The sequence below is a fragment of the Tribolium castaneum genome, chromosome 5 (genome assembly GCF_031307605.1).
Source record: "Tribolium castaneum strain GA2 chromosome 5, icTriCast1.1, whole genome shotgun sequence".
NCBI classification, from domain to species: domain Eukaryota; kingdom Metazoa; phylum Arthropoda; class Insecta; order Coleoptera; family Tenebrionidae; genus Tribolium; species Tribolium castaneum.
This window is the reverse complement of record NC_087398.1, coordinates 14391814-14854307: the sequence shown is the minus strand read 5'-3', so window position 1 is coordinate 14854307 and position 462494 is coordinate 14391814. Positions and strand designations below refer to the sequence as shown.

Genomic DNA, 462494 nt, shown 5'->3' with positions numbered 1-462494 from the left:
TAGTCTTTTAAATAATTGGAATTTGGGACAACCTAACACTTTTTTGAAAAAAAAAATTGATATTTTTTTATTAAAATTTTAAACAAATATTCATAATATTTGTAAAAACATGTGGGGGGAAAGATGCACTATGATGATACGGACAGCTAAAGAGAGGAAGATGTGAAACACGAAGTTTCTGTATCCTGGTATTATTCATACACAAAATTACTCAATTAATTACTAAAAATATCTTGCTGGTGGCTAATACGTACGCAGCTGCTTCCAAGGAATGCCTTCCTCAATGCCCGACAATGACGAAACAAAAAATTTTACAAAATTCGCCTTTTGATACCTTTCCAGTTATCGAATTTTAAAAACAAAAATATATTTGTGATCAGCGAAAAATTAAGATTCCATTTTAAAAATTTTTGTTATTTTAAAAAAAAATATTTTTTTTTCAAAAATAATTTAAAAAAAGAAAAAAAAGTTACGTTGCCTCAAATTTAATGAAGATTCTATGTTCAAAACTTTTTTAATTTTCGAAAAAAATTAATAGTTAATATCATAATAGAAAAATAAATTTCGCTACATCTTGCGTCTTAGAAACACACAAAACATGTTCCCCTTTAACCTTAAAAACCTCAACAAAATATAATTCCTTGAAAGTCATTGCGAAGGGAAGGGAAGGAAACTAAAAAAATTTTTTGAAATTGTATCAAATAGACAAAAAATTTGATATATTTTTCCGAAATGTTTAAAAAAATTAAAGGCTTTATCAACCAGCTGGGCTGGAACATCTAATATTACACGAGTACATTATAATAGTTTTCAAGTGAAAACAAAGCTATTATTTTGTTTATACAATTTTTTAAACCAAACGTACTCGTAATTTTATCGGTGAACAATAAACAGGAATAAATGAACACTAATATTGTAATAATGTGACGTTTTGTAGCTAACATAATAATTAATAAATAAACAAAAACCTAAATTTAGAAACGGGGTTGAAGGTATTTTATTTTATTATTTCTTCACTACATTGGGAGCGTGGTAAAATAACGAAGAGTTATGTTTAGATTATTGTGTTTTTTTCTATTTTGCAATCACGTTTTTTATATTAAAGGCCCAGACTAAAAAATTGGATGAAATTAAAGTTAAGAATTAAATCCTGTATTTTTTATTAGAACAATAATTTGGAATTCTATAGCTGGATATAAAACAGGCATCATAGTTTATTGCAGCTGAAATAAAGATTATTTCCAATTTTTGTAATATTAATACCAGTATTCATGATTTCAAAGTATACCAATAAAAAAAATAACGTAAAGTATTCGTGGATAACTGGTTTTTAAAACACGCGCAATTTTTCGTGAATATTGGATATTGAGGTATTTAAAACACGTGCGATTTTTCGAGTACGTCGTATATACGAATATATGTATCACTGAAAGAAAATTTTCTTGACGAGAATATTTCACTTATTAGATAACTTTACACACACAAAACCTTGATCTTTACAGTGTATCTCAAAATTTGCAAATTCCGAATTCAGAGCATTGTAGAAAATCACTTCACTAGTCCAAATATACAGGCTGTCCCAACTAAAAGTTGCACTCCCAGGATTTCCAATTTCGTTCAAGATTCTAGAAAATGCTGAAACAGGTATAACAAATAACAATTTTTACCCGTAGTTGCTTTTACCATTCGTTTCTGGATTCTGTCACTTTATAATATGCCAAGTATCAAGAATAATACCATGCAATTTTCTAAAATTTTGATCTAGTTATCCATGATAGTTATGTTAACCCGATGTCCATTACGGAAATAAGATTTTAACATATTTTTTTTATGTTCTACGGTGAACATTTTGGACATATTAACAGATAAAGCGATGCTGAAGTTATTTACGCAATATAGTCAAAATTTAAAAAAATTGCACGGTACTTAAGAGGGAGAATTCCTCTGTTTCAAATAGCAACATATTTTACGTATTCTACGTCAATTGGCCAGGAGAGGGTCCATCAGTAGCGCGCAAAAATTAATAATTTATTTATCCGTCTAGTATATTAAAGGACACACGTTTTTTTAAACTGTTACTTATGCAAAATTTTCTGATGATTTGGTATCCGAAATTTGATTTTTTGTTTGGAATTGACTTCATTATGAAAAAGACGTTTCTGTGAAAATTTTTGAATAACTTGAATTTGGTAAAATTTTGTGTTTACATCGTCATATCTTCTTTCTGAATAAAGCTAGAAACTTCATTTTTTTACAAAAGATTCCTCAATGAATCTGGATTTTAACAAATAGACATAAGTTTTAGTTTGGATACAAAAATGAGAAAAATGCATTTTTCTCGTAACGTTTTATATTTGTGTAGTGAAATTTTCGAGATGCGAGAAATTTTTTTATTTTAAAAGATAGACCTTTACATAACCAAGATGTAATGAAGCTAATAAATAGCTTAAATAAGTTTTAGGTGCAAGACTAATTTCGATATCTTTAACATTCAGCAGGTTATTGCAATTTAAAATTACTATGATATGTACTTGAAATGGCAATGCAGCGTATTTCCCTTCGTATTCGTAGTGTTGCCCAATTTCTTCAGTTTTCTTTTCTCAAAACTAAAAGTTGTGTATCTACGTTAAAAACTACATTCATTGAGTAATCTTTTGCGCAGAAAACAAAGTTTCTAGCTTTATCCACGAGGAAGATATGACGATGTAAATGAAATATTTGACCATTTTTAAGTTTTTCAAGAATTTCTTCGTCTTTTTTATATTGACATAGCATCGACATAATAGCTGTTTCAAAACTATAAAAACGTCAACGACTTATTTTACCGAATTTTTTTTCTCTAATTGAAACTATAAATTACATTAGCTATTATTTTATTTAAGTGAATAAATAATTTATTACAGCTAATTTGAAACAGCTAAGCTAATAGTTTTTTTGCGCTACAAAAATCATATAAAATAGTTTAAATACAGATTATTCACCCCAGCGTTATACAACAAAAATAATAATATGTAAAAAACCAACAACAAACAAAAGGTTTCAGAACGACAGAAAAGAACAATACACGACAGTGCGATAACCAGGTTGGAGTGCAAATATTTACTGACGAAAATTAAAATAAATAAATAATTAATTATTTTTTTTGTTCTTTAAACTTTGGGATTTTGTCGGTTCAGGAAATGTAAATTCCCTTTATGTTTCCTTAAAAAAGGATTTATGTTGTTACAGGTAACCCAATTGGAAATTGTCCAGTTTTTGAATTGAATTTATTGCCGTATGAATACAAAATCATTAAATTAGTGAAATAAATTTTAACGTCTTTTCAGAAATATTGTGAAGGCTCATCAGTTTTAGAACGAGTTACTGTTAAAACCGACTGTTTCTATTCCATTTAATGTACAATTAAAGATTACAGAACCTTAAAACTTCTGAAAAAAAATTGACTCGTGTTCCTAGAGCGTGTTTATAATAGAGACGCCACTTTGAAAGTGGACTCTTCAGCCAGAATAGGTCAAATAATGAATTATCCAAACTTAAACTCGATTATCCCCAATCGCATTCGTAACCTACTCCTGTCATTTGTGACAAATTAACGTCTTTTCACACCGTAAAATGGTTATTAAACAGTGTCAATGACATTTTCCCAACTTGTCCGAAGCATTTTCCACCCCATATTGATTTTTTGCGTACATCCGTTGCATGTCTAGAACATTTCTGATTCCATGAAATAATCAATATTCGTATTATTCTCGTTAGTCGACGGTTTCCAGTGGAAAAGTCGCAGTTTGCAGCCAGGAACTCAACGATAAACAAGCCCGTTCTTAATCCAACAATGTAACAAAATAATGGAACATAGAAGTGACGAAATTAAATTAGGGGGAATAAGTAAAGTGTCTTTGCCATTTTATGAACCCCCACCAAGAAAAACCAGTGCGGAAATTATCAACGAAGCGCGCCTTGCTATAAGAGGTACCCAAGTCTCAATTTTTTTTCACAATTTTTTTAAACTGTGATTTTTAGAATCACAAATGGCTGAGAGCTCCTTTATTTCAACTCCTATCAAACCTCTGCAAACGCAAAGGCCTTTCACACCGAGAAACAAGGAAAGGCTACTGTTTGGCAAAAAAACCAAAGCGAATCGGCCGCCAAGTTCCTTCAGGTGAGTTGACAAATCTTGATATATAAAACTTAATCCTGCGATCAATATCAGAGAAATGTTTACTTTCGACTGATTCGAAGGTCGCTGATTTTCCATCTGAAACGCAATTTAAATTGATTTTAAGACCAATTTCCCTTACTTAATGTCCATTTTTTATGGCCAAACTACCGGCCTTGGGATTATGTTAAGAGGATTCCGTGTTTGCTTCCACTTTTATAGGCTTTTTACGGACTACCCCTTATTACTAATTTAAAACAGAAGCTCCAGGAAACAAAAACAACAGACAATGTGCGCACTTTTACCATAAAGTAAATTAAGGCAAAAAGTGCAACAACTAATTGAAATCCAAGAAGCATAATAAAAATAAAAATACTAAAACAAACAACAAAATCAAAACAGGTTTTCCTTGTTGTGCATATCTCTGTTTAATTAGTTTGTTTGTTGATAAGTGAAATAAAAGTTATTTAAAATTTAATTTAAAATATTGTTTCATAAATGGGGTTATGTGTGTCAAATTTATTTAAAAAGAATAATAACGTTAGGCCAAAGACACATAAAAAATGTAAGTGGCACCAAATTAAATAAATTGAATTTTTAAATGAGGTATATTTCAGTTCGTTTTATTCCACTTTTGCATGATGCTCTTCAAATGATATTGCGGTGAAGCTATTAAAATTCCTAAACTAAATTAAATTTTGCTTTTCAGGCAAACATGACACCTGTGTTAACGTACAAGTGGTGCTAATTTTATTTGAAAAATGAAACCGAATAATTTTTGAAACATGCTCTAGTAATTCAACGAAGAAAAAAAATTTATTATAATATAATACACTCGAATATACGTTGCTAGCAAATTTATTAATAAATTTTAATGATAAAACTTGAAAAAAACACCACGAATTTGTAATACAAGGGGTGGACCAGCTCAGCTCCCATTTTCTGTGTAGCTCAAGTTATTATAATTATTAGCATAGTAAAGTTGGATTTTTGATATTTTGTAGACGTGATTTATACTCTAGGACGTATTTCAGGAAAATATTTTTGATTACACAGAGTGTTCCAAAAAAAATAATACGTCATAATGATTTTTTAACGGTATGCTAGTATTTTTTTGTTCTCAGTAGGAATCCTTTTGAGCTTTTTACATATCCTTAAAGTTTTTTTTCAAATCGGTTCTAAAATTATTGTAAAAAATGAAAACCAAAAAAATCGGTTTTACAGCTTTTGTTTTAAAACTTAATTAAAAGTGGATACAGTGCTTTTTAATGACACTATTGCTAAGTACATGTTAACAGATTTATTAATTAAGTTTGATTGATCTGCATGAATTACCACAGGGTGTTTACAATTTACTTCCAAACATTTTAAACTTTAGGGCCATTTATTTTATTTATTTTGCTTATTTCAAATGGCAACCTCTATTTATGGCAACTTCGATGGGGAAATAGAAAAAATAATAAATTGATACACCACGAGTTGCCACGGGTTGAAAAATTAAAGTTTAATTTCTTATGAAAAAACGTTCATTTTGCATTGGAAAAATTCGTTATTTTTGTGTAAATTGTGTCGTTTAAAAATAAAATGAAAAAACCTTTTTTGTTAAGTAAATGTGAGCTTATGTGGTTCAGCTGAATTATTTGCCTCAGTGCATTCATTAAAATACACATTTAGTTTCCCCACATAAGCTATCACATTTACTTCTTATAAAATATTCTACTATTCAAACTATATTCAATAATAAACCTTGGCTGTCCCGGCGCCTCCACCATTTTTGCAAACGGCTTCATAGCTAAAATTTATTTATTTTTTTGTTTGTTGTATCATTTTATGCTTTCTTTTTAATATCTGAAACCTAGATTATAAACACTATTTTCCGATAGCAACGTGTTTTAAATTAAATTGGTCCAACAAAAAAAAAGTTGAGTAACATTCATACGAAAACGCTTGAAGTTGTCGGGTGTCTAGTGGGCTGATTTCAAGTTGACCCACGACCGACGCAAATCGGTGTTGTTATAGCAACGACGCAAATCTAGCAATGTTATTGGTTGCTACTATGCAACTGCACCTCACGCAACTTGGCGTCCAAACTTGAAATCAGGCCCTAGGTACGCAGTTCGCATACGCTCGTTGCGTAACGACAGCCCTCGGACTTCAAGCTTGTGTTTTTGCACTCTTATTATTACTAACTATACAAATGTCATTTTTTTATATAAATGAAGACAACTCAATACCATAAGAATTGCTAATACGATTAGTTTTTTACTTCAAACGATTTTAAGGCCAAATACTTTTTGATACTGACATACGTGTAGCTTATCATGTTTTCGAGTTTTCGAGAAGTCCAAGTCAAAATTTGGGACAGAAAGAAGTCAAGAAACTAGTACTGTTGACAGATTCACTCTGTAACCTTACGAATATTTTTTGATACACAGAATCTCTGTTTCAATTTATAAGACTGTACTTTAAGGAGAAATAAGCTTTTGGATGTATTAATAAAAGAATAATAGTAACTTGATCGGAAATTAACTTTGATATTTTAAAAATCACAAAATTTCGAGTTATACAAAAATTCTGAAAAAAATTCTGAAAGAAAACTTGAGTATTTAATAGCAAATCCTGATTTCTGTATGCTATTATTTTTTAAGATATCTCGAGATGTATATAGTATCTTGTATTTATATTCACTCATACAGAATTTTTTTATACATAAACTTTTGTTAAAAAAAGTTTTCAAAATAAATACTTCATGTACAATAAGTTGCCGAAAATAAAAAATGGTTACAATATTTAAGCAACATCTATTGTCCTCAAAACCTCATATTTTTGTTATTTTTTGCTAAATTTGTATTATTAATTTTTTATGAAAGGAACTTACATCCCATTTCAGTTCATAGTAGAATTTTGTAACTCCGCATTTGAATTTTTTTGGAGTGAAATGAAGCACAAATTGAGAGTTTCTGGTGGGTTTTCTTAGATCAAAACATGTCGCTGGGATTTAGTTTACCACAGAATTTTTTTTTTACAGAAACTCTCAATTTGTGCTTAATTTTTCACTCCGAAAAATTCAAATGCACTCAAGCTCTGTAAGTCTAGAAATTGTCTACCATATTATAGGCCTACAAATTTATATCATGCAATGTACATCGTGCAACTCGACTAGTGGTGGTCTAGTGCTTAATTGTTTTAAGATAAGTTTTAAAAGTGGAGATGAGTTCCTGTTTATAACGAAAACGTATTGAAAGTTTTGAACGAAAAAATACAATCAATTTATATAAAAGGACTGTAAAAATCTCCAAGAAGACGAGATTACCTCAATAATTGAAAAGAGCAAGGGACAGATTGGTGTACTACCGAATCGTGTTAATAACTTTAATACAAAGAATTACTTTTTACATTTTTTACAATTTTTACGTTTATGTGTAAGCACTACATTACTCACACATCAGTGAGTTGGTGCGCTGGTTTTTGAGCACCCGGTATACAGCGTTTTCTAAATCGCGCCCCACCGGAAAGATGCATATAATTTAGACAATTCTGAACCTAAAATTCCATTACAAAAAATTTCTAACTCTGCGTTTGGGAGCTAGTTACCATTTAAAATGAGCAAATCACAAAAGGTTTATTTGCGTAAGAGTGCGAAAACAAAACACGTTACCATACAAAAAGAGAGTGACAATAAGTAGAAAATTAAATGACCTAACTTTTCAAAAATATTTTGTCAGGCAAGTTTCAGGAAATCCGTAAAACTTGAATGAAAATGGGAAATTGTCAATACATTTGAGAGGGTTCTAGAAACAAATTTTCTAATTTATTCTCACTCTTCTGTTATATCCGAAAAATTAATTTTTGATGTTTCCTTCGAATTTTCTGTTAAATTTATCGTACTTAGACTGTCCGTTTTGATCGACCATGGTGGTTTTGTTCCACAGACATCAAATTAAAATAAAACTTTCACTCAAAAAAAACATCATACTTACAGCAAAAATGTCTAGTATATGTTAAGTAGAAAATTACCAGTATAATATTGACTTAATTAGTAAGTATATGCTATATGAAGGGACAGATATTTTGTTGGTTGTTTATCCATCTAATGTTCATAAATGTGCGGACGGCTAACCACGGCCTTATGATTATGCTCAAGTAGGTGACATTCTAAAAGAATTTATTTTTTACAATGATTTTAAACAAAAATATACAGAGTGAACTAAAAGTAACGCACAAAATTGATATCTTTATTATTAGTCATTTTTCAAAGAAAATTCTTGGAACAGGTCAGGTCAGGTCAGTAAGGAAATCCGTCGCGTGAGTATTTTTGAACCTCTTCAAAGCCTAATCCGTTGAAGATAAAGATATGGTCTCGCTGACTTTTTAAAAGAAATTTAATTCTCTACAATTTGCTACTGAACATTTTTCTTGTATCTTTAACAATTTGCGACGAAACGCAAATTTTAAATTTAATTTTTTTTTCATGTTTCTCATAAAAGTTTAAGTCCTCAGTTTTTCTCAGTATGTCGAGAATGCAAAGTTCAACATTTCTGCATTTTTTTCCAAGTAATTAGTAAACTGGTTGAATTTCAATTAATTTAAAAGGATTCGTTTCGTCTCCTAAGTTATAGTCCTTCGTAGTTGGAATGGAATCTTATTTCCGTAATGGACATCGGGTTAACGTAACTGTCATGAATAACTATATCAAAATTTTAGAAAATTGCACGTTAGTAATCAGTTACACTCAGTTATAAAAAAGACCAATTTTTTTAACGCTCTAATAATGTGACAGTACATCACATCAAAATTAATCGTAAAATCTGATACCAGGAAAGCATTTTCTTATTTTAAATTTGGAAAAAAATCCTAAGCATATACAGGGTTTCTCAGCTAAGACTTTCGAGCTTAATATTTCAGTTATTTGTCAACGGATTGTTATGAAATTTAGAATACACATATTTTAGGAGGTTTTCTTTCAGTTATAGGCAAAAAAATAACCTCAAGTTAAAAAACGAAATCCTAAAACACATTTCTTTTATTTAAAATTAAGGCAAATTAGCGTTGAATCATTAAACCCCGAAAAATAAATGGTCACACGAAAAATTAACCAAATCGCTCGGCTGATCCAAGAAAAAAATTAAATTTTGTTGGTAAAAACTTAATCCAAAATTTGATAGTAATTTGGACAGTCACCTTTTGAAACAATTGATGAAGCATTTCTATGCGGCATTTTGTGTACCGCTGAAAAAAACTGTCAAAAGTGTGCGCGCGCTGTCAGTAAAATTGTTTTAATTTGGTGAAATTACTTTAAAAACCAACAACAGTGGCTGAAATTTCTGTGTTGTTGAAAAAGGAATCAATATTCGCCTATAGAAAGTGTCGTTGGACTTTTTGTGAAATGTTATTTATGAAATTTAAAAAGTGAATCGTCAATTATTTGAAGACACAGGAAGCGAACGTGAACTAAAAAATCGAGTGAGGACAAAACACGTCACTGAAAACGAAGCAATAGTTGGGGCTGTAATTCAAGTTTTTGAAGAGAATCCAATCAGCAGTGTATGAAACATTTCCAAAGTCCTGAATGTTCAAGTGTCTAGAATTTTTCAGGTGTTGTTCAGTCTTTTAGTATTTTTTTGAACGAACTAAAGCATCCAGTACCAAAAGTAAGTCAAAAGTATTGTTTTTAACTTTGTATGGGTGAGAGATAATTGTGAAATGTCCCTTGCGTGACAGTTACGTTTCTGTGAGTAGGGTTGTCCAAAATTCAATGGTAGTGCTCATTTGTCTCATAGAGATCTACGCTTTTGCATCTGTATCCACGTTTAATTCTCATTTTTCTCGCGAAACAGACGTCTTCCACGAACGAGTTTTTTCTGACAGCATTTTTCACTGACGATAATTTTTTTTAATATAAGTCTTAAAAAGCTTAACATTTTTAAAAGGCATGTAAAAATTACGTTTTTAAGACTTGAGTTTTTGCATTAATTGGATTTTAATATTTATCTCTAAAATATCTGCATTTTAAATTTCATAAAAATCCGTTGACAAATATCTGAGATATCAGGCTCTAAAGTCTTACCTGAGACACCCTGTATTTATATTAGACCCCCGGTTAGTTAATTATTTAAAAAGTAATTTAATACGTTACATTAACAATAACAAATATTACAGTCTCCGATACCTCCAAAATGAGGCGGAAATACCACCCAACGTCCCCGAATCAAACATGATCCTAAGCCCTCACATGTTATCATCAGCCTCAAAAACCAACACTCGGCCAATTTTCACCAAACAACGTTCAAACTCACTATCCGAAGTCAACGACAACAAAATCTTCAATATCGGATTCAAAGAAATCTCACTCAATAAAGTCAAACTGCCCTCACTGGACCACATGAAACCGTTGCAAAAACGCAAAATCTTCAAAAACACATCTCTCGACAATCGTAAGTCTTACTATTTTAACGAACAAATTACCAAATTCCGAACCTCCAGTGCCCGAAGAACAAGAATCAAATTCTGCCGACTCGAAAACCGAACGCAAAGCTTTCAGTTCTCCACAAGAACGCACAGATTTCAACGAAGATGATTCCCCGTTTGGACGCTCGTCCAGCAAACAGAAAAATCTCTCGCAATGTCTTCTCCTAGGTCCACAAAACTTGAACAAAATCTTCGATAATAGACACATTATTGAGAATTCTGAGACGCTGTTTGTGGGGACAGGTTACTTGAATAGGGGGCAAAATCCACACCGTGGAAATAAAGTACAAAATTCAATTTTAGAAAATAAGGAACGAAACATCGACGATGTTATTGACGATTTAAATAATGAGAGCAATCGAATGGACAACGAAGATTTTGTCATTGAATTATTAGAAGAACTTTATGGAAAAATGGAAAAAGCGAATTTGCTTTCGACCAAAGTCAGTTCGAAAATGAAGATTCACGTGCTGAAAGCTTTGTACAAGTTTGTGGAATCGCAAAATGAGCGGCTTTTGTTGAACATTGCCAGGGTTATTTTGGGGGTAAGTGTATTGATTAATATTTCACGTATCACAGAATGTGTTTCGTATGAAACTGAAATTAAATTAATTATTGTTATTAATGAAACTTGTATTAACAATATCGTAAGTACTGGTTTATTGTTGTGATGAACCATTAATTATTTCGGAACAAATCGATCAAACGATTACATTCCAGAAATAGATGAATTTGGGTGAAAATAGTAAATTTAAATTTGTTACGGAAAAAACTGACAATAGACACGACGCAAGGTCTAATTTAATATTTTATTTTGTTCTCACGAGAAAGTTCCAGAAATCTCAACACGTTTTCATGTTTTCTAAAAATAATAGTTCCTTGAGAAGTTTATTATAGAAAATTACAACGAAACTAAATTCAATAAAAATTTTATTCATTTACTTGAAAGTCATTTCAAATTATTATAAACTGTCAAAGTCATGTTTCTTAAATCTCACTATTTTTACTTTGGGAGAAATCGCAAGTAGTTACATTCTATACTCCAATACATACTGAGTTGTAAAAAATACGGGGTGTGTCAGAAATAGGTGTATTAATTTTAACAGGTAACAGAACTCAAAAAATAAACATCTTTTCTATTTGTAATTTTTCAATAAAAAATTCGCAAATTTACTTAAAATTTGGAAAAAGATAACATAATGAAGCGTGTACCCGCCTATGGGACAAAAATAAAAGAGCCAAACTGTTTTCGTTGTGACAGAAAACGGACAATTTAAACAATTTAAAACAACAATGAAAATTGTTGCTATGAATATAAACTAATTATTACACACTGACCGGCTCGTTTGCACTAGAGTTCCTATATTGGGAGAGTTGGGACACTGAATGTCAATTTTCGAAATTTTGTTTTATATACGTCGGCTGGAATGTGTAAAAAAACAAATTGGGATAGAAATCAGTGGTGTTACACTTGAAATTTAGCGAAAAGTCAAATAAATTTGTCAAAAAATGTTTCCATTTTTCGTCGACTAACTGCGTTTAGAAATGGTTTAGACTGGCAGTCGTCGTCAATTCACTGTTTTTATTATATAAACTCCAAATTTTAAAAAAGATTTCTTTGTAAGTACAAGAATTTTACGTCTAAATTCTTCATCATAAACATTTTTTCCTTAATTTTAAGAAATGGTAATCATCGATGAAAGAGAGAGAAATTGAACCTTTCCTACTGTTTTACGTTTATTATTAACAAGCATTTGAAAAAGTAAATTATCTAAATAATGCTATGTACAAAATTTATGAGATTTTGGGAATTTGTCTATGCATTTACAAAATACGTAGGTACTTGAACCCAAAATTGGTTCTAATTTTTAGGAAAGTTGAACCTGTTACTGCTTGGCCGCCATCTACGTGAACTTTAGCTACTGTTTCAAATTATAAAGTTATTGGGAATTCACGATGTTGTTACGTTTTTCATACGAGAACATCTTCAATATCATTATTTAGGAAATTTAAAAAGACGTCAGGAAATATGAAGGGTTTTTGATGACCAATTTTTGGGACGAGATGTTTAATTAAAAATTGTGATTGAAAGAAAAGCATTTTTAGCATTGAAGTATGTTTTAAGTAATGTATTTATTATTAAAATAAATATTAAAAAATTTCAGAAATGTGAACATTAATATTGATAGGTATTCAATTATTTTCTTTTTTTAAATAGTAATCCCAAAATTTCTACGTTTTCTACGTCCCTGATTAAATTTGAGGTAAAATTATGTCATTTTATGCATTTGACAAAAACCTTGAAATTATTTTCGACATAAACCTCTGACATAAGTTACTAACAAAATTTTAATAAAAAAGGATAGAAATAAATACCTTATCCACATAATACAAAATTGGCTCGGTTTGACGTTCAGTGTCCCAACTCTCCCAATAAAGGAACTCTAGTTTGCACAAAAGAAAAACAGTGAAAATTATAAATAAGAATGTTGCAAAATATTTTACCGGGTGTTCAAAAATCGGCGCACAAACTCAATGGTATGTGATAGGGAATTGCTTCCATTTAAGAATAGTAAAAAAAGTTTTTGTATTAAATGTTATTGGTAGATACCGAATAAATAAATTAAATAAATGATATCTGGCAACGTTGTCCAACAGTCGTGATCTCAATAGATTTTGATGAACAATAAAAATAAATTATTTTGCTAGGAAATAATTCCCAGTGTTGGCACATCTACAAATTGTGATTTTTTTTTAATTCAAAAAACTGCTAAAGTCTGATAGTAAATTTGAAAATAATTATTCATTGTTTTATTAGGAAATGATTACTTAGTGTGAAAAATAAAAACATTAAAAAATAATGAAAACTGAAGAACTTAACAAAATAAGTTTGTAGTTACAGGTTTTATAAAATATGAGTTTAGGAATTTAGGAAAGATTTTTCCCATGATCTACTCATGGTTCTCAACTACGTATCACTGGGTTGGTGCAGTTTTTGAGCAGCCTGTATGGAAAAGTTGTTGCATTTGATGAGTTTTTTTACGTGGTATTTTACATGTTTTTCTGATACAGCCTGTATATTTGTCAGGAAATTTGAACACAGCATAATTAATTTGGGTCGTAGGTTTTCAAAAAAATAGTTTTACCGGAAAAGTTATTTGTTATTTGCGCTTTAAAAAAATTTATTTCCGCCTTCTTTAAACAATTATAACTTTATCATTTTTTAATTTTTTGAAATTGTATTTGGGTATTTATTGAAAGAGAAAGCCTAAATATTTCCTTTGGAGTTTTCCAGAATTAAAAAAAAATTAGATTTTCAGTTTTTCCAAATAAAACGTCCTACTTCAATTTCAATGAATGAGAAAAAATTTAATTTTATATTTATGGCTCTCTAAACCTGTGTTAACTAGCTTTCAAATTATTTTAACTTTATTGACAATGAGAAATTCATTAGCTCTAACTCTTTTCGCATAGGCTGAAAACAAAAAACCTTTCCAAAGCTAAACTGTATGAATTTACTCTGTATTTTGGGAAAAAAATAACAAAATTTTGAACAAAATTCAATTAGAAATATTTCTATGTGCAAAAACAGGCTAGTTTATAATTTATAGTTACATAATATATTAAAACGGATCGAGGCGGAAAGGAAATTTTTTATCATTTAATAAAAAAATGCGGTATTGGATTTTAAAAAATTGAATTATGGGCACTTGAAATATAGGGTCTTTTAACGTTTTACGAAATTTGAAGAAGCTGAAAGGAGGATGTAGGTATTCCCTTTCATATACCCTAATACGATTTCAGAATATTTGAAAATTACAAATTTATCATTTTTTGAAAGAGAAGAAGCAAATACAAAAAAACAACAAAGGTATAAAACATACATAGGTATCTACAAAACTTAAACTTTTACGGAAAGGTTAAATAATTAAAACTCTCTTAGAATAACTCTAGTGATCCAAAATCATAAAAAAAAAACATAGCTTATTCATTTTAAACTAACAAAAATGATTTAAACTTAAAAAAAATCAATTTGTCACTCTTTAAGAAGTGAAATTTTCATTCTTTTAACATTATTTCAGTGTGAATTTTTTAATATAGAATGAACATTTTTATGAGCCACTGTTAGCTTAAACGTTATTTCCCAAAGTCTTTTAACTTCCCAAATTACAAAATTTCTATTTTTGACTTTCAATTTGAAAAGAGACGTTATAATTTTTGAAAACCGTTTATGACCACAATTTGAAATACATTTAAAAAAAAGGCATTATAGTGTGCCTTATTGTTAAAATAAATGATTTTGAATAAATGATTTGATTAGTCCTTCTTAGTATTTAACTTTATTTTTATGTATCCGTTCTACCAACATCCAACATTCATTCCTAATATCTCACATTGTCAAGGATACATTTTTTTATTTTTTTTATTTTTTTCACAAAAAACTTATATTTTCAAATTTGGAAACACCTATATCCCATTTCAGGTTATAGTAAAATTGCAACAGCGCATTTCAATTTTTGATTTTTTTTTGAATGAATTTGAATTTTGAAGTGAAAAATAAAGCACAAATTGAGAGTTTCTGTATAAAAAAAGAATTCTGTGTTAAAGTAAATCGCAAATTCCAAATCTAAATTTACTAAATTTACTTTAAGAATACTTATAACTTTTAAAAACCGTTTTAAACCATCTTTTTGATTTTTTTAATGTTAAGTGTTAAACGGCTCATAATAATGCGCCAAAAGTTCATTCTTGTCTACCTTGTAGGATCCTTAAAGATCAAGTATAGAAAGATTATTCATTATCGAAAAAATTTCATTATAATATTTCAAATGAAATTTAATTTTTTCCATACATTTTATAGTTTATTTTAATTTTTGAAAGTTTGGGGTTATACACATGTACAGGGTGTATCAGATATACGTGTGTTAATTTTAACAGATAAACAAATCAACAAATAAAAGTTTTTTTTTCTATATGTAACTTTTCAATAAAACTAATTATTAAATACTGACCGGCTTGTCTGCACCAAAAAAAGGGAGAAAAACAGTGCAAATAATAATTAAGAATTTTACAAAATGTTATATAGAAAAGTTGTTACACTTGATTATTAAGTGGTAAAATTAACACAAGTATTTCTGATACACCCTGTATATCAGTTTTACTAGTATGCAAAATTTCATTTCGAAATATCTCACATATGGAAAACAGGAATTAAAAAACAGCTATGGTAAGCAAAAAATTTCGTACAATGTAACTTGAAAACTATTAAACATAAGTATAGGGAACGTAATCATAAGGTCGGTGCAGAATTCAGTTCTCTTCAAAATATCAAAATATTTTGAAATGATGAAGTAATCATTTTTTGACATGAGAAAAAAAAGGTAATGTCGTGAAAACGGCTTAGGTAGATGAAAATTACCTTAGACTTAGAATAACTAGATAATGCAAAGACACAATAAAAACAACATTTTGTTTAAATATTTTCGTTGAACAGCACCTAACGAACGCATAATGGCAGTGTTCAGTTTTGTAGATTATAACATTACTAAAACCCAATACATACTTCTAACGTGGGATTTAAAGGAAACAGTATTTAATACTATTTTTTTAATTCCAGCTGAAGGTAACTGGCAACAATCTCAGTGGAGTTTGTAAATTGATTTTCAAAGTATCCAAGAATGACAAAAACGACTACTTATTCTTCCAGAAAAATATTTTAGGTAAGTATTCACTAACTTCTCAAACTGTGCCAAACTGAACAAATTTTAGAATTATTTTTGGACGCTTTGGGCCGTTCAAGCCCTTTAGACGATGCCGAGGCTTGCGTTTACGGTTACGGTTCCGTCAAATTTTTAACAATGAATGCGAAATTACTCGATAAAATTTTATCACTAGGGATATTACAGTTGATGGTTTTACACATCAAAATCATTAATAATGCTGTAGGTTTTCAATTTTCTGCTAAAAACTTAAGGAAGTTTCTACAAATAAATATAATACTTGTAGAAAATGGATAAAACACAAATGCCTGAACAAACCAATCATGCTTTATTCCAACTAACCGGTGCCTTACGAAACATAGTTTCAGAAGAAACTATTTATGAAACATTCATTTCGTGTGGAGCTATTCAACAGTTATGTCAGACCATGGAGCTTTTCTCGGCGGATTTGGATATTATTAGTAACATATCACGTATTTTCAGGTAAGTTATTTTATTATTTGCTTGAGTAAAATTGCAAGTAAATGATTTCTAGTACAATATCAACCAACGATTGTTGTTGCGATAGCTTAGTTGAATATAGAGATATTTATAAAGTGATTATTCAATTATTCGATAAATATCCCGGAAATGAGGAAATTATTGTACGTCTGGCGTACACTTTAGGAAACATTGTCGCCAAAATTGATAACACTCGAGTCAAAGTAAGTTTTCTAAGCCCACGGAGAACTATAGGTTAGGAGATGAAACGACGTACAAATAAAATGTCCTAATAAAATAATAGTTCCGTCAATGTCGTTAGAGAGCGCAGTTGTTACATTATCAGACTATCTCAAACAAACAAAAAATGCAGGTAGAGATAAAAATACAGCAAAAATTTTATCGTAAACTATATTAAAAAAAAAATCTCACTAATATGCACTGTATACATACTGTTTTTCAAAATGCTACAGAAACGATTACAGATACAGCTATTTATTGTATAAGTGTTTAAGAAAGCATTTTATCCACGCCAGATTGTTTAAACGTCAACTCGAGTAATGCGACTAAAACACAAATGCAATACAACGTTTTATCCACAATCACCACATTTACAAAATGGAATTAATCAAAGTAAAATTAAAAATATTTGCAGGCTTTGTCTCGTAGTCATTATTACTAGTTGCTATGGCAAAAGTGGAATAAAGTTACTTTTTCGTGTACTTAATAAAAATTGATAACACTGTTTAACCTAAAATAATTAAGAATGGTGGGACGTTTCTTGTTAGCAACACTCTTTTTTATTCATTTAATTTATTAACAAAAATGTTAAGTGCAGAGTTGAGACGAACTCAGAGTCAATATTTTATCGCCTACTATAATTTTCTAAAAATGACAAGTTATAAAAATGACAAAACTCGATTTTTTCAAATGCAACGCCTTATATTTTATTGCTTCATTATGAACTTTTTTGTCGATATAAGGGTGGGGTATAATTTCTAAAATTTGTAAGGTTTTTGCGAAATGAATTTATGGTTTTATTTTAATTAAAATTTATTAAATTTAAAATCATAATTTTCATGAAGATAAGTAAGTTTTCTTTACTTGTTAAACAATCTCCTATTATTTGACTAGTGGATATTAGGTCACTTTATATACTCCATAAGTGTGGATAAAGCTCCAATTATAATATGATTGTGGATAAAAGTATAAAAAAGAAAATTGTACACAATTTCATACAAAAAACTCCCATATAAGTCGTTCAAACAACGGATTACTGATGATCAAGAATCAAGGAAAATTTATTTAAATCTAAACTGTTGAAGATAGAAATATGGTGTCACAGATGTTTTTGTAGAAAATTAATTCTTTACAACTTTGATTCTTACACTTTTTTGTATCTTCAACAGTGTTCGCAGCGTTCTCAAAAATATAACAGGGAACGTAAATTAATAATTATTGTTTATAATTCGTACTCGTAATCTTTTTAAAAATTCGATTGTATTTTTTATAATTATTGTAAAGGCCCCATTTGTCCTACTCAGCCTCTCCCGAATATATTGGATGTTTCAAAACTATAAAAACGCCAACGTCGCATTTTGCGGAATTATTTTTTAATAATATTGATAAAATTGTAAAATAATTATTAATGATTAGATCTCTTAATGAAAGTATAAATGACATTAGCTATTATTTTTTTGAAATGCACGAATAATTTATAATAGCTAATGTTGAGAGAAAACGCAACGTTGGCGTTTTTATAATTTTGAAATAGCTAATATGTACTTTTAAAGAACATACAAAAAATTATAATGTGAACAAAGTAATAGTATATTAAAAAACAAGTTTTTTAAGACCACTCTTGAAGCACGAAATCAATTTTAAAAACGAGTGGCGTTAGTCACGAGTTACTTAAAAGAATGAGTGCTTCAAGGTCTTATGAAACGAGTTTCTTTAAACTATTTTTTTATAGTTTGCTTTCTTTTTGCCGTTTTTAAACAAAAATTGTTATTTTAAAACAAAGTAAAGAGTAAAAAATTTATTTCAAATTTTTGTTTTATCCAAATTCCGTCAAAATTTGCGAATTTGCTTCCTGACAACCTAAAAATTTTCGTAAAATGTTCCGTCAAATAATGACTAATATGACATTGATGACGTTGCGTGCTTTAATAAGTCTCAAAATGGCGGCAAATTACAAAAAAATATATTTTGGACTATTTTTTATTAAATCTAAAATTTTTACTCTTTTTTTGACAGTTTTTTCTTTGTTTGTGAAGTTCTTTAAAAATTTCATAAAAAATACATTCGAGTTAAAAGAAAAATCAATTACTGCTCCAGTTAGACTCTCACCAAGGATTTGATAGCCAATTAACTGCTCTTGTTACTCCTTAGTCCTTTTGTTGTAACTCTTTTAAAGAAAGCTGATCCCATTTGCCAATAAAGTGCTACAAAAATAAGATGATGGCATACGTTAAATAACCTTTTGACAAAATTGAAGATTTCCGCTATTAGATGTTTGTTAAGTTTTAAAGTTATACAGGCTTGTCACCAGCTTCTTTTTTAGGACATTCTTTGTAATCAAAAATATTTTAAGTATAATTTTGTTTCAATGTGTAAATGGAAATTAATTTAATTTAATTTGATTAAAGGTTATAATTGATTGAGACATAATAAACAATTTTGAATAATTCTACTTACAAATGGATAAACATTTATTTTGAATGCTTTAACAATATAAAATAAAAAATAAAGGTTTGGTGTGTCGGGTTTTTTAAACTTTGTTTTATTTATTTTCCACGCCAAGAAAATCCAACAAGAAGTACATAATATTAAGTAAATAAACATCTTATTTTACAGTCATTCTTAGCCTGTTAAAGTAAGTGATACTAAAAAATATCACAAATTGTTTATTGTAAAACTGAAAATAGTTTCACATAGAGAACTTTTGTGTAACTCATTTTAGTAAATTTTTAGAAGTTGTATTGGCAGTGCTAGGCTGGGTGTCATCAGTCATCACACTCATCACTGCACTGTAATTTAGTGTGTGATCTGTCAACAGCGTCACGTCGTTTATTGATAAAGCACGAATAATTAACAAAATTAAGAGGAAATAGTTTGAACAGATTTTGATAAGTCAAACTAAACAAAACAAATAACAAAAATAGAAAGTAGAAAATATAGTACATTGCACTCGTTAATTGTGGCATTCATTCTATTGGAGCACTCCTTCGTCGTGCTCCAAAACCATTCGTGCCACAATAGAACGTCTTATAAAACTTGTATAATAATATACTATTAGTAGTTTCTAAACGGAGTTTAAAGTTTTATTAACAGAAATTATAATAGGATTTAGTTTCATTTGCAAGAATTGCAATGGAAAAGTGAGTTTTAAATCAAAAACTTAATACATAGTCAAAGATAAAGCTAGAGCTAACACTTTATCGAAAATAAAATTAAAAATTACTATTAGCAGTTACTAATTGGCGTCCAATACTTTTTAAAACGCTGCGAATACGATTGAAGATATAAAAAAAGTTTAAGAAACAAACTTGTAGAGAATTCAGTTTCCTACAAAAAGTTCAACTCTATATTTCTATCTTCAATGGTTTAGGCATAAATTTAATTTTAATTTTTTTTTTTCTGATGTTTCTTATGAAAATTTTAACTGTCAGTTTTTCTCAGTCTGTTTTCCAAGTAATTAGTGAATTAATTTAAATTGATTTAGCGCTCGAAGCTCCTTCGTTTTTATCTGGCGCACTATATTTTTTGGTGCATTTTTGTATCTCGTTTCGTCTCCTAAATTATAATCATCCGTAACTTCAAATCCGTAAGTTATCAATTGCAGTTCTATCACGAGAAAAATTCGCTAAACAGTCTCCTGAACTTGTGGAAGATTTATTTAGAGCGGACGCTGAAAATCTGCTCCCTCAAAACCGACAACGAATTAATCGAAAATGGAAATCCGGAAGACGTCATGATTAAAGTGATTCGAGTCATTGCAAACGTTGTCATAAACCCAGAAATCGGAAAAGCCGTAAATGAGTCCTTTGGCTGCCTCCTCATCGACGAATTCCTCAAAGTCCTAATCAGCAATCCCTTCAAAAAGAACGAAGAACTCGTCATGTCCATCTTGAGTACTTTAAACAACCTATCGTACTATTACACCTCCGACACAGAAACGGACATTTTCCACATCAAGCAAGTGGAAATCGTTGAGGGAATCACCGAATATGCAAAATCACGCAACAAAGAATGCGTAATTGAATCGATGAGAATCATGGGCAATTTATCACGCTCGAAAATTACGAGAGATTACATTGCGGAATCGGAAGTTTTTAAAATTCTTCTAAATATTCTAGACAAAGCCGATTTGACTCTCCTCAAAACGACGATCGGAGTATTTGTTAATTTGATGGCAGACAATAAGTCACGAAATTTGTTCAAGAATCAGGGAGGAGTTGCGAAATTGATCACGATTTTGAAAAACTACGGACAAAATGATTGGTTATTGGGGATGTTGGTGTGTCAAGTGATTTGGAATTATTGTATTGATACGATGGATTTATACGAACTTATCCCTGATGATGAGATTCAACAATTGCTCGTGATTTTGGCCGATTATCTCGGTGAGTTGACACTTTTATCACACGGTGAATTTTTCTATAGTAATGTTGAAGTAAATTTTTAGTTGTATTTAAAAAAAATAAAAATATTCAACCAAGAAATGTTACAGATTTGGAATTTTAACGTGTGTTAAATTTTAACAGGCCTCTTAAAAAGTTATTTGGATTAGATAATATCGTCTTCCTAAAAAAACATTAATTGTAAACACTATTTTAGGAAAACATAAAAAATTACTTTCCTTTACCTACTTACCTAAAAAAAAGAGATTTATTTGAATTACTTTCGCAAAGGCATGTATCTTTTTAGATTCAGGAATTTAAATCACTTTCAGTGAACATACTTCAATTTCAAATCATGTAAATTATATGTGCAAAATATCCCCTTAGTGCTTAATGCTTAGTAAACATTTTTTATATTATAAATATATGCTAAATTGTAGAGGAGAGACACTCTATGTCTCACCGCGCTTGTAATTGTTTGGAATAATTTTTTTTTAATAGCCAACTGCTTATTCAGAAACATAATTTGTATGTAATAACATTCTGTGCTAATATTCAAGCTGATTTTACACAAATTATTATTTATATAGAACTAAACAATAAATAACAAAATAAAGGAATTACTTAACATTATGATTATAACGATTTTATTTTTTACTTTGAACAACATACGTATTGGGTGATTTAAAAATAAGAGAACCAATTTTAAAAGGGTGATAAAAGATATTCAACTAAGCATAAAAATGAATTAAATTTTTTTTTATATTTTAATTTTTTGTTTTTCTTATTTCTTTATCATCAATCCTCACGTCAGCACAAATTAGTGATTTTTTCTCTTTATTTATGTTATAGAAGATTACCACAAAAATAAGTCTTTCCACATGATTTAACTCTTTTTTAGTCTTTTTTTATTTGAATATAAAAGAATACAAAGTACCTATATCCCATTTCTGTTCATAGTAGAATTGCAACAGCGCATTTAAATTTTTCGAAGTAAAAAATAAAGCATAAATTGAGAGTTTCTGTAAAAGAAAAGACTTCTGTGTTAAACTAAATCCCAGCAACACACTTTGAGCTAAGAAAACCCACTGGAAACTCTCAATTTGTGCTCTATTTCATTCAAAAAAAGCAAATGCGCTGCAAATTTCTACTGTAAACTGAAATGGGATATACTACTTCTCTGTGTAGACAAACCAATTTACAAAATCATCATACGTATGAATAAAATAAGCACCTGTAATTTTTGTTACTTTTTTTACAAAGGAACTTGATCACCAGAAACTAATGAAACTAAATTAAAATGAAATGTTTGTATTTATAAAATAAGAGAAAACACAATAAAATATGTGAATAACTCATGAAAGAACTGAATTAGATTCTTATTTTTTTTAACGTTCGCAAATCCTTTATCAATTTGGAAGTTTTATGTGGGGTTGATTGATTTCTTTAAATTTCCGTCTTATTCCTCTTTTCGAAAATATTCTAAATTTGCATTGCAGTGTTAATGTAACTTTGTGTTATTCTTATACAATGTCTTTTTAAATGATTCTGATCTAATTAACTTTGAAATTGGTTGTAAAAAAAATGTAAAAAAAATTATTTACATGGGAAATTCAGACTAGATGAAAGTCATTTAAAAACACATTGTATATTGTAAAAGGTTATTTTTCCTATACCGTCAAATTTATTACTATTATTATTATTATTATTATTATTATTATTATTATTATTATTATTATTATTATTATTATTATTATTATTATTATTATTATTATTATTATTATTATTATTATTATTATTATTATTATTATTATTATTATTATTATTATTATTATTATTATTATTATTATTATTATTATTATTATTATTATTATTATTATTATTATTATTATTATTATTATTATTATTATTATTATTATTATTATTATTATTATTATTATTATTATTATTATTATTATTATTATTATTATTATTATTATTATTATTATTATTATTATTATTATTATTATTATTATTATTATTATTATTATTATTATTATTATTATTATTATTATTATTATTATTATTATTATTATTATTATTATTATTATTATTATTATTATTATTATTATTATTATTATTATTATTATTATTATTATTATTATTATTATTATTATTATTATTATTATTATTATTATTATTATTATTATTATTATTATTATTATTATTATTATTATTATTATTATTATTATTATTATTATTATTATTATTATTATTATTATTATTATTATTATTATTATTATTATTATTATTATTATTATTATTATTATTATTATTATTATTATTATTATTATTATTATTATTATTATTATTATTATTATTATTATTATTATTATTATTATTATTATTATTATTATTATTATTATTATTATTATTATTATTATTATTATTATTATTATTATTATTATTATTATTATTATTATTATTATTATTATTATTATTATTATTATTATTATTATTATTATTATTATTATTATTATTATTATTATTATTATTATTATTATTATTATTATTATTATTATTATTATTATTATTATTATTATTATTATTATTATTATTATTATTATTATTATTATTATTATTATTATTATTATTATTATTATTATTATTATTATTATTATTATTATTATTATTATTATTATTATTATTATTATTATTATTATTATTATTATTATTATTATTATTATTATTATTATTATTATTATTATTATTATTATTATTATTATTATTATTATTATTATTGTTATTATTGGCATTAATAAATCAAGTCCGATACCGAAATAGTATATTAAAGTATAAATGGATATTGAGGTCTTTAAAACACGCACGATTTTTCGAGCACAACGGCATAGTCGGAGTGCTTGAAATAGAGTGTTTTAAAGACCATTTATCCACGAATACTTTACGTTTTTTTTATTGATACCTATACTTTAAAATCATAAATACTGATATTAATATTACGACAGAAATAATGTAATGTGAAATCAGTATACCTTTCGTTATCACGGAATTGATTGTCACTATAATAAAAAATCATTAAAAGTTGGCATTTAACTTACCATTTCTTGGGTTATTGATATTGCCCAGGACACTTTAAAAAACGCGCGTTTTTGAATGTTGGATTTATTATACACGCCGCTGCGTGCATTAAATAAACAAAATAAATTACCAATAAAAAAATAATATCGTGTATTTGTATTTTCTCAGTTAGTTGTAGACTATTATATACTCAAAAAATTAATAGCTAATGTAATTTATAGTTTCAATGAGAAATCTAATCAATAGTTATTAATACTAGTTATATTTTACATTTTTATTAAGCTTATTTAAAAAAATATAATTCGGTAAAATACGACGTTGGCACTTCCGTAGTATTGAAATAAAGAGTAAGAGATGCCTTACGAAGGAGAAATTAAAAAAAAACGTGTGAAAGACTGACTTTCTTTCCTAGAATTGGTTCTGATATGATTAAAAAGTTCGGCAATACTATTTTCGCACTAACTTAGCTATCAGAAGCTATTGAAAGTTTATTAAAGTATTTTTTAAAAAGATATACTAAAGTAAACCAAAAGTAACGCGCAAAATTCATATTTTTGTTATGGGTTATTTAACATTTAAAAAAAAAAACTCGAACATTTATAACGTCATTTGTATTTTTTAAATATTTCCTTTTCTTTTTTTAATAGTGTTTCTTAATTTTATTTTTTTATACTTACCAGAAAGAGAATACATTCAAAAACAGCAAATGTCGGTTGTCATTTAAAAAAATTAAAAATGACGCCATAAACGTTACTATGATCTCCAAATGAAGTATTTAGAAATTAAAATCAATCTGTTCGATTTTTTTTATTTTTTAAAAATGGCCTGCAACAAAGATATGGATTTTGTGAGTTTTGTTAGTTACTTTTAGTTCAGTTTGTATGATAGTATTTATTATAAAGTGATTCTAATATTTAACTTTAATTTTGCTATGGAAAAGCTAGAACCTTTACTCGTTAATTCTCTCGGAACGGCGTCTCTCTTCAAATAACAACAAAAATTATTTTGTGTCTAGATGAAGAAAAATTGTTCGGAATCACGGAAGGGTCCGAAGATACTGAAGTATACGTAACCCAGGAGTACTTAATTTGGGAGGAGTTTGCCAGCGTCGCGACTAATTTACTGGAAAAAATCGAATACTTTTTGGACACTTTTGACCAAATTCATATTGAAAACGAAGCCACACTTACTAAGGATTCGAGTACAAATCTCAGTTTCGCAGCTTGGTAATAAACTAGGGTAGAAGGACAAGTTATATTTATACAAATATATTTTATTGATTGTCTTTATTGTTATTTACAAATTTTTAAATTACGTTATACTTAAAATTATAAATTTATATCCTACTAATGTAGTAATAAATAATCATTCAAACTCTGGGGGCATCAAACCTATTATTTTCCTTATCCTTTCCAACACAATCGTATTGTCACACATACAGTCATCCGCCCCATAAGGGGGCCCTATCGACAAATGTTCATCAACCTTCAACAGTTCCCCATCTTCTCTCACATTAATCATCAGCAATTTCAACCACTTCATAAGCTTCATTTTCAAATGGAGGGACTCTTCCGAATTTAATAATTTGGTCGGAGTTTGAAGCAATTCGTCATTTTGAACATCCGAAACCACGTTAAACGACTTAATAGCGGGGTATAACACAAATTCTAGGCTTTTTGTGCTTTTGTTAAGCAAAACAACTGTTTTGTACACCGGATCCACCACATACACAACCCCCACGTGGGTGCACTTATCAACAGTCTCGATATTAACACTTTTGCCGATTAAACTCTTCATGTACAACACGTCGTTGTTGAAAATGGGGTCCTCCTTCGCGAAAATTTGATCCATTTAAAAACGTTTTTAAATTAGTGAGTTGAGGTTAACTTAATTGTTGTAGCAGTGACGCCAACACAAATGCGAATGGATAAAAAGAGATAGGCTAATAGAAATAAATGTGGGAAAGTAGTGTTGTCTTTCTCTAGCGACGCATTTCTAACAAAACCCTATAAAAATCACCGTTTGACAGCTGAAAGTGAGGTTAGGCACTTGCATTGTGTAAATATGCATTATTTCAATTAAATAGTGGAAGAAAGTGTTTGTGAGTTGAAAAATGGCTGCTTTGGCGTCGCTCACCGCCACTTACACCGACTCGGAGGGTGAAGAAGAGTTAAATAATGAGAATACAGAGAGTCAGGGGGTTGCTATTTTGACAACTCCGTCAGGGTCTCCTTCTGACAACAAATCGACCAATTCTTCGCGCCCCAACAGCCCTGCTCCAGTGCGTGTTATAACAAAAGTGGCAAAATTAGTGTCTTATCACGATGATAATATCGCGTCCGACGAAGAAGCCGAACCTGACGATGCAGTGCCCCATCATGAGGTGATCATGTTGACAGAGAACGAAACCTTGAAGCCTGAAGAGACCGAAACGAATGAAGATGGCGTACAAATACCCCCTGAGCCCCCAGGCCACTGCTCGGCCGATTTACAAGAAAAAATCGCAAAGTTGTACGAAAAAATGCAACACCAACAATTGGACATGAATGCACTGATTCAGAAACGCAAAGATTTCCGAAATCCGAGTATTTATGAGAAGTTGATCCAGTTTTGTGCGATAAATGAATTAGGTTTGTTTTCCTCCCTTTGTTTTTTACGTGTACAGTTGTGGTTTTTCCAGGCACAAATTACCCTCCAACGATTTACGACCCGTTAAAGTGGGATAAGGAATCCTATTATGAAGAACTAGCCAAAGTTCAAAAAGTTGAAATGGACAAGCGGGAGAAGGAGCGAAAGTCTAAAGTTGAGTTCGTGTCAGGGACTAAAAAACAAGAAGATGATAATAAAAAACGGAAAAGTAAGTGGGACCAACCTGGCGGAAATTCCCTAGGATCCCAAAATATTAAACCAGCTGGACTCATACAACCTTCCCTAACGAGCAGTGCGACAGGGACCAAAGGAACAGTTATTTCAGCTTTCGGATCGTTACCCAAAAAACCTAGACCATAGTTTGGTGTGTTTGTGTTTGTAAATAAATAAATTATAAGTGGAAAATTGTTTGAATTTTGCGTACGAATAACAGGGATCTGTCTTATCGGCAATGACTTTCCCTCTAACGATAATAATGCGATAAGAATAAATGAATTATAAATTCAGCTTTCGGGTCATTCATTACCGAAAAAGCTTAGTCACAAATTGTAAGTAGAAAATAAAGAAATTAAAAATGAACTTTGGGTGTGGGGATAACAGGAGTCTGTTTTACCGGTAATGTTTATGTCAGTGTTGGAGGTAGTTAGGGGAAACACCTCAAAGATAATTACGAGAGAAATCAAAAAACAACTTAAGTGTAGTCAGTACTTAACCATGAGTTTGCCTACGATTTATAGAAGTGCAGAGTCCGTGTTAAACGTTTTAAACACACACAAGGTAAATCGATTAATGTGCACACATGTCTTAAGTATTTGAACCCATAGAATGAGAATGTTCAAGCTGTTGAAACGTTGCTGCAAGTTTATAACAATGCATTGAAAGTCTCTAAGGAAAAAAGTCAAGATAACCTCACTAAAACGCACCCTTTGATCATTCTTGAAGGATTAGATGGATGTGGTAAGTTAAATTATTATCTTATTATCAGTTGATTACTTTCCTAGTTATACAAAGTTGTCTAGAGTGGCTGTTTCTGTTGGCAAGCCTGAAATTTATTTTTACTTGTATTACAACGAACTGTATACATACTATCGCGCAGAGATGCTAGGTTAAAACACTTTGATCGTACTTTCTTTTGCGTTTAAAATATTGCCCAAAGATCGTTGGATTGTGTCGAAAATTTACCTTTTTTGAGCAATCATGTTGGTGAAAACAAAATGAAGAATCACTAAATTACCTAAAAAATTGTATATTTTTAACCCGTTTATTTATCCCAATTATGCAAAAAATACGCCGCAAAGTTGCTGAATTGTATCGACTAGATTTTATTAAAGTGAAACTAATAATTACTAAATTTTTTGTAAAAACTACAATTTTTTTCATGTTTGAACCGTTTTAGCACATTAGCCTACTAGAAACGCGATTATTTTTAAGAATTTCGTCCTAAATAAGCCAAAAGGTACACATAGCATTTAGTTTTTTTTTATGCGTTTTACCACGTTTTTCAAAAACAACATTAAAATCTCTTTAGCACATTTTCAATCAGTAGAATAGTTACCGAAAATTAACCGAAAAATCTCAAAATTTTTGGGCACATTCTTGTAAAAGTAAAACTGCTGTTTTTGCTAAACTGAGCTGAAAAATCAATAAATTGGATTGAAGGTTTTACCATTTTTGCGTTATAATTGTTAAAACAGGACGTTTATCATCCGAAAATAAAATTATTCAGAAAAATTTCGTTAACAATTATCAAAAAAATTACCTCAATGAGTTGGGTTGAAAATAGTGCCTAATTTTACCTTTTACGAACTTTCTAAATACCTACAAACTACAAAAATTTCAAAAAAGAGGTGTGATTAATCTAGAAATTTTGTGATCGATTATTAAAGTAAAAAATGTGAAATTATAAAAATAAGTTATGTTAAAGTTATTTTCATTTGAACAAATATACGTTTGTCGCAGATTTTAATTATATAAAAAATGTGCAGAAAATTGAAAACGATGTGTCACTACCATTTGAAGACACTTTTTTATGATTTAGTGAAGAGTAAGAGGTGACGTTGATAATGTTATGTATTTTTTTACCGCAGATGAGATTTAATTTTGGTGTTTGGATTGACATTTTTTTGTAAAATAAAATTTTATTAACAGGCAATCATACAGTTAATAAGATTTTTCTTTTTCCGACATTTCATGTTTAAAATTAGAAAATAGAATGGTAATGTAAGCTTGCAGTTTTAAATCTATAAACAAACAATTTTTATTAATTGCAAAAATTGTATCTAATCATAACTTAATATGCTGTTTTGAATTAATTAGTGTTTAAAAAATCTTTAAAATATAAATTCTCGTTGGGTAATATCTACAATTTTCATAGTTTTAATGAAAATCCAAAATTTTTTCATGGCCTACTATAAAGAAAAAGCGAAATGTTATATTTTTTCTTAAGTATTTAAAAATAATATTACATAAATAGACATATCAAATCAGAAAAAATGAGCTTTTCAAAAATATCACAGCCGCCTATTTATACTATACTAAATTCTCTGTAAAAAAGTGCCTGTATAATGTCTTTTTTTAGATGTGTATCTTTTACAATAAGGAAGATATGAATTTTTTAAGATTTCGTTAAAATTATTTTCTCAAAAAACGGACCCGAGAATGTGTAACTCGTTTTTATCTAAACCTCTTCATTTCGGAGATCCCCTATTCGGACAGCACCCTGTATAATGTGTTTTTAAATGATTTTCATCTAGTCGTCTGTGACTTTCGCATGTAAAATCAAAATGTTTTCTTGCACAGTGTAACAATTTAGTTGTATTTTAACGAAATTTTTAAAAGAAATAAATTGACAATTTGTGAATTTCACAACTGACAGTTTTGACATTTATTGACAAAGAATTCAATGACCTTCTGGTTAACACTTTTGTATTATATCAAAAAATGAAACATTTTCACTTGATCATTTCGTATTTTTGTAGGAAAATCACGTATTTCACGCGAATTATCATCAAAACTGTCCGCGGAAAAGTGGTGCACGCCCCCTGAATCAATCAAACACATTCGAGACTTATTTGATGACCACCCAACTCTAAGAACTGCCTATTACGCCTTGGGGAATTATATTGCGGCTCTAGAATGTACGGCCATATTGAAACAGAAACCAGTTGTTATGGACAGATACTGGCACTCTACTGCTGCCTATGCCATAGCCCAGGCCGTCTATGATTCGTCTGGTGCAACAGAAATGCCTCCAGAAGGGGACAGTTTTTACAAATGGCCTCAAGATTTGTTGCAGCCCTCTATTGTGATTTTTCTAGATGTAGATGAAGATGTGAGGCTTGAAAGGTTATCACGTCGCAAAACAACCACCACACAGGAAGACTTATTGAAGAATTCAAAGCAATTCAGAGATAAGTAAGTCAGAAGCTTGGTATTGTTTTAGAGATGATGATCCCAATTTTTTGTAGCATTATTTTGGCCTATAAGAATATGGTGGACCCGGAAGTCGTTTTTGTGAATTGTACTCCTTCCGTAAAGGTGGTTTTGTCAGAAATTGATAAAAAAATCAAACATCTGTTTTAATATTTATGATAATAAATTCTTACACTAAGACCTTGTAAGGATTGAGTATGCCATTTGGATCCATCATCTGTTTCACATTTTTCATCAAATTGATAGTCTCGGGGGTTTTCATCATGTGTAGATACTTTGCCTTGAGGAAACCCATCCCGTGTTCCGCACTGATGCTTCCGTTGTATTTTTTTGTTTGATGGAAGATGTATGGTTCGATGAAACTCTTCATTTCAGGACTGAACTCTTTTACAGAGATTTGCAAGTGGATGTTGCCATCGCCTGTAATGGTTTTTCAATTTTTAGGCAAATTTTTAACGATTCACAAAATCACTCAATTTTAATGTGACGGAAAAAAGGATAGACCGTATCGGCTACAAATTGTTCTAAATCAATAAGAGTTCACTTCTTATAAGCAGAGAAATGTGCACAAAAAAACTTGTAAGAGGGTCCCTAGTAAACACAGCTATTTTTTAAGGAAAACATCCCGATTTTCAAGGGTTAACAGAAAAGCAGAAAAAATCGTTAAAACACCCCCGTTTTCGAAGCCAGCGTAAACCCATTTTTAAAACTCGATGGCATGTGTTAATTTAGATCTCATAATTTATTAATACAATCCCGGTTCGTTAATACATACTGTTTTTACATCAATTTTCTTGACGCCCTGTTTTAGGGCATCCGGAAAATCTATCTTTTTAAGAAAAACAACCTAATTTTCAAGGAACTCAGAACATTTGCCCTGTTTCTATAAGGCGGAAGGATGCTATACAAAATCATGTAGATGGGTCTGTTCAGCACAACAGTACAAATTTAATGATTCTAGAAATCAACCCAATGAACAAATTTTTAATCAATTTCAAATATTGATAGATTTTTCTGACGGGGTAAAACACCATGTCTGTAAAATTGATGTGAAAACTATTTGTTAATGAATAGGATTAGCATAATTATAGAACTATGTCACAAATAGATGAAGATAAAATTTATTTAAAAGAATTAAGTGAGCTGGAAAATTTGGTGTATACCCAAATGGAATATACTCCAGAAAATGACCAAGTCTTTAAGGTCATTTAAAAAATTTCATATTATACATACATATTTCATATAAATACATATTTCAAGTATACATTTCTTCAGTTAATGAAAGTATGAAAATGTATAGCATACAGCATACCTTAGGTGAATCACAGACAATCAATTAGTTTTATTATTTGATCAATAAAACGACATTTAAATCCAAAAACTATCAAGTCAAATTTATCAGATTTAACTAATGTATTCGAAATATCAAATTCATAATATTTTAGCTTTAAAGAAATATAAATTTTCATATCTGAATGCTCTGCTTATATTTGGAGGTATTCCAGCAAAGAATTCTGAAATAAGGCCATTTTTCTTTGATCTAAACAAACACTCATCAAACTCAATGTACAAAACTTTATCATAAAATATATGTTTTTCCAGAATAAGTTTTAAATATCGCATCAATTCTTTTTCCTTTTGGTATTTCGAAATTTTCAATAGATTGACTATTACATCCACTTTTAACATTAAAACTTGGAAAATCAATTAAATCTTATAAATTTTTAACAACTATTAAAACATCACCTGAAGGTCTTTGATAAATATGCGAAATTTCTTTTAAATCATCTGCTAAAAAATATAAATAATCTGTAATTAATTTCGGTTCTTTATCATAAGTCATGTCTTTTAAATTGACTAACCAAACATATTTCTTATAAAAAATATACATATGATGATTTACAATTAAAAATGTATCAATTTCTTTATTAAAATCATATAAATTCACTAATTGCTCATGAGTCGAAGACAAATTATCAACTGTATTTTTGACTCCGACTTCAGGGACGCTTTGCCAGACTCTGCTTACAGTAGATTTAACTGTTGTTGTTGGTATTAATTAATATTTTAATCGTTCAGGGCTTTCATATAAATATTGAAATGCCCACATATCGTCTTGAGTTAATTTATCAATAACACCTTTATAATAGGCGTACATTATTGAGATATTATTTGCAGAATGTTCAAACCTAACGTGTGTCCGATTTCGTGGTAATAATACTGTATAAAAATTAGTCTGACCATCTGCTTAACTTCAGTGATCAGACGAAAACTGGTGTATTTAGCGTGCTACGGCCGTTACCTGAAAATTTTCTCGTCCGTGAAGGAGATCAAAGTCCTTTTAATTTGGGACATCATAATACAAAAAAAGGAGGCAACGGCACGCGGTGTTCCCAAGCGGTCACCCATCCAAGTACTAACCGCGCCCGACGCTGCTTAACTTCAGTGATCAGACGAGAACTGGTGTATTCAGCGTGGTATGGCCGTTGCCTGAAAATTTTCTCACTCTCAAAGGAGATTAACAGTCTAATAATTAAACGTAGGTGTATTCTCTGATTCACCAAAATACCAATTTTCTGATTTATCAAAATGAATTCTTAAACATTCATCATTATTTGGAAAAAAGCCATACATACCTTTTCCGTCAACACTGCTAGAACATATTTCTTTTTGACACCGTGAATTATGAGTATGTTGAAACATCGTATTAGAAAATTAAATAAGTACGTCCGGTTTAACACTATTGTAATTACACTTTAAATTTGAAGCAAATTTCCATTGATCAATGGCTTTTGTGCTAATTTTTTCATCTCGTTTGTAGCTAACGAAAAATATCATTTAAAATTTATTTTATTTTATTTTTGGTAATGAACTCTATAAGCTGTTGGATTATCTTTAACACCACATCTAGGTTTACTGATAAAAGCAAGTGTTTCTTGATTTAATGTTCCATCAGTTGGTAAATTATAGAATTCTTGAAACCTTATTAATGCTTCATTGCTTCATTGAAATTGTTCTAAATAAATTGTAATACTAACATCACCTGAACTTTTTACAGTAGTGAGAAATAAGAAAAGAATAATATATTTCACTTATTAGAGTAAATTTCGCTTTGCATGCTACGCACGAGTTTAAATATCAAATTAAACAATTGAAATATCTTCAAAAATAATTATATTACAAAAACAATCTCTATAATCTTTAGACATGAAGTTCATATTATCTCTTTACAGAGACATTCTTTGTTTTTTTATCAAAAAAATATGAAACAGCGTCATATAACTCATGTAACTTATTAATTTGTGATGAATCTGAAAATAAGCCAATATCGAATAAAAATAACTTCAAGTTTCTCTCTAAAATAAAGAATAACTTATTAGTTGGGCAAACATCATCTGATTTACGTATAGCAGTAATTTCATAGCACTTATCAACCTTTAAATCAAATAATTTAATTTCTTTTGGTTCTGTCATTTATTACAATAAGAAATCATAAATTACCGTTTAAGTGAACTTTTTCTAGGTATTTTTCTCTGGGAAAATAATTAAAATTACTGAAAAATTCCTCTCCACGTAAATTTATATCTTTTATATTTATTTTATCAGCCTTATGTGTATAAATGCAATAACTGTCTATAAAATTTATAAATCAACTTAAATTCTTCTATTCTTTCTGATATTTTTAATCTGTTATCTAAGATTTCTATTACCCCTCACCAAGAGATAAACAAACTAGTGGAAGTAGGGCTAACGAACATAATCCCAATAATAATAATAATAATTTACTTATAGATAATCCGATTCCAATTTTATAAAAATATATGTAACTTTTTCTGTATACATACAAGCGTTTTTGTAGATATTTTTCCATTTATAACATATAGATAATATATAATTTTTGTAGCTGATTCTATACTACAAATAACACTTGAAGTAAAAATATCAAGGGAAAATGAAGCACAAATTTTAATTTTTGGAGCCAATAAAATTAAACGATATTTCAGATTTTTCCCAGTTTTTAAGCAAGTCTTTCGCCTAAATAGTGATTTTTGTGTCAAAATAAAGCGACTTTCAGATTTTTGCCTTTTTTAAGTAAATGTTTCACCTAAATAGGGTCTTTTGCGTCAAAATGAAGAGGCCTATTTTAATAAAGAGACAATAATTCTGACTTTTGTAGCTTTTAATTTTTCATTTTGTATAAATTATCTTAATCTTTTCAGGAAATATGATTAATATTGATTACTTACGTTGTTTATTCATCAAACTATTTGTGTTTGTTTTCGCCAAATTGGTACAATATTTATAATTTATAACTGTACCAAACTTAACTAATTTTATTTTTTATTATGAGTAGTGTAAATGCAATGCATTAATAATTCTCTAAAGTTATATGGGTTTGCAATAATTACACGAGTATACTTTTCCTGCCAAAAATTATAAATTCTATCGATAACTTCATTATATTTGAATTTTTTAAATTTTGCCTACTGAAAATTTACGTGAACTTACTCACTTGTCTAAAGCTTTTTTCGAGAAAACTGAATTCTTTACAACCTTGTTTCTCTATGGGTACAAATTAAATGCACGGTATTTTATTTAAACGTCAAGTATTTTTGATCATTAGAAAAAATAAATGCACAGTGAAATAATAAATGAACAGTAAAAATAATAAATGCACAGTAAAAATTATAGATGCAAAGTAAAAATAATAAATGCACAGTAACACAATAAACAATAGCATCTCAAAACTAGAGAGTGTAGAATTCCACATTCCGGGTTTTACATTTAATCGAGTTTAATCTTTCGAGGGGCATGTTTCCTTTTAGGTCGCTACTGAGCGTTTATTATTTAAACTGTGCAAACTGAAACTACATACTGTGCAATTACGATTTTTTACTGAGCAAATTTTAATAAAATACTGTGCGTGGTTCACTTGGCATTTAAATTTTTTACTGTGCAAAAATGAATTAAATACTGATCATTTATTATTTTTTACTGATCAAAATCGAATTTATTACTGATCGCTTTATTTACTACCCTTTCTTTACTTTTGCAGCATTATAAAGAACGGAGTTCATTACTTTTTACTATTGTTTCTGACTTTACTATCTCCTGTGTTTTTGTCAGTATGACTGAAAGCAAATCTGTAATTACCTATGTGTCCAAAACCGTAAACTCGATGCGACTTATCCCCCATATACTCCCTCATATCGTCCACTAGTTTGTAGTAATGATCCAAAGGGAGCGAAATATCGTACATAAAAACATACCCATCGTACTTAAAAGCTTCTGGAATTTTTTCCCTCAATTGCCAAATCCCCTAAGCAAATAAACAAATTGCACCAAAAATTACCACAGTTTTTCCCCATACCCTTGCTTTACTAATCTCCCCGGTCACAGTTCCATTCAAGATGTGGTGTTTCTTCAAACAGCTCTCCAAAAACTGGTTCACTTTTTCTTCATCATGTTCCTCATTGCTTCCCGTCGTTTCAATCAACACATAAAACGGGTAATCCCCGATTGGAGACTCCAGCTCCAGTTTACTCGTCACCAAATCCATACTTGGCGCATCAATCACTTCAAAAGCTGTGAGAATCTCATCCATGTCTTGCTTAGCCTTGTAGAAAGTTTGCAACACTTTATCAAAACTTTGCAAGCCAAGGAACGCAACATGGAGCGATTTTGGCCGCAATTTACACTGAACTGCTACTTTGGTCACAACACCCAAGGTCCCCTCGGAGCCAATAAATAAGTGTTTGAGGTGATAGCCAGTGTTGTCCTTTTTGTGACATGTTAGAAAATCTAGAACAACTCCATTGGCTTGCACCGCCTCTAAACCTAGCACATTTCCGTGCAGATTGCCGTACTTGAGGACTCTCAAGCCGCCAGCATTTGTCGAGACGTTGCCCCCGATCTGACAAGAGCCCTTGGCTCCTAAATCAAGCGGAAAAATCAAATTTCGCTCAGCTAAATATTCGTCCAAGTTTTGTAAAACACAACCGGCTAGGCACGTTAAAATACCTGGAAGGCAGTTGTGTGAATAATTTTGTTTGGTGTGACCACGGACTACTATAGATAAGGATACGGAACGACCGACAAATAAAATACAGGCAGATAGAGCATTAAATTCTTAATAGTAAGAGATAAAAATAATGCAAATACAGGGTGACCAGTGGTGTGTGGTTATATCATTTTTCCAAAAAGTGCGTACTTTTTTCAGAAATTTTTATTAACCCACCTGTTGAGAGCCACTGTGTGGCTTATGGTAGTTTATTAGCAGTTAATATTTTCATTAAATTAAATGGAAATGGTGGCGCATGGGCGTTTTGAAAATTTTCAAAATTGTGGCTAACATGTTCTTTTGTGTCGGAAGTTCAAATCCCGGTTCTGGCAAAAAAGTTTTTGTGTTTTTTTTTGTAAACTGTAATAACAAAACACACATCAAAATAGAATAATAACGAAGTGGACCAAGAAGTTAATTTACCTCTGCTGTTATGGCAAAAATATTAAAATTTCCGCTTATTTTTATAATTCTAGTTCAGCGGTTCTCAAAATTTGGGCCTTTAATTTTAGAATGATTTTTTGAGAAAATTATGCTTTTTTGATTTACATAAATTTTGCTTAATCGATTTGTCTTGTCATTCTTTATCTGCTTCTAAATTTTTGCTAAACTATTCCCTAACACGGTGTATTTTTTAAATATTTTATTTATAAATGTAATTTTTAAATATATTTTTGCATAATTGGATTCTACGCAAAAAAATAATGGAACTTTATAGACATAACCTTTTATGAGTCTATTTTTTTAAAGTTTTAGAAAATTGACTTTACTGAGTGTGCCAAAACTCAAAAAGTTGAATAACTCATTTTTTTCAAATCAAACACCATGTATTTATTTTCATGTTTCGATAGAATTTTTGATAAGCTTTCTAACGGTACAGAAGTTGCATAGCAAATTTAAAACATTTACATTAGTAATCTAATTATTACTTGATACATAAATGAATTTTACTCATTAAGAATTAATTATAAAATAATTAAAAAAAGAAAAAAATAATTTGAACACTTTAAGAAATACTTCAAATTTGCTATACAAACCGCATATCATTAAAGCTTATAAAAAATGCAACACGTGTAAAGAAATATATGGTGCTCCATTTAAAAAAAAATCGTTAATTAACTTTTTGCGTTTTGACATACTTTGTACATTATCCACTATTTGCTAAAATTCTAAGATTTCCTGTTGCAAATTTGTCGGATATCACTTCGCAGTGATATATATAGACTTATAATAGTTTATATAAAGTTACATTATTTTTTTGCGTAGAATCCAATTATGCAAAAATACATTGGGTGTTCCATTTAAAAAAATGTAACTTTGATTTACCTTATATACAACACTCTGTGTATAATAAAATATTTTAGTTTGTGAATTTTAAGTTGATCTACCGGATAATGAAAAGAGCATGGCAATATTTCAAATAGCAAAAAGTTATAGACCGATTACACACCCCTGGGCCACCCTGCATATCGTAAACCATATGAAAAAAAATTCAATGTTTTATGGTAGCATTTCTGTCACTACGTTTACATAGCAGGAGCATAGCGGTGACAAACCATCAAATATTTTTTGAGGTTACGAAGTGTTTAAATCAAAAAATACAGATTCACAAAACAAGAACTAATAAACGCAGAATCAAAAACCTAACGAAACGCAAATCACAAAACACAATAAACGAAGAGAAAATACTTGCGATTAACACCGATAACACTTTCGACAACCATGCGACGACGTCTATAATTTACTGTCAATGTCAGTTTAACAGATTCGTGACACTTGACGGTGTTGTCGAAGTGCACATGTAAATTAATGTTCAAGGATACCACCCTTAGATAGCCCTTAGCTGTTTAAATTTGCATTGTTTTTGATAATTTTTTATAGCTTTGTGTTGGTAATGAAAAAATGAAATTGATGACGCACACGCAAATCGAGCTGACCGCCACTATACCAATTTGCACTTTGCCCCATATTTTTCGAATTACTACGAATACGGTTACAGATGCAAGAACAATGTTGGGACGGAAGTTGCAGAAAATTTAAATTCCTTTAAAAAAAATCCCGAGAAAAATAAGCATTTCCTAATAAGCATTTACTTAGTAGTTATAAGGTCTTCTTGAAAAGTAAAAGATTGTGTAATAGCAATAGCAAATCTTTAATTTTGCATTAATAATGGCATGCTTCTACTTAGAAGCATTAGCTCATGTTTCTAAGGAATTGTTTGTCTGTTGTGTGCTTGTGTGACACTTAAAAAACTTGAAATATCACTTTTTTCAAGTAAATTGAATCAAATTTTTGATTTGAAGCATTTCATAAGAGAAGTAAGGTTCCATACATAAATATACAGGATGCTCAAAAACTGGCGCACCAACTCAGTGGTACGTTATTGAGAAGCAAGTGCAGATTACGGGAAAAATGTTGAAAAAATTCCTAAAGTTATATTTTAAAAAATCTGGAACTACAAACTTATTGTGTTAACTTCTTTAGTTTTCATTATTTTTTTATGTTTTTATGTTTCATACCAGGTAATCGTTCCGTAACAAAACGATGAATAATTATTTTAAAATCTACTATCAGATTTTAGCAGTTTTTTTAATTTAAAAAAATTAAAATTCATCAAAAAAATCACAATGTGTAGATGTGCCAACACTGGCAATTATTTCCTAGGAAACCGTTTCAAAAATAATTTATCTTTATTGTTGCTCAAATTGTATTGCGATCATGACTGTTAGACAACGTTGCCACATATCATTTACTTAAAATTAGTTATAGTGGCGGTCAGCTCGATTTGCGTGTGCGTCATCAATTTCATTTTTTCATTACCAACACAAAGCTATAAAAAATTATCAAAAACAATGCAAATTTAAACAGCTAAGGGCTATCTAAGGGTGGTATCCTTGAACATTAATTTACATGTGCACTTCGACAACACCGTCAAGTGTCACGAATTTGTCAACCTGACATTGACAGTAAATTATAGACGTCGTCGCATGGTTGTCGAAAGTGTTATCGGTGTTAATCGCAAGTATTTTCTGTTCGTTTATTGTGTTTTGTGATTTGCGTTTCGTTAGGTTTTTGATTCTGCGTTTATTAGTTCTTGTTTTGTGAATCTGTATTTTTTGTAACAACTCATAGTTTAAACACTTCGTAACCTCAAAAAATATTTGATAGTTTGTCACCGCTATGCCCCTGCTATGTAAACGTAGTGACAGAAATGTCAGATGACGCACACGCAAACGAAGCTGAGCGCTACCATATTTATCAATAACTTTAATACAAAGAAATTTTTTACTATTTTTACCTTTATGTGTAACCACTTCTCTACCACACACCATTGAGTTGGTGCGCTAGTTTTTGAGCACGCTGTATACTAAAATATTCTACACTTAATTAATTATGCTGTTATAGAATGACTGATGATTTCTTATCTGAAGATGAATAAAATTATCAAATATTCCATGATTTTTAAATAAAAGTCAAGTGCCCTCCACTGGGCTTAGTTAAAAAAAAGACAGCAATTTTGAATATGCATAATGAAATATGCGTTAGAGATTAAACCATAAACAATAAACATACACTGTTGAAAACAATTTAAACATCACAATTAAAAATCATAAAAATGTAACTGCAATAAAGAAACAAAGCTAAGCGCTTCCGAAAACGTAATAATCGTACATTTAAAAAAATACAAATGAAATAGAGATTGAAGAAGTTCCTAATTCAACTAAACAAAAACAAGACGAATTTCCTTTATACGGAAAACTCTTAAAAAATTGCTACCGCCACCTGATAGATCTTCATCTAGTAACGCCTTTACTTTAGAAATGAATGAAACGTAAAATTTTTCAAATGCTCAACTACAGCGCCTGTTTTGTCGGAGAATTAAAAGTTTTTAGGCTACAAAAAAATTAGATAATAATGTGAATGCGAGTATTTTTGAGGATGTGATTTTGCAAAAAACTTTTGTTTATTTTAAAGAACAACATATTACAATTTGTATAAAAAATGCACATCAAGCTCTGTATATGGCTGCAGCTAAACGGCGTCTTTTATTTGCGGCTGCCTCTACATTTTTTTAAGTCAAACATTTAGCAGACTTTTAGAAGGATTTGCTCCATGCTGTAAGTTTATCCTTAAGTTTTTTAATTAATACAGAAATATGCATTACCTTATACTTATCAAAATCAGGATCCTTATCCTTGTTTTAATCAGTACATTTCAAGGAATTGATTAAAAATCGTAAGTAAAAGCAAATGCTTTTTTTTATTAATAACCATATGTCCTATCTTCAAGTGTTTAGGCCAAAAAAATGCTCAAACGACGGGTTCTTTCCTTTTACCGCTGGTGAAGAATTGGAAAATTAATTTATACCTAAACTGTTCAAGATAGAAATATGGTGTCTCATGTATGGACTTCTTTTGTAGGAAATTTTATTTTCTATAACTTTGTTTCTTACACTTTTTTTGTATCTTCAACGGTATTCGCTGCGGTTTCAAAATTATAACGTTGAACGCGAAGTGATACTTGTAAGCTTATACTTTTTGCACTCGTACTAGTAGTTTTTTTTTTAATTCAATTATAATTTATCTGTATCATGATTATTAAAATGGCCAAATTCCGATTAGTTTTTTCTTTATTTTGTTTGAGAAGTTCATTTTAAATTTTACAAAAAATACATTCGACTTAAAAGAAAAATCTAATTAGGGTTTCATTTCAACGCTCATCAAAGATTTGAAAACTAATTAAATTATTAAAAAGTCTTTAGTTTCATCTGCAAGAATTGCAATGAAAAAGTAAAAGTTTGAGACTAAAAACTTGATACATAGCCAGATATACAGACTTTACCAAAAACAATATAAAAAATTCTATTACCAGTATTACCAAATTGCGCACCGTCCTATATTTATAAAAACATTGTGATTGAAGATAAAAAAATGTAAGAAACAGAGTTGTAAAGAATTAAAAGTTCCTATAAAAAATTCTTCTAGTAAACTTTAAAAAAAAATTCTGTACAACCTTTTTCCTAACATTTTTCTTATATCTTTCGTATTGGCAGCGTTTTGAAAAATATGGGACGAAGCGCAATTTTTAAATAATTTTTTCCTCGTGTTTCTTGTGAAAATTTTTGTCGGCAGTTTTTCTCAGTCTATTAAGAAAACAAAACTCAACATTTCAGCATTTTTTTCCAAGTAATTAATTTAACACGATTTGGCACTGAATAATACTCAAAGTGCCCTCATATTTACTCTGCCGGACTACATTTTTTGGGTACGAAAAACGTGCGTTTCGTCTCCTAATCTATAGTCCTCCGTAGAGATAACGTTTTTTGTACTACCCCTAACCGGCTTTTTCATCGAGACTTATAATTTCGTTCATGAGTTCGGTCGAAATAATCACTTCGTCGAAAACTGGGGTTGCCCCTCCCACCATTCCCGTGTGGCCCCCCTGGGGGCTCACTGCCAGGCGATGGTGGTTACAGAATGTCAATATTTTTGAGACTTCTTCGGTCGTTTTTGGTTTTAAAACAATTTGACTCGCTCCTCTTAAATATCTGTTCCAGTCCACATTGTATTTCTCGAGATCTGACAAATCTGTGAAAATTCGAGACTCCCCGAGAAGGCTTCGAAAATAATTTAAGTGCTCTTCTTCGACGTAATTATAATTTCCTCTTACAACATCGTAATTATTCTAAAAGACATGTTTGCCTAAATGCTACCGTTATCTATAATCTATTTATTGCAGTATTTACCTTAGTAAAGTTAGGTTTGGAATGTAGTTTATGTTTGTATACTTTTCTTCCTTCACGTAATAAGGCCCTTGACACATTTTTTAACATTTTTCGACACTTTTTTAAAAACTAAATTTGACGAAATACCAAATATATACACACCACGTGAAAACCTACTGGGTTTTAAACAATGATAAAAAAGTCACGTTTGATAAGATAATTATGCATAGGATTAACTTAATATTTATCTCGGAAAGCAACAAGAATTGATACTGTTTAAAGTATGATCAACTGATCACGCTACAGTAGAATGTATCATCCTTTGGAAATTTTTAATTTTTATCAGATACATTCGGTAAACATGAACCGCACAAACTGTTGTTTTCTGTTTATTTTTTTAATTTGTTGTTTGCAATTATTATTTGTTTGATAAACACACCAACAAGGGCGTGCCGTCCATGAAATTTAATCGTATTTTGTTGTAACTTTTTTAATCGAATATACTCGTAATAATAACACTTCAGTTTGAACCCATTTGCACAAATTTTGACCAAACGTGTAATCTTGGTCTTATTTTAAGGAAATCTCACGAAAGAAGTTTTTTCTTACAAGGTCGAATGCTTTTTTGTAATTTTTTTCTAAATAACAAAGAGTCTCTCAAAATTGATGTCCGTGATTTTGGGATTTGATTTAGGAGGGAAATAAAATCCAAAATTAAGAGTAACAATTTTTCCAAATTGTCCTTAATTATCCAGTTGTTAACAATGATGTAAATTATAAGTTCTGTACAGTCTTTCCATTTATTAGTTGTGGTTAAAATAATTAAATTTCTCTTTCTGGAATATCTGAAAGAAAATTATTACAAAAACAAAAGTTTTCTTTAATCTTCTATTCTCTTGAGTATTCGTTTTTAATAAAGTTTAAACTTGAAATAGCTAATTTTAGTTTTTTATCAATAATTAATAACTTGATAACGAGGGGTAACCGATAAATTTTTACTCTTAATTTTCGATTTGTTCAAGTCCCGTGAAAAACAATTCCCAAAAAAAACCACGAGCATGATGTGATAATGTGTAGGTAATATTTCGGTCTGCTTGTGTAATACTGCACACTTTTTCGTAAAAAGATGTGAACAAACACACGAAAAAAGGCAATATCTTTTAAAAAAATTCATTTTCAGAAGAGAGAAAAGGACGAAACAAGCTTGTTTTTACAGCTTGTTTTTTGGTTCAAAAATAAATTGCTTATTCATTCGCAAAATGCAGCTTAGAATTTTTGACTGTGGTATACAGACAGGCTCTTGACTACGATATAGCACACGTTAGTAAATAAATTCGCTCTCAATTATTCTTAGCAGTATTAAGAATTAAAGTAGGTTTTTTTTAAAAATATCTTAATCGATGATAAAACCAAGAAAGAGACCAATCAGTTTCTCACTCTTCCACATTAAGGTAACTAAAAATTATTTTTAATAATCAACGGCCATGAATTTTAAAAGCTCTGATTTTTCTATCCAGAAAGCTAAAAAATTGATCTTGCAACATAGTAAAAATAATTCCATTGTCACAATTATAACTACTCCACAACAATTAAAATAGAGGTACGGGGAGAACACTTAAGTACTGACAATGGTGTCAATTTTACCAAACTGTTCTGTGTTGATAAATTGGTTATTAAATTTTTTTGAAGTTTCCCGAAACCATTCATATAACGTACCAGAGAACTTATGCGCTATTTTGTATACACACTGTACAATAATGAAGAAAATAAATACTAGATTATTACACTATGAATATACCATGCGATTTTTCTAAATTTTGATCTAGTTATCCATGACAGTTTCGCCAGCAGTGGTCCAGCAGTTTAACGAATTGCGTAAATAACTTCAGCATCGCTTTATCTGTCAATACAGCGTGTTAGGGAATGGTTTAACAAAACTCTAAAGGTAGATAGAGAATGACAAGACAAACCGATTAAGCAAAATTTATGTAAATTAAAATTCCAAATTTGGAGAACCGCTGAAATAGAATTATAAAAATTAGCGTAAATTTTAATATTATTGCCAAAACATCAGAACATCAGAGGTAAATTAATTTCTGGGTAATTAACCTTATTGCTCTATTTCAATGTGTATTTTGTTAAATTTTACGAAAAAAAATCAAAAACATTTTTACTAGGACCGGGATTTGAACTTGCGACATAAAGGAACATGTTAGCCACAATTTTGAAAAATTTACAAAAAGCCCATTTTGTTTAATGAAAAAATTAACTGCTAATAAACTACCGTAAGCCACCCAGTGACTCTCAACAGGTAGGTTAATAAAAAATTCTGAAGAAAGTACGCACTTTTTGGAAAAAATGATACAAGGGCTTTTAACTCGTCTGATCATGACAAATTAACATACGAAATATTGCTGTCATGCCCTAACACCCTGTATATCCAAAATGTTCACCGAAGAACATAAAAAAATTATGTGTGAATCTTATTTCGGTTATGCTTATGGGTTAACTAGATGGATAACTAGATCAAAATTTTAGAAAACCGCATGGAATTATTTTAAGTATTTTAACTCCTTATCTGACAAATCGCTCATAAAAAACCATTTTGTTGCAACTCCAATAAGGTTTCAATTTTTTTTCAAAAACTTGAAAAATTCAAAACAATTTTTTTCTTTAACATAGTCAAGGTCATGCCCAGCCCAATGTTTTATCCGAAAACATTTATGGATAATTTTTATGGAATTTTTGGTGAATAAAAAGACATAACTTCATGAAAAAATAATTTATTAAAAAAGTTAAAAATGTATTAAAAAAACCTCCAAAAAATTAAGTACTAGGCATTGAGATAAACAACTTTCACATCAACACTAAAACTCTCGTTATCTACAAGAATTCTCACTTTAAACGCAGTCTTATCTTTACACAATTGTTTGCAGGACACCTCAATCATGACGGTTTCTCCTGGCTTTATAGTACCATCATGTGGCTTCAATTTGAGCCCTTCTGGGACAACATTAGTCTCAAAATAAATAGTTTTCTTATTACGATTGGTTACGAAAATAATATCCTTGACTTTTTCCGGAAGAGTTAAGAAAATCTTACTGGGTTCGACCTGACACGTTTCTGGACATGTTGTACAATCAAAAATTTCGGTCTGTTCACATAAACTAAGATACGCTGCTGTTTCATCTTGAAGGTGTTGTAGTGTGACAGTTCGGTCAGCCTCCTGTTCAACAGTTAGAGTGATTTCTTCCTTATTTAACAACTGCACCACGTCTTCAATAGATAAAAGCGACTCTCTAAAATATTTCAAATCTTTCGGAACCACTTCTCCATGAATTTTCTCGACCAGTTCAACAATCCAAGGCTTAACTTGCTGCTCTCTTTCCTTCGCCTTCTGATACAATTTCCTCAAACGGGCGCGGTCCACTTCTGCCCCATGCACTAGCAATAGTTTCCCCATTTCGAAAACAACGCACGAAGTTTTAGACTTGATATTAGTTAGATCTTTTTTCGAAAGGTTACACTTAACGGTCACTTCCCGTTCCTCACCCGGCATCAAAACAGCCCTCAAAGGCTCCACCTCAACATTGGAAAACGAGTAAAACCCATTTAGTGTGAAATTAAAGTGGGCAAAAGCCGGCAAAGTTCCATTATTTCTCAAGAAAAACCCGCGTTTCAATTCCTGATCATCGACACTCCCCAACGGACACAAAAATTTCCCCGTGGTGTCTTTCACGATTTCGCGCACCACCACATCAGCATAGCCCCCATAACCGTACAATTTGATGAACTGCTTAGTTGTTTGCACATGACTTGGATCGATTGGTGTGAAAGTAATGTTGTCTACGACAGCCCCCACGGCAGTGGGGGCGAAAGTGACACAAAGGGGGCGCGATTCATACGGATGTAAAATCACTTTAAGTACACTTGTAAAATTAAGTTCGGAGCCGTCTTTGTGGAGGCGAAATGATGGATTAGAAACGGTGCAAGTGATACCAACCCGACTTGCTGATCTGTTTCGCACGACGAATTCACGCAGACTGTTCTTCCCGGGTTTTGTGCAGCCCCAAATGACTTCGGTTTTGGTCGTAGCTATGGGGAGCTTACCGTTAGGGAGGCTGCTCAAGGAGCTCGAGCTTCGCGAAGAAACCGCTGTTCTGTCTCCGTCGAAGGGGGAGATATTTTCTTTAATTTCTTCCAATCCATTGAATGGTTCAGTCGGTATCTAGAAACCGCGATATTATAGATTTTTTCCTTTTTTGTGCAATATTTTGTTTAACATTAAAAAAATATTAACATTAAAAATTTTACGGTGTGGCTGTAAGACACCAATAACCTTTTTTTGTTATTGGCATCGTGTCATGACAAAATTCATTAAATTGCTAATAGAATTCGGAAGTAAAATTACCGTTGGGGGCGCCACTGAGCTAGGTCGAAAACAGTAACCATAAATGGCGGGAAAATGTTTATTCGGATATTTTGAGCGTTGTACGAATTTTGGGGCTTCACAATTATTGCATTGCCTATGCGGAATGATTATTGTATCTTTGATGCAAGAAACTTATGTTGACAAATGAGAGATGACGAGGAAAACACGAATAACGAATGACTGTTTGGTTCACTTTCTTTATTGGAAAATTATTATGAAGACATTGAAAAGCCTACCTTTTGGCATAATTTATGTTTAAATGTATCAGCAGATGTTAATCTTTATTGTAGTTTTGTAGATTTACCGCAGCATTTCATTATTTTTTCAGTGGAAAATTCTAACCTAAAATTCACACACTTCACTAATTTATTGGTTTCTTGAGCCAAACCTTGTATTCGCTGTGATCCATTACTTATAATCTTTAATTAGACAACTGTTTGATAAGACTTTGTAATCAAAATTTAAATATTTTTCACTTTTTATCCACTTTCAAGTTCCAACAATAAACACTTTATACCACGAAAAACTACAGAACCAAAGTCAACGCTAGTATTTACCACCACGTACTTTTAAAGTGATTCTTTCTATTGTAAGTAATTAACACTATACACGCAAAATTGTTGAACAATTCATTAAATGTCAGTTAAATGTGGAATTACGAAAATTTCTTTACTGTTTTCGACATAGTTCAAAAGTCATCACCAGAGCGCGTCTAGTTAATTTTATTTCTGAATTAAGCAAAAGTGGATAGATTTTGATTAATTAACATTTTACGAAGGCAAGGTGATAAATTCTCGGCCTACCATAGAATTAATATTGTTATCAATAAAATTTTGATACGGGAGAAAGTCATCATGTGTCATAATAGCATCCCTCAAGTTTTGTCTTAATCTGGCAAATAGTTTTTTTTCTGAGCATTTTTTAAAGTAAAGGTGCATGTCTCTTTTGAACAATGGATAAAATGGAGCATTTCGCCGTCATTAAATTCTTTGTTTTGGAGGGCTTATTTATCCAACATTTATCCAAAGTTAGTGAGAGTTTATAAAAAGTCAACCTCTTTATATTCTAAAGTAAAAAACGGCCAGATGAATTCGAACGTGGTGGCACATCTCTCAATGATGAGTTTTGTGAAGGACGACCAAAAACAGTATGAAAATCTCAACAAAATGCATAAGTTGGTATTGGATGATCGGCGAATGAAAGTGTATTAAAGTCATTGGGATATCTGAGAAAAGAATGTAGTTTATTTTGCACCAAAAATATACAAAAAAATTGTGTGCAAAAGGGTGCCGCATGGGTCCAATACACCTGCCCACAAAGGCGCTCTGGTAATGGAAAAATTGAGGGATTTAAAATATGAATTATTAGAACATTCTTCATATTCGCCTGATTTGAATCCCCAGACTTCCACCAACCACGAATTTAAAAAAAAATGTGGTTAGGAAAAATTATCACTCGAATGAGGAGATGACTGTGGCTGTAAACAAGTATTTTGCAGACCTACCAGAAAGTCACTTTAGGGATGGGATTAAAAAACTAGAAACACATTATTGTACCAAGTGCGTTGAACTAAATAGAGATTATATAAAAAAATAAATGCACATTTGAATTAAAAAACGAAGGAATTCATTGTTAGGCCGAGAATTTTTCGCCTTAGCCTCGAAACATTAATCTAAAAGCTACGAAGGAGACGAAACGAGATTCAAAATCGCGGGATTTTCTGAACCCAAAAAAAAAATAGTACGGCGGAGTAAAATAAGGGCGCTTCGAGCGGTGTTTAAATTAATTGAAATTCAACCAGAAAAACTGCGGACTAAAATTTTCATGTGAAACATGAGAAAAGAATTATTTAAAATTTAAAATTTGCGGATTTTCACGGATTTTTCTCTAAACATTTTTCATGAATCTGTAACTGTATTCGCAGCGTTTTGAAAAATATGGAGTAGAGTCCAAATTGGTAAAATTTTGAATTTTTTTTAAATATAGTTTAAGATATAATTTTTGCACTATTTTTATCTACTATTATTGAGAATTTGATGCTCTATCTGCCTATATTTTTTAAGCGCCTTGTGATACCCGTTATTAATTACAAAAATTTTTATAAATACATTGCTCTGAAAACTTAGACGGTAATGGAACAACTGCGTCTCTGGCGACGTTAACGGAACTATCGAGGATGGGGACGTTTTATTTGTACATCGTTTCATATCCTTAGTTTTAGATATCCGTACTAAAAGCTTTATGGTAAAAATTCCTTGTCAACAGAAAAAGATTCACAATAATATTTAGGAGGTAACCAGGATAAAATGATCGTCGAATCTTGATTCCATTGCAGGCCTATTTCTATTGTTAAGGAATTAGGAATTAGGAATTAAGGGCCTATTTCCATATAAATACTTATGATATAGTAACGTTTAATTATGTAGGGTCATGTAGACACTCAACTTCAAAAGCTAGTAACTCGCTTACGGTTAGTCCTACAACAATAAGGCTAGGACCATTTTGTATAAAGTTTTATCAACTTTAATTTTGGTAAAAAGATAAAAATTGATAAAAATTGACCGAATCCAAGATATAAGCAAAAAAAAAAGACAGCTTTAGCCACCTCCTGTTTCTTCCTTATTTCGCACACTTTGTTTAGTTGGGAGACGATTTACACACACTATTTCCATATAAATACTTAGATCTTCAATATTAAAATATTAATAATTGTTAGTTGATCATAAGTCATAACTCATCAACTTTTGAATTGAACATTTAAAAGCGAACGCTAAATTCTGGTGATTATTACGAGTAGTTTCTATTTGTTTTGCCAACTTGTTCGATCCCTTTGGGCTTTTTTTTAGAATGGGAAGCAGATATACTTGGGCTTCGCTTACAATTTCTACATATTCCGAGAAAATCTTAGGTATTTCAAACAATTTAATTCTAGAAAAAATTGAATCCAAGATTATTTAACATTATTTGCTTCTTGCTGAGCTTTCTCAATCTATCATCAGAAATCTTCATGACATCATGCCAAAATAATTTTTTACCAAAAATAAATTAAAATTTAACCTATTGTTTTCCACAGTGGAAAACAGATTTTGTCGTATTCCAAACTTTTTTCATTTATCCGTTTTTGAGCAATGAAAATTACTAACAAAAAACGCTACTTCAAAAAGAAAAAAACATTGATGCTTAATTCATTACAACATTTAATTCAAAGAATTAATAGGATAATTCTGTGTATGAATAATATTAGTATATACAGAAACATCGTGTTTCACATCTTCCTGTCTTTAGTTGATCGAGGTTTATTTTGCCCTCTCTTCTTCTTACCCCGCACTTGACTGTTGGATCGTTCCAAACTATTAAAATTTTTATTTGCTTCTTGGAAGCATTCTCTTGGTATCATCACAGTGTATCTTTACCGTACACGTTTTTTAAAATATTATGAATATTTGTTTAAAATTTTAATAAAAAAATATCAATTTTTATTTTCAGAAAAGTCTTACGTTGTCTCAAATTCTTAATTATTTTAAAGACTCAATTCCATTTTTCGATTTAAAATTGGATTACAAATATCGCTAAAAATAGTAAAATCAATTTCATTACTACTTGTCTTTGTTGCACACTTAGTTTAACACTGTCGTCCCCTTTAGCCTTAAGACAAAAAATTAAAAAAAAATATTTACCACAGGTTCTACAGGTGTGTCTTTCTCAATTTCTTTTTCTTCTTGACACGTTGGCAGTTTAATGGGCGGACTGGTACGAGCTTTAGTAGGCTCTGGACACGCTTTGTACTTCTTCTCCATCTTTGCTTTGTTAAGTATATTATCAAGTGCTGACATCGGAGATTCCTCTGACGACAGCATTTTCTGAATCAAACTGAGACTAACAGTCTCGTCTTTGACAAGCGTGCTATTTCGTAAAGCTTCACTTCTGGTTGAAGTTTCAATCAAAGGGATCGGTGCCTCACGTTTGTCGGGACTTTTCGCTAGCAATTCCGGAAGCTCATCGGACCTCTTTTGGAAGAAACTCCCAATTGACATTTTAAAATCATCAGAAGTGACTGAAAAATCCTTCGTTTCGGTTGGAATTGCCTTTTCTCGCCGCCACGATTTCTCGTCCTCTAATAATGGATAGAAATAAAGCGATCAGTAATCAATGCGATTTTAATTCGTATAAAATGATGAATGATCACTTGCTCAGTATTTAACTAATTTTTGTTCAGAAAACACTAGAAGTGGTCGGTATAAAATAATATTTTGCACAGTAAAAAATTTAAAATATAAATAGTATTTAATTATAAAGTGCCCAGAAACAAATTTCAATTTGCAAGCCAAAAAAACTGATACAAATGAAATTAACTTTTTTGCCTTTTTTGGTAATAAATAAGTTGTAGTCTAATTTTTGACGTTACAGTTGTAGGTTTAGTTTAAATTAACGTTAAGTAGATCACTAATTAATTTTTCATTATTTTTTTAATTTAAGCAGTAAAAAATAAATGTTCTCATGTGATAAGATAATTTAAAGTGTATTTAAAAATTTAAAGAAAGAAAGAAAAGAAAGACAACTATTTCATTGGCCTACAACAAACTATGCTTTAGTCAAATATAAAATTAAATTTGTGCAAAAAATATTAAAAAAAAATGAAAGAAAAAATTACAAAATTACGAAAAAGCGAAGAAAGATTGTTAAAAAAGAAAACAAAAAGTAAAACATGAAATTTTTTTAAAGCGACAACAGATCCTTTTGGAAAAAAAGAATATCAGAAAGAAGGAATATTAAAAACAAATCGATTGACTCACAAAGGATAGAAAGACTTAGATAAGAAAGGCCAGAGGAAAGCTAAAGATATTACTTAAAAAAAGACAAAAATGAAAGTTAAAACTAGAGAACGAAATGTTTCGATGAAAGCAAAGAGGAGTTTTAAAAAGAGAAAAGCAAAATTTAAAAAGGGAAACACTTTGAAGTCTTAAGAATAAATATAAAAATACAAATATAAAAAGTATTAAGAAATTATTTAAAAACAGATAAAAATAAAAGATGAAAGTAGAGAAGGAAAAGGAAGCGAACAAAAGTTGTTAAAAGAGAGATATGTTTGAAAAACGAGAACTAAAAAAATATATGTTAAAAAAATTTATTAAAAAAAAAGAAAACATCGATGACATATAAAGAAATCTTTAGTCAAATAGAAAAACCAAATTGTGCAAAAAAGATTAAAAAACGTTGAAAAATTAAAGGTCGAGAAAGAATAGATTTAATTAAGGAAAAGCCAAGGAATTGTAAAAAACGAAAATAAAAAATAAAAAAGAAAGAAATGTAAAGTAGCAAAGAATATTTAAAGAAAATAAATCAATGTAAAAATACAATACTAAAGAAAACAATCGATTGAATAAGAATGGTCTAAATGCAAAACTCATTCTGTGTCAAAAATTCGAAAAATGGTTTTCCCGCGTTATCATATTCAAAATTTAAGCAGCAATTTCAGATTCTATTGATTTTGTACAAAAAGACAATAAAACTATACAAAAATTTCGAATTTGGCGTAAAACTCACTGATCGATTTAACACTTCGGATAAGAAGTGACTGTTTGATTTTTCTTACAGTTATTATTGACTTAAAAATTCATGAAGAAATTTTTTCAACATGTATAGGGTGTCTCAAACTTGACGAGAGCAAATGTAGAAAAAAAGAAAAGATATATTGGTTTAAAGGTGCACCACAGGTGCAATTTGAATTGTTTTCTTCAAATGCTGGCTAAAAATTTCAATGTTTATTGTTATTTACGGTGTATATGATTGTGAAAACTAATAATACAGGGTCGCTAAAAAGTGTGGATGCAGTTAAATATTATAAAAACTATTTATCAAAACTTATTGAAATTTGGTATATGCTTAAGAGTATATAAACTCTATTGTTTCAGATGTTTATTAAATTTCTATCTCCATTTGTTCTTCGGATACAAGGCTAACTTGATTTTTTTTAATAGCAACAAGGGTCAAATTTAATATTTTTGAGAAGAGCATTTTTTTCTGAGTTTTACTATGGTATAACACATGCATATCTTAATTTAATCGAAACTTAAAAAAAATTCGAAAATTATGAAAAATGTAAAATTTTGTTAGCCTTGGAAATGTTGTCTTTATCTACCGTTAGCTCTTTGCTGTTTAAACATTAACCAAAAAATAACTAAAATTTAAAAATAATTGTTAAAATAACATTTGTAACTGAAAAAGAACACGTTTTAACTAAGAAATTTTAAACACGGAATACTTGATTTTTACACTACAAAAGGTGTCTCCATGATAAACCAACATGAGAATTTTTTTCGCTTAGTATTACTTAAATGCACTATTATTAAATTAAATATTGCACCCAAGTTTAATTTTTGGCTAATATACAAGTGACAGGTATCGCTAATAATAGTATTTTCAAAACTAACTTAGTTTGTTAGCCTTGTATTTTCAAAATAAATGACTATAAAAATTTGAAAAAGCTCTTAGATGATAGAATTTAAACACTTTTAACTGTTTCAAAAATTTCAAGGTTTTCTTTTAAACTGAGTTGAAAAGGTTTAAGTGTATCTAGGTATACTTTTTAGCGACCCTGTATAAGCAATTTCTCGAAAAAATTTATTTACTTTGGAGTAAAAAAAAATAATCTTTGTATTTTTTACTCCAAATTAAATACAGGATGCCTCAGCTAAGACTACTGAAAAGATTCTCTACAATGCTCTGAATTCGGAATTCGCCACTTTTGAGACACCCTATATGACGTACCTGACGCTTAATGATTTCTTTAATTGTTTTAATGCACTTCGATGTGTTTCAATTAAATGGGTATTTAAATTATTACAATTATTTACATAAATCAGATGCAAATATAAATTAACTATAATTTGTACAACTTATTTGTTGCGCTCACTCGTTTTGACAAACATTATGCATCTTAAACTAAATCGGCCTATTCATAACATATTGTGTAAATAACTAATTACTGAATAAAAGTGTTTGACGTCTAAATAAAATACTGTGCATTTAATTTATACCTAATTACCTTCTAACAATTTCGCTACATCGATTTCCCCCGATTTGAACGAACATTCCTCCATGGTTTTGTGTATCGTGTTGAAAATTTTATCAACGTCAAAACTTGGATTTGCAAACGAACTTGCGAGCGCAGTGATGGTTTTCCCGATTGAGCAGCGATCTCGCATGAGGTCGGGAGTGCAGGCGGAGGCCCGAGGCGTGGAACTGTTCCCCAGCAAGTCGCTTTCGTTGATTGTGCTTGAAAAATCATTGAAGGGAATTGAATTCGCCGACTGTTCGCTTGGTCTTAAGTATCTGGAGGGTATAGACGTGACAGGGGGCTGTTCCTTATGTTTGTTGATGCAGTCTTTGGCTAGGTTAATTTGCTGTTGGAGTAAAAAGGCAGCGGAGCCTTCGTGGGGCGACAAGTCACCACTTTTGATCGATAAAATCCCAAGTGAATTGTCCATCTCGAAGGAAGAGTCAAAAGTTGAAATTTTCTTATCGCTTTCAGCCATGCTAGAGGAATGAACCGGTTGAGGGGTTTTTAAAATTGTTTTATCGTCGAAGCTGGGAAAATGAGCCATTCTGCAATGCAAAATATTTTAGACGCTGTCTTAGTCACCATTTTGTACGAATTACTTGTTTTAATCCAATCACAATTCACAGTTAAGTTAAATAAAACACACTATAACAAAAAATACTAGTTCGATTTTAAATTTGACAAAAACAGTTGACATAAACGATCGTTGCAAATGTCAAAGCACTGACGGGACGAAAAACCCTAGACGCAACGTGGCGCCACATTTAAACTTCGCCGGTTTTTAATAACTTCTGAAGTTTTATTTTTCTATTTAAAACTGAACTTTACCTTTGGAAATATTTAATTTCTAGTCACATTTAAATACGCCTTGTGTACACCAAAATTTTTTGTCAAAAAGAGGTCAATTTTTGTTAAATCTAACTGCACGTTGTAGTTGAAAGGATTAAGTTAAAACATGTTTGAGCTAATTAAGAGCTAGTAATCAGTTAAAGAATAATAATCTTTAGTTAAAAAATTAAATAATGAGAGGTAAAGTAAGTATAGTTTATGCTATTTTATTTAGTTTGATGATGAGATGAGCTCGCAGGTCGAAACTTGTCCTTACTTTGTCCTTACTTGCCCTTAGTATGCGAAGATAAATTTTTCTTCTAATGGTACTAATCTCAAAGACTGCATAACTGAAGATATGTTTGTAAATTCAAGAATTTATGACTGGTTTATTTTTGATATTCCGTCTAACCCCACATCAAACAATAAATAGGTAAATTTTCAAAGCTTTAATTTTTATTGCCTTTTTGGATGATCCTAAAGAAGTTCTCATCAGCTTTCCCTATACGAAGCTAAGTTTAGCCCTTTTTAAGATATTTAAACTTTTCTTTCCATCTTCCCTTCATAAATATTGATTACTTTCTTATTTTTGAAAATCGTATGTGGGCATTGGAAAAAATTTTGGTAGATTTAATAATCAAATCTAATGTGACATAATGAATTTATTTTTTTATATTTGAATGAAAACATATTTTTAATTTCAAGTCAATGATAATAAACTAATAATAATGCCCCTTTGACGCATTATAGGACCTGGGCTGATCGATGCTGCACAAATATCGATAAAATCGATTTCAATTACAATTTTGTCGATATTCCGGCTAAATCGATTTATTTTCGTTATTTGAAATCAATAATTTTAAACTGCTAATTTATGAACAATATTTTATTAAAAAAAAAACAAAAAATAGCATTCAATTATATAAAAGAATAATAAAACATAAACAAAAGTTAAATAGTTAAGGTACCTATTTAACTAAATTCTGGCATATGAGCTCATAATAAATGATTTTATGGTATCATGCACAAAGTATCTATTATTTTGTGACAGAGGAACACAGCCAAGATATCGTCTGTGAACTGTCAAACAAAAAAATCGTTTAATTTACTTATTTCTGAGCTCTTTAAAGTATAATGTAAACTTATAGTAATCAAAAATGAAATATTTTTAGTTTGAAAAATTACCAGATTTTAGAAGTGGCTTTTTGGTTCGCAATAGGACATCAAAATGTTTGATTTCAGCCACGAAATGTGTCAAAAATTAGAAAACTTCAATTTTTAGTGAAAATATTCATTACATCATCTATTCATTCTTTCATAACGTACGTGCGATATTTTGCAATTAAATTTTCTGTGTTGGTAGAGTTAAGAATGGAAGAATAATGTAACCTCAAATGGCCCAAATGCTTGTATGAAAAACCAAGATTTTTTTGTAATTTTGCATAAATCAATTATTATGCCAAAAAAGCACATATTTTAAATTTTAAATTTGGACATTTGGAAGAAAAAACTAACATCTCTGGTTTCTCGCCTTCAAATTAAGAAAACAAGTTAACAAAACCTATTCTTTTTTAATTTCGTGTGGAGAAATTCAATTACCAATAACTGATTTTTATTAAAAAAAATTAGTTCTGCATCGAACTGTATTTACATTTCCAATGTCTGTCTTTAGTAGTTTTAAAGTTATCTTGATTCCTTTCACATTCTGTAATAGATTTTTTTGAAGAATCTTTCACAAAAATATTTTGTAAAATCCAAAATTTTAAAAAATAAAAATTAACTGAAATGTTTGGAAAATATCAAATTTGCCAACGTAATTTTTTGCTTTGAAACTATAAATCACACTTATTCTTGTCCTTTTAGCACATTGTTAGCATTACAAAAGTCTAACATTTTATTAAGGTGGTTAAAATGGGTTTTTAAATTTGAAATATCTTCTACAGTAAATTTACAAAAATAAAAATTTTGTAATTTGGAAAATTTACAAAATTTGAGAATGATATTTTGACTCACCATAAGCCACATTAATGTCCACCGTCATGCATATAAATTCACACTGGAAAAATGTTAAAATGGTGAAAAAAAATTCAAGTCGGTTCAATTTTATTATTTTAAATAGAAGCTTTATTTTCATCATTTTTCCTTAATCGTTTCACCGTTTTCGAGGTTTATTTTACATTTATTTCATTTATATTCCATAAAATTTACTTAGATTCTCTTCAACAATTAATAAGTTTATCATCCTGTTTTGAAATCGTATTCAGGCATTTATAAAATAGAAAGCTTAAATCTCTTCTCTTCCCTGTTCCTTCCATATATTTTTTAAGTGTAAATATCTCGAAAACAAGTACCTGTTAACTGAGTTACTGAAAACCGCAAGAAAAAATCTACTTACCTTTCCGATGAAAAAATTTCAAAATTCTCAGTATCATTTGATTACTTTTTTATACGGGTTTCGACGGAACAGCCAGTATAATTTCAAAACAACGAGAAAAACAGTGTAGAATTCTTTATTATGTAAATATTTAATACAATATGTATAAAGTATGCAATATGTACACATAAAACGTTAAAAAACTTCATTTTTTATGGTAAAACTTTATAAGGATTTAAAATCCCCTTCGGATCCATCAATTTCTTGAGATCTTTCATTAGCTGTATAGCTGACTCACTTTTGGAGTAATGTATATACTTCGGCTTCCTAAAACCTATTCCATGTTCGGCGCTAATGCTTCCTTTCAATTGCGACGTGTATTCATAAACAAACGGTTCAATTTTTTTCAACAAACTTTGCGAGAACTCCTTTGCACATACCGAAAAGTGAATATTCCCATCTCCTGCAACAACCAACCAACATTAACGCCTCAAACCAACCCAAACTCATACCAATATGCCCATAACCGCAACACCTAACAACCTCCGAGCCCAACTTCTCCCTCATCACCTCAACAACCGAATAAAACTTCTCAAGCGGCAACGTTATATCATACTTGAAGACATAACCGTCGTGTAAAAACGCCTCAGCTATCCTCTCTCGCAAATCCCAAATCACCTTCATTTTGCTCGGTTCGTTAGTCACTGTCCCGTCTTGCGCCACCCCATCGCCCATCAAGTTCTCCAGAAATTTGGTGATTTTTTCCTGGTCGTGACCATCGTTACTGCCCTGGGTTTCGACCAGGATGTAGAAAGGGTGTTGTGAGATAGGCGATTTGACTTTCAAGTGGTCGATTACTGCATTTATCGACTGTTCATCGATCATTTCAAACGATGATAAAATTTCGCCCAGTTCGCGTTTTGCGCGTTTGAAAGTTGTTAGGATTTTGTCGAAGGAGTCGACGCCTAAGAAGGCTAAATTGACAGCTTCAGGTTTTGAAGGGCACTGGATTGCGACTTTTGTTACGACACCCAGAGAACCCTCAGAGCCGATGAAAAGGTGCTTCAAGTGGAATCCAGTATTGTCTTTCTTTAAAGCACTGAGACAGTCGAGGATTTCACCGTTGGCTTTTACCTAAAATGATAGTAAAACTAGTGGAAATTCTATCGTTTATGTAAAAAATGCGTTCTACTCCGAAAAATTGTAGAAAAATATCCGAAAAATATCCTTATCTGGAATTTTCTATTGCCATTGTGTCAACGTTCGTATGAATGCAATGAAGAGTCAAGTTTTCTGGCGCGAAAAATTCTAGTTGTAACACACTATTTGCACAAAAATCAATTATTGTGACCTATTTAACCACAAAAAAATCCAAAAATGCCTCTTTTTTCTCTAAGATTCGTTTATTGTGTCCGATTATGTCATTGTAAAAACGTCGGATAAGCCTTTATTTTATAAAAAAAATATAGAATTTTGTTAATTAAGCAAGTTTGCGGAATTTCAAATCGACCGCGTTCAATGTCGTTGACAAGGGTCATCGACAAACCAACCAATCAAATTCAATTACTTGACGTCATGCGTAAGTCATTATACAGTCAGTAGTGTCAAAAGTCAAACTTGTTTTATAAAGAAAGCGTTTTAAATTTTTATGAGTTGTAAAAACAGTGTTTTCGTGCGTTTAGTGTCAAAACTACTGAAACTGAAATTTTATCATAACAAATTTCCAAAATATGCTGAAGATGCAGGAACGACGAGACAGATGGTAAGGTTAGTTATAGTTATGTTTGGTACTGTCATTAAGATTCATATTAATTAACTAATATTAATACTAACTATTAACTAATAGTATACTAATACTATGAATAACATTTTATAGTGTAACAACAAGTGTAAAATTGAGATTCATGCTTAAAAAAAATTTTGGTAATTTTTTTCGTAGTTAGATGGTACCTGTTAGCTGTTTCATAACTATAAAAAGGCCAGCGTCGCGTCTCACCAAATTATTTTTTTAAACAAAATTGATAAAATTGTAAGATAGTTATTAGTGATTAGATCTCTAATTGAAAGTATATAAATTACATTGGCTATTATGTTTTTGAAGTGCATGAATAATTTATAATTTATATTAGCTAATTTTGAAAGAAAATGCGACGTTGGCGTTTTTATAGTTTTCAAACAGCTCATAAATATCTGGCAAATAACAGACAGTTATAAGTTGGAATTAGATGAAACTGTATATAAAGTTTATTCCTTTTGTGTAAAGTGTAAACTCTCCAGGGGGTTCAGACCATATTTAATCCCTAGGGAATATATGACCCACTTTAGTCTTTGTAAACAGAAACTAAAATATCTATTTTAGTTTTGGAAAAGCAAAAAAATAATAATTCTGAAGTGCAAAAAATAGAGTATATACCTCGGGGCAAAAATGCCTAAACTCCACTCGCTGCACTTTAGACCCTCTTTATATAATATACTATTTTAAAACAATTATTATCAATATCCTGTCATGCTGGTATGAGGCATTAAATCAATAGCACCTAATAGTTATTTAATTTAATAAGTATCAGGTTGGCAATGTAAAATGTTAAACAGTTACCTAACAATTCCTCTTTCTTTCTTTTGCATTTTTCCTTTATATTATCGTCTATTCTTTATTTCTTGTCTTTTTTGATATAATGATGACATGAAACTTTATACACCTGCTGAAACTTTTTTTAATTATTTAATTATTGTTTATTATATTAGCTGTTTCTAAACTATAAAAACGCCAAAGTCGCATTTTACCGAATAATTTTTTTAAATAAGATTGATAAAATTGTAAAATAGCTATTAATGATTAGATCTCCAATTGAAACTACAAATAAGATTAGCTATTATTTGATTTGAAGTGCATGAATAATTTATTTTATAATAGCTAATTTTGAAAGAAAATGAGACGTTGACGTTTTTATAGTTTTGAAACAGTTAATACATAATGTTACCTAGGTCGGCATTAGTCAAACACTTCTGAGCGGTTCAATTTAGCTATGTTATGACTGACTTTACAACCACTGACAACTAACTTCAAGTTTATCACTTTCAGGTTACTTCATCACAACTTTCTCTGTCTCTCAGTCAATTTTCTCAAAAAAATATGAAATAATAATAAATTATGGAATAACTGAAAATATTTTCTTCTGACAAAAAAGACTAATCTAATAAAAGATTAATCCACGCTTGCATTTTTCTGAGTATTATCAACAAATACTATTTGGAAATAAAATTAACTAGACGTCCTCTGGTGATGACTTTTGAACTATGTCGAAAACAGTAAAGAAATTTTCGTAATGCCACATTTAACTGACATTTAATGAATTGTTCAATAGTTTTGCGTGTATAGTGTTAATTACTTACAATAGAAAGAATTACTTTAAAAGTACGTGGTGGTAAATACTAGCGTTGACTTTGGTTCTGTAGTTTTTCGTGATATAAAGTGTTTATTGTTGGAACTTGAAAGTGGATAAAAAGTGAAAAATATTTAAATTTTGATTACAAAGTGTTATCAAACAGTTGTCTAATTAAAGATTATAAGTAATGGATCACAGCGAACACAAAGTTTAGCTCAAGAAACCAATAAATTAGTGAAGTGTTATGAATTTTAGGTTAGAATTTTACACTGAAAAAATCATGAAATGCTGCGGTAAATCTACAAAACTACAATAAAGATTAACAACTGCTGATACATTTAAACGTAAATTATGCCAAAAGGTAGGTTTTTCAATGTCTTTGTAATAATTTTCCAATAAAGAAAGTGAACCAAACAGTCATTCGTTATTCGTGTTTTCCTCGTCATCTCTCATTTGTCAACATAAGTTTCTTGCATCAAAGATGCAATAATCATTCCGCATAGGCAATGTAATAATTGTGAAGCCCCAAAATTCGTACAACGCTCAAAATATCCGAATAAACATTTTCCCGCCATTTATGGTTACTGTTTTCGACCTAGCTCAGTGGCGCCCCCAACGGTAATTTTACTTCCGAATAAAAAAACAATTTTTGTTCAAATATATTAGTATCAAGTGGTCAGCGTATAACTGGCATTTTTGGTTGCATCTATGGAAATTGCAGAAATAAACCACAATTAATTTATCCTGAACAGAGTTATTCAGAATAATAATAATAATAATTCAGAATGTTTAGTTCAAAAGAAAAACAGATCTGTTTTTTTAATGCATTAACACAAAAATTTAAAAATCAAAAAACTATTAGTGCAAAAATTCTTCGTAATGTATAATAAATTAAATGAAGAAATGAATCCTTTTTTGATAAATATTACAATTTTGATTGTTTTTTGTTAATGTTGAGTGTTTTTTGTTGTTTTCCACTTAACAGTTTTTAATTTTGCAAGAATTTTATTCACAAATTTACATATCACACTTAATATTTCTGTATTGCCATTTTGACAAAATATGTCGAAATCGCTAAAAAATTAAAGATTTTTATAAAAAAAACTGCCGATGACCCCGTTACTTAAAATACAAGAATTTTTATAAAATAGTCCAGAAACACGCTCCATTCGTTTGTAAACACATAGGTATCTTTATATATCTTGTTCTATGGTCCATTTAATTAATTTACATGAAAGGTCTAATTGGTCCAGTGTTACCTACCTCAGAATTATACCCAGATTTTCACTAATGGAAGTTAACAATTATTTTTATGAATAAATAATACTTAATTCATAAAGATAAATGAAGAGAATAAAAAATAAAGAAAATAGCCCATATAGAGTATTATGGTTTAAGCACTTGTCCTTTCAAACTCCTTTTTTGCTCAAATTTCTAATTCCTCCCAAAAACTTTACTGATTTTACCTAATCTGTATCTTGTCATTATTTTTGACGAAGAATTGACTTAAGTACATAAGTTCCACCACAGTGTTATCTCATTAGGCTTATGAGAAAATTTATACTTTATAAAACTTACTCTTCAGAAAAAGAATATGGATAAAATAAAAAACCCTAAATAAATTTTTGTACAGAAAAAACTTACGACCATTTTCTTTGCATTTCAAATTCTGAATATGTATCATTTGATTAATTTGGTAACAAGAAACAAGCCAAAAACCCACGGAATTTTCAACAAATTACGTTATTTCAACCAATTTCGAACTGATTTAATATTATTTTGTTAGATTTAGTCGAGCTAAAATAAATTAATTAACACTAAAATAAATCTGAATTACGTTACAATTAAAAAACTGACCCCAAGACCACGAGAGTATACTCATATGTTCAGAAAGAATATTAAAGGAATTTGAACTAAGTATTTTAGGAATGATTTTTACATTTATTTCTGCTCTACATTTTTTCAAAGAATGACGATCAATATAACGGGCCTGTTCAAGATGCATTTAGTTCTATTTTGGAAAAAATTTCATGTCATAAGTTCATAAATTTTCGAGGTCAAAAGAATCTACAAAATAACATTGCAAGAGTGCACAAGAAGCTCAAATTTGGTTAAGACAAAATGAATTCAGTATCACAATAAGTTTGATTTATTACACATGTTTTCTACGATTTTTTCGAAGAAGAACGGAAAAAATACGAAATTTCCCCAGCTAGAGGGCAAACAGTTACTTACCGCTTCAATTCCCAGCACATTGCCTTGCAAATTACCGTATCTGAGTAGCCGCAGGCCTCCGGCGTTAGTGGAAACATTTCCGCCTATCTGACACGAACCCTTCGCTCCGAGATCCAAAGGCATCATTAGTCGATGTTTGGCTAATTGCTCGTCTAAATATTCCAACACGCATCCACTCTCACAAACGAGAATGCCTGGAAATAGGTACGGGCTAGACCTTCGGTAAATTTGAATTTTTTGATTACCGGAAGTGTCGTCGACGCTTATGATGTTATTCATGAGACTGAGGGACAGAACAATTTCGTCGAAAACGGGGACGGAGCCACCCACCAGACCGGTGTTACCCCCTTGAGGCGAGACAGCGAGGTTGTGCTCGTTACAAAAGGATAACACTTGAGATACTTCCTGCGTTGTTTTCGGCTTCAAGATGCATTCGCTGTAGCCTGAAAGGGTTCAAATACAAAGTATTTCACCGTGGTTGTAATTTTATCATCGTCTCACAGATTGGGAGATAACAAGGGAGGGTAACTTGATGGAAGTTCATGTCTTTGTCAGAGCTCGTCAACTGAGCAGAAAAAGTAAGAGGGATGGGAGACAGGTCGTGTTTCGGTTCTTATCTGAACGAAAGACTTGACGATATTTTGATGAAGAACAAAACTTTTTTCACAGCTTATCAATGTAATAAGAGACTCAAACGTGGCTGTGACAAAATGAGTTTTTTTTGTAGTCCTTGTCGTTTAAATTCACCCTTTATTCCGAGCTTGAATACTAAACTTATTTACAGGAAAGTGCAGCGTTTCGCTGCTGTTCGACCCTTCACGAAACTTAAATTGTTTCACGATCGCTAAATAAATTGAATTAATTGAATTGCCGAAGTGCCTAAGCACATTTTCTTTCACTTTTCAAAGTTTCCTATCTTAATAAATTGGTGTTCAAGTAAATGAAAAGTAAATAAAAATATTCCCTATATTTTAGAATAAAATACGTAGATCTGCGTTAAAAATACAAAAATATACATTTTTAAACCAAAAATGAACAAATTTCAAATTGCAAAGAAACATTTAGTCTTAAAGCATGAATTCAGTTTCAAAAACAAGTAGCGTTAGCCTCAAGTTTTTTGAAAGAACGAGTTTTTTTTACTATTTTTTGTAATTTGCCCCCTTTTTGCCGTTTTTAAATAAAAATTGTTATTTTAGTCGATTTAGGGATTTTTGTGACAATTGGTAATATCTCAATTTTGAAAGTGAAAAATTGATTTAAATTTTTGTTTCATCACAGTTTTGTCAAGAGTTTGGATGACAATGGAGGTAATCTTGCATGAACGCCCCATGAAATTTGTGAAATTTGGAAAAATACGGTCCCGAATTTGCTAGTTGCCAACCTAAACATTTTCGTAAAATGTTCCGTCAAAAAATGAGTAATATGACATCGCACTTGATGACGTTAAGTGCTTTAAGATGTCTATTAAAGCATCAAAATGACGGCAAATTACAAAAAGTGTTTTAAACAACAAAGGTAGTGCTGGACAATATAGTTGTAGTTTTGAAACAGCTAATAGTAGTAACAACATTCACAAAAGTACAAAGAAACAACAGAAAAATACAAACTAACGACAGTATTAACGTTGAGCTGAATTACTGAAATCTAGAAACGGTTACAACAAAAATAACATAATTGACACAAAGTAATTAACAATTCAAAAAATTAAGAATCATTTGAATGAAAAACAACTACCACAAGTAAAATAAAGTTTTAGATAGACAAAAAGAATGTACACCAGTGCCGTATTAAGACCCAGTGGGGACCCTAGACACGATTTTTTGGGGCCACCTAAACGTTGAAACAAAATAATGAAAACTTGTTTAGTGTTTTATGAATAAATTATGTAAGTATATTAATTAATTACATAATTGAAAAACAATTATTTATGTAACAATTCGTTTTAGCGGACAAATCGGATTAAGGACGAGGCTTGTTTTTAATGAGACAAGTCCTCTAAAATTATTTTGCGGAAATGTTGCATACAAACTTTTTTGGTACCAGCACAAAATTGTAACAGTCTTTACATTTCCACTTCACCCTCATCACAAGTGCAGTCACCACAAGTGATAGTAATAGCAACGACTAATTTGTTGAAACAATAATATTGTTTTATTAATTAATAAATAAATTAGAGTCCGCAAAATGTTGCTATGACGACTTAAGGTACTTGTACTTTAAAATGACATTTTGCGGAGTCAAAGCAATTTCCAAAGTGACCATTTTAGGGAGCGTGTACCAAAAAAATAATTTATTTAATCTTAGATAAAAAATTAAAATTTATTTATTTTATCTTATAAAAAATGTATGAATAAAAAAACAATGTCAATTAGTTTTTATTTATTTATTTCTTAAATATTAACCTTTCAAACTTTAGCAACTGCAAAATTATCGATAAATTCAGAAAAATTTAATATCTTTAACAAAATCTTTTTGGATGTTTATAAAACTTAAAGCATTAAGTCGATCTTGTAACATCGTTTCTCATTTTTAATTAGGGCTAACTTTGAAAATGATCTTTCGCCTTCGCAAACAGAGCATGGCATTGTTAAATAAATCCGAAATGCAATAGTCACATTTGGAAGACATTTCTGAATTAAAATATCTTTTATCAAAGTAAGTATTTCTACAGATCAATCTTCAATATTATTTTTTTCTTGAATTTCCAATCCAAGAAAATCGCGACTTCCAATTTAATAAAATTCTTGAAACTTTACACGTCTGACTGTACGAGCACATAATAAGAACCTCTCACAATTTTTATTACCTTTTTTCGTAAATAAATAAAGTCGTAGCAGTTTTGTGAGTTTTTGGACACTAACTGTTTATTTAACTAAAAAGTTAAGAAGATTTACCCAACCGTTTTGTGAAAGAATCTTGCTTTCCTAGGATTTCTCTCTTAGGAACGAGCTAAATACCATTGATTAATTAAATTGCATTTATTTTTTATTATTTCGGCTAAACACGACAATTTTTTTAACTGGTCTTGTTAAAATACGGGGATTCTCATTTCTCTACACCTTCTTGCTTTAAAAGGAACGAAGTCACTTTGATATCATTCATTCTAAAGCGAATTCCAAGCATTTGCGATGCACGATTTTTGAAAATGGACGATTTTTTTCATATTTGATCGCCAAGTTTTATATATTTTTCCAACATCCTACGATCTTATGACATTGGAGACTATTAAAGCAGTACAGGGTGAATCAATAGTGGGTTACTTCTGACATGTCCTAAGATGCAACCAAAAATACTAAATGCACTTACCGCTAGGAACTTCGTTTGATTTTTTAAAACATTAATTGAATCATCACTGGTTTTTATCTTTTATATAATAATAATGCCTAATAAAATTTTAGCAAAACTGACAAGACAAACTTGACTCTACCCAGAATTAAATTTTTTAACGGTTACCGTTCTGGTGAGCTGGTATCGGTATTTTTGGTTGCATGTTTATAGAAATTTAGAAATAACCTACTATTGACTCGGCCTGTATAATTATTCGTAAAAATTGTTACAGTGTATACAATCTTTTAATTAAAAACTCTTTTGTGTTCCCTATGAATTAATTAGATTTTCGTTACGAAAAGCACAACAAAGCAATTTCTGAAAGAAATTATGAAAAAAAATCAGAACTGGCATGTGTGTACTTTAAATGAGAAATTACTTTAATGAGAAGAATAAAAATGGAAAATAAGTAAACAATAAATGTATACCCTAAGATTAGCTATTATGTATACAGGCTGGTCCAGCCTAGCTCTCGTCTTCTATAGCTTCTGTAGCTGTAGTTACTATTAAAGTTCGAGTTTTGATATTTTGTAGATGATATTTTTGACTATATAGAGTGCCTCAAAAAAGTATGGCGTCACAATAATTTTTTAATGGCATGCTATTATTTTTTTGCACTCATTATAATACCTTTTTAGCTTCTTACATGTTCCTATTTTTTTAAATCAGTTCAAGGATTACTGTTAAAAAAATAAAAACAAAAAAATGTTTTACACATTTAGTTTTAAAAATTACTAAAAAATAAAAATATTGTTTTTTAATGACATTATTACTAGGTACGTGTTGAATAAGGTCCAACTGACTAATTAATTAAGTTTGATTTTGAATTACTACAGGATGTTTACAATTTATTTCCAAACTTCTAAAATTTTAGAGCTTTTTATTTTGCATATTTTAAATAGCAACTCCAACTTTAATAATAAGTGAGCTGCAGAAGTGAGTTGGGCTGGACCACTCTGTATAATATTGCAGCAGCATGAAAAACAAGGTAATAATGATGTGTTTCCTACGAAATTTTTTATTTTATCGTCTAGAGTTGTACTGGTTTTGCATCTTCGAATAAAAAATTCACCCTTATAGAAACGATTAATCCCAAAATGCAAATGATTATATTAAAATTTAAAATAATAACATCCTTATTTTTTTCAAGCAGTTTATTTTTACATGTAACAATATCCCGAGCAATATCTCAAAAAATTTAGTCTTACAATGCGGTTAACTAGAAAGATAAATTGTTATAAATTATAAATTACCACTTTTATGTACCTAAATTAACGAACAAAATATATTTTCACCAAGTCAGGAATTTGTAGTTAATTAATTTACATTTGATAATAATAATAACTGAAGTGACGCACTTGATACGAATATCCTATCACGTGATATAAATTGAGTGAGTGCATCAATTGACTAGTAATTTTCGAAAAATACCGGAAAGTATAGGACCGACATTTTTGGGATGTTCTCTCAATTCCATATAGACAAATAATTTATCTCGAAGAGTGTATAATTCACTCCAGACCGCATTTAGGGAATTTAGGCGAGCGACATGATTAATTTGGTGGTTTCAAAGGACCGGTTAGATACCTCTAACATTCCTATTCCAATCTACATTGTAGATCTCACAATCGCTGGGGTCAGTCAAGACTCGGTTCTCCCCGAGCAGCTCCCTGAAGAATCTCAAATGATTCTGATCCAATTTCGCGAATCCCCCTCGCTTCACGAGCGGATATCGATCCTGGAACCAGCACGATTCTCATTATTAAATTCATCATAAGCTTCTTTCGTCGCAATCCAATTCCGAAATTAAAAAATATGTCGGAATCAAATCGAATCAGATTAAGCGGTGCCATAATCTAATCCAAATATGATTTCTGACCTACCTTAGTGAGTTCAGGTAACGTAGGGCTGGCGAACCCTCTGCACACTGACGAGGGTAAAATCCCCAGAGAGCAAGGCCGCAGCCTGCCTAACTGCTTTACACCCCTCGGAAACATGTGCACTTTGTGAGGGTAGAAAGGGAGAAACGCCGAAACTTGCCCAACGCCTGAAAAAATAAACATATTTATTTGAATGTTCGGGTTATAAACAAAAGGAGAAGAGACATATGGTGGGCTTTGCCGTCCTCTAATAACACTTAATTAAACAGATAATACAAGCCCACAACTGAAAGCTTCACTTATCAGCGAAATAGCGAAGGGCTAGAGATAAATACCTACTTGCAAAAATATTCAGTTGTTGAATTCAGCCAACTTGCGTGTGAATTTATAGTTTCAACGTTTCTGTATTTATAGTGCAGAGATAAGATAAAAACTACTCATTATTACTGAAGTGAGCCATTAGAAATAATATTCAGATAAACAGTTTCATATTTTACGTAAATTCCCCAGAAAACAATGAATTAGAAAAAAGGAAAACACATCATTGTTTTGATTACCTTTTAGTGCCTACAACCCTTTAAAAACGAACAGGTGTCCAAAGTGAGGAATTTCGCAGATACGTATGAAGAGGAGATAATGTTACAAAAAATGTTTATTTTTGACGAAAATTGCTTCATTTCCGGCAGCTGGAAGCTAAAAATATTGAGCTGTGGTGTACCACTTGTTTTTCCTCGTTGCACCCTTTTTAATAATTCAAAGTGTAACCACCGTCTCGTGTCGCTTCTTAATTGACACGTGCCACATTTAACTAGGGCAGTGGACTTTTATAGGGCTCCCTAACGGCTATACCTACAGAAGAGGGTCAAATGTTTGTGTGCATAAACGATTTGGATTTTGTGAACGTGAATCGTGCGATTTGCCTAATCCTTGTTTAATGCTGATTTGTTTTTTCTTTTTTTTTAAGCTTAACTTTACGAATTAGTTTTCAAAATCTACAGGTTTAAAGACAGGAAGAAAATATTGCGATACGTAATCACATAACGAAGGGAAGATAATTCTCAGGAGAATAGAAGAGGGCTCATCTAACGTCTACAAATAATGAGTAAAATTCTCAAATAATTCAATAGAAACAGAAAAAAACAAATAGTTTAATGTTAATGAAAATAAGGAAAGAAATCCGATTAGAGAAGTTCCCTAAGCACAAACTTTTAAAATGAATAATAAATAAGAAAGGTGATTCTTTGTGGAACGAAGTTAGGGTCTCGTTTTTAGAAGCTTTTTCTTTAATGTTTGTGTCAAGCACAAAAGTAAAAAATAGTAAGAATAAATGATTTTTAGCAAAATAAAACGTTTTTTACATTTCTTGAACGTAGTTCCCATTATACAAAGTTTTCCAAATGGAACAACTGTGCAGTGTGAACTTCTTACAAAACAATCTCTTTCATTTTTAAGCAACAATTTCTCAAACAAAATTATAAAAAAAATTGGTATTTTCATCCCGTGCAATTAAAGTAATACAAATTAAAGTATATCTAATAACTTTTAGCACGACAATAAAAAAGGTGAAGCTTTTCTGAGCATAAGCAAGAAGAATAACATGCTATGGCTTAATATTTAATTTATTTTTTTAATACAAAAAACATACATGAAATTAAAAATCTGGATTCCTTTCAGCGAAATGGAAAAGACCGGTTTTCAGAGCAGTTAATTAGAATCAAATTTATATTCGTGATCAATTTGGAATTTGACAAATTAACTCGGTAATTCTGAATTAAATTGTAATTTTCTGTAGCCCAATCCTTAATGCCCTAACTCGTGAAAAATACACTTGCAAATGAATTTAGAAAGATGAAAAAGCGATCTGAATGTGTACATAAGTATTTAAACAACTCAACGGTTTGATCTACAGGCTGTTCCGTCTAAACCCTACATTAAGTATTGAAAGTTCTAATAAAGATAATTATTTGAATGTTTGTACTCAGCCATAATCCGTTGAGTTCTACTCAATGAAAATATTTTCAAGAGGGCGGCACTTCTGGTTATACGGGAAGTCGCTATCAACTTTCTTATTTTAAATAGAAAGCTATGTTTTTCAATGCATTTTTGGATTAGTTGAGTTAGTTTAAGAGAGTTTTTACCAGCTTTTCCCATACCTAAGTTTGACCTTTTTCGAGATATTTAATATTTTTCAAAAATTGTTGGATTTACACCTGTCACTTAAAAAATCGGTAACTCTTTTAGTTTTAGAGATTTCGAAATCATATTTGGACAATTAAAAAAGAAAACCTATATCTGTTCTTGAGTGTGTTCAATATTGAAAAAAAAATAATAAAACGAAAAATTGTAAGGTTAAGTTTGGACAATTTCAAGTACCCATAACTTAATTTTTTAAATGGAATGTCCCAATTATTACTTTACTAGATGGAGAAGAGTTTTTTTCTGCATCGATCTGTACTAGCATTCGCTATACTTATCTGTTATAATTTTCAAGTTTTGTTGGTTTTTTGACATTGTAGAAAATTTCTTACTAACAGCTAATTTTGTTTAGTATGCCATAAAAACATTTCAGATTAAACAAACGACAAACTCTGTTCAAAATTTTGTTATCGGTCCCGTGAAAACAAAATAAATTCACTGAATGTTGGTTTAAAAAACTTTTTTCACGTGTTTTCTTTCTTTTTCATGGCAAGCTATGAGAATAGACCTATGGCTAATGAATTTCTCAATCTAAAGAAAAGTTATTGTAACTTGAAAACTATTAAACATAAGCATAGGGAATGCTAATCGGGTAATACAGATCGATGCAGAATTAAATTCTCTACGATTTAATGAAATAAAACTAATGGCATTTCATCTGACAAAATTGAGTTACGGGTGCTTAAAGTTCTGGAAACTTAATTTTAAACATTTGGTGATTGCTATTCTTTTTTTTGGAAATGTGAACACACCAAAGGAAACTTCTAAGCCTCCTCTTTCAAATGAACTAAAAAATATTTCCTACTTTTTAAAAATGAAAGAGTTATCGATTTTTGAACTGGAAGGTGCAAATCCATTTTTTTCTAAAAGAAATCCTAAATATTTTGGAAATGGCTAAATTTTTTAAATACTTTATGATAGCTTCAAGCAATAGCACGTAATAGTGTTAACTTGTAATGGTAGCAGTTAGTGTTATTAATAAAGTGTATTTTAACAATAGTGCGCTGCAAACTTTGCAAGTGCCCCCAAAGTAGAAATATGTATATTGACTACAGTATCTTACTGTCTGCATTTTTGTTACTATGTGTTACTTAATGTCCTTATTTTGAATTTTTTGATGTTACTAAAAAATCATATGAAATAAATTGATTAATACTTAAACTTTTCACTTGCGAACAAAATTTAGTTTTTGTGGCATTCTAATTAGTTGAAATTTGTACAGTCAGAGACATTTTCTTTGTCACCCCCATCGCAATTTGGCATGATTTGACCCTCGTAGATGGTCGAAGCGACACGAGGAGGGGTGTCAAAGAAAATGTCCCTGACCGTACCTAATATCGGTTGACTTTCATAAAACCTAGTCCTAGTGTATTGTAGCAAGGTTTCCTTTAAACACCATACAGTTTTACAACAGATAATGTTGTTTAAGATAAGCAACCCTCACAGTAAGATGTTTTAACAAGGGTGACCCAAAAATATTTACGATACCGATCGGTTCGCCTGCAATAAATCACACAATATGTTTGCCTGAGTGACTAGCTTGAAGGGTCCTTGCGGTTTGGGGTAATCATAATAAAAATTTAATGGTGTACAAAGAAAACGTTGCTACAATAAGTTCTTAATATTTTGCCATGGTTTTAAGTACCAGTAGTACCATCTATTAGTTAGTACTTAATTTCTAGTGAGAAAATTGTTAGAATTGACAATGTCTACAAAAATTGGTTAGAAGCTCTGAAAGTTTTTAAAATCTGTTAATTATTCACTTAAATTAAATTTGTGAAGTTGTATAAACAGGGTATCAAAACTAGCACTTTGTTTTATTAAAAAATAATCAGTTCAGCTCAGTTCCCTAATGCGCTTGTGTTCGGAAGTAAAATTACCGTTGGGGGCGCCACTGAGCTAGGTGGAAAACAGTAACCATAAACGGCGGGAAAATGTTTATTTCGATAGTTTGAATTCTGGGACTTCACAATTATTGCATTGCCTATGCGGAATGACTATTGCAAGAAACAAATGTTGACAAATTATAGATAAATAAATTAGTAAATTATAGATGACGATGAAAACACGAATAATGAATGACTGTTTGGTTCACTTTCTTTATTGGAAAGTTATTACAAAGGCATTGAAAAGCCTACCTTTAGTAACAATTTATGTTTAAATGTATCAGCAGTTGTTGATTTGAACCGTATTTCATGATTTTTTCAGAGGAAAAGTTCTAACTTAAAATTCACACACTTCACTAATTTATTGGTTTTCTGAGCCCAACTTTGTGTTCGTTGTGATCCATTAGTTATAGTCTTTAATTACACAACTGTTTAACAGTTTGTAATCAAAATTTAAATCTTTTTCACTTTTTATTCACTTTCATATTCCAACAATAAACAATTTATACCAAAAAAAAAAACGAAAAACCAAAGTCAAAGCTAGTATTTGCCACCAAATACTTTTAAAGTGATTCTCTCTAATGTAAGTAATTAACACTATACACGCAAAATTGTTAAACAATTCGTTAAATGTCAGTTAAATGTGGAATTACGAAAACTGCGTTACTGTTTTCGACATAGTTCAAAAGTCATCACCAGAAGGCGTCTAGTTAATTTATTTCCGAATAATGCGCGAGTACCAAGTGTCAAATTTTGAAAATAGATAAGTACCTTAGATTAGTTCTGCCAGCCGGTACACTAAAAAAATTAGAAACAAAAATTTAATCGCAGTCTTCATTTTTTGATGTTGATCCTAGATGACAATAAATTCATTATTTTTGAGGTATTCTAAGGAAGGTATTCTAAGAAATCATACAAAGTCAAGGATCAAGAAATATCAAGGATCTTGACCAGGAAGTAGTTAAGCCAAAAACAAATCTTCTTTTAAATTTCAAGACAAGAGAAGAAAAGTGTATCAAGTCACGATGTCTATTGACTTGCACCACACATACTACGCTTAAGGAAACCACTACTAGTTTATTAACAATTACAAGAAATTTTTATTTTTTTAAGGAATCAATTTTGTTACAAGTTAATATCACAAAGACAATATTTTTTAAATTCTGAGAGAATTTATGAGCTAGAGGAAGGGGAAGCCAGAGCGGAACGAACCGGCGGGGCAGAACGGAATCTTTCATTTGTAACCTTGAGGGTTGAAATGCCTCAAAAATATTTCATGACAAGTGATAATTTGATAACAAAAGCTGAAATTCTTCTAACATATTTTTAATAAACATTTTTGTACTCATAGCTTACAGATAGCTATTTCCAGGTTATTTTCCTGCGTGTGGGAAACGGACCGCACTGCAGTGTTTTTTACTTTGCAACATTAGCTAGGGACATTTAATAGGTGGTATCGCTACCGTTGAGGTGGTAGTTACCGTTGTTTTATGATAAGTGACAGTTCTTGTCACTTTAATGATTGTTTGACCTGTTACCAAACCATCAGCTAAAATAACTAAACTATCAAACAATTTTTTTTGAGATATACGTTACAAAAGTATCGTATCTAATTTGTTTGTCAAACAATTTACAAACTCGTTAGGTAAATAACTATTTCCATCACCACTATTATTATTACGTTGTCTTATAAGTATTAGCTGTTTCAAAACTGTAGAAACTCCAACATCGCATTTCTCTCAAAATTACCTGTTATAAATTATTTATGCACTTCAAAAAATAATTACTAATGTAATTTATAGTTTCAATGAGAGATCTAATAATTAATAACTATTTTACAATTTTATCAATCTTATTTAAAAAAAATATTCGGTAAATTGCAACGTTGGCGTTTTTATAGTTTTGAAAGAGCTAATAGATATCTTAAACTAGAAAATTCTAGGATACTTTAGAGTTCTAACCTAGATATATTTCTAACTCAGTAAAATGAGTTTGACACGAACTCCACTAAAGGGTTGGTTGCCTACGTGGGCTCACAAGTCTTTTGATGGATATGGATGACTACAATGATACGATCTCCATAAATGTGAATTTATAAGAAGAAACACTTATTTTGTTTTTTAAAGAATACCAGAATAGACAGGTCCACATTAAAATTAATTTCGCGTGCTTCCTACTTCTAGTCTTTCGTAGACTTGTAAATCAATAATTCAAAGTATAGCTCCCCTGAAGCCGAAAAATGAATTTCATTGGACATTGCTCGCCTAGGGTCTTCACCCCTTGCATTTTCCGTATCCTCTTAAAACAATAGAAAAAAGCTCCATTCAAAATTGCAATTACCTTGAGAAACTTTTTCTAAAATCTAAATTCAGTTTTAGTAGAATTTAATTATTAATTTTTGGTGGTTGCTGCTCCACAAAATTCGCCGTGCAAAAACTCCACCCTGTTAATCCCCATCCCCCTCCAGTGCAATCACCGCTCTCTGAATAATTAATCGCCATATAACAAGGATTTTTATTAGGGAGCCGCTGTAAAAGGGGATGAATCGAGCAAATCACCGACTTCATAAAACAGTAACGATACGTTCGGTGGTGGTTATTGTGCGAAAGCAAGAGAGCTAAATCCCCTAAATAATAGATGAAATAAAGAAAGAAGAACAAAGGACAGGACGCCCGGACGGGCCATAAACATCACAGAACTGGGCGTAGGCGGAGCCAGGGTGCGCATTTGTAAAATGAAACTTGTGACAAACCTGTTGATATCGCATCGAATCACGGGATACTTCATTACGTAATAAGAAACTTGGGTTGGATGTATGACGTGAGAAGAGAAGGGTCAAGCCGGCGCGTGCCACCACAGTTCGTTCATTGATCGAAGCCTGACTTTAATCCACAGGTTGGGTTGGGATTCGTGCCAACCTCTGCCACAAGGTTTCGGGGAACCCCCTAACCGCCGATCCCTCTTTATCTGATGATGTGTGCGACGAAACACCGCAGTGACAGGGTTAAACCACCTCTATTATTAATTTCAAGCAATTTGGGTAACAATCACCGAGTCATCGCTCAAAATGATTTACGACCTGGAGTTGAAACCGGAAATAAGCAGTTGGGAACGTTTATCACAACGGAGGCATCTTCCCAAAATAAATCATTAGATATTTAATTAAAACAGTAAATAAAAAAAAACGAACGGTTGCTCTCAATTCCATCATTATTACTGGAAATTACGTATTTATTGCGTATACGATTGGTCACTGGTTTGAATTTACTTTGATTTAAGTTTTTTTATGTTTGTGTTTCCTATTGATCCGCCATACGACTTACGGCAATTTTGTTAGAGTTTACCTATTCTGCCGTGCTAAGCAAGAACGTCGTAACTGACTTTTTTGTCAAATTTGACATAACACAAAATTTGAGATCAATAGTGCAATAACTTTGATTCTAAATAACTTTAATAGATATTATCCAGAAATTAATAAGACGAAATACGTAAATAAAATTGACGTATGTGGGGATTGTGCAATATTACTTAGCAAGAAAGTTGTAACTATAAAATGTATATGAAACCCACTCATTAATGAATCAAAAATTGTATATTTTCTAAAATTAATCAAAAACATTAGGTACCACCAAGTTTGGTTGACCACCAAGTCAAATTAGAATTAAAAAAACAAAAAAAAGTGTATGACTTTGACGATTTTGTCAATTCGGTTGGAAGGACGGGTACAAGAACTAAAATTAAACAAATGAAAATTGAAAACTTTTTCAAATGGCAAGACTACAGTTCACAGTACAAATTGACCAAAATTATTAATCGACCTTACCTAAGCGACATGGTTAACGTTACGTTTGAACGAGGAAAAAAACATGAAAAACATGCAGTTTTGATAGTGACTTTATAGAGTTAAATTTCCTAACATCAATAACATCATATTCAAAAAACCCACTCAAAAACACACAACAAATGGCATAGATACAGAAAAAAAACAGGAACTCTTAAAAAAATTTAAAAATATTCTTCCAGAAAACCGATTGATTTTTTGGCAAAATTTGCTATTATTTCAAAAGTAGCGTACGCTAGGTGTAATTTCTTGGGTACATTTTTTTTATAAATCTCCTGTTGTTATGTATTATTTCATTTGTTTAAAGCCGTTAATAAATATTTTTGTAGTTACGACTTTTTACTTAGTTACTTTTACTTAATTAAAAAAATTAATAAAAATTAAACGTCGTATGTGGAATAAGAGCGATTTGGCAAAATAATGGATACAATTGCATACATATTTCCTTTTTACAAATAAATTGTTAGGTTGACTTCAATATTCCATGTTACTAGCATTTAAAATAACAGTGCACTCTGAAAATGTAGAAAACAAGACATAACTCAAGATTCATATAAAATCAGTTACGACGTTCTTGCTTAGCACGGCAGTATTGTTTTTTTTCTTTTTAATTCCTTTTACGAAAAAAAAATATACAACTGTGAACAAAATTAAAAGAGACAAGTGTTGTAGCAGATTTTTGATAAAATTTAATTGCTTATAACGGACATTGATCTGAAGTTTTAAAATTCACACAAAACTTGTCAAAAAAACAGAGAAATCAATAAGGCGTATTGCTCGTCATTATAACAAGGACAACAAGAAACAATAAATAGAAATCCTGTTTGAACGAAGAAGTGTTTCTAATTAAGAACAAGATGAATTTCCTCTGGGATTAATTGTAGCAACGTTTTCTTTGTACACCATGAAGTTTTACAACAGTTTGGGGTGACACAAAGATATTTACGATACCGATCGGTTCGGCTGAAATACTACAGCCGGTCTGCAATAAATTACACAATAAAGTTGCCTAAGTGATTAACTGATTACTGATTAGCTTAAATGCTACCCTCGGTTTGGGGTAATCTCAATAAAATTTTATGGTGTACAAGCAAAACGTTGCAACAATAAATTCTAATCATGTGAATCATAATTAGAATCACTAGCGCTTAGAGAATTTTACACCAGTGTGTTCCAGTGTATGTAGGTAGTATGTATTTATTTGAATAAATAAATGTTTTTACCCATTTAAAATACTACACTGCTCAACAATTGAAGTGGATATTGAAAGAAATTCTAAATTTTGGTAATTTATTGTATATTAAATAACAAAAAACAGTCACAATAAATAAATTAATACTCATTCACACACATAATTAAAAACTGAAAAAAATTGTCCGTGAAAAACCAGAACTAGAAGTAAAACAAAAAAAGGATAAAACCTAACGAAATTTAAAAGTCCTCGAAGTCAAATTTTACACCGTCCCTACAAAAACCTAGTACCGTGTAGGTCCTCCCCTGGCTCTTAGCAGGGCTCTTGCTCAATTGAAGAGACTCATTATTAAATTATTAATAAAATCTTAAGGTATCGATCCCAAATTTCTTACAATTCATTAGCAAGTTCTTGTAACGTTTCAAGAGGCTGCTGGAGCTGGTTTAAACACCTAGACATTTCGGCCCAAACGTGTTCAATGCAGTTCATGTCAGGCGAACAGGGTGGCCACTCCATTCGTGTAATGCCGTGATGTTCTATGCGCTTATTCAAAATTCTGGCGCGATGAAGGCGGGCATTATCATCAATAAACACGAATCTTTCGCCTATTGCACCAAAAAATGGTACAATTATCGGCTCTATTACTCTATCTCGATAACGCTCAGCAGTTATTGTTTCATTAATCAAGACCAATAGGTCTGTGCGGCCATTAAAACATATGCCTCCCGACACGCGCACCGATCCGCCACCAAAAAGAGTGGTTGGAGCCATCACATTTGCATTGTACCGTTGTCCTCTTTCCCTCCACACTTTTTAGCATTCTGGCTAAGAGGACAACGGTATTATGAAAATGTGATAGCTCCAACCACTCTTTTTGGATGCGGGTCAGTTTGCGTATGGGGAGGCATATGTTTTAATAGCCGCACAGACCTATTGGTCTTGATTAGTGAAACAATAACTGCTGAGCGTTATCGAGATAGAGTAATAGAGCCGATAATTGTACCATTTTTTGGTGCAATAGGCGAAAGATTCGTGTTTATTGATGATAATGCCCGCCTTCATCGCGCCAGAATTTTGAATAAGCGCATAGAACATCATGGCATTACACGAATGGAGTGGCCACCCTGTTCGCCTGACATGAACTGCATTGAACATGTTTGGGCCGAAATGTCTAGGTGTTTAAACCAGCTCCAGCAGTCTCCTGACACTTTACAAGAGCTGGCTAATGCATTGCAAGGAATTTGGGAAGCGATACCTCCAAATTTTTTGAACAATTTGATAATGAGTCTCTCCAATTGGGTAAGAGCCCCTGCTAAAAGCCAGGGGAGGTCCTACATGGTACAAGGTTTTTGTAGGAATGATGAAAAATTAAAATTTGAGAACTTTTAAGTTTCGTTACGTTTTATTCGTTTTTGTGTTTTACTTCTAGTGCTGGTTTTTCAAGGACAATTTTCTTCAGTTTTTAATTTTGAGTGTGAACGAGTATAAATTTATTTACTGTGATTGTTTTTTGTTATTTAATATACAATAAATTACCAAAATTTAGAATTTCTCTCAATATCCACTTCAATTGTTGAGCAGTGTAGTTGATTAGTGATACTTATCGTATTACCTAATTCAATAATTAATGCCTAACCATTTTGAAGTAATGAGATCGTTTCTTTGAATTGATTATTAGTAATACATAATAAATAAACTCGTGAACAAAAAAAAATGAAAGAAACTATAAATTTTATGAGTCAAATATCAAGTAACATGTTTATTATAAGTAAAAATTGTAGTTTTATTAAACTTACTGAAATATTTGGTAAATAGCAATTAAAAGAACTTTGTTTTTGAAAATGAATTATTTACATAAAGTTTTTTTCATTAGCCGACCTGTCAAACAGTTTTTACGTTGGCACCACTAGCAAATTAATTCGTAATAATTTTAATAAAAAAAGTTGTCAGTTTTTGATTTATTTTGAAGAAAATTAAACAAATCAGCAGAAAAATTTTGAATAAAACAGTGAAAACAATTCAATAAGGGTCCCTGACTTGACGGAACTGAAAATGTGTTAATTTTGAATTTTTAAAACTATAAAGTTGGGGAAGAATTTAGAACTTCCTCCAACCTTGAGCTCATCTTCAAATACTTTAAAATAACTGTTTTCGATATAAAAGCCTGTTTTCATTAAAATGTTTGTACCTGATGTTAATATTTCTCTACAAAATGATATTTACGTGCAGTCTGACTCTGCGGTTAATTTCGTCTTTAGACACAAGGAACAAGGTAATGATGTGTCCTCAGGTACTCGATAATAACGTGTCAAAAGACAAAAGTGCATCCAATTACACAAAATTTTGATAGAACTTCAATATGAAAACAGTGAAAAAATAACGGTAATTTTTTAACGAATTATTTAGGACCAAAACCAAACAAAATTTTTGGCCACGGTAGTGCAGCTACCAATTTTTCACCAAAATTTTGACTAGAGGAAGTGCGTCTATAAAAAAAGAGTTTACCTTGAATAACTTTTTGGCTTGAAACTTGGACAGAAATCATCAGATACATACAGAAAACAACGCCTGAACTAAAAAATTACGTTTTTAATAAGGAAACAGAAAATTTGCCCAAAAAGCATTTTCAAAATAAATCAAAAACCTAACAACCAAATGATAGAATTTAAACCATTAGCAAAACTGCCACGTTTGTAAGATCTTTCACTAATGGAGTGGTATATCCATTTATTTTGACCACTGTTGTTCGCTAAGAGGAAAACAGAGCTATTAAAAAATTGATTTATTGATTTTTCATTGATTGATTGATTTTTCGTTGTTTCATTCATACGAAATCTCAGCACAAAATTGTTGTTCTGAACTTGTAGCTACGACAAGAAGGCAGAAACAGACCATCAACTCCTTTTCTAGACTTTCCTGGAAAATAGGTTCAAGAGCTTATCACTACTTGAAATATTGGATTTTCAGCTAGAAGTATAGGTAACAACAGTTCAGTTTAAATAGTGAATGTTAACTGAAGTCATAAATCTTACAACAATAATGGTACATCTGTTTCGAAAAGTAAAACGAATATTTTGCAATTCGTTGCAGACTCTTCTTTTCTATGAGATTACTGACATTGTTGTAATAAGATTGATCAACTTTAATTCAAAATCGATGTCAAAATTCAATTAGTCAAAAAGAACATCCTAAAGTGATTTTAGAATTTGATTTTAGAAATATGATTCAGAATTTAAAAAGAATAAAAAATTATCACCACTCGATTTTTTTTATTATTTGTTAATAAATCGAGAACTGGCCAACTTTGATAAGGAGGTTATACATAAGAGAATTGGATATACAGGGTGTCCCAGCGAGGTGGTAAAGTCCATTAGTTACCTTTTAGAAAAGCAATTTTTCTTTCTCTTAAGCCATAGATACTAACCCTCTGCCTCATCTGAAATAATTTTCAAATATACTGGGTGTTTCGGAAATGAACACCCTATATTTATTTGCATTTCCGGATGTAGTTTTTAAAACTAATGATTTTGACCTTAACTTTTATTGGTCGATTTTGCTTAGTTTTTAAATTTTTTTAACAAAAACACGTTCTTTTTTGAAAATGTATTGCTCCAAAACTAGGATTCTAAGAAAAGTGGGACTTTCACTAGTCTAAAGAAGAAGGTTCAGTCTTAAATCGGTACCAATTGACATTGCAATAACACATTGCAATAGGAACGTAGAAATATTATAAAGTTTGTTAAAAGTTGAATATTGTAAAAGTCAAATGGAACACCCTATTTTTTGTTTTTCCTTCTCAAAGGTTATTAAATTATCTATATAAGAACATAAAGTTTCAAATGCCTAATAATTGAAAAGATAATTGGCTTTAAAATTTAACTTCGGCAACAATATGGGCATTGCTGTTACAATAATAAACCATACCATAACCACAGCAACTCCACCGGGGATCATTTTTTGAAGTTTATACCTACAAGGATTTAAAAATTCACCATAATTATTAAAATTTTTATTATTTCACTGTAAAAAATGACGAATAGGCTTAAGGGTAACATTAAAGTTTTTATTACCTGAAAATTTCACTTTTTGACTACTGAAACGTTGGTTAATAAGTTTTTATGATTTTTTGATGTTTAAAGTTAAATATCTTTCGAGTAATCACTAATCAGCAACAGATACTTAACTGTTAGTGTTTTTAGATAGACAATTTAAAGATGACAATAAGGTGTTCCATTAAAAAAAATTCAAGTTTTTCAACTTTTAAAAAAACCTCTGAATTTTTTTATTTTTTTGATTGCAGTGAGCTAAAAAAATATGTTCCTAAAGTTTGAACGTTCTATTTTAAAGTAGTGAAAGTCCCACTTTTCTAAAACTCCTAGTTTTTGAGCAATACAATTTTAAAAAGAGCGTGTTTTTATTAGAACAATTACAATATTTTAAAAACTAAGCAAAATCGACCAATAAAAGTTTAGGTCAAAATCATTGATTTTAAAAGCGACATCAAAAAATGCAAAAAAAATGGGGTGTTCCATTTAAAAACATAAGTTTGTATTGTAAGTTATTTCAGCAACACCCTGTATATTCGAAAATACTTTTAGATGATGCATTAGTATCAACGGTTTATTAGGGAAAAAAATTACTTTCCTAACATTGGGACACCTGTGTAAGTTCAAAATTAAAAAAGCTTTCATCAGGGGTCATTGGTTAAAAAACAAAAAGTAATGAAAGGTGTCCTCAAAGCAAAAAAATGTAAACAGGTATTGTTTACCAATGGTAAACGGTATAATAAAGTTATTATTTACCCAATTATTTACCAGTGTTTGTTAGTATCTTTGAAGAAAAAAAAAATTGGATTTTGACTTGATTTTGACACAGAACTCTCAGGAGTTCGATAGAAAAATTAATAGGGATTTTCGTTTTATTGTAAAAAATGCCTAATAACGAAATCACACCTCTTGAAATTTAATTAGTCGTCACACCAAGAATGCGCTTGAAGGGGCATTAAAACACTATTGAAGCACCCTCCATGTTATTATGTAGCACCCTCGCCCTTACTTGTCTCGCATTTTCTCCCCTTTTGCGCCGACCCACCCTAACCCTATACAATTACAGCTGAAATGCGTTTCAGGCGTACCATCCAAAAAAAGGGAGAACTAATCAAATCACCCCTTAACCTACATACAATCTAGGTCAAATGAGACACCCTCCACTGCAACGATAAAAAATCAATCGGATGTATTGTGACAGTTTTGCTGTCATAAATCACTGCTGTAAGGTGAGGAAGAAGTAATCCAATAAACCAATGATTTGATCTAATAACGACGTATCGTAAAACGGATGCGTGTGCGGAATGAAATTAGTGTAGCACGTTATCAATCCACTTATCTCAATTGCTTGGCGTGTAAAAGGTTTATGAACCGAAGACGGTTTCAAATGGAAAACGCAAACACTCCCTCATTTTATGCAACTACTCATTAACCCACTAAATCACCCAGAACATTTACTGGAGGCATTTTGTAATCAAAAATGTCGTAAATGGCTAGATGCATTCAATTTTCCTTTAAACAAACTACAAGTAGGTAATGTTGAAATTATGCTGTGAATAAAACAGTAAATCAATCATCCACATGAACTGCATAAAAAACGGTTAAAAAAATAATTAAGCCCTTCCTTTTGAATATTGCATGATCATTTTTCATTTCCTTTCCTACTTTCTCAGTTTATGCATTCAGTTCATCAGCTTTCATTTCTTTTTGTCAACCTTTGATTTCTGCACTCACCCCAAAATCAACTTTCGTGTTTAAAAACTGCAAAACTAAACCATTGTCTAAAATAATCAAATCATTACTTATGGTTCCTATGAACGAGATGTACTAAAAAAAAATTAAAAAACACTTGAACATGGGTCAGATAAGAGAAATTAATGAAAGATTTTCCCTAATAAAATTTTAATTTAAGTAATTAATTTATAGTTTAGGACATAAAATTTGCAACTTTACTGATATTTTGTAGTAATATTGTAAGATAATATTGTACTTACAATTATAGCGAGTAGCTTTCCGTTTCCGAATCATTTTATGAAATAAATAACATGGTTAAAATCCAAATAACCTTTTATTAAAACATATTAGGATAAAATGTAGTGACATTTGTCCTAATTAGCGTAGGTAATTTATCTTGTAAGAATGGCACTAACGACTCGAAATCCTGTTTCTAAAAACCGTCTACACTGTGTCGAGAAATCGACAGAAAATGAACGGTTTTTATCATTATCTGAAAAGTTTGTATATAAGATAAGACATAGATTATTATCAGATGATGCTGTTACGGTCCTTGTAGGTATTTTAAAAAGCATACCTGTATCTAATTCAAAATAAAAACTAATAGGTTACCGTTAGAAGAAGGGTTTCCCCTTTAGATCTGAATTTATTTATTTGTCTTACTTTAAGAAACACAAATTATTTATTTATTATTATTAGGAAGAAAGATTTTGTCAAACTTCAATTTGAAAAATATTTTTAGGATAGGTATTATTATGTTTTCAGGTAAAGGTACCTATTATACTACCGTCTGTTTGTTTAATTAAAAGATTTAATTAAAATGTAAAGGTATTTTTCAATATAAATAACAAATTATAAATTTTATAAAAAGTTAATAATAATAATTTTGTACTTAGTTTTGTTAGAAAAATGTGTAAGTAAACAAAGTTTTAATTAAGGAAGACTGAATATACCTAGATATTTATTAGATAATGACCTGCTTATACAGAATGCTCAAAAACTGACGCACTAACTCAAAGGTACGTTGTTGAGAAGCATGTGTAGATCACAGGAAAAATCTTGAAAAAATTCCTAGTCATAGTTTGAAAAATCTGGAGCTATAAATTTATTTTGTTAACTTCTTCAGTTTTTATTATTTTTTAATGTTTTTATGTTTCACACTAAGTAATCGTTCCCTAACACAACGATGAATAATTATTTTTAAATTTCCCATCAGACTTTAGCAGTTTTTTTAATTAAAAAAAAATTAAATTCATAAAAAATCACAGTTTGTAGATGTGCCAACGCTGGGAATTATTTCCTAGGAAACCGTTTAAAAAATAATTTATTTTTATTGTTGATCTAATTCAATTGCATTCACGACTGTTAGACAACGTTGCCACATATCATTTATTTAAAATTCGTCATTTATCAATAACTTTAATACAAAGAATTTTTTTACTATTTTTACCTTTATATGTAACCAGTTCTCTATCACATACCATTGAGTTGGTGCGCCAGTTTTTGAGCACGATGTATGTAGAAGGCGACATCAGGGATCGGTTTACGGTAAGCGAAATAAAAATTAATTTATTAATTAATTAATTAATCAGAATTAAACTAATTCAGCATTAAATTGTCATTTAAATTTCATTAACAAATGGAAAGTTAATCGCGAATTAATATTTAGTTGCGATTAAAACGTTATATAAGCCGGCCTTAAATGTTGCCATTTACCTACATTGCATTGACAAAAGTGAAGTTAATCGTGAATTAATTTTAATTCGCGATTAACTTCAAATCAAATTTTTAATTGCAATTTAAATGTACCAGTATAAACCGGCCCTAAGTGTCATAGGTACTTAACTACATAACTAAAACATAAATGCAATACAACGCTTTGCCCACAATAAAGGCATTTGTGCAGTCTGAAGTCGAATTTATCATTTTAAAAAATTACTGAAAATATAATTAACTTGGCTGACTTTATGAGATTGCTTACTATGGTGTATTTTCTATTTACTACAACAAAATTTGCAAAAAAAAGTATTCGAAAGTTGTGCCTTTTTTAAGAAATTAGGAAGAAAAAAAATGGAAGGAGAAATGTGGTCTCCCCGTAGAAATCAAAGAAAAAGACACGCTTCAATTATTGCCGGTAAAATCCAAGATGTAAAGTTTCCCAAAAAATATACCAATTTTATGGTCTTTAAAGGTATTTAACTTTTTGGGTCGTCTGTGGCAGGGTTTGCTACCACTTCAATAAATCCGTCACAGGAGATTATGCAAAGATGTTTCTTACCAGGACCGTACTTGGAAAAATTAAATGTCGATAACACTTAAGAAACGCTGGTTAGCCGCGAATGTGTTAAAACTAAAGCATCATACCTAGTAAAAGTTATTTTCTAATTTCTTCTTGTTATTATGGAATTGGAATCTACTTTGTTTGCAAATACAAAATTTTAAGTACGGTCCTGATTGCGGTACTCGTGCTATTTAATCAGCAGCTGAACATTTATATAAAGTGATTAGGAAGTAAAAGTTGTAAAATCGGCATATGTTTTGGGAAACTTTATACACAAAATGGTTTGCTGACATTAATGTCTAGGAGGAAAAATGAGGTGTTGAAGGATACTTTAAAGAAAACGAATCAAATAAAAGCAATATTGCAGAAAAACATAAGAGGAAAGTCCAACAATTTTGTTCCAAGTTCAAGTTCGGTATGATTTTAATGTAAATATTAATGAATGATTCAACAAATTTTTGAGCACCCTGTAAAAATTATCGTTTTAAAATGCTGGAAGAGACAGAAAGTAATGTCTTCATTAATAAAGGGTTGTATTATCAAGAACTGCATAAATTTTACGATGATAACGATAACTGATAAGTATAGAAAGAAAAATTAACCTCAAAATCAAAATACTTCAGGGTGAATTATTGATACTTGTGCAAATAAGTATTTCAGAGGGTCATAGTAGTGATAGTGGAACTCCAAATAAGCGAGAATAACAACTTCCCTTATCAGAATGTTTACAGTTATTGAGATAGATATAAGAGGGTTTTTGTCGCCGAATAAATTTAAATTTAGGGTGCAATTTTACTATTTTTTTTTATTAAACTACCTAACTTTAATAGAAGGTGGAATGTTATAAAATGTTTGATGAAATTTTTTAGAGAAAATAAGTAATTTAGTACGAAACGTCTAGTAAACCGATTATAAACGCCGTATAAAAACGCCAACGTCGCATTTTCTCTCAAAATTTGCTATTATTTAATTATTCTCGCACTTCAAGGAAATAAGAGCCGATGTAATTTATAGTTTCATTGAGAGATCTAATCATCAATAACTATTTTACAGTTTGATCAGTCTTATTTAAGAAAATAATTTGGTAAAATGCAACGTTGGCGTTTTTATAGTTTTGAAACAGCTAATAGGTTGCACACAACTTCATTGTTGATATCTAGTGAATAAAATCGTTTGGATGTTTTTTTCTCACCTCTTAATTTTTATAAATGCTCGTATAATTAACTAAAGATTTATTTTACCATATTTTTGCACTTTTTTATAATATAGGTATGTTTTTGTAAATTATGGAATAGTATGAACCGGTTTATGAATAGCCCAATAAAATTGAGTGCTATTAAAAGTAATTTAATAAATGAGAGCATCTTATTATTGGTTGAATTTGGTCACGTGATCAGTTAACAAACTACATTTTAATTACCTAATAAGTCGTTTGTTTTTAATATAAAACATATAAACGTGGCTTCGAATGAAAATAAATCATGTACAAGTAGAATATTTTAATTCAAGTAAGTGTGTCTAATTTAAGTTAATTAGAGCGAGCATTCGCTTGGACCCTCCCCACCCGATCAGTTTAACCCCTTGAAAAGGGTGGGCTTATCGTGAAGGAAAGCCAAAAATACATAAGTCGACGTCACCGTGGCGTGGTGGTTGGCACCTCGTCCTTGACGCGCCAGGATTTCCCCTCCATGCGTGCCATCCGCAGCGACTTGGCGCACTCTCGTTGACTTCACGAGGCCAATGACAGCGCCGCGGGGGGCCATCCAACAACACGCTTGCGCACCCTAGGGATCACCGTGCATTGGCTTCTTGCCACCTCCATACACGTGCATTCAACTACACCTAATAAATGAACGCAAACGATGCCATCGATAGCAGACAACATCGGTAGGTAATGATCAACGTTTCTGAGAGAGCTTTTGCGAGAAGGAAAAAGGGTGCGAGAGGAAATGCTCGACTCCCGATTGGTGACTACTTCAACCTATTATGTAAACACTGATCATGCTCAATGGAATACTTGTAAACACAACATGACGATACGTCAAACAAACAGTGGGAAATATTTAAATGAGCTACAAACAAATTTAATTGCACTTACTAATACAATTAAACTTTCATCAATAGGATAAATCAATATTTATTTACAAAAGCAATTTTTGAAACAATTGTGCAGAGTAGACATTAAACAATTAGAAGATTCAAAATACCTATCCTTATGAGAATAAGAAAATAAGGGATTTGCCGTTTAAAAACCTATTACCTAATAATGCTTTGAATGACAATTTTAATAAAACCTACATTTGAAACCTTTTGTAAGTAGGTTGTAACTCTTATTGCCATGTGGAAACGGGAAAAATCTTTCTCCTCCCATAATCTATTATTCTAAAAACATAAAAAATTGTAATTAAATTATAATAGATAGATACCTAATCAAAATTTCTAAAGAAAAAGTCTCGAAAGTTTTAATTGATGATTATGATCTATGGGTATACGCACATGTGGTGCTTGCAGAAAAATGGAAAGCATATTGTTCTAGACAGGTATCTCCCTTAAGTTTCACCTTACCTGAAGACCGTAAATCCCTGTATACACGAGTATGTTGTATGTTAAATAAGTTAAACGTTTCACAAAAAAATTAATCACCAAAAATACCGAGTCTTTACCTAATACCTGTATAGGTATACTACAAGTAACCTACCTGTTTTGCCTATCAAATAATGTAGGTATAATAAAACTTTGTGGAACGAATGAATTAGTAGTTTAAATTTTAAAATATGAAAGTTTATTACCTACATTTTTTACAAAATTGTCTACGAAACAATGGGTTTCAGACTTAAAGGCGTAAAGAATAAAATGAATAAATGAATAAAATTTAGCAAAAGCTTTTACTATAATTTTATCTCTTTCTTTGTCATAAAATATAAATTACGTCCATCCTTTACTATTTCAAGTAACAGCATTTTTTACTTCACTTTTTTCATACGGTCCATTATTTGGAAACAGTATATTTTAAAGCATAAGTGAATACCTAATGAGGTATTTAAAACACGCGCGATTTTTCGGGCACGACGGCATAGTCGGAGTGCTCGAAATAGCGCAAGTGTTTTAAAAAGACCAGTTATCCACGAATACTTTGAGTATTTTTTTTATTGGTACACTTTGAAATCATAAATACAGATATTAATATTACAAAAATTGAAAATGTGGGATCAGTATACCTTTCGTTGTCATGGAATTGATTGTCATTATAATAAAGAATCATTAAATAGTTTCTCGAGTTATTGATGTTGGCCGTTGACACTAAAAAACGCGCGTTTTTGAAAGTTGGATTTATACACGCTGCAGCGTGCTTTAAATAAGCTAGATAGATTACCAATAAAAAAATATAAAAAATATCCACCTTGTTTTTTATGAAATAAAACACATTCACCAATTAATGTAACAATACATTTACAATCAAGTACCTATTTGTTATTTTGTTTTATTTTAATTTACTTTATTTTATTTTTTTTTATTTTATTCTTTCTTGTTAAAATGTTTTCACGGTCACGTAAAAAGTAAAATATTATTATTTATTCACAATTGCAACTTTTGGTATAAATATCGATCCTTATAACTCTCAAGTGGACAGAAATTTAGACATTAGATAGGAACATTCCGGGGTGGATAATATTTCAACCACATTTCTTTTGAAAACATCGTATTGGGGAATAAAATTATCAGACGCCCTCTGGTGATGACATATCGTACTTGCCGAAAACAGTAACGAACTTTTCGTAATTTAGCATTTAAATTCTTACATTTAATTTCTTACATTATAGTGAGTCAGTATGTGGTGGTAAATATTAGCGTTGTCTTTGGTTTTTCCTGATTATAAAGTGTTTTTTGTTGTAATTTGAAAGTGGATAAAAAAGGAAATAAACTTTATTTTTTAATACAAAGTGTTATCAAAACAACTGCGTAATCAAAGATTATAAGTATTGGATCATAGCGGATACCGAACACATATTGGACTCAATAAAACGGTAAACTATTGAGGTGTGTAAATTTCAGGTTAGAATATTTCCACTGAAAAAAATCATGAAATACTTCGGTAAATCCACAAAACTGCTGTTCAGTTTAACAACTGCTGATACATTATAAGCATAAATTGTTCCAAAAGGTAGGCTTTCCAATGTCTCTTTAATAATTTAACAATACGTAAGTACGTGAACAGTCATTCGTTATTCATGTTTTTCTCGTAATTTCTAATTTCGTTCCTTGCTCCAAAGATACAATAGTCATTCCGTGTACGTAGGTAAGGCAATAATTGTGAAGCCCCAACATTCATACAACGTTCTAAACATCCGAATAAAAATTTTCCCGCCATTTATGGTTACTGTTTTCAACCTCACTCAGTGGCGCCCCCAACAGTAATTTTCCGAATTGCAAAAGACAGTGGAGGACACTAAGGAAGTGTCGAAAAATACTCCTTGTATGTTAGCAAATAGATAAATTTATCTCGGAATTCTGCTAAGCATTCACAAATTGAATATTTTCACTCCCCATTTAATTTTTGTTAGAAAATAGCATTCTACAATGTAAGCTTTTGTTGGGTGCAAAAGCAAGGAATCAATTTTTAAAAAATTATTTTTAAATTTTAATCTGTCAATTTTTAACATGTGGCTTCACACATTCAGTTTACTTTCGATCCCATGTTATAATGGAAGTCTTCGAAAAACTATGTTGATATTATTGTAACACCCGGTTTAGACAGACAGAAATACCTAATAAGAAAATGTTTAAATTTGACGCAATGTCATATATACAGCGTGTTAGGGAATGGTTTAGCAAAAATTTTAAGGTAAATAGAGAATGGCAAAACGAAAATGCATAGTTTTCACAAAAAATCGTTCTGAATTAAAAGTCAGGCAGAAAGGTCGGTTATGTGTTGCTTTTATAAACTGTGACATAAGTCATCTGAACTTTAAATTAATTTAGCCCCTTTATTTGAGGAAATTTAAAGTTGGCGCAATCATGTGAATTGTTCCTTATTTCAAGAGCTATCGTTTAATACCAAAAAATCTGGATTTGAGTGGTCATTAGATTTCCATAAAAAAACTACTTTTGAGAACCGCTGAAAAGAATAACAAAAATTAGCGTTTCCAATATTATTGACAAAACAGCAGAGGTAAATTAACCTTCTCGGTCCACTCGTAGATCTTCCATTGCAATTTGTGGTTTTGTTTTAAATTTTATAAAAAAAACATACCAGAACAAATGAGCATTTACTAGTACACTAGTACACTAGTGCACTAGTACACTATTTAAAAATTCTCAAAATGTCCACTGTGTCCATTTTGTTTAAGAAAAAAATTAACTGCAAATAAACCACCATAAACCATGTACCCCTCTCCTTTATCATTTTTCCATATTGCAAAAACCACTAAGTATTATAATTATAGCTAATTAATTTTTGAAATAATTTGAAAACCATTGTTAAACGTACGAGTAGGTAGGGGAAAAATTAATACAGATCTGTAGGTACGGTCCAGAATTAAATTTTTCTTCATTTGGTAAAGAAAAAAATGGGGCACTAAGTGGGTACTTGGAAATGCTTCGAAATTCTCCAAATCTCTATAATTATTTTTTGCAATTATAAATACCTACCACGCACCAAAAAAAAGATCTAACATTTAAATTAAATAATTAAAAACTGCAGAATTATCGATTAACACGATTTGAGTAATTTGTACCTGTTGGAGGTATTAATTAATGGCTTCCTATACCTACAAGAAATAGGTAACCCAAAATCCAAAATTGATTACCTGAAGACTTACGAAGAAAAGAATTTATAAGATATGAGAAAAACTCGGTTTAGTAAAATTTCGAACTAAAATTCATTGATCATTTTAAAGTGGTTATGTTTTGTGTCGAAAACGCGGCGAACGTAGCGTGATGAAACGGACGCTTCTTTGGTTGCAGATATTTAGGCGTAGACACGTTTTTATTTTTAGCTTGACTAGTTGTGCACGAAACTTTACACTTTATCACAAAGTGGTAATCACAATCAATCTTTCTTAATATTTTTAGCACTCTACGATAAAAAATGTCAATCATTATGACAAGTGTGATAAAAACAGGAATAACCCATCATCAGGAAAGCTTGGACTCTTATTTTAGATAAATAAAATACTATGCTAAATATGACTCTGATTAAGAACAGTTTTAGAAACAAACAGAACTGTGAGTGTGAAAAATAACAAGTGGAAGCTGATACGTGTAGGTACGTAAAATTTACGAGTGAAAGCATCACGTAAGCAGTTGTTATAATATGGTGTTCTAAAAATACCACAGCGCGTTATTTACTTGCTGATATGACATTTTATCGTCCCCGGTCAACAACAAGCCAATGATTTCGTTAAAATCTTCCATTGGTTCCTACTGTTTATCGCATTCAATTTATCTACGTTATCCGTTTTTCATGTTATACATGTGGGTCGCCCTTCCCCTTGTGCATTACGTGAATGCGAATAAAGATGGAATTTTGGAAGGAAACCGTTGTTGATACGGTTGTAAATCAAATCAACTTCACCAATCGCTCCCTCCATTCACTAGAACGCTTGCGTCGATTGCACAACAGCCATGCTCGAACAGAAAATCCGATCCATACCGTAGGGGAAAGGGGAGGCTACAGATTACACGGCAACTATTGGCCACGTATCCCCACCATGGATTCAGCGGCGGCACGTCAGCTCATTTTAAATTGAGGATTCAGACCTTGAAACTCCATTATAATTTATACAAGAGAGAAATTATTGTTTTTGTCATAGCTAATATATGGGCCATTATCTGCATACAGCACTTTTTTTGTTTACCTTAAAATATGTATTTTCATTCTTATTACATTATTATTCGCACGTAAAAGATGAAAATAGTAATTTAAAAACGTAAGGTGAGTAAACTGCGAAAACAATAAAATGTTGACTCAGTGGAACAGCACTTTACTATGCAATACCTGTTCACATTGTTCCACAAAACAATGTTGACTTTTACACACCTCTGACCAAAAGTAAAAGAGCAAATTTGGAACTGTTAGGTACCTAAGTGGCTATTTTTTGAGCCAATCAACAGCTTGGATGTAACCAGTTCGTATATACGTATATACCTACCTACGATAACTATAGCTAGGGTAAAGTTGGATAGATTTGGACGTGCGGGCACATTTAGACACTATACTAATTTGACGCCCAAAATGAGATGTGAAAAGCTCTATGTTTATTATTTCTAGTTGCAATCAACATTGTTATAATTTTTTGGGATTCAAATATTTATTCCCCAACTTCATTTTTTTTCTCACAGTTTAATGTTTCATTATTTACTGACTAATGAGATAACGATCACTTGACTGCATAAATTGAGATTTTTCAGGACACAATTTAGATTTCTTTCTATCTCGCAGAAGAGTGTATTTAAAATTAATCACTAGAGAGTGAAACAGTCTTAAATTTAATAGCGAAAAAAATGAGAAAATATTGAAACTTGAAAATACAAATAAGGAAATATTAATTTGAGTTATTCTAACAGAAAAATTGGTAGGCAACATCAAGCTCCCGAGAATATTGTGAGTGCTGACTTTTATTTTGTTCAGAAAAAAAGGTTTTAAATCATATTTAACGCAGAACTTGTTGTTACATCCATTCAAGTGTTTAGTAAAAACAATAAATAACTAAAATAAATCAAGAAGACTTGGTGTTATCAGTGCTAGTGGTACAAATCGTAAATATAGAGATTACCACTAATAGCATCATTATCAATCCACGAAAGGTCAGTAGCCAGGAAGACGCCTGCGGCATTACGTTATTTGATGGTTTTAATTTATTGCATCTTTTTATAAAAGCATCACTGGTATGTATCGTTTAATTGTTTTAATTAGAAACAAATTAGAATTGTATAGCTAGGTAGGTATATAAGTATCATCTATTCCGCAACAGGTGTATCTCGTAGTCGTATTTTTAAACAGGTATAAACATAGGTAACAAAAAAGGTTTATTTAGATCGCGAAATCTGTAACCATAAAGTAATGATTTTAATTAAGCTCTTATTTTTTGTGCTCATTAGGATACTTTTTTAGCTTCTTACATGTTCCAATAGCTTTTTTAAATCGGTTCAGGAATGGCTTTAAAAAAGGTTTTACACCTTTAATTTAAAAGATTAATAATAAATAGAAACAACGCTTTACGTTACACATTACGTACGTGTTGAATAAAGTCTAACAAACTCATTTTGATTGATCTGACTTTAAACTTTATAGCCCTTTATTTTGCTTATTTCAAATGGCAAACCCCTGTCCATTTTGCGGAATTATATGCGAAATGAAATAATAAACATTTTTTGTTATCACAACTCCGACGTAAATCCTAACACATTTGGAACTATTTGCTGAAAACTCGTATCGTCAAGTATTTTAATGACAAATTTAATGAATACATATCAAAGATGATTTCAACACTGTTTCTTTTTATGTCAATCGATGCGGAAATAAAAATGATTAATGTTTTTGGCCAATAACTCCAAATGTGTTGGGATTGAAATAAAAAAAATCTTCCTATTTTAATTCTACAAAAAATTAACAGGAGTTGCCATTTAAAATAAGCAAAATAAAAGACTCTAAATTTTAAAAAGTTGAAAATAAATGGTAAAAACCCTGTGGTAATTCATATCAATCGAACGTAATTAATAAGTAATAATACGAACGTCTTGAAGAAGATCTAATAATAATCTAATAATGTCATCAAAAAAGCATTGTTTCTATTTTTTATTAATTTTTAAAACTAAAGGTGTAAAACCGATTTTTTTTGGTTTTTATTTTTCCCTAAACCTATTAAAAAAACTTTAGAGACCTGTTAGGAGCTAGAAAAGCATCCTAATAGCATGCCATGAAAAAAATTATTACGTTGACGTCATACTTTTTTGAGACACTCTGTATTATTTTACCAAAATTCAAGAATTAAAACTACTTACTTCAACAAATTGGGAAGCAATTAATAGGTGTAACCTCAAAAACTAAATAATTTGTTTTCTCGGCCACTTTTTGTGGCTCCGGTGGATTGCCTCTTCATTTACATTTTTAAAAGCTCCAATATTCAGCGGCAACAATTTATTAATTAGTTACCTCCACGTTACCTCAAACCTCAAAGCAACTATATTATAATATAATAGTAGATAGCAACTACCTAATAATCCGCACTCCACGTTGGTAAGAAACTGTTGCCTGACGGTAATTATTGCTGTCAATATTTTTTGATGTTCAATCGTTGTGTATTGCTGCTACCTGACAGTTACATTTGAAATAATTATGATCGTTTTGAATCTGACTAAATCTTTTTTATTTAGTTTTAACGTTTTTTTAAAGAAAATTATGAAGACAACGTAAATAACATGAGATCGAAAATATAATGAATTTGAGTAAGCTGTGCCTGCGGAACTTTACCCACGTTTTAGTTTATTATGGCCGCACTTTTGAGGTTATGTTAATTTATTAGCTGTTTCAAAACTATGCTATATGTATAAACGCCAACGTCGCATTTTACGAGCACCAACTTATTTATTTAAATAAGATTGATACAATTTGTAAAATAGTTACAAATCTCTCATTGAAACTATAAATTACATTAGCTATTATTTTTTTGAATATTGAGAGAAAAAGCGAAGTTGGCGTTTAGATAGTTTTGAAATAGGTTATGATGTAGCTAAAGTTACACTTCACTTTCAAAAGGTTTGCTCTACCTAATTGAGTAGATATATTTTCGATTTCATGTTAGAAAGATCATAATTATACTATTGCTTTATAATTATAACACTTTATTGTCGCAGCAGTCGCATTGAATCCTTTTTGAACCTTATACTTGCAAGACAAAACACGTATGATATTAATATGATATTATTGCTATTATTAGTATACTACTACTTTAAATAATTGTATAAAAAATCTTTATACAATAATGAAAACTGCTTTTTATACTTGTTTTCTTTTTCAGTTACTCTTTCAGTTAGAAAGATGACGTGGAACCGTCTTGACTGTGTTGAGACTATTTTTTAGTTTTAAGGTTAAATTGATAGTTGCCGAATTTCGGTTATACAGAGGGTTTGTGACCTACAGGCAGTTATGACGTAAATTGTTATGATTTTTGATTTTAGAAGCAATTATCACAAGGTTAAACATTTTTTTCAGTAGTTTAGGACACGACGAGCTTGCGACGAATAAGTGCGACAAAGGAGCTTATAAACGAGATATCAGGCAGTATTTTTTCTAGTTAACACCTTTTTAACAAAAAATAATACTTAATTCAGAATGAATTTAACGACAGAGTTTGCGCGGTCTTAATGAAATTAAACTAATACATAATTACAATTATTACAATTATTACAATTAGTACAATTGAGTATCCCTAATAAACTCAATGAATTCTGAACGAGTCGAAGACGTTATTTGCAATACACGTCTTCAGAAATGCGAGAAACACGCGTAATTTGAAAACTGGCGAAAGGAAAACAAGATCGAGGATATTAATAAGTCTGATAGTAAATTAAAAAAAAACGATTACTTAGTGTGAAACATAAAAACATTAAAAAATAATGAAAACTAAAGAAGTTAATAGAATAAGGTTGCAGCTCCAGATTTTTTAAAATATGACATTAGGAATTTTGTAAAGATTTTTCTCGTAATCTACACATGATTCTCAACAACATACCACTGAGTTGGTGCGCCAGTTTTTCAACACCCTGGTTTTTAGGATTGCATGTCTGCAGATATAGGGATTATTGAACAGTGTTCTATACAGGGTGATTCGAAAGGGTCAGAGCAACTTTAGAGTGGTGATAAAAGACGTTCAGGTAAGTAAAAATAAAAATAATGTCAATTATTTTTCTAACTTATTGATTTTTAGTTTTTATTTATTTTTATTTTATTTAAATGTTTTGTCCTCCATAAGGCGTAACATGATGATTTTTCTCAATAAGTAGTTACAAACAGGATGACATTCTTAAGTACCAAAAATTTCCGATTCTATCGTTAGAAATTTAGACAGGCAATAGAATATTCAATTCAAATTTCAAAAGTTTCAAAAGTTGTACCTATTAAAAATACTTCGTAAGGAGTTATGCCTCCTGAAAGGGGTGCGTCTGATAGTAGATTTTCCTCAATATTTCAGAAACCATTAGAGATAAAATCATAAAATATGGAAATTGTTAATCAGGGGCGTCCAAGACTATGGGGGGACGTAGGGTAAAAACTACCCTTAATATTTTGGCTTTAGGTTTTCGACACTTTGAACAACAAAATCTTAAATTACATAGTTTTATACACAAAAACTGTCTCCAGCATTATTTAGATACAATCCATCATTTTTGAGTAAAATCAATTTAAAAGTTACGTTGCAGACCATAAACAGTATGATGGAAAAAAATCTGGGTCTTTTGCAATTAAACATCAATTTGTAAAAAAATGTCGACGTTTCGCTCGTTTTTATAAGACCAGGCCATGAAATCCTCCGATCTTTCCTGATTTTTATACTGTTTAAGGTCTGTAACGTTTGTTTAAATATGGGTCAGTTCTCGACGGTTTGCTCCCGATGGTAAATGTAATGTAGCTTTTCGGCATTTAATCTTCTTATAGACCCTAATGCTAATTATTTACACACTTGTAATTGAATTTTACATATTTAGAAATTTTTAACTCATTTTGATGTTTTTGTCACAACCCAAGAAGTGGTGCATGATCTTTGAATCACTTGTATAAGGGACTAAAGATTATGGACGGTAGGTACCAAAGCATTTGATTAAATTATGCACTTGCATCAGGTGCATCAGTTGTCAATGAGAGTCGAACAAAGCTGACAGAAAACTCGGTTGCTATAAATAAGTTCCACTGCTTTTTAATTTAACAGCTGGGTATACCTACCTACACCTACCTAAGTACAACGTGTTTTTAAATGATTCTCATCTAGTCGTGTGTGAATTTCCCAGGTAAAATCAGAAATGTCGCTTTATAGAACTAATGACAGGCATGTAGACACCGAATATTATTAAATTCTCCATTTAATAAGTTTCGAATTCGGAAATAAGCTTCGATAATAAAAGTGTTTTCTTGCACAATTTATTTGCATTTAACAAAAATTTTAAAATTAATTAATTGACAAATTAATTAAATGACAGTTTTGACATTAAATGACAGAGAATTCAATTGAGCAGAGCAGAACATTTTTTTTACATGTAAAATTATTTGAAAGACAACTAGATGAGAATCATTTAAAAACACATTGTACTTAATTATTAGTATCTATACCTATATTAGAGCAAACGAAGAGTTTAGAGGAAAAAGGACCTCAGCCCACCTTAACTAAAATCTCTATCAAATTCAAAGTTCTCTAAGGTGGATCCGCTCTTTTTTCTTCAGTAAAGTGTAACACATTTCGCTCTGTACGAAACTTGTATTTGCTAATTCCCGCTTCAATTACATAGGTCAACAAAGGTGAATAGTAGTTTTTTACTTCTTGAATGACAAAATGCATTTTGTTTTTCAACAACACGTACCGTTTATTTGTTGCATTCTTTACCAATAATTTTGATATAACTGCCCACGTCCTTCTTATATTAATTTATGATAAGCTTAGATCAACGTAGTATGGATTGCTATGTTTACGCAGTTGTTTATTGATTGTTTATTTAACAATTTGTTTCAAATAAGTACCACTAGTTACCAAAAGTATAAGTTATTTTGATCAAAATGGATATCAACACTTCACACCGTAGGCGTTTAAATTCTCCTGACCAATTTTGTTACGTTTGTGGCAAATATATGGTAAAATCCCAAGCAAGAAACATCACTTCGTACATAATTGAGGTCTATCTTGCTTATTTTGGTTGCTGGGACACTTTTATGATGAGTGATTGAAATTTGCTTCTAAATGCGACACTAAGGTCCCTAACAAAAAAAAATGTTGAGATTTCAGTCTGTTATCGTAATAATGTAACTTTTTTCATGTTTATAAAGTTAGTTTATTTAAATATTGTATGCTCATAATAAGATAAAAATTAAATAGTTGAATTATTTTCAGTACTCTTTTGCTTTAACTTGGTAACATACGAATGATACGTGATGGGACATTTTTGTAAAAAATTTCGAAATCAGGTTGAAAAATCATAAACACGAAATGTTACCGAAAAATTGTCCAAATTTGTTGACCTGTGTTATTAAGTAGGAAGTACCTATGTATAAACTGTAGCAAAAATTTGTATATACCTATAGTAACTCTTTCTCTCTCATACAATGTAAGCTACGTCTATCTTTTAGTATTACAAGTAAAAGCATTTATTTCACTGTAAGGTGTAATTATTCATATTATAAGGGAATGCAGACAAACTTACTTTTTGGTATATGATTCATTGTCGACGTTTCGCCCCCGTGGGGCTTCTTCTTTGTTAAATATTTAACAAAATGGTTCCCCGTCACATTTCAGGAATGGTTTCCTACTAATAGTGCTGAAGAAGTCCCAAAAAAGGTGGAGTAACGTCGAAATAAATCATAAACCAAAAAATAAACTTGTCTGCATTCGTTAATAATTTATCAGTTAATCACACCTTAATCAAAGCAAGCAGGCGATGAACGGTAAATTTAAAAAATGCAGACGTTCAATTAGGTTAATTGTATTAAGGACATGATAATAATTTTCACAAATTAGAAAATCCCGCCACTATAATAATAATTATTGGAGATTGCAAACAACATCAGTACTCAATAGAATTATTTCAATCTCATAAATAATAAGATAAACTATATTTTCTTGTTTTATCATTCGACTGTTTAATCCTCCATTTTTATAAATATTCTCACAAAAAAAAGCTGACCTCACCTTGACACATTGATGGGTTCGTAATGGAGGAATAAATATCGCCATTATCGCTAGTTATTTTAAATTGAGCGGAAAATAACTTAATTTTAGTGGTAATTAAATCATGTTTCTAAAGCAATCGAGTGGGCGATAAGAGCCTCGTTGATAACACCACATAAGGAATCTCCATCGCGAAATCCACATCTCCCGTCATGCGTATCGCCTCTTAGTCAAATTGCATCTCCATTCTTCTCACCATTTTGAATTGATTGGTGCTCAGCAAACAACATTTTAATACGAATGGCGTGTACCCCATCCGCCAGGTGCGCCACTGAACGTCCCTCCCCTCGCCCCCTTTCGAATCCCCCCTTCGGCATCCCCCCTCTCCCGCTGGCTCCGCCCATGTCGGTATCTCTCCGACACAAGCGACTGGTCGGCAGTCCCTCCAATCAAAACCCGCTTTAATCTTCAGCAGAGGGTCCCTTTTACAGGGCAAAGACACCGACCAGTCGCGTTAGCTACCCAGACTATCAAAGTTAAAAAACATCGCGAGTTCGATCAAGTGTGCAGTGTGCAAAATACGGATTACTGCGACCTCCTGCAGCGAGCTGAAATTTGGGTGAGTGTTGTTTAGGTTTAGTGTTGTTGGAAACAGACGGCCATGGACGAAAAGGGGCCGTGTTAAGCTTGGACGAGTCCATTCCGAACCGGTCAGACGGGTGCGGTCGCTACGTGTGTGAGTTTTTGTCGGAGTAGGCTGCGCCCAGACGACGCCAACTTTTTCCACCGAAATTTTGCGCTCGCAATGAATAATTAATGGTGAAATGCAAAACGGAGGCACGCAGAATCCATTTTGTGGAGGCTTGCCGGCCTTTGATTAGTTGGGGGGCGGCCTTGGGGCGATTGCGCCGCGATTATTTTATCACATTTGTCGTGATGTGTACAAGGAATGGCTGCTGACGGGGGCTTTTTGCGCACGATCCTTCCTTCATAAATGCGATTTGATTAGCATTGGGTTGGTTGGGAGTAATAAGCAGCGCATGGACGATTTGTTATGCGTTTTAGAAAGTTACGAATACTATTGTTGGGACTGTTTTATCGCCGGTTCACCAACTCAACGAATACAGGCTGGCACGTGTGAATGACCTTTGCATTTACATTCGACCAGACTTGGAATTATTATTCGGTATGCATGGGTATGGGGCTCACCTTTGCCACACACACACACACTGCACTGTAATTGTCTCACACTTATTGCTTCATTTTTACTTCAAGGTTGCTTTTGAAAGAAAAGTTAAAACTCAATATTATTGAAATGGAGGAAAAAACAAAATTTGTGTTTATACGAGTAGGTTATTCTTTTTATAAACAATTTTTTAATCGTTTTAATGATGAGCAATAAAAAATATAATTTGAGTGAAAATTTTGATATTAGTAGCTGTTTCAAAACTATAAAAACGTCACGTCGCATTTTCTCTCAAAATTATTCATGTACCTCAAAAGAATAACAGCTAATGTAATTTATACTTTCAATGAGAGATTTAATCATTAAATAATTATTTTACATTTTTATCAATCTTATTAAAAAAAATAATTCGGTAAAATGCGACGTTGGCGTTTTTTAGTTTTGAAACAGCTTATAGATCTTTTTCTCTATACTTATGCCTATAGTCTTCCGTCGGCACTGCTCTCCTAACCAATTTTAAACTTATGTCGTAAGTTTGATTCTAATTATTGTTTTCGTGGTTAGACTTTCTACCCTGGCATAATACAGGGTGGTACTTTTCGGGCCTACATTAGCAATTTTTGAAATTTTGTACAAGACACCAAAATCGATCGTACTTATTTTCAACTACATTATTTTCAAAATAACTAACCAAATTTCCAGAACTTTGTAAAATTTTAAATGGTAACTATACGGAGTGAAATTTTTAACTGGAATAAAATTCATAACTTGGAAATAGGCGATTTTTGTGAAAATTCCCGAAACCGGCCAATTTTTATTTTTTCTTGCCCATCATTTGGTGCATATGGTTTTTGTGTGTCTTATACTTTTTTTTCAAATGTATCGGTTCTATGTTAAGTGATACCTTTTATGAAAGGCCACTTCGCAAGTAATACAACGCAAAATTTGTTTTCTGGATATTTTCAAAGTGTACGCCATAAAAAATTAAAATCAATTTTTACAGCTAAGTCGCAATTAGACAAATCACACTCAAAATGATGAAAATGTTTAGAAAGTTACGTTACTATATGTCGTTATGATATTTCCCGAAGAAAGAATGGAGCACATTTTAAATATTCGCTGCATTAGGTAAATACTATTCAACTTATAAAATCGATTTTTATTTTTTTGATCACGTAGGCTTTAAAAGTATTCAAAAAACAAATAGTGTGTTGTATTGCTTGCGAAGTGGCCTTTCACATGAGGTGTTGCTTGATATACCGTTACTTTTGAAAAAAAAAATTCTGACAACAGATAAACAAAAACAAAATGGTGGGCAAGGAAAACTAAAAATTCACATGTTTCAGGAATTTTAACAAAAAACGCGTATATACTTATTGCAATTATGATTTTTATTTTAGTTAAAAATTCCACTCTGTGTGTAACAGGTACTTAACCATTTTTTTTCTTCGACAGTGTCATAATTTACGGTTTTTCTCCTGTGTACCTAATAAGTGTTTTGACATTTCTCAACACGAAACGTCAGATTATCTTTACCAAATTTAAAACAATATAAAAAGCTTTGTTGAATTTATTCGAAGAATAAAATGTTCAACTCGTTTTCCTGCATGTAAAACGGTTCATTTATTCCAATCTCCTGGATGATAAACCAACCACTCGTCATCACTTATCACTCGTGGCTTAAAAGTCCACTCGTGAAATAAAGCGTTTGATTTACACTCAAAGTAACTATTTTGCCATTTATTAGACAGCTGTTACAAAACTATAAAAAAGCCAACGTCGCATTTTTTTTCAAAATTAAACAGGTACCTATTATAAATTATTCATACACTTCAAACAATTAATAGCTTATGTAATTTATAATTTCAATGAGAGATCTAGTTATTAATAACTATTTTACAATTTTATCAACCTTATTTAGAAAATATTCGGTAAAATGTTACGTTGGCGTTTTTATAGTTTTGAAACAGCTAGTATGTAGATAATAAAAAAACTCATTTGTTGATACAGCTCTTGAACAGTTTGTAGTAACAAAGTATTTTTTGCGTTTAATAACTTAAATAAAGAATCATCTAAGATTCTAAGATAAGCGATCAAAGAACTCACTTTTTGAATGAATTCATTCAATTTGAATTGAAATAAGATCGATTTTTATAGACAACATGTTTTATACCTACTTGCCTAGCTATTTCTTACTGTTCCTGAAATAATCACATAAAACTCTTTTTCGCACTTCACTTTCTTTGTCAATCGAGTAAGCTTTGCAAAAATAGGATAAAGCTATATGCTACTAATATTAATTCAAATGTTAAATGGTCTACATTTTTCATTCAAAAAGCCCAAAATTGTATGAGACCGACTTATTTGATATAATTCACTAATTTGTAATGACACTAATGGCCCATATCTAACTAAATATTAGTATCTATTGTTTTACTACTTTTGGACAAAAATTGAAATGTATAAAGTACTTCACTTAAAGCTTCTAATGTAAAATTGTGTGAAGCACTCTGTACCGTAAGTTATACGGTGCGTTCAAAAAGTCTTTAGATCAACTCTTGCTGTGGAATGTAGATTGACAGATTTTTATTGTCTTTGATAGATTATCGTTTTATTCTGTTGAAATGTCAAACGCGCTACTTACGATTTTCTCCAACGCCAGTATTTTCGTAATCGTAAGAAATTAACATACATTCAAAATTTCACAGCAAGAGTTGATCTAAAGACTTTTTGAACGCATTGGACTTATGCAGTAGACTTTTGATTAACCGGAATAATAAAGTGCAAGGCTGATCCGGTTGATCGAAATTTCGGACAGTTCGATTGTTTTGGAAAAAATCTAATTTTTACTTAGGTAAAAATATGACGATGCTGAAGATTTGACGACTGAATAAACTAAAATGCTTTTTCCATGACTTTTGTCTTAGATTTTTGTTCCAGTAAATTACCTACGTCTTTAAGAATAATTTTCTCGAGGAAATAGCGACTGACACTGAGTGGTTGTAATGAAAATGAAACGGGTTTAGATAAATTCTATTAAAGTAATAAGAAATTAACTACATATTATTAAAATTATACTATCTTGTATCTTTCTTTCTACTATCTACTATCTTTCTTCTTCTTTCGTGCCTTCCGTCGGCACTGCTGCATCATAGGCAACTTTTTTGTAGGAATAATTTTCATCATAACTCAAAGTTCCGAGACTTGTACAGCTTTTGGCAAATATCTTTCACATGTGGCTAGAGTGCTTCATATTTTAGTTGATGTTTCAAAACTATATAAAAAAATTGCAACAGCGCATTTACATTTTTTGGGGTCAAATAGGTCACAAATTAAAAGTTTCTGTGTGATTCTGTATTAAATTGGATACTACTAACAAATTTAGTGCCATAATTATAATTTTGAAATGGATATTAGTCAACTTTAATGTTTAAGAAAATGTTGCCAAAAAAGTTCATCGCGACACTTTATGGGGAACCCCTAATTTTTTTTAGCCATTCGACATGACAATATCAAAATATACTCGAGTATTGAATTCTAAAAAACGTAAATTTAATTTATTACCTACATATCACAATAGAAAACAAACAACATTCTAATATTTAACATAAAAGGAGTCAGTCCTTAATTTAAATAAAAAATGCCATTTATACTCGTACCTGTGGACAAAGTAATCAAATCAAACCTTATGGTGTATTTAAAAAAGTAATAACAAGTAAGACTGTATTTTTGTTTAAAGTGACAGTTTATATGCTGACAATAGTAGGTAAATAATGCAACATAAGAAAATTATGCTTTACGGCAACTTTTTTATCTATAGAAACCTCTAAATTTCGTACTCTAAATAAAACTGAAGATACGAATGGGTGTGTTTGTAATACATTGAAAATTTCTGATATTTTTACAGGTAATTATTTTTCTTCGTGTCAATACAATTATTGTATGCTTTATACTAGGTATAGTCACTGATTTGTGGTCATTAATGACAAAATCAAAATTTTCTAAGCAAATACCCCTTTACGTTTTTACCTATGCAAGAACATGTTTTCAGTCTTTAGAGACATGTTCGTTATTAATGTGGATAAAATTCCTGCAGCGAAATCTTAGATTCCCACCCTTTACCAACATACCAACCCTTCCCTCAAACTACCTAATTACCTAAATCATAATGTATACTCTCGCTAATTAGCTCCATAATGTGAAATGTTACCACGCTGATATCTTCCATAACTCGAGGGGGTTCTACCATATACTCAATACTCGTTGAGTCATTTTTATTTGAAACTATGAATATAAGGACTAGCTTGTAATCAAGATTTCATTATTTTGAATTCCTTCCACTTGCGTAAGCAAATCATACAGGATGTTTATTTGTAACTAAACCTCCCATTTCCATGGAAAGTATCCTGTTGCCACAAAATTCATTTCTGCAACTTGCAGATTCATATTTCACCACATTTAATTTTCATTTACATAAAGAAGCTCTGTTTTATTGAAGTATATTCATTGGAGATGCAGAAAAAATCGGAATTCGCAATAGCGAGCCTGTAATAATCCAAAGAGCTTCTTCATTCATGATGGCAACGTGTATCGATCTGCGTAACCCAGAACGGAAACGTTTTACAATTATCGTAATTTTATTTAGACTTAATTTTTATTATGCATGTTGTGATCCCGAGAACAATAGCCTTCGAGGCCCCATACTGAATAGATTGTTTTAATCTTAGATTAACCAGCATGACTTCTAATTTCCTGTTTACTGAATTGCTAGAGTGCACTTAAGTTTAAAAGACTACCTAAAACAAAATAGCAAAAGTAGAGCCAGAGGAACGAAACAATGCAAATCACCCGAGTAGACTTTTTGTTAGAATACTCTCTCATAATTTTAATTGAATTAATTACCCGTTGGGATTTAGTGAGAACGAGGAGAAGCTGTTCGAGATTAAGTACCTGGCCTGGCAGACTTTTAAAATTAAATTTTTGGTAAGGGGGCGCTAATTGAGACAATGTCAATATTAAAATTCTTCATTCCCACCTTGGAGAAATACAAAGTTGCAAGCTGTAAGCTAGTTTATTTGAAACGGCACGAACTCGCTGCGGTAAAAAATAAGTTGCGTTTTCATCCAGTTATTTGATGTTCGTTGTAGGGTCATTTGAGAGAAAATAAGTAAATAAAAGCTTCAATTAACATGCTGCTAAGGAGTGAGCAAACCAGACATCAGTGTAAAAATCTCAGGAAACCCTCTTGTGCATAACAAACTCCACCGGAAATACTTGTTGCTCACATTGTAAACAAGTTCCCTTTTTCGTGTCGAAAATTCGACAAAGACATTGTTTTCACAATCAGTTTCGAATCAACTTAACGGACGTTCTGTTTAATTGTAAAATTTCAGCTTTCTAACATTCACACGCCGAAAAACTCTGTTTTGTCCCCTGTTCGTTGGCACCAGCTGCGATGTTTGATGGGGACGTGAAGACAGGTGCAAGAATTCGGGGATTCTAAACGACGGCAGATAAAATCGAGTGAAATAATTTAGCTCCAAGATTTGTTTTTTTCGAGAGAAACTTTCGAGACTATGTTGCGGAATTTATTGCTTCGGCTGCATTTCTCTCTATAAAGTTTCGGCATAATTTTGGCGATTAGAGAAGTTTATCGTTACAAAACTCGCTTTAGGGAATATCGCACATGCAAAATCAACCCCTGGCGAGGGGAGCAAGTTAAAAGAACGTGGTGGAAACGCAGCCACAGGCAAAAAACCGAACATTGCGTCCTGGATTTTTATGTATTACGCTGCTGTAAACAAGAATTTAGTTATTGTCGTTACAAATTCCAGGTAATGAAAAATCTATAAATTTGCTGGGATTAAAGTTGAGGAGCAATGAAGTGTTTAAAAGCTTTTCCGACCGGTTTCTGATTCTATCACGTGAAACGATTTAGCACTAGCGGAAGGGAAGCAAGCAAACATCAAAGAAATTCTTTTAAAAAATCTACCTGAACTGGTCTACGGACCCGTCAGACGGTTAAAGCCAATACAAACTTTTTCACCGACCTTGGATGCGGACAGCTTTCTGTTTATTTTTTCGAATTTAACAGAAAGTCGAGATAAGGGAAAATGTTTGCTCGACGAGATTCAACAGAGATAAATGGGCCTGGCGTTGTTTCCACGTTTTTAAATATAAATCACACTTTGGCTAATCCACACATTAACAGAAATAATAACAAACGTACAAAAATACGTGTGTGTAATGTTCGGTGTAAATTATATTTGAAACGACCGTGAATTTATTTGAACACCTGGTACAATTAGCAATAATGTTGCGGGCATTAACTGAGAAATTTTATGAGCTCTTATTAGATCTGAAAAAATGTCCCATAACATTTTTATACCTTTACCTGGGATATGGGACCCGTATAGAGCTACAATTAAAAAATTTAAATAATTTTAAATAATGAAATGGGGCTATAAAGAGCCATTAAGTGGTTTCCAATATGTAATTTTAATTTTTTTGTGAATTTTGTGCCCAACTCTCCATTATTTTCCTGAAAATTTAATACATATGTACAATGGATCTGAATAAAATGTGACTGCAACCTGAATAATGTTTCAAAGCCTAATATCAGAATGTGAGATAAACTTTAAAGTGGTGGATCACACTGCTCATGCTTATTCTAAGCTTAAGATTGAAACACTATATGATGGACTCGACATTATTTTTTGACCCATTGTATAGTCACGTCCAAAAAGAATGACACCCCCTAAAACAGCAGTAACAAACCTTTCGATGTGATACAGTTAAGGTGGACGTTTCATTAGTTTATAAACTAACTGGATATTGTGTAAACTAGCAGGACAGTTCGCGAACTAACCCGTTTGTTGAAATTTATGACCTAAAAGATTTTAGTCGGACTTTTGCTACCAGTCCGTTTGGTAGGGGTGTCATTCTTTTTGATCGTGATTGTACCTACTACTTATAGGTTTAAGGCACTTTTCGAAAAAAAAAATCTACTTTTTTTAGTTTAAAAATAGGATTAAAATGTACTGACGGTTTCTTACTACAGAACAATAGATGTTAGAAAAAAACTTACTGTCGTACCTACTTAAAATCAGCGCACGTAGATTAAACTAGACTGCTTAAAGGGGAACAGCTGAAGCGAATGTTTGAAGAATAATTATAAAAATAATAAACAAAATATTTTTTTACAATAATTTTATGTTGTTTCTAATTCAAGCAATTAATGGGTTTGAAAATTCCATATTCAAATATTGAGTAACATACAGGTCATCTGTAATCTGTAATAGGTATGTCAAATATAACATATTTATTTTGTATCCTGTCTCCTATTTTTTAATAAAAAGAAGCCTGGAAATAGATAAGGTTCTTTTCATTATATTTTTAAAAAATATATACGATTTTTTTTTCTTTTTATAGGTTGAGCCTGAAAAGTATATTTTCATTGCCAATATATTAAAAACCAAGCATTTGCTATTAAATACTTTATAATTTTCTACAATTCTTTATAGCAGTTATTACAACTAATTAATATTTTAAATTTTGAAATTACATTTATCCCTTGAAAATATGACTGGAAAAAATTTGCTGGTTGTGTGTGTGCCATGTCAAGTTTAAGCAACACGTGTTAATATTGCAGCCTGATGAAGGTTTAATAAAAAAATCGAAACGTCGCGAAAACCTAAACTACTCATATTTTTTCGTTAATATTTTAAGTAGCCAAAAAAATGTTTTTTGTTCTAAAACAAACGATGCCTAAAATACGATTTTAAATCCAAAGTCGATTAGATGAACAATCATTTTTGGACAGTCTGTAGAACAATTCTAAAAAAATCACATGAATAACGCCGTTCTTTGTGTGATTATTGTTTTTGAGATACAGTAAAAAATACTCTTAGTCTTAGGAGACTAAGACTGCATCACAGAGTAAGGATTTTTTTCATGCGATTTAAAGTCTTTGAAGTTTTTTCATAAAAAAATGATGGAATTTTTCAACTTAAGTTGAATAGATTACTATGACGCAAGTAATGGTATAATTTAAAAGCAACATCCTAAGACATTCTGATTACAATATTTTATCCATGTGGAAAAAATTAAAATTTTTTCATTGGAACATTCGTTTGAATAGTTCCCATTTTACCATTCCCAGAATAGTTTAACTTTAAATAGGTAAACCCAAAACTGTCAAATTAGAAGTGACCAAATAAAAAAATGCTTTCAAAATTATTAAAGAATCTTTCAGAACATTTTAATTGCCACTAAAATTTAATTCGAGATTATCTTGGCATTTGTCAATGCATTTCAAATGGCAACTTGATATGCATTATTTAATCTCGAATTAAATTTAATTTTGCTTTCTGTAAACCAACCCTAAAAGTTAAATCTCAAAAAATTAACAAAGACATTTCATTTATTTTGTCAATTTTCTTCAAATAATAGTCACATCCAAATTAGGCATATGAGGTCAAGGGCCGCGGAACCTTGACCTGATTTGTTCTTTAGACACGCGTGACAAAAACCCCGTTTACTTTAATCAATTTTGTGTTCAAAAAGGGGTGAGATATGAGAAACCACGAATAAAGTATGTGTCTTTAAATTTATGGCCTTGGACAAAAATAATATTGATAAGAAGCTTTTCAGAAGCGGGTCTTGATAACTTATCTTCTCTTCTCAATGAAAAGATTATACAACTTAGATCCCTCCCACACAGAATTTATTTGAAAAAAGCAGTGTAAATAACCAATCTCTAGAATTAATTGCAGGACAAAATACAAGTTCGTTACAAGTGCAATTCGATCCCAAATGAACGTTTTCGTGTTAATGAGTATCATTTCACTAAATCTGATATTTTATCACTTTCACCCAAATAATGGAATTAGTAAAGGGTAACTCATTTAAAATCTTGTAGCTCATTAACAACTTAACTGTTTTCGCATTCTGGTTATTTATTTGAATAAAAACCACATAAACAATAATTTGTCATTTAACATTTAAACGAAAGCGAAAGTGGTTTAATTTTAGAATCAGAGGACAACGTTCTCAGGCGATGTGAATTTCATTTTCTATAGTTTTGTTAAGGTTTGCCAACACTGGTTCACTTTAACAATGCGTATGTCACCTGAATAAATAATAATAGGTTCATCAGTTAAATAGTGACATGGGAAAAACCTTATTTCTTAAAATCTATTGTAGTCAAATATTCTTAGTTATGGTAAGGTTAAAGATGGTTATAATTCCCTTGCAGGATTTAGAGGAGGAAATTATGAATTCTTAATTCCCTCCAACCAAGTTTCTTCGATCATTCAACTCATTCCGTTTTGTGCATTATCTGAGACTGTGCCGGAACCAAAACTAAAGGTGTTTTTTGTTTTCTTGTCCAATTTTTTACTCTTTTACCCAATTTTTATAAACCGACAAATTGTCAGTACCGACTGTCAGTGTTTAATTTATTAAGGGTATTTTACAATCGTCGGATAATTTTATCCTGGAGAAAAATTTTCATAAATACATTGTTGTAACAATTGTAACCTTAGTATATTTATACTACGAATAACTTATTCGGTGTTTAAAAAATCTACCCCAGGAAATAAAATAATTTCTCTGTCACGGAAACTATTGGGTGTTAATAACCTTGGGCAATATACTGTCCTGTACTCTGTGAAGTCCTTGGTATATAAGTATTGATATGCTTATTGTAAGACAGGAAAGTGTTTCTTTCGGTGTGATGAAGTCTTTCAGTCCTTGTTTTATTATGAACAAAAAATATTTTGCACCCTCGAAAAATTTAAAGAAAGGTTGTGTACGTTGTAAATGATAATAATTTTAATAATAAGGTGATTTTAAGTAAAATCGTATCTACAATATTTCCTTGTTTTTTGTTTCCGATGTTATTGCATAATTAACTAATATAAATTCTTCCTCCATTTTCATAAATAAATATCTATACAAAAAATGTCACCTCACATTGACAAGACACGTACTATACTATTTCTTCGATCGGTTCGAAATAGAGGAATAAAAATATTGTCAATTATTCTAGATTGATTATTTATTATTCATGTTTAAATTATTATCGATCCAAATATCAGATACAAAAAATACAAAATACGTGTAGGTACTCGTTTTATTTATAAATCAAGAAAATTGGATCATGTATCGCAAAAATAAAAGAACTTGGTTGGCTGCCGGTTGACCAAATATTCAGGTCAGGTCAGGTCAGGCCAGGTCAGGCCAGTCAATAAAGTTATACAACTCTTGTCATTTCGGTGGACAAATTTCGCGAATTTTTATAATTTAGTTTTTTTTTTCTAACATTTCTAACTTTTTATTTTCTGTTCTTATTCTTAATAGTTTTCTTATTTATAGTTTTAGTAGTGTACAATTGTTACATTTCATTTATGTACTTATTTATTCGTTTTTTTTTTCGTCTCCCAAACTGAAGTTTCATTTACAATTAAAATAAAGAGACCTTATTGTCATTATTAGGAATTATTATTATTACTGAGTGAACAAATCAGTAAATTAATTACCACTCTTACGGTAACAGATAACAAATCTTCATCGCGAATCCACATTTCCAGTGTTTTTTGTGGTACATTTGTTCACAATTAATTCTAGGATCCATAGAATTTCTGAATACGGTTTGAAAAAAGCCCCGGCTTTTTGCCGTCAAAAGTGGGTCAGCATTGCCAATTGCCCTTGAAACTAAGCTCCATCCGGGTGATAGTGACCAAGTTCAGTGCCCCCTATTTGCATTTCACTCTAGTGCACGCGTCGGAATAATGAGCTTTCTTTTGTTGTGACCTTGAACCTCTCAAAGCTGCGCTTTCGTCAACTATTAATAGTCCAGTTACTCACATGTTGTAATGCAAGGAAGCGCTAATAAATCCACACGATCACGGCACACAAACACACCGAGACTGCAAATAATCTAAACCGGCTCTTTTGGGCCTTCGCAGCAAGAGGGGCTGTTGCCTTCCGCCCGATCAATACACGCCCCCCTCTTGCCTCCGGTCGTGTGACCGACCCTGAACGCGTCAGCTCAGACTGTGTGGAGTTTGAATCAGTTACGTGCCGATTATCCGAACCGTCGGTTATCCGACAATGTCGAAACGGAAGCGCGTTGTGCTCACCTTCCAGCAGAAACTCGAAATTTTGCAGCAGCTGAACGAAGGGACAAGAGGCTCAGTTTTGGCCAAACAGTACGGAATTGGCACTTCCACCATCTCGGACATCAAACGAAACGCTGACGCAATCCTGAAGTTTGTCTCGAATTTAGACTGCGAAAACCAAATCTCTGAGAAAAAGACGAGGAAAACGGCGCAAAACACCGATCTCGACTCGCTCATCCATCGCTGGTACCTTGAAGAAAGGAAGAAAGGTGGGGTACCACTAGATGCGACCATTTGTGCCAAAGCACTAGAAATCAACAGCCAGTTGAGAAATGGGAACCAAAGTTTCAAAGCGAGCAGTGGTTGGTTGAGACATTTCAAAAACCGACATGGGATTAAAGACAAGGAAGCAAATGACGAAGAACCGGTGAATGTGGGCAAACAATTGCGGAATTTCTTCAAGAGAGGGGGGTTCACCCATGAGAGCATCTACAACGTGTGTGATAGTGTCCTGTTGTGGAAAAGTCTGCCAAACTGTGATAAGAAATCAGCTGTTAAAATTATAGCTTGTGCTAATGCGAACTCGGCTCACAAGTTGCCTCTTTGTGTCGTAGGACCTGAACGGAGGTGTGCAACCAACGATGCGATTTTCTACAAACATCAGAGTCCTGAAATTGATTCGACAATGTTTGAGGAATGGTTCGAGGACATTTTCGTCCCTCTTGTGACCCAAAGACAGCAAAATACAGGCAATGTTGGTAAAATCCTCCTTGTGATGAACGATTCATTGTGGCATCCACCTCGCGAAACTCTAGTCAAAGACCGGGACAATTTCGAAGTGTTTGTAGTACCTGAAGACTCATTAACCCAACCAATGGATCTAGTAATGAATCAACTGAAGACCAGCTATCGGAAACACCTCCTTGAATTGCTACTTTCAAAGTCACCGTGTCCTGTGAAACAATTCTTGGAAGAATTCGCTCTAACGGAAAGTATTTCAGTAATCAGTAAAGCGTGGGATTCCATTCCCAGAACAGACATAGTGCAATCCTGGACAAGGTTAATATCGGACGTAAGGAATGAAACCGAGCTGAACCATGACGGCATAGTGGAAATAGTTGCAATAGCTCGAAAGATTACCGGATTAGAAGAAACCAACTCAATGGAGATAACCCAATGGCTCGAAAGCGATAAAGAGTTTTGTTACGATTCAATCGAATACGAAGAATTTCATTTCGACGACGAAGTCACCGACGAACCCTCGAACATCGAAGCCTACCAAAGTCTTGAGACTGCAATTCGTTGGTTCCGCAACCAAAATGAGTGCAATAATGTGCAGTTGGCCACTCTGGAAAATTTACGCGATCTGGCTGCTGCCAAAGTGTGTGTGAAAAGGGAAACGTAAGAATAAAGCTCATTCAACGTTTTCGTGTCTTTTATTAATTTCCCTGCACCCAAGCTTTTCGAATTTTTAACGCTTTCAACAGAAACTATAAGTAGAAATTTTACAAGAGCTGAACGAAGGCACAAAGGCCCAGTTTTGGCTAAATAATAATAATAGTACAAATTAAACAAAGTATTTGACTTGTGGTAAGTACAACTCGGGAAGCAAAGTCAAAAAAAAATACAAAAATACCCTTATAAATAAACAAACAGTAAAGTAAATGGATCAATTTATTATTATTGTTATTATTATTATCATCGTAGATATTTGGGTTGAGACACTTAGGGTATGAATCTCATTTTCCACAATTGTAAATGATTGTTGGACCGACTCGACAGCTTAACGTGCTTTTCAAGGCACGGAGGGGTGGATGGTGTTTTGTGAAATGTGGCCAAGAGAAAAATTCCCTTAGCTAAAACCGGCTTTGAACCAATAACCAACCGTGCATTCGAGTCGAGACGCAAACGTCTCAACTACTAGGCTACCACCTCTAAATAATGAATAAGTTATTGAAGAAAATGAACAAAAAATAAAACAACCAGAAAATAACAACAAGAAAAGAAAAAACTATGAATTAGAAAAATATGTCTTTATTTTTGCTTTGAAAATTATTCACTGAAAGTTTTTCTCTAACCAAATGACAGGGGCTGAATAACTTTATTGCATTTTAGGAAAGGGATCTTTCAAATAATGCTGTTTTAAAATTGAGTAATGAGAAATAATGAACATTTTATACGTAAACACTGAAAAAGTTACAGTAAAACCTCTCAACAATGGACACCGATGGGGAATCTTTAATTGTCTGTTGTGGGGAGGTGTCCAGTAATGAGGGGTGGGCAATTTTAAAATAAAATATTGTATTTTTTTTTATGAACAAATGGGTGTAACTGTGACATAGGACAAAGTGACCACAGTGGGTGTATTGGATTTGCTAATTACTCAACATAATACCACAGAGTTCGAAAAAATGCGCTATTTGTAACACTAGGAAGGCATCATTCAATAAATTGCCTACCAAAGATGTTCAAATTTAAAAAAAAAATCAGCAAAAATATTTTTACAAAAAAAGCTTCAAAGATAGCATGAGTTTACTGTGTTGCTAAGACAAGTTTTCTCTTTATTATTATCGTCTTTATCAATCTTTTCATCTAATTTTTCTATTTAATTTTAGATTTTCGGTAATCACTTTTTCATTCGTTTCTACATAATCCATCAAAGAAATGTTCGTTTTTTGCACCATTAATTTTTTGGTCTGTCCGTTTAAGCAGATAAATAAATATAATATTAATTATTATGGTAATTTGGAGAATTTTTGTCCGTGTCCGTTATACAGAGGGTTGTTGAGAGTTTTTTTTACATTACTTTCTAATGCATTTGTTACCTTTCTACAAAAATGTCCGTTATCTGGAGGTGTCCATTGAAGAAGGTTTCACTGTATATATCTACTAAGATGTCAAACGCTTTCGAAAAATCCAAAAGGGTCATAATGGTGACATCATTCCATCCAAATCTCTAAAGCAACCACCAAGATTTTTTCCAAGGGCTGTTGTAATAGTTTTGTAATTTTTTCAATATCCTGCTTGTTTATCAGTAATTATAAACCTTCAGAAACGACACAGCTGATTATAAATGACTTTTTCTAAAATTTTTGCTAAGATAGGCAACATTAGTCAGAGCATGACGTGGAATTTTTAATTTTGGGTAAAGGACGCACTAAAGCAGTTCACAATTCAGGATGACGTACAACCTTGATAGTTATGAGTGAGCATAATTTCAACATCTTTGCTATACGGAAATGATACTTCCACCATCTCCGAAATTCAACAAAAGGCGGATGCTATCCCTAAACTCGTCTCGGATTTAGACTGCGAAAACCAAATCTTCGAGAAAAAGGAAAACGGCACAAAACACCGATCTCGATTCGCTCATCAGTCGCTGGTACCTCGAAGAAAGGAAGAATACCACTAGATGTGACCATCTGTACTAGAAATCAACAGCCAGTTGAGAAATGGGAACCAAAGTTTCAAAGCGAGCAGTGGTTGGTTGAGACATTTCAAAAACCGACATGGGATTAAAGACAAGGGAGCAAATGACGAAGAACCGGTGAATGTGGGCAAACAATTGCGGAATTTCTTCAAGAGAGGGGGGTTCACCCATGAGAGCATCTACAACGTGTGTGATAGTGTCCTGTTGTGGAAAAGTCTACCAAACTGTGATAAGAAATCAGCTGTTAAAATTATAGCTTGTGCTAATGCGAACTCGGCTCACAAGTTGCCTCTTTGTGTCGTTGGACCTGAACGGAGGTGTGCAACCAACGATGCGATTTTCTACAAACATCAGAGTCCTGAAATTGATTCGACAATGTTTGAGGAATGGTTCGAGGACATTTTCGTCCCTCTTGTGACCCAAAGACAGCAAAATACAGGCAATGTTGGTAAAATCCTCCTTGTGATGAACGATTCATTGTGGCATCCACCTCGCGAAACTAGTCAAAGACCGGGACAACTTCGAAGTGTTTGTAGTACCTGAAGACTCATTAACCCAACCAATGGATCTAGTAATGAATCAACTGAAGACCAGCTATCGGAAACACCTCCTTGAATTGCTACTTTCAAAGTCACCGTGTCCTGTTAAACAATTCTTGGAAGAATTCGCTCTAACGGAAAGTATTTCAGTAATCAGTAAAGCGTGGGATTCCATTCCCAGAACAGACATAGTGCAATCCTGGACAAGGTTAATATCGGACGTAAGGAATGAAATCGAGCTGAACCATGACGGCATAGTGGAAATAGTTGCAATAGCTCGAAAGATTACCGGATTAGAAGAAACCAACTCAATGGAGATAACTCAATGGCTTGAAAGCGATAAAGAGTTTTGTTACGATTCAATCGAATACGAAGAATTTCATTTTGACGACGAAGTCACCGACGAGCCCTCGAACATCGAAGCCTACCAAAGTCTTGAGACTGCAATTCGTTGGTTCCGCAACCAAAATGAGTGCAATAATGTGCAGTTGGCGACTCTGGAAAATTTACGCGATTTGGCTGCTGCCAAAGTGTGTGTGAAAAGGGAAACGTAGGAATAAAGCTCATTCAATGTTTTCGTGTCTTTTATTAATTTCCCTGCATCCAAGCTTTTCGAATTTTTAACGCTTTCAACAAATTTAAGAAAAAACATCAGCAAAATATTTCTACAAAAAAAGCTTCAAAGATAGCATGAGTTTACTGTGTTGCTAAGACAAGTTTTCTCTTTATTATTATCATCTTCATCAATCTTTTCATCTAATTTTTCTATTTAATTTTAGATTTTCGGTTATCACTTTTTCATTCGTTTCTACATAATCTATCAAAGAAATGTTCGTTTTTGCACCATTATTTTTTTGGTCTGTCCGTTTCAGCAGATAAATAAATATAATATTACGGTAATCTGGAGAATTTTTTGTCCACGTCTGTTATACAGAGGGTTGTAGAGAGTTTTTTTTTCATTACTTTCCAATGCATTTATTATCTTTCTACAAAAATGTCCGTTATCGGGAGCTGTCTATTGAAGGAGGTCTCACTTAATATACCTACAGTACCGAAACTAGGTATAGGCGAAGTAGTGCCTTGTCTAGGGGCGCAGCCTCAGGAGGCGCCAAACAAGCAATACTTTTGTTTTTCAAATTCCAATTAAACAAAAATTTGTGCAATCTTATAAACAATTATTTTGCAGAAGCGTTTGTTTTGGAAAACTCTTTTTGTAAAATTATATCTTATTAACGTAGTGACTTTCTTTGTTTAGTTGTTAATCAGTTTCAGTTCCAATAATTCTTTAATAAGAGATTAAGTAATTTTTGCTGGTTAAGCTACTCATATACTACAAGAATTAGTTCAGTTTACAAAATGGCTCTCGGTCTTTTGAGTCGTGTCACTGAGTCTTTAGTGGTTGTGTTAAATTTGAGTTCCAAGTGAACTAGAAAAATTGGCTTAAAAATGCTAGAAACCAAGTAAAAAACCATCAGGGCCGTTTTCCAAAAAAAAATTCGAAAATGCACACAATTAGAGCGAGCTAACGGTGCCAGGTTTTTACAAAATTTTGTTCAAGTCGAGTCTGATGATTACTGGATGAACCCAGTAAGATAATTCATATTAAAAAGACTATAGAGGTGAGTTTTATTTTTGTTTCGGTACCATTAAGAAGTGCATCTTGCGAAAAAATTGTTACGAAATTAAAATTGATAATTAAAAATTAAAATAAGGTCGTCAATGGCACGAGGACGTCTGTCAGGTTCAAGCATTATAAACAAAAGTTAAATCAAAATTTTGATGAAAAGTAATAAATGAGTTTGGCAGGTGAAAGCAAGAAAGGTTTCTTTAAAAATTTCAATATTTGGATTAAATTAAGCGGATTCCTACATTATTATTATTGAATTGTCACATATAATTTTATTTTTTCTATTATTTATGCCTTTATATTCAGCTTTATGCACTTAGACTAAATCTCAAATAGGAAATTAAATGTGTACCTATTGTTTAAATAATTTTTTCTACAGCCGTCAAAAAATCGTGACATTTATGCATGGTTACCTATGCGCGAAGTTTGACGTTTTTTCACTGTGAAAAAATATTATTTTTTCACGGTTTCACAGTGAAAAAATAATATTTTTTAACTGTGCAGGCAACTCGATTTTTCAGATCATTTTGTTCCAACTTATTTCTGTTACAATTTTAGTAACACGAAAAGACATCAACAGCAACCGAAATGAAGAGACGGATCGATAATGAGAGGTAGTTTTAAAGGTTTTATAATTATACAGAACAATATTACAAAACAATAATAATAGATATTTACTTTGACATATGAAAATTAAATGTGCATGACGAAAACGTGCCCCCGTTTATCCCCAGAGGCCTGAGTGAAGACGCTTGTAAATGAAAGTTATTTTCGCCATTAAAAGAAGCCGATGTAGAAGGTTGAGTGATTTTGTTTTCTTCTGTGGAGGAAGAAGGTTGAATTTTATTGGCAATTTCAATTTTATTATTCAAAGAGTCCTCGATGTAACTTTCTGCCACTGTGCTGCTTCTCCAGCCCCCATGACGTTTAATTGAAATTAGATCACCTCCAGCATTCGCCAAAAGAGTGGCAGAGCTTCTTCTGAAGCAGTGACCAGTATATTTTTTAGGTTCGTCTTTGTTAAGCCACTTTGCAATCAAACTTGGTATCTCTCCGATTTTGTTAATTCCAACATTTTGATTCACACATTTTCCGTTGGTATACTTTAAAAATAAACGGTCACTAGTCGCCCGTGGAGGCCGCAAAGCTCTATATTTTCTGACAATTTCTATATTTTCTAAATTTGAAACAGTAAATATTCGTTCGCAGTGGGTTTTTGTATCAGGCACCTTCACAATTAAGACAGACTGTTTATCTTCTATGTCAGTTAGCTTCATTTTAACTAATTCTTCACGTCGAAGGGCTCCCGATATACCCAAAATTAGCACAGTCTATAAATAAAACGAGTTGTTTTGATTTGTATTACACTAATATGATAAGTTTACCTTCATCAGTAAATATATCTTGTCATCTGCTTCATTAATAAACTTGCTAATGTCTTCTTTGTCTAAAATTTGCGACTTCTTGCTTCTGTAACCTACGCTTTTGCTTTTCAGGTAGGGCACTAACTTCGGAAACTTACGTGTATCGATATTCTCTTTAACGTTTAAGGTGGCTTTCAACATCGCATAAAGGGCCCAGAGTGTTGGTGGCTTTAAGGTGGTAGACTTTTCTTCCAAATACGCCAACAAAACATTTTCCGTTACTTGATCAATCTTTTTCATAGAACACCACTGCCGAAACTGAAGATACGTTTTTTCGTACTGCGGTCTTGATTTAGCAGGCAAAAGATTCGACACTGCCGCGCTTGCAATTGCATCTATTTCGTTTTCGCTGCTAAAATCCATCACACTTCTTCAACAAAAATACCTATTGTGACAAATTTTTCGCAACTATCACTTTTATTTATCATCGTAACCATGCAAGCAACTCGATTTATCAGACCATTTTGTTCCAACTAATTTCTGTTACTTTTTTCTTCATCTGGAGGCTGTAGAAAAAACGTTGTTTGTATTTCGTGGCGAAATTCATGTTTTAATGGCGCCTTCGAATGTCTTTTAGGTCTCGACCTGGCGGTCTCGACTAAAATAACATTCTCAGGCGCCATTAAAAAAACACTCATTTCGCGCACTTAATACAAAAATTACTATTAAGTATGCCTTTAATTAATTGAGACCGGGACCATTTTCTTTTTTTTCAGGTTTTCATAGTCTAATATTTATTTGTTTTTTTATATCTCTCTGAGAGATGTCTCTAATTATAATGTCTCTAGAAATTATAATAGTAGCAAACTAGTATTAAGAAAATTATGCTTAAGGGCGCCAAACTGAGAACTCGCCTTTAGTCAATTAGTACCTAGTTTTGGCACTGTATATCTACTAAGGTGTCAAACGCTTTAGAAAAATCCAAAAGGGTCACAATGGTGTCTTCATTTCATCCAAATCTCTAAAGCAACCACCAAGATTTTTTCCAAGGGCTGTTGTAATAGTTTTATAATTTCTTCAATATCCTGCTTGTTCACCAGTAATTATACCTAAACCTTCACAAACGACATAGCTATATATAAATGATTATAAATGACTTTTTCTAAAATTTTTGACAAGATAGGCAACGTTATGCTAGTAGATCCCTAGTCAGAGCATGACGTGGAATTTTTAATTTTGGGTAAAGGACGCACTAAAGCAGTTCACAATTCAGGATGACATACAACCTTGATAGTTATGAGTGAGCATAATTTCAACATCTTCGATATTCAACAAAAGGCGGATGCTATCCCTAAACTCGTCTCGGATTTAGACTGCGAAAACCAAATCTTCGAGAAAAAGGAAAACGGCACAAAACACCGATCTCGATTCGCTCATTAGTCGCTGGTACCTCGAAGAAAGGAAGAATACCACTAGATGTGACCATCTGTACTAGAAATCAACAGCCAGTTGAGAAATGGGAACCAAAGTTTCAAAGCGAGCAGTGGATGGTTGAGACATTTCAAAAATCGACATGGGATTAAAGACAAGGAAGCAAATGACGAAGAACCGGTGAATGTGGGCAAACAATTGCGTAATTTCTTCAAGAGAGGGGGGTTCACCCATGAGAGCATCTACAACGTGTGTGATAGTCTTCTGTTGTGGAAAAGTCTGCCAAACTGTGATAAGAAATCAGCTGTTAAAATTATAGCTTGTGCTAATGCGAACTCGGCTCACAAGTTGCCTCTTTGTGTCGTAGGACCTGAACGGAGGTGTGCAACCAACGATGCGATTTTCTACAAACATCAGAGTCCTGAAATTGATTCGATAATGTTTGAGGAATGGTTCGAGGACATTTTCGTGCCTCTTGTAACACAGAGACAGCAAAATACAGGCAATGTTGGTAAAATCCTCCTTGTGATGAACGATTCATTGTGGCATCCACCTCGCGAAACTCTAGTCAAAGACCGGGACAATTTCGAAGTGTTTGTAGTACCTGAAGACTCATTAACCCAACCAATGGATCTAGTAATGAATCAAGTGAAGACCAGCTATCGGAAACACCTCCTTGAATTGCTACTTTCAAAGTCACCGTGTCCTGTGAAACAATTCTTGGAAGAATTCGCTCTAACGGAAAGTATTTCAGTAATCAGTAAAGCGTGGGATTCCATTCCCAGAAACGAAATAGTGCAATCCTGGACAAGGTTAATATCGGACGTAAGGAATGAAACCGAGCTGAACCATGACGGCATAGTGGAAATAGTTGCAATAGCTCGAAAGATTACCGGATTAGAAGAAACCAACTCAATGGAGATAACCCAATGGCTTGAAAGCGATAAAGAGTTTTGTTACGACTCAATCGAATACGAAGAATTTCATTTCGACGACGAAGTCACCGACGAACCCTCGAACATTGAAGCCTACCAAAGTCTTGAGACTGCAATTCGTTGGTTCCGCAACCAAAATGAGTGCAATAATGTGCAGTTGGCGACTCTGGAAAATTTACGCGATCTGGCTGCTGCCAAAGTGTGTGTGAAAAGGGAAACGTAAGAATAAAGCTCGTTCAACGTTTTCATGTCTTTTATTAATTTCCCTGCATCCAAGGCGTATTAATAAAACAGCCGCAAAATTGGATATGCAGCGCCGTCAAAATGCTCATCAATGTTTCATGGGAGTTGCGAGCCCATGACACGCCGTTTTTCAACCGGTGACATTTCCAGGGGAGGCTTTTAAAGATGCGAGAATTTTTAATGTTGTTTTAGAAGCTTAGCGGAGAGATGGATGGAAGGCGGTGATGAAAAAGGCGAGGGCACTTGATAGCTCAAATGTGGTTTAAATGTGCACTGATACGTAGAAAAATTCGAGTGGATGTTCAACAAAGTTGTTATCGCAGACTGAAAGTTGGCAAACAGTTGTTTAATTAAGTTTCATATGCAAGCAGCTATTTTTAACATGTTTCTAACATTTTATTACTGTAATAAATGAAAACTGGTGGCACGTTTCATTTGCTTTGGCCGATTTGGTCCGACAGAAAAAAATAAGTACATATTGACTAGTTTTTATTAAAATTCTTGAGATCGCGAAAATGCTTTTTCACTTTGAAAGAGAATTTTTATTGGATTTACCTTGGGAATTTACATGAAATATCGATTTCTATGATTTCAAACGTTTAACAATTAAAGATAATAGTTATTTATGGTACGAGTCGGTGAAGTTCTATATTACACACACAAGAAGGCTAGCGCACGAGGCATATGCCGAGTGCTGCTATACCTACTTAATGAAGTTCTGCCATATTTAAATTTTAAATTTGTTAATTACTTTGACGTCTTGAACAAGCAATTTTTGAAAAATTAACACCGAACCTGCATTTATTGTAGTTCAAAGTCGTTTTTACAGCGCTGAATTGCCAAAATTGTCGAATTTTATATCAATTTATCAACCTAAGGACCGGCTTCAAATTTTGATTCGTTAAAAGTTATCAACGCGAATAGACCAATCAAATTGGTTCAATTTGGTCACGTGTTCAGCTAATCACGCATTTAATCGCGAAATGAATTAATGACGCTTCTATAAACCCGTCCTAAATAAAAAAAAATAAAATATGTGGGTTTTGACATCTTGTATAAGTATGAAATCTTGTATAAGTATGAAAAAAAATAGTTTTCGGTAAATAATAACTCCGACATTGGATTTTATATTGTAATTTAGCTCTCAAAGTTGTCAAATTGTATGTCAAATTATGTTCAAATTGACGACTTTTACAAACAATTTTCACTTTACTTTCATTCGCAACATTCAACACTCTCATGACACTCACTTCGTTCGTGCAATTTCGCGACCCCCCTTTAATTAACCAGTACTATAATTATGGTAACAACAATTGCCAAATATTTCTGCACTTTGAAACTGGTGTTTTTTAGCTTATTTCAAAAACCAAAGTAATTGTTTTCCTACATTTTTTTTTAAATTGGATAATAAACCAAGTAAACATTAAAAACAAAGTTAACGACGGGTCTATTTTTTTTAATTCTACTTTAAATTATGCATTTTGTAACTATTACGAGCTGCGTAAATAAGAAACAATAATTTTTCGTGTACTTAACAGAAATTAATAACATGGTTTAACCCAAAATAATTAAGAAAAGTGGGATTTTTCTTATTAGCAACACTTTTTTTATTTATTCAATTTTTGCCTTAGACTTTGTAGGTAATAAACCTGACTCCGCTTCTGCTACCAATTGCAGAATTTCTTCATTATTTTCGCTTTGATTCATTTTACATGAAAGCTTTTTCGAAGATTATATGTTTACGTGGTTGTGATGTTTTATCACTAAGGAAACAAATGCTTGACACGGATAACTTTGCTAATAAGATCAAGACAATTTTTATTTTTAAAATTATAATTTTCGTAAAGTGAAGTACACGAAAAAAGTGCGTGTTCAAGGCGTAAGAAAAGTGAGTTTTCTTTACTTGTTAAACAATCTAGTATTTGTCTATTATTTTTTTAGGCCATTAACATCGATCCTCAAGAGCGAGTCCATAATTTTTGATACATCCCATTGCAATAATTTTTGTCATAGCTAAAACAGATTCATCTTAAAAAATCTCTTTAATAAAAAAAATCATTCAACAATACAATACATGGCTGTCAAGTTATGACTTGTGAGAAAAGATAAATGCAACTGAAAACAATTTTGAGAAATTCCATAGGAATTTTTTAACTTTTCTATACTCGTTTGATTTGGGAAGAGCTTATTTTTTTCCCAAACTCATTTAATAAGTATGTAAAAAATTTCATACTCATTTTATTTGGAAAGTATTCAATCTTCACAAGTCGAATGAGTTAAATATGAAAGAATTTTATGAAATCGTGTATGCAACTGGTCAAGAAGTTTTGTTCTCGATTCACGTTTTTCCACGTTAAAAAAACAAACTTTTCTTTACTCGTTGCGTTTCAAAATAATATCCCAAGGACAATAAGCCAGGAACTTAGTTTCCGTAGGTGTTTTATTTCAATACTTTCTACAATTTGAAATTCTTGAGTAATACAGAGCAAAATCAGCACACATATTTCCAGGTTTCCATTACACTCTACGTCTAAATAATAATATGTTTTAAATTAATTTAGAAATACTGTTTTAAAACTTCTCGGTCCATATTTAAGTAACTTTTTAGAAATGGTTGCTCTGAATAAAATAGTGGCGAAAAGTGTCTGAAATCATCAGAGTTCATTTATAATAGACTCGATTTGGCGCGTTCAACAGTTTGTCGTAAAGTTTTCAGGATCAATGTCAAGGCATTGTCAAAGGGCAAATTACCAAGTTGAGAAACGTGATAAAAGTCCGTCAAAGTTGCAGGCACGTGTGCCCCCATGCAACGCTGGAATGAGTGTGAAAACAGTACGGCACAAGTTGCGATAAAGCCGTGAGCTGGGACTTTGATAATCTGTACAAGTCAGCCAGCGTAGATTAGACAAAGTTTACACACTTGCTGTCTGAATAAGAGATTATGCGATAAGCTGTGCATAGCGTGAACACAGCCCAGCCAGCATTTGTTCATTTTGGTGTCTGGCAAGAAATCGAAATCGATCTCGAAGGGGACAATTCCTCAAGTCCTTGCAATTTCCGGAATTTATGTTAGTCAAGTTTGAGATGAACAGATGAGCTCGTTACATGGCCTCCGCTTACACTGATTGTGGCACTTTCTCAGTTTCAGGTTTCCAAGGGAGGCAAGTTCGTTAGTGTCTAGTGACAAATTCCATCTCTCTGATATACGCGACCAGCCAACCTTAAGGGTATTATCATAACATCGAATGAGGTTTCGTGTCATTAACGAAATAATTGCCCCGGAAAACGATACGTTTGCACGACTGGCTTTTCGCTCACGAAATTCATCATTTCCACAAAAGAGTGTCTACATTAATTATCCTTGTGTGACGGGGATTTCCGAGAGTTTATGCATCAGCAGATGCACCCTGTTCTAGTAGCACAGCAATTAGAATTTCGTTGGCAATTCTGAAACGGATCCTCAGCAAAGCTGTGGAAACAACACTCCAATTATATTCTCTCCCCATTTAAATATCTTTGCAAACCTCACATTAAATCCTTACTTTGCATAATTGAGGCTGGCGTTTGTGCCAGCAACTGAAAAACTGATGCAAACATAATTCAAGCTATTACGAATTCTTTTTACTGCAACTCTGAAATAAGATGTTTACTTTCACATATTTTCATGCGTAAAGAGAGACTTTGCCGTCAAGTAACCGCACGCGATCCACCTCCACGTCTCAACATTTGCAAGCATGATGTGGACAAAGTTTGAGACTAAAAAAGTTTGAGATATTCAATTTCGATGGAGAAACGACTAGTAAATGTCTTTTTTGCCTATTTATTTGTTAAAAAATAGTGGTCAATCACAAAAATTTGTTCTTGTTACATTAGTAGTCCGTTGATTTTTTCTGTATTGACTTTCAGAAAGCCTCAAGTTCTTGGTGTTTCATCGAGATTAGAAATTCTGTTCTGATGCATTTTTCTTGTCTTGAAATTTATATCAATTAAAACTAATAAAATACCTACCACAAAACTATTTATTTATTTATTTATTTATCTATTATATTCATTTTCTGTTAAGTGGCTCTTTTAGCAACAAACATGAATAAAGCCAGAACTTAGTTAGACAAGACAGTGAACATTTCAGTATTCTATGTTTGACGAAAAATCAGAATTTCACTGAGACAAGAACAAGTCAAGATTTTTTGACAACAAATTTTTATTCTTTATCATTGTTTCTTGTCTTGATTTAAAGTTGTTAGGTCAATTCTTGACAAGACCACAATAAGCACAAGTGCAATATTTCAAGCTTTCTTGACAAGGAATCTTGATTCTTGATCACTGTTTTTTGCCTTGATTTGAATATGTTAACTCAACTTTTGTCTTGATTTTTGACAATCCAAGACAAAAACAAGTTCTGTCCAAGAAATCTTTATATTTTCTTGCCTTGACTTGAAATTGTTAACGCAACTCGTGTCTTGATTTTATTGACAAGGAATTTTGATACTTGATCACCGCTTCTTGCCTTGACTAAAAATTGTTAACTTAACTGTTTGTCTTGATTCGTGGTAATACCAAGACTAGGACAAGTCAAGATTTAAATTTCTTGAAATGTTGATTCCTGATCACTGTTTCTTGCCTTGCCTTGAAATTGTTTACTTAATTCTTGCCTTGATTCTCCTAATAAGAAAAAGTCAAGATTTATTGATAAGAGAACTTGATTCTTATTTACTGTTTCGTGCCTTAACTTAAAATTGCTAACTCAAAACTTGATTTGATTCTTGAAAATACCAAGACAGAAACAAAGCATGATTTCTTCTTTTGCCTTGATTTCATATTGTTAACTCAACTCTTGTGTTGTAAGTTTTCAAGATTTTTGACAAGGAATTTCTTGATCACCGTTTCTTGCTTTCAATTGAAATTGATATCTTCACTTGTGCCTTGATTTGTGACAACACCAAGATAAGAATAAATATAAAATTTCAAATTTCTTGATAAAAAATCTTAATTTTTGGCCACTGTTTCATGCCTTGACCCGAAATTGTTAATTCAAGAAACCTGGAATCTTGTCTGATCTTGATCTTTGGCAATACCGAGACAAGAAAAAGGCAAGATTTAAAGATCTCTGGACAAGCAATCTTGGTTTGCGTTGAGTGTTTCTTGCCTTGACTTGAAATTGTTAACTCAACTCTTACCTTGGTACTTGACAAACCCTTTTCAAGGACAAGTCAAGATTTCAAGATTTTTTGTCAAGGAATCTTGATTCTTGATTAACGTTTCTTGTTTTGAGTTGACATTGTTAGCTCAACTCGTGCCTTGATTTTTGACAATACCAAGAGAAGAATAAATGAAAAATTTTAAATTTCTTAATAAAAAATCTTAATTTTTAGCCACTGTTTCATGCTTTGACCCGAAATTGTTAATTCAAGAAACCTAGAATCTTGTCTGGTCTTGATGCTTGGCAACACCAAGACAAGAAAAAGGCAAGATTTAAACATCTCTTGACAAGAAATCTTGGTTTTCGTTGAATGTTTCTTGCCTTGACTTGAAATTGTTAACTCAACTCTTATCTTGATTCTTGACAAAACTTTTTCAAAGACAAGTCAAGATTTTAAGATTTTTTGACAAGGAATCTTGATTCTTGATCAACGTTTCTTGTTTTGAGTTGACATTGTTAGCTCAACTCGTGCCTTGATTCTTGACAATACCAAGCTAAGAACAAGTGAAAAATTTCAAATTTCTTGATAAAAAATCTTAATTTTTGGCCACTGTTTCATGCCTTGACCCGAAATTGTTAATTCAAGAAACCTAGAATTTTGTCTGGTCTTAATGCTTGGCAAAACTGAGACAAGAAAAAGGTAAGATTTAAAGATCTCTTGACAAGAAATCTTGGTTTTCGTTGAGTGTTTTTTGCCTTGACTTGAAATTGTTAACACTTATCTTGGTTCTTGACAAACTCTTTCCAAGGACAAGTCAAGATTTCAAGATGTTTTGACAAGGAATCTTGATTCTTGATTAACGTTTCTCGTTTTGACTTGACATTGTTTGCTCAACTCGTGCCTTGGTTTTTGACAATACCAAGATAAGAATAAATGAAAATTTTTAAATTTCTTGATAAAAAGTCTTAATTTTTGGCCACTGTTTCATGCTTTGACCCGAAATTGTTAATTCAAGAAATTTAGAATCTTGTCTGGTCTTGATGCTTGGCAATATCGAGACAAGAAAAAGGCAAGATTTAAAGATCTCTTGACAAGAAATCTTCATTTTTGTTGAGTGTTTCATACCTTGACTTGAAATTGTTAACTCAACTCTTGTCTTGATTCTTGATAAACCCTTTTTAAGGACAAGTCTAGATTTCAAGATTTTTGACCAGGAATCTGGCGCTTTGACTTGATATTATTAGCTCAATTCTTGCCTCGGTTCCTGACAATACCAAGGTAGAACAAGTTAAGATTTCAAGTTTCTTGTCAAAAAATCTTAATTTTTAATCACTGTATCTTTCCTTAACCCGAAATTGTTCAAGAACCCTTGAATCTTGTCTTGTCTTGATTCTTGACAATATCAAGACAAATCCAAGGCAAGATTTAAAGATCTCTTGACAAGAAATCTTGATTCTCGATTACTGTTTCTTGCCTTGACTTGAATGTGTTAGCTCAACTTTTGTATTGATTTTTGACAATACCAAGACAAAACCAAGGTAAGATTTTAAGATTTCTTAACGAGAGAACTTGAAACTTGATCCTTCAACTCCACTCTTGTCTTGATTTTTGACACTACCAAGGCAGCACCAAGAAAAAATATCAAGATTTTATGCCATTTCTTGTTCACTGTTTTTGTTTTGACTTAAATTTGTTAACTCAACTCTTGTCATAATAAGACAAAGATTTCGAGATATATTAACAAAAAATCTTTTTCTTAATTATTGTTTCTGTCATGATTTGAAATTGTTAACTCTTGTCTTGATCCTGTTTTGATTTTTGACAATACAAGATAAAAACAAAAACGTTTCCTAATTTTTGTCCCTCTGCCGTGTGTTTTTCTTTTTTTCCCTAAATAATGCCGGATTTGACATGTTATTGCATTAAAACTTTTTCTGTAGCAAAATCATTTTTCGTAATTTTTGAAATCATTTTATGGGCTTTATAATGCGTATAGTGCTGAGATAGGAAACAATATAAACAGAAGCAAATGAGATTTTTGAGGCCCTTTCATTCTTTATTCTACTTTATCCGTATTTGCAGTCCGTGTCCAGCGAATAGCATCTACTCCCCCTTTCGGTGTAATCTTCATTCATATATTCTCATAAATATATAACATGTTGCAAAGCGCCCTGGAGGACAGTTTATTTGGAATGATAAATGAGCGTTATATACATTTACATGTACAAGTTTTGAATCTAAAATTTATCGACGCTGATAAATTTCGAATTTTGCAATAATCATTATTTACTGATCGTTTCAGCATCAAAAATTACAAACAACGATGGTATAAATTGCCTGGTCGCAGCTTTAATATACTTTTTCAAGCTCCATAAAAGATTTTAGTGTGTTTACTTACGTACCTGAACCGGCCTCAAAGCTTTATTATTATGTGAAAATTTAAAATGAAACTGAGCCCACTTTCATGAAGGACGTCCTCGATGGGGAGTTTTATTAAAAAATTCTATTTGGATTGGTAGTATTCTTTCCGTTTTTGTTTTCAAGAATGCCTCCCGCTGCGACTTTACAGTCGTCGCGTTTTTTCACAACTCCATCAGGAGGTAAAATATGCACGCTCTTCTTTGATGGAATTTTCATCTCGTCTTGCATCCTCGAGTGTCGGCCGCTTTTTGGGCGCAACTAATAAAATAACTCACAATTTATAACTTGATCCGATTAAGCTCATTCTTATGCGTTAAACGCTTTTAGGAGTTGCTTACTAATGGATATTTACAGCCTTCGACTCATTTACAGAACCTTGAGCAAATTGCACTTTTTCTTCGGTGGTGAGGTGAAATATCGGCAGATTTGCGGTTTTAGTGAGCTTTCCATCACGGCGCTTCTGCCGATCCATTGCTGTATTGTTATCGCTGCCGTTATAGAGCTCCATTCATGAAAATGGGACGTGACTTTTCACGACCCAATGATTCCACAAAATAGCCTTGCCATCGATTTCACTCTTGTAGCGATAAGAAAACTGAACTCGCCCCGAAACCAGAACACCGTGACAATACCGCGCGATTTTTATGCAACAACAAACGCAAAGCAACAGGTAAAATGTTAATTAATTTTTAATTGAACACGACTAACACGACTACAGGAGCGCAGGCTTGATTGCGATTGCTCTAATGTTCCTTCTTCTACGAGCCCTAACAATTAAATATTCGGACAAGCAATATTTTGTATTATGCGGAAAGCAGGCAGTAAAAATTGAAAACAATAAATAACGTTTTCTTTGAAGTAGGTAAGTAGGCAGGAAGTTGAAAAATAATAGTAGACAAGTTAAGTCTGCTAAAAATAGTTTTTTATTGCCAAACACTAATAATCACAAAAAGTCAGCATTTGGTATTAATTAATAAATTAATTAATATTAAGTCAAAATATTTTTCTTAAGTCATTATAATATTATAAAACAAACCATTCTTAAATGTTGTTTTGTGCAAAAAATCTGAATAAAACATGTCGCTAGCCCATAAAAATAATAGGCAATTAAATAAAAATAAAAAATTCAAACAAATGTAATTTTGGGGCTAGCGATAACTTTTATAAGTATTTTTTGTACAAAACATTATTTAATAAATTGTTTATTTTACAATGACACTAGAAATGAAAAATAAATAAAAATTAACATTCTGAAATATTTAATTATATGTACAGGGTTATTCCCAGAATCTGGTCAAATAAAAAGTACAACACAAGATACAGGTTGTAATACGAACTGGATTCCTGTACGATGTTATAATTAATTTGAATTTATTATTTGATTTGCAAATTTAGAATCTGGACCAATGCTTTGTAAAATATATATCGTGTTGTATTTTTGCATAGTCATATTTGTCCTATGTAAATAACCCTGTAATTTTATAATTTTAATAATAGTAATAATTATATGAGTATATAATAAATTAATATAAATATAAAATGTAAATATTAAATTATAGTATTAATAATTTTAATTATGAGGAGTAATTGTAGAAAAATTTTGAAAAAATATGCATAGAGAAAAATAAAAAATATTTAACAGCATACGCTGATTTCTGCATGATTCCTAGTTATTAAGATACAGAAAAAATACTTTCTTTGTATAGTAGTGAATTCTGGTCGTTATATTGCATAGCTAGTATAATGAACATTACAAAAAATAACATGTAGTAGTAATCCCTACTAATAAACAAAACCAAATATTTAAAACAGAGAAAAATTAAATGTTCATGCAAATTTTTTTACAAGTTTAACAGGCATTGTTTTTTTATATGACCACCTGAATTCAGCCTAGTCAACATAGTTTTTATAATGTACCTTTTTTCACTTGATTCTTCAGATCCTGAATTGTTCTTTCTAAATCATTCCTCAAATGGCCTTTTCATTTCGTGCCAATGACTTTCGATAACATTTACCTAGATCTAGACTATTTAAAAATTTAATAAAACATTTTTCGTTCACCAAACTATTTTTTTACTTGTTTAGCGGTGTGGCATTTCATCTATTCTACTGTACTTTCAAAATACACATTTTATTGCAAACACAACACTTTTTATACAAAAATAGGAACACATAAGCACATAGCACGAAACCGTATTTATCTTAAAAAATATTACAAACTAAACCATAAATAAATCCTCGAACTTATTTTTATTATTGCTACACATTTTGTGAAGTTTAGTTGATTTTTTGCATAACCCAATTTTTTACGATATAAATAAGAAAATTTTTAAAATTGTCGCAACACTATTGTCAAGGCCAATTTTTTTTATTTTCTTATATTTGTCCTAGCAATCTTTTACAATAAAATAAACAGTCCTTTCAAGAACGTCTAAATAAAATGACATTTTTTGTGTTTTTATTAGTTTTTAGTAGGAAATAGATGCGTTCTTTTTTTCTGGTAAATATGAAATAATACAGTTATGAAAAAATAAAATAGTCGAAAATTGATTTAGAGATCTTTTGTTTTCATTTCATGTGCTGCCATTCTAATTATTAAGAAGAATTAAAAAAATCATCGTTTACAAAATAAGGCATGAATAGAATGATAAAAAGTCTATATGTGTAATTTTCAACAACTTCCTTATTTTCTTTTTCTAATTGTTTTTTTATATTTTGAAAACCAAGAACGTCATCAATTTTGAAAAACCTAAGACCGAGTTATAGAAAGCTCAGTTAAAGTTAATTGCGCTGTTAAAAGTTAACAATGCCAATAAACCAATCAAATAGTTTCAATTTAGTCGCGTGATCAATGAATCACGCATTTAATTACGGATTAAATTAATGACGCTTCTATAAACCGGTCCCTAATGTCAAAATATAGTACTATATTTAGAAGAATTAAATTGTCCTTTCGGTTATTATTTTAAAGTTCACAACCATTGTTGTTTTTCTGTTGTTTAATTTTTTGACGTTCATAAGTTAAAATCAAAATAATTTATTAGAAATAATGGAGGATGGAATAAAATTTTATACTTATTGTACACGACGATAAAATTAACCATTATCTTCTCAAGCGATAAAATCAAATTTTATCGTCTTGTATAATAGTAAATAACTATTTATGCATTAAAAAATCCTTAAAAAAATAAAAACTCTTTTGACAAAATACGTTTAAAAAACAATAAACAATAAAAATAAAAAAACATAACAATTCCGGTCTTAATCCGTCCATTATTCTTTTTAATAAGCCCAGACTTCTTCTTTTAATATCCCCTAAAGAAGGTATTCCTTTCAATAAAAAAGATAATTAAAGTAAGTAGGTATGTTAAACAATTCTTTTTTTTTACAGTCAGTTCACCAGCTTTACCATATTTTTTATAAGCACTTTCTGTAAGACTTGAACATTCGCAATAGTTTTTTCTAAGCATTATTGTTTCATGATAATTTTATTAATTTTAACGTATGTTACTAAAACACTACTCATTTTCGTCAAAAAGTCTCGAATTTTTTATTTAAATTAAATAAAAGTAGATTTGAGTTGTTGAAGCTTTTTTCTGGGTCTATTAAAAAAAATCGAATGCTAATTTTTCCCACCATTTAATTATTACATTTACTTTATTTTAAAATAAGAAATGTGAATATTTTACACAAACATCACAAACAAATTATACCACTAACTACAGCAATGCGTTTTCTTAGTCAACACTACAAATCAATATTTCAAATTTTATTCTTTTTGAATTTCAAAAGCTAAATCCATGCACGGTCTATTAATTAATTCCGGAGAAAACCGAACGCCCGCAGACTCATCTCCTGTTTTCCTGTGTGTTTGTTGAAATTCGGATCGATTTAAATCGGGTTTTAATGTAATATCACGCTACATAACTCTAACGTCAAGGTAATTTTGGGCGGGATGTGCCATCAAAATCGTATTAGACTCTTCTTGGATTTATTTTCTGTCGACAATTAAATTAATCACAAGGCCGTGTCTGCGAAATTGAAATGGTATCGATGGTCTCTAGTGGCCCCAGGGGCAGAGCACCTGACTCGGGAGGGTGCAGTCTTAATCACAGGTTACAGCCACGTTATAATCACACAGGACTGGGTGAATACACGGTGTAATTTTGTCCTATAGCAGGTCTTATAATGTTATATTAATAGTTATAATCAAGGGTCGTTACCAGCACACAATACTCTTCTTGCACTCTTCTATCTTCGTGACTCGATCGACAACATCAGCGATATTTCATATTTTACATTAATTTTTGACGGCGAAATTATACGAGCCTTCGAAAAATCGAACAAAACTGATTTTGCTTTAATTTTTTTAGCCCAAAACCACAAACTTGTTCATTTTCAGAAATGCAGTGCCTATTGAACACTGCTGCAAGGAAACAGATTACACATTTATCATTAAATAGATATCAAATTCTGTTTCCGCCACACTGGATACAATATCACTAATGTGTGAGAACATAATTATTGTGAAACACCTCTAATGCCTATGTATCTTTTTTCTTTTCGCTCGTCATGTAACAAGCACAAAGACAAAGAATATTTCTAGAGTTCCAAAGCCCTTGGCAAGGAATTTACACACAATTTACAGTTTTTATGTCTCCATTTTTCGGAAGGGAATGTGCTACAAAGACGTATTAAATCCCCCCGATTTGACTAAAATGCACTCTAGGTGGACACCTATCGCAAGTTCGTATTGAAGTAATCCCTTTATTTTTGACCGGAGAGATCAGAATGTCGTCCTATTGATTCATTCGACCCTCTAGTGCTATCCGCTTGATAAATTTTATGTGGGATAATGGTCAAGAGAAAACTATCGTTCCAACACTCGAATAACAGCTCTCAACGCAAATGTAGAAAAGGAAATAAACATCATCAATCAAAGACCACAACTTTGGGAATGCAAGTTTACACAAGAAACGCTTTAAGTAAAATTAAAAACCCAAATGAATAATTAAAAGCAATATTTTTTTTGTAATTTGCCGTCATCAAGTGCGATGTCATTATTGTCATTATTTGACGGAACATTTTTAGGTTGGCAAGAAGCAAATTTGGGACCGTATTTTTGCTGATTTCACAAATTTCAAGGGGCGTTCACGCAAGATTACCTCCATTGTCATCCAAACTCTTGTTTTTTGACCAAACTTTGATAAAACAAAACTTTTAAATCAATTTTTCGCTTTCAAAATTGAGATATAACCAACTGTCACAAAAATCCCTAAATCGACTAAAATAACAATTTTTGTTTAAAAACGGCAAAAAGGGTGCAAATTACAAAAAATATTATAAAAACCTCGTTTCATAAGACCTTTAAGCACTTATTCTTTCAAAAATTGGAACTGAATTCGTGCTTTAAGACTAGTCTTATGCAACTTATTTTTTAATATATACTATTATTTAACGAGTTTGAGTGTAAATCGGACGCTTTATTTCACGAGTGGATTTTTAAACGTCGAGAGGTTTATCATCCACGAGGTGAAATAAATGAACCGATTTACACGAAAAGGAGTTGAATACAACATTCCATTCTTCGAATTAGACACAACAAGGCTTAAAATTGCTTTAATTCTGTTAAAAATAATCTGACGTTTCGTATTGAGAAATGCCAAACATGTCAAAACTTCCTTATACAGGAGAAAAACTATAAATTTTGACAGTGTCGAAAAATAAATAACTATTTCTTAATTTTAGAAATGTTACAACAAATTTTGTCCTACACTTATGAGATAAATTCTCCACATTACTGGTTTTCGTTTTAAGTTCCTGCTTTGTTATTTATTAATTATTTTGTAAGTTTGTTCAGTTCAGAGCGCTCTTATAAAGTTGATACCTAGTTATTTGCAGCGAATACAAGCGGAGCTCGGAGGTGCCTCTTCTGTGATCAAAGTATAAGTATTTGTTTAGGTACAGTCCAAGGTACATTTCCAACGCAGTTTCTCATTTCTTTTTTATATACCTACCACTGTGCTATATCACTTACACGTATCATCACATATCGAGTCAACTATGATGACTTGACTTGATCTGACCTGACCTGACGTTTTTACAATGATTATTATTATAAATTTATTATTAAATATCATATTTAGTAGTTCTGTTCAAGTTACTATTTGTCAGTTTTAAAACTGACTTGTATGACTTAACTTGATCTGACTTGACATTTTTTTACGATGATTTTCGATATATTATATGATTTCTATCAAATAGTGTAGGTACTTATTAGTTCTAATGGTGTTATAAATTGTCAGTTTTAAAACGAAACAAGTTTTTTTTCTGCAAAAACATTTAAATATCGCTTGTTCTCAAATGACACAAGAAATAATAATTTCTTGCAGCTTTGACTTTATTAATTCATTAACTAATGGTACCGCGCGATTTTCTAAAATTTTGATTTAGTTATACATGACAGTTACTTTGAATCGATGTCTATTACGGAAATAAGATTCCAACATAAATTTGTTCTTCGGTGAATATTTTGGACATATTGACAGACAAAGCGATGCTGAAGTTATTTACGCAATACGGTTTGCTGCTGGCGTAACTGTCATGAATAACTAGATCAAAATCTTAAAAAATCGCTTGGTAATTATTCTAAGAAATAAATACATATCTTTTTACTTGTTCCTTTTGTATGTTACTGATGTTTTTGTTTACACTTTAAGACCCAAATTTCCATCTTAGTTTCTTATTTCTTATTTTTTTATGTAGCACTTTGTTGTCATCAAATATCAAATCAAAGATGATGACCTGACTTGACTTGACCTGACTTTTTTTTACAATAGTTATCGATTTATTATTTATTTATATTTATATTTATATTTATTATTTTTATATTAAAACGAAAAATTTTGACATGACTTGACCTGACCTGACGATTTTTTACGATAATTATCGATTTATTATATGATTTTTATTAAATAGTGTAGGTATTTACTTACTAACATCGCTTGTTTTCAAATGATACAAGAAACAATAATTTTATTGCAGCTACTTAATATTTATTAACTGTGCTTAATTAATTAACTAAATTTAATTATAAGAAAAACATTTTGAAAAAATTTACATGCTTAGAGAAAAATGCGAACTATTTATTAGCAAATTTTCTGACGGACATTGATATCCCTTTATACCATACGTATTGACACTTGTATGCAAAATTGTTTCTCAACTTTGAAATATTATAAGTTTCATAAAGACTTAATTTTTCTCCTAGCCCACAAAAGAACAAATCAAGAAAATTTCATTTTGAATTCAGTTTTTATTGTCAAAAATATTGAAAAATTGTGAAAACAGAGAGAAACCAAACTATCTTCTCTTCGGAATGATTATACCATGAGATCGAAAATGTACTGAATTGGAGCAGCTGTGTCTGCAGAACTTTAGCCACATTTTAGCCGTTTACGTACAGTCCCTTTTGTGAGGTTATGTTGTCTTTTATGATAGTTTTACGAAACATAAGATGTGGCTAATGTTATACTTCACTTTCTGGGCTTGCTCTAATTCAATACATTTTCGTTCTCATGGTATTTTACAAAGGGTATTTAAAATGAATAGCACCAAGCTACCAAGCAATTTTTGGTTAAACTTTTGACGATAGGAAACAGTATTTATGAAAAAAAGTGCTACAAAAATGAAATCATCATGAAATGAAAATAGATACAGTATTGTTAGAAATTTCCTTTTGGTCTAGTACCTACTAAATTGTTTAAATAATTACGCATTTGCAATGATAATTTTTTAAACGAAAATTTAACTCAATTTAGATATATACCTAGCTGTAAGTAATTCTTAAAACAGTTTTTTATCTAAAAAAACCATCGAAAATTATAATGAACAAATATAAATTGTTATTAAATTGTAGACTAAGATATAGCAATTTTATCCGTAAACGTATTGATTAACATCAGTTGATAAGAACTGAGAGAAATTTTTTAAATACATAAACAGGTACAGATACTTTTTGCTCCTCATTACATATTCTTAATACTTTTCCCCTATAATAAAAATAGACTATTTCTTTTTATTCGTTTTAGTGTCAAGTAAAATGGTATTAAAAGTAAAAATACTTAGCCGGAAAAGTAGAACTTTTACTGTAGGTATGACCGAAAAATACAACTTTTACCTCTAATTTAGCCATAAAAATGGACACTTTTACGACGATTGCGAATAAATTAATTTTGCATACTCGTACTTTACAAGAAATCCAAAGTTGTCACTTTATCAGTTTTTTCAGAATTTAATAATTACATAATTTTTAATCTTGTTTATCGACACTGTTACCTACCTTTAAATTCTGTCTCACACAGTACCTAACATTTATATTATCTGACTTTCTACTGAATTTTTTATCGTTGCGGCCTACAGTTTGAGAACCACTGTTCTTTAGCGTGATTACGCTTCATTTGTGATCAAAGCATACCTGGACTTCTATGCTTAATTAAAAAAATCTGTTTGAATTATGGATTCACTTTCAAAATGATGAATTATGAATCTTTGAGTTGGAGTAGAGCTAGCTAATCGAATGTTGCGTAAGTGGCATTATTGTGTTCGTTTCGTAATCCTCTTGTTTTCGTGATAGATTGTATCCAGAAAGACCGTCCCTCGAAATATCGGGGCCCATTTGTATTTTACAGCTTGTTCAATTCGACAGAAGCAGCGAAGTGCTAAAACGTGTCCGTTATCCTGGCTCTCCATGCACATATTTCACTTTATATTGCATCTTGTACTCATTCAGAATTTAAATTCGCGACCGTTATTGTGTCTGCCACCTACACCCGTATTGCTTTATTGCGGCAGACTTTCGACGCCCAACTATGATAGAGATATTTATTGTGTTGATATGCTCTCACATACTCGACATTTTGTCAAAAACGTGAGATAATCAACAGTCATTCAGCAACAGGCGAGACAAAAAGCTCACAGATGGTATTAGCATCATCATCCATTTGTTTCCGTTTGGTTGCCTTAGCTGTGTGACGGCGCACCCCTGCAGGGATGCTGCTTTGTGCACTTTATGGAAAGGAAAGTTGAAATATTTACCTACATTACTTAACTTCACAAGGTTTTCGCTGGAACGAATCGTTCCAAAAATGCTGGGTTCGCATAAAAGACTTTCAGCTTTTATTGTTTAGATTATTGTTCTGGAAATTCAATGAGGAATGCCGTTTGTTTCCTACAGCAAATTGTTCGATACTGATTCAAAACTGAATTAAACGAGTTCAGATGAATTAACGTTTGACGCTCAAAACAATTCAGAAAAACCTGTTGTAAAATTAAACGATTCAAAGGATGCTTTTTACAGAGCAATTCACAGTTTTATGAAATAAAAGAGGAATGGAGATAAAATGTTGTAGTTTGAGATAAACTAAACTCCATTAGTATTCATGTTTTTTTATGCTGGATCATCGTTTCAGGAAGCAGGCGGACAAATCGGGGAATATTAAATACCCTAGATATAGACACCCCAGTTGTATCTTGCTACCAAATAACACATTAAGCGACGGAAACGGAAACCAATGCAGTATACTTAGAGCGAAAATACAAAAGTAGATTTCAGACTCATAAATCTAAAGTTTTTAAAATATTACCGTCCAACAACAAAAACAATAAAAAAACACTTGCTCATCCCCAAAATCTTCCCTTTTTGAAGTCGGTCATTTTAAGAAAATTGATTTTTTAACAATGGTATTGCAGATTCTATGGGGATTTAGATCGGACTGATTTTATTAAAACCGTTATTCGGAAGTAAGACCAATAGAAAAAACTTACCATTGAAAAAATTCATTATTGATTTTCATGTTAAAAAAATTATTTTTTTAAGCCATAGGTGCTAAATTGTTTTGCTTTATATAGGCTGTTTCGGAAGTTGCAGCTACAATCCAATCTTTTTTTTTAAAGCTTTTTCAAATGAAACATCTTATATTTTTTGCATGTTAAGATAAAGCTTCTAAGAGTGATGTTTTTAAGCTAAATTGTTATTTGTCGATATTGCTTAGTTTTTGAAATAGTAATTTAAATTTTTTGATGAAAACAAACTTTTATAAAAAAATATTACATAAAAATTAAATTGAGAATATTGAGAATCACAGAAAAGTAGGACTTAAACGACCTTAAAGAAGTTTAAACTTTAAGTCAATATTTTTTTAGCTCACTGCTATTAGGTAGATATAAAAAATGAAGAAGTTTGTTAGAAGTTGATTAACAAAGAATGTTAAATTGAAGACCCTATTTTTTATTTTATTTTTGTCTTTCTAAAGACATTAACAGTTAAATGTCTCTTACTGATTATACATAAGATATTTAATATAAACACTTAAAAAAATAGCTCAGTAGTGAATTTAAGTCAGTTTCATAATCGAAAAGTAAAGTTTTCAGCTAATAATAAATAATAAATAAATCGAATGTTTAAATCTCTCTATAAACTTCAACTATAGATATGTAAAGGTTAGTTTTCACATAAATTTTCAGAGTAATGAATTTCAAAAATGATTTTTAACTTTAACCAACTTAAACTTCAGATTTTTCAAAACGCTGCGAATACGGTTACAGATGCAAAAAAAATGTTATGAGAATGTTGAAGCGCAAATTTTAAATTTTAAATAATTGTTTTATCATTTTTCTTATGAAAATTTTAGTTTTCATGCTTCTCAGTCTGCTAGAGTCCAAAGCCCAACAGTTCTGCATTTTTTCCAAGTAATTAGTGATTTTGTTGGATTTAAATTAGTTTTAAACGATTTGGTACCGAGACGATATAACGCTCAAAGCGCTCCCAATTTTACTCTGCCGTACTATTTTTTCGGGTACAGAAAATCCTGTGATTTTCTATGTCGTTTCGCCTCTTAAGTCATAGTCCTCCGTAACTCCTACAAATAATCTGTGGTGGAGTTACTACGGACAGTAGTTAACTTGTGCCGATTCTAATTCACTTCATCTACGCATGCGTCATTTTTGAGATTCCCCTAGCGCAAATTGTGGGAAGTTCCTGACGTTTGTGCATGATGTCATTCTTGCCTGCGCATGCGTCAACTTTGGGAACTCTCTGAGGCCCAAATTATGGGGATCTCTAGATGTCATTGCTATTTTTGGATCATGATGTCAATAATAAGTCGTTAAAAATAGGCATGACATCATGATTCAAAAAATAGTAGTGACATCAGGGAAATAACACCGTTTGCATTGTGGGATTCCCACACATGACGCATGCGCAGACGACCATGACATCATGATCCAAAAATCGCAATTACATCAGGAGATTCCCACACCTTGAGGTGGGGGAATCGGTACAACTTGTCAGTTGTCTACTATGGACATATGATTTAGGTATGAATAGACTCGTCCCGCAAATCGTACATTTTGTTAATTTTATACCTAATGAAACTTCAGAGAAAAACAACACAATTTTTATAAGATCTATATCCAAAAATTTGCAAGAATACCTAAAAAATGATTTTTAAGTCATCATGACGTCACAGGTCGAGAACCGCCTACTAGCTTTTTGATTGGTTCACTAACCTGACGCAACAAAATAGCGTGTATCATAGATCCAAGCGCAAAAACAAGCGCAGATCAAAAGTTAGGTTATGTTCATATTCATATAACGTTTACAGTGAATGCGCATGCGTGCTTTGAAATAGGAGTAGCTCGGCCTACTGTCACGCGATCAAAAATTGCTTTTTTTGGACTTAATACTGAAAAACTATTAAAATAATAAAATAAAGGTAATCAAATTTTTTATGAATTTTCCAAAAATGCAGTTAAAAAATTGCGGAACGGGCCCACTACTACGGTAACAACAATGCTCATTAATAATGTGCGTTATTCTTGAACTCTGGGCATTTGAAACTTATGTTTTCAGATAAACAATTTAATATTATTATTAGAGGGCCAAAAAACAAAAAATAGGTTGTTCCATTTAACTTTTTCCCTTTTTAAAATGGTTAAAGTCCTAATTTTCTAGAATTCTTAATTTTTAAGTGATTATTTAAAAAAATCGTGTTTTCGGCAAAAAAATCAAATTAAATTTCAAAAACTAAGCAGAATCGACCAATACAAGTTACACAAAAATCATCAGTATGAAAAGTTGCGTTAAAAAATGCAATAAAATTTAGGTTATTCCATTAAAAAAAAACACATGAGTTTGTATGGTACTCACTTTTGAAAATAACTTTAGGTGATCCAGGGAGTTAGTAAAAAGGTATTTATTTATTTTTCAATTATTTAGAGGTCACTAATGAATAAAAACAGAAATACTTTTTTTGGAAGAAATAAAAGTGAGTCGTACGTTCGAAGAGGGTTACTTCCAACAATATTTTTTAAACAAAAACATTAAAATTAAGAAAATAAAATTAAAGTCTGGTTATTTTGTGTGCGACGGAACATTTTTACAGGAATTAGTGTACAAAGCGTACTTTAATCTCGGAGAATTTCCATATAAATGTAAATCCGACAAAGTATCCGATTTGGTGCGAACTAGTGATCTACATAATTAAAAAGTTCAAAGTCCATCATCGCGAATCCCAACGAATTTCATCACAAAAATAAAAATATTTTCAACTCGTTTTTGTTCCAGGTTCGGGAAATCGCCGCATTTTAGGGCCAAACGAGGTAAGAATTTTTCAACGTTTACTTACCGAATCTCCAAAACACACTTGACACTATTTATCTTGTGGGCTTGTTGATAAACCAGTTTTACTAACTCTACTAACCTTAGTACTCGTATGTGAAATGATTAACTCATTGTTTATCAAAGTGGAAACTACAATGGTGCTGGATAAATGTTCAAATCACTTTACTGCAACCTAGTTTTGCTGAATCGTCGCGGCTTGATGTCACACTGATCTAAGCCTTGAACGTGAACGCTGTTGTTATCGGTTTACAAATTTAAAAAGTCACTCTCCAACTAAATCATTATTTTCGTCCCCTTTATCTGCAACCAAGAGACGGCAAGTGCTCATTACCAAATGAGACAGGTTGGAAAAACAGTGATTAATTCCCCGGCCTAATAATGAAAAATGAGCGAAACACGGCAAAGCGGAAAAAACCGGTGGAAGGGCTCATATATTTTTAAGCAGTTTGTTGGTCTGGACTTCATTGAATCGTTTATCAAAACAAAAGGGAAAGCCGGAATCCAGTCTTTGGTTTTCACAGATTGCAGACGTCATAAGATTGAATTCAACGAACTGAAATAAAACAAAGCGCCGATCTCATCTTTGTTATTTCTGTATCAAAAAACCCCTGAAAGAAATTCTTGTGAGGAAGCCGACTTGCGACCACCGTTGCTTAACTGGTTGCCTGACCAACACTTTTTTTAAACCTGAAGAAAGCAACAAAAAACCAAAACAAATAATAATTACACCGGAAATCGTAAATCTATGATGCATAATAAAGAGGTAAAGTAGCAAATGGAATAAGTAATGAGGGATTATGGAAATAAATGTTTTCTTTTTATACCCATTTCCTTGAGACATTAAACTTCCTAATAAATAAAGAATGAGAAGCAAGACAGGAATATGGAGAGTCTTGTAGTATTTTTATTATTAACTGAATTGCTCAAATTCCTGCGGACCCAGTTGGGGTTTGACAAAAACGTTGAGGTTTCTGTTTAATTTATCACAGGAGATGTTTGACCACTAAATCAGATTTTAAGCCCAATATTTCGGTTGATAAAATAAAGTAATTAAAAGGAGTTGGGGTGCTTGTTAGCTCGTCAAACCTATTATTACACAATTTTTGCAACACAACAGTTTATGATGGAATAAAACTGCTATCATAAATTTAAAAAACTAATTTCTTTTCGGTTAACTTATAAAAGAAATTGGGCAAATACTAAATTTATGGCACAATTTGTCTGCACAATTCATTAAATCAGACATGGCGAATTACAGGTGCGGTAGTAAAATTATGAGCTTGATTGGGGTCAACAAAAGAAGAACAAAAATTTCGAATGTGTACAAAATTGTCTCTATTAAAATTTTACTAATCACAACAATTGTAGTTTCGTAAAAAATGACCAAAAACGTGTTTTGTACCTATTTTTGGCTTCTCTATTTAAAATAACTCAACATTTTACTACAGTAGTAATTTAGAGGCAAATTAAGCACACAATTTTGTGCTTTATTCTGAAATTTCAACAAAATAATTTTCAAATTCTTTCAGACGTTTTTAGATAAAAAGACCCTTTTGTTTCTGAAGTGAGAATTCTGAAATTAAACTATATGTAGGCATAAAATTTGACAGAATTAAAGTATCTAGCCGTTAATTTTAAATGATGAAATAAACAGATTATTTTAGTGGGACTATGAAAAAATAACGCTCTCGTCTTGGCTTATATTTCTATTCACCAAATTAAAGATAATTTTGACGTAGTTTTTAGAACCGATTTATAGAAGCATCATTAATTTAATTCGCAATTAAATGCGTGATTAGCTGATCACGTGACCAAATTGAAGCAATTTGGTTGGTCTATTCACGATGTTAAGTTTTTACCAACGAATTAAATTTTAACAAAATTTTCTACAATTCACTTTTTAAAGTCATCAAATCGACAAATGGACCAGTAATTGTTATTCAAATAATAATGTCTTTCTACTTGAAACATTAAAATGAACTCAACAATACAAATCACAAATTTGTGGTAAAAATTCCTCGCAAATGCTAAATACATAGTTTGTAGGATTTTAATTTAAAAATCTTCAACGAATTTAACTCAGTTTTTTGATGAGAAATGTGCTAAAAGCTAACTTTCGTTCGCAAATTACTCACAACTTGAAACTAACACTAAATTAAAATCTCATTTACTCAAGACTTCATTATTATTTTAATGTCAGAATTCCCAACTTAAAAATCGGAGAAATTTTGTCATCTAAAAATCAGAGAAATATATAACACTTATATCATGTGTATTAGTTGAAATATTTTTAAGTGTTAAATAAAATGTGTTAAACTTATTCAATATGAAAAGACAGAATAACGATATAATCAAGAATGTTCTGGCGGAAAAGACACTAAAAAATGCCTAATAATTGATTTTTTTAAAGTAAATTTAAACGGGCGAGTCTGCTGAAAGTATTTTTCACTATATTTCAACTAGTCGCACAGAAGTAAGCGTTTAATATTACAAATTTAATATTTTCAAAATTTTTGTACACTTTCCTATAATTAATTAATGAAAAATATTATTATTAATACAATAAAAAATCTAAAAACATTAATCGAAATTTCGTGATTTCTAATGTCACTCTAAATTCACGATGTTTTCAAGTGAAAAAATTCTAACAAAATTTTTGAAAACACCAATTTTTAAATTTTTTGGGGATAGCGAAATTTTTTACGGACTTTTTACACAAAGTAACGCTTGTTCTCAGAAAGAAATAACAAATTCTTACCACTACATCGTAGTAATTAATTAATTTTAATTACTATAAAAAATTGGGGAAAAATTCTGAAAAAATTCACAGGCAGACGCTAAATTCTGTGCGATTATAAGTTTTTGTGATACAAGTAACTAAGTAGTAGATTCACCTTGAATAGACACTTTTGCACATCTAGATATTTCAGTTTTTCTTAATTTTTTGTATTAATTTTATTTTTCTTAAAACGTTTAGTTTTGTTCACATCAATTCATATTGTTTGTTAAAAAAATCTCAAACTTATTTTTTTGGAGAAAGATTGGGTTTAAAAGCTCCAAAATCTAAGTCAATTATTTCACTTGTGAATACATTTATTAAATTTTGTAATCAACAGACTTTTTAATGTCTTCAAAATATTTACTTACCTTCATTATTCGTGATTTTGTGTTGCATGTTTGGTTGGCTAATATGAAATAATTAGTTACAAAATGTGTAAATAAGAGTATTATTAGACGAAACTGTCCCCAAAGTCGTGACTTTATTTTTAACTTAACAAGTGAGAAATTGAATGTGAGTCAAGTGTTTCCCAACTTGCTGACATTTAATCGAAAGAAAAAATATATCAGTCATTACATTTCCAATTATTTTAATTCGCCGGACAGCATAATCCAATATAAATGTGATTAATTAAGAGTTGATTGGGTTGATTAATTTATGCAAGTAGACTTTTAATTGGATCATTGATCAATTGAAATGAAACAACAAACTTCGAAACTCAGTTTTTAATCAAGACGAAAGCTTTTTTCACAAAATTACTTACTTGACCCGAATTTATTAGTGCATAAACGATTGATTTAAATATCAAATAATGATAAACACACAGTCCACTTGTAAATCACCCGACCCACACACAAAGGCACTGAGGGATGCAGATTTAGCACCGGACACCACAAGGATGATAACAGCACAAGAGTAGAGAGATATAAACTGCCACTATCTCTGGCTGAAACTTAGATCGAGGACAGCTGAGCATCTGCTGTATGGCATGGTATGCCCCCCAGTCGGCGGAGGCTTTCTTTGTCCTCTCCACTGAGCCCGGATCGACCCACTCACTAAACACGGCTGTTTATTATTAGGGGAACTACGGATGTGGGCGAGGAGAGAGAAGGGAGCTTACGAGCAGGGGGAGACGAAAGCTCACGTTTCTGACTGGAGAGTTCGGATGGATGGTTTTCTTTGTTGCCGAGTTATTATTTGACGATCAGTTTTGGACTGCTGCAATTAAGAATTCGCAGAAATGGTGGGATGAATGGTCTTGTCTACAGTTGCCACCTTTCAGATCTTCCGAAAAACACAATTTGATCATAGAAAATAGATAAACGAAATACGAAATAATGATTGTATAGCCCGAATAGGGGTTTACAGAAAAACCACTAACACGTTCTCGAGTCCGTTTTTGGAGAAAATACCTTTCAAAATCGCATCACGCTATCGTCTTTTGTTTTTGACTTATAAACAATACTTCACATATTACCAAAATCTTAAAAAATTCATATCTTCCTTATAAAAGATACACATTTGCAACACACATTATAAGGCACTTTTTTACAGAGAATTTAATAATGTCAACGATTTTTTTAATCATTCGCTTAGCTGTACCTAGTACCATAAAGTTGTATTTTTTAAACAACAATTTTTTCCTGATCTAAAAATATATAACTACAGTTTGCTATTTTAATATACTTTTAATAAAACATATACAGAGTGTGTCACATAACTTTACGTGGCCTGCGCCTAATGTAAAATGTATGCAAATATACAAAAGTCACAAATGACTAGATACAAAAAATACACATTTAATGATTTAATTTTTGGAGACCCATGACAGTAGTTGTGATGACTGTTAAATTTCTGTTTTTCACAAACAAATATCATGTGTTTTATTAAAAGACGGCCTGAGTATGATTGTAATGTAATCACTAACTATCTAAAAATGTTGAATTTTTTTTTAATGGGTGAACAAACTAGAGAAGACTATGACTATCAAATTTTTCAAAATCTCTAATCGAGTTCGTATCGGAGTATATATTGTTTGTGGCATTTTACAGGCGCAGGCCACGTAAAATTATGTGAAACATCCTGTATGTAAAATACTTGGTAGTAGTTGGCTATGGAAAAATAATTTCATATAAAAGGTGTGAATAATCTCGAAGTTTTGTGAACGGTTATATTGAAGGAAAAAATGTGAAATTATAAAAATAAGCTATGTTAATGTTATTTATTATTGTTAATGTTATTGTTAATGATATTGATAATTAATCTTTTTTTTACCACAGATAGGATTTGATTTAGATGTTTGTGTTGTAAAATATTATTGTATTGAGAGGCAATCATACAGTTAATAATATTTTCCTTGTTCCGACATCACATGCTTAATTAGAGAATAACATGAGATCGCAAATGAACTGAATTAGAGCAAGCTGTGCATGTGGAGCTTCAGCCACGTTTTAGCAGTTTATTTACGGGTACACTTTTGAGGTTATGATGCCTTATGCTGGTTGTAATGTGGCTAAAGTTACATTTTACTTTCTAGGCTTGCTCTAATTTAGCACATTTTCGATCTCATGTTAGAATAGCATGCTATTTATATTTTAAACAAATAATTGTTATTAGTTGCAAAAAAGTTTATCTAATAATTTATTTTGCTGTTTTTGGATTAATTAGTGTTAAAATCATTAAATTAGTATAAATACTTGTTGGGTAATATATTTTTCATAGTTTTAATTGAAGATGCAAAATTTTTTCATGGCCGATTATAAAGAAAAAGCAAAATATTATGTTTTTTAATATTTAAAAATTATGTATTGCTCATATCAAATTAGAAAAAATAAGCTTTTCAGAAACGTCACAGTTGTCAGCCGCCTATGATCATCATTGAAAAAAGAGCTAAACGAGTGATAAAAAATCGTTGACAACATAATTAAATTTTCCGTACAAATTTTCATCAGCTTTCCCTATACTAAAATTTTGCCGTTTTTTGAAATAATTAGGGATTTTTGAAAATTTTTAATTTGTCTTTTTCACTTCAAAAATCGGCAATTCTGCCATTTTTTAGTTTTCGAAATCATATTTGGACAATCAAAAGAGATATTTCCTTAAGTATGTTTAAAATTGGAAAAAAATACAAATTCCAAAATTTTAAGGAAGTAGAAGTACAAGCATAGGGAATGTTAATTACAGATCGATGCAGAATTAAGGTCTGTAAAATTTATTAGTGAAATCAAAATTATGGAATTTGAAAATTTTGAGTTATGGGTGTTTGAAATTTTGCAAACTTAACTTTAAGAAATTGGGGTTTGCTAGCTCTCAGTTAGAAATTGAAAAACACTAAAAAAAAAGATCTAAACTTTGCCTTTCAAATGAGCCAAAAACGCTTAAAAAATTGAAGAAAATGGCAGTGTTATCGATTTTTTAAGTGAATGTTGCGAATCAAAAAATTCTAAGAATTTTGAAAACGTTTAAATTTAGGTATAGTGAAAGCTGATAAGAAGTCCATTAAAGTAACTTGGGTAATCCAAAAATGCAGTGAAAAACATAGCTTTCCATTTAAGATAACCGGAAGTAGATTCATGTTGAAAATATTTTCATTGTTAAGACCTAGCTGATTATGGTTGCATAAAAATTTTCGGATCACTATTATTATTATTATTAGAACTCCCAATACTTCTAAGTGGGGTTTAGGCGGAACAGCCTGTAATAATAATAATAATGCCTATCTGCGGCACGAGGATTTGACGTGAGGGAGGGGAGCAGCCAGTTGCTGAATTTTTGCTAATTAATCCATTTTTGTTTGTAGAAACTGCCTTAAATATTTGATGTTTGAGAGAGCAAAGCCGCAAGCAAATATACATTAATAATAATTAGTTTCCAGACGCAGGTTTTGTCTCTTTGTTCGACTTTTTTGTGTATAAATCAGAACATGAGTTTTTTCTAAGCGAAATTTAATCGGATATCAAAGTTGGGCATTACATTTTCACTTTAATTAAAAATTTCGTTGAACTTTTAAAAACTTGGGTGAAGTTTGACAGTTGGAAAGTTGAGAGGGTTTTTTGTAATTTTAAGGAAGTTACGTGAGTCTGTTTAGCTTTTGCTGAGAGAGTAATTAGTGAAAGTGACTGTAATCTCGAAAATACGAATTTTACATATTTATGGGGAGTTAAGAATAATCTGTAATGGTTTGCAGTGAAAGCATACTAATGAACAAAAATTTTAATCGTGTTAATGTTGGCTTCTGCTGATTTTAAAAGTAAGCTATTTGAACTTTATGCAGATAACTCGGATCTTTTAAAAAGAAACATTCGGACCCGAATCAATTATTGGGATCCTGAACGAATTTTCATATCATTGACTGATTCTAAATGTTTTGATTAAACTAATTATTGTTTGGAGTGAACTTCTAACATGAGATTGAAAATGAATTAAATTAGAGCAAGCTGTGCCTGCGGAACTTTAGCCACATTTTAGCCGTTTCTTACGACCACATTTTTGAGGTTAAGTGCCTTATGCTGGTCATATTTTATTACATGTTATGATGTAGCTAAAGTTACACTTCACTTTCACTCTAATTTAGTACATTTTCGATCTCATGATATAACTGTTTTAAAAAAATAATATAATGTTAAATATCGCTTATTACTTTTTTAATAAAAGGTGCAATATGGGCATTTGAATAATGTTGAATTATTTATGTATTTCAAGATAGTGAAACTAAATATTTCATTTTTATTTCAGTGGCGACTGAAGAGCAACATATTTTAGAAGTTATTTAAGTTATTTGTAAGAGAAAAAATGCAAGTGATTGAAAAATATTTCAGAACAAATTTAATAACAAATCAAAAAAATCAAATTTTTCAGTTTCTTTCAGAGGGTTAACTAAATTATTTGTGATAAACATTATGTTTACATTTTATAGTTTTTTAACTTCGATTACGATGGGATTAATTTTTTTACTCTAATATGAAAAATGTGAAAAATATAATGTGTTTTTCTTGGAAACACCATCAGAATTATAAGTTCTTCAAAAAAGAACTTGGACGAGTTTTAGGAATCTTTTGAATTATTCCTGAATGATAAAAATTAATTGAAACTCAACAGGTGTCATCATAAAGTTGCTGTACAATTTTTTGCAAGTGTGAAACAACGTGAGATTGATTTATGGGTGCTACTTTTTCGCCCAATGAAACAAGTGATGCTATATAGGGTATTTATTCATTCGTGTTATTCTGACAGAAATACAATTCTTGTAGTAAAAATATATTGTTCTTGTAACACTACACGTGTACAACATTGCAGCAAAAACGTGTAGAACCTCTGGAGAAGATGGATTATAACGAACCGGCAGAAAAAGTGAAATATATCTTGATAACGATCAGTTATTTTCAATCAGCTCGTTGAAAAACGTTAAACCACTATCAAGTCTTCAAATCGTTCAGCGACCAATTGCGGTTCAACAGTAGCGCTTTCAGTCAACAAAAGAAGTATCGGCCGGGTCAGAGTCCGGGTATTCCGATTTGAGATCAATTTCCGTGTTAGTGTGTGACCGAAAGTTGGAATCACCGGTAACTAAACGCCACTGTCTATTCAAATTCCCCAGCTCTGCTTCAAATAAAGCGTCGTTAATTATCTTTTCGGCGTAAATCCGTTGAGCTTTCTCTAGTTTCCGCAGTTTGCTGGCGTAAATCTTCCCCAACAAATCGAACTCGTCCTCTTCGAGTCTCTGCATGAAAGAAGCCTCGGCCGGTTCATCCCTCTTCCGCTTATTCTTACTGAACATTGCGGGCGAACTTGGTCCAGACTCGCTCAGCGATTCGCTTTGGGAAGTAAGCGGATCGTGCCCTCCAAAAAACTAGACAAACTTTTACATTTGCCGAAAATCCGGTAGGGGAAAGTAGCCTATATTGTACCATTGTTTGATTTTTGAAGAAAGCACTTCGTTTAAATTAAGAAAAAAAAATGTGTACACAAAAAAAGCCCAACTTACACTCAAAAAAGCCCACACGATGATAAAAAGCTCACTTAGAAAAAATTTATTCAGAAAAATACCCACTTACCAAAAAACTCACAGAAAAAGAAGCATTATAAGCTGTGTTTAATGTAAATGGGTATTTATTTCCTATTCATAAATAAATTATTTATTTTTTGCCCTTCTCTACTTTATTAAAGATAACATTTTCTGTCAATTCAGAAGAATAACTTCATTTTACAGCATCTTTTTCAAATTCACCGAATCTTTTCTTGATTGAAAATTACACAAAAAATAAACTATAAATATTTTTCATTAATACAAAAAAGAAATCTTTTACCTTAAACGTTACGTTGTGTCTTGTTGTAATTTTTTTTTGTTAGCACTTTTCTTCATGATTCTATAGTTTACTTCATACTTCTGCTTTCGGAAGCATCAAACTCTGTTATTTGTTATACCTAGGTGTATCAATTCGAATTTTAGAGTAATTTTCTCGAAAACTATTAGATATTTTGAAATGAAATAACAAATTAGTACGGAGAGATCAATCAGTCTAGATTTAAGCTACGGAGGACTATAACTTAGGAGACGATACGAGATATAAAAAGTAGTAAGGCAAAGTAAAAATGAGTAAAAAATGCAGAAATATTTAACTTTGCACTCTTATCAGACTGAAAAAAACTGACGACTAATATTTTCATAAGAAACATGAGAAAAAAATAATTAAAGTTTAAAATTTGCACTTCGTCCCGTATTTTTCAAGACGCTGCAAATGAGGTTAAAGATACAAAAAAAATGTTGGGAAGAAATTAGTAGAAAATTAAATCTCCTTTAATATTTCTATCTTTAACGGTTTAGGCCCCAAAAATCTTAAAAGACGTTGAAGCGAGGACTCGTTTCATTTTGCCGGTGGTCTATAGGAGATAAAAATATGGTGTCGCAGACTTTTTTATAGGCAATTTAATTCTCTACAACTTTGTCCCTTACACTTATTTTGTATCTTCAACTCTATTCCCAGCGTTTTGATAAATATGCGACGGTGCGCAAAGAATTATTGCTTAGAATTATCAATTTGCGTTCTACCTTATATTTTTGCGAACGCTGCGAATACGGTTGAAGATACAAAAAAAAGATAAGGAACAAAGTTGCAGAGAACTGAATTTCCTAGAAAAAAGTCAGCGACACCATATTTACATCTTTAACGGTTTAAGTAGAAATTAACTTTTCAATACTTAATTACCGGAAAATGACGCAAATCCGTCGCTTGAGCGTCTTTGAACGACTTTGGGGCGTAAATGGTTAAAGATAGGGATATGGTTTCGCAGACATTTTTATAGGAAATTTAATTCTCTACAACTTTCTTCCTAAAATTTTTCTTCCATCTGTAACCATATTCACAGCGTTTTGAAAAATATGGGACTGAAAGCAAATTGGTAAAAGTGTGTTTTTTTTTTAAATTTTTGTATTATGTGTATGTCTTATTATTATATTTTTTGTTTGCCATGTGTTAACCGTTATACAAATACAATTATTTTTCCAAATTCATTACTTCGACAGCTTAGACGGTAATACGCCATCTGGCGACATTAACGGAACTATTGAGGACGGGAACGTATTATTTGTACGTTGTTTAATATCCCAACCTTTAGATATCCATGTTTAAACTATCTGTAGAAATGCCAGATTTCCAAATTTTTGAATACTTAAAACTAAAAAAAAATCAACATTTTGCTTATCCCTAATTTACTCTTTTCTTGAATAGAGTTGTAGCCAAAATTGATTCTAAAACATTTTTATTGTTATCTGAGTAATTATTATTTTATAAGCATATCTACGATCGCAAGGATTGTTTTTTTTTTGAGTGAGTTTTAATTTTTCTGTGAGCTTTTGATGGTTGGGCTTTTTTATTTGTGGATTTTTTTTTCGTGTGCGTAATGAGCATTTATTTCTGGATTTTGTGTACCATGCAATAAATTGTTATAAAAGGCGTAAAACACGGAGTATAACTTTTAAACCGAGATATTTTGTCAAAATAACTTAAAATAAGGTATGCAGTTAATTCAAAAAACATGTATAAGTGTAAAATCAATACTTTTGATTATTAAAAATAATGATAATAATACTAAGGGCCGATTTATAGAAAGATTTGTTCATGATTAAAAGTTAACAACGCGAATGGACCAATCAAATTGCTTCAGTTTGGTCACGTGATCAGTTAATCACCTTCTTAATTGCGGATTACATTAATCACGCTTCTATAAACCGGTCCTAACTGTGAAAAACTAACACTAAAATTAGAAATGATTTTGTATAGGTAAAAGGACGCTAAACTATTGTACCTGATAGATGATTAACGTACATACAGTGTATAGTACATTTTGAATAAGGGTGCAAGAACTCTTAAAAAAATTGATAGTTGATATTTTTGATAATGATAACACATTGAAACCTGTAGGCTACGGCTTTAAATTTTATACTCTCGGCTCGTGTTAATTACAACCGTTAGAGGTCAAAATACGCAATTACTCTATAAAAATTCGCAAAGGTACAATATAGGCCACTTTCCCCTACTTACGTCGTTAGTAGCGTCCTCATCGAGGTAAAAATACGAGTCATTGCCGCTCAAAAGCGAGTCTTCATTAAGGAACGAAAGCAAGTCGAAATACCACAGTTTGGGTTTGTACTCTCCGCCGGCTTTCACAGACCTTTGAACTTTTTTAAACTCCTTCCGATAGCAAGTTCGCAACGAATTGATTTTTTTCACAACGGTGTCTTTGTCGCATTCCGGCTCAACTTCGCGACACTTGTTTATAAGGACTTCGTAAGCGGCCGCCTTCTTTGTCCGGTCTCTGTAGTCCTTGTTTTTAATCTGCCAGAGGGATGGATGCGACTTGTACAAGTCGATAAATTCCTTGAGGAAGACTTTGGTGTATTGGCGCAAATCAGTCATTTTTGGTGGTTACAACACACCTGTCCATATGCACGGATATGACTGAATGTGGCCTTGATCGACTGCTTGCTTGCACAGGGAAACTTGCGCATGCACACTGGCTGGCGTTTCAAACTCGTTGCTTGGTCAGAGGCTTGTTTTCGTAGCGGACGTGTTGGCATACAAATGCACTATTCTGCTTATCTTTAACAGTGAAGACCATAATTCTTATCCCAGAGTATTATGAACTTTTAAAAAGAGGACTAGGGCTACCGTAACTAACTAGTTAAATGTTTAACAAATAATTTGACAGTTTTTAAGCATTCTCCTGTTTCAAGAATTCAAAATTAGGTATCTATTAGCTATTTCAAAACTACAACAACGCCAACGTCGCATTTTCTCTTAAAATTAACTTATAAATTATTCATGCACTTCAAAAAAATTATAGCTAATGTAATTTATACTTCCAATGAGAGATCTAATCATTAATAACTATTTTACAATTTAATGAATTTTATTAAAAAAATAATTTGGTAAAATGCGTCGTTGACGTTTTTATAGTTTTGAAACAGCTAATATAATAAAAAAAAATTGACAGAAATAAAGTTGAAAATATCTCGCCCAATCAGTAGACATTTTCAGCAATTATAAGTCTCATATCAATAAAGAAACGAGAATAAATATTGTGCTTTACATTTAAAATGCAATAATAGTTATTTACTTAACGAGTGAAAACGAGTGGTTTATCATCCACAAGGTGAAATAAATGTACCGATTTACACGAAAACGAGTTGTGTACAACATTTTATTTCTCGATTTAGACTCAAAAAAGTTTAAAATTACTTTAAATTTGTTAAAAATATTTTTACGTTTCGTATTGAGAAATGTCAAATAGTTGTTAAAACTGCTTTACACATGAGAAAAACCGGAAATTTTGACAGTGTCGAGGAACAAATAAAAAAAATTGCTGAAGGCAGTTTAAAATTCCACAGGTATTTGAAATGTTTGCCTAGTAAAAATTTTTTCTTGATATAAGTACTACATACAGCGTTGGACAAAAATATGGAACCAAGCGTTTTGTGTCTAAACTATGTACCATCGGTGGACATAAAAAACTGGTAAAAGCATGATATTTGTATATAAGTCAAGAAAATCACAAACTTTTATTGGGTACATATTTATCTTTTTGATAATAAGGTTATAAAAATTGTGACATACTAATGACATCTAGTCAAAAACATTAAAAGTTAAAGTTCAGTTCTGTAATTTTCTCTACAATTACAAAACTTAAACACAGTTAACACTTTTGATCTAACAGGCTCAAGGAGCTACACAGATTATCGTTAGATTTCTTACAATTTTCGTTTTCAATGACAATTCAAAGATTTTATACAGCAAATTTTGGAAGTACCAGTTTTTTATATCCACCGATGGTACCTTACGAAATGTGACCGTTTTTCAATCATAAAATTTTTCGAATTTTTTTTTTAGTATTCGAGTTATGATTTTTTTTTAATGGCGATATTTTTGAAAAATTTTTTAAATGTACAGTCAGGCGAGTAAAACGTAAATAATGTTATTTAACAGAAAAAGCGATTTTCTGAAATGCACGATAAATTTGCCGGTCCCAGTATGTTAGAAAATTTTAATATACTTAACCTTTTTAAGAATAATAATTTCGGATTCAGAGGCAGAGGAAAATGATGTTTTAAAGCCAAGATCTGTTTCGGGGGTTCTGGACATTCTAGTACACGTACTTTTATAATTATACTACTTTATTATAGTTTATACTGTAGTTTTACAAGTGATATTTCAGGTAGTGGCACTTGCATACCAGACCTGAAGGTTCAAATTTTGTTAACAAAGCAGAGGAGAGTAGTACTGTTTTGAAACAAAAGAAGCTTTAGCAAAATCTATTATCTATTATTCAATTATCATTATTATCTATTTATCTATTGTTTTAATCCCCACAGGTAAAATATTGTCTTTTTCAATATTGGACCAATATCCAGTAAATGTATTATAGGTAGTTGGAAAAATTATTCAAATGCTAAAACTGTGATCACAATGATCCATTATCCTGAGCTGAGCATTTAATCGATTTACCTGAAAAGTCTACTAATTAGATAAATAAAAAAGGTTCGTTTTTAACGACAGAAATAATTATGGCTTGGCTCAAAAAATGATGAACCAGCATTACTTAGGTAATCCAAATGGTCATACCAACTTTACACAAAAACTAATTTTGATGTGTCTCCGAGCCATACTACTTAAATCCTTCAACCTTTAGATAAGTCGTTTTTTAAACCATTTAAAGATGAAGTCAAAAAAGAACTAAATAGCTGGGGATGAACAAATAAAATAAATTGCGAAATGACATTTTTGCCCTTGAAAAATTTGACGGAGGAAATTGCTGTTGCTTGTTTAGGACAGGGATGTAAACAAGTTTATATTTTTGGGGACGTTTCGATTTTAATTAAAGCATCATCAGGCTTTAATATTGATAGGTCTTGCTTTGAAGGTGACATGGCACGAACAGCTTATTTACATCCCTGCCCTAAACAACAAAGAACAATTTCCTCCATCAAATAAAATAAAGAAAAATTGGAAAACGCCATGTTGGGACTGTACTGCGTGAATTTTCTAATTTGGAATATATTTTAAAGGGTGACATTACAGCTCAAAAGAAGTGACAATAGCTCAAATCGCCTCATCCGAATGTTCATAGTTTCCGAGATATAAAGGGTTTTAGTCAATTTACGAGGCAGCCTTAAACTCTATGAACGAAAATTGTAAGAAAATTTGATCTTTGAGGTTAGTTCTTCAAAACCTATTACATTCATTTAAAGAAATTTTGTTAAAATTTGCAAAAACAGCCACAGAAAAAAACTGTCTTCACATTAAAAAAATAATAAAAATTTTGCATCAATTTTTTTGTCAAAGATAGCACTGAATTTAATTGTCTCAAATGTCATTAGCGTCATTCTCAAAGAATGTAAATCTTTTACCAGACTGCAGTTGTGAAATTTTTAGTACTAGTGATGTCTTCTAGTTTTTTTTTTTGAATTTGATTAAAATTACATATTTGCTGAAAAAGTCTTAATTAAAAGACGTTAAATGGTTCTGTGAAGATAAATTAGTTTTGGGGGGCAAAGATATCCCGTGTGTACCTTATTCGATGTGTAAGTATTTCTCTACCACGTACGATTAAAGTAGTGCACCAGTTTTTGACCAGCCTGTATGTACTCTTTACTTACCTATCACATACCACCGCAATATTCCAATATTAAATGAACTTTTGAACAGCCTCAGAAAATTAATCTTTTTTTTACAACAGTTCAATTTAAAAGAACTGTATGAACTACATTTTTTTCAAAATAACGCTGACATACTTTAAGATGGGAGTTTGTGCATTCTTTTTTAAAAAACCGTCTGACTTTTGAGAAGTCGAAAAATCGTTCTATTTTTTAGAGTCGTTATGTTTTCATTTTATAAATACAGCATTTAATATTGTTTTAATGACTAAACAAGAACTTTACATTTTTTACTTCAATGCACCCAACTGTGAAAATCGGAGGAATTTTACTTAATTTTATTAGGCTGTAGACATTTGTGATATTTCCTGAAAATCATATTATAATATGTCTCTGCGATAACTTTGGACGAGTAAATAATAATGGGGTTGTTTATGAGAAAAGTTTGTTAATTCGGAAGAAAGTCAGTTCCATTGAGCCTGCCATCAAGCATATTGATTGTCATTCCCGCCACTTCTGCTCGCATCATTTTGGACATTACAACAAAAGACACGTCTTCCCTCGCTTACGGAAATGCCACGGCCAGAGCTTAGCAGCGTCGTTGCTATCCGAAATTCCACAAACTAACGAAATAACAGATAATCCCAAGGGTTTGCCGGAACATCCGGAAACTTTTTACTTTCATTCGTATTATACCCAAGCATTTAAAAAGCTGTAATTAATCGCACGCCTGATTTATTCTTCGTACAAAGGGGAATTTTAAACAGGGTTTGGAAAAAATTTGCTGCTTCATTAGCCGGTGAGCATATTAAAAGTGTTTCAGTGAAAACAAATCAATATAGTGAAGCGGAATGCGTGTAAGAGACTACGATGATTAATGACGTTTCTAATATCTCTATCTGGGAGTAGAGTGACTTCCTTGAAACCTTCGATCGTTTATCTTCAAAGACACAATCAGTCACCACGTTCAAAAATCTCGCCGGATTTAGAGAACATAAAATAGATTACAGCAGGTTTAGGGATCACTTCCTATTTCTCACAATTGGAAAAAACCGTATCTGTGGCAACTGAACCACCCGGGGCCAGGAAAAGCAAAAACATTGCCATTAAAGTCATTATAAAAGGACCCTCGCAGCGGCATGTAGACCTAAAATAAAAGTAACGAACCATAGAAAGAAATTACACGATGACGATTGCGGAAACTCATTTACTCCACTCTTAATTACTGCCCTCCTTCTACATTACTGTTTCGTTTTTTCAAATCAATACTGCATTGTAACGTATTTTGGAATAATATGATAACGATCTGACAACCAACCACATGTGGCTTGTTACACGAGATTAATTACTGGATCACTAAATAGGTTTTCAGACAGAAAGGGTGTTTTTTTTGTTTTATTGCGACTTTTGTTCTCTGGCTTTCCTTACAATTCATTTTTCACTAAAAAATGGGCGGTTTCTGCTCCAGGGAATAATAAAAAGGGGAGCGTTTTTTCATGAAACGCATTTAAAAGTAACCACTTACACCCGATTTTTATAAATTGGTAAAGGAAGTAGAATTAACACACTTTTTATTAAAAAAAATTCAGTTTTATTGCTATCTGTTCCCCGTCTTTTTTTAGAATTTCTTAATACAGTAGAAACACCATGAGTCGAATTTCTATATCTTGAACGGTTTGAATGGTCCCGAGCATTTGCCAACAAAAATCAATGTAATTTTACCTTGATACCTCTATAAGTCAAATTCCTTTTAAATTATCAAATTTCCGGTCCCCTCCACTGAAAACTTCTATAATTTTCGTATTGTGTAGTACATGTATAGTGTACAATGTGTCTCTAAATGATTCTCTGCTCAATTGAATCCTCGAAGCTTATTACCGAATTACAGACTTAATAAATGGAGAATATCTAAATGCCTATCGTTAATTATATGAAGCGGCATTTTTTTATTTTTCATGAAAAATTCACAGACTAGATGAGAATCATTTAAAAACTCATTGTATAATGAAATGGGCCACCAAATATCGAATTTGTCTCTGCAAGGTTAAATCAATCACAAATTTGTTGCTTCAGAACTGTAAAGTTTATTTTCAGTGTGAGATTTTTGGATGTTTTTTTGACAAAATTTAGCGAAATCAATGTTTCTAGTTGAAATATGAACAATACATGAAAAGCAGTGTTGAACTGATAATGTATAAAATTTTTCAAAACTTTTGTATTTCAGATTGGAAAAGTGGTGCTAAAACGGCAGGGGCGGACCCAGAAATAAATTTTGTAGGGGGGGGCTTCCAAAAATTTTAAAATAGTGAAGGTTAAGTTATTTAATAACACTTTCACTGTCGGTATGGTAAAATATTTCATTAAATTTGTACAATTTTTTACAAAAAAAGAAAGTACAATGCAAAATTATATATCTTTTTTAAGTAAAACATCCTATATTTTGTGCATTTTTTGACATTTTTGGAGTGAATTGCAAGTAACGCATAAAATTCATATTATTGTTATTGTAATTTTTCAAAATACGCAATAAAAAACAATCGCCTTTCATGAAATAAAGCAAAAACAAAAAGATAAAACCTTTTTATTTGTAATTATCAATACGTTTTTTTGCTTTTTACTTTATTTTTTAAATATATTATTTCACTTTTTTGTACTTACCATCAGAAAGATAAAATATATCTACTTTCAAAAATAGTAACCAAAAATATCGGTTGATATTTAAAAAAAAATAAAAATGGCGTTATTATTAATTAGAAACCACTGACGTCCCAAATTTTATTATGGTGTCACAATATAGCATTTTATAGGTTTTTTTTAAATGACCCATAACAAAAATTTGAGTTTTATGCGTTACTTTAAACTCACCTATGCATAGTTGGTAATCATAATGTTTTTTTTTAAATAATTGGATCTCATTGTCAAAAATAAAAAATAAAAAAATCAAAAATATTCTTTTTAAAAATAAAAAAAACTACGACATAAAATACAACTTTCTTCTATTACTTTTCGATAATCTTCTTACAATATTTTATTAAATACATAATAGTAACAATTTATTTATAATTTATTAATAAATGTGCATTAAAAAGACTTCTTTCTTTATTTCTTAAAGAAATTTTGTTCATTAGGTTTGCTTTTATATTATTTATTAAAAAAATTAAATTGTAGTTTGGATCCGCCCTTGTGAAACGGTTTGAAAAGAGAACAAACCTGTGTTTATTGTATTTGTTGATTTCGAATTTTGCGAAATGAGTGAGTTCTGACTGAAAAATGCACTGAAACCTTAAAAAAATTCAATAATAATGCAATGATGAGCTAAATTTTTAGTACCTAGTTTTTGTTCAAAAATGCTTGACAAAAACGGTGCAATTTTGGATATTTTTTTACTAGTTAGTACTAAAAATTTAGTGATTTTTTGGAAGATTTCTGATAAAATTCGGCAAAAATTTCCATTTTCCGAGTCAAAACCGTGCGAAAATACAAAGGGTAAAAAGAATGACATTTTAAAATTGAGGTTTAATTTTTCATTCAGAATTTTTCGAAATAATTTCGAACTGAAAATCAACGTAATAGCTGTTTCAAAACTATAAAAACGCCGACGTCGCATTTTAATGATTTTTTTTTAATAAGATTGATAGAATTGTAAAATGATTAATGATTTTTTGGAAGAGCATATTTGATAACATTTAATTTTGGGAGAAAATGCGACATTGGCGTTTTTATAGTTTTGGAGCAGCTAATACATCCTTGTATAATTTAAAAAAAAAGATGTCTTTTTTACCTTAATTTGATGGTTTTTGATTAATTTGGTGAAAATATTAAAGTATCAAATTAAAAAAAGGGCAAAACTGTTAGAGAAAAATGTTTTATTAAATATGTGCAAAATACGATAACTAAAATTTTTCAATAAAAAAAGGAGAAATAAGTAAAATATGACGTAAACACAAACAAGAGATGTAGAAACACGTAAACGGATTAACGACAAAAACAAAAAAATAATACAGCATAAGGTAAGCACATACAGACTCTGATTATTGAGTAAATATAAGAAAAAGGACGTAAACGTAAGAGAGTATCATAACTTAAAACGTAAACCTAACCCTCAAGATCACTTTTGAATTAAAAAATATTTGGGGCTAAAATAAATGACTTGACATTTCATTCTGAGAAAAATCTGATTTCTGTCTTTTTACAATATATTTCCAAATTTTCAAGAAAAAATACTAATTTAAACATGTAATAATAATATACTACTACAAATTTACGTTTATTTATGTATTTTGTGAATTTAGTCGTTTGTTTTTTTTTTGTTTGTTAATTTTATAATTGTCAAATAAAACATATAGGAGTATAAAAAAGCCAAAGTAAAATTTCTGGTTCGGATTGCAATTGCTGTTTACTGTCTTGTTTGTTTTTTAGTTTATTTGCACTAATTCATAAACCAATTAAACAATCCTCTAAAGTTTGTTGGCACAAAGGTAGAACTTCAGTGCTCTGTATTTTGCTTCTTCCCATTACGAGATAATGAAACTCGATGCAATATTACATTGCGGCAAATAGAACATAATGAAAGAGGAGAGAAAGCCATAAAATGTTTGTATTTGGGTCAATTTATTTAATTTAATTTTTTATTCCAATTCCTGCGAGACACATAATAATAAACTAGCAGTTTTCCCCATGCATTTTCCGACCTTCTAGCTACAATTTTCTCTAAAACTTTCGTTTACGACGTCGAAGCATGCACACCTCTTCGAACGTACTCAAGCCATGTGACGCTTTCGTGGTGATACAAAGTGGAGGAGCCTAGCGTAATCGATCAGCTGACTGGGGCCAGTGACCTAGTGCCGGTTGCCTCCGAGTAGCTCCGAGCTGACACCGGAGTTACCGCCCCAAAGTTATTTCGTTTTCGGCTTTCAACTGTGATGTTTACTTCTTTTTCAACAAAGTCTCAACTTTTGAGCAGATGTCAACCTGTCAAGAGTTCTCAGAAGGTGTTTATAATGACGGCTTCCTAATCCTTTTCATGTTCGAAATAGGTTCTCGGCAACTTTGGTGGTGGCTAGTGGAAATTTGGTGCTTGATGTGGTTTCAGTTCAGGAACACGGTTTACGGACAAGAAACAACTAAACGAACGTTTTCAAACTCGAAGGCATTTAATAAAACTGAAAGAATTTGGTTAGAGTAGAATTTTAAAAACAATAATTAAAAACAATTTTAAAACAATGCCTTCCCAAATTTAACTGTCGCTAGATATTATTACTCGTTTTTTGTGTTGATTAAAATTCAAATCATAAGTAAAATCAAGGCCAAAGTTTGAAAATTCTCTTATATCTTCTTTAGACCAAGATTCTATAAATTTTATATTTTTTTATGATTTTAAAGGTTTCAAAAATTAATTTACCGATTGTTTTCTATTTGAAATCTAGTACCCATTACGTTGAACTTCATATTTAAAAAATTTTTCGTATAATTATTTTTGTAGGCGAATTGCAATGACTAATATTGATTAACACTAATCATTATGTAGTTGTATTGGAATATCTTTGCAGAAGTTGGTTGTTTTACGCATTTAAATCTTTGCCGCCAATTTTAGTGGAAGTTGAAAATATACATAAGCCAATAAAATCATTGATTCGAGCATTGTTTAGGAAACGTCGAGAAATATGCGTTGCATTAAAACTTTCAATTTTAGTTTTGTTTCAAACTCATTTTGCGAACTAGAAGAACAACAGAAACGAAAGACTTTAACCTTGAAAAAGTGATAAAATTTCAAAATGGATATCTTTTGATGATTCTGTTGACGCTGACGTTTTTTATTTCTGAACACACATCATGTATCATGATTTCTTTAAAAAATGCGTTGGAGAAACATAAATACATCAAATAATTATCTAAATTATTCTTGAGTTTTAGATTTACTTGGTAATGGAACTATAACTCAATTTGTGGAGTTACTGGAGTTTTGCGTCTTTGTCGTACACATTCAGTTTTACTGTTCACGTCCTCTTACAATCGTCGTAAGAACTCATCGAAATGACGTATCATTAAAATTTTTTTGCTCCACTGTAAATAAGTCTGAACTACGGATATCTAAAGGTTAGGATATGAAACGATGCACAAATAAAATGTTCCCGTCCTCGGTAGTTCCGTTAATGTCACCAGAGAGCGCAAGTGTTCCATTACCGTCTAGGTTTTCAGATTTGAAAAAAACGGTTGTATTTGCACAAATAAAAAAACACAGATAGAGCGTTAAATTCTCAATAGTAAGACATAAACATAATGGAAAATATATCGTAAACATATTATTAAAATTTCAAACTTTTACCACTTTCCTACTACTCGGCTTTATATTTTTCAAAACGAATACGGTTACATATGCAAAAGAAATGTTAGGAAAAAAGTTGTAGAGAATTAAATTTCCTACAAAAAAGTCCGCGACACCATATCCCTATCTTTAACCATTTAGGCCTCAAAGTCATTCAAAGATGCTCAAGCGACGGATTTGTTTCGTTTTGCCTGTGGTCAAGTATTGTAAAGTTAATTTATACTTAAACCGTTGAAGATAGAAATATGATGTCGCGGACTTTTTTGTAGAAAATTTAATTCTTTATAACTTTGTTCATTACACTTTTTTTGTATCTACAAGCGTATTCGCAGCGTTCACAAATTGATCATTCTAAGCGATATTTATCAAAACGCTGGGAATACGGTTCAAGATACAAAAAAGTGTAAAGAACAAAGTTGTAGGGAAATAAATTTCCTATAAAAAATGTACGACACCATATTTCTATTTTCTACAGTCTAGGTATAAATTAACTTTTCCTTACTTGACCACCGGTAAAATGAAACGAATCCGTCGCTTTAGTGTCTTTGGGGCCTAAACCGTTATAGATAGAGATACGGTTTTTTCGGACTTTTTTAAAGAAAATTTAATTCTCTACAAATTTCTTCGTAACAATTGTCTTGTATCTTTAACCGTAAAAATACGAGTCGAACATTTTAAATAATTTTTTTATCAAGTTTCGTATGAAAATTTTAGTCGTCAGTTTTTCTCAGTGTTACAAGTGCATAGCCCAACATTTCTGCATTTTTTTTCCAATTAATTAGTGAATTGGTTGGATTTAAATTAATTTAAAATGATTTGGCGCCGAGACGGAATAACGCTCGTAGCGCCCTCATTTCTACTTTGCTGTACAATTTTTTGGGTTCAAAAAATCCTTCATTTTTGTATCTCCTAAGTTATAATCCTCCGTAGTCTGAACCAATCCAGAGCTGTGTTTTTTGCCGCAATTATTTAATGTTTCTTTAGACCTTCGACCGTTTGCATGTGCGCTTAGATATTAAGCTCCTGATCAGTGATTACATCCTTGTTTTTAAAGCAGTCACATAAAAGTGTGGTCAGTCAACTATTTTTAGACGTAGACGTCTCTGAACAGAATCCATTATTTAGCCGGTAGACTGTAGACAGTATTCTATAACATCTGTCTCAAACATTTAAAAAAAGTTTGTAAAATTATATTGCGAATTATATGGATTAAAAGTCATGACCACTTCCGAATTTCATTAGTGAGTGCCTTCTCAATAATTGAAAAATTAACATTTTTGTGTGCTTCTTTCACAGTAATTTCAATTTTGGTTTCGTTTAGAATGAAAAATGGAACTATCCACCGTCATAAATAAAGTTGCTAGAATTCGAAAGTTTCAGTAATATTCCACAATTTAGGGCGAAACGGGGCATTGTAAATATTGCTTGTCATGTCTCCCTGTATACCTTCTGTCAGAACTTTAAATTCCCCAAAAGTGAACAAGCTGTTAATAATATTTATTTATTATTTTGTCAATAGATTAGTTTTTAACAGTAATTTTTTATAGAAGTGATTCTTTGTGTTCTTGTAACCATCAAAGTTGCTTTATAATCGAAAAGAGTTTTGAGTATAGTACTTAAATTTAATTAATTTTAAATTAGGGATATTATTATCTAATTGTTGCAAAAATTTTTAAAAATATTGGATTCAACTTAATCACAAAACCTATTTGCAATGTTATCTATAATCTCGCAATTTCATAATTCAATGCAAATGAAGACGTATTGCACATGCTGGTAACGGATGGTACCGGTACGTCATCCATCAATTTCCATCGGTTTAAGCCTCGCCTCCTCCAGCCAGCCATCGATGGGGAGCTGAAATCCGTGCCGAATCCTAAACCCTTTCTATTCTATTTCCAAATATTCCAGCCGTACACAACATACACCTGGCTCTCGTACAACAAAGAATCTCTCTATATGTCATTCAACTGTACGTCACGTTATCGTGGCCGTTCGGGGGGACTTTGTAATATAAATTGGATATTGATTTTCGCTCCATCGGATTCATAGATTCGACGTCTGTGTGTGGTGTGCCCATGCTGCAATTAATTTTTCACTTAGGTGCGAAACAATCGCAGCGCCGGACGTTCGGTGATAAATCTAATAGGAAAAAGTGCGTAAACATGTCCTTGGAGAAAAAGTTTGAATTCGAGAAGTTTTATGGAGGGTCGAGAGCGAGAGGGAAACGGTGTTGTAAAAGCGTCTCTCCTTTGTGCTGTTAACAAAATGAAGCCTGCATAGTCGGCCATTTTTAATGATCGATGCTTAGAGAGCATGACAAGGGTTCTGGAAATGATTAGTATGTGCAACCCACCCTAAACTAATTCATCGTGTGTTTCCCCTCTACTCGAACCTCCTTTCAAACGAATTTCACTTCTATGGATTCTGTTTTTTCAAGTCATCTGCCACACAACAGTTTATTTTTCCGACGTGGAATGCAATACGAGATGCGGTTCTGAAAGAGAGAAAGGAGGTCTTTGAAGCCATATGTCATTCTGAAACGTCTAGTCATCATGGCTTGCGACTACCTGGGGCCTTTATTGTTTACACCGACCAAAGGCCTGACCTGACCATTATGACGTGCTGCACAGGCAAATTTGAAACGCCGAGATGACTTACTTACACTCACTTAACGATACACACCACACGAACAATAGACGCATTTCGAAAATAAAATCAATTATGGATCTGCAAAGTCACTAATCACCAGACAAGGCATGTGCAAGTAGGCATAAAAGGAAACGAAGACATTTTACCTACTTTACTTTCATCATACCTAAAAATAATTCTATTTATTCCTTATTGGTAAAATTCAAGCAGATGGATGTAATGTATGACTACTACAGTGAAACTTCTCTAACTCGAATCATCAAGGCAACTGTTTACAAAATCCCAATATTCCCTCCACTTTTTCTATTTTTGTCGATATTTTGCTTATTTATAAAAAATTTAAAATGGGATTTTTACTATAATGCCAAACTTAATAGATCTCTATCGTCTTTTGACGCGTCGAAAAATCTAAGACAACTGCGAAAAAATAAAATGTGAATTGTCTTAACACCCCCACCACGTTCCCCAACTCGCTTATTATATAGGTTGTCCGTTTTTCCAGCTCAGTTATTATGAGAGATACGAGGTCGGTTAAATTAGGGCAAACTTGCGCATTTTATGCTGAACAATTATCTGAAAGAAAATTTGATGTGTTATTTTTAGTTTTTGAATTATTGAGAAAAATAAAAATTTGTAATTTTTGTTTTTATTTTTTTAAGCGAAAACAATAAGAACCAGAACTTTTTAAGTAGGACATTCTTCAGGCACTTTTTTATAAGAAATCTAAATCTGTCATCGCCTTTTCCAAGGTGTTCTTGTTGTCAGAATTACAACTCTCAACTTTGGCTTTTCTTATGGACGCCATATTGAATTTTACTCTTTTTGAAAAGTCTTTTTGTTCCTGATTACATGATATGATCGAATCGTAGAAGCCGATTAGAATTAAAAAAAAAGCGTTCTTGCAAGAAGTGCTTTGGAAGAAACGTCAAAAACTTTGTTTAACAAACTCAATTTTGACTGTTCTATTAAATATGCGAACTTGTTTTGTTTTACGAAGAATAAACTTCTAGCTTATCATGTCGTTTAGTTTTCAAGTATGTAAGCTTGACGGAAATGTGAAAGTTCTCGATCCAAATTCAATTAAACTTCCAAAATCTAGTTTGTTGGCGTTTTTTCCAAAGCACTCTTCACAAAAATGCTTTTTTCTCCATTTTGATCAGCATGTAAAATTCAATCATATCATGCGATACATTGTTGTAATCAGAAATAAAAACACTTTTCAAAAATACAAAAAGCGAATATGGCTTTCATAAGAAAAAACAAAGTTGAATGTTGTAACTCAGTCATCAAGAACACCTTGGAAAATGGGATGACAGATTTAGATTCCTTGTGAAAAAAGTACCTGAAGAATGTCCTAGTTAAAAACGTCTGGTTGTTGCTTGAAAAAAATATAAACAAAATTTACAAATTTCCGTTTTTCCCAATAAATCAAAAATTAAAATGTCACACCAAATTTTCTTTCAGGTTATTGTTTAGCATAAAAATACGCAACTTTCCCCTAATTTAACTAAACTCGTACCTTTTATAATAACAGAGATCCCCATGGTGGAGCTCGAAAAATGGACATCCTGTATAAAGATACTAAAAAGTGGTTCTTTTATTGCTTACGCTATTTTTCACCTGTACAATCAACGTAAAATTCAATAGAAATTTTGGTAAAGTCAATTGATTATTTTATTCTTAATTTTGATGTTTTGAATGGAATTAAATGGACACCAAGCTTTTTGTCAATTGTGCCAAAAAATTTAAGGAACAGATAATAGTAGCAATAAAATTCTTACGGCTTTAGGGCTGAAAGAATTGAATAGTGACATGCTTACTTGCCAGGTGGTTGAAAAAAATATCTAGGTATTTCAGTTTTGACGAAATGGGAAAGGGTCAGAGAAAAATGGAAAAAAGGTATTTTTTGGGACACTCCATTTCCCAAATCCCAAGAGACATCAATGTTGAAACTTCATAATATAAAAATTTAGGTGCTGAAAAAATTTGTCTCAAGCCCATGGCGCAGACACCTTTATTACCTAACTTCACCTGATGTAACGAATTATTTGAAAAAAGACGGAAGTATCCAATATCAAGTTCAAAATAAGCTGAGAAAAACTGACGACTAAAATTTCTATTAGAAACTTAAGAAGAAAAATACTAAAGATTTGAAACTTGCACTCCAACATTTAGTTTTCAAAATGTAAGAAAGAACATTGCAGAGAATTACATTTACTACAAAAAAGTTCGCATCATTTGGCTTTGGCGGGACATAATATCAAAATGCAACATATACGAAAATTTAAGTTAAAATTCCTATTTTAATCCCTGAAACTTTTATTCAAATCCATTGAGCCGTTTCTCAATCTATTTTTGACAAAGTAACAGACAGGCAGACAGGAATTCTAAAACGTTCATTTGTGATTGATTAGGCATCGTGTAAATAGCAGTTTACATTTCAATTTTTGCACTTCTTTTGAAATCATCAGAGACAGACACCTCAATTTTATTATTGATACCAATAGAACTTGGGTAAGAGATTTCAGCCTTTTTGACACTACCAAATGTTTTACAAATCAACTACTGAAGTAAGGCAATCATTTTTGTCTTTTTTATTTAATGCCTACATACAGGGTGCGTTAATTATGGTGCACTTCTGAAATTTTCTCAGATGAAACCAATAATAGCAATTCCAGCTTTCCAGATCTGTAAATGATAGGAAATTACTCATCTGAGTATTGCTAACTTTGTCTTGATAGTTGTGCTAACATGAAAACAAAAACAAAAAAAAAATATGAAAAGAATTTTGATTCAAATAATTATTAGAATACTGTTATTGCATCTACAAAAATTTCAGAAAATTATAATACATAACAATTAGTTTATATCATATTTTGTTCGACTGAAATTTACGGTAATATCTAAAATTTCTATTCCCATTACTTGTTTAGGTCGACAGTATAAACTTAATCGATGAATTTGAGCCGAAGGAAATTTAATGATACATAATAAAAAGATCTGAAGAGAATTAAGTTATATCTCTACTTTAAAAATAATTCATTATTGTCAACGAAAATTACAGTAAAACCTCTCAACAATTGACACCTATGAGGAACCTTTAATTGTCCCTTATGGAGAGGTGTCCACTAATGGGTGGTGGAAATTTTAATATAGGTTTTGTTACGTTCCTAGAAAAATGTCCGTTGTGAAGAAGTGTCCGTTATTCGGAGGTGTCCATTTAGGGAGGTTTCACTGTTTTATTTTTAAGTTGGGGACGTGACTTGTTCCTTTCAAACCTTATTTGTTACACCTAAGAATGTTTTTACAAAACATTAATAATAAATTAATTTTGATAGGCTAGTATACATGAAAAAAATGTTTGCTCAAGAAGAATACAGTTTTATTGCCTTTTCCTACCTTCTATATTTTTGACTCTTCAAAGCAGCTTTTCCCTCCACAGGATATGACAAAGGCACCCTGTAACAAAACAATTATTCAGAAAAATAGAAAGTTTACAAAGATTTCTCAAACACGCTAAATGCACACGTATCAATTATCAATTTATGGGTTTTGATTTTTTGCGAGAGATCATTCGCCTAAATCACATTTCAAAACAGTAGTTTTCAATTAATTTTTAAAAAAGCCCAATTAGGCGCATTGACTGCATTGCAATATTTATTGGTATCGAAGCTAATTTCCGGGTTTAATAATTTCATAAAAGTAATGACATATAATTTGCTCCTCGAGACCGCATTAGTTCACCTAACGATAGAACGAACTAATAAAATTTGTATCTTGTTCGTGAAAATTACGAAATTGCAATAAGGCCGCCTCGTCCGCCATCAAAAGGGTAAACCTGCCCTTGGGAAATATGTCATATGTTGGGCTGGCTGCTCTAGCCTCTGGTATTGACATGCAAGCAGACGAAGAGATGCGATAAAATCGCAACGAGTCAGAGCAAGAGGCAGCTACACCTTCTGAAAGTAATGCGAGATTTATATTCTCCCTGTAATTTCGGGCCTGTTTTGGTTTTCTTAGGTAGCCGTTGCGTTATTCTATATTTAATTAGGTATGTAAATTTTCCTCGATTCAGGCCACGTATTTGATGAGCGAACGCAACCTGAATTATTAATCATCGAAGGAAAAATGATGAAAAATACATTTGCGGGTGCGTTCCAATTATTTGGGGAACAATCTGCGAAAAATTAATCTTCTTCTTTGTGTAAAACAATTTCGGCATTTCCTGTTCATGTTCACGGGAGGGGTAAAAAATTCTTGCGTTAATAATGGCCGCTATTAAAATTCCCATCCTCGATAAATCACTTTATGCAACGCGAGACCGTTACGCAGGAGTTCATGAACTTTTCTCTGCATTTTCTCGACAAGTGATTAAACGCTTTACTCTAAAATTTCTTTGTTGCAGGACCTTGACGCTCTACCTGAGGCACTACTTACCACCGTTCCGGGTAAAGCAGGTAAGTTTTTGATTTATTTGACAATCCCCAGCCAATTGTAACAAGGAATTTTAATAATATGGACACAATTGATGCCCCAGATACCACCAATCATTTGTGCGTACAATTGCAATTAGCGAGTATAATTGGTCGGGAATGAAACTTTGGTTGAAAAGTTTCGACCAATCGTGAACAACGTGTAAGTGAAACGTTCTCGTTCTGGATTTTATCATTTTGTAAACAAGAGTGAAAATTGGAAAAGCAAATATTTGTCCGTGTGTGGGTTAGTTTAACGTTGTAATGCTGCCTCTAAATGGTTTTAGAAACAAAGACACACACGATAATTGCAATTAATTCATATATCAATATTTCCGCCGACAATATGAAAATGTATCAGATTTGACTAAATGAAGTGGGTTTCCGGTTTAATTTCAGAACTGTCACCGCGTGTAATATAATATTTGATGCTTGAACCAAATTGATTTTTAGCCGCAGCGTGAGTTTAATTTAAAAAAGTTTTACGATCAAATATTTCTCGCTTTCCAAAAATCGTGTGAAAGAGATGATTATCGCCAACACTTTTCGAGGTAATTATACGGGAAAATCTGCGGTACTTTCGACTCAAAGCTGCGAAACATGTGCGCCCCACTTTTGATTTAACACTGGTGACAATTAATAACTGTCAGGATTAATTCGTTTTTTCCTTGCAAGGTTGTGAAGATGATCATAAATGTGACTAAATGTGTAAACAATTTGCAAAAATACTTATTTCGACTTCATTTATTATCAGTTTAACAAAAAGTTAAGGGAGAAAACTTTTTATAAACAATATATACAATTAGTTGTGCATAAAAGAACTAAACTCGCCTTATTTGTATCTGTGGTTAGTTTTTAAGAATAGGTAACTTAAAAACTAGAAAATGTGAGAAAAAAAAAACAGTTGAGGCACGAAGTTTGGATCTCTTAAGTGACTTATTCCAAAGTTTACATTGTTACTATTTGTCGCCACCTTTTGAGGTAAGTAACTCCGACTGTTCAAAGGCATTGGAAGAGTTAACATCAAGAATCATCTGTCTTTGAAATCCTGTTTGATATCTTTAAAACTGTTAATATTGGGATAAGATAGAGAGTTTTCTTCTTTCTTTTCTTCTTCAGAACTCTACTATAAAGTCCTTAAATTTCTCCACAACTATATTTTGTTGTTTATTACATTTACTTGACACGAAATTAATTGTAATTATAAAAAAAAGGTGCAAAATAAAGCTCTATATTGAGATATCCTTTAAGAAAAGGGAAATATTTCCCCTGAAACATCATTAAAGAATATCTCAATATAGACTCTCTTTATTTAAAACCTTTTTATCATATATCAATACTGAGTCTAAGAAATGAATAAGGTTACATAGGTAATTGTAATTAAATTAAGAAAAAGTATAAATTGGTGTTATGACATTACATTTTGTAAAATAGTTTTCCCTTACCTATTTAACAAAGATGCCAATAGAAAAGCAGAAACGTTTCAACAATTAATCAAGTTTAAATTTAACAATGTTACAAATGCTGAAACTATAGTGAGCAAAAAATTACTAAAATTTTGACACAACATGAAAATCCACTGTAAAGCAGGCTTTAATGTCAAATTTGACATGTGAAACGTCAAAATTTTTCAATGACTTGTTAAAGTGAGGTTATATTGTAAAGACCCTTTTACAGTAAATGAGCATGTGTGTCTTTCTTTGACCGTGGTGGTACTTTTATTTTTGAGGAACCAAAAACAAAAAGAACAAATTCTAAAGGTTTGTGTTATGTTTTGTCGAGAAAATCACAAAAAACATTGTTTCAAATATTAGTTTTTCTTAAATATATTTTATGAATATTTTTTTGAGTTTCCATGCTGGTATTACCTACTAGTACTTTAAATATACAGGATGCTATTTTTAACGAGCCTCCTTCAAATACACTATGTCAGAAAATAAAAGAAAATTTGATAATTGCAACACAAGTAATTTTGTTTGTAAGCGGTCACTTTTTGGTGGACTTTTATAATTTGTAACACTTACCCTTTCAAAATTTCAAATTGTGTGATAAAAGAAAGGTGTTTTGAACAGGAATTAAGCTGTGTTTATTTTCTTGAGGTTCGATTTTTTTATGAAATGTACCCAGACCAAGTCCTAGAACATCAAAACCCAAAAACCAAAAAAAAATATCAAAAAAGTTATCAAAAATGCACTTTCTGGTGTACCATTAGAACTTTCTTTGTGGATGATAATTTATTGAGGTAGATTTTATCGATTCACATCAATATTTCCAAAAATGCTATTTAAATTAATACAGGGAAAGCCGGTATCAATGAGGGGAGAAGAGTTTCTAAAGGGAATATGTTCGACGAGGGGATTATGGAGGGGACCCCCTATACATAAGTAGTTTTTTTTTGAGTTCCGATACAAAATATGTTTCATAAGTAAATGTAAATCTAATTTGACCTTAAAATCGATAGATATCTATAAAAAAATTAAAAAAACATCAAAGTTCCAAAAAAAGACAGTAGGATTTCGTGGAAAACTATCTTTCATTTAAGGTATCACAAAGGAGGTCATGTCATTTTATTTTTAGGGGGTTATTTGTGTTATCATACAAGTTTTAAAAGCACAACAAAGAAATTTTGTAATTTTTCCTTAATTATTTAAACCAAGGTGTTCAAGGTGGCTGGTTTTAAAAAGTCACCCTGTATAGATATACCTACACAGGGTGTGGTTTTGAGGAATAGATGTGCAAGATTAAAGAAAACCAGTAATAAACACAAATAACTCATTTTACATTATTTGTTTGAGAACTGCTGGTTCTGCTACAGCAATGTCCCTAATTATTCTTCATATTAATAAGCCGCAATTATGCCAACTTATTTAATGTTGTTTTTTTTCTTTCATTGCAACTGTTACGTATTCCTATTTGTTGATAAGTTGATAACATTCAAATCATTCCAGTGACCCTCAAAATTTTGGAGTTAAAGATAATATACGTATTAAAAACAGTTTAGTCGAATTTTCGGTTATACTATTTCTATTCTCTTGTATACCAAACTAATTTGCAACTCTATATACTCTAAACTTTTAAGTGTTACAAACGCTATTGTAACATAACTTTCGAAATAAGAATGAAGCAGAATAATGAAACAAAGGTAGGTATGGGAAGGTGTCCTAAAGTAAGACATATCTACAAGTTTGGGTTCAGGTGAAAAAAACAATTCTAAAACTGTCCAATACCAAGGGTATTGAAAATATCACCTGTCCTCCAGTAGCGATAATTTAAGAAAAAGTAATATAAGAGCTAATATGTGTCAAAATTTGAAGTTCGAATGCCGTTCGATAATTACTGAGAACAGCATAGCATGAGAGGATCTTAAGCAGGAACATATTATCAAAAATGTCCCAAACCCAGATACGATAATAAGAGTTTATAATTTAATATAAACAACAATTTTCTCTAGTAAAATCAGAAGCATTTATACCGCTTTAATAAAAAAATCGGAACTATTGTACAACAACTTAAGTTTTTATCTACTATAGGTAACGTTCTTTAACCATTTTTTCACTTCAATCTGCATTGTGAAAAATTAAAAGAAATAGACCCCATAGGGTCGTAAATATATTGACACTTAACAATTTTAGTCTGCCATTGTGAGCTTCCCTCCCCTACGTACTTATTGTACGTTTTGTCTTCTCACGATTTTGAAAATAATAAAACTAAAAAATCCCAGTCTATTTGTTTTTATACTGACTTGAGAACATAAAATGCATTGGGAACACGTAGAAATTAGGTCCATATAAAATGTTCCACTAACTGGAGAAATTATTTATGCGGGCCATAAACGAGCCATTCTCTGAGCGTGTAATAAATTACGAAAGCAGCGCTCCTCTCTTCCTCATTCATCATCGGTTCTAGCTCAGGAAATCGTCGCTGTATTCGAATGCCGCCACCTGTAGCAATGGGTCAGTGAGTGGTAGCCCAGTCCTCGCACCCTCCTCTCGTTCCATGCAAAGAAAGGCCAATTCCTCTCGAGTCCAATCTTCTTATTACCTCCGTGCTGTATCGTGGCCGATACGTGATCCGCTGATGATGCTCCCCTCCGACGTGAGCGTTGATTGGACGCCAGGACGCCCTTGCCACGGATCGATAACGCACCACCACGCACGCTGCTCCTCCAGGAATGCAATATCCCGACGAGGGGGAGAATGTCCGCGCTATTTGAAAAAGGGATTTGAGTTGGAACCGTAGGGAAAGTATTGGGCGTGCTGAAAACGTACGGCTCCCATGAAATGGGGTGCGTGCATGCGCCAGAAACCACGCTTAGATAAGTGAGGGTTTGATTTACGATGATGACTATATCGATTCCCGTGGTGATAAGGTTATGGTGTGATGGACATGGTGGGACGATGGGTTCATTTTTCCGACAAAGTCACCTTAATTAATGAAGTTGTTGACGAAGATATTTCACTTTATGTATGACGGTGTCATTGCGGTATCGTTTACAAGGAATTCCTCGGACAGGATTTCTTGATATGGAGCGAGAGGGGAACTGGTTGCACTACACACACAACAAATGTTATCACCAGTTTTATTAATTTTCTACCCGTAAAAAGATTAAACTCGTGATAACTACATACTGGACTTTTCTACGATATTAGCTACGGTTTTTTTAAACGCCCGGTATTTCAGTTGCCGGTTAAACCAAAATACTTTGGTTACCAATTTACGTCCTGGTTTGACTGATTTCAGTGTTTGGCTACGATTTAACCAAGTTTACAATTTTTACCGAAGGAAATGTGTCGGGTTACCAATTTTTTCAGGGTTACGCTCGGTATTTCAGTTGACGGTTAAACCAAAGATATTTTGGTTACCAATTTATTTCCTGATTTGACATATTTCAGTGCTTTGGCTACGATTTAACCAAGTTTAAATCTTTACCAACTTTTTTGAGGGTTAGTCACACTCATGCGCAATGTCCTTATTTTCCCAACATAATTGTTTCGCAAAATATCTCACATCAGTTTTGCCAGTTTCTGCAACGCGTTTTTGGCTGTGCTTTAGTGGCGTTGTTATTATTTTATATAAAACATGATCGCTGTGAATTTCTATTCCATTTTAAGGAATAATTAAAAAATCACCAAGAAATCAAAAACAGATTCCTATTTTTCGACGACAACAACGCATGCGCATTTAAAATTCTTGCGAGCGGTGTTGCCAAAAAGCTGGGAATTTAACCCAATTTCTACTAAAGCTCTGAAATACGCATTCAAGGTTAAAATCTTGGGTAAAATTTACCATCGAGTAGTTACTAAAGATTTTATCCAAGCACTGAAATACCAGGCGTAAGTAAACCAATGTCAGCTAACACTCTAGGGTTAAATGGTGGGTTAAATACTTGTTTAAAAACTACTACGAATTGCCAAACGTTTTCCTGTGGATATCGATCTTGCTTTTGCGAACAATCAAAAGTTCTTTAGGAAACAAAAAAAAAGTAATTTCCGACTTAACCAACGCATGCGCATTTAACATGATATGGCTCGATGTTTGTGAATAGACTGAAGAGAATCAATTCTATTTCTAATTCTGCAATGACTGAAGTACGTTAAAATTTTGGTTAAAATTTAATCTCGGTTTAGGAATTAAGATTTTAGATGTGCAGTCTTGGTGATGGTAATCATGCCTTTTCAGTGAAGACATTAACTTTGATAAATTAAATTCTCAACTACATACGTAATTTAGAAAAAAAATTAGCTACAATGTTTTATGTGGTCTATTTTAGTAGGTAGGTATAGTCAAAATTACCCTGTTAATCAGCACAAGACTATCATTTGCATTTTAGTACCAGTAGGTATTCATCATTATTCTTTGAAATCAAAGATACTTGATTTTTAATTATCAAAATTTATATTTTATAAAATTAACTTAAACTATGTAAGCGGCATGTTAAGAGATGCCTGTAGATTAAGTCGATTGTTTGCAATTGTTAGGAACCATTGTCGTCAAATTCTTAACAATTATTTAATAAATTTTTTAGTACCTAACCGCTCGGGCTAAGTCGTAAACTAATCTTTTTTAGTTCCTTGATGATTTTTTTTGTTCATAAAATAATCACAAATCCTCCAAAACATACCCAAAAAAGTCCCAGAAAATGGCAAAATTGAATGGTATCATGAAAAAAAAAAGAGTCAACCAGAAAAAGCTCTTGCAGCCCACAGTGTCGTTAACAATCAAATTAAATACTGCTAAAGTTCTGAAATATGCAAAACTAAAATATCAGCAGTTTATTTTTTATTATTTATTGTTATACGTCCAGTGGTTATTTTTTGATGTTACTGATTTTGACGCCCGGTACTTCAGTCCTTAGGTAAAATCTTTGGTAACTAACCAATGGTAAATCTTACTCGAGATTTTAACTTTGAATGTATATTTCAGTGCTTTAGAGGAAATTGGGTTAAATTCCCAGCTTTTTGGCACGCTAGGATTTTAAATGCGTATGCGTTGTTGTTGAAAAATAGGAATCTGTTTTTGATTTATTGGTGATTTTTTTATTGTTCCTTTTGAAATGCAATAGATATCCACAACACTCAAGTTTCATATAAAATAATTACAACGCCACCAAAACACAGCCAAAAACGGATCGTAGAAAGTGCCAAAATTGCGTGATATCTCGCGAAAAAATTAGGTTAGAAAAATAAGGATACTGCGATGAGAATGACTAACCCTGATAATGTTAGTAACCCGACACATTTCCTTCGGTAAAGAATTTAAACTTGGTTAAATCATAACCAAGCACTGAAATACGCCAAACCACGAAATAAATTGGTAACCAAAATATCTTTGGTTTAACCGCCAATTGAAATACCGGGTGTAAGTATTCAAATTCCACAGTTAACTGATGTATAGAATAGTATATAAAAAAATTGTAGAATTAAGTATTTTTTGTTTATACTGTTTTTAGAAATAAATTATTGTTTTGTTGAGTTATGCGATTTTTTTGAATTAAAATTTTTCTTTAAGAAAAAGTAAATTTTTAAGTAGTAAGTTATAGTAAGTTATATCTTTAGATCTTAGTTTTTGTAAAAAAAAGATTTACCTACAGTGGAACTCTATGTAATAAAAAAATTAAAATCATAACTTAAAAATAAAAAAAATGTGTTCTTGAAAAACAATTATATTTCGTAATGTTCTATCATTTATCATCTTAGATCTATATTTTCTGTTTGCCTAGTATGGTTACACTTACATGTATGTATTAACCTGTAACTTATTTATTAATCTGTAGCTTTCAAGAGTTCAACAGTTCAAAATTTTTGTTTAACATAATGGTGAACTTATCAAGTTTTTATTTTTTTTTATTCTCGTATAATCGTATATAATTTTTCAATAAAAAATAAGGCCAGAAACTAACACTTTCTCCATTCTTGCTATAGACTATTCAATAATTGTTGAAGTTGTAGAATAAATGTTACAGTGTACGATGTTTAGAGGAGAGGTGTTTCCATCAACCAACCTACCGACTGCTCCAATTAAGCTTATAGAAAACAATACTTCTTTTTTTAATTATTATAGCTAACAGTAAGTCACTAAATTAATTAGAAATGAAAGTTTGAAATACTTATGGATAGGTATATTACATGAATAATAAAAAATATAGAAACTTGAGGTAGACCAAACTATGCCTAGCAAAAGACACATAGGTATAACAAAACAATACCTCATCTATTTTTGCAAGAAAATTTTACTTGCTGGGACAACTTATACATGTACAGACACGATAAAAAAGAATGACGCCCTTAAAACCGCGACCACTAACTAATCTTATGTGATTCAGTTAATGTGTACCTTTAACTAATTTATAAACCAGCTGGATATTTTGTAAACTAGCTGAATAGTTTGTAAACTAACCTGTTTGTTGAGATTTATGACCTAAAGGAGTTTAGTCCTATGGCCCGGTTGGTAGGGGCGTCATTCTTTTTGATCGTGACTGTAGTACGTATTATTTCAAATGGTGGCACCTGTAATTTGAGATGTTGTTATCCTAATATATTTTGCCACATTTTAAAAAAGAAATTATTGTATTGTAACTTTAAGGTTATAACTATGGATAGTATTTTCTATCTAAAATAATTAGCTTCTCTTACCCTCTGCCTTTGTCTGCTTCCCTGATCAGTTTGTACTTGCAATATTGTTAATAACAATATTGTGAAAAATAAGTATTTTTTGTAATTACAAAAACACTATTAAATTTAAAAAATTAAAGTAGCACTGCACTTGTCCCATTCCCTTATTTTCTGTAATTTTGGCAGTGATAGAAAATAAGTTTCAAAAAAAAATAAGAAAAAATAGTCTCTTTATACCATTAAATGAACAATTAATTTTTAACGACCCAATTAACTTTATAATAAAACTCATGATAGCAGGTGGCCTTTACCACTGTTTATCTTCCTTCTGTCCTGAGAGCTTGAACAAAGTTGCACAAATTATGTGATAAAGCGCTCCTGGTATCAACCACCAAGTCTACTCTGCAACATTTCAGCAGTTTTGCCAACTCAATTTGCGACAGCTGATGTCTACCATCTACACGCTATAAGATAGTGATGCCGGCACGTTTCTGTCTTCTGTGCGTGAGGTTGGAACTAATTTCCATTAGGGAAACTGTTTTGTTGCTAGGCTGAAGACTCATTAAGCTAATGCAAGATCTGAGAATCGAACTACAGCACAGATATTTCGCATTTCTTCGAATAAATTCCATCTGTTTCAGTTTTCAGCGTTCAATTATTCCGCAGGTTTAAGCTGCCGGAATTTTAGATGGAATTGAGTGATTTCTATCTTAATCCTTCGTAAAAAGGGTGGCACTTTAAAAGTGTCTGGTATTTCGTAACCTGATCAAAAATGCAAATTTATAGCCACGAGAAACGTTATTTAACCTATAATAATGTGCTATTTCGTCTCAATAACCATCAATCAATAACTTGATAATGAATAGTCATAAAATATTCTTTTTGAAGAAATTACGACTATCGTGACCCTTAAGTGGTTCCAGTCGTATTTAATGCCGTTTGTCTTATTGGCTCCTATCATGTTAGATGGAAAAGAAGCGCAATGAGGAAGTTGTTCATTAACTGCGACCTGATTACGAAAAGGAGTATAGACTAGGATTAAGAAACGAAAAATAATACAAAATCGCACGATTCTGACTTTTCATTTCTAATTAATTTTGTGACTTGCTGTCAGTTATAACAATAATTTAAAAAAGGTCTTGTTTCCTGCAAGATTAATTGGCGCAGTCGGTAGGAAGGTTTTGCTTTAACATTTTAAATTTCAACAATTATTGAATAGTTTTTAGCAAGTATGGAGAAAGTGTTATTTTCTGAAAAAATAATATTCGATTCTACCAGAATAAAAAAACATTGAACTATTGAACTCTTGAAAGCTACAGATTAATAAATAAAAGGAAAAAGTCCTCTCTAGTGTAAACATACCAGGCAAACAGAAAATATAGAACCAAGCATTTTTTGTTTATTATTAAATTTAATTCATAACTATTATAAAATGTGACCGTTTTTCAAGAGTTTTTAAATTTTTTCGTTTGTTTTTAAGCTATATTTTTTAATTTTTTTTAAATAGCGTTCAACCATAACACTTTCTTACAAAGACTACGATCTAGGTAAGGATTAACTACATCTCTAATTAAAAATTCACAACAAAACAAAAAATTCATTCTCAAAATGTAATCATTGAATGCAATTTTCCTTCACCACTCAGTTCCATACTTTTGATTCTGTGTTATAATTGTGCATCAAGTTAACTAATATAAAATGTCAAATCAGTAAAATCAACGCAAAAAACTAACCACATGACAAAACAATAATCGTGAAAGTTTAACGGCTGATTTCTTGGCTTAATTTGCAAATTTCAGTACTTTAACCGAGGTTAACTTGACGCTTAACTTAACCAAACACTGCAAGGGCTTAATCAACTTTTTAACTAACGCGCAGTGTCGTTATTTTTTTCATGATCCCACATTAGAAGAATTGGGAGTTCTAATAACGATAGTCAACTGAAAATTTGTATGCAACCGTAATCCGTTAGGTTTTGATTAATGAAAATAAAAAGTTGTTATCAACTTTCCTATTTTTTTTTTCAATGGAAAAACTATGTTTCCATTTTTGGATTACACGACTTGTCTTAAGGGAGTCTATAAGCTTTCCTTATGCCCAAATTTGTTGTTTTCGAAATATTTTTAGGTTTTTTGAAAATTTTTGGATTTCCATCCTTGACTTCAAAAATCGATAACTTTGCCGTTTTTAAATATTTTGCAATCCTTTTTGGCTTATTTTTAAGAAAAGGTTTGGATCTTTTCTTTGGTGTTTTCGAATTTCTAAAAAAAGTTAGCAAACCCCAAATTTTTAAGATTAAGTTTGCAGAACTTCAAACACATATAGCTCAAAATTTTTAAATGAAATACCGCAATTTTTATTTCTACCAAGTGGTAGAGAATTTAATTCTGCATCGATCTGTTTTAATGTTTCCTAAACTTAAAGTTATACGAACTTTTTGTTAGCATTGAGAAATTCATTAGCCATAGCTCTCATCTCATAGGTTGCTATGGAAACGTGAGTTATAAGTAATCAAAGTTTTTCAAATATAAATTTAATAAATTTAATTTGTTTTAACCGGAAAGGAAAAACATTTTAAACAGAACTTATCGTTTATTAAATTATTAAATGTTTCTTTGACAAACTGTGCCAAATAAATGTTGCTAGTAAGAAATTTCTGACAATGTCAAAGAAAACCAACATAACATAAAAATTATCAGAGGTGGGTAAAGGGAATTACTAATACAGATCGTTGCAAAATTAAATTTTCTTCCACTTATGAGTAAAATAAAAACTGGGGCATTCCAAATTTAGAAAAAAATTGACTTATAGCTTGTTGGAGTTGTCCAAAAATTAGGTTAAATTTTGGAATTTCTAAACTTTTTTCCAATTTTGAACACACTGAGGGAAAGATTGACTTTCTTTTTTATTGGCCATCAAATATGATTTTTAAAACTCTAAAAATGGCTTTAGTTATCGAGTTATCGATTTTTGAGGAGAAAGGTGCAAATCCAAAAATTTCCAAAAAATCCCGAGTACTTCAAAAACGGCAAAGTTTGGGTAGGTAAAGAGAAATTGAATAAAATCCCCTTGAAGTAATTAGAAAAATGCAAAAACGCATCAAAAATATATCGTTCTATCCAAAGTAAGAAAGTTGATACAGTACCTTCAATACTTCTAATGTGGGGTTTAAACGGAACAGCTTTTATATTGAGGAGAACCCAAGTAGGACGAATGCTTCAATTTCAATAAGTATAAAAGACTATAGATAAAATATAACTGAATTGTTGAAAAAAGTATCTCCGAGTACCAGTGTCACAAATTCTAAGCAATTTGGGTTCCGCGTTCTATTTTTGAGAACGCAGCCAATACTGTTCAAGATATAAAAAAGTGTAACAAACAAAGTTGTAGAGAATTAAATTTACTATAAGAAAGTCTACAACACCATATTTCTATCTTTAACGGTTTAGCTTTAAATTAATTTTCCGTTTCTTGACCACTGTTAAAATGAAACAAATCAGTCGCTTGAACGGCTTTGAAAAATATGGGACAGAGTGCAAGTTGGATTTCTATGGAACAACTGCGCCCCCTGGCGACATTAAAGAAACTCTTGAGGACGGGGACGTTTTATTTGTCCACGTTTCGTATCCTAACATATAGTAATCCGTAGACCTGATTCAAGCATTACCACAGATTCGGCAATTCTTTCCAAAATAATTTGTTCCAATAAGTGACGGACCGCCTAAAATAATAAACTATCTCTGACATCAAAACATGATGGGATTCGCCGTATTCTTCCTGGTGATGGCAGACTACGACCAGCGGCATCTCATCAGAAGAGGCGGTGATTGATGCCTGAGTTAATGATGCTGCGTTCTCCATTAGGAGAACAGGACTGTGTCTGCAGAACGAAACACTGATCACCGGTTCACGTGCACGAAGTGCGCAGCATGCACTCGGTGACGATGCATTAATAAATTATCGTCATTATTCAGAAGCGATTCGAACCCTCTTCGAGGGTTGTTGGGGCGAGATTCTTTACGAAAACGGTTTATTCGACAGATTTGGGCAAAATGCCTCCAATACATCAAAGAAGGCACAACGTATTGTATTGTGTCACGATGGTGTGTTTATGAGATTAGAAGGAAAAAGTTATACAGGGTGATTCATGAAATTTTGCCCTTCAGGCACTGATTTTTTGTTTGTTTGTTTGTACACATCAGTGTGTACATTAATAGGGTTGCCGTTTGTTGTTCCACCTGTAGAACAGTGTTTACTTAAGACTTAGTTCTACCTGCAATAGGGTGAAGGTTGGAGAAAAGGATTTTATAAAGCTTCTGATGACCAAATAAAAATTGTTAATGTTATGTTCTGCAACACGAACGTAGCCACTGGGGGAAGTAAGTCTTGTTCACTCACTCCAGTAGAGCGGGAACGAGATACAGTATCTAATGTTTTATTAATAATAAATCGTCCGAGGTGCAAGGATTAATTCATATTAAATAGCTTACACACTGTGGAGATGTTTCAAGGAGAAGATATTTGTTTAGTTCACTAAAAGCATAAAAAACAGGGATTTTTAAATGCAAAATTATTTTATTGTTCCAGTCAACTGGTAGTGACCTCTATTATGGTGATATGCAAAAGGTGACTAAAAAGTTAATGAAAAAAAGGTGAACCTTAAGGTTCAAGTCATTCTAAACAATAAGATTTATTCTCTACACTGGCTCCAAGTTTGTCTGTTGTCAAACGAAGATGAATTTGATGGTGTGATACGACAGTTAATTACACTTAAAAAGACTATAAATTAACTGCTTTCATTTATATCGCTGGAGGCTTCCATGCCATCAGCACATTCACAATGCTTAGCACTGTTGATGGTTATCTCTTTAGTAGACTGTATGAAATTGGTTACTTTAAACTTATTGTATGACAGAAAATGCGTCCAGACTTGACGAACTTTCAACTTGTTGTGTAACTCACAAGGTCAGAAATACAGGCTGTTCCGAATTTATTATTACAAATTTAAGAGAGAACATACAATTTTAACAGGAAAAGATTTTTTTGGTTATTTAGGACAGGGAGTAATTAAAATTTACATTTTTCGCGACGTTTCGATTTTTTATTAAATCTTCACCAATGTTTGTTGACTTTTGTAAAAAGTCTATGTAGGGTAAAAAATACCAAAACTATTTCGGCTTTAGTTTTTTGACATTTTCAGCAACGAAATCTTAAACTCCATAGTTTTTTTCACATAAAAATGGTCTTGTGTTGTTTCAATACAACTCACCGTTTCTGAGTGAAATCGATTTAAAATTTGTATAATAGTTAACTGAACCAAAATTTGTAATTTTATCTGCAATGGTTTTATCTGAAATATTAAGGAAAACCCACTAAAAGAAGCACCCCACTGAAGGGGTGTAGGTCACTTACAAAGTATCGGTCGATACTGTTCATAGAAACTTTTGTCTTAAAATTGAATCTTTTATCACCTGTCTAAATTTGTAACAATAAAAACGAAACACCTGTATAGAAACATATTTTTTTTAATTTTTTGCGTTTAAAATATTATTAGGTTTTTTCATACAGTATTTTAATCTAGTGAAAAAAAGTTGCTAGTTACCATATCACGTCCATAGGACGTGGGTCAGAATTTAGTGGTTAATCAATAATCATTGACATTTTTCAAACATTTCGGATTTTATGAACCTCCTTTGGAAGTAGTACGTTCAATTTATAAATTTATGAAGGTTAATTAAAAAATAACGGATCATCTCTTGAACAGTGACAAAAGACATCCAATTGAGTTAAAAATTTCTAAACAAAAAAATTATTTGAGCCTTTTTTCTTGAGATAGAGCACTTTAAAGGTTAGGTATAGTATAAGTTAGTAGAAACGCAGATCTGGGAGAGTGAAAGAGATACCGGTTGAAAAAAATCATCAATTTGTGTCGTAGTGTGTGCAAAACATTTAACAAATTTACATAATCAATAATAAATTAAAAGAATAAATGAAGCGCTTTCGGAATTTATGCATCTTCAAGTACAAAGCCAAAACCATTTTAACGTAATTCCGAAAGCACTAGTGCAAATAAACATATTTGAAAGGGAAGACTTCGAGTTTCTACATTTATTCTTTTAAAAACGAACCCTTTCTTTGAGATAAACCAATCTCCTTACCTCATACTTAATAAATTAAATCCGCCAACATTGTGTCACCATTCGAGAATAAATTGGTTCGACACTTTTAAATCACGCTGTAAATTTCGACTGAGGTATACTAATTGACTCAATGATGAGTATTCCCCAAAAAGTTTGCCATCAGGGAATGATAGTTTCTCTGGAAAAAGGTATACTTAACTGTTAATTATTTAGATTTAGTGTGTCTTGTCGTTACTCGACTACCAATATACCATTTGTTTGTAAATGGTACATTGCATTGTTTTGGTTAGAAAATTAAAAATTTTGGTATTTTAACACTTCATCTTTTTTTATTTTCGTCAAATTCTATGTTTATAAATTTGGGAGTATCTAATAAATAATACAAGAAATGACATGAAACCTCATTTTTAGAATCCCAAGAACCGGTTCAATTTGGTCACGTGATCGGTTGGTTAATCACGCATTTAATTGCGTATTAATTTAATGACGGTTCTATAAACTGACTCTAAGGGCAGGTTTATAGAAAGCTGTGTTAAAATTTAATTCGTTGTTAAAAGTTATCAATGTGAAGGACCAATCACAATTGTCCAATTTGGTCACGTGATCAGGTAATCACGCATTTAATTGCCAATTAAATTAATGACGCTTCTATAAACCGGTCCTAAATGTTTTATGTATCGAAATGTAATCGAATTGTCATGAAGAAACCAAAAAAAGAGGATTAAAAAGTAGTACCTATTTTTTTAACTTAGTAATTTTAGTTTCAAACAATATACTTAATTAAGTAATTTTAGTATTTAGTGCTGTTTTTTTTAAGAAACAGAGTAGGTAGTCTTTTAAAATTTTGACAATTGTGCAACCAACATTGCATATGTGCACACTTTGTGGGCTATATTGGGCATTTTATAAACAATTTCTATGACGACAACAATGAGATGTGAGTACGGAAAAGTAGGACTTTACGGACAAATTCGGGTTCAAAATAATCTACAAAGTAAAATTTTGTGCACAATTTCAGAAAAAGTAAATATGTTAGATATTCATTCTGTTAATAATCTACTTCTTTTATGTAAAATGTGTTTTTATTAAAATTTAGATTATTAAAATTATATTTCAACCTTATTAAAAAATATGTGTAGTTACGACTATACTGACTATAGGTTCGGATTAAAGAAGTTGTACTATAGTCTTTACTTACAGTAAACATGAATGTATTTGTTTACCAATTCTCATTTTATCTATTGAATACCTCCTGACACACTGTTTATGTTATTAATAGAAAAAATTAGTTTGTTTTTCTCGGTGCATTTGCATTCGATATTGCATTCTATGATTTCAACCGATTCTTTGAATTTATAGCCTTATATTACATATTAAAAAACTAGAGAAATTTAGTATTTGACGATGTTTAAAGCCAAAACCATGATGGTTTAGCAAATCATAAGGCAATATATACGAGCCAAATTAAAAAAAAAACAGCTAACTCCAATATCTAACTGATTTATTTAAAATTTAAACATTGAATATATTTTTATGTTTATCTGTTCTACCAGTCATTATAACATGAATACTTCCTAGTCTAAAGTGTTTGATCATTCTATACCATGATATCAAAACGCTTGAAGCACTGTAAGGTGTCTTCGATTTAAATATCGCGAAATTTAAATGGACGAAGGATTCATTTTTAGAGTCTTAAAGTTGACGAAAAACCTGTAGTCTCGCAATTCTAGACCGAAAAAAACGATTAGTAAAATGAAGATTTACGCTTTTTCTTTTCGAGATGTGAATCATTGACTCGTAAGTGTTGAATAGTTTAAAAACTTCGACCTTGCACCTTCATTCCCTTTGGGATTTACAGCTCCTTGGGCTTTTACCCCAAAAAACTCGAAATTTAATTGTTAAAAGAGCACCCACTTAACATCTTCCAAGGACGTGACTAAAATAGCGTTCGAAAGCTTCGCATCTCATAAAAGAAACACGCCGGCATCTGACACCAATAAAGTTATTCTTCATTACAGGAAACGACCTAAACATAACATTATCCGATCAACGTGTTAAGCCAATATCAAAATTGCTCAGCTAGGACGTAAGCTGACAAAAAGCTGCAATAATTTGCTGCAATAATGTGGAATTGTTCCTGAGGGAGGCACGATCCCAAAAACCGCCTCGTTGTGTTAATTAACTGTCGTGAGTCATAATCGCTGCATAAATTGATAGGTGGAGGCTTCGAAGGTTGATCTGGAATCTGGGCATAATCCCAGGAAAAACGCGTTCGGAATGGCAAATGGTTAGTAGGGTTTGGAACGCGTCCTCCATTCCCCGACCAAAATCGCGGTGTAAAGTGAGTGATAGAAACGCCATGCCAGAAGTTGATCCTTGAATAGCATGGTCGCCCGTCAATCTCTCCACCAGCTCGCCGTCTTTTTCCATTTCTCCAAGGCATCGTCCCTCGCCTGCTCTCGCGTCATTTTCAAATGTCGACCAATCCGGGCGCAGGTAGGGATATGTTTACCCTCATTGGAGGAGTGAAGGACAACCAGTTCCTATCGTTGCGAGCGGCGCAGTCGCGAGTGCGGTGTGGCCAAGTGTGGAACTCGAAGAAGTCTCTAGTTACCGTTGAGGCTTTCCCCCGTCCGATTTTCCGTTGTTTTCCATGTCGGCGTGCTAGTGTGCTTTTCCTTTGGTTTCGTTCCGATTTTGCGTGATATGGAACGGAGAGGTTTTGGTTTTTTTACGAAAAGGTCAGTTTTATTTTTATTTACTATTAGTTTGGGTTGATTTGCAAGAGGACCACTTCGGTACGAGCAAACGGTACGTTTTTAGCATCCTTCATGTTGGTTTTTGCGTTCAAAATGGCGCCGATGGCTGGCCTCGGTCCTTGTCTGGCGGCTTGCATGCGCCATAGTGCTGTCTCGGTCTGTGCGAATTTTTTGCTTTTCGTTTAAATTAATGGAATCGGATGGAAAAACTTGACCTAGTCCGGCATGAGGTCGCTAATAGCCCGTTGGCGTCTTGCTGGATTTAACTGCACGTTAATTGCCAGGAGTGGGGCTGAGAAGTTGCTCGAATACATCGGCTTGAAATTGCAGTTGGTAGTAGTGGCAGTTCCCCTTTAAACGGCGCTACTCGGAGCGTGTCTGTCGCGTTCGGAGAACCGTTCGAGATATCGGCTTGCTTGATTAACTGTTAGGTAATTTCGGAGATTACACACGATTGTTATTACGGAATCGATGATGGACATGTTTCCGTTTCCTTACTTCCTCTTCGTATTTATTAGTTTTTAACACAAAGAACAAGTACACAAGGCTAATTAAAAATGGATCTGGGACATGCAATCCCCTAGTGGGGACAGCCATTGTAACTAACCTCTCATTTGCTCCACCCACACAGTGTCACCAATAAAAACTATAGACAGATTCGATCCACATCAAATTGTTAAACTGATTGCAATAGGCCAAAACTTGCCACTTCCATCACAGCTTTTTATTGGTTACCTACAAGACATTGTGGACATGGTCGGAAGTGATATATTTTATTCGAAGCAATGGCAATTTAATATTGATTCTTTGTCCTTGCTTGAATAATAAATTAAAAATTGAAGGAAGTTTAGTGGAAATTTCTGGTTTTTTCAATTTTGAATTTAAAGAATTTAAATTTATCGCATTTTTTAAGTGATGCCAACTTACAGGTTCCGCAGATATTTTTTACTCAACACTGAATAACTATCACGACCGGATTCACAAAGATATTCTTCGAAGCATTTTTTCATGATTTAGTTAATTTAAAATCGTTCACTTTCTTAAAAACCACATCCTAGTGTAAATTCTTCATATTTGCCCTATGTAAGTCGGTCTTTAAACGAGCACCATTATTTCTAATAATTTCTAGTGATATAGTTGTCTGTACAAAAATAGGTTCGGAACTCTGAAAGTTTTTAAGATCTGTTAATTATTCACCTGTGAAACTGGTCCGAAAGAAGGCCTATCAAACTAACACTTTGTTAGAAAATAAAATTACCATTTCAGTTCAGTTCTTTAATGCGCTTTTATCTTGTGTCATTAAATTAGTAGGTACTGCCAACTGGTACACGTAAAAAACTAGACACGGCGTGCCAACCTAACAATTTTACAGCTGGGCGTAATCCAAGTAAAAACATTATAGGTTAAAAAATTGCATGTTTATCATTATGAAATGTTGAGAAAATGAGCACAAGAGCTGACATCCGGTGGATTTTTCATAACTACTGAAACCGGGAAACAGTTGTCAATAAAAAAATTGACACTATGTGTTATATCCATATCATCTCATATCACGAAATTTGTCAAAGACGTCAAAATTTGGCAGTTTAGATTTTCGAGTTTAAATTTTTGGTTGTTTTCCGTATTTTTTTGACATTCTCAGTGTCATCCACCGGTTGTTGATGCTCCTATAAAAATAAACTTTGAAACAGAATGATACTTCTTATTGTCAATGGTAAATAATGTGAATCTGTCGATTTGTCTTCTCTCACTTTTCTAACAATTTGTATTTTGAAACATAAAACGACTACGGATTATTCAATCAGTTAATTGTAATTATTCGTCCGTCAAGCTAAGACCTTTACGCCCTCTGGCGTACGATTCTATGAACTGCTCCTTTACGTTAACATTGACACCGCTCACAATTGTTTCAAATTTGGACAATCTATGAAAATCTGGTTTATTGTTTTTTAAACGTATTTTGTCAAAAGACGTTTTATTTTTTAAAAGTAATGCAAAAATATTAGCTATTTCAAATTCCAACGTCGCATTTTACCGAATTATTTTTTAAATAAGGTTGATGAAAATATAAAATAGTTATTAATGGTTAGATCTGTTATTGAAACCATTAGCTGTTAATTTTTTGAAGTGCATGAATAATTTATAACAACCAATTTTGGCGTTTTTATAGTTTTCAAACCATTAATAGGTACTGTGAGTTGTCATAAGAAATGTATTTTAGGTTATAACTTTGACAACCAAGCAGTGTTGTCAATCATGTTTTAAATATTATTATTATTAGGTAAAAAAGTCCGTCCGGTTTGTCTTTATGGTATTCTTTAAAACACCTTTTGATATACAATTTCTTATCAACAGAAATTACATCCAGCATTTAAATTAAAAATTAAAAATGAAAAAAAAAACGTCATAAAGAAGGACCCCTGAAGCCAATCTAACAATAAAATATATAAGTCTGCTGCGTGTATGAAACAATGTGAACGGATTATGTATACCATTATTTCATTTTAGGTAAAAACCTTTTTTTTTACTTTTTTTTCAAAACTTTCAGGAAGAATTGTGAGGAAAGATTGCTTCATTTTCGTAAAAAGATGAAATTAGGAAATTACATTATAAACGATTTTTTGTTATTCTGAAACTTTTGAAAAAAAAAGTGAAAAAAGGTTTTGGTAGTACAGGTACATACTTCAACCTAAAATGAAATAATGCTATACATAATCCGTTCACATTGTTTCATACACGCAGCAGACTTACATTATTGTTGGATTGGCTAACCAATCTATACCTAGTGATGTAAACTGTAAATGGGAGTATAAATAACAAAATATCCGTTAAAACTTATCCTAACAATCAACGTGAAAGTGGCGCAGGTTAGTCTGGTGGTTTCTCAAAACTTTTGTTAAAAGCAATTAGTATGCATTGTCTAATTTCGGTTGTAGTAGAAAATTGCAACAGCGCATTTGCATTTTTTGGGGTGACAGCACAAATTCGGAGTTTCTGTATAAGAAAAAAATTCTGTGTTAAACTGAATCCCATACCAACAAACTTTGAGCCAAGAAAACCCAACATTTCAAAGACAAATATAACATTATGAAAATTGACAGTTGTTGCTAAAGGTTAGCATAAAGATATCTGTTTCAAAATTATACAAATAACTCATTTGTCACAGTTGGTTTTCTCTTTTAATTTTTCTTCGCACTAAATTTGCCAATTTAACCAATTTAATACAGAATTACAAGGAAATACAGAAAATTTTAATTTGTGACTTTTCTAACCTCAAGAAAGTGTGCTGTTGCTATATTTTTTCTATAGCTTTGAAACAGCAAGTAAAATGTTATTACATTGTTCAAAAAAATGCCAACTGGAAAATTTTGTTATAATCCCAGTTATAACCTTATAAAAAGATTTATTTATAACCAGACACAAAATATACCAAATTAGTCCAAAATTTGCGTTTTTTGGTAAAAACCAAGTTTTTTATTAATCGAGGACTAACTGGTTTAATTTTTGCCAAAGTTGTTATAGTTTTCACCTATTACTTGAAATGATTTTAAAAATCATAGCTGGGGCTGTAAAATTAAGAAACCCCCGTAATAAATATTAAACAAAATTCTTGGAAGGAGGATTATCTCAGGTATCTGACCCTGGGATAATTTTTCCCTAATTTAACCAAACAGAAATTCTTTTTATTGTACAAGTACTTGGAAAAACAACTGTTAATAAGTATGAATTTGCAGCGTATAGCCAATCAAAACATTTAAAGCAAACCAACTGTTGTTGTCGCACAGTTCAATTAATTCGTACACACATCAATGATGTTGCGGTTAAACAATTTATCAAACATTACAATACATACATTGCTAAATAACACTGCACTCGTGAATTTTCCCCTTCTGGGTGAAAAGCACGTATGTAGACACGTGTCTGAAAAATGTTATTTGCTTTGTTGATTACTTTAATTTATCCACGTGTCCCTTCGTTTGCAAAGTAAATAAAAAGTACATTTGCATTTCGGCTGGTTCCTTTGATCCTGAATTTTAATATTCGGCAAAAAACGTCACCTGGCTGAAAATCCACCAGGAGGCGAAAGAAGTATTATAATTGGCGCTGCGACAGATGATTTCGGAGGGGGGTGTTGCACCCCCAGATATAACCACCGACAGTACCCCCGGGGAGGTTTCGTGCACCGGGTGCGACCGACAGGAAAATTACGAGGGTTGGAAGGGCGACAAGGGAGGGGGCGAGGCAGCAGCATCCATAGTGAGGGGTGGATGGGAAGAGGAAACTTGTAGTTTTATTGCAAGCACTGTATAAACAAATTAGCGTCCCGACCAGTCGGTGTATAAGAATTGTTGGCGTTTTACTCGAATCGATTCGAGTGAAAGAAACTTCACAATTTCGGAATAAAAAACTGGGTTCGAAGAATCGGCTCGTAAACAAACTCATCCCATTTCCATACAATCCCAAAAGTGAGGTTTACATATTTCAACGTCATGATGGTGCTCCGCCCCCTGGGGATACACCACTTTCAAAAAAGCCTCCTGAGGACAAATCCGCTGACCTGCCGATCGGTCTTCCACAGATTTGCAAATCTGCACATTCATCTCCGGTTTCTTTCTCTCTAAATTCTGTAAGGCTTTGTGGACGATGACGGGGAGTGGAAAAGAAGGCAATTTAGAAAATGGAAATTTACCGGATGCATACACAATGCCGCTTGATTATTGTCAACACTTGGTGCGTTCTTATTCTAATGACGGCGGGACTGCGGGAAAAATTTATATTGTTATTTATTTAATTCAGATTTGCATATTAATCTTGAAAAATTGGATTTTTATTCAAGGTGTTGTATAATTGGATTGGCAAATAAATCTAATCTGTGGCAGTTCTATTAAAAAATTTAATCATTTTATCTGACGCTCTTTATTATTTCCCTGTATTTACATGGATCTGTAAAAGGAAATAGGAAAATTGAACCAAACGAGGTCTCGATTATGCTGTCACACGGAATTTGTCTGAAACGTATAATTTAGCCCGAAGTTCGTTTGAATTTTGACCGCAAAAGTTCGTTACGTGGCATTGTCGACAAAACAAACTATAATTTCGAAAAGCTCCCAATTTTTTATACGGCCAAAGATAATAAAAAATAGAAGTAGGATCGAGTGCACGTATCCACGAAATGAATATGTATACGAGCACTTTCTAATTATAATAATAAAGCCATTGTATTTTTACAATAGTCATTAAAGTGCAAATATCTTATATGCGATGGATGTTAGTAATAAGTGGCTGCTTGTGTTTGTAATTAGGCGTAATGGTAATCATAAATGCAATAACGACTGCACTAATCCAAGTGCGCTTTTACAGTTTACCATTGATAAACTATTATTATGTGTGATTTCGTATTTACAAAACAACATTTAAAAAATCAGATTTATAGGTGAATAAATATTTACACTTATTTATTGAACCATAGATTAACCCGACATTGCATTCCCTTATAAGCAAGCTGAAGTGGACTTTATGTAGGGGACCATAAAACGGCCGTAATAGCCATATCTTTGACGGGTACAGAGATCGATTAACGTAAACTCATATTTTCCCCACACTAGCCATTAATAGCAAGGGAAAAGGTTTTTACGTTTTTAGTCTTGGTATCTATTAAAATACAGGGTGGTCCAGAAGCTCCCGTCTTCTGTAGCTCAGTTATTATTAAATTTGAATTTTTGATATTATATAGATGTTATGAATGCTCTACACGTATTTCAGGAAAATTCCCATGATTATACAGAGTGTTCCAAAAAAAGTATGACATACTTCTTACAAGCTTTAGCTTCTTACAATCATATCTAATTTCTTACAATTATCTAATTATCTAGGTTGGTTTAAGGAGTAGGTCCTGTTAAAAAAAAATAAAGCCAAAAAAATCGTTTTATAACTTTTACACCTTTAATAATTATGAAAAAATAGAAACAGAGCTTTCTTGATAAATTATAACATTATTACTAGGTACCTACATGTTGAGTAAGGTCTAACACATTTATTAATTAAGTATGATTGATCTGAATTACTACAGGCTGTTCACAACTTACTTCCAAACTTTTTAAACTTTTGATGTTTTTCTTTTGCCCCTGTTTATTTTTACATTATTCGATGCAGAATTAGAAACTGAACATTTTTTCTTATTACAACCCCAACATAAATCCTAACACATTCGGAGTTATTTGTCAAAAACATTAACCATAGGTATTCGACTATTATGTGTTAAGTTTGGAAGTAAATTGTGAACACCCTGTAGTAATTCAGATCAATCATATTTAATTAATCAGTCTGTTGGATTTTGTTCATCGCCTATCTAGTAATAATGTTTAATTTAATAATTGAATAAGTAATAATTATAGAACCGGTCCGTAGAAAGCTGGAATTAAAGTTAATTGCGATGTTAAAGATTGGGACCAATCAAAGTGTTTGAATTTGGTCACGTGATCAACCAATCACGCATTTAATTTAATGATGCCTCTATAAAACCCATATAATAATTAATTTTTAAAATGAAAGGTGTAAAAGTTTTTGGTTTTTATTTTTTTAACATTAAAAAAAATAGGGATACGTAAGTAAAACGGTATCCTAATGAGCAAAAAAAATAATAGCATACCATTAAAAAAATATTATGACGTCATAGTTCTTTGGACATTTTATATAATCATAAATATTTTGCTGAAATGTGTCCTAGAGTATAAATATGTGTAATCCTATTTAATAGCAAACGGGGATTTCTGTGATTATTAGTTTTTGAAATAGGTACAGTAAAATGGTCTTCTTAACACGCCCACCCCGTATAATAATAATGAGAGTGGAACAAATCATCCAAGTGAATAATAGCCTCTAAATTATAATAATATGCTTTCCTGAAAAATCTCTCAAGAAAACCGAAAAAAGTTTCTAAAAAAACAGACATTAGTTGACATTAGATGAGAAGAAATATTAGGTGTCACAAAGGAAGCGTTTTTAGGCAATTTTAATTTTTTTTAAGGGGTTGAAAAAAACATCATTGAATAAAGAAAGCAAAGAACCTTAAAAAAAATGTGTGCACTACGAACAAAAAGTGTTATATCTCATTGTCTGCTTTCTTAAAAATCAAGTCGACTGAAAAAGGTATATTTTCCTGAAATTTTAAATCAAGCAACATGCATAATTTATAAACTACCTATTTTGTCAACTTAATGAAATTTATGGATAAAAAAATAGTACCTTCAATGAGGTAATAAAGACTTAAATACTCTTACCAACTGAATTAGTCACACTTGATCACTTTGTGGTTAATTTTTTGGACTATGATTTAAATACCAAAAAGGTTTGCAAAAATGTAGTGAGAAATCAAAGTAGTGTCCCCCACATCCGGCCATTCTTAAATCAGTATATGATCGGAATCTATGTTTCACGTCGCATCCATTATTTATGTCCTTTCTGAAAACGCCCGAGAACAAGAAAATAACTCAGTATGAAATTCAGGATGTCGTTATCGAGATTCTAGGAAATATTTTCGTATAGGTACGAGTACCTAGTTTAATTTCTGATCATGCTGTTCTGATACGTATTTTGAATAATCGAATTGATCACGATATCAAAAGCCAATCTGATGTTGGAGAGTCCGTCACCTTTCCGCTTGGTCTCAAGTAATTACAAGCATCGAGGAAGCAGCTGTCTGCTAACGCCTATTTGACTAATAAGTGAAAAAGACAAGTTGTAACTGTAAAGTCCGTCGGGAGGTAAATAAGCAATTACCGTGGTGTATTACAAGCCAAAGGGGCTGGGATAACAGGTAGTCGCAACAAGCTCTAAACTCCGAGCAACGACCTTGTCGCTTTATTAGGACTAGCCGAGGGATTGTTATTTTTACAGACCGGCCCAGACTCCATTTTCTGAAAGTGCCATTAAATCATAAAACGAACGGCGATTAAAATTTTAGTTCTGCTCGAACCGCCCGATGTGCGTGCTTCGTTATGTTAAAAAACAAACCGAAATTTCGTGTGATTTACGCCAAGAAACGTAAAACTCCAATGACTAGTTTCAGAGGGAAACTAGGACCGAAAGAGTAAGTGTATTTTTAAATCAGGGTGTGATTGAGGAGTCCGGGCACGTATATTGGTGGCGAATCTGATTTAAAATAAATAGCCTATATAGATGCAGGATGGGCACTCAAATCTAATAAGTGTAACTAACGCCGGCCTGCTATCAGTAGTCTGCCAAGGGTGGTTAAAAATGGAAAAAGCAGCAACATTCCCTCAGGCAGAGTGATTGCATTGGACCCAGAGGCGGATTGAGTTGGTTTTGGGGCTCTGAGACGCGCTCTCCCCAAAAAGAAGGAATCGGATTTTTCGAAAAGTTTGCAGTTACCAAAACTAGGCGATCAAAGAAAATATAATATAAATTTTAGGAAAAGTAGAATATATTGCCCAAATATCTTCCAAATTGTACAAATATGGGTCCCAATTTAAAATAAGAAAGTTGAATATAACCCAAAATATACTAGGGCATATATAATGTTTTTTAAATCGTCAGCTTATAAGTACCATAAAGAAAAATTCTACAGCGCCTAACGTTTTTTAAAAATCACCCTGTATGTATTTGTGTTCTGAACCTGGTTTACCAAACTCATCAATTAATTTTGTACTGTCTCTTTTTACCTGAAATTTCTTGGTGATTCTGTTGATCTTCTCCAATAACAATTTTCTCAATATTCTGTAGCGAAATAGATTTTTCGACTAAAGTACAGTCGAACAAAGTGGAAATGACGCCTCAATAAACCAGTCCCTACTGTGAATGCTGACCCTTCTAACCGCAAGTAGGCGTAGTCGTAAATTATTGGACAGAAGTAGTTTCATGATAAAATCCTTCAGAAGCCAGTTTACAGAAAGCGAAATTAAAATTTAATTTAGAATTCGATTTTTTTAATGAAATATTTATTAACAGCCATAGAAAGTCAGCAATTTTTTATCTTTATCTTTATTCATTAATGTTTGAAAATTATATTTTGACAAATCTAACTGATTTAAATTAAATTTGTTTCTATGTCAAACCTAAAAAAAACGTTTGAGTTGTTACTACATAAGGCTTAAATAGGTCTGAACTGTTTAATAGCTACCGAATAATAAATCTTTCTGAGTAATTGCATTTAAAAAATTTCATAATATAAAAAAAGTAGTGAATTATTATAAATCATTTAAAATATTATTGTTTTATATAAAATCAAGTTTAAAATAAAGAAATCCTATTTCGTACAAAAATTATATTACTTAATTTAATTTTGGAAAATAGTTTATTGGATTAATAATAATAATTTATATTTTGTCAATTTCTTCTTATTAGTTATACATAATTTTTTTAATAAATGTTTTGTTTAGTGATTTAATGCAAAATAAATGGCAACTTAATTCGAATTAGTTTAATTCTGAATTACATTTTCATTTCGTTTTGCGTAAACCGACCCCTAAATAAATTTGTCTGTGAAACTAAAGTAGGTTTGCATTCCTATAATTTACCCTCTTGCCTATTAGCAGTTAGAAGAGTCGGCAGTCGGCATCCACAGTAGGGGCTGGTTTATTGAGGCGTCATTTTCACGAAGTGTGACTATATCTCGCGCCAAAAATAAATACATAGTACATACTTGTTTTTACGTAAGAACAAATTTTAACAAGCATGTAACAAAAGTTTAAATGAGCTTCATTCATTAATGCTAACACGAATAAAATAGTTATAAAAAATGAGGTGTCAAAAAACTTAAACTTTGTGAGTAGTGCCTTTTAGCAATTATTACTTAATATAGGACATAAAAACATTTTGTGCTTTATTACAATAAATTACAATGTAAGAAACAGTAGAAAATCGTTTTCGAAATTTTTAAAGAAAAGTAAAGAAATATGTATCGATAATAGTTTTTGAAAATGTTGAATAAGAAAGCATAAGAAATAAAAATACCACCTTCGAAATTTAGACGCAATATTTTAAAGTTTTTAGGAAAAAAGACACGAAAATGCAAAATAATCAGAACAGACAAATAAGAAAGAATTGAAAATATTGAAACAAAAGCTGAAGAAGAATTACAGAAGATTTAAACTTTAAACCCAATCTTCCCATTACTTCTTTTTGTTTCTTTTGACGAATAATAATTACAGAAGATTTAAACTTTAAACCCAATCTTCCCATTACTTCTTTTTGTTTCTTTTGACGAATAACTTTTTTCGATATAAACGGTTTTCTTATTAAATTTTACGCAATTAGAAGATTTTTTTTGTCGAGTGGCATAATTTGGATTACCTCCTGCAATAGCTTTTTTTTAGACTTGTAGTCTCATCCACCTCTGATAAACCAACCCCACCACAATGGCGGTGGAAAAAGCCATCTACAGTTTCAAATGCAAAACTAAATGTTTTTTTAACAATGGAACTAGTACTGTAAATATTCAACAGGGCATAGAAAATGCAGAAACAGGTTTTGCGATGGCGGAAGTAATGATTTAATCGATGAATATTTTATTCAGTTGAGTGGAATTTTAGGCAAGTGAAAATGTTGTGGCATCGCTGCACTTCGGTTTGGTTAAATAAAATATAGCAATCTTGAACGAAAATGCTCGAAAAGAATGTCGGAATGGAGAGGACTTTCAGGAATATATAAATGTTAATTTGAGTGGTTCGGTGTATGATAACAGGCAGTGAATATTTCAAGGGGTTGCAATGTTATTCTAAAAAATACCTACGTACTTTAATAATACACCTTTTTGTTCGAGACGGCTTTCTGAACTCGAGTGAAAGTAACATTAAAATTCATTTATCCGCTCTCCCGCGTCTCGAAACATAATGAATAATTAACAGGAGTTGTCTCAATTATTTCACTTTGTATTTAATGAACATCTCCCGTGACATTGCCCGATTCTGACGAAAAAAGACCAGTTTCCAATTATTCGACTGATTTTATTACGAAAGCGGCAGATGTTTGGAATGGTCCGAAAAATCGGTCACCCATCACTAAATCCACTTTATTAAAAATCCCTAATTACAAGTCGAAATCTGGTTTTGCAGTTAGTGTGAAAGTATTTTTCGATCAGTTATCGAGAAAACTTCCCGGTATCAGTTACATTTATTTCTCCCCAATGGCTAATTTCAGTCTCGCTGTGCGCTCTAGAGAAAGTGTTTTATTTTTTTAATGAAAATTCTGTCAGTTATTGTTGGGCGCAATATTTTTCTTTCATTTTATTCGATTCAATTTTGTTCTTTTTTTCTCTTCACCGAAACAAAAGCCCGTTTTACCAAAACGGTGTTATGGTAACATGCAAAATTCATGCTGTTTTCCCACATTATACGTGCTTGTAAGCCGCTCTCAGAAGGTAATTTTAGTACATACATCCGCCTTCAACACATGATATGTGCGGTCGTAAAACAAAAGCCCCTGGCTTTATAACCCATCCAGAGCATAAGCATTTAACGAAATTCCGCCACATAGGGAATTAGAGCCTTCAAAAGACACACACAAGTCTTCAAATCCAAAAATTCTATTCCCAGAAGGTTAAAATGTTTAATTACTACAATGTAGCCCTTTGTCGTATATCATAATGTGTTTCTCTACCAGAATGAAAAATTTATATTTTAATCAAACTACCAAACACAATTTCGTAAATGTACACAGGGTCAGTCAATTATGGGTTCTTTCTGAAATTTTCTTAGATGCAACCAACAATACCCATCTACTATTTCCAGCTGTCTATTATTATTGTTAATAAATTACAAATTCAGTCCATCATTGCATTCTCAAGTTTGTGTTGAAAGTTTGCTAAAATTTCATTATGAAATACTAAATTATTACTTAAATGAGAAGAAGCCAATTTTGGTTAAATTAAACGCAGTATCAAGTAGTAGCTACAAGTGTAATTAATTTCGTTGCATCTAAGGAAATTAATTATTAATTAATTCACCCTGTATAAGAAAATACAATATACGGGCTATTCACTAAAAAGACTACGCCAGACCAAGTAAAAAGTGTAACACAAAATACATTTTACAGCTAACTGGATTCTTCTTTTCATGTAATCATTAATAAAAGGATTTATTTTTGTCTAGTCTTCTAAAGACTGGTGAACTTGTTTGTCGTCGTAATGAATTTTGTCTGATATAAAGATTCTTATTAATCACCAATCGAATAACAAATGTTTTTTTTCTCTTTCAAAGATGTCAAAAGTATATCTGCTTGGATTTGTGATTTGCTTTTTAAATGAAAAAGATAGCTTAGTAAAGTGTATTTTGTGTTGCATTTTAACCAGGTCAGGCGCGGAATCTTAAGTGAATAAGCCTGTATGTAGTTATTCCTAGAAATACGTGTACCAGTTTCTATAATTGATATGACAAGAGATATAAAACAAAAATTTTTGAATAAACCTATCATATATCATTATTTTATTCCCTGTGTCTTAACAATGAATTAAAGTAATGCGTTTCTTTTGCCAAGTAGTTGTTAGGAGAGGAACATAATCTCGAAGGATGTTGATTGTTTTCCGACACAGATCATATATTTTGTACCATCACCAAAGAAAAAAAAGTAAATACACTTTGTTCAAGTGTGTTGAAACATTTCATTGTATGCATTATGTGATTGTTGTGCTTGTAAATGTTAGATGTGACATGATTCAGTAAAAATGCATGTAAATTCCTCATGCGGTTAAGACAAAGTATAGGAATTATCCCTTCATTAAATTACGAAAAAGTTATTTTATTCTTCGACACTGTCAAAATTTACGGTTTTTCTCCTGTGTAAGGAAGTTTTGACAACTGTTTGGCATTTCTCAGTACGAAACGTCAGATTATTTTTAACAAATTTAAGGCAATATTAAGCCTTGCTGAGTCTATTTCGAAGAATAAAATGTTGTATTCAACTCGTTTTTGTGTGGACGATAAACCACTCGTTTTCACTCGTGGTTTAAAAATCCACTCGTGAAATAAAGCGTCCGATTTACACTCAAACTCGTTAAATAAATAACTATTTGAGTTCGTACATTTTGCAAAGCTGGAAACATTCTTTTATCATAAACGGCTTTAAAAGTGGCTGAATTAAAATTAGGTTTGAAAGACTATAGTTTTTGTTTTGGTTACGTTTAGTTTTTTTAAAAATTGTGTATAAGATGCCAGGTTTTATTAAAGAAGAACCTTGTGACGATGTAGGTACTAATAAAAATTGCAAATGAAATACAAAGGTTTCATTTATATTACCTAACGACATAAAATGTTTTTTTTTTATCAGTCGCTTTTACTTAGACGAAAACGGACTCTTTAAAAATGTATTGGAAAATGAAACTTGAGAATTTTAATATCTTTTGGAGAGTGTCACCCGAGAAGTTAAAAAAATGCAGTTGAATAATTTAAAAAATTATATTTTCGTAACCAAAATATTGAGTCTGTCAGTAATAATCGCGTGCGGAATTTACATTCGTCCAATTCCATCATCACTTGACGTTCCATTTCTTTCTGGACCATTGAATTATCAATTTTTTTTATTATAGGTCTCAACATTACGACAATCTGCAACAGGCTGACAGTCAGCAGCATCAGAAGCAGCCACTCAAAGACACAACAAACACAAGTCCATCATCAAAACAACACAAATTCAACAACAACGAGGAAGAACAACCGAGTAATCAAGAACCGGAATCAACCCAACGCGACCCTTCTGAAAGTAATAATAATCAGCAAGCAAGTCGATCCCTTCAATGCTTAGAGACCTTAGCCCAAAAAGCAGGAATTCACGATATAACAGCCGACGATTGTAAATATGACATCGCAAACACTCTCCTAAATTTAGATCGCGGACACGAGAATTCAAGACAAGAAGCGAACAATCAATCAAACATGAGCGAGATTAAAAGCCAGCAACAGGTAAGTCAATCTTGCCTCAAAGTACTGATAATGTGACAATTAACATTCTCCTCACTTTATTATTTTTTAAATTTTGATGAAAGATTACTCGATCTTATCTTTTGCATTAGAAACTAGTTTTGTTGACGCACTCGGGATATTCTTGTTTTTGAAGATGACAACCACCCCGCTTTGGAAATCTACATACAAATTCATAAACTATCATTGATGGTCATCTTAATATAAGTAATTAAAAAAGCAAACTTTCGAGAATTGTAACAAATACCAATGTTTATACATTTTATTTGACAAAAATGTTCCAGAGAAACCTCTTGAATCTGATTCAAAGTAGTGTGACTATCTATCATCAAATGTATAATAAAACAAAAACATAAATTATGGTTAGAAATGAAAAAGTCTAGAAAACTATAATAAATTCAATCCACTAAGTTTCAACCTTGAAAGTGATAGTAAAAATTAATAGTGGCAGGTCTGATTATTAATTAACCCAAAATTTTATTGGTCGAATAAAATCGCTAAAAAATCAATTCCCTTTGTGATAACCTTCAAGAACGAAACACTTCAACATCCTCAAATTATAATTAACAATTTTGCGTCCCCTTTTGTCGATTCTTTTTACTTGCTCCAATTCTAACATTCTACAAATCTCTGCAATACAATCGAGCCTAAACTTCTAAAAGGTATAAAGGATCTAGGAGTATTTCGCAGATATTAAAGGAAATTCTTCTATAAAAGGAAACTTTTTTTTGCTGAGCTAGAAACTGCTGCAATCTCTATTATTTGACGAATGTGAAATTTGAAATTTTTTAAACACCATAGTGACACACAATCATAGCACACAATAGACAAACAATTTCTAAAAGATAAATATAAATGCTTATGTTAGCACGGTCAAGTTAATTAAATGTCGCTGCGCTTCATTAGGCCGTATAACAAAACTTCCGTTTCCATTGTTGAATTTAATTCTAACCGCAAAAAAATCTTATGTGGCGCCGTCTCCTCGTTTCCATATGAGGTAATCAATAGATTGATTTCATAAATCGATAATTTTATTCAAGATATGTATCTTTGTTTTTTCACATACAACGCTTAAGCTCAATAAAGCTCAAAAACCACCACTAATAAAACTCACAAACAAGGGGTAAACCCCACCCCAAATTTTGTTCACCAGATTTACTGATTTTCTCAAAACTCCCTTTCCCGATTTCTCCAAGATTTCTCCTAACTTTTTTAAATGATTTTCCCTAACTTCCACAATTTACCCCAATTTTTTAAAAAAGTTTCCTGTGATTCCCTCAAAATATTCTCTGATTTATTATGTTTTTCCCTGATTTCCCAAGATTTCCCCTGACTTCTACAAATGATTTCAGCGATTTCCTCAGGATATCCTCTGGTTTCTAATGATTTTTTCAAAACTATTCTAATTCCTTAACAGGATTTCCCGTGATTTTCTTAAGATTTCATTTGATTTCCCCAACTTTATAAATCCCTCTGCGGTTCACTAATTATTTAACTGAGGACTTCGGTATTTTACTATAAAGTAAACTGATTTATTTCTTTTGGTGTAATACAAAAAAAATAATAAAAATATGTTAAATTGTATCTATTGTAGACACATTCCTTGTAATTACTATTGTTGTCTTTTTAGTGTAATAAAAGACAAACTAACTTTCCACCACATACAATACTAAAAGTAACGTTCCACACTTACATATCCAAATTTTATTTTTTAAATGTTTTTCTCATTTTGAGTGGACCTGATGGTCAGATCAGGTAAGGTCTGGTAACGTTAATGGCCAAACTTAACGTATTATATGAAAATACATTTAAGAATAAACTCTAAGAAAATGTAAAGCACTAAAGCACACTTTTTCTTTTTTTGAACTGACTTATTTTTTTTTTTTTGGGTTTGGTGTAATGAGTGTGTTTTAGTCAAAAAAGTCAAATTAAATCCAAAACCAGGCAAAATCGACCAATAAAAGTTTAACATAAAAAAGTACTATTAAAAAGTTACATCCAGAAATGTAAAAAAACGTAGGTGCAAGTTTGTAGTAGCTCATTTCTGAAACACCTTGTATTGTTGAAAGAGGCTGGAGGTTCGTATTTATAAATTTGTCACTTAGTCAGTGGTCAATAGTGGTTTTAGCAAGTTCACTGGGACATCCTAGTATAAGACACATATTCAGCCTCTTGAAGATGCACAGTGTCAATTTGGAAAAGTGATTTTGAAAAAAAAAACCTAGAAAAACGTTGGTTTTATTCAATTATGTTCCTAACTAGAGAAAACATCTTTTTACGCTCCAACAATAAAGTCTAATTTTACAAAAATATCCATTATTATAAAATATGTATTCGCAACTTATTATCACATTGACAGCACAATTAATGCTAATTTAATAATGATAATATTATTAATTTTGTTTAGCAAATGGCCGATGCCAATGCCCAGGCTCAAGCTCAAGCTCAGGCCCAAGCACAGGCTCAGGCTCAGGCCCAGGCCCAGGCCGTCCAGCAGCAGCAACAACAGCAGCAGCAAATGCAACAAGTGGCAATGCAGCAGCAGCAACAGCAGCAGGAGCAGCAAGCCCTCGCCCCTGCCCAGAGCCCCCACATGCAGCAGGTCGCCGTGGCAACCTCAATGGGCCCCCCTCAGCACACGGTCTCGATGCACCAACAAGTGGCCCAACAGGGTCAGGTGATCCAGACACAGAACGGCCAAGTTCTGGCAACGGCCCAAACAGGAAGTGCAACTTTAACCACGATGTCCCCATTGCAACAGAGCCAAGCGCATCCGCAGCAGATCAGCGCCGACTGGAGCCACGGCCGCGTCCAAGTCATCCAAAATCCAACTTATTTGCAACAAGTTTACAACACGCAAGGCCAGCTCCTGATGCCCAGCAATATCGCCTTGCATCCCGGCATTAACCCGCAGCAAATACAAGTGATTACGAAGCCGTTCCAGGGAAACCAGCTGACTCCTCATATGTTGACGACGGCGCAAGGAAAACACGTACTGCAGGGTAGTCAAGCAGGTAATTTACATTAATCAAGCGCAAATTTCGGTTATTTAATGCTTCGCGGGTTTGCAAATAGCCACTTTTCCGGGGTATACGACCATTCCGACCATTCCAACGACCCAAAATCAACAAACTCTGGTTTTGAGTCAATTAGGAGTGATCAGCTCGCAGCCCAATATCTTGCCTAACCATTCGGCTACGGGTAATGGGCAGGTGGCCCAGCAGAAACAGCAGGATATGCATAAGGTAAGTCGAAGGTACTTGACATCGTACATTAGAACACTCCAACAGTCCGAGACAATTGTCTTGTAAATACGAGGTGTTGTGGAAGTTTACTCCAAATTTAACCAACAATACAATTCGTCAAAGCAAACAATTACAAAATAATAGTTTTTTAAAACCGCTATCATCCGTAACAGTTTTTTAATCAACTAAACATGTGTAATATCTATTGAAAAATTGTTAGTAACGACATAACTATGAAATGAGGCGTACAAACAATCCTTCTTATGGAATCATTTTGTATTAAATAAATCTAAAAATTTAAAAATTATGCTATTTTAGCGACAGCGAAACAAAGGCTAACAAATTACTATAGACTATCTCAGGGTTACGTCAATCCGTAGCATAATTGTTTTATCAAAAATTTCTGTTATTTAGTAAATGCTACGATTATTTAAGAGAAAGTAAATAAAGCTGTTATTTACTATAAATACAGAACTGGCTCTACAATAAGTAACATATCTGTACGAGGAGGTGAAAATAATTCATAAAACATAAAAAATTGCTTTAAGTCATCATTAAGAATAATACCTAATTAAAAACATGGGAAACTTTGTCAAATCATGGTGCTGAAAATGCTATTACAAAAGTGAAACCTTTTTTCTAATAGCTAACTGCTCTCTAGTAACTTGAGTTATTTCGATTTGAAATTGGAAAGCCTAATTTTAAGACCAAATAGTGTTGGATTTTATTAGTGACAATAACAATTCATTAAACGTAAAAGAACAGTCAGGGGTTTCTTTGAAGATCAAGGCAAAATTTTGTGTAGAAAGAAGATTCAATTTTTGATTTTGTAAGAAAATGTAAGAAAAATGTTCAAAGGTTTTAGGTTTCTGAGAAGGTTTTGTGGTAAGAGGTAGTTAGGACGTCACTACTTTGATTTTAGGTGATTACCTCCCATATTTTTTGCAGCAAATTTTTAAGTCGCTGTACTGACATAAAATGAGCCATAGTTTTGTAGTAATTTCTGTTAAATTCTGGCCTTATGTCTACACAACCTGAGAAAAAATGTCATTTTTGACGTATTTTACCGATTTTTTTTCAGAATTAAGAGTTTTTAACAGTTCCAGTTTTATTTCAAAAGTGCATACCTATTTATTTTTAAGCCCTTGATAATTTTGATACTTTTTTCAAGAAATTTCGTCGAATGAATGATTGACTTCAAGTGTAAAACGTGGATAATCGCTCATAAAAAGCGCAACTAACAATTTGTACCCAATTCGATTTTTCGATTTAATTTTTGTCGAAATTTAACAAAAAATTGCAGTTTCAATTAGTGGTTTTTTAAAATTCCGCGAAAATAGCGTTTTTATCTCTAAAACGGGTTCAAGCATCTGAAAAAGGCAAAAATAACACATTTTCGACCAAACCAGTGGTTTTTTGGTTAATTTTTGTTAACTTTTGCTTTTGATTAAAAACGCGCTAGTTTAATGTAAATAATTGGTAAAATCATGTCATTTTCGATTCAGGTTATTGATTTTTTTCACCTTGGTTAAGGAAAATTCTCAAAATTACGAAAGGCTTGAAAAACGCAAAATTGCTCCATTTTCGGAAGAACTTAATTAAATATTATTTTGATTTAGCTTATTTTGAACGAAATTCATGAATATAATTGCATTTCTGGTTAAACATAAAAAAACAGACGAAAATGAAAAAATACTGAAATTTTATTTTAGTAACTTTTCGTCGCATATTTAAACTCAATCTCACCTAAGCGCCCTAAAAAGCAAAAATAACACAATTTTTGACACAAATTCGCGATTTTTGATTCCTAACCGACCACGTAATAAAACGCATAAAAATTTTTTTAAGTAATTTAGTTCCCTCATTTCGTATTTACACAATTTGACCAAGAAATTGAATTTTAACGTGTTTATTAAACCCTCGAAAAAGACAAAAATTAGTAAATTAACAGCATTTTCGAGCCAATTCGACAATTGTTAATTGTGTAAATAATAAAACTTGATACACAAAGTTGTAAAGGATTTTGATTAAAATTGCATCCGACAATGACACCAAAACTGCACAATTTTCTTTTCATTTTTTTTGATAGGGACAAATGTGAGTTGTTTATATTAATAAGTTGCACTTTGAAGCTACTATTTTCTATACCGGAATGGGAAGAATGTCCTAAATAGTTTTTCTTTTAAATATGAGAAAACAGCTACGAAACAATAGAAAATGACGTGTTTTATTGGTGGTTGAAGCTCTTCCATAACACCCTGTAAGTGCGTGATTGAATCTGTTCTACTTAGGTAATGGCCGGACAAAAGGTAATGCAAAAAGTGGCGAGTAATACGGGCGCTGTAGCTCAAACACAACAAGGACAATGCGTTCAAGTATCTCAAGCAATGCTCGGCACTCAGCCGACAGCCCAAATTATCAGTCCGTTACAAGTAAGACACTTTGCTAATACTCCGATTATTTCAGTCACTTTTACACTGTGTCAAAAAAGTTAAAGAACATAATCGTGTCACTTTTATCGGTTACGTTTTTCCGTAAGAAAAACTCACCCCTGCTGGAACATGATAGATTGCAAAAAGAGTGAACATCGGCTTCTTTGACTGGTGTATTATTGATTCGAGCCTACGAAAGACGTAACTCGGAAATTTACTATTTACTCACGCACTCAGTGCTATTATTCCGGAAGCGAACAAGTTTTTAATTTTTTAGCCGGGAGGCCAACCCATGCAATTCGCCGCTCCTTGGCAGTTCACAAATGGTCTCCAGCAGGTTTGGACGACAAACGGGATCCAATCCCAGGCTTTGTTGGCCGCTGCTCCCAACCCGATTTTCATCAGGGGAACTCCTCCCGATGGATCCCCGGCCCAGGGAATGTTTATCCAGCAAAGCCCTCAAGCCACGACGATTCAAGCCCAACAAAATCGTAAGTCGGAAATCCCATTTCCAATCGAATGTATTAATAATTTTCGCAGCCGCGATAGCTACTCAAGGAAATGTGCAACAGATCAATAAACCTAGACCAGCGAATGAAAATATTCAACCGAAGCAACCCACAAGTAGGACGTTAAATATATTGCCGTCGAACACAACAAATATTAGACCGGCGAGCTCAGTCTCCACCCAGACCATCGCAGCGCAAACTCCTGTACGTATTTCCACTGCGTACGATGTTGGAGAAAATTACTAGATATGTTTGTAGGCTTCGATGGGTGGAAAACTCGGCACGAAAATACGAACGAAAGCGCCGCAAATTCGGACGTCACCAGCTCCAAAAACGGACGCCTCCAACCAAACCCAAATTAAACCGTACGCCAACATACAACAACACCACTTAGTCGGCAACAAGTAAGTTGTTAAGCTCGATTCATTTCCCTGGAATCGGTTATTCTTACTTCCCCCCAATGAAGTAAGAAACACCAAAGTGCGCCCTTTGGAAGGGGTTTCTAATCCCGACTGAATTGCGTTTCTTAGATTCCAAATATTAAAGAGAGATCTCTGAGTTGAACTTGTGAAGGCTTCAAGTTAAACTTCGTTCCCCTCTCAACAATTCATTTCACACAAAGTGACTTTACGTTACTAATTTATTCCTTAATTAGAATGGTCGTGATGAATACTTCGACCGGTATGACGCCGGTAACACCGGGATCTCCAATGCAAGTTGATAAAAACCAACAAATGGCCAATCAGAACAAAAATCAAGTACAAGGACAACAGCAGAATCAACAACAAGCCGTACTTATGCAACAACAGGCCATACAACAGCACGCCATTCAACAACAGTTGCAGTTCCAACAAGGGCAGCCGCAGCATATACAGCCCAAACCCATGATGAGTATGTCCACATATTTTTTCTACAACTGGCTTAAACAGATTGACTGATAAAAGAAAGTTCAGATTTAAATTAGGTACTTTTTATTAAAAAAATACCACCTCCGTTCCGCTTGGATCACAGAATTATTTTAAAGTTGTCATGTATCGACAGTTTTAAGAATAATAGATTTTTCACCACAAGTGCAGATTAATGAAAATTAGTGTAATCGTACACAAAATTTAAGGAAAAAACAAAAATGTATAAGAGCAGTTTTGGTGTAAAACTTCCTAAAAAAATCGATGACTGCTAAGACACAGCACAACCAAAACAAATTATTATTTGTTAGCTGACTCAAATGAAAAAATTTTTCTCCACAAAATGGCATTTCCGCCATTTCGGTGAAGTTGGTAAACAATATTCTCTAAGTAATTGCTTAACATCAAAAGAGGTACATAATTAAATTTGAGAACCCTTTAATAAAAATTTGAAATTTCTGTGTAAAAAATTTATAAATCCATCTTTGTAAATAACAAACACAAATTATATCTTTTGGAAATTTTGAGATAATGAGTTATTTTATTATTTCATTTATCTAATCTAATTTATAAAAATATCTCATTACTAAAAAATGTGTAAATAAATAAGGGCTACATTTCTTGTCAACAAAGACTGTACACAATTTCAGATACCTATTGTAAAGATCGTTATTGGAACTTACAATACTTCGATTGTGGGCTTTAGATGGAGAGAATAATAACAAAGTTTAATTTTGTAATTTTGCAAATTACATTATGCAACAAAATTTTTAAAACCAAATTATAATAATCAAATAACGAAGAACGGTGTCCAGACTATTATTCTATGGGAAATTCCAAAATAAAGCAGTTTATGAGATACTTTAAAAAAGCACAAAACTTGCACAAAACAAGAGATGCTAGTTGCAAACAAAATGATTGTAGTGACATTTTAAATACAGACTGAACCAAAACTAACGCGTATAACTAAATTCGTATCTTTGTTATGACGTTATGAGTCATTTTTTCGAAGAAATAAATCAATAGTCGCATATAAAATAAGCCAAGAACAAAAAAATAAAGCCTATTATGTTTGATTGTTAATGTTTTTTATTTTATTAACTTATTTTTTTTATTTTTATATCATTTTTTTTTGTTTTTAATTTCATTTTTATTTATTTTCTTATTACCACAGAGAAAAAATCTGCACTATCCAAAAAAACAGTGAACAAAAATGTCAGTTGTCGGTAAAAAAATTAAGAATGATGTCACAACTTAAAAACGCATGACATCATAAATGTCACTATGATGTCAAAATGTAGCATTTAAAAAAATTAACAAATTAAAAAAAAAGGATATGTTCGAGGATTTTCTTGAAAACTGAACTACTATAACCAAAATATGAATTTTGTGCGTTACTTTTCGTTGAGTCTGTATTTGTAAAAAAATACAAAAAAGTTACTCTGTAAATAAGATTTCTTTATTTTCTAAGTCACCCTGATCAGAAGCTAAAACTAAATATAAATTGTGGGACGCTTTCACCAAACTCAGTTAAATAATTAGCGTTAACTTGGTTAAAAGGTGATACTGTTTTAATTTAAGTTATTTTTTTATCAAGTCAACTAAGAGGACGAATTTAAAAGGTTAAATTTTATTCGCCGATTGACATTTTCAATTTATTATTACGAAAATTCCATTGTTCATTCCAAAAAAAGTTAGACATACCTTTTCTTTTGCGGCTGTGGCTCATTTTTTTTTACAAATTAACACACACACATTTCCTAAATTTAACTACTAGTACTAGTTAATTAATAAACACTTCTGAAACTCTTCAATACAAATTCCAGTTGTTTGCTTATAAGGCGCACTTGTAAGGTTTGTAAGATTGTTTTATTCATTTACTTGCTAATTACGTATAATGTTTTATACTCTTTAGCAATTTATAAAAATACGTTTGTGGCTAAAATAATGTTATGTTATAAATGGGACACTTTGTATATTTGAAAAAAGAATAGATGAGGCAGGGGGTTAGTATCTACGGCTTTTTTAAACAAAAATAATCAATTCCCATTATTTAAACGTCAGTAATTGAATTTTCCAACTCACTGGAACACCAATGATAAACCTCGAATTTAGGTTCGTTGAACAATTCTTAAGTCCTTCTTGCCACAATTTTCAAAATTATTTTATATATGCTTCTAAGAGTAATGGAGGCAGTTTATTTTTGGCTGCTTAATTCTTAATTAATTAATTCTTAATTTCTTAATAAATTAATCCCGAATTTTGACAGTTAATTATAAAAAATATGAACTGTAAATTCGTCCATTTTTTTTAGTTTTGAGAGTATTGCCAACTGTCTAATGTTAGCTTCCTAACTTCACAATAAAAATTTCAATTGTCTCAATGATGCCAATGTTACAAACGTAATCGCACTTAAAAAAACAAGATCTCACGTTACATTTGTCATCGATTAATTAGTGTCGGAATTATTAGAAAGATAAAAATAGCAATACATAATTCTCGGTAGTTTAAAAGCAATTTTCTTTCAAGCAAATATCAAACGCTAAGTGGAACAGCGTGATAATTGTATCAAAAGAACACAATTAATTATCACATAATTCACAAGAAAGATTATGTCGTGTCAAATGGAATAACGACCTGGAAATTCTATTCATTTATTTACATTGCAAACACACCGAGCCATATTTTACTCATCGTGACATAATCAAAAAACCCGTGTAAAAATTGATAATTTTTTCAGTGCAAACAATCCAGGGCATCCCCCAGCAACAGCTCCAAATGGCAGGCGATCGACCCATAATGCCTGTCGTTTCAATGTCGCAAGCTGGGGCCCAGCAAGTCCAGCAAGCCATCCAGCAAACAATCCCTGGGACTTTACAGCAAAGTCTCCCCCTGCAGTCCAACCTGGCCGTCACCCACCAACCCATGCCCATGGGCATGTTGCACTCGGTACGTACCACACGTGGGCACACGTACCGTTAACTACATTGTGGTTTTGTTTATTTACAGCAACTTACCCAAATGGCACCTGCAGGAACGATCATTGGCCAAATTCAAACATCCACGCAACCGACTGCGATGCAAGTCACTCCAAGTCCGTCGCAAGTGCAGCAAATACAGCCAGGCGCACCACAAACTATCACTATTTCAACACCGCAACAAGTCCCCTTGCCCCCGACGGTGCCCCCCGTTAAAATCGAACAAGGCGAAGCGACCGCTGCTGATAGTGCAACGCAAGGAACGATGATCGCGGATACGAACAAGGACGCACCGGGTGAGGGTGAGTTACGTTTATTGATAACGAAGACCAAGCTTTGGTTGAAAATGTTTGGGTAAATTGGTTCTAACCTCACTTGTCGTTCGATTTGTTTTTTGACATTTGACAGTTAATGCGCCAAATTTTGAATTCATGGCTCACTGGTGAATTGTTAAATATAAATACGCACAAGAAATTTTAACATAACCTCTTCAGTAGTGATGTGTAAGTAAAAACTCATTATTCATGCATTATTTCGATTTGAAAATATTAAGAACGTATGAAATGTTGCGCGCATTAGTCATGGGGAAATTCGTAACAGTCAGAGCGGATAAAATATTGTCTTGTGAGCACAGGACGGGTCAAAAGGTACATTCCTATTCTTTATCCCCTTTTTCATGCTTGTCTTGTCACATCTTTGAAAACATAATTAATACAATGCTTATGGATGCAAGCCGCATGCATTTGATGACATGATGCGATGAACAACCGCTACTCTGAAATCCTCACTCTGGTTATAAAAGAATTGTGTAAGTAAAAACTCAATATTTGTGTGTTATTTTACGTACAAAAAGGTGCGTTCCTTATAATTATGTGGAAATTTACAACAGTTTGAGCGGATTTAAAAACAGTTAAGAATAACTAACTCATTTTTATTTCATTAATCACATCATAAACTCAGAAATTAACACCACTGCTGTATTTTCAAATCTGCATCTTATGGATGGTTCTTATCTTGGCACAACCAGAAATACGTGGGTACATCTCGTCAGTAATTTTTACCTAAATCGAGGTCCAATAAGAAAGAGTTGGTGGGTCATTATATGATACTTCATAATCACCATAACAAAAAAAATTTGCTAGTTAGAAATTTTCAGTTTCAAAAAGACTATCAATATTCGGAAATAAAATTAACTAGACGCCCTCTGGTGATGACTTTTGAACTATGTCGAAAACAGTAACCAAATTTTCGTAATTCCACATTTAATTGACATCTAATAAATTGTTTAACAATTTCTAATAAATTGTTTAACAATTTTGCGTGTATAGTGTTAATTGCTTACATTGAAGAGAATCTTTTTAAAAGTACTATTAGCTTTGACTTTGGTTCTGCGTTTTTTTGTGGTATATAAAGTGTTTATTGTTGGAATTTGAAAGTGGATAAAAAGTGTAAAAGATTTAAATTTTCATTACAAAGTGTTATCAAACAGTTGTCTAATTAAAGACTATAGTAATGGATCATAGCGAACACAAAGTTGGGCTCAAGAAACCAACAAATTAGTGAAGTTTGTGAGTTTTTCCACTGATAAAATCATGAAATACTTCGATAATTCAACAAAACTACAATTAAGATTAACAACTGCTAATACACTTAAACGTAAATTATTCCAAAAGGTAGGATTTTCAATGTCTTTGTAATAATTTTTCAATAAAGAAAGTGAACCAAAAAGTCATCGTTATTCGTGTTTTCCTCGTCATCTCTAATTTGTCAACATTCGTTTCTTCCACCAAAGATACAATAATCATTTCGCATAGGCAATGTTATAATTGAGAAGCCTCAAAATTCGTACAACGCCCAAAATATCCGAATAAAAATTTTCCCGCCCATTATGGTTATTGTTTTGGACCTAGCTCAGTGGCGCCCCCAACGGTAACTTTACTTCCAAATTTTACTTGCTGTTTTAAAACTATTGAAAAAATGGCAACAGTGCACTTACATTTTTATTTTCTGTTTCCGTGTGATTTTGAGTTAAATTGGACTCTAGTGACAAATTTGGTGCCAAGAGAACGCAGTGATTAAAAGAGAACATTTGGTAACATTTTAAGCATTCTTTTTAATATCTCAATCGTAGATTATAAACACTATTTTAAAACATGTTTCGGATAGCAACGTGTTTTCACTATTTTAAAACACGCTTGCTATGGGAAAAGTGTTTATAATCTAGGATTCAGATATGAAAAAGAAGGTTTAAAATGTTACCATCAAAAAAATAACTATTATGGGCACTTCTGTGCAGAGGCGGATATAGCTCTTGACGACCGCTAGCTAGGGACTTTTGTCTCCAACAAGAAACACAGAAACTCCATTGATGCACGTTAAAAAACACAAAGGACAAAGGAAAATACTATACCTCTTCAAAGTTTTTCCGCTCGCCCCAAACTTAATACTTTTAAGTTGCGATAACATAAATGATAGAGTAAGAGGACAAAAGAGTACCAAATTATAAATGTACACGGCAAGACAGCAAAATTCGAAAAAAGCAAACAATTTAAAAAAATATTTTGGATTATAATTTTTATAGTGAGAACTCTAAAAAGTAAAAGTAAATACTTTTGAGCCAATGGAGCTTATAATACTTAATTACTTAACATATTTGGAAGATACAGTTTTTTCGTAAGTAGTTTGTTTGCAGCACGAGCCCCATGAGGTACGAATGTAGGATATTGATTTCCAAAAGAGTATGACAATTTTGTATTTGGTGACAGAAAACATTTAAAAAAACGTAGATGTGCATGCTACTGAGAATAGCACCTTAAATTATTAAACAAAATGTTCAATCTTTTCAGGGCATATTAAATACCTCGACCAAGTTCGAAAAATTTTTGTAGTGCGCTCGGAACGCAACTTTAATAATTTATTAAAAGCAACACTGGTTTAAGAACAATATTATTGAATTAGAAGACATTTTTAGATCATTTCCTTTTACCAAAAAAATCGTCGCAGTAGAGTGCAATTTTTTGGATAACTCGAAAACTGAAAGAAATTTCGAAAAAAATTATTCTTTAATAATATTCTCTATGTTCGATATTATTCTCCACCATATTTAGTTTGCAACAGTGAAATCTCCAAAACATTTTTGCCAATTATAATGGTTTATGTACTTTTGAATGTATCAAAAATCTCTTTATGATAATGTTATTGAAATTAAAAAAAATGCTAAAAGATGAGTGTGTTTCTCGTATCTTGGAAAACTCGAGAATTGTACATTCTTGTAATAGACTCACTTAATTGTTTCTGTTGGTTCGTATGCAAAAATAAGTACTTTCATATTTATGTTTTGGCAGGACACTTTCGCTTGTATTGCTATCGACTTTATAAAATTTCAAACAGTGAAAAGATTGTCAACAATAATTTAGGAAGTACAATAGACAAGACAGGCTTAGGAACAGTCTGGCAGGGATGCACAGACTGTTTATAAAAGAGTGTAGGATCTCAGATGGTTCCGGAATTTGAATTTGTATTTAATTTTTATGAAATTTCTGTAAATAAATTTTTATCTATGTAGGCAATCAATAAAACCAATTTTTTCATATACTGACATTGTTTGTTTTTTCTTGAAAGAAGCGGCAAACTTTTAATACCTACTACGATCCCACATTCATTTATAGACACTTTGTAATATGACCAAAAATTTTGAACGAAGGAAACAATGAAAAGTATAATTGATGTATTTGCTAATGCAAGTCAAAACGGAAATTCTTATGCACACATATATTTGTTTCAAATTTTTGAATGAATTTTATTTTTCTTGAGCCAATGCTTGAGATGTTTAGTTTTATCATTAACTACATCTTGCTTTTTAAAATCTATCGTTGAAATCTTTTCTAAAAATTTCAACTTTTTGGAAACATTGCGCCCTCAAAATTTTTACAAATCATTCCGCCTCTGCTCCTGTTTTTCGAAAGCGTTATTAACGAATACTTGAGGACCACTATTTTGTCTAAAGTCACAAATCACTGTTATAGTGATAGAACTTATGTTCATAAGTACTGTCTTACAAAATGAGTTTCTTCACAAATTTTTCTCTCTTTAGGGTATTTAAAATCTCCTAATCAATATTTTTTAAACTGTGTTGGATACCGTTTTATGTATTTAAATTTGACCTTGTTCCTTTTTAACATTTTTTAGTAATTAGCAAAATAACAATATTGGAGTTAGATAATTTTATTGATACACGTAAGAGGTATCGTTTGTATCATTATGTAAATAATTATTTTGAAATTGTGGTATTCCGTGTAAACTTCTGCTGTATAACAAAAGCTGTTTAATGTAATATTTTTTTATATAGTTTGTTTATCGACTTTTTCATTTGTTATAGTGGCCTTACCCCATTCGGAGAACAAAGAAACCAATCCGTCCAGCGACGTCAAACCGCAGCAGAGTACCACCGAAACGACAGGAGTTCAGCCAGTACCAATTCCAGGAACTGTTCCAACACAGCCCTCCAACATCCCATCGGAGAACGGCCTTCCCATTGCCACAACGGCTGAAGAAGTCAAGGAACGGTGCCCCCCTAAAGCTATGGTCAAACCACAAGTTCTAACTCATGTTATTGAAGATTTTGTTATTCAAGAATCGTCCGAACCTTTCCCAGTTACACGCAGCGCCCTCTTGGGCGATGTAAAACCCATTCACTCGTCTAATGACAAAGAAGATGAACCCCCTCGTAAGTAGCATTGATACTATTGCCAAATTTTTATTTATCTGAACAACTATTACAGAAATAATTCAGTCAGAAATGAAAAACAAAAACTTCAAAATTTCATTTATTTTTTTGACCTGCAATTGTTGAAACCTTTGCTTGTGGCGTAGAAAATATCTTCAACGTATGTTCAAGTTTTTTAAGAAACTCATGTTTTCATTAATTTTAATTGTAAAAATGACTATTTTCCACGTGTAATCGTCAAAGAAATAAGTAACATTTTTAAAGCTGTATGAACATGCAGATTTGTCTTCCAACGAATTTATAAACTTGTATTTGTTAAAAAGGCCTTTTAACATTTTTTTTTATTATAAAAGCTTATTTTTCCATTGTATTAAAGAAATGATCATATTAAACTAAGAGAAGGCGCTTATAACTTATAACGTCACTAATTCTGATTTTTAAAGCACAAATTTTAAAAACATCTTATTTTATTGCTAAAATGCGCAATCGTTTCGGTCTAATTTAATACTTTCTTGTTTCTGTTTACAAAATATGACTAAAGAACTCAGGGTTTTGCTAATAGAGTTCGAATAAGACAAAAATAATGTCATTTTGTGGAATAATTGCGTATCTGACTGAAAAACAAATTTTAACTCTTTAAAAAACCAAAATTAACATTATTTTTCACTGAAATCGCACATCGCAATGCAATCGCAAATAATTATGTTTTTGGATGAAATGTGTTGTTAATTAAACACAAAAGCGGTAAAATAATATCATTTTTAACGCCATTTAATGACTTGTTTCCTAGATTTGCTTAATTTTGTGATAAAACTAAGATTTTATCGTAATGTGTAGTTGTTTAATTGCTATAAATATTTAGTATTAAAATTGATCAAATTTCGAATAAGGTAACTTGCTGTTTTTCCTGAAATTTCTTTAAATAATTTCGTTTTCTGCTGAAAGATATGAGCAAAAATAATAAATGAAATAAATAATTTTCAAACAAATTCGTAACTTTTTCTCGATGTATACTCTCGAAAACAGTTTATTAAAAGACCATAAGACCAGTTTTGAAGCACGAATTGAGTTTCAAAAACGAGTGGCTTTATCCATGAGCTTTTTGAAAAAATGACTGCTTCAAGGTCTTTTTAAGCGAGTGTTTGTGTACTGTTTTTTGTAATTTGTTCCCTTTTTGTCGTTTTTAAACAAAAATTGTTATTTTAGTCGATTTAGGGACAGTTGGTAGTGTCTCAATTTTGAAAGTGAAAAATTGATTTAAAATTTTGGTTTTAACCAAATTCGGTGAAAAAACAGTAATATGGATGGTAATGGAGGTAATCTTACATGATTTAAAAACTAAACTAAAAAACCTTTTAAGATTAGATTATAAACACTATTTTAAAACACGTTTCCGATAGCAATGTGTTTTCACTATTTTAAAACACGCTTCCCATAGCAACGTGTTTTAAATTAATGTTTTCACTATATTTTAAACACCCTTCGCATAGCAACGTATTTTAAATTAAAATGTTTCTACAAAAAAGCCCTCGAACTTTAAGCTTGTGTTTTTGGCACAAAAAAGGCAAGGATAACGCTATTTTCGGTATTATTTGGTGATTTTTTAGTTAGTTTCGTATAATAATTGATTATTTGGCGAAAGAACAAACTTATTCACTGCGAAAAGCCCAAAATAACACAATTTTTTAATTTTGAAAAATAATTACGTTTTTGGATGAAATATGTGCAAATTTAGCACAAAAACGGATAGGAATCTAATTTTCATCACAAGTGAAAAATGATTTTTGTTTTAGTTTTCAAAATTTTGCAATAAAACTGCATTTTTATTACAACAGTTGCTTGTATAATCACTCAAAAAACCCAAAAATGTAAACAAAAAATATTGTTCGTCATGCTTTTTTAACAGAATTTCGTCAAACTATTGGTTTTTCTTTGAGAAATGTACTAAAACGCTCGAAATACTCGAAAACACCATTTTCGACCAATTGCTAAAATAATGTGCTAAACGCTCGAAATACGTAGAAATTCTTTAATATTTAGAACGTCCGAATATGAAAAACATTTGACCTGACTTAGTAATTTCTCGTGAAAGAGGTCCTTTAGTCAACTTTTTGCTTGTTTTTGACGAAATTTCGGGAAATGTGCAAAATTTAGTAATTTTTTAGCCTTGTCTATTAAAATTTTCTCAAAAAATGTCTAAAATGTTTTCACCGAAAATAAAATTTAAAAATTAGACATATCCTTCACAATTTTTTATTTTTGAATAAATTATCAGCTCACTTAACTCTTTTGTTAAAAAATCAAAGGATTACATGTATTATAAATGAACCGTATTTACATTTTCCATTAAAATATTAATAGGTAAATAAGTTGGCGATACCTTTAATTACGTAACCCCTATCGATTTAAAATCATTTGCGTCACGTTGATAATTTGAAATAATTTATCAAGTATTGATTTCTTTTCATTATTGATTCATTTTCCACTTGTGTTTTATTCCAGGTAAGAAACGAGCTTCATCTCCGTCAAGTAATGGCATTGGGATGTCGCCCAAAGGTGAAATGGCTAAATGTGAAGCTTGTGGTACAGTGGACTTACGCGCCAAATTTAAGAAAAATAAGCGATTTTGTTCACTGGCTTGTGCCAAAAGGTGTGTTATTTAATTCAAATAAATTCTCCTCTTTTATTCATTTGATTCTTCCAGTGGGAAATACAAGACCGAAGATAAGAAAAATTGGGACAAAGATGGAATGGAAGTGGACGTGGATTCGGGCACTTCAGGTGCTGAGAGCAGTTTGAGTCCGAATGAAGACAATGACAATACGCCGAAAGTCGATCCGTTGAAATGGAGCGTAAGTTTGATAATTTTTTTTGCGGGCAGTATACCTTTAAAAAAGTATAAAGTTGTAGTTAATTCTTTAATTAAAAAAAGTACAAAACTTATCGTTGCAACACTCTCAACGCGCAAGGTATAAAATCCCGCAAACTAAAATGATAAAACAGGAGTTCCAGACAATGGCATATTTACATAGGGGCTACGTGCCCCAAACATATTTTGCTTAAAAAAGTAAATAGTCATGTTGCGTCTTTTAAATAAGTTGTGTATATATTTACTTTTCATCGTATCTGTTTGGATAAGAATTTTTATTATTAGCTGTATCAAAACTATGAAAACGCCAACGTGGCATTTTCTCTCAAAATTAGCTGTTATAAATTGTTCATTCACTTCAAAAAAGAAATATTTAATGTAATTTTTACTTTCAATGAGAGACCTAATCACTAATTTGTTTTATATTTTTATCACCCTTATTTAAAAATAATAATTCAGTAAAATGCGACGCTGGCGTTTTTATAGTTTTGGAGCAGCTAATAGTTTCAGTTCATATTATAGAAAATTCACTACGAGTAATTGTATAAAAAAACTTAAGTAGTACACAATACAGGAAAATATCTTTGAAAAAAGTCAACGGCAACCTAATATTGGAGAAAAAAGTGCAAACATGGTTGCGCTTTTTGTAAAATAAAAACTTTTTAAATAAATATAAGGTGATTTTTTTTAACAGATATCTCAGAAAATAAAGGAGACATTTAAAAATTTGCATGTTTGGTGACTTTTCAATTTAATTTTCTATCTTGCATTTTTTGAGAACTTGTGCTAGAAGTATTAGGTTTGCTATTTGATTTAAATAAATTAATTGAAAACTAATGTGTTTTCTATCAATCTTTTTCGAATAGTTTATGCAGTTTAGCAGTTTATTTGAGGAGTCGTAAGCGATATGGTATTATTTAAAATTTTAAAGAGTAATTTGTATTACAAACGGGTTATATGCTAAAAATTTCCAATAAATTCCAATTTCTCTCAATAAAAATTCTCTCAATTGTTTCTTATGTGTGAATGGTGATTTTGCTAAATAACTTGGAATAGAAAGTAAAAGCTTCATTGAATATTAGGGTTTCTAAGTTTGTAAAATTAAAATAAGTACATATAAGGTAATTTTAAAGGGTGTAGAAAAGCACAAAATTAATTTTAAAACGTTCAAAATGCCATAATCATCAGTAGTTTCTAATGCTGATGATTCTGTCCTAAACTTTTTATTTTTTATTGATAAATTCTGCTTACTTTTGGAGTTATTAAATTTTTTTGTTGAAAATAGAGTAAACAATTTCCTTAAGAACGTCTTAGACAAAAACTAAGGATACTACAGAAACAATATTTTGATCATTGTAAAAAACAAAGTGTTAATGTGAAAATATGTATCCAGGATGAGCTTGCTAAATGTATATTTTTACTGTCTCAAAAACTAATAATCATACAAAAATCACCGTTTGTTATTAAATACTTCATGTTTTTCTCTACGTAATATTAGATTTTTTTTAGAATATTTCTTAAATTCGTTATAACTAAAATTAATTAAATTAATTTAAGGCCGGTTTATAGAAGAATTAAAATTTAATTCAGGATTAAACAAATTCGAAATTAAGTTGCCACCATTCACATTGCATTGACAATAAATGTTAAATTAATCGCGAATTAAAATTTGATTGCAGTTTTGCAAAGTAAATAGCAACTAAAGTTAATTATTGTTGAAATTAAGTGACTATTAGCTTGGGAATGGTCAAAGTAATCACGATTTAGAATTTGATTACAATTAATTGTGAGCTACACAACCAGTTTACTTTTTGGACGTTTTTGAGACTAGCCACAATATTTTCCGTGTAATTTTGCACAAAATTCAAGCATCGTTGGTTTTGGAATGTCATTAATATTACAAGAACTATTTTCGTCAGTGGCTCAATATGAATTATAATTGATTTTGTATAAGGAACTATAGAAAAATTTTGGAAAAAATTATATCCATAGGAAAAAAAAAGTATTTTACTGCAAACGTTGGTATAGACTCTGATATTGAACACTGTAAAAAATGAAAAATGAATAGAAGTTTTCGTTCCAAATCTATATTTATTTTGTGTTGAATTTTGTTTTAATTTTATTGATCACAAGAAATAAAATCGATTGATAAACTTGATTTTTGCATAGTTTTTATGCAAATTTCTTTCTTGTATTTCTAATCAGTATAAGTTATTGGACGCTTAAACTTTTAGGATAAAGTGCAATGTATAGGGAAGAGCGGATACATTTACAACAATTTTTACTGTCGATTTTTATTCGGAATGTGTGTAATGATAAAAACGAAAAAAAAAATACTCCGGTGTAGGCTAAACATCAGCTTTAAAGAGAAATAATATTATTTATGTTATTCATTCCACTAACGAAAAAAAAAATTGTATTGTGACGAGGCAGAATGTACAAACGTGCTCGTGGTTGACACAGTTGTAACTCATATTTGAATAGAAGAAAAGAAATTAATAAAGAATAGGCATTATTGAGTATTACAAGAAATATTACCAGAAGTTAACATGTCATTAGTAATTAGGAATTAAGGTTTTACTGCTAACAATAATAATCTTTGACAATAGGTAAATAAAACACTAATCACTTTCATTATTCTGGTCCCTGTACTTTAAGCACGTTACAATTGTACCCTCCAGTTTTGTTACATTTTTGTACCCTAGAGTTATTTTAATTTTTACATGTACCAAATTTAAAAACTTTGCTATAAATGTAAACTCGAAAGGACTTTACCAATAGTCAAAAAACTGACATTTTACTCACGTGCCTATAAAACACAATTCCAAATGATTTTTTACCTGTGTCACGTAAGCTGTTTAAACTAAAACGAACACTTTTGCCACATTTAAAAACTGACCTTAAAAGTTTTTAAAACTGTATCGCATACCCGCCCTCCCCTACTACTTTACTTCATTATTACTGGACGGTTTCAACTCGCGACTTTATTCATTTGCACGATTTTTGAATCTGACACGTTCCTTATTTTTTCGTGTTTTTTTTTACTTAATTTGAGTTTTTTTGCAGGTTCAAGATGTGTGTGATTTCATTAAAAATCTGCCAGGTTGTTCCGACTACGCTGAAGACTTCTTGATTCAGGAAATCGACGGTCAAGCTTTAATGTTGTTGAAAGAGGATCATTTGATGACCGCAATGGCGATGAAGTTGGGCCCTGCGTTGAAAATCGTGGCAAAAATAGACGATATGCGAATCGACAAAGAGCCGCCTAAACAGAATTAAATTATTCAAGTTAGCTAATTAGACGTTGTTTAAGAGTATTTATACAATTTGTTTAAGACTGTCGCGTGATCTGATATTTTCTAGTGTGTGAATGTGAGAATTTCTACGACTGTGTGAATGAGATTAACATAATTAATATCGACTGCAATTCCATTATTATGACAAAATCTCTATCGTTTTGTTTCCACTGATAATTACTAGGTTTTAAATATAATATTATTTAATTTTTTGGTATGTCCTAATGCCGGTGTACATATGTGAATACAGTGTTTGAGTTCAAAACATATAAGTTGTGTATATTTATAAATAGTGTCTTTTCGTAGGTCCCTATAATAGCAAATATCTAAATGAAATTCAAAATTTCAGTTTTATAAATTTGTGTAAATAAATTTCTCTGTGCAATCCTCAGAATTTGATGTTAGTTTACAAATTGATATTTGTTACTATTACTGCCACTATGATAATAAACATTTGTAATTTGTAAAATTTGGTTTTATTTCCGTCCTATGTCCCTTTATGTTGATTCCAAGAATAAATTATTGCTTGAAAAATTAAAATACTGAGAGTTTAAGTGAAAACGTAGTGAAGAACGCGGTGAAAATTTCTTGGCAAAGATGTTATGTTTAATCAATAAATTACAGATTATTTAAAATTGAGAATAAGTAAAAAGACAATGTAATGAGACTCAACAAATTCCTAAATTTGTTAGAACGGCTGTTGGATGCTGATTTCAAAACAGCCAACAGATTTTTGAATTGTGAAATTTTGTAACTTGTGTTATTATTCCTACAATTTTGACGACAATCCTTAAAATCATATCGGATTTTGCTATCTAATTGTTTGCTGCTAAGTATATTTTTTAACAAAACCAAGTTTAGTTAATTTTTTTTGTTTCTCGAAAATTTACCTAATTGTCGCAATTCAGTTTTGTAAAGACACTTTGAAGACTTCACAGTACCTACTTAGTAGAGAAGTTTTATTATCGCTCTATTTTTTTAAAGAAGGGAAGCAAAAAATGTAAGACGCTCACTTTTGAAAAAGAAACTGTTCTGTTTAAATAAAAATTAATAAATAAAGACAAAATTCCTTAAAATAATTGCATTTTTTGTTTAACAGAGCACGAAAACATTAGATAAAAGGAGATTTTTTTACCTAACTTGGTGACGTCATTTTTTTTCAGCCTTCAAGGATCGTAAGAACATTTTGAAGACTTCACTGTTCACAGTGGAGAAACCTTTAGTTTCCAAAAAGACTGAGTTTAAATAAGTATGACACTAATTTTTATTTTAAAATAAATTTTAATCGTGATTAACTTAACATTTGTCAATGCATTTTAAATGGCATTTTAAATTTAATTTTAAATTAAATTCTTAAATTCGCTTTTTGTAAACCGACCCTTAAAGAACTGGTTTATTATTAGCGTTATTAATTTAAATACGTGATCACGTGAGCAAATTGAACAAATGTAATTGGTCCATTCGCGCTGTTAACTTCTAACAACGAATTAAACTTAAAGTTTAACAAAGCTATAAAGCGATCCTTAGTTTTTTGCTCAATAACCTGTTTAAATAGCTTTCAAACATGGCTAAAATTACTCAGTTTTTTTATTTAATTTTGCCTCTATGGTAATTCTTCACAAGAAATAATTTAATAAGTACCTATTAGCCGTTTCAAAACTATAAAAACGCCAACGTCGCATTTAGCCGAATTATTTTTTTTAATAAGATTGATAAAAATTGGAAAATAGTTATTAATGGTTAGATCTCTCATTGAAACAAAAATTACATTAGCTGTTATTTTTTTGTAGTGCATGAATAATTTATTACAGCTAATTTTGAGAGAAAATGCGACGTTGTTGTTTTTATAGTTTTGAAACAGGTAATATCTAGCTGAGAAACAAATGGGTAAGTAATAAAAACTGTTTTTTTTACCCATAAAACGAACTAGAAATGAAGAAAAAATTGATTTATTTTTTTATTAATTTCGTTACATATTGCAATAAATTAAGGACGTTTGGCTTATTCTTTCTCTCTCTCTCTCTCTCTCTCTCTCTCCTGGTTAAAGACATTGCCAAATTACAGAAGATAACCAATTTGTAATGCTTTTTTGGTCTAGCTTAGCGTATTTACTAAATACTCAAAAACTGAATTCTTAGCTCGAAAAATTAAAAAAAGTATTATGACAAATAGAAAGAAGTAGTTTCTATATTCCTATATACTCTAATATAGGAATTAGGAACTCTACAAAGAAAACTTCTATGCTTATACAAATTCAGATATTTTTATACTCATCATTTACAAATGCTTCAGATGCCAAAGGCATTAAAATATCGTTTATTGTGCCACACTGTTTATTTTTTGAAGAACCAGAGGCGAAAATAGAATAAAACAGTCAACAAATCAACAACCCTCTTTTTTCTGTGCACCCTCATAAACCTTTTTTATCAGATTCTTTGGCCTTCACTTCACATTTTTTAAAACCCAACCACTCTTTTACGTTTCTCGTGTTTATTCGACTCGAACGAGCTGAGCCAGCAATGCAATGAAAGGAGATTGAACCAGAAACCAGAACTGAACCGGCAAAAATTATTTAATTATCCGCGTCCATCCCACTAGCATGGATCGTGCTGTAGTAGTCATAGGAAAGCTATTCCGTTGCTAGTTGAGTTAGCTTTTATGTGTTACTATTTTGTGTTGTAATTTCATTACAAGTACCGTTGCGTTTTTGGCCACGAAGAATCCGCATGTGTGCTGCAAGTGCCATGAAACTCTTGCATTTGGAGATTTGAAGGTAAGTGAAAAAGTAATTTAATCCACGAGAGATTAGTTACCAATCAGATCACGTCTTAATACTCTTAATAACGACAAGCCATTTGCGTTTCAATTGCAACAAGAAAATTGCTCGAAAAATTGTAATTAATGGCTTGAGATGAGAACCAGTGGCGGCTCGTAATACCTATACAAGATTCACTACATTATTTCACTTCTTAAAAAAATCCAGAAAAGCGAAAATTAAAGAAAATCGAAGGTTGAATTGAGTTGACATTAAATAAGTAATGTAAGATTGCGTTAAAACTGACTTTTATTCCTTGACACTGTCAAAATTTATGGTTTTCTTCCTGTGTAAAGAAGTTTTGACAACTGTTTGGCACTTTTCAATACGAAACGTCAGCGTCAGATTATTTTTTAAATTTTAATCAAATTTAAGCTTTGTTGGGTCTAATTCGAAAAGTAAAATGTTGTATTCACTTCGTTTTTGTGTAAATCGGTTCATTTATTTCACCTCGTGAATGATAAATTGATAAATCTTTCGTTATCACTCGACGTTTAAAAATCCACGCAATAAAGCGTCCGATTTACACTCAAACTGGATTCTTTAAATTTATCATTAAAAGATCTATTATTAAGCTTTGTTGAGTCGTCTAATTTGAAGAATAAAATATTGTATTCAACTCGTTTTCGAGTAAATTGTTTCATTTAGTTCACAACGCGGAAAATAAACCATAAGTGAAATAAAGCGTCCGATTTACTCTCAAACTAGATTCATTAAATTTACCATTAAAATACTTGACAAAACAAATTTTTATCAAATAACTCCGAATGTGTTAAGATTACGTTAGGGTTGTAATAAGAAAAAAACGTTCATTTTTTAATTCCCCGTCGAATGGTATAATGGGTTGTCATTTAAAATAAGCAAAATAAAAGGCTCTAAAGTTTAAAAAGTTTGAAAATAAATTGAAAATTGTAAGTCTGTTAGACCTTGATCAAGACGTACGTACTAATAATGTCATCAAGAAATCATCGTTTGTATTTTTAATTTATTTTTAAAACTATAGGTGTAAAACCGATTTATTTCGGTTTCTATTTTTTATAACAGTAATCCCTGAACCGATTAAAAAAAACTTTAAGAACATGTAAGAAGCTAGAAAAGCATCCTAATGAGCACTAAAAAATAATAGCATGACATTAAAAAATTATTATTATGACGTCATACTTTTTGGGGATATACTGTATAATCAAAAATATTTTCCTGAAATACGTGAGTATAAATAATGTCTACAAAATATCAAAAGTCCAACGACTTTTGGTTTTACCAATAACTGAGCTACAGCTGATTATTAAATATTTCAAAAATTATGTTATTTTCGTGATATTTTGGGATTTGGGTTATTTTTAAGGTTTGGTAAGAAAACTTTGAGGTAATGTATGATTTTTTTGTATGATCTTAGTTTAGTGATTTTGTATTTATGTTTAACAAAATTTTGTAAAAAAAAGTTAAAATGACGCCATCTTCGACATACTTATTGAGCTAGTGTTCGCTTTTGTTTTGGGTAATAATTTTCAACGAGTTCGTATTTAACTGAAAAAAGCTTCGAAAAAAAGGACAACCATTAAAAAAACACTAATGACGTATTAAAAAGTACATTATTTTCGCCTTTTTTCTTAGAGTTATCTTGTTTGTGTTTCAGAAAACTCTCCTATTTTGTGATATTTCGTCAAAAATAACCAAAATTAGACCGAAATTGACGTTGTTTTGGACTATTTAGTTTGATGTTAGTTCGCCTTGTGAGTTATGAGTGAAAAATTTACTTTGTTTGCATAAAACACGTCGAAAAATCTCAATTTTTTTTTAAGTAGTACTTACATTTTATTTTGATGAGGTTTAGAAAAAAAATTAAAAAAACTCCGAATTTAAATATTAGAAGAAAAAATTAGATTTAGAAGAAAAAAGTTAAAATAATGCCATTTTTAATTCAGTTCCGTTATTTTTTAATTGAGTATAATATTTAAATGTAAAATGAGTTTAAATGCTTTGAAATAAATCAGTAAGGAAGGCTTGAAAATAAAAAAATATATTACGAGTATTTTCGTTTTTCTCCTTAGGTCTAGTTTGTTTTTGATATAAATAATAGTTATTTATTTAACGAGTTTGAGTGTAAATCGGATGTTTTATTTATTTAAAAATGCCAAACAGTTGTTAAAACTGCCTTACACAGGACAAAAACAGGAAATTTTGACAGTGTCGTACAATAAAACAAATAAATAATGAAAATTTTATCGTCTTGTTATTACACCTAATTATTAGTTAAGTAGTAACTATTTTAATTTGCTTTATGAGTGGGAATCTAAATAAATACCATTTTTTAATGTTAATTTTTTTTCGAGGTTTCGTGGAATGATGCATTAATTTGATAAATTTATCATTCACGATCCTTAAATTGTTAAAAGTAAAAGAGGAAAAGAAGTCAAAATCTGATTTAAAATTTTTTTTTGGTACTGATGAACCTTCCGATAGGTTTCTTTAAATTCTCTTTGTTAAATATGATTCAGTATAGCAATAACATTAAAAGAAAAAGAAAAACAAAACTCCTTTTCTTTAGAAATAGTATTACTCAAATATTGATCTATCTATACAAAAAATTATACCAACGAAGCCCGAAATGTTAGATCCTTCATCCTGTTACCTGTTTTGAGCGTTTTAGGACGTTTTTCAATGCAAAAACTCACACAATTTCGTTAGAACGAAGAGAATTTTTCTAAATTAATTTAAACTTTTTTTTTTTAGAATGTATTATTATTACTTTTGATAGCGGCACTTGACGAGCCGCCACTGGTGGTAAGAACGTTTTATGTTTTCATCGCGTTTTGATTAGGTAGCGAAACTGTAACCCGAATTCATTCCTCAAACTTTTGAATTTGGCGCGTTCGCGTGCTTTGGAATGACAAATGCGTAGATGTCGCGCCATTTTTTCTTAACCTTTCTTATTGGTCTTTATCACGGTTTAAACTTCAGCTTGTCAAATTTTCGTGCCGGTAATCGTTGTTAAAGTGTTATGTGGGCAAAATAAGCGTTAACATCCCACTTGGGTACAATGGAGACGCAACCCAACTGCCTCTTCATCACTTACGTGGAGAAAGAGGGCCCGTTTCTGAAAGTGTGGGGCCAAACGGACAAAAACACCTCGCTGTACATTGAGCAAGTGTTGCATAGTTTCACGCCGCAATTCGATAACGGTTTATGCATTCCTCGTCCCGACGCGCTCCAAATCGGCATCTTGTGCTGTGCGAAATACAAAGACAGCAAGTACTACCGCGCACGAATCACCAGCTTGAATTACTTGCATAATCGCTACATCGAGGTCAATTTCGTCGATTACGGCCACCAGGACGTGGTGCCCGTGTCAAACATCCGCTCCTTGGAGGGGTTCGACACCGCGTTCGTCTCCCTGCAGCCCCAGGCGAGCAGTTTCCTGCTCGCTGAGGCCGTGTGCCCCCGGGGGGAGTGGAACGAGGCGTATCTCGAGGAGATTTGCAAGGAGATTCGCTACACTGAAGTTAACTTTAGCATTGTTGCCCAAGTCACTAAACACTATCTTGTCAGGCTTTTTGTGGGCGTTAATGATTTGGCGATTGTTTTGATTTCGAAGGGGCTCATGAGAAACACTTCGCTCACGACGCAGGAGGCCGTGCTTTTGTCCATGATGCCGAGGGCGCCGCTCCAGCCGCCCCCGATTCAGCAGCAGAGTATTGCCACCTACAAGGCGTTCACGCTTGAACCAGGAAGCCAATATGAAGTTTATGTGTCGTATGTCACTGATGGACCGTGCAATTTTTCCGTTCAGTTGAAGCAATCTGAAGAGGTGTTGGGGAAGTTGATGAAGGAGATTAATTCGATGACGCTGACGCCCATTGAAGGGATTCCGATTCCGGGGACTGTTTGTTTGGCGAGGTGTACGGAAGATGGGCATATTTGCAGGGCGGTGGTTACCAATGAAGTTGATGGGCAATTCAAGGTATCAATATTTATAAACTTATTTATGCAAAACACTGCGGGATTATCTAATAAAAAATTAATTAGGTTAGCATTACTTGAACTCGAGACTTGCTGATTTCAAAGGAATTTATAATTGAAAGACAGACTCGACAAGTTTATCTTTGTTTTCTCTCCTTTTTTATTGTAAGACGTGTCGGGAAAAAATACAAGGGTTGTTGTAACAGAAAATCTCCTTTCAGCACTTGGGATATAATTTTCAAGGTTATTTTATCGAGAACTATTTTCTTTTTCATTTATTTTTATGTTTGTTTTGTGTTCAATGAAATATCTTCACTTTTTGAGAAACGTTGACCCTGAACTTTTATAATAAGTAAAAGTCGGCAACGACAGTAAAAGAAATGTTTAACTTTCCCAGTCACCATAAACTGACCAGCCTAATTACAAGTGGGTTTCGGACAAAAATCGGTCACTTTGTGAGTCAGCGTACCTGTCATTTCCTGATAGTCTAAGATCCTAATTAAGGTCGTCCCATCTGCTTACCGAATGAAACTTATTTTTTATCAAATGTAATAAATATATCGTGGATGGGTTGCCTAAAACTTACATAGCGATTCAGATAAAATAAAGAGCCTGACGATCTGGCGATGCAACCCAAAAAACACTTTTCATTTACGCCTTTGATCCAGTTTAAATTAGGATTTGCAAGTTGAATCCAAGTTATCAACTTATGTCACTCTGACATTAGCGCACAGAACGATCATTATTACCATTTAGTTTTCGCGGAATGATAGAGAAAGTAGAGAAGTCTTTTCGGTGTATAAACTACAATACAAAATGTATGAAAGAATGAAACATTAAAGGTAGGTAATCAGTTTGTCCAAAATCATAAATTGCAACAATAAACAGTGAGACAAAAAATTGACTTTTAGCGAAAAAAGTGTTCGAAATGCTGGTCTTCTGCTTGTTTTTTTTTTTGAAGAAAAATGGCCCGATTATACGATACACAAAGATGCGAGATGCCACACTAAACGCTCACCAAAACAATTTATTGGAAATGTGTTTCACTTAGCCACAGTAGATTTTTTGAGCATAGTAGTGACTGTTGTGCACTGTCATTGTTACAAAATTGGGCTTCATCACAATAAAATTTTCTGAAGTAAGTTGTTGCCAACTTGTCTTTATGTTCTGATAAAGAGACAAAACTCTAATCTGCGTTCAAATTCAGTTTTCCTAAGTTCTCGTACTAGATGAACGTGATAGGTAGGAAATTTATTTTTTCTCAGAATGACAAACTGAAGTCTGGCTGATTCCTGTTAGTTCTGTGTTATGTAAGCTTTTAGACGAACTTCATTTTCCAAAGTCCTAGCAGTGTGTTTTCTTCTTTTGCAAAGAGGCAAAGTTTCCACTCAGGACATTTAAAGACCATGTCTCTAGGATATTGTCTATTTGGGAAACGTTGGGCAAACAAATTCATTGCAGCAACAGCAATACAGGGTACAATGACAATAATGACTAGCACCGATGAAAGAAGAAAACTTTGATTGCAAATGCAAATCGTAATTAAAATTAGATCAAGACGTAAATGGAATTTGTTTTTTAGGTTGCATCGCTAGATCGTCAGGCTCTTTATCTTATCTGAATCACCCTGTATGTTTAAGACTGATTAAGGGGGGTATAAAGAGTTCAATTTTAGCCATTTTCTACAGTGTTTTAGCCATTTTAAGTAAGATTTTTAATACATTCTTCCACTCGGGCTCTAGGGGTTTTGTCTTTTAAAATGCAGTCAGTGCCTTATTTAATACAAAAAAAATCTGAAAATTGAAAAAAAATCTTATATAGACTTACATAATTTTCTATTTATTGTAAACATAGCAAATTATGTAGTAAAGTCTTTGAAAATTTTTCCAATTTTTTCCCATCAACAATAAGAATCATTCTTTATTCCTAAGAGCCTTCTTCATGGCCAAAAGCATTTTATTTTTCTTTTAACATTTACTGTTGATGGGAAATAATTTTCACATGACTTGATTTTTTTAGATTTCTTTTAGTTTTCAAAATTATTTCTGAATTAAATAAAGCAGTGACCGTATTTTTTCCCTTATAGCTCGAGTAGAAGAATGTATCCCGTAAAATAGCTAAAATTTAACTTTTTTTACATCCCTTAATCATAGGCAACCCAGTCGGATATTATATTTGACAAAAAATAAGTTTTATTCCGTAGGCAGATAAGTCCAGGATGACCTTGATTCGGATCCCTTAGTACCATGGGATTTTTTTCAAATTTTGATCTAGTTATCCAACTAGATCCAAAATGTTCACCGAAGAACATAATTTTTTTGTTGGAATCTTATTTCTGTAATGGACATCGGGTTAACGTAACTGTCATGGATAAGTAGATCATAATTTTAGAAAATCCCATGGTTTTATTTAGTACAAATCATAAAGAAGAGTATCTCATATGTACAACAAAATATTAAATAAATTACGTAAATAACTAAATCATTTATTGAAATAAATGGGTATTTCAAGTACAAATTATTAAGGTTAGAAAAACTTACAATCGTACAGAGTATTCAAAAATGATTGTTCATCAAGACTATGGGACTCCAATGCACATTGCTGCTTCGTTCGAATAATGTTCCTGAATACTGTCACTAGGGTTTCTGATTTCTCGACTTATTTTTTTTCTGGAGACCTGACAATTCTCGGCTATGAGTTAGTCTTCGAGAAATTAAATAAAAATAAAAATAAAAAATCAGAAAATTGTTAATCAAATGCAAAATAAAATATCGCTTATTATCTCATTAATGACCACCAACATTATTCAATTTACAATTAAATTAAAATTTGATTTACTATTTTAGATATTTTTCTGACAAAACCAGAACAAATAATTACAGTTTGTCAATTATACAAAGAATAAAAAAAAACAGTAATCAATATTAACAGGAACTACTTTAATACAGGATGAATTTAATCGTTGCGCACAAATTTAAAGAGATGAATGATAATTTTAAATGTTATTAAGCCTCTAATTTGAAGAATAAAATGTTGTATTCAATTCGTTTTCGTGTAAATCCGTTCATTTCTTTCACCTCGTGGATGATAAACCACTCGTTTAATAAATAACTATTATAAAAGAAATGTAATAATAAAAGAAAAAAAAAAAGGATAAAGATGAAAGAATGGGCGATTTCCATTTAAGCATCTAATCGATTACTTGAATATAAAAATAATTGACTACTTCAATAATCGTTTTCTCTAAATATTCACTGCCGATCTATCAAATCTATCTCTCCTCTGTGATACCATCCTTTAGACAGGCTGGGTTTGACTACTATTCCTTTTTTTAGTTGCAGTTTTTTTTTCGGCACAGGTCGTAATTGTCCTAATAGTATTTTAAAAGGTGGTAGTAGAGCTCAAAGAAGTCGAAATATCTCAATTTAAAAATTTGGGAAAATCTTGACGAAATCAGAGAAAATTATATAGAAAACACAGGAAAGTTACCTCTGAATATTTGTCGTTTCGAAGATATAGAGGGTGCTACTTTTATTTTAGCGATAGAAAATTTGTCAAAATAATAGAATGTAAACAAAGTTTAATTTTTTTGAAGGCTTGACTCCAATTTTTTTTTATATGAGGTTTTGTTTTCCTGTGGCTGTTTTTGCTGCATTTAACTCAACTTATTTAAACTTCTTGTTGGATTTCCTTGGCTTGGGAACGACTAATAAAAAGAGCTTAAAAAATCGACACCCTAATATTCCAATTAAGATCGTCAAGGACCGATCTGCTTACCGGATGGGACTTATTTTTTATCAAACATAATATCCAAAGGAATGTATCGCGAATGGGTTGCTCTAAAAATAGGGTATAGAGTCCAATTTTAGCCATTTTCCACAGTGTTTTACAGCTGTAGTCTTTGAAAATTATCATTTCCCATCAACAAGTGTTAAGGGAAAATAAAATACTTTTGGTCATGTAGTGGATTCTTGGGAATTATAAGTGATTTTTGCTGTGCTTGTTGTTGATCTTGATATTGTTGTTCTATTAACAAATTCATTACTTCCTGTGTCTGTAATGATGCTTATAATAATAATTTCAATTTAATTTTCAAACCGTTGAATGAGTTCGACTGGAATTGACAATTTTGTTTTTAATATACGCCTAAAATTTTCGGTCGTATTGTTAAATTCCTGCATTTATTTATTCATTTACAATTTGTCTATTTTCCGTTTTATACGAAGAGTCATACGAAACCTGAAAATAATAATAAATAAATCAATTAGATACAATTAAAGTTTTGCTTGTTTATTAGCATATGGGGTTTAAGCTGTCTATTAATTTCGAACATTTTGAAAGAAAATAGCAAAATAGAGCTCAAATTTTTTTGATTTACTTTTACCAACAAAGTAAAATAAGCTTCATTATGTAAATAAGAATTCTCTTCCAGGTGTTCTATGTGGATTTCGGCAACTTCGAAGTCATCCCTTTAGAATCACTTTACGAAATCCCCTTCAAATTCGTAATTCCTAAAGTTATGGCCATCCGTTTCGCCCTTGCAGGCGTCGAAAAATCCACCGTCACGCTCGAAATGCAATGCGCCTTCAAACAATTCGTCGACAATCGTCTCATCCACATGAAAGTTATGCCGATGACGACGCGAACATCACTCCCTCGATGCGAACTCTGGGACCCCGAATCGGGAATCAGCGCTCTGGACATTGTCACAAAAGCCGCTTTGTCCAACTATCCAGACCACATCACACTCCATCGCGGTTTCAGTCAAACCGTCAAAATCAGTTACGTCTTCAGTTGTAACCGATTTTACGTCCAATTGAAAGCGAAACAAGACGAATTATTACGACTCATGTTGGATATTCAAGTTTTGTGTAATGAGGCTGAAACTTTGAACAGTAACACAATTAAAGTTGGATTGCCTTGCTATGCATTATATGAGGGAGATCAACAATGGTACCGAAGTCAAATTGTTGAAGTGCTGGGCGCAGGACAGGTTAAAGTCCATTATGTTGACTATGGGAATGAGGAAGTTGTTTCGATGAATTTGCTCAAACCGATCGAAGGGAAACAATTGACGAAAATGAGGCCTCAAGCCATTGAATGTTGTCTCAACGGTTACCAGAATATGGAACCAGATCTCGAACGTGATAATCTACTCGAAGAACTTATTTTGGAACATGAATTTACGATGAAAGTTGTCGAAATGCAAGGCAAGAAAGCATTGGTCGAATTGATCGATTCGGCGAATTATAATGTGGCGTCGTTATTGTTGGATAAAATCGCAGTTACACGGTCTCAAGTCAGTCCGATGTTGGTGCAAGCCGGTAATAAAATCGAACATAGGAAATATTCGCAGCCTTTTAATTCGAGAGAATCATCGCAAAGGACCGAACAACGTAAACCGGGGTAAGTGTTTTTTTAACACCTATTTTTTCAAAGTTTAAATTGTTGTTGATATAGCGGGCATAGACAGTGGGGTGATTCTCTAAATGGCAATCCTGCATGGAGGCAGGATGCTAGAGGACCTCGGTAAGCAATCAGCTTGCCTTAGATCCTTTGTCTTTTGTTTCTTTGTCTGTGATGTCTGCCTGCACATAATTACATCATTTCTTTAAGCTGTCACCAGAATAAATATTATAAATTATTAAGAATCTGGCACTTCTCAATATGGTTTGGTTGACAAATATAATTAGTAAATTTGTGACCGCTAAAATCACACCTATTTCTTTTACACACTTTGCACGTCATGCACTGTAGTTATTCGACCGAAAGTAAAGAAAGTGTATTACCTTTTTTATATACAGGGTTGTTATTTATGGAATAGGGTCCATGGTGTTAAACCGTTTCAGCTAGAATGTTGCAATTTGTACTTAATGCAAATACTGTTTTAGTTTTTTTATGCATATTTAAGTTTTTAATTACATTGTAAACTTGATTTTTTTTAAAGGTGCCAAGAGTCAATTAAACGGTGTATTAGGTTTTCTACCACTAATTTAATACATGTTTGTTTAAAAAATATATATTTGTGTTTTTTTTTAAATTTGGTCGTTTTTTAACCGGTTCCATTTATAATAGCAACCCTGTATAATGTCAGCGCTGTTCAACGAGATAAAGGCCCGAGATAAAGATATTATTTTCTATGTATATCCAAGATTTCTTGAAAGAAGGTTAAAAATTTGCTAAATTTTGTTCCATTATGATATCAAACAATTTGAATGGTTCCCCTAGATTATTTTTGAGAGAGAAACTTACTTATTTGCCAAGATTTCAACTAAATAAGGTAAAATATGATTAAACTAGAACCAGATTTATTATTTGTTAATAATAAAAACAAACATCATATAACATTATAAACACTGATAAACAAAAAGTACAAAGGAATATGAAAATATGATTTTGTATCGGACCCCACGTTGGGCGCCACTTTGTTACGTGCCCGGGGTATAAATTGCTGATCTAAATTACATCTTTCATACAATCCCGTAGAACCGCAGAATCTTTGTGTATACATTTTTAAAAGAGTTTAGCCATCAGAAGACACAAAATTATATAATTAATTCCTCCAGTTTTGCGGTAAACGGGATAACAGAAAAGTAGAATAGGAATGCATACATCAATAAGTATAGTACCATGCGATCATTCGAATTTATAATTATAGTAGGCGGTTTTTGTCTTTGATTGAAAAACTAGCATAAACTGAGGTAGAAAATGTATTCTAATTGAATATTGTCATTCAAAACATTATTATTTGACCCTACAGTTTGATCAGTTATCACAATCGGCGTTTTCATACAAGTTAAAAAAATGATAAAGCTTTGTCAAATTATAAATTCAAATGGTGGTATTTATTTATGTATTTATTTAAATCTATATCTTTGATACATTTAATAAATTATATCTAATTAATAATTCCTAAAATTAGAAGTTACTGCATTTTTAAAACTAAAGCAGCCTAAATAAAAAAATGTGTTATTAAAAAATATATCTTTGGTTTTAGTCTAGACAAAGTCAAAATGATGTGTTTTACATCTTGTAAAAAAACATTTTAAATAAAGCTCTAGTTTTTTCAAGTTTTTTTTTTACTTGATCGAATGACCATTTTTGCATAGAAATTTTAGTAGAATCTACAACTGGATGTCACTTTTCGATATTCTCATGAGTTTCCAGCTCGGTTTCTAGTATCAATACTGCCGTTTTGTGGTAGATACTACTTTTAAGAAAGAAAAAAAGCAGAATATGATGATAACAACATCGATTTTCTGGATTCTAGTTTAGTTTTTCAGGGTATTTTGTTGTTAGAGTAGTTTAAAAACCTCAGTCAGTTTACGAAACAGCATAAAGAAAAATTTTTTATTAACTCATTTGATTTCATCATTATTACAGCGATTTTTACATTAGGGTTAATTTATTGTTGTTCAGATAGTCATTACAAGTTTTCTAACATTTAATTGAAATCAAATTTTAACTTGTTATTAATTTGAGTTTTGTCAATACAACGCAAATTGCAACTTTAATCGAGCTAGATGAAATTTTAATTCGGTCTCTGTAAATTGGCCCATTAAGAAATAAATTGTCCCGTCTTAAAAAAATCACAGAGAAATTTTTTTAAACGTGTTCTTTAGAGTAGCATTTTTATCATTAACTTGATCCAGCTGTTTATCTCTTGATGGGGCCCCACGTTGGGCGCCACGTTATAACGTTCTTGAGCCAGAAACTAATTTTGAGTGATTGTGCTATAAAAACGCAAGATGCGATATTAATTGATTTTCACTTTATTTATTTCTTGATTCCTAAGAAAGGTTGGGCAGCGCTGTAATTGTATGTAATTATAAAACAAAGGTTTTGGAACTAAAATGTTTGCACAAAGCACTTTTATCTTAAGTTATGTCTAAGTAATTAATAAGATTTTTTTTATTTAGAAGTCGAAACAGCTTCGACTCCGAACCCGACGAAAACAATACTTGGAGGCAAAACAATAAAGGTTTCAAGTAAGTTTCAGTTATTTATTTTGATTTTTCCACAACCGTTTTATTTTTTCGTAGTAAAAATTACGATCGAAATAAACGAGACGAATTAAACGATTCCACCGATAGCGAAAGACATAGCACTAAAGGTTTTAATCGAAATGATAGAAATAGAAACGAATCACGAAACACTGAGGGCTCTTGGAAACAAAACAGTGGTTTCAAGTTAGTAATTTTGTTTTCGTGCTTTTATGGGATAACATTTTTGTTTGTTGTAGTAAAAGTCAGGATAGGTTTAACAAGGATCGGAATAATCGAAATAATGATTGGGGTGGTAGTGGAGATGAGCGTAAAAATTTCAGAGAGAAAGACAGTTGGGGTGGGGATAGAAATAATGACCGGCAAAATAATTCCAAAGAAAGTTGGGGTGGTAATGACCAACAGAATAGTAATTCTCCTAATGATGGTTGGGGTAGTAGCAAGGAAAATTATCGACAGAATTATAATTCGAGGGGTAATAAAGGCGATTGGGATAACAATCGCGAAAATGACAAGCGGAATTTTAATTCGCGGGAAAACAACGATTGGGGTGATCGCAAAGGTTTCCAACCAAGAGATAGAGACAATTTCAAACCGAGAAAAAGATTTGAAGACGGAAACAATGACTGGAATAATGGAGATAAAGATAGTTCTCAACCGTGGAAAAAGTTTGCAAACATTTAAATCACTGGACGCGTTTTTTGATTAATGCGATTATAGATCTGAAGACGGCGGCGGTGATTGGAATGCAGATTCGACACATAGGTCTGGTGGTGGTTTTAAAAAGAGGGAATTCAAGCGAGAGGCAAGCGAACTCAGTTCGAGCGGTTCCGAGAAAAGTTTCCGAAAAGGGGGCAATTTTCGGAACAATAAACCCGATTTTAGGAAACCAAACAGGTCACCTAGAGGTAATTTTGGTGGTGATTCAGGTGATGGATGGAACACTGGAGCTAGTACCGCTACTGAGGTACTTAATGCTGCTCCAAGTACAGCCAAATTTACAATCTTAAATGTCGACAATACTGAGGCTAATGTTGTAATTAGTTGGTTCCATAATCCGTCACAATTTTACTGCCAGATTGAAAGTACTCAAGTAAGTGTTTTTCTCTATTTTTTTAGTTTGTTACATTTTTTAATATATTTATGTCACGAAAAATTTAATTAATTAGTACATTATTATTATTAAGTACTTTAAGGTCCGGTTTATAGAAAGCATCAAATTTTAATACGTTGTTAAAAGTTAACAACCCGAATAAACTAATCAAATTGGCTCAATTTGGTCACGTGATCAGCTAATAACGCGAATTAAATTAATGACACTTCAATAAACCGGTCCTAAAAGTGTGATCAATTGATCATTTTTCACGAGTTGCTGTAGTAGAGTTACAAAAAATGTTTTTTAAATGACATCGATTTTTTTGATCAGATTTTGATCAAAATCGCTTCTAATTTAGTAATATTGCTTTCAAGCAAGTGTGTTTTTTTTAATAAATTACTAAAGTTGCGTTTTCAGTGAAGATTTTTCTAACTTGGCTGAAGTGGATGTTTTTATTCGTGAAAAATTCTACGAAAATTGTTTACTCAAAAAAGCTCAATCAGTTATATTTTTTGGTCAAAGGAATGTTAACAGGGTGTATCAGAAATTCGTGTGTTAATTTTAACACGGAATAAAACTCTTCAAATATAACAACTTTTTATATAACGTTTTACAATATTCTTATTTATAATTTTCACTGTTTTCCTTTTTTTGTGCAAATGAGCTGGTCAGTGTTTAATAATTAGTTTGCATTCATAGCAACAATTTTCATTGCTGTTTTAAATTATTTAAATTGTCCGTTTCTATCACAACGAAAATAGTTTGGCTCTTTTATTTTTGTACCCATAGACGGGTACACGTTTAAATATGTTATCTTTTTCCAAATATTAAGTAAATTTGCGAATATTTTATTGACAAATTATAAATAGAAAAGATGTTTTATTTGTTGTGCTTTGTTACCTATTAAAATTAAGACAGGTATTTCTGATACAATCTGTATATCTCAAAAATTAAAGAATTGTTACTGCTGTCTTCTTTGTTACTAGGTTCCATAATAATTATAACAAAATTTTTTTTTGTTTTACATTAATTCTCAATTTATGACCAAGTTTATTCCAAAAAATACAAATGCCCTGTTGTCACTTTTTCTAATAATCTGGAATGAGGCAAATTTGTTTTTGTTGGTATTAAAATTTACCCTAACATATAACATTTTGGTGTTGCCATGTTGACAATGAAAAGATTTATTCGAAATGGTTGAAAAAATTAGGGGATTCCATTAATTAAACATGTCTAAGACGTCATTTATTATTCAAAAACCGGAATGTGGAAATTTTTAAATTTAATTGAGAATAGTGAACTTTTTTTAAAGCAAATAATTTCAGTTTTATGAACCTATTTCATAATTTTGGTGCTCACTGTATAACAGATGCAATGAAGATAATAAATTATTTAAATTTAAAAAATGATGTAATCCAATTTCCAATATGTAATCAAAATAGTACACACAAACCACATACAATTACAATATCATCTAGAAATTAAATTAACAGAAAATTAATTTTTTAATTAAAAAATTCTCTACTATTGCATTGAATTGCTAGAAATATGTAATAATAATAATTATTGTTAATTATTTTGACAGGACGAGTTCAAACGAATGATGGAAGAAATCCAACAAGCATACAAAGGCCGTCAGGCGGGTACTGCAACTGTTGGTGCCCCCGTAATTGGATTATTTCCCGAAGATCGTGTCCTCTATCGGGCCAAAGTCTTGGAGACTTTAGGCTCTCAATATAAAGTTTATTATGTCGATTTTGGTAATGTTTCTGTGATAGATAAAGTGTGGCCAATCGAAAAGCGATTTATGGAACTTCCCGCTCAGGCTATATGTTGTAAATTGAGGGGAATTGACCCACCTACAGACACTTGGCCTGAAGCTAATAACTATGGTCAGTATTTCGACAAGAAGCAATTCTTTTGTAAATTTATTTCAACAGAAGATACAAGGTATTGTAATTTTGTTGAAATTTGGTTTCGCGTTTCATAGTGTGTTTTTTTCTTCTTTGAAGAGTTGCTATAGAGTTGAAATATGATAACGAAGATATTGCAAGCTTGTTGTTGAAAGATGGGTTAGCGAAAGCTTGTGTCACGCCACCAGAACCCGAATTGCCTTTACTGATTGGACAGCAATTTAGAGCGTTGTTGCTCAGTGTTAATAGTTTGGGTGATTTCTTGATGTCGCTGCAGAACGGTGCTGTGTTGAAATGTAGTGTTTTTAATCTGAGTGCATCGACCGAAACGTGGGAGGATAGTCTCAAGGAGAAGATCAACCACATTTTGATTGTTTACGTCGACGACTTGAAAGAGGATAGGTGAGTTATTTACGTAAACATTTTCTTATCGTTTTGTTATTGTTAATTACTGGGAAATGAAGCATTTACTCTTTTTATAAAAACGCTGCACAGTGGAATTTGTAGGCAAAGTCACGTCGGATGATTGAATAGATAAATATTTTAACATTGAATTGAATTTATAGAAGTGTTTTTAGAAAAAACGTTAATTTATTGAAAGAAAATTAATTCAGTTACATAAGTTCGTTGTGACTTTTCGACACTTTAAAAAATGAATTGTACAAATTTAACACACTAATTTGGATTGAAGTTGATGTTAAGTGTTTTAGCATGTTCCACTGAGTTTAATTTTTGAATCATTTGTTTTACAAGATTTTGTCAGGTCAGGTCAGGTGTGATCAAAAAAACTTGGTAAAAAAACGTTTTGGTCATAAAACGTTTAAAATTCACACAAATAAGGCGAAATTGGTGGTATTTTAATCACTTTAGGTTATTTTTATTCCTGATTGCATAAAAAATAAACAAAAAAAAAACACAAAATGATTTTATTCCTACCTATTCAAGCTCCTAGCTGAAGAATCACGGAATTAGATCGACATTCTTAATTCAGTCTAGTTGTTTTTGAATAAGAAATTAATTGTACAAAAATTAAATGTCAACCATAAAATAGCCAAAATTGTATTTTTTTTGTCTTTTTGGGGAGTTCAAGCACATGTTTTGAGGTAAAAATAAAACTTGTCTGAGCGATTTAGTGCCAAAACTTTATTTGATTTATTTCACTCGATTTACCTGATTTTTGAGCAAATTTCTTTCAGAAATAAATAATGTTTGGCTCAAATTTTTGAAGCAAATAGACACGTGTTTGAAGATATTTTCTCATTTTCTTATTAGAAACGGAGTGGAAAATCACTAAATTATTGGAGTAAAATATTCATCAAATTGATTGGACCTAAAATTTTGTGAATTCTGGAATTTTCAAATCTTTAAATACATTTTTATATCAAAACTGATTTTTTCTTAGAAAAATTTTGATTGTGAAAATTGGATTATTTCAACCAACTTTCAATCAGTGATTCATTATTAAATTTATTCCACAAGAACTTTTTATAGTAATAAATGTTGGTTAAAAGTAATGTCATTTCTGTCGCTCTCGAGCATTTACTGCTAGAATCTCAGTTTTTTTTCGAGATTTCGGTTGAAGTGACTGAAAAATTACCAATTTAAAAATGAGTGTTATTTAGCTTTTTTCGAGTTTTGTTGAGGAAAAAACTAGTTTTTGTTTGCGAAACATTTACAGAAAATTGAATGAAAATTCACCGAATTGGATCTACATTGGTGTTTCGTATCTTATTTAGGTCGGAACTGATTATTGTGCATCAACTAGTCAAAACACATAAAAATCACAAAATAAATGAAAATTGAGGTTATTTTTTCTTGATGTAGCTCGCTTTGAACGAAATTTCATTAAAATAAGCTAAAACTCTAAAAGTTCAGAGATGTCGCTAAAACAAACCGAAAAATCACTAAATTAAGTCGAAAAGTTTTGGTTTTTTAGCAAGTTTTTTACTTAGAAGCAAAAATAAGCTCAAAATGTGATTCAAATCCCACCGAAGAAATTAGGTCGAAATAAACTGCAATTTTTGTGTTTTTTTTTAATTGGTCACTGAGGTCGGTTTTAAAGAAAGCTTATTTAAAGCACTAATTAAATTAAATTAAGTTTAAGTTAATTTCGTGAATCAACCAATCAAATTGGTTCAATTCATGATAAGTAATTGCGGATTAAATTAATGACTAAAATTAATTAATGGCTAAAACTGGCTAAAAAAAATGTAAACTTTGCTCTAAATTGATACTAATTTTATTTTATTCCAGTCAATTAGATTTTTGTCAAAATTCTCTCCAAAATTACAAAAATTAAATGAAAGTTATTTTGCATGTTTCACTGAAATTCGTTTGTTTCTGAGCGTAACGAAAGAAGTGCTATTCCTACTTTTTTTTAAACTTTGAAACACGTTTCTTACCCAAATACACCGATCTGAAAAATTATTTAATTTGGTAAAAAAGTTTTAAACACGCCGAGAATCGCACAGTATTGATCATATGATCAATTAAAATTTGTACATTCGGTTCACTTTCATAAAAACCATTGTGATAGAAATTATATGAGTTGTCATGGTAACAGGTTAGTCAATTCCACTTTAATGGTTTTTATGAAAGTGGGCCGAAAGTAAACAAACAAAATTTTTTGTAACTTCTCTTAAAGTGTCGAAACGTCGCCGTCGCGGCGAATTTGAAAATTGTTTTATTTGTCATTTGCCCTGAAGAAATAAATACAAAGCGATCAAAACGTGCTTCTATCAACTAAGCTTAAACATTAAGCACATATGTCTGCGGAATTTAAGCCCAATGCCAGAGGAAAAATGTCAAAAAAATTAAGCAAATTAAATTATTGTTGGAATCCAGTTTTGTCTCAAATTCACGGCATCTAAGAGTTTACGCTTGAGGTTAATTTCATATTAAATTTTGACAGCACAACACCGGACACACGTTCTCAAGTAATATACCTACTTGATAGAAGGACTTTTTGTCAACAAAAAAAGTTGCATCTTAGATTTTTTTAATTCTAAGGGTCTTGTCTCACCAACAGAGACTTTTTCACTGCACTTTTCATACTTCATACTTATTGGTGTATTTGGCATCACTCGGGATATAATTACTGAATATTTTAATTTCTCATATTTGAATTAGTAATTTGTTTCTAAAGTATAAGAAATTGCGGTTTCTGCAAAATACTTTAAAATATTCATTTTGGATCAAAGTTCGTACCAAAAGCGTGATAATTATTGGATGATATTAATAAAAATTAGTAACTACTTGTGGCCGAAATAATCGCCTAAGGAATTCGAACGTGCTAAATATTGTTAGCTAGCACCGATAGTTTTCGAGTTATTAACATCTTTAAAGTTTGTTTAACACTCGTTTACGGAATTTTAGAAATATCTTGGGATCGCCAGGAATACTCCAGAATTGACAAAATTCTAAACAGAATTGTTTGGAGAATCCGAACGTCTAAAGTTCAGTTTTTATCTAAAAAAAACTGTACCTGCAGACGAATCTGTAACTCACTATTTACTCGGGTTTTTTGATAGTTCTAAAAAAGACTTCTTTATAGTTGACTGTTTTCTGACTATTAACGTGATCCAAAAATTGGTTTGACGCTTTCGATAAAAAATTAATGATAAATGATAATCATAGAATAAGAGAGAGGAAGAAGCGAATCTCTCTGTCTACCCCTCGTTTTTTCGCGAAAGCGCCACCTAACCCTGAGAGAACGAACTAATTCGATAATAGCGGGAAATTCAAACAGGACATTTTATTTATTTTCCAAATTTAAAGAATTATAAATGTTAAATGTTTCTGTACTCATGCACTGTTACGAGACATTTTAATAAAAAAGCATCTGTAACAGTTGCAATAGCACAAAAACATTTAACATCGCTTAATAAAATGAAAGTCTTTCCAATAAAAATTTATTAAAAAAATAATAACGTGCTGGAATGTATAGGCAAAATTAATTTAACTCGAATTGTTCTTCATAAACATACTCAGATGTAATAATATATGTAAATACATTGTCTAAATATACACAATGATCCAGAGAAACTGAGTATGTTGGCATCAGATTAAATTATTAAATTGCTACCTGAAAGTGTACACTATTAGTATCCTTTAAAATTTAAATTCAGATTGCTAACAGACACAGTATTTCGGGATCACTCTGTATAAATACATCAGTTTTGTTGGTTTGATTACTTGTCTACAGACTGTTCAGAAAAACAAAAAAATCATCAAAATTTTGCTTGGAGCCTTTGACAATAGTCCAATTTTTAAGTCCCTTAAGGCTAAATTTAAACAACTATTTTTCGAAATTTATTCGCGGTTATAAGGTTTACGGACGTTTGTAAAAGCGGCCCTAACACGTACTTTAACAGTTTGATGTCAAAGTTCTTCATAAGTTTTGAAATTTTTTAAAAGTAATCTCGATTGCATCATAGTTATTAGTAAATTACTCAAACACAAGAGAATTACAAGTGTGCTAAAATTATTTTAAATAAAAAGCCACATATCTGATATACATAACTATAACTGGAAGTTAACTGATTAAAACTACCATGTAATCATTTAAATTTATAATAATAGTAGGCTTTAATATTGATTAACTTGTATGATACTTGTAGAATACGTTTTTTCGATTAGTTTCTAACTTAAGCAATCACAAAAAGGACGAAATTTGTTTTTTTAACAGGCATAGGCGTTATAACATTGTGTAAAACAACATAAAAGATTAAGACATAGAGGGACATGGCGGATTTGAAAACCTTGAACCATAGCAAGTCCTAAACTCCCTGCTTTCACAAAATACTAGCTTCACAACTACAATAAATTTATTTATTATTATGATATACCTATTAATTACTGCACATTATATTTAACTCGTCTTCATGGGATTTTCAATTACATCCCAAGAACCGTTATCATCTCCAAGGACGGTCTTCATCTCCTAAACATCAAGAAATTCCCTTATTAGAGAAGTTTGTGTGATCCTTGATTGATTAATATCTAGAAATCGCAATTAATTGTTGTATAGACACCTTTCAATAACGTTTACCTTAATTTGCCTTAAGTTGATTAATCCTTCATTAAAACACTGTCATTCACACTCTACACTAGATTCAAATAAAAGATCCATATAAAAGTAGAGATGTTTCATCACAAAAACACCCAAAAAATCACGTTAAATCGTTTTCTGAAGTCTCTAAAACACATTAAAACAAAATGTCGCCAAAAACCGCAACGACAGCAAAATAATCGGCTGTTGATAAATCAAAGAATTAAAAAGAGAAGTGTGCCCACGTCGATTATTTTTAAGTGAACCTTCTTTACTTTTAGCAAAATGTGTGACAGATTCCTTTAAATTTACAGATTTCTTTGCAACTGACGCGACCTCTAAGCTGGAGCACACTATTTTAAAATAGTTTAAAACTATTTTAGCCGTTTCCCCCCTTTGCCCCACCCCTCCCAGTGAACACATAATTTGTATACACTTTCAGGAGCCTGATGATAATGAAAACAGTACCAATATTTTTTGTATCGTTGCAGACTCGAAGTGACTTTATACGATGAAAACGGTGCGAAAATCAAGCTTATTAACAACGACGAGGGCGCCTACGAATCGGTCGAACTCCTTTGTCCTTACTTAATCCTTAGTTCGCAAATTTCCGGTGAAATTGCACACATTGAACAAACCACAGTTTATCTTCAACCGGCCGATTGTGCCGAAAATATCCAATACTTCCTAAACTCAGCATTCGAATATTATGAAAGTTTCACCCCCGAAGAACCCCTAACACCTACCGAAGGTTTCGTTTATGCCGTTAAGAGCCCAGACACTAATTGGTATCGAGGCCGTGTCGTAAGCCTCGACGATAATAAACAAGTCACAGTGAATTACATAGATTATGGCAATTCGGAACAAGTTAATTTCGATGCTTTGCGAGAACTTACCGCCGAATTTATGACAATTCCCATTTTGTGTGTTCCTATAGCGATTAAAGGTGTTACGGAAGAATTAATCGGTGAATTTGTTTCGATTAATTTGACGTTTACCGAAACGGGGCTAGAAGGCACCTTACAGGAAAAGGAAGTGACTGTAGTACCGACTGAAGGCAAACAAATTGAACAAATTGCGACTGACGTAACCGAAAAACCGAATCTCGAAGAAGTGGCTCAAACTACTTGCGGTACTCAGGTCGTACTAAGTCACACTGATAGTCCGAGTGATTTTTATTTACAATTAGCCGAATCGATTGAAGGTATCGAAGAATTGCAAGCGAGGCTTCAGGAACTAGCTCCGGAAATGACCGATATTGAAAATCCAGTTATTGGAGTACTTTGTGCTGCACCCTATTCTGTGGATCAACAGTGGTACCGAGCACAAGTCTTAGACGCTGATAGCGACATAACTACGGTACGTTTTGTCGATTATGGCAATACAGACGTTCTGGATAACCACACAACTCGCGTTAAAACCCTTCCAACTGATTTACTTTCTTTGGAAGTTCATGCGACCAGATGTCGCCTCAAAATCAAACCAATCGACGAAGAATGGACAAGTGTTGCTTCGGAACGCTTCGAACAATTGGCCAGTGTTGAGAATCTCACCGCACAATTTATCAGTCAAGACGAGAAAACCAACTATGTGGAATTGTACTCAGACGGTACCAACGTTCGCGAGATTTTAATCGCGGAGAATTTGGCGCTTCCTGACGAAGTCGTACCGGAAGCAAGCAGTACTGTTGGTTTTGTTAGCCACTTAAATTCGCCCTCCGAGTTTTGGATCCAGTTCGAAAACTGTGTCGAAGGCCTGGAATGGGTTGCGGAACAGTTATCCGGAGCGGAAAATTTCCCCGAACTTGAAGATTTGGCTCCGGGGGTTTTATGCGCGGCGTTGTTTCCCGATGATCAAATGTGGTACCGTGCCCGGATTTTGTCGAATACTGTCGCTGGGATTGAAGTACTGTTTGTCGATTATGGCAATTCTTGTACGAGTTGTAGTCTGAGAGATCTTCCCGAAGATTTGGTTATGTTGCCACCACTGGCGCAAAAATGTAGTCTACAAAAACCGGAAGGTTTGACGGTTTGGGGGCCGGAAATGGTCCGGAAGTTTGTCGAGATTGCGGCAGATGGTCAAACTACTTTCCATGTGAATAAGTTGAGTACTGGCGAGACGGCGTCCGTTGTTTTGTTGCTTGATGGGGTTGATGTCACTACGTTGATTGTGCCCCAGACTGAGGAAGTGAGTGTTAAGAGTTTTGAAGGGTTGGATGAGATTGTGTTGGTTAAAAAAGGGGGTGAGGAGATGCAAACGAAGTTTAAGTTGGAGCCGCTTCCCGATGGTGTCTGGAGTGAGGACTCGGTAAAGAAGTTTGCAGAGATGAATAATAACGGTAAGTTTAGAGAAAATGTTTTCCTTTTCCACTTTGCGTAAAGCAAATTTTCCTATTATTTTTTTGACGTGGCAGCTGCAATTATATAGGATTTTCGTTCGTATCACAGAAAAAAAAGGGCAATAATACATTGTATAAAGAAAAAATTACAAAACTTTTATGGTAGATAACCAAGTTTTGGCTTCTGGCGTAAGTTCATAGATTTCATTGAAGCCTCTTTGTATCACTATTTATTTAAAGACAATTGATTGTTAAATAGTCAAAAATTAATCTGATACATTCTGAATTATTGGAAAAGGTGTAGATTTATACTGCTCCATAAATGATATAGATCATTCGCACAAAGTGAATTTATAATCAGTTTTAAACAAGTGTTTAGGTTCGCAAAGAAAACATTTTTTTCGTTCTTATTCGGAAATAAAATTAACTAGACGCCCTCTGGTGATGACTTTTGAACTATGTCGAAAACAGTAACGAAATTTCGTTATTCCACATTTAAATGACATTTAATGAATTGTTTAACAATTTTGCGTCTATAGTGTTAATTACTTACATTAGAGAGCATGACTTTAAAAGTACGTGGTGGTAAATACGAGCTTTGACTTTGGTTCTGCTGTTTTTCGTGGTATAAAGTGTTTATTGTTGGAATTTGAAAGTGGATAAAAAGTGAAAAAGATTTAAATTTTCTGTACAAAGTGTTATCAAACAGTTGTCTAATTAAAGACTATAGTAATGGATCACAGCGAACACAAAGTTGGGCTCAATAAATTAGTGAAGTTTGTGAATTTTAGGTTAGAATTTTTTCACTGATAAAATCATGAAATACTTCGATAAATCAACAAAATTACAATTAAGATTAACAACTGCTTATACACTTAAACATAAATTATGCCAAAAGGTAGGCTTTTCAATGTCTTTGTAATAATTTTCCAATAAAGAAAGTGAACCAAAAAGTCATTCGTTATTCGTGTTTTCATCGTCATCTCTAATTTGTCAAGATTCGTTTCTTCCACCAAAGATACAATAGTCATTCCGCATAGGCAATGTAATAATTGTGAAGCCTCAAAATTTGTACAACGCTCAAAATATCCAAACAAACATTTTCCCGCCATTATGGTTACTGTTTTCGACCTAGCTCAATAACGCCCCCAACGGTAACTTTACTTCCGAATTAGAGTTACATTTTATTATCTTTTTATTACAAAAAGGTGGAATATAATAAATGCACTAATAAATCGCATTTCATTTGCATAGTTAATTTTAAATTGATAGAAACAATATAATGAATATAGAAATTAGTTAAGAATATAAAAAATGTGTTAAAAAATACAAATTGAATTGATCTAACAACCAGTGAATAGGCCAGGGCTTTTTCCTTACTCAGTAATTAATTAATATAAAGGTTACTTGACTATTGCGGTAATTGGTTAATCGATAATTATTCAAAAAATAATTCCATAATAATTCATTAATCGATAACCAATTAATTTTTTAGGTGTATTTAATTTGAGGACAGTTTCATCTCTCATTTCCATCAGTTGATTAAAAAAATGATTATGCATTTGTAAAGCGTTTTATTTGTTACTACATTGACCACATTCATATTAGTTTATAAAATTAAAAGACCAATAAAAAAAACAAAAGTAAAGCACTAACGAAACTGAGTTACTAAGTTTTTACTGTTCTCAATGAAATGAAAAACAATACAACAGTTAATCACAGAAACTGAAAACAATTAGAAAAGAAAAAAAATATAGCGAGGGAATTTAAATTGAGAAATATGAGAGACATGGTAAAGTGATAATCAAAAATGAAAACAATGCTAATGAAGATTAAGAAATACACAATAACGTGGGAAACCAAATGAAAAAGTGGAAAATAAGAAAAAATCAAAATAATACGTCGCCTGAAGAAAAAACTGGGAGGAATTTTAAGATTGGAAAATGAAAATTCCGAAATGAGGAATTTTAAAACAGATAATTAAAGTGACTAATATCATTAACAATAAATAAGTACGACACAAACGGGAAAACTAAGAAAACTTATCAAGGAACACAATTTAAAAACAAAAAAACTATAAATAAATGGGCCGACTAAGAATAAAAAAGGCGTCATATAATATGAAAATAATGAAAACTGCTGAAATAAGTACATATGTGTTTGATTTCAACAGATACAATTGCGATCAGTGATCAAAGAAAAAGAACATCATATTTACGAAAAGTCGTAATTAATACAAAGAAAAAATAAAGTATAAAAAACTATCAACAATTCTTAATATCATAATAACATGTTTTCTGTTTTGCAACGGTTTTTAGGCTTTGTATGAAGAGGTACATTTTAAAAAATCAAAATCAAATTAGCATATCAAAAATTAAACATAAGTTGAGGTTGAAAGTATTAGGAATCTGGAGACATTCTGTACGATGTATACAACACTTGAAAATAAAAGGTTTTTATTTAAATTATTTGTTTTCAGTATATACTAATAACAATAGGTGAAACATGAAGTACTATTATAAATTCACGCTTTAAGAGTTAAGTTTTGAGAGTTAAAGTTGTTCAATCAACTAAAAAATCCTACTGAAAACGACAGTTATGATTTTTCACATTCAACTTGCGCTTTTATTGTAATTTATTTATTTATTTTATTTATTTTCTCTTTGATTAATCGTTAATCGTAATAATTTTTAACCTGCTTAATTGTAATGCATATTTTATTCAATGTATCGACTTTGAACAAAACTAAATGAGATTTTAGCAAAAAACTCATTTCCAAAAATGTAATAAGAATTAGAGTTGCAGTTTTTTGTTTTCACAATATTGATTAGTGCTTTAAGCACAAACTAACAGAAGATGCCAGAACATTTGATTTTTCACTTCAGTAAATGATTTTCAATTTCATACAATTTTTCGAAATCTTGTTATATTTTTTTTGTTCTGGTCAACAAGCCAGATGTTTTTGTAGCCTTTTCAGTTGTAACTGAAATTATTTTTTTTACAAAAAGGGACAAACTCCTACTTTCAACCGCGTTTTTAATGTCAATTTTTTTTATCAAATATTCGTATGACCAAGAAATGAAAGGTTAGAAACCAATCACTAAGTCAAATATGAAAAAAAAGATTAAGCATTTTTATTAGTCTAAAAGTATAACAAAATTAGAGAGGTGAAAAAGAATTGTTATTGAAGGACTTATGTTCACCAGCGACATCTCAAAAATTATTTTTTTTTTAATCAAATATTTTGCACTACTTTAGATTTGAAATACTGTACACTAAGTATCACAGAATTTGCATTTAATTTATTATAGTGGCCACTGGAGTAAATTCAAATTTCGAAAAATGTTTTCTCAACTTTCTAAACAACGTTTAGGCGATGTTGGTTTTGTGATTTGTCGCAGGTGAACGTTTTGCTGTTTAACTCCTAAACTTTCTAAAAATTGATACGAAGGGAGGAAAAAGGAACAACTTACTACAAGGAATAAAGCGCACGCCCTTTTCTTCGCTTCGCTTTAATAACATGTCTTCTTGACTGAAGAGTTACCTATTTTGAAACTATTTTTCTATTGTTGGCTAGGAACCACCGTCTTCCAGGCCGAATTCGTTTCAGACGATATGATTCGATTGTACCTCGGTTTGAATGACATTCGACTCGAATTGAACGGAATTAAAACCACAACACCGACATCTAGTCCGCTGAAAACACGAACAACTGACACACATTCCACACATGAAACGAGTACCAGCAGTACTGAAGCCAATCTTGACGGTAATGAAGGGTTTGTTAAGGGTTTGGTTGCGGAAATCATTGAAAATAGTACTAATCTTCATGAGTGTGTTGAAGAGGATGTTTGTGATGAAGAGTGCATAGACATTATTAAATCATTACTAACTGACATTATCGAAGAGAGTACTAACCTAATCGAGACTACACAAAGTACTAATCATGAATTAAATGTTGAACTAATAGGTAATTAACTCACTTTTCAATCGCACTAAATTTGCATTTATTGTTTTATTAGAAAATGCGGTTCAGAGTGAAGAAAAAGAATTTGAATCTAAGTCTTCAGAAAAAGTTCCAGTTGCTGAAACTGTGACTATGGAAGATGAAAAAAAGGAAACTGAAGCTGTGACCCCGGAAGAAGTTCCAACTGTTATCGAGAAAAAAGAAGCTGAAACTGTGACTTCAGAAGAAGTTTCAACTGTTAGTGAGAAAAAGGAAGCTGAAAAACCAGCTGAAGACATCAAAACGACAGAAGCTGTAGTAGCTTCAGATAATTCCGAAAACCAAGACAAGCCTGAGGTAAAAGAAAATGACCAATAATTTGTTGTTTTCTGTAGCCCTCCACAGTAATAAAGCCTGAAACTCTGTATATAAACTATTACTATTAGAATTCGATTTTAGTATTTTTATATTCATTCATTTTTAATGCTGATTTTTCAGTTTTGTTGTTTCAAGTCGAAAATTGTTATTGTTTTTTTAATATTAAAAATGTATTAAACCAGTAATTAGCTTGTACCGTTCAGTTTGTTGATTCAGAAAATGTTTTCTTTAAATGTATTTAATTCTTTAATAAAATTATCGTTTAATCTTGTGCTTTTGATTTCATGGTAGGGAAGGAAAAGTGAAGCAAAATTGGACGTCAACAATTTTTATTTCACAAAAATTGGTCCACAAAAATATAAACAATATTAAAGCCAGTGGAATTTGATCATGATGATCCTACCCTTAACAACTAACAATAAAGGAAGCCAACATTAAACAAATATTGTGCTTCAAAAATTTGGAATTCGGCGATTTGGAAGAAATTTTTGAAACACAATTTACATCATGGCAACAAAATCGACAGTAAATACAACCCGCAAAAGGAAACAATGGCAAGTGTTGCACTTTGAGGATTCACAACATTTCAAATTGCTAAAAATACGGTTTTTTGGTACCAGTGTTGTTTAAAAAACGCAACTATGACATAATTGACGTTAGTTCCGATATGCTTACCCCTAATATAATGATTTGTCTTCCTATACAACTTAATCACATTTTACATCACATGTTTATTATAAAGAGAATAAAAAATAAAGCACACTAGAGAACGTTACCCTTTGAATAGTAGGAATGAGGAACTGTCAACAGAATGCTCTTACATTTCTTTTTACAGACATGTTTATGTATTTCGACGGGCGTTAACTCTGGAATTGGACGAATTTTTGGAATTTTTCTTGTAATTTGGAATTAATAATTACTATTAACTATTGGCATTTCGGTGAATTTTTTTCAAGTTAACGCTCCCTCGGTACATTTTTAAAGTTGCGGCATTTTTGAGTATTGTGTATGTGTTGAAACGATCGAAAATAATGTGTAAGCCACATTCCGTTGACAATGTGAAAACAATGTCCTTGGCATGATACAATGGAAATTGGTTTTTTAACATGGTATTTAGGTCCGAATTTTTTTCATTCATTTAAATGTAAATGTTTTATAATACAGTTTTTTAGATCACATTTTTGTTATGTTTATCCTACATCTAATCAATTCGAATAATTATTCAATTCCAAGGACAGTTGAAGATCGATCTCAATGTTTAAAAAATATTTTGGTCTACTAACACTAATGTAACAAAATGGAATAAATTAGCAAGATTTTGGTTGTGACCTGGCGGGAGATCCTGGAGCTGTGCTAAAACACAATCTTAAATTTTGTCAAAGCAAAAAAAAATAACTTACTGTTGGTTCGAGCATTTTGCTTCTCCGTATTGCTCCAAAAATTTGTCGATATCAATCTGCGACAAAAGCTGAAATGAAATTATCTTAAATGCAGTTTGTTACAACTAACTATTTTTTTTAGAGCAGCCCAAGTGAAACTCCTTTTTTGAAAATGTAACTAATTTTTTTTTTCAGTGGATTTAACTACAATTTTTAATACTACATTTAAAATTACAAATATGAAGACATGAGAGAAAAATAATAATTACAGATCTAAATTATATAAAAAAACACTAAAATTTTGAAAATGTAACGTTCTAAATAACTTATAAATCAAACTAATAGGGCTATTCTCTAACTGTTAATATTCTGTAATATTACTATTTATTCCTGTGGAAACAATTGTCTCTACACAAATAGTAGCGTTACAGGAGTTAGAAAATAACCCTGTATATTAATAGAAAAAAATTATCCTTCTAAAGAGACACTTAATGGGTCAGATGAAAAATTCGTATTCGTATAAAAAAGTTTTTTGATTTAGGTTTACATCATTATTTAGTTTATTCCTTCATGAGAATAAAATACAAAAAAGTTTTTCAAAGTAAATAAATACTATAATTCTTATACTCTATCTTTGTGACTACTTATAAAGCTATTTCAAATTAATCAGTAATCTAATAAGTAATCAATTACCTAATCAGTTTTCTTATTACCTTCGCAATACCTTCTAATTTTTAACTGAAGTATTTCAAAATTTGATGAAAATAAAAATTATCTGAAGTATTAAGAAAACTTAAAGGGCTCTGGGCAACTCAAAACGTTTATAATTTGAAACATTTTTTAAAGTTTTCAAAAAAGTTTTTTTTATTAATGCTTGATGAGTAGGTATTCTTACATTAGTTTACTAATAACGCAGTTGGTCACATAAGTACATATAAAAAAATAAATTGCCATTTAACTTATCAGATTCTATATAGGCTAAGAGATTTTCTTGTAATAAAATATATTTAAAATCACGAAAGATATTTTAAATTTGTTATACAAACCCCATACCATTAGAAAGCTTCTCAAAAATGCTATCAATACGTAAAAACAAATATATGATGTTTCACTTGACAAAAATGAGTTTTTCAACTTTTTGCCCTTTTGGCACACCCTGTACATTTTCTGTGTAGTTTAACTAAAAATCAACTATTTGCTTAAACTTTTTAAAAATTTGTCGGAAAATACTCAAGCAACTTCGTAGTGATTTTTCAAAAGTTGGGTCTTCCTTATAACGAAAAGTTGAATAATTCCGAAACAGATAGAGATAGAGATTTATATTTTAAACAAAATTCCATAATTTTTTCACTTAGAATCTAATTATGCAAAAATACAATATGTCTTTAAATGAAATAACGAACAATGTTAGTATATGAAAAATGTAGTTGCCTGAGTAGATAAAAATTGGTACTTTTCACAAATTTCATAGAAATAAAATAATTAAATGTGGCAAATTCAAATTCCAGAACCACCTGAGATCCTACACTCTTTTGTAAACAGTCCGTATACAGGGTGTCTCAAAATTGACGCCCGTGCTTTGGGAATTTGATTCAGGGGGCTAATACAAATCGAAAGTTAAGAGTAAAAAATTTTCTAATTGTCCTTTGTTATCAAGTTATTGATAAAAATGTAAGTAATAAGTTTTATGCTGACTTTCCAATTATTTGTGCAACATAATTCATTAGTTGATGTTAGCGATGTTAAAAATTCTTTGAATTGCTTTCGCTAGTGACAAGTATAATTAATTTCCCTCGGTCCTGTATGTTTAAAATGATACGATACTACTGCACTAGTGCATACGATATTTTGTTGATATGTTGTAGCATATTTTGTGACAATAAATATGGTAAATTCGCTTTTAATAAAATTCAATGTTAAAATTTTAAATTTTAGTTTTTTATGAATAACTCGATAGCGAGGTCCAATCGGACAATTTTTCACTCTTAACTTTCGATTTGTTTTACTCTCCTGAAACAAATCCTAAAAGCACGGGCGTTAATTTTGAGACACCTGTATAGTGTCAATTTAAAATAATAGATCTATCCGATAATGTAAACGATATGGCAACATTTCAAATAGCAAAAAAGTTATAGCAACTATGCCATGACCAATTTTTACAAGTGTTTGTGAACCAAGCTGATACAAGCTCTGTTTTCTCAAAGGTGACTAAGATAAAACATTTGTATAATCAAATTTAAATCGATCAAAACGCCTTGGATTTGTTACTATTTTAGTTTAAAAACAGGAGGAATTTTATTACAAAAACACGATTGCAATAATTTGGAAAAAACAACTTTGTAAATAGTTATTTGCATTTCCCACTCACATCATGAAAATTTGTGATAACGTGAAAGCCTTAAATTTAAGCGTGTTAGAAACTCTATTGTTTGTGATATAATTTTTTTCTCTTGGGCAACTAGAAATATTTATTTTCTGACTGGCACTAAAACTTGAAGGACCCTGTATATTAGGAGAGCTTTCCTCCAGCCTGTTGAAAAACTAGTTACATGAGAAAAGTAGTTGAACTATATACTTTAAACTTACTTGTAGTTGAATAATTAACAATATCAAGTGCTTGTATGAAATTGTAAAACGTACCTTGGAAGGTTGTAGAAACCTGCTTGGTATTCTCGACACCATGTTTGTGTTTTTTGGGGGCCCAAACCCCAAACCTAGGAGCACCGCCTCAGGGTCGGGCTTCCGGAGCTCTAGCACCGATTCAACACTGGAACAATGACTACTAGCATCGTCCGATTGGAGGGAAATCTCTCTTGGAAGAAATTTTCGAGTATTTCTCAATGGCGAAGTGTAAATATTTGTGTTGCTATGAGGCGGTGGCAGTGATTCGACCCATTGCTGAACGGTTATCGGAGATTTGCTCATTTTTTAAAGACCAAAGTCTCGAAAAACTGGACGAAATGACGGAATCAACAAGTAGTTAACACATTAACAGTGAATTTCGAATCAAACGGATGAGTGGCCAATAAATACCGCACAAAACTCTAATCTGATAATGAACGCAACAATCACAATTAATATCTTCTAGATTAAGCCCATTCATTAAATCGGGCTAGATCACTCACTTGTTGACATTTTAATGACAGTGACGTGGGGACTTCGGCAAGGTTAGGTTGGCAGCGCGTGAAAAAACATTTAAAAATGACGTCACGTTGGTGAAAGCGGTGAGAAAGACTTCGTTTTATTTTCTTTATGATAAGAGATTTTATAATATTACATCCCGCGAAAGTGTCAGTTCAAGTGCGTACGTTTCGTGTTGTTACTTGTTATCAGTCGGGCGCGCACTGATTCAAATTTGAAACTCCACTTTGACATCACTTGTCAAATCTGACAGATGTTTACAGTTCGACAGTCTCGTTATTTTTCGTGATGTGTTTGTGCTAAAATGTGCGAAAAATGTGGCTACACCTAAAGGACACCGCAGGATGGACCAGCTCTTATCAACCAAAATGACGAGGAAAAAATGAACGATGCTGAAAGCTTGGTCAGTGTTTTTTTCACTATTTTCACTCATACGTGCCCCAAAAACCCATTTTTGGGTTCAGGGGCCTTGCAGGCTTTGGGCGTGGGGTTACACAATGCTTTTTCACGAGGGGTTCATGTGCTAGCCGACTTCCGTTATTCCATGGGAATAGAATGAACGTGGTAAAAATGCTAATTATTCGATTCAGTGTTTAGACAGTCGTGAAACTTGTTGCAATTTAAAAAACACAAGAATTTTTGTCAACATTGTCTGATTTCGATGCAAACAGCACTTTCCACTGCGATAACTTTCTCACCTTCGTTCATGCCAATAAAATAAGTACACATTAATCAATAACACATGTTATTACTGCATTCCAATTTTTTTCAATGAAAGTGCTCGAAAGAGTGTTTCTAGGTCTATTTTTAGAAATTCATAATTGGAGAAATATTCGAGAGGATGTTCTGGCCATCATTATTACTATTAAACACGATTTAAAACAACCATCTCGTGTATGAGAATGAGTTTTCTCTTGCACTAAGTTTTTACGAGGTGATTTGCGAATTAATGTAATTATCGTCAGACAGTACAATAAGTAATAAGAAATTACTAATTGCAAGCCTTTAATAAGCTTCTACACATCACACGTTACCAATAGACGTGAGAATGGAAGTAAAGGGTTTTCCTATTATTATTTTGATGCCTCATGACATTTTAATTGGAAATCTGACTACTGATTTCAATTCGCTAAAAAGTGATAATCAAATGTATAAACACTTTTGCTACTTGTGCTAGTCTTTGGTGGACACCAGCCATCAAAATTGCGTTTCAACGAATTGTAAGTAAAATTTATTTTTCGACTCAAAATTGGATTTATGCGATTGATTTAGTCTTCCTGGAAGAATCGTAAATGTCACAAATTACATTTTTCAGACCAGGAAGACTGACCCACTTTTTCCATTGAATGTAATTATTTGTATTAAAAATGAAATGTCTGAAATAACTGGTAACAAGACTCGGTTCTATTTCTGTACTTTATTGGCAAATACGATACAATTGATCCAGATTTTACAAATAGCTGTCTTGGGTTTCAAACGGTTGATTTGAATTTTTAAAATTGTGATTAGTTTTAGTTTTACTCGAACCAGTAAACCAACTGATGACTTTCAAACGAATTGCCTATTTCCGCCGTGTTGTTTTGTTCTATCAATCTTTGATTTCCTGTGTTATTCTCATAAAATAGGCAGGATGTTTTTATTTTATTTTAATTAATAATTTTAATCTTGTCGAAAATATTTGATTTGTGTTTCAGCTGTGGGCGAAAATATTAAGTTTGTACACCTGCCGGGTTCGCTTTTTGATAACTCAATTTCTCGGACGCCATCTCATCGGTTTTCCTTTTCGACAGTAAAAGCGAAATTCATGTAATAGTAAAAAGGAAAATTGTGCAGTCGTAAAGGAGAGCGTTTTATAGTTGGGTTTTTATAACCACGTGGGGTTGTGGGACTTTTTTCAATTTTCGGGAAGAAAGTACCGGAAAATCTTTGACCTCAAATTGCTAATTTTTGCATTAGGTTTTACTGTCTTTTTAATAGCTCATTTTAATTTAGTTCAAGGTGTTAGACTTGCCTCAATACCTAGTTTTTTTTGTTTTGAAAGGTTAAAATTCACATTTTGTAAAATTTATTGCAATCACTAATTTTTGTTTATGTACTTGCAATCGTTAAGTTATTAACGAAAATGTTAACGAAAATGTAACGTTATTAATGAAAATGTCTTTCACTTATTTTTTATGATTGAAACAAGATTTATTATTACGAAACTACAGACTTCCAGACAAGACAACTTTGTAGTGTTCTGTTCAGTGTTAATAATTCTATAATTGGCTTGGTAATTGGTATCGTAATCTCGCATATTATAACTTGTATCAATGAAACAGGTTCAATGATTTTTTAGCAAAGTTTTTACCATCTCAATGCAAATTCATACTTATTTTATTGCTTTTAAAATGAATTAAATAAACGCTTAAAATTACAATCAAAAGTTTGAATGAAAAAAAAATTAAATTACATATTATGAAAAAGAATTCAAAGAAATGTTTATTTGCAATAGTTTTTTTTAATTAAATCTTTTTGTATGTCAGTTGTTACTTTTATTTAAATTTTTGTAATATGGTAGGTATAATATAGGTTGAAAACCCACTAACTTTATTAATTTTATTATACGAGTTTTTATTTTTTTTTATAAAAACTTAATGTTTAAATCTTGTAAAAAATACGGTTCCGGTCTTCTAACATAAATCGGTTACCAATATGTTAAACATAACTAAAAAAAATGTGTCCAGTTTTTTAATAAAAAATTATTTTTAAACGATAGAAATTTTTTTCACTCACAGCGTGCTCAAAAACTGGCGCACCAACTCAATGGTGTGTGGTAGAGAAGTTGTTACATATAATGGTAAAAATAGTAAAAAAATTCTTTGTATTAAAGGTATTGATAAATAACGGATTTTAGATAAATGATATGTGGCAACGTTGTCTAACAGTCATGACCGCAATAGAATTTTAGCAATAATAAAAATAAATTATTTTTGAAACGGTTTCCTAGGAAATAATTCCCAGTGTTGGCACATCTACACATTGTGATTTTTTGGATGAATTTTTATTTTTTTAAATTAAAAAAACTGCTTAAAATCTGATTGTAAATTTTAAAATAATTATTAATCGTTCTGTTACGGAACGATTGCCTGGTATGAAAAATAGAAATATAAAAAAATAATGAAAACTAAAGAAGTTAACACAATAAGTTTGTAGCTCCAGATTTTTTAAAATATAACTTCAGGAATTTTTTCAACATTTATCCCATAATCTGCACTTGCTTCTCAATAACGTACCACTGAGTTGGTGCGCCAGTTTTTGACCACCCTGTATTACAAGGTGAGCGTGCTAAAGTAATAAACACCTGGATATAAATCAGCGTTTTCTATTAAATACATACTTTATTTTTTCTCTTGATATGCATTTGAATTTTTGATTTTGTTTTAATTAAGTTTTTTGAACTAGGGAAATTTTTTCAAGTATTTTCTGCAGCCATTCAATATTAATTAATTAATAATAATTGTAGTAAGGAATTGTAGAAAAAAATCATGTGTGTAAAAAATGAAGTAGTTAATTTTAGTATTAGTTTTTGAGATTAAAAATAGGTATTCTTTTGCATCAAAAAGTTCCCACCATATTTTTTTCATTGCTTCACGTTGTGTTTCATAAAATAATATTTCTGATTTTTTCAGTCTGTTATAGTGTTTCAAATAAATATACTTTTCCTCAAAAGTTAATGAAGTCTAATTATTTTCACATCAAACAAATTTTTTTAGCCTGCGTTTGAAGAAAACGCAATATAAAGTGGACCTGAAGTGTACCTTCAAACCAATGTATCTTTGTGGGAAGCCCCGAATTTTTTTTTGTTTCAATATTTGGACTAGTGAAATCGTTCTCTACAACGCTCTGAAACCGAAATTTGCTAATTTTATAACTGTGTATTTGCTGATCTGTGAAATAAATGGGTTAATTTAGGAGCAATATCCAATTAATAAAGTAACCAATTTTTTTCTTTAAAATTCAATTCAGATTTTAGTCGAACAATCGTCCGAACAGTTTGCTACAAAATATCGTGTTATAAATATAAATGAGAAGTACAGTAGAACTTGGTTATAACGAACACTCAACGAACTTCAGAATTTATACGTTCGTTATACAGTGAAACCTCTCTTAATGAACACCTCCGAAGAACGGACACTTCTTCACAACGGACATTTTTGTAGGAACGTTACAAAGCCTATATTAAAGTTTTTATCTCTCATTAGTGGACAGTGGACACCTCTCTACAACGGACAATTTAAGATTCTTCATTGGTGTCCGTTCTTGAGAGGTTTTACTGTATAACCGAATGTCATTCTTATGCAGTAATTTTCAAGTTAAATGACTTCCTAAAGTTTGAAGTGAATACTGGAAATAAAGTATTCATGTATCTTATTAAGAAAAATACATAATTACTTTAGTATACAAGCTGTTTCAAAACTATAAAAACGCCAACGTCGCATTTTACTAAATTATTTTTTTAAATAGGGTTCATAAAAATGTAAAATAGTTATCAATGATTAGATTTCTCATTGAAACTATAAATTATATTAGCTATTAATTTTTTGGAGTGTATGAATAAATTGTAACAACTACTTTTGGGAGAAAATGCGACGTTGGCATTTTTATAGTTTTGAAACACCTAATACATACATATGATAATAATTTGGCCAATATTCTATTTATTTGCTTATTTTTGTTTGTCATTGTAGCTGTTGTCGAGGTATGTATTACTTTTGGAATCTGTCTGTAATATTGGAAATGTTTATTGCTTCATACGTTATAACCGAGTTACAGACCGCTTTTTTATCTGAATATTGGACTTTAAAAACTAGTGTTCGTTCTAAGCGAGGTTCTTGTGTTCGTTAAAAGCAAACCAATTATAAGAATATATAGGGTTGCCATAATTCGTGTATAGTGATACGGGACATTTTAGGAAACACAGGGGGAGGTGTACAAAATTGGTTTTATTGCTAATGCAAGTAAATATTTTAATTCCACAGAAAAAAAAGGAACTAATTTCAACACTCAAAATTTACTGTTTTTCTACTGTGTAAGAAAGTTTTGACAACTGTTTGGCATTTCTCATTATGAAACGTGAGATTATTTTTAACAAAGGTCTAGGCACAGTTCTTATCGGAATTTAAGGACCATTCAAATTGAGTAATTTTTACATTTTTCCTCTGTTAGTCTATTACCTGCACACAAAATTGTGTTTGTGTTTCTTTTAAAAATACTTTTCCTTGCTAGCACACTGAAATACGGGACAAAAACGGGACCTAACAGAATACGGGAGGGAATCTTCAAATACGGTGACAGTTCCGTATATACGGGACGTATGGCAACCCTAAGAATATAGGACTTTAAAACGGACTTTATACATTTTGTTCGTTATATTCGAGCGTTCGTTAAAAACCGGGTTCGTTATAATCGATTCCACTATATTGATAAATATGACAAATTTATAATTTCTGCAGTTTTTCTCTTTCATTATTTCTTTTATAATTATTGTATGTAACTATTGGAAAAAAGTTAGGAAATTGTTCCATCAAACTTTTTTTTACTGCGTAAACTTACCATATAATATTAAATTTATTGAATGGATAAACTGTGTTTAAAATACTTCGCAAGTAATTTTCGTAGAACAGTGAGGAAACGAGGGTTGTGTAGACGCCGTTTGTAGTGCTTGCGTCATAGTTGCGCCATTTTTGGTCGTTAAAATTGGCAAATTAGATAGCTCCATTACGTCACAATTGAACATCCCACGACTACTAGATCCGTGTTGATGTTCGCATTTCAAATGCTTTAATTTCAAACCCACGACGAGATTTGCTTTGTAAAAACTGTTTGTGAAGATTTTTTTCATTCTGTACCAATTTTTATCTTTTCCACGTGCCACAGCGTTGTCTAGACAATGACGCAGAAAATGAATATATTTATATGTATGTCGAGAAAGGGTCGGTGCATCAATGTATCAAATGTTTCGGTGATAGGAAATGCGTGGTACTGTTTAAATTTGATATCATAATCGGACACATTTTTCAGAAAGATCGCTTCCTGGCGTCAGTTTTTGTTTTGATATCAAACATTAATTTTTAGAAGCGCCAAATGTCAATAAACAAGGCGAATTTTGATCAGTTTTTTCTCATTAAAAATAGCTTTGTTTTTGACGCCACGATTCGTAGAACATCGAAATTTATTAATGGTCGATTAGAATAACGTCTTGTTTGATAAAATGGATCGTAAAGCATCGTATAAATAAGCAAGAGTTTCCCGTCACATGTTCGGTTGTTTTTATACTAGGAGACACCACCTTCTCTCATAAAACGCAGAATGCAAGGCCCACGATAAAAGGAGCATCGTTTAAACTTCACCCTCGCAATATACAAGTTTATTATTGCCCGTGTGTTGCATTTTGTGTGTTTTTCCAACTTGTTGGTGTTAATGGAGTTTTGCATTTAATTTTACAAAAGCTTCGCCTATTCAGTTTCCGTTAAATTATACTTTCCACCATAGCTTTCAAGATGAAAGCGCTCTTTGCTCTACTAAAGGGCATATTTGCTTTTTGTTCGGATCATGTCGAACACACGCCGCGAAAAATAGAACGGATTTGCAGGAAATTGGACTTGTGGAATTTTTTACATTTAATTTACTCGTGATTGATGGAAACGTGGGTCTGTCAGGGGGAAATCGATAAGGCTTTTATTCGGTCTTTTAATACATGGAAACCGTTTTTATGGTCATAATAATGTATTTCTGTTGGGGGTTATTGGGTCAATATTTACACCACCTGTCGATATTTTTCTTCATTTACGATGTCACGTTTTGGTATTGATCGTTCTTTACGCTATTCCTTATGGAATCTGACGTTACCTTTCGTAAGTAATCCATAAAGTTGAATAGTGGAAGAAAATGGGATTTTACGGCTTCGCCAGATGGAAACAGATGCATTTAAAATTGGAATGAACCCATAAAATGTGTAAAACGTTCACTTTCTTGATTATGGTTGAAAATAACTTGCACTGGAAAACGTACATGAAATTCCTGCTCAGGTGCTATGCCACGACAGTTTGTTTGATGACTTTCGGCCGCTTGTAATTAATTTTCTTTTTGGTGGAAGTTTGGACATCAACTTGACAGAAAGTTCTTATTGTTTAGCGAGTTTTGGTAAAAGTGTGGTTTACTTCGCGTTCTTTTCGACAGTTTGATTGCTTGGGTTTTATAGTTTCGAAGTGGTAATGAAAAAGCAACACTTTAACGCACAAATTAATTACGAAGAAACATTAAGTACACGATAAAAATAATTTCTCTGTTAATTAACGCGTCAGTATAAATTTATTTGAAAATTCGATTCTTTCAAGAAGTTTATTTCTAGTTTGCATATTATCATTTCAACTGATTCTAACTGGAATCGTTCGATTTTCTCACGGCCAACAGGTACATGTATTACCTACATTATGGGTTTATCGTTTTGCCAATTTATTTGACAGTAAACGTGAAACAATATTTTTAAATGAAAAAGGTCAGTGTTCACAGAAATAATTAGTGATTATGAACGTCATTTATTTTGCTATTTTACGCATGATAATTAAATAACGTGTAATTTGTTTATCGTGATACATAAAACTATGACGTTTGTTGTTTTATTTGTTTGGTAACATTAAAAGCCATTGTTTTGTGTATTTATATACAGTTCTAATTAACGATAAAATCGATATAAGATTGATTTATTGATGTTGAAAAGTTTTGCGATAGATAACGTCTGCTCCGTAAGTCTTACCGAAAAAATGATTTATTTGTGATAGAATGGGGAAATTCTCGAGTCGGGTATAAAGGTTAATAGTGCCATTCGTTCTTCTCCAAAGGTTGTGTGTGGATGAGGGTGTGAACTGAGGTGTGAACGTTTATTTGAATAAAACAAATTTCTTTGTCATGTTTAATGCATTCTTTGAGTGTCTTCTCCGTACAGAATCACGTGAAGTTTAATCCACGAATTTTTTATTGGATCTATTATCGAAAAATAATAACACGTTGTTATTTCTAGGCCAATATTTTCTGGAGCAAATTTGAAAGCCGAAAACTAAGCAGTGGCTTACAAAAGAATGTAATTTAATTATTTTTAAAATTAGTTTCGTAGAGATTAATACCAGTGGCGACTCAGTGGAACCTTGGAAATTTTGCAAATTAAGTAAGTTATTAGCTGCGGACAACTTAATTTTTGGTGTAAATGAATGATTTTTCGTCGTGTTTTAACGAAGTTTTACTCAGAAAAACGAGCTAAATCTCTGAACTGTATGTTTATCATACAGTTTATCATTTTTTTGACGAAAATGTGAGAAATAAGTGGGTTAAAAGGTATACTAAAATGTATCAAGAAGGCAAGTCATTTTTGACACACCTACATAGATAATTTTGAAATAGGGTAATTGGAAATAGATGGAAATAGATTATTTTTCGGCGTATTTTAACAAAATTTCGCGTTTTCGTTCAAAAAACGAGCTAAACCACTCATTTTTTGACAAAATCTTACACAACAAGCGAGTTTGTTTCTACAAAATACCTGTAAATCTTAACAACAATTATCACACAAAAAATATTTTCTTCTAATTCTAATGAAATAGATCGTTATGTACGTCATTTATTGTAAATTTTTCAGTCTGTTAATACTTTAACTAAATCCGCGAAAAAAGTGGCAAAAGTATTTATAAAATTTAAAGTTGCTTAAAAATCTAAAATATGCTTAAAAGCATTTGAAAAGGTAAAAAATGTAGTTTTGAACTATAATTAAGGTACCTTACCTACCTAGTTTTCAACGTTTTTAGAAAAATTTGGAAAAATATCCTTACTTTTGAGGAAAATTTCGCAAAAAATATTCCTGGCTTATAAGCGAATCGAAACAAAATTCCGCAAAAAAAAATTACATAATATTCAATGTTCTTAATTAAGAGACTCTTTTAACGAAATTTCACAAAGTATTGAAGTTTTGGGTGAAAAACGTACTAAAACGCCCCAAAAAGTTTCTCGGTTTGAGTGAGCCAATTTTTACGAGCAAAGATGATCTTTTGAATAATGTATTATTAAAGGATAATAATTTTGGATATACCTAAAGAACGTGGTTTTATAACTTTTTTAGGAAATTTTGACACAAAATATTAATTACATAATCACTTCAAAAACGAGTTAAATACAGGATCAACAGTAATAAGCGAGTATTATTTATCTCGAAATAGGGTAATTTTCGATGTGTTTTTTTTTTCAAAATTATGCAAAAAAGTGTTTTGCATAATTTTTTTTATATATTTTGCATATTTTGTGGAAAATCTACAAAATAAGTGAGTTAAAGAAATTAAACAACAATTACGAGTATATTATGCTTATCTTTCGTTTGTAATTTTTGATTTGTTTTAGCGAAATTTTATAAAATAACTGAGTTTCAGTTGAAAGACTTGCTGAACATTAGTTACAGTTGTCATTTTTTAAGTACATTATACCATTGTTTTCGGTGACAGAAATCAAATTTCACTCACAAGAGACATAAAGCTATCAGTTCTACTTAGAAGTGAGTAATCTGGTAAAAATTGGTGAAAACAATGAAACTGATTATTTCATAACTATAGCATCCACAGGTCACTGTAAAAACTGATACATGGAACCATGCTAATGTTACAGGCGGATATTTACTTGAAATTCTTGGATTTTTTTTTACAATGCACCTATAAAAAAATGTCGTATATCACACATGATCGAAATGCCATTATAAAGGTCGTGAGAAGTGTCTAAATTCTTACTCGCATATAATGATGCATTTCTATCACTTATCATCTTTATCAGACAATCTGTCTATAAATGAATGTAAGATCGTAGAAGGTATTAAAAGTTTGCCGCTTCTTTCCAGGAAAAACAAACAATGTTGGTATTTGAAAAACTGGTTACTGGTTGCCTTAATAGATAAAATTTGATAGTTTTCAAAAATTTCATAGAAATAAAATAATTAAATGCGGCAAATTCAAATTACAGAACCATCTAAGATGATCTTACACTCTTTTATAAACAGTCTGTAAAATATACTATAATATTCTATATACCTTCAGTGAATAATTTTTCGGTTTGTTAAGCGAAAAATAATAATTTTGAGTCAAAGTTATGCATTTTTAGGACAATTTTCTTAATAAAAAAATTTTCTTTGTTTATAAAATGATCAAAATTTTACGAAACATCATTCATTTATTTGCAGTTATAGATGTCAAAGTAAGTTTTTAGCTCAAAAGTTGCTGATTTTTTGATGTAATTGAGAGATTGTTCTTGTTCATAAACTAATTTATTTAAAAATCATCGAACGTCATTTTCGGTTATTTTTAACGAAATTTGCAAAATAAGCGAGTTTTTAGTTCGAAATAGGGTATAATTTTCGATGTGATTTAACGAAAATTTACGAAAAATGATGCGTTTTTTACCAACAATAGAAATACCTAAATCACACCAAACAGCCCGATAGTACATACATCGATTTTGATCTTCGAGTAACTTGCTCATTTACAAAATTTTACAAAGTCAGTGGGAACTAAATGTGAACTAACAGAAAGCTAACAACAATAACGTCGTTTTTTATTTGTAATTTAATTTTTGACCTGTTTTACCGAAATTTCGTGAAATAACTTGAGTTTTGGTTGATAAACATGATGTAATCTTCTACTAGTATTTCTTTATTAATAATTTTTCGGTTTGTTAATAGGCTACTAATGAAAATAATAATTTTGCCTCATTAATTTTAAATCATCAAAATAAAAAAAATAGATCATTCATTTATTTGCAATATTTCAAGGGGTTTTTCAAGTGAGTTTTTAGCTGAAAATCGGCGTAATTTTCGACTAATTCCGAGATTGTTCTTGCTTACAAAACGACCTAAAAAGCAAAATTTTTCAAACGTCAATTTTGATTAAATTTGTGGTCATTTTTGACGAAATTTGCAAAATAAGTGAGTTTTTTTACCTGAAATTTCTCGGTTTGAAGGTTAATTTTTGGTTTGTAATTGTAAATTTTAACATAGTATTTTCTCAAAATATTTAGGGAATTTGAGCAAAAAACGAAATTTCAATTTCAAAATATGGGCTTTTGGTAATTTTAGATACTTAGGACAGAAAGTGCAATGTTGGGGAACAGGAAAAACTTGTTTAAAGCCCACGAGCCGCCACTGAGGTATTCATGTATACAGCATGTCCCGGAACATTTTTTTTGGTCAGTTCTGGACCATCTGTTACTTTTTGTAGTGAAAAACTAGTAGTAGAAACACATCCTTGACCTTCCTCATCCATGTTATTGTTGCTTGAGATGCTTCAAGTGTTGCCAATCGTAAACAAGGTGTTCTCTCTTTGGTTTCCCCGTTCTACGTTCTGTTTTCCTGTTCCCCTATACACAAAACATGTGGAAATTGCATCAATCCAGCAGGTGCTATATTTATAGTAAGTCCGAGGGCGCTTTGCGTTGCGCTTGCGTTAAAAATGTCAATTAAACGACACGCTACGCTCGCAGAGCTCGCAGGAAGCAATGATATTCATTATACTGTCGGGGGACGTTTGGAGTAGTGGATCAAAGCGCGTCGGTGCGGTCGTCCTTTTATCTATGCACTCCTTCAGATTGCCGCCGATTTCTCGCATTATCGATTCGAGGATTTAATCCAATCTCCGTGATTCTCTTGGATTATTCAACGGATCGTCAATAGTTATGTTGCTTTTCGGTTGATTTCACGAAAAAAAATAACATGCTGCTACCGACCAACTCGACGTCAGTCGGCTTTCAACAAGAACTTTATCACAGTGTCACCGAAAAAACTAAGTTTTTTGCCTCCAAATGCCTTAACAGGAGTATTAGTCCTAGCGGTGATAGAATGAACGATTCGTTTCGGGGAAGGTTCAGGTTTTGCGTTTGTACACTGCCGAGGAAAAGTAACAAAAAGACGACCAAGTGGTATGTGAAGGTAAGCAAATAATTGAATTTTTTTTTCAATGATCAAAACTGCATTTGTGTATTTATTTCCGGTAATTGATGCGTGGAATAGTTTGCTGATTGCTGCATAAAACATGTGAAAATAACATTGTACCAAGGTCGCTTTGTAGCTGTTGTTTACGTTGTGCAGAAATTTTCGAATGCACTTTGGAAATACCCATCGTGATTTTAAATTTAAATTTTGTTCGGTTTTTAAATGTTTACCATAATTTTGGCACAAGTGTGTATAGAGTTGTAACATTAAACATTTGGTCTTGAAGTTATTAAATAATTCGTGTGTGGTTGTGGCCAGCTGCGTTTTGATTGCAAAAATGAACGATTGTCGTCCGTAAAGCAGTCCATTTCGTACTCTTATGTCATTGTTAAATTGTCATGGAAATCGTCTCCAAAATGACCGAAAAACTGTACACATGTGTAACTTCGCTTGCATAATTTTTCTTATTTTTACAAGTTACTTAAAATAACCATTTCCTACTTGTAAATATTTGCCACACCTTAACACTCCCATTTCTTGCTTCATTTAGGGGGTGATTATTAATTCACCGTCTGGTATTTACTCGACTGAATTAGTTAAAAATAATTCTTGAATTGATTTTTATTATTATAGTAATTAATGAGAATCAGAAATAAACTAGTAGTCCAATAATAATTTTCCCATTAAACTTTGATGACTTATTTTTTGAATTTTTACGTTCAGTAATTACTAGGTTTAATTTTTTCAAGGGCAGTTTGCGTCAAATCACGAAAAAAATAGTCAAATTGGATAAAAAATGGTGCTAGATTGGTCTTTTTCGAGTACTTAAACACGTCAAAACTTGTTTTTTTTTTGGTGAAATTTTGTTAGAACTCAACTATAAATCACTAAATTTGGTAAGAAATTATGTTGTTTCTTTAATTTGTAATGTTTCTCGTTTTTTTTTATTAAGTTTTTAAGAAAACTTAATAAAAAATAAGTCAAAAAAGCGCCAGTTTGTGTTGAAAATGGTTTTATTTTGTTTTACTAGACTCTTAAAAGCGAGATTTTGTTAATATGGAATGAAAAGTTCATAAAGCTTTTTTTATGATCGTTTTAGCACGTTGTTTATCCTGAATCATATTAATTTGAGAAATTTTGTTTAAAATAAACCCAAATTGTTCTTTTTAGGCGTTTTATCTGTTTTAGAAACGCATTTGAATCGTTTATTTTAGAAAGGGACTATCCGACGTTTTTTCTACAATAAACGAAAATTCAGTGTCTTTATCTCATTTCAGTTCATAGTAGAATTGCAACAGCGCATTTGAATTTTCTAAAGTGAAAAAAAGCACAAATTGCGAGTTTCTGTATAAAAAAAGAATTCTGTGTTAAACTAAATCCCAGCGACACACTTTGAGCTAAGAAAACCCACCAAAAACTCTCAATTTGTGCTCCATTTCATTCAAAAAAATGCAAATGCTCTGTTGCAAAATTTTACTATATGGACTGAAATGGGATATAGAATAAATGACGTGACATGAAGCATGACTACTTTCTGCACCAAACGATAGGTCTATAAATGAACACAGTGAAAAATTGTAAAAAAAATTACTTGGCTTTTTTCTGCAATAAACGATTCAAAAAAGATCTGGAAAAGTTTTCAAAAAGCAGCCGAAAAACTACTAAATGAATCGTTAAGAACATTATTTTGTTTTTTAGGGATATTTTAGACATTGGTTTTAACACATTTATGTCAGAGTTTCTCAAAAGTTTTATCTGAATATGTTCATCTGAAAATGTTCAAAAATCGAAGCAATTTTTGCACCTTTTAAGCGTTTACAAGTGCATTATTGTGTTAAACAGCCATTTTTTTGAGAATTGTTGGTAAACTGCAAAAACATCGATAAATTGTATTGAAAATGATATCATTTTACAAACGCAAATATCCAGTGAAATTTCGTAAAACATTACACAAAAAACTATTTATTTGGATCGAAAATTCTATTATTTTTACCTTTTTCTCGCATTTAAAGATATTATTTTTGAGCTAAACACATATTTTCGCGAATGCTTGAAAAATTACAAAACTGGGACAAAAATGGCATTATTTTAGTATTGTTTTTGGAAGGTTTTTCGTACTAAATATTTCGCGATGTATCGATAAAAATTAAACAAAAAATTGTCAAATTTGTTCTTCAATGTTGGAAGTTTTACTTTCTACAAACGATCAGGCACATGTTTCAGTCAGACAATCGATTATTATTATTTCACCATATCTTACGAAATAAAAAAAATTGTTGAATAGGTAATTTGTCTTCTTCGAACACTTAGACTCGTCAAAGTTCAGTTTTTTGTCAAAATTTTGTTAAAACGGAGTGAGAAATTAATTACTTTTATTAAAATGTTTTTTAAGTGTTTTAGCACATTGTACAGCCTTAACTAAAGAACACTGTCATTTCGCCAAATTTAGTCAAAAATCGCCTAAAATGGTGTAGTTTTGATGCGTTTTTTTAGGCGAGATTTTGTTGAATAAATTAGAACGAAAAGCTATGTACTATACCAAGTCAAAATTTTCAATATTTTTTCCATAGGCTTTATTTTGAGGAATTTTTTGGCCAAAATAAACTGAAAAGTGTAAGTGGCTTTTAGTTTTATTTATTTCAGTCCTTTTACATCGCTATTTTTGTGAAATTTAGCTAAACCGAGCTAAAAAATCTATAAATCAGATTGGAAATGATATTGTTATATTACTACGTTCTTCATTCAAACGTGCAATTATTTGTCAAAAATGATCCTGAAATTGAACTTGAACTAGATCGAAAATGTCATTACGTGTATTTCGTCGTTACATTTGGATTTTTGTTTGCAAAATGTTAGGCACTTTTTTTAGTCAGAATTGATTGATTATTTTACGAAATTACTCAAAAAAACCGTTTTGTGTAGTTCTTTATTAAGAACTTTGAAATAAAAACTCAGAGACATTTTTTCTGGTTTTTGGCAATTGATTCGCATTTTTTTCTTTTTATTAATAATGGAGTGTTATACTCAAAAGTTAAAGTTTTTGGAAATTGCAGATTCTGAAAGTGGACACAAAATGATGTCTAGTAATATCGGTCTGAGTTTTTTTAAATCGGTACTTTTTTAGTAATCATAGAAAATTTGCGCTGTGACGTAAGCAATGTTTCGACGATGATTCGTCAGTCTATCGCTGCATACAATTAACGCTACGACCTACGTTTGGGCTGGTAAACGTCAAATACAAATGTCAAAACTGTAAGTTGTCGATTGTGACTGTGTTGTGCGCTAATATTTTGCAGGAGTTTGTGTTTTGGTAAAATGACTGCTTCTGCAGCACATCTAAAGTTGTTTGTAAAACAACAGAGGCAGAAATAAAGAAAAGACGTACGTTTCTCAAGCTATCTTTGTTGGCAAGTTTTCTATCTCAAGTTCTGTGACTGGCTGATTCAAAAAGGAACATTGCTGACGTCAGGTCCGGAATTTTCACCTTTTCAATTATTTTTCTCAAAAACGGTAGAGCTTTAGTTAAAATAAAAAAATATGGGTCGCCTATTTTGTTGTTGGCTGTCCATATAAAAATTTTCATTTGTTAGTATGACACTCCATTATTATCCTCCCCACTGATCATCTTAGGCAATACAGGGTGTTTCACGTAATTTTACGAGACCTGCGCCTATAAAACGCAATTAACAATACATATTGCAATATGTATGTAAAGTTTTATGAAACACCCTGTTTAATAATAACCACTAGTTGTAACCTTCGACCCATTTCCATATGGTTTTTAGTAAAGCTCGTGTTTCATCTTTTAAAGAAATTCCAGATTTATCACGTCTTCGCAGTGATGTTTATGACAGGAAAGACATTAAGCTTGTTTACAGCTCGTTTCTTGCATCTGACATAGTGGCCAAATCCAGGGGGTGGTAGTTGTAAATACACGACTGTTCAAATCCTCTATAAAAGCTTGCACATTTTGACACTCTTTCAAAGTAAGGATTTTCCGATTGGCATTTTACGATTTTAAAAGAGCTCAAGGCTTTTCTCGAAATAGATGGATTACAATATTGAAGAGAAATGGGTTAGAAGGTGTGACATTTTAACGATTATTACTGTGCAACTGACAGGCCATCTCGAATTTTGTTTGAAAAATTATTGATGGTTTTGAAACAATACACAAACTAGTCTGTTGTTATCGATCAAACGCTTGGTGCATGTATTGTTATTAGTGATAAGTAACTTTAATTCATTCACACAATGGTCTATTTTTCTTTTATACCTATCTTTAGACATACGTTCATAACACGTGACTTTAGGCACATGTTGTATCAAAAGAAAAATTCAATGCAACGGAAACGTGATGCATTTGAATGGAACGGACGATTTCTTTTTGATAAAATAAATTGCAGCAAGTCGCTAAACAAGTCGCATCATTTGTTGACTTAAATTAATAAATAGAGGTAAGTGTGCAAGGTCTAAAATTTGCTGATTATCACTTTCTAAGTGGAAATTCTAGTTGCTGTGAGGAAGTAATTGGCGTTTTTGAGTGTCCTTGATGATAATTGTGCTTCCTTTTTGATCTAAATTTATTACGCTTTTTGCTCCGATATGTGAACGCATTAGCATGCCAAAGTTTGTAATGGCTTCACTTTGAATTTAGTCTCCTAATCAGATTTCGCCGTTGTTTATTAAAATCGATCGAAATTAAATTTAGGCTCGGAGCTGAATAAGCAATTCTCTCAATAATGCAATTGCAGTGTTTTTAATTGATTTATGTTCATTATCTTTAAAAAAAGGGAGAAATCAATGAGGTTGTTTTTAGAAGCAAACTACGTCAGGATTGCCTTCATTAATTTGAATATTTTATGATGAAGCACAATGAACTGTTCGAGGTAACACAAATCGATTCAAAATACAGTCTCAAACTTTGAATAATTTGTTTGTATCGCTTGATCAGAGTCTTTGTACATATGAAATGGAGACGACATCCATTGTTACAGTACTTAACTGCCAGGTATTACGCTTTTGTCGCGCTCTTCTGAACCGTGAAGAAGACACACGTTTTACTTTCACATATTTTTTACACGAGGTGAGTCACCAACCCTCAATTAACCGGGGGTCGATAAAAATGCGTCCAATTTTGTTAAGTCGTTAAGTTTACTCGACGTCGTCTCTTTGAGCTGACAATTAATCTATAAAATTAATTGCAGCAATTTTCCTTTTGTTACTTTTAATTTGAGTGGTCGTAACGAAACTAATGAAACACGTGTAATTTTTCCGTGAATCCTCCCAACTTGTACGTGGATTATGTTGTTGAACTCTGCTTTGTTGTGTCATTTCTACGTGGAAAAATTGAGACTAATCAGGAATATAATGGAAGTGTCTGTTGCAGCAGATTCTTTGTTTCGCATCTGACGTTTTTCTAGTTAAAAATAAAAAACACGATCAGCTAACCTAGATTTTTCGATACTGGAATTGTGAAATTCAAAGTTCGGATATTGCGTGTATTTTCCAGAGGACAAACGACATAATCATATGTTTCGTGTTATTAGACTGTTCGTGTATGTTTGAATGAAATTCGGTGTCAAGAGACTGAGGCTCGTACGAAAGCTGAGTAAACTAGCTTTTATCTGATGGTTTTTGTCATAGAAGTTTAGAACTTTGACTTGGGATAAAAGCCAGCATTCTAAACGGCCTTTGACTCTTTGTGCCCTCAAATGGACAACAAATGTTATTCATCAACGAGGTTTTAAGAAAATTAACTAAATTAAGGAAAGTTGCTTTACCTTTAACTTGTTTTTTAAGGCGACTTTAGAATTATAAAAGTTCAGATGAATGTAAAATTACAACTGTATATTTCAAAGGACAATCCTTAATTCATATTAAAAGGATTTTAGTTTCTGAATGCAATGCAAATAAATTCATATTTTTTATGAATTCGGTGATTTTAATTTTGTAATTTATTTTGTTGTTTGAACTCTAAGCTTCTTTCAATAATAACTTAAACCTTTGTAACCGATGTAGAAATATTTATGATAAATATCAATCTAATTTGGGTTTTTTGTCACACAAAATTTACATTTTCAGTTTATGCATTTGTTAAGTTTATAATTATTTTGTCTTTTGGTAATATTATAATGCTTTGTATTCAGCAGAAATCAGAAGATTTTTATAGATGATTTGCTTAAACATAATTCAATTAAAAACGAGCCAATGCTGAACTCTACTTACGACTTTTTATCACACCAAATTTACATTTTCTGGTTTATGTATTTGCTACTCATAATTTTTTTATATTTATTTATCAAAATCGGAACTTTTTTACGTATGATTCGATAAAAAATAATTCGCCTAATGAGCCAATTCCGAAATGTTTTGAGAAAATTCTTTAAAACTCTAGAGAAGTGATTATTATTGTCGGTTTAGTATTTTTTAAGTCAAATGCTCACTTGGTAAGTTTTTTGTTTTCAGCAAAAATCTGTAAATTTATTCGGATATTTGCTTAATAATTCGTCTAAATATGAGCTAATACCAAAAATTTTTAAGAAAATTAACACCCAGTATTAGCTGTTTCAAAACTATAAAAACGCCAACATGGCATTTTCTCTCAAAATTAGCTGTTATTAATTATTAATGTAATTTATAGATTCAATGAGAGATCTAATCTTTAATTACTATTTTACATTTATCAGTCTTATTTAAGAAAATGCGACGTTGGCGATTTTATAGTTTTGAAACAGCTTATAGATAATTGTCGGTTTAACATTTAAAAATCAGGAAAATTTTCCGAATGATTCACTTAAAAATAATAAATTTGTCTAAAAACGATCCAATGCCGAAATATTTAAAAAAAATCATGAAGTCTTAGGAAGAAGTGATTGGTGTTTCGCAATTTTTGTACAGTCACATATTTTTTGGTAGTAAACTTTATTTTAAGCAAATTTTAGGAAAAGTACACGAATGATTCGTAAAAAAGTAATTCTTTTAAAAATGAGCCAGTGAGGATTCTTAGTAAAGTAAAAAAAAAATAATCATTTGTTGCCTAAATCTTTTTTCAACTATGTATATTTCAGAAAACTAATCTGAAATACATATAATTTTTTTCTTAAATGATTTTTTTTACATACTGAAAATGAACTGAATTAATGCACGCCTTGAAAGGGAAGTGTTAACTTTTACTTTAGCCACATTTCTTTTCAAAACCTCGTGTTGAAAAAGACTGTAGAAGGGACTAAGAAGGTGTCCAGAAATACTGTTTTTAAACTATTAAAAAATTCTTACAGAGATTTCTCCCGAAATTCCGCTAGGCATCATTCACCAATTAAATATTTCCACCCTCATTTATTTTTTGACTTGTTAAAATAGCATTCTACAGGGTAGGCTTTTTGTTGGGTGGTAAACACCATTTCGAAATACAGTGAACCTTCTTTAACGGACACCTTTTCATAACGGACATTTTTAAGGAACGTAACAAAACCTATATTAAAATTTCCACTTCCTATTAGCGGACACCCTTCCACCTTTCTAAAGGTGTCCGTTGTTGAGAGGTTTTACTGTAATTTAGATTGAGCAATTTTTGAAAAATTCTGTTCTGTCAATTTTTGGCTAAAATTCCGCAGACACGGCCTGCTCTAATTCAGTTCTTTTTCGATCTCATGTTATAAAAAATATATAAAAAAAATAATCGCAAATCTTCAGATACCAAAATTCCCTATAATTTTGAAGCTCGTTAGATGGATAAGAATTGAACACTAAAATTTTACCGATTTTACTACACGCCTTGTCTTCAATTTAATTAATTAAAATTATAAATTATTAAAATACTATTAATTAAAACATTTTTTTTGACAGTATTATAAGAGTGTACTCAATAATATGCAGTGCATCAAATTAGTTCATTTTTGACTTAACCATAATGAATAAATAATGCTAATGATTTTTATTTCCATTTTGGGAAGATGGCCAATGATTTTCTTTGAACAGTGAATTTTAAATTTTATCGTTTGTCTTTTGTGTTTTCTCCAAATACAGTTTATGTTTGATCAGTAGAAGCAAAAAACAGAGATTTTGTTACATAAAATAATGATTTAAAGAACAGAAAAACCTCGTAGTATATTATATGGGCAAATTTGTCTCGAAAAGAGGATAAACGGTTGAAAAGTATTTGCACAGGCTCTAAATTTAGATAAAATGTTACTTATCTACTATCGCTGTCAACAACTTGATATTTGTAGACCGCAAAATCCACAAAACGGAATGTTTGCTTTAATCTTGTTTGAAATGAAACCAATTCTTTTGGTCCAGTTTTGATGATAAAACCACCAACTACATCCATGAAATATTGTTATATCAAGAGACAAAGCAATTCTGACAGCTTTATTAAGAGGGTTTATGCATCCGGAAGGATAATACAGTTTGTATTGTTGTATAATAAACTTTGTTTTTCGATTAGAGAATAGTTTCACTTGACCACAGTTTAATTACGTCAATTATGCGCTCAAACCCATCATTTGATAAATTTCTTATTATATTCACGGTCACTGGTTCGGTTTTCCTCCGATGCGCAAACATACAAACAACAAACTCTGACTCATCCATGTTATCAAGTCCCCCTGTAGTGATTAACCAATGCTTTCTTCCTAGCTTCCCTCTTGGTAGCAGACGCGCCCTCCTTTTCTGTTTAATTAGGAATTAATCCTCGTGCGTGTGTAAACACTATGAGAGTAGTACTTGAGAGCGATAAGGTGTGTTTTGATTAGGTTTTTGGTAAAGATATGATCGATTGGACAAAATGTTGTAGCTGAATTTTTCTTCCAGCAGCCCACATGGCGACTGTGGGGCGAGGAAAAAGCCGATGGCGCTCTCTACACCGTCTACCTCAAAAAAGTTCGTTACCATCGACCCACGAGAAGTTTGTCATCATCACATTCGGTGAGTATGTTATTCCAACAGACGGCTTTATTACCACCAAGACTGATTTCAATCTCTAGGCGTTGTTTTCAAAGAGAAATAATGAAGTACGAGGACGTTGAACTTGGGGGAAATATGGAAAATTGTTTATGGATTATTTTAACGAGCTTTCAGCCAGTTGTAGTACAGCGAGATTTAAATAACAATCACTAAGAAGTAAAAGTACATTCATATGAGTCCAAACAAGAACATGAAAGTAAACGTCGCGTCTTGTTATGATTTTATGCGACAGTGAAAATATGACATAATTTTCGCGCTAGCATTTGCAAGATTTTTTTAAGAACACAATAGGTTCTCAGCTTATTAGTAAATAAGTAAATTAGTAAATTTTTAAATTTATTATTTAAATAACTGAAATAGATTTGTACAAAATTTATCAAAAATTCTTTTTAAAATTAAATGGTATTTTAGAAATGAGCTGCAATACGAACTCATGTTTTTTTATGATACATTATACAGGGTGTAAAAAAATGGCACATAAGTTCTTCAGTACACAATATATAGTACGTACACCGTCCACCAAACTCTAGAATAATTAAAAATAATGTCTCAATTATTCTTAGCAGTACCTAAACAAGTAAAAATAAGATGTAATCTTTTATTTTCTTAAAATATATTTAATCAGTGATATAACCAAGAAAGAAACCACTACTCTTTTACATCAACAAAACCGAATTATTTCTAATAGTCATCAACACTAAGTTTTAAAAGTTTTAGAAAGCTAAAAAAAATATCTGGCAAAAAAGTAAAAAAATCATAGTTACAACTATAACTACTCTACTTAAATTAAAATAGAGGTATTGCGAAAACACTCAAGTATAAATTTGTTAAAAATGACAATGGCTTGTTTATTACATTTTTTGAGGGTTCCTGAAACGTTTTCTACAACTTACCACCAGAGAGCTTATATGGTATTTTGTGTACACGCTGTATAGTTTTGCATTATTTAAATGTAGCATTTAAAATTGTTTTTAGCTAATTTTGTTCGATTTTGCTAAGTTTTTCGGTTGGTTTGATTTTTTTTACAAAAAAACATTTTTTTAAGAGTTGCAATCAAGAAGATAAAAAATGAAGCAGCCTCTTAAAAATTGAAGTTGAAGTCTTTTAAATTGTACTTCTAAAAATATCAACAATTAAGTATTTCTTCTGTTGTACTCATTAACTCATTATTTATTACATTACATCACTGATTTCAGTAGTTGAAAATTGAAATTTTCAGCTTTTATTCGAAATGTTTTATAGTAAAATAACTTCAATTTTAATATTTAAGCTGATCATTCAATCTCCATAGTAATGTTGCTACAATTCACAGTTAAAATTTGTGTTTATCTTATAAATACCTATTATCTGTTTCAAAACTGTAAAAACGCCAACGTCGCGTTTTCTTTCAAAATTAGCTGTTATAACTTACTCATGCACTTCAAGAAAACAATTTATACTTTTGATGAGAAATGTAAGCATTAATAACTATTTTAAAAGCTTATAATTTTTATTTTATTTAAAAAACCACTTGTTTAAAAAAATAATTCGGTAAAATGCGTTGTCGCTTTTATAGTTTTGAAACAGCTAGTACATATAATTTCATGGTTTCGGGAAAAGGGGGATAAGTGTAAATTTGCATTTTTCGGGAGCATTGCTTTAAGTACAAGTTGGTGCTGTAACTGGGTATGCTATCATAGAAATGGTAATTATTTTCTGTTAAATATAAAACTTAGTAGTCATTTAGGTATAAAATGTACCACATTTTCACCCCTAACAGTCGTCTAAGAAATAAAAGAAGTCCCATTTGCACAATGCAAAAATAAACTTATTCCCTTTTTCTCAGAAACCACGGAATTATAATTTTGATTAGCAGACAAGCACAGAAACAATGAGTCCATTCTTTTTTTTTGTTTTTTTTTTTAATTTGGACTTGGTTGATTTTGTTAGGAAATAAACGTTCTCTCTTTTTTATATTTATATGGAAAAGGGTTACTGGTTTTGCTTTTATGACTTTTCGGACCGTACGTAGATAATAAAATAACAGTTTTAATTGGGTTCTTACTCTGTAATTATTAAATTAATTACGTTGTTGGTTATATTATTACCTTAACAATGATTACAATTACAAATAAACACATCAAAATTATAATGAAAACATGTGTTTTTATCTGCCGTTTATCAATAAAAATAAGTATAATTTTGATGAGCGTTTATTTAAGTAGCCAAAAATTTCTTCATTTTTTTACGTTCTTAATTACAATCTTCTCATTCTCTCACTTTCTCAGTGTTTCAATCTTCCAGTCCTTCAGTTTTTTAATATTTCAACTTTTTAGTGTCTTAGCTAATGGCATTTTTGCAGTTTATTAATTTTTATGCATATCACTTGTGTAGTTTTTTAATTTTTCATTCACTAATTGGCGCTTTACAGAAAGCTACATTTTAAAATTTAAATTTAATTCTGAATTGACCTAATTCTAATTAAGTTGCCATTTATTGTGCATTGACAAACGTCAAGTTAATCGCAAATTAAAATTTAATTGTGATTAAGAGCCTGTTTACAGAACTTTTTAATTGACATTTGTCAGTGCATTTTATTAGATGGTAACTTAATTCGAATTAGTTTAATTCAAAATTAAATCTTAATTTCGCTTTCTGTAAACCAGCCTTAAAACGTTCTGTTAACTGGTTTTCAGTTTATCTTTCAGTTGTATTAATTTAACATTGTTTCAATTTGACAATTTTTTAATTTCTTAGTATTTAGGGCTCTCAATATCGTTTTGTTTCTCAATATTTGAACTTTTTTTACCTTTTAGAAAGTCAGTTCTTTATTTATTGATTTCTCCACCTTTTAGAGTCACATAGTTTTTCATTGCAGTTCCCTTAGTTTCTTGCTTTAATTTCTTCTAGTTTCCTAGTTTTTCAGTGTTCCCAAGTTTTTATAAATATTTCAGTGTCTTGGATGTAATTTTTTCAGATTATTACTTTTTTAACTTTTCAGTTCTATAGTTTGTTCATTTCTTAGTTTTTGTACCGGTTTCGTCAAGTTTTACACTCAGGCACTTTACACCTCTTAGAAGAGAGACACAAAATATGAAATAAATATATTTCACTGGACTGATATCCAATCTCGCTAGAAAAAAAATTTTTTTTCTATTGATTCATTTGTCCAATAAAAAAGAAAAAAAACATTTGACCAAAAAATCATATCAGCTGTTTTTTACATCAATGGATCGGAAATACGAAATAAAATTATTCTGCAAAAATTTGACTTGAAAAAAATCGTTAGAATTGGATTAAAAGCCATTTTGATATTATTCATCGGAAAACTAGCGGCACGGTCCCATCGGGCGGTTTTAAAGCCAGGACCGTAATAAGCACACTAATGTGTTAAAAATGTTTTTATTAAAAAATTACATTAGAAGTTCAAATTGATGACTATTTTGGTCTAAGCACAAACGAATTCTTCGTTTACAATTCGCATGAACTCTTGCCGTAAGATTTAAAGATTAACATTCCATTTACAGTAAACAGATAAAATAAATGGTAATCCGGGCCTGAAAAATTCTTACCAGCTGCCTCAACCTTCAAACCCAACAATGATCGCGTGCCAATTTTACAACAAATGTAATAAATTTTTGAAAACCACCACCCTGATGGAGACCTTTTGTGGAAGTGATTTACAATTTTACCAAAATTCATGGGAAAAAAGCTGCCCCAATTTTAAAACAGAAATTAAAAATCAACGACACATTTTCTCAAAAATTTAATTAGGCACTTCGATACACTACCTTAAAATACACCTATGGACCAAAGATCGTTAACATTAGACTATAGTTAACTAAGCGAAAGTGAAAAAACACACCATACAAGTAATCATTTTAAAAATCGGTCAAATCGTTCTTCTATACAATAAAATCACATACGATTTTTTTTGGAATTTTAGATAAATTACAATGAGGTGAAAAGTGCCTGAGTGTAAAACTTGACGAACCCGGTATAATATGGAGAGTATTTCTCTATATTAGAGAAGACTTTTTTACTAAAGTTGGACTTTTATTACTTTGTAGACGTTATTTATACTCTAGAACGCATTTCACCAAAATATTTTTGATTATACTAGACTGCTTTCAAAAAAATGTGACGTCGTAATAATATTTTTTAAGTGGCATGCTATTATTTTTTTGAGCCTATAAGGATGCTCATTTAGCTGTATTTTCATATTCCTAAAAAAACTTAAATCGAATCCAATAAAATCGGTTCCGTTCATTTAGTTTTAAAAATTAATAAAAAATACAAGCATTAGCTCTTTTAGTTTTAAAAATTAATAAAAAAATACAAAGTGATTTAGATTACTACAGGGTGTACACAATTTATTGTCAAACTTTAGAGTTCTTTATTTTTCTTATTTTAAATGGCAACCCCTATTAATTATATCTATCATTCGATGCGGAATTAAAGAACAAACATTTTTCTATAGCAAATCCTCTCACATTAATTATTAGGATTATTGGATAAAATCTCGTTTTGTCAACTGTTTTGTATAATTAATAATTTTAACAATCTTTTAAGTCATGATAAGGGGCAAGTGTAACCTTAAACGTCAACTTGAAATAAATACCTATGTACATATAATTCTAAAATTGTCCGGACTTCTTCAATTTTATGACTACATTTACTCAAATTTATGTTTTATTTATTAACTTTAGACATGTGAAACGTTTTGTTTGTTTAAAGACAATTTTATAATCTCTGAGAGGCTATAACAAAAAATAGGTTGTCCATTTTAATTTTTGCAAGCTCTCACTTTTACCAATCTTTTTAATTTTTTATTTTATTTTTAATTGAAATGAGCTATACCTACAATTATTAGTACAGCTTTAAATTTGAAGGTTTTTCTTAAAATGCTGAAAACTGCACATATTCTAGTTTTTGTGTAATACATATTTTTAAAAGGACTTTGTTTTCTTTAAAAATATATTTCGGAATTGACAATTAAACGTCTAGGGCGAAGTATTAATGAAGCTAGTTCCAAAAGTGCAAGAAATAATGCCGTGTTTCATTAAAAATAAACATCTGTATAGGTAACTCATTACTGAAATACTCTGTTTTCTAGAGAGTAATTTTAGGTGATGCAGGGGCTTAGATAATAATTGTGGTAATTATTGCGTCAAAAGTTTTTTTTAAAGCATTGTCACTGAGAATTAAAAGTGATCGTTTGTGCATAGAATTACCCTTTTTAATGGAATTTTAAATATGCAAAATGCCGACGTGCCGAAACATCCCGTGTGGTGCAAAACAGCGAATAAATCAATAGAGAGCACTTCCCGCGTTAATATTCCATGAATGAGAGTTATGCGAGAGGTGCGAGTGTTTTAATTAATTAATAAATCGTGACGATCGTGTAATTAAATCCCAGTTGAGACGTGTAAGTGAATTCGTGCGCTTCATCTGATGCAAAAAATAAAATTCCATTTGACATTTTCGCAGAATTATTGGATCAATTCGACTAAATGTCACACTCGCTCGAATTGTAATGAATTCTCTCCAAAGTTCACGTCCGTTTCCATTTTCTCTTGGCACTGATTGGATTCACATTTCAGGATTCAGATGACGAAATCTCCCATTTGGAATGGGAGACGGTCCGTGTCCGTTTCGTCAAAGCTGGCACTTTGAAAAAGCTCGTCGAAGCTCTTTCAACGGACGATGGTGAGCTTGAAACCACATATATTAATGTGTTTTTGGCCACCTATCGGAGCTTTTCTACGCCACGTGAAGTTCTCCGACTGTTGCTTCAGCGCTACGAGGAGCTTTTAGATGCGCCACCCAACGGGAAAATAGATCAGCATGAGCAGCACCGGAAGTAAGCAATTTTTTCTTCTTTTTGTTCTCGCAGTTTTTAATATTTTCACGAAATTCAAGCTACTAATTGTTATTAATAATAAAATAAAACAGATAAAAGTGGTTCTTAACTACTAGAGATTTGGATTAATTGGTTCAAAAGGTCTGTTATATTTGAATTGTTTTTATTTTGTTGAGTTAGAAACAGAAGTAGCAAAGAAGGTTTTTTATTATAAATTCTAAGAGAATTTTATTATAAATCGTTATAAATCACTGAATAGGATAATATTAGGTTTTAAACAAAAATTAATCTCTTAAAAAAGGTTTAATTTATGTTACATGTTACATAAATCTACCTTTTTTAACAATAATTATTGCTGTCTTTTTTCTGTCGATTATCTTTTGATTTGTTAAATAAAAATTTGTCTTATTTACAAGATTCTTAATTTTCGTAAATTTGCAAATTTTGAAAAAAAAGTTTAATTAATTCAACAATATTTTTTGAAATGAATACTTTGTCTTATTTTATTCAATCTGCTGTTTTTTAGTTGTTAATGTTTTGTTGGATGAATGCCATAAATCGCCAATTGTTCTGATAAAAATTCGTCTTCAATTGATGCAGAAAGTTGTAAAAGTGGGTTCTGAATATTCTACGCCTCAAAACTCAAAAAATTTTATAATGAAAAAAAAAAACGTAAAAAAACACCATACTTGTCTAGACGATAAAATTATATTTTTATCAAAATTAAATTTCTCATTAAAAAAGTTCAATTAATCGAACAAGATGCTTTGAAATGAGATGATTTGGCTTGTTTCATTCAATCTGCTTTTTTTAAATGGATTGTTTTGTTGGAGGAATGCTTTAAATCGCCAGATTTTCTAATAAAAAAAATTATTATTACAATCGATGCTGAAAGTTTGTTCTGATTTTAGTATTTGTTTTTTAAGAATGGTTCTTATTAAAAAAAAGGTTTAAATTACAGTAAAATTGATGCTTTTTCATCTAGATTTTTAATAATCGGCCTTACTGTGTTGAATAGATGTTAGATATTGCAAATTAGATCGTATGTTAGGTAGCCTTATTGAAGTAATTTTTTTACTGAGACAATAAATTTCAAAAACAAGTTTCAATTTTGTATTTCTCGCCAATTGTACTGTACAGTACTTTAGTTTAACTAAATTTATTTTTAAACTAGAATTTAACTCTTTAAGGAAATAATTGCCTAATTTTTGTATAGAAATAGAAAAGATTTGATATGAGTTGTTTTGGGTTGTTTTGTTCCAATTTATGATTTTCCTATAGTTGCTGTGTTGTTGGTGCCGGAGATTGCAAAATTGGCAGATTTTTCTTGTGAAACTACGTTCCAGAAAATCGCAAGCACAACAAAACCAATATCTAGCAAATTTTAATGAGCTTTTAAAGCTTTTTTTAGTGAAAAAAATTAAACAACTTTTAATTATTGGGGATTGGGGGCTTAAGAACCATTTGCAAGATAGTACGGACTGTTTATAACAGAGTGTAGGATTGTTGTAGGTATTAAAAGTTTGCCGCTTCTTTCAAGAAAAAATAAACAATGTTAGTATATGAAAAATTTGTTTTTATTTGTGGCCTAAGTAGATAAAAATTGGTATTTTTCAGAATTTCATAGAAATAAAATAATTAAATGCGATAAATTCAATTCTACACTTTTTTATAAACAGGCTGTATAATTTTTCATGTAGCGCAGATAGAAAATCAATAAACAATGGTATGAAAATATTATAAAAAGAAATTAGGAAATTCGTATTAAGAAAATAGTTTAGTTTATTCAACAATGTAACTTTAAAGTGGATTGTTTCGTTCAGTCTGTCTTGTGTGAAGAATTTTCTATATATTTTGTTAACTAATTGTCGGCAATGACAAGATTTTGTAATAAAAACTTCCATTTATTTAATCGATGTAAAATGTTACAAAAATTATTTATTTTTTTACCTTATCTTATTCAATTTAACTCATTTTTCAATAATACTCTTTTTTTACGTAAAAAAAATAGAACCTAATTAATGCTTCACATTTAGCTTTTTAAAGAATTAATCTTTTTTTAAAAAACTTGTCTTTTAAATTATTTCTGTCGATATAGAATAGAAAATCACAACTGTAAATATTTTGTATTTTTTTGGAAACACTTCATAATTGATTTCTTTATTAAAAAATTAATTGTTCAGTTTATGCAAATTACCTGTTTCAAAACTGTAGAAATGCCAACGTCTCATTTTCTCTAAAAGTTAGTTGTTGTAAATTGCTCATGCACTTCAAAAAATTTCTGTAGTTTTGAAACAGCTAATACATAAAATAAAAAAGGTGCAAAAATGTTTTCTGCAGGTAATTTTTCAGTTTATTTTGTTCAATTTAACTAATATTTTTCAATGAGAATCATTTTTATTTAAATTAAACAATTGCTGAATTAATTTTTGTCATTAAAAAAAACTACAAAAAACTTATATTGTATCGAAAATCATTCTTAAAAAAAATCGTTTAATTTAGGCGACATTATGCTTTGAAATAAGTTATTGTGGCTTGCTTCGTGTAATTTGACTACTTTAAAAATTATTCTTCATATTTTGTTTAATAAATGTTAGAAAACGCTGTCTCTGCTTTTTTTGTTCAGTATAAAAACTGAAGGAAAGTAAACGGGGAATCGTTTTATTTTTTTTAATATTTTGTTTCGTTTTGACAATCTAATTTTTAATAGTTGAATTTTTCTTGTGAGTGAGTGCCAGAATATATTGAAAAATAATATGCCAATTTGTTACTTAAAAATTTTTCTTATTGAAGACTTTTGTCGCGTTAAATTTATATTTTTCGAAGTATGAAATAATTATTACGTATTTTATGCAGAAATAAGGTTTGAAATTTGTGATTTTGGGCTGTTTTTCATTCTAACCTTATTTTACATATGATTGTTGTTGTTATTCTGTGAAATTAATGCCGGAAACTGAGATTTTAAGTTTGCTTTTTCTGAGAGATTTTTTTGAATCGATTTAGAAAATTGCAAGAACGACACAACAAACATTAATCTAATTGAACTTTTTAATAATAATAAAAAATATAAAATTCAAATAAAATCGAAACATTGTAACTTGCTATTAAAGGTCCAAGAAGCTAAGAGCCACTGGTTTAGCAAAAAGGAAATCAAAAAATTAAATTCGTATAAGAATTAGTTCTTGTTTATAAAGGAAAAAAATGGGCCCATGTTTACAATGTTTTATTTGAAGGACTCTCGTTTCGGCGCTGCACGTCTGGTTGGATAGTTACCCGGAGGATTTCAAGGATCCTCCGAATTATACCGCACTTAACCATTTGCTTCATTTCTGCGAGGAGTTTCTTCCTGCGACTGAATTACACGCCAAAGTGCAACACAGGTTGGAGAGGTATAGCAGGGAAGCTCAAGCCGATCCTTTGCTGGTGCCACCCCCAGCGTTTGCTTTGAGGGCGGCGGCGGCAGCAGCCGGATGGAAAGTCTATAAACTTCCGGATGTACCGGTGCGACATTTTGCCGAACAGCTTACGAGGATGGATGTGGTGAGTCAGCAAGAATTGTTGTTTTTTCACAATTTTAATAGATGAAGTGTTGATAGAAGTTTGTTTGGAAGTTTGAGTTTAAATTCTAAACAAAAATTTTGAGACGTTGATCAGCGGTTTGTTGAAAAATATATCTATTTCTGGTATATCTTTTTTTTGTAATACATTATTCATCGTTTACAGGGTGATTGACACAAAAAGGTTACGTTTTTGATGGTAATTGAGATGTTGTGATTTAATTCGAATTTTAAAGACGATGTTTTACAATTAAAACTATACATTTTGATACAAGATGCAAGTATGGTAATTTATGCGAATTAATTTTTAATGGAAGAATAACTTTGATATTTCCTATTTATTTTTGTCTTTTAATACTTTTAAAATGTAAATTTGTACTTGTTAAGTCTAAAAAATATTATTATTGAATCTCAAAGTTTGAAACAATTGTTTTTTATGAACCAATAATTATTTCCAAAGTTATGTAGCTACTTTATTTTCTTTTTTCAAGAGATGTAAATGGTTAAGACTGGGCCATCCTCAGGTATGTGGCGTCTTTGTCACCTCTCTTTATAAGGCAGTAGAACATGAGATTTATTTTTATTATTTTCCTATTAGCAAATTTATTCGTAGTAATTTTAATAAGTCACTTTGTCAGTTTTAGTTTTTGACTTATTTTGAAAACATTATTCGTCTGCAAACATCGCCTTAGAAAATTTAAAGACAAAAACAAAACAGGGACAAAGTCGGAAGTACTAACAATTTTTGAAATTTGGAGGGTGAAAAAAGAAGTCGAAGGATGAAAAGCAAAGTCATAAAAAAACCTGTTCTGTAATTTTTATCAGGAAATTATTATTGAAATTATTGTATATACGCTTTGGAGAAACCTAAACGTACTTGACTAAAAAAACATTCATTGAATATTCGAGAATTGTAAGAAATAAATATTCTGGAAATTTTACGAAAAAATGTGAATACCTTTAAAATTTTAAACAATATACTCAAACGTTTAAGCCCGAAATTTATTCTAAACAAAAAAACAAAACAAAAAAGTCAAAAAAGTGAGGCTATCAAGCCGAAATCATACTTGAAAATTTGATTTTGATTTCGACTTACAACCCTTATGTTACTGAAAATTTTAACATTTGCAATTTGTAGTGAATGTAACAATGTAAGAATTTAAGGTGTCGTTCACTTCTATTTTAATTTATTGCACTTAAAACGTCTTTCATTACATAAAGCTTATAAGTTATAACAATGACAACATTGTTGTAGTTTCGTTTCCTGCAATCTGTGATCTGTATAACTATAAAATCCAAAAATTAACCAGGATGCGGAAATCGTGCAGTAATTTACAAGATATACACTAGATATAACAAAAATTTTGAAATATCTAAAACTAAATTGAAGGAAATTGATAACATCAAACAATCAAAAATCTAAAATACTTAAAACTCTGAAAAAGTGAAACTTGAGTCAAAAAATCGAAATTGAAAGTTCAAAAATAAATCGAAGAAGTTAAACGCTCGAATAAAATCTGAAGAAACAGCAAAGCTAAAAACAAAAAAAGTACAGGTACCAGAATTGTAACTGAAACATAATAAGAAGTTTAAAATAAATAAAAAACTAGAAAATTAAAACATTTGAAATCTTGGTAAAACTGAAATTAAGGCGAAATTTTTAATTTTATGTATATTGTTTTTTGATTTATGGTCAGAGTTACATTTTTTTATTTTAGTTTTTTCACATACGAGATACTGGTGTTTCGTGAAGTTTTCTTAATTCTTCAGTGATTTATGTGTCGTTTTCACTTTACAGATTTCTTAGTTTTATTTTTTTATGTTCTCTCATTGTAATTTTTTTCGATTCACATTTTAGTGAATCACTTTAATAAAAATTCAACACTATTTTCGTCTTCAACAAAAAACAACAAAAATATAAAATTCAATACATACAACATACAACGTGGTTTCTAAAGGTTAATTAATGTGCAAACAAACTTAAAATAGGTATTTAAAAATTCTACAAAATTATACAGGGGTCTAAGCGATTTGAAAAAGTCTGTTATTGATCTGTAAATATTATAATCAGTAATCTTTTTTTACAAAAACCGAAGGTATACTAACTCTCTGACTTATCCAAAATTATTTTCAAGTGTACAGAGTGCTGCATTTGGATGTCAGATTAGGGGATCTCCGAAACTAAGAGGTTTAGAGAAAAACAAGTGGCACATTCTCGGCTCCGTTTTTTGAGAAAATAATTTTGGTCAAAACCGCTTCTCGCTATCGTTTTTTGTTTTCGACTTATAAACAAAAGCTGACATTTTAACAAAATCTTAAAAAATTCATACCTTCCTTATTATAAAAGATACACATTTGAAACAAAGACAGTATAGACGCACTTTTTTAATAGAATTTAATAATGTTATCAGCGATTTTTTTTAACCTTTCGTTTACCTATAATAACAAAGTTGTATTTTTTTTAAATAGGAATCATAGTAGGCCATGATATTTTCCAAAAGCTTTTAGTTATTAATTTTACGCATTGGGGACTTTTTGTTTTTCGATAAACAATTTAATAATCTTTAAGAAGCAAAAACAAAATACAGTATAAATTCTCAACAACGGACACCGATGGTGAATTTTTAATTGTCCGTTGTGAAGAGTGTGTCCACTAATGGGAGGTGTAAATTTTAGGTTTGGTTACGTTTCTACAAAAAAGTCCGTTGTGAAGAGGTGTCCGTTATTCGGAAGTGTCCATTAAGAAAGGTTTACTGTATAGGAGGTTCTACATGTTTACCTTTTTTAAGTTATTCAACTTTTAAACATTTTCTTATTTTTTTTATGTTCCTAATTGCAATGTACTAAACAATTGGTGCAGATTTAGGTTTTAACTTGGTAAAAGTTCTACTTTTCTAGTTTCCTAGTTTTTGTATAATAAATAAAAAAGCGGGTTTTCGTGAAAAAAAAAATCAAATGATTATTTCAAAAACTAAGCACAATCGACCAATACAAATTAAGATCAAAATTATCAGTAGTAATAACTACGTACAATAATGCAACAAACTTCAGCACTTTTTCAACTCGCTGGGACACCCTGTTTCAAAATCTTAAAAAAAGGCTGTAATTTGTTCTTCTTGGTCTCTAGCTTCCATTGATTAAAAAAATGTTGCGGTTTTTCGTTTTAAAACAATTTTTTTGTGCTTTATCGCGATTTCTTTAACTCTGTATAAGTGGTGGTATTCTCTATCTCTGTTATACTGTTACGTTTATAGAATGTTAGCATCAGTGCTCTGTTATGACATGACACCGCCTTATAGAGCTGCCTAATCTGCGATTTTCTAACTCTCTCTCTGTTAAAATAAGGGTAACAGAGTTCCCATTGGTTCGAAAATGTAATTTTAGAGATAATGGCAGTCGATTTTGATGTATGGCTTACTACTTGATTCAAATATTTTATTCGAAAATGTCAAGTTTTAATAAAATAATCATTTCGAATTTGGTATCGCAAAAAGTTTCACTAAAATGTTAAAAACAAGTGAATGCAGAAGACGAGTGCAGATCAAGGCAAAGAATATCCTTATTTATTGAAAAAAATCACATTTTTTGTTTTGAGATAATTTCTGTCGGATCTCGTGTCGGATTAGGTAATCAAATTGAAATCAAATTATTTTATTCTGTGCTGTACAAAAGGTGAAACAGAATTTGGAAGAAACGAAATAACTATTGAAAGACAAGAAATTTAATTTGAAATAAATAATACAAATTAAAAATTTGTTTCCAAAATGAGTACACAGTGTTAATTTTTTTATTTATACAAATTTTGGTTCCTGACGAATTTTAAGTTGCGTTCATTGCCACTTAGGATTGCCAAAGATTACCTTTGCAACATTATGGATAATTATACCAGTTGATTTTTTTCTAAGACCAATCTTATCCCCTTTCTTCGTTTCCTATACTTCAAAAACCAAAGGTCGAATTGTTTGCGTGATTCTAAGCTTCTAGTTTATCCACTTATTACATTTTTAATGCAATTTCTTGTTAATTTGGTGAAACATCGTAAAAATTCACGATCTATCACTGTCACTGTTATTTTATGGAGAGATTTTTGCCGCTGTTATTTAACAGACAATGTTACTGTAGCAATTTTACTAACAGAGGGTAACAGAGTCTACGGAATAGGAATTTAAATAACAGCTGTAATTTTTACAGTAATAGAGCAATAAGATAGTAACAGAAGTTAGAGAAAAGCACCATTAGTCACATAATTTTTAAACCGAAAAACACATCTAAACCCCGCTTACGATATCTCTTACACGTTGGAAAACATTTGAAAATCGAGGAGATATGTATTTTACATACAATACGATGCTACTTTATATTCAGAGCATTAAAATTCCCACAAACTTCATCACTGTAACACTTTCTTTACTCCAACTTTTTTTCATTGTTATAATTTTTTTCCAGGACCTTTTCAAGAAACTCGTCCCTCACCAATGCCTAGGCGCCGTATGGTCCCGTCGCGACAAAAGCCGCTCCCATGAGGCGGCCACCGTCTTAGCCACCGTCAACCAATTCAACGCCGTTTCATTCCGCGTCATTTCGTCAATTCTAGTCGAACCCGGTCTCAGACCCATAGACAGGGCACAAATAATCACATGCTGGATAGACATAGCACAAGAACTGCGCCTCATAAAAAACTTCTCAAGTCTAAAAGCCATCATTTCGGGCTTACAGAGCAACCCAATCTATCGATTACACCGCACTTGGCAGTCCATACCTAAGGAAAAAATCGAACTCTTCGACGAACTCGCCAAAATCTTCAGCGAGGACAACAACCAGTGGACACAACGGGAATTGCTGATGCGCGAAGGCACAGCCAAATATGCCGACACAGTCGGCGAAAACGACAAACAGCTCCAGAAAATCTTCCAGAAACAGAACCACCACACGGCGAATATCTCCTTCGGGACGATTCCCTATTTGGGGACGTTTTTGACCGACTTGACCATGATTGACACAGCGATTCCCGACGTTATTGGCGATGGTTTAATCAACTTTGATAAAAGGCGCAAAGAGTTTGAGGTTTTGGCTCAGATTAAGTTGCTCCAAGGGGCTGCCAACGCGTACCGTTTCGATGCAGATCCGGCTTTTGACCGTTGGTTCGATTCGATTTTGGTGTTGGACGATAGAGAGGCGTACCAGCTTAGTTGTCAAATCGAGCCGGGGAATAACGGCTCAAAATTGAAGAAAAAAGCGTCAGGGCATCAGAAAAACGACTCGATTGCGAGCACTTCGAGTAGCAACAGTTCGCAGTTTTATTGCGATATTGATAGTATGCCCAGTTCGCCGCATAATAGCATCGATCGTAAACTGAGTCCGTCGCAAATGTCGAATTCGAGTAGTAATTCGTCGCTTCCGTCGTTGGACGTTTCGTTGAATAGTTCGCATTCTGGTGGTGCGAGTAATAAATTGCAAGTTCCGTACGTGGGGAACAATACGGGGACGTTGAGTCCGAGTCATTCGCAGAAGAGTAGTCCAGATTTTTATATTATTAAAGTTACTTATGAAACGGATAGTGTGGAGACTGATGGGATTGTCTTGTATAAGAGTATTATGTTGAGTAATAATGAGAGGACGCCGCAGGTTATCAGGAATGCGATGTACAAGTTGGGGTTGGAAGGGAATCCTGATAGATATACGCTAGCGCAAGTTTTGCCCGATAAAGGTTTGTATCAAATAATTAATCATTGATTAACGTCTGCTCCATTGTATTAAGTACAAAGTAATTGTGTGTTCTTGAATTTTTTTGCAAAATAATAAATTTCAAAGGGTTATGATCAGTGTGAGGAAATTTTATGGGCGAAGGTTAGTGCATGGGCGCGCGCTTGCAGTCAGATAAACCTTTAAATCGAAATGTTGTGGAACAGCTTGTATTGTTGATATAAGTTAGGAAAGAGTATTAAAAAATGTTTAGACAAAGAATTTTTTGTTTCAACCCTCGCGAAGGGGCTGAAAAGACGTTTTAGCTAAAAATTTGCAAACACCTAAAATTGGACACATTTTGCGTTTACATGCTCATATCTTCCTTCTGGATAAAGATAGAAACTCCGTTTTTTTTGCAAACAAATTTTCAATAAATGCAGATTTATACGTAGTTTAACAAGGTTGAGTTTTGATAAAGGAAAACCAAAAAAATTACATTTTCTTGTAACGTTGCATAATTGTGTAGTGAAATTTTCGAGATGCGAGAAAGTTTTTTAATTTAAAAGATAGACTTCCACATAATCGAGACGAAATAAAGCTAATACTTGAAATAAATTTTTAGTGCAAGAATCATTTCGTTATCTGTAAGACTCACCAAGTTGTTGCAATTTAAAATTACTGCAAAATGCGCCTGAGGTGAAACCGAACCGTATTTCCCTCTGAAGCGTGTTCATCGCCTTTGATAACATTTCGAGAGCTAAAAATCGTAATTCGTAAATAATTAAAAAATAATTAATGTCACTTATCTATTAATATTATACCTTTACTTTTAACCGCCCTAACTCTCTGTTAATTTTAATAATATCTGAAAAGTCAAAAGAACATTTTTATCTCATGTACTTATTTAAAAAGCATAAAAGTGACCCAGTAGAACTAGATTACGAAATTGTAATTCATTTCAAAGTATTCTTTGGTGTGACATTAATATTTTTTAATTATTTACCATTTTTAGCCCTTGAAATGTTTTCAACCACACCACGTTTCAAAGGGAAATACGCTGCGATTTCACCTCGAGCACATTTTGTAGATAACTAAATAATCCTTCTTTAAAGTCCTTTTTAAAAAATATACAAATCGTAACGTTTCTGACGAATCAATCGGTAACATTAAACAAATAAACATGTGCAAGTACTCAAGATTTCATAATTAGTTTTTTGAAATAATAATAATAAGTAGCAATTGATTTACAAATTTTCAAAATTTTGTTATGATGTGACGACTGTAAAAGTTATGAAATGTAAGTGGTGAGTCCAAACCAGCAAATAGAAAAATTAAAACAAACCAGATTTTGTATCTACACAATAAATACAGGGTCGCTAAAAATGATGGATATACAGCTACACTATATCATGAAAACTAATTGAAATTGACTTCTAGACCATAAACACCGTGTATGCTTTAAAGTATTTAAATTCTATCGTCTCACATGTTTACCAAATTTCTGTCTTCATTTGTTCTAGGGATAGAAGGCAAACTTGATTTTTTACAATGTAAAATGTAAAGTAATTGTAAGCGTCAAATTTATTATTTAAGGTTCTGTGATGAAACACTTGCTTACCTTATTACAGAAAAATTAAAAATATCTTATTTTAGAAAAAATTTGTTCCTTCGAACTAATAAAATTTTGTTAGCTTTGGAAATGTTTTCTTTATAAGAAGATTTATTAGCTCTTTGTAGCCTGAACTTTGATCAAGAAATAAGTGAATGTTAAAAATAATTGTTGAAATATCACAATTAACTAAAAAGAACACATTTTAATAAAAAAATATTTCGCTGTATCCATACTTATTAGAGGGACCTTGTATACAAATACGTAGTGAGTCGCACCAGCGTTTAATGTTTTTCTCTATGTATGTGATTTTTTTCATAATTTTTCTACCCTTCCTTACAATTAAAATAAAAAATATGAAAATATTAATAGGAATTTTATGATTTTTTATGATTTAGTGTTATTCTAACTAAAACAACAATGCTTAAATGATGTTTTTGAGCAAAAAAATTTGTATAAAATTTAGTCTAAATGAATTTTCGAATAGATTTTTGATGTTTACATAAGTAATTATTTTTTGGGGTTGGCGACATTTTTGTACTTAATTAATTAATTTTAATTATAAGGAATTGTCGAGAAACTTTGAAAAAATCACATGCATAGAGAAGAAATCAAATTTTCCGGTTTTAAATTTGCCACGAAAACAAAAATATCTACCTAACCGGATTTCTCATTTCTCGATTTATTTTGTTTTTCTTGAATTAAAATTTCGAAAGTACAAAAACCATTCTTTTTCCGTCGATTTCTCGTCACTTTTTTTTGACCACGAATAAGATTTCACAGGAGTTTTTGCTTTATTGTTTTGAAAAGATTTGTCCAGAAACCTTACGGTTAACTGAAAAAGATAAACAGAAAGACAAAAAAGTGGGAGAACAGGTGCTATAAAAGAACTTAAATGTTAAAAACTCCCTTACCTCTCAATTAAAATTGTTAAAATTTTTATCATTTATTACCTGCTGATATGTGCTGTTAGATGTTTTTTATGTCTGTACGGTCTATCTCTAAAAAAATTTGAATTGTTTTTTGAAAAAATAATAATAGGGGTCGAACCGCATCCTGCTGTTCTAATTCTATTTTTAATTTTTAATTTTAAACAAATGTTGGCATTTTCAATTAAAAGAAATCAGATACTTTGGAGCATTCCAAAGCGATTTAGCTCGTTTATAAGCTAGGAATTATGAATAGAATCAAGATATGTTAACAACTAATAATAAAAACATCGTTTTCAACCAAAATAAAGCGATTAACGATTTTCAGTTCTGTCTATAGACGAGAAATCAACGAAACTCAATTTATTTTAACAAAAGTAATTAGAAATTCTTTATTTTTGGCCAAAATAAGACGTTTTGAGTCGCTCCAAAGCATTGGAAATCTGCATATTTCGACAAATACTACTCGTAAGTCCAAAAATCGTTCTTCTTGGAAAAAGTTATAATATGTATTATAATTTAAAAGGCATTTTGAAGCTAACTAAAAAACTCACGTATCTTATCAAAACCAACTCAAAAAAAACTTTATTTTAAGCCAAAATAAAGTGCTTTGGGCCTATTTAGCCCATTTATAAGAGAGGTAACATGAAAAAAACTATATATTTTGCCAAAACTAGTACTTAGCTCATAGTTTTCACCCATAATAAGGCGACTTGGCGATTTCCAATTATTTAGCTTACTCGTATAATAAACGAGGGATCATCGAATATCAACTTATTTCATCAAAACTACTAAGCAAATATTTTTTTCTGGACAAAATAAAGCTATTTAAGCAGTTCCGAATCGATTTTTTTCCTTCGAAAGCAAGGAGCTTTCTCTAAATGAAATGCAAAAGCATTATTATAGATATTGGCGAAAATAATGAATTTTGAGTCATTTACATGAGCAAGGACTCATTGAATATCTTTTCCAAAAATTACCATTTTAAACAAGGCAAACAAAGTTGTGCAACCCGAAAGACATTTTACAAGGAACGTTTTACGTTGAATGATAGAAGTACTACTAAAATTTTACCTAACTGAACCAAAGGAATGATGTAAATTTAATTAGAATAAAGATATAAAAATTAAAAGCTTAGTAACAAAAAAATTTTTATTTTTTGATAACTAATTGATATAACAATTATAATAGTAATTAATAGTACTATTTACTAGTTGTTAAAGAAACCGTTTTGTTAAAATTTTCAACTCACAAAAACGTCATTTAATTTTCCAGCAACTTTTTGTCTTAATCCAATATTAAACTTATAGAGCTTACGTATCAAGTTTACAAATTTTAAAATCACTGCTAATTATGCAAACACTGCTAAAATATTGTTAAATTGAACCAAAAATTGAAAATTACCAATTAACAAAAATAGAATTTGTTTTTAAGAAAATCTTAGGTAACTATTTGCTGCAAAGGTGGGCACAAATAGGTTTGGCTGATCATTGATTTCTGTTACATTACTTAAAAACTTTCGAGTACCAAAAATACAGAGGAAGGTGCTTTTTTGATGTATTTACAATGAGAATCTCTGAAATTTGGGCGCTTCTCGTTATTGTTTTTTATTGTCATCTTATGAACACAAGGGGCCCTTTTAGCGAAATATTTGAAAAATCTTATGTTTTCTACGTCGAACGTTTGTTCAATTATTATTTGTTGAGTTAGACATTTTATTGGACTTAATAAAAATTGTGGCATTATTTAAAAAAAATTGTTAAGATGAAATATTTTTTTGCAGAGATGGTCCTTCCATCAAATGCTAATGTCTACTACGCCGTGAATCCCGCCTACAACTTGAATTTTATTCTGCGTCCGAAGAAATCCGAAGAGTCTGACACTAGTATGAAGAAAGGGAAGTGAAGCCGCTACATAATAGGTGCAATTTAATTTAATTAAATGGTAAATGAAATGAGCTGTTTTTGACAAATAACGGAACAAATAACAACTGTGATAAAAAGCACAAATACTCTCTTTTTACATCACATTTTACGTTTTTATTTTTATTTATTTATTGCGATGAGGATTTGAAATGTGCTGAAGTAACCATATGGCATGGATTGTTTTATTTATTTCACTTTTTTAAATTAATTTAAAGCTTTACTTTTTGTGTAATTAATGTAAATTAATAATGGGCTAAGTATTGTAAATGTGAACAAATGTAATTTATTGTACTTATTAATGTAGAGTGTGTTAAGTAGGACCAACTTTTTCACCTTTAGCCTGACTAATTAACAAGCATTACTAGTGACGTGGCAAATTTGTTAATTACTCTAATGGTACTTAATTTAGACAATATCAATTTCAATATTTTCTGTAGCATCTTTCTAATGTACCTATTTTTGTAATAAAGGAAATTATACAGAACTCGTGTTTCTTCTTAACCCACAATCTAAAAATCCCTAATTAATTACTCTTTCATCACTTTGTGAAATGGTCCAAAATAAATTTTTCTATAACTTGGAAAAGCTGCCAGTGGCGGTTAGAGGGCGCCACGTCCTCAAGTTCGAAGTGTTTGAAGCAAAATAATATTCCATAGTTAATTAAACATTTAATAAAAGATTAATTAAAATATACATTTTCTTTCTCTAATTAGTGAAAAAAATATGAACGCACTTTTAGCTAAATAAGCTAAATTTTTAAGTATTTTTATTAAATTAAACGTTTTGTAGAAAGAAGTTTGTATTAGGTGCCGAAAAAAATGGTTTATGTCAAGAAAAAAGACATTCGTTGTCATTGATAAACATTTTGCTTCCTGTAAGTTACAGAAATTGTGTTGCCTTAAAGATGATGAAGTAATAGATTTCTAAACATAAGGCTGGCTTACAAACCCACATAATTGCAATTAGTTGAAACAAGGTGCACATGATATTTAAATATTTGAAAACACGATAGAAATTAAAAATTAAATACTCGAATGCCGCAGTAGTGAGTAGCGCAAATCAATATAAGATTTCCTATGTTCCTAAAAATGTTGTTTATAACAACAAAACGATTTATAAAGTTTATGAACATAAATAATATTTTTTAAAGCTATTTTTACACACAAGATTTTTTGTCCCGTCTGTCATATGTAAACAAAAGATAAATTAATTAGAAGTCGTTGCGCATTACCTTATTCTTCGATTTTGTGGTTTCAAAATTTTCAACAGGTTCCACCTTTTAATTTAAAAATATCTGCTGGAATTAATGTCTTTTAAATTAACACAATTTTAACGATTGTTCAACGATAAATATGTGAGGTCATTTTTGTGTTTCGTCCGTCAGTTTTTATTTTTTTCCTTGCTCGTATTTCAATTAAAAAATGCATATATCTAAAAAAAATATCTAAAATAGTGCTTTATACAGTAAATTTTCCGTTCTTTTTGATTCTGAAATCAGATTTGGAATTTGAAATTTTTTTCGTGTAGAAAACCAGAAGTGAATTTTTAAATCCGAATTTTAGTAACTTTGACCATTTTTTTAAATTTATTTTTATTTCAAAAAATAGCTTATAATATCTAGATTTCACACTATAAGTCGCAAAGTGGGATCTCTATTCCTTTAGGAGATACAGTACGTTTGTACGCGATCGGCCGGTTTACGCAAGAAATTAGGTGCTTTTAAGTACATTAAGTACTATATCTCGTAAACGAATAGAGATCTTATTTTGCAATTTGTAGTGTAAACCCTATTTGCTTTAAGCTATTTTTTAAAATAAAAATGATTTTCAAAAAAAACGGTCCAAGTTACTAAAATTCGGATTTGAAACTTCACTTCCGGTTTTCAATACGAAAAAAAAATTTAAATTTCAAATTTGATTTTAGAGTTAAAAAGAACAGTGAATTTTGTGCATTTTAAATATTTTGTTATATATTGTTTAATTATAATAACAGTTTACAAAAACTTTATCCTAAATATTTGGTCAATTTATAGAAGTCAATAACTTTTTAAACAAGTCGCTCACAACAAAAACCATTACGTATTTACATTCACACCTTTTAAGAGAACAATTGTAATCGAATTTCAGGTAGTCGCATTTTTTTGAGTTGTCCAGTTTACGTGAAATAATACCCCCTTTGTTATTATATTATAAGAAAAACTTGTTTTAAGTAACAGCAAATATAGACTAAATCGACAGAATAAGTCGAAAAATGAAATGTTAATTTTTAGAACCGATTCTTGGCCAATGATTTTATTATTTTTGATATGATAATACTAATCCTTATTGAAAAAAGTTAACTAGACCAAACAAGTACACTGAAAAGTGTAATGTTAGAACGTATTTTGGTGATGGCTCTAATTTATTAGTTTTATTAGTACATAAAAAGAATAATAGTGATACTAGTTTTAAAAAATATACGAACAAAGCAAGTCAAAAAAAACTTGCGAATTTTCATTAAAAAATCAACACGTTTCCGACTTCCCTCCTTATTTTATTTGCTATTATTATAAAACTTTTTCTATAATAGCAATTATTGTTAAAAAATAGGCTAATAGTAAATAGAAAAAAATAAGCCAGAAAATTTAAATTTCGATGGTATACAGGGTGTATCAGAAATACGTGTTTTATTTAACAGGAAACAGAGCTCAACAAATAAAACATTTTTTCTATTTTTAATTTTTCAATAAAAAATCGCAAATTTACTTAAAATTTAGAAAAAGATAACATACTAAAAAAATAAAAGAGTGGAACTATTTTCGTTGTGATAGAAACGGACAATTTAAAACAACAACGAAAATTGTTGCTATGAATAGTACAAAGTAATTATTAAACACTGACCGGCTTGTTTGCACAAGAGAAAGGAGGAAAACAGTGAAAATTATAAATAAGAATTTTGCAAAATGTTATATAGAAAAGTTGTTGTATTTGAAGAGTTTTAATACGTGTTAAAATAAACACACGTATTTATGATACACCCTGTATTGTTGTGATTGTGTTTTGTATGAATGTGTAAAATCTATTAAAACTAGCGACATTTCATTAAAAAATGAGCAGCTTTGACACATCTAGGTTTAGTTAGTGCACTATAGTATACTTTTTTAATAATAAAGCTATTCCAGAAATCATGGCTACCTGACACCAAAATTAAAAAAAATTACTATGTAATTTTTTCCCAAAAATCACAATTCGTTTTATATTTGATGTATTTTGCAATATAGTTATAAATAAATAGCCTAAAGTTCGAAGGCTGTCATACTCGCATACGCTCGTTGCATACCTAGACACCCGAGAACTTAGCGTTAAGCGTATGAGTGTTATTCAATTTTTTTTTTTGAACATTTAAAACACGTTGCTATGGAAAGCGTGTTTTAAAATAGTGTTTTTATAACTTTGCGTTTATATTATCTTTTATTATTTTATTGTTTTATTATTATTTAGTATTATTATTATTATTGTATGATTATTATAATTAATTATTATTAAGTATTATTGGTTTATTAATATTTATCAGTAGGAGTAGTTTATGGCTTATTAAAGTACAGTGTACTTTAATGAATGTAGAGATATTTAGTTTTCAAGAATTTCATCGATAATGCGTGGAATATACGTACGATCGATTTAATCATCATTTCTTCTTTATTTATTGGTTATTATTTATTACCGTTACCAACTGATACAAAATTCTCTAAACGACAATTTTTGTTATTAAAATAAGAAAAAAGGGGGTGTATAGTATAAAAAACAGCATTTTGAGGTTTATTTTTTGTTGTGTATGTAAAATGGGAGAAGATAGTCATTTAAATTGAAGTAATTCATTAGATTCAAAAATTTACATACATTGTCTTGTAGGCGATACCATAAAGTAAATAGCTACTGATGTTGGCAGCTGACTTACTACAACACTTGTATAACTTTTGATGAGTGTTTTTTTAGTTTCTGGTAACTTAGAAAATGGAAATCGGTAAGTAAATTGATTATTTATTATCCTCGTAAATTTTATCTTGTTCGTTACTGCAAACATATAATTATTGCTCTTATTTTTTGGGTCGTTAAACAAAACCTATAATTTTTAATTTCTATTGTCTAATTTTGATATTTTAAAGTTTTTAATAATTAAAAAGATATTTTCATTTACAAGATTTTTTTTGTCCCGTCTGTCATGTGTAGATAAAAAGTATAAATTAATCAGAAATTGTTACACGTTGTCTTGTTGTTTGGTTTCGTGGTTTCAAAAGTTTCAACAAGTTACACCTTTTACTTCAAAAATAGTAATTGTTGGAATAAGTGTTTTTTAAATTAACAGATTTTTTTTGTGTGCCGTCCGTCATCAGTTTATTTCTTTTTCCTGATCATTTTTCAGATTTTACAATTTTAAGTTGTCACAGTCACAGTTTGACTGGTATTAAGTTCCTATAAAGAAAAATTCATTTCCACCGATATTGTTCATAAAAATTTGAAAAAAAAGGTAATAACGTCTGTAAAGTGTCCAGTCCTTTAAAATGGAATGGCTGAATAGTGATTTTTGTTTAAAAAGTATGCTAAATATGGTTAGTATAAAATAACCCAAAAAAGTTTTAGTGTTTAATTTGGAGTGAAATACTGGGTGCTCAAAAATCGGCGCACCAACTCAACGGAGTGTGGTAGAGAATTGCTTACACATAAAGGTGAAAATAGTAAAAAAATTCTTTGTATTAAAGTTATTGATAAATAACGAATTTTAAATAAAGGATATGAGGCAACATTGTCTAACAGTCGCGATCCCAAAATAATTTGATCAACAATAAAAATAGATTATTTTTGAAACGGTTTCCTAGGAAATAGTTCCCAGCGTTGGCACATCTACAAACTGTGAATTTTTGATGAATTTAAATTTTTAAATTAAAAAAACTGCTAAGATCTGATAGTAAATTTAAAAATAATTATTCATTATTTTGTTAGTGAACAATTACTTAGTGCGAAACATAAAAACATTAAAAAATAATAAAAATTGAGGAAGTTAGCAAAATAAGTTTGTTTTTCAAGATTTTTCCCGTGATCTACATTTGCTTCTCAACAACGTACCACTGAGTTGGTGCGCCAGTTTTTGAGCACCCTGTATAAACCAACGAACGTTGCAAAATATTAGAATCAGACAAATAAAAAGGAAATGTGTTCTTTGAGTAATTTTATAAGGGCCCCAGTCTAAAGGAATACCAACATAGATTTTTTTTGGTCACTTGTAGTAATATTTTAGTTCGCTGTTCGTGCATCGAATCACTCACGTTTCCGATGCCTCTGTGTGTAATCGATTTTTATCAGAAATATTCAATTTTTTTAGTTTTGTATTTCCTTCTGGTCGAGAGCCTGACGTCAGATCTGGTCACTCAATTGGTAAAAGACAAAAATAATCGATTGGCTTGTGTTTGTGTCACCTCAGGTTCAACCTCTATATTGATTGTGACGTAATATTGTGAAGACGCAGGTCCAACATGGCGCCAGCGAATACCACAATTTATCCTTTTAGTTCTCGCAGGACCGTCAAGGAAAAAAGCATGCGCGTCGCGAAAATACACATCTCTGTGACGGCGAACGATATGCAATTATTTTGATGGAAAAGTGATTCGCAAAAAGACGATGTTTTAACGCAAAAAGCATATTTCCGGTGAACAAATCACCAATTCGTTTCCTTCTCTTCTCAAAGCTGTACGACAGAAATGTGGGTTTGGCCCTCAAATTAAACAAATGGGCTTCTGAGGGACTGCGGCTTTGGTCCCTGACCTAACTCATTCATTTTCATAATTGGTGAAAGTGGAACATTTATCCGGTTGCTAAAATTCGAATTTCGGGGTGCAAAGATGGTGATGTGATGTAACTATTTTTTTATTTTCTTTTTTTTTTAATATATTGTGCATCATGCTCCTTCGAGGAATAATCGTTTCCTTGTGTGGGATACGATCAACTAACAGCTAACATGAGGATTTGTATACAAATTGTAAGTGGGCGAAGATAGCTGCTGCTGTTGAAGCTTATTATTGATTGAAAGTATTTCCAGATAAGCAAAAATCTATCCCAAAACATATAAAAGTAAAAGTAATTAACAGTACTAAACAGAAAGCAATGAGGGTCTAAATTTTTAATTGCACCCGTGAGCTACGGATAAAAGGATTAGAATTAATTCAAATATTAATTAGAAATTTAGTGATTGTTTCATGCACTTGTATAGTGTCTAGTGTTTTTCAAGAAACTCATAAAATATGTATGCATTGGAAACTCGCACGCACCATTTAATGTAACATGATCACAAATTTAAAAGAAAGAGAAGGATAAACTAGTTTGCTCTAGTACGAGGGTTTACATTAACACAAAAAAACTGTTTTGCTTTACTTTTGACTACTTTGAAATAAAAAATTAATTGTCTTATTAATTCTTATGTTATTTAAGTCTTTTTATTTATGGTAAAAAATTGCCAATCGTAAATAAATAAATTTTGGGTATAAAGCAGTTAGCAAAAATGGTGGATGCGCCGGGATAGCGAAGGTTTATTATTAAATAGCTTTAAAAAGTATTATAACTAACTATTCGTATATCTGGAATTATTTTTTTTAATACTTGTCAAAAATAGATACAGGGTGAGTCAATTATCAATAATGAATAGTACTTTCAGCAGTCCAGGAAAGAAGTTTAAAAATTACTAAATTAATTCACAGTTGCATTGTTCTGAATATTGTCAACTTTGTCTTGACAGTTTTGTTATAAATTCGTAGCGAAATCTTATTACATATTTTGAACAAAACGAAACCTATTTTGATTCAATTAGTAATTAGTATTTCAAAATCAAACGCTGTATCTAGTGTTAGTAATGTTAGCAGCAAAACACAAAAAACATGAATTTTTTTTTTGAGTTATTTTAATAGTTTCAAAGTGTACATGTTGTAGGCTAATTATAATTAAAGCAAGTTTAAACGCCTTGTCATATTGTAAACGGCTGGGCAAATTGTAGATGAATAAATAAATGTAGTTTCTTACAGTGCAACTGAAAATTTTGTGCGCATTATAAAACGCCTATCAAGTTTTCGAGTTATTGTAAAATATCTATGGTTCATTCACAATACGACTGAAATGAACCTGCATTATTTAGGCGTCTTATATGCACAAGTCACTACTATTGAAATTAATACTTTAAACATTAAATTTGTATTATACATTATTTTTTTTTATTTTGAAAAACTATAAAAGCAATGCCTTCATCAATAAAGGGTTGCATTATCGAGAATTACAATAATTTGACACTGATAAGTTGAAAGAAAACTTAACTCAAATTATGCAAATAAATATTTCAAAGGATGATAGTAGAACTTAAAAAGTGAAAATAACTAAACTTGTGTTATCCGAATGTTTTCAGTTATTGAAATATAAAGGGGTTTTGATTGACCAATAATTTTAAGTTTAGGGTAGAAGTTTTGGTGTGTTTTTTATTAAACTACCTAACTGCTAGAAAGTGGTATTTTTGAATCTTTTATAAAACAAACAACTAAAGGTAACATCCTCTCATTTTCTAAATAGACAATATGAAATTACCTAACGAGTTTGGAAAGTGCACTTTTCCACTTTGCTGTACGAGCGCAGCGAGTGCTGCATGAAGTGCGAATGTGTAAAATTGCTTTACAAACAAGTTAGGTACAATATTTTTTGTAATGAATTAAAAAAAATATTTTTTATAGTTTTTAAATGTCCCTAGTCATTGTTGCAAAATATAAAACATTTCATTGCAGGAATGAGTATAAAAAACCATTTTACAATATGACGATGACTTGTTAGGCGTATTAAGTAACATATTTATTCGCATTGTAAAAATTCTGCATTTATTGATTCATTTACAATTTGCCTAGTCGTTTACAAAGGACTAGGCGTTTTATAATACGCCTGATTTTACAATATTTTACAACAGAAGGCTAATAAGCCTACGATATACACACTGCACAATCTCTATTGTCTAATACTAAATATAAGTTTTAGCGCAAAATATTAATGTAAAATTGTTTTATTAAATTCTCCAGTCCGTTTTCTATAAAATTTTAAAATTACACAATGTACCTGCATTGTTCCTTAATATAAAGTAAAAGCATTTTAAAATTATTTTAGAAAGAATTTCTTCTTAAGCGTTCTTGCTCTTGCTTATTATTTTTCTTTACTTCTTTATTATTATTACTTCCAATTATTATTCTCGCTTTTTAAGATACATATTTTTCATATTTTTGCCACCTTTTTGCTAGTTTCTATTTTTCCAATTTTTTAAAAGTATTCTACGAATCATCCGTGTTTTATCCGAAATGGATTTAAACAGAAGTTAACTTTTTGTGTTATCCATTCTTCAATTTGAGGAATATGATTTGTAAGTTTATGATAAATTGAAAGATGTTTTTATTTTTATTGCCATTTTCTACACTTTTCTCTATTATTTGCCTTTGACACATTTCTTCAACGAAGAGAGTATATACTCTGACCTAACCAGACAACTTAAGTTTTTATATTCTGATAATAATTATTACTATAGTATTAATTATTTTATCAATATTTTTGTTGTTATAAAAGCTCTTTCTTTGTTGTTCCTACTTTTGTGGTGAAGCTGTTTTAGGTATTTGTATTCACTGAGAGCAATTTTAAAATAAGATACTAAATTTTTAGTGGAAGTTCCATCATCGATTTTTAAACGGTACATTCTCCAAAAAAATTACAAAAATACGTATTTGAAGTTATAAAATATCTCCAGATTTCTTAACTAAATACAATTTGAACTTTAATAAGTCTTTCTTCGATATTTTGATTTTTTTGTTAACTCGAAGATTACTCGATAGCTTAACGGTCGAATTTTCGATAAGTCGAATTTCTTGATATCTCCAACCCTTTTGCGACCACAATTTGCTTTTCTAAGTTTAACTTTTAACACTTTAACATCTAATATCAAATTGTCCTTTCGTACATTGCTTATTAAAACATAATGATCATTCTATTGACTTACCATTTTTTTCATTTCTTTTTGATAATGTGAATTTTAGCTGACTCGAAGTATTTTCTTAGCAACTGCCTATTTGAGTTATCGAAGTTTGACTATATCTAAGTTTTGAAAATATTTTATAAAAAATGAAATAATACTGTCTGATAATCATTTCCTCACTTTCCCTCAAGAACTGAATTAGTATATATTTTTTAAATACAGATATTAGATTGTATGAAAAAGATCATCTTACAACCTGGAAAAATGCAACTCAGGACAGCTTCATTCGCAGTTTATTTACATAAAAGAAATAGCATTCATTCAATTCAAATTTTTTAAAATTATTATTTAAAATTACAAAATGTTACACAATACTAGAAGCAATTCTTATTTACGAAACTGGTTGTATAGCACAATGAGAATACAACAAAAAATAAATTTTTAGTTTTGCAAGAATATTTTCAGGTCCTGAATATTTTGTGGCAATGTTCGTTACTAAAGATGCTTTATTAGATTCACTTTGTTAGGTATCAACAGAAATAACTGTGAAGGATATGTTATTTCAAGCAATAAATTATTGAAAGACTGAGTTCTCCTAACTGACAAGCCACAATTGCATATTATTTTTATTCTTACAAATCGTGAGAGCAAAATGGTTTTGAATCAAGCAGACATAATTTGTTTTCTAGTAAAATCGACCGAAATTTTGATTATACATTAAAACCTCGGTTGTTCAAGATCACTAATTTTATTATTATATTATATATATATATAATATATATATATATATATATATATATATAATAATATTATATAATTAATATATATTAATTTTACCGTTTTTACTTTTAAAACAGGTGAATTTTTTCATGTAGTAACAATTGGAATAACTTGAAATTACTGATTTGTCGCAAATTTTGTTTCTGCAGTTTGCTCATAGCTTTAAATTGAAGCATTTTAACGATTATGAAAAAAGACATTACTAGTCTTATCCAACAAAATATTTACTTGTTTTTACTTTTGAAAATGTAATAAACGTGTAGATTTCTTGGACGAAGAGTTGTTTTTCCTTTTTGCGTGATGTGTTTACCTGTTTTTGGGAATTGGAACTGCAATTGAAAACTCAATAAATTTTTCAGTCTATTGAGGAAACTATTTGTGTTGACAAAGTTCGAAATCGCGTCAGATTAAAAAGTATATCAAGGAAAGTTGAAAGTGATATCGGTTTTCTAAAATAAACATTTCAATCAACAATAACTTTTAGTTATACTAATAAAGTAAATCAGTTTAGAATAATTAGGTAAATACTCGCTCTCTATGTAATCAAATAGCAAATATTCCTTTCAGTAAAGTTTCAATTTAGTTAATTTTAGACGAACACAATATTTCACTGAAATATATTTGTTTAATCAAACAACCGAGTTTCTGTTACCTGGTGGGGGCGGAATCAAATAAGCAAATACCTAAATGCGATCTCTCCCATTTCCTAACCCTTTTAAAATACAAAATGTGTGAAAATGTCACGTCACACCCCATCCATTTATTTATTATAAGAAAAATAATATTCGTTTGTGATTCTGGCAGTTCAGAACATCTCACATCTATGTTTTGTTGCATTTTTGTACGTAGTTTTTAATACTGATGATTTTAATCTAAATTTGTATTAGTCGATTTACTTAGTTTTTGAGATAATTTGATTTTTTTTACACAAACAGGTTTTATTTAAAAAATTATTACACAAATAAGGGGAATCGTCGAAAAGTAGGATTTTCGTCACTTTAAAGAGAAAAGATCAAACTTAAATCTGTTTCAAAATTGTTTAGCGCATTGCAATTAGAAACAGAAAAATTAAGAAGATTGCTATAAGTTGAATAACTTGAAAAACTTAAATGGAACACTTTATTTTTTGTACTTGCTTAGCAAAGATTATTAAATTGACTATCTAAAAACATAAAGTTTCAAATGTCTAAAGTTAATAACTAAAAAGATATTTCACTTTAAAAGTTAATTTCAATAACAATGCACACTATTCATGAGCATTGTTGTTACCATAGTATATTATTATATCATAACTATAGCAATTCAACCACAGAGCATTATTTTATTGCAGATTCGCCGTATTTTAAAATTTTTGTTATTTCACTGTAATAAATGACGAATAATGGCCTGAGGGTAACATTAAAGTTAATTAGGTAACTGAAAATTTCACTTTTCGATTACTAAAACAATAGTTAATAATTTTTTTTTAATATTCAATGTTAAATACTGGGTGACCCAGGGGTGCAACCTATCAATTTGAATTTTTTTTAAACGATAGGGCAATAAGGCACATTCTAAAAATGTTTGAATTTGTATACGGAGTGTACAACTAAGTTCTGTTTTTTTAATGGAAACACCTCGGGAAACCCCAAATTTTTGTTACATTTTACATTATGGACTTTTCTATCATATATTTTTTGACTTATGTCAATAGCGTAGTTGTACAAAAAATGTACAAATCCAGAACCATTTAAGATGATTTAAGATACTTTTTTCCAATAGATTTCTTAAGCTTAAGCGCATCTTTTGCAGTGAAACTGAAATCGGGGTCAATATTTCAGCGCCTACTACGATTTTCTGAAAGTTGCAAACTACAAATGAAAATAATTCGATTTTTTCAAACTGCCAAACCCTATATTTTATTTATGGAGCATGCACGCACCCCTGGGTCACCCTGTATCTTTTGAGTAATCACCAAGTGACAATTAACTGTTAATGTTTTTAGAAAAACAATTTAAGGTCTTTTAGATGAAAAAAAGCGTGTTTTATTTAAAATTTCTAAGTTATTCAACTTGCAACAAATCTCCTCATTTTTTATGTTCTTAAATGCAGTAAGCTAATAAAAATGATATATTCTTGAAGATTCTTCTTTGAAGTGATGAAATCCTGCTATTCTACGATTCTTTATTTATGTGTAATAATTTTATAAAAAGATGGTAACCTGTTTGAGCAATTGAGCATTTCCTATACAAATTTAAGTAGGTAGTACGTAAAGTTTATTTAACAATAAATTCCTTTTGACATCGAAATTATTGTATAATTGTACGCCACTGAATATTAATTGAAAGTTGTTGTCAGTTGTGACAGTTTTTCTTTTTTTGCAAATAGACTACTTGATACATCAAAAAGAGAGATAATAAAACGTGTTCCCTCATTGGCCAATTTTAGGGTTCTCTAGTTCTTCACAGCATGATAAAAAGAACAATGCAAATGCAGAATAATACTTTTCGGACTCCTGTGAGTTCGCAGTAAAGCGATGGCAGTCCATTTACCGAATACGCTGTATGTTGTTCCATTAAAAAAACATAAGTTTGTGTTTTTGGAAACACACTTGAAAATAATTTTAAGTCAGAGGGTTAGTATGTACGGCTTTCTAATTAAACAGATAAATTATCTAACATCTAACACCTTTTATATGTTAAAATATTTCAAACTCTTACTAATTTGCACTCTGCCCCATATTTTCCAAAACGCAAAGTCCAAAGTCTTTCAAAGACGCTCAAGTAATGGATTTGTTTAATCTTGCCGGTGGTCAAGTACTGAAAAGTTAATTTAGGCTTAAACCGTTAAAGATAGAAATATGGTGTTGGATATTTTTTTGTAGAAAATTTAATTCTCTACAACTTTAGTCAGTAAACTTTTTTGTATCTTCAACCGTATTCGGAGGATTCGTAAGAATATAATGCAGAACGCTTCATAGTTCAAAGCGATAATTCTTTTGCGCACGGTCGCATATTTATCAAAACGCTGGGAACACGGTTGAAGATACAAAAAAGTGTAATTAACAAAGTTGTAGAAAATTAAATTTTCTATAAGAAAGTCCGCCCTTCTATTTTTATTTTCTACAGTTTAGGTATAAATTAATTTTATTCTTCGACACTGTCAAAATTTCCGTTTTTTTTCGTGTGTAAGGAAGTTTTGACAACTGTTTGGCATTTCTCAGTACGAAACGTCAGATTATTTTTAACAAATTTAAAGCAATTTTAAGCCTTGCTGAGTCTATTTCGAAGAATAAAATTTTGTATTCAACTCGTTTTTGTGTAAATCGGTTCATTTATTTCGCCTCGTGGATGATAAACCACTCGTTTTCACTCGTGGTTTAAAAATCCACTCGTGAAATAAAGCGTCCGATTTACACTCAAACTCATTAAATAAATAACTATTATTCTTCGACAATGTCAAAATTTACGGTTTTTCTCCTGTGTAAGGAAGGTTTGACAATTGTTTGGCATTTCTCAGTACGAAACGTCAGATTATTTTTAACAAATTTAAAGCAATTTTAAGCCTTGCTGTGTCTATTTCGAAGAATAAAATTTTGTATTCAACTCGTTTTTGTGTAAATCGGTTCATTTATTTCGCCTCGTGGATGATAAACCACTCGTTTTCACTCGTGGTTTAAAAATCCACTCGTGAAATAAAGCATCCGATTTACACTCAAACTCATTAAATAAATAACTATTATCTACGATCATCAAATAATATAACCATTACTGTTGTGAAAGTTCCACTGTAAATTTTTATTTTATCCATCGACAAATTAAAAGAAGTCTCTGATTGGTTTTCACCCATGGGTAAAATTGACAGAATTTTTTATCCATTGGGATTGGGACCAATCAAAATTGAAAATATTGGAATTTTATCTTTTCCACCACTTTTATGTTGGCAATTGTGTGCCGTAACCGCAGCAATATAACCAAACAAGCCAAATCAGCTGACAACAAAAACAAACAGCTAATTATTTAGTCGGAACTAGTAGTGAAATCTGTGATTGTTCAAGCAGTTTTGGTAATTTTTTACTTTAACTACTTCTGGATTTTCAAGCTGAAACTTACGCCAAACGATTCCTTTGAGTGCCCTGATGACCGTACACTATGAATTTTCTTGTGCAAATTGAAAATAACATTAGAAAAATAATTTTTATTTTCACTCATTTCACTTGAATCGCCATTTTTGTTGATTTTAAGGGATACAACGTTCGCCACCAGGGTGTGCATGCGTTGCGTGTGCTTATTTCTGATTGGTTGTTATTGTTTAGCTTCAACAGGTAAGAATCGCACCTGCGTGTTTGTTATGATTATAACACCTTCGGGTATTCCCAGAATGAATTTAAATGACGTATTATACCTTTTTCATTAAAAAGTAGGTGTATTTTTTCATATTTTGCAATTTGAATTTATGTCTCTGTGCTCTGATTGGCTGATTGACGGAAGTGGGGATGCATTCCCGCATTTCCCTTCATGCAATTTACCAACAACACCACTCCATTACTATTTTACTTACTAGTGGTGAACAAGGTATTTTTTTGTGAGTGCTACGTTCTTGAGGTTAATTTAGCAATCGTGGTGTATATTTCCTTTTAGTTAGCTGGGGCGCAGCCCCAGCCTCCGGCCACGAACTGTACGGCACCCTAGCTCCATAAAAAACACTATTCCACGTGTCGAGTTCCACGTTTTCGAGTTTAATTGGTCGTGGGGTATGTTTCCTTTTAGTTAACTGGGGCGAAGCCCCAGCCACGCGCAACATAGTTCCATAAAAACCACTATTCCACGTTTCGAGTTCCACGGTTTCGAGTTTAATTGTTCGTGGGGTATGTTTATTTTTAGGTCGCTGGAGCGAAGCCCCAGCCTGCGGGCTATCATCTGTAGGCGCCTTGCCTCATTTATAGTTATATTTACGGTTAATATCATTTATTAGAGTGTTAATAAAATTTAAAAAGTCTAGGTCAAGGTCATTCAAAGTCGAATTTTTCGAAAACGGGGCATTTGCACAAACTTTCATGGTCATATCTTTGATCTAGAGGCTTTTTAAAGCAAAATGCAAAAAAAAAATTTTCAAAAATCCAGAAGTAGCTAAAGTAAAAATTTACCGCAGTTTTTTGTGACAGAAAGTTATTTAAAATGTTGGAAGAAGAGAATGAAATGACCTGCACGCCACCTGACATTCGCAATATCGCAACGAGTGCAATAGAAAATCTTCTACCACAAAAATCGCGGCACAAATATGAGTGTGTTTATGAAAGGTTTTTAAAAATTTTTTTTTTTGGTTATTTGATCGTAGATAAAGTATAGTATTATACTCGCAAGTAAAGGTTTTTATCCACTCAAATGATTACATGCACTCGCCTTCGGCTCGTGCAGCAAACTTCATTTTTGTGGATAAAAATCTTCTTTACTTGCTCGTGTAATAATATACTAATTCCGTTACCTGACTACCGGTAAAATGAAACGAATACGTGGCTTCAGCGTCTTTGAACGTCCTTAGGGACTAAACCTTTGACGATAGAGATATGGTCTCGCGGACTTTTTTAAATGAAATTTATTTTTTTTAATAATTCTTTTCCTAACATTTTAATGAAAATTTTAGTCGTCAGTCTTTCTCAGTTTGTTTTGCAAGTAATTAGTGAATTGTGTGAATTTAAATTAATTGAACGATTTGACACCAAAACGATATAAAGCGCCCTCATTTTTACTCTTTCATACTATTTTTTTGGGTTCAGAAATCAGAAAATCCTGTGATTTTATATCTCGTTTCGTCTCCTAATTTATAGTCCTCCGTACTACGAACTGCTGACAAATAACTTGAAACTTGTCGATTTATTTCAAAAATATATTTCACGCCGACAAGTCAGACAACATTATGTATGTATACACACGGTTTAAAGTAAATCGAATGTGAATGCATTTTCCGAATTCCGATTGGATTCGAAAATGTTTTCTGTGTTGCATAATAAAACGTCCACAAAACGCTAAATTGTAAATAACTCACGTGTAAAACGTGATGATTATTTAAACCTCGATTTTGGATAATAATGTACCAAATGATTTTTTAAAACACAATAAAAGTGTTTATCATATCGATTTAGGAGCCACTACATTCATCACTTTGCATAAACCGTTTTAATCCAATTCGAATTTGATAAATGACACCGTATTTGATAAACAGTGAAATCATTATTTTTTGTCGCTAATTTTGCTAATGAAGAGTAATTCACGTCGCAGTAGAAAATTTTACGCATTGCGTGTAGCTGCACTAGTCTCTGTGGTAATTTACCACTGTTTGATTGTACTTAGCTATTTATAATGAAAAACTCGCCGTGAAATACCCGATTTACCATTTATGCAAATTTCTACAAAATTTTTGCCTCGCGTGTGCAATAAATAAGTCATAGAACTCAACACAGATCGTTTTGAAAATTGTTTACCACTAGAAAAAAATCCTAATTATATAATTACAGGTGTAATTAGGAGGCCGTACAAAGCAAACACTAAGGTTTCTTAACAACCCTGAATAATTTTATTATTGTGACTGTTTTTCATGAACAGAATCGATATATTTCTGTAATTAGACGAGTCATGAAAATGACTGCAACATTTGAAGCTTACGTCTACAAATTTCAGATTTTGTTAATAAAACTCGTTGCTTTGACACAACAAGCTCGCGCTGTTTGTGAGCTTTTTCGAGCACTCACACTTAATTAAACATAACTTTCACTTTAGGGGCGGATGTCATATTTTGCGACTCATTGCGTTCGGAAAACTCTGTAAATGTGATAACAAGTGCACAAAATGGCATGTTGCATGCGAAATAGTTTACTTCTTATCTTGATTCACATTACTATTATTTGCCGTTTTCGTTCTACCTGCAAATGCAACTTGTTTATTGTTGCGGAAATTTTGTTGCAGCGGATGTTTATGTTTACAATTATTTCGCTGCTGTTGCATTAATTTTTCTGAAGCAGTGCGAAAATAAAACGCCGGATTTTGTATGAATTATTTTGTTTTCATTTGCATTTTCGCGCTCGTGCTGGTGTGAAAAGTGCTGATTATCGCTCTATTGTCGAAGGAAACAAAGCTCACTTTATCACACCAAGCATTAATCAGTATATTAAAGGATTAAAGTTATTGGTGGGATTTTTGCGTGGGATTTTAATAGCTCTCACTTTTCAATTACACATTCAAACTGAGCAATTAGGTATTGAAACATCACTTGACTTTTAGAATATCAGTGTTTTAATTTTGTGCCTAAAAAGTTAAATGGCTGAGTGTTTATCTATGGTATGCAGATGGGGTCACAATGTATCGTTCCTATCTCGACCGACTTGTGTTGGGGTAATTAAATTCTGTGATAACAATCTACGAGACGAGTATTTAATGTAACTCTGTCTAAATAAATCTTATTGGCTTATGAATCTCACTGGAAAAAAATGTTACAATTTCCCCGGCAAAATTAGCTAAAACATTGAAATTACTTAATCTTTTAAAGAATGTTTCATATGTTGAAACATGGTTGACTAAAACTGGGAATCCCCTAAAACGTTAAATAATTAAAATATGCTGAGCTTTAAGAAGGTTAAGGTATTTTCATTAAGTCTTGTTACAATTGTGAAAACATATTGAAGAATAAAACAAGTATTTCTAGTTTTTTCAGAGTTAGTTTTAGTTAACCTTCAGTTGAATTAATCGAATAAAAATCTAGACATATCATTTTGAGTGTAAGTACAAGTATAACTAACTAATTGTTAGAATTTAGGTAAATAATTTTTTAGAAAAATTTGGATTGACCGTTTTTGTTTATAATTTTTGATGTTTTACTGTGTCCATTATCCTTTCATTAGAATATGTAGTCTTGTAAAACAGATTTGCAAAAAAAAGAACAAAAAGTTATTTATGCATTAATGCAAATATTGAATTAAACAGTTCCAACATATTTTTTAGTGTTGCCAACTTAATTTTATATGGGTCTATTTCATTAACAAACTGCACTTTTTGAGTATTCAAAAATTCTGTTTTCTGTTTCTATCTGAAACAGAATCGGATATAATTAAAAAATTAAGATTCGATTTGATTTAATATTCAATTTTGTAAAATACTTTGCGAAAAAAACATAGTATTATGTCTAGTTTTTTCAGAATTTGTAATTTTTTAGTGTTTTTTCTAAATATGAATAACGAAATAAAATTTACATTTTTTTGCTAATACTTTTCTTTTTCTTGCAACAAAAAAATTAATTAAAATATTATTATAAATAATTTGAATTTGAATTATTTTTTCCCTTCTTGAAGTTTTTCAAAATTTCACTTCTCTGTTGTTAATAACAAAATTTACTCTTTTTTTTTAATATTTTTTTTTCCTTTTTCTGCTTGAGGTTCATCATTCACCAAAGTTATCAAGTGAACATATTATTTGTGGAATCATGCTTTATAAAACGTTTGAAAACTGAAGATCGATATTTCAAATATTTTTCGTAGGTATTAAAATTGGATTTTGCTTTATAAATACGTAAAATAATATGCAAAAGTTTTGCGCTTTACACTTTTCATTTTGTCTTTACATTTTTACTTTTTTAATGTTGGATTTTAAACAGGTTTATTTGTTGGAAGTAAGATTTTCACAACATGTAGTTTTTTATAATAATATCTATATTCAAAAATCGAGAAAACATGAGAACCATTATAAATTATTACATCTTTAAACGATAATTAAGGTTCATATGAGAAAAGAGGTTATCCTCCAGTTTTATACTTACATATGATTTTTTAACAGCTTTATCAGAAAATGTCATTTTCCATGAGATCGAAAATATGCTACTGTGAAACCTCTCTAAATGGACACCTCCTTATAATGTACAACTTTTCACAACGGACATTTTTGTAGGAACGTAACAATGCCAATATTAAAATTTCCCAGCTCCCATTAGTGGACACCTCTTCACAACGGACAATTAAAGATTCTCTATCGGTGTCCGTTGCTGAGACGTTTTACTGTAATTTATAGCAAGCCTTGAAAGGCAAGTGTATCTTTAGCCACGGGCTATATATCTAGAGTTATCCAAATATATTGTTTCAATTTTAGCAAATAAAAAATTACAAAATTTTTAGAAAATTTTTTTCCGAAATTCTGCTAAGCATCATTCACCAATTGAATATTTCTACCCACATTTATTTTTTTACTTGTTAAAATAGCATTCCACAATGTAGGCTTTTTGTTTTATTTTGGAATAATTTAGTTTAGGCAAGGAAGCAATTCTTTAAAAATTCGAATTTGTCAATTTTTGACATATGGCTAATATTTCGCAGGCACGGGCTGCTCTAATTCAGTTTTTTTTTCGATCTCATGTTACCTATACCTACGTTATTTTCTAAGAAAAGATAAAGAAAATTCTGATAGAGCTGTTGAAAAAATACTTCCAAGAAATTTAAACAGAAAACGCTCCATTATAAAAATTTTGCTAATAAAATAATAAAATTAAAACAAAAAAGGAATATCGTTCTACTGTTTTTTTAAGTCTTAGAAAATTCAAATTTGCTTATCGTTCAGAATAAACTACTATAAAATAGAAAAATCAATACGTTACACTTACCATTTTTAACAGTTATTTTTTTGGGGGATATTGTTTTTTTTTTCAGAATACACTTACATACTGGTTCACAAGAGTTAGAGAAGTCTAACGAATCTAACATCATACAAATTTTATCATCTTTCAAGCATTATATATAATCCAATAAAAACAAATCAGTGAATATGTATCTGCTTTTAAATCTATTCATTTTATCAGTTATTCTTTAAATTCAACAATAGTCTGAACTTTTTTTAGTCAGTTTATTTAAATGAAAGATCAAACCTAGTACTAGCATAAATTTTCGTCAAATACAAGATAATCCTGAAAATGAAATAAATAAACGTGAAAAAGTTCTTTCTAATGTCACTAAACATGCACTAGAATTTTAAATGTCTCCTTTTTTTAAGATATCTTTTGTTAAAAAATAACCTTCTAGTTATTTGAAAAGTTTGGTTATTCCAAAAACGTCCTTTTTTCACTTATTTCTCTAATATTATGTTGTCGCTGATTTTTTCAGACATTTTACTCTATTGTGTACCATTCAGGCTTTTTCTATCATTACTCATCGTGAATTTTCTATAATATAACTTGAAACGACTAAAAACTTCTTAAAATTGTTTAACCAAACAATTAAGAACTTACGAAATAAAGAAATGTGATGAAAATTAAAAATTATATCAATTGACTTACAAAAAAATGCAACCCGTCTATTTACTAGTAAGATATTTTTGTCCTAAAATTTTGCCCATTTAGCCCATATGTGAATATGCCACTGACTTGGGTACACGAAGCTTTTTCCAAGGTTTTTACAAAAAATATAAATCAAGTCCAAGGTCTAAATTATTATCCATTTAAATTGTCATGAAATATAAAAAATGTGCATTAAATAGCAAGTACTCTGAAAAACAGAATGTAGAAAACTTAAGGCTGTCTTGTTTTCGTCTAAAACTGTTCTGCATTCTTTGAAAAAGTTGTAGATTTAGGGCCGGTTTATAGAAAGGGAAATTAAGATTTAATTCAAAATTAAACTAATTCGTATTAAGTTGCCATTTAAAATGCATTGATAAATTGTCAAGTTAATCGCAATTAAAATTTAATTGCAATTAATATGTTCTGTAAACCGGCTAAAAATCTTAATTTCCCTTTCTATAAACCGGCCCTAAGTGTTAATATTTATTTTTTGAAAAAAACATTTTACCCATTCTGAATGTCTTTATGTCAGCCATTCGTTATATCCTGATCCAATATAAATAATTGTTGCGGAAAGTAATTATTTGGAGCAATCGAAATCGCGGTATCGGTCGGTATATCGCAGAAGCTTGTTGGCACACTGGCCAGATGCGACATTAAATTGATTTATTGTGTGTTGCAGAATGGGTTAGTACTAAATAAACAACGACTAAAGTGATATCCAGCAAAATGCTCCGAAACATTAATTCTGCATTAGGTAAAGTAAATACCTTTAGATCCGACAAGTTCAGCTGGTTAAAGTTTTGCGGTGTTCATTTCAGTCCAGAAATTGACAAAATTGAAACTCTGCAGCTGATACTCATTTATAATCAGTCAGAGTACTTATATTTTGATGACCCGAACTTATTTGAGGACTCGCCTTGGAGAGAATCTATTCAGTATTCAGCAGAAAGCGATGATCGGTCATCAAGATTTCCTCGTAAAAGCGGTTGACTTGAACAGTTTACGGGAATTCAGATATTAAATGAGACGGAACGGAAACATCTGCAGGTCTTACATATCGCTTTTTCCCGACACTCAGCGATATTAAATTTATCACGTTTATTGCGAGCAATTATTTTTTCCAACAGCTGTAAACAATATGTGAAATTAAGACTCTTTTCTGCGATTACTTTCACATTGTTGGGACAAAAACAGTGAGTTGAAGACGGCTTTGTCATTGAAAGAAAGGTTCCATTTATCTCAATATTTTCTTAAAAAAATTGCTTCCCTGTGCTTAAATGAACATGTAGTCAAAGGAAGTGACTCTCATAAAGCACTTAACTGTGTTTTCATCTCTGCGGCTTTAATAAACCTAGATGAAAACTTTGCGGTTTTTAATGAATAATCTGTTTAAAAAACTGTTGAATATTTTAATAACGAATTAGGAATACTAATTAAAATTTGTCGCGGACGTGCAAGTGATGCAAAAATTGTTTTTGTTAGTAGTTTTTAGAGGTCGTGTTCTATGACACTACGCCTTTGATCAATATCATTTAAGCTTCGGCTGACGTGACGCCCTCGTGTCCTGATCGGTCTTATTGCCTGCGACAGGACTACCGCATATTGACACAGGTCCTTGCGATAACTCAGGATTATGGCGTGGCGCACACTGGCTTTCAAGGATGTAGATGCTATCCCTGGTCGTATTTGTGCTTTCAAAGGGAATTTTCTTTCAAAACGTGTCAAAAGTATCACGTATGGATCTGTTCTTGAAAAAATTAAAGCCTGCAAAAATAAAAAGAAATCGTTTTTGCTCGTAACTTTATTTTGTCTTCAGGGCCGTCCTAAGATACTTGGCGCTCCGATTATTAGAAATAAATAAAGGTGAAGTTATTCCGGCTGATCGAAATTCCGGATAATCCCAAGGTTTTGTAAAAAATTTTTTAAAAGCAGAGATACCTATATCAGATCTTACACTTAAAAATGACGAAAATTAAAATTATTTTGTTCTTCACATCCTTCCACGTTTCTTACGAGGTCAAAAAAATTTCTTTAGTTTCAAAATTTAGATTATTTCATTATGTATCTTCACAATACGTGATTTTTGGATAGTCGACTCTTTAATTTGTTCCAGGAATCAGATATCTAGAAAATCAGGTTTTTAAGAAATTAATTTTTTTATGAAAATCAGTCAAATTTCTGTTAAAACGAAGATTGATAATAAACAAAGTTTTCGGATAAAATTGTAAAATTGAAAATGCGTTGTGTTCCAGATAACAAGCAGGGACTATAAGATCATTTCATTCATTAATATTTTGATCTTTAGCATACTTTCATTCATCAAATCAATTAATTCCAGTTTCTAACTGGCAAAATCTAACCTAGTAAATTTGTTCAGCTCTTGATCAGTGAAAAAATTTTGAAAAAATTTAGACGGATTTTAACGTTTTTGCCTTGATTTTTGTTAGTTTTCACAAGTTTATCTCCTTAAACATTTATTACTTTGTGAAAAAATCACTCAAAGAAATTGAAAATTCCCCCACGGACATGAGCATTATTTAAGGAGTTTTGTGAAGCGATGAAGTAAACAAATTATTATTAACGGAGACATCAGCAGAACAAATCGTAATTGTCATCCGACTACCACCTGTGGTGAAATTTTCTATGTGAAAATTTTAGAATTATTGTACTTGTATTAGCTGTTTCAAAACTATAAAAACGTCAAAATTGCATTCTCTCTCAAAATTTGCTGTTATAAATTATTCTTGCACTTCAAGAAAATAATAGCTGATGTAATTTATAGTTTCAATGAGAGATCAATAACTAATTTACGATTTTATCTTATTTTAATCTTATTTAAAAGATTTATTTATTTATTTATTTATTTTTATTTATTCATTATATTTTAATCTTATTTATATTTTTTAATCTTATTTTAGTCTTATTTAAGAAAATAATTTGATAAAAGGCGACGTTGGCGGTTTTTGTTATTAATATTTGTTATTAATTTATCTCGTAATAATAGTGTTTTAACAATGGCATTCGAAAAACTGCTTTGCTTGCAATAAACTTTTGTATAATCTGAAAATTTTTCTGACAAAATTTGACTACTCACGATATTATACAGGGTGTATCAGAAATACGAACGTGTATGCTCAACAAATAAAACATTTTTTCTATTTCTAATCTTTCAGGAAAAGTTTCCTAAGTTTACTTAAAATTTGTAAAAGATAACATATTCAAACGTGTACCCGCCTATGGGTACAAAAATAAAAGTAGCGAACAATTACTATTTCCTTGGTGATAGAAACGGACAATTTAAAACAGCAATGAAAATTGTTGCTATGAATGTAAAAACATTACAAACTAATCATTAAAACATTGGCCAGCTCGGTTGCACAAAAGAAAGAAAAAAAACAGTGAAAACAATAAATAAGTATTTTGCAAAAAGTTACACAGTAAAGTTATTGTACTTGATAAGTTTTATTACATAGTAAAATTAACACATATATTTCTGTATACGAAAGTACATACTGATCCAGAAATAATGAGTCTGTTGGCAACACATTTGAAAGTATTTGTGCTCGTAATTTGCAACACTGTAACCGAATTCGATTTCTCTTGACAATTATTTAACGTACAACCCCACAAGAATGTTAAATTGTTGTTAAATGGAAGAGTACTCCATTGGTATCCTTAAAAATTTAAGTCCAGTGTTGCCAACAGACTCAGTATTTCTGGATCAGTCTCTATTATTCGAATAAGAGGTATTGACATTCTCCGTTTTTGACTTAATTTGAAAGAAAAAAAATCAAATTAAATCGTCTTAAAAATGTAAAAACAAATCAAATTCGATAACGTGAACAAATTTTTGAAAGGTGGGTGAAAAAGTAGTCATAAAAAAGACCATCTTTCTCTAAGTTTTAGCAGCAAAGCAACAAATCGTGAAAATGTAACAGTTTTACTCATTTTGAGTTTTTGTTTCTATAAGTATCTCATAAATTAAAAGTCGTATAATCGCACAGAAATCAGCGTAAGGACATTAAGAATATTAAAATAAAAAAACGATGCTTCAATGATGTTTTGCGCATAAAATTTTTTGAAAAATTTTTGATGGCCTCAAAATTATGTTCTCTTCTACTTTTTATTTTTACTTAATTAATTATTTGTTGGTAGTTGTGACATTTTTTAATGATTTTTTTGCAATAAAAGACACTTAAACATCGCTTTTTTCAAAATAGTTTAATTAATTGATTAATTAATTAAATAATTATTAATTTCTTTTAAGTATTAATTTTAGATAATAAAAAATCGCAAAAACATTTGAAATATTTTTAATTTGTTGTTATGATATCCTGTAAATTCAAAATTTTCAAATACATGTCAGAGATATAAATACAAAGAGAAAGATAAATCATAAAAAATTAAAAAAGAACACTTGAACTTAACAAATTAATCTACATAAATCAAATAAGAAACAAATTCTGGAATGATTAAATAGACTTAAACTAAGAGAAATAAAAATTTGACTAAAAAAAGTGAGTGGCATCCTTAATCATGAACAATATACGAGTATACATACTCCTAATTTTAGAAACTCAAGAAAGTAAGCGAGGTCAGGTCAGGTCATAAACAAATTTCCAAATTTTATTTGTAAATTTAGATTTACAACTTCTGTTTCACTGGAAATGTTTACATTTACAAATGGTGAAAATAAAATTTTAAGATTTTTAAATGGTATTTTTTTGGTATTTCAAGATCTCGAAGTGACTACGCTTTTGGAAATTTGTGTGGCTATTATTGTTTGAATTTTTCAAGTTTTTAATAGATTATACTTGTTTTTTAAACTTTGTATTATGACTTGAACAAAGACGCAACAGCACTCTAGTTGTAGCTTCGTTTTCCACAATCATTATTCTCAGTAAGATTTAAAATTTAACGAGCTCAGAAATCGTACGTTAATAATTTAAAAATAAATTTGAATTATCTAAAATATTAAAAAGCTTAATTAAAACCAAGAAAATTAATAGATAAAATCATACGACCAAATTGAAAACCATGGAAAACCTTCATTAAACCGAAAAACCTGAAATACTGAACTAATGAAACCTTGAATTAAAACTGAACTAAAAAAACCTTGAAAAAATCTGAAGAAACCTTACTTCTTAAAATCAAACACTCGTAAAAATCAGAATCCCAACTGAAACGAAGTGAAAAGTTAAAAAGTTTAAAATTGAACTGAAGGGAAATAAAAAACCCAAAATTTTTAAAAATCGCAACTTAAGATCAAATTTAAATTAGATTTTTTGTTTTGGTTAGAGATTATTTCATTATAGATATACAGGGTGAGTCAATAGTGAATTTCTATAAATATGAAACTAGTAATACTGAATGACAGATTAAGTGACTGAATCCTGCTGATCAGATCGGTAATCGTTAAAAAAATTTAATTTAATCTACGATTGCATTGTTCTGGGTAGTGTCAAGTTTGTCTTGACAGTTTTGCTACGGGTTATTATTATTTAAAAGATAAAAAACCAGTGTTGACTCAAATATTTTGTTTTAATCAAACGAAGTATCCAAGTAGTAGTATTTTTAGTTGCATCTTAGGACATGTCAGAAGTAACCCACTATTGACTCAGCCTGTACAAGTTACTGATACTTTGTGATGTTTTAGAGAATGAATGCTTTTCTCAGTTTTTCCGAAACCTTTTCATTTTACAGACTTTTTCGTTTTAGTATTTAATTTCCTCCCATTTTAATTTTTTTTCTTGGATTTGTATTCACTAAATCGCTTCCATAAAAACACAACATTATTATACGGGTAATACTTAGGGGCGTAACAAATTTTTTTAGTCTTCTCAAATTATTTCGACATTAGCTAGTTAATAGGTAAATCATTTGTAAAATTTTACAAGTTTTCTTAGAAAACATAGCTGTTTAAAAGAGCTTTTGACTGTGAAAACATAATAGCAAATAGCAATAGCAAAAAAATAAACAACCACTTTTTAGGGCTTTTTTTAGCAATAATCCGTAAAATGTAAAATGATTTTTGCTTAAAATAAAGCTTACAAATAAATTAACCACTTTCTAGGTGTGTTTAGGATTTTGACTATGAATTGTTTTCAGACAAATCTGAACAAAAAAACTCGGAAAATCAAAAGTAAATAACAAAGCAAAATCTGAAGTAATCTCATTGCTGAAAAATTAAAACCAAGCCTTGAACAACCAGAACTCCAGAACATGAATTTTTTACACCGATGTACGGTGGTCAAAGTTAGATTCTTTGGTTAGAAATATCGTCGTTACTATACGGGTTTTTAATACTATTATTTATTATTTGGAAGTCAATTGTTTTCTCAGTTTTTAAATGATTTGTTTATAGTCTTCATTTTACAGATTTTTTAGTTTCTGGTTTTAATATCTCTTATTTTAATTTTGTTATTTGATTCACATTCAGTAAATCACTAAAACAAAAACTATACTTTTGTCTTAAAAATTTAAATTTCGAGCAAACCTCAACTTTTATTAATTAATTTTCTCAAATCAAACAATAGTAACATGAGATAAATTTTGCTAATAATCCTAAATAAATCAATGTAGGTAAATAATTTCAATGGTGTTTTTGTTGCAAGTAAGTTAATTGGTTTTCCTCACAACCCTTAAACGTTTTTGAATATATTATTATTAAAAAGCTGAGTCCACCTTGTTTAATTTTCGAGTTTCGATTGTTGTTTGTGCACCCATTGAAAATTTACCATTTAATCCAGTGCATAAAACCTGGCGTAACTATTGTTGCAACCACCGAACTTTAATTAGTTTACTCAACTTTCGTGACACAAGAGTCAAATACAGTGGTGCTTGCAAAACGCTACACAAAGTTCTTCTTTTATCTCGTCCACTTCTGCATTTCCTCCAATCTTCTCTTTTGTGCGTAGGAGTTCTCGCAACTAAGCTTCTCTTATTTGACAGTTTCGTAACAAATTGCTTGAAAGTTTAGGGAGGGCTATAAAATATTCAGCTGCGATATGGAATCGTAGATACACTTGTTCTATCCAACACAATTTCGTGTTGTATTGATCGAAGGGAGATTCTAGATATTCTCTATTGAACTATGCTAAGAAGTTACAAGTGCCCACTTTCATGTGGTTCAAGTCGCTGCAACACACTACAAACTTGATCTGGACTCAAGCGTCTGGAAAAGATGAGGGTGTGCTCTATTCTGGCTAAGGGATTACAATGGAAGTGATTTATTAACACACATTTGGCACAGTTTGTCCCAATGAAATGGGTCAATGTGTCTGATCATTCGGCTTAAATAATGCTTTTGGAAAAATCCTCTGCTTTCGACGCTAATATTGCTATAAAACATAAAACTGGATTTGCATTGTCCATTAACTGACAAATTGATCATTTATATTACTCTCTTTTAGAGTGGAAACAGTAATGTATGATTTTGTGATTTTTAGGAATTTTACACTAATTTTATCATTGTAGGAACATTTAGCCAAAGGTAATTCTTGTGGTCTCTTCCGTTTAAGTGGCGTTATTTGTTAAAGTTCGTTGTGATGTTTGACTTTGTGGGGTGGAACGCTTTTGTGCAGGGAATTAAAGAATTATTTTTTACTTTTACTCAAAAATATTCTAAACTTGCTGTAACTGCGGACAAATATGGAACATTCATGGCAGAAATGCTGAATAAATGAAATATTACTTTAAATATTATTTAAACATAAATTGAAGTCATCCAATTGCATCTCCAAAATTTTTGAAAAATTTAATGTTTGCTTCTTTAAAACCTTCAAACTTGCAAATACAGGGTGTCTATTTTTCGAGCTCTACCATAGGAATCTCAGTTATTATAAGAGATACGAAGTCGGTTAAATTAAAGCAAAGTTGTGCATTTTTATGCTAAACAATTATCTGAATGAAAATTTGATGTCATTTTTAGTTTTCCAATTATTGAGAAAAATAAAAAATTGTAACTTTCGTTTTTATTATTTTAAGCAAAAATCAAAAAAACAATGTGAACTTTCCAGATCTAAATTTAATTAAACCTCTAAAATTTAGTTGGTTTAAAATCAAAATTGTTTTTCTAAAGCACTCTTCGCAAAAATGTTTTTTTCTTCATTTTGATCAGCATGTAAAATTTCAACTTATTATGTAATACATCGTTATAATCAGGAATAAAAATACTTTTCTAAAAGACAAAAAGGAAGAAGGGCTTCCATAAGAAAAAACAAAGTTGAGTGATATACCTCTGACATCAAGAACGATCACAGATTTAGTTTCCTTGTAAAAAAGTGCCTGAAAAACATCCTAGCTAAAAACGTCTAGTTTTTTTGGTTTTCGCTTAAAAAATAAAAACGAAAATAAAAAATTTCCGTTTTTTCCAATAATTCAAAAACTAAAAATGACATTAAATTTTCTTGCTGATAATTGTTCAGCATAAAAATGTGCAACTTTGCCCTAAATTAACCGACTTTGTATCTCTTATATTAACTAAGATTCCCATCATGGAGCTCGAAAAATCGACACCCTGTATATACAGATCACAATATCATCATACATAATGACATTAAATCATGAAAATAAATCCAAATTGTACAGAATAATCTGAAATAACACATTTTGAGCCTAATATTGCAATTTTTAGCCTTAATTCACTTGAATTAAATTGTACTCTTATTCTTTACTATTTTTTCCTTAATAATTAGATTATGTATTTATAACTCACTACGTTTGCGGAATTAAAAACGGCGGAATAATAATTTTTAGGACTGTGAAAATATACAGGATGAGTCTATATTTTTTCACTACATCTCAAAAACTAATAGTCGTATAGAAGTCAGTGTTTGCTGTTAAAAATTACTCCATATTTTTTTCTATATATGTGATTGTTTTCTCAGAATTTTTTACTTTTTTTTATAATAAAAAATAATTTATTAATGTTCGATTTATACACGTGTCATTAATTTAATCCACAAATGAGTGATTAAATGAGTGATTAATTGATCACGTGACTAAATTGAACCAATTTGATTGGTCCATTCGCATTGTTTAAATAACATTAAAACATTGTTAAATTTGAATGAAGATTTTTATAAACCGTCTCTAAGAATATTGATATCAAAAAAGTAAGAAATATGAAAATGTTAATTAATCGTAATATTATTATTAATAGTGTTATTCTAAGACAATGATGCTTAAAGTTTTCGAGCAAAAAATTCTTAATAAACTTTTGCTAGCATCAAAATTATGTACGTTTGTTTGAATTTTTGATTTTTTTAACCAATAATATGTTAGTTAATAATTTTTTAGGAATAGCGACATTTTTACGGATTTTTTGCACAAAATAACATTTAAGCATTTCTTGTTTTCAGATGACAAAAGTAACAAATTTTTGCAGCTACTTAATTACTACTACTAGTTGCAAAAATTCGTAATTAATTAATTTTATTTAAAAAAAAGTAATAGGTTATTTTTCAGATACTGCATTTTGACACTATAATGATATATCTGACGTCATTTGTTTTTGAGTAATGACTTCATTTTTTATTTTTTTAAATAGTCACTAACATTTTTGATTAGTGTTTTAGATAGTACACATTATTATCTTTTTTGTAAGTAAAAAAAAATAATCAAAAAATAACCAAAAAAATTAAAAAAAGAAGAAAAAATAAAATAGGTTTAAAACTTATCGAGAATATTAGGGACACAAAAGTTCTTGCTTTAATTTGTAAAGGGTGATTGTTTTTCTCTTTGTTTTTTGCGTTTAGGTGTCACAGTATTATACAAAATTATTGTAAAAAAAACAATTGCCACTTATAAAATAAGTCAAGAACAAAAAGATAAAACCAATTATCATTAATTGTCAATATTTTTTTTGTTTTATTAGATTATTTTTTTTTAATTTTTATTTTAAATTTTAATTTTTTTCCTTATTACCAGAAAGATAAAGATGTGTACTTACTATCTCAAACAGTGAACAAAATGTTGGTAGTCATTATTTAAAAAAATAAAATTGACCTGTTCCAGGATTTTTTGAAAACTTGACTACAATAATAAAAGTATAAATTTTGTACGTTACTAAAGCTGCGTCTAATTTATTCTTTGCCAAGTAAATGAATTAATTTGAGTGTGTGCAATTTTTTTGACAAAATATTAATTAAACATCATTTCTTATTGTTATTATTATTTAAAAAAAATCTGAAAAATTCAATAGCTTCGAGAAAAGTGGTTATTTTTATTAGATAACCAATGCTTATATTTACGTGCTTATCTATTTTTACTCAAATTTATTAGTTTTTGAAATGCAAACACAAGAGTTTAGATTTATAGATATTTAATATAATAATATTAAAACGAAGTAGGAAAATATTTGTTTGTTTCGTGTTTTACTTTGATGTTTGCAGCAATGTTTTTGTTTGATTTAATTAAACACTGTAATAATCTAATAACATTTACTTTGTTCTACTGACAAATTATTCCTGGATTTTGTGTTAACAAAACTAATAACTGGTTGTGAATTTTAGACCTAGTTTTAGGTATACAAAACTATTATCGACACGTGTTGGAATTTTGGAGCATTGAGGATTTTCGGAACTGAAACCTTTGTGCTTTCTAATATCATTGTTAAAATGTTGTTAAAATAATACACGCCATTAAAACGAATATTTCATTTTCTCCAACTGACGCAAAGCTATCAATTAGAAATAACCGGGTCAAGCCAATTTTTAACTTCCAACTCGTTGATTATTTTTCAATATGCGCAAAAATGTTAGATTACATCGAAACCGTTTCAGCTTGATGTGCTTTAGCGTCGCTTTTAGATGAATAATTGCAGTGTGAGGGGTGCTCACAGCGAACATTTGTTTGCAAAAAAATTAAACGACAAAATTAATTGTGCTTTAACAAACACGTCGATTTTTATTGATTATTATAAAATTTAGAAGTCATTTCTAATAATGAATAAATGAATGAACTCTTAAAGTCTAGTAATGAGTCTAATAAAAACACTTAACTGTTAATGTTTTTAGAAAGACAATTCAAAAAGCTTTTAGTCACAAAAACTAAGAATAGGGTGTTCTATATACAAATTTTAATTTATATAAATGTTAAGAACATTTTACCATTATTTACGGTTTCAATTACATTACGCTAAAGCTAAAACATTAAAACTCAGACTTTCCTTTTTTAAGCGGACTCCATTTTTTTATATTTCTGGTTATAGTACGATAAAAAAAAAACAAATTACAGTTTAAAACCTCTAGCTCTCAAGTCTTAATGGACACCTCCAAATAACGGACATTTCTGTTGGAACGTAACAAAAGAATTGGAAAATAATTTAAGAAAACCTCTCTACAACGGACTCTCTGTATAGCGGACGCGGCCAATAAAATTTTCCCCAATGTCATAAAAATTTATCTCTTACAACGAACAGACCGAAAAAGTGGTGATGCAAATAATGAATATTTGTTTCACGCACTATGAAAAATTGTATTTATACCGAAAATTCATAATCAAAAATCAATAATTGTATGCAAACATTTTTAGAAAAACGTGATGAAAAGATTAATAGATAAAAATGATAGTGATGAAAAGGAAATTTGGCTTAGCGCCATAGTAAACTCATGCTGAAGCTGTTCAAAAAATAGCTGAAATTATGTGTCATGTAAAAAATTATTGTAAAAAACACGCCTCCTAAAAACAATAAAAACAAAATTAAAGTTTTTAAGTACAAAATTTTGATTTCCTTTTTCAAAGATTTTGTGAAAAGATTTTTGGTTATAATATACCTAATAATATAATAACGCTGTTGTTCAGTGTTATGTTGAGGGTTTAGCAGATCCAGTTTACCTTCTGGGGTCACTTTCTCACATTCCTTTGTCACAGTTACACCCATTTGTTCATTAAAGAAGTTACACCTTTTTACATTAAAATTGCTTATCTGTTAGTGGACTCCTCTCCACAACGAACAATTAAAAATTCTTTATTGGTGTCTGCTGTTGAGATGTTTTAGAGTAATTTAAAAACCAACAAAAATAATATCAAATTCTGACTTTTTATCCAACTTTATCTAATTAAAAAAAAAATTCAACAAGACTCGAAGAAGGCAAAATTTTAATAAAATTAATTAACCTTTGATTTGCTTTTAAGGAAATTTGGGCAAAATGTGTTTCGGGAGGAAGAACGTGCTCAAAATGGGCAAAGATAAAAAAATAATTCGGTCTCTTTTATCGAAATGTTAAAAAAAACTTTATATTAAAGTATACTTAAATATACAGAAATATCAAATAACATTAGTTTTACCAAAATTGGTTGTTCTTGCACAAAAAATTAATTTTGGTTGAAAACTGGATGAAGTAGCTAATCTTATTTACACGTACTTTTAGCGAAATTTTTCTGAAATACAAAAAACTTACTTCTTATTTTTAAAACGTCTTTAAAAATTTGAAATCGCACAATTTGCATAATTCTCGGATCAACTCGGTAAAATTTTCATTTTTAAAAAACTTTGAAAGATTGAAAGTTGAAAAATATAAAAATAACACACTTTAGACCAAACTTTATAGTTTTTGGCTAATTTTTAAGATATGTATACTGCTTCAAAATGAGTTAAATCGACTGAAACAAATCAAACAAAGGTTTGGCTTAATCTTACAATAGTTATTTATGTAACAAGTCCACAAAATAGAGTTTAAGCGAATGAATCGGATTAAGGACAATGTGACGAAAAAACTAAAAGATGAGCGTAAACTTAAAAAAAACAAATTGTCGGTGATTTTTCAGTTTACTCTTAACGAAATAATTAGATATCTGGCTGAAACATTCAAAAAACTATACAGGGTGTATCAGAAATACGTGTGTTAACACGTAATAAAACTCATCGAATACAATAACTTTTCTACATAACATTTTGCAAAATTCTTATTTAAAATTTTCACTGTTTTTCTCCTTTCTTTTGTGCAAACGAACCGGTCATTGTTTAATAATGAGTTTGTATTCATAGCAGCAATTATCTTATTTTAAATTGTTTAAATTGTTCGTTTCTATCACAACGAAAATAGTTCGGCTCTCTTATTTTTGTACCCATAGGCAGGTACATGTTTCAGTATCTTATCTTTTTCCAAATTTTAAGTAAATTTTCGAATTTTTTATTGAAAAATTACAAATAGAAAGAATGTTTTATTTGTTGAGCTCTGTTACCTGTTACAATTAAGACACGTATTTCTTATACACCCTGTATAATGTAGCGAAACCTTTCAAAAAACTGATTTTAATAACTTTTTGACCAAATGGTATTTTAAAAAATTTTTGCACAACGAATTAATTTCTCATTTCTCGATATAATTTTCTGGTGTTTGAGCTAGAAGGTTTGAAAATTAACAAATACAAAATTTTGTTTTTTTTTAATTTTTTATGAAATTTGGCACAAAAACGATCTGATGCAGTTTCAGTCATTTCAAAAAACTCGTTTACCACTTTTGATGACTTATAGACTCGTCATTTTAATTTTGAGTGACTGTACATCTTTATTTATATGGACATTACCAACTCGTTCGGACACTTTGAATATACAGGCAGATTTAAAAGTGTCGGAAAACTCTCGTATGGTGGTAACTGAAAAAGACGGTTAGTTAAGCACAAAAATAGACAGAATTTTTTTTCAAGCAACTTTTTTAAATATATTTTTTAATTTGTTTTTCTTAGGAACGGTATCGATTGTTGTTCTTTTGTTTACTAAGATCTCGAATTTAATCTTTGTCGAAATTATAAGTTCTTCAATTGTGCTGCACATCATTAGACATTAATTGTTGATTTTTTCAACAGTTGTTCCCGCTAAGTAAAGTCGAAAAAATATAATCTGAAGCATCGAAGAATTAACTTAAAAAGTTTACTTTGAAGACCTATATCTTTTAATTCAGTTTGATGTCCTTTATCAGCACCCGAGAGATTGTACGGTACTTTTGAATCATACTGTATGTCGTATTAAAATTCTTTTGAAATTATAATTTCCTGCGTTTAGTTTGAAGTTTCATTAATAAACGCTTATCATCGTTGAGATAAGTGTGACATGAAACCTAATTTTTATATCGCAAGCGTTTCATTTAATCATTTTTTAATTCATCAAATGTAAACGAGTTTAGAACATTCAAACATATTTCTTTTATATTTTGCAAAATCTCGGAAAATGCTGGACAACTTGATGCGAATTGTAGCTGGGATTTGTTGGCTTTTGAACTTATTCCGTGACAAAATCCCATGCAAAAGTTTCAGTCCGCAGCAACGAAGCGTGTTGGCAAAATCGTCGCCTCGAAAGGATTTCATCTGGTGTTTTTTGTTGATTCGTTTAATTTTTGTTGGCAGCTAACGTACTCGTGACGATTGCACGTTGGCTAGGAAGTAGCCCGAGGGATGCGCGCTGGGGAGGAATACTCTGAGCTGGCTGATCTAGGCAGCTCATATTTAGGAGGAGGCCGCTACGGAGGCACCGCTTGGACTCGCACCCCGGGAAGGGCGCGGACTAACACAATGCCTGCGGAGGCCGAGGATGTGCTCGACCCCAACGGCAGCCCCAGGGGACACTCCAGGAGCCGCTCCGGGCTGTACTACTCTCCTCCCGGCACTTCCTACACTATCGTCGAGAGGCCGTCGTCTGTGATGCACCACCACTCTTCCAGGGACTACAATACGCAGCACTATAACACCCTCACGAGTCCCAGGGGTAGGTACACTGCACATCACTTTTTCAAAATTATCGGAAAAATAAATCTATCGAAAATATCACAAAGTAATAATACAGGGTGTCTCAGCTAAGATTTTCGAGCTTAATATCTCAGTTATTTGTCAACGGATTGTTATGAAATTTAGAATGCACGTATTTTAGGAGGTGGTTTTTCAATTAGGGGCAAAAAATGACCTCAAGTTAAAAAATTAAATTTTGAAACACATTTCTTTTATTCAAAATTAAGCCAAATTACCGTTGGATCATTAAACGCCGAAAAATAAATGGCCACACAAAAAATTAACCAAATCGCTCGGCTGATCCAAGAAAAAAATTAAATTTTGTTGTTAAAAACTTAATCCAAATTTTGATAGTAATTTAAGCAGTCACCTATGCGGCATTTTGTGTACCACTGAAAAAAACTGTCAAAAGTGTGTGCGCTGTCAGAAAAGTAAAATTGTTTTAATTTGGTGATATTACTTTAATAACCAACAACAGTAGCTGAAATTTCTGTGTTGTTGGTAAAGGAATTAATATTCGGCTATGGAAAGTGTCGTTGGACTTTTTGTGAAATGTTATTTAAGAAATTTAAAGTTCAAAGAATCGTAAATAATTTGAAGACACAGGAAGCGCACCTGAACTAAATTAAGTGAGGACAAAACACGTCACTGAAAACGAAGCAATAGTTGACGCTGTAATTCAAGCTTTTGAAGAGAATCCAATCAGCAGTGTACGAAACATTTCCAAAGTTCTGAATGTTCAAGTGTCTAGAATTTTTCAGTTGTTCAGTCTTTTAGTCTTTTTTGAAAGAATTAAAGCATCCAGTACCAAAAGTAAGTCAAAAATATTGTTTTTTAACTTTGTATGGGTGAGAGATAATTGTGAAATGTCCCTTGCGTGACAGTTACGTTTCTGCAAGTAGGGTTGTCCAAAATTCAATGGTAGTGCTCATTTGTCTCATAGAGATCTACGCTTTTGCATCTGTACCTACGTTTAACAGTTTATTTCTCATTTTTCTTGCAAAACAGACGTCTTCCACGAACGAGTTTTTTCTGACAGCATTTTTCACTGACGATAAATTTTTTAATGTAAGTCTTAAAAAGTTTAACATTTTAAAAAGGCATGTAAAAATTACGTTTTTAACACTTGAGTTGTTGCATTAATTGGATTTTAATCTTTATCTTCTAAAATATCTGCACTTTAAATTTCATAAAAATCCGTTGTCAAATATCTGAGATATCAGGCTCGAAAGTCTTAGCTGAGACAGCCTGTATACGAGTACAAAGCTTTCATTTTAAAAGGAGCCAGTTTCAATAATGTTTGACAATGACCAAATTTATTTTCAAGCAAAAACAGGTCGATTAGGATTGCGAGGAGAAACTTCAAAACCAGCATTAGTTACATTTTAGGTTTCATCTCTTAATCGCTAGCCACCCCTACTTTAAAATTTTAAGTAACATTTCCTACTTTTTCAAACATTTTCGGAAAGAGAACAAATTTGCGTATGTAACTGTCAAAGAAAAAATTTTTTTGTCGATTCGTTTTTTAGTTAAGGGTGGTTATATTTTTAAAATTTTTAATCGTAGTAGGCCATGATTTGAATCCAATTTAATACTCATTTGCACTCTGTCTCATATTTTTCAAAACGCAGCGAATACTGTTACAGATAGATGCAAGGAAAATGTTATGAAGAAAATTGTAGAGAATTAAATTTCCTACAAAAAAGTCTGGGAGACCATATGGTTATCTTCAACCCTTTAGAGCTCAAAATCGTTTAAATACGTATTTGCTTCATTTCGCTGGTGGTCAACTAATGCAAAGTTCATTTTTATACCTAAACCAGTGAAGATAAAAATGTGGTGTTACAGACCACGTTTTAGAAAATTTAGTTCTATTCAACTTTGTTGCTTAGACATTTTTTTGTATCTTTAACCGTATTCACAGAGTTCGCAAAAATACAGGAAGGTTTAAAAAGATGTTGCCAACCGTTAGGGTTGTATAGCTGTCAACAAGACATACATTCTTTGCTTATAAACCCTTAGTTGCAAATGCGCCGTTTAATCAGTTTATCGGTTGTTTAAGCAACCTATTTGAATGTTAAGAAACATTACTTAAAAAAATAAGTTTTTAATTCAATTTAGGATGATTCTTAAATAGACCGACACAATTTTTTCACGGCCTTCCAAGAATAAGTAGAGACGATCTGTACCATATTTACGTTTTTATTTCCTAGGGGCAGAAAGCTAAAAAAAACTAAATTATAACAATGTCAACGTTGCATTTTCTTTCAAAATTAGTTGTTATAAATTATCCATGCACTTTAAAAAATCAATAGCTCATGTAATTTTTAGTTTTAATGAGAAATCTAGTCATTAATAAATATTTTACAATTTTATCAACTTTATTTAAAAAAATATTCGGTAAAACACTTAGACCAAGAATTTTTTTACTATTTATCCCAGCATGTACTCATTTGATACTACTATGTGTAGAATTTTGTCGGTCTGTGTACGAATCACATACAACAAACAAGAGGTATATGCATTTCGATATAGTTACATACAGGGTGATTTAAAAGTCTCGGACATGTAAATGAACATGTAAATGAATTAAAAATGAATTAAAAGCTCTTATGATAAAAATCGTTTGAACTTTATTTGCGAGATTTATGGCATTTCATATGATATGTTGACAAATATTAACAGATATCTGTTGAAAAAAATCACATTTTTGTGTCTTATGAATCTTACACTGTTCAAATTATTAAGAAATTGTTAAATTTAACAGTAGATTAAATCCGACAATATTGTTTAAAAAAATACGACAGTTTATAAGGCAATTAATAAAAAAAATGAAAAAAGTAAAAATTGAATTGTTTGGAAAAAAGCTGAATTTATTTTTATGCTTAGATGAACGTCTTCTATCACCATTTGAAACATGTTCCAACATTTCCGAATCATTATGTATTTTACCCCCAACTTCTTAAACAAGTTATCGTTAGATAAATTCTACCGGTTTCTATGGAAACACCAATCAGATCATCTCTACCTTAGTAACTTTAGTTTAAGAAACCGGGGTTAGTAACCTTTATAACATTTTTGAAAAGAGCTTTCTTAATTCAGTAATGTAATGTAATGTAATGTAATGCATTTTAATTAAAAAGTAAAAGAATTTAAAATTTGGGTTTTTGTTCTACAAAAGATGATAAAAATACCTTAATAGTATTTTAGGTTTTGCAAAGTTCTGTTAACAATTAATTAAAATATTAGAAGAAATATGTACATTTATGGTAGAAAATCAACAAACACTTACGATCAAAAGGAATGACACCTCTAAAACCGCAGCCATAAAACTTTTCGATATGATACGGTTAATATGTACGTTTGGCTAAACTAGCTGGATATTGTGGAAACTAGCTGCACAATTTGCAAACTTACCCATTTGTTGATGTTTATGACCGAAAAGACTTTAGGCGCCCTTCTGCTACTCGTCCCGGTTGGTCGGGATGTCATTCCTTTCGATCTTGACTGTACACATTAAACACTTTTCTAAAGGTCATTTTTTTCTCAATTAAGTGATGTGAAATATGATAGCGCTCAGCTCCATTTGCGTGTGCGTCATCTGACAGTTCTGTCACTACGTTTACATAGCAGGGCCATAGCGGTGACAAACTATCAAATATTTTTTGAGGTTACGAAGTGTTTAAATTATGAGTTGTTACAAAAAATACAGATTCACAAAACAAGAACTAATAAACGCAGAATCAAAAACCTAACGAAACGCAAATCACAAAACACAATAAACGAACAGAAAATACTTGCGATTAACACCGATAACACTTTCGACAACCATGCGACGACGTCTATAATTTACTGTCAATGTCAGGTTGACAAATTCGTGACACTTAACGGTGTTGTCGAAGTGCACATGTATATTAATGTTCAAGGATACCACCCTCAGATACCCCTTAGTTGTTTAAATTTGCATTGTTTTTGACAATTTTTTTACAGCTTTGTGTTGGTAATGAAAAAATGAAATTGATGACGCACACGCAAATCGAGCTGACCGCCACTTTATTTAAATAAAAAATAATGTCACGGGCCTAAGCTCGTTGTAGGGGTTAAGATAAACGACAAGTAGAAAATAGGTATCAATGAAAACACCAGCTCATACCTAGACACCTGACAACTTTAAGCATCTATTCAACATTTTTTTTGTAGGAACATTTTAATTTAAAACACGTTGCTATCGGAAACGTGTTTTAGAATAGTTTTTAGAATCTAAGATGTTACCAACAAAAAATATATTTATTGCCTATGACTACAGTGTTAGGTACTTCTCGTAATTCTAAGGGTAGGGCACAGGTCACATTCTCCGAAAATCTAGACTCCCCAAAATTACTAAAGAACCTCATCAATCGGACTAACCTCCGCTCCTCATATTCCGTCAGTGTTATTAAGCTTCGATAGGTTGATTTTCCTAAAACGACGGTCACCGTTCTTTATGGAATTTACCAGCAGCAAATCCGACCTTACGAAACTTTACTAATTACGGAGGTTTGATCCCCTTTATGACAATAAGAAATTGCTACAAATTATTTTTTAAAGTTTTTACTCCATAGGGGGTGTTTCGATACATTTCGAAAAAATTCGAAATATTAGGAGAAATTAGACAATTTCTGTTTATTTGTATTCTATTAGCGGTTTCGCCAACGTCGCATTTTACCAAATTATTTTTTCAAAAAAGATTGATGAAATTGTAAAATAGTTATCAATGATTAGATCTCTCATTGAATGTATGAATTACATTAGCTATATTTTTTTTAATGCATGAACAATAATTAATACAACAGCTAATTTTGAGAGAAAATGCGACGTTGGCGTTTTTATAGTTTTGAAACAGCTAATAATTGGCCAACTATTTCCCAATAATTCCCAAAAATTTTATTCAACATACCTATTCCTAAGTTAATAAAGAAAATTTTGAACGTCTTTTGTCAAGTAAAAAAATGAACAAAATGAAACTGCAGGATTTTTTTCCAATGTGATGATCCACCAGCGAATAAAGAAAAACAAATGCTATTCTCGAATATTGTTTTTCGTATGGTGTTTAAAAATATCAAATCCCCAAAACGAGGGTAGAAATTTTAAAAATATTTTGAATGATAGAATTTAAATACATACTATTTTTAGCCAATACATTTTGGTAAACCATTTTTAGGATATTAAGCTGGATTCATACTTTTTAGCGCTCTGTTTTAGCAGACTACTACGAAAATAATGTTTATGTATACAAAACAAACAAACCTTTTATTCAACCACGCATAAAACGAAAACAAGAGTTTCAATAAAGAATGTTATCACTTATTTTACCTTAGTTTTACAAAAGTTTTGTATTTATTGTCATTACTGCTTTAATTAATATTTTAGGAATTTGGATGGTATCATTATAAATTTTTATGTCTTTATTCACTTTGAATTTATTCGCTTTTATAATTTATTCACAATTTAAGTGCATGAGGACATGATGTTATTGACACTAAAAATAATGGCAACTGCTCAATAATACAAGAAAGTACTGAAAAATTTAAGCATCGTACGACCTTTCTCATAATTTTTCAAGAAATTGCCGAAAATACAAGTTTATCGAAAGATTGACGAAATTAGTAGATAGTTTAATTCAACCGAATAAACCCATCTCCCACGCACACGCTTCCTTGCGTAGGCGTTTCCATCCTTTTTTAAAGATTACAAACCCACACAACTCGACTCAGAGGATCAAACGAATCAATACAGCATCCAAAATTCCGCTTTGTTGTAGTGTTTCGAATTCTGTCTCGGTTTTATTAATATCCTTTTATTGCTCGAAATAAAAGCTAAAGAAACGTGCAATAAACTCTTACAGTTTACTCACCGGTAGCACGTTACGAGCGTGCCAAATTGCAGTATTTTAGAGGTGCTTTCAGTATCAATATGTCGTGTGTGTTTTCATCCGATCGAAAGGAATTTTTTTCAAAGTGCGGTCAGGATTAGTAAACAACGTGTTGTGCTTCATGAATAGGACGTGATTCTTCCTATTTGCTTACAGCAAAACAAGTTTCGTGCTATTTGCTTTCAGGAGATAATCAAGGTTGTTTAAGGAAGTGTGTTGGTTGATTTATTCGCGCGATAAATCCAACGTATCACCGATTTCGGTGAGAAATAAAAGTTGTGTTAATTAAACCGCATAAACTTTAAAAAAAGTTTAGATTTATACGCAAAGTTGCAAAAAATACGTTTGGCGCCTGTTGAAATGCTGCTTCCAGACCCGGCGCCTCCACCAAAATTAGCCAAGCGAAAAACGCGATGGAAAATCAATGAAATTATTTATAACTTTTCGACAAATTTAAACAGGATTATCACGTCCCGTTGTTTACTCAGCCCGAGTTATTTTAGTCTAAATGGCCACATAAATCTCCAAGTCCATTTATTTGAAACGTTATTTCCAGGTACGTATCTGGGGTCAAATCCGAATTTCAGCACGGCAAGCAGAACAACACCAAGTAATAACAAGAAACGGCCGATTTCTCCAGAACAAGTTCTTCGTTTATTCGGTAGCAATAATCAATCAAACACTAAATTAAATCCAGAAAGGCCGCGAAGGTCTCCAGCTAGCAGTCCTCCTTCTACCACACATCAAGTTAATTATAGAACTCCCTATGGCCCTAGCATCCATGAGCTGGCAACGAGGACCGTCACGATGGTCAGGGACCCACAGGATGGGACCCATGGATTCGGGATTTGTGTCAAAGGAGGGAAAGACGCAGGTAATACTACACAACAAAAATATGTTTTTTCTGGTTCATGGTTTTAAATAGGTACAGTCGAACAAAGTGAAAATGACGCCTCAATAATAAACCGCCAGCAGGCGGGATCGTAAATTATCCGGTTGCAAACTTGACGTAGTTTCAAGATAAACTTCTCTAGGAACCGGTTCACAGGAAGCAAAATGAAAATTTAATTCAGAATTAAGCTAATTCGAATTAAGTTTCCACCTATTTTGCATTGACAATCGACAAGTTATTTAAATGAAAATGTTGAGTTTTTTTAATAAAAAATGCAACAAACCATTTTTTAAAGAAAATTATGCATGAAAAAAACAAATTATTATTGACTTTTTTCAACTTTTTTTCAAAATAAAATTGTTCGAAGTATGGTAGCGCTCAGCTCCATTTGCGTGTGCGTCATCTGACATTTCTGTCACTACGTTTACATAGCAGGGTCATAGCGGTGACAAACTATCAAATATTTTTTGAGGTTACAAAGTGTTTAAATTATGAGTTGTTACAAAAAATACAGATTCACAAAACAAGAACTAATAAACGCAGAATCAAAAACCTAACGAAACGCAAATTACAAAACACAATAATCGAACGGAAAATACTTGCGATTAACACCGATAACACTTTCGACAACCATGCGACGACGTCTATAATTTACTGTCAATGTCAGGTTGACAAATTCGTGACACTTGACGGTGTTGTCAAAGTGCACATGTAAATTAATGTTCAAGGATACCACCCTTAGATAGCCCTTAGCTGTTTAAATTTGCATTGTTTTTGATAAATTTTTTATAGCTTTGTGTTGGTAATGAAAAAATGAAATTGATGACGCACACGCAAATCGAGCTGACCGCCACTATACCTAAGCTTTCTCCATTTTCAACTTGATTTTATGTAAAATAACAAATGACTTAAACAAGAGGAAGGTTTATTTCCACGTGTGCGTTTAGAAATCAAAATTAAAATTTATTTCAGAATTAAACTAATTCAAATTAAGTTGCCAATTATTTTGCATTGACAAACTAGCGGCAAGTTAATCACGAATTAAAAATCTAGTAGCATTTTATGTAGGCCAGCTTTAAATTTTCTACTAATAATTTTGTAATTGTCATTAAAAACGAACCAAAATTATTATTTTAATTTAACCGGAAAAAAAAAACAAAATTATTTGAATTGGTTTAGTTTTGCTACAATTCTACTACTTTTAAAATGAAATAAAAATGTTTAGGATCGGTTTATAGAAAGATATTTATCAATGTAACAATTTTTTTCATAAACTGTTTGCCTAAATTAAATTAAGTAACATAATTTTTGTACGAAATAGGCTTTCTTAAACTTTAAACTTAATTTTATGTAAAACAATAATATTTGACATGCTTTAATATGTAATTGTGATTTAATATTTAATCATAGTGCTAATTTTTTTTAAACGTAAGCTAATAAATCACAGAAATATGTCAAAAATAACGAAAAAATCACAAAATTTTAAAAGTTAAATTAAATTTTAATGGCCTGTTAATAGAAAGCTTTGTTAAAATTTAATTTGTTGTCAAATGTTAACAACACGAATGGACTAATCAAATTTGTTCAATTTGGTCACATGATCAGTTAATCACGCATTTAACTGCTGATTAACTTAATGACGCTTCTATAAACCGACGGTTTACAGAAAACGAAATTAAGATTTAGTTCAGAATCAAACTAATTCGAATTAAGTTGCCATTTAAAATGCATTGACAAATGTCAAGTTAATCGCGATTAAAATCTAATTGCAATTAAAATGTTCTGTAAGCCTGCTGTAAGTAATTTATAAAAATTAATAACTTACCTATTTTTATTTTCTGAAATTTTTAAAGTGCAATATTTGGAACTAATTGTTATTAAATAGTCTCAACTCATTTACGCTTCAACTAAAACGTTTTTCTAGGTTTGACATCGAAACAAATTAGATTTGAAGCAGTTTATGTAAAGTTTGATAAAACTATTATGCGAAAATTATATTTTTTAAACACTGATAAATAAAAATAAACATAAAACATGGCTGACTTTTTGGGTGTTAACTTTTTCATAAAAAAATACATTTTTTGAATTTTTGGAATGCTGAATTAAATTTTAATTGCACTTTAAGTAAACTGGCTCCTAAAGAATTTATCTTGAAACTACGTCTAGTTTGCAATTTGATACCTAAATTTCACAATTTTTGAAAAAAATATGGACATGAAAATTTTTCATTAGCTCTTGTTTCTACGATAAGCATTAACCCATAAAGAAATTGATTTAATCAAAGGCAATAATTGCTATAATATGTTTTCATAAACTTAGAGCTTCAAAAATTAATTAAATAGAAATAAATTAAAGAAAGATATCTAAAAGTACATTTTAATTAACAAAGTTGTCAAAGGTATTAACTCACTTTTGTGGCAATCTAATCGAAAAATTGTAAATGTTACTGACATTTTTGATAAATTAAATGTTTGAAACTTAATTTAAAAACCAGCCACAAGTGGATTTAATTACCTAAGTAGGTTTCGTATCTTGAGAATAAGAGTTAATCAGAACTTTTTATGGTGATTTTCTTGTTTAGCTAGACAAAACACTTCGGAAATTTTTGTTGTTGCGTTGTGAATTGGCCTAATTTGCATTTGAAAAGAAACCGTTTGAGTAGGTGCCAATTGTTCAACAGATGAAAGAAATCGAGTAATTTTAAAATGATCAGTTTTGCAATTAATACAGTTCTAGTTTGTGAATGATTATTATTGGAAGAGAACAAACACGTTTAATTTACTGCTTCTGGAATAGAGCGGATTACCATCTATCTGCTTAGAATTTCAAATGAATACTTATATCGCGTGCACACATTTTTGTGTATTTATTCCTGTACAAGTCGGCGATTAAAATAGTTTTTCCGCTATTTTTTACCACGATTTATTACCACCAAGCTTCGACAAACGGCCTCATTCAATGTGTCAGTCAATACTTCAAAAAAAATACAAGTATCTATTTACCAAAAGAAACTTCGAAAAAATTATATAAAATTAAAGGTAGGTTTAATTCTGACGCTTTTGAAACTTGAATTGGTCGATTCTATTTATTTATTTTATGAATTAATTAATTTAAAAAATGTATGACACAGAAATTAATAATACTGGAGAATTTGTTTGACGGTGCGTTGTCATAATTTTTGAAGGCGATTCTCTAAAAAAATATTTGAGTTTAAATACCATGTGATCATTTCAATTTATAATTAGACTAGGCTTAATCAGTTTTTTAATTGTGATGAAAAGGCCAATTGTGATAATTAATCAAGTTGAAGGGTCAAATAATTATGTTTTTGAACGATAAGGATACATTTTTTACCTCAGTTTGTACTTGTTTATTAATCACAAAGACACAAAACCGCCTACTCGCATGTTATTACTTTTGGTTACAATTTATATTGTTCTGTGAGCATTATTGTTACAACAGTGAAACTAAAATGAGTTGTTTTATGCTAAAGAGTCAAAATATTTTAAGCCAGAGAGAACAGTGGTCTCTTAAATTAATTAAAAACAAAGGCACTGTCATTTGTCACAGATATTTGCTAATTTATAAACTAAAAACATTGTTAACACAAATAATATGCGCATAACAACTTTCTAATAGAGATATTTGAGTGTTTTTAGGATTTCAAAATTCTATCGTTGGAAAATCTATACCAAAGTTAATCATAATACTCGTAACTCCACCAAGTTTATACAAGGATTTGAACAAATTGGAGTTATTTTGCTGTAATAAAGACGTTTCTTATTTTTAAAGCACTTTCTTAACATCCAATAACTTTTAAGCTTTCTGTAAAGAACGTTTAAATAATAATGACATTTTTAACTTTGAATTCCGTTTAAAAATCTGATGATATTCTTTCTTCTTTAAAAAGTTTCACTACAAATTTTAGTTTTACCTGATATATTTAAGTTACCTTCTGTAATGATAATTCATAAAAAGATGGACAAAAGTGACTTAAGTAACTATCGACGTATTTCTTTAAGTAATAATTTTAGTACTTTTTTTTGCTTTGAAAAGCTTACTTACAGTGTAGGTAGTTACTCTCTATGTTAAAAAATACACATGTAGCGAACAACATTGTTTTGTGTCGGGTAGATCTATTGTAACAAATCTTTCTGACAGTACCTTTAAATTTAGATGTTGGCTTGCAACTTGATGTTTTCTATGCAGACTTTTCAAAACCTTCGATTGTGTAAATTTTAATATTTTACTTTCTAAATTTTATTATTTTGATTTTTCCAAATCTCTTATAAAATTTCTTCAGTCGGTAAGTCAGAATAACAATAAATAATTTTGGCTATGTTTAGATAAGGTACATTTTTAGGACATGGGTGTTACGTACTTTTGATTCCAAGTTAAGTTCATTTGTTACCTTTACATATCCTGACAAGTTGGAAAATCTAGGTTTTGTTTTTAAATATTTGGCGTATAAGGAATATGGGGTTTATCCTCCAATTAATTTTTTACAGGAGGCACTTTTAAATACATTTTTATTGTCTAGTCTAGAAACTAGATTCAAATCTGCAGCAGGAATGATTCTTTAGTTTTTGTGTACCAGGCCCAAATTTTAAAAGTATCTGTTTTAAAATTTTGCTACAACTATTTAATACACAGTTAATAATAATAATGACATAAAGATATTATTAATGTAATTTATTATTAGCTGAAAATTTCACTTTTCGACTATACAAACCATTGTTGAAATTTTTAACGTTTAAAGCCCGATTTCTAGACTAGTTGCTAAAATAGTGCGTATCTAATTGGCGTGGTTGTTTCTCTAGCCTAAGCTAGATATCTTTTTTTTGTAATAAGACAGAGACGCTCAACTGTTGTTGTTTTTACAAAGATAATTGTAAGCCTATAAGGGTCTTAATAATCTTAGGCGACGGGTTTATTGACCAGAGGGCCGTTTAGACCCGAGAGACAGTACGTTGCCCAATAATTTCCGTGATAGATAAATAATGAATACTTTTCAATAAAATAAATTTTGACAAAAAATAAATTTTTTGACAATTTTTAGCATTTTTTCTTTTTTAAAAAACAAGCCAAAATAAAAAATGTTGGTTCCGGCAAAGTCTGAAACAATCCACAAGAAGGAATGAGTTGAATGTTTAAAAAAAACAAGGGGTAAAAGTTCCAAGGGAACAATGGCTATACCTTTATCTCTACTATAAATTAGTAAGAAATAAAAAATCTAAGTTACTCTTAAGACAGTTTTCAAAACATTTCGACTGCAACTCTCCCAAAAAAATGCACCAAAGTTTATACTTCCTTGTTTTAAGTTGACTCAGTTATATTGTTTAATCTTTTTGGTTTAGGTGATTTCTGAAGAATGTTTTCTTTCGTGACATCAAATTATTTTAATATAAAAAAGTCCAAAAATGTGAAAAAATGTAGGGTGTTTTATTTACAAAACATAAGTTTATGTTGGAGCTGATTTCTAATACCTTGTATTTTTTAAATTAATTTTAAGCATCTTTAAATGTTGTACACATTTAGTGAAATATTTTACTTCACCAACTTGTTGGAAGATCTACAAGCTGTTCCATCTAAACCCCATATTAGAAGTATTGAAAGTTCTAATAAAGATATGATTTGAAAGTTGGTACTCAGCCATAATCCGTTGAGTTCTGCCCAATGAAAATATTTTCAAGATGACGACATTTCCGGTTATCCCGGATGTCGTTATCAACTTTCTTATTTTAATGTTTTTCACTGCGTTTTTGGATTAACTGAGTTATTTTAAGGCCGTTTTTATCAGCTCTCTTTATACCTAAGTTTAAGCGTTTTTGAGGTATTTAAAAATTTTTGGATTTGCACCTGTCACTTAAAAAATCGGTATTTTTCTTAGTGTTAGAAATTTCGAAATTCCAGTGTGTTCAAAATTGTAAAAGAAGTTAATAAACTTAAAAATTTTAAGGCTAAATTTGGACTGCAAGTACCCATCACTTATTTTCTTAAGTGGGATGTCTCAATTTTTATTTTACTACATGGAGGTGAATTTTTTTCTGTATCGATCTGTATTAACATTCCTTATATCTAATGTTGATTTAATTTTTCACATTTTTTCTCTCGTTTCTATGGCTACCTATGAGAAAAAGCCTATGGCTAATGCATTTCTCAATCCCAACAAAAACTTATTGTAACTTGAAAATTATTAAGCATAAGTATTGGGAATGCTAACACAGATAGATGCAAAATTAAATTCTCTAAGATTTATAAATGAAATAAAACTTGTGGCATTTCATTTGAAAAAAATGAATTGTGGGTGCTGAAAGTTCTAAAAACTTAACTTTAAACATTTGGGGTTTGTTATTCTTTTATAGAAATTTGAAAACTTTAAAGGAAAGATCTAAGCTTCTTCTTGCAAATAAGCTAAAATATATTTTCAAATTTTTAAAAATGTCAGATTTATCGATTTTAGAACTGGAAGGTGCAAATTCAAAAAAAACTCTAAATATTTCGTAAACGGTTTAATTTAAGTATAGAGAAAGCTTATGACAACTACCTTAAAATAACCCTAGTAATTTAAAAACTCTTTAAAAAATATAACTTTTCATTTAAAATAAGGAAGTTGATAGCGACTTCCGGTATAACCGGAAGTGTCACCACATTGAAAATATTTTTCTTGGGCAAAACCTAAGAGAATATGATTATACAAAAATTTTCAGATGGCTATCATTATTAGAAATACCGATACTTCTAATGTGGGGTTTAGAAAAAACACTCTGTATAGACAAGGCGAGTCTGCAAAAAGTATGCAGTGTTCCAGGTTCCACCTAAACCTCACATTTATTTGAAATTTCGTAACCACAATCTGTTAGGTTGGTTCAACTTTCTTATTTTTAGTGAAAAACTATGCTTTTTAATGCGTTTTTGCCTAAATTTGGTCGTGACCTTCAACCCTTACGTTTTGCACAAATTGACACACTTTCAGATGTAAGATATATAGATAAATTAGCAAACTTGTGTAGGTTCAAGACTTGGATGGGGAGCTGTTTTATCGATTTATCTGTGTCGAATATTAGATTTTCATTTGTCGCGTGTTTTGTCGATGAAATTCCGAAGCGATTTCCTTTTGAATCTAACATTCAATTTTAATTAGGGGTGGGTGTGTACATCTCGAGGGTGGAAGAAGGCAGCGTGGCAGAACGTGCAGGATTGAGGCCGGGCGACTCAATATTGGAAGTTAACGGAACACCATTTACGGGCATCTCACACGAGGAAGCTTTAAAGGTAGGTAATTTTAGTGAAAAACTTTGAAATTTATGTGTGATTATGATTTGTCAAAGAGCAGAAGTTAATTTATGGCTGTTGTAATTGCGTTCTTGCTCAGGAGAGATATTCTTGCGTGTGAATTCTCATTAACGAGATTTTCAATACACAAAGGGCGAATGACACAATGAGACCATCAATAAAAAAATCAATGCCGGTTTTACGTTGTGAGGAGTTATTGTGAGGGGAATATCACGACCGTGTCGAATGACTTCGTGCACGTTTAATTGCATGATAATTTTCTTCAGGTTAGAAATTTGAGCTTATTTTAAAATATTAGCCATTAGAATAATAACTACGTGCTACCAACGAGGCCTTTTGCGTGTATGGATCTTTACAATATACCACTAAATCAACAACTGTCTAGAATATTTCACAGGTTTATGTTCTCACGTGTTTGTCATACTAAATTCATTTTTGCAGTAAATTCAAACACAATATCACCTAAAATTTTATATTCATTTACATGAGACTATCTTAACCCCGGACATCTTGTACGTACAATTTGTACTATATTTTTCTCACACTCGTATGCATTTTTTCCAGTTTTGTTTTAGATTAAAGTAGAAATTTGTCAAATTCACCCTTACATTAGATTTCTTGAAGCAAGTATTTTTTTTCTTTTGTACGGGTAGGAGTTCTCATTTTTAGGCCAGCACTGTTTTTGTTTATTTCTGTGAAATTTTGAACACAGTAATAAAATACGTTAAATACCTAGTCAGCCTTTCTTGGCTGGGAAAATTACAGTATGGAGGATTGATTTTTTAGGAGAATTTACACATTGAAAAAATTCGCATGTTAGAAAAAAGTAAACATTAAATACGCTGGAAGAAAATGCGAAAACCATAGCCCGATATCACGTCCAGTTTGTGAGATATATAATGTTTTGTCACACATTTTTTTTTAATTGCTACACATATTTCAACAACTGGACGTGATGGAAAAATTTTAACGTCAGACCAAAATCAGCATCACGAGATTAGTTCAAAAACAATCGATAAGTATAAATAGAGGGTGTTAGGGAATGGTTTAGCAATATTTCGTATGTAAATTTGTCATGGTCAGACGAGTTAAAAACTCTTATATCATTTTTCCAAAAGTATGAACTTTCTTCAGAAATTTTTATTAACCCACCTGTTGAGAACCATGTGTGGCTTATGGAAATTTAGAAGCAATTATTTTTTTCATTAAACAAAATGGAGATGTTGGCGCATAGGCGTTTTGAGAATTTTTCAAAATTGTGGTTAACATGTTAATTTGTGAGGGAGGTTCGAATACCAGTCCAGGCAAAAAAATTTTCTTTTCGTAAAACTTAATAACAACAATAGAAAAATAACGCAGTGAACCAAGGAGTTAATTTACCTCTGCTGTTTGACAATAATATTAAAATTTACGCTAATTTTTAGAATCTTAGTTCAGCGGTTCTCAAAAATTGGGACTTTAATTTCTGAACGATTTTTTGGGAAAACTCTGCATTTTTTATTTACATAAATTTTGGATAATCGGTTTGTCTTGCCATTCTCCAAGTACCATTAAATTTTTGCTAAAGCATTCACGCTGTATACACTAGGGCAACTATTTGTTGCTTTCTTTTTTGGATATTGAATGTTTATTTTTTGAAAATATACTAGACTTTTGAAAGTTTTATTCTTAATTGATTCCAGTCTGCTGCTGATCTCTAAGGCTTGAGTAAATCTGTACAAAATTTTAGATTTTCTGGTGTTCAGAATAAACTTTTTACGCTTCCTGGTGTGCTTTTCGTTGCCTTGAAAGTAAGAAGTACTCTCAGGAGTACTTATGATTGTTTTTGTAGTTTGTAAATGTCTTTTAGGGTTGATGGTTGAGCAAAAAAGGTAGAAGTTTTTGTTGATAATCGGAAGTTGAGTTGAGTTTTTTGATTTTAGAACAGGATGGATGAGAGGTATGAGTCAGCTGTTGTTTGGCGAAATTACTCTTATATCTCTGTATGCCGGAGGAGTTAATTTGGGTCTACTGAGGAAGAACTGTTCCTTGATTTTGTAATTTTTGTATGGTGTACTGTATATTTTGCTGTGACATACTTTTCTCAGATTTGCTAAATGATTTTCCTAGATTTAGTTTGATTTCTAAGTAAAGTGATCTAAGTGAACCACACAAACTTTCCTTTTCGTAATCTCGCTACCAAATGTCAAAATTTACGTCTAATTTTGGGGTGACGTATATTTGTTCAATGTGCTCATTCGTTTTGGCAAACATTGTGTTCGTTAAACAAAATGGGTCTTTGTATAATTGATTACGTAAATAACTACCTATTTCGTGTAACATATAAGCTTCAAATGGAATGGTTTATGAGTTTTTTTAGATTTTTAACTTTGTTTTTAGAAGACAGAAATTATGTATGGCATTTTCTATAATAACTATTAATTTCTATAAGAGTTACTTTTATGTTGAGTGCAGAAAATGCCTGTTTTTTAACACTAGAATATATCGGTTTTAGTCAAAACTAAAAGACATTCAAGTGTGAGTTTGTTAAAGTAATATTTTTACTGTATCGCAAAAACAAATATGTATACATATATCAGCTGTTTCAAAACTATAAGAACTCCAACGTCGCATTTCATAGAATTATTTTTTAGATTGATATTTTTTTTTAGATTGATAAAATTGTAAAATAGTTAATAATGATTATATCTCTTATTGAGAATTCAAATTACTTTTTTAGCTATTATTTTTTTGAAGTGCATGAATAATTTATAACAGCTAATTTTGAGAGAAAATGCAACGTTAATGATTTTATAGTTTTGAAACAGCTAATACTATAATAAAATCATTAATCACACAGAATCTAGCATTTGCTATTAGATATTTTATCCATGCATGTGATTTTTTTCAGAATTTTTCTACACTTCCTCATAAAATTAATTCATTATAATTATTTAATATTACGTTGCCGTAAAAATATATTATTTTTTATACCATTTTAGAAGCGATGTTTGTGTTTTGTGGAAGAAAATCGTAAATTCTACACAAACGTAAAAACAATAAAAAAATGCTCAAAACATCATTTAAGCAACATTGTGATACTCTTTTAGAGACGGTTTACAGAACATTTTAATGGTTGTTTCCAATTAATGATAAATAAAGAATAAAGATTTGTTAAGTACTTATCCCATAACTTATGAATCTAAAAAAATAAATGAGAAAAATTTATTAATAGCAGCTACAAAAAATATGAAAAAGCATCCTACCCATTTTATTCGGCGCTGAATGGTGCTAATCAATAAAATTAAAGTAACGTGCCACTTGTCAAATCTCAACTTGTTATGAACGAATATTTACCCAAGAAAATGAAGTTAAAAATAAATTACTATGTTAAGTTAATTTTACATCGTTTTCTTTAATGTTTCAAGCCTTTAAAAAATAATTCAATTGAGAGATTTGGCAACAAAACTTTGTACCGCGCAAACTCAATCATGTCTTAAGTCGTCATAACATAAGACATCGCTTTGAATTCGCCACTTTCCTGCCTTGTACTTTATAATTTTTTAGAGCATTTAGAAAACGTTTTGACCGTTAAAATTTCACAATCCTGATAGAATTGCATTAAACTTTAATTTGAAAAAATAAAAAAATATTGGAATCTCCCATTGCAGTCAAATTTTAATTCGAGATTAACTTGTCATTTGTCAATGCATTTTAAATGGCAACTTAATTCGCATTAGTTATTCTTAATTTAAATCTTAATTTCCCCTAAAATTAGATATAAAGAAAAATAATATAAAAATTTTGAAAATAATCATATGCGTACAGAAAAATATAAGAATTTAATTCCTAAAGTTTATGAGATATATTAGCTGTTTCAAAACTATAAAAACGCCAACGTCGCATTTTAGCAATTTTTTTTAAAGCAATGTTTATAAGAGTGTAAAATAGTTATCTCTGATGAGATCTCTTATTGAAAGTATAAATAACACTAGATATTATTTTTTTGAAGTGCATGAAAAATTTATAGCAGCTAATTTTGAGAGCAACTGCGACGTTAGCGTTTTTATAGTTTTGAAACAGCTAATAGTAGAAAAGACATACTTTTAGCAGACCCACCACGTCTATTTTTTCTATTAAAAATTTAATTTAGTTCTTTAAAATACTCGTACTTCAATTATTTGCTGTCATATTGACGATTTCACTATCTTAACAAAAAATGATTTTTGAATACGGTTTTTTTGTACTATATATTTCTATTCTATAAAATTCTAAGAAATGAATATTAAAAAATTACATAGTGCTCTCGAATGGCAGTGCGAACTTATTTTTACGGTCTACGAAGGAAATAATGTTTTCAAACGTACTTTTTTATACTTTAAAAAATTTCTACGAAACATTCCGGAAATTAAACTTAGATTACATTTAGGTCAGAAACTCAAATCCATGTTATGTATTAATTTTCTATTTACCTACTTATTTGTTTATTGTATCTTCTTTCGGGATATTAACCAATTCTAGAATTATTTATCTCGTTAGCCTGAAACAGTCCAAAAACCGTTGAATTGGGTCCAAATTGCGTGGTATATTAATAAATGACTTTTTAAGTATTATCTTTTTTTGCCCCCAACATGCTTGCAAAGAAGATTTAAGCTAAAATAATTGGTTTGCTCAAAATGAACTTAAGTTTTTTTGGGATTAGTTCACTGTACTAACTTCATGATAAAAGCAGAAAATAGTTATGGTTTTAGTAAAATATTATGTTTATGTATTTTATTTTTTATTACCAAATTTAAGATTTTATTTTATGTTCGCCATAAAACACTCGTTCTAAAGAGCAATAAAAATATATGACATTCTTATCTGACCGATTTCGTGCGTAAATACAACAAATATTCTCTTAACTGTGGTCGATTATTTATCCGAAAACGTATGATTAAATAAATTTTACCCTGATTAAGTGGTGCATGTGATAGTAGAACATAATCATTTGTAATAGGCAGTTAAAGTAAAATGTGGAGAAAACATTGCGTGGTACACACTACTATAATTTCGGAGCGAGATTTAATTGAGTTATATGTTTTTTCAAAGAGGGATAATTGGCAACGACTTGCCAATTTTTAATATGACGTAGAAAAATTACTTGTGTGAAAAAATAAAGTTTAGATTGTTCTTACTTTCACCTCTGACCTGCGTCTGTAAGTTACAACCCTGCTTAAGTTGGCCAACTCCGTAAAAAACGGTAATAACCTCGCATCATTTGTATTCATGCCGCAAGGAGGCTTTTAGTCACATATTTCTCAAACATGTTTGAACTAATAATTGCCTCACTATTTAGGCTTGAAACGAATCTTGAAGAGTGACAAAGGCAAAATGCGAACTCTGCATGTTTACAAATTACTAAAACGACGACCATTTAATTAAGGGATTATTTAACTTTGGTTACGTCTCTTCCGTTCAAACATTGAAGCTGCTCAATTTAATCTGGAAAAACAATTTTTTGTGCAACAGTTTTTTGATTGTCGTGCCTTTACGATCTATAAAACAAAGTGATTGACAATAATTTCCTGTCGGTGACTTTTAGTGACAGCGATTATGACAGGGCCGATATTTCGTCATTTATTTATTTTTCTATTATGAACCGGACTTTTAAACTTGTCAAGTTGGAACTAACTAGTGCTAGAAGTTTATCACATTTCAACGTTTGCGTGGAAAATGATTGACATATTTGTCCAAATTGGACGATTGCAGTGATGTGCTGTTAATTACAACAGTGGCAGAGTTATTCAACTCATGTAAACTCGACCACAAGTTCAAAGAAGCGGATATTTTGCTATTTTTCGTAGCGAGATTAAAAATCGTTTGAAAAAGCAAAATACAGTAGAATTTGGTTATAACGAACCCGCTTATAACGAACTTCCGGATTAACGAACTAAATTCGACTTAAAAACGTGACGCAATTTTTCGTTTATAACGAACTTTTCACCAAATTTTGAGGAACATGTTGGGGCAACAGAAACAAATTATTGAATTACTAACTAAAAACATTTTAACTAATAAAACCGTTTATTTTTAAACATAATTAGTTGTGCAAATATTTTATGATACTAAAGCTCACAGAAAGTCAAAATAAATCAACTTGCTTTATGCGAATTTTTATTATTATTACTAGTTTCTCAGATACACAGCGTGTTCCGTCTAAATCCACAGAAGTATTGCTAATTCTAATTATGATAGTTATCTGAAAATTTGTAGACAACTATAATCTCTTAGGTCCTCCTCAATGAAAATTTTCAAGATGGTGACACTTCCGGTTATACCGGAAGTCGCTATCAACTTCTTTATTTCAAAAGGAAAGCTAACAAGTGTTCAATAATTGTTCTGGTCGTGGATTGCTGTGGTTTTCTCATTCTAGCATGAACGTAGGCTGTGTGATAAGTTTGCTGTCAACTATTTAAATGTTGTCTTGTTTTTGCATTTAGGAGTTTTTGATAAAAATCACATTAAAAATCATGACAATTGTATGCAGACGCTGCAAAGCTCAGATGACCGTGTGAATTTTTGGCCTGACACTGACAGCACTGACAGCTGTCATGTAATGTTAACCAAGAAATACGTTTTTTGTGACAATTGCCACACATAGGCGATCTGACCAGAACAATTATTAAACACTTGTTATATTTTTTAATGCATTTTTGGATTAATAGAGTTATTTTAAGGTAATTTTCATAAGTGTACCTTATACTTAAATTTAGCCGTTTACGAAATATTTTGAGTTTTTATTACTATTTTTTTTGAATTCGCACCTTCCAGTTCAAAAATCGATAACTCTGCTATTTTTAAAAATTTGGAAATATTTTTTCGGTGATTTAAAATTTAAAAAAAAATAACAAACCACAAATGTTTAAAGTTAAATTTTCAGAACTTCATTAGGCACTCATAACTCAATTTTTTCAAATCAAATTCTACAAGTTTTATTTCATTAAATCATAGAGAATTAATCTTTCCGGTTTTATTTATTTTTCCGGTATAACCGGAAGTGTTACCATCTTGAAAATAGTATTTTCATTGAGCAGGACCTAAGAGATTATAGTTATATAAAAATTTTCAGATGGCTATCATTATTAGAACTACCAATTTTTCTAATGTGGAGTTTAGATAAAACACCCCTGTAGAGGGTGCAACCTCCACTTCAGCGTTTAAAAAAACGCAATATTAAAAGGGTTAGTGTTTTCTGTGAACTTTTTTTCAAAGTTTACGTGATTAATGTGCGGTGACAATTAAGCAAATTAATTTCAGTGGTAACTTTGCTAAAAAAATAATTGCAAAATTTTTACATTTTTATAATTGTTTTATGGGAGGACTTGTCATTCTGTGGCTGTTTTTGTTAATTTTAACTCAATATAATAGATTTTGAAGAACTAATCTCAGAGACCAAGTATTTTAAAATTTTTGTTGATCCTAAATTTATTCGCCGACCAAAACTCTTTCTATCTCAGAATCTATGAATATTCGGATAATGGAAATTGAATTATTTTCACTTCTTTTGACCTCTACTATCACCCTTTACAATGTTTACACAACTATAAAATTTACATAGTATACAGGGTGCTCAAAAACTGGCGCACCCACTCAGTGGTACGTTATTGAGAAGCAAGTGCAGATTACGGGAAAAATGTTGAAAAAATTCCTAAAGTTATAATTTAAAAAATCTGGAGCTACAAACTTATTGTGTTAACTTCTTTAGTTTTTATTATTTTTTTATGTTTTTATGTTTCATAGCAGGTAATCATTCCGTAACAAAACGATGAATAATTATTTTTAAATTTACTATCAGATTTTAGCAGTTTTTTAAATTTGCAAAAAATTAAAATTTATCCAAAAAATTACAATGTGTAGATGTGCCAACACTGGGAATTATTTCCTAGGAAACTGTTTCAAAAATAATTTATTTTTATTGTTGCTCAAATTCTATTGCGATCATGACTGTTACACAACGTTGCCACATATCATTTATATAAAATCCGTTATTTATCAATAACTTTAATACAAAGAATTTTTTTACTATTCTTACCTTTATAGGTAACCAGTTCACTACCACACACCATTGAGTTGGTGCGCCAGTTTTTGAGCACGCTGTACATAATACAATGTGTTCAAAAATGGTTGCTCATCAGGTCGACTATGGAATTCAAATTCAAAGTGCCGCTTACTCAGTTTTTGCATTTATTGGCAAAGTTATTTCACGTATATGGAGTTTGTCTTGATTTGTTTTCATATTTGCATGATTTTTCTTTTTTAGATTCGAAGCTTTTTTGCATTATTTTGACGGATCTGTCACTTTGACGGCATTTACAATTTAAATTAAGCGGCACATTACGTTTAAATTTCATGGGTGACTTTATGAACAAACATTTTTGAACACATTGTATTACTGTTTCCCAAAGGATTAATGTTTTTTTGCTTTTTTGTGCTTATATTTACTTATGCTCCGTTGCACAAAAGTCAAATTAATCGGCCATCATATGATGGTCCGTCAAAAATTGATGGCTTGTTAATTTTGATTGCGTTGCACAAAACAATTTGCTCATGTTGTAATCGTTCATCATATGATGCTCCGTTAATCATCCATTAGCAAAAAACCAATTTGACAACAAGGCCTTACACCTTGAATTTGTTATTTGATACACACTTGACAGGCTGATTTTTTTATTAATATTGTGTTTTCTCGGACTTCGGGTTTTACTCAGTGCTTTATTTGACGATTTAACTTGTGTTCTTTCGTCTTCAAAAAGTTCTGTTTTGTGTAGATAGTCTATGATACCAGAAATGGTGTTTGTGACCTTGTGTTGATTTGTTAATTCTAGTGATATGAGTTTATGGAAAATTTCTAGATCTAAAGGGTGCAAGAAGCAAAATTGGCGTTGTGAAATTTTGACGTGTTCGCGAACTATCCACTTTTCTTTTTTCGGGTGTTTTTGTCTTGCCACTAAGTGCCAAGGGGGTACCAAGAAGCGATTCCTGAAGACAAAACAAGGGAATAGCCCTAAGGGTAGATGAAGTTAGGGCGTAAAGGAATCTACACGTGTTTATTACCAAAATCAATAAACCTTGATTTGAACATTGGAGTTTTATTTTAACTAAAACTAATAAAGTTTTTGCATTTCTTTTTTTGTTAAGTTATTCGAACTGTTGGACAATGATGTTTAAAAGTGAATCATGCGCATTGGCACATTGGGAAGCAATAAAGTGGATATTATGTTATTGGTTAAAAAATGAGTTATTCCTCGAATTGTTTCATTGAACAAACGATACAAATTCATGCGTGAGCGAGTTGTGTTGTGACTTTCTGTGATAACCCTACAAATGTTCTACAAAAGACAAAAAACCAAAAACGCAAACAAAATTAAAATTTTGTTTGTGCACTGAGAGATTTGATTAGTTGCGTCTTGGTACAATTTTTACTCTGGTTTTTATTTAAACTAAAGCGCTTTTTACACTCATGGTTAACCACCATCTCAAACAGATCCTCAAGATCTCTGATTTTCTGCACAGGCCTCTCAGACACTTCAGTCATTTGCACATAACCATTCTCATCCAATAAAATAAATATAACGATTTCTTCTTTAATTCTTGTTATTGTCTTACCCCTTACATAATGGTTCAGTTTTATCAAAAACACCTTAAATTCTCAAACAACAAGTGTTAAAGACTGTTAATCAGAGATTAATCGCCCGTCGTTCGGCCATCAAATTGATGATTCGTTAATCACTGATTAACTATGACATTTGCCTTGATTTGCGTTTGTGCAACGGAAAACGGAGTTAATCAACGATTAATTGACAATTATCGTTGACGTTAATCAAATATTTAATGAGAGATTAATCAGCCGTCAACGGTGTTTTGTGTTGCACAAAATTTTTGATGGACGATTAACGCTTTGTTAATTGTCAATTATCTTTTGTGCAACCGGGCAATAGTCTTATTTCACTGTAAAGTAAAAATAACTGCTATACGTGAAAAACACTATTTTAATTGACCGCTTTTAGCGAACTTCGGATATAACGAACTGATTTTGATGCATTTTTGGAGTTCGTTATAACCGGACTCGACTGTAAGTCGAATTTAATTAAAATCAAAGCTTCTTCTAACTAAATCTAACACTCATATGGAACGAAGAGAAATGTCACACCTGTGTTAAAAACCTCTTTCATATTTCTCACGTCCACCGAGCGGCTTAGAGACTAAAACCGCGCGAAATGAGTCGGAGGGATTTAAAAGCAATTCATTTTTGCAACCGTTCGGTGAAATAATAAAAGCGGTAAGACGGGCTCATAAATCGAAAGTAAATATCGATCAATATTTAATGGAAGATAATTGAATTTAAAAGTTAATTTCGCAGTAAGCACGACGTCGTAAAATATTAATCGACCGACGGAAAATAGGAACAATCACGCAATAATCAGTTTTGTCTGCCTGCCTTATCGTGGCGCATAATCCAAAACGGATTCGAAAGTAGATTTTATGGCCGACATAAAGCTCTCGAAATGCGCGAAATTCGTTAAACATCAATAAAACGATCGCATGCAGAATTTTGTTTGCTCTGTTGCAAGAAAATATAAGTATCTGCATTGCTGTTTAATAAAATTCGTACATCCTTCTATCTCGAGTTTTTTCGATTTGTGGCTTTAGGAGCGGCTCTTTTAATGGCGCGTAGACACGAACTGACTATTTCGTGAATTTTATCACACGAGGAATTACAGCCGAATATGTAAAGGTGAGGGAAATTTACGATATCTTGCTTATCCAGGGATCTGATAAATGTTATTGGCCGGCAATGGCAAGTATGACAAAAGGTGAAGGTGGAAAAACCTGGTTTTTGACACACTGTTATATTTTTATTTGAAACGCTTAATACATGTGCATCAACAACGCAATTTCGTTAAGACAGGCCAAAAATCACCTGCGTAACTACTTCTACTCTATTTTGCAAATTTTCGTTGTTTTCTCCAAATTTCCAATTTAGGTCGAAAATGATTATTTCATATTCACAGCATTTTTTTATTAATAGCCCATCTCACTGTGTACATTTAACGTAAAATATAAAATAGGCATTTCAGCCTTTAAAAGTCATAATGATAACAATTATTAAATTAATGTTTACGTTGTTTGCCTACCCTATGCATTTTTTTAATTGTAGGTATACATTTGGCTAATAAAAATCCTTATATTATTATATAATATTTGACTAAACAAAAATGTAATTCAGTTTCCAATGTTTGAGACGACGACGAGAATATGCAGCACCTAAAGACGACTCTGAAGACATTAGTGACTTTTATGTCTCCTCCTTTCTCCTCTAATAAAGTGTTGGACCCAATAAATTTATTTTATTTTCAGTTTTTCAAATATTTTTTTAAAGCAAATTTTTTTAAAAGATTATTTATATCCGACCTTATAACTCGCTTATGGTTAGTCCTACAAGAAAAATGCAAATAACTATTTTGTAGAAAATTTTATTAGCTTTAATTTTGGTAAAAAGACAATAATTGATAGGAGTAACAGTTTTTGAGATATAAGCAAAAAACCAAAAAAAACTGTTACCTTAATTAAATCTTCAAATATAACTTTATCAATAATTTTTATTTTTATTTACCAACCTCTCTCAATCGGTTTAATCTTAATAATTTAAACATTATTAATTACATTAGTGAATTAATAATAATTAATTAAATTTTAAATTAAATTAAATTTAAATTAAATTTTTTATTTACCAACCTCTCTCAATCAGTTTAATCTTAATAATTTAAACATTATTAATTACATTAGTGAATTAATAATAATTAATTAAATTATTTTGATTCTTATATATTCTACCCAAATTATTTTTGAGAGAAAATTTATTCTATTTCTTAGGCAATTTCTCGCTTTAAAACTAAAAAATGACTACCGAGAATATCTGTTCACAAATAAACCTTTGCTTATAAATAAAAAAACACATAAAATACATAACAAGCTATTGTAGCTTAGAAAAATTAAGCGCTTGCATATAAGCAAATTTAGTACTATTAGTATTATTATTAATGTTATTGTTATTAATATGATTATTACCCCAGTCAAATTAGACAAATCGTTCAAAAAATTTTATAGAGAGTTGGAGTTTTTTTTAAAACATTTCTTTACACTTGGGTAGACGTATATCAAAATTTCCTGAGGCTGGAGGGCAAGCTCGAAGAGGGGGAATAGCTTAAAGAAGTTTTTTATGGGTTTTTGCTTATATCTCGAAAACTATTACTCCAATCAATTTTTGTCTTTTCACCAAAATTAAAGCTCATAAATTTTTTTACAAAATAATTATTTGCATTTTTCATGTAAAACTAACCATAAGCGAGATATAAGTGCTAAATTTAGCTCTTTTTATGTGTAAGACACCAGTAGAATTGTCACTTATGCAATGTGTTTAACATAATTACATAAAACTTGCGTTTTTAGAGCATGTTAATACATTTACATTTAGTTAGAATGTCACTTTTGCATAAATGCGCTTGAAAAGGCCAAATCACAAAAAAATACGTTGTTTTGACCAGAAAATTCACTTATTTAGCTACATTTTCCTCCAATTAAACAAAAAATAAAAAATTATGGATGAGATATTGTTGTGCAAAATATTCCTAAAGGTAATTAATTTCAAAATTATTTTTGCCATTTTAAAAATATGTATATGCAATTAAAACCTGACATTTTTTCGCAAAATTCTGATCAAACAGGTCAAAAGACTACCAACGAAACCCGAAAATTATTTTATTTGTCGACGTTTTGTATGACTTATTTCACACAATTTTTTAAGAATAGACCAAAAATTACAAATGAAGGTGGAAAAAGAGACAATTTAATTTTTTGTTTGAGAGGCTTGAAAGTATTTTGTACTTTTCAATTAGCACTTGTGTGTAATGTATATTTTTCGCAATTAAGAAAAAAAGTCTAATACACTTAACTGTTTGACTTTTTGTATATAAAGTGACTTATTTTGTTTAAAATTACTAATTTTGATAAAGCGGAATAATTTTAAATATTTTTAATTTAATAAGACGAAAATTAATGTCTGTGATAACTTGGTAACGTTACTCGTATTTTAATTAAATTCGCTAGATTTATCTCTTTTATAAATGAGAAACCATTGCTTGATGATATTTTCCTAAAAGTAGATATTTAACAGTTACGTAATTAGTTCAAAGGTTTTTGCTATTTTCAAATGCTTAGGCTTTTCTTATTTTTTCTTATCAAATAGACTGAATAACTACCAAAAAGGTCAAAAAGCATGTTACATTTGTTTTTTTTTGAGTGTCTTTGTAAGTTTTTCAAATTAAAAACTCACTGAGTTATGGGGGCCGACAATTTTCTTATTTGATAAACAAACAACCAACAAAGTTGGAAAAATAACGAAGGTACTAACAAACAATTTTCGTTTAATGTTCATTACTTACCTATGTTGTTTTTGAAATTTGATGACTTAAACTCAGAAACAACACGCGATAAGTCACCTTTTTTAAGACAATTTTAAAAACTCGGTGACTAACTTCACACGAGCAGATTTTAAAATTTACAATTTTTTTTCAACAAGAATTGAGCTTTTATACAGAAATGTTTTAACATACTTGGCGTAACATTGCATTTTTTATACATGTCGCCAAGATTTGTTAAGTAAAAATGTGTGTTGTTTAAAGGAAATATTTTCTCATCGATACAGTTCTAGATTTGTTTTTCATAGAGTATTTCAATTGACTTAAATTATTTTCTAAGTAATATTAGTCTTATTGTTAAAACATATTTCGAATTATGCAAAAATATGCTTTGAAATGAGTTATTCTGGCTTGATTTGTTTTCGTTTTAAAGAATTTTTTATAATTTGCTGAATGCATGTCAGTAATAATTCCTCTCATTTTAAATAACTGGAAATTATAAAAATATTAAAAATTTAGTTTTGGCACAACAATTTGTTTTTTTTGTAATAATGGGCTTTTTATTAAATTAGATCTGGCAAATTAGGCTGATATATTTGTTGGAAAAGTAGTATCTTAAATAGACAGGTAAAAAAATATGAATTATTGAAATAAAGCAAGAAAGAAGAAGAAGAAGAAGAAGAAGGAGAAAATACAGTCTGATCCAACACTACTGAGTCTGTTAGCAATAGTGAATTTAAATTGTAAAAGGTACCAATAGAGTACTCTTTTCAATTCAACAATCTTGTGGGGTTGTATGTCAAATAAATGTCAAATAAAACCGAATCCGGTTGCAGTGTTGCAAATTATAACAAAAAACAAGTTCAAATTTGTTGCCTACAGTCTCAGTATTTCTGGACCTATCTGTATATTTATACAATAATTAATTTTTGTATTTCAAAAAGTAGTTTACCTGTAATTTTGCGTTATTTTAAGTGATCTCAAAGTAATCCACCAACGTCAAAGAAATATAAATGTATAATTTACAAATTTTTCTGGAAAATTAAGAGTTAATGAATTAAGCAAGAGTTTTTTTGCTAGTTTTCGAAGCATCAATCGACTTCGGAAGGAAATAAAAATAAGGTTGAATTGAAGAGAATACTTTTCTTGGCATTAAATTTGAACAAATATGCTTTGTTTATTGAAATTATTAAAATTACTTTAAATGTAAGTACCGCCACTGCCTTGGGACTTAAAATACTCCACTGATTTAATACCAATTATTGAGTTAAATTCCACCAGTGTCGGTCAAAAACGCCTTATTCATTCCCGTTCTCCGAATTCTGCAGAATTATCCTTTCTCAGACGTATTGTATTCAGCCGGTGCCCTCGAAATTATCACTCAAGGGATGTTTTACGTTCGTTCATGCATTCTAATGAAGACACAGTACAACTCTCTGAACTGACAGCTAATCGATGTAAAGCAGGTATGTGAAAGGCAACACCACTATGTTCCTCAGCCTTGATCGATGTTTATCATTATAACGACAATAAGATGTTTATGGTGAGCTTAGACGCAAAAATCGACGAGAGCTTTCGATAATATAGTCATTTATCACGAGGGATCGCGGAAGGAGATTGTTTTCCATCACCTACATATTTCTTAATTCACACTCGCATTTTTATTCATTTCTGACAGGTTGGTGATTAATCGAAAAAAACTCGCACAGCTAAATGTATTTTTCGGTTGCGAGTCAGCTTGTTTATTTAAACGCTGCAGTTTGGCGAGAATCCGGATATTTCCGGGTAGTTTAGAAATTATCGACGGATATATCAAACACCAATTTGAGCGTACTTTTGCGATTTGCTCAGAACTTTTGGGTCAAGTAATCATGATCCCCGCTCCGTTTTATGAGGAACGAAGAGACCCTTTCGCAAGGCCGCTAATAGTTCCGGAGTCGAAACTCATTTAAACAACATCATTTCTTATTAAAACTCTGATCAAGGAAAACCTTAATTTTTCTAATTCCATTTTTCTTATATTTGAACACAATTCATATTCAGAAAAAAGGTTGGTAGTATCCAGGTTTAGATAAATATTTTATTATTTCAACAAAAATAAGTCTCAAAATTAGGCGATTTGAACTATGCCTAAACGATTTACTCTGTTTCTAACAGTAATCAAAGAAAGTGAACGCATTCTAACGAAACAAATATCAAAACATGGTAGGTCTTCCTAGTTATTATAATGGCTCATTTTTATTAAGCGAGGAATCGTTAAAAGTTAATTTATTTCAACAAAACTCCAGAATAAGCTATTTTCTGGCGAGAAATCGTTAGGTGAATCTAGTGTACAAACCTTAAACTCTGGCTTGATTTTAGGCAAGGTATATTTTGTATTTTAACAATACAAGCGCCAAAATAAGGGAGTTTGAACAGTTTTGAGACTATTTGTCTCATTTTTAGAAATAAGAAGAGATAAGGCGATTTGAGATATTCAGCATGAATTTGTAAAATAGTATATTATGATACGAGTTTTATAAGACGCATTTTGTCGCACGAATTTAGGGCACGATGAGCGCAGCGAGGAGTGTCATAATAGAGTAAGTGCGACAAAATGCCTTACAAACGAGATATTATACAGTATTTTTTCTACTTCGCATTTTTTGTTCCAAAAAAATTAATTTCGAAATTTAGGGAATTTTGTGGCAGTTGACAACATTTGCGCGCAGACAGTGAAATGAAATTAATAATTTGGACCGTCATTAGTTTAATTGTACAAATGTATTCTGAAAGTGTCGAAGACGTTTTGCAATGTATCCCTTAACAAATACGGGCTTTTGTGGCAAATACGTGGAATTTGACAATTGGCCGAAGGATAATGAGATCTCAAATTTCTTACTTGCACTGGCTTTTGAAGTTATGTATGTACATTACTCGAAAGGGCCACATATCAGCACTGGTACAAAAGCCTCCAAAGGTTCGTATTTGATTAATTTGATTAATTTATGCACTTGAAACAGGTGCCGATTGACACTGACAGTTCTCTCAGATAATTGTCAAAAAACTAGGTTGTCAACATTAGAGTTCCTATTCGGAAATAAAATTAACTAGACGCCCTCTGGTGATGACTTTTGAACTATGTCGAAAACAGTAACGAAATTTTCGTAATTCCACATTTAACTGACATTTAACAAATTGTTTAACAATCTTGCGTCTATAGTGTTATATACTTATATTAGAGAGTATCACTTTAAAAGTACGTGGTGGTAAATACTAGTTTTGATCTTGGTCTGCGGTATAAAGTGTTTATTGTTGGAATTTGAAAGTGGATAAAAAGTGAAAAAAAATTAAATTTTGATTACAAAGTGTTATTAAACAGTTGTCTAATTACAGACTGTAAGTAATGGATCACAGTGAACACAAAGTTGGGCTCAAGAAACCAATAAATTAGTAAAGTGTGTGAATTTTAGGATAGAATTTTCCACTGACAAACTCATGAAATACTTTGGTAAATCTACAAAACTACAATTAAGATTAACAACTGCTGATACATTTAAGCGTTAAATTATGCCAAAAGTTAGGCTTTTTAATGTCTTTGTAATAATTTTCCAATAAAGAAAGTGAACTAAACAGTCATTCCTTATTCGTGTTTTCCTCGTCATCACTAATTTGTCAACATTTTTTTCTTGCACCAAAGACACAATATTCATTCCGCATAGGCAATGCAATAATTGGGAAGCCTCAAAATTCGTATAACGCTCAAAATATCCGAATAAACATTTTCCCGCTATTTATGGTTACTGTTTTCGACCTAGTTCAGTGGCGCCCCCAACGATAATTTTACTTCCGAATATTGGAAGAGTTGGAACACTGAATGTCAATTCTCGAAATTTTATTTTATTTACGTCAGTGGGAATGTGTAGAAAAACAAATTGGGATAGAAATCAGTGGTGTTACACTTGAAATTTGGCGAAAAGTCAAATAAAATTTGTCAAAAAATGTTTCCATTTTTCGTCGACTAACTGTGTTTAGAAATGGTTTAGACTGGCAGTCGTCGTCAATTCACTGTTTTTTTTATATGAACTCCACATTTTAAAAAAGATTTCTTTGTAAGTACAAGAATTTTACGTCTAAACTCTTCATCACAAACATTTTTTCCTTAACATTAAGAAATGGTAATCAGCGATGAAAGAGAGAGAAATTGAACCTTTCCTGCCAAGTTTTACGTTTATTATTAACAAGCATTTGGAAAAGTGGATTGTCTAAATAATGTTATGTACAAAATCTATGAGATTTTGGGAATTTGTCTATGCATTTATAAAATATGTAGATACTTGAACCCAAAATTGGTTCTAATTTTTAGGAAAGCTGAACCTGTCGCTGCTTGGCCGCCTTTAGCATCTACGTGAACTTTAGATTCTGTTTCAAATTATAAAGTTATTGGTAATTCACAATTTTGTTACGTTTTTCATACGAGAACACCTTTAGTATCATTTTTTAAAAAATTTAAAAAAACAACACGGAATATGAAGGGTTCTTGATGACCAATTTTTGGAACGAGATGTTTAACTAAAAATTGAGACTGAAAGAAAAGCATTTTTAGCATTGAAGTATGTTTTAAGTTATGTGTTTAATATTAAAATAAATATCGAAAAATTTCAGAAATGTGAACATTAATATTGGTAGGTATTCAATTATTTTCTTTTTTTAAATAGCAATTCCAAAATTTCTACGTTTTCTACGTCCCTGGTTAAATTTGACGTAAAATTATGTCATTTTATGCATTTGACAAAAATTATAACCTTGAAATTATTTTCGACATAAACCTCTGACATAAGTTACTAACAAAAATTTTAATAAAAAAGGATAGAAATATATACCTTATCCACATAATACAAAATTGGCTCGGTTTGACGTTCAGTGTCCCAACTCTCCCAATAAAGGAACTCTAGTCAACATTATCCAACTAAATTACCCTGGTTTTTAGTGTAATTATTAGAGCACTCCGTTGGATGTTACGATACAAAACTGAAGTAGAAAAAATATGTTATTTTAATAAAACAAATTCTAAATTTAGGTGATTTGAACTACTTGAAGGAGATTTTTAATCAATTTTAACAAAACGAACTCTAAAGTAAGCCGATTTCAAGTTCTAAACGCAAATGTGAAGACTAGTGTGGAGTTTCTTATTCAACAAAATCAGTCCCAAAATCAGGCAATTAGATCGCTTCCCGGACGATTTAGCTTGCTTTTCAACTAATAAACGTTGAAAACAACTTTTTGGACGAGCCTACATTGAGGAGATTTGATTTATTGTTAAACGATGTGGCACTTTTTTTGGGGTATTTCCACGCAATTTGGTTGTTTTTGTGAAATTATTTCAACCAAATAAACGCCAAAATAAGACTGTTTGAAATTCTTCATCGGTTTGGCTCGATGTCAAGTGAGAAATTGGTGAAAAGAAACGTATTCTAACGAAAGAAATTTTTAGACAAGACGATTAGATGGGTATCAACCAATAATCTTTTTAAAAAATATGGTATCATAATTTAAAAAATCTAAAATTAGACGACTTGAACTATTTGTAAAAGAAAAATGATGTATTTTAACGCAAAAGCTTTAAAATAACGCGATTTGAAATCTTGATCTTGATTGTTTCTACAATTCAAATTCAAACTGAAACGCCCTAAACTATTTATAAACGTTTTGGAACGTTATTAGCGATGTGGTTTGTTTTTAAGTAAATAATTTTTAACATATCGAATGTAAAATTAAACGATTTAAAATTGTTTTCAAACGATTTTATTCGTTTTTAACCAAAAAATCGTTGGGATGACGATTTGAACTGTTCTTAGATGGTTTTAGAAAAACTATAAATACCAAAACAAGATGAATGAAGCATTTCCAAGTCAATGTGCCTCGTTTTTAATCGCAATTTATTTGAACGAGACAAGTTTCCTTATTACTTGAGGTTTTTCCATGCGATTGGACTCGTTTTAAGACAAACCGTTTTTGAAAATAACTTTTTGATTTATTTGTTTCGGTTTTGGGGTATTGTCACACGATATTCAAGTGGTGAATCATTAAAAATCAACCTAATTAAACGAAACAAGTTTAAAATTAACTCAGTAAAATTTCCCCAGCGAATTGGCTTGTAGCAAGCTAGTTATCATTATTATGATTCCACATTTGTTAACGAATCTGGTGTAAAAATTGCAAAGTTTTCATTTTCATTTTCAAAGGGATCATTGGAAATGTATGTATTTTAATGAAACCAAAATAAATAATTTGCAATATTAAGGTTCGTCTTTAAAAATAAAAAATTGTTAAGAATGTAGTTATCTACTCCAGCATGTTTTGAGGTATTTAGAAGCAATTTGGATGGTTTTTAAGTGCTGAATGTCGGAAAATTAACTTTTATGGATAAATAAGTTAACAAGGTTCAACTAGATTCAAAATAACACAATTCGATATATTTCCTGGTGATTTGGTTTCTTCTAATTAAGAAATCTGAAGAAATCAACATAACTAAAGGAATCTAGTGTATAAATTTGGCGATTGTAGCCGATTTGGTATGTTTTTATTAGAAAAGTTGTTGGAAATTGACTTATTTAAACCCTAAAAGTTACAGAAAAACGCAGTTTGACGTTTTTACAGGTTATTTATTTGTCTTGCTAAGTTTTTAAGTTTTTTAACTTAACTTAAGATTATGTTTTTAAGTTATTTGAAAATCAACATACATATAAAAGAATTTTGTATATAAATTAGGCACTTTTAAACTATTTCTAAATGCTACCTAATGTAGCATTTACTTCACAATATACTTGAAGTGAGTAGTAAAAGTAAATACTGCAGAGTTTGTTTTATGTACTTTGGTATATAGAAGACAATACTATGGAAACTTCCAATTATCTGTAGTATTTGCTTCATCGTGAAGTATTTACTGAAGTTTTTGCGAAGTTGCTCAAGGAGTAACTTCGATTTCGTCATTTCGTCAAAAAACTGTTTAATACAGCTATTTTTACCAATTATAATATAAATCATAGACAAATACGTAGAATATTATGATTAAAATAAAGCAGGATTCTTCTAGTGGATCTATCATCTATAGGAAATCAAAAAGAATCAGAAAATGTAATAAAAATGGAAATATTTAAAAAAAATCTCGTTTATCCTGGGTTTGAAGAAAGTGTTGAGGATTTTCTTCTAAACCAGTGCGTAAAACTGAATCTGCAAAAAGGATAGCGCATACCCAGAGACCAAGAGCAGTAAGGGGGTGCAGATTGTACCAACAATACTAAAATAATAATAAAAAATTAATATTCTTTAACAAAGCATCAATCCTTCGCATTTGCTTCCCAACATTATTTTTACTCTCACTCATGGACAAAATGATAACTACAGACTGATCCAGAAATACTGAGTCTGTTGGCTACACTGGACTTAAATTTTTAAGGATACCAATGGAGTACTCTTTCAGTTAACAACAATTTAACATTCTTGTGGGGTTGTAGGTCAAATAATTGTCAAGAGAAATCGAATTCGGTTACAGTGTTGCAAATTACGAGCACAAATACTTTCAAATGTGTTGCCAACAGACTCAGTATTTCTGGATCAGTCTGTATTAACTATTAACCTAATATTTCAACGAAACAAGTACTATTTCATCTATTTCTAGATTTTCTAGGCAATTTGGTTCATTTTTAAGCGAAGAATCGGTAAAAACAACTTCAATAAGGCAATTTAAACTTATCCCAAACGAATTATCTTGTATTCACAAGCCATTTGTCTTAAGCGAGTCATTATTTTAAGAATCTACAAATGTAAACAAATTTAAAAATTGGGAGATTCTAAGGAAGATCATTATTATTTGACATTATTTTCCGAATTGACGCGGTCTAACCCAAAAAGACCTAGATCTTCATCTGACTCTAGCCGCGAAAGCTTACGTTTTTTATTTTGTTTCTAAAAAATGTGAGAGGGAATTTTTGGAAATGAAGGTAGTATTTTAACGAAACCATAGTAAAGCGATGTGGGGTTACAAATTTTCAGTCGTCTCTAAGCGTATTGGAATAAAGCGATTTGAGGTATTTCTAATCCATTTGGCTCGCTTTGCTTGTTTTGAAGTTTTTACATACGATTTAGATTATTTTAAGTGGGGAATCTTGGAAAATCTTATTTTGGGCAAATGAAAGAGATCTAAAATAACTCAGTTCGATGCGTTTCTAGATGATTTGGTTTTGTTTAAGTAACAAATTTAAAAAAATCAACATGTATAAACGAAATCAAAAATTAGGCAATTTGGAACTATGTATTTTCTGTTTTCTTAACGCTCTGACAAATTTGAAATCAGGGAATTATTAAAAAAAAAACAAGCGCTGTTTGATGTATTTATAGGCAGTTTGGCTCATTGATAAATGATAAGCGAAGAATAGTTGAAAAACAAGTTTTTTGAACGAAACGAATGTCCAAAATGGGGCACAATTACCAAAAGATTTGGTACATTTCTTAAGACACTGGTAGGTAGCTAATTTGCTTTGCTTTTAAGATGATTGGTTTATGTTAAGAAAGGAATCTTAAGAAATCAACATTTATATAAACAAATCTAATGCAAAAACTAGGCGATATGAAACTATTTGCAAACTCTCTGACAAATTTTTAACTATGAAATCATTGGAAATATCGCGCACCTAAGAAAATCGCGATTTCTAATTAAATAAAAACATATTGCATTTTACACGCCTGACTGTACATTCGAAGGATATCTCCCCTAATTTTTTGGTAATTTTTCACTTGCAGAAAACAATAGTAATTAAATAAAAAGTAATTTTCGACCAAAATCAAATTCTAAATTTTATACTAAACCACGCGTATTCACTTCAGATAATTGTTTACGAAATTAGCGAAGAAAAATACCAATCAGATTTTGAAGTAAACGCACTTTTACATTTTAACTTTAAAAATTATTTTTATTTATGAGTTGCTACTTGTGGCGTCGTAAATTTAGGTGACAATGTGAACTGTAATTGGGGTAAGATTGTAAAAGATTTCGTTGGGATATTTCAATGCAGGCATCAGTTTTATTGCAAGACTGTAAATAAGGGGCTTCAAAAAGGTCGGCTACTGGTAACTGACAAATTATACCATCTTCTAATAAATCACGGTCTAGTTCGCCTCTAAATAATAAAGACCGATTATTTCACCAACCAAGTATAAATTTATAATTCTGATACCAGCATTCGATGAGCTAGCAGGTAGGGATTCATTTGGTCTAAAAACTTTTTAGTTATATTAACAATTAGTGCCCAAAAACTCACAAAACTGCTACGACTTTATTTATTAACAAAAAAATTTAATAAAAATCAAGAATGGTCCTTATCAACGTACAGGCTGGTATGTAAAATTTCAGGATTTTTATTTCATCAGGTTGCCCCACCCAAGAAACAAGCGCTATTGGATGTATTTCTAGCCAATTTGGTTTATTTTTAAGCGAATAATGAGGCCCGTTTTTTGAGATTTAGTTTGTTTTTAAGAGCAAATAAGTCATTAAAAGTCGACTTATTTAAACACAAGTTCCAAAATATAACAGTTTGATGTAATTTTAAGTGATTTGGGATCTGATCTAAACAAAAACTTTATCCAACTCAAAACACTTTAACGAAACAACCGTCAAAATAAGGAAGTTGTTCTCAGACGAGAAAATAAAATAAAATTAACGATTTTTAAGAAAACAAAATTAAAAAATAGTTAACCATTTTAACGAAATCAGTTTATTTCATAGTAATAAATGCCAAAATAAGGCGACTTCTCGCAAGTTGGCGAGTTTTTAAGTAAGGAAGGATCGTTAAAAATCAATCTATTTAAACGAAAAGCAAGAACTTCAAACTTCTTTCGGTCTAGTCTCAGCTTCCAATAAGACTTTTTAACTATAAATTCAGTATCTAGTTTCGCCGCCAAGTTTACATTACATAAAGTGATCTAAGACTTTCTTTCTCCAGCTTTAACATTTTTGTTGGTGCAAAGTCACTTTTCTGCTTTGACTGAAGACTAAATAAAGTTAAATGTAAATGATCAAAGAGAGGGATCCAGAAACCACGCACAAATACTCCGAATGCAGTACACGCCAAGCCTTCTTGTTTGATGTTTCCGTAAACACGAATGAAGCAAACGAAATTGGCGTATTGACATATCAGAAGGAGCATTTGCCGGGAAGGAAGTGGTGCACCTCAATATTCCCGATGGTATCGCTCCAAGCATGCTAACTGTTCACTTCCATAGATGCACGCAATATTCCCATTTGAACCTTTAACATCCAATTTCTACTTGTTCCAGATGTTGAAATCCTGCCGGAAGTTGAGCATGACGGTCCGCTCGCCCACGCTTCCCTCGGGATTAACTTGCGGAGGAGCCCCTTGGCAAATGCGACAGACCTGTTCCTGGATGGACCGCCACGGGAGGCCAGTGTCGCCTCCTTTGGAATACGCACGAAGTGGGCAAGGGCCAAGGCATGGTGGCTATGGATGGAAAGGGAACAAAGACAGGAGCATACGAAGGGTGAGTTTTATCACAAAAAATTATCTAATCACAATTTTATTTATAATGCGTTAATGAGAATTAAGTTGTCTTTTAAGCTCAACAAATTAAATTACCTGAAAAATGAACTGAGCTTTGTCAAAAAATCTTATTTTTGATACACACATGATTTAAAAACAATGTCTAAACTGAGTTTATATTATTCAAAAAATTTGTCGTGATATCAAAATGAGCTTGTATGAGATTTATGTGGTCACGAATGGAGAATTACTAGAAACTATAAATGTAAAAAAGAAAACTATTTACGAAAAATTTCATTGAAAATAGAATTGAACCAGAATCGTTAAATTCCAGAAAATGCGTCTGGCAAGACCAACTGACCAAATTTTTTCTTATACTCGTATTAGTTATTTACGAATATTTTACATATCCACAATTAGAGTTAATTTGTCAAGTCAAAACGTTTGTAAGGTAAAATTATACCAAATTACTGTAACTCTAAGGACCGGTTTATTAAAATTTAATTCGTTGTTAAAAGTTAACAACGCGAATGGACGAACCAAATTGCTTTGGTCACGTGATCTGTTATTCACAAATTTAATTGCGAATTAAATTAATGGCGCTTCTATAATCCGGAGCTAAAATTTATGTGCATACGTGTTTTTAGTTACCCTTGTAGGTATATAATAGATGATGAGATATAACAGATATTTTTTATAGATTCAGATAAATTTATTATTTCAAATAGTTCTTGTAGATCTCCCAGTCCATACCCGAAAGATAAAAATAATTAAAATTTTTATTAGATACTCAAATTAATAAGATTGTGTTTTTTGAATATTATTGATAAATGTTATTGTTAGCCTTGTTAGTTATTAAAAAAATGTTTTTACAACAGAAGAAAATATTTTTTCAAAAACAAAACAGAAGAAAATAGTTTACCTAACTATTAGCTAATAGGTAATATAATTAATATACTTTCAATAAGAGATCTCATCATTAATACCTATTTGATAATTTTATTTAAAAAAATAATTCGGTAAAATGCGACGTTGGCGTTTTTATAGTTTTGAAATAGCTAATAGTCACTTTTGCGATATATACAAGACTCATTTCAAGATCAAAGTGAGTCTGGAAACTGTCTAGTTGTCAGTTGATTTCGGAAAAAACGTAATATATCAGCTCGTCAGGAAAGTGTCTTAGCTTGACTCGGAGGCCTTACAGAAGTACTCATACGCTAAAGCATTCTCTTTTTTTGCAACAGGCCTCCTAGTCAAGCAAAGAACCACTTTCCTGACTCATAATGTAATCTTTTATTGTTATATTATATATTTTTTATTTACTTTTTATAGAAGATTACTATTACTATGTTTATCATTATTGTTTCAATTTTCTCAGTACTTGACCTCTATATCAAAACTTTATCTATATCAAAAATTATTATTTAATAATTATTTACGTACCAAGTCAGTAAAGTAATTCTTTATCTAGCGAGTCTGAGATTATGTGCCAAGCGATTAAAGCGAGCGAAACGAATAACACACGAATTCGATAAAAACACTATACTGAAGTAGCACATACAAAATTTTATTGCCAACTGTAGAATTTCTAAAGACGTCTCTAGCAACTTCTTCTGAATTTCAGGCGGTGTGCATTGACTATCTTCTCATATTATATTTTCTACTTGATGAACTAAAATGACAACACACGACACAAACATCAACAACATGAGAACATAACTTTAATTATAAATAATCGCGTTTTCAGTTGTTTATTATTACTATAAATAAATATTTAGTATCAGTATTAGCTCAGGTATTAGTATTTTACCTGCCGCATTTGCGCATTTATTTGTTTGTTTACTTCCGAAAATCGCTATAATGCATGTATCTATTGACGGTTGGCGATAAAAATCTACTAATAAAAGTTTTTTTAGTAAAAAATCCATTTTACTCTTATGTGGAATATTTTAGTTTTGATTTTTCTTATACTTATAATTTCTAATTTTTCACTTAATTGTTAATTAATTTTTTCTAATTTTTTTTACATTGGATTGTTTACTTATGTAGTTTATTCACTAAACTTATGTCAAATCACTTAGTTTTTTGCACCAAGTAGGTACATTATTCCTCATTGACAATTATAATTATTGTAACTATCAAATTTTTGTTTTTGTAATTTTGTTTCTTATTATGGCTTATGTTAGTGTCATTGTGTTTATCATTATCATTTATTCTGCGAAGTGTTGCGGCCAATAATGTAATAAATAATAATAATAATTTATCGTTTTGATTTATTATCTATTCCACAAATGTAGCAAAATATAAATAAATAATTTGTAATAAAAGGAATGTACAATTTTTTTTCTTATTAAAACACCTACTACTATCTCAAAATTCTATAAAATGCTTCTAGTTTCATTTACAACGATTGGATGAATACAATTAAAATTAATTAAAAGACATAATAGAAAATTATGAAGAAAATTAAAAAATAATTAACGAAAAAATTTCGGCTTGTAGAAAGGTTTTGAAACGTAAAACTAATTGAGGTAACGTTGCACTTTTATTAACTTTCTGTAACATGCGATTTCGGGGGCATAACGAATAAAATAATTTTGAAAATCTTGATATTGTTAACACTATATTATCCAGAAATACGAATCTGTTTTAAAAGATGTTTTGGAAAATAGATGTTAATAGCTTATCAGTTACTTTGAAATTCAATATTTATACAAACTGATTAATGAAATTAGGTACTGTCAGTTGTTTTATTTCATTATTTTAATATTATTACAGAAGATAATTCAAAAACTGTTCATTTGAGCTTAGTACTCGTATTTCTATAATGTGTTTTTATTCTCATCTAGTTAATTTTGAAATTAGTTTACATGTAAAAAAATTTATGCCGCTTTGCTGAATAGAATTTTCTGTCAATTAATGTCAAAACTGTCAGTTGTGAAATTTACAAATTATCAATTAATTAATTTTAAAAATTTCGTAAAATAGCCACTAAATTGTTACACTATGCAAGAAAACACTTTTATTGTCGAAACCTATTTCTGAATTGGAAAATGGTAATATTCGGTGTCTAAATGCCTGTCATTAATTCTACAAAGCAGCATTTCTAATTATACATCGGAAATTACCAGACGACTAGATAAGAATAATTTACAAACACATTGTATATGTGACATTTTTCAATAAATATTGCATCAAATACTTATGCGTATTATTGTAAAAGAATCCGTTTTAGGATTAATTTCTATAGGAAACCAAACTGCTGAAACTAAGTATATTAAATTAAATAATCTTTTCATTAGATACTTTAATATTTAAAAGTAGCCAACTAGAAATTTTCTTTGATTTTTTTTAATTTATGCGTATTTTGTTAATAACATTGCAAGATGGGGTTTATTACGTCCAGAAAAATATAACACCAAATTAAAAAAGACTACGTACAGCTTAATTTCTTAACTTAAAACCTGAAACTGGGAAGACTAAAGTCAAAAAACTTTAGAAATATTATATGAATCAGTTTTTTTCATTGTTAAAAAGTGAAATATTAAAATTATTTCAGAACCAGGATAATGGCTACAGCGCAAGCTGTTCATAAATGCGTCTACAGAAATAATATTTAATTTTTTTGGATAATTTAATAATTGTGGAACATCTACAAAGTTTACAGAAAAACGAACTTCTTCTTCCAATTTTTTTCCTCGTACCTAATTCTTATTAACAATTTGACAATCGAGGACTTTTTTAGAACCAATGTTCAACAACATACATTATTATTGGACAACTAGAAATACTAAATATCTATATTTGCTACACTTATAAATAAAACTTTTCAGAATCTAATTTGTGAAATTTTATTGAATAAACCAGACAATGAGTTGTTTCAACTATGTAAAAAAATCATTTGCAAAAATGACATGCAAATATTTTTTTCTCAAATATTCACATCTAAGCAGTAGTTTATTAGGAACGATATTTTATAAAAATAAAATAAAATCTCGACTAGTCGCTTATCTTTCACAAAACTAAAAATAAATCAAAAATTATTTAGGAAATGACAGTTTACAAATAACGAGTGTTTTTTCTAAGTTCAAATATTTAATAGTATCAAAAATTAAGATGGAATAAGTTTAAACTACATCTTTTGCGACAGCAAAAGCGAGAAAAAAAAATTATTCTTGTATACTTAAGGTATTAATAATGTTGTTGCTTATTCCATAGATACGAGTAGAAGTAGTACATTTATTCTACAAGTGATTATTATACAGTACATTATTTGATTTAGTTATTTTTTATCTTACTAATAGAATAGAGTGGCCATTTGGTGATTTTTTATTCTATCGGTGAAAAAAATTAACAAAAATTTCTCAATGCACCTATAAGAGAAAACGTTGTTTTATACACGTAAGGAAAAGTTGGCATTATCTGCTTGTGATTCGTTTCAGAAACACATCACTCGCAGATAATGAACAACTGGTCTTTACTTGTATAATAAACTACTATTATAAATCATTTGATTAAAAAGTGGTGCATTTCATTTTTTTTTTAATTACTTACATGTGGAAGAAATGTATGTAATCATGTAATTTTAAGATCTTGTAAATAAAAAATATACAAAAAAGTACAAAGTATGTACTACTCTTCCTAGCTCACTACGCCTCTGGCGTGTTTAACTATGTTTATGACCACTTGGCAATAAATCCGTGAAAAGCTGAAGATGCAGACATAAAAGCCACGGACTTTGACAAATAACGCGAGAAAAATGATGCGATATTTGCTACAGTGTCACATTGAAATACACCGATTTTACGAGAGGATGCTTGTGATCCACTTTGTGTTGAGATTTATGATGATGAACAAACATGCAGGGCTGATACGTACTTCTCGGTCGGCTACTTCGTATTATTAATCTTATCTTCGTGGCTCGCTTTTAGAGTTTAATTTTCATTAGGGATCACCTCCTATTTAATTAGTTAATGCTTAATACCTATATGTATCGAACAATGGCGGAGCATTAGGCATTTAATCTTCTTTAATTAGCAAATACGAGTATTCTATGACATGACATGACGCTAGTTGGCGGAGTAATGGATGTGGCTAGAGATCATATTTTGAGTGCTTACATAACATGCTTGTTACAGGATTAACATGTTATTTGAATTAACACGGTGTTAAAGTGTGATATTAATAAATAAACATTGAAAAAATAAAAAATTGAATAGAATATTATCACAGTTGTTAATAATTACAAGAAGTAGGTAATATGAAAAATTTTACATCAATAATACACTAGCTAGATAATATGAGATAAAACACTATTTAACCAACTAATGCACTTAATTAAGTAGGTGTATATTTTGAAAATACATGACAGAAATTAAATATTTCTCTATTAGATTTTATTCCTCTTTAAAAAAAACACAAAGAACAAAAAATAGTATATAAATTAATTTAATAAACAAAGAAGAAGCCTTTTCCAAGCTAAATAATTATTATTTCACGTTAATTTATCATAACAAGACCGGGACAAGTTATCTCTGACATCCGAAACAGAGAAATAAAAACTAAATACCAAAATCATTATTACACTCAGTATTATTGTTATAAACAAATTTTTGCATACTCTTCTAAAAGTTTTCTATTTCTATATTCAACATTAGAACTTGAACCACTTCAGACAGCTGTTAAATGAATAAAACATAAAATTAGAGAATAAAACTATAATAATGATTCAACAATTATTATTAACATGACCAAAGTTGAAAAACAAAATCCAACCCATATATAAAAAAGTTTTTCAACCTAAGAACTCCACTTTGATGGAATGGTTACATTGAATTTATTATTAACATGTTTTCGGTTTTTTATTTATCAATATTATACATTATTATTATAAGTGCAATCTCATCTAATCTCAAATTGAATTTAAGACACACACTTAAAAACATCTATTTTTGTAGCCAGTTTGTGTTCACAGATTTATTTTTTTATTTATTCAATTACGACAAAACTATTTAACAATATTGCAATATTTTCGACCACATTCATGTAAAATGATCTCATGAATCGATTGGCGTTGGGAAAACTGCAAAATTCGTAATAGTTTTCAATTTATCAACTGAAATAAATTTGGTCTATTTTTATCTTTATTATTGCATTTTTCTTATAAAATACGTAGTATTAGTCGCAGAATAGTGTTTTTTTTTAATTTGATGAAAATTTCGTAGATACAGTATGTATTAGAGTGATCCGAAAAAATTTACCTAACGAAACAGTTTTGTCCTAGTGAAAAAATAAAAATTCCGGAACCGTTTAATAAATGATAATTAAGCTTAATTCGAAGTTTGTTTTGATTTTTGCTATAGTTTACAAATAAAAAAACAAGAAAACTTGTTGTACTTTCCACTTTTTAGATCTCGATTTCAAAGACATATCTCGTAAAAAATCAATTTTTCAAAGCGTAAGTTGCGGCCAAACGGAAAAATATTAGGCGAAAAAGTACGCATTATGTTTAAGGCTGCTGTTATGTATAGAGGAATATTTTTTTTTTCTTATTTTCTCAACTAGGGCAAAACTATTCGAGAACTTGGATTTTTTTGGATGTTTGGATGTTTTTAACTACACTTATGTATAAGTTATGTCTAAAGTGACCCATGAAATGGATTGGCTTCGATAAAAGCGCAAAATTTGTAGTAGTTTTCTATTTTTCAAAGGAAATATTTTTGCATTTACTGGAAAACTGTTAGTCGCTCGACAACAATCTTTTTTTCAAAAGATAGAAAGTGAAAAGGGCTTTTCAATGATACTAGCTTAATATACCGGGTGTCCCAACTAAAATTTGCATTCCCTGAAATTTTCAATCTCGACCAAGTTTTTAAAAACTGCTGCAATTTTAGTTTAAAGTTGGACTAAATTTTTTCTTAGTTTTAAAGTTATTTATGCATGCTTTCTGAGCTCATAGCTACCCCTTTAAAAAATTTAAATGACAGGAAGAAGGGTCTAGTTCATTTTGAAGATGATTTCATTGTTGATGCAACTATGTCCTTTTTTTCACTTTTGAACGATTTCTTGTTGAGAATTTTGAAGTTTAAGTTTCATTAAAATTTTCAAAATTGTCAGTGTAAAATGCTCTCAGTTAGCTTTTGGAAAAATTTTTTGGTATTGACGGACTCAGAGATGCTATCATATCTGGACTACTGTTTTTAAAAATCTATTGTACCATTTTCTGGAAATTGGGGGTGGACATCATTTTAGCAATACATTAGTTAAAATGATTTGTTTTCTCATAACTACTTTTATTTCCTCTCACAGCAACTAGTCAATGTTCTCTAAAAGAAATCGTTTAAAAGTGAAAAAAATAGTATTTGCTATTTAAATGTTTTAAATAGTGGTTTGTTACTTTAAAGTAACATCATTAGCGCAAATATTATTTCTAAATCCGTTCATGGCAAAAAACGTTTAAATTTTGAACGAGGTTGAAGATTAACAATTTTCAAAATATTAATGACCATAAATCAATTTCATGATTCTACACAATAAATCAGCCAAAATTATAAAAAAGTACATGGTTGCATAGACAACTTTAAAATGATGTGTCACTCGACCCATCTTGCCATTTAAATTTTTTAAGTGGTAGCTCTGGGCGCCAAAGAGATGCAGAAAAAACTTTGAAAGATAAAATTTGGTATAAAATTGAGCTGTTTCAGCATTTTTTCTAAACTTAGACGAAATTAGAGATTTCAGCTAGTGCAAATTTTAGTTGGGACACTCTGTAGTTAATGCTAATGATTCCGCAGTTATTCCAGGTATCGAAATTTGACCAATGCTTAAAAGCATCGAAAAAATCTAAGATTTTTAAAAAAATTATTAAAAAATGTTACGATATGTATACAACGATCCGAAAAATTTGTTTGACTAAACCAATTTGACTTACGACTTTTTGTTTTTGGATTTTGAGTCTTGTTCAAAATAGTTGTTATAGTAATGGGATAAGTTTCTACGGACTGTTTATAAAAGAGTGTAGGATCACAGATGGTTCTGGAATTGGAATTTGCCCCACTTAATTATTTCATTTCCATGAAATTTCTGAAAAGTACCAATTTTTATCTATACGGGTAATCAGTAAAACCATTTTTTTATAAACTAACATTTTTCGTTGTGTGTTGAAAGAAGCGGCAAGCTTTTAATACCTACTACGATCTTACATTCATTTATAGACAGATGAGAACATTAAAAAAAAGAAACTTATTTTAGCAAAATACTATTCAAAAACTAGTATTTTTATCTGAAAAGAATATGCTTAGTGACATCCTTTCTGCTTTAGGTTTCTAGGTTTTTGCTAAATTATTTTTAGAAGAAATACAAGCAGAACTATCGTAAGCTTCTAGTGTGACAAAAATTTCCTAAGCCAGCACAGCCATAGTTATACCGTATATTTTTTATGTAGAGTAATACACGTAATAAATTATAAAAATTTAAAATGTTGTCATAAAACTATTAAAACAAAAGAAATAACTGGATCTTTGACGACTAAGTCGTATTTAGTTAAAAACCTTAATTCCAATTATAAATTTGCTAAAAAATAAAATCTACTAGTATTTTTCCACTACTGAAAATTTGATTTTTTAAATTAAAAGTTATATTTAATTTTAAATTTAAATTACTTGTACAAAACTAACACGAAGAACAAATGTAATAAATGAAGGCGAGAAGGTATTTCCAATATTAATCTGATCCTGGACCTGTATGTAAATACTTAAACATAAATAAAGAAGGAATATAAAATGCTTCTCTATTATAGTGTGTAGCTAATTTTATACTTGAACTAGCAATTATTTAAATATAAAATCATCCTTCGATTAGTAAATTGCCTAGTTAGTAAGCTGCAAAGAAAGTTCCTAAGACTTTACACTTCTTTCGCCTTCAATCATCAAAACAAACGAGCCCAGTGTTTTATTATCCGATTTAAGTTAGTAAATGCATAATATCTCAGTAGCCAGTTCTTGCAGCGCAGCATTTAAAGGGAAATTTTGCACTTTAACCCCAATCTGCAGGCATATTAGACCGAACTGCAAAGAAATGAAACCGAGAAGTTGCGGAAGTAACGAGTAATAAGCCACAACTGGTTGAATAAAAATCAATGGCGTACTGCAGAACGTTGTAAAAAATTCCTGGATAAAATCACGAGAGAGTAATTTAATAAAACTTGTTTCATTTCGTCATGTCATAAACGCGTGTCTGCTTTTTTTTTCAATTTCGATTTCCAAGTTCCAACTATCAGAGGTTTGTTTGTAATCCATCATTCAGCGCATGCAACGGCAAACAATAACTTGAAGACAATATAAACCTCGATATAGCCTACAATACAATATAAATTGTGTTAGCATACATCTCATCAAGACAGAAAACACATAGTCTAAGCAAAAAAATTGTAATGCAGACAACATCATTGTTCGCTTGTAGACAATAAAGCCAACGAAATAACATACCTACAGGAGTGTGGACACGGTACTAACTCATCGTGGGCAACTAACCATTATAGTACCGCCTAGTACAATAGTTGGACAAGATCTTAAGCAAAATAAAATTAGGCTTGCTTAATGACTCCATTGAATCTTTCCTGTGGCAAAAATCACGAATAATACGACACACAATTATTTTCTAAACAGACAACGTTTAGTTTTTAATTTAATAAAGTCAGGTTTCGCTTTGTCCCGAGATATTCTAATATCAAGTGCCTTCAAGTTATTCGGAACAGACGAGAGACGAAAATATTGAAAACTTCTTGCCGTGTCAGTCAAGATGAAACAAACTTTTATTGAATTTGCAAGACCTGAAACAATAGTCGCTAGTTTACGTGACACATATTTTAGTTAGCCCCGGAAAAATCAATAGTAGGAATGAATTGAGGAAAGAAAATTAAAAAGCTGCAGGAAAATCTTTGTCGTAAAGCCATCAAAAACATTGCAGTCATAAATCTAAAAAAACAGCAACAGGTATAAAGCTTTGGAGCAATTTTCGTCGATTGTGTTTTGTTTTAATGAGAAGATTACTTTGAGAAAAAAATTAATATCAGAAAGTTTCATCAAATTTTATGAAAGAAGAAAAAACAGACGTGGTTACATTAGTGTCAATATTTTTACATTATTGAAGTTTGTACTTACTTTCATAAAGGAGTTTTTTTATGTTTATCAACTTCTGAATTAATCATAATATTTTTTTTTGTTTTTGGGGAGTTGAAATAAATTAATTAAGAATACAGAGTGGTGCATTTATTTTTTTAGAAAAACGACATATTTTATGATCTAGTTTTTTGAGGAAATAATTCTTATTAAAAAAGTGCATCCCGCTTTTTTTTTCAATTTCTAAACCAAAGTTAACATCTTAGCTAGGTCTCGAAAAATCAAAATATATCGCCAGTCTTTACAATAAATGTAATCGTGCGCAAAATACAGTTTGATATAAAAATGGCTTTTTTTGCTCATTTTTGCACATCGTACTTGTTTCTAGCAATAATTAATAACAAATCGCAAAAAAAACATTTTGCATACAATCATATTTTTTAAAATACAGGGTGAGTCAATAGTGTGTTATTTCTGACATGTCCAAAGCTGCAGCCCAAAATACCAATTGCACTTGCCACTTGGACACTTTGTTTAATTTTTAAAATCATTAATTGAATCAAGATTGGTTTTTTATCTCTTCAATAATAATAGTTCATAATGAACTTTCAGGAAAACTGTCAAACTAACTTGACAATATTCAGTACGATAAGACCAATATTGTAATTTTGGAATTTTTTAACGATTGCCGGTCTGGTCAGCTGGAATTAGTATTTTTCTAGTATTATTGGCTGCATATCAAAAAAATCAGAAATAAAAAATAAATAATCAGTAATAGGTATACGAGTTAAAAAAAACTTACACAAGAAATTTTAAAAAAGTATAAAGACTAACCCGAAACTTAAAGATTAAAAGCTGTAAATGCAAATAAATCAGATATAAAAAGGTAAAAACCTAAATGGACTTAAAGTGAACATATCCGAGAATAAAAATTATGGAGTCTGTTAAAAATATATTTTTACTGTAGTATTTTAAAAACTAACGATCATACAGAATATTTTTGGGGGCCTTTCTTGAAACAGGCCGTAATTGTGTTACGAAATGTTTGCTCAAAACAACATTAAAAAACATTTAAAAAATAAAAAACAATTAGCGACGTAAATATTTATTAATTAAATTTAATTGCGAGTGTAAGGACTTGTAAAAAACGTCTGGGAAAAATTACATACTCCTACATAGAGCAAAAGTCGTGTGATTATTGGTTTCTGTGATACAATAAAAACTTACTTTTAATTGACTAAACCTGTACCTTCTACAATGTCAGATTTTTTCCAGGCAACTTAATTTTCCATTTTTAATATAGTTTTTTCAATTTGTTTTTTTTGACAAACCTATAAAGTATTGCTCTATTTAAACATTTGCTTACCTAAAAATTTAATTGAATATCTGGTTATGTTTCTTGGAGAAAAATCCAAACATTTTTTGCCATTAAACTTTTTAACTCGGTTTTTGTCTTTTATCACCACATTGTCAATACACAGGAAAGTGTCTGACATTTTTGAAGCACCCTGTATATTCTCTTTACGAAAGTTGAGCATTAATTTACAAATATGTAAATTTTTCTAACATTTAAAAAATTAAAACTAAAACCAAGGAAATTGATAATACAAACATTCATATTGAAAACTCGATAGATTCGAATTAAAAATTTGCAAACTTATTTCAACCGAGAAACCTAAAATATTTAAAATTCATAAAAACTCAAATAAATTTGAATAAAAAAAACTTGGAAAACCATTCAATACCTAAAAATGCTAAATTAAAAAAACTCATTGTTTAAAACTAAGAATCTGCAAGTATCAGAATTACAAATGAAACTTATGAGCAGAAGTTTAAAGTTTAAAATATTAATAAACCAGTTAAATAAATGAAAATATTTAAAAATAAGAAATTCAAAAATCAAAAACTTCTTATACTTCGTGATCTTGAAGTGAATGTTTTTTTCAGTCTTTAATTGAGTTGTTTGTTGGGTTCTTTATTTTCTCTCATTTTAATTTTATAATTCGATATGCAACACAACTTTAGGTATCACAGTCTTAAATACAACAAAATTAAATAAAAAATTCAATGCTTTATTTCTAAAAGAGTACGCAGGTTCAGTTAATTAATGCGCAAATAAAACCTAAACTGGTATTTAAAGTAATTCTGAAACAGTTAAACACAATTATTTATTTGAAAACTCGATGGATTCGACTGATTTCGATTGAAAACATGTAAAAAGTGTCATTAACATTTTAATTAATTACAACATACTCATATTATCTAGTCTAAAGGCCGATTTATAGCAAGCTTTGTTAAAATTTAATTCGTGATTATAAGTTAACAACGCGAATGGACCAACCAAATTGCTTTACTTTGGTCACGTGATTAGTTAACCACGTATTTAATTGAGGATTAAGTTAATGACGCTTCTACAGAGTGTTTCACACAACGTTACGAGTCCTATACCTAATGTACGCACCCAAATATACAAAAATCAGTGCACAATACAGGGTGCTCAAAAACTGGCGCACCAACTCAGTGGTACGTTATTGAGAAGCAAGTGCAGATTACGGGAAAAATGTTGAAAAAATTCCTAAAGTTATATTTTAAAAAAATTAAAATTTATCTAAAAAATCACAATGTGTAGATGTGCCAACACTGGGAATTATTTCCTAGGAAACCGTTTCAAAAATAATTTATTTTCATTGTTGCTCAAATTTTATTGCGATCATGACTGTTAGACAACGTTGCCACATATCATTTATCTAAAATTAGTTATTTATCAATAACTTTAATACAAAGATTATTTTTACTATTTTTACCATTATATGTAACCACTTCTCTACCACACACCATTGAGTTGGTGCGCCAGTTTTTGAGCACGCTGTATATACGAAGAATACACATTTAATTATTTAGTTTTTGGAAACTCATGACATTGATAACTAATCAAGCAAATTAGTGTTTCATGAATTGTCATAAATTGGTGTTTTCAGAAACAATTTTGATGTGTTCTATCTAGAAACGGAATGAGTATGATTCAAATCTATCTAACTCAATTGCTAACTAACTAAAATTGTTTAAAGGGCTGAACAATCTAGAGAAAACTATCTAATTTTTCAAAATTTGTAATCAAGTTCATATTGGAATATGTATTGTTGATAGCATTTTACAGGCGCAAGCCTCGTAAAACTACGTGAAACAGCCTGTATAAACCGGTCTTTAGGGTACCATTACAAGTTGGAAAACATAGGGTACCACTAAAGGTTCCTATGTAACTTAATTTTTTTTCTTAAATTTTAAACCGGTTTCTCTTTTGTAACCGGTTTAAAACCAGTTTTGTTATATTGATTAACAAAAGCTCATATTTGATAATAATTATAAACTGTGTTGTTAACATTATACTCGTAACTATTATTATTTACACAAACGTAATTTGATTTGAAAATAAAATGAAACAAGCCACTCGCTTCTGTACGTTCATTGTCTGTTATCTCCGAGTTTTATGACATGATGAGCGAAAAATTCTGCAAATGAAAATCCTTAATCCTTTCTATTTCCCTAATGTGGCAGATAATGCAGCGACTAGCTCTGCAATGGCTGGCCACATTAACTCCATTTAACACAGTTTGCCTGTACACAAGTAAATTAACTGGAAAATTGTCCGTAAGCACGACACATCAATTTCCATTGTAACTCGTCGACAGGGGGTTAAAACGCGAAAATTCGATAAAATTCATAAGACTTTTTTACATTTTTCAGGTGGACCTGTGCATCGAACCAGGCCAAAGTCTCGGCTTGATGATACGAGGCGGCGTTGAGTATAATCTTGGGATTTTTATCACCGGAGTTGATAAAGATTCAGTGGCAGACAGGGCCGGACTTATGGTAAGACACCACGGTCACAAATTGCGTTGATTACAGGAAGAAATTGTACAATATCTCCAAATAATACGAGGACCTAGTCTATGTATGAGTTTTAAATACTACTCGTAATTTCTTGATATTGTTTTTTATATTAGTGTAAATTATTTTTATTTAACAAAAAATTACTATTAACACGAAATATAAAATAAATTCTCGAATAAAGTACCTAGATATGTAATAAAAATGTAAATAAAGTAGAATAGAAATAGAAAATGGAAACCAATATTAATTAAACACAAACATATTACAAAATCTCGTACTTCACTGTTACGTATTTTTATTTTTCGACAATGCCGAATAACCAACATAGACTTTTATTACCTTAATGGTTGTTTTACAGGAAGCGAAAATAAAGTTTAATTCAGAATTAAATTAATTCTGTAATAAGTCAAAGCTATTTAAATTGCATTGACAAAAGTCACCTTTTTTTACTTGAATTCTTTTTAAAATACCTATCAGTGGATATTGAATACAGAAAAAGTTTTTTTAATTGTATTTATTTTTCTTAATTTAAACTATCTTTGTATTTTATACTAGCATCCTTGTAAACAATCTTTAGTGCAATTTTTTCAGTATAATTTTCATTGTCTGATCCAACATCTAATATAATATCTTCGGCAATAAAAAACTTTGCCCCATCTTTCCCAAAGTCTTTCTTTGTTGAATTAATTTTTAACAGTATTGCATATTCTCAAACGCGAAATCACTTGAATTCTCCACACTTGCTAAAAAGTATGGGTACAATTAAATATTAAAAAAGCTATTTATGAAAACTTATTGAAATTTGTTAAATACTTAAAAGTAGGTATTTAAATTCTACAGTCTCAAATGTTTATCAAATTTCTGTCCCTATTTGTTCTCGGGATACAATTATAAAAGGTTAACTTGTTTTTTTTAATGGTTAAGATTGTAAGGAGGAATCAAATTTAATATTTTTAAGAAGAGAGTTTCTTTCTGAGTTCTTGGATGTAACACTGCATACCTTATTTAAGAGAAAATATCGAACTAATAAAATTTTGTTAGGTTAGCTTTTTACTTTTACCAAAAATTAAGCAAAAGGTAATGATAATTGTTAAAATTTAATTGAAACTGAACACATTTTAATTCAAAAATAATAATGCATCCTTATTGGCGATGACCTGTATAAGAATGGATTTTAGAAATATACAAAAATATACAAGTAAAAAAGCAAAAAAAATTAATATGTACCTACACTTATTTATTGCAATAAATTTTAATTGCAACAGACAACGTAAATAAAATAAATACATAAACATTCAACAAATTCTCTCTTCGATTCTACTCTGCGTAGAACTACGTTTCCAAATTCTTCTTTAGTTTCACTTAGAATTTTTTAATTTATTTTTTAGCATTGTTTTTGTTTTCTTCTAGAGATGCTTCAATCTCTGATTTTTTCTAAATTTTTAGATCTTTGAGATCTGGACCCTTTTTTGGATTGTGTTAAAAACTCATCTTTAGATTCTTTTATAAATTCCTCTCCAGATGCTTCTTTATAATTATTATATTGTAGACTCTACTAAAAATTCTTTTATAAACACTTCTCCTATTTTTTTTTAATTTGATTCTGTGTCTTCAAAATTGTTCGATAGTTTTGTATACAATTTTTATAGATTATTTATTTAGGTGTTATCATTGTTTTTTTCTCTAGATTTTTCTGAAGATTTTTTTTAAAGCCGTTTTTAAACCTGATAGCTGGATTCTTTTTTAGATTATTATCATTTATTAATTTATAAACTCCTTCTATTTTCTCATTTAGTTTTCATTTTCTTAATAAATTTTCTATATGCTTCTTTATATATATATATTTTTTCTAGACTTTACTCAAAGTTATTTTGCTACACTTTCACATTATCTTTTATTTACTTACTTTTACATTTAGATTACATTCTCTAAATACTCTTTTAAATTCTACGTCTTATCAAACTTCAGATATGTTGACTCGTAGTATTGCTTCTATACTCTTCTCTCTTCAAATTTTAGATTTTAGTTTTTTGTTGGATTACATAATATCAGATACACATTATTATGTGACTTTGAAACTTAGTAAAAATTGCTTTGCTACTAATTAACTATCTAACAACATTGAATTTCTTCTCATAGAAATACTTTTTCAGAAATACTTATGTTAATTTTAACACGTAATAAAACTCATCAAATACAACAACTTTTCTTATAATATTTTGCAAAATTCTTATTTATAATTGTAATTTAATTTAATTAAGATATGTATTTCTGATAAACCCTTTATATTAAACAACATAAAATATGTTCTACTGAAAAATGCATTTACTGAGCTTTTTGCAAATCTTTGTATAATATTTTTTATATTTAAACTGAGTGCACGCTCTTCTATTTTTTAGAGAGAAAAAAAAATTATGTTATTTTGTCAAATATCTTTAAAACTATGAACATATAGGTAAATTTGGAATCCTTAGACAATTTTACGTTTAAAATTATAATGTTGACATGAATTTTCAGTTTTTATGGATCCTAATAATTTTTTATTGTTTATTGGTAAGGTGGTAAGTAAAAATTGTGACCAAATTGTTTTGTTTCCCGTTTTGTTCCCATTATTTGTACAATTTTGACTTGATTAATACAAAACTTTACTCAGAAATAAATAATTAATTAGTAAAAAGCGCTAGTAAATGTCGTTCTAGATCGACTGCTCTTTTTTGTATCCTTATTATTTTTAGTAGATTGGAAAAATTAAAATAAATTGAGCATACTTCGCCTAATATCTCCAAGACTACGAAACAAAAAAGTTGAGACAGATTTAGAATTCTCAGACAATATTAAGTCAAATATAAGATAATATTTTTTAATATAAATAACATTGTGATGTTTCTTTAGATTTACCTCATTTTAAGTGAGAAATAATTTGATTGCAAAATTTTTCTCCATATTTTTTTGCTTTTTTCGATTGTCAAGAACATTTTTGTGAATTAAAAATTGAACAAAAATCAGAATTAACATTTTTGACTTTAGTAAAATTGTATTTTTTTGTTTTTTTTTTCTCGATTTTGGTCTTGTATAAAAAATTCTGAGCAACAATAGTAAAAAAACTGTTTGTTTATATTTATGTAAGTACGTATTCTAACGTTACGTCTAATAAGAATAACAAATAATTCCAAGACTTATAAAATAATGTATAATTCCACCAACGTGTACGCCATAATTCCACAGCGGTTACCTTCGAGTCTGACAAAATCAGGACATTTGGTCACTTTAGGTTTAAGAGCCATAAAACGTGGAAGAAATGCTCTCCCGAATTAATCTCACCTAATGGAATTAACTTATCCCGATAAATGGGATCGCGACTGGAAAGTAATAAAAAGCCGTATCGATTTTTTCCAGTACCTGGTCATAAATTGCGCGGACATTTCAGTAATTTCTTCCTGTAATAAGCGTTTCTCGGAATGAATCGAAGGATACAGCAGCGATTTAATTAACTTTCAGGTCGGGGATCAAATTTTAGAAGTGAACGGACAATCTTTTATGGATGTGACACATGACGAAGCGGTGGCACAGCTCAAATATCACAAAAGGATGAGTCTTTTGGTGAGGGATGTCGGGAAGGTTCCGCACTCATGCACTGCCTACGATAGGGAATGGGATCTGTGCAGTCCAGGGTACGTGATATTTATTTTATTCTCCAAGTTTTGCTAAATGAAATCTACCACCAGTGCGGTGCTATTAAAATAAATACAACACAGTGTTTTTGCTCTTATTTTGCAGTGCTTTAACTGCAAAATAGTTGTTATTTGTGTTTCTGCAGTATTTACGCACTCGCTGCAGTATGTGTTTTGCATAATAACAATATCGGAAAAGATAATCGACATATAATGAATTGTGCGTGATAACTTCGACTTATTTGTCAATAGTATTTCTAATTTTATTAAGGTTTCGGTAAAAATGCACACGCAATCGTAACTTGATCAATTTTTTTGTGGCTTATGTTCGCAAATGTCAACCAGTGGGTTATTGTTATTAGTTATTACTAATTATTTTAACTCGATGGCGGATAATATTATTGAAAGAAACGTACGAATCGATATTTAAACATTATTTTGTCATGTTACTTAATGTTATTCTTATACAGGGTGAGTCATTGATATGGGCATGCTCGATTACTCCCGCACTGTTAAAGATAAAATAAATTAAATGGCACTGCAAATGGAAAGTTAAAGTGTACGTTCTAAAATTATTTTGCCCTATACAGGCTGTTTCATTTTTACAGTGCAGCCTTTAAATGGCACCCGCTGTATATTTGTACATATTTAAATTTGCATTCTTTTATGCTTTATAAATCAGTTTAGTTTTTGCAATTTTCTTTAACCGTTTAGAAATTATTTAATTTTTTCTACAATTTAGTGCGTCTGCAGGCACATTATTAAAAAATTGCAGTGCCTTTGGTTCCTGGGATATCAAGTTGCGACTTTGTCCTTAGGTAAACAAATGTCCGAGGTAACTTTTGGTAACAAGACCATACATTTGTATTGAAGCATCACCTTGCTGTGATATATTCATTTTGGTAAATTTTGAAGGACCATAACTTGATTTTTTTAAATAACACTCCCTGTATTTTATTATTAATTATTAATTATTCAGCGTCTCATTTTACATCTTTTTTACCTCTTTAGTTTTTTTCCAAAAGTTGATAGTTAAGGAGAAAATTCGGTTTTTCTGAAAAGTGCACACAAAATCTCTTGGATACTAATGTAGCGTGCTATGAAAAACTATACATTTTGACATGCTAATGGCATTTATTCGGAAATAAAATTAACTAGACGCCCTCTGGTGATGACTTTTGAACTATGTCGAAAACAGTAACGAAATTTTCGTAATTCCACAATTAATTGACACCTAATAATTTGTTTAACAATTTTGCGTGTACAGTGTTAATTGCTTACATTGGAGAGAATCACTTTAAAAGTACTTGGTGGTAAATACTAGCTCTGACTTTGGTTCTGCGGTTTTTCGTGGTATTAAAGTGTTTGTTGTTGGGATTTGAAAGTGGATAAAAAGTGAAAAAGATTTAAATTTTTATTACAAAGTGTTATCAAACAGTTGTCTAATTAAAGACTATAGTAATGGATCACAGCGAACACAAAGTTGGGCTCAAGAAACCAATAAATTAGTGAAGTTTGTGAATTTTAGGTTAGAATTTTACCACTGATAAAATCATGAAATATTTCGATAAATCAACAAAACTACAATTAAGATTAACAACTGCTAATATACTTAAGCGTAAATTATGCCAAAAGGTAGGTTTTTCAATGTCTGTAATAATTTTCCAATAAAGAAAGTGAACCAAAAAGTCATTCGTTATTCGTGTTTTCCTCGTCATCTCTCATTTGTCAACATAAGTTTCTTGCATCAAAGATGCAATAATCATTCCGCATAGGCAATGTAATAATTGTGAAGCTTCAAAAATCGTACAACACTCAAAATATCCGAATAAACATTTTCCTGCCATTTATGGTTACTGTTTTCGACCTAGCTCTGTGGCGCCCCCAACGGTAACTTTACTTCCGAGTTTTGATTTTATTGAGAAAATAAATTTTTCGCCTAAAATGCATACCTAGAAATCTCACCTAGACATAAATTTTAATTAAATTTTGACAAGGAATTATTAAATAAAAATGACAGAAATTTACAATAGAGAAATAAGGAAATAAAAAACCGAGGTATAACAAATCAACAGTGGTAATGATAACATATTACTTGCAGTTACAAAACTGTTTGAAATGACGGCATTCTTAAGCAATAAAGTAATACATTCGCTCCACTTTCATAAAAACCATTGTGGTTCAAATATTGTACTCTTGGCACTAACTTTTATATGAGTTGTCATGGTAATAGCTTATTCATTTGCACCACAATGGTTTTTATCAAAGTGAACCGAAAGTATATTGGTCAATTCTTTTTAAAAATTTACCGCTTCTAATGTGCCATGGTCAATTCTACAAAAAGTTTTTTAAATTCTTTCTTGCATATTTTCTCTAGTAGTGCCGTCGTTTTTTTAATTTTTATGTAATGATTTCATTTCAAGATTAAAGTTTATATCTCGATGAGATGTGTAAGCAATTTGCATCAAAAATTCATTTTTACAACAAAATCAAAACGTCACGTACAAAAAACACCAGTCTGATGTTGTTATGTCAGAATATATTGTTTTATATGACACAAGGGATTTTATTTGCATTTTTCAGAAAAACCGAGTCATTTCCGAAACTATCAACTTTTGGAAAAAAATTACACAGGTGAAAAAAATGTAAAATGAGATGCTGAATAATAGTCAGTAATAAAATACAGAGGGTGCTGTTTGAAAAAATTTGAAAAAAAAAAACAAATGTGCGGACGAATATAACTTTGTGTTGGCCGTCCGCACATTTGTGGATATTACATATTGTGGATAAATAACCAACAAAATATCTGTCCCTTCATATAGTCCATATACTTACTAATTAGATCAATATTATACTGGTAATTTTCTACTTAACATATACCAGGAATTTTTGCTGTAGTGGTTATTTTTTCAATGAAAGTTTTATTTTAATTTGATGTCTGTGGAACAAAACCACCATGGTCGATCAAAACGGACAGTCTAAGTACGATAAATTTAACAGAAAATTCAAAAGAAACATCAAAAATTGGTTTTTCGAATATCATACAAATTAGAAAATTATTTTCCAGAACTCTCAAACGTGTTGACAATGTCCAATTTCTATTCAAGTTTTATGGATCTCCTGAAAATTGCCTGACAAAATATTTTCGAAAAGTTAGGTCAATTAACTACTTATTGTCACTCTCTTTTGGCATGGTAACGTGTTTTGTTTTCGCACTCTTCCGCAAATAAACCTTTGCGATTGGCTACTTTCAAATGGTAACTAAACGCAGAGTTAGAAATTTTTGTAAAAGAATTTTAGCTTCGGAATTGTCTAAACTTCATGCATCTTTTCGGTGGGGCGCGAAATCTGGGAGACGCTGTATACCTAATTAGTAATTACCTATACCGGGAGCTACAACCTTCAAAACCAAAGTTGTGTCCCTCTGAAAATAAAAATTGACCTGTCTCAGGTTTTTTTAATATTTTTTTTATTTTTAGAGTGGCTCGTTTTTAAAAAATCACCCTGTATAAAACATAGAGAATGACTATAAGCAAACGTGAATTTTTTAAGAGTGTAGTTCAAAGTGAAAGTGAGCTTAGATCTGCAGGCAAACCAAAGCCATTCATTTAATGTTCTGAACGACTCAGAATGCGTAAAACCGAAAAACTAAAACAAAATTGCACTCTTGAAGGCCTCATGTTTGCTTCGAAAATAAATGTGAGGAAAGAATGCAAGAAATAATAACTGAAATATTATACTTTATTTTAAAAAACCCAAAGTCAACAAAGGTTGATAGAAAAATCTGTAATGCTTTTTCTCAAGAGTTCAACAATGCGTTGCTATTAATGTGGGATGACTCCTAAAGTTATGAATAATTTGAATTTGGTGAAGAAAAAAGCATCAATAAAAAGTAATACTCCTTCGGGAGTTTGGGATCTCATAATAAAATTTTTTAATGAAGTTATTCGTTATAATTTGCTTATACGTCTGATCCACCTACTACAACCTTTTTGAGAAATGGTTCTGTGACAAAATTATGAAAGGATACGATGCCAGAAACTGTGAACCTTTTATTTAGGTCAAAGTAATAGAAACAGACTACGAAAATGAAAAGGTGGTTGTAATGGATGATTTTGGGAAACTAATTCATAAAGGGAAACATCTCTGTCTTTGATGCCATTATTACGATTAACAAAAAGTCTTATTATCAATATCAAGGAATATCAGTTGACAGTACTTGACTATAACTTATGAGGTAGGAGAAACTTTTAATCGAAACCTTCAAGCCTGTGTGTTCGACAAAAGTAACATTTTTTTTATAGATATCACTTTGCAGTTTTGTAGATTTTTTTTACTCCGATTACGATGGAGTTTTGTGCTAACTGCAATAGGTTTATCGTAATCTGGCTTGGAAGGAAACTGCAAAAGTTGAGATTTCAGTACTTTTAACGCGTTTTTGTAAGAAAAGTAAAGCTATTAAGACAAAAATATAAAAAAATCAGAATATATTGAAAGGTAAAAAATCGAAGCGGTAAAGTCACTGACAATTTAATTTTATGTACAAAAAGAACTTTACTCTAAACGCTTTCGCGATCTAATTTTCTGCGGTTAAAATATATTATTTGATCTAATATTTATTTATTTATTTATTATAAAATGAATTTAGAATTAAAAGAAAAAATCATCTTTGTTGTTGTAATAAATTACTGTTTCTAGTTTCAGTACGATATTAAATACAAGTTTAACGGAAATTCCAATTTAATATCAGTGACTAGATTTGGCGCAATAATTACTGTTCAACAAGAAAAAGAATTATTTCCTCTAGTCGCGCAAAACAATTTCAGTCTCATTTAAAGTTATTGAATATTTCTAAAACTCGGTCTTTTTCGTTAAAGTGCTGAAAGTTTCAGGCAGTTGCATCATTACCTCAAATTGCGTCAAGTCGTTCAAGTGCATGTTTAATAGTCCTCATTTTGTAGGAGCAAAGCAGCGCAAACAACGAGAAAATGGGCGGCGGCCCTTCAGATGGTGGAGGAAAAGGCGCGATGTCTTCTCTCGCGTCCGGAATTCACAACCCTTTGCTATTACACGGATGAGTACGCGTCCAGACATATGACCATAGATGCCTTCGTACAAGTCATGACTGAACTTCTCAACACTCCCGAAAAGGTGGGTAATTTACACAGTTATTAAGCCAATATTGATGAAGAATTTTAGTATACTCTTATGACCGAACTAAGGGAGATAGTAGCCATCGAAGATCGCGTAAGATTCGACGAATTAGTGTACAGAAGGGATGTCGAAACTTCTAGAATAAGAGATCCTAGAGAGCACGATTACAGACACTCGCGGGTGAGTTGGTTCTAATTAAAATTTCCTTCAAAGAGCGTCACTTCTTATCATTTCTGCATAACCATTAAAATAGTCGAGTGCCTTTGCACCAGGGCCGGACGCGCACCACTAGCAAATTCATTGTGGCAATTTTGAAAAATAAAACACAAAACTCCCCAACAATTTTTAGAAATTTATCTTCCAATACTTAAAGAGATAATTTTTTATTGCTCGTAACTGTACTTAAGTCAAACACTGTCCTGTAACTACGAAGAGTTTTTTAATATTCACTAGATATTTCTTTTTGTTCATTTAGTTTTTTGTAAGAATGGTTGGTTTGTTACAAAAGTAAAGATATAAAAGAATTTTGATGTGCAAATATTTATTCAAAAAAATAATAAGAAAGTGCATTTAGGCACCAATTACAAGTACCTAGGGTTGGGCGCGTAAACAACACAATGTAAAATATTGTTTACTTATCAACAAAACCTGTAAAGAACGTAATCATTATAAACAATGTGAGCATTTGTTTTATTTTTTAGAAGATTTATTTATTAATTCAACAATAACATAACAATTCCAAAGAATAGCATGATTTAAAATTATTAAAACAAAATAAAATTCTATGAAAAAAATTACGAAAACAAACTTCTTTCAAATCTTTTCTAAACAGTAAGATAAATCTTTACAAGTTCTTTTATTTTCTCCCTCCAGTCGCTCTGTGTGACAATCTACGATTATATCACTATTCTTTTTATATATTTTAGAACTTTTATAAAAGCCTAATCATTTTTTTAGGATTTCAATAGCGTTAAACAACTAAATTTAGATTTAAACAAAAAGGTTCCGTGTAAGATCAGAAACTGTTAATTGACCAAAAAATTTGACTGCTGTAACAAAGCACCTCTTTTCTTCCGAGTTTCTGTCAAGAAATGTTCAGAAAACCACGGCACATTTTTGGGTAAACATTACTCTCGTTATAAACTTTTGTATCGGCAAGTTTTAATTCATTGTATTTAACAGAATCTGTTGCTTGATAATTTTGTAGGTCCAGAATTAAACAGATTTAGTTATATTTTTCAAAGATTTGTTCTATTTTGCTCTCACCTTTATTTTTATTAATACACAAATAAGCTTACAAAAATTAAGCAAAAGCAACTGGTTATTTTTTAATTCTTATTACCTAGGTGTACCTAATATCAACTTTAAGCTTATTTCTAATAAGTCACAAGTAACACAAAATGTATTGTCAATTTTCAAAATAAGTGATACACGTAATTTTCTCTACAATAAGTTTTTGATGTAATAAACGGCCTTTTTCGTTTAAATTTTTGCACGTAGAAGCTTGCTTTTACAAACAGTATTAAAATTTAACTGTAGCTTGTTTTTGCTGTTTCTGTTTCAAACATTCTAAATCTAATAATTATGATAAGAGTCCTGTAAAACCCAAATGTGTATGTCATATTAGAAATTTGTGAACTAAAAACATTCAAATAGTCATATTAGAAATTTGTGAACTAAAAACATTCAAATAGACCAAAGACAAATTAAGAGCTGATAATATTAGGTACAAAAATTACAAGTAGTACAAGTGTAATTAAAAACTTAATCAAAAATTGTTCTAAATAAAACGGAAAACCTAAACTAACTCTAAAACATTATTATTATTATTAATTAATCGAAAAGGAACAAATTTCAAGGTCTGAAAATCTTAAATAGACTTAAACTAAAAAAAAGCTTTCATCGGATATTCGAGAATTTGTAAAAAATGTAAATTTTAAATTTTTAATTAGTAAGATAAATGTTTCTAATTATTCCAGATTTTAAAGTGTATACTTTTTTCCCAGATTTGAGTGACTATTTATTATGTTTCAGGATTTTCAATTTCTTGTGTTTGGGTGTTTTATTAAGATTTTTTTTCTTATAACATTAACAAAAACAATGTGTATTTTGTAATGATCTAAAATTTTAGGATTTTAGGACTTAAAATGCCTGATGTTCTATAACTTAATCCTTGAACATAAAATCAAATACAATGAAATCGAAAACCTAATGGATCGTAATGAAAACCTAAGAATTCTTGGTCACTCCTAAAAACCGAATATACTTAAAATGTGAAAAACTTCCAAAATAAGTGAAAAATCACTTAAATCTAAAGAAATCTCATTGTTAAAAACTAAAAAGCCGTAAATGTCGTCAGAATTTTAATTGAAACTTAATTGGAATTATAAACTTATAACCTTAAAAAATTGAATAACTCTATAAAATTAAAACATAGAAACATAAAAATAAACTCGAAATCTGTAAAATCAGAACTTAAAATAAAATTTCTTCTTTTTATAGTGATTTCGATGTGATTTCAGTTTTTCAGTGGGAATTGTTCCCTGTTTACAAATTTTTTAGTTTGCGTTTTTCGTTTTCTCTCATTTCAACTTGATTTCTTCTTTAACAAAATTGGATAAAATATAAAATAAAATGTCATTTCTAAGATTGCGAAAGTTTCGTTAATTATAATGTACCTGTAAATAAAACAGAAATAAAAAATTTTCAAAATATGTAGGTACCTGAAAAAAGTGCATCCAAACCTCAATCTTTACTTATATTTGTGAAATCAAACAAACGTTGTACGATGGGAAGAATTTTGATAAATGTTTATTTTTTTGACAATTTTTACAATACAATGTAATAATTATTAACAAATTACAATTTGTTGCTCCCTTCTTTCTCAGAAAGACACTGAACTTAAAAAACTTAAAAAGTCGTTTTAAAACATTTTTTCAAAAATTCATCGTTTTTATTGTTATAATTAAATAATCTGATTTCTGATTTGAATGCAAATTTGAGGGGCCTTGTGATTAGAATGGCCTTCATTTTTTAGCTTTATTCAATCTCAAACTTTTAACTTCTTTTTATTAATTAATTAATAAATTATCGTATTACTTGAAAATATCAAGTGATCGTTTACAGAAAGTCAATTAAATTAAGATTCAATTCTGCATTAGACTAATTCGAATTAAGTTGCCATTTAAAATGTATTGACAAATGTCAAGTTAATCTCGAATTAAAATTTAATTGCAATTAATATGTTCTGTAAACCGGTTCTTTATTTATTTTATAACTGTGATAAAAAACCCAGTCCGGCCCTGCTTCGCACTATCAAAAGTTTAACTCAGAGTTGTATTTTACAGAGAAAAGGAATACCCATCCCGGATCCCAACCAACCGGCAAACTTTTCAACTTATCACGAGGTAAGCTCTTTCACTTCATAATTTTTGTTGCCGATGCGGAATTACAAGATAGAAATATGTGGTGCTTGATGCTGAAAATTAAAACGGACTAAGTTAGCACATATGCATACCTCACCAAACTAATAAAAAATCGTATGAGAGTGGTAGGAAATACTCCAAGCACTTGTTCGATTTATATCCTGCAACAACAAATTCTTACACCAATAATATCACGTTATTTTTATTTTCTCCGATAAAAACTGTTTTAAATTACGAGTGTGTTATCAAAGGCCTATCTAGCGCGCTATTTTTCCTCGAGATTTATGATAAATGGATGACTCTTCTTTCAGACAATAACATAAAAATTAATCTCGCGGTTATTTTGTTCTCAGTCAGGAAGTTTCATCAACTACATTCGTCTGCAAAATTATGGTGAATTTAATACGCGATTCTGAACCAATTCAAAATGCGGTTTTTGTGGACGAATGTATGTATATTATTAGAATTTTTTCCAGTTTTGCATGTTTAACAGTTTTTAGATTTTTGAACCAATTTAGTTTAGTGGAGTTATTAGTAGTCGTAGTTTTGTTTTAATGAAAGTAACATTAACCTAATTGTGACTCTTTGAAGTACTCCTCGTTTTTTATGAGTCTATGGGAACACTCTTTCTCATCAAATAAATTACAGTAATTAGCACCAATTAGTTATCGACAATAAAACGAGTCGTATCTCGTGTAAAGTTTTAAGTGGGTTTCATTTTAGCATCAATAATAATAATTAACGAACTTATTGGTATTTTTTACATGTCATTAATAAGTCGTGTTGTGGATTTTTCACGTTGGTAAACACCGAAAAGTTGTTTCTGTTGAATTAAATCAATGATTGGTACGAAAAGTTACGATGACCTAATTACCTAACAGAATTAGGTAACAGGGGACTTAAAGCGGTTTAGTATCTACCTTTTCTAATCGGGTATTAAAACTTCAAATTAACTTTTAATTGTTACTTAGGGCTGAAACTGTTGTTAAGTGTTATTATTCCGTAAAACAAAATTTCAAGAGTTGTTAATGGAAATTTAAGTTCAAATTTTATTGAACTAAAAGACGCTTTGTTGATTCATTTAATAATTTGATTTGATTTGATCAAAAATTAGTGTTTAAAAGTTTCGTACGAGAATTATTCATATATACGTGTGGTAGCAATAATCTGGAAAACAAGGAGACAACCTTGAAACTTTAGCAACTAGTAAGTTATTTGCCAATTTTGCACGTTGTCTAAATTAACTTAATTCCATAATGAGGTATAGGTGCTTCATCAAACTTTGTTTCAAACAGTAATTTCGACAACAGAAATCTTGCTAACACAAAATTTACATTTTACTTCTGAAACAGTTATTTAACAAAAATACATAGTCAAAGTTCAAACTTTTTCGCCTGAAAGAAGTATTCAAATTTTAGGTTTGCAACAATGAAAAGATAAAAGATAAAAACAATGAAATAATGATAAAAGTTTTGCAATCATGTGGACGCTTGAGAAGGAGGGTAACTTTAATATAGTTACGAACTAAACTGTTTGAAATTTGTTAAAACAAACAACAAAGTAAATAAGTAAATAAAATAAATTCGTAGTGTTCACTTAAAATTGTTGAATTTTTTTCCATATACTCGCTGTTCCGTCTAAACGTTTTGAAAAATTGAAATTAAAAATTTCACAAATGATTTCAAAATTAAAAAAAATATGAAATCCTAAATATTTCGAAAACTAAATTTACATAAAGGAAGATCTGATAAAAAATACAGTAAACCAAAAATGTAGTAAAAAACATAGCTTTCTAACAATAAGAAAATAAGAATGTTGATAGCGAAGGTATAACCGGAAGTGCCGCTATATTAAAGTTATTTTTATTGATCATTCGGGTCCTTACGGGCTTTTGATTGTATGCAAATTTTTAGATGATTATCATTATTAGAACTCTCAATACTTCTAATGTGGTGTTTAGACGGCACAGGCTGTATGTTTATTGTTTATACAGGCTGGCCAGCTCAGCTCCCGTCTACTGTAGCTCAATTATTATTAAAGTTGGAGTTTTGACATTTTGTAGAACTCTACTCTAGAACGCATTTTAGGAAATTATTTTTGACTATACAGAGTGTCCCGAAAAAAGTATGACGTCATAATCATATTTTTTTAATGGCAAGCTATTTATTTTGTTGTGCTCAATATGATACCTTTTTAGCTTCAAACATGTCCGTAAAGTTTTTTTAAATCGGTTTAGAGATTACCGTTAAAAAATAAAAACCAAAAAAAAAATAAAAACCTTTAGTTTTAAAAATTAATAAAACAGTGCTTTTTTGAAGGCATTATTACTACGTAAGTGTTAAGCAAGGTCTAACAGGCTTATTAAGTGAGTTTGATTGATTTGAATTACTACAGGGTGTTTACAATTTATTTCCAAACTTTTTAAACTTTAGAGCCTTTTATTTTGCTTATTTTGAATGGCAACCCTTATTTATTTTTATATCATTTGATGCAGAATTAAGAAACGATCAACTTTCTATAATATAAGGTAACATAAATCTTGGTACATTCGGAGTTATTTAATAAAAACTTGTTTTGTCAAGTATTTTAATAACAAATTCAATGAATAAAAGTCTAAACCCTGTTTATTTCTATATCGTGCATGCAATTAAAAAATTTATTATGATTTATGACTCGATTTTTGGGTCACTCTGTATAATCAAAAATAGTTTCCAGAATTATGCCCTAGAGTATAAATACCATCTACAAAATATCAAAACTCCAACTTTAATAATAACTGAGCTACAGAAGACGGGAGCTGGGCGGGACTACCTGTATTATAGTTTTTTATTCTTTTAATAACTTTTTAGCTTGTTTGAACAATTTTTTTAATAGATATTTAATTTTTTTCTTTATGAATATGAATCTCTCAATCATTCTACAATTCTTTATAAATTAAAAAAAATTTTTTGGTAGTTGTGATGACATTCTGAAACATACGATGCTTATAAGCTAAAATACAGAGGATTATAACTAAGGAGTCGAAACGAGATACAAAATCGCAGGATTGTCTGAACTCAACAAAATAATACGGCAGAGTAAAAATGAGGGCGCTTCGACCGTCTCGCCGCCAAATTGTTTTAAATTATTTATATCCAACTAATTTATCAATTACTTGGAAACAAATACATAAGTGTTGAGCTTTGCACTCTTAATAGGCTGAGATAATCTGATGACTAAAATTTTCATAAGAAATATAAGAAAAAAAAATATTTCAAATTTAAAATTTGCGCTTCGTATAGTATTTTTCAAGGCTTTGCGAATACGGTTAAAAATACAAGAAAAATGTTAGTAAGAATTTTGTAGAAAATTAAATTTCCTTTAAAAAAAGTCGCGAAACTACATTCCTATTATCAAACATTTAGACCCCAAAGTCGTTCAAAGACGCTCAAGCGACAATGATCAATAAGTTCATTTATACCTAAACTGTAGAAGACAGAAAAAAGGTGTCATAGACTTGTTTATAGGTAATTTGATTCTCTACAACTCTCTTCGTAAAATTTTTCTTGCATCTGTAACCTTATTTGTAGCGTTTTGAACAACATGGTACAGAGTATAAAATGGTAAAAGTTTGAATGATTTTTAAATATGGTTTATGATAAAATTTTTGCATTATGTTTATGTGTTACCTTTGAGAATTTAGTGCTCTATCTGCCTGTATTTGTTTTGTCTGCTGTATTTTTTTTGCTTTGTGTTAACCATTATAATAAGTACAACAATTTTTTTTATATTCATTGCTCTGAAAACTTAGACCAATGTTTCCCAATCGGTGGGTTTCGCGATGTGTGTAAATGAGATTCTTCAAAAAAAATATTGTAATGCCGGAATTATATAAAATGACTAACGTAAAAAATCAGATACTAATAAATTTAAATAAACTTAACAGACAAAATTGACAGCAGCTCTTTGTTTCCGTGGCTCACAGTTTGTTTCTTGTTTTGTTCTTAAAATTTCTTTAAAAAATTAGTTATGTTTTTCATGTTGAAAATTCATCAAAAATTAGTATTTTATGTATTCTGAATAGACATATATTTCTTGAACGCGATATTATTGAACAACAGGAAACAGATATTACCACCTTGTGTTTATTAATAGGAATAGACATAATATTGTATTTAATACTATAGGCAAAAATAAGATTTTTTAACAAACAATTTATTAAACATCACGCTTCTACTAAAAAAAGTTATTTGTCGAAGGGAATAATAATAATTAGATGTAATGAAGATTGGCTATCAGTTTTCTATAATTTATTTGAACTGAAATGGGCTTGAAGTTAAATTAAAAGGATATGGTGCCAACGTTAAAACTATTTAAAACATCCCTTATAAAATATTTACTACACTCTTAAATAAAAGTATAAAAAAGAAATACTAAATTATATATTTTTTATTCGTATTCATTAATATTTATTCACTTCAAAATGTACAAGAAGAAAAATAAATGTCCTATCAAATTTTATTGTCTTCCTAAAGCTGCACAAATGGTTTGCCAATTTCTGTCGGATTTTCGAAGGGGTTCACAAGGTGAAAAAGTTTTGGAAACCACTGACTTAGACGGTAATGGAACAACTGCGCTCTCTGGCGACATTTACGAAACTATCGAGGACAGGACCGTTTTATTTGTACATCGTTTCATATCCTAACCTTTAGTTACATAAAAGAAAAAGTAACATTTTAAATTAGCGAATTGTTTGAGGTTTGGAGGTAGATCGATTGAAAACTAACAAAGCTCGGTTTACAGAGAACAAAATTAAAATTTAATTAAAAATTAAACCAATTCGGCATTAAATTGTCACGAAAATGCATTGACAGATGTCAAGTTAATCTCGAATTAAAATTTAGTTGCAGTTAAAATGGTCTGTAAACTGATTTTTGGTTCCCTATTTATTGTCCTGAAGAATCTCCAAAAAATGTGCCGAAACGTCACCAATAAGTTATATATCAGATCATAAGCTTGTCTGCATTCTCTATAATTAATCACACTTTAATCAAAGCAAGCAGACGATGAACGACGAAATTATACATTATGATGTTAATTAATTAATTTGAAATGTTGGTATAGTACCATTTTTTTGGACAGATGTTCTATTTTTAAATAACAGTATTGATTTTTTTCCTTACAAAATGTTGGATTTGTGTTTACATATTTTAAACCCACTTTTCATTGTCTAAGAAGTTTCATATTTATTATGTGTGACGTTTGATAAAATAGCAAAAGTTTGTCAATTTATCATTACAGAAGAGAACTTTTTCACCGTTTGTTTTTAGCAAAGCAAGCAATCTTTAGTTCCTGATGCTAAATTCTTCAAATTCTAATTTTTTACTTATTTTTATTCGAATATAATTTAATTAAAATTCATAGCGAAATAAATTTATGAAAATACTAACACACATTCCATTCTCTTATTACAACAATTGGAATTTATTAAGTTATTGTTTGAAATTTGAAATGCGAACAAGTAAAACTATGTGTGTTTTTTTTACCAAAATGCTACGAGTCGTGTTTATTGAAAAAATCATAATTTCTCCGGTGTTTAAATAGAATGCATAATGTGCACTGTTTAGCCAATTTTACTGTTTCCTTTAAAACTACCTGAAATTTGCTCTATTCGAGTGCTACTATACCACAAACTGACACAGTTGGTATTGCAGGAGTACGGTCCAGTAATAGAGCCACCTCCTGGTGTAAGTATAAGTAACGAAGACGATTATCGCTCTCCCAGTGAGGATTCAGGTTTAGGAATGGGAATTTCAGATAGAATTCAGAGGTGAGACATTTCCGTAACCAAAACAAACCAAACTCTTCTAAAAAACTGTTTTCGGGTTTTATAGAACTCGCCCACCAAGTGCCACAGGAAAAATAGTAACCGCTTTAAACGACGAAGATCACCAAACTCAGGTTATTACCTTTTGCATTTTTGTAAATTTTTTATTATTCTTCTTCTCCTCTCTTTTATCTTCGTAGGCTTGTAGAGGAACGAAACAAATCTCAGAAAGAATCATTTTTCTGTCCCATTGAGTCCAACTGAGATTTTTTTCGTTTTTAGAGCACTGGCACCAACATATCTCTATCATGTTCCCACTTGCACTGTCTTTAATACCTCTCTCATACCTGTTTAGAGTATTACATTTAGAATAGACTTTCTGTAAACTTTGGATTTCGTTAAATTGGTATTTGGCGGACGGACGAACTGAGGTGTGATTTTTTTGCAGGAATATGTCAGCGGTGACGAGGAAAATCCTCCGGGGACCCGGAGTCGGAGACACTCCAGTCCGGGGGAATCCAGGTCCGGGAGCACCACGGCACTACATCAGCAGGATTATCCAGATTCTGTGAGTATTAACGTCCAGTGAGTTTTTATATCTCTAAACATACAGTGTTTTAACGTCCAAATACTGGGATTATTTTAATAAAATATATGTTGGCTAGTTTGAAGAAAATCTTATTACAAAACAAGGACGAATTCGGTCGCGGTAACAGTTTTTGAAAATTTGGAATTTGGTAAAGAAGTCATAAAAACACTTTTCTAATATATTGCAAGAAAGCAATTAAATAAGTGTGTCAATTAAACTGCATATGAGGAAAGAATCGAACATGTGACAATTTTAAGCCATAAAGCTGGAGAACATATCAACATTGAACTTACATTTCGCAAAATAAATAAACCACTAAATAAATGTGAAGCTTATTTTTGTCCGTAACATGGAGCATAAACAAAGTAAAAAATATGAAAACGCAACAACAACAAAAAAGTAAAGTAATGGCTTTCCCGAAAACCTAAAATAAATTTAAAAGTCTATAAAGCCGAAAAAATAAAAAAAAATGTGAAATTCATCTCATATTGAGAATTGTATCAAATTTACAACCTGTTTTGTGTAAATCCCACATTGGAAGTATAAGGAGTTTTAAAAATGATATTCATCTTAAAATTTCTTTCTATTTGACTGCGTTTTTTGATTATTCAACTTATGCTATGAGAGTTTTTATCGGCTTTTCTAACTTTGTAATTTTCGTCTTTTTTCAGATATATTTAGGGTTTTCTGAAAGAAAACGGCTACAATAATGTCGGGTTGAAACAGAACAGTCTGTATATCCTAAAAAATTAACGAAAAAAATATGAATACTTTTATTAATTATAAAAAAAGTAAGCAAGAATCTAAACCCAAAACATACTTAAAAATTTAGACTTGTGACTTCTATTTTAATGGAAATTTTTACATTTCAAAGGGCAGAAGCAGATTTTGTCAGCTAAAGTGACCAACTATAGGAAATAAAAAAACTAAGGTATAATTAATTAATAATTTCAAAAGGAGGGCAGAGGTACTAAAATTCCTACTAGTTTAAAATATATTAATAATAATTAGCAAACAAAGAAAAACCAAATAATATTCATATCAACAGAAAAAACTTTATTAAAAAATTCATTTAAGATTATTAAACTGGGAGAGGTTCTTTAGGTTAAAATAAGGAAAAAAGTTTTCATAGATTTATGTCTGGAAAGTTTTTTTCTGATTTGCGGTTTTCTGTCTTTTATAATCTATTTTCTATCTTCTCTTTGTTTTCTGTTTTGTTTTTTTTCTTTCTGTTCTATTTTATCTTTATATTTTTTATCTTCTATTCTTTTATTCTCTATTCTATGCTCTATTCTCAATTCGAAATCTCTATTCTTTATATATCTTCCATTCTCTACTTGGAAACAGGTTTCCGATATATTTGTCTTTTTTTAACTCTGTTTTCTCTCTTCAAAATTTTTTTTTCTGTTTTTGGACTGCCGATCACTATTTTCTATATTATATCTTCTTTTCTCTTTTTTGTCCAGTCTTCTTGTTTTCTTTATTTACTGTTCTTTTCTTGTTTTCTGTGCTCTTTCATCGTTTTTGTCAGTTTTGTGTCTACAAAATTGGGTACATACTTTCCTACCTACCGTTTTAATTTTTCAGGTTTTGAGTTTCAACTATTTACCTGTTCTTGTTTTCAATTTTTCTATTGTTGTAGTTTCATTTTCTGCAGTTTGTATTCCCTATTCTGTATGAAATCTAAAATTTAACAAATCTAGCACCAAACTAAAAACCTAATAGATTTATTGTTAATATTGAATTAAAAATATAAACAGTAGTTTACTATACAAGTAAAGAAAAGTTGTTTATTATCTGTGTGTGATGGGTTTCTGAAACAAGTGCCGAGCACGAGTTTCCAAAAAGAATCACGAGCAGATAATGCCAACTTTTTTGCATGTATATTACATTTTTTCTTATAGATACACAGAGAAATTTTTGTTAAATTTTTCTACCGATAGAATAAAAAAATCACTAAATGGCAAATTTATTCTGTGAAATTTTTACATTTTATCTTCTATGATTTTTATCAAAGTTAGATTTATTGCTTTTGGTTAGAAATATTGTCATTATAGATAAGTATGAATTTTTTATATTTCGTCATTTTTATTTTTTAGGTGTTTTCTCAGTGATTAGTGTATTGTTTTCATTTTAAAGATTTTTTGGTTTTTGTTAATTTTATATTGGCTTATTCACATTTCAGTAAATCACTATAACAAATACCTAACATCTAATACCATGTGATCATTTAGATTTTTTCAAGATACTTTGGTATTGGTTATTTTTAGGCGAATCATTATTGGCACTTATTCGTAAAATTTGTTTAGTTTTTTTTTCAGAAAACAAAGCTTATATTAAAAGGGCTTTCGACTGTATAAAAATAGTTATTTAACAATTTACTTCTAATTTTTTCGATTTTCTGAAAATATTTTTGTTTTATTTTTCTATGCGAATTATTTGTATTCGTACAATTTCGTTGATTTTCTAAAAACAAAGCTTATTAAAAAGGCTTTTCACTGTGAAAAATAATAAACCGAAAATCACTTCTTAATAGAGTCGTAACGATAAAATATCGTAACTTAGAATAATAAAAAACTCGAAATGTTTTACAACGAGAACTCACGTGATTTTCATTTTGCAGATTTTTTGAGTTTCAGGGACTTTAGAGTAAGTGTTGACTTAGAATGTAAATTGTTTATCAGGAAATCTACAGGGTGAGTCAGTAGTGGGTTATTTCTGACATGTCCTAAGATGCAACCAAAAATACTAATTGCACTTGCCACTTGGAGACGGTTTAATTTTTAAAAACCTTAATTAAATTAACGTTGGTTTTTTTATCTTTTAAATAATAATATTTCATAATGAATTTTTAGCAAAACTGTATATTTTATTAATTAATTTTTTGATTGTGTATAATTTCTAAGATATAGAGAGTACAAGTTTGATTTTAAAGTCGGAAAACTCGTCAAAAAACTATCTAAATAAAATGTACTTTTTTTATGTTTATACAAGAACGTTTTTCGCTTAATTTTAGCATATTTTGCTAACAATGTATTCCATTTTTAAGAGATTATTATATCAATATTCCTATTCAGATGGATTACCCAGCAAAAGGGAAAAGAGTTACAAAATAAAATTTAAAGTTTAATTTTTAAAAACATTAATTGCATCAACATTGGTTTTTTATCTTTTAAATAATAGTAGTTTATAATAAAATTAGCAAAACTGTTAAAACAATACCCAAAATAATATAATCATGGATTAATTTTGAAATATTTTAATGATTACCGATCTGGTTTGCTGGAATCACTATTATTGGTTGCATATTAACAAAATTTTGAAATAACCTACTATTGACTCACCCTATATAGTAATCAGCATATTATAAACAACATTTAATTTATTGCTCTTTTGAATTCGATTATGAAATTTAGTTTTCTTAAAGGTTTGTACCCTTAATAAACAATGTCTATTACGATAAAGTACTAATGATCCGTTTTTAGAAAAAGGCCAACAAAAACACTCGACATTTATAAAAGTTTTATTACAAAAATAACATAGCGATTATTTCAGTAGGCTAAATGAATATAAATTCCTTTAAATGTATGGAATAATATTTCTATAGATATCACAGTTATGTACACTACTTAAAATTAATTACGTCTAAACCCTATCTAGTGTAATGTTGTGTAGTGGTGGTATTTACATTAAAAAAGTAATTTTTGCCAATCCACATTGCAAATTTTCCGCCACTTGACCCAACCTAATCCGGTCTAAATCAGACATCAAATGGTTTGGAAATAATCCGGCCCGAAATGTCCCGGCTTCGATTTCTCTAATTTGAAATTTATTTCGGTTTGCTGTGGAATCAGGACGTAAACGCACATTTTTGACGTTGATTCTTCGGAATGATTAAGTTTGAAAATTTGTGCGGAAGCCGGCAGTTGCTTATTACAACTTTCATTTGCAATGTAAATTAACTTGCGTATAGCTAATTAAGAAAAAGCGCGATTAAAGTTACAATTTCTCCTGGAGAGCTCGTCGCAGCTCTTCCGTGGCTTTCGCCAGGTTGGTGTTTTGGAGGGCTGCTCTGATTTTAATATCGTCCTGTCGACAGTCGTCATAGATGTAGTCTTTCGGGGGCTCAATGGGGTACGCACAACGAGACCCGCTGCCGAATTTTGGCCGAGGAATGCGCACCCTCTTCACGTCGACGAGCCACGATTCCATGGTGGACTGCAAAATTTAATACAAATAACAATTCTGGAATCATTAATTATTTAAATATGACTGACACAATCACAAATTTTACTTTAATTTATTGTGTAAATATTATATTTATACAATTTGAAATAGGTTCATAATAATTTCTATTACCATGAGAATTTTAAGACTGAAATTGAAGAAGTAGTTCTTTCTTCAATTACTGAAAGAATTGAAATTATTAACAATCACAGACTTTCAAAATAGTTAAATTGTTTGTCTTTCATGACTTTTCGCATTTTAATTGATTGTGCAGCGATTGTTGCTATCGTACAGGGTGTTAGGGAATGGATTAGCAATATTGCGTATGTGAATTTGTCATGATCAGACCTGTTAAAAACCTTTATATCATTTTTCCAAAATGTGCGTACTTTCCTCAGAAATTTTTGTTGAGAGCCACTGTTTAGCAGTTAATTTTTTCATAAAACAAAATAGAGATGGTGGTGCATTGGCGTTTTGAGAATTTTTCAAAATTGTGGTCAACATGTTCATTGGTGTGGGAGTTTTAAATCCCGGTCCTGGCAATTTTTTTTCGTAAGGTTTAATAATAAAACACAAATTTAAAAAAAGAGTAACGTAGTGAACCAAGAAGTTAATGTACCTCCTCTGTTTTGTGAATAATATTAAAATTTACGCTTACTTTTATAGTTCTAGTCCAGCGGTTCTCAAAATTTGGGACTTTAATTTCATAATGATTTTTTGGGAAAACTATGCATTTTTGATTTACTTAAACCATTCCCTAACACTGTAGAATCAATAATGTCTTCAAAAAATCTCAAACTTACAAACAAATACAAATTAATTACAAATAAATTATGTACAAATAATTCAATAACACCTTAGAGGTCTAAACACTAGTTAAACCAATATTTAGAATACATTGTTAGGAAGAATAGAATAGATACAATTGTAAAACTACTAATATCTACTTAATCAGTATAAACCAACACTTAATAAGCCAAAGATCCACATACATAAAAATTATCTTTGTACTCCAGAAAATTAAGAACATGGTATAAACAAAAACATCTTCGAAAAAAACAACAAAATTTTCATTTTTTAAAAGGTAGTGGCCAATTTTGGAAAAACAATTTTTCATCATCGTGATTTAGTTTTATTAAAACAAAAAATTTAACACAAAATGAGAAGACATTTTTTAAAATTACAAATGATAATTTAATTAAAATAAAATAAATTCAAATTCATATAATTTGAAAAATACTGGCTAGAAAATTTTATTTGTCTACATTTACAATTTTAGTGACATTCTGCATCATTTTCCGAAATTTATAACTCATAGGACCACTCACTTTAAATAAAAAAATTCACATACAAAAAATCCTCCTGTTCCTTGTCTTTTAACAATTCCAAAAATGTTGACATGTCGTACCGTTATCGGAATTCATTTATAGTCATTGTTTAGAAAATAAGGAAACTATATAATTCAAAAAAAAATAATATCTTTGCTGTTTTCTATAAATTATGAAAAAACTTCCTGTTTCTCATTCTCGGTTAACTAAAATTGTAAAAATATATAAAATACAAAGAGTATCTATTATTGGAATACAGTGTCTATTATTGGAAAACAACCTTAAATGTAACTTTCAAAGACACAAGTTTATTACAGTAAAACCTCTCAACAACGGTCACCGATGGGAAATCTTAAATTGTCCGTTGTGGAGAGGTGTCCACTAATGGGAGGTGGAAATTTTAATATAGGTTTACGTTCTTACAAAAATGTCCTTTGTGAAGAGGTATCCGTTATCGGAGGTGTCCATTAAGGGAAGTTTCACTTTTAATAAAAAGAAGTATTTTTCAGGGTGATTCACTCAACTCATTTCATTTAGCTTTGATTTAATTTTTTGATATTTTGAATTCTAATGTATACAGGCTGTCTCGCGATACCTCGCACTCCCGTGCGCATAGTTTAACCATTTATTAAGCATTAAAAATAAACTGACTCATATTTTTGATTTTTTTCTAAAAACGTTCGTTTTATTATGGAATTATTGGCTTCGAAAAGTTACCTCAAAAATGCACATTATATTTTTCATCCTTAAAACTACTTATCGAATTTTTATAACATTTGGTATACAGTCGTTATAGATAATCATTTAATAGTACAAATTGTGAGGTTGTGTAACATTGTTAAAGAGGGCTGCGAGGGCCCCTTTGACATAAATTGTTTCATAACTTGGAACAGGTAACAATTTAGAATTTTTTTGTTTATTATTTTTTTTTGTAAAACGTACCGTTTTCCAGTGAAACAGTAAAATGTAGAAAGATGCAGTCGATATCTGCACTAACATTACAGTATTTTTTAACTAGATGGCTGTGATTTTAAACCTGTCAAAAACATAAATATTATTATATTTTGTATTGTATTTTAAAATGTATTCTGTCGTCAATAAAACCAGTATTTTTTCAAAATGAAATGAAGCTTACTTATGAACGTTATGTTATGAATATGGGTCAATATATTTTTAATCTTATTCTTAATCAATCTATTGTTAAAGTATGTGCGCCTACCTCTCTAGACACTCTGTATTTAGATAACAGTAAAATAAAAAACAAAATTATTTACTGAAAATACAAGAAAATGTTTCTTTATACTATATTGGTATGTCATTTGAAATATATAATAAAGATAAGTTTAAAAATATAATTTACGAGTACAGTGACTTTTCAGGTACGACTAAACTTTAGTTACATCTCCGTTAATAAATATGTGATCAGAAACTGAGCTTTAGACAGCTAAACTAGTTGACAGTTTTATCACAGTTCATTGAAACATTGAAAAACATTACCAAAAGTCGACATCTTCGAGGTTACTGATTTTTATATTAACATTTAGAAAGTTTAAAAAATGAACTGTGCTTTTAAAAAATAATCGAATAATAGCAAATTGTTTAATTTTAAACGCGTTACACCAACCAAATTAACATCTTAGTAGACTCTGAGTTGCTTTTGGCAAAAATAATGTATTTTTTTACTTTGTTTTGTTATTACAACAGTTTTTTTTGTTATTTTTACAACTTTTATAAAGTACAAATTATATTTTGACCACAGGTGTTTAGGGTCGTGCAAAAAGTAATGTAATCGATTTTCATAACACATAATAATAAAATATGGATACAAAACAAAAAATCCTATGATTATTACATTTTACGTTCAATAACAAATACATTTAAATAGTGGTTTCCAATGCTTATGATGTTTAAAAAATTAAAAAAAAATCTGATTAAATTCTTAAATGAAAACAACCTTTGTATCTGTGGTTTTGTGGACACGACCCATGACACCAAAACAAAGAATTTAAGAATAGTAATTGAAATCTTTGTTATCCGACCTCTAAAATCTACATATTAATTTACCCCGAAATTTTTTGCAACACCTGTGTAACACACACCAAATCCATTGTTACCTTAATTATTACAAAACTTTTTTTTGTTAGAAATTCTGACCTAGACCGGAACTAACACGCTAGACACGTAACTTAAACAATAATCACTACCGCATCTCTCATTTACTCCAAGTCAACAATTAATTAACCGTTATTGTTTACGAAATCTTAAGTTTCCTCGATGATTCAGCCCACACCTTGAAAAATGGAACGAGAACGACACACGTGAAAAGCTCTTTGTTTGGCTTTTTAATTTAACTATCCTAGTGAACTAGTCAGTCGTGACGGAGCCCCGTTAGAGACGTCTCGAAAGTTTAAACGAAGTCAATTAGTTCAAACCCGCTGAAATAACCCGAAACTATAAAAAATAACCATTTCGAGGTGGGATATTGCGCTACCTGATGTGTCCTAGAAACTGGAGAAAACTGCACCGGTATTACATTTAACCGCGTCCTTAGAAGGCTTATTTACTCAAGTGTGGTTTTGCAGAAGTAAAACTCTTAAAAAGTACTTTGTATTCAAAACAATCCCGACATGTACCTCTGAATAGCTTTAAACCTAAATTAAACAGTCCAAAGTAAATTGTATTTGTTATTGAACGTAACATGTAATAATTGTTGCAATTTTTTGCCATTTGTTTTATATTCATATTTTATTATTTCGTGTCATGGAAGTCAACTCCCTTGTTTTTGCACAAAAGTTGTGTGACTTTATTAAAACCTGTGGTCAAAATATAATTTGTAGTTAATAAAAGTTGTAATAATAATTCTAAAAAAATTATAAAATAAACATTTTTCAGATAAAATAACGATAATAGTTCAATGGAAGTTTTTTAAGAAAATTGTCGAGTTGGTTTCAATAAAAACACATTATTTAAGCCAACAACAACACATAAACTGTTGTTTTAACATTGCTAGTGCATTGAATAAGTGAATAGATATTCTCGAAGACAGCAACCGTAACTGTAAAAAATATTCATCTTATTTCTAGTTTTCCAAAAAAAAATGTGAAGAGAATATTTAGTTTTCTTAGACTTTATTTTTTGTAACAGCTCTTTTACTTTTTATTTGTAGTACATTAATTTGCTAGTTTAGTTTAAGTTTGATATTAAATTTAATAGATATTCTCGAAGATACCAACTTTTGTCAAAATTTTTCAATGTTTTTTCATTTGTCTGTTACCTGGCTATTTTTTTTTTGCTTTATTTTTATCATCAATCATCAAGTATTGTACCAGCAGTTCTTCTGTACTTTCTAGACAAAGTGATCTAGAACCGTAACCGTAAAAAAATTATTCATCCTATTTCCAGTTTTCCAAAAAAAAATGTGAAGAGAATATTTAGTTTTCTAAGATTTAAGTCCGGTTTACAGAAAGCTTTATTAAAATTTAATTCGTTGTTTAACGCGAATAGACCAATCAAACTGCTTCAGTATGGTCACGTGATCAGTTAATCACGCATTTAATAGCGAATTAAATTAATGACGCTTGTATAAAACGGATCTTAGTTTTTCGTATTTAAAAAAGCATCACAGTTTTCAACCCAAATTAGTAAATTTTGAAATTAGTTTTAACGAAATTTTGCAAAATAGCTTCGTTTCAAGCAAAAACATACTAAAACGCTCTAAAAATAATGTACTTTTTGTCTTATTTTTTGTTTCGTTTTATCAATGCTCACGAAGGAGCTCAAAAAAACTGAGAATTTAAGTGAAACATGTTAAAATCTTGAAAAACATAAAATCTATTGTTTTCCGGGCTATTTTTGATAAAATTTGCTCCAAAGTCCTGTTAAACCGGGTGACCTTGGTGATTTTTTAGCTAATTTTAGAACAATTTTTCGAAAAAAGTTTGCTAGAAAGCCAAAGCAACATCATTCTCAATCTAATTTAGTACTTTTTCGGATTATCTTGTACGAAGTTTTGTGAGAGTCGAATACTGATCTGACTTGTGAAAAACGCAATAAAATAACAATTTTTGAACAAATGTTGTGTTTTTCGGTCTATTTTTGAAGAAACGTTCCACAAAAACAAGGCAAATCGAGTGTAATAGGCAAAATATCATCAATTTCAATTAAAAACAAAAAAACTTCAAAAGTAACACAATTTTAAGTTTAATTCTCTAGTTTTTAAAACGTAGTAACAGCTTAAACAACATAACTTGGTGATTCTTGTTTTGTTTTAATGAAGTTCCACAATAAACTGGGTATTTAGTTTAAAAACTTATTTAAAGGCGTGGTAACAAGGTAACAAGTTTGTCGTATACAGAGTGAGTTTAAAGTAACGCCTAAAATTCATATTCTTGTTAATGCAATTTTACATAATAAGCTAAGAGTAATAGAGCCTTTTATGTGAAATTATCAATAAATTTTTTACCTTGTTTTCTTTTATTTTCTTTACTTACAAATTGTCTTCAACTTATTTTTTCAATTTTTCTGCTCTTACCAGAAACATAAAAGAGTATAATAATAAAAACAGTAATAAAAAATATTGGTTTTCAATTAAAAAAAATTGTTAATGGCGTCATTATTCAGAAACCAGTGACGTCACAAATGTTACCGTAGTGTCAGAATGTACCATTTTCAAAATAAAATCGACCTGTTCGAGAATTTATTTGAAAAATAACTCACAACAAAAATATGAATTTTATGCATTACTTTAAATTCAGCTTATTATATCAAAATTTCGAAATACTTTTGTTGAAATTTGGCTCAAAAACCACCGAACAGGGCGAAACAAAAAATAAGACTTGGTTTTTCTAAGAACAAACACTAAATAGTTTTGCTTATGTTATACAAGATGATTCAAAAATATCGGACAAACTCTCGTATGGTGATAAAAGACGTCCAATTAAGCACTAAAGTGAAGTAAGTTTTTTTCAAGCAACTTTTTTAAATATTTTTTAATTTGTTTTCTCTAGCAAAAATCTGAAGCACCAAAAAATTAACTTAAAAATTTAACTTTGATGAGCTGTATCTCGTGAAAAAAGGCTCAAACAATTTTTTGTTACAGGAACTTTTAATTCAGTTTGATGTTCTTTGTCAGCTCCCGAGAGATTGTACGGTGCTTTTGAATCACCTTATTTCCGATGTTTTTTAGTAGTCTGTTCAGTTTTTATACTTTTTGAATGGAAGCGTCAATTCTTCATATTTTCCTTTAATAATGTAATTTAAATTTAATTAGCCTCGTCCGGAAACAACTAGCAATAATTCGTTTGCATAAACATCGTTTTATGTTGTTACAAAAATATCAGTTTGGCACATTTATTTTTTATTAAATATAATAGAACTTTGAGCTGATTATCAACTCTTTTCTCCTTCTGTACTTTTTAGAAAGTATGACCCGAAACCATCAAAATTATAATTCAATTGAGAGAACACTTGATTTAATCTTTTTGTTTAGAGATTTTAAGTTGAAATCCTTTCTAGTGTAGTAGTTCCTTTGTCTTCTTTATGCTGAAATTTTGAATAACTGATTGTGGGGCATTTGTGCATTTTGCGCTCAAAACTTCCAGATTGAGAGCACTGATGTACACTTGGCTCACCTGTCACTGCGCTGGATTTTTCAGATTAGATCATTAATAACCTCCATTTATTGATCTTTTCAGCGAACTCCTACCGGGTTTCTAAATGAGATAGATTACCAATTGCCGCATCAGTGAATTACCGCTTTGTTAATGGCCATTGCTCGCGGTCAAGTCGGGGTCACACAGGTGTTTTTCTAAGCTCAATTAATTACCTAGGTGTGTCGGCGCAAATCACGAAATTGGTGTATGCGGAACTGGATTTTTTGAACTGTTGCACTTTCGTTTGCAGCAGCGCAAAAAAAGCTAAAACTAGTGCATCATAACCATGATAAATCACCGAAGCCGTCAATTTAACCAGTCGTCACGTTGTCGGAAATCGTTATAACAGGCATCTCGAGCGTTTTAACGGCCGTTGATGAAGGCTTTAAGTTGCTCAAGTACCGTTGCGGTCACCACTGGAACACGCCGTACATCAGCCGAACCTTTAACCCCGGACTGCGATTTTTGCAACGAACGTCTCAATATCACAACGGTTTAATTGGGCAAAATTGGAAATCGCCGGATGTACCGTTAAACGGCTTTGTTTCGGATTTAGTACAAGCGTGCAAGGGACATTGTTCTTGCACTGTTACGCTTGGTTGCTGCTTGCATTTACTCTCCTCTCATTATATCATTTCTAGAAGTGGGACTTTTTCTCTCACAAAACAAAGATTCAATTTATTCAATGCCGTTTATCTGAATTAAATCATCACGAAAAACGAAACAAATCACATTTATTTCCTTCCAGGATTTGCTTTATTTATTACAATCACTTTCCACAACGTTGTAAACAACTACATATATCAATTATCCGGTGTATGTAATAACAATTAAATTTACTTAATTTATTCCCGGATCAAATAATGACTATCTGGTCGTAGTACAGTGAAAGCGGCCTTTACTTGCCATTGCAACTGTCATGTGAAATTGCATGAAACTGTAATATTAGCTTTAAACAGAAATAAGAGACTTGATAACGGATACGTTTAAGTGTGAGCGTTTCAACGTTATCGTAATGGTTGTTGTACGACAATTTATCATTGTTGTGTCGAAATATCGGCGTGTAAAATTTAAGTACGGTATATTTGAGACAGTTAGTTGATTACAGGTACTTGAACCTGGTCTTATCATTATCTGGAATATGGCTTTTACTGATTCTCTTAGGAAGTGCGTCCAAAAAATACACTAATAGCTTTTCTCTGTAAAATTTTTAACACAAACACAAGCGAATTCCTTCCTTAACATACTGTTTTAGTTTTTTCATGAGACTTTAAACGTTTTAATTTGTTGTCAAATTCGGTCTTGATTTTGCGTTTTATGCACTTTTATTAATATTCAGGTCCACTAACAATGCCAAAAATATCACTCGGTTCGATTTTAAGAAAAGGGAAACCCTTTTCGAGATATTGCTTTGAGCTAGCTCTAATCGTAATTGCGATAAAGCGTTTTTCTAAAACATTGTTAAAAATAAAAAAATAATCGAATCCGCTTTTCATTATCTACAGAAAGGTGAAAACCCGGAGTCGCTTTTGGTTCCGGTTTCCGCATAAAAGTTTTTTTTACACTAAAAATCATAACTCGGAGATTAACAGTTTCAGCTCAAAGCGGTTTGTTTGGGCAAATTCCCAAACGTTAATTTTACGTTACCTAGAAATGATGCCGTTTTACGACGGTGATGAACGTCTTGAGCTAGTTCTAATAGTTTCGTCGTAATCGGCATTTGAAAAAAAATTCCAAAAAATTCCAAAACGTTTAAGTGTTTTTCTTAAAAACTTAATGACATCAAAATGATTGGAATCGGTTTTTTATTAATGTTTGCCGAATGGTAAAAATACGAAGCCGCCCCCGGTTTCGGTTCCGGGTACAGAAGTATTTTTAATTTTACACTCAAAAAGTGTTAACCAAAAAACCAATAGTTTTAGCTCAAAATCGGTTGCTCATTCGAATTCTCTGCTTAATTTCGTCGTAATCGGCATAAATGTCAAAAGTGCAAAATATTTTTAGCATTTTTCTCAATAGCTGTAAGACTTATGGAGAAAATTAGAAAATAGGCCATAGTGAACCTTCTATTATCCACCGAAAAGAGAACATCCGGAATCGTTCCGGGTTCTGCTTTCGGGACAAAAGTTTTTTTGAATTCTAAACATAAAAATAATAAATCAGTTCAAGTTCAAAACAGTTTGTTGTTTAGGAAAATTTCCATGTTAATTATACGTGCCATAAAGTAGGCACCACTTTATGACAATGCCAGATGTTCGAGATATTTTTTTTGGTTTCACCGTTTTGGCTTTTGTAAAAAAAAATTTCAAAATTCCAAATGTTTTTGGTGTTTTTTTAAGCATAAGACTTAAGGAAAAATTTGAAAAACGTCCGAGATTCTCTCTTGAATTAACTACCGAACAGTGTAAACCCGTAGTCGCTCCGGGTTCAGATTCCGGATCCAAAGACCTAGGTTTATAATTTTACACAAAAAAACTTAATTCAAACAATAATTTTTTTTGCCAAATGTTCCAATTAAAATACTAGGCGAAATTACTAATACTATGCGAAAATGAGAAAACGGAGTGTCATTAAGTCATTATACAACAAACCGTTAAAACCCGGAGTTATTCCGGAATCCGCTTCCGGGTTTTTAATTTTATACTTAAAAAAATATAATTCGAAGATTAACAGTTAATTTTCAAAACGCATTTTAATTATCTACAGCTTTGGAAATCCCGGAGTTTTTTAGGATTCCGTATTTTTGTGCTAGTAATTCGCTGTAATCGGCGTTTAAAAAGTTAAAAGAATAAAACGTCGAGATTTGAAGACAGTTTTAGCACAAAACGGTTGTTTAAATGAATTTTCTGATTAGTTTTGAGTTCACCTGAAAACGACGCCACATTATAACAGTACCACACTTCTTCATTTAGTTTTAAAAGTTTCTACGTAATCGGCATTTGAAAAAGGAATTTTTTTTCTAAAAACTATGAGACTTAGGAACAAAATCAGAAAACTATCTTAATCACCTCTTTCTTATTAACCGAATAGTGGAAACTCTGACTCGCTCCGGGTTCTGGTTTCGGGTGCAAGAGTATTTTTAGTTTTACACTAATAACTAATACTATCATAATTGTCATCGGAAACCGCATCGGTCCACCGATGAGTGAAAACCCGAAGTCGCTCCGTGTTCCGATTTCCGGACTTTTTGAGCTGGTACTAAAAAATTCGCCGTAATCGGCTTCGGCGAACGAAGTATAGAAAAGTAAAAAATGTTAAATGTTTTAACGTTTTTCTACGATACCGTAGGACTTAATACAACAACAGAAAACTCCAATTTTAATTCCGGGTATAATAAAAGCATTCTTAGTTTTACACTAAAGAAATAACTCAAAGACAATTTTTTTCTAAATGAAGAAGTTACATGATAAATTGTCAGTTTTTCTTCTGATTTCAGAAATTTTGGTTTGTTTTTAAAAGCAATGCTGTCACGCATTAAATTTTTTGAATTTTATGAAGTATTATTTTCGCCGGCATCGTAAGAAGTGCAATTTTTTATGACACATTTAGGTTGAACTTTCATTTCTCGCAAGTTTCACTATCTTAAATTACCAACAATTTTGTATTAAATCGTTCAGATTTTATATTTCTTAAACCGCAAATAACAACTTTATTAGTTGCACAAATCAGGAATCGATTAAATAGTAGCTTGGCCGATTTTAATAAATTTCAATTTGTTTCTTATTTATTTTTCTGACGAGTAAAAATTAGAGCAACACAGAAAAAGACAACCATACAAACAGAACTGTTTCTATTTTTTTTAATGAGGGGTAAACCGCAATTCAAGTTTTAACTTGTTTTTCTCTGATTTCTCCTATTTTCTTAAAATTTTTTCGATTTTGTACCAACTGCGGTTTACAATATTAGTTTTTTTTTTGGGCAATTTGAATTTGTATTTGAAATGAGATCAAAATTTTTGTTATTATTTAAAGTTTAGAAATTTAGAATTGGCTTAAGAAATCGTCTCGATATTTCAAAAGAACTACGAATATTTGGGGTTAAAATACTTTGGTATAAAAACTGTAATAAAACTGAATCAAAAGAAGTGGACCTTATCTAATTTTATTAGTATTTTATGGCCGCCCCAGTATCATAATTGTTTCCATTCAAAACTGGTAAGAGGCTGCTCTAATTTCGATTGAGAAAAAATTACAACCCATGTCCCTCGAGTGAATCCAGTTCAGTGACAGTTTGAGTGAAAAAATCCGTCAATGACACGGTTAAAGTGCCGTCCTCTCGCATCATCAGGAACCTAAATTGGCACATCCTGATCGAAAGAAAGTAAAAATGTATTTCGTTCCGAATCGACTTTTACTTCACGCTGTTGGCGTCGATAAAGAAATTCGTGATTAAATGATGCATCGCAAGTACAATAACAACTTTCGCGTGCATAAGAACCAGAGACTTCGACGATGCGTCACCGCGACAAACCTCTGAGATGTTTATTACGCGTCTGCTGATGCAAATACAAGTTCCACTGCAACACTGATCCACATTTTCCCACTGAAAAAGCCTCGACCGTAGAAAATCGTGATTCGTTTTTGCGCGTTTTTTCACCAACACTGGGTTAGTATTTTTATGTGTTATTCGGTAACGTAACTAACAATAGTTAACGGATTGAGTACAGTTTTAATAAACGCCAACCGTAAATTGACTGATGCAACGAGGGAAAAAATAAATTGCTTCGGTACTGATCAAAGCGTGACGTGTTATTTTTATTCGAGGGATTTAAATAATCATCGCATTCGATAATTAGGAAGATACAATAAAAACGGAACGAAGAAAAGCGACGAGAGGCTGTGTATGCGCTCGAGAAATTATTATTATTGTTATTATACCCACTAATCATGGTTGTTATTACCTGCGACCGGTTATTCGTTAAAAATGATATAATGACTAAATTGCCACACTAAAGACGAAAACTTGTTAATGATAAAACTGAATTGTGACGGGGGCAAGCACAAAAGCTCATAAATTTCGTTCATTACTAATTATAAATACATTGAATAATTGTAGAAAATGTCACAAAATTATGCAATTGGCAACATATTTTATGCTTTTTGCATTGAATATGTTAACAAGTTATGCGTGGTTACGTATTCTTAAGGTTTTTACAGAAGAAACTTTCTGATCATTCCTGCAATTAATTCATAAGTGATCAACAAATACCTCAAGTATTAACTGGTGAATATCACTCAAAGTTTCCTTTCCTAACTAAGAAGAATTGTTTTTTGTTTCATGATTTTTGGGAAGTTAAAAACTTTATTTAGGTGTCAAAATAAGTTGTAAAAAAACAGAAATTAGGTATGAAAATCTCATACTGTATAGGGTACAGCACGAAAAATAAAAATGGTGTAATTTTTATGACAATTGATTCCATTACCAACAAAAACAAACGAAGCGAAATAAGTTGTATAAAAAACTTAAAATTCTCTATTGCACAAAAGCTGTTACTTAATTGTTGATCTTAAATATTGTTCTAAATTTGCTGCTGTAAAATTAGTTCGTTTTTCTGTAAAAATTTATCTCAACCTAGAAAGCAGTTGATTCACTATTTAGAAAAATGCAGAACTAAAATCAGGCATCTCTGTATTAATATTTTTTCATTCAGTTAACATTTTTATTTTTAGTAGATTTTATATATTCAGAATTTTTTTGTATTGTTTGTTTAAGTTTATAACTAACTCATTTTTTACAACTCCAGGAATTTTTTTACAAAAATTTACACTTTATTCACTAGTTCAATAACTTCAACAAGTGACAGTTCTACTGTTTTTAATTTTGTTATGGCATTTATTAAAATTTTAAACTGAAAAAATAAGACATTTTTTAAATTGGCTTCTTGACTAAAATAATTCTGTTCTTTTTCAAAAACTTATGGGTCTTTAAAATTAAAAGACAGAGCAACAACTTAATGACAACAAGTATTTCCAGCTGAAAAGTAGAAAAATCAAAAATTCAAAAACTGCCATTCTAAGTAAGTAACTTTAACGCTGAGAAATTAAAAAGCTGAAAGACAAAAAACAAAAAAATTGTGGAACTCAAATTCAGAAAAACTAGATGACTGAAAAATTGAATAACTAAAAAAACTATAGAACTGGAAAAGGAAAACACTAATAAATTGAAACAGTTAGATATTGTATAGATAAATTGAATTTATAACTTACGTTATAAATAAAAAAAATACACAAAAAGACTGAAAATCTAAAAAACTTAAAAACTGAAAAGCTGAAATACAAAAAAACTTAAAAACATGAGACTGAAATTAGTTGTAGAATAAGTGACTCAAAAAGTAAGAAATTAAAAAGTATAAATCTGCAAAATAAGAATATTAAGAAATTAGAGAATAAGTGAGTGAAACCAAAAAACTGAAAAATTTGGCAAGTGAATTTAAAATATGAGGAAACTAAAAAACAAAAAAAAATTGTGAGACTGAAATTCTAAAAAACTAAGTGACTGCAAAACTAAGAAACTAAAAAGCTGAAACAGATACATTAAAAAAAACGAAAAAAACAATGAGATTAAATTTCTGTAAAACTAAACAACTGAAATAATGAGAAATAAAAAAACTTTAGAATTGCAAAGTAGGAATATTAAAGCCCGTTGTTTTACTTTAACTTTAGAATCAAATAACTCTGAGTCAAACTAAACTTAATGTTAACTTATAGTTAAATAATGACGGCTCTTTCAATTATTACCTTAGGTCAGAGCTAGAAAAATCCTAAGTGAACTTAAGAGCTAGGTTATTTCCAATTGCAATGTAGAAATATTAAGGCCCATTATTTTAATAGTGAGTGAGCTAACTCTGATTCAACCTAAATTTAATGGTAACTTATAGTTAAATAATGAAGACTCTTTCAATTATTACTTTAGGTCTGAGTTAGAAAAAGTCTAAGTTAACTCAAGGGTCAGGTAATTTCGAAGTTGGAAATAAGTTTTTAACCTAAAGTTTATATTTAACTCGACATCGAAATAATGGACCTAAGAAATTGAAAGATAGTGAAAACAAGAGAAAATAATATGAAATATAGGGAAACTAAGAATCTAAAAAGCTGATATACTGAGAAACTAAGAAACTGTATCATTGAAACACTAAATTACAATTAGATCAAAAACTGAGAAGCCTGAGAATGAAAAAATCTCTAGGTGTAAATTTAAATTAAATTGAAAATTAAATTAAATTAAAATACTGTTAAAAAAATTGAAAAAACATCAGTTGAAAGAAGGGCGAATATTGATATTTAGAAGCAATAAATATTATGTTTTAAATGTTTAAATTTCTAATAATAAAACAGATTTATTTCGAGTTTCAAAAAAACTCTTAAAAATTGCGGGTTAAAGAAGTTTTCTAAGATCTCTATTTTTTAAAACCTCATGGCAATGTGTAACAAATAAACACCAATTTAATAAACAATAATAGATGTTAAAATAATATATTAGTGTGCAAATGTATTACTCAAATGTGCAATAATATTTCTATTTTTGCAAACATAAAATGGGAGAAAGCTGAATTTAAAATTTAAAATTTGGTTTTTGCCAAATATCGTTGTTAATGAATTCAGTGCAATGCCCGCACATTGACAGCCCATTATAAAGTAATTTCCTGCGTGAGACAGGCACCAAATCAAAAAGAAAGTAAAAACTGAAAAAAATACAAACCTGTTGTTGTCAATAAAACGAAACGATACACTTGTCACAACGCCTGTGGGGCGATTATGGGTCGTTACGTAACAAGAGCTGGTGATGGTAGTACCCGTGGTCGCGTCACCTCGATGGTACCCAACCGACTGACCAACACGGCCTGATTGTGCTTTGTTTTGTTCCATGCTTACGCTATCTCAGGACCAGGTAAGCGATACAATGTTGCCACGCTGCTATTTCTAGTCTTGGTAGAGTAGTGATAGTAGTACCATGCTTTTAGTACCCATCGTTTTGTACCACCGGGAGAAAAATTTGCAAAAGTGTGTGCGTTGCTTATACTTTCAGAAAGGTTAAGCCTAATTATGGATACACTTCCGCATATGAGTGTTTTAATTGAAAGGCTAATTTGATTCATTGTTAGCTGGAATGAATGTGTTGGGTTGCACAAGCGGTTTGCAATTCATTGAATTGGAGATGTAGTCATTGTAGGATAGCTTTTTTTTCTAGAATTTACAGAAATTTCGATTCGTGTAGCTTCTAGTTGCTGGTAGCCTTCAGTAATTCACCATTTAATAATATTTGCAATTAACATATGCAAAATAATACTACGGACACTATAATCGAATACATTTCATTAAAGTCATAATTTAATGACAAATTACCGACGATAAAGTTCAAATATTGGTTATTTCCATTATTATGAATTAACCTAATTTACATAAATGTTTAATAATAATGACTTAATCGCCTATTATAGTAAATAAAAGTTTACAAAATGTTGGCTCAATATCGAAAGGAACGGATCAAATTAGTTGTAGTAGGTAGATACAGGGTGAGTCTACTAAATGTATATTTTTTGCTATTAAATACTTTATATACAGGCTGTTCCGTCTAAACCTCACATTAGAAGTATTGGGAGTTCTAGTAATGATAGTCATCTGAAAATTGGTATACATCCATAATCTCTTAGGTCCTGCTCAAGAAAAATATTTTTAAGATGGTGACACTTCCGGTTATACCGGAAGTCGCTAACACCTTTCTTATTTTAAATGGAAACCTATATTTTTTAATGGGTTTTTCGATTACTAGAGTTATTTTAAGGTAGTTTTTATAAGCTTTTTCTATACCAAAATTTAGCCGGTTACGAAATATCTGTGCTTTTTAATTTTTTTTGGATTTGCATCCTCCAGTTCAAAAATCGATAACTCTGCGATTTTTAAAAATTTGAAAATATTTTTGAACTCATTTGAAAGAGGAAGTTTAGATGTTTCTCTTCGTGCTTACGAATTTCTAAAAAAGATAACAAACTTTTAACAAATTTTTAAAGTTAAGTTTGTGGAAATTTAAGCACTTATAACTCATTTTTTTTAATGAAACGCCACAGATTTTATTTCACCAAATGATAGAGTATTTAATTCTGCATCGATCTGTATTAACATTTTCTACACTTATGTTTAATGGTTTTCAAGTTACAAAAACTTTTTGTTGGAATTGTGAAATTTATTAGGTCTTTTTCATACGTTGCCATAGAAACGACAGAAAAAAAATGTGAAAAATCAAAGTTTTTCGGTAATGTTAATACAGATCGATGCAGAAAACAATCCTTCTCCATAGTAAAATAAAAATTGGGTCATCCCATTTGAAAAAATTAAGTTAATGGTTCTTAAAGTTGTCTAAACTTAACCTTAAAATTTTTGAATTTATAAACTTTTTTCCAATTTTGAACATTAAAGAAGAGATATGAGCTTTCTCTTTTAATTCTCCAAATAATATTTCGGAATCTTAAAAACCAACAGAGTTACCGATTTTTTAAGTGACAGATGCAAATCCAAAAATTTACAAAAAATCCTAAATATCTCAACGGTAAAACTTAGGTATAGGGAAAGCTGATAAAAACTTCCTTAAAATAACTCAACTAATCCAAAAACGCAGTAAAAAGCATAGCTTCCCATTTAAGATAAGAAAGTTGATAGCAACTTCCATTATAACCGGAAGTGTCGCCTTCTTAAAAATATTTTTATTGAGTACAACGGATTATGGCTAAGTGACAACTTTCAGAGGAATATCTATTAGAACCTTTAACACTTCTAATGTGGAGTTTAGACGAAACAACCTGATAGAAATTTTCCGAAAAACAAGTAAATCCATTCAGAAAAACGCTTATTTCTGTGCGACTAATAATAGCTACTGAAATATAGTGAAAAATACTTTTAGTAGACTCACCCTGTATACAAATAATGATTTTTTTATCGTTTGTTCCTATTGCAAAAACAAAATAAAAGTCCGGAAACCCGCCTTAACTATAAATCTAAATAACTTCAGAACGTATTTAAAACATTGTTTTAAGTAATAATTTCTGTGTTTAACCTTAATTCTTTAAAATCACACTAATATTATTTATGCGCACTTGTGAAGTCATTGAGGAACACAAGAAATGTCATTTTTTATAAATCCTGATAAATACAAGCAGGTTTGTTGTATTCTTGACAAGGTATTGCTGTAAAATACAAAACAAGAGTAAAGGTTAAGAATGAGGGAGTAATACATTGACTTTCTGTTATTTTTCAGTGGAAAATATAAACTATGCAGTAATTACTTCTAAATTTTGGCTGCAAAGTGACTTTGTGGGTTAATTAGTTAATTCTTGAAAAAATGACACTCCTTGTTCAATTGACATACTCATTATTTAACTGTATTATTCTTTAGCTTTACAATGCACTTCAAAATTGGGAAAATACAAACTGTGACTTTAAATTAGATAAAGCCACATTTCTACCAGGTGAAAGATCTCGAGTCAATTTTTTAGAAAATTATAAATATTTAGAGAGCGTTTCTATTGCCGATTCTATCACTTTTTACATTACTTTTTCTGTACGAAATAGTGGAGTTTTTCAAAATTTGTCAACAAAGTACAGTTGTAAAATATTCTTTTTTTACACAGAAATCAAATGTTTGTGACTTATTATTTCACCTCGTTTTTATAAATAATAAGTGATAATTACAGAAAAACAACCTGGAACCAGGAGAAGACTGACGAAAACAGTTTTGGAATCCAATTTTGTTATCATTCTTTTTCACACTGAATTTTTTTATTTTTTTTAGTTAGGATAACAATAGCATTTTTCATTTATAGCCAAAATTTTTATAATACTCATCTTATTGAATTTTTTTAAACAAATTTGCAGTCGTTTGTGTGTTATTTGTTATGTTATTATGAAAAAAAGATATACCTAAATACCCTTTAAAATCAGATAAAACATGATAATATTGATTTTAAATAGGTACATGTGCAAATTTTAGGCAGTTTTGCTAAAAGAAAGTTTTAATGGTTAATATTTAACATAATAATAGTTATTTAAATTAGTGTGAGGTACCTTACATTTTACAGAGCGTTAGCTGAGTGGGTTAATAATTGAGCACTCTAAAATATTTAAGACAAAATTTGTATCAAACTTTTTGAACGACGCTTTTTAACAAAAAATCGAATCATTCGGTTTAAGAAATTGAGTAAAATAGCGTTTCAGTAAATGAATTTGAAAACTGAAAATTTAAATTGCAAATATTTTGAAAGCTTGTCATTAAATGGCATTTTGCTTTGCAAGAATGAAAAATAGTAAAAAGATAAATATGCAAGTCTTTTACAATTTTTAATTTGGCTTTGTATTTATTAACTTTGTGAAGTAAAAAGGAAAAGTTGAAAATCCCAGTCATTCCCTTTCGTGTATAAAATTTTATAAGTAGGCAAAGAAAAGAAAAGCGTTATTTGTAACTTGTTTTGGTAACTTTTATAACAATTTTATATCAATGTTTACAACCGTCATTGACTTCAATTAAATGATTAATATTTCCGTTTACGTTCATTTAAGATAGTTTTTAAGTTTCACAAAATATCAGGTTGTTTATAGATTTTTTGTAAAAAACATTCAGTAGATAAAATCTTGTCTGCCTTCTTCAAAACACAAAATAATTTCTTTATTTATAGCCGTCTGGAGCACATTAAACCCAATTTTTATATTAAAGCTAAATTTACTCACCTTTTGCTAATACAACACACAAAATAAGGAAACAAAACAAGTTTACAAAGTTTGTCCTGGTTACTTTTTAATTTATCAGTATGCAGTTATCGCTTATCATAACATGAACATTTTTCAAGTGGGTACTACTGTGATTGTTTCAAATCTGAAGTAATTAAGATATTAGTTAATTATTGACCACAATAGACAGAAATATGATTTTTCAATAGCTCATAATGTTACATTTGAATATCCACGCTTTCATAATTAATTTGATTAAACGTCAAATACCTAACTAGAGGAAATATTTGTGGTAAGTGAAGGTTCCCATATTTGTAACTTCGTCTAGAGTGGAAAGTAGGTCGAAAGGCCCTTTCTACTTAATGACTTTAGGAACGAAATGTGCCTCTTCGTGACTCGTAATACTTTTGCTAAAATCTTGCAATTTCTTCTTAAATTATCAATATATTGGATATTTTCCAAATGTAATAACTAAATTAACTAATAACAACAATTACCTAAGTAGAACAGTCCAGTTCTACTTGGATAGGATCAATGCCACTGTCAGAGATTGTCGTAGATAAGACAATAGATTAAGTAACAGTCAACGGGTTTGGTGAATTAATTGCAGTCAAAAAAATAAATTGAAACATTAGTTACAGCGTAAAAGCACGAAATTCGAGGTTTATTTTATGCAACAATTAATTATCTGCTTGTAATTACCATTTAAACGAATCATTTTTATTAGCACCTCGTACAAGCCGCGGTGAAAGTTAAAACTGCGAAAACGTTAACCCGCAAAAATCCAAATGTCCCGTTTAGTTCCTTGTCTCTTCACCCGACGACAAAATAAACAAGCCGGTAACGAACTAAAATTCCGTTTCATTACCTGGCTTCTCTCAATTAGTTAACACGTCCAGCTATAACTTTCTACAGGGAAAAATGACGAACAATAATGTAGTTTCACCTTGAACGGGAGATACCTGCCTTTAATTAAAAGTGCACTTTTTCATTATTAAGCATTGTGTGAGTCTATTTTCGATTTTTAAATAATTAATTGAATCTTTCAAGAAGTAATGGCGTAATAGATGCTTACAATCTCGCATCCTGTCTTTGATTTAATCCACAGCTTGTTCGTTTTTTTCGTAATCACCCTGTATGGAGAACGATCTGAGATAAAGTACCGCCGCTGAAAAAATCTCGCTGCTTAACTGTACGCCTGAATTAATGAAATGAATTCTCACAAGACACTCGTACTTATTTATATTTTTTGACGGCTATTCGGTTTCCTGTTTTTTCAACGTAACGGGATTTGACAAAGGCGATAAAACTGACCACAAAATCCTGCAATTAGGAGTTTTTCGAAAACTGGCACAGCATTGTTCTCGCACAACAATCGGCCGTAAAATATGATCATCACTGTTGCAGTTTTTTGTTGAAAGAGCATGCTCTAGCGCTGGCTAGGTGTGTTGGTGTAATGAAAATAGACTGAATTAAATCACAATTAGTCTTTTTACTGTTCGACAGACTCATATGGTAATGAGAGTCTTAATCAGGTTAATTAAGGCGATTTATTTGTTGAGTAATTACAGCGCATCCAATTAAGTTTAAATCTAATGCAAGAATTGTGGATTTTATTCGCACATGTTGACATGGGTTTGAATCGTTTATCTGCAAATGATTTGATTTGAGGAAATTTTAATCAAGATTCTGATTATTTCACTTGTGTAGGCTTCGAGGATCTTGTATTCGCGATTAGAGTAATACAATAAATTTCGGTTTTATTGCTAATAAATCTTGTAAAGAGGCTTGCTAAATACTTAATCGGGAATAATAGAGGAAATGAAATTTTAAATCAGTTTTATGGTCACATTTAACGTTTATTGGAAATTCTAATTCGCTGAATGCGATGCAAGCATAAATATGTGCCCACTTAAAGGTAAATCAATATTCGCTCTTCATTCCACAAATTTACTTGGAAAACATTGAAATTACAATTTTTGAATTTTTGCTAAATTTAAAACAAAGCTGTCAAATCTTGTCGAAAATGTAATATCGAAAATGGGTTTTCATGAAAAAAAGATGAATACTCAAAAAGTACACAAATACCTAATGTTTATTAGATATTATTAACAGAGTAATAAATAATTAGATAACTCATTCGACATTTCCAGTAATATACAAGTATTATTTAACACCTTGAACTATGTTTAAAAAAACTTGCATCAGGTATGGATTTTTTGTACGCATTATCTGACAGTTTTACATTCAAAATGACATTTACAATATGAAATGTTGCTTAGACCAATGTTATTATTATTAAGACGTGAATAATAATAAAGGAAAACATATGAGTAAATAAATACGGGATTATAATTTTTTGTTTTTTGATTATTATTAGTAAACAAAGTTCTTAGCTGCGACACCATGTAGCTATGTCTGACAATTATTTATTATAAATAATTTACGGTTTTATACAAGCTGGAATCTCAAAGACAGTCATTTCGCAATTTAGCTTGAAGTTAGTTGAAATTTTCACAGAGTGTAACCAGAACAAATAAAAATCGGCATCAAAAAATGCAACATGAACTGTGAACACCCTGTAGACTTTGTAATATGCCTCCAACAATACACATTACGATACAAAATCGATTACAAATTTTGTAAAACTTTGATTTTTTGTATTTTTGGGTGCATTAGGCGCAGGTCTCGTAAAGTTGTGTGAAACACCCTGAATAATCCAAAAGCTTCTTCAGCAATATATAAGTAAGAGGTGGTGTCAAGTTTACAATAAAAATAAAATTTATCAAAAACAAGGTATAAATTTCTGGGATAAAATTAAAACACTATCCAGATATACGTAAGCAGAACTGAGTTCGAGCAAAGAAAAAATATGCAACAAAGAAAAGAAATTAAAGAACATTTGGAAAATGAATTTTTTGTAGACTGAACAAGAATAATTAGAATTCAGCACTCGCAAAATTTTATAAAACTTTTATATAAATTTACAGTCTTATTATAAATAGTTCATAAAAAGTTTCAACTATTGTCTTTAATAGCATTCTTCCTAAATGAGTGGAAAAAGGGACCATTATTCCGCAACCATAACCCAAACAAGACTCCTACAAAACAATCAGCTGTCGTTCCATTAATAATATGACCGGCAAAAAAATTATTCAAAAATTTGGCACAAAATGTAAACAAAATGCAATTATTAAACTGTTTAGACTACTGTAAAATAAAAATCAAAAATAAATTTATACAAAACTTATCGATAATAATAATTTTATCAACTAATATATTATTGTTAATAATACGAGAGCGAAAACACAAGCTTAAATAAAATTCGAGGGCTGTCGTTATGCAACGAGCGTATGCGAGACACCCGCGAACGTTAAACGTTTTCGTATGAGTGTTATTAATATGTTTTTGTTGGAACATTTTAATTTAAAACACGTTGCTATGGGAAGCGTGTTTTAAAATAGTGTTTATACAGGCTGTTCCGTTTAAATCCCACATTAGAAATATTGAAAGTTTTAATAAAGATATTTATCTGAAAGTTTGTACTCAGTCATAATCCGTTGAGTTCTGCTAAATGAAAATATTTTGAAGATGGCAGCACTTTCGGTTATACCGGAAGTCGCTATTAACTTTCTTATTTTAAATGGAAAGGTATGTTTTTCACTGCGTTTTTGGTTTTGTTTAGTTATTTTAGGGGAGTTTTTATCAGCTTTTCCTATACCTAATTTTAGCCGTTTTCGAGATGTTTAGTATTTTTTGAAAATTTTTGGATTTACACCTATCGCTTAAAAAATCGGTAATTTTCTTAGTTTTAGAGATTTTGAAATCGTATTTGGAGAATAAAAAAAGAAGGCCCATAACTATTCTTCAGTGTGTTCAAAATTGAAAATGAAGAAAATTGACCTAACAGCTTTAAGGTTAAGTTTGAATAATTACAAGTACCCATAACTTATTTTTTTTAAATGGGATGTCCCAATTTTTATTTTACTAGATGGTAGAGAATTTTGTTCTGCATCGATCTGTATTAGTATTCCCTATACCTATTTGTGATAATTTTCAAGTTATGTTGCTTTTTTTGTCGTTGAAGGAAATTTCTTACTAACCACAGACACTTTTGCATAGTTTGTCATAAAAATATTTCTGGTTAAACTTAAACGAAAAACTCTGTTCAAACTTGTGTTATGCATTCCTAAAAATAGAATAAATTCATTGAATGTTGGTTTAAAAAACTTTAATTTCTCACATTTTTTCATCCGTTTCCATGGCAAAGTATGAGAAAAGGCCTGTGGCTAATGAATTTCTTAAACCCAACAAAATGTTATTGTAACTTGAAAACTATTAAACATAAGTATAAGAAGTGTTAATACAGATCGATGCAGAATTAAATTCTCTACCATTTAGTGAAATAAAATTTTTGGCATTTCATTTGAAAAAAAATGAGTTTGTTATTCTTTTTTAGAAACTTGAACATCAAAAGAAAGATCTAGGCTTTTTCTTTCAAATAAGCTTAATAATATTTCCACATTTTAACAAATGGCAGAGTTATCAGTGTTGAACTGGAAGGTGCAAATCTAAAAAAAATGAAAACTGCCCTAAAATAACTCTAGTAATTCAAAAATGCATTAAAAAAAAGCTTTCCATGTAAAATAAGAAAGTTGATAGCGACTTCCGGCATAACTGGAAGCGTTGCCATCTTAAAAATATTTTCATTAAGCTGGACTTAAAAGATTATGATTGTACACAAATTTTCAGGTGATCATCATTATTACACCTCCCAATACTTCTAATGTGGGGTTTAGATGGAACAGCCTGTATAATCTAGGATTCAGGTATTAAAAAGAAGGTTAAAATGTTACCAACAGAAAAAATTATGACTGAGAAATAAAAACAGTATTCAGTTTTCAACTTCCGCAGGGGAAATTGGTGTACAAAATAGAGGAAATCATGAAAAATTTTGGGGAAATCAGAAGAATTCAGGGAAAATCAAGGGAAATCAGAAGAAATCAAAGCGAAATCTGGTGTACAAAATTTAGGTTGCGGTTTACTTCTCGGTTTTTAACAAATTTGTAAAGGTTCTTTATTCCAGTACAATAAAAAACGATTACAGCTTTAATTTTTAATTAATAAGTTGACTTTTTTTTAAATAAAGCAATGAAAATCTTGTTTTTCTAGCATTTGCCCTATGTATACAAATTTTTTTGTCAGTCACCGTGGTCTAACCTGTTTTAAAAAATAGTAGAATACGCGATCTCAAAAATATTAAATAAAAATTAATAATCCAAATAATGTAACATCGGACCTAACAACAATTTTGAACAATTCAACTGAGCATGCTCTGTTTTAGAATGATACTAGAAATTATAAAATTTCGATATAATTTTTGATTAATGATGTTATATAAAAAAATTTGAAAAAACTACTCATATTAGATTTTGAAATACAGTAAAAGTATGTTTTCTTAGCCTCCTTGTACTAAATTTTTGTTAAATTATGCAGCACCTATTTTTGTTTAAAAAAACTGGGAATTTAATAATGCTGCAACATTTTCTTTGTTGTCTGAAAGCTCAAAACATGCTCGTAGTAAAATTACCATTTCAGATAAAAATCGAATAAAGAAGACCAACTTTTCCAAGAAACTTTATAGAACTTTTCCGTAATTTTTATTCATTATTAAGACAACTAATTTCAGAGCATAATATACACTCATAATTTCTTTATTAAGGAAATGTCAGTACTTTAAGAATGATTTATACGACTAAAAATTTTCACAGTAGCGTCAAACATTTATTTCGACGATGTAATTCGAAGTTAATTGAATTCGGTGAGAGATAACCAACACACAATGATGAATAATAAATCATTTTGAGAAAAAGCGAATTGGAATCGAGTGTGGTCAGATTGCAATTTTCCACTTGCCATTCATTTTTATTCAAACGTGGTGACCCATATCGCTACATACCAGCCGATAATTCTCATATTTATTTCTTACCGGTAGCTATGTTGCACATTATGTTTTTTACCGATGTAACAAACACAAGTATTTCATTTGTACCTGTCTTACAGGTTTTGCAACTTATTGTTAGGCCTTTATGTAACCGATGCTGGGGCATTTATTTTATAATAGAATAACCCACTTGACACAAATAGGACATTTGCAGAGTTTAATTAATATTCCAGCCGGACAAACTAAATTAAAAATCGTTGCATACCTGGCAGGAATATTTTATTCGAGGCCGTTTAAATTTGCATCCACCATAACTCTAAACTGAAATTTCTTAGAAGCATCGTAAAAAAGCCTTATGAATTGTTAATTTAGTAAAATAAATCGCGGAATTGATTTCAGATAGAGAAAAGCGGCCGCAGAGATGCCTCCAACTTTTTGCAGCCATAAAAAGATAAGGTCCATGCAAATATGTCACTAACAAGTCAAGTAGGAATAATTTCTTTCTGATGGCGGTGCAAAAAAGACATCAAAAGCAATAAATGACCAACTCGAGGAGATTGCGGTCGTAAAAGATCATTACGTATTTTTGCACTAAAACGCAAATATTTAACAACAATAATTGCGAAATTGTGATTTTTCCATTGAGTACCATCGGCGCAACGTTTTGTGCCGACCACTCCATTCATTGACCCGCCGCACACCTTTGTGGGTAAGTAGTACCTGGGCATGGTACCACAGTACCATAAGTGTGGGTTTCATGGTTCTTTAGTACCAGGAGCACATGAGAGCGAAGCGGTCAGTTGGTGCCTTAACATTGCTCACCGGCATGGTACTGGCGAAAAATGGTCACTTTTAAACCGTCCATCAAGTGGAACAACTAATTGCTCCGATTAATGTCTAGTTGATATCAAATTGTTGAGGAACGAGTTTGATTTATGAAAAATCGGAATATGAGAGCAATTAGCGTTTTTAGTGTAATGGATTACTTCAAACTAACGATTTAATTTTCAGTGCGGTACCGATAAAATAAGTCGCTTATCGTCCGAGAGACGGAGTTAATGTCCCGTGGAAATGTTTGATCTTAAACCTACTTGAAAAAATAAAACTTGTAGGAAGACAGTCAATTAAAACGTAGAATCCAACAAAAAGATTACTTCAATTTTATTCTTCCATAAGAAAACAATAAAATTGCTTACGATTTTTAGAAAATTGAACATGCAGATGAGTTTTTTGTTGTTGAAGAAATTAAACAAAGTACAGGTACCTAGGTTTTTTTTAAAGCAGTTTCAGAATTTTGTTTTTTAACAGAAGTATTTGCATAATTAGGCTTTTACTTGCTGTTTGATGACGAATGTTTTAAAAGTTACATTAAATTAATAAGAAGCAGCCAGAATTTTTAAATTAGTACATTTTTCGTTGACCGTTTATTAATTTCAATATTAATGAAAAATTATTTTATTTAAAAAAGGATGTATTAAGTGTATAAACAACCAGTTATACTCATATTAATGAAAAAACAGTAACTACTAATATCATGCATTTCAATGGTAACTATGTTTTTGTAGCAAACGTGATTTTTACGTGAAATTGAAAATGTGTGGAGTTGGCGTTATTCTCTTCTGATAGTGTTTATGCCAAAGTGAATGGAAAGTTTTAAAATGATCTACCTCGAAGACAAACAAGACAAACAAAAGACCGTATTTTATACGGTCTCATCATTACTTCGAATTTTGTCACAAAGAAAAGAGTTTACGGTCAACGAAAAAATGTTGTAATAAACTCGTTTGTTAATGGGCGATTAATAAACTCAACTATTAAAGGCACTCACTAGCTATCGCTCGTTCGTGCTTTAAACAGTTTTATTTATTAAACGCCTGCATTAACAAACTAGTTTATTAAATAACTATTTTAATATTCGTTTACGTTTATAATCGAATTACCGGAATTTCTATGGAATTACTAAAATTCTTTCCGGAATTATAAGATATTTCTGGAGTTAGGTATTAGAAATTGTTTCGGACTAACTGCCGTATTAATTAATAACTGAACTTCTTGTCTGAAAACGGTCAGAATGGTTTGAGAATAACTCAAAGTAGTATTTTATTTTGTCAGAAATCGAGGATTTTTGCAATTGAAGCGTGTAATGATGTTTGTTTTCAACTGTATTTCACTTAAATGCCAGCAAAATTACTTACTTTATTTTGGTCCTTTTTTCGAACTATATTTCGCAAAGATACATTGATTTAATGATGCTTGGGGATAGCTCAAATTAAAAAACTTTTGGCAAGATGTTTTAAATTTATCAACGCAGTTATTATAATCCAGTCCAACTTTATCTAAAACATTCTGAAATTCTAGAAAATAGTTGAACTTCAAGTCAAAATTTATGACAATTTGAAGAAAAACGTGCTCTCAAAAGAAAAACAAAACACAAAAAAGCTTAAAAAAAAGTTTAATAAGAATTATTAAAATTTTCATTTTATTTATTTATTTTATTTTTGAGCTGATGCGAATGTTTCGTGTAGTGCAAAATTTTATTGTGTAACTCTTTTTTTCTTTGCCAGGATTATCTATCTGAATATGAATATTGATGGTTGATGGTTGATGGACCTCATAAAAACTGTAAACAGAATAAACATGATCTCTTAAAAATGAAATACGTTGTTAGCAATATATGTTTTTTTATAAACATAAAGAAGTAAATTTCATACTCGTATTCACTTAAATAATATAACATAAAATAAACTTACCGTGCTTGCACATGATCCATATTTCATTTAGATAGTTTTTTGATGAGTTTTCCGACTTTAAAATCGAATTTGTACTCTGTATCTTGGAAATTATACACAATCAAAAAATTAATTTAATAAAATAAACAGTTCTGCTAAAATTTCATTAAGGTCTATTCTTATTTAAAAAATAAAAAACCAGTGTTGATTCAATGTTTTTAATGTTTTTAAAAATTAAACAGTCTTCAAGTGGTAATTGCAATTAGTATTTTTGGTTGCATCTGAGGACATATCAGAAATAACCTACTATTGACTCACCCTGTATATTGTAGTAATACATACTTTAGTGTGCATAAAATTTGCGTCTTTGTTACAAGTGATTTTTCAAAAAATATTCGATTAGGTGATTTTATTTTTACAAAACTTACATTAACGTCATTCGTTTTTGAGTAATGACATTTTTTTAACATGTTTCTTATTCTACATTACTATTTTTTCTTTCTAGTAAATACAAAAAATAATTAAATTAAATAGTTATCGCTAATCTCACACAAAGGGTTTGATCTTTCCGTACTTGCCTTACTTTATAAGAAGTGGTTGATTTTTATATACAGAGTTATTCACGTCGAATAATCTAATAATAATGTACAATTTGCTCAGTTTGTAGTAAATTTATATCATTGATAAAAAAATGAGAATGAAAATGATAAACATTGTATACCAAAATTTTGTTTTTAAAAAAGAGTCGCAAAGTTGAAAAAATATAATCGAGGTTGCATGGCATTATTCCTCATGAATCGCCCTGTATTTTTTTGTATTTGAATTTTATGTTGTGTTGTCATGCTACTTATTATTATTAGCTTATTAAGAAAAAATAAAAAAACAATTGCTTCTTATAAAATAAGAACATTAAGGTTCTTTGTGTAGCTAATTACCTGTCGATAACTTTTTGCCTGTTTGTTTTATTTTATATTATTTTTAGTTTTTTGTATTTATCAGACAGATCGATAAATGTACAGTGGCGAGCAAATATTTTCAGACACCTTTGACATTTCACTCACATAATCGTGTGCAACTCCCTTTTTGACAATGAAATGACAAATGTGCCCAAAATTTTTTGCTCGCTGTTGTTCTATTTGAAACTGTAATTTGATTATTATTTAAAATGAATTAAAATATAATTTCGCAAAAACCAATGACGTCATAAATTTTGAAATAATTAAGGTAATTATTTATTTACAAAAATTAAATCGACCTGATAAAGATTTTTTCGAAAAATAACAAAGAGAAGAATCTTTGCGTTATTTTATTTTGACACAAAGGAATAAATTTGTGTTACTGGGCTATTTTAGGTTTGAACCTATTGAACTTAAATGCTAATTTCATTTCCAATTCTTTGACCTATTACTTGTATTTATATTTCATATCTAAGCGCTGACAATTTTAAAGTTTTTGTAGTATGAATTTTTGGAAAATTTATGTCAGAATGATTTATTCTTTATGACGAAAATCACCTATCTTTGTAGGTATATTTAGTAAGCTTTATGCGTCAGTTTCTTTAAACCCAGCATTGAGAATGATACAAGAAACACAATTTTTTTTGTGAAACAAATTAAAATAAAGATTATAATTTTAAACTCGATTTGTTTCTGCCCAAAATATTTTAAGGTGGCCTCACTGATCCTAGATTTAGAACTAGCTACACTATTTCCAGAAAATAATTAGTGAAAAACAAGTTATTAACACTCCACACTAAAGTTAGTACCGTCCCAAATGTTAGTTTTTCGTTTAAAATCGATTTAAATTGCTTTATTTTACATTTCTAGAAGTCACAATGTTTAAGATTACGCCCCAATTAATAATCAACTAACAATAATAGCAGTTAATAAAGGTTTATGTCTGTATCCTTTAGTAGAAATATACTCTTTATTTTCAAGAATTAACCCAAAAATAAAAAAGTTACTTGAAGCGAAGTATAAAAATTTCTTAAAATTTTCTTAAAACGGCGTTAAACTAAAATAAATCTAAATCTTTAGATATGATTTTGAGAAGACCACAGAATCGTCGGAGGATTAAAAGCGTGCCAACTTAACAGTACGCACTAAACACCCCGCTAGTAGGCATATTTTAGTGATTTTTATCTTTCCAGGATATTTAAAGAAGTCAAACTGGAAACTCCATATTTTTTTCAGCCTTATCAAATAAGTCATCAACAGATTGTTTTTATAAAAAACTTTATTAAGGGCCAAGGAATTACACTATTTCACGTAGAAAAAGTAAAAAAGTAGTCAATTTACATATTAAGAACCAATTCGTTTCGTCTCTTTATGATCGGATGATTTGAAATAATACAATTTGTTCGATGTTAGAATAATTAGCGTCGCGTTTGGATCGCAATATACGAAATTGGAATGTGTTTGCAGAGCGGGTACCTTGGCGGTCTGCGGTCGAGCTTAGGAGGGTGGACGCAGAAAGTCAAGTCTTGGTACTGGGGCAGACCTCTTGTAAGTGTTAGGCCCTTGAGAGCACTCCAGCATGCGGCCTTTTCTAGATTCTGGCACACGTGTATCTGTCTTGTCACGAAAACGATTGAATGAATCGAAATGAAGCCTCGTAGCACTCTCACTGTAGCACTGTATAGTTCTAGCACCATGCAGCTAAATAAAAGAGTCCTACGGGTACAAATTCGAGTGTGCCACCTGACCAAATTCACGATTTATTGGCCTGTTAGTTTCGCTTTTCAAAACTGTCCTTTCTCATTTGCAAAATGCCCGATAATAAATTTCTCCCTTCTCATTAGAGTGGGCTCGATTTATGAACGGCACTTTCGTTGGTGTATTTTATTATATGACAACAATACTATCAACAAGGCTTTTGTTCAAGCCGAGGGCATATTTTAAATTTGAATAATGCAAGAGTGGAAATAGTGATTCATCACAAACACCCACTACAGTCTTCACCAAATTCAACAACAAATTTCCAAGCCTATAAATCGTGATGTCAGAAACATGACAACCCGATTGGCATATTTAGCGTTTTCTTTTTATCTTCTTTTCTATCTAAATGTTGTAGTTTTGTGAATTGTCTAATCACTTTCATTCAAACACTGAAACAAAATTACACAAGCAAATCTATTGGGGCGTTCCTGCTTCACGAGGTACAACTTTAGTATCAAGAAATAACTTTCATCGTCCACACAGCATGGGGCATGCTAATTTACATAGATTTAGTGCACTGTCTTGGGAAGAAAATGAAATCTATCAAAGAGCGTTTTTTGCAAGCAACTCTTTGATCTTGTTTCATTTTCGCGAGTTTTTGGTAGTTGTGTGGTTTGTTTCCGGATTTATAGAGCTTACTAGAGATAGACAGTTGCAAAAATTGCGGTTGGTTCGTTCGCTATGGTTAATGAAAGTTATCGAAACGACTTGAAATATAATTCTTTATTAACCTACCGAGCGCAGTCAAGCTGTTTAAACGATAGCACGATGAGAGTTGGTCGTGTATGGAAACCACATTTTACAACAAATAATAATAATCTCGTTGCAAAGTTGAAGGTAAACAAATAGTAATTTCAAGTTTGTTCTTTTTTGTATTGATTGAATGTGACGTGGTTACAAATTTTATAATTTTATGGCGGTAATAAAATGGGGATCCGGCCAAGACCTGTTTCATAAATTCAGGCAACATCTACCGTGTTTTGTTCGATTTGCCGTTTAGAGAAATGGTAATTAAGGCGGACTTAATTTTTAATAAAAATGGACCAAAAATGAATATTTATTCATTTGAATTTTAAATTTTCAATGGCTCAATGATGTCATCTGTCCATAGTTACGAGAAACATCCGGTATCTGAATGAATGTGGTCAATAAATTGTTCAAAACTGGCGAAGCTTCCACACAAGGTTTTTTGCGTAAATTTTTTTTATAATATTCGTAAATATTTTTCAAGGTAAGGAGCGACAAATTTTACAAAATCAAGGAAGTTCTGAGACATCTTCAAGAATAAACAGAGATTTAAATTTCTATTATGCTTTAAGTTTTAAATTGCAAAAAAAAACAATCATTGAAGTGCTTGTTAGGTTTTATTCAGTTTTGCCTATCTGATTGTTTTTGAGAAAAATCATACCTTTTGAATTGCTAATTTGGGTTTTTGTGCGAAAGAAAAAAATCATTTTGTAATTTGTTACGAGAAAATTATATTATATTCCACCTTTTACGATATTTTGTCTATAATTAATTAATATTAATAATTAATATTTATTAATTAATATTAATAATTAATATTAATAAATTAATATCGGTTCAACCATTTTAACACTTATCTATAAATTGATATCATTTTATGTAATAATTGGTCACGATTTAAGACTCTGGTTTATTTGACTTCATCTTCATAGCTCTCTTCTTGGAATTTGTAATGTTAAAAATCTATTTCTGAACGAAAACAGTAGGGAAATTACCGATCCTCTGCTTTAGTGTTATTTTTTTGTGACTTACGTTACAATTACGTTGAGAAAAAATAAAAAAACTACAAAACGTTTTCAAATTGAAAATTGATTGGTATTTATAATTCTTATGAAATTATTTCCTGCTTACATAATATACATAAAGTAAATTTAATTGGAAGATCTAGAAGAAAATATTTAACACAGAAAAAAACAGTAGGAAAAGATGAAAAAAGATCTAATCAGAGAATAGAGTGTTAGTTTACTAAAAGTATATCTCATAAACTAATAATCGCACAAAATTAAGCGTTTGCTGTTAAATACTTTATAATGTTCTCTATGCCTGTGATTTTTTTCAGATTTTTTTACAATTCCAAATAATTAAAATTAATTAATTAATTAATTATTATTGGTAGCTGCAATAATTGTTATTTCTTGTATAATCTGAGGACAAGCAATCGTGCTTTGTGATAAAAATATGTGAAAAATGTGGCTAACCCGCGCTAATTTTTATAATGTTGAATTTTTTGATCAAAAACATTATTTAAGCACAGTTGCTTTATTGAAATTAATATTCTTTTTTTAATTATAAGGAAGTGTAGAAACACTCTGAATAAATTCACATACTCAAAGAAAAACAGAAAAAAGTATTTAATAGCTGACTTCGGTGTGATTTATTAGTTTTTTAAGTTATAGTGAAAACAAATTTTAGTAGACCCACCTCGTATATTTGCAAAAAATATAGTTTTGGACGAAACTATAATTAAACTATAAACTAGAATTGTGGTGAATAATTGCCACCGTTATTAAATCTACACTTTTTTTATAGATTACTTACCTATTGCAACTGTTAAAACTAATAATCAACATTTTAGCAACAAACTTATAAAAAATAAAAAAAAAGATTTTGTTTCCAAAATAATATTGGATAAACTTGCAACAGTGCAAGAAAAGCATTACGTTTACTACACATAATTTACGGGTAAAAGGTATGTAGGTATTAATTTTAAATTTTAATATAACAAAATGTAAGTAGAAAGAAAAAGAAAGTTTACAAACACTTTATTACGTAGTATAAATAATAATTATACATTTTCAAAACAACAATGTAATAAATACCTATAAACTGTTTCAAAACTAGAAAAACTCCAACGTCGCATTTTACCTATTTTTTTAATAAAATAATTTAATGAATTTATAAAACAGATCTTTCATTGAAGGTACAAATTACATTAACTATTATTTTTTTGAAGTGCATGAATAATTTGTAACAGCTAGTTTTATTTTTTGAGAAAATACGACGAGAAAATACGACGCATTTTTATAGTTTTGAAACAGCTAATAATACTTAAAAAACAAAGTAAAAACTACAATGTGTTCAAAAATGGTCGTTTATCAAGTCACCTCTGAAATTTGAACGTCATGTGCCGCTTAATTTAAATTGTGAATGCCAGATTTAAATTGTGAGTGACAGATCCGTCAAAATAATGTAAAAAAACTTTGAATATAAATTCAAGAGAATACACAACAATAAAAATTACGGAAATAAAAAACTCAAATCAAAACAAACCCTACATTTAAAACAACTTTGCCTAAAAATGCAAAAAAATGAGTAAAAAGTTAATTCAATGATTTGACAGAAATGACAGTACTGAAACTAAATTGTAGTTTCATTTGAACAAAGCGGCATATTGAATTTAAATTCCATAGTCGACTTTATGAATAACCATTTTTGAACACATTGTATCATTTTAATTAAGATACTATTTCTTACCGTTTAGCATTTTTTATTTATTTTTTACTTATCATTTAAAGATTTTTAAGTTTTTTTTTGGTAACATGATTGTAATACATTTATATCTGGCAAGCTAAATCTAAAAACAAGTTAATTAAAAAAAATGTAGAAAACTGAGTGGGTTAATTAATGTTGGATGAAAACAGACTAAAATCACTAGAAAATACAGGGTGTATCAGAAATACGTGTATTAATTTTACCATGAAAGAAAACTCATCAAGTACAACAACTTTTCTATATAACATTTTGCAAAATTCTTATTTATTATTTTACTGTTTTTTCTCCTTTCTTTTGTGCAAACGAGCTTGTCAGTGTTTAATAATTAGTTTGTATTCATAACAACAATTTTCAATGTTGTTTTTAATTGTTCGTTTCAATCACAATAAAAATAGTTCGATACTCTTGTTTTTATTCCCATAAGCGGGTACACATTTGTGGATGTTATTTGTTCTAATTTGTAAGTAAATTTGCGAAACTTTTAATAAAAAATTACAAATAGAAAAAAAGTTTTATTTGTTAGGCTATTACCTGTTAAAATTAACACACGTATTTCTGATACACCGGGTATATGGAACGAAAATATTTGAAAAATGGGAATGCTAGTTAGAAATGTCGTTTAAATATTTAATTATTATTTTAAAATTTAATTTTACTAACGACAACGCCTATTAAACTTACGAGAAAATAAATTCTTGGATTGCATTGTTACAGACAACAACGATTGTCTCTAACAGACCATTAAATTTTACTGACGTTAGTGAAATCAGCTCTGTCCCATCCAAACCTACACATTTTTAAAATAATATTTCAGCCTTAAATAAAGCAGCTCTTATGTTGTGGAAGAAGCTATTTTTATGTCCTTCGTCTAAAGTAAAATTTACAACCGAGACCAACTAAAGACAAAAGTTTCTATACTGTACTCGATCTTTATTACCTATAAAACGTTTCGACCAACCGAATATGTGTATCTGTCAATAACTAAAAATGGCTCTGAAACTTTCTACAGCCTCTCGAAAAGTGTGACGATCACCAATCTTGCACAAAATTAAAAATAAACAAATAATTGTCACACAATCGGACGAAGATATCACTTTCCCGTCATCCAGGTCACCACGTCTTATTCATTGTCAGAATAATAGGATCGAGTTTCTCCGTGTAAAAGTCGACTGGAGCCAACTCTCATTGTGTTAACAATAAAATTGGAAATAATGCATTACAGTATATTAACTATAATTACTATTTTCGGTAATGTGTCTGGTGTTACACTAATTTTTGCACAAGGAATTGTCAGTATAGTCGAACACTCGAAACAGCAGAAGATATGAAGGTTTTAAAAGACCATGCATTATAGGTACACGTTGTTCTGTCTAAACCATGTAAATACTTTTCATACTAGTGCCCATAACCATAATCCGTTGGGTAATGCTCAATGAACTTTGTTATTATCAAAAAATGTGTTTTTATTGCGTGTTTTGATTACTCATTAAAATCAAGATGCATTAAACCCTAAGAGGATTAACATGACGAATTGACCCAAAAATTGTGACTAAATATTTTTTAAGAAAAAATACACATGGTATATGACACAACTCATTACGATTAAGACCCCTTGAACAGGGGTCTTTTTTTTAGATTTTGTAAAAGTAGGTATAGGTAATATAGAAAATATTGCTCATCTTTTTAATGATATTTTATAACTTGGAAATTATTTATTTTTGTAAAGAATATAATCAAGGGAATTAATTTAATGTGTTGTGAATATGATATTAAAATTTAAAATTTGATTCGTACTTTTCTGAGAAAATCTTACTGTAAAAACGATAACATTTGTCATCCTTTAGCTGATCTCTAACTTCACACCCATCCATTCACACGTGTCCTAAACTTTGTGTAGAGCCTCGAGCTTTTAATACAACGTGTTCAAAAATGATTGTTCGTCAAATCAATTATGGAATTCAAATTTAATTGGACTTCGTCCAATCGTCGTCTCTGTCAAAGCCTTGAATTAGCTTTTTACTTTTTTTTTGCATTTTTACGCAAAGTTATTTCATGTGTAGGTTTTTTTGTGTTTTTTATTTTGGTGATTTTTATTAATCCAGGCACTTTCGTTGTTAGATTCAAAGCCGTTTTGCATTATTTTCGCGGATTTGTCCCTTTGACGGCATGAATGGTAGAACAAATATTTGTTAATAGATATTCAAACTATGTACGTAACCCACAACCTTTGAATCTAAAAAAATAAATTAGGAAAAATTATCAATAGTGCCTACAAAAAATTATGAAAAAGCAAATTTCCAACTTAACCATTTGAAGCTTGACGATGCTGAACGGGACTAACCGATAAAATTGAAGTAACATGCCACGTTGTCAAATCTTAACTTGTTATGAACGAGCATTTGCCCAAGAAGTTAGGTTAGTTAGGTGTAAAATATAAAAACGTAAATGTTAAGCTAATTTTACGTCGTTTTGTTTAGTTTTTCAATCCTTTAAAAATAATTCAATTGAGAGGTTTGGCAACAAACCTAAAATTTCTCATTTCGGATAGGATTGCAGTTTCATTTAAGAAAATATTTAAAAAATTATTGGAAACCCCCATTTAAATTAAGCGGCACATTACGTTCAAATTTCATAGTCGACTTGATGAACAACTATTTTTGAACACACTGTACAATCAGATAGAATATGTAGAAGAATATAAAAAGAATAATAAATAAAGTTAAGGCAATTCTTGTTTGCATTTAACTGATATCCACGAGCAGTGTTTTGGCAATTGGCAAACTATTTCCTGCGAAACATTTAAATAATACAATTTATCGAAATTGTATGTTTAAAAATTGATTTTTCTCTCAGTTATTCTTAAATTTCTATACGGACATTGCTGCGAAAAAATTGCATTAGTGCCAATTGTCGACAGTTTACACTAGTATTGAATTTTCGCTATAAATTGATAATTATTGGCTAAAAATAAAACTTTGTAAGTATTCCTTTTGGATTAGTTTAAATTTTTCGAAAGAAAAAGTAATTGTAAACATTTCAAAACGTTTAATTATCGAATGACTAACTTTATGCGAGAGATAAATTAATATGGAAAAATATCGATGTTAAGCTATTTGCACCTTCCCTTTTAAAAATCGGAAAATTTATTATTTTTAAATAGGTATGTGGTTTGAAATCGTATTCGAGCATCTGAAAGAGAAAGCTAAAATCATTTTTTGTTATTTTCAAATTTTTAAAAAAATTAAATAAAGTTCAGGCCTTTAAGGTTACGTTCGAAAAATTGGAGAATTTCAAGTATACATAACTCAACTATTCTAAATGAAATGCTCCAGTTTGTGTATACTAACTTTTTGTTGAGATTGAGAAATGTATTAGCCATATACTATGACAACAGGAAAATAATACCAAGAGTTTTACAAATCTGGATTTTATGAATTTATTTTGTAACTAGGGAAAGTTTAACAAAATGTTGAACAGAACTTGTCGGTTATTTATTGAGAAATATTTCTGTGTGCAAAAACAGTACAGTAGGATGTTTAGTAATTTCCCGCAATGTTAAAAAAAAACTAAATAACTTGTACCTAAACAATTAAACAGGGTAGCGAATGTTAATACAGTTTGATGCAGAATTAAAGTGTCCTCCATTTTATAAAGAAAAAAATGAAGCATTTCATTTGGAAAAACTGAGTTATGATGATGTGTATTTGAAGTTCTCCAAACGTCATCTTCAAAATATGATTTTTTTTAATATTTCCAGAAATTTGAAACACTAAAGCAACGATCTAAAATTTATTTTTCAAATGCTTAAATTCGAGAATAGTTAAAAATGATAAAATTTTGAATGTTTGAAGGAGAGGGTGCAAATCCAAAAAAATTAAAAGTGTATAAATATTTCGAAAATTTTTTGAGAATAACTCGAGTAATTTAAAAACATACTCATACTAAAAATTATTGCCTCTTTTATTAGATTATCAAAAAATCAAAAATAAATCGTCGCCCTCTAGGACCTAATGTTCATTATTTTTAACCAGCTTCTGACATATTTTTTTTTAATTGTGGACTATTAAAAACTTAATTAATTTTAGTTATTAAGAACTGTAGAAAGAAAAGCACATTCATAAAGAAAAAAATAAAGCATTTAATAGCAAACGCTGATTCTTGTGTGATCATCAGTTTTTGAAACACAATAATAAAATAAATATACTGGCATATACAGGATGTATCCGAAATACGTGGGTTAATTTTAACAGGTAACAGAGCTCAACAAATGAAACATTTTTCTATTTGTAATTTTTTAATAAAAGTTTTGCAAATTTATTTAAAATTTGAAAAAGATAGCATACTGAAACGTGTACCCGCCTATGGGCACAAAAACAAAAGCACTGATATATTTTCGTAGCAATAGAAACGGACAATTTGAACAAATTAAAACAACAATGAAATGAGTTTTATTACATGGTAAAATTGATACACGTGTTTCTTCTACACACTGTATATGACATATAATATGGCCAACTCACGCTGTATATGTAAACAGTGCGGTTTGGAGAAATTTCTTTTTTAGAAATCAGTGTTGTGTTCATAAATAATTATTTATAAATTAATTACGATTTATTATTAATAAGTTTTAAGTTATTGTTTACAAAATAATAATCATATATCGCTTTTTTAAATACTTATCTAGTTTTAGTTAAAAATTGGCCTGTAATTTCCCAAACCTGCCTGAACGCCTTCTTTATATTGTGGCTTTATTCATGTTGTTTAAAGCTGAGATGGAAATTAACCACTTGATAAAGAATTGATAATAAGTACTTAGTAACTTTTTAACGGGCTGTCAGAATTTAATACTCGTTAAAATCGCAATTTTAGCGATTTTATTTTTTATTGTTATGCAATAACGATTTACTTGTTTTAAATTTCAACAGTTTTATTACAAAATAAACGGATTACACAGACGAATATTACAATACTTCTAATTATGTTAGTTTTAGACGGAACAGCCTGTGTATTTTAAAACAAAAATTAAGTCAGTTTAATCTTTCACAAACTGGATGCTCCGTTTACTCAAAAACACACTCAAATCAATTGTAAAAGTTTCCGAAAAATTGAACGAGCTGTAATTTATTCTTTGGATTTGACACCTTTCTTGGAGCCACGAGATTTGAAACAAACAGCAAACTTCAGAAATCTTAAATATTTTGCAAAACTCACCCGAAAAAAAAAACATCGCTTGGCTAAGGTTTACAAAAGCTTTATTTTAAAAAGTCAATATAATTTCAAGTACGAGTTGTAATAATGGGAATAATGTACGTAATGCATTACCATTTTAAAAAAGTAATAAAAGTGTTTCCAATCACTCTCGGAGACATTGTAATAATGTGTTTTAGGAATTGGCCCACAAATTGTCGCGGAGTTTCGACATGAAGGACGAGCAGGCCCTTTTGGAGGGCGAGGGTTGCATGCGCCGCCACCAGTCCATGCAGCGCCTGGCCGCCTCCGAGGGGCCGCGCGAGCCCGCCAGAGTGATCCAGGACGAGGAGGGCAATCTGCGGGTCACTGTGAAGAAGACGAAGCCCATCCTGGGGATAGCCATCGAAGGCGGCGCCAACACGAAGCATCCTCTGCCGAGAATCATCAACATAAATGTAAGACTGACTTCTTCCTGTGATGTGTATTTTACGTTTTAATCCCCATATATTGCAATTATGACAGAGCGTAATGCATTCAGTCGTAAGTACGTACGGCGACTTAATTGCTATAAATAAGAGAATTTGTGCGATGAAGTGAAGATCGTGACAGTAGTTAAAGGACTTTATTGGTGAGAAATCGCTGACAGCGTATTATAACTTGTACACGGGTACATGTTAAAGTATCTACCGCTCATTACCGACCAACTTGAAGGCCTAAGCTTATATGCCGAGATTTTTAACGCGATGAAACTTTGTAAAGAACGGTGGGAAAGTGCTGGCGAGATACCGACCCCACAAATACATTTTTCTGATTTATAAAAGGCGATACAAATACAGGGTATCCCAGCGAGTTGGAAATTTACAATATTGACCTTTAAATAATTGAAACATAAGTCTTTTTTACACAAAAGCTGTAGATACTGACCCTTTACATCACCATTTTTTTTTCAAATATACAGAGTGTTTCAGAAATGAAATTTTATTGCATTTTTGGACGTAGATAGCTTTTAATACTGATGATTCTAATCTAAACTCGTATTGGTCAATTCTGCTTATACAATGTGTTTTTAAATGATTCTCATCTAGTCGTCTGTGAATTTCCTATGTAAAATCAGAAATGCCGCTTTATAGAATTAAGAACACAGGCATTTATTAAGTCTCCAATTGGGAAATAAGCTTCGACAATAAAAGTTTTCTTGTACAATGTTACAATTTATTTGCATTTTAACGAAATTTTTAAAACTGATTAATTGACAATTTGTGAATTTCACAACTGACAGTTTTGACATTTATTGACAGAGAATTCATTTGAGCAGAGCTGCACATTTTTTTACATGTAAACCAATTTCAAAGTTAACTAGATGAAAATCATTTAAAAATACATTGTATTTATTGATCATTTGTTGGAGCTCATGTAGGGGTTTAAAGATTTGCCATAAATATTAAAAGTTTAGTTATTTTACTGTAATAAATGACAAATAATGTCCTAAGGCTAATATTAATGTTATTTTTTATTAACTGAAAACTTCATTTTTTGACCTCTGAAACAATAGTTAATAATTTTTTTGAAGCTTAAAGTTAAATATATTTTGAGTATTTAAGAGAGACAATTTAAAGGTCTTTTATATGCGAAAATAAAAAATATGGTGTTCGATTAGAAGTTTTTAAGTTATTCAACTTGCAACAATTAACCTCTTCATTTTTTTGTTTTTTGATTGCAGTGAGCTAAATAATGATAATATTTATGTTTGAACTTTCTTCTTTAAAGTTCTTCTTTCTAGAATTCTTTCTTTTTATTATAAGTAATAATTTTTTAAAAAAGCGTGTTTTTGTCAAAAAAATCAAATTATTTTAAAAACTAAGCAAACCGACCAAGAACAATTTCGCTTCAAAAAATCAGTGTTCAAAGGTACATAAAAAAATACAAAAATATCTAAAGTGTTCCATTTTAAAAAACTACACAAAGCAATTTGTATTGTAACTAATTTCGGAAATAACCTGTATACTTAAAAATAATTTTAGATAAGTCAAGGGTTAGTATCTACAACTTTGTATCTGAACAGCAAAACTGATTTTGAAAAATTGGGTCAGTCGGAACTTTTAGGCCAACAAAAGTAACAGTTATTTAAAAATCATTATTATTAAAAAATTATTTACAAAATCTGTGACGGGTAATTAGTTTAAACAGTATTTTTTCAACTTTCACCACCACACACTTTCACCCAAAATGACAAAATTCTTTATTTGGTTTGATGATTAACATTTACAATATTGTGTTACAAAAATGCAAATTAAATTTCCAAATATGTCATAGGCGATGTGTCTCTTTTCTATGTTTTTTTTTCATAAAAAACGTATCTGTAAGTGGGTTAATAGAATAATAGATACATCTATACTTGTGGTTATTAATTGAAGAATCTGACAGTTTAATTACAAGTTAGATAAGACGTTCACAATTTAAAGTCCTTGTTTTGCAAACAATAAACCTTTCGAATGGCATCTGAACATGTATTAAAGTCTAGTGTTACAGCCCGAGTGTCATATCTCCAACAATAAGCAAAGAGGAAAATGGGACATGACTGCTTTCCAATTCATTTCTTTATTTTGTATAAACAAGTTCAACTCAGATAAATAACTTCTGAACAATTGAGCCGTGCCAAAGGTCGCGCAATAAACGTGTAATAAGCTTTTACGTCCAAAAAACTGGTAAAACCTCAATTTTATTGCCAAATAAAACCGCCGTTGTCTGAATGTCAAAAGTCAACAAATTATATAGTGGGAGTTGTGCTCCTCGTGTGCTTGATAAAAGCTTCTGTTGCAAAATAAAGTGAACTGACAATCATTTCTTGGGAACTCGATGATGTTTTTAATACCAATTTTTGGGGTCATTCCGTGTAGCAAGTTTCTTGCTTTTTGTAGAAAACTAAGCTTGTCAAAACGTCCTTCGACTGTAAAAAAATAATAAACCGACAGTTACGATTTTTTTGTTTTCTCAAAATATCTTCATAATACAAAATTGTATCAAATATTGAACCCCATTCCCATCTAGCCACTTTTCTGATAAACAAAACTCGTCATTAGGGCCTTCGACTATAAAAAGAATATTGAATCAACAGTCACTTGTTAGGGTCTTACGATTTTTTTATTTTGTGAAAATAATAATTTTTATTTTTTTCACAAAAATGCTATCCCGTCTAAGGATCTATTGACAACACGCGCTTTCCAACACCGTGGTCATCAAAAACCTTGCAACTCCTGCAGTAATTATTATTATAAATTCAGATCATGAAAATACGCATTTTAGTCTGGAATATAGTCTTGAGTCGTGGTGCTGCCTGTCGTTAATTTCAAGCCATTCGTAAAATTGTGAAAGTTATAATTTTGATTTATTAAAAACAAGTGAAATAATTGTAAAAGTGAAGTGGTAACAATAAATATAAAGTGTAAATAAAAATACTGGAAATAAATAATTTTTAAAAAGTAATTTGTTAATGCTCCCACGTTAACTCGTGTAGCGATTTTTCCTATTTTAACAAAAAAGGGCCTTTGACTGTAAAAAAATAAATAAGCTAACAGTCACAAAATGCGACCTTAACGAATTTGTTTTTTCTTAAAATTTCTTTATAATGCACAATTCATTTATTGTTTTTCAAGTGTTTTTCATGAAACGATTTTCTTGATTTTGCAATAAAACAAACCTTATCAAAAGCGTTTTTGATCATAAAAAAATAATGTACCTAGACGCTGGTTAAGACCTTAATGATTTTCTTATTTTCTTAAAATAGCTTCACAACAAAGATTAATGTACAGACAGTTAGTAGCATTTTAACAAATTTTTTATTTCTTCAAAATCTGTTCACAACCAAAATTTTATATCTATTTAGAGTAGAATAGAATGACAGTTTATTCAAAAAAATACTCCACAATGGCACCGAACAAGTCAAAAATATAAAATAATACAGGGAAGTAGATAAATAAATCAAACAATTATTAAAACATATATCTATAATATAAAATAAAGATAAAAATATAAAAAAATATAAAGATATAAACTACATAAACTATTTAAAAAACACAATTAAAAATATTTAGAACACATAGTACTGGTTGATTTATCACAGCATATCGACGTTTTCCTTATAAAATTCACTTAGAGAGTAAAAACATTAACTTAAAGAGTAAAAGAAGTAAATAAATCATCTTGAGAAGCTTTTTAAATTTGTTAAGACAATATGAGTAACATATTTTAGGAAGATGGTTGAATATTATTATTTCATTTTTAGGGCTTTCTCAAATGTCATCACGTTCAGCGATTTTCCTTATTTTTACAAAAAAGATTGCTGAACAAAAGGGCTTTTAACATAAAAAAAATAATAAACCGGCAGTCACTAATTAGGGCTTTAATGATTTTTTTTCTTAAAATTTCTTTACAATGCGATTTTTTTTTCTCCACTGTTATCACGTGTAGCAAATTTTCTGCTGTTTGCAGACAAGAAAGCTTGTAAAAAAGCCTTGAACTTTAGAAAAAAACAATTAACTGACAGACACTTACTAGTTAGGACTTGAACTTGACTTTTTCACGTGGCATCACATGAAGCGATTTTCTTTTTTTGTGGAAAACAAAGCTTGTCAATATGACCCTTGACTATAAAAAATAATGTTCCGACAGTTACTAGTTAGGGTTTTAACAATTTTTTTTTTATTTCCTCAAACCTCTTCACAAGAAATATTTTATATTTATTTATCAGAATTTCATCTTGTTCAGCAATTTTCCGGATTTTTACATAAAAGTTAACTTAACAAAAGGCCTTCAACTGTCAAAAATAAATAAACCGAGATTACTCTCGGTTAGGGCTCTAGTTAGTGCTTTGAATTTTTTTTCTCAAAAAATTTTTTTTTAATTAAAAAGGTATTAGTTTCTCAACTGTTATCTAGTCATTCGCTAGATAGCGAATTTTCTGATTTTTTTAGAAAAGAGAGGTTGTCAAAAAGTTCTTCGACTTCAGAAAAAAATATTTAAATGGCATCGACAGTCACTAGTTATAGGGTCTTAAGGAATATTTTCTATTTTCTCAAAATATCTTCACAATGCAAAATTTCTTATTGCTTTTCACGTGTGATCACATGAAGCGATTTTCCTGATTTTTGCAGAAAACAAAGCTTGTCAAAAGGGCCTTTTACCGTAAAAAAATAATGAACCGACATTCACTAGTTAAGGCCTTAATAATATTTTTATCTTACAGATGCAGTTTTTTTTGGATACATTATACCATTGTTTTCGGTGAGAGAACAGTTAGCAACAGTTACTAATTAGGGTTTTAACAAATTTTTGTTTCCCCAAAATCTTTTCACAAGAAAAATTTTATTTCTTTCTCAAATGTCATTTCGGTTAGCGATTTTCCAAATTTTTGCAGAAAACAAAGATGGCGACAGTTAGGGTCTTAATAAACTTTTTTGTTTTAATAGAAAAAGAACCTTCACAAAACGTTTGATTTGAATGTTTGATTTAACACAGGAAAACGGGGCTGCATACAGCGCGGGAGGCTTGGAAGTGGGCCAGTTGATCCTCCAAGTGGACGGCACGCGCGTCGAGGGCCTCCAGCACCAGGACGTTGCCCGCCTTATAGCGGAGTCCTTTGCACGACGAGACCGCGACGACATCGAGTTCCTGGTCGTTGAGGCAAAGAAAAGCAACATGGAGCCGAAACCGACGGCCCTCATCTTCTTGGAAGCCTAACACTTGCTTAGCCTCCCCGCTAGCGACCCACCGGGTCCCAGCAACGTCACCGACTGAGCTCTACTACTACATATCACTGTATCATCAACGAGATTTCTTTGTTGGGCTGCGATCATCGCCTGAAACAATGAAATCTCGTCTAGGAGTAGTAGGTGGAGGGCCGTACCCGTTTCGAACACGTGGAGTGAGAATGAATTTATTTTTTGAGGTCTGAGTGGGGCAGGGCCGAGCCGAGACAAGGGGCCACCCGTAAACATAACGCCTTCACTATGATTAAATTAGTAATTGTATAGAAGCATTTCGAGCAATTATTTACGCTTTTTTAAATTTCATACAGCGTGTTAGGTAATGGTTTAGCAAAAACTTAAAGGCAAATTGAGAATACCAAGACAAATCGATTAAGCAAAATTTATGTAAATCAAAAAAATCTTTCTAAAATTGAAGTCCCAAATTTTGAGAACCGCTGAACTAGAATTATAAAAATTAGCTTAAATTTAATTTTATTGACAAAATGTCAATTTGTGTTTAAATTTTGTGTGTAAATTTTTCGAAAAAAAAACACAAAATCTTTTTTGCCAGGACCGGGATTCAAACCTTTCACACAAATAAACATGTTAGCGACTATTTTAAACAATTCTCAAAACGCCCATTTGTCAATATCTCCATTTTTTTTAATAAAAAAAACTTGCTTATAAGCAACCATAAACTACATTGTGGTTCTCAACCGGTGGGTTATCAAAAATTTCTGAAGAAAGTACGCAATTTTTGGAAAAATGATAAAGAGTTTTTAACTTGTCTGATTATAACAATTTTACATACGAGTTATTACTAGGCCATTCTCTAACACCCTGTATAACAGACAGAAAGATTTCTTCTTTTTTCTAGTCTAATATAAAGTCCAAGAATAACATTTAAATGAGAACTTTTTTAGGGTCGTTTTAGGATTACTGAAAGATGTTTTTCAAAAAAAGTACTCGCCTGCTAAGCTCGTCTGTTATTAATTGTCAGCACACAAATTGTCGCAAATATTCTAAAATTTTTGACTTCGAATTGTATTTAACGATCAACTGAATGAACCAAATTAAGCTAGTTCACAAATCTACGTTTTACCAATGTTTAATTTTTAAATTCTTCGGTTAATTTTGTAAGAAACTAATAATTTTTTTAAACAAAAATAAAAATGCAAGCTTTTTTTAATATTTACTAGAACCAGTTAGGTTTTCACCCGTGGGATATTCACTGGAATTTGTTGCTTCTAGGGATAAGAAAATAAATACCTGCTATTCTTTTGGTTAATATTTAAAAAAAAGACAAGTGGATTGAATAGTTTTAGAAAATTTTAAGACAAAAACAGAAAATACCGTATCGCTAACGATTTTTGGAAATTTGGAGGTTAAAAAATTTGGTCAAAAAGTAATTAATTAAAAAGGGGGCCACATAATTAGACCGCAATTGAGGAAAAATTTCTGAAGAACCTAAAATCTTAAACCACAAACAAAATTTATCGCAAAATAAATTTCTGTCTTTTTCGTCCAAACTTTTGTAGCAAGAAGCTCATGTTTGTCCATAAACCAGAAATACCATAATACAACACAAGAAGAGTTTATTAAAAGTATATTTTCCCCATATCTCAACAACTTATAATCACACAGAAACTAGCATTTAAGTACTACTAGGATCTCAGGTGGTTCTGGAATTGGAATTTGCCCCATTTAATTATTTCATTTTTATGAAATTTCCGTACCAATTTTGTCTATCCAGGTAACCAGTAAAACCAATTTTTTCATTAACTAAAATTTTTCGTTGTTTGTTGAACGAAGCGGCAAACTTTTAATACTTACTACGATTTTACATTCATTTATGAACAGATTGTAGAAAGCGTTTATAAAATTTAATTCGTTGTTAAAAGCTATCAACGCGAATGGACCAATCACATTTATTCAATTTGGTCAGGTGATTAGTTAATCACGCATTTAATTGCGATGAAAAGGTTAACTAAATTTTTTGTATATACATTTTTTGAAGTACAGAGACCACATTATAAGCGTCAGTATTACAGATTGGCATTTGGAATAACAAAACAATAATTTTTCAGAGAGTAAATATTAAAAATTAAAATTGTAAGTATAATGTATTAAACCACAAACGCTGATTCCTGTCTGATTACTAATGTTTGGGATATAAACTTTTAGCAGTGTTTAGCACTCTGTATACCTACTCATCTATAACTTCTTTCTACAAATAAAGAGTGAGTTTACTAAAAATTTATATTTTTATTATTATGACTTTAAAAAAAGCAAAAAAAACATGCGCCGTTATAAATTAAAGCAAAATCAGAAAGGTAACTAACCTTTTATATGTAATTATTAATACGTTTATCAACTTTTTTAATACATTTGTCTTTTTGAATATTTTTTTTAATTTATTTTTGCGCGTATCAGATATATAAATAGACCTTCTGTCAAAAACCGAAAATATCGGTTGCTATTAAAAAAATTTTGACATCAATACTTTAAATCCAGTGACGTCACAAATGTTACATTAATGTCAAAATGTACTATTTAAAAAAAATAATCTGCCTGTTTAAGTTTTTTTTTTTGAAAAGCAAAAATATGAATTTTATACGTTACTTTAAACGCACCCAGTATAATCTCAAAAATAATTCAAACATTTTGAATCTACCGGATAATTATAGGTAATAAAGTTAATATTCTGTACAATCAGAAACAAACAAATTGAAAACACAGTTTACTCGAACTGTTAGGGCCGATTTATAGTAAGCTTCACTAAATTTTAGTTCGTTGTTAAAAGTTTTTCGCGTGGGAATAGACCAATAAAATTGGTTCAATTTGGACACGTGATCAGTTAATCACGCATTTAATTGAAAATAAACTAATGACGCTACTATAAACCAGTTCTTAGGGTAGGTTTCATCAACCACTGTTAAATTTATTAATAGAATAAATCTACAAAAACGATTGTTATAATCATAATAACGATTGTTTTTAACTGTTCATTAAATTTCACCAACCTTGGTGAAACCGATCCTTATTAATCATCAAAATAAAAAAAAAGTAAAGTCTAATGCGAAAACTTAAACTAAATTTAAAAGTATATAAGTCCAGAAGTAAAAGATTTATGGAAAGACTTACAGAAAGCGAGTTAAAATTTAATTCTAAATTAATTAAATTGAATTTAGTTGCCATTTATTTTGCATTGACAAACGTTAAGTTAATCGTGAATTAAAATTTGATTGCGATTGAACGTAAATCGGCCTCAAAAAGTCTGAAAAACCTAAAACAGCTGCTTTATCTAGAACTTTTTATTGCATTTAAATTTTAAATCGCGATTAATTTAAGATTTGTCAGTGGCATCTTAATTGGAATTAGTTCAGTCCTGAATTAAATTTTAATTCTCTTCAACCAAAAATACAAATCTGATAAACTTGTATTAGTAATTCGTAGGTAGGTAGAATTCTAACTGGAATTGATGAAAGTCTAAAAATTTAAAATTTAAAAATTAAAACTATAAAAAAACTTAAAATTCTCAAAACAGAACTCTAGATTTTATATTTCTTAATTTATAGCCAAAATTTGATCTGGTTGCCTAGAAATTTAGGTATTTTTACAGAGTTTGTGATTTTTAGTGATTTTGAAGCGAATGGTTTTCTGAATTTTTACAGGTCATACTTACAAATTTTTAATTGCAGTTTTTCTTTTCTTTTATTTTAATGTCTTTGTTTGATTCGCATTTCAGTGAATTTCTTTAACAAAGACACAAATTATTATATGTACATTCATTTTTAACAAAACAGAATAAAACGTGAAATTTAAAGCAACTTCGACGTCGTTTCTAAAAGAGTGCGGGAGTTCAGTTAATTAAAGTGCAAATAAACGCGACATACGTATTTAAATTTCTGACAAATTTAAATTAACTCGTAGGTAGGTACTAAAAAAATTAAAGCAGCCAAACTCAAATAGAAAACCAGCAAGGATCAACCCCAAGACCTGAAAAAAATACAAGTATAAATTTTTACAAAGCTTTAACTTTTACTTCTCAAATCAAACCAATGTTGTCAAATGATATAAATTTTGTTTAAGGTTCTATGCACTTTAAATAATTGCCATACATGGAACATAATTTGTTATAGTTAAATAATGTCTTAAATATTTTTTTCTCTAGCTTGTAATAGTCTGTAATAGACTTAGAACTAGAACTAGTTTTGTCAAAGGTGGCACCTCGACTGGCTCGGCTTCCCTGACTGTGGGTTTCGTCTAAAACGGGTACAGTTCTTTTTAGAATCAATATAATATGCATTGGAACCATTGTATTAAAACATCAGACTCATTAATTGTTACTTGTTGTGTACAGCTTTAGTATTACGCTTTCGTTGTAAGCAAATGGTTGTGCATATTATAGGTCACTCGTCAAATCCTGGTATTTGGCTGTGGCTTCGGTGACACCAATAGCGAATTCTAGAGGGAGAGGCACTTGAACATCACTCGAACCCAAATGTACATACACAAAATTAAATTGAGAGGAATATATGATTTATTTTGTAAAAATGCAGTATTAAAAACCAACAGAAGAGCTAACTAATAGCTGTGCCAAAGTAAGCAAGAACTGTTCGCTTCAACACACGAATATTACCAAAAGTTCCAAAAAGAGCACATTTGTTTTCAATTTTGGAATTGCTGAAAAGTTCACGAAAATTCAATGTCTGCCTTCACTGCATTTTGCAAGCACTGTTGATTTTGTGCGCTGATGTAAATAATGTTATTTAATTTAGGTCTTAAGTGCGTGATTATCTACTTTACGTAGAGGAAAACCTAGAGTAGAAATAGAGCTTAAAGGAGTATTTATACGAAAACTAAATTCGTTGCGTCTTTCTACAGATTGGTGATTACAATTTAGCAATAAGTCGTAGCAAACAGTTTGTCATATCGGAGCATATTCTAAATACAATACTTGGAAACATAGCATTGATCAATCTGTACAAAAACTGCGAGATTTAGCTGTTATTGTTGCAACCTGCATCGGCTAAATTAAATGTATATAGATATATTAGGTGCTACATAAATTCGTTTATTTGATGAGAATTTGTAAATTTTATTACTCTATCGACTAAGTTACCTATTTACTAATGTTAATAACTGTTGTTAAATGACGTGCGATTTTAATAATTATAACGAATCAGGGAATAATGTTACATTTACCTTGAATTGGTTGTTTTGTTTTTAATGTTTACGTTTGTTGAATAAGAAAATTGATTGTCGTTAATGTTAAACACTACAGTTAGCCAAGCTGATTGCTTATTCCATAGTTATATTTAAAATTATAGACTGTAATGTTTTACATAATTCGTAGCAGTCCTTCCTTTATTTTTTCAATTGTAAAATTATCGACGAATGACCAACAACCCATTGTAGTGTGCCAATATACTTAAAGAAAACACATAGATTTAATTACAAATAAAGCGCTTCTAACAGTCGGTTCTCAAATTGGAAATTCTCCATCACATTTTATTTTTATATCGGTCACCAACTACAAATACTATACAATACATTTGTTACGTTTTTTAGCAATCTTCTTTCACTTACAAAAATTTTAATGATTAAAAATGACACGAATTAAAATCTTGTTGTAACAGGTATTTACCTAATCATGCACACGTGGAGGAAAATAATATTAATAACCAAATTGTATATAATCCAAAAATTTACAATTATAAATTATAATATAGATCTGTTGTTTTATCGTTAGACTTGAATTGTTAATTTTGTCTGATCTTTATTTATAAATACGTAAACTTAAGTGAATGCCACAATCACATTAATTAAATTGTTTTACACTGTTCATACGCAATTTTAATAAAGAATGAAAATATGTACACTTTTTCATTTATCCTTTGTCATCCTCTTATATATTTTATTTTTTTTTTATGCTGATTATCAGAAATTGGTATCTTAATTTTAGCAGGTAACAGAGCTCAACAAATAAGACATTTTTTTATTTTTAATCTTTTTTCAATAAAAGTTTTGCAAATTTACTTAAAATTTGGAAAAAACAACATATTGAAACGTATTTATGACACACCCTGTATATTAAAAAGTTTTGAAACATCGACTACAAAAACTTTTTTGGCGGAATTATTTGTAGCTTGACAGTTCCATTTTTTTTAAGATGAAGACAATTTCCATTTGTTTTTTCGAGAAAAAAAATTACATGCTCAAACTTTTTAATTTATAAGTATTATAAATACTTATAATATTACATAAATAAGATAAAAAAGGACCAATCTTATCAATCAATCGAAATTTCTAAAATAAAGCAATTTTATTTACATTTAAAAAACATATACATTTCCACAGATCACAATTTCTCGAAATATAACGTCAGATAAAATTTAGATTTAAGGCAAAATTATTTTGTAAACAATATGAAATATCATAGAGCTTAATCATATATTTTATGATTATTTTACCAAAAAAACTGGATTTTGTTCATTATTGAGTTGTGACAGTTTTGAGCGGGGTTGCGACATACTACAACAAAAAATTAAATAAAAAAAGCGTTGAACCTAGTCACGATAATTAGTAAAAAATCAAACTTACTAATCCTTTCAGAGTCGGTTTACAAAAAGCGAAATTAAAATTTAATTTTGAATTAAGTTGCCATTTAAAATGCATTGACAAATATCAAGTTAATGGCGAATTAAATTTTAAATGCGATTATAACGTTCTGTAAATTCGCGCCCTTAGACTCTTATTTTTTTTGGTAGAGTTTCAAATGCACTATTTACCAGGTACTTGTAGCAACATAAAATTGACACATTGTCGGTAAAACGAAGTAAAAAGTAAAAAACATGTTTGAAATAAAAAAAATAGTACACTTTCCATCTTATTTTCAAGGCTAAATTTCTTCAAACTTTTTTAAAGTTTTGAATAGGGTTGTCAGATGTAAAATTCGATTTCGTAAAACATATTTGAATTTGTAAAAAATAAACACGCCAAATTAAAAAAATACAGGCCTTTTTTTAAATACCAAGTGGAATACTAAAAAATAAAAGAAAATTAAAATTTATACTCTTTAAGTACATACTCAAAATTGTTATAGGTAAGTATTGCTTTACTTATTGTTTATACAATGTGTTCAAAAATGGTTGTCCATCAAGGCGACTTTGGAATTCAATGTGCCGCTTATTTGTCCAAATGACTATTGTAGTTCTTAAGTACTGCCAGTCAAATTTTTAAATTGGCTTTGTACTCATTTTTTTGTCTATTTCGACAAAGTTGTTTCACGTGTAGGGTTTGTTTTGATTTGTGTTTTACATTTCTATGTATTTTTTTTGTTGTCTATTTTTTCGTTTTTCGTGACTTTAATGATATTCACAATTTAAATTAATAGGCATTTTACATTAAAATTTCATAAGTGACTTGATGAACAACCATTTCTTTATTTTGTGTACTTAAATCACATTTTTTTGCAAGTTTCAGCTTTTAGGTACATGATCCAAAAGTATCTTGTTTGAGGCACTTATTCTAGGATGCTCAGAACAACCCTTTCTGAATGAGCATTAATTAATTTTTGCCCCATTGGTAAACAGCGTGTTTCCTCGGGTGTTTCACATAATTTTACGGGGCTTGCATCTCTAAAATACAACCATTTTATCTGAGACATCACAAAATTTTAAAAGGATTGTACAGACTGATACAGAAATACCTACCGAGTCTGTTGGCAACACTGGATGTAAATTTTAAAGAATACCAATGGAATACGCTTCCAGTTAACAACAATTCGACAATCTTGTGTGTTTGTAATTATCAAGAGAAATCCAATTCTGTTGCAGTGTTGCAAATTACCTTCAAAAATACTTTCAAATCTGATGCCAAGAGACTTAGTTTTTTTGGATCAGTCTGTATTACCAAGGGGGTTGGTGTTAATACGTTCAAAAGTACATTAAAAGATATCCTATCGTAAATAAAAATTGAGCTGTTTTCGGATTTCTAATTTTTTGTTTATTGTCTGAGATATACCGAGTGGCTTGTTTTAATAATCGTCTTGTATATACTGCTTCATAAAAGTTAAGGAACATACATTATTTAAACAAAATTCTATCACTTCTCGAGCATTAAAACCTGATAATAAAACATATTAGTAAATATGTAGGCATCTGTTTTTATCTTCATTTTTTATCAGGTTTCAATCCTCGGAAAGGGTTATATTTGTTTAAATAATTACACTAATCACAAAAATTTAAGTTTTGTGCATTTGCTTGTCCACTTAAAAGTTTAAATTTCGCGGCAATTTTGGCATTTAAGCATTTGACAGTTCTTCAGCATGAGAAGGCGCTCAAATGTTAGTTTCAACATAAAAACGTTTGTGGGCATTACCTTTTTATTCCTTTACTGCGAGTACATCATTTATTACGTCGTCATAAGTTCTGTAAGTTATTCTACCTTTGTTCCACACATAAATTAGTATTTTTAAACGTAAGGAAAATGTGAGGTTATGTTTTACAAATTGTTTATTTTAGTGCAAGTGGCCGGAGCTGAACCCCGCTAACGAGGACCCAACAATTGCCAAAAACAATTATGAGCCGGTCAAAGTCATGGTACTTGCAGATACGCACTTATTGGGCTCCCGAAATGGGCATTGGTTTGATAAATTGCGTCGCGAATGGCAAATGCATAGGGCGTTTCAGACTGCGATGAGTCTGTTTAAGCCCGATTTGGTGTTTGTTTTGGGGGATTTGACCGATGAGGGTCTCTACTGCAGCGATGCGGAGTTTGAGTATTATGTGAAGAGGTTCTATAATTTGTTTGCTGTGCCAGAGACAACCAAGTTGTATGTGGCTGTGGGGAATCACGATATTGGTTTTCACTACAGGGTTAGTCCTTATTTAAATCAGAGGTTTGTGGCTGCGTTCAATGCCCCAGCTGTTCAGTTGATAAGTGTTAAAGGCAATCATTTTGTGCTAGTCAATAGTATGGCTTTGGAGGGCGATGGCTGCTTTTTGTGCCAACCAGCGGAACACCAGTTATCTAGGATTGAAAGTAATAAACCGTCTCTTGTTATGATTTTTCTTAAATTTTTATCTTTTAGAAAAATTAAAGTGTACAAAAGGTGACTATAGTGGGAAATGTGACTCAAAACTTGACATTTACAGTAAACCAATTCTTATGCAGGTGGGTAAAGTTTTGTTTTCTTTGAATCAAATCTAAATAAATAAATGAAAATGTGGTCAAAAGTGGGATGAAAATTTTATTAACGTGTCTTGTCTAAAGTTCGTATAAGTATTAGAAAATATAAACACTCTAGACTTGTCAAAATTGTTATGTTCATTCAAATGACAAATTAACTTAAATAGTTTTTCTCCATATTTAACGCAAAACTTTTATTCAAAAATTGGCATATTTGGAAAATAATTGGTGTCGATATTATTCAAGACATACATAGCTGTTTCAAAACTATAAAAACCAGCATCGCATTTTCTCTCAAAATTATCTGTTATAAATTATTTAAGCACTTCAAAAAAATAATAGCTAATATAATTTATACTTGCAATGAGAGATCTAATCATAATTAACTATTTTACATTTTTATCAACATTATTTAAAAAAATAATTCGGTAAAATGTGATGTTGGCGTTTTTATAGTTTTGAAACAGCTAATACGTTCATAAAATTTTTCAGAGCATTTTTGGTCAAAAATGGTCAGGTCTTTATTTAGGCACTTTTTATTTGAAAATTCAAACAAGTGCGTTAAGAACTTATTTGCGTGTTAGTGTTGTCAGCTCAACAAAACAAAATTTTTTAGAATCGATTTACCACACTTATGTGATAACATTGACGAATTTTTGTGTTTTTTTTAATAACGAAAATCTGCTCAACAACGAGATAAATCTAGTGAAATTTGCTAAAGTAACGTTAATTTTGTTTAAATTCGGCGATATTTTATTCATTTTAGCGAAATTTTTTGCAAAAACTTGATCAAAAACGAGCTTAAAACAAGCGAAAAATTATATAAGAAATATTTTAACCCTTGATTAGGTATTACAAATAAATTGACCTTTTTCTCTAAAACCGTTTCGATGTCGGTGCTAATATCAACTGCATTTTTTCCCATTTTATTATTTTACTCGTACGTTTTACAAAAAACTTATAGGAAACAAAAAATTCGAAGTTGAATAGTCTTTCAATTTGTAGTAATACCAAAGCATAACTAATTTGTGCTAGAAAGGAAGGTCAAGGGGGCTCTTGGAGCCTCCTTTAACAATGTTCATTGAATAATTTACACTGTTAAATGTTTATTTAAAATAACGACTCAACGACTGTAAACCAAAATAAATATTTTTAAAGATAAAAAATATAATTTGAATATTTGGGGTAACTACCACAAAAATACTTTTTTGGAAAAAAATTATGAAATACTGATCAATTTATTTTTGAACGCTTAATCTGTTTTTAAATATTTCACTTCTTCCTCTATACAGAATTTTCGTAAATTTTTTTGGTTAATGGTTATTGAAATTTCGCTGAAAATGAGATTAAATAAAAAAATTAACATTAATCTTGATTTAATTTCGTGATTTTTCGGTCAGTTCTAGCCACATTTTTGGGAAAAAACTCTTGTACCCATAGGTACACGTTTCTATATGTTATCCTTTTCCAAATTTTAAGTAAATTTGCGATTTTTTTATTGATAAATTACAAATGGAAAAGATGTTTTATTTGTTGAGCTCTGTTATCTGTTAAAATTAAGACACGTATTTTTGATACACTCTGTATACATAAAATAATATAATTTTCGAACTAATAATCATGTGTTTTTTGGCTTATTAAAAAAATTAAGAATGAGCTAAACGGGCTAAAATACTAATTTTGATTTAATTCGGTGATTTTCAAAATAGTTTTAGCGAATAAAAAAAACAAATGCTTTCTTATTATTTTTATTAACATTAAAAAAATGTTCGGGGTACCTAATGTGGTGATTTTTTTTCACTTATTTTTTTATTTAAAGTTTTCGTGGCGTTTGGGAATTATTAATAAAAAATTTAATCAAAAGATTTCAACGACCCTTTGCGTTTTGTTTTATCAACAATCTAAACCGTTTTAAAAATGTAAAAATTATCGATTTTAATTTAGTGATTTTTATATCTATTTTAACGAAATCTCACAAATTACACTTCAAAAACGTGATTAAAGGTTTGAAAGGTATGTATATTCGACCAGATTTTATGTTTGTTGGCTTGTTTTTAAAGTAATTATTTGATTGATTTGATTTGAGTTGTTTAGTGAGGTCTATGTTGGAAGTTTTTTATATTTCCAAAAAATCGTTCTAAAAACTGTAGTCGTCTCTAACACGCATGTTAATAAACTATTTTATAATTTTTCCAGCATTACCCACTTTACAGAAAATCCGATATGGAATGTGACGATTTTGACGCAGCGCCTGATCCGATCAAACGCGAACGTTTTCGCGAAACATGGGAATGTCTCAGTAAAGAAGCTACAACACAACTTTTAAACCAAATTAAACCCAGATTAGCCTTGTCAGGTCATACCCATCATGGTTGCACGCGACCACTGCCAAATGGTGATGGGATTGAAATTACTTTACCAAGTTTTAGTTGGAGGAATAAAGAGAACCCTAATTTTGGACTTGTAAGAATTTTATTTTCAAAGATTTACTGTCATTACAATTACTATTTTTAGGGTGTTTTTACTCCAAACAATTACGCTTTTACCAAATGTGAGATGCCAAAAGAATTTACTGTTATCATTCTGTATATTATTGGGGTGATTATTTTGCTACTTTGGTTGCTTTGTACGAGGTATAAGAAGTACAAGTTGCGCTGACGTTTCTGACCCCTGTGGGGTTAACTAAGGATCTGTTTTAAATCATGTGGATAGTAAAGTTTTTGTTCCAGTTTTGTGTTTTTTATTACATTTTATTATTTTGGAATAAAATTATTTTAATATTATTTGAACAATTTTTTTTGCTTAATTTCTATTCAGTGTTCCTATAACTTGTTTTGATCTGTTGTTGTTGTTAAGTTGGCAACTCCCTATTATTGACGTTTAAATTTTATAGTAACTGTTGCCAACATAATTTTAAAATCAGGCCACTTTAATTAGAAATTTAATTGAACACATTGTACTAATCTTCTATTAGTAATTGTGATGTTTAAACAAATAGTAATTTTGCTTTCACTTAGTTTTTATTATGTTTCAAGTGATTCATTTTTTCCTCTGCTTACGTTATGTTTATACAGGGTGAGTCTACTAAGTGCATCTGAATTTTTCTACAGTTC

At 30.9% G+C, this 462494-nt stretch overlaps 17 protein-coding genes, 1 long non-coding RNA gene and 1 other non-coding gene across 43 annotated transcripts; 12 read left to right on the top strand and 7 right to left on the bottom strand.

Annotated features, from left to right (window-relative positions):
- The first annotated feature begins 3571 nt into the window (after positions 1-3571).
- Positions 3572-25901, top strand: LOC661349 (uncharacterized protein). 2 transcript variants are annotated; one of them, XM_015978306.2, is made up of 11 exons: positions 3572-3969; positions 4021-4159; positions 10316-10590; positions 10640-10867; positions 10928-11169; positions 16242-16344; positions 16394-16566; positions 16631-16827; positions 16880-17048; positions 20669-21449; positions 25540-25901. In XM_015978306.2, the coding sequence occupies exons 1-11, from the start codon at positions 3846-3848 to the stop codon at positions 25752-25754; spliced, it is 2646 nt and encodes an 881-aa protein (XP_015833792.1). In that variant the 5' UTR covers positions 3572-3845; the 3' UTR covers positions 25755-25901. The 2 variants fall into 2 exon arrangements, with proteins under 2 accessions (XP_015833792.1, XP_015833791.1); XM_015978305.2 differs by having other exon boundaries at positions 10640-11169.
- LOC654914 (gem-associated protein 6) lies at positions 25890-26375 on the bottom strand. The gene has a single exon (XM_970726.4). The coding sequence runs from the start codon at positions 26373-26375 to the stop codon at positions 25890-25892; it is 486 nt and encodes a 161-aa protein (XP_975819.1).
- Positions 26376-26511: 136 nt separating this feature from the next.
- LOC654975 (uncharacterized protein) lies at positions 26512-27578 on the top strand. The gene is made up of 2 exons (XM_961444.4): positions 26512-27154; positions 27205-27578. Exons 1-2 carry the CDS (start codon positions 26638-26640, stop codon positions 27531-27533), a joined length of 846 nt encoding a protein of 281 aa, XP_966537.1. The 5' UTR covers positions 26512-26637; the 3' UTR covers positions 27534-27578.
- A 117-nt stretch (positions 27579-27695) lies between these two features.
- LOC103312415 (UMP-CMP kinase 2, mitochondrial) lies at positions 27696-30793 on the top strand. The gene is made up of 4 exons (XM_008192974.3): positions 27696-27950; positions 27998-28130; positions 30152-30587; positions 30641-30793. The coding sequence occupies exons 1-4, from the start codon at positions 27792-27794 to the stop codon at positions 30753-30755; spliced, it is 843 nt and encodes a 280-aa protein (XP_008191196.1). The 5' UTR covers positions 27696-27791; the 3' UTR covers positions 30756-30793.
- Positions 30746-42675, bottom strand: LOC655110 (D-2-hydroxyglutarate dehydrogenase, mitochondrial). 2 transcript variants are annotated; one of them, XM_008192972.3, is made up of 5 exons: positions 42413-42675; positions 42006-42351; positions 35977-36626; positions 35760-35925; positions 30746-31025 (listed from the first exon to the last, which is right to left on the bottom strand). In XM_008192972.3, exons 1-5 carry the CDS (start codon positions 42497-42499, stop codon positions 30775-30777), a joined length of 1500 nt encoding a protein of 499 aa, XP_008191194.1. In that variant the 5' UTR covers positions 42500-42675; the 3' UTR covers positions 30746-30774. The 2 variants fall into 2 exon arrangements, with proteins under 2 accessions (XP_008191194.1, XP_008191195.1); XM_008192973.3 differs by lacking the exon at positions 42413-42675 and having other exon boundaries at positions 41999-42151.
- On the bottom strand, positions 32978-33096 carry LOC135266419 (5S ribosomal RNA). Its single transcript, XR_010334480.1, has one exon. It is a non-coding gene; the product is annotated as a 5S ribosomal RNA (ribosomal RNA).
- Positions 42676-45158: 2483 nt separating the features above from the next.
- LOC103312417 (uncharacterized) lies at positions 45159-54608 on the bottom strand. Its single transcript, XM_008192975.3, has 4 exons — positions 54483-54608; positions 53869-54428; positions 50501-50937; positions 45159-46619 (listed from the first exon to the last, which is right to left on the bottom strand). The coding sequence occupies exons 2-4, from the start codon at positions 54425-54427 to the stop codon at positions 45225-45227; spliced, it is 2391 nt and encodes a 796-aa protein (XP_008191197.1). The 5' UTR covers position 54428; positions 54483-54608; the 3' UTR covers positions 45159-45224.
- Positions 54609-57203: 2595 nt separating this feature from the next.
- Positions 57204-210648, bottom strand: LOC655187 (D-2-hydroxyglutarate dehydrogenase, mitochondrial). Of its 8 annotated transcripts, XM_015978237.2 has the most exons (8): positions 210508-210648; positions 168386-168445; positions 67917-68080; positions 67621-67771; positions 62952-63149; positions 62707-62900; positions 57598-58219; positions 57204-57548 (listed from the first exon to the last, which is right to left on the bottom strand). In XM_015978237.2, the coding sequence occupies exons 3-8, from the start codon at positions 68028-68030 to the stop codon at positions 57298-57300; spliced, it is 1530 nt and encodes a 509-aa protein (XP_015833723.2). In that variant the 5' UTR covers positions 68031-68080; positions 168386-168445; positions 210508-210648; the 3' UTR covers positions 57204-57297. The 8 variants fall into 8 exon arrangements, with proteins under 8 accessions (XP_015833723.2, XP_015833726.2, XP_015833724.2 ...); XM_015978240.2 differs by lacking the exons at positions 168386-168445; positions 210508-210648 and adding an exon at positions 141162-141308; XM_015978238.2 differs by lacking the exons at positions 168386-168445; positions 210508-210648 and adding an exon at positions 141087-141302.
- Positions 111262-112674, top strand: LOC135266275 (jerky protein homolog-like). Its single transcript, XM_064356629.1, has one exon. It carries the CDS (start codon positions 111262-111264, stop codon positions 112672-112674), a length of 1413 nt encoding a protein of 470 aa, XP_064212699.1.
- Positions 113487-115792, top strand: LOC100142039 (jerky protein homolog-like). The gene is made up of 3 exons (XM_064356628.1): positions 113487-113535; positions 114701-115147; positions 115236-115792. The coding sequence occupies exons 1-3, from the start codon at positions 113487-113489 to the stop codon at positions 115790-115792; spliced, it is 1053 nt and encodes a 350-aa protein (XP_064212698.1).
- LOC135266274 (jerky protein homolog-like) lies at positions 119526-120818 on the top strand. Its single transcript, XM_064356627.1, has 2 exons — positions 119526-119637; positions 119725-120818. The coding sequence occupies exons 1-2, from the start codon at positions 119526-119528 to the stop codon at positions 120816-120818; spliced, it is 1206 nt and encodes a 401-aa protein (XP_064212697.1).
- On the bottom strand, positions 149054-153233 carry LOC655346 (uncharacterized). Its single transcript, XM_961887.4, has 2 exons — positions 152402-153233; positions 149054-149709 (listed from the first exon to the last, which is right to left on the bottom strand). Exons 1-2 carry the CDS (start codon positions 152774-152776, stop codon positions 149326-149328), a joined length of 759 nt encoding a protein of 252 aa, XP_966980.1. The 5' UTR covers positions 152777-153233; the 3' UTR covers positions 149054-149325.
- On the top strand, positions 186259-221828 carry LOC655591 (polyhomeotic). Of its 3 annotated transcripts, none has more exons than XM_064356791.1 (15): positions 186259-186450; positions 200009-200381; positions 202807-203413; positions 203475-203644; positions 205936-206076; positions 206354-206567; positions 206626-206789; positions 206844-206989; positions 207241-207476; positions 210231-210439; positions 210500-210770; positions 214847-215194; positions 217697-217844; positions 217899-218046; positions 221130-221828. In XM_064356791.1, the coding sequence occupies exons 1-15, from the start codon at positions 186416-186418 to the stop codon at positions 221340-221342; spliced, it is 3423 nt and encodes a 1140-aa protein (XP_064212861.1). In that variant the 5' UTR covers positions 186259-186415; the 3' UTR covers positions 221343-221828. The 3 variants fall into 3 exon arrangements, with proteins under 3 accessions (XP_064212861.1, XP_015833721.1, XP_064212862.1); XM_015978235.2 differs by having other exon boundaries at positions 206617-206789; XM_064356792.1 differs by lacking the exon at positions 205936-206076 and having other exon boundaries at positions 206617-206789.
- A 2093-nt stretch (positions 221829-223921) lies between these two features.
- Positions 223922-251125, top strand: LOC103312419 (maternal protein tudor). Of its 4 annotated transcripts, XM_008192983.3 has the most exons (13): positions 223922-224132; positions 227770-228135; positions 232567-233540; positions 233595-233663; positions 236054-236122; positions 236177-236323; positions 236377-236805; positions 236858-237230; positions 238819-239183; positions 239246-239548; positions 244688-246534; positions 250112-250504; positions 250557-251125. In XM_008192983.3, exons 2-13 carry the CDS (start codon positions 227776-227778, stop codon positions 250856-250858), a joined length of 5631 nt encoding a protein of 1876 aa, XP_008191205.2. In that variant the 5' UTR covers positions 223922-224132; positions 227770-227775; the 3' UTR covers positions 250859-251125. The 4 variants fall into 4 exon arrangements, with proteins under 4 accessions (XP_008191205.2, XP_008191202.2, XP_008191203.2 ...); XM_008192980.3 differs by lacking the exon at positions 223922-224132 and having other exon boundaries at positions 227056-228135; XM_008192982.3 differs by lacking the exon at positions 223922-224132 and having other exon boundaries at positions 227057-228135; positions 250112-250303.
- On the top strand, positions 228170-229276 carry LOC135266314 (uncharacterized). Its single transcript, XR_010334268.1, has 2 exons — positions 228170-228976; positions 229046-229276. It is a non-coding gene; the product is annotated as an uncharacterized LOC135266314 (long non-coding RNA).
- A 45-nt stretch (positions 251126-251170) lies between the features above and the next one.
- Positions 251171-255387, bottom strand: olf186-M. 2 transcript variants are annotated; one of them, XM_008192986.3, is made up of 3 exons: positions 254878-255387; positions 252259-252314; positions 251171-252211 (listed from the first exon to the last, which is right to left on the bottom strand). In XM_008192986.3, the coding sequence occupies exons 1-3, from the start codon at positions 255160-255162 to the stop codon at positions 252166-252168; spliced, it is 387 nt and encodes a 128-aa protein (XP_008191208.1). In that variant the 5' UTR covers positions 255163-255387; the 3' UTR covers positions 251171-252165. The 2 variants fall into 2 exon arrangements, with proteins under 2 accessions (XP_008191208.1, XP_967409.1); XM_962316.5 differs by having other exon boundaries at positions 252259-252326; positions 254878-255381.
- A 74-nt stretch (positions 255388-255461) lies between these two features.
- Positions 255462-296368, top strand: Rgl (Ral guanine nucleotide dissociation stimulator-like). 7 transcript variants are annotated; one of them, XM_008192991.3, is made up of 6 exons: positions 255462-255781; positions 276185-276298; positions 281920-282179; positions 285413-285719; positions 290183-291443; positions 295743-296368. In XM_008192991.3, the coding sequence occupies exons 1-6, from the start codon at positions 255761-255763 to the stop codon at positions 295862-295864; spliced, it is 2085 nt and encodes a 694-aa protein (XP_008191213.1). In that variant the 5' UTR covers positions 255462-255760; the 3' UTR covers positions 295865-296368. The 7 variants fall into 7 exon arrangements, with proteins under 7 accessions (XP_008191213.1, XP_008191214.1, XP_015833734.1 ...); XM_008192992.3 differs by having other exon boundaries at positions 255463-255781; positions 276188-276298; XM_015978248.2 differs by lacking the exon at positions 255462-255781 and adding an exon at positions 263115-263165.
- Positions 296369-301419: 5051 nt separating this feature from the next.
- On the top strand, positions 301420-456066 carry dysc (dyschronic). 4 transcript variants are annotated; one of them, XM_064356599.1, is made up of 16 exons: positions 301421-301896; positions 330319-330676; positions 337164-337481; positions 344644-344774; positions 368549-368770; positions 382632-382757; positions 386277-386449; positions 391411-391600; positions 391649-391783; positions 394951-395010; positions 400722-400837; positions 400902-400968; positions 401283-401402; positions 435440-435520; positions 444640-444897; positions 449957-456066. In XM_064356599.1, exons 2-16 carry the CDS (start codon positions 330367-330369, stop codon positions 450176-450178), a joined length of 2529 nt encoding a protein of 842 aa, XP_064212669.1. In that variant the 5' UTR covers positions 301421-301896; positions 330319-330366; the 3' UTR covers positions 450179-456066. The 4 variants fall into 4 exon arrangements, with proteins under 4 accessions (XP_064212671.1, XP_064212669.1, XP_064212670.1 ...); XM_064356600.1 differs by lacking the exon at positions 435440-435520; XM_064356601.1 differs by lacking the exons at positions 400722-400837; positions 400902-400968 and having other exon boundaries at positions 301420-301896.
- A 2351-nt stretch (positions 456067-458417) lies between these two features.
- Positions 458418-462164, top strand: PGAP5 (Post-GPI attachment to proteins 5). Its single transcript, XM_962636.5, has 5 exons — positions 458418-458623; positions 458715-459234; positions 459284-459366; positions 461578-461844; positions 461896-462164. Exons 1-5 carry the CDS (start codon positions 458519-458521, stop codon positions 462037-462039), a joined length of 1119 nt encoding a protein of 372 aa, XP_967729.2. The 5' UTR covers positions 458418-458518; the 3' UTR covers positions 462040-462164.
- Positions 462165-462494: the final 330 nt, after the last annotated feature.

Excerpts from the sequence above, each read along its gene's own strand:
- LOC661349 (XM_015978305.2), top strand. The coding sequence starts at position 3,846 with ATGGAACATAGAAGTGACGAAATTAAATTAGGGGGAATAAGTAAAGTG. Across the intron at positions 3,970-4,020 it reads AGCGCGCCTTGCTATAAGAG|AATCACAAATGGCTGAGAGC; the intron begins GTACCCAAGTCT and ends TGTGATTTTTAG. Across the intron at positions 16,828-16,879 it reads AACATATCACGTATTTTCAG|TACAATATCAACCAACGATT; the intron begins GTAAGTTATTTT and ends AATGATTTCTAG.
- LOC654914 (XM_970726.4), bottom strand. The coding sequence starts at position 26,375 with ATGGATCAAATTTTCGCGAAGGAGGACCCCATTTTCAACAACGACGTG.
- LOC654975 (XM_961444.4), top strand. The coding sequence starts at position 26,638 with ATGGCTGCTTTGGCGTCGCTCACCGCCACTTACACCGACTCGGAGGGT. Across the intron at positions 27,155-27,204 it reads TTGTGCGATAAATGAATTAG|GCACAAATTACCCTCCAACG; the intron begins GTTTGTTTTCCT and ends TGGTTTTTCCAG.
- LOC103312415 (XM_008192974.3), top strand. The coding sequence starts at position 27,792 with ATGTTTATGTCAGTGTTGGAGGTAGTTAGGGGAAACACCTCAAAGATA. Across the intron at positions 27,951-27,997 it reads ACGTTTTAAACACACACAAG|AATGAGAATGTTCAAGCTGT; the intron begins GTAAATCGATTA and ends TTGAACCCATAG. Across the intron at positions 30,588-30,640 it reads TCAAAGCAATTCAGAGATAA|CATTATTTTGGCCTATAAGA; the intron begins GTAAGTCAGAAG and ends AATTTTTTGTAG.
- LOC655110 (XM_008192972.3), bottom strand. The coding sequence starts at position 42,499 with ATGTTAAAAAATGTGTCAAGGGCCTTATTACGTGAAGGAAGAAAAGTA. Across the intron at positions 42,352-42,412 it reads CCAAACCTAACTTTACTAAG|AATAATTACGATGTTGTAAG; the intron begins GTAAATACTGCA and ends CATGTCTTTTAG. Across the intron at positions 31,026-35,759 it reads TTACGGTTTTGGACACATAG|GCGATGGCAACATCCACTTG; the intron begins GTAATTACAGAT and ends AAACCATTACAG.
- LOC103312417 (XM_008192975.3), bottom strand. The coding sequence starts at position 54,427 with ATGGCTCATTTTCCCAGCTTCGACGATAAAACAATTTTAAAAACCCCT. Across the intron at positions 50,938-53,868 it reads TGTAGCGAAATTGTTAGAAG|AGGACGAGAAATCGTGGCGG; the intron begins GTAATTAGGTAT and ends ATCCATTATTAG. Across the intron at positions 46,620-50,500 it reads ACACACCTGTAGAACCTGTG|ATACCGACTGAACCATTCAA; the intron begins GTAAATATTTTT and ends CGCGGTTTCTAG.
- LOC655187 (XM_064356794.1), bottom strand. The coding sequence starts at position 83,102 with ATGATTCGGAAACGGAAAGCTACTCGCTATAATT. Across the intron at positions 68,081-83,068 it reads GAAAGCTACTCGCTATAATT|GCGTTGGGCAAGTTTCGGCG; the intron begins GTAAGTACAATA and ends TTATTTTTTCAG. Across the intron at positions 62,901-62,951 it reads AAGCGTCGACGACACTTCCG|GCATTCTCGTTTGTGAGAGT; the intron begins GTAATCAAAAAA and ends ACCTATTTCCAG.
- LOC135266275 (XM_064356629.1), top strand. The coding sequence starts at position 111,262 with ATGTCGAAACGGAAGCGCGTTGTGCTCACCTTCCAGCAGAAACTCGAA.
- LOC100142039 (XM_064356628.1), top strand. The coding sequence starts at position 113,487 with ATGGACACCGATGGGGAATCTTTAATTGTCTGTTGTGGGGAGGTGTCC. Across the intron at positions 113,536-114,700 it reads CTGTTGTGGGGAGGTGTCCA|AAATCAACAGCCAGTTGAGA; the intron begins GTAATGAGGGGT and ends CATCTGTACTAG. Across the intron at positions 115,148-115,235 it reads GCAAAATACAGGCAATGTTG|TACCTGAAGACTCATTAACC; the intron begins GTAAAATCCTCC and ends AAGTGTTTGTAG.
- LOC135266274 (XM_064356627.1), top strand. The coding sequence starts at position 119,526 with ATGAGTGAGCATAATTTCAACATCTTCGATATTCAACAAAAGGCGGAT. Across the intron at positions 119,638-119,724 it reads CTTCGAGAAAAAGGAAAACG|AAATCAACAGCCAGTTGAGA; the intron begins GCACAAAACACC and ends CATCTGTACTAG.
- LOC655346 (XM_961887.4), bottom strand. The coding sequence starts at position 152,776 with ATGACTGATTTGCGCCAATACACCAAAGTCTTCCTCAAGGAATTTATC. Across the intron at positions 149,710-152,401 it reads ATGAGGACGCTACTAACGAC|TTTTTTGGAGGGCACGATCC; the intron begins GTAAGTAGGGGA and ends AAGTTTGTCTAG.
- LOC655591 (XM_015978235.2), top strand. The coding sequence starts at position 186,416 with ATGGAACGGAGAGGTTTTGGTTTTTTTACGAAAAG. Across the intron at positions 186,451-200,008 it reads TTTGGTTTTTTTACGAAAAG|GTCTCAACATTACGACAATC; the intron begins GTCAGTTTTATT and ends TTTTTATTATAG. Across the intron at positions 206,568-206,616 it reads GATTCAAGCCCAACAAAATC|CCGCGATAGCTACTCAAGGA; the intron begins GTAAGTCGGAAA and ends TAATTTTCGCAG.
- LOC103312419 (XM_008192980.3), top strand. The coding sequence starts at position 227,215 with ATGGAGACGCAACCCAACTGCCTCTTCATCACTTACGTGGAGAAAGAG. Across the intron at positions 236,806-236,857 it reads AGTTCTCAACCGTGGAAAAA|ATCTGAAGACGGCGGCGGTG; the intron begins GTTTGCAAACAT and ends ATGCGATTATAG. Across the intron at positions 237,231-238,818 it reads GCCAGATTGAAAGTACTCAA|GACGAGTTCAAACGAATGAT; the intron begins GTAAGTGTTTTT and ends TTATTTTGACAG.
- olf186-M (XM_962316.5), bottom strand. The coding sequence starts at position 255,162 with ATGAGCAAATCTCCGATAACCGTTCAGCAATGGGTCGAATCACTGCCA. Across the intron at positions 252,327-254,877 it reads GGTTTCTACAACCTTCCAAG|CTTTTGTCGCAGATTGATAT; the intron begins GTACGTTTTACA and ends ATTTCATTTCAG. Across the intron at positions 252,212-252,258 it reads GCAAAATGCTCGAACCAACA|CACAGCTCCAGGATCTCCCG; the intron begins GTAAGTTATTTT and ends ATTGTGTTTTAG.
- Rgl (XM_008192987.2), top strand. The coding sequence starts at position 267,155 with ATGCTGCTACCGACCAACTCGACGTCAGTCGGCTTTCAACAAGAACTT. Across the intron at positions 285,720-290,182 it reads AGCTTACGAGGATGGATGTG|GACCTTTTCAAGAAACTCGT; the intron begins GTGAGTCAGCAA and ends ATTTTTTTCCAG. Across the intron at positions 291,444-295,742 it reads GCAAGTTTTGCCCGATAAAG|AGATGGTCCTTCCATCAAAT; the intron begins GTTTGTATCAAA and ends ATTTTTTTGCAG.
- dysc (XM_064356599.1), top strand. The coding sequence starts at position 330,367 with ATGCGCGCTGGGGAGGAATACTCTGAGCTGGCTGATCTAGGCAGCTCA. Across the intron at positions 386,450-391,410 it reads TGGGATCTGTGCAGTCCAGG|GAGCAAAGCAGCGCAAACAA; the intron begins GTACGTGATATT and ends CTCATTTTGTAG. Across the intron at positions 400,838-400,901 it reads ATTTCAGATAGAATTCAGAG|AACTCGCCCACCAAGTGCCA; the intron begins GTGAGACATTTC and ends CGGGTTTTATAG.
- PGAP5 (XM_962636.5), top strand. The coding sequence starts at position 458,519 with ATGAGAAGGCGCTCAAATGTTAGTTTCAACATAAAAACGTTTGTGGGC. Across the intron at positions 459,235-459,283 it reads CCAGTTATCTAGGATTGAAA|AAAAATTAAAGTGTACAAAA; the intron begins GTAATAAACCGT and ends TTTATCTTTTAG. Across the intron at positions 461,845-461,895 it reads AGAACCCTAATTTTGGACTT|GGTGTTTTTACTCCAAACAA; the intron begins GTAAGAATTTTA and ends TACTATTTTTAG.